General features: G+C 39.6%; 3 protein-coding genes across 6 annotated transcripts in view; 2 read left to right on the top strand and 1 right to left on the bottom strand.

Annotated features, from left to right (window-relative positions):
• Strump (WASH complex subunit strump) overlaps nt 1-123,716 on the top strand; it is a 410,953-nt gene extending 287,237 nt beyond the window's left edge. For all 3 annotated transcript variants that reach the window (XM_067145637.2, XM_068227252.1, XM_068227253.1), the window contains exons 7-21: nt 8,415-8,555; nt 17,508-17,658; nt 24,690-24,826; nt 30,933-31,050; nt 31,134-31,253; nt 42,779-43,014; nt 49,197-49,448; nt 59,704-59,886; nt 63,763-64,070; nt 67,208-67,370; nt 73,221-73,323; nt 79,579-79,762; nt 95,755-95,981; nt 106,698-106,854; nt 123,244-123,716. In XM_067145637.2, the coding sequence (XP_067001738.2) occupies nt 8,415-8,555; nt 17,508-17,658; nt 24,690-24,826; nt 30,933-31,050; nt 31,134-31,253; nt 42,779-43,014; nt 49,197-49,448; nt 59,704-59,886; nt 63,763-64,070; nt 67,208-67,370; nt 73,221-73,323; nt 79,579-79,762; nt 95,755-95,981; nt 106,698-106,854; nt 123,244-123,391 (2,628 nt within the window). In that variant the 3' untranslated portion in view covers nt 123,392-123,716. The remainder of the gene's footprint in view (nt 1-8,414; nt 8,556-17,507; nt 17,659-24,689; nt 24,827-30,932; nt 31,051-31,133; nt 31,254-42,778; nt 43,015-49,196; nt 49,449-59,703; nt 59,887-63,762; nt 64,071-67,207; nt 67,371-73,220; nt 73,324-79,578; nt 79,763-95,754; nt 95,982-106,697; nt 106,855-123,243) is intronic.
• Nucleotides 123,717-170,709: 46,993 nt separating this feature from the next.
• cue (Protein cueball) lies at nt 170,710-459,258 on the bottom strand. Of its 2 annotated transcripts, XM_067145633.2 has the most exons (7): nt 459,087-459,258; nt 398,175-398,376; nt 198,859-199,092; nt 194,676-194,859; nt 189,821-190,672; nt 182,551-182,842; nt 170,710-172,089 (listed from the first exon to the last, which is right to left on the bottom strand). In XM_067145633.2, exons 2-7 carry the CDS (start codon nt 398,362-398,364, stop codon nt 171,964-171,966), a joined length of 1,878 nt encoding a protein of 625 aa, XP_067001734.2. In that variant the 5' UTR covers nt 398,365-398,376; nt 459,087-459,258; the 3' UTR covers nt 170,710-171,963. The 2 variants fall into 2 exon arrangements, with proteins under 2 accessions (XP_067001734.2, XP_067001735.2); XM_067145634.2 differs by lacking the exons at nt 398,175-398,376; nt 459,087-459,258 and adding an exon at nt 367,815-367,945.
• Nucleotides 459,259-547,840: 88,582 nt separating this feature from the next.
• The window catches only part of LOC136871911 (uncharacterized), a 552,427-nt gene continuing 523,551 nt past the window's right edge, over nt 547,841-576,716 (top strand). The window contains exon 1 of the mRNA XM_067145631.2: nt 547,841-547,912. The gene's annotated coding sequence lies outside the window, so the exon portion shown is untranslated. The remainder of the gene's footprint in view (nt 547,913-576,716) is intronic.

The raw sequence follows: 576,716 nt of genomic DNA, 5'->3' as shown, positions 1-576,716 counted from the left end.
TACTTTCAACTGTTTTAGAACAGCTATCTTCTGCAACTGCGTCTTGGGACAGAAACTGTTGGTGTCTTCTGTCCATGACCAATATTGTTGTTACAGTATTTACCTCTAGCAGTGTCTACTTGCAGATAATAGTTACTGCCATTCTTTCTCTATCCTCCGCTGATGAAGACTGTGACCAAAAATCTAGGGCATGTGTTGTTTCTTTTATGTGTGTTCTATCTTCGTGTGCTACTGGATAAGTCACTGCATCCAAGTCATTTAGTTCTGAAAGCCTTAATATTCTTCCTGAATAATAAGACAGGCAGCTAATGTCTTTAGTAGAAATTCTTGAATTACCCATGATACTGCTATTAAGTCCTCTTTCCTAGTTGGAATATATAGTTGTTTTAGGTACCTTACATACAGGTTACCGATCCTTCAAATACATTTCAGTATATTTTATCAAGGAGATCAATATGCCCCTGAATTTAGGTGCCTGGGAGATTGATTACTTTGGATAAAGTAGGAGTACATCACTCTCGTCGATAAAGAATACTGCAATGTATTGGTAATGTCAGCAACCTGTAGGCTACATAAGATGCATAAAACAATGACATTATCCAACCTGGAAAATATAAAATAGTTTCTGTACAGAATATAAAAAGCATTTTAAAACATACTGAACAAGACCAGCTATTTTGATTAGAAATAGATTGCTATTGTAAACATACTAAAAAGCTAAAACGGAATCACATCAGGTATGTAATTTTACTAAAAGTAAATATATATTTCTAGTTGTATACTATTAAGAATGTTCTTATTCATTTTGGATCTTCTTCTTTTCTTCTTCTTCAGTTTTCATTTCCATTTATCTTTTAGGGCCAGGTTATGAATCAAGGACCTGTACTCTTTCTTGTCTCTTCACTACTCTTTTCCTGCTTCCAATATTTCTTCTTTCTTTCCTCCTTGCTTCTCTATTACTTTCCTACACTGTATCCATCCATCTCTTTCAAGGCCTTCCTTGTGGTCTCTATCCTGTTGGTTTCTTTGTAAATACTTTCTTTGGACCGAACGAGTTGGCTGTGCGGTTAGGGGTGTGCAGCTGTGAGCTTGCATTTGGGAGATAGTGGGTTTGAACCCCACTGCCAGCAGCCTTGAAAATGGTTTTTCGAGGTTTCCCATTTGCACACCAGGCTTCCTCCCATTCCTAGCCCTTTCCTATCTCATCGTCACCATAAGATCTGTCTGTGTCGGTGCGATGTAAAGCAACTTGTGACAACAACATTTTCTTTGGAACTCAGTCTCCTTCCATTTGAACCATGTGTCCATACCATTTCAGCTTGCCTGTTTCTGTCCTGTGCCATAGTTTTGATACTCTAATCCTCTTTCTAATCTTTTCATTTCTGATTCTGTCTTTTCGTGTCTTCCCTATAATACCTCTAAGGAATTTCATGTTGGTTGCCTGAACTCTATTCTCATCTTTGTTTTGTTGTTGTCTACCATCTGCGTATGTCAATATTGGTACAAAGTGGGTGAAATACTTAACTTCTCTGCATTTCCTTGGAACTTCTTGGTTCCGAAAGAAATAGATGGTGTGCAGAGGAAAGCAGCAAGATTTGTAACAGGGGATTTCATGAGGAAAAAGTAGTGTATCAGAAATGTTAGAGAAACTTGGGTGGGAATCTTTAACTAAGAGAAGGAAAAAAAACTAGACTTATAGGATTTTATAGAGCCTGTACAGGAGAGGAAGCCCGGGGGAAAATCCATGAGAGGCTTCAGTTGGAAAATAATTATATCGGCAAGGCTAACCACATGTATAAAATTAGACTGGATTTTAACAGAAGCATTTAGGGTAAATTTTCATTCATTTGGAAGGGCATGGTGGAGTGGAACAGTTTACCAGGGGAAGTGTTTGATCCTTTTCCAAAGTCTGTACAGATATTCAGGAAAAGAATAAACAGCAACAGAGGAAATAAATGAATTGTTAGAGGGCATTTGACCTGTGCAGGTTATTGTATATAAAGAACTTTTGTGAATAAATTAATTCCATCCCCTTGTTTATGGAGATTGAACAGCCGAAGTAGGGGACTGCCTGTAGAGATGAAGTACAGTGGGGACTTTAATGGGCCCTGGGACCACTATGATAGCTGTGAAGGCCCTTCAGGAACTCCGAAATGCGGTGTCAAAAGGGGCTTTGGTTAAGACGAAGCAGGTCGTTATGCATGTTAGGTACAAAAAGGGGTTTAAAATAAAAGTAATGTAAATTAAAATCTTATAGCAGTTGTTTAGTATTATTTGAAGTGATCTACATACTGTATATAAGTTGATTATGTGTGTAAGCACAGAAGTTATTATGAGTAGAATTTTGTAAGTAATACACAGCCAACTTGATGCGCCGCTCTAGCTAGCTCCTTACTGGCTTTGACAATTGGGTCCACGCACTGTAATCGGAGTAGTTACACAGCTCGACACATGGTGCTGGCGGCCTAACTATTTGCGTTAGAAATACATACTTCTTTATGGAAAATATATTGACTTTGATTGCCGATTTATTGTAATTTAGAGTTATGGGAGAATGTCACATAGGTTAATACTGTTAAAATGATTAATCCTGAAAGTTACCTTCATTGATATTTGCCAAAATAATGTCGTGAAATCAAACTGCAGAGAGATGGAGTAGTCTAGCTAACGTTCTGATATTGACTCTGATTGCCGATTTATCTTAGTTTTGGGAATAAAGAAGTATGTTACATTGACTAATACCATTAAAATGATTAATCCCAAAGGCTACTTTCATTGATATTTGCCAAAATAACGTGAAATCAAACTGCGGAAAGATGGAGTAGTCCAACTGACATTCGTTAACTGTGAGGAATAATAGTAATCGCTTTTATTATCATAGCATTTAGATACATAGCAGAAATTACCACAATACTTTTGTCTAATGATGTTAATCTTGAGATTAAGGGTCATTGTTCAATTAGAGTTTTAAAATTCTTCAAATACTGCTCTCAGGAAAAGGGCTGGACAAAACATACAGTAAAAGGCTTACTTTTTTTATATGTTCGTCCTATGGATTACATAAATATTTTCACTCAAACATGTTTAAATTTTAATTTCAATATATATACAGTATTTCACGGCATAATCGTCGCCACCGCGAAATCGTCGCATCCTTTATTTTCAATACAAAAATCGAACTTTAAACCTTTAATTACATAATCGTCGCACGTCCAAATTTTGTTCACTAATCTGGTTAAAAGGTAAATGGAACTGCAACGTAAGTTGCACATGAATGCGCAATTTAAATACGTGTATGGTTTATGGGCAATTTGGCAACACAGTCACGTTTGCGACATGTTGCACAACGTATAAATAAATAATACTGGTATATGTACGACGCATGGTTTACCGGTAGACTATCGGCAGTTTGACAACGTGGTCGCGAGACAGTGTACTATTTATTCACCACCTACATATTACGCTTACCGGTAGGCTATCGGCAGTTTGACAACGTGGTCGCGAGACAGTGTACTATTTATTCGCCACCTACATATTATGAGTTCCCATTTGAAATACGTAAGGCTGTAAGTTATCGCTTATCGGCAACGTCGCCAGGAAATACCGGCTAGGTAGGTTGAATGGACCTCGAACCAGCCCTCAGATACAGGTAAAATTCCCTGACCCGGCCGTGAATTGAACCCGAGGCCTCCGTGTAAGAGGCAAGCACGCTACTACACCATGGGTCCGGCTCCTGTGTTATTGCGCACGAAGTGAAATCCAAGACGATAACGCAGATTTCCACGGAATTATTCAGCCGAATTATTTACGATGTCTCAGTTGTCATCGCTAGACTCTTATCTTACTACTACGTCATAAGTGTCCGGGCATGGGATGAAAACTTTTATCCAAGCAGTCAAGATAATTATTATCCAATGCTATTAAAGTTTTATTTTATAAACTCGTCAGTAATGTAATGTAAAATCTTCAATAACTGGGAAGAAATATTAACCTAATTACCATATGTTTAAAAGAAATTGAAAAAAATGAATGTTTGTTACTGACGTCTCGGAATACAGTCAACTATACAGTAGATCTACACCGCGCTAGCTAGAGCTCCGGTTTGCGAGCTTTGCGCAAGCGCAGTAGTGTGTCGCAACCAACGAGCTAAACTGATAAATTGTTGCATGCTTCCTTGCTGCCTAACAGTATTGGCTGCTCTGGAATGGACAGATCACAGATGCATTCATTTGTTTCAGATTTACGTGATTACTGTAGACATGTGTGCGTGAGAATTTAAGTTTTTAATTTGTGTTTTGGGTGTTTGCAGAAATAATTTGTTTTAATAGTGAACAGTTACGGAAAGTCATTTATATCGCAAAACATTAACATGTGAAGCATTTATAAGCGATTATGGGTAAATATAGAAACTATTCTGCGGGCTTCAAGCTAAGCGTAATTGCCTTCGCTGAACAGCACGGGAACAGAGCTGCAGAAAGAAAATTTTCTGTGAGTGAAAAGTTGGTGCATGACTGGCGGAAAGTAAAAAACAAGCTAAAAAGCACAAACCCTTCTAGACGCGCGTTTAGAGATCCTAAAACAGGGAAGTTTCCTATAATTGACGAAGAAGTGTTTAGGTACGTCAGTGAAATACGTAACAATGGCTGCAGTGTATCATATGAAATGTTACAAATTAAGGGACAGGAGGTAGCGCGCAAACACAACATACCGGTAACTCAGTTTAAGGCGACTCGTGGGTGGATTAAGGGGTTCATGCGACGACACAATCTGTCAGTGCGAAGGAGAACAACACTAAGCCAAAAGTTGCCTGCTGATTACACGGACAAGATTGTAAATTTTCACCGATTTGTCATACGTTTGCGCAAGGAAACTTCGTACTTGCTTTCTCAAATCGGTAATGCCGATCAGATATGCCTCGCAACAGCACTATTGCGCTAAAAGGATCATGGAGTGTATTAATGAAAACCAGCGGTAGTGAGAAGTTGCGATGCACGGCAATGCTAGCCATTACAGCTGACGGGAGAAAGTTGCCACCTTACATCATTTTCAAGAGGAAAACGATGCCTAGGGATATACAGTTTCCCCGTGGAATTCATGTACGAGTGCAACCAAAGGGTTGGATGGACGTAGAACTCATGTTGGACTGGGTTAAAACTGTGTGGAGTAAAAGACCTGGTGCACTACTAAAACAACCAGCTCTGCTTGTTTTAGATAGTTTCCGAGGTCACCTCGTGAACGAAGTGAAGCAAATTCTCACTACAAATAAGACACGACAGATAGTCATTCCTGGTGGCCTAACATCTGCTTTGCAGCCACTAGACGTATGTGTTAATAAACCCTTTAAAGACCACTTACGTCGATTTTACAACGAGTGGATGATGAGCGGCGATCAGCAATTGACGCCCGCCGGAAATATCAGGCGTCCACCCTTGGACTTGTTATGCTTGTGGATGAAGAAGAGTTGGGATCTTATACCACCTGAACTAGTCTCCAAGAGCTTCAAAAGGACTGGGATTTCGAATGCACTAGACGGTTCCGAAGATGACGCAGTGTGGCAGGGAGACGAAGAATCTGATACTGGTATTAACAGAGGCGAGGACGGCGCATCAGATAGCGAAACCTGGGATAGCAACACCGAAGAATTGGAATAAATTACGTACCGGTAAGTCCGCATTTCACAACAAAGCGATAATTTTTTGCAAGTGTAATATTTTAACTTTAATACTCAAATTAATGACAAATTAATACGTTCATTTTTATTTTCAGGTTGGAAAAACGTTCGCCGAATTGTTGCGAAAAATTATGAATTTTGTTTTAGACTATTTTAATTATTTTGATGTATAAACGCGAGTATTACGTGCATCTTAAATTTGTATCAAATACAATTTACTTATAAATACATTTTTTGAGTAATACAAATACTGGTATTAAATATTCATCGTATAATGGTCGCACCCTACAATTTTTTCGAAAATTTTGGTATAAAAAGTGCGACGATTATGCCGTGAAATACGGTAGTTTCAGATTATATTTCATTCATACTTTTTACTAGAATTTTAAATACCGGGCGAGTTGCCCATGCGGTTAGGGGCGTGCAGCTGTGAGCTTGCATCCGGGAGATAATGGGTTCGAACCCCACTGTCGGCAGCCCTGAAGATGGTTTTCCGTAGTTTCCATTTTCACATCACGCTGTACCTTAATTAAGGCCACGGCCGATTCCTTAACACTCGTAGCCCTTTCCTATCCTACCGTCGCTATAAGACCTATCTGTGTCGGTGCGATGTAAAACAAATAGCAAAAAAAAAAAAAAAAAAAAAGGAAAAGAAAAATTTTAAATAAAAATTCAGTGAGAGGAAAGTATTTAAAGTAAATACATTCTAAACTGTTCATTGCTCAGGTAACAACACTTCATACGTTGGCCTTACAGTGATAACAGTAATGGTTCTTACTTGTCAGTGTTTAAATGTTAAAGTTCAGATTATTTTGGGTAAAAATGTGTTGTGTTGCTGTCATATGGCAAATACGACACCGCCTAAAGGATTATTCAATGAAAGAAAATTTAGGAGTAAAAAATACCCGATTAGTGTAATTAGCTGCCACCCCCGGAGGCCCGGGTTCGATTCCTGGCTCTGCCACGAAATTTCAAAAGTGGTACGAGGGTTGGAACGGGGTCCACTCAACCTTGGGAGGTCTACTGAGTAGAGGGGGGTATAGATTCCCACCTCAGCCATCCTCGAAGTGGTTTTCCATAGTTTCCCACTTCTCCTTCAGGCAAATGCAGGGATGGTACCTAACTTCAGGCCATGGCCGCTTCCCTCTTCCTTGTCTATCCCTTCCAATCGTTCCATCCCCAACATAAGGCCCCTGTTCAGCATAGCAGTTGCGGCCGCCTGGGCGAGGTACTGGTTATCCTTCCCAGTTGTATCCCCTGACCCTAAGTATCACGCTCCAGGACACTACCCTTGAGGTGGTAGAGGTGGGACCCCTTGCTGAGTCCGAGGGAAAAGCCAACCCTGGAGGGGTAAACAGATTAAGAAGGAAAGAAAGAATGAAAGAAAGATAAAGAAAGAAAGAAGATAAATACCTGAAATAGAAATGGAAAACTAAGATGAAAGTGCTAACTGCTTTGAGCCACTCTGTAGTTTTGTCTTGGTGTACAGAGAACTCGTGAATTGATAGTGTCCCTTAGCTCTTTTTTTTTCCTGTTCAAAACACAAAAAGGCACACAGCAATACATATTCGAATATTTCCAAGCACAGTTAAAGGAAAGCAAATCACTACACTATTGAAAAAGAAAAGAATTAGTGCATAAATTAAAACTCTTGTTTAGGACGAAGTTACAGCGAGAAATCACTTCGAGCCATTCATTACGTTTGTTCTTGTTTGCAGAAAATTTCTGCTCGAAGTACAAAAAGGCGCATAATAATGTCACAAATTCCAAGATTTGTAAACACAATTTAAAAAATATAATCACCACACTACACAATAAAAAAAATTAACTCACTAGCGGATAACTATCAGCTCTCAATATCAAGCCAACAAATACCTCATTGCAAACACATTGCCAACATTTACGACAGCAAAACAATATAAATAAAACTGGAAATGTGGCAGTTTTTTGTATATAGCTTTCTGTCAGTGACTAGGAGGCCAGCACTCCAGCGGCATTATGGTGAAACTTTCCAATTACAGCTTTATGCTGGGCTTCACAAGCGATTGCCAAAGCCGGTATTAAGGATGAGCTGTGTGTTTAATATAAAATTTGTTAGTGTAAATTGTATAGTACTGTATTTTAGGAAGTTTTCTTCTTTTTTGTTTTAAATGAAAAATTTAGTGCTTGATAATAATGTAATTTTATGTATCATTTGCTACCAAGGTAGACACCTCATTTGCAAATAAAGTGATTTTGATTAGATTTTGATACCCCTCACACTGTGGTAGAAGCCACACTATTTCCAATCTCCTCAGTTATCTTTCTGTCTTCTGTGCTTACACTTCCCAAGTATTTGAAACTTTTAAAAGCATCTGTTGGTTTTTCATTTATTATTTATCTTCTTTCCTTCCTTCCTTCCTTCCTTCCTTCCTTCCTTCCTTCCTTCCTTCCTTCCTTCCTTCCTTCCTTCCCACCTCTCATCATCACTGCTGTTTTACTCTTCTCTATACTTATTCTCATTCCAGACTCTGCTGTCATCTGATTCCATATGTTAATGTTCGGAGCTTCTACTTTATGGTTTTATGTTTTTGTTTTAATTGTAAGAATCTGCTGGTATTGGTTCTGCTAGAAGCTTTGAGCATTACGTCATTAATCTGGAACCGTTCAAATGAATTATGTAGGCTGTAGAAATTCTTTAAGATTGTGTATTTCTGTTTTACATTGAAACTAATAATTGTATCATGATTTATCTAATTCACAGGTGATAAGCATTTATATGGGAATTACAGTGAATTTAATTGACTCATGGGAACCATACAAAGCAGCAAAAACTGCTCTAAGTAACACATTAGAAACTGCAAACATTCGAGAGCAAGCAACACGTTACGCCCAAAGGCTGCAGGTAAAAGCAAAATTCACTATATTTAGAATAATTGCTAAAAAATGAACAGTATTTTTTGTGAGCTTAATATACAGGGTGGGCCACAAGTGATGATTGGAAAGAATTTCAAGTAACTTAACCCTCTTGGAGCCAGGAGCCTATCTGGTCGGCCGCTCACCATCAGCTGGAAGAGGCCAGAGCTCCGCCTCCACTCTTCTACTGTAAAGTGCCAGGCCGTTTTTAGTGGAAATACAGGCATTTTAAAATTCGCGTATATCTACCGGTGTATGGCAAGTACCAGCAAGAAATTTTCTACATATCAACTACATAGAATAAACAACTGATTTAGAGTGATATAAAGAATCAAAAACGTTTTATTGTTGTTATTATAGTTGTCAATCTCCATGTTAGGGGTGGCCTAATTTTGAACCTGGCAGTAGGTATAAAATGCCTTTGGGTGTGGCGAGCCCATCTTAACAATAGCCTATATGGATAAAGCAGATATGGTGCCTCAGAAAATTTTATGGCGTCCCCTACCGAAGAAAGTGGAGGGGAATCATATTTGCCCCTACCCAGCTACTGCTGGGAAGAGAAAAACATTTTCACACTTTCTCTTTCAATATCTACTTTGAAAAAGTCACTTAAAATACGAAAGAATATACGTAATGACATATAATGTATTCCTAAATATAATGCTATAAAATAATTACTCTGAAAAATAAAAACATAAAAAATAAAAGTTCAAACATGTCACTAGTAAATAGAAGACAATTTTACTCACCGATAAAATTGGCGTATATGTATCGACGTATGGCAAATAATGATAAGAAATTTTCTACGTGTGGACTCCATGGTATAAAAATAATACTGACTTATTAAAAAAGTAAAAAGAATAATAGTTGATATTATAGTTTTGTTTTCAGAGAAAACCTTTTCTCGTTTTCAGTTCCAGAATCTATTTTAAAAAAGAACATTTTACAATACAACAGGATATACGTAATTAAAAAATCTATGGCGCTAAAGCCCGGATGGGAATTGGCCTACCAAATGACTGCTGCTCAGTTCGAAGACCTGAAGTTTAAGAGGTGATGCATAGTCAGTGAGACGAATCCTTTCGGTCATTATTCTTGGTTTTTTAGACCGGGGTTACCCTCAGATATCTCCTCAATTGTAATCACTTAGGTTGAGTGGACCTTGAACCAACCCTCAGGCCGAGGTAAAAATCCTTGACCTGGCCGGGAATCGAACCCATGACCTCTGCGCGAGAGGCAAGCACGCTGCACTTGGCACGTGGGGACCGGCATTTACGTAATGATAGAGGACTGTATGTGACTATAAGGTTTAGGAGAAAGAAACTGAAAAATAAATTGAAGTATGAGGTAGGCGAAGAATCATACAGAGGGGCATGTTTAGGCCCAGGAAGTTCCATGAACGAGATAGGAGTTTGAGGAATGTTTTCGGGTTCATTGGGAGAAATTTCCACAAAAGTGTTTTCCAGGGACGTCATTATCATCATCATCATCATCTTCGTTATCACTAGTTTCATCTACCACGATATTCAGAGTAGCTTTAGTGTCATCAGAAACAAATAAATGCCTCTTCTTTAGCTGCGGTGCTCCTGGGGGCGTGTCCGGTATAATTTTGTCACTACTCTCTGAACTAAATTCACTATTCCTATCAGATAAATCTTCCGCGTTAACTTCGCATTATTCGAAATACTCCTTCAATTTATTGTCATCAATACCTGCAGAAAAGATATCACATATACCACTTGCCACTTTGCTGTGACAAATCCACTCACTGAAAGGAGCAATCACTTACTGACCGGTGAGCAGTATTTCTAAACACAGGAAATGACTCTTGCGAAAGCTAGAACACCCTCTTAGAACTGCCAAAGCAAGGTCAGGCACACAATAACTTGTAGCCCCTTTCCTATAGGTTGTCACAAAAGTATGCACATCACTATAGATTGCCACAAAATGATGTAAATCACACAATTTTAAGCCGGCCAATGTAATAGGCTCTGGCAACTTCTGATTGGATATTTAAAGGCCGATCTGATCAGCTTTGGCAATTTAAAGGGTGGGTGTTCGCACTACCGCCTGGCTCCAAGCCAGGCTCTCTAGCTTCACGGTTTCATGGATCTGGAAATGTGTTCTAGGTTGAGAATAATATTCATTCCTGCCTGTAGTACATTTGTATTCTGATAGAGGTCACTCAAATGACAACAGTGCAGGCAATTTATTGCTATGCGCCACTCCTTGAAAAGATGGCATGTGATCATGTTCTGTTTTGCTTGTTGTTCTTTCGATTGCTGTTGTAAACATTTATGTTACAGTATAATGGCAGATACAAGCAGATTCACAATTGAAGAACATCCTCTTAGTGCATGGGTGCATGAAAAGGAATGAATGGGTGAGACATACGATGAAAGTAGGGAAAACATTTTTAATCACTTCAGTTAAAAAAAAGCCCCAATGGATGCTAATCTTCGGAAACTGGAAAGAAAGACCTTTCCAGTTTAGTCTGTGTTAGATGCACCGCGGTGAAAGACCCAAGAAATATGGCAACGATAATGAAGTCACTGAACGCTTAAATGCATCATTGCTTTGTTCACCAGCAAAATCGACAAGGAAGCAGTTGGCAGAGATGGACATTCTCAGAACCTCCATGCGTCATCGAATAGAGAATGAAGGTTACCGTTCATTTCGACCTGGCAGCATCAATGAATTAAGTGATCATGATATGAATATGTGAGGTGATTTGTGCGAACAGTTATTAGCAGTTTTTCCCACATTAGTGGCTTGCCATAAGGTTATGAAGACAGATAAATGTGCTGTGTATCTTAGCACCCGGTCTCGAAATGTTTATATCTGGGCAAAAGATAACTCTCATTATTCATCATTATCATCATCATCATCATCATCATCTTCATTTCCCTTTATCCAGCTGTAGTCGGGTAAGGGCAAATATGGTTCCTCTCCACTTTCTTTGGTCTTTCCACCACTCCTCCTCCAACACTGTGTCCCAGTCCAGGTTTCTTTATATAATACTGCATTGGATTGTATCCTTCCATCTCAATCATAGTCATCCACGGCCTCTCCTTCCTTGGATTTGCATTTCCATCACCTTTTTTGGCATTCTTTCGTCACTCATTCGCTTTATGTGCCCAAACCATCTTAGTCAGCTCTTCTCTATTCTGTCATTCATTTTTTTCCACTCCAATTTCTTCCCGGATTTTCTCATTCCTTATTTTGTCTCTTCTACTCTCATTATTATGTACAAAATTAAACAACACCTTCCTCATGTTATGCTGTAGGCCGGTGCCACCAGTGACCTTATCGGTGGGTGGTATTTCTTCGATGGGTCTGTGACAGGGGAATCGACCACCAGATGTTATCTCACTGGCTGTTACCTGAACTCGACAATGTTGACCGGCTGAATGACATAGTTATGCAACAGGATGGTGCCCCTGAACACTACTGGACTCCTTTTTGAGACTGGTTGAACAACCAGTTTCCGTTATGCATTGGACGTGGAGGGCCTCTTATATGGCCACCTAGAAGCCTGGACTTAACAACATGCAATAATTGTTGTGGTCCTTCTTAAAGGAAAAGATTTCCAAATCTCGTATGACTTCCATTGAAGAACTGAAAGAAGAGATTACCCGTCCCTGTGAATGATAACTCCCGAAATGCTGCACCGGGCAAGCAAACGCACATGGCAGCAAATCCAATTCTGCACCGAGAATAATGGTCAGCATACCGAGAGAGTTTGAAATATGTAAGAACATTAATTTCTGTCTTATTCCATTCTTCCATGTAATTTTTCTGTTAAATACAATTGTTTGCCTTTCATGTTGCTTCTTGTTTGAATACAATAGCATTAAACATTTCCGATCATGACTTCTGGCTCACCCTGTACACTCACTGAATCTATTTATGTGACCTAAATTAGAAACAAGAATCTTCTTACGTCATGTACTAGAGATGGGAGTTAACTGTCGTAACATGATAATATATCCTGTTCCATCATAGTAAGCTGTTCCAGAAATATTATGTTCTGCCAGAGACCATAGTACAAAACTAAGAAGAGCGAAGGGAGTTTGTGATTGGCTAACTAATGTCAGGCTCCATAAGCAAACACAGCAGCTCGCTTTAAGCACGCACCCTTGCGCAGATACAAGTGATTATTTTGTAACAGCTTAGAGGACGTACTGACATTCCTACTTTGTTACTTGTTGGCTAGTTACAGATATTCTTCAGTTTTTTGGAGTGTGTTGTATTAGGCCTACTGGTTGTAATTCTTGCTGTAGCACAGTTTCTTGAAACAGTTCTGTGTGGTGTTTCCAGTTTACGTTTTGTGTTTCACGTTGTGTTGTGGACGATGAATGTAAGTCAGAAAGAAAACAAGGGTCTTTTTCACTGTCATAGACGATGTAACTAAATTTGCTCCATGTGATTTATATGTACAAAAGCTCAGTTCCAGGGAAATAGTTTCTAATTTGAAGAAACACATTGAAAGAAGACACCCAATAATAATAATAATAATAATAATAATAATAATAATAATAATAATAATAATAATAATAATAATAGAAGGATAACTTTTAAAAACTCAAAATTCTACCAGTGCATGTAGTTCTGATAGTGGTGATGATGATTGTTGTTTAAAGGGGCCGGCCTAGTTCTGATAGTGTTCATGGTACTGAAAAGCCATCGCAAGTTTCATCTTGTGTACCTGTCCTTGCTGAATCTTCGTCATGACTGCAACTTATGGTGCAGTGAAGCAACAGTTGCTGTCATTAAATGAGTGATATACGGAAAAAGACGCTAGGCAAGCTACTTCAATAGTTGTTTACTGCAGATTTACAGCCTGTTTCTATGGCAGAAGATGAAGGTTTTATAACCTTTTGTACTGGATTTACCGAATGAGTTGATATGCTGTTTGGGTCACGTTTTTGTTAGCTTGCATTCAGAAGGTAAGGTAAGGGTTATTCTGCCCGAAGGTAGGTCCGAACCTCCACAGAGGTGTTCCTGAGCCGGAGTTTACGTGCGGTAGGGTGGCCAGTTCCTTTGCATTCAGAAGAAGGTAGGTTAAAACCCCACTCTCAGCAGTCCTGAAGATGGTTTTCCTTGGTTTCCCATTTTTGCACCAGGCTAATGCTAAGACTTTACCTTCCGTAAGGCCTCAGGTGCTTCCTTTCTAGTCCTCTCCTGTCCCATCATCACCATAAGACCAGACTGTGTTGGTGAGGCATTAAAAAAAGAAAAAAATGTTGCCTAAAGCCTCAACCAAACACATGACAGTGTATTTGTGTAGTCTGAATCTGTCTTTGAATTCAGCCTCACTATACATCATCAGAACATTAGGCCAACAATGATATAATCTTGGTCGTTTTAGAATGCCGACCATGTCTACAACTTCTTCATCATAAGATGATAAGAATGCCATAGAAAATGTTAGCACAAAAGCAATATGTTTACTTTGGATACAGAGTACTGTGCATGAGCCCACCAAGTTAACAAATAGATATCACTTAGATCAGGGTCCTGTAAGTTAGTAGGTGTCTTATCAGATCAATAGATCTAATGTTCATGCAATGCAACATCAGTTAACCATTCAATATTGCTTTAGAATTGATACTTCATGTTCTAGAAACCAGGCATAACTCGTGTAGGTTTTTGGACTAGGGAAGGACTAGGGCTAGGAAGAAAATGGTTGTAACCTTAGTCAAGGTACAGCCTCAGCATTTATCTGGTGTGAATACGGAAAACTACAGAAAACCAACTTCAGGACGTCAAACTGAATTTCTCCCAAATACAAAGTATTTTGGAAATCCATCCAACACCAGAAGCTAGGAACCAGATGCAAACCATGTAAAAAATAAACACAGTGACTGGCCAGTTTGGGCAGACCAAGAGAGAGAGACAAAAGAACACAAGAAGGCAAAGACAGACTCCACAGCTTCATACTCAGACATATTCATAGAAAGGCATTCCCTTGAGCATTCTGATTCTTCCAGATCCAGTTCTATCTTTCTTTTTAAATGGGGCAATGGCTGCAGGTATCTTGTAATATAGAGATAAAATACTTGCAAGAAATAAACTCATCGGATACAACTTTGTGAATAATGGAGTCATATACGGTATGCAGCAATTATGTAACGAGGCTAACATATTATTTAATTAAGCATAAGAGATTCACAGTTGTGGACTAAATCAATAATCTCCAGACAACGGGTAAAGAACCAAACAATTACCAAGCTCGATAGCTGCAGTCGCTTAAGTGCGGCCAGTATCCAGTATTCAGGAGATAATGGGTTCGAACCCCACTGTTGGCAGCTCTGAAGATGATTTTCCGTGGTTTCCTATTTTTGAACCAGGCAAATGCTGGGGCTGTACCTTAATTAAGGCCATGACCGCGTCCTTCCCACTCCTAGCCCTTTCCTGTCCCATTGTCGCCATAAGGCTTATCTGTGTCGATGCGACGTAAAACAACTTGTGAAAAGAAAAAGAGCCAAACGAGAGAAAAGAACAAGCTACCAGGGGACTGTGAAGGCACTTACTATGTTCATAGCGGCCTTCAGATGAAATGCTGCTATACACAAGAATATTTATTGAAAATGTGTGTTCAAAGTGTAAAGGGAGAACTGATTTTATTTCCTAAGTATAAAATCTACTCATCTTCATATCTTGAATGGAATTTCAAAGTAATGTCCTGCCTATTACTTATACAGGTGCACAAAATCAACACAAATACAAAACTGGTATGGCACTGATACTATTTTTCTTTTAATTACTATAATATATGATAATTTGAATAAATAAAAGTTCCATTGTATGTTTTGGTATGGACTTTCAGTATAATTTACATAATTTTATGCATGTGAAACTATTAATGTTTTTCAAGCCTATAGAAGATTAGTGGTATAGTGTTAGCCTCAGGATCCCAAGATCATGGGTTTAAACTCTACAGAGGTAGTTGGATATTTTAAGGGCAGAAAAAGTCCATTTGGCATTCTGTGTCATTTGATGTCAGCATGTAAAAGATCTCTGATGACACATTTGGTGTTTGCCCAACAAAACTTCACTGCTGTGCAAAACTTAAGGACAAGATAGATAAAGCAACATAACATATTAACTACTCAGTGAAAATGAATTAAAGTGCAGTAACATGTTGCCAGAGGTCTCCCACATGTGCATAGAAACCTGGCGTGAGGTCAGCACGACTATAGCGCCAAATGGGTCTGGCACCACAAAATAGGCAGTTGAAGGAACGGGACAAGACAGTGTGAATCAATCAGTGAGCTATTACAGTGCACTGTGGTGGTGTTATTCATCACAACATGGCTCGGAGACAACATTTGGATGACTTCACATGGGGAAGGATCATCGGGAAACTGGAAGAAGGGTGAAGTGTGACGAGCGTAGCCCAGGAGTTTGGTATTGGTCGGAGCATTGTTTCACGTGCATGGAGAGCATTCCGAACCACAGGCACTGCTGCCTGAAAGAGAGGAGGGGATTGACCACGATCAGCTACAGCAGCAGATGACTGCTACATTTGTGCAACAGGCAAGAAGAAACTCACATCAAACAGCAGGTGCCATTGCAACCACATTGAACAGGACCGCAAGACATGCAATCTCATGCTCCACAGTGACACGGCAACTGCATGGGGGTGGTCTGTTTGCCCACGACTATTGCGTTGTGTTCCATTGATACCCGCACATCGACGACACCATTTGCAATGGTGCCAAGAGCATCAGGTCTGGACCGACGAGGAGTGGGGTCGCGTGCTCTTCTCAGATGAGAGCAGATTCAGTCTAAGTAGTGATTCTAGATGTACCCTCATCTGTTGAAAGGTGGGTACACGTAATGCAGCCAGGAACATTGTCGAACATGGTCATTTTGGTGGTCCATGTGTTATGGCGTGGGGAGGCATAATGTTGCATGGGCATACTGACCTCCACGTCTTTGAACAGGGTACACTCACCTGTCATCGTTATTGTGGCAGTGTACTCCTTCCCTATGTGCATCTATTCAGGGGTACATTCGGCCCTGACTTAATTTTTATCGACGACAGTGCACGACCGCATCAAACAGCGCAGGTGGAGGAGCTCTTGGAATGAGAGGATATTCGGCAAATGGACTGGCCTGCCCATTTCCCTGACTTAAATTCCATCGAGCACATGTGGTTCATGTTGGGTAGACGTATTGCAGCATGTCCACATGCACCAACGACCATCCAGCAGTTGTCAAGCGTGCTGGTGGAGGAATGGAACACCCTATCACAAGAACTCCTTGCCAATCTTGTGGCCAGCATGGGAACACATTGCAGAGCATGCATCACTGTCTGTGGTGATCACACACCCTTTTAAGAATCATGTCCTTTCTTTTTGGATGCCCAGAGGACCATCATGAGTCACAGTGACTTAGGTGTAATTTATTGTCTCTGTATAAAAGTGTAATTTCTGTTTGTCTCATCGCATATTCCATTCAGTTGCCTACCGTACCATACTGTAACAGTTCTTTCTATTTGTGATTCAAGGTTCATCGAACTATGTTACTTGGCAGTGGCACAATATGCGAAAGTTACTTTTGTCCTTTAAGTTTTGCACAGCAGTGTAATTAAAACTCAACCATAGATTACCTAACAGAGGTCAAGTTTCTTTGCCATCTGGTAGAGTAAAATGGAATGTCAAAATTGACATGAAGGCAACTAAATAGTGTTAAAATTAAAATGCCTTTACACAATGGCTGAGACCATACGATGATGATGATGATGATGATGATGATGATGATGATGATGATGATTAGTATTATAATATATGACAGCACATTGAGAATATGAATGAATGTTATTTATTCAATTCTCCTCAGTAACAGTCATCAACTATTTCTTTTCCTCAAAACTTTTTAAAAATTTTATTTATTTATTCTTGTTTTCAAATGTTTTCTACAAATTTTTCAGAAACTTCTTCCTCAGACTCAACAGCTGCTGAAGGAAGGAGCTTTAGCTGAAGAGAGTGTCCTGGACCACATAAGCAAAGTGATCAACATAGTACGAGAGTGTAATGTCACTTTACGATGGCTTATGTTGCACACAGCTACATTGGGAACAGGTGAAACTTTGAAGCATTTCTATATATTTGCTGCAGAGTGTTTGACATAACTATGTCTTACAGATAGAGGTCATCCAAAAATTTGTATAGCAAAATACAGTAGTTTCATGTAACAAATTGTGTGGCAGAAGTGTAACCCAGCAACCATGCAGGCTATGATGTAAAGTATAGATGGTTGGCCAGACATTGTTACCTAGCATTGTGCAGGCCATGTCTTATGACTAGCGGTCATCTGAAATTAGCAACTGTTGATGGATGCCAATGCCAGGAGACATATAAGACATATTTATGATCATTTGAATTTTCCATAGGGAAATTTGACACCATTTTTATACAGTTATTTGTTATCTACTGTCTAAACTAGAGCATGGATAGGAAAATAATCAACAAATGTATTCATAAAGTACATTCTTCTTCTTCTTCTTCTTCTTCTTCTTCTTCTTCTTCTTCTTCTTCTTCTTCTTTGTTGGCAACCAACATAGAGTAAGTTTTCCTATTTTTTCCTTATAATGTTTGCCATATTGTGGATGCCAAACCACTGTCAAAGGTTCTGCACCGAGGCTAACCTACTCCACTTACGTCAACATTTCCCTTCTGTTGTGCCTTCTATGGTCAGTTATCATCATCATCATCATCATCATCATCATCATCATCATCATCATCATCATCATCATCTTAAATCATCTCCATTTGTCGGGGTGTGTTGTACAAACCCCTCCTTCTCATCATGTCCTTATACCACTCTTCTTCCACTAACTGTCATCTCTGCACAGAAGGTTGGCAACCATGTTACTTACGTCAACATTTTCCTTCTATCATGCCTTCTGTGGTTAGTTGTCATCATCATAATTTTAAATCATCTCCATTTGTCCGGGTGTGTTATAGAAGCCCCCTCCTTCTCATGCTGTCCTTGTACCACTCTTCTTCCATGAACTTGTCCCACTCATGTCCTCTCTGCACACATCCTTCTTCACTAAATCAATCCACTTTCTTATCAGACTTCCCACAGGTCAACATCCTTCCACTTCTCGTTCAAAATCCCTCCTTGCAGTTTTATTCCGTAGTATCCTCTTCCTTGATTCCTGGATCTTGTTGAGGAGAGAATCTCCTTTTCCCAATTCTCTAATTTTCTCATTTTTAATCTTGTCACCTTTGTTTTCATAGGTACCAGTTCATTTGCCCAGCAACCACCTTACTTCGTGGTAAATTTGTAGTCCACCTGTTGGCCATGATTATTAATGTGTCAAGTCTTCATGCTCTGACACCGTGGTTTGCTGGTTCAAGTCCCATTGGTGATCAAATACCATATTTCACCATCAGAATATTGGCTGGCAGGGTAGGAGAGGTGATGGAATACAATTTATAATTACTAGATTGCGTGCCAAAATCCTAGATTCAGTTCTAAATGACTCTGCAGTGTTCATATGGAGTGAAGTCTTATGGCGCTGTTGATAATGATTGACCCCCCTGTCAAAAGGGGACATTGAGCTGTAAGCACACCCCTTGATGACATTCGACAGGAGTAGTCTATGTGCTGACACCTTTACCCTCTCTCTACCTCATCATCATTTCACACCCAGACGGGCAGGTCGCCCACACGTATCAAATAGAAATACCTGCAACAAGCGAACCAAATATGTCCTTGAACACTCCTGGCAGTAAAACCCGTGCGCTAAATAAATAAATAAATTAATTAATTAATTAATTAATTGTGTTGCCTTGTTGATTTGGTTATTCATCTCATGTTTTGCCAGGCTGTCTTTTGAAACAATGCTGCCCTAGTTCATGTTTCATTGAGCATGACAATTGTTCATCTCTTTCCTTCTGCACCACCATCTACGAGTAGTCTGGCTTCAGGGCTAAATGGTTAACGTGCTGGCTTTTGGTCCAGGGGGTCCGTGATTCGATTCCCGGCCAGAACAGGGATTTTAACCTTCTTCTCGTTTTGTTGTAGTCCACGATCCACCTACATACTGTAGGTTAGTATGGGTTCATAATAGGTTGAATATAATACTTTCTTACATTTCTTAGGTCATCTTGGTTCCACAAAATACCCCTTACACTCTGGTAGAAGCTGTTTTCTTGTTGTATTCTTTTTCCAATTGCCTTGGTAATATTTCTATCTTCTCTGATCACACTTCCCAAGTACTTGAAACTTTTAACCACTTCCAGAATTTTACCACTCAGTTTTATCTTTCCTCTTCCTTCTTTCCTTCCCCTTGTCATCACTATTGTTTTACTTTTCTCTGTGCTTACTTTCATCCCAAACTTTTCTATCTCTTGATTCCATACATTTACTTGTTTTTGCACTTTCATTTCATCATCACCCCATATCACTATATCATCTGCAAACAACATGGTTTTTGTTGCCTGTCTTCCCAATCTCTGTTTAATGTTCTTATGAATTTCATCCTTGACTATGATGAATAGTATGGGGGATAGTACACTTCCCTGTCGGAGACCAGTTTCAACTTTAAACCATTTTGTTTTTCCTATACTAGTCTTCACACTACTAACGCAATTTTTGTACATAGCTTTTATCATTTACACTTCCACTCTGTTAACTTGTTTTTTTCCCATAATGTGCCCCATACCAACTGTCTGGGCACACTGTCATAAGCTTTCTCAGTGTCAATAAATGTCGTCACTATGTCTTTTCCATACTCCCATCTTTTCTCCATCATATGCCATAATGTAAAGATCAGGTCAGATGTTGATTTGTCTTTCCTAAAACCATACCGTTCTTCTTCAATTTCTCCTTCTAGCTTCCTCCTCAGTCTTCCTTCCAATACGCTTTCAAATATCTAGTTACATGGGCAATAAGGGTGATCCCTCTGTAGTTACTGCATTCCTTTTTATCACCTTTTTTAAATATCGGGATAATTAAACCCTTTCCTCACTCTTCTGGGATCGCTTTCTTCCTTTGCAAGCTTTCAGCACTGTCTGCTGTTAAGACCAAGCCATTGGCATACTACTTTTACACTCAGCTTCCTGCTATTTTATACCTTTCAGTAATTGATCCAGGTAAACTATGAACAATGAGGATGAAAGATTACAGCCTTGTCTAAACTCATTATGAACCATGACCTCATTCTGCCATACACTGCAGCTAGAGTGACAGCTTAAATATCTTTACTTTAATTGCTTGTAATGACCAACTCCTGTGTGAGCAGAGAAGGTCATCCTGGTTATGGAACCTCTGACATTGGTTCAACATCCATGATATGACAACTCTGATATAGGAAACACAAAATAGGAAAATTTACTCCATGATGGTCACCAACCTTCTGCAAGGAAACAGCACCTGTTGAAGTTTCCATAATCCCTGAGAAAGGCTAACTTCTTTTCCCTTTACTCTGTCATAGGCCTTCTCTAGATCTACAAAACATGCATTTGTTGGCACATACTAAAATTCTGGTCCAAATAGCCCCTCTGTGGTCAAAAAACACATTGATCCACCTTTCGTTGCACTCTCTTTTATAAAATACCTGTGAACAGCTTGTCTGTTATACTGACCAAAGAAATACCTCGATAGTTGCTCCAGTTAGGTGTAATGGAAAAATTCTTAAAGAAGTAGATGCTTTTCAATGCCTAGGAAGTAAGCTAACTGGGAAAGGAAACATCAGGGAAGAAATTTTGGAGAGGATAGACATTATTAGAAATTGGAAACTATCTACCAAGTAAATATCATGATATATAGACTGGAATGCAGTGGTAGGCCAAGGAAGAGAAGGTAATACAGTAGGAGAATTTGGATTGGGACAAAGGAACGAAAGAGGAAGTCGGCTGGTTGAATTCTGCACCGATCATAATTTAGTCCTTGCCAGTACTTGGTTCAAACACCACAAATGACGGCTGTATACGTGGATGAGACCTGGAGACACTGGAAGGTATCAAATAGACTTCATTGTGATTAGGCAGAGATTCAGAAACCAGGTGTTGGATTGCAAAACTTTTTCAGGAGCAGACGTGGACTGCGACCACAACTTGTTGGTCATGAAATGCCATCTGAAGCTGAAGAAATTGAAGAAAGGAAAGAATGCAAAAAGATGGGATCTAGACAAGTTGAAAGAAAATAGTGTGAGGGATTGTTTCAAGGAACATATTGCACAAGGACTAAATGAAAAGGTTGAAGGAAACACAATAGAGGAAGAGTGGATAGTCATGAAAACTTAAGTCAGTAGAGCTGCTGAAGAAATGTTAGGAAGGAAGAAAAGATCAACTAAGAATCAGTGGATAACTCAGGAGATACTAGACCTGATTGATGAATGACGAAAATACAAGAATGCTAGAAATGAAGAGGGCAGAAAAGAATACAGGCAATTAAAGAATGAAGTGGATAGAAAGTGCAAGGTAGCAAAGGAAGAATGGCTGAAGAAAAAGTGCAAGGATGTCAAAGGTTGTATGGTTCTAGGAAAGGTAGATGCTGCATACAGGAAAATCAAGGAAACTTTTGGAGAAAGGAAATCTAGGTGTATGAATATTAAGAGCTCAGATGGAAAGCCACTTCTAGGGAAAGAAGACAAAGCAGAAAGATGGCAGGAACATATCCAACAGCTGTATCAAGATAAAGAAGTAGATAATTTGGTTCTGGAACAAGAAGAGGCTGTTGATGCTGATGAAATGGGAGATCCAATTTTGAGGTCAGAGTTTGACAGAGCTGTGAGTGACCTAAATAGGAACAAGGCACCTGGAATTGATGACATTCCCTCTGAATTACTGACTGCCTTAGGAGAAACCAGCATGGCAAGGTTATTCCATTTAGTGTGTAAGATGTATGAGACAGGAGAAGTCCCATCAGATTTTCATCAGAATGTTGTTATACCTGTTCCCAAGAAAGCGGGTGCTGACAGGTGTGAAAACTATCGCACCATTAGTTTAGTATCTCATGCCTGCAAAATTTTAACATGTATTATTTACAGAAGAATGGAAAAACAAGTTTAAGCTGAGTTGGGAGAAGATCAATTTGGCTTCAGAAGAAATGTAGGAACACGTGAAGCAATTCTGACTTTACGTGTGATCTTAGAGCATTGAATCAAGGAGGACAAGCCCACGTACATGGCATTCGCAGATCTAGAAAAGGCATTTGATAATATTGATTGGACCAAGCTATTTAAGATTCTGAAGGTGATTGGGATCAGATACCGAGAACGAAGAATTATCTACAATCTGTATAAAAATCAGTCTGCAGTGGTAAGAATTGAGGGCTTTGAAAAAGAAGCAGCAATCCAGAAAGGAGTGAGGCAAGGCTGCAGTTTGTCCCACCTCCTTTTCAATGTTTATATAGAACAGGAAGTAAAGGAAATCAAAGAGGAATTTGGAAAGGGAATCACAATCCAAGGAGAGGAAATCAAAACCTTGAGATTTGCCGATGAGATTGTTATTTTATCTGAGACTGCAGAAGATCTTGAGAAGCTGCTAAATATTACAGACATAGTATCAATCAGGTAGAAAAGTTTTTATTTAATTCTTATTTAAGCTGCTAAATGTTATGGACAAAGTCTTGGGTAAGGAGTACAAGATGAAAATAAAAAAGTCCAAAACAAAAGTAATGGAGTGCAGTCGAACGAAGGCAGGTGATGCAGGAAATATTAAATTAGGAAGTGAAGTCTTAAAGGAAGTAAATGAATTTTGTTACTTGGGTAGTAAAATAACTAACAATGGCGAAAGTAAGGAGGACATAAAATGCAGATTAGCACAAGCAAGGAAGAGCTTTCTTAAGAAAAGAAATTTGCTCATTCCAAACATTGATATAGGAATTAGAAAGATGTTTTTGAGGACTTTCGTGTGGAGCGTAGCATTGTATGGAAGTGAAACATGGACGATAGCTAGCTTAGAAAGAAAGAGAGTAGAAGCTTTTGAAATGTGGTGTTACAGAAGAATGCTGAAGGTGAGATGGATAGATCGGATCACGAATGAAGAGATACTGAATCGAATTGGCGAGAGGAGATCGATTTTGCTAAATTTGATGAGAAGAAGGGATAGAATGATAGGACACATCTTAAGACACCCGGGACTTGTTCGGTTGGTTTTTGAAGGAAGTGTCGGTGGTAAGAACGGTAGGGGTAGACCAAGGTATGAATTTGACGGGCAGATTAGAGCAGATGTAGGATGCAATAGTTACGTAGAAATGAAAAGGTTAGCACAGGATAGGGTGGCATGGAGGGCTGCATCAAACCAGTCTATGGACTGATGACTCAAACAACAACACATAAATTATATTATTTCAGAATGTTGGACATGGACAGAAAAAGATCTGAGGAGATTACAAACAACAGAGATGTGCTTTCTGTGTGGGATCTTGGGTAAAACGAGGAGGGACAAGATAAGAAATGAAACAAGACTAAACACGCTACAGATCAACCCTCTAAAAGAAACTACACTATGGAGAGATATAGGCTGAAATGGTTCTCTCGCGTCAAAAGAATGGGAAAAGAAAGATTACCAAGAAGAGCTCTGGAATGGAAAGAATCTGGAAGAAGACCAATTGGAAAACTGTAAACAAGATGGAGGGATCAGATGGAGGATGATGTAAATCAGAGAGGACTACAATGGGAAACAGTGATGAACATTAGACTGTGGGGGGGAAAAAGAGAAGGTTGGAAGAGGCTCTGTGAATGACCTGCATAAGTAGCAGCAGTAGTAGTAGGAGTAGTTTCTGTTCCTTTGCTTATAAATAGGTGCAATTACTGCTTTCAACAGGGAGATTTCCTTTTACATAGAAAATTACTGTTTATTTCTCTTTTTCCTCCCTTTCTAAGATCCTTATTGCTGTTCAGGACGGTTTTCTTGCCACTTGATCTACCCTTTCAAGGTTATTTCTGAAATCTTGCTGTGATTACAAATTATACAGCAGATATTAAAATGAATTGAAATGTACTTAAAGAAAATCTGTAGCTGAATAATTATTTTTAAGTGCCTTGTTTGATTCTTTAAGAATATTTCTCAAAGTTTATAATGTCTAATGCTCAAAATGATATTAACTATTGTTTATGTTGTGGTGTTGTACAATCATTGCTATTTCTCCATAGCCTCAGCAGGAAACAAACGCTGCAAACAGATCCGGGATCAAGTTCTGTCAGACTCCAAGTACAGTCCTCTTCAGGTGTTTGAGTTGTTGCTTAATACAGCTCAGTTTGAACTCAAAATCAAAGATCTTTTTAAACAAGTAAGCAAGATTAATTTTTATTAGCAATATTAGTGGATTTGTGACTAACAGAGAAAATAGAAAGAAATAATGGATCCGTGACAGAACATTCTATGTTATGAAAGCTAGTAAAATTATGGGAAATCACATTAACAAACTTCTTCTCACATTGCTTAAATTGTATTTTTCGTGATTTACCAACCTCAAAACCTGTGTGAATGAAACAATTGAACATTTTGTGTTGCCTTGCAAGCTAGCAATCTGCCAGACGAAATTACTTAGGTATTTCAAAAAATAAGTTCCCAGAAGGAAACCATAATTTAATTTTGATTGCAAATATTATAAACATTCAAGCTCTTTAGGCCTGTCCAATTGTGAATTTACCAGCATTTTGCCCCAGTATGACAGTGGGCTCATCAGTGGGATTGCCACATCTTTCCAAGATGTTGGCAGCTAGTGTGCTGTTGACAAAACCACTGCAACCCTCTTATGTACAACAATACAGTGATGCTGCACTATGGCAAGTATGTACCTCTACTTGTATAAACTTTTGACTTTTGTGTCAAAAAATAAATTCCCAGAAGGAAACGATAATTTCATCGATTGCAAATGTTCAAATATATAAACCTATTAACATAATCAGATGACTAAGTAAACTCCTTCAAGCTTGTTAATTATGCATAAAACTTGATCTATCCTACTCATAAAATTATGTAACTCTGGAAATAGGAAAAGAGCCATCTTGTTATATTTATATAAATAACAGAGAAATAACCACTTAACCCATTCTCAAGTCACAATAAATGGCCACATTGTTGACTGTGGAATCAGATTTAATTTACCTGCCCATAGTTTAAGCATACCTGCCACACAAAAGCATGCATAAAATGAAAACTAATGGAGATAATTCACTCAAATTTCACATTTGTGCCATTAAAGGTTATGACTTACCCATTCTTCATTCCTTGAGCGACTGCTGGCTGTGGCACAAATGTTTCATTTGAAACAATTTTGAAAAGAGCGGGTCCGCATACTCTAAAAGCATTGCAATTTCAGACAGTGGGTGGACTGTACATTTTTCATTTCTGAAACACTGCTGTATCCACAAAATGGATATATATCAGGATTATCATCTTTTTTCTCCAATTTCCAATCACTACGGTTCTTTTGTGTCACTAGCCACACATGTTTGGAGGAACCTGGTGCGGCACTTTCACTCTCACATTCAATATTCTGCTCATTTCAATAACTTTCACTGTTGTTATCGCTAATCTTGAACTCGGATTCATTTTTATAAATGTCATTATTGCCATAATCGCCATCTAAACCAATGTCTACAAGCACTTTCATTCTCTCATCGACATTACCGTGAAACCGCTTCTACTGCGTTATGAATACTGAATACCACTGAAAATAAACTGTTATTCAACAGTTCCAGTGTCGCACAGAAATACAGACAGCATTTTTTACCAACAGTTAATGCCTCTAGTTCTCTACAGTGTGTATTGTTAGAAGGCACTGCGTCGTTGTGAGCTGGGCCCGTCATTTGATTCATGCGCCAAAATACCTCACGCTACCACAGCTCATCATATCCCACGAATGGGTTAACTAGGATGACTTCGTCTGGTCCTCCGGTATGCGATGAAGTTTACGGCATCATCCTGTTGGCTTCCTCATGGGCTTGTTTACTGACACACCACTTCTATCCTCTTGCCAGTTTCCATATACATCACTTTTGTTTCACAGCATTGTATCTGAAACTTGAATATATTTGTTACCAAAATGTCACACTGCTTCTAAGCAAAGCACACTCACCTTGTAAGAAACACATTGTCTATGATGCACGCAATTATTTTATCACATAAAATCTTCACTTGACTGATGCATCACCAGCTATCTCATTTCATTGATTCATACAGGCATGTGCCTCCACCAAATCTTCTTGTACGCACACAGATGTCATATATTATTTTCGTAGCATTGTCTTCCTCGACGACGAGACTAGCTTTGAACTGTAACGACCGGGCGAGTTGGCCGTGCGCGTAGAGGCGCGCGGCTGTGAGCTTGCATCCGGGAGATAGTAGGTTCGAATCCCACTATCGGCAGCCCTAAAAATGGTTTTCCGTGGTTTCCCATTTTCACACCAGGCAAATGCTGGGGCTGTACCTTAATTAAGGCCACGGCCGCTTCCTTCCAACTCCTAGGCCTTTCCTATCCCATCGTCACCATAAGACCTATCTGTGTCGGCGCGACGTAAAGCCCCTAGCAAAAAAAAAAAAAAAAAAAGAACTGTAAAGTACACTGACTTTGTTGACATAATCAAACACGAACAGAAAAGTGGAAAGGAAGCGGACGGCATAAAATGTTTGATTCAGGCCCTTTTATAGTAACTGGTTGGTGTCTGTCTAACAATGCAAAATAAAATTTATAAATTTCTATGAACTATGATTACGTCTTACTTGCTCGATATCATCCATTGGTAATATATTGTCTCTTTTGTCTCTTTTATATTTAATTTTTGGTGATAAACCCAGTCTTTTAACATGTCTTTCCAAACATTATGTCAGCTGATTCCAAGCTTCCTGGTTCACTACATCAGCTGTATAATTTCTTAAATACAGTGTCAGTTACCTCAACACAGTAAATTAATTTCTAAATATCAGAAAATTTTGTGTGTCCAGTTATAAAGTAAGTAATTTATTTTATTGTCCTTGTGGTTTTTTAGCAAAAGTTTCTTTCTTTCTTTATTTATTTTAATTTTTTAGCCAACATAGGGCTATTTTAGTGAGGTTTATGGAGGTTTTTCTTCTTTTTGTCAGCCCAATACTATTTCATCCTTTCTGAACATAAATTTCTTTCTGTTTCTGGAATCACTCTTTCTATTCTTTGCTTGTTAAGTTTTGTCTGTAGTCTAGTGTGTTTATCTTTCAATATCTTGAGTGTATTTGTTTTATATTTTAAATCTTCTATTGTAATATGTAACTCTCTCATGTCTTCTTTAATTTCTGTGATCCATCTAATATTATTCTTACTCTTCCATAATTTTTCTATTAATTTTCTACACACACATATGCACGCACACGATCACCACTGATTTAGGGCAGTCACCCAGGTGGCAAATTCCCTACCAGTCGTTCACCTATTCTTAAATTATTTCAAAGGAGTTGGAAATTTATCTAATATCTCTCGTGGTAAATTATTCCAATCCCTAACTCCTCTTCCAATAAATTAATATTTGGCCCAAATTGTCCTCTTGAATTCCAACTTTATCTTCATATTATGATCTTTCCCACTCATCACAAACTTTAGCAACTTCCTGTGACCAAGATTTAAAACGCAAAGAGTATGGTATGTGTTAAAACATACTGACATAACTAATAATTAAGACCTAACCCTACCGAGCTCGATAGCTGTAGTCGCTTAAGTGTAGTCAGTCTCCAGTATTCAGGAGATAATGGTTTCAAGCCCCACTGTCGGCAGCCCTAAAGAGGTTTTCCGTGGTTTCCCATTTTAACACCAGGCAAATGCTGGGGCTGTACCTTAAATAAGGCCACGGCCGCTTCCTTCTCACTTCTAGCCCTTTCCTATACCATCATCGCCATAAGACATAACTGTGTCAGTGCGACGTAAAGCGACTTGCAAAAAAAAAAAAAAAAAAAAAAAACCTAACCTTGAGCTTTATCGAACAGATTGCTCACTAGCAGGTGTTACATTAAGAGAGGAAAAGGACATTTTGATAAGGTGATTTTGAAAGAGCTGGTATTTCCCTTCTCTTCTGCTTGAGTTGATTGGCTGTTCAGTTACGTAGGAAGTACGTGTTGCTGTCTGCTTCTTTAGATATAGCAGAAGAACCAATTAATATTTTAGTAATAATAGGCATATTCAACGTATTTGTATGCATAAGATAAACAGTTAAGAAATGGCATAAATCCTCTATGTTTTCAATACTTTTACATTCCTCCGTGCTTCCTCCCAATCATTCAAATTCTGCTATATATGCATAGGAGAAGAATATGCAATAGTTGGCAGCACTGTGTCTTCAGCAAGTTCACTTATCATTTCAGTAATTGAAACATCGGTTGAGGTTAGGAGTTAGTAATGTACAGGTGCGTGCACTGCTGTTTGCAAAACGGGTCAGCCTGCCTCGGATTTATTTTTAGTGACATCTCTGGTGTTGCAGACGATGTGGCAATATGGGATGAAACAGAGGAGGGATTGCAAAATAATCTGAATGCATGGTGTAAGAAGTTTGATTATTATGGAATAATACAGAATAATGCAGAATGCAACATAAAAATACAGGACCACCAAGTTGAAGTAGTACACCAATTCAGATATTTAGAAAGTGTAAAGACTAGTAATAATAGAGCTAAGATAGAAATAACAAGCAGAGTAACCAAAAGCTCTAACTTTTACAGTATCGTTAGACACCTACTATGGGATGAGAAGGTCCCACAAAAAACAAAAGTGATCCTGTACAAGTCATATTTCATTCCCATCCTTACATATTCTCTGGAAACCTGCGCACTAACATCAAAGGATTGTAGTAGGATTCAAGCCTGTGAAATGAAATTTCTTCGAACTGCCCTCCAAAAGACATGACTTGATCACGTGAAATATGATGAGATCCGATCTAACCTAGGGCTAAATGAATCGATGGATGAAAGACTTAGGTCATCTAGACTTAAATGGTTTAGGCATGTTAAATGAATGAATAGCACAAGGTTACCGTGTGCTTATTTGGAAAAGACAATAACAGGTAGAAGACCAGCTGGAAAACCAAGAAGAAGATGGATGGACAAACTGGGGGAAGACGTAGAGGGAAGAGGATGGAATTGGGAATCTGTCATGGACAACAAAATCTTTGAATAGACAACTTTGAAAGACGCTCATTTTTAAACTCCCTACCCGGCTCGCTGGAAGGGCAAACTGATGATGATGATGATGATGATGATGACAGCTGTTGCTGGGTGGAGGTTATTTTTCTGACAGGAATTCAAGAACCTGACTGACGCACAACCTCAAGTAGTGAAGACATGAACAATACAGGATGATCAGACATGCTGTACTCCAACGTATGCGGTGTTTTTCCTGTGGGCGAGCTCCCCGCTCATTTGCTGCATGCGGGAATTGGATAGTGCGGTGTGCCATCGCGTTTTGTTTCCTGCCTTTTTGTGTGTGCGTGCATGCCTGTTAGCTGACGTATATGTGTCTGACATCACAGTCGTATTTCAGCTGTTCCTGTATGCGTGTGTGTTTTTTGCTGTTTTCTTAATTCTATAATTAGTCATAAAGGATATTAATGGCTTTTGCATTTTCAACAGCACAGAGTGTCTTTATGTACGATTCAAATGTGCTAACTCAGTCAGCTCATGAAGTTCAGAGAGAGTTTCAAGAAAGATTCCTGGGTATAGACCTTCCAAGTCGTAAAACAGTCCATAATCTGTATAATAAATTTCAGGAGACTGGAAATATCCAGGCTAAGAAACGAAAAAATGCAGTGCACAGTTCTCACTGATGAAAAAATAGAAGTCATTGGTCATCATTTGAGAAATTCTCCAAAAGCTCACTTCGTTGCCTTGTGCAACAAGTGGGAATTTCATATGTTCCTGTGCAAAAGGCATGCAGACTCCTAAAAAACCAGCCTCAAGGTACCTGTAAATCTGTAGTAGTGGTCTGTTGGCAGGGTTCCACATTGTAAACAAAAAGCATACCTATGAGAAAACGGGGTTTTTCTGTATTTTGTAAAATATTTTGTGTTAGTCTGGCTTGAATTACATGGAATCTTAAACTATGGGGGCTCTACTGTTTGTTTTCTTTTTGAAACAAATTACTTTTGAATGCAAGCAAGTTGCATATAATGTTAAAAATTATTTTTCTGCTGTCAAGTTTTCCCAGTGAAACGAGCAGCCTTAAAATTAGTGAAAAACTAAGTACAAAAGGTGTCTGGAAGGCAACTAATAATAATGTTCACTTAATATGTTTGTGTCAGTTAAATATATATGAGAAACTGTTGTGGTCAAAATATTTTTTATGATCATTAATATTGAAGAATATTGCAGTAATTCATTTTTACAAATTTTATTTTTGAATCTGATTTTAACATGTATTTAATTTTTCTGTTCAGCTGTTGATGGAAAAGCAAAACAAGTGGGAGAAATGTAAGAAAGAAAGTGTTGAAAGAGTAATGGAGCTATCTGAAGTGTTCTCTGGCACTAAACCCTTGACTAGGGTGGAGAAGATAGGTAAGGTTTTTAAGTATAAATGTTCTATCAAAAAAGACTACTAAATTGCTTATCTTGAATGAAAACATGTTGTTTTTTTATAGAAAATCTTACTGCATGGTTTGCTGATATGGGTAAGCAGATAGAATCCTTGAACCATGAGGATATGACAGCATCAAGTAGGAAGATCATTCAGTTGATTCAAGCCCTAGAGGAAGTACAAGGTAAAGTTATAATAGACTTCATTTTATCCTCAACAAAAACATAACCTTGTCGTTAAATTCATGAAAGATGCTATTGTAATGTTCATTTATTTATTTATTATTTATTTACATATTTTACGCCCACATTGGAGCACTGAAATCAATACATTTGAGTTAATTTCTTCTTCTTCTTCTCCCAGAACTTTTTCATCCTCTCCGACCTGGAAGCCCTTTGTGTGTCCGTGTTCATTTATTTATTTGAATTAATTTAAAAGTATTAAAATGCATTTTTAAGGAGCTGAGGCAAAATTAATGTTGTTTGACGCATAATATCATGACAGACTCTTCAACTACTGCTCCAAATGAAGGTTTAGTTTCCTCTTTTGTGTGTGTGTGTGTGTGCGTGCGTGCGTGCGTGCGTGCGTGCGTGCGTGCGTGCGTGCGTGTGTGTGTGTGTTTTTAAGGTTTGATCCCAAGCAACTGTGGTCTCCTAAAATTAATGTTGTTTGACGCATAATATCATGACAGACTCTTCAACTACTGCTCCAAATGAAGGTGGCTAAGATGGCACAATATTGGCTTTCTGAGCTGAAGTTGATAGGATCAATGTCATCTCAGTCTGTTGGTATTGGAAGGTGCTTAAATATACCAACCTCATGTCAGTAGATTTCCACTACATGAAAGAATTCCTGCGAGACAAAACTTCAGGCACCTCGACATTTGAAGACTGTAAAAGTAGTTAGTGGGATGTAAACCTAAAACATTAATACACTCCTGTGGTGGTGTTTTTTTTTTTTTTTGCCATTTCTGGGGCCTTCTAGCATCAGAATTATACTCAAATGATTAACAGTTCATTCCCCATTACAGGCACCATAGTACATTTACAGATGTAAGTTATTTACTATCTGTGCAAGTTTTCTTGGGCACTCATCTCCCCACTCTTCACTTGATAGATTTTGGTCAACTTCTTATATAGAGACTGAAATGCAGAATGTGCTTTCATCACCCCCAACATCTCATGGTTTTACTACAAAGCTTTCAGTCTTGTCATGTTTGTAATGCTATTATGTAGTGTTCTGGTGATAATAATTTGTTTTCAGTAGTTGTTTTGTCGTATGTATGCCATCTTAAACCTAACCCAACCCTTGTAAAACCTTCAATTATTACGTTTAATACATTTTAATTTTTTATACACACACATACATTATCATTATAGATCATTATATCTTTCAGCATTCAGTCTGCAAACCTCTGTGAATTTATTAAACTTCGCCACAATACTCTATTTGCAACTAGAGCTGTGGCCTCATTTAGTTCTACATCTCTTAAATCGTTAGAAACTGAGTCTAACCATCGCCATCTTGGTATCCCTCTACTTTTCTTACCCTCCATAACAGAGTCCATTATTCTCCTAGGTTACCTATCCTCCTGCATTAGCCTCATGTGACCCCACCACCAAAGTCAGTTTATGCATGCAGCTTCATCCATTGAGTTCATTCCTAATTTAGCCATTATCTCTTCATTCCAAGTACCCTCCTGTCATTGTTCCCATCTGTTTGTACCAACAATTATTCTCACTACTTTCATGTCTATTACTTCTAACGTATGAATAAGATATCCTGAGTCCACCCAGCTTTTGCTCCCGTACAGCAAAGGTGGTCTGAAAACAGACCGATGTATAGTTTCATTTGGGAACTGACTTCCTTTTTACAGAATACTGTTGATCGCAACTGCGAGCTCACTGCATTAGCTTTACTACACCTTGATTCAATCTCACTTTATATTACCATCCTGGAAGAACACACAACCTAAATACTTAAAATTATCGACCTGTTCCAGCTTTGTATCACCAATCTGACATTCAATTCTTTTGAATTTTTTACCTACTGACATCACTTTAGTCCTGGAAAGGCTAATTTTCTTACCATACTCATTGCACCTATTTTCAAGTTCAAAGATATTAGACTGCAGGCTTTCGGCACAATCTGCCATTAAGACCAAGTCGTCAGCATAGGCCAGACTGCTTACTACATTTCCACCTAACTGAATCCCTCCCTGCCACTTTATACCTTTCACCTTGTAAGTACTCTGTTTGATTTTAATAATCTACCCTTAATTCCATAGTCCCCCAGTATGGTGAACATCTTTTCACTCGGTACCGTGTCATATACTTTCATATGTTATCTTGTATATTATTATTAAATGCTAAGTACATCTAACATGTGATTTCCCTGTAAATATGTAGTGTAAATTTGTATAACCTCAAAATTTGTTCAGTCGAAAACTGTAGAAAACTCTGTAATATTCGTATATTGGATATGTTCCATTATCATTCTGAAACATATGGAAGTTTCTGGAAGCTTACTGTGATGTTTTATTTTCCAGATATGTGTGGAAGCTTTAGGAATTATGTAGACTTCTTCATTGTGGGTTTTTATATTGTAATCAAATATTCAAGTTTAATCTACACTGGAGCAAGACCATCTGCAATGTATAGTATTGTAGACGGTCCTGACTGGAGTACTCCAATCGACTGTTCCTTGAATGTTTGAGTGTGTTCCATTCAGGGCGTTGCAAGAACATATCCAGAAGTTAGAGATTTCCAGACTATGTATCTAACAATATATATATTGAGCTGATGGCCTAGTATTAGTCTTGCTGTATGATGGTGAAGTGAATAGTCAGTGTGAGGACTTGTTATGCCCTAGACAGAATCTGCTGTAAATTGCTCGGTGTGTTGAACTTTATTTTTAATAGTGTTGCAGTGTTGTTTATAATTGTGTATAGTTGTGTAGTCGTTAAGTGAACTGAGTGGGAATTAAGAGTTGTTAAGGAATAGACTTGGTGATAATAAAGTGGTTTTCCACTCAGGAAGTGAACTTATCTCGTGTGATATTGATTTACACCAAATAAATTGCATTGAGAACAACACTTTTTAAGCGATTAAGTAAATTAGATAATCTCTTCTCGCTTATTTTCCATACTCATCATCATCCTAAACCATCTCCAGTTTCCCGGGTGTGGTATATGAGCCTCCTCCATCTCATCCTGTCCTTGTACCATTCTTCCTCCACCAACTTGTCCCAATCATGACCTCTCAGCATTACATCGCTCTTAACTAAATCTATCCATTTCCTTCGTGGCCTTCCCACGGGTCGTCTTCCTTCTACCTTTCTGTCAAATTCCTTCCTTGCAGTTCTGTTTACTGGCATCCTCTTCATGTGACCAAACCACTTCAGTCTTGATATCTGAATCTTATTTAGAATTGTCTATTCCTACTTCTTCTCTAATTTTCTCATTCCTAATCTTGTCTTTCCTGGTTTTCTGGATCATAGTGCGTAGGAATTTCATTTCAGCTGCCTGAAGTTTGGAATTATCTCTATTGGTCAGTGTTGTGGTTTTGAGACTGTATGTAAGAATTGGTGTATAATAGGACTTGTAGAATGTCATTTTTGTTTTCATGGGTATTTGCTCATCCCACAGCAGGTGTCTTACCTGGTGGTAAAATTGTGCTGCCTTATTGATTCGATTGTTCACCTCATGTTTTGCTAGGTTGTCATTTGATATAACGCTACCCAAGTATTTGAAAACTGGAACGCTGTCCAGTTGAGCTTCATTTAACATGACTATTGGTTCTGCTCCTTCCCCATACACTTTCATCACCACCGTCTTGGTCTCGCTGATGTTTAAACCATATTTCTTAAACTCCTCATTCCAGCTTTGTATTCTCTCTCCCAATTCATCTTCTGAGTCACTCCAGATCGCAACATCATCTGCACATGTGAAGGCTTTGATATCTCCGTGTTCTTTCCTTTTAATAGATTTCATTACTACATCCATTACAATAATAAATAGAAGTGGTGACAATGAGCTGCCCTGCTGCACTCCTCTCTTTGTTTCAAACCAGTCCGACAAACCACATCCTACTTGAATACAGCTTCTTTTCCCACTATACAACATTTCCACTTTGTCTATGAGGCTGTCTCGCACTTGAAGTTCTTTCATGCATTGCCAAATTCTTTCCCTTGGTACACTATCGTATGCTTTCTCAGTGTCCAAAAATATTAGGAATAAAGGCTTGTTCTTCTCCCAGTATTTTTCCATTAGCATCCTAATTGCAAATATAAGGTCTGTAGTTGACCTTCCTGGTCTGAAACCATACTGCTCTTCTTCCAAAATTGGTTCAACAATATCTCTGATTCTGGTCTCTATTATTTTTTCCAATATTTTCAGGACATGAGACAGTAGTGTGATACCACGGTAATTAGTACATTTTCGTCGGCTTCCTTTCTTGAACAGAGGTACAATGATGCCCATCTTCCAGTCCTCAGGATTAGTAAAAGTCATTTCAGTATCATAGATATTCAGAAAATGGTACAAGCACCATTCCTTTTAAATTCAAAAAGGTTTTGTAACAGAGCAAAATTATGAGACTCTTGTTGGTACAAATGCTTCATTTTTGTAAACATAGGAACCAATATAGCACCATGAAACAGAAGTTTCCTCATAATTCATTCTCCTTGTATATGTCTAGCACCCATCTTTGATTTATTAGTATTTTTAGGGGCTAAATACACTGCTCACAAACAAAATTTGGTCTTTTTTTGTATGTTCATACCTCCATAATACACATTCATATTGAAATGAAAACGGGTAATGAAAACATACCCCCTTTTTTGTAATAATTAAGAATTGAAGTGGAAAGTGTTCTGTGGACATTCGATACACAACATCATTACACAAACAAACGTCAAACAAAGCAGTCCCTTCTAATATACCAAAATAGTTTTGTGGTAATTGAATGTCTTAGAAAGGAGTATTGCCATCTCTTGCATGGGTAACAGCTTCACAACACCTTCTTATGCTTCTGACAAGGCGCTGCCCATTCAGTTGAGGCAGACATTCCTACTCTTCCAAAAAGCCGTCTTCAAGGACTTGTAATGCTTGGGGTGGTGGATTCTTTTTACTCTGATGCGTTGCTCCAGTTGATCCCCTACTTGTTCAATCGGATTCAAGTTGGGACATCTTGATGACCTCTCCATTCGTTACCCGTGGTGCTCTTGCATGAACCGGGTGAGTTGGCCGTGCGTGTAGAGGCGCGCGGCTGTGAGCTTGCATCCGGGAGATAGTAGGTTCGAATCCCACTATCAGCAGCCCTGAAAATGGTTTTCCGTGGTTTCCCATTTTCACACCAGGCAAATGCTGGGGCTGTACCTTAATTAAGGCCACGGCCGCTTCCTTCCAACTCCTAGGCCTTTCCTATCCCATCGTCACCATAAGACCTATCTGTGTCGGTGCGACGTAAAGCCCCTAGCTCTTGCATGTATCTTCCTTGCTGAATGATATTCGTGTCATGCACATTATCGGGCATTATTACTGCATTTTCTCTAAGTTGCTTCACATGAAGAACCACCTGTGGCACTAAGATCATGTGAATGTACCGTCGAGCAGTTAAGGATTCATTTCAAATGATCAGAAGATCGGTTTTAGTATACTGTAAACACTACATTCCACACAGATCAACCTTCACACACACCTTGAATTGAGACTCTCATACCTTTCACCTGACACTGACACTTCCCAAATATCTGTGTTATTGCTGTTTAAGTCTAATCCATATTTTATCATGCATTTGTATAATGTAGATCAGAACATCCAAAGATATAAACAAGTTTCTTTTTTGAGCAGTAAGGATATTTAGCGTAAGAAATAGAGTAATAAGATTAGCATGGAATGTTAGTAAGGTACCTTCAGATTGGACAAAAGCAGTAATTACACCTATCTATAAGCAAGGGAACAGGAAGGATTGCAACAACTACTGAGGTATCTCATTGATTAGTATACCAGGCAAGGTATTCTCTGGCATCTTGGAAGGGAGGGTGCGATCAGTAGTTGAGAGGAAATTGGATGTACACCAGTGTGGTTTCAGACTACAGAGGGCTGTCAGGGTCAGATTTTCAGTATGTGCCAGGTAATTGAAAAATTCTATGAGAGGAATAGGCAGTTGTATTTATATTTTGTAGATCTAGAGAAAGCATATGACAGGGTACCAAGGGAAGAGATGTTTGCCATACTGGGGGACTATGGAATTAAAGGTAGATTATTAAAATCAATCAAAGGCATTTATGTTGACAATTGAGCTTCAGTGAGAATTGATGGTAGAATGAGTTCTTGGTTCAGGGTACTTACAGGGGTTAGACAAGGCTGTAATCTTTCACCTTTGCTGTCCGTAGTTTACATGGATCATCTGCTGAAAGGTATAAAATGGCAGGGAGGGATTCAGTTAGGTGGAAATGTAGTAAGCAGTCTGGCCTATGCTGACGACTTGGTCTTAATGTCAGATTGTTCCGAAAGCCTGCAGTCTAATATCTTGGAACTTGAAAATAGGTGCAATGAGTATGGTATGAAAAGTAGCCTTTCGAAGACTAAACTGATGTCATTAGGTAAGAAATTCAACAGAATTGAATGTCAGATGGGTGATACAAAGCTAGAACAAGTAGATAATTTCAAGTATTTAGGTTGTGTGTTCTCCCAGGATGGTAATATAGTGAGATTGAATCATGGTGTAGTAAAGTTAATGCAGTGAGCTGGCAGTTGCGATCAACAGTATTCTTTAAGAAGGAAGTCAGCTCCCAGACGAAACTATGTTTACATTGGTCTGTTTTCAGACCAACTTTGCTTTACGGGAGCGAAAGCTGGATGGACTCTCTTATTCATAAGTTAGAAGTAACAGACATGAAAGTAGCGAGAATAATTGCTGGTACAAACAGGTGGGAAAAGTGGCAGGAGGGTACTCGGAATGAGGAGATAAAGGCTAATTTAGGAATGAACTGAATGGATGAAGCTGTACGCATAAACCGGGTTCAGTGGTGGGATCATATGAGGCGAATGGAGGAGGATAGATTACCTAGGAGAATAATGGACTCTGTTATGGAGGGTAAGAGAAGTAGAGGGAGTTCAAGACGATGATGGTTAGACTCAGTTTCTAACGATTTAAAGATAAGAAGTATAGAACTAAATGAGGCCACAGCACTAGTTGCTAATAGAGTATTATGGCAGTATTTAGTAAATTCACAGAGGCTTGCAGACTGAACGCTGAAAGGCATAACGATCTATAATGGTAATGTATATATGTATGTTTCAATTCTTCTCACCTCCTTAAGTGGATTTTCCGAAAACAAACTTTGTTTTTCCATGATCTGTGAAAAGGTAGGTAGTAATTCTTTAAGATCTGTTTGAGTAATCATTGAATTTATTGAGTGGGATCTTTTTTGACTATGGAGAAAGCACTATCTGTGAAGAATTCCATTGTTTTTCTAGTATACTCACTTTTGTCCATTACGACAGTTGTATAACCCTTGTCTGCTTTAGTGACGATGTGGTCGTTGTCGTTTATTTTCTTTTTGACCTTCACATGCAACCTTCACCACTGCAAGAAGCACTTCACCACCAGATTCTCTGGCATCATTGAATTAAACCATATTCTGTGCGCACTTGCACACCACATATATTATTTATTATAACGTTGATTGAATCCATTTCTCTTCAGCATTAAGGACAATTACCTAAAAACATTTTAATGGCTTTCAAGTGCCGCATTCTAATGTATTATATGCATGGCCAAGTTTTAACATTACTGTGACCATTCCTCACAGATAATTTTAACCTTTTTAATTGATCAGTTTAACCCGTGCATGTTTTATGTTACGTGCTTGTACATTGTTTTTGGACTTTTTAATGCCTTGTATAATTTGTGCCATTGGCTGATGATGACCCAGATCTGGAGTCGAAGCTAGAACCATGTATAAACAACTTGTAATGTAACTCGCATTACAGAACATTTTGTATTGAATAGGTGGAACCAATAGAATATAATTAATTTTTAATGTAATCTCAGTTCAATACGGACCAATCAGTATGAAAATTATATCCCATAATAAAGTCAACCAGTTCTTCTGTCTTTCCCGTCAGTGTCAGGACATTTACTGTCGCAATCTTGATGTAGTTTGGTGCTGGTTGCCCACTTCTCACAGTTCTCCCAGCACCAAAAGAGCTGACCGTCGCTTTTAGCAGGGGACGTCCTAACCTTTTCCGAGGCACCATATCTGCTTTATCCATAAAGGGTATTGTTATGATGGGCTCGCCACACCCAAAGGCATTTTATACCTTCTGCCAGGTTCAAACTTAGGCCGCCCCTAACATGGAGACATATGCCTTTCATAGCCGCTCCTCTGGAGTACAGACAGTACGGGTTTGCCCCTTCTGCCATCTCCTCTGTACCGAAATTCATCTTCTCTGCCGTAGATGCTGCTGAGGACTTTACCCATAACCCAGGGTAAGGGCCCTCCATATTTATGATCCCTGGAGAGAGGGTGTCCCAGTATTTTAAAGCCCTCAGGAATTGGGCTACCTGTTGGTCCGCAGGTTGTATTGGGTACTTCAACCAGCCCTAAATACTGTAGGGGCCCCCTGTCTCCCCCTGGGGACACACTCTGTAGGGGTCAGGTTCCCATGGTTACTTTCAGAAGTTAACCTCACCCACAAAGCCTGAGGTTATTTGCAGAGTGAGATATATGTATCCTCATAAAAAGAATTCAACTCGTTTTTCACCCCCACCTCCAAGTGTATTTTCCCCCCAAAATGCGTGTTTCTGTATATTTAAAGGAGATTCCAAATACCAATATTCACGTCTGCGACATCTTTTGTTTTTCAGATATAAGTGTCCTCATACAAAGAATTCAACTAATTTTTTAATTCTTTCAGACCCCCTTAAGTAGATTTTCTGAAAACAAAGAAATATGTATTCTTTATTTTGAAAGGAGACTCCAAATACCAATTTTCACCTCTGTAACATCTTCAGTTTTTCAGATATCACCATCATAATAGAATGATTTCTACCCCGTTTTCAGTCCTTTTTACTCCTCCCTCCCACCTAAGTTTTCCTGGAAACAAAACAATACATGTTTCTTAATTTTTAAAAGATTAAAAATACCAATTTTCACATCTGTAACATGTTAAGTTTATAAGATGTTCTGTAGATATTCTCGTATTAAAAATTTACCCCCTTTTTTTGTTCCCTTAAGTAGATTTTCCAAAAATAAATTATCTATGTTTCTTTACTTTTATAGGATTTTCCAAATGCCAATTTTCAAGCCTGTAACAAAAAAATTTTCTGAGATATACTGTAGATATAGTCTTTTTTAAAATTCACCCCTCTTGTCACTCTTGTTCAATCCCCATTAATAATTGGATTTTTCCAAAAACAAAAGAATATGTGTTTATTTTTAAAGAAGATTCCAAATACCAATTTTCATGTCTGCAACATCTTCAGTTTTTGAGATATAAGTATCCTCATAAAAGATACTCAACCCCTTTTCACTTTTTTTCACGCCCCCCTTGGGTGGATCAAATCATGTATGAAGACATACTATGTAGAATTGGCGAGAGGAGGACCATATGGCTAAATTTAATTACAATTCCAGCACATTAAGAGAAAGCTGTACTTAATTTATCTGACAATTCTTTCTTATTATCTATGCCAGGATATCAGTTATGTAATCTGTCCTTTATATTTTAACAGTGTCTTCTAAATACCCTTGCCAAAAAATGAAACCATAAACAAAATAGCTCATAAAGTGTTGACACACCGTTTTTCAATTTTATTCTAAATACTAATGGTAGATTCTTAACAGTAGTGGTATCCACATGCCACCCAGTCCTGTTTCAAGAAAGGCAGCCATCACTATTCATTAAAGTACAGAGTTAACATTTTCTACTGGATTGTAGTAAAAAACAGTTGGGGGTTTCTCTAATACAAGTTAACTGTATTGCAATGTTTGCAGTGTCAGATCCTGACACAGTTAATTTGCATTTAAGTAAAGGCAGGCTGACGTGGTGTGAACGCACTCGTACTGAGTGGACTCTCATAAGTTATGATTTTCATTTCTGTGTTGACGTATAACTAATATAATAGAGTTTCAGGGATGTTCCACCATTCAACACAATGTAAAATAATTAAAATTTATTAATTGAAAACCGGTTTCGACTCCCTTGGAGTCATCATCAGTTCTTGTAGATAATTAAATCAATGGGAATTTGATAACAATCATCATGGGGATTGCCTACATACATCTCCATAGGTTGACAAAAAATCATGATAAAATTATACACACAATGGCAATTGCCTAAAATACTTATCAATAGGTTGTCCTAAAATATATAACGAATTATGTACACAATGGCATGAAACACTTGGCACTTTAAGAAAGATCTTGGATCTGGATTAAAAGTATACCGTTGTGTGTTTGTAGAACACCAAACAGACTTGTCAGTCTTGTTACAATCAACTTGAAAACATGTGAACCACTGGACTCGCATGATGGACATGTATTTCTTGCTCACCACTCAGATTTTGTCACGTGTTGATGCAAGTCCAGTTGTCTGGAGTTATCTGAGTTACACTCAGATTGTGTCCAATATTTTACCTGCAAGTGCTATGGAAGTATATATTAAAGATGGCTGAAAGCTTAAAGATGGTAATGGGAAGAAAATTGAGTGCCAGGGATTCAGCATTAGTAAGGAGTGATTGCAGAAAGAATCAATATTCCTGGCATTGGGATTGATTTAATAATTGATTTAGTAATTAAGTAATTAAGTAAGGACATTCATAGTACTAACAGACAGCAAATTATGAAAATGTTTAAGTAGTCATGCACATCACCTGAAGAAATGCATTCACTGTCAGTTCAGTGGTTTAACATTGCTGGTATGTTCCTGAGTAATAATTGAACTGGATACCTGTGAATTTCACGTAATTTTTAAATGTACTTTCATCCTTGTCTTCAGTTTCATATAGAAAATTTGTTGATGTACCCAATGCATTTCATCTTAAAATATGCTCCTGTGCCAGCGTTCTTCTTTTCCCAACTAACTCAGCGACAAATATATTACAAAAGCTGACGTCCCTTCCTCCACGAGACCTGCCACCTTCCATCAGGCACGAGTGCAATGTTATGTCAACACTCATTATATGCGAATGTGAGCATGAAAAAAGCACACACACAGTAGGATAAACATACTGACAGGTCAGAGTGAGAAGAGGATGGTTGCCTGTTTGTGCTTCCTTTTAAAACAATAATCACCACCCCACCTCAAAGTGGGAAGAAGTAGCAATGGAAGGAGGAGGAGAAAAGGACAGACATGAAAAAAGATGGACAAGGGCAATCTCCACTTCTTCAAACACTGCTGTCTTCAAATAGTTCGGCTCTCTCTTCATCAGTCTCACTTCTTATACCTCCATTCCTTCTCAGTTGGCATTTAAGAGTGCTTAAATGTGAGTAATCTGTGTTGGTAGTTGTAGTGGCATATTAAAGATCTGACAATTCAGCTTCTCGTGAAAGGGTTATTTAGCACACATGATTATGCATGATTTATTTGGCAGTCAAACAATTATACTGTGGATTATTTCTGATATTACTAATTACTAATTACTAATTACTTCTGTAGGTCTATCATGCAGTTAATGGTATGCATTTCTGCTTTATTAGAATACCATCAACTTGACAGCAACCTGCAAGTACGCCAGTTCTTAGCTGATACCCGGCACTTTCTACACCAGATGAATTCTACTATAAATATCAAGGAGGAAGTTCTCATTATGCTACAAATTGTTGGAGATCTTAGCTATGCATGGGAAATTATTGATTCTTACACTGGTTTCATGCAAGAAGGTATTAAGAAAGACCCTGCCCTGGTCATCAAACTGAGAGCCACATTCCTTAAGGTAAGTAAAGCTTGTGCTTCTCTCTTACACCCTTGTACACTTAAGACCAGCTTTCTTATAAATATGATTCTCGTTTATGTTTGAATTGCTTGACAACAAAAAAACAACTTGTATTATTGTTCGTACTACTTGCATTTGTTCTCCAAAATAACATCAAGAATGTATAAAAAAAGTCATGTTCGGGTGCTTCTTTGATTCTTTGGGGAAATGGTTTGAGTTCAGAGCCAGCAGCCTGATAAATATGTGAGATAGAAAGTGGAGATTTGGTTCGTATTAGAACAGCATCAAATTGATTTAGTGATGGATATACTAACCTTGAAAACAAAACTTGGTCATGATAAAACTTGAAATGATGGAAATGAACTGATAGCAGCTTGATGATGTTCTCAAAAATGTCTTAAGTGGGCAAATCTGAAAACACTTTGTGCCAGGGTGAGTGACTTGGATGAAAGAGCGCTGGCTTAGTGAACCCAGGTTGAGGAATTCAAATCCTAGTGGTATGTGAAAGTGCTCAAATGCACAAATCTCGTATTCATAATTTTACAAGCACATTAAAAAATCTCTTGCGAGACAAAATTCTTGTAGCTCAGCATCTCCAAAATACTGTAAAGTAGTTAGTGGGATGTAAATCCAATAACATAAAAACGCATTGATACTGTATAGGCTTTTGGGCTTATGCCGTGTCAAGAAAATAAGGTGAAATTCTCAACGTTTAGAAGAGAAACTGTGCTTTGCGTCCTCAGAAGAAATCTTGACTGTGCACGAGAAAGGCTTCTTATTACATAAAATAAATTGTCGTATGTATACTTTAAGGTTAAGTCAATATTCCACCTTTACAATACCATAAGTTTATTGTTTATTTATTTAAACAACATTATTAAATAATACGGGACATGTATTACTTAATTGATAGCCAGTGTCCCTGTTGAAATTGTTAGGATTTCTACGTATTTCCACAGCTTCCCGTATAATCCTGGACCTGTAGTGTCTAGTGTGGGTAAGAGCTCGAGCATCTCGGAACATGACCCGACGATAGAGCATGCTCAGCTATTGCCGATTTGTCTGGTTGGTTGAGACGAATATTACGTTCATGTTCTTTGATAGGGGAACCAATGGACCGGCATGTTTGGCCAATGTATACCTTACTACACGTACAGGGAATTTCTTATACCCCAGGATGTAAAAGTGGGGACAATTTGTCCTTGGTTTTACTCAGACTGTGAGCAATTTTAGTAGCGGTGCCAAACACGGTTTTTATATTGTGTTTGCGGAGGACCTTGGCAATTCGATCTGTGGTGTTGTGAATGTAAGGCAAGTAGGCAGTTCCTTCTGTGAGCTTTGCTTGGTCGTTTCTCTGGGTTGTAGGGCTCTATGAATATGCAAATTGCTGTAACCATTACCCTTGAACGTGACTTTGAGCATGGCCATCTCCACCTGGATATGTGATGGCTCACAAATTCATCTTGCCCTCTTGTCGTGAGAATGCCTTGTTTTTGTGCTAGGTGGTGGTGAGAATCTGCATGAAGATAGTGATTTGTGTGGGTAGGCTTATGATAGACGGTATATCGTAAGGAACCGTTTGGTGTCTTTCTTACTAGAACATCCAAGAAAGGAAGGCATCCGTCCGACTCCATTTCCATAGTGAATTTTATTGACGGATGTTGCTGATTTAGGTGGTTTAGAAATAGACGAGGTTTCTCAGGACCTTCTGTCCAGACCACCGATCCATCATCAACATACCTCCACCATATCATAGGCTTAACAGACGCCGAAACAATAGCCTCTTCCTCAAGATACTCCATAAAGAAATTAGCCACTACGGGCAAAATGGACTTCCCATAGCCACTCCGTCCATCTGTTCGTAAAAATTCCCACCCCACAAGAAATACCTAAACGTCATTCAGTGGTAAAATAGCTTAGCAATGTCCTCAGGGAACAGGTGTTCAATGAGAGACATGACCGAGTCAATCAGCACTTTAGTGAACAAGAACTCCACATTGAAACTCACTAAAAGTGCATTAGGTTAAAGGGTTGTGGTTGACAGCTTGTTGACGAAATACCGAGAGTCCCTGACATATGATTCAGTATGTCCTATGTGTGGCTAAAGCAATTTGCTTAGGTATTTATCCAGAGCATACGTAGGAGAACCTATCGCACTAACAATAGGTCTAAGGGGAACATCTTTTTTATGGATCTTAGGCAGTCCATATAATCTAGGTAGCACTGCAACCCCCGGGGACCAAGATTGCCTTAAGAGCAACAAGCCATTCAACAAACCAGTGGAAATTTAAAAACATAGAGAACCACCTACTAAACACAGGTGAGCATGAAAATTCTTAACATCAACCCTATAGGATACACCCTTGCCACTGTATGATATGCAGCAAAACAAATGTCAGTGAAATTATTGTCCATCTGCTGTCATTGTTACTTCAGTGTTGTGTTGATTTATGCAATTATGGTTCTCATAACAAAGGAGAAGGTGTTTATCATGGAGCATTATTTCTGGTCATATGGAGTTAGGCCTTAGAATAAGCCGAGTTTGCTTCACGTTTAAGAACAGTACAAGGAGCAATTTAATACGGAGGTACCAAATAACAGAACAATGTTAGCTGCCGTTGACAAGTTTTGTCATACAAGATCAGTCTTATTATGTCATTGAAAGGGGACAGCAGGGTGCCCAAGAACGGTTACCACAAACAAGAATCAAGGACGACTTGTCCAACAGGTGTTACAGTCCTCAAAGCATAGTCTACAACGAACATCACTGAAACTCTGTTTGAGTGATACGTCTGTTCGGTGTATGTTTAAAGAGCTAGGTGGATTTTCATACGGCATTCAAGTTGCTGGGCATTTAACAGAAAGGGATGAGCGAGCCTGATTACAGTATTGCAGCTGAGTGTTGACCATGACGTATGAGGGTGCAAGTCGTATTCTCCTTGATAACTTCATCAACCAACAAACAACTTATTGTTGATATCGTCATACAGAAACCACTACACAGTGCATGCGTTACGATTTGGTGTGCTATGTCCAGCAATGGAGTATTGGGCTCTTATTTCACTATGAATGTTGAACAGAATCTAAAAACAGTGGACTAGTTAGTCTACAAAGACCTCATTATTACTCCATTCTTGCAGGAATTGCAACATTTTTGTCGCACAAGAAACTTGCCCCTGCAACAACAATGGTTCCAACAAAATTGATCTACAGCCCGCATTGCGAGGGCGTCACCCTTCTGCACTACACTTTGGAGATCAGCTAATATCTCATGAAACTCCATTCCCATACCCTTTCTGTTTCCTGGATCTCACAGCCCCAGATGCCTACATGTGGGGCATGTTGAAAGAATCAGTTTTCAAGACAGATGACCCACCTAAAAATATTTCTGATTATGTGAGGAGATTTTGAACACATGCACAATTAAGATAACCAGGAAGTGCAAAAATGGCAAAAATATCTCTTTTTTTTTTGCTAAAAAATATCTGTATTCCTTTACAAACAATTTGATACGTCAGACATAGCAAAATTACGTCTTTTCTTATTCAATAAAGTTTTGAATGTATAGCTAGAAAGTGCCACACCACTTTCAACTTGACTATCAGTTTTCATATATAGGATAAACATCCAATTCACTATCTTTGTCTGAAGGGGGCTGACTCATGGTGTAAGAACCAAAAATCTGTAGCAGCTGGTGGAACCTACAGGCATCAGCATTTCTTACCGTTGCCAGTAACAGAAGATATAAAACAAATTTATCGAAACTTCAGCAAACCCTCTCTTCTGAAAAAATGTGTTCATGGAAAAACGCAGAATGTAAATGAAAGGCTGAACAACTGTACCTGGGTATTCAGATACTTAGGATAGGTGTATATGATGCTGTGCTGACATGTGATAATGGTGTAGTATCTAGAATTGAAGTCTTAAAAACAATGGGAATATTACCTGGAAGTGACTGCAATAAGGCTCTTCGCTCCATTGAATACTTTATTAATGCTAATACCATTTTACACAACAATAGAGGAAAATAAACAAAACAAAATACACTAAAAAGAAAGTTCAGTGGAGTATAAGTAGAAAAATATGTACAGATATATACACAGGTTATAGTACAAGTAAGCACAGGAAAGTAATAGTCAGTTCTGGAGATTATGTAAGTGATTTCTAAATTTTGACAATGAGCAGTTAAATATATCAATATCCACTTTGTTTAGAGATCTTGACATTCGTTCAATTGGCCCATTGAATGCCTAGTTAGTTCTATGCCAATTTGTAGACAATGTATTCTTGAACCTTGTGCGTCTGTTTGGTACATGTACGTTAATTTTTTCAAGGAGTTGTGGACAGTTCACCAAGGAATGGAGCAATTTAAAAATGAAAAGTGTATCCAGGAATTCACGGCATTTTGACAGACTATGCAGATTTAAGGACTGTTGTAGGGCTGTATAATCAACATTTTTATATGAAAATCCAGCTCTAGAATATAAACGAAGAATTGGTACTGAATCTAATCTATGGATAGAGGTCTGAGGTCTGATGAGAATGGTTCCAAACAGGTGTACAGTATTCTAGTATAGGGCGTACCATAGACACATACAGCAGTTGATAGGTAACCAAGTTTGAAAATTCTCTAGAATATCTAGTAATGAAACCCAATCTTTGAAATGATTTCTTACAAATATTTTGAGTATGTTCATTAAATGATAGGTTATAACTGAATAAAACACCAAGGTCCTTAACTTGTGAAACAGGAATTAGAATGTTGTTATTACTAAATTTGTACTGAAATGATATTTTCTTCTTGTTTAAAAAACAAACAATATTAATTTACATTTTTCAGGATTAAGTTTCAACCCATTTTGAATAGAGTACTTTTCCAGATGATGTAAATCTTCTTGAAGTTTTAAACAGTCAAGTGGATAATTAATTTGCATAAAATTTTTTTCATCATCAGCAAACAAAAGCAATTCAGAATTCTTAAGTATATTTTAAATGTAATTTTAATGTTATTGAGAATGCTCGGATATTCTATGCCAATCGTGCAACTGAGGCCATGACAAAGGAATCCAGGACAGAAAGAAGATTGAAAGAAGAAGAAAAAAGAGGGTGATGGGCATGGTCAGGAGTATTATTGCTCTGGTATGTATTAATGTCAGGTCATTTCACTACTATTTTTCTTTTTCTCGATTTCCCACAGCAAAAAAAAAAAAATGTTTGAATGTAAATGTACCATTTTCTCTGGACTGATTGCACCAATCTTAATGAATTATTTTACACATTCAATCTAGTCTTAAGTTCATTCCAGAGAACTACAATTGTTTAAGTACCATCATTAATTTCAGAACTGTATGAAATTACACACTGCAAAAAGCTTGAAAGAATTTACAAAAGTTTAAAAAATTGTATCTTATTACTAGAATAAGGCAGACACTATATTGTAGTTCCCAGAAATGAGCAACGAATGATAATCTTATAATAAAAAATTCATTTTAATTTCATCAGTTGGTAATGAGGAAAAGGTACAAACATAATTATGTCAAAGTTTTCAATTCCCCCCTCCCCATAAAAACGCCTGTTAAAACTTTTCTATTCAACTTGTGATAACAAACGTGAAAGAAAACTTAAATTAAGTATCCCTAAACATCCCCAGAAAATATCAAGAAGTAACCTTGAAAACTTTAGAAGATATAAGAGAAAATGTGAATGGTTGTGTTTTATGGCAAATTGTACTTCCGGGTTAGGGTACCTTAAATAATATTTCAGTGTTGTTTTGCTGCATATGCTAGAAAAATTGAAAGTATAACACTTCGAATTATATTTGTCTATGGTCAGATAATGATGGGAAAACTTCCAAGACTATAAAATAAGACAAATATATGAACTTGGATCAAGGAAAATCTGTAATAACAGGTCATGTGTATTGAAATAAAATGAGTGAGGAATGCTCTCTTAGAATTAGCAATGCAAGGAAAATGAATACATCCTGGTGGATGACTGTTAGGAAAAGCAAGACAAATTTCCCAAATATAATTGTCCCTACTATCTATGGTAATTTCTGAAATTTAAATCACATGGTCATTTTTTTCCCTTTTGTTTCCTTTAACCTGTTGACATTATTTCATTTTTCTTATTCTCTAAAAAGAAGTTCATTGTTCTTTTTGTTGTATTCTTTTGTCATTTAGCTGTCATCGGCCTTAGAAATCCCTTTACTGCGCATAAACCAGGCCCGTAGTGCTGATCTGGTGTCCGTATCCCAGTACTACTCAGGAGAGTTGGTGGCCTACGTCCGTAAAGTGCTCCACATTATTCCTGAGACTATGTTTGGTCTTCTGGCGCGCATTATCCACCTTCAGACTTCTGTGATCAAGGAATTACCTACAAGACTGGAGAAAGAGAAACTACGAGAATTTGCTCAACTTGAGGATAGGCATGAGGTAAATTTTAGCTTACATCTATGTGTATTTGAATTGTTCGTTTTCTAATTAACTGTTTTTTATTCGTTTAATTAAATAGACTTCACTATATTTTTCAAAGATCAACAAATTACGTAGATAGTATGGTACACCTTATATTCTGAATACACAGCTGAAGACGACCATATTTATACCAGACACAGTTCACTTTGTTTACTGGACATCTATCAAGCTTGCGTTGGAGAGATAGGCTAATGAGTTCAAACTCCACACTTGGCAACCCTGAAAGCGATTATCAATTATTTTCCATTTTCACATGAGATATATGCCATAGCTGTTACCCTCTTAGTCCTAGCCCTTTCTTGTCATGCCAAAGGTTTTTAGCAGAGTGTGAGAAAAAAGTTTTATTTGCGAAACAACAATTACAACTTTTCAAAATACTCTCCATTAGCACGTATACATTTTTCCATTCTCTGAAACCACTTAGAAAAGTTTCAGTCCAAGCTTCTTTCGGGATGTCACTTAGTGCACTCTCGTACGCTGCAATGGTCTCTTCATCTGACGAAAACTGCTCCTTTTAGCTTTCTGTCAGGGAATGTGGCACCCAACGGGCACATCTCTTGGTAGTTATCAGACTGTGCCTCTTATAAGGGCTTCTGATAAGTTCACCTGCATATACCCCTGCATATCCCACTCTGATGAGTCTAGTGTCAGACCTAAGACGAAACGCTGGTTAATAGAGCAAACACCTGAAAAGCCTTACATCTGATATGTTTTTGACATTTTTGACATGCTCTATTGGTGAAAAATATCTAATTCCTTCCATGAGAATTTAGAATTTTCCATAAGGCCTAAATAATCATGAACAATGGTCTGCGCTGCTCTTGGTCCAATATTTAAGGTCCCTTCAATGTCACAAAATGTAAGATTATTTCCCTCACAGCATCAATGTTTTCTTGAGTCACAGCTGTTGCTGGGCGACCGGGACGAGGTTCATCTTCAATTGACTGCCGACCCCTTGAAAAGTCGCAAAACCAATTTCCAACTGAGGCTCTAGAAGGGGCAGCCTCATCAGAAACGCACAACAAAGAATAATGGCATTCTTCTGCATTTAATTTATTTTTATAATCATAAAAAATCATTGCTTGAAAATTGCGGCGCGACAGATCCATCTTGCTCTGTGTCTGACTCAGCACTGCCTCTTTTTTCTCCCCTCGCTGTGGAGGAACTACCGCTAGGAGGGGTTGCGCGCGCATGTTCCAAGGTCGAAAAAAATTGCTCTTTCAAATTAAAATAATCCCATTGTCCTCAGAATTATGGTTTACGTGCTGCTAAAAACTTTTGGCATAACCTTCGTGTCAATAGACATGCTTAACTCTTCCTATTTAAGCAGGAGACTCCAAATATTTCATCCTTCCTTACAATCTCCTGATCACTAAGATCAATTTCCCGATTTTGAGAGCCCTTCTAGCAATTTTCATATTATTTTAAAATCCCATGCCTTTCATCGTTCTTTTTTTTAAAATCATCATTATCCATTCACATATTAGACCTAGTGGCTTGTTATGATTCTATAAAGCATTCTCTTGCGAATGTTTCATTGGATGACTGATGGATCTTGTTCGGTTAGGGTAGTGCTTGAGAAATTATCTGGAAAATCTTCCTGTATCATTTATTGAACATGATTTTTCCACCTTTCTTGATGACCATATATATTTATTATTCAAATATTCTTTTTATAGGGGAAGCCATTTCTTTTCAGTTTTGACTTCATATATCTACAGTATAACTGTGATTAAAAATTAAAATTATATCTTTCTCAGGTATAATCTGTTATCAAATGTTTTCTTTTTCAGATATTTTAGTACCTAACTGTGCATTAGTATCGGCAGACTGAAAAACTTCACAGTTATAAATTTCCTTGTTCTATTGACAGCTGACCAAGATATGACTTGATTGGTCACCTCATCTTTCCAAATAATGTTTTTCTTGTCTTTATTCCTGTTTTTGTGTGTTGCAGTGTGTTGTTGGAGTGTTGTATCCAACTTTAGAGCGTTGGTTGTAAGGTGACGACATATTAAAAGTCATTGTGCAAGAATTAAACCTGCAAGAAAGCTTATGTGCTTTATTTTGTCACATAAAATTCCCTTGAAAGGAAACCACTAAAGAGGTGGTCTGCCTTTATCACTACAAATGGAGTCATATTAATCTTTATTTTATTTCATATCATTCATAAAAATAATCCTAGGTGGCTGGCAGTAATGCTTATGTTGATATTGTAAAATGTTGGTTCTTGGTTGTATGTTGTAATTATTTCTTGACCAAAATATCAAATAAATATGATGCAATGTTTAGAAGCATTTATAAGGAGGAGTTTGTGTTCTTGAGAGAATCAAGGAAGGGATCTTCTTTCACATCATTTATAGGTGTTATTTTTCACTTGTGCATGGCAGGAAACATGTGGAAATTAAGAAACAAGAGAAGTGTCCAGTATGTGGAATAGGATCAGAAACTACACTTTTCGTGTAAAATCCAAGATGTAAATCCTGTAACAAATGCCGAAGCTTGATTTAAGTTATTATCGTAGAACATAATCTGGCTGTAAATTGTGCCAATCATGTGAGTCCTTTGCTTCATAAAATGAATTGAATGAAAATGAATTTGAAAAGTGCAAAACAATATGGGTGTGCCAGAAGGAAAACAACTGCTACCATTACAGAAATGGAGATCATACTGGAGCTAATATTCCCAGTCTTTCGCCCTCAGCTTTCTGTTAAGAAACTGCCTAGCTCTTGATGCTGATAATGCTCCAGCAATGGTAGGATTAAAACGTGGTTTGGCAGGGTGTGAGAAGCAGGAAATTAGTAAAATAGTAATTATGGGCTGTCCTTGTCTCCCAATTAATCTTGCTGCAAAGAAGAGTGTGGCATGTTTGTCTGTGAATGTAGAGAAAGGTATTGTTATGTGCCAGCCTTCTGTCCGTAGCCCTTTCAGTATTTTAGGTTTTATCATGTGAAGAATGTTGTTCATGTTACTTTCATCAGATTTATATAAGTCATTTTCCATTTTTCTCTCCACTTTTATGCATGTCTTCAAGAATTGAAATGTCACTTTTGGAGGAATTGTTGAAGAATGCGATGACAAGGTTTATGGAACCACACATTATTAAAAACTCCAGCTCTCTCCTCAGTGTAGATTATCATACTCCAGAAATCAACAGAATGATTGTTATGTGATGATAGGGAATTCTAAGTTTATTTTGGTGTATACTTTGAAATCAGAGGAAAATTGTGTGCTCTTTAAGTCTGTTAAAAAGTGTTTTTCTTCGTCATGTGACATGTGGTACACAAATTTCCACTCAAAGATGAACTTTTAAAGAATGCCGAAGGTACAAATATTTCTTCTATTAGTAATTACAAGCAAAAAATTTCATAATTGATGTTGTATTGACTTGATAGTTTTCTAACATTAAAATCATTTTTAAAGATTTTAATTAGTCCACCTTTTCAATACATCTAGTCCATCCACTTAATTATAAATGGAAATTATAATCATATTTTATAAGTAGTATATGTTTTGACCCACATTGGATCATCCTCAACTATTGAATATTGTGATAGCATCTTAAAAATAAAATCTTAGAAATAGATGGTCACATAGGACATAATAAAATGAGATAAGAAAAATTATAAACACACTTAAAAAATGTAAAGCAACATACAGTGTCTTTCTAAAATGTCTTGTCTTAATTGAAAATGGTGTAGATGAGGAAGTAGTCTTCATTGTTGCCAATAAACATATCATCATCATCTTTGACCACCTCCAGTTGCCCAGGTGTGGTGTAAGAGTCCCCTCCATCTTTGCCCATCCTTGAACCACTGTTCTCTCATAACCTTCTCCCAATCTTGTCCTTTCTCCTCGACATCTTTCTTTACTAAATTGGTCTGTATTTCTCTGGGTCCGCCCACTGGTCTTTTTCGTTTTACTTATTTTTCACATTCCCTTCTTGTAGTCCTGCTTACACTCATCCTTCTTACATGGCCAGACCACTTCAGTCTTGCCTTCTGGATCCTTTGTAGTAGGGAGTCTCCTGTTCCCACCTCCTCTCAGACATTTTGTTCCTGATCTTGTTCTTCCTGGTCTTCTGTATCATGGTGCATAAGAACTTAATTTCTGCAGCTTGGAGTTTTTAGTTGTCTTACTTTGTGATAAAACTGAGTTGCCTTTCTAACTCGATTGTCCACCTCATATTTTGCAAGGTTATTGTTTGATACTATACTACCCAAGTACTTAACCTTTGGAACACTGTCCAGTTTGGTGTCATTTAGTCTTATTTGTGGTTCGTCATATCTCCTCTGTATCTTCAGTACCACCGTCTTAGCCTTGCATATATTTATATCATGTCTCCTAAACTCTCGACTCTATTTCTGCAGCCTTTCCTCCACGTCATTTTCGGTTTCACTCCAGATTACCACATCGTCTACAAAGATGAAAGGCTTGTAAGGCCTGCTGCTCCTTTCTTTTTAGTGCTTTTGTTATGCCATCCATCATGATGATAAATAGGAGGGGTGACAAAGCTGTGCCTAGCTGTACTCCTCTCTTAGTTTCAAACCATTTAGACAGCCCACAACCAACTTGCATACAACTTGTGGTTTTGTCATACAGCATAACATCTGCTTTTAAATGTGGACAAATGAACCAGGGAAACATCTCTTAAAGATTGTTGTAATTGAACCTTATTTAATGACAGAGTACATCTTTGTCATCAAAACCAAACTTTGAAACTTGTATCTGGCAGTAGCAAGATGAATGTTAATTTCTTCTGGGATTTGATGAAGATGTTTAAAACAGAAAAGGAAAGCTAAAGCAAAATGAGTATACTAAAGAAATGTTCATTCATTGACTGTTCATTTCTTTAATGAGTTATCAGTACTATACTTTTCAAAGATGTTAAGTTGATTGGTCTAGTTTTTGACTTGAGGGGAACAATAAATTACTTTTTATTAACTGGAGAACATCCTTCAAATTAGAAAAATATGTTCAAGACAATATCATAACTACCAATAAAACTCCGCCATTGTCCGGTCCCAAGTCCGGAATGAGAAAGGAGGAGGGTTTGCTGGTCTGGCACCCAGCTGTAAAATTGCCAACGCCGAGTGTTGGGCGGCGGGAAATAACCTGACTCCCTAAGGGGGCCAACGGCTTCGGGCGAATGAGCCCCTTTGGGTGGGGTGATGGTCCCCACAGTGGAGGAAATGCCACTGGAATCCATTATGCAGCGTCTGTTCTCCAGGTTAGGGGCGGCTGCACAAGGCGTCTGTACTCCAGAGGAGCGGCCTCATTATCACCTCACTGGATCACATCCAGAGTTGTAATTCGGGACCTAGTCCCACACAGGTGACACCTTGACAGTCAACCATGGAAGGTCTTTTAAGGAATACTCCACCGGCTGAACCAAGAGTTCAGAGAAGGCAGCATTCGGATACGGTGGGCTGCCACCTGAAAGATACCGTGAAGTCGGAGGCACGGAAATACCCCAGTACTACATACACGAATGAGACAAAATCAAGAATCAAACCAAAGCAGATAACATACTTCTCTACACACAACATAAACTCACTCATGCAAACCGGTAAACTAAAAGTGATCACCGACATAATGGACCAACACAAAATTCTTATCATGGGATTACAGGAAATTAGAAACACTGACCAGGATGCCTTGGAATCTCAAGGGTACAGACTTTATAAAGGTATACCCGGGAAGAGAGTGATGAAGAATGTCCCACAATTTGGAACAGGATTTTTGGTCAGCCTTAAAATAATAAACTCAGTTCAAGAATTCAGATCGCAGTCTCCACGACTCTCAACGCTCACCTTAAAGGCATCTAATAAAATCTATACTATAATAAATGCCCATGCTCCCACTAATGATAAAAACAACTCCTCAAAAGACCAGGAGGAAACAGGAGAATTTTGGGACCTATTGGACCAGACCATAGATAACATCCCCAAACACCATATAAAATTATTAATAGGCGACTTCAACGCTCAACTAGGCAGAGAAAGAAAATACCGTGACATCATCGGAAAATGGCCAGCACACAAGAAAACAAATAAAAATGGAGAGAGACTAGTTGACCTGTGTAGAAACCATAATTTAATCTCAAAATCTACATGTTTTAAGAGGAAACCTCAAAAACTCAAAACATGGAAACACCCTGACTACACTAAAGGAGAATGGCAACTGGACCACGTCTGCATGGACAAATACCACCACAAAGAGATCTATAACGTCAAAGTCCTCCGAGGAATAGACACAGGTTCAGATCACTACGTAGTTAAAATTAAAATTAAACTCACTCCCCAGAGGAGACAACAAAAGCAAGCCCTTAAAACTAAAAGAAAAATAGATCCTACCCAGCTAATCAACAACAAAAATTACCAGAAAGCAACTGAAAAAATAAAAATCACAGACAAACTTGAAGACTTAGTACACAACCTTAAACAAATTGCAGAAGACCTAGCTCCAATTAAACCACGTAAAAAACACCAATGGTGGAACAGTGAATGTGATGAAACAGTGGAGAAAAGACATCAGGCATGGCTATTACATCAGTCCCAAAAGACAGAAATATCCTATCAAAAGCTAGTAAAACAGAGAAAAGAAACTACCCAAGTCTTAAGAAGAATAAAAAGACAACATCATAAGGACACCCTGCAGTTAATTGAAGAACAGTTCAGTAAAACTAAATCAAGGGACTACTACAAAACCTTCAGAAAGCAGCTCCAAAAATATGAACCCCCGACCCTACTGATGAAGGATGAAGATGGTAAGCTGGCCCATAACAATAAAGACAATGCAGAAATTCTGGCTAAACATTTCAACAAGCTTTTAAATTGTGAGGAACCTACAGAACTTCTTCATTTGGACACCAACACCCCGATAAAAACATCACCAGAAAACATCAATCCCCCCACAATAAAGGAAGTCTACCAAGCTCTGAATAAATTAAAAAACTACAAAGCGCCAGGAGAAGATCAGACCTTTGCGGAAATCTGGAAATATGCAGGAACCTCAGCAAAAGTTGCCCTCCATCAACAACTTGTCTCTATCTGGATTAAAGAAGAACTACCAGAACACTGGACAACAGCCCTCATTCATCCTCTGCACAAAAAAGGGGACAAAACCGACCCTAATAACTACAGGGGAATCTCTCTCCTAGACATAACATACAAAATATTTTCAATAATCATCCTTAATAGGATAAGTTTACAACTTGAGAAAGAACTAGGAGAATATCAAGGAGGTTTCAGACCCTGGAGGAGCTGTCCTGATCAGATCATGAGTCTTAAGTTGATAATGGACTATAACAGGAGAAGAAACAGAGATATGGTGATAACATTTGTAGATTTCAAGAAAGCTTATGATTGCATCCATAGAGAATCTCTGTTTAAAATTTTAAGACACCTTGGACTACACCCCAAATTAATAAACATGATAAAATTGACTCTCACCAATACCAAGTCAAAAGTGAAGTTTAGGGGTGAAACATCAGAGACATTTGAAATTAAAACTGGACTACGGCAGGGAGATGGGCTCTCACCACTATTATTTAACTGTGCTCTAGAAATGGTAATGAGGGAATGGTTTAGAAAATGTCCCCCCAAAATAAAGATTGGCCGAAAAATCAAAACAAATTGCCTGGGTTTTGCTGACGATTTAGCATTACTAGCAGTGGACATAAAAGAAGCAAAAACCCAGATATCAGAACTTCAAAACATTGCAAATAAAATTGGCCTCAAAATATCATTTGAAAAAACAGAAATTATGCCCCAAAAACCAACACAGCTAAAAGAAGTCACCATAAATGGTAATAAAATCAAAATAGTAACTCAGTTTAAATATCTTGGAGAAGTAATAACACATAACTTAAATGAAAAAATCTCAATCCAAGTAAGAACAAATAGATTAGCTAAAGCACAAAAATTAACATGGGATATCTACAAAAAGAAATGTCTATCAATAAATACAAAAATAAAACACTACAACACAGTTATAAAACCGGAAGCTACATATGCAGCAGAAACACTCTTTTACCTGAATAAACAATCAAAGACTGACAGACTTCAGAAAATTGAAAGGAGGATTGGAAGAACCTGTATCAACAAAAAATATCAGAAAGATGGACAGTGGCGGTTAATACCTAACAAAGTCGTGTACAAAGAGCTAGAACCCATTACAGATACTATGCGTAAGAGGAGACTGGGATTCTTTGGACATATCATGAGGATGCAGGACTCGAGACTTCTGAAACAACTAGTACAACACAATCTCGTCTCAAAAAATACCACAACAGGATGTAAATGGATCAGAGAAGTAAGAGAGGATCTGAAGGAAATAGGCCTTACAACAGAAGACACCAAAAATAAGATAAAATTGAATACAAAACTCAAGAATACAAACCTCCGCTTTACCCTTACACAAAACAAACCAACAACACGCACATTTTCAACTGAGGAAAGGGCACGAAGATCGGAGCGTCTGAAGAAGTACTGGGAGGACCGCAAAGCCCGAACAATCCCTTCAAAGAGACCTGAACGACGGACTGACTAAAGTGATCCTATGTGGTCATAAAAGAAGAAGAAGAAGAAGAACTACCAATAAAATATTCCATACTGTCATCATCATCATCAGTGTCCCACTCCAGTCGCCCAGGTGGGGTTAACAAGCCTCCTCCACTCTTTTCTGTCCTTCTATGTTTCCTGCTCCATTATTTCTACCACATTCAATCCAGCTTCTCTAATGTCCTTCCAAATCTGATCCATCCACCTTCTTCTCAGTCTTCCAACTGGTCTCTTTCCCTTAACTTCTCTTTCCAATTCCCTTCTTGCTACCCGTTCCTTTCCCATTCTTTTTCACATGTCCAAACCATCTCAGTCTTGCTTTCTGTATGTTTTGTACTAACAGTTCTATATTTAGCTCTTCTCTGATTTTAATATTTTTAATTCTATCTCTTCTTGTCTTTTTAACCGATGTTCTTAACAATTTCATTTCTACTGCTTGGATCTTACTATCTTGTCTCTTATTAGTTACCAGTGTTTCTAGTCCGTATGTTACAATTGGTATGAAATATTGTTTATACAATGTTAATTTCGTTCTCTTGGATACTTTGTCATCCCATAAAAGCTCTCTGACTTGATGATAAAATGCTGTACCTTTACATAGTCTGTTATTAATTTCAGGGTTGATTTCATTTCTTCCATTAATAATACTGCCCAGATATGTAAACTATTCTACATTCTCTAACTGTTCTCTTTCTATGTTCACTTGGCTTCTCTTTTTCTCTTTTCCACAGTGCATGACTACAGTTTTCTTTTTACTAATTACCATTCCAAACTCCTTCAGATTTTCATTCCAAATGTCCAGTCTCCTTAGTACTTCCATTTCTCCCTTTCCCCAAATCACCACATCATCTGCAAATACCAAAGCATTCACTTCATCACTACTGATACTCTGTTTTACATGTTTTATGATTTCATCCATCAATATAATAAACAATAATGGCGACAGTGCACTTCCTTGCTTGAGACCTTTCTTTTGTATAAAATGTTTCAGAGTCACCACTCCCCATTTGTACACTGCTTTTACTCTCATGATAGAACATTTTTATCTTGTTAATTAATGATTTTGGTACATTCCTTTTCAGAAGGCATTCCAATACATGTTTTCTCTTAACTGTATCATAAGATTTTTCCAAATCCAAAAATACGAAGATAATTTCCTTGTTCCTTTCCAGATGTTTTTCCATTATTGTCCGCACTGTAAATATCAAGTCTATTATTCATGAGGTATATTTTGGGCTTATGCCGTGTAATTAATTATAAAACACACTCAACGCGTTTCAAGTCTATTGCCTATTGTCAATATTCCATACCCATGTTAAGAAATCACTTGAAGGATTGTGCTTCAGGCAGTCACTACACCCTTGAGAAGTGGTATAAAATGAGGAGAAGTACAAACTCTAGTTAGTATACAGTAATTCTGTTAAACAGTTTATACAGTTATTCTGTATTCTTTGGGTCAGTTAAATAAAGAAAAAAATTATACCTTCTTTGGGTGAAATAAACAAATAGTATCTGTAGATTTTGATTCCAAATGTCCATTGAAAGTGAAATAACTATGTTCATACATTGTGTACTTTATTAATGGAATCTTTAATTGCACTTTTTCTCCTCTTTGTCATCATGATGCAGTTATTATTTACCTGTGGCAGGTGGCTCGGTTGACTCATGCTGTGTCGGTGTTGACGGAAGGTATCCTCATGATGAAGAGTACACTGGTGGGCATCATTCATGTTGATCCTAAACAGCTGCTCGAGGATGGTATTCGCAAGGAACTTGTGAAGCACATTGCTATTGCCTTACATAATGGCCTATCTTTTAATCCTAAGGCTAAGGTGAGTTTATTGCAGATAACAGTGGCACTATGAAGGTGGACTAAATCTCTCAGGTCCTAGTTTTATATGTAGACACTCCTACCCCCCATCAAAAAAGTGACTTACTTGACTTAATTCCTATTACTCCTGGGTGGAGCATAGGGCACATACAAGAGCTCTCCATCTGGCTCGATTTGCTGCCACAGTTTTGATATTCTTCCAGGACTTCCCAACTGACGCTGCCTCCGCTTCCACTGTTTGATACCATGTTATCTTTGGTCTCCCTCTTCTTCTGGCCCCTTGTGGATTCCATTCAGGAGCCTGTTTTGGCTGTCAGGACCTTTATGCAGTGTGTGATCTATCTATTTCCATTTACATTCTTTTATCTGGATTTCATCCTTGCATTGTTGGGTACGCTCCTGCAATTGTTGATTTGATATAATATCTGGCCATCGCACTCCTAGAATGGTTCTTAAACATCTGTTAATGAAAGTCTGGACCTTGTGTGTTATCTCTCCAGTCACCTTCCATGTCTCTCACCTGTAGAAGAGCATATTTGTTTCAAAGATCCTCAATTTAGTCATTGTTCTCAATTTTCTGGACTTCCACACCGGCCACAGCTGGGCAAAGGCCCCTTTGGCCTTGTTTACTCTATTTTGGACATCTTCATTTGCCCCTCCACTTCTAGAAATAATACTTCCTAGGTAACAGAAGTTGTCAACTCGCTCTATCTCGTTCTCTAAAACCAGTGGGTTCGTGTTTTTGGCATTGATCCTTAGCTCTTTTGTCTTGGCAGTGTTTATTTTGAGTCCCACTTTTTGTGCTTCCATTTTGAGGTCTTTCATTCTCTCAGTCATATGTCTAAATGAGTGAGATAATAGACATATATCATCCCCAAAGTTCAAATCTTCCAGACGTTCCATCGTTCCCCATTGTATTCCCCTCTGATTCCCTTCAACCACTTTTCTTATGACCTGATCTAATGTCAACAAGAACAGCAAAGGTAAGAGCAGGCACCCTTGTCTCACTGCCGACTCTATTTGAAAGGGCTCTGAAAGGTCTCCATCATGTTCCACTTGGCAGGTGTAACCTCTGTATAACATTTTTACCATGTTGATGATTTTTGTTGGAACCCCATACCCCTGCATCGTTCTCCAGATTGCTTGGCGCTTTTCACTATCTAAAGCTCTTTCAAATTCAACGAATGCCAAGTACTGTGAAGACTGATATTCCATGGACATTTCTACTATAATTCATAAGCTATTTATTTGGTCTATAGAGGATCGTGTTCTCTAAAACCTGCCTGCTCTTACCAGAACTTAGCCTCCAATGGTTCTCTCAATCTGTTCAGTATGATTCTCGAAAATACTTTACTTGGTATAGACAAGAGTGTAATTCCTCGCCAGTTGGTGCAACAAGTCAGATCCCTCTTGCTTGGTAGTTTTATCAAAATGCCCTTCTTCCAATCCTCTGGGAGTGTCTCCATCTTCCATATGTCTTTGAACAATGGCAAAAGCATCTCAGCTGTCAACTTGAAGTCTACATTCAACACCTCCATCACAATATTATCCACACCAGGTGCTTTGCCTGCCTTGCAGCTTTTCAGTGACTTTATGATCTCGCTCTTCGTCGGCAGGTTGATATTCACTCTTAATTCCAGAACCTCTCGATAATCTTCCTTTCCTTGATCCTCCTATACCATGACTTTGTTTAGCACTTCTCTGAAATGCTCTTTCCATCTTCTCATTTGTGCTTCACTATTTGTAAGCTTCTTACCTTTCTTGGATTTTACTGGCCTGCACTGATTGAATTTCTTTTGAGACAGCTGTTTTGTAATGTTGTAGAGCTGTTTTGAGTCTCCTTTAAGTGCTGCCTCTTGCGCCAACTCTGCTAGGCTATTTACCTGATTTCTTCTATCATTCCTTGCTGCTTTCTTTATTTGTTGGTTCAGTTCACTGAACTGTTCTTTCGAGCTTATTTTCTTTGTTTCATCTTTGCAACGATTTAGCTTTGTTTTGATATCTCTTCTCTCTTCTGTCTTCTTCCAGGTATTGTTTGATATCCATACCTTTCTCCTGTTTTGCTTGAATCCTATTATCTCCTTACTTATATTCAGGAAGGCTGATTTTATCCTTTCTCATTTTCCATTCACTCTCCTTTCATTTGGGCCTCCTCCTGCATTATCTAGATCAAGTGAACTGTACCTATTCTTCAGCTTGATTGCAAAATCCTTTTTAACTTCAGCATCTTTCAATTTTTGGCACTGAATTTTATCTTTCCACTTTGTTTATTTCTTCAGTTTACTGCAGCAATCTTCAGTTTAATTTCAGCTATTACCAGGTGGTGGTCGCTTCCACAATCTCCGCCTCTTTTGTTCCGAGTGTCTAACAGGGATCGTCTCCATGTCTGGCTGATTGCAAAGTGATCAATTTGATTTTGTGTTCTCCCATCTGGCGAAACCCATGTTACTTTGTGACATGTCCTGTGAGGAAAAATTGATCCACCAATCACCAAATGGTTATTTAGGCAGAATTCAACAAAGCACTCTCCATTGTCATTCTGGACTCCCACTCCGTGTTTCCCTAGAACTTTTTCCACCCTGTCATTTTTATTCCCAATCTTGGCATTCAAATCAACCATTAGCATTTTGATCTCTTTCTTCTTAATCTTTGTCAGGACACTTTTAAACTGTTCATAAAAATGGTCCTTCTCTTCTGGCTCTGCTGTTGCTGTTGGTGCATAGCACTGTACCAGATGAACATTTCTAACTCTTGTCTTGAACCGTGCTGTAATGATGCGGTCTGAAAAAGGGTTCCAGTCAAGGAGGCATTTTCGTGCTTCTCTTGTCAGCAGCAGTCCCACTCCGCTTTGGTCATCATCATCTTCTTCCTTTCCTGAATATAACAATGTTTTGCCATCTCTCAATTGATGCTCTCCAAATCCATTCCATCAGTCCAAGCACCATCATCTTATAGTGATCCATTTCCTTTGAAATCTATTCCAACTTTCCTGCTTCGTACATTGGTCGCACATTCCAGAAACCAATGAGTCCGAGTTTTCATTCCAAAAGTTGTCATTGAGATATCTGTCCGGTTTACTTTTGTATGTGTTTCTGTAATACTTGATTCTCGGGTGTGCAAGTTATTAGCCCACAGCACCCAAAGCCCAGTGGAGGGGCTGCCTCCTATAGCATCTAGGTGTGCTGATTTTCTATCAGGGTTTCTTCCTTTAGCCTTTGGAGAACCAACTCCCTATACTACAAGGCAGTAGCTTCACCAGAGCCCCGTTAGCCACTATTTTCAGGGTTCCTGTATGACCTTCACAGCTACCGTAGCAGTCCCGGGGCACACGAGATCCCCGCTGTACTTCACCCTTACAGATATTCCCCTATTTCTAATATTGCCCATCTCCCACGACGTGGACAAAGGGTTGGACTTATGGGAGACCCCATCAAAAGTACACATTTAAATAAGTTGATCATAAGACTGCTTCCATTTCGGAACTTACAGAATCCATCATTTTTTCTTTTTCTATTAGAGGTTAGAATGCCAGCTAGGAGAACAGTAATTTTTTTTTCTCATTCATATAATGTTAACACTTTTATTTAGCTCTTGTAAACAATACGTCAGTTCGTATTTTCCAAATTTGTCATCTTGAAATATTATATTGATTTTTGCAGATTTTATGTAAGAACCATTTCTCTTTATTTCATATTAAATAAATTATCATCCCACATCAAATGATTATAATAGTCTTTTGCATTATCTTTTCGGTAGATCATGTTTCTTCCTTACATTTTCCTTACCCAGCTTGTTTAATTTTCTCTCTAATTAATAATTATGATGAAGTAAATTCTTTTCTCTATTTGTGGTTCTCTGTTTTATTTTTTATTAATAGACGAGTGAGCTGACTACAAAATTGGAAGCCTTGGGTCAGATTATGGATGGCCATCGTCGGTCGTTTGAATATATCCAGGATTACATCAATATTTATGGTCTGAAAATCTGGCAAGAAGAGGTGTCTCGAATAATCAGTTATAATGTTGAGCAAGAATGTAACAGCTTCTTGAGGAACAAAGTACAAGACTGGCAAAGCATGTATCAAAGTAAGACCATTCCTATCCCAAGGTTTCCACCTACAGACAACATGTCTGTCAACTTCATTGGCCGTCTAGCTAGAGAACTCCTACGAATCACTGACCCCAAGTGAGTGTGGACAAAAATATTTGTCTCTCTTGTCCTTTTAATTGACTAATGAAAACTCTATTGTAACTTTTTGCACTTCTTTATGTAAAATAATAATGTTGAGTAATATTTCTAGATTTGCATTTTGGTTGTTGTATTGATTAAATGTACAAAAAGGAAACAATGTATTTATAATATTTAGATGATGCTTTCATAGCGCATAATAATAGACACAATAATGAAGCATTTGGTCTTTTGCTGCATCAAGAAAACAAGGTGAAATTCTTTACGTTTCACAGAGAACTTTGCTCTATGTCTTCAGAAGAAACTCTAGTCTGTTTACAATGAAGACTTCTCTAATAATGACAGTGTGAATTTGAGGATGTTGGTAAGTGGTACTTTCGTTCGTCACCAAATGGCTCACTGTGCGCTAGCCTTCTGAATGGAAAGTGATGACACCATATTAGCCCCAATTAAGATGTTTCTTGTTCAGTGTGAATGTGCATTGCTGAGTAAACAGAAAGATCATAGATGATTGTGATAAAACAAAATAAAGTGCAACAAAGGACTGACAAGGATAGAAGAATAGGATAGAGCTGAAGATGGAAAGAAACGTGTGTCGCTAGACAGTCTTGCACATGTTTCTTAACATAACAAAACAACAGAGAAGGCAGCCTGTTATCTGTTTCCAGCATGACTTAGAAACATTTTCTACAGACAGGCAGAGAATTTTATTGCACTACGTACCACCATGATTTTTATACATATCTCCGTCCAGATGAGGGGTGAGAATGATTGTGATGGTGTACTGTAGCTTAACATTCTTAAAGAAGCAATAACAATATACTTGATTAATCCACTCTACTCATTTGACGTGACGTTCATGCGAACATTGGCCAGGCCTTCAACTCAAATGATAATACATTCACATGGGCTCATATTTTGATCACCCCTGCTATGTTTTCTCTTTTGCGAAAATCTATGAATAGAATAGGAAAGTGGCTTAATTGCAGCTCTCCTTTTAAGAACTTTATTTTTTTTTTTGCTAGGGGCTTTATGTCGCACCGACACAGATAGGTCTTATGGCGACGATGGGATAGGAAAGGCCTAGGAGTTGGAAGGAAGCGGCCGTGGCCTTAATTAAGGTACAGCCCCAGCATTTGCCTGGTGTGAAAATGGGAAACCACGGAAAACCATCTTCAGGGCTGCCGATAGTAGGATTCAAACCTACTATCTCCCGGATGCAAGCTCACAGCCGCGCGCCTCTACGCGCACGGCCAACTCGCCCGGTCTTTTAAGAACTTGTACCATAATTTATTGCCCAATTGTAGCCTCTTAAGGCACAAACATTTCATCAGGTATCAGTCAGTCTCTCTCTCTCTTTTTTTTTTACTATTTGTTTTACGTTGCACCGACACAGATAGGTCTTAGGGCGACTATGAAATAGGAAAGACCTAGGAGTGGGAAGGAAATGGCTGTGGCCGTAATTAATGTACAGTCCCAGCATTTGCCTGGTGTGAAAATGGAAAACCACGGAAAACCATCTTCAGGGCTGCCGACATTGGGGCTCGAACCCACTATCTCCCGGATGTAAGCTCACAGCTGCGCGCCCCTAACCGCACAGCCAACTTGCCCGGTAGTTAGTCTCTTAGCCATGGCTCTGGGCGTAGTAAAGGCCATTGACAGCAATACTATTGCTGAGTTAATAGAAAATGTTTTAAACAGTGATTCGGAGGACAGTGATTATGATAATACTGAAGAAGAGATTTTAATTGAAAGTGACAGTTCGTCTGATATGAGTGACTGTGAAATCGTATGTAAAGCCCCGTGTCCGAAAGCAAAACATAGTGACTGGGTGTGGGGTAGTAACAGTGATAACCAACCAATTATTCATCACTTTATGGGACCATTTATATTGGTATTACTCTCCAAGGGTGTCGGGAGAACTGAGAGACAAATATTTAGATAAATCTGTATCAGATTTGTCTGTGTTTTTTTAAGTTTATGGACCCATTGTTTTCATTACTGTATTTCGCGGGAAGCAAATACTTGCACTATGGAACAATTATCGGACCCAGATAGGAAGAAAAGAATGGATGATGACAAGTGGTTTGACACTAATGAGGATGATATTAAGGCCTACTTCGCCCTCTGCATTCTGATATCCCAGCTTCATCTCACATCCAATTATATTGGAGCATAGATAAATGTATTGAGACCCCAAAAAGTGTGAAGTGTCCCTACCTGCATGAAAATTCTGGTTGGTGTTCCATTTATGGCATTTATTTCAGAGCAGTGCACAGTAGTTCTGACCAAGTGGCTTACTTGTGTTGAGGGTGATTTAAATCTGATTTCTAAGTAAGCGCGCAGCACCATCAAACCTGAAGTGATTGAATTAATAAACTTCTATCCCCAAAATTGCCTCTCTTTCTTTTAGGATTATATGACCAACTCCACTGCCGAAAGACTGACTTGTTCAAAACCCTTTGTGTCACACATGCCTAGGTTTTTGTTATAAATTAGTCAGGACTAACAGTATCCTGAATTTTGTGCTAGGATCATTATTTTGCTGCCCTGGGTATCTGTACTAACTGTACTAACTATATTCAAAATTAAAATTCTGTTTTGTAGGAAACAACTCACTTTCACACCGCATATCTCAAAAGTAGGAAATTGTTACATAGGCACCTCTGGCAATTAGCCCTTCATATATCGTTTTGTGATTTTACAACTTTGGTCCACTGAAATGAACATTGCAAGGGGAAGATGATTCACAAAGAGCATAGAGATAGAGAATGATTCCTAAAGCAACCTACCAACTTTTACTGTATGGCCATTGACTGGTTGATGCCACAGTGCAACAAGTCTTTGAGTTCTAGTATAAATCTTATATGGGGTGGTCCATTTTCAGTCTATGTTGTATTGACTTCCAAGAAGTCATATAATTTGGTTTCTTTGATGTTCAGTTTATACAATTTTAATTTTTTTTTTAACAGATAAAGAATTTATATGGACTATTATAACCAAAATCTGATTAAAAAAGAAACAAAACAAAAGTTGTAAGAACTGAATTTCACTTGATGACAGTTTTCCATTTGTAACTACAGTATATATGGGTAAGGGAAGGAGGTAATAATATATCAATGACTTAATTTCAGAACCACAGTATACATTGAACAGATGACAGAGTGGTATGACGTTAAAACTCGAAATGAAGTTATTAACCTCAAATTTTTCTCGAAGATCACAAAATCCGTTGGCACAGCTGGACTGACTGGTTTGGATCGGCTCTTCTCCATCATGATTGTTACTGAATTACAGGTAGGCACTCTTCTAGACTAAAATAGAGTTTTCAACCATGTACTGTATTTACTACAAGATTGATAAATATTCATGGAAATTATCTTATTGTGGTTAGTGATATTTTTCTGGAATATTCAATAAGACCATTTAGGATATTGGTTAATTACTTTATTAGTCAAGTAGAAAATAGTGGTGTGTTTCTACTATCCTTTAAAGAAATCATTTTGATGTCTGTGCTGTGAAAAAACTGATGTGTGATTTGTACACTGTATTATTATTATTATTGTTGTTGTTGTTGTTGCTGTTGTTGTACATCTTGGTAGTGACAAGATCAGTAAGTCTGTTGTGCATGCAATGATCGAAGCTTTCGTTGGTAATCACCCATATATTGACATGGAAAGTGAGTATAAGTAATATTTAATATACGTGCTTTCAATATTTAATGGGATAAACTATGGTAGTGGGTGTAAAGTTCAAGACATTGATATTGTGTGTTAGTGAAATTGCATTTTTAGGTTACCTAGTTTCGTCATAGAAAATAACAGAGAATAGATATTTCACTGCGACTTGAGTCACGGCCAGTGGGACTCCCTATACGGCACGATGTTGGGAGCTGGAATCCAGTGTGACTCTGTGGATTTTAATCCAGCATCTATGGAACATGACCACAATATCACGGACGTGGAGCACACGCATGATACATGCAATAGTAGTATTGAGCAGAATGCGAAAACAAATTTGAGGCTTGATATCACTCAACAAATGATGGAGGATATGTTAAAAGAGGAAGAACAACTGGAAATCACTAGGGGCCTGTTGAAAAGTATTCTTGCAATTCAGCAGAAAAATATGAAGATGGAAATTCAACAAGGTTTAAAGAAATTGGAGGAAGCCCTAGATGCGGGATCTACGCACATAAAAGCTTGGAAAGCAACTAGAACATTAATGCAGAAGGATTTGCCCGTTCAAGAGAAGGTAGAACAGAGCACCACAAACAGAAACGTAGAAGAGGATAAATGGGAAATAGCGTTATCCAAGGAGAAGAAGAAGAAGAAGAAGAAGAAGAAGAGGGAACAGAGGCAGAAGAAGACAGATGAATATGAAGGTACTCAACCTGAACCAGTACCGGTATCTGAAACTGTTAAAAAGACCGAGCAACGGAAACGTTCAACTATAAGAAGCCGCCCAGAAGCCGTACTTATTAACCGATGAATGGCAAGATTTTTGCAGATGTTGTGAAGGATATCCACCGCAAGGTGAAGCCGGAAGACAGTGGCAGTGGTATTAGATCGATCAGGAAAACTATATCTGGAGTGGTTCTTCTTGAATTTAATAAGGCCACGGAAAAGGAGAACAGAGAAAATTTTAATAAATCACTTAAAGGTGCTCTTGGACATGATGGCGAAGTAAAGGTTTTGACGCCCAGAACTACATTGGAAATTTGGGATATGGACAGTGCCACCACTGTTTCCGATGTAGAGGAGGCTGTAAGACGAGAATTAGAAAATCTTAATCAAGAATTGAAGGTCTCAATCACAAATCCGAACAGCAGGGGATAAAAACTCACCATTGTGGAGATAGAAGATAGCGAGGCACGAAAGCTGTTAGACATAGGCAAAATTAAAGTAGGCTGGCTGTACTGCAGAGTAAGACAGTGGGCCATAGTTTCTCGATGCTTTAGATGTCTGTCATATGGGCATCAAGCACGAAACTGTAAAGGATTGGACAGAAGTAAACTCTGCTTTAAGGGACACTGGGACTGAAATTTCCAAATTCTATATAAAATGAGGTACAGCTTTGAAATTTTATATGCTTATGAATAATCATAACATAAACCACTGTGGGAAATTTGAGCATTGCAAGTTGATTAGTTCTTGAGATATTAATTATTTTGTACATTTTCATGTGCAAATTATTCAAGATTTATAAAGGACTGCCGCGTTAAACCAATCAAGATAGTGTAACTTTTAGGTAATATTCTATTGCACTAATACAATTGGAAGAAACCTACGGATTCGTTTTTGAATTGCATTAATGAGTATGAAGAAATAAAAAAATGTTCATATCCAAGTTTTATTCTACAAAAAATCTTCAATTTTTTTAGTTTGAAAATTTTTTGCAGCCAGACCAAAAGTGCAATCTAAAACTCAATCCGCAGGTTTATAGTCATTGCAATGAAGATAATACATGCAAATTTTGAAAGCAATGTCATAAGATTTGTGATGCGTGTAACATTTTTAATGCCTGAAGATACTCTGCAAGGGATGAACACTAACCTAGTTGTTGCTGGTGATTTTAATGCTCAAGGAGTTGAATGAAACATGCCTCAAACAGATTCTAGAGGGCGGCGTACAATAGAGATGGCCGCCAGATTGGGATTAATGGTTATCAACGTTGGTAATGTGACAACTTTTCGGCAACCAAGATGTCAGGGAACTATACCAGATGTAACCTTTACTTCTGAAGACATTGCTTCTAGGATAACTGAATGGCGAGTAATTGAAGAATATACTGGAAGCGATCATCAGTATATCACTTTTTGTGTACTTCAAGAGACTCCGCATCTAAGGATTATCACTCACAAGCCAGAAAGATGGAACATAGCCACTATGGATAGAGAAAAATTTCATGAAGTAATACAGAATGGAATGGACTGTATTTCGGATACATGTCACGGAGGCAAAAGAAGCATAATTGCTAATAAATGCACGGAACACACCATGAGACTCCTTCAGCAAGCATGTGACGTATCAATGACCAGAACCAAACAACGGAGAGACAAGCGTTCAGCATATTGGTGGAATGAAGAAATTGCTGAGCTGAGGAAACAATGCCTGCAACTCAGACGAAGGACACAAAGAGCACGACATAACGATGAAGCTCTCTCAGTAGAGTATAAGACTATGAAGAAAAGACTACGAAATACAATTAAAAAGAGTGAAGCCAACAAGTGGTGGGAAATGTCTAAGGAAGTGGATGAAAATCCATGGGGATTAGGGTATAAAATCGTTATGAACAAATTCGGGATGCTACCAAGCCCTATCATGGATCCACGCACCATGGAAAAAATAGTACACACACTATTCCCTGATCATGCAGAGAAGATTGATGATGAGGCCGAGAAAGAACTAGATAATGTACCACCTTTTACAACTGAAGAATTGATAACAGCAATTAATTCCCTTAGAAATAAGAAAGCCCCTGAACCAGATGGTATTCCAGCAGAAGTACTAAAGCTGGCAGTCGAATTATGTCCTCAACTGCTGTTGAGAATGTATAATCATTGTTTGAAAGCAGGAATTTTTAGCTTTCGTTGGAAGATAGCTAGATTGGTTCTGATCAGTAAAGGGAAAACTGGTGGTTACAGACCTCTATGTATGCTGGACACTGCTGGGAAAGGTTTAGAGAAGCTACTACAACTGAGAATACTAGTAGCAGTCCAATTAGCTGGCGACCTATCTGACCAACAACATGGATTTCGCAGAGGTCACTCAACGCTAGATGCTGTGAAGGAAGTGGTGAAGATGTTAAAAATGCTTTCAACTCGGCAAGATGGAGTGATATTTTGGAAGCTCTACAAGAAACTTTCAAGCTACCAGAATATCTCATGTATATACTGCGAGACTGTTTGAAAGACCGTACATTGTTATACGACACGGAAGATGGTCAGAGAAGAAAACGGCTCACAGCTGGTGCAGCGCAAGGCTCAATTCTTGGACCACACCTTTGGAATATCATGTATGATGGTTTGTTACGGCTGGAGATGCCAGAAGATGTAAAACTTGTGGGTTATGCTGATGATGTGGCTGCTGTGATAGTAACCCGTAACCTAGAGCTGGCTCAATTTAAATTGAATCAGGCAATGCGATGTATTAAAGAATGGATGATAAATCACAAGTTGGAACTCACAGATCATAAAACGGAAATTGTCCTCCTGACGAGGAAAAGGATTAATACTGTTGTACCGATGCAGATCAGGCAGATAGCCATCAAAACAACTAGAAGCAGAAAGTATCTTGGTGTAACACTTGATACTAAGCTTACATATTGGGACCACATCCAACGGGTAACAGATAAGGCAGCGAAAACCATGACTGCACTGAGTAGACTCATGGGAAATATCAAGGGGCCGAAATCTAGTAAAAGGCGGCTTCTCATGTCGACTGTCCAATCGATACTGCTATATGGTTCGGAAATTTGGGCTGAATCGTTAAAAATTGCGAAATATCGGACAAGAATTGCGGCTGTACAACGGAGAGCAGCTTTACGAATTACTTGCGCCTATCATACAGTATCAGAACCTGCGATTCTAGTAGTAGCAGCAGTAGCTCCTATTGACTTGTTGGCCTTCAAAAGACAAGAAATTTGGCTCACACAAGAAGAGCTAGGAAGGAAAAGGGCAAAGGCTTTGGCTCTTAGTCGCAGAATGCAATGATGGCAAACAAGATGAGAAGATGATTCTAGAGGGAAATGGACGAAAAGACTGATACCTTCTCTCGGCGTATGGGTTGGCCGAAATCATGGTGAAGTGAACTACTATCTCACACAGTTCTTGACAGGTCATGGATACTTCTAAAAATTTCTTCATAGACAAGGGCTAGCAACTAGTCAGGTGTGCATATACTGCGGTGATATCGATGACGTATTACATACTTTCTTTGTGTGTGTTCATTGGCTGCCACAAAGAAGATGCTTAGAAGTTATTCAGGGAGAATTGATGCCAGAAGGGATCGTGTCAGTAATGCTACGAAGTCAAGAATCTTGGGACCAGGTGGCAGTCTACACAGAAAATATTCTGCGTCAGAAGAAAAAGGACCTGGATGATCACGACAGACAGTAAAGCAGAAGAAGGAAGATGAAGCACAAGATGCGTTAAGCACGACATCCGTCCTGAAGTAATGCGAGAGCGGTTTCCGGGGCGGAGATAAATGTCTTGGGAAAAGGGAGTGTGGTTTTTAGTGGGTAAGAATCTCCACACACTTGTTGAGTGCAGACCCTCACAAGTGTCTTACGAAAGATTTTCCACACTCCCTCGCGAAAAAGAAAAGAAAAAAAAATTATTATTATTATTATTATTATTATTATTATTATTATTATTATTATTATTATTATTATTATTATTATTATTATTATTATTGATGAAAGCAACGGACTACTCTGTAATAGCTTAGATAAGTACAAAAACATTTTTATAAGTTAATAAAGTGACGGTTGAATACTACTACAACCATTATTTGTTATTACTTGTTCATACCACCAACTCTCAATCATTGACAAGTTTATGTAACATAAACAATACTGTACTTATATATGCATGATTTAAAGTGATTAAATACAATCTGAGGATGTTCTTATAGAATGAAACATGTCATTCTTTGTTTAATAGTGTGTATTCTTTTACAGGTGTGTTATAGCATTATATGTATTATGATTAGTGTTTTCAACAGACTGAAAAACCTTAAAGTTACATTAAATGAGCCGAGACTGGAAAATCTGTCTTCCTTCTTAGCAAACATTAGGATTTGCTTGTCGAGGGTTTGTGATTTCGTCTATAGGTTGGTCTACATAAGGACATAATTCCCTTCATAAACAAATTACCAGTCAACTTTCTCACTCTGTACATGAACATTCAAAATATCAACACATTGAGCATGCTTACCTGTGCTGTCAAGCTTGTTTTCTGTAAGTATATATACACCTCATGTGGAAGGACGAACAAGGGCTAGTTCACAAGTTTCAAGTCTGCTGATTATTGTTGTATACAGTGCCTAAGAGGGTAATCTAGAAAGGTGTGAATTGAACGTTTGTTATTGTGTCTTAGAACTTACATGTGCCTTTCCTTTCACCTCCGTAATGTTCTCTTTTCAGAATTATCTCAATGCATTGCAGAAAGGTGTGCTGAAAGATAAAAACTGGCTTGAAATGTTTACTTCTGTTTCAAAAGGTCTTTCTCCGACCACAAGTCTTGTTCGTAAGTATTGTAATGAAAGTTAATTAGCAATCTGGCATTAAGAAAATTAACTTTTCAGTACTCAGTATGTTAGATAAACATTATATAAGATATCTCATAATGAGAAACATAATTCATTGGTATATTTAATGTATATTAAGTTCTGTGGTACCCCTTGTGGATGGGGTGGTAGAATAGATCCACAGTATCTCCTACCTCAAAGGGGAACCAAGGGCTGTGAAGTTTGGGGCGTGAGTTCATGACTGTAGTTCCTGTAGCTGAGTCTGGCATTGCTTCTACTTACTTGTGTCAGGATCCTCACTTTCATCTTTCCTATCCAACCTCCCTTATCCAGCTCTTGTTGTTTTCTGACCCTAACATATCAGGCTTGCAAGGCCTAGGGAGTCTTTCATTTTCATGCCCTTCGTGGCCCTTTCCTTTCTTTGGCCGATACCTTCATTCTTTGAAGTATTGGTCCTCTTCCATTTTTCTATTGAACCCTAGCAGTTAGATTTATGCCTCTGGGTGTGGCAAGCCCACCATAATAATAGCCTATATGAGGTATCAAAGTGGATCAGAACAAAGATCTAAGGAGTACCCCAGAAGCAACACGCATCTCCTGTGTCTCCAGGAAGATGTGAGAAGTGGATGGAGGTGAATGATCCAAAACCTGACCCAGGGATTAAACCCTAGCACAGCCAGTTGGTATTTTAGTATGCTTTGAAACAAGAGATTCTTGTCTATAGATCTTCTAGCGAATAATGGGTTAAACACAGTGACAGGTCAGTATGCAGGGAGGGAGTAATAGAAAAGGAGACAAGGTCAAATATGAAAACAAAAAATGACAAGGACACACTCCACATGTTCAAATAGATCGGCTTTCTCCTAATCAATCCCAGTTCTTCTACATCCATTACACTCAGATCTTTCCCACCTTCATCAGGAGGGCGGGCATCAACACTTACTGAGCGGCCATTTTGACGGATCTGGAGTCTTGATGTGGAAAGTGTAGGATAAGAAGAATGCCAGATAAACACAGGAGTAAAAGGAAGAGACAAAAAGATAAAGGTGATTACAGGTATTAAAAGACTAGGAACACAGGACAAACACAACGGGTCGGTATAACTAATGGACAGGAACAAACAAAGTTATATTCAGTGAGGTCGGAAACGATGTGAACCGAGTATATGAGCATTGGTCATTTGAAAACAATAATTTGATATCTCACTATTGTCACATTATCAGCTACTCAAGTTAGTCAATGAGATCACTTCGCAGGTGAATTCAAATGGGCTTTACGAGGCGGCATTGCTAAATCCGCACATGGTTTAGACCAGCTTGAAAGCAATGCCAATAAATCAGCATTAAACACAAACACACTGGGGATTTCAGCCTATGTCACAGCAGCATACCTGTTATGGCACAGTCCCGTCAACTTGGGGATCCATGTTCAGTTTCCTTCCCTGGGGAAGTTTATTTTCTTTTATTGGTTTTCTAAAACCGGTGTTAAGCCACATGTAGATTTGGCAACACTTCCTCGTAAAGCCCATTTGAATTTGCTCACGAAGTGATCTCATTAGCTAATTTCAGCATCTGATAAAATTACAACAGTACAAGATAAGCAATATTTTTTTCCAGTTACTTATCAGTATGACCCATCCTCTAACGCCCATATATTCGGTTCACAGTGTTTCCAACCACCCTGTATAGTAAAGTAGGAACGTGAAGAGGAACATGCAATAAAACAAACACGCCTGTTGTTATTTCTTGATGGATGCAGTATTTTTACATCTGTATCTTGGCACAGGCCAGAGCAAAATAGAGCTTCCATCAAAATCTCTCTGTAAGCTGCTGAGGTATGAGTGGTGTTGTGTAATGATATGTGGAGTATGACTTATGCATCTGAACATTATGAAAGGTACTAGTCATACAGCAGCAATAGTACTTTTGGTCCCAGTGAGGAAAACAATGGCAAACTATCTCATTCCTCCTCATGTCTAGTATGCCTCATTTTGGCACCGCCATCACTTTTTGCATGTGTGATTAATTTCATTTTTCCATATTGATGGTTTAGGACTCAATTACATTTTCTGACGTTCCCACCTAATCAATACTATATAAGTATGTTGTTAAAAAGTTATTTAATTACATCTAAGTTTCAATGCTACTTTCGATCCATGGATCATCCTCAGTTGCTTACGCTAACTATTACAATAGAACATCACAATCATTAGAAACCATTTTCTTTGAGTTTGTCATACATTACAGTCTTAAAATCTAATAACCGTCCATGTTTATTTCACTAGCATATCACTATTAGTTAAATTAACACATTGCAGACCGGGTGCCCTTCACCCCATGCACAGCCCTGTTCCCAGCCACTTTCTAACTACCTCCAAGCTGGAGTGCATGCACTCAAATAAACTGTCAGAACTTCACTAGCTTTTGAAGGACTACTGTTTTTTTTCTTCTTTTTTTTTTTTCTGGTGGTCTTCCTGAATAGTTGTTGAAATGGAGGTAGATAAGTATTTGTTGTAATCTATTTCAGCTCATAGTTTTTGGAAATATGGGGTTTTCTGTTAGGGGATCAGTTGGCCAGTAATCATTCAGACATTACTTCTTCACCTGCCCTATCAATATGCACTTAGCAATATTTTTTAAATTTCCCTGCTAGTGACATTAGTCCGCTTAGTGTTTTAGGGGATATGTTATTAGAATGTGAATTCTGCTCATAGTATAAGTTTGTCTGCTCAGCTACATACTGAAAAAATTCCTCACCAAACATAAGTCCTGCTACTTATCATATGTTTCCAGATTCATTAGGCCATACCTTTATACCAGGAGCACCGGGCGAGTTGGCCATGCGCGTAGAGGCGCGCGGCTGTGAGCTTGCATCCGGGAGATAGTAGGTTCGAATCCCACTATCGGCAGCCCTGAAGATGGTTTTCCGTGGTTTCCCATTTTCACACCAGGCAAATGCTGGGGCTGTACCTTAATTAAGGCCACGGCCGCTTCCTTCCAACTCCTAGGCCTTTCCTATCCTATCGTCGCCATAAGACCTATCTGTGTCGGTGCGACGTAAATCCCCTAGCAAAAAAAAAAAAATTATACCAGGAGCACCTGCAAAATCCTCTAGCCTAGGTTCACTGTTGTCCATAACCCAGTTGTCAGAAAACACTACATTATTTACAATATTTACAATATTTACACCCATAACACAATTATCAGACTAGTTCTGCGCTACGTGAGTTCCACACCTTAAAGATAAGGCTATATACTCATCATCACTTGAAACATTTCCGTTAGAAGATATTTCATCATCGAACTCTAAATATTCAGCATCACTTGAATATTCAGAACCTGTATCAGCACATAATTTGCAAATAATTTCATCCTTGACTAAACACGTGCGATCCCTGGGCGCTGCCATCTTGCATGACTCTTCAAACTTTGTAAACATGTTGTCAGGAAATGCAAAGAAAATCTATGATATGAAGAATAATCGAAAAGGAATGCGACTTTCGATAGTGTAGAACCATACATAACAGAGTTCTATCACCCTTGACCTCCAAATAGTTACGGTATATCTCAAAAGATAGCACTAAACTTCAGTCTGTTGGGTCTGCTCCTAACACGAGATAACTCGGGACCGGTCCGCAACGCTCAGCCAGGCAAACACATGTTTTCTCGGGACCGGTCCACATTGTATTAAAACACTCTTCTCAAACTTTTACAAATTCACTGCCTTAAAATATAGACTAAAAATCTAATAGACTAGGAGAAACAGAATGGTTGGTAGGTGTGAGATTAGGAAGCAATAGTTATGGAGATGAGGAAAAACATAAAAGCACAAAAGGACAAGGACAATCTCTTCATCTTTGAGCACATCTTCATGTGCTGCTATCTTCAGATGGAGAGGATCAAAGATGTGGAGCTCATCCTTGTCCTTTGCTGTTTTCATGTTTGTCCTGGTCTCCTGTTTCTATTGCCCCATTTTCTGATGCTAACCAGTCATTTAGTTTATTCTAGTATGAGTACCTATCTTTCTTATATGTGACTTGATTTGCTTTTTTTTTTTTTTCCTTACTTCTAGCACTCCAAACTGTTTTAAAACCCATAGCTGTTGAAGGAATGTCAAACACAGTATTGTTTTTAGGTGGTGTAGTATTTATTGAAGATATGGTATATAACTGTTCAGTAATAATAATTTAGTGTGGCTATTTCTAGCCGAGTGCAGCCCTTGTAAGGCAGACCCTTCGATGAGGGTGGGCGGCATCTGCCATGTGTAGGTAACTGCGGGCCATTGGAATTAACCAATGAAGGTTAAAATCCCCGTCCCGGCCGGGAATCGAACCCGGGACCCTGTGAACCGAAGGCCAGTATGCTGACCATTCAGCCAACGAATTGGACAACTGTTCAGTAAAGAGTCAAAATAATTGAAACACCCAGTCACATATTACATATGCACGTGAAACATTATTCAAAACAACAAACACAGTTGCAATAGATAGAGTACTCAAGTTAGAAAGGAGAATAGTGAGAATCTGTTTAAATAAAAATTATCAAGTAAACAGTGTTTGGAGACTAGCTTCCAATGAAACTGTTTATAAAGAAATAGAACCTGTGACTAGCACAATGAAAAAGAAACAAATATCATTTTTAGGGCATCTAATACGGTCACTTGAAAATAGAATCAGTAGACAAAGTATGGAAGAGTAAGAATAATATTGGATGGATCAAAGAACTTAAAGAAGACATGAGAGAGTTGCATATTACAATAAAAGATTTAAAATACAAAATAAATACACTCAAGATATTGAAAGATAAATACATTAGACTACAGATGTAAATCAACAAGCAGAGAATAGGAAGAGTGATTCCATAAGCAGAAAGAAGGTTGGAACAGTATTGGGCTGACAGAAAGAAGAAAAATCTCCATAAACGTGACGCCAGGCATGAAAAATGCGGTGCAGGAAGGATGGAGCTCGATAGCTGCAGTCGCTTAAGTGCGGCCAGTATCCAGTATTCGGGAGATAGTAGGTTCGAATCCCACTGTCGGCAGCCCTGAAGATGGTTTTCCATGGTTTCCCATTTTCACACCAGGCAAATGCTGGGGCTGTACCTTAATTAAGGCCACGGCCGCTTCCTTCCCACTCCTAGCCCTTCCCTGTCCCATCGTCGCCATAAGACCTATCTGAGTCGGTGCGACGTAAAGCAAATAGCAGGAAGGATGTTCAGTGAGAGAAATATACTTCAAAAACCCAGAAGGTAGATAGAAGTATGCAAAAATTCTTCTTCTGGTGCAATTTTCTCATAGAAAATTAGCAACTATATTGGAGTAAATTTTCCTATTTTGCGTTTCTGGTATCAGCGTTCTCATATCATGACTGTCAAACCACTGATGAAGATTCTGTGCCCAGTCTCATTTTTCCTCCCTATGTCCATGTTTCCCTTTTACCTTACCTTTATGATCATTTTGTATGTCATTTTGGAGATGTGGCTGAAATAGGCCAAGAGTTAAAACTTTACATGATATCCCGGCATTTCAGAGTATCTGTGTGCATCACGTATGTGATTTTCAACATTCTGTAATACATTCAGATTGTAGAAGCTTGCAGTCGCTTCACTGACAAATATTTTAATGTCCAGCTTTCATTACCATTAAGGACTCCCCACACCAACACAAAACATTATGATTGTCTTTATGAAATTCTCATCTTCATTAGTGCAACAGTCCCAACACATACTAAACACACTTCCAGCAGAGTGAAAACTGTTTCAGAAATGCATGGCTAGTGGCTAGTTACTTAGAAAAGTTACCACTATATTGTGCCGTAACTTTGCATTTGCACAGTATTTTCAAAGTTCAGTTAGATTTCTTAATATTAATAAACCTGTGTTCAACTTAACTATCATTAAATTTTGTTAAAGTATGCTGAAGAAATAGAAAAAGTGATGGTAAGTATATAATCAAACCCAGAAAGTAAATTTCTATTTCCAGAATGGAAAAGAGGTAGAAGCAGATGATATATTAATTGCTACCTATATTAGTGAAATACTCTGAAAAGAAGGATTGTAGAAGAAAAAATGCACGAGGGTTTCTTTCTTATCCTGCCTTTAACTATCCTACACCAGCCCCTTCATTTTTATGGCTTGTTAAAGTCCTTCAGCTTTAAACAAAATAAAATAACATTTATTTTCCTTGTCATTGATGCCCTAAGATAAAATATATTCATTTGCTTGATATGTGGCATATGTTTGTGTAATTTTTTGCAGGCAACCCTACTCGATTTTATACCCAGTATACGTCACGTGCCCAGAAGGTATGGCCACAAATCTTAGACTGGATCCTCAAGGTGGGCCAGATGCAGTTGCTAAGGAAGCACATCGCTTATGAACTGAACATCTCGTGCAAGTTCAATTCAAAGTTCTTGGCTGCTGCCCTTCAGACTATGAATGAGTAAGTATAGAGTCAAACACAGAGGACATCAAAAAGTAATATATGAAGCCTGTTTAAAAAAATAACCAAACTCTGAAAGCAGTCTTAGTAGGCAATTTGGAGGATCATATGCAGTTCTGCCTGTGTTTTCAGTTTGATCTCTTCAGTTGACTGAAATCATCCTGTCAGAGTGAATTTTAGTTTGCAGAATAGAAAGAAGTCTGCCGGGGCCAGATCAGGTCTGTAGGGTGGATGGGGAAGCAGGTTTGTCAAAAGTTCACAAATCAACAGCGATGCATGAGCAGGCACATTGTAATGGTGGAGTCTCCAGGAGTTGTTTCTCCACAAGTCTGGTATTTTCTTTTGACATTTTCTCTCCAACATCTCAAGACTTCAAGATAATATGAACAGTTCACTATTTGACCCTCTGGTAGGAATTAATGATGCACTACACCAGAATGTCACAAAAAGTCTGTCAACAACACTTTCTCATTTGAATTGATCTCGTGCACTTCCTTCGATCTTGGCAAATTTTTTCCACTCTACTCTGATGATTGCATTTTTGTTTTAATATATCCATAAATGCATATTTCATCCATCACTGATTATTATTGTCTTTATGAAATTCTCATCTTCATTAGCGCAGCTGTCCCAACACGTACTAAACACGCTTATTGCTAAGCAATAACTGTTTCACAAATGCATGGCAAATGGCTAGTTACTTAGAAAAATTACCACTATACTGTGCTGTACCTTTGCATTTGCACAGTATTTTTGAACTTAAGTTAGTTTTTGAACAGGCCTTGTGTTTTTCAACTTACAAAATACCTGCATGAAACTACAAGATGTGCTCAGTGGAAACTCAAATAAATATCACTGTATGTTATCACTGTATGTTAGGTACATGCAAGTCATTGACCGTAAGCTGTCAACACAGAATGTTGGCACATTTGCAATCTTTCTTCTTCATCCATTCCCTTTTCCAGATTCTCTCTGGGTAGGGTAGGGTAGGGTAGGGTAGGGTACCATATCCCTCCACCTTGCTCGATCTATCCACCATTCCTCTTTAAGCACTCTATTGCTATTAACTCCTCTAGTTTCAATACAGTCCATTACAGAGCTCCTCCCGCTCATTCTAGGCCGTCCCCTAGGCCTTTTCACAGTTACTGTATCCATGAATGTTCTCTTAGGAATTCTTTTCCCTGGCATTCTCATAATTTGTCCAAACCACTTCAGCCTGGCTTTTTCAGTCTCTTCTTGAAGTTTACAAACTCCCACTCTTCTCTTTATTTCCTTATTTTGTACTCTATCTTATCTTGTCTTTCCCTGCATGCACCTCAAAAACCTCATTTCAGCTGCTTGGATATTACTTTGGTTTTGCTTATTCAGGGTCCAGGCTGCTGGAACTTAGGTCGATATAGGTCTAAAATAGGATGAGTATAAAACCTTCTTGCACTTCATGGCACATCTTTGTTCAATCCTTGTTCTCTCACTCACTGATAAAAACTTGCAGATTCCTGTATTCTTAAATTTATTTCTCCACTCAAATTGCCATCCTGTGACATCATGCTACCCAAATGTTGAAAATACTTCACTACTTAGAGAGATTCGTTTCTTATTCTTATCACTCCCCTGGTTATTCTGTTACCTCTTGTCAGGTTTAGTCTCTTGCTTTTCACAGCACTGATCTTCATTCCAAAATTTATCTCATTCCATAAATCAACTCATCATTATCTCCCCAAATTACAAAGTAGCATAGATTTTACATCCTCTACCATAATCTTATCTTTGACATTAGATAGAATTCTATCAATGATGATAGTTAAGAGTAAAGAGGACAATGCACTTCTCTGTCTTAAGCCTGTTTAAGCCATTCATTTTGACCTAACTTGTTTCTGACACAACTTTCACAGTTTTGATATAATGCTATTACCATTTGTATCGTTTCATTTCCAATCTATATACATTTACAGTATCCATGAAAAACCTAGTTAACAGCTCAACAAGATGGCAGCAGACAATGTCTCCAACATGACACAGTGTGATCAAATACTGCTGCTGGTTTTTGAAGTATATTTCTCTCACTGAACATCCTTCCTGCACCGCTGGTGCATTTTTCATGCACGGTACTGTAAGCCATGGATGAACAGATTAACAACATTATTTTGGCTCTTTATTTATTTATTTTAATTTTTTAGCCAACATAGAACTACTTTAGTCAGATTTATGGGGGTATTTCTTCTTTTTGTCAGCCCAATACTGTTTCATCCTTTCTGAACATACTTTCCTTTCTGCTTCTGAAATCACTCTTCCTATTCTCTGCTTGTTGATTTTCATCTGTAGTCTAGTGTGTTTATCTTTCAATATGTCCGACTCGTTAGCTGAATGGTCAGCGTACTGGCCTTCGGTTCAGAGGGTCCCGGGTTCGATTCCCAGCCAGGTCGGGGATTTTAACCTTCATTGGTTAATTCCAATGGCCCGGGGGCTGGGTGTTTGTGCTGTCCTCAACATCCCTGCAACTCACACACCACACATAACACTATCCTCCACCACAGTAACATGCAGTTACCTACACATGGCAGATGCCGCCCACCCTCATCGGAGGGTCTGCCTTACAAAGGCTGCACTCGGCTAGAAATAGCCACATGAAATTATTATTATCTTTCAATATCTTGAGTGTATTTGTTTTGTATTTTAAATCTTTTAGGGCCGATTGTATAAACCGTTTGATCTTAGATCAGAGACGAAATTGATCTCGGTTCATGCAAAACTTGGACATTTGTGTTGTATAAACGTTAATCTGAGATCAGTTCGCACTGAACTAAAATCAACTTTGACTGGAGAAATTTCTCCGATCAAACTCTTTGATCTTAGTTCAAGGAGTTGTTTCCTACTTGAGATACAAGAACAGCTGATTGTTAATAAAATATTACCTGTGTTGTTATGATAAATGGTAAAAAAAAAATACACTGAAGTCTAACCTCATACATTGCTAGCTATAGTTGTCTCTATATAGGCATTATTATGCTTCTTTTACAGCAGTGCAATGTAATAATTTTGTAACATAACCTTGACAAATTGCTTACGTTATTATCTTACTTTGCTCCTATTTTACAGATGTCTGATTACTCTGATTTCTCGGATGATGATGATGAAAATGAAAATGATTAATTTTGTTGGGCTCCCTGTGTGTTCTTTGGAAGAGGAAATCCAATGAGAGAATTGAGTGATAAAGAAGTTTAAACTGAGGGATCGCTTGGGAAAAGATACTGTGGAACAGCTAGAACTCAGGTTGCGTGATATTCTAGTTAAACCTACCAGAGAAACAAACCTTTGTCTCCAGTGGACATGTTATTACTAACTTTTTGAGATTCTTTGGCACCGGAAGTTTTCAGTTAGTCGTTGGTGGTTTACTGCATGTAGACGCAGCGACAGTCTGCAAAGCCATTCATTGTGTATCTAATCTTATTGCTGCACTGAAACATGACTTTATCAAAATGCCTTCCGAACAGATTGACGTGAGGAAAACCATGCGTGATTTTTTCGATGTACAACACTTCCCTAGTGTTCTAGGTGCTATAGATTGTACCCACATACCTATATCTCCTGGGGGTGATAACGCAGAAGTTCATACGAATCGTCATGGGTGGTTTCCGTTAAATGGTCAAATTATTTGTGATGCTTAGCTCGGGTCCCTAAATATCATAGCAAGATGGCTAGGATCTGCTCACGATAGCAATAGCTTCATTAATTTATGAGTGAATGCTCAGTTCGAAATGGAACGGCTGAGTACTGGAGCAAATTACCTTGATGGTAGAAATGGGGACAATAATGAAGTGGAAGTAGACTTATAATTATGCTCTTCCTGGCCTGGATTACACTTTCAGTTACAATGAAACTTAGATATCTGGAATCACCTCGGGAGCTAAATTTTATTTCGAGTTATCAAAATTTCCAGATATAGAGAATACCATTTTTGAGTATGTATAGCACACGAAAATGAAAATGAAAATGAAAATCCACCGCCTGTTTCCAGTCATTCGACCGGGTCAGGAATGGAATGAATGAAGCCCCGGTCTAGCGGCGAGGATAAGAAATGTACTGGCTGCCGAAGCCGGTCAAACTCCTCTGGAGCAATGATAAATGACTGACAGATGAAATGAATACATTATTTTTAACAGTATTTAAAAATATACAAACAAACTGTATTTTACGGCATCACCTTAATTATAACCCTTATTGTAGTAACTTTTTAGAAGAGAGGATACAGTACATACTGTAGCGAAACAAGAAACATACCTCCGTTAACACCTTTGGGAAAATCTGTTAGTCTCTACTGTTTGTTACTGTTAATGTTTCCTCCCGTCACGTTGAAACTTCTCATCAAAACCACGCAGCCGAGATTCGTAAATGGGGCTTGTCATCTGCAACTTCGGGGATTGCTTTCGTACGTGACTGGTGATGAATTCACACCTGAGAACCAGCGAGACTTCGCCAATTTTCCGATCACTAGAAGTTTTAGTTTTTTGGTTCCCGTCATATTAGCTTCCAGCATCACTGCAACCTTTTCTCTACTTGTTAACTATTCCTCACAAACCACAAATGCCATATTGGACAGTTAATGTTGCACGAAATTCGAGTTGAAGAGTACTTTTTTGCTTGGAGGAAATGTTTGCTTTGAGAAATCGAGAAATTCATGTAACCGAATTTCGAGTAATAGAGAAATAAATACATGTGAAGAATAGGACAATCAGCCAGAACATTTAAGTTACTTCGAGATACTGAAAATTTGAGTAATGGAGGTTTGAGATATTGAGGTTCGACTGAATTTTTGTTTCTCACTGGCACATTTTGTTTAATTACCTTCAGTCTTACAATTGCAATCATTTTATGGGGTGGATAATTTGGTGAAATGCATGGCACACAGCCTTGTTTTAATACCTTAATTTTAAGATTTTAAGATTTGCTGAAGAATATTCACTGCAAACTACCTGGATGCAGATGAGTTAGACTTGGTATTTGGCTAAAACTAACCTTGTGAAATCACTCTTAACCACTTCCGTTTTAGTTCCAGTTCCATAAGAAATTTGTGGTAACTAATACCATATTGCTCTCATATGGGGGAAAAGTGATGTCAAGAGTCATACTGAACAGAATAAGCATAGCCGTTGACAGGAGACTACGTCAAGAACAGGCAGATTTCAGAGAAGGTCGGTCTCCTGTGGATCAGATTAACACACTAAGGCTAATCATTGAACAATTTGCTGAGTATCAGACATCTCTGTATATACTTTTCATTGATTTTGAAAGGGCCTTTGACTCTGCCAACCGGAGGAAAATCTGGAAGGCTATGGAAAAGTTCGGTATTCCACAAAAGATAGTCCGTCTTACACAGGCAATATATGATGGATATACTAGTCAAGTAGAACATAAAGGGAAGCTGTCTGAACCTTTTGCTGTAAAATCTGGAGTAAGACAACGATGTCTACTGTGGCCAATCTTGTTTATCATGGCACTGGATTGTATGCTGAGAGAGGCAACGAATAGAAAGCATGACATTCATTGGGGATTAAATAATCGATTTGAAGAAATGAATTATGTGGATGATCTCTGTCTTCTTGCAGAATGTTTTCAGGACATGGAAATCAAACTGAATGACTTAAAAATAGAAGCTAAAGAAGTAGGCTTAAAGATTAATAACAAAAAGACTAAAGAAATGCGCATAAATCATCGTAACAATCGTAGCTTGACTCTAGATGGCATGGACATAGAAAGAGTAGAGGAATTTTGCTACTTAGGAAGCATGGTAAGTCAGGATGGAGGTGCTTTTAGAGATGTGGTGAGTCGTATAAATAAAGCCAAAGGAACTTTTGCACAGTTACGACCAATATGGAGATCCTCTCACATTCGTATAAAAATGAAGCTAAGGATATTCAACTGAAATGTTAAATCTGTGTTACTGTATGGAAGTGACCTGGAAAGTGACCAAAGACATTACCACTAGGTTACAGACTTTTATAAATCGGTGTTTGAGGTACATTATGAGAATATGGTGGCCAAAAACCATCTCAAACAAAGACCTCTGGGAGGCCAAAAGTCAAAGTCCCATACAGGAACAGATAATGAGAAAATGGAGATGGATTGGGCACACCCTGAGAAGACCACAAGAGAGTATCCACAAGGCAGTCGTAGGCAAGGCAGACCGAGGATTACCTGGAAGAGAACCATAGACAAGGAGATTGTTGGAGTTTAAAAAAAAAAACATGGAGGGAGGTGAAAGCATTGACGGCAGATAGAACAAGCTGGAGAAATTGTGTTAAGGCCCTATGTTCCACATGGAATTAAAGGAAATAAGTCAAGTCAATACCATATGGTTAGTTTTTGCCCTCTTATCTTTACAAAATGCAGTACACCATCTGAAAAGAATTAGATTGAATATCTTCATTGTGACAGTGACAAATATCTTGGTAGTCACTATGAGTACAGCTGTTGCCTACAGGAATACTACTAACCACATAGGCAATGGTTCAGCTTTCTGCATACTTCAGTACGAGCAATCTAGATTTCTAGTGAAAAGTATTGTCCTAGGTATTTAGTTTACTTTCATAGGTACATGCATTCCGTATGTCCAGACTTCTGAGAAGCACATGCGTAGGTTTTAAAACAAACTCTGAAGTATCAGTGATACTGTTTCACAGACACCAAGTCCGTCTCCATGGCTAAATGGTTAGCGTGATGGCCTTTAGTCCAACGGATCCTGGGTTTGATTCCCAGCTGAGTCAGAGATTTTAACTTTAATTACTTAATTCCTATGGCTTGCAGGCTGAGTGTTTGCACCATCTTCAGCATTAGAATTATTCTTAGGTAGATTCCCATGCTCACAGATGAACAAGTTGCCTATACAGAGGTCATTTTAAGACCTGCACCAGGCATCTGTCCTGTATCTCTTCCTCCTGGACACCCACTTCTAGTAGGCTGTGTTTTCCATTTTTCGTGTAGGAGTAGTTTGTTGGCAAACCTCTTTCGATTCATTCTTTTAATGTGTCCATAAAAAGTCAGTCTTCTTTTCTTCATGATTGTCGTAATTTTTTAGATGGGTTTATAAAGTTCCTGGTTCGATCTCAACTGGAAATTTTGTTGGTAATTTTGCAACTTCTTTGGACCATGATTTTTTGAAGGAGCTTTCTCTTTTTTCAAGGTCTGAGTCTCCCAGCCTTGTCAGTGTTTCTGCTTCATTTGGGCACTCCATTCTGACCACCATGCAGAATGTTTTAATTTGGCTTGAATGGAGATGGACTTGGGTTTGTAGGTGTCATAGCATAGTCTGAAGGCCATTTCCATCCTCTTCGCCCTCTCTTTTAATGCTTCCTTTTCATTTCAATTGGGAGTGAGAATTTCTCCCAGGTATTAAAATTTATGGACGTAATGGATGTTCCCAAATTGAGTTATAATTTTGCCTGTGTCGTCTGCTTTGTTGCTTTGTCCGAGTCTATGAATGCTATTTATTCAAAGGTAATTCTTAACCCATTGCCATGCAAATATTTTCCTTGAAAAATGTACTTTGGAATGCGATTATTTTTTCTACACTTTATGTTATGGATGCTAAAATGGTTACAAAAGCAAACTGCATCAAACTAACATTATTTCGGGTTAGAGTTTAACTTACTACAATTAACTGAAGTCTTTTAAGGTATGGTACACCTTGAAACATCCATCCACGTGGAGGGCAATTTTGCATTTGTTGCACTCGAAGCAAGATTTCTTTCGGATTCCACGCTCAAAACAGAATTTATATCTCCTTGATGGGGCAGGTTTACTTGCTGTAGGAGCAATCTTTTCAGGAGAATTACCCCAGCACCTTCCCTGTAGTCTCGTTGGTGTGCTACCTTGAGATGGACGTCCTCTAGTGGCGTAATCAGGAAGGGTGACTGACATCTTCCAGAATTTGCTCTGCAACGTTGACTCGGAATGATGAGAAGCTCATTCTCTTTCTCCTCTTGCTCACCATGTCATGTATGTAGCTAGAATTCAGCAATGTCACATCCAGCAAGTAGAAGTACAATTTCTTATACCCTTTTATATACCTGCGCATGAGAGGGTAAGATGCTAAGTGCTGATCATGTGAATCCATGCCAATCTTTCCTGAATTGTAGTCCGCTACAATGTTTGTCTTTAGTTCCTTTTTACCTTGGCCATTCTTCTTTTCAACCTCTACGAAATGTGGTGTAGCATGTACTGTTGACATCACGTGCACAGGCTTCTTGTCGATCCATTTTATAGCTAAGATACCATTGGAAGAGGCAACTGTGAGTTCGGCTTTCTTCAAACTTGTGGATTTGAAGGTAGGTGGAATGAACTTTCTGTTTGGTTGCACTGTTCCAATTGCATTAGTGTCCCTCTTCAACAATAGCCTGAATAATGTAGGAGAACTATACCAATTGTCCATGCATATTGTTCTCCAAGCACCAAGTAATTCTTCGCAGAGTTCAAGCACTACCTTTTCACTTGTTAGCAGCTGGATTCCATCCCCTACCCCACCCACATCATGGTTTTCTCTTTCTGAAGTTCCAACAATATGTACTCTTAGGCTCACATACTTTGTAGATTTTCAATCCAAATTGTGCCCTTTTTGAAGGACTGTACTGGGTGTAACCTAATCTACCTCGAAACTTTGTGAGGCTTTCATCAATAACTACTTTTTTACCAGGAGTGTAAACTTTCTGAAATCTGTCCAAGAGATGGTCAATTACTGGTCTTAGCTTCCTCAGTTTATCCCTTTCTGTTTCGTGTGAATCAGTGGCAAAGTGTAGATATCTTGATCGTGCTGCAAATCTTCTGTAGGGCATTGTTACTCTCCAATTATAGGCGACTCCACAACCCTTTGTTTAGTCCAATAACATTACTGTATTGATTTCTTTGACTGTGACATCAATATACAAAGAGCAAAGTGTGCTTTTACCTCATCTGCAGTGACTGGGAACCAGTGAGCTTTGTCATACTTCTTTTTTATTGGGTTGTTTTCAACAGAATCAATCAATCAATTCTTTTTTTTTTTTTTTTTTCCCCTAGTTGCTTTACGTCGCACCAACACAGATAGGTCTTATGGTGACAATGGGACAGGAAAGATCTAGGAATGGGAAGGAAGCGCCCATGGCCTTAATTAAGTTACAGCCCCAGCAGTTGTTTGGTATGAAAATGGGAAATCACGGAAAACCATCTTCAGGGCTGCCGACAGTGGGGTTCGAACCCACTATCTCCCGGATGTGAGCTCACAGTTGCACACTCCTAACCGTATGGCCAACTCGCCCGGTGATGATTTTATTTACATAGGCATTGGTTTCCTTGCAAATACCCTCCCAAAAAGTGTCAGTAAGGAACTGACACAACATCATATTCTGTAGCATTATCAGCCCAAAGCCTCCTGACTATAGTATTTAGCTTCCCAACAACTGCACACGTATTGCCTTTCGGAACATTACTGGCCAAACTCCAGTTCCAGTTGTTCGATGTGGTGAGGTTATGCACGAAGTTATCTTCATTCTCACTATCACTTTCACGAGCGGAGTCACAGTTCTCAGACACACTATCACTGCTAAAACTACTATTAGATCATTCTTGAGTTAACTTCATCACCACTATCAGGAATAAATTGCAGAATTCTTTCCTTTTCCTCCTCGCGATGTTTACACAACATCTTGCTCCGTAGCATTCATTTCATGAACAAGATGACCAACTTTAGAAGCAAAATATACATTGACAAAATGGCCTTTGCGGAACTCTTGACGGCTGTACCCGTCATTGTTGGGGAATGGGTAAATTCTGTTTTGGCCGCAACATTTTGTAGTTCTTTCACTTGCTTCTCAACTGTGTGAGGGTTATCTGTTACCAGAAGGACTTCATCTGCAAAGGCTAGACAGTCCAACATGAGGGCATTCTTCCCACAACCTATCTTTACACCATTCTGAGTTTCATTTCCAGTCATTTTCAATCTCCATTCCCTGGTGACCTTTTTTAGGATGCAATTAAAGAGGAGTGGAGAAAGGCTATCTCATTGCCTTAGGCCTTCTTTTTTTTTATCTCAAAAGGTTTAGAAAATTCACCCATAAATTTAACTTGGGAAAAGGTGTCTGTGAGGGTTTGCCTAATTATAGTCAAGGATTTTTCATTAGCTCAAAACTCCCGGAGAATGTTCATGAACATTCCACGGTCTATAGAATCATATAAACCCCAAACCCCATGGTGCGACAGCCCCGAAGGGCCATGGCCTACCAAGCGACCACTGCACAGCTCAAAGACCTGCAGATTATGACCACACGACAAATCCTCTCGGCCATTATTCTTGGCTTCCTAGACTGGAGCCGCCATCTCACCATCAGATAGCTCCTCAATTGTAATTATGTAGGCTGAGTGGACCTCGAACCAGCCCTCAGATCCACGTAAAAATCTCTGACCTGGCCGAGAATTGACCTCGAGGCCTCTGGGTAAGAGGCAAGCATGCTAACCGTACACCACGGCCGGCCTTACAGAAACATATGCTTTCTTGAAATCTACGAAGGTTAAGATTGTCCTCTTCTGGTTTCTCATTGATCATACTTTGATTAATGTTTTTACGATATATATTTGCTCTACACATGAACGCCCTATCCCGAACCCTGTCTAATATTCACCTACCTGTTTGTGTAAATGAGTTTCAAGTCTATGTTGCATGGCTTTTCAGAGGATTTTGTATGCTATAGGAAGAAGGGAGATACCTCTGTAGTTGCTGATATTAGCTCAGTCTCTTTATTTTGGGCAAAGGTTGAATGAGTGTATTCTTCCAGTCACTTGGAATTTTCTCTGTCTTCCAAATATGGAAGTTCCTCTAGTTTATTTGCCATATTGTCACCAGCATATTTGAATAGCTCTGATGTAACTGAGTCCTTCACGAGAGCTTTGTTGTTTTTTTTAGTTCCTTAATGATATCTTTAATTTCTTCTGTATTCTGTGGGAGCGAATGTCATAATTTAAACAGGGATTCTTCAGAGAACAATCCCTCATCAGGGAGTTCACAGTGTATAAGTTTCTGAAAATATTGAGCCAAGTGCTTGCAGTTTTTCCTGTAATCAAGGATGAGTTTCCCTTGTTAATTTTTAAAACACAGATTACTGGTGGCGAATCCTTTGATTTTGTTCTTAAACATTCAGTAGAAATCTCTTGTGTTGTTCTCCTTGAAATATTTCCTTTGTGGAGCAGCTGTTCTTTCTCTTACCTTCTCTTTGTATTCCTAAGGATTTTTGCCATTAGTTTCCTTTGTTCCGTGAAATCTTTGAAATTTTTCTGGTTAGAACACCACTTATTCCAAGCCTCAGACAGTTTCTGCAGGGCTACTTCACAATCGCTGTTTCACCGTGGGTGTTTCTTCCTTTTGGGAAGCATTACAGTCTTTTCAGCTGCTTCTTGAATCCTTCTGGCCATTTCATCCCAATTAAAAGACACCAAGAGCTCAAGCTCTTGTCGGAACTTCTCAACAATATCCAGGTTTATCGTCAGTTTGTCAGTTCGGTACCTCTTAACTTTAGTTGGAAGTTTCTTGTTGGATTTTGATTAAAAATTTATCTTGACTCTGATCAGGTAATGGTCAGAATCTATATTAGCCCCTCTCTGCACTTTGATGTTCAACAATTCCAATGGACTTGATGTGGCTACATGATCTATTTGAAATTCTCCCAATATGGGCTTTGGTGAACACCATCTCATTAACTGTTCTTTCACTTTTGAATCGAGTGAATATCAGCTTTAGACTGTATGCTTCACATACTTCAAGAAGCTTTTCTCTGTTTCTGTTGGTTCTCATATGGCCTGGGTAGCTGCCAACAATCTTCCTGTATTTTCTTTCCTTCCTGACCTGTGCATTGAAATCGCCCATTAGTATTTTGACCAAATGATCGGGCATTTTCAACAACTCTTTCTCTAATCTTTTCTGGATTTTTCTTGTTATCCTCATTAATTGGAGCATGTCCATTGAAGATCGCGTATGATTTCTGTCCACTCTTCAGAGTTGAGACTGATAGCCTTGGGGATGGGGATCTTAAATCTTAAATCAATGATGGCATTGATAATTGAATTGTGGACAAAGAAAGCTGTTCCCAGAATTGATGGTGATCTTTTATTGTCCGTTTTGTTTTCCCTGATTGCTGGTTGCCCCATTATTATCCAGTAGTTCTCCATTATAGATACTTCATTGGAGAGGAATCTTGTTTCCTGTGCCATGAGTAGCTTGATTTAATATTTCTCTAATTCCTTGACGAGCCCTCTCTGTATTGTGGGAGGGTATTCACATTCATTGTTCTGAATAAATGTTTCCTCTTGGTTCTGATCTTGCAGGGTGAGGGATCCTCTTATTGATCGCAGCATGATGGTGCAGGGTCCCTAGAATCCAATGCCCTTCTTAGACCAGACTCTCTCTGTCTCCAGATCTTACCGGATGGGGTAATTTCTGATGCATGTTTTCCCACTGTGATAGTTTGTGTGAGTCTATTCACATGGGGGCAGAGCGTGAAGGCTCCACCATAGTTTGAATCAGATTGGTAAGATCTGGAGCATGACGTGGGTACAGATGCTGACCACAACGTCGCCCGTTGTGGGATCAGACATGTGGATTTTTATTTCAAAGATAGTTCTTCCACGTTCTCTGCCATTGAGATTTGCATTCCTCATTTGCCTTTAAAGCCATTGACCATCTTTGTGCTTCCCCAACACTGATTCTGAAACCATATTATGTGAAAGTATTTATATTAATTGTACCGGAGGTACACTCGCCCCACGCATTCAAATTAAGCGCTTTGGATAAGGCCATCTGCAATATAAACGTTGAAACTACTAGTACAAGAAGTTTGGACATTTTTTGACAGATGTCCCTACTATCAACTTATGTTGTGCCCTCTGGGATGAAGATGAACTATTAATTTCTTAAGTAATTTGGTAAGTCAATGTTTCCTAAACTGGAATGTTTAGTGTTTGTTTTTGATGTTCAAAAGTTATCAACACTTCTATCTCTTCCCACCAACTTAAGGCGTTGGCCCATCAAAAATTTTGTACATTTATTTATTCACCAATGATAAAATTTTTATATTTATTTTATTATCCAATGAGAATTGGGGGTGTGTAAGGGCCTTGGCCCAGAGTTTTGTGGAACCTTCCCCTCTGCTATAAAAGCTGGCACATTTCGAACCAGGTTGTCTGAGTGATCGCTCCAGTCTAGAGTGTGTACATAATGGAGGTAGAAAGAAAGGCTCCCTCGTCCATCTTTGGGAGGTCCACCGGCTCAAGGTAATGGCAGTTTTGGCTTAACTATGTGATAGTCTTTGAAAGCTAGCTCAAGGGAAAGGTTTCAAATCTTTAGTAATGTAACTTTTTTTTCTAAAATGTAAATTTCAAACAAGTCAAAAGAACTTAATCGAAATCAGGATATAGAGTGTGAGGTACCCTCTTGTATTCCCTCTCAACTTGATCTTGAAGTGACTATGATTTTGTAACCTTTAAAATTTATCTTGTAATTTCTGTAACTTAAATATTTTTCTCCATCTAGTCACCTCCATAGTACAGGCTTAGCCTCTGTAACGTCGGGCCAGAATCCCTGGAACATTAATAATGGGATAACTGAGGTCATTTAGAATCACAGTATATGGGCGTATGAGTGTAAAAGTCATCCTACAAGTTTTTTATTTATTTGCGATTCTTGCTTATCTTTATATCTACTCGTAATATTTTTGGAATATCTTTATTAATATTATTATTATTATTATTATTATTATTATTATTATTATTATTATTATTATTATTATTATTATTATTATTGTTGTGTATTTTATTCTATCAATATTTTCGTATCCTTCTAATGTGATCTCTATTTTTAGCGTTATTTTATCGTGAGTTGCCTGGTGTTGGCTGTGAATTGTCCACTGGTGTTGGGTGTTTAAATTCTACCTCTTTTGCCACTTCCAAGGCCACCTCACGTTAAATTCTATAACCAAAATTTTGCCCTCTGTTAAATTTTATGTTTATGTGCAATGAAATTTAAATCATACACTCTAATGTACCGGTAATTATTATTATTTTATCATCTGTATCACCACAGTTAGCAGGGAGTTGAAATTTGATTCTCCTAATTGTCAAATTTTGTTTTCTTAAACGCTTACCTGAACTATCCAGATCCGTGTTTTGTCTTATTCCTTTCATTATTACTTGTGTAATTTCTTGTTAGTGTATGCTTTCAAGTTATGCAGGCTCTGCTTGTTGTTAATTATAGCTTGGCTTGGGAAGCAGCATTGCAGTTCGTCTGTAATTTGTTCAGTAGTTTTGGTGGAACATTCAAATGTTCCTTTAAAATGTTTTGTTATATCGGGGAATATTTAACTACAGTTTGATATTTAATCATTTAATTTGATGATTTAATTTGTTCGATATTAATTTCAATTCTGGATGTGTTGTGAGTTGCAGAAGTAATGTGACCATGTTACCATTATTTTTGTTTAAACATGGATTAGTGTGGGTCAATTAGGTTGAAACAAATTTCAACTTAATTTAAGTAGATTTATTGTATCCAATTAACTTAAATTTAATTATCAAAAGGAAACTATATTTACTGGCCAGTATTTAAGAATTGTCCGACTCATTGGCTGAACAGTCAGCGTACTGGCCTTCGGTGCAGAGGGTCCCGGGTTCGATTCCCGGCCAGGTTGGGGATTTTAACCTTAATTGGTTAATTCCTACGGCACGAGGGCTGGGTGTATGTGTTGTTTTCATCATCATCATCATCATCATCATCATCACCACCACCACCACCACCACCACCACCACCACGGCACGCAGGTCGCCTACGGGCGTCAAATAAAAAGACATGCACCTGGCGAGCCGAACCCGTCCTGGAATATCCCAGCACTAAAAGCCATATGACATTTCATTTTTCATTTAAGAATCTGTTACCCATCAGTTATTACTTTCTTTAATCTTTGGTAAAAAGTATCAGTTTTTCAACTTTCTTCTGGTTTTAATTTATTGTGAGTTAAATTCATTTATTAATTATATATTTTGTTTCCACCTTTAATAAAATCTTGTCTTGTCATTTGGTATACTTAGTGCTATTAGTGATTTGTCAAGTGTAAATTTTTGTTTTCAATCCTGGACTTTTTACCTCTAATTAATTTATGGTCCCATCCACATTTTATTTATGTAGCTTACTGCACTCAAGGTAAGTAGCATTTGTTCCTTGTTATTGTATTTTGTTGTTTGGACCGTGTTCATTTTTAATATCCTTGGGCCATTGCAATTATTATTATTATTATTATTATTATTATTATTATTATTATTATTATTATTATTATTATTATTATTATTATTATTATTATTATTATTATTATTATTATTATTATTATTATTATTATTATTATTATTATTATTATTATTATTATTATTATTATTATTATTATTATTATTATTATTATTATTATTATTATTATTATTATTATTATTATTATTATTATTATTATTATTATTATTATTATTATTATTATCGTTGTTGTTGTTGTTGTTGTTGCGTTACAATATCCTGCACCATAATGCACTGATATGCTCTTCCAGCAGGGCTGGGCTATCAGAGCTCCTAGCGACAAATAGCAAAACAACTCTTCATTCATTAGCTCCCGCAAGATCTAACGAACCGAGGCTTAAAGGATATCGCAGTGCACTATGGTTACACCATATGGAGTGGAAGAACATTCTCTTACTGAAGACTTGACCAGTTGTTACTAATGTTTATTTTTTATTTTTTTGAAAGCCACATATATCTCTTCAGTTTGAACTTCATTTATCTATGCCGTAACTGTGAGGTTCTTCAGTCGATCAGAAACTAATTCTAGATTAAATAAACTTAGAAAATACCTGAAAGAGGACACATTAAATAAAAAATAGATTATAAAATTAAGTTATAGATTTTAATTTGATATTTGTTGGTTATTTAATTGATTATTTTACAGGGCTCTTCTCTCCGAGATTGAGAGCCACTACAAAGATCCATCAAGACCATACCCCAAAGAGGACAATCCTCTCATGTATGAATTGTCCACCTACTTGGACTGGGCTGGCATCAGCAACCCATACGCCAAGATTTATATCACCACTAAGAACCTGCAGCACTTCTCGCTCCTCACATTCCTCTTTGTGATCTCACAGCTCTCCAAATTACAATACGTTAAGAATATGGGTGAGTAACCTATAGTCTCTAGTTTTGATTTCATGCTGTTCCATGAAAGTTAACATCAGCATAATTGTGTTCATGGAAAAAAAAAAAGGAAGAGAGAACAAGTGCTTTTTCTTTCTTAAAATAAGTTCTCCAGATAGTTGTATTCAGCAGATCAATTCCCAGATAATTCTTTTGTGACATTTTGTGCCTGCTTTGGTGTAAGCAAACAAGCTGTTCAAGACATATGTCTATTTGTGCTGAAGGGGGCTCTCTTCAGATTATAAGAAATCATTTGTACACTTTGCATTATTAGACTACCTAAACCACACCATAAATGATTTCTCTGTAACCTTAATCATGTACTTTAATTAAGATTATGGTATGCTTTGTCTTTTTGCAGAAGTTATTAACTGATTAGATTCAGTACAAGTAGAACTTTCCTTAGTTTGTATTGAACCCTTTGGTCCATATTGAGGGATACCTACCTTTCTTACCTATCAGCAAAGTTCATGAGATCTGTCTCTTGGGTCGTATCGGGTTCTTCATCACTTGCTGAGGTAAAGGTAGGGTTCAGTAATTCTATCTACTGGAATGAAAGGTCTGTTTAAAAGATTTCTATTTATTCAGGAAAATTTGAAGCGTTCTGATATGTCAACAGCATCATTGAAGTCAATTTTGTCCACTGGACACCACAATCATTTTTCATAAAGGGTCAGAACACTGGTGTGAGCCTTTGACGTAACTGCCTGATGGGCGTTCTTACTAGAAACCATTGTCTCAATTATTAATTATTTAAGAAAGGAAAGTCTGGAAATCCTTAAATTCGGCTTCCATGTGAGACCACATGTACCATCATAGTGATTCGTTATGGTCCAGCCTTTGTAACACGAACTCTGGACTCTGGGTATAATTAAGGCCGTCCAATCGGTGTGTGCCACACAGTGGTTCTACGGCATGGACCCTTAATTGAATCGATGAGACCTGTGTCTATGTCATGGACCGACATCTGAACTTCTAAGTTACTTTAAAGTCATTGTGGATGATGACTGCAAGGAAAATGATGCTACAGTGGCATATGGCCCTAATCTGAGTCACTGAGGTTGATGACCCCCTGACAATCCAAGTTTCTAGGCTGAAGGCTAAACACAATTAAGTTACATCGGTTGATGACCAAAGTTTCCACTTTACTATCCCCAGCACATTCACTGCTCAATCAATCAAAGTTAAATAATTACAACAATAGCGATGCCCACAAACTTTGTGGCAGTAAAATCCATTTCCTTCGGATATGTCCCCTTAATCATTACTTTACCATTTAAATATTCCCCAGAAAACAAACTAAGATTTCCAGAATGCATCTCCAAGTTATTCACTTGATTAAAGTTATTTCAAAATGCAGTTTCACTGAAATTAATAATTAAATAAATTTAAATGATTTAACGAAATGTTAAAGAACAACAATTTCTATCTCCGCGGACTCTGGTTTCTTCACAAATTCCTACGCAGCTGTGATGTAAATTCAATCATGTGATGTTTATCTGGCTGGAGAATGAATTGTTACATAATTCATGTCCAGTTATATATCTTGTCTCATGATCTCACACTTTAAATCTAATCTAATCCTAGCCATTATTAACACTTGGGTATCCTAATAATCTATGTACAAACCAAAACAATTCGCCATATAATTACAATGTCATATCTCGTCATACCCTTTATAAATTTTGCGCACCCCTCAAAGACAAACCATAATCACAACCATCGCTCTATATTTTGGACAACCCTGAATTTGGTTCCGTATACTCGAAGTTTGTGGTTTCAAATGTTCATTACGTCCCCAATTAAACAAATTTACAGTATTCCACAATACTCAGGTTATTACCGGATATGAACTTCAACTAAATTCAACATTTAAAGTTCTCCCCGGCCGAGAATACATTCTCAATTCCACGCCTGTCCCGTTATCCCCATTGTGTGTTTCTCTATCAGCTGCCGGCGTTTCACCCTCGTCCGCTTGGCAGTGACATGAAGCACCTGTTCTGTTCTACTTGACTGGTTTCTCAAAATGTTCCCTTTTAAATTCTGCCGACATAATTAAACAAATACGATATTCTAACCAACAAAATGCACAGATTATGCTTCAAGATGCCCACACTAATTATACACGTCGCAAATTAATACCGCCATGGATTTCTATATACAGGGTGTTTACAAATGAATATCGGAGTTTTAACGCCTTATAATACTGAATACGTTAAACTTACAGTTATACATTATATGTCAAATGAAAGAGCAACTCAAACAGTTTTGTTTGTTGGCACCAGTGCGCATGTACGTGCAATGGTTTCCCCACAATCCACTAGACAGCGGTAGTAGCAAAGATAGCGACTAGTGAACAGAAAGCTTTTTGTGTTTTGCAGTTTGCAAAGACAGAATCTGTAGTTACTGTGCAACGTGCGTTCCGCATTAAGTTCGGTTGTGATCCTCCAAGTGATAATAACATTCGCAGATGGTATACGTTTGAAGACACCGGTTGCCTTTGTAAAGGGAAGAGCAAGGGACGACCAAGATTAAGTGAAGAGACTGTTGAGCGAGTGAGAGAGTCATTCACTCGTAGCCCAAAGAAATCAGTCCGGAAGGCTAGTCGTGAATTACAACTTCCTGCGTCGACCGTTTGGAAAGTTGTAAGAAAACGCTTACAGCTACGTCCTTACCGTTTACAGTTATTACAAGCTCTAAAGCCGGCAGACCACAGATTACGTGCCAACTTCGCAAACGACATGTTGTTACATGATTGAGTTTATGAATCGTGTTGTTTTCAGTGATGAATCGGTCTTTCACCTTAGTGGACATGTAAACACTCATAATGTGCGCATCTGGGGCTCAGAAAATCCTCACGAGTTGGTACAAATGCAACGAGATTCCCCTAAAGTGAATGTTTTTTGTGCCGTATCCCGGCGAAAGGTTTATGGGCCTTTCTTTTATGGTGAACGTACTGTAACTGGTACTTCTTACCTCGATACACTAGAGCAATGGCTCTTCCCTCAGTTGGAAGAAAATGAGCCAGAGAACTTCATTTTCCATCAAGATGGTGCGCCACCTCACTGGCATAACGACGTACGCGATTGGTTAAATGTCACTGTACCCGAGCGCTGGATATAGGCCGCAAGGGCCCCAATGACAGGACTTGCTTGGCATGGCCTCCACGTTCTCCCGACCAAACGCCATGCGATTTTTTCCTTTGGGGCTTCATCAAGGATCGTGTGTACGTGCCTCCGCTACCAGCTGACCTTCCTGAATTAAGAAACCGGATTGAAGCAGCTGTTGCTGAGATTACTGAAGACACACTTAATAACGTTTGGGAAGAACTCGACTATAGACTTGATGTATGCCGTGTAACAAATGGTAGTCACATTGAACATTTGTAAAGTTCGTAATAAAACTGTTTGAGTTGCTCTTTCATTTGACATTTAATTTATAACTGTAAGTTTAATGTATTCAATATTATAAGGCGTTAAAACTCCGATATTCATTTGTAAACACCCTGTATTTCTTTCCATTCCCAACATTATAAAATATTCCTCGGGCTTCCATGTCCCGGCTTCAATGACAAGTCTAACCTGATTCACAAATCTCATCTCAACTCATACGACAAAACTAACCTCTGTTTCCCAACTCCACAACTATCACCGACAAAGAACTGGAATAAAATCCTTACTAGAATTTATGACGTCTAATACGCAAATGCATTAGTGATGAACAGCTTCGCATAACATGATATCGTATTTTTAATAACTTGATTTTTACGAAAAATGACTGAAAATTTCTACTAGATCTTTTTATTGTCAGTCAGACACAGTTTAAAATGGGCCTAGAAAACGTTTCTCTCCGTGACCAAACTCATCACACTTCTCTCACCCGACAGCGCGCTTCCACTCAATTGAAAATGAGTAACCATGGATTTCTATATTATTTACGTCAAAATTACAGACAGAAAAATTTTACGTCGAATAAACATCTTAATTTGACATCACAAATATATAGACAGTACCCACACACGGAAATGGCGATCTACATTGGACATGATATCACTTCTAAACCCTATTCAGTAACCTTTTACAACATTATACGGCACTCGCAAGACTTCAGAAATGTATCCAAGTGGAAAATAAAACAAATTACTCTTTTAGTCGTATTCTAACATTTACAAAACTTAATAGGGGTGACCACTGCATCGTATATCCCCATTCAAAATACACTCTTAGAGATCATGAAACAAGATATAATAGGTAGTAAGATGGAAAGTCACATTACCTTATGTAGTCACACCATTGTTCGTCATAGGGCTCACCAATAAACGTAAGGAACTTCATCTTTTGGTCCGTATTGAACTGAGATCACAATTAAATTAGAATCTAGCGGGTTCCACCTTTTCAATACAAAATACAATGTTGTTGGATGGTATTTACAACATTTTTATTACAGAACATGTTTCGGTGTTCAATTTTTGACACCATCATCAGCTGCTCAGAAAGTGCGAAAAAACTTGACAATCTAAACATTAAACAACATATTGTCATACGTAAACTCCTTAATATACATATATACAAACAATAGAATATTGCACTAGTTAAATCCTAAAACATCTACAGTAAATTATGCTATATTAAAACTCTAATATGTAACAAGAGAATTCTTGTAAGTCATAATTATAAAATTTCTCGTCTGTTTGATGAGTTGTCTTCACATTCCTTAATGTCTGTGATTTTGTACTATCGTACTATCGAATTCAAATGCGAACTTAAGCTTGAGGATTTAAAATTGTATGCAGTCCATTTGATGTTAAAATGTTCATTTCATGTATATAATAACCACTTAGATGGATTAAAAGCTCGTTATACACAATATGTTGTAAATACCATCCAACAACATTGTATTTTGTATTGAAAAGGTGGAACCCGCTAGATTCTAATTTAATAGGGCTCACCTGCGACCCTGGCATTTTTATTTAGCCATTTTTACATTCATGGCTTCACAGATCATTATTATATTTCTTCAGGTTTCCTGGAATAAAGCATTAAAAAAAAAGAAATGCCCTTCACTTTTTTTTTTCGCACACGATGGACTGTAATTACTTCCGCACACGAATTACTTTAATAATCACAGGAGAATTTATTCAGTACTTTGACCGTCCTATCTGGTACAATTATTTCCACTCAAGAAAACTATCTCAACATGGAGTCAAGACCCCAGCCACAATGGCTAAAATCTGCGTTGAACTCAGTCTACTTTTGTTGTTTGATTTCACAGAGCAGTTCAACAGTTTTCGTCCGCTTTGTACCACAAATGCCGGAGAAGGAGGCTTCGTCATGGCGTCCCTTTATATTTATACCAGTTACCCCCTCTCTTCGGGTATCTCCCTTTGCCGCCAAGAAAATTTCTATAAATTTTCTGACTTAACTGTAATTACAAGAGTTTTGAAAGTGACTACATACTTGCTACATTTCTGGCGGTAGTGTTCATGGACATTTAAAATTTATACGGGTTCGATTTGTGGGATAGTTGACCTCCTTTGATAGGCACTATATTTTTTTGACTTGGCTTGGGTCACGCCATGTACACGCGCTTTGAAATAGTTCATAAAAATGACTTGAGATTCTTCCGCCGTGGACACATGCGGCTGACGTCACGTATCCCAGAGGGTGGGACCGAAGGTAATCACCCCCTCGTCACGTGTCAAATCCATGCTATCAAGAATCGAACTTCTAAATGATTGTCGATTTATGCATAATGTTCTTAGGGCACAAAGGTCATGGGTTCAGTGTATTCTTATTTATTCCCAATAAAAATTATTCAGCAACTCCCTTTTTGTTACAGACTTCACTCATCATAGAATAATGAGATTGCATATTTGAGGTTTGAGATTTTTTTTTTTTTTTTTTCCTTGCATCCCACTGCAATTTTTTTCTTTTTTGGCTGTAAGTTCTATCTAATTAAGGCATGTTACTATACTTTCTTCATTTTTTCTTCAACTTCATTTAACATACAGAATTCTATACATAGTGAGTACCTTGCTATTATTTAGTATATCAAGTTCTGATCTTAGCCGTCTCATTCCAGTTGAATGAGGAAATTTCTCTGTGGAATGTTGGAAATATTTTTTCCTAGGCAGGTTACTAATGACCAAAGTTATATCTAATGTTCATCACCGTCTGCTAGTGGCTCACTTTGTCGGTGCAGCCAATCTCTCCTATTTCTCATTAGTCTTTTTGACTCGCCATACACTGATTGGCAAATTTATAAAATCACCTGATCACAAGGCAATGTTCTGCTTCATTGCAAGTTAATTTTTTCTGATAAGTTTCTGCCTCTGACCACATCACATCTCGTTGAGAATGCTGAGAATCTCATTGTCGGATTTCTTACATCCATTTTGCATGTGTTTCAAAATGAGAACTTTGAGCTGCCATCCTGGAGCCCTGCTACAGGATGTTATCCGGCGATTAATTCTAAGTCTGCTGCAGCGAATACAGGCTGTCATCCATGCTCAAGGAGGCAACTTCCACTACTGATCTGTGCTTGTGTTGTCTGCATAGATTGACATTTCCTTCATTAACCTTCGGGACAGAAACATTTCCATTCAGCATTACATTTTTTGTATCATGTTTGTATTTTCATTTCCTTAAATGACGATAAACTTATATTTCAATACTATGTATGCACCTCAATCAATGGTAATCATGAATAAAGTGTTTACTTTTTAAAACTGCAGAAAATTGTTAATTTCTGTCAAATTCAACAAAAATAACTTGCAGTGAGAACAGAGACATTGCCTTGTGATCGGATACATTTGTCAGTTAGTATATCTTGTGAAACTCTTCATGCTGTTCATCTCGCTCACATATGTCTTTCTTGGTCATCCCCTTCCTCTCTTCCCAGCAATTTTCCTCTCCATGGTATTCATAAGAAAATGATGTCATATCTTGTGGCCAATAATTTCTATTCCTTTACTTATTACACTTAGCAGTGTCTATATTGACTTCTCTGAGCACCTATACATTTGGTTTTTTCTCTACTCATCTTGTATGGATTATCCTTCTCCATGCCCACACATCTGCTAATTCCTTTCACCTTTTGTTTTCTTTCTCCAATGCCCAACAGGTAAATGCAAAAAAAATTCTCGGTTTCATATCCGTGTCCACAATCAGAACACAATTCTTTGTGAAAACCACGTGCAGCACAAACTCTAAATCACCTTGATGGACAGATTCCTTTTGAATTGATGCAATATTAGAATGGAAGTGAACGCGCTGTTTACCCTGAAGTCTCAAAAATGTGTCCCTAGAGCAATGACAGAAGTTATGCATGAATTTCTTACACCTCAGTTCTTTGCTATTGGCTTTACGTTGCACCGACACAGTGTCGTAGGTACAACATCGTATTTGGTGTAAAACCTTCAATTAGTATGGTTAATATATTTTAATTGCAGTTTATTCAATGCTAAATTATATTTTATTAAGTGTTAAACATGACTAGTATAGGGTTTCTCTGTAAATATGTAGTATAAAATTGTATAACCTCAAATACGTATTGTTTAACCTCAAAATCTATAGAGTCGAAAGCGGTAGAAAATTCCATAATGTTCGTATGTTAGACCTATTGTACTATAATTTGGTATAGGTGAAAGGTTCTGGAAACTTACGGCAAGGTTTTATTATCCAGATACATGTAGAGACATTATGAATGTTGTAGATATTTCCATGCACATTTTTAAATAGGAAAGGAACGTTCAAGTACTCATTCGACTAGCGGGTCGATCAAAGTTTTGAGTGTGTCCCATTAGAGTGTTGTAAGAACTCTTCCAGAAGTCGATCATTCTAGATGGTTGATCGAATAGTATAAATATCGAGCTGTCAGTCAGTGAAGGTAGTTCTAAGTTCTTAGTTCTAAGTTTGCAGATTTTGGTTCTTGGGACTCAGGCAAGTGATGGACTGGGAGTGACTGTTGGGCTCCGAGGTGGAGTCTGAGTATGGGGCTCAATCGAGTGAGGCGGTGAATTCAAGAGAGATTATGTTATAGTGTGCGCGTCAGTGTTGTTGGTATCTGTACTGGTCAGAATCGACTTCAGGGTACTCCGCTATTGAGTGTTGTATATATTGTATCATTTGCTAGTGTGTATAATTGTGTGTTGTGATGTACAGTGTGAATAAAGTAATTTATACAAGGAAGTGAACGTGTTCTCGTGTGATATTTATTTACGTCAAATAAAATTGCATAGTAGAACGATAACATATATGTCTTATGGCAACGATGGGACAGGAACGGGCTAGGACTGGGAAGGAATCGGCCATGGCCTTAATTAAGGTACAGCCTCAGCATTTGCCTGGTGTGAAAATGGGAAACCATGGGAAACCATCTTCAGGGCTGCCAACATTGGGGTTCAAACCTACTATCTCCCGAATACTGGATACTGGCCGCACTTAAGTGACTGCAGCTATCGAGCTCGGTACACCTCAGTTCTAGGATCACTGATTGGTATACATTAGCCAAAATAGGAACAACTTTTTCAGTAATATTAGCTGTACCATAAAACTGAACATTGTAAAAGTTGTATAAAATATAATTTCCCATCTCCTATGTTTCATGCATCTTTACCATGAGAGCAAAAATAACGGGAATATTTTCATTTGTTATATTCATAAGTTATGAATTTCATTATGGTCCATATTGACAATTGATCACTATCAAAGGGTAGAGAGAAGTCAACCTATTCAATACCATTTTGTTATATTCTTCACAAACTTTAAATTTCACTGAAAGTATTAGTGCTATCTAACAGTGTACATAACAATACTTATAGAAAATGTAATTAACATTCATTCATATCTAATACATTTGAACCCTATGAGCTACTTTAAAAGATATTTATGAATTTTCAATTTTTATAAAAAATCTCAACACATATGGCCATACCATGTTGAATACACCAGTTCTCGTCCAGTCACCGCAGTTATGCAACATTGGGCATTGTCAGTACGTGGCATTATTTATGAGCTTCATATTTGTATTGATAGATTACAGATATATGAAAAAGAAAGGATTCCATCTGATCAGTCAGAAATCAGCTGGCTAATGTTGATGTTTTGCATGAATTACATTACAATATCTGAAGGAAGTTCCCATCTTTGATTGGCATATCCGGATATGTCTAATGGGGCATGTAAGTTATGATTTATCGTTTAAATTGTGGTACGTAAGTATAAATGACCTTGGGGTTTAACTTGTGATTCTAAAAGACTTAACCTAAACTGTTGGAAGTTGAAAATAGGTGCAGTGAGTATGATATGAAAATTAGAATTTCCAAGACAAAAGTTATGTCAGTAGAGAGAAATTTAAGAGCATTGAATGTCGGGTTGAGAATACAAAACGGGAATAGATAGATCATTTCGATTATTTAGGATGTGTATTCTCCCAGAATGGTAGTATAGTAACTGAGATTGACAGAACCAGCAAAGCTAATGCAGTGAGCTAACAGTTGCAATCAAAAGTATTCTGTAAGAAAAATGTCAGCTTGCGGACAAAATTATCTTTATAATGGTCTGTTTTCAGACCAACTTTGCTGCATGGAGTGAAAGCTGGGTGGACTCAGGATATCTTTTTCACTAGTTAGAAGTAACAGTTACGAAAATAGTGAATGATTGCAGGTACAAACTGGTATCATCACAAAAGTAGTGTCAGTAGGGACACATCTAAGAAAGTTGAATGTCAGGCTGGGAATACAGAATGGGAATAGGTAGGTCATTAAAGTATTTAGGATGTGTATTCTCCCAGGATGGTAGTATAGTATTTGAGATTGAATCAACCAGCAAAGCTAATGTAGTGAGGTTGCGATCAAAAGTATTCTGTACGAAAAATGTCAGCTCCCAGACAAAACTATCTTTAGAATGGTCTGTTTTTAGGCCAACTTTGTTGCATGGAATGAAAGCTGGGTGTACTCAGAATATCTTATTCACAAGTTAGAAATAACAGATATGAAAGCAGTGAGAATGATTTCGGGTACAAATAGGTGGGAACAGTGGCAGGAAGGGTACTTGGCATGAAGAGATAAAGACTAAGTTGGGAATGAACACGATTGATATAAGTTACATGCATAAACCGGCTTTGGTCGGTGGGTCATGTGAGGAGAATGAACGAGGTTAGGGTATCGAGGAGAATAATGGGTTCTGTCATGAAGGGTAAGAGAAGTAGAGGGAGACCAAGATGACTCAGTTTCTAAGGTTTTAAAGATAAGAGGTACTGAACAAAACGATGCCACAGAGCTAGTTACCAATAGAGGATTGTAGAGGCATTTAGTAAATTCACAGCAGCTTACAGACTGAATGCTGACAGGCGTTACTGTCTATAATAAATACTGGTATGTATGTTTTTATTCATTTTTCAAATTCCCTCATTTAATAAATTGTTTTATTTTATTTTAATTTTTGTCTCCACTTAATATTTTCAGAAAGGATGGTTACATAGTTGTACTTTCTCTTAAAACAAAAATCACCACCACAAGATGCCCAGTGGGCTTGTCTCTTTCTTTTGCTCCCTTCTCTCACATTGGACTGTCTTTGTATTTATCTTATTACATGTTCCTATTGTTGTATACATGACTTCAGTCTTATTTTGAGTGTACAGGTTTATTGTGTATAATTAAGAAGCTTTAAGAGAATTTCTTTCTTTGTCATAACACAGGAACTCTAATGAGCAAGAAATCCCAAGAACCATTGGATGGAGTGTCTTTCATTGTGGGGATTCAGACACTCCTACGACAGTTTCATCCAGAGATCAGAGACACTTTCCTGGCTTACATGGCTCAATATATTAAATCCCATATGGAAGCCAGCATGAGGTGAGTATCATGCTTTTTTAAAACTTTAAATGATGACGATGAGATGACGATGATGATGATGATGATGATGATGATGATGATGATGATGATGATGATGATGATGATGATGATGATATGTTTGGTCCTCTAAGGAGCTCATTGAACCATTACTTAGTATTGGTCTTCTTGTGTAAGTATACAAGCAGATATAGGCTTAACTAGAAGGGTAATAAAATATTTGTTATTTAAAAGGAGAAACTGGAGGGAAGTTCTGAATTTAACTTACCAACATCAGATGAAACATTTAAATTATGATTACTGGCTAAGTAAAGTATGAAGGCTGATCAACAAAGACTGAGACTGATTTTTTCCTGTAGCTTCCATGATCGTTTCCTATCTGTTACATAAATATTTGAAAAGAGCGGGTTTTTATGCATAATGTCCATAGGCGGCAGCACTTTCGTATTGGTAGGTTGGTAGTAATGCTCTGTTATGTAGGTGCTACATGCATTTTGCATACCGGACAATGGAGGTGACACGAGAGGAGCAGTACATCGCAATCTGTTTTTGTTTAAACCATACAGCCACTGAAACTTACGAAAAGCTGAAGCTAGCGCTGAAACTTACGAAAAGCTGAAGCTAGCGTACGGTGAAGATGCACTACCTCATGCAACAGTGTTTAGGTGGTTCAAAGACTTAAAAGAAGGCTGACTTGTCTGTGTTAAGCAAGGTGAGCCTGGTGTTTCGGCTTCTGCTGTGACTGAAGTCAACATCAACACAGCTGCTGTGATTGTTCATGAGGATCGGCGGATAACAATATATAACCTCAGTGAAGTAGCTGCCTCTGTGGATCAGCGGTAGAGTGTCGGCCTCCGGATCCCAAGATAGCGGGTTCAAACCCGGCAGAGGTAGTCGGATTTTTGAAGGGCGGAAAAAAGTCCATTCGACACTCCATGTCGTACGATGTCGGCATGTTAAAGATCTCTGGTGACACATTTGGTGTTTACCCGACAAAATTCATTAAATCTCAGCCATAGATGCCCAAGAGAGTTTCGGTTTACTCGGTCTGCCATCTAGTGGGGGCCTAGAGTAAAACGGAACGTCGAAATTGACGAGCAGACAGCCAGATGGCGTCAAATTGAAATGTCTGCACACGGTAGCTGAGGCCATACGATTATTATTATTATTATTATTATTATTATTATTATTATTATTATTATTATTATTATTATTATTATTATTATTATTATTATTATTATTATTATTATTATTACCTCAGTGAAGTGTTGAGAATTTCATATGGCAGTGTCTTTATGATTATGCACGATCATCTCCATATGACCCGAGTTTGTGCCCGTTGGGTGCCACGTGTGTTGACTCCCGAACAAAAGGCTGTGGGAGTGGAGAAAAGCCTTGAGGTGCTGCATCTCTTTGCTGATGGAGGGGATGCGTTTTTGAACTCGATTATAACCGGTGATGAGTCGTGGCTGCATCATTATGATCCTGAAGGAAAACAAGCCAGCACAGTGTGGAAATCGCCAGGTTCTCCAACACCAAAAAGGCAAAAGTTGTTTCATCTGCAGGGAAAGTGATGGTGATCACATTTTTTTACAGTAATGGAATTATTTACCAGCATGCAGTTCCCCCTCACTCTACTATTACAGCAGCATACTACACATTAGTATTGGCTACACTGAGGAAGCACATTACAAAGAAACGACCAGAGTTTTCTTGGACTGGGTGGCGACTTCATCATAACAATGCACGGCCTCACGTTACAAATCAAGTCATGCCATTTCTGGCTCAATTCATCATTACCTGTGTAACGCATCCACCTTATAGTCCTTATCTTGCACCCTGTGATTTTTTTATTCCCATCACTGAAGGCAAAGCTTAGGGGCATTGGATTCGAGAACTCTGGGGCAGTGCTCAAGAAAAGTGAGGCAATTCTCAAGGACCTGACGAAGAATGATCTGCAGCATGTGTTCAAGGACTGGCAGAGATGCTATAAAAAGTGCATTGAAGTAGGAGGGGACTACTTTGAAAAAGATCGTGTAAAAATTGAAATGGACTAATAAATATCTGTGAAAAAGAATCAGTCTCAGTCTTTGCTGATCAGCCCTCATAGAAAGGATGCTGGACAGAATAGGAATGGGATACTATTGGGATAAGAAATAATAATAATAATAATAATAATAATAATAATAATAATAATAATAATAATAATAATAATAATAATAATAATAATAACATTATTGGATTTATGTCCCACTAACTACTTTTATGGTTTTTGAAGATGCCAAGATGCCAGAATTTTGTCCCACAAAAGTTCTTTACATCTACCGACACAAAGCTGACGTATTTAAGCACCTTCAAATACCACCAGACTGAGCCAGAATCGAACCTGCCAAGTTGGGATCAGAAGGCCAGCGCCTCAACTGTCTGAGTCACTCAGCCCGGCTTGGGATAAAGAGATTTTTTGCTAATGGCTTAACGTCGCACCAACACAGAGAAGTCTTATGGCGATGATGGGATAGGAAAGGCCTAGGAGTTGGAAGGAAGTGGCCGTGGGCTTAATTAAGGTACAGCCCCAGCATTTGCCTGGTGTGAAAATGGGAAACCCCAGAAAATCATCTTCAGGGCTGCCGACAGTGAGATTCGAACCCTCTGTCTCCCAAATGCAAGCTCACAGCTGCGCGTCCCCTAACCGCACGGCCCACTCGCCCGGTGGGATAAAGAGATTCAGAGCAAAGATAAGAAGATAAGAAAGAAAGAAAGAAAGCAACTATTATAGCGAGAGAGTGAAAGATACTGTGAAGTAGATGATCAGGGCAGAATGTGAGACCAAAAGAACATTACTACCGGGCGAGTTGGCCGTGCGCGTAGAGGCGCGCGGCTGTGAGCTTGCATCCGGGAGATAGTAGGTTCAAATCCCACTATCAGCAGCCCTGAAGATGGTTTTTCCGTGGTTTCCCATTTTCACACCAGGCAAATGCTGGGGCTGTACCTTAATTAAGGCCACGGCCGCTTCCTTCCAACTCCTAGGCCTTTACTATCCCATCGTCACCATAAGACCTATCTGTGTCGGTGCGACATAAAGCCCCTAGCAAAAAAAAAAAAAGAACATTATTAGAATTCTGCAAAATTATCCTAAAATTAACGATAAAAAAAGGAAAGTCTTACGAATAGAGAAGTAAGAGGTATGATGTTGTGGCTAATGGATATACTGTATATGAGAATAAAGGTCAAAGAGAGAAACATGAAGATCATTGTTTATTCTATGGTGAAACAATGGAAGAGGCTTATCTGTTCAGAGTATGTAGGGAGACTGATTCACTTAGGGTTAAATATCTCGGTAGTGAATATAAAGCAAAAATAGAAAGAGGGGAAAGAATTCCATCCAACTGTAAAATTATTAAATAAAGAATGGATTGTACCAGGAAGAACAGCAAACTTCTTCTGTAATTTAAACAATATGTGCAAAAGAAAATAAGTGAAAACAGAACAAGCACTGACTTAACCAATAAAGGGTAGAATTTATCCTAGAATTTATGACATTGTATAACATCTGCAACAAAAAGGGCATAAAAGTGAATAATTTGCAGAAGAGGCAGTAAACACTATTAGGTTTATATATAATTGAATGTAAAATGGACAGAATATTTGTAACAAGGAAAATCAAATGCATGTGTAAAAACAAGTGTATTGCAATAAATGAATATTCTTTCCCCAGTTTAAATGATACTGAATTGGATGGGAATATTCTATTCTATTTTTTTTCCTGAACCTTCACCCTCCCACTGTGGTTCTGTCATCTTTCATGTGTTTACGTGTTATTCATAAATGTTACAAAATCAGTTATATTCTCCGAATATTATCTTCCAATAAGCACCAATGCTTCATTTGTTAAGTTTAATAGGTAGGCCTGTTTCAAATTTAATTCAATTCCACTCAATAAATCACTGACAGAAAACAATACTCTTTCTTAATTTCAGACTCCTAAAAAAATACCTATTGAATGGTTGAAACTTCGTTACATAATTTGATGGATCCATATTTACGGCTTCGTTATAACAAATTTTTACTGACTTCTAATTTATTAAATTATCATTCCATTTTAATTACCTGTTATTGGGTTTCATTATTAAATTAATGAACATTATTTCCAAAACTAAATTTGACCTGTGCTACCTTTACAAGTTAATTTAAGTTACATTCATTAAATCATTAAATTACATCTTATTAAATCAAAATTAAATTATTAAATTATTGAATTGTCAAATATCAAATTATAAAATTCATTAACTCCATTCAATCTCTATTTAAAATTCATTAAATCATTATCTTCCTTTGCTTGCTGAATCTCATCTACAATAACTACCATGAAACGGACGTGGACTGACGAGTACATCTGATCTAATTACAACATGAGAAATTAGATTCAAAAAGGTTTAACTTTACACACACACATACCAGCTGTCTCAATACTAAGTTCCACCAATATGGAAACTACATATTAATAATCACACTGAATAAAAAAAACATCTGTAGCAAAAGGCCCTACATAATATAAATGAATACTACTCCCCCAAAATCTTACATCTACACTGGCTTTACTGAGTGGAAATGAACCCCTGCCACAAACAGAGCAACCATATGAAACTGAATCCACAATCAATAAAATCACAACAACCACAAAACAGAATTTGCATTGCCAAGTACACAATAAACATATAACTCACACAACAAATCCAGAAATGATGGTCATCAGTGAATCCCGAGTCCATTGACCTGGTCGAGAATCGAAGAGATGTCCCTCAGGACATTCAGTTACAGTAACATGAAATTCCCTTATCTTTAACTAAAGTGATACTTGGATAATGTTGAATATTTAATAGCCTTGTGCTGTGATTCTACCTAATCAATTGGAATTGAATAAGATAACTTCGTAATTAGTCTTCAATGACCCTAACTCAACGGGGTATAAAATTTTACATTCAAACACTGTGTCATAGAGAAGCTTGACTTGAAAATAAACACATCTGTTTTAAACCTCACTAGGATTCACAAAAGTTATTCCTTGAGAATACATAATCTCTTGCATTCGGTATCAACTTTGTCATATTTCGTTCCACATCATTACGGGTTCTCTTCCTTTCACTACTGTTCGGAATGTTAAAGTATCATATCTCAGACAAGGCACAAAATAAACTCAATAACAAAATATCGTCGTTGCCGGGAAAAAACCTCCTATGTGCAAAATAACAAATTTTTCAGGAGAGACAAAAAACTATTTCATATAATAATACTTAACTTCATAATAATCGAAGTAATCTAGTTCCCTTCTGTACCTGTCTTTTTATAACCCTGTACTGTTTAACTGCAGTAATATCAATTATTTCACCAGATATTTCATTTTTGTTCATTACGTTGACACATAGGAGGTTATGGTTTCCACGAAATTACACATAGGAGATTTTGCTTTAAGAATGAAGCTTTTATTATATTGAGGTTTTACTCAAACACATGAATCATTATAGTTTATTCAGCTGAATTTTATTACATCAATTGTTCCTAATTGTATTTTATTAAATGTATACTGTGCAAATTGATCACTGTCCTCTTCTGGGAACTTTTCACTTGTCCGGCTTTACAGAGAGATTATCATAGAAAGAGTGGTGGTCATGCTCAATTACCTGCTTCAGTTCCTGCAAATGAGTGAACTTAGATATTGTGATTGGCAATTGTGCAGTGTACAAACTGCGTGGTTCACCAATTGGAAAACTCATTCTCCTCCTTTGTGGAAGTTCTTCCCACTCTGCTGTGTGTTCCCATTTGTAATTTATTCTTCCATCAGGTAAGTACTGCAGTTGGCGGATATCTGTCACTACAGGGTCGCCAGATTTTCTTCCAGGCCGTAATGATGGGAGGTTTGATTTATGCTCAAAATCCTTAAAGAAACTGAAGTCGACACTTTTCACATTGTATGGTTTCGTGGATCTGGCTTGCCTCATTCTTGCTATATAATCCATGGGTGAATTAATTGGTGGAGAGAAGTAGTGCTCTAGAGTGGCATGGACACTATCACATTCCATCATAGTGTGCCCCTTTTCCAGATACAGTTGTTCCACGGTGATGTTCTTAGATCTAGCGGCATTACTTAAGGTGCTGGCTAAAACCTTGTTCCTATTCTGATAATTACAGCCATCAGAAATTAAGGTAACCTTATTGGTTGGAGGTGGCAAATTTTCAATAAAATTAACTATGCATGATGTAAATTCATTTGCACTTACACCACCATTGCCCTCGTGCCATACATAAAGTGTAACATCACCGTTTCTTAGATCATAAATTGTGAAATTGTGTACTTGAAGTTTCTGTCTGTAGTATGTCTTGGATGCTAGCAACTTAGGACACAAAAGAACACTTTGAAGATCCATTGTTACCACAACATGATAATCAGTACTGGCCTCCTTAGCTCGTCTTTCCTTAGGAGGTGTTTTTGATATTCTTCTTCTTCTACTTGACCAACTTTATATGCACAGCAAATGTCGCACTGGTCTTTTTTAGGCAGATGAATATCAATTTTGTCTTCTTCCAACGTATCCATGAAAAGGGTTCTACAGCTCGGAGATTTGTTGTTTTCGTCACACCATTCCTTGTAGACTGAAAACATATGTAATTTTGATAAAAAAGTTGGCTCAACGAATACCTTTTTCGTGGACTTTCGAGAATAATGGCTGGGAACTTTAGGTAAAACTCCAAGCCACTCACGAATTGTCTTCTTGTCTTCAATTTTCTTTTTCTTCTTGATGGACATAGGTACATCCTGCTTTTCTTGGGCACGTTTCTTCAATGGACTGCTTCGGGCACCGGTGTCTGAATTATCTGCTCCCTTACCAGTAGAAGTTGAAATATGTTCGACGTCCTTTACATGTGTCCATCTCTTGTAACTGTCCTCACCAATTCCCAAAGTGTTTATGAAAAATGTTCGGCAAACACGCACACTTTCTCTGTCAGGTTTAGTTAACCCCTCAGCGTCGCAGCCGTTTAAAGAGCTTCCTACGCCGCGGCCGGATGAGATTTCAACTACGCGCGACTGAAATACATTGATTCACTTAAAGCGTTACTACTAGTATAAGAGTAGCCCGATATTCACGAAATTTGGAATTCCTTATGGTAGAACTATGTACATGAAGATAATTACATAATTATTTCACATTTCCTTAGTAATTTAGTTCCGTGTGATAGAGTTCGAAGCACTCTTCGAGACAGAGACTCAAGGCACACTCCTGGCAGCAGTACACCGATGTCTTCTTTTCACCGTGTTTTGAACACGCGATACAACGTCTCTGAGGTTTGGATTTCTCACTCTTGGGTGCTAATTTCCTGATAAAACGTATTTCCTGTAACCTTGGAACTGTATTATCTGATGCGCGCCGGCCTTGAATATTTCGTTTCCCATCCGAGAAGCGTATTTTGTACTACGTAAACAAACCTTCTATCAGCTGAAACTGATAGATAACTGCTCAATGTTAGTCCCTGTGACTTGTCTAAATATTATTAGAGAATTCAGGAATCAGAATTCACTGTTGAAAACTTGCCTTTGACCTGTATGCGTATCTATAGTCTCCTACACGAAATTTCCAAGTACTGGTTCCTCCTCATCGTCACTCTCATCATTTACCACTGCAGCGGCCACAGCCAAATCATCTATTTCATGATCACTGCTGCTAATACTGTCACTGCTACTTCCGACTAAACTTTCATTTGAATTATACAATATTTCAAGCATGTTACTCTCAGCAGGAGCTAGCCATTGAACGCGGTGCGTCACACAAGCTGATGAAGCTGCAGCGGGACCGAAAGAGGCAGGACGAAACTGAATGAGGGGAATAACATTTATGACGAATCAAACCAACTCGATACATATTTCAGATTAAAAGGTCGATACATCGTCTTTCAAACGAGATATATACCATGCACAACTGCTTCTCGTGTCGTATGACAGAAAGCAGCACTAACTGATGCCTACACAGAGCACTCGTGGAGAGTTACGAAAACACTACAAGCTGAGAAATAAAGACAAATATAATAAATAAACCGCACTCTTAATGCAAAATTAGAGCAAAGAACATCACACGAAAAGACAAACTTCTCAGATCACCATTTCTTTATTTTATTCTGTGGGAAAGAATGAAGCAAACGGACTATTAAAAAAGAAGGGGTTGGTGCTCAGACATAATTGACAAATACTTATCCTTGCAAAAGCAACTACACTTTAACGATTTTCAATTCTTATTTAGAACAATGATAAACCCGAAAATGTCTTCTTGGAAACAAAACAATTTGCATATTCATAACACCAAAACTCTTCGCGCTATAGCCGTAAATGCGAAACCATGTATGGGTCTATACCACTTATAGAGGTCGGCGGCTACGGAAGAAAAGCGGGTCTATACCACGTATAGAGGTCGGCGCTGAGGGGTTAAATGTATATCATGGCCTACGTTCTTTCTTTTGATGTTGCCTGCTGTTTCTTTGCGCCTCCTGAGAACATTCCTAGTGGTGACAAGCCCTCTGATGTATGCCTTCTTTTCAGCCCAGGATGGAATCTGCCAGAAATCTTTGAACAATTGACATCGGTGCTCCTCGTTGATTGTACCGCAAAGGAATGTCTTCTGTGTCTTCTTTATAAGTTCTTTATGTTTGCATCTGTTACCTAATTTTCTTGCCTGTTTTGTGATTACTTTAGCCTTTTGCTGTAAGCCTAAGTAAGGCTTGCCAAAGATTCTATTTGAACGGGATTTTTCCTTTGCTTTGTGGTTGAGTCTCTTCTCTGCGCTTACATTTCGTATATCAGGATTACCAACAGACATTTCGGAATGATCCAGCGCCTCACTCACAGTTTTCGTACCTTCGTTAGACGTATCTTCGGTCTTCGGTGTCCCTCTATTTTTATGAGAGTTCAGTACATTTTGGAGATCATCTTCTTCTACATTCCACTTAATGGAAGACATGTCATGTAGATCTTCTAAATCTGAAATAAATGATTTAATATTAGAACACAGTTTTTATCCTTCGTGTGGCTCCATTTGTCAACGTCACAGATTTTACACTAATTGCTTTGTACTCGTATTAGTCACAATTTTATGTTTAAGTAGAAGGCTTGTAAAACTTCAAACATACCTATTATAGGGCAGGTGATTTCCATTGCCTCCACATTTCTTGCTGTGCTGGTAGAGTCATTATCAGACATCGCCGCTATGGATGCAGTAAGTTCTAGATGAAAGGGAAATGAGGATTATTTTGTAGATAAATTTTAGAGGCCACATTACTATTTGTTTACCAATAATGCAACATTCATATTGAACATAGTTTCTATGATATCCATGTGTTTCAAGTTGGTATTGTAATTCATACGTACCTGCTGCAGAACTTGTAACATCCATCACGTCGTCCAATATTTCTTCCATGGTAGGGGTGTCGTCATTTCCATAGTGATTTGTCTCTGTTGTGGGTTTTACAAATGCACCTGCGGTATATTAAAGGAAATAAAACGATCATACTACTGTCATCTTACAATCCATAGTAATTGTTATTTAAATGTGCATAGAGTTGGGATAGCCCTTGTGTTTTTGGTATTTTAAGATTTGCAATGCATCATGCTTTCATCACTGTTTATTAATTGACTTACCTTTGTCTGACTGATAATCTTTTGTAGATATCTCCAATGCCATTTGTAGAATCTTCTTTCCACGGCTGAACATTTCTCTTCACAATAAAGTTCCTGCAGCAATAATAGTAGAAGCGGCAGAAAAAGATCTGACGTCTACTTGTTCAATCTGGTGCCATACAGAGTAAACAATCCCTATAGAGTTGTCATTGTCGAGCAGAAGGCGGAAAAGTATAACACTAACGTGTTCGACTCAACACATAGGAGATATTTCCCGGTAGCGTGAGCAGTGTGGACCAAGGTATAATATTCCTATGTGTCCTTCAAGCACATAGGAGATTTTCCCCAGCAACAAAAATGCTAAGCCACATAAGAGGTGCAATATTTTGTGGAATTTAACCCATTTAATATTTTCTAACACATTGGAGGTTTTGCCACTTCGTAGTGGCAGCCATTCTGAATCTCTTGGTGCTAAAATCTCATTTTCACAAATTCTGACACATAGGAGGTTTTTTCCCGGCAACGACGATATATTGAAAACGTGAACTAACTCACAACACATATCGTTAACCTGACAAATATCAAATCACTTATCCACGAGCACTGACTCTAAATATAAACTGTCATATTCACTGATGGTCACTGGATCGAGTCTGTAGCACAACATTGATGATTCTTTCTTGAAGAGCGAAAAGTAGTCATGCAACATGCCATAATGCTAAAATGTCCCACGAACTACTTATAATGTACTAAATGCTAATCTAATCTCATAAACATTACACTAACACACGCTGATATTATTTCAGAAGATAATTTAACACATGCTTAAGAATAGATTCTGAAGATCAAATTAACACTATCACAGGAAGAGTATATGTACAAGTACAAACCCCCAAGGTATTAGTACTGCAAATTAACCATATACAACTAGCTGCCCCTTGCTACATATTTAAATCCAACAAATCTTAAACGTTACATGCAAGAAGTTACTATTTACAAATTTACACAGGCAGCTAGTCATGCATGTTATGAAATTAAATAAAATCAGATGTACTCATCCCTGTCTGCTCTGCTCCATGATCAGCAATGCATCATCTCAGCCATCAGGTCGGCCCATCAATTAGTCATGCATGTTATGAAATTAAATAAAATCAGATGTACTCATCCCTGTCTGCTCTGCTCCACGATTCAGCAAAGTCATGCATGTTATGAAATTAAATAAAATCAGATGTACTCATCCCAGTCTGCTCTGCTCCACGATTCAGCAATGCATCGATGCCATGCTCACTCCATCACGACAGAAATACAACCATATTTAGGGCTCTCCTCCATAATTCTCCTCTTGAAGTCCATGGTCCCGACACAATTTTATTTACGGCACAATTGGTACACTCGTGTCCGCACAATCCCGAGGTTCACTGAGCATAAAAGGTAACAGTTTGATCTGTATCCTATTCCCACCAGTTACTGGGCGAGTTGGCCATGCGGTTAGGGGCACGCGGCTGTGAGCTTGAATCCAGGAGATAGTGGGTTCGAATCCCATTGTTGGCAGCCCTGAAGATAGAGTTCAGTGGTTTCCCATTTTCACACCAGGCAACGGCCACGGCCATTTCCTTCCCACTCCTAGGCCTTTCCAATCCCATCGTCGCCATAAGACCTATCTGTGTCTGTGCGACGTAAAGCCACTAGCAAAAAAATTATATATATTCCCACCGGAATCTGTTATTCAATGTTAATTTAAGTTCCAGCATGGCCTGCTATCTTCCCTTGCTTGCTGGTTCTAACACTGCTTGAAGAACAAATCTCTCAGCACTTTACCATTGTAATTACTAATCTGTGACGATTTAGTACTGTTAATTCCTTTTTGGAAAAAATCCCTGTGGATTAAGTCCAGGATCAAAAGAAAGTTATAGTTCCTATCTCAAGAAATGCTCAGTATTCACGTTTTTTGGCGACGATCACAACACGCGACTGACACATTCGGTCCCGAATCTCAGAGTGTTCCTCCTCAGCGCTTGGCGTATTCCAGTCTGCGTGCCTTGTAGACCAAACATCTCAGGGATTCCTGTCTCTGGTAACCACATATTTAATCACAGAAGTTGCCCAGGATATCTTAATTACATTTTTACAAATATATGAAAGTCTTATTTACTTTTAGTAATCATTTCCTCCGGATTTAGACTTATTTCACAGTGCTTTCACATTGGTATTTCTGCTACTGCATCAGCTCCTCCTCCGTGCGCTACCTCATGGTTCGTTGATTCTAAAGTTCTGCCAACATGACTCAGTATCTCTGTCTCATATCGATCTCACATTTCTCTCTCTTCTGAGTGGAAAATTCCATCACCCTATTTCTTATGCAACTTCCGCTGCTCCTTTACACGCGTTCCGTTAAAGATATAATTTAGCAGGCTGGATTGCTACACACATCCTGCTTCAAATATGAACTCTATCTCGTTTAATATTACTTTTGTCAGTATATTATATCTATATGCCAATGACATGAACCAGTTGGGTTCAAAATATATTAAAGAGATATATTGAACATTCACCCATGTCACAAGAATGAATGAACTTTGCCATTTGCTTTTTATTTTCTTATGTATAAAATGCCTATTTAAGAGAAACACTTCTCCCTATAGTAAACAAAATTACTGGTATTTCATCAGTCTAGAAATGGATCAAATGGTATGATTTCTAAATAAAAAGTCATTCTCCTCATCATCAGTATCCCTTTTCTGTCCCATCCAAGTAAGGGAATTAGTGCCATTTTTCTATCTTCATATATCCAAGTACCAAGTACCATAGCTGACAAGAGATAGTCACAAAGAATGGAGACTATTGAAGCGCCGTGACAACGATCCTACAAGCGCATTCGACACACTCACTTCAATGCAAACCAAATTGCACTTCAGTTACTCCTTAAATGGAAAACCAACCTATAATGTCAGAACTCCCAAAATACAAACAGAGTGAAGAAAGGAACTATCTCACTGTACCCTTCAACATGATGGAATTGGATAATGCTATTAAAGAATGTAAAAAATGTAAAAACAGAAAATCAGCGGACGTGGATGACATTCGATCAGAACAGATTAAGTATTTTGGACCAAAAGCTGAGGAATGCATTCTGCAACTTTCCAACAACTGTATGAGCAGAAGTCAGATACTGAAGATATGGGGAAAGAGCAGAGTAATTGCCCTACTGAAACCTGGTAAGGAAGAGAACCATCAAAAAGATTTCAGACGCATAGCACTTCTCCATCACCTCTACAAATTACTGGAAAGAATGATTCTCAATCACATTTTACCTGTGATTGACACATTACTTATACCACAGCAAACGTCTGTCCCAGTGAAAACTGCACTGGGCAACATCTGAATCTCACACATTTTATAGAAGACGGATTTATCGCAGTGTCTGATACCGTCAACCATCAGCAACTTTTGGCCAAGATCTTCAGTTTGACAAAGGACAGTGGGCTTCAGGGTTATCATAGCCGACTGAGAATACAGAAAAATAGTCTACCTCAAGGAAGTGTATTGACTCCAATACTGTTCAGTATGTATACAAATGACCAGCCAATAAGTCCAAATACCAGAACTTTCTTGTATGCTGATGATCTTGCCCTGGCCACACAAAGCACAAATTTTGAACAGTGGAAATGAATATCACTGCTGCCCTCAAAAACGTATCCAGCTATTATGGTGCAAATCACCTCAGACCTAATCCAGCAAAGACACAAATTTGTGCCTTTCCTTTGAGAAGCAAACATGCACATCAAAAGCTGAAAATCAGGTGGTCAAGTATTGAGCTACATTTCTGTGACACTCCAAAGTATCTGGGAGTGATGCTTGATGGAGCTCTCACTTTCAAGAAACACCGTATGAACTGTAAACAAAATGTCTCCACCTGGAATAACTTGTTGCACAAACTGGTTGGATCGAAGTGGGGTAGTCAACCACAAATTATCCACACATCAATAATGGTTCTCTCTTACTCCATCACAGAATACGCATGTCCTGTTTGGTACTTACCGAGTGAATTGGCCGTGTGGTTAGGGCCGCGCAGCTTTGAGCTTGCATCCGGGGGATAGTAGGTTCAAACCCCACTCTCAGCAGCCCTGAAGATGGTTTTCTGTAGTTTACCATTTTCACACCAGGAAAATGCTGGGGCTGTACCTTAATTAAGGCCACAGCTGCTTCCTTCCCACTCTTAGGCCTTTCCTATCTCATCGTCGCCATAAGACCTATCTGTGTTGGTGTGATGTAAAGCAAATTGTATTGTTTGGTACTTGTCATCTCATGCCAAACAGGTGAATGTTGTCCTCAATGAGACTTGTCAGTTGGTGACAGGCTGTTTAAAGTGTACTCTAGTTAACAATCTGTTAGCTTGCAGAGACTGCACCACCACATATCCAAAAAGAAGTGGCTGCAAACAAGGAGAAGATACAAGTTGAACAAAAAAGTGCTCATCCACTACATGGCCATGTACGTCGCAGGAACTGATTGGATCAGCCAAAAAAAGGAAGATTACAGCTATGGAAAACAAGGTCTCCCAACATCCCTGGACAGATAGTGGTAGCTGAATGCTTACCACCTGGCTACAAAGAGAACCGGACAATGTGGAAATTCTTGAATAGGTTGAGATCAGGTGTGGGCAGATTCAAAGTGACCTTAGCGAGATGGGGAAACATTGATGTTAAACAGATCAAGTGTGAATGCGGGGTGGACCATACTCTACAGCACATGCTTCAGTCTGCATTGTGCCCATCCTTCTATACAGAAGATGAACTCTTTACACCTCTTGCACCTTTATACATTTTGAATTTTAAGCCAATTGATTTTAAAATCCTGTGCATTGTAGTCTGCATTATCTCGCATTTCAGGAACCAGCTTTTTTTGCTGTAAGAAATTCACCCCAGTTGTACATCGCAAAAATGTTATGCCACAGAATGCATCCATTCCAGTTACTTAATATGAAGAGGATTCTTACCTGGACACCACAAAACATTATTTCTGCAGATCAAAAACAAAGATTTTACTTGATTAACAAACCTCTTAACAGTTCTCACCCCGTCTTCATGTGCACATGCTACATGCTCTTGCATTTTGGCAACATCGTCCAGCACCCTGCCAGCTTCCTTCTCAAGCAGGAAGTAGCTATGTACTCTATAAATTATCTCTTGTGCTTGTCTATGCAATACTGCATGCCTTTTACCTTCTTCTGCCATCTTACAGTTTATCAACAACAACACCACAACACTCCAAGCAATTAAAAACTGATGAAGTGGAGAAATATCACTGGAAACTTGAACCAGCACCTTATAGAGTGGTCACCAGGCCAATACCGCTATTGGATGAATGTTAATTGATTTGCCAAGGTGCACATCAGCCCAAGTGCCTTAGGAGAGGGCTGATTCAGAACTGTTTTAATGTGCTAATATCACTTTCTGCATAAATTAAGTATAGATTTAAATAACTGTTTTGTGTGTTGATATAAAGATGCTGGATGTTTCTTTTCCTGCTTTTAAACCATGCCAACCTAAACTATATTGTGTGAAATTTTCACCTAATTTACCCTTTCCATTTTTGAAGTTGAAAATTAAGGGAAAAAAAAGAGAGTATGTCATTAGTCCCATTAAATAAAAACATAGAAAAAGTATTCCATGAAACAAGAAATATGTTAAATGTAGAGTATAGTGGTGTCATTTTTGGACACCTTCAAAGAACTGAAATACTCACCTCAAGAAGGTTTTGCACTCGATACATTTTGGATGTTCCTGATGGATGTCTGCTGAGTCAGTAGTCTCATTAAAAAAAAAAAAAATTATCATGGGGCTGTACCTTAATTAAGGCCACAGTCACTTCCTTCTCACTCCCAGGCCTTTCCTATCCCATAGTCGCCACAAGACCTATCTGTGTCAGTGCGACGTAAAGCAAAATTGTAATTTTAAAAAATTTAAAAATGATTATAGAAATTCTTGTTATGTGTATATGGGAGTACGACATCCAATCCCAGGACAGTCTAACCTTTAGCTACCCATACACACATGCACAGAACACAGTTTAATGTGTAAACTTGCCTCAACGAGTCATTACATCTGATAGTACACACATTGTTACATTGCCTCAGCAAGGCCTCCCTGGTTTGTGTACACTATTCTCACAGTGGTTGCTCACAACCAGTAACAGAAGCTGATGCCCACTACTTGCAAATCTTGGTTCGCAGGAACCATGAAGACTCTACAACAGGGCTACACAGCAACTGGGAGGGCTGTATGCACTCAGACAATCTTAAATTATCTCCACAAAGGTTGACCTACACTCTAGAATCCTTGGCGAACATTTGCACGTATACCCCAACACCATGGCACCGAGTTCAGATGGGTAAGGGATCATTTGGACTAGAATCTGGCCTGGTAATATGACATCAGGTCTTCTTCACTGATGAGTGCAGAATTTGTCTGATGCCTGATAAGTTGAGATGGGCAGCATGCCATGAATAATAATGAAAGCATTCTTCAACACATGAGGTGGAGTAACATGACACCAAGATGCAGGTTTGACAAATGGATGCACTGTGTCATAAGTAATCCACTGGGTGCAAAATTTTTTTTTTTTTTTTGAGGTGTGTAGAAAATGTGTCCAGGTGTATTAGGATGTTTGATCACACTAGTGTATACTGTAACTTAGTTGTTAACTGAATGAATTCTGTTTTCTTTTTTTCCTAGTGCAAAGGTATCAGAACTGCCTGGGGAGGTAGTGAGCACCCTATACTTTCTGGAGAGCTTCGTTCACTATGCAGGACTGCCACGCAAGACACTTGCCAATCATATACCAGATGTGATTCTCGACCAGTACCAGTCCATGGTATCTTGAAAATCCAGAAAGTACTCCCTAATACATCGTATTCATTATGCATTTACAAAGTAGAAAATATTTTCCTAATAATCTCTGCACATTGGTAGAAATTTTGAATGTAATTTTTTACAGGTTTGATATGTTTATTGTGAAATGTTCTTTAACTTCCAAAAAATTATCAGAAGAGTTTATCAGAACTTTTTGGCTTCAGTTTTGATGTTACTTTCCTCACTCTTATTACTGACATTCCAGTTGTAAACATTTATAGATGATGAGATGTGTGTAAAATGTAAGAAGCAATTTTGCTGAAATGAATAAAAGATAAAAGTTTATGTACCAAGTTTCAAGTGCTTATGTCCATATATAAGGGTGAAAATTTTCTCTTAAGAGGTTACCAGATAATTGTCCTCAACTAGCACAATTTCCAGCCACTGGTGAGATCTGTTTGGAGTACAAGCCTCTCCATAGTTTCCTGTCTTTCCACCAGCTCTCTATTGACACACTGTTGCAGCCTTCTCCTCTCTTCTCAAAGCTGTCTTTCACTCCTATCAGCCACATGTCTCTTAGTTTTCTCATCAACATCTTGCCACCCTCTTCCATCTAATACATTCTCCTGGGTGTCCTTTAGCCCTCCATTCATTTGATAGACCCATACCATCTTAGTTGACATTTCTTTCACCATCTCACTCTGTCTCTTATTCTGCTCCTCAAGTAATTCATATCACTCACCTGCACTACTAATATCTCTTCCTTTCAGTACATTTATTTATTTATTTATTTATTTATTTATTTATTTATTTATTTATTTATTTATTTATTTATTTATTTATTTATTTATTTATTTATTTAACACCCATGGGCGACCTGCTCATATGGATGTGAGATGATGATGATGAAGTAGGGAGAGGGTGAAACTTGGTGTTGACACATAGCCTACTCCTGTCGACTAACACAAACGGGTTTGCATATGGATGAATAGCCATCAGCAGCATCATATACTCTCACTCCATATGAACACTGTGGAAAGGTTTGGAACTGATTCCAGCTTTTGGCACATTTCGGAACAGTTCTGTATATACATTCATTGTTTATGTTGTAATAAGTGATACCTCACTGTCATCACTGAAATAGTAACTATTACAGGTATTACGTTTAGATTAGATATTGCACATTTTAATTGTATTCATTAAGAATTTTGCAGTGATGCGTTTGGCATTTTTCTTTATCCAATGATCTCAGAATTTTCAATGGTGCTGTACTTTCCTGTGTTATGCAGAATTGCTGACTCATAGGTGCTTTCCTTTTCAAATGTGTAATACATTTTCCCTGTCTTATGGAATCTAATGGTTAATTAGTAAAATGAAAGAGAGAGATACAGGGTGATCCAAAATAACACCGACAGTGGTTAGTATGTTGTGCAGGACGGCAAAATAATTATTGTTCAAGCAGCAACCCACGTCCAGAAATGTATGATTTGGGCACTGTGGAGCATCTAAGTTCAGATATGGTGAGGGGCATGCATTTCACATTTTATTAAGAAACCTTCACCAGTTCAACAAAAACATCACATCGTGCATTCAATTGCAAAAGAGGTTTGGACTGTTAACCTTCAACTTGATTGCAGAGGCTACATCAACAGTGCAAAGAATTTTCAATTTAAAATGCTATCAAGATTATGGTGTATGACACTCTTATATCATAAGAGGAGGAACTTATTGCATGAATCCACACAGCGACTGAAATATTGACAAAAGTAATTTAATATAATGGAATCCACCTTTTCAATACATATAAAGCTGATGCATATTGTATTGAAAAGGTGGATTCCATTATATCAAATTACTTTTGTGATTCTCAGTTCAATATGGAACAGCCATGAAGTTCTTAACTTTAGATGAAATACTGAACCCAAAACCACACATCTTTGTGTGCCAATCTCTGTCCTGCTGATGTTGGCTCTGTAATCAAGTTGGAGGTCAATGATTCGAGTGTCTTTGTAATTTAATGCATACTGTAATATAATGCTCTTCTTGGATTGGAGGAGTTTTCTTGACAAAATGTAGAACACATACCCATCACTATATCCAAAACACTCTCAAACTTTTGATGCTTATAGACGTGGACCTCCGCTTGAAAAATGATCATTTTCTACCCTGCACAATATGCTAATCATCATCAGTATTACAGTTGTTCAAATTACTCAGTATATTAGATCTTGCTATCAGTGGGATAATATTTCTACATGTAAGGTGTCCCGTGTTTCTTGTTCACCTTAAATGGTAATTAGGTTTCAAAAAGTAACTTCATAAAATGTGTCTCTTCAGATGAGCTACTGGATTTCATATGCATTTTCTTTACAGTTATTCTGAGCAGTAATTCCTAATGTTCTCTCTTTGAATAAGTGGTACTATTGTGATGTTACCAGATATAAATAAGAGCCATTAACTTCTTGCTTTTGAATTTCAGTTGGTTTGGTTTGCTAGTTTGCTGTCTTAAAACTGATTACAGCACTCTTCCAACTTCAGTTGTTGTGGCAAAAACACACATAACAATAATTGTTTTATGATTTATTCCTTTTGCCCTGTTCTCTTAATCAGCTGATGATGACACTTTAAATGTGTCGAAACTGGTCCCAAAGTTAACATGTTGTACGTTAACATAACAGTGTATTGAAAAGATGGAACCTCTATACTTTCTTTTTAGTATTGTGGGGCATCTGTAGGTAATCCTTTTTTTTTTTTTTTTTTTTTTTTTTTAAGGAACTCCTCATAATTTTATCAATGTCACCAAGAAATTTCATTGTCGTACTTTTTAGAGGTGCACACTGGAATGGGTAGATAAGCTGTGGCCAAATATATTGGTTGAGTATATTTAGCTTCTGATTCAGAATGAGAAGGGGTGAACTAAGCAACTGGTTCAAATTTCTTGTGAGCTGATTGATTACTGCAGAAGGATTAAATTTAATTTCATCTTGATACGTTACCCCAAGGTACTACATTGTTTCATCTGGTGAAATGCACTCAGTTGTATTCCCATCCAGAGTTGTAAGAGCAGAGGTGATCAGCTGAACTTTACGCATCAATATGGCCTTGCTTTTTGCAGTATTTGGAGTTCTATCTTGGCTAAAGAAGATGTTAATAGATCTGCAAGATGTTCAGCTGTTGCTTTGTTCTTACACAGTGGCTCCAAATCATCGGCAAAAGCAAGCGCCGTCATATTTTCCATACCCGGTATTAAGTTGTACCCATATTCCTCAGCTATTTCTCTGTCACTTAGTTCTCTCAAAACATGATCGATTGCTAAATTGAATAGTATAGGTGAGAGGGGAACACCTTGAGAGACACCTTTCTTGATAGGGATTTGACTTGTTCTAGTTGTTCCGTTAATTTGTATGCTAATTGAATTTTCCTTAAGGAGATTAATAATTAGCATTCCAAGTTTTGGTGAAAAAGGAATGGTGCTTAGAGTTCAATCTATATGATTGTGGGATACAATATCAAACGATTTAGAGATATCTACGAATACAATGCAGGAAACCTTCCTTTTAAGTTTTGAGTCTTTACTGCACCCGTCTACAATAGATGAATTAATAAAAGTTCCCAGGCAAGATACAAAACCATTCTGATTAGGACTGAAAACAACATTTTTCCTGAGCATTATATCTATCACTCTTTCAATAATACTCCGTAATATGGAGTAGATTGTTATAGGTCGCCAGTTCTGGACATTGTCTGGATCTCCACCTTTATGAATTAATATTGTTCTACCATGCCTGAAACAAGATGAGACGTATCCCCAACGAGTCATGTAACTTGCACTGAAAGAAATGGTTTTGTATGCATTGAGTTCTTTAATAACCTTTAGCCTTACTCCATCTTTTCCAGGGGGGGGTGTCTATTCAAATTCCTTGACATGCATTAAAAATGTCATCTCCAGTTATGACAGCTTGTTCATTTTCAAGATTATTGGTCTCGCAATCCTCATCATTTTTATCAAGCAAGTGTACACTGCCAGAATCAAACAGACTGCTATAATATTCAGAAATAGTTGTAACACTCATTTTACAATCTACTAAGGATGGGGAAGAGACAATTTTCCTCACCACATTCCTTCGATTATAATGAGTTCAAAGTCCTATCTATTCCTTTGTCGTTTGTTTAGGATTTTTAAATCTTTTGTAAGTTGGTCCATCAGGATTATTTTTCCTGGCCTGTCTCTTTATAATATTTTACTGATGGGTACTGTGGCCCTTTACAATTATCCACAGCTTCCTTGAGAAATACACAGTAGTCATTCACTGCCTTGATCTTCAGGTGAATTCAAGGAGACAAGTCCTTCAAATCTACTTTCCCATTTCTTACTTTCATTGTTGACGTCATGTGGGAGATCTGAGATATTTTGACATGGATGGTGTGGAGTTGGAGCTGCAAAATCAGTATTGCTGGGATTTGTCAAAGATGAGGTTTGATGGAGTTGACTAATGTTGTTCCGGTGAGCTTCAAGGTGAGATCGAAACAGGTGGCAATTGATACTTTTCAAAAGCCCTCCGCATAACTCTCATTTCTTCAGTGATTGAAGTAAATTGTTCACGTTTTTAGAAGTTACATTGCCAAGAGAATTTTGTGTATCATTAGGTCTTCATTGTGACGACGACTAATGTGAATATGTATACCTCTTGTGGTAAGGTTCTTGTGACATAATTTTCATTCTGTGAGTGCTTGAGAATTTCCCGTAGAACATGAGGGTTCTTTTTTCATATTTAGGTTAAATTAAGTCAATGATGACATCTCAAGGGTGTCTGCTTTCATTTTAGTGTAGTGAAATATATGTCTGATAAATGAATCGAAATACAGTGGAACCTTGATATCTCGAATCACCTCAGGAGCTAAATTTTATTTTGAGTTATCGAAATTCTGAGATATAGAAAATACTATTTTTGAGCACGTGTAGCATGTAGAGTCATATGTATCTACGGACTTATACTGAATACAGTATTTTTAATATTTAAAAATATACAAACAAACGTGTTTTATGGCATCTCTTTAATTATAACCCTGATTATGGTAACTTATTAGAAGACAGGATACAGTACATACAGTAGTGAAACAAGAAGCATACCTCCATTAACACCTTTGGAAAAATCTGATAGTCTCTTCTGTTTATTTTACTGTTAACCTTCTCTTCTTCCACACACATTTCAACATTTATTGCTATGAAAACACTTGGTCATTTACATTCGACTGACTCTGTATGTACAATCGAAGAATAGCCACTGCACTTAACGCCTGGTCTGCTGACAGTACAGGAGAAGGCAGCTCCGACTCTTCTTTATGGGAATCTTCTTCTTCTCTTGCTCGCCAGCAACGCCGACGGTATCTATAGGAGCTTCGGCCACTATAACATCAGAGTCCACATTTATGTAAGCTTCAAAATCAGCTTTGCCGTTAACAAGCTGCTGACACTCCACCCATTCTTCAGGAATAGCAGTCACTTCCCCCTCTTCGTGTTCTGAAGCTCCTAAGTCACCTTTCAAAAATCCTGCTTTGCGGAAGCAGATTAAGCGTTTCCTGCTTCACATCAGCTAACGATTTACTCAGCATTCTTATCGACTGTAGTAGATTAATGTCTATTAATGACTCCTTGCATTCAATTCCTCTTAGAATTCTCTGAACAACCCTCTTCGTATGGAAATTCTTCAAGTTTTTAATCACCCCTTGGTCCATGGGCTGTAGTTTGGATGTTCAGTTCGGTGGCAAGAAAACCACGCACACTGCCTTTAACTCCTGAACGAGCATCTTGGAACGAGCAGGGCAGTTGTCTACGAAAGGGACGTTGAAACTTCTCGTTATTACTACGCCACCAAGATTTGTAAATGGAGCTTGTCATCCATGATTTCCGGGGTTGCTTTCGTACATGACCAGTAACAAATTCATACTCGAGAAACAGCGAGGCTTCCCCGATTTTCCGATCACTAGAAGTTTTAGGTTTTCAGTTCCCATCATATTAACTCCCAGCATCACTGCTTTCCTTTACTGGTTAACTATTCCTTACAAACCATAAATGCTGTATTGCCCAGTTAATGTTGTACAAAATTTGAGTTATAGAGTATTTTTTGCTTCAAGGGAGGAAACGTTCACTTTGAGACATCATGTAACCAAATTTCAACTAATAGACAGATAAATACACATGAAGAATAGGACATATGGCTGGGAAATTGAAGTTACTTCCAGATATTGAAAATTCGAATAATGGAGGTTCGAGATATTGAGGTTCAACTGTACCTGGTTTAGAAATGTAATGCTAAAACTAATCTGAAGTACAAGTAATATAAGAGGAATAAATAATATTAGAGACATAAGCCCAATATAAAAGCATTGATCATATAGATAAATAAATAAATAAATAAATAAATAAATAAATAAATAAATAAATAAATAAATAAATAAATAAATAAATAAATAAATAAATAAATAAATATGTGTGTGATAAAGACAACAGGGAAAATACTTCATTCCTCATTTCCCTAGTACACCTCTATCAATCATTCAGTAAATAAAAAGATTTTTTTTTTAAATTAAATAAATAAATAAACTTTCTTCAGCTTATCCCAGTTATTTCTGGGGTCACTGGAGCCAACCTGGCTCATTTTTGTTTTGGCCAGGAATTTAAGTTTGGATGTTCTTCCTGATGCTACGTGATTGTTCAGTTGAAAATTCCAACTCAGGATCAACTGAGATTTATACTTCAGTCATCTGGGTGGAAAGCCACAGCACTAACAATGTACTCCAAAATCAATCAGTTAATTAATTAAAACGTTAATAAAATAAAAAATTAAAATGCACATTCACTGCTTTAACAAAGGTTTCTTTTGCATATGATGAAGAAAGGAATGTCTGAAACTCACCTTTCACTTCAGTTTTATCTTTCATTTAACCTATTTACATATATTTCCTATTATTTGGATCCTAAATATGTAAATGAGTTGCTGGTCGGTAAGCGATAATTACTATCGCATTAACCGGGCAAGTTATTGACAAGTAGTACACCAAATATGCTGACTATTCTAAAGAGTAATTTTATTCATTTTGCCATTATGTATTTATAAAGTTATTGTCTGTTCCTAACATCCTCTTCCCAATTTCTTTCAGGTTGTCTACCATTCTACCCCACCATCTTGGCTTCTGTCTTCCTCTTGATCTCCATACTGCCTTCAATGTCTCTGTTTGCGCATTTCTTACAACGTGCCCATTCTACCAGTCTTCTTTCCTTCATCTTTTCATTGATTGCAGTTGCTCCAACTCTTCTGCAAGGTCTTCATTTCTATTCTTTCTCTAAATGTATTCTACTTGGCTACAAGTGTACAAGAGAGAATAATTTTACAGGATCTTCATAACTCTGGAAATTCATTCTGCATTCAACAGATTCCCAGATAATAGCCTGTTCTAATAGAGCATATAGATTATAGCACATAAAACAATGATGTGGTGTTTCAGTTATGTATCTACTCAGAGGGATCTTGTGAATTTAGGAATAATCCCTCATTAGGTTAGTGTATTTTAAGGTGACACTCTGGAGATAAAATTATATTTTTACCTAATGCATGGATTTTCACAAAATTTTGTGGGAATGTCACCTACGTAAAAGAGATATCACAAACATTTCTTTCATATACAATTAATAGTTTTTCCAAAATATTTTTTTATTTTTGAAATTTTTAATTCCACTTTTTCATGAAATTTAATTTGTAGCACCCGTCAGCATACAATACATAATAATAATAATAATAATAATAATAATAATAATAATAATAATAATAATAATAATAATAATAATAATAATAATAATAATAATTAAATCATGAAAATAAATAAATATATATATAATTAAACTAAATTATGCCATGTTCACGTTGTGAAAACTTTAACTTACAGGTCTAACAATGACAACTACTGAAGGATGTGGAAACGTGGAAGGAACACTAATGATGCCATGGGAAAGTATGGCGTTGTAGGTAAAGACAAACACGGAGCAAACGCCCTTAAAGTCTATTGACAAATTAAAGTACAACACCAAATAGAAAATAAGGCCAGTAATTAATGTAGAAAATAAAAGTTTAGAACATTGAACTGAAATACATACTGATGTACAATTGAATACTACAGCTCTTCAGATATTGGATTGTAGAAGCTTCAACACAGAAGTTGAGGCAGGATTACAGGAGGCAAACTCAAAGGCAGTTAAATTTACAGTAATTCTAATTTACAAAGGTTACAAAATTCAGAACAAGAAAAGAGAGTTGCCACCAATAACAAGATTGCTATGATTTGTCTGCCAAGAGAAACTCATTCAGGAAACTCAAAATTGGTGAATTTGAAAGTCTAGGGAGAAACTCCAATATGCAAAACAAACTTTTACATTACCACGGAAAGTTACGTTAAATGAGAAAAGGCCAAAACACAAGGAAGAATGACATGAAATCAAAGACAGTCGCGCTTACTGTGAGAGGCCGGCAACCCCAGAAGACTGGAGTCCCGAGATGGGATGAACGCAGAGCGCGTCCGGCCACTAAGGCGATCAGGATTCAAAGACGCGGACAGTTGCTCGCTCTCACGAGGAGCCCTAAACCGGAAATCAAGCGATCACAAGTAGACCAATTAAAACATGGAATTTCCCCAGATCTCCATATTCACCAATAAGAAAGGTCGTTATTCTGACCAATGAAAAAACACCTCAATTACCATCCCGAAAATTCTAGAATATTGCTGATGTAATTAGAATTGCATCACCAATTACTTCCACGTCTCAGTACATACTGCCACAAAAGTTAGGTACTGCACACTGTTTCACCACATTACAAAATACATCATTTATTCAGTATCAAACAAGCATAAGTCCAAATAAAATTTTACATTCTTCATAATAATGTCTCTCTTGATGTTTCCAAAATTAAATAAAAAAATATACTACAATATTTTTGGAACACAAATAAATTTCTCCATCCTCTCTTGATGACTGCTCTAACACAAGTCACATAATTAACATGTTAATGAAAATTTGTAATTAGGTAGATAATACTTCTTTTAAAAACAATACATATCCATTTTTCTGTACATAATTTATGTCTGTCTGCTAGGTCATCAACCCAGAGGCTGGTTGGATCCTCAAATAGCACCACCAAAGGTTATGCGGTTATAAGGAAACCCCAAAAACCAATGGCAGCACCAAAATGAGGCGTACTAGGCAAGATGAGGAGTGAGGTAGTTTGCCATTGCTTTCCTCACTGGGTCAGAAAGTACTATTGCAGCATGACTGACCCTATGAGCAGCATCTTTCAATAACACTCAGATGCACTAGTCATGCTCTGAATGTCATTACTCAACACTACCCATACCCCAGCAACTTCCATATTGTCACAGCCATGGATGTTGACTGGGGCTTCAGTGGAAGCTACACTTTACTCTGGCCTGTGCCAAGAGATGGATGCAAAAGTACTGTATCCATCAAGAAATGACAGCAGGCAGAACATAATTTATATAAGGAGATATATCATACTAAAGTTTGTGTAATTTTTACGTTCTAAAATTTTGGACTTAAAAATCCCTACTACTTGAAAAACTTCTGCAGTAAAAAATTCCATACACAGGTTTTTTAATATAGTTGTGATACATATACCATACAAATTTTGTTACATTTGGCAGAATATTATGGGGGGAAAATGGGATTTAAATGTAAAATTACAATTGGCAAACAAAGCATTATTATTACAGTGATAAATTGTTTGAATTCAGCGGAATAACTTAGAGACAAGAAAAAAGAAACTCAATCCTTTCAATTTCAGGCATAAAAAACATTTTGTCCACCTCTGTGGTGTGGTGGTTAATGTGATTAGCTGCCACCCCCAGAGGTCCGAGTTTGATTCCCGGCCTCTGCCATGAAATTTGAAAAGTGGTACGAGGGCTGGAACGGGGTCCACTCAGCCTAGGGAGGTCAACTGAGTAGAGATGGGTTCGATTCCCACCTCAGCCATCCTGGAAGTGGTTTTCCATGATTTCCCACTTTTCCACCAGGCAAATGCCGGGATGGTACCTAACTTAAGGCCATGGCCGCTTCCTTCCCTCTTCCTTGTCTATCCCTTCCAATCTTCCCATCCCCCACCAAGGCCCCTGTTCAGCATAGCAGGTGAGGCCGCCTGGGCGAGTTACTGGTCATCCTCCCCAGATGTATCCCCGACCCAGTGTCTCACTCTCTAGGACATTGCCCTTGAGCCGGTAGAGGTGGGATCCCTCGCTGAGTCCGAGGGGAAAACCAACCCTGGAGGGTAAACCGATTAAGAAAGAAGGACGAAAGGAAAACATTTCACCAGAATATCTATTTTTATCTCCGGAGTGTCGCCTTAATGGGTCTGTATTTTGTGTATGTTAGAACTCACTTATGCATTGCACAAACTTATTCCTAATTCAGTCTTAGTTCTTAGTAATATAACTTTTATTCCCCCCACAAATTGAAATACAGGAGGATGGAAAAACTTGTAAATAGTTCAGATTATAACACAATTGTCTTCTTCTTCCACACATCTGTGGGGTCACGGATCACACATGTGGATTTGGTCCTGTTTTACGACCGGATGTCTTTCCTTGACACCAACCCTCTGTGGAGGGATGTAATCACTATTGCATGTTTCCGTGGTGGTTGATGGTATGGTGTGTTGAGACAAACAAAAACACCCAGTCCCTGAGGCAGAAGAATTAATAAAACATAATTAAAATCCCCGACCTGACTGGGAATCGAACCCGGGACCCTCTGAACTAAAGACCTCAACGCTGACCATTCAGCCAAGGATTCGGACAGTTCAGGACATAATACAATTGAAGTGAACTAGGCTGATCTCACTTCTGTACTCATTTCATTTGCTGAAAGCTACCGTTCACATGGAATTCTGGGTTTAGGTCTAATGAGCTGATTATACTGAAACTCAAAAAATGCTATCTAGAAGACTACTTATTGAACATATCCCCAGGCAGCCAAGATCTTGAAACTTTTCTTAGCTTTGCAATGACTACAATTCTGTTTCCAGCACTGGCATGATTCTACACTAATTTTCTCTTCAACCCCGGCATCATTCCATCATCATCCTTAAACATTATTTTTTGAAAATATGAGAGTTCTAATATGGTATTTTTACTTTGAATCAAACAATGTAATATCCTAATTAATTTTTGAGATTGTGTTGTATAGGAATGTCCTGGGACCACAAAAAAAAATTGAATTATTTGTGAAATTGAATTTAAAACATTTCAGGAACTGTGAGAAAAATTCAAATTATTCATTAAATTAAATTGAAAGCATTCAGATTAATCAAGTTTTACTCTATAAATGTGCTTTTGACTATGAAACTCTGGGAGAGGAAAGTTACATCTTTCAATTGAGAACTGCCTAACGTGTTACGTAGCACAGTAGTTTGTCGTGTAGTATTTCAGCACAATTAGGTGAGCATGTTTAGAATCTCTGAAAGGGAAAGACATGGGAGTATGGTAGGTGATTCTACTGCCACATTAAGTAGTCACTTTTGACTTCCCCCAAGACTGGTAATAGTTAAAGGGATATAAAGTAAGACATATGAAAATATTAAATTTGTTTTTAACTTCCATATTTTAGTGAGAAAGCAAAATCAATTATGAAATTTGCTTAGGATTTCATTAAGATATAATCACATCTATATTCATTTGTTTGGCTTCACAGTTACATGGTTATCATGTTGGCCTTTGGTACAAAGGGTCCTAGGTTTAGATTTCTGCCCAGGTTGGGGATTTTAACTTTCATCAGTTAAATCCGCTGGCTCTGGGGCTGGGTGTTTGTGCCTTCTTCAGCATTAGAATTCGTCTTCCGTTGGGCCCCATTTTCACAGATGCACAGGTTATCTATACAGTGTCAACTTACAAAACCTGTACAAGGTCTCTCCAGAAATAACACACCATTAATTATTATTATTATTATTATTATTATTATTATTATTATTATTATTATTATTATTATTATTATTATTATTATTATTATTATTATTATTATTATTATTATTATTCATTTGTTAGGCAATTGTGCTTCACATGCACCACCTACAACAGCACGGGATTTTAAATTACTAGTGAATATGCTCAGCTTGGCGTATACAAGATTTACAGAAGCCAGCTTTTTGTCGTTACTTCTGTGTTTGATTTGTAATGGTATTGTTATTAATGAATACAAATTGTACTGTACATATTTATCCCTGATAAATATATTTGTATTTAAAGATAACACATTTTTAAAATTATTTGTCTGATGACTTCAGTCTCCAGTTATAAGATCACATTGAAAAACACTTACAAATTATCCTACTAAATGGAAAACTGAAAGAAATATTTATGGCAATTTAAATGCAAGAATACAATTACTAGATTCCGAAGAATTAGATTCTAACAATTTAGCATCAAGAAATAAACACGTTTAGTTTAGATACGATAACTAAGTTCAAAAGAATTAGAGTTTAACAATTTGATATACAAGATTGGGGATCAAAGGCCACAATAGGATCACACCTCCAGGGTGTTTAAAAGCATTTCACCAATGAACACGTATAATTAAAAGAGAGAATGTCACAAAGAAAGGAACAGGAAAAGGAGAGAGGGAGGGGGAGGGGGGAGAGAGAAAGGAGATCAAATCCTGAAGGAATGTAATGTAATTATAGGCTATAAAATTAAAGGAAAGCACACGAACGTAGTGCACTAAGTTTTGCTTTAGGTGAATTTAAATAAAGTTGAAGTTCCTAACGACATCTTGACATACAGACCAGCATGACTGAGTTAACTTTAAAGAGAGAGTTTAAGTACTCACTTTTAAAAGACGAACACAAGCCACCAAAAGGCAACAATAAGTTATTGATACAGCCTGAAGGGTGAACGGAAATGTTAAAGTTCCTGCGTGAAAGTGAGAAAATAATTCATTAGCTCACCCAGTCCTCATGCTTGATGGATTTTTCTAGATTGACAGAAAAATAATAAAGTCCATGCAATGAACATACACTAAAATTGGAGCTCCCTCAACTCCAAACCACAGTCGAAGCCAGACTGATTTCACCGGGCAAAGTTGGCTCATTTATAGGAGGACATGAGGACCGTCCTCAAAGAGGAAGGAAGCATCGAGAAAGTTTGATGACGTCACACTGATATAGCGCAGAAACAGCTGGAAAGACAGGCTTCTCAGTATGCATTGGGAGTATGATGGTTTCGGAGCATAAGGCAGGCGAGCAGGTAGCAAACATATACATAGTAGCAGGAACAAGAGATGACAGTGTACGTAGCAGATAAACAGGTACAACACAAAATTGTAGATTCTTGTAGATTAGGAGGAGCACATTACATACTCCCGCCACCAGGTGAAATCCGAAGGATCGGCGAAAAATAAGAGACGATGAGTAGTCTAAGTCTAGGAGAGGCGCCTTCTCACGGGAGCGACAATTGTTAAAGATATGATGTGATAACGGGAACAAAAAAAAAGAAACAAAGATAGCAGCAGAAAAAGTTCCGAATAATGCAGGAAAAGATAACAAAGGGGGGAAGGGGAGGGAAAAGATGGAAAGAAAATGTACCACTAAGAAAGACTGTCCGGACCATTTACAAAAGTTTTTCTTAATATGTTGACAAATACATAAGAATTATTGTGGCCAAAAAAAAAACAGATTCCCATGAAAAATAGAAGATTAAATTCTCAAATATAAGCAGGAAATAAGAGAAATTTTCTTTTAAATACAATTTTGATAATTAAAAAAGTAAACATTAAATTAAATGAAAAATTCATGAGAGAGTCCAACTCGAAAGGGTGTGTGTGGAGGGGGGGACTGGGTGAACAAGAAATGAACAATAAAGAAATATAATATATATATTATGTAAAAAGGGGAACAATATATATAAAATGAGAAGATATGGGTAAGAAACATACAGTAAATTTATAGAATGTATACAAAATAAGAACCTCGATCTCCACTCCCGCCCTTCGCCGCCTATGCCTTACCAGAAAAAGGAAGGAAGGCGCATAATCTAGGAAAAGAAGTTATGATGAGAATTTCTTTAGTTGTGAAAAGTGTGCCTGTTTAATATAAACTGGATTAGAAACAAGTTGAAGCAAAGCTGTGACAGAGAAAGGTAAAGAAATAATATTGTAAGGGCTCAATCAAGGAGGGCAAAGCTTAGCAGAGATCTGATGCTGAGCAGAACTTATGGGATGGTTTTCTTAAAAGGACAAGATCAAATAATTTAAACCTAGCTGGATGAAGACGAGCATTACAAGTCCATTTATGAACATCCCTTTCCTGATGTAACTTTTGGAGAGCCAATTGGAGTTGAGAATTAGTAAGTAAATGAGAAGGGTATCCAAAAGTGTAGGTAGATCCCAATTTAAAGATATGGGTGTATGAAGATCCTTACCCAAAAATAATTTATCAGGAGAACAGGAGGTAGAACTGTTAACCGTAGTGTTCAAAGCCAAAGCAAAATGAGGGAGTTCAGAATCCCATGATTTTTTATCATGAGAGTGAAAGATGGAAAGAAAAGACTTCAAATTTCGGTGGTAGTGCTTGGCAATGTTGGCCTGAGGATGATATGGGGAAGTACATATTTTCTTAATCCCATGTGGAAAACAAAAATTGTAGAATATTTTAGAGGTAAATATAGTTGTATTATCAGAAACCAAAAATTTAGGAAGACCCGTGAGGGGAAAAATCTGATTTATTAATAACTTATAATGATCTGAGAATACATTTTTTTGTAATGGGCGAACAATAAGAAATTTAGAAAAACCATCTAATAAAGTAAAAATAAAAGAATTAGATTTAGAGGATCTGACGAGAGGTCCCACAATATCAATATAAAATTTCTCAGCCAGGTAGGTAGAAGGAGAATCAACATAAGAACCAAATGGTTGAGCATTTGGGGGCTTATATTTTTGACACAAGTCACAGGATCGAACCCAAGAATGAATGTCTTTATGCATATTAGGCCAGAAAAATTGTGAAGCAAGATGAGAATACAATTTGGCCATCCCAAAATGTCCCCCAGTGGGGAAATCATGAAAATATCGAAAAACCATAGGTCGCACAGCAGAACGAAGATCGAGTCGAGGAATGGACTTAGGAGTGGGTTTGAAAAAAACTAGTTGATTAAAAAGATGAAAAGGGCCAGAATAATCTGGGGAAAGAATATCATTCTTTAGTTGTTGACAATAGGGATTGAGATTTTGATGATGACAAGATTGAAAGGATAACAGAAAGTCAGTAAGGGAAGAGATAGTATTGATACTGATGACAGGGAGTTGATTTATCTCAGAAGAATTTTCATGATGATCATCAAATAGGCAAGATAAGGCACCAGCAACAGAATTTTAGAACGCAGATACAAATGTGAGAGAAAATTTGAAAAGAGATAATCAAAGTAGCCAGCGACCAATTCGACCAATTTTCGGAACATTGTTTAATAACCAAGAAAGAGCCTGATTATCTGTGCTAAGGTACTACAAATTCCCTATGGTCCAGATAATCAGCAAAATGTTCGAAGGACAAAAGCAAGGCAAGAGCTTCACGTTCATAAACAGAATATTTACACTCAACGAGTGATAATATGCAACTAAAGTAGGCTACAGGGAGGGTGTGGCCATTCTTGGTTTGTTGTAAAACACCAATAGCCACATCAGAAGCATCCGTGGAAAGTTCAAAAGTAAGATCAAGATCAGGAATCTGCAAAAGGGGGGCTTGAGATAGTTTAGCTTTTATTTAAAGTACGGAAGGCAGTTTGTTGAGATTCATGCCAATGAAATTTTATGCCTTTGCGTTTTAACAAATTAAGGGGTTCAGAAATTTGAGAAAAATGAGGAATATATTTGCTGTAAAAACCAACCATTTTTAAATGTTTAACATTTAATAACTGAACTTCAATACGGTCAATATGAAAATAATCACTTGTAATAAAACCAACCATACCGAGAAAGGACCTTAGTTGCTTTAAATTTCTGGGGGGGGGGGGGCCTTATGAATAGCAGAAACCCTTTTGGGATCAACTGCAACACCATGTAAGCTTAGAATATGACCCAAAAACTTGATAGAAGTTTGGGCAATCAAAACCTTAGAGGGATTAACAGTAAGACCAACAGATTGTAAACGTGTCAAACCTTCATGAACATGCTGGAGATGAGACTCAAAATCGGGGGAATATTTATATTTGATATCAGAAAAAAGAGAATAAACAAAAGGTTGCATTATTTGAGAACCAAGATTTAGACCAAAGTAGGACTTAGGCAGTACCATATGGCTGATAAAGCAGGTATGAGGCAGTTTCTAAAAAGTAACTATGATCGGTGGAAAACGGTAAATAAAATGTAAACAGACTCTGGGATGGGTTTAAAGCAATTGTTGCGGAATGTGAAAATAGGTTTGTACCTTTAAAGGTGGCAAGGAAATAAAGAGACTAAGAAGGAGGTTCAGACTGGAAAGAAATAGAGTTAGAAATGACTGAGTAGGTAAGGAGAAATTGAAGGAACTTACTAGGAAATTGAATCTAGCAAAGAAGGCAGCTAAGGATAACATGATGGCAAGCATAATTGGCAGTCATACAAATTTTAGTGAAAAATGGAAGGGTATGTATAGGTATTTTAAGGCAGAAACAGGTTCCAAGAAAGACATTCCAGAAATAATTAATGAACAAGGGGAGTGTGTATGTGAGGATCTTCAAAAGGCAGAAGTATTCAGTCAGCAGTATGTAAAGATTGTTGGTTACAAGGGTAATGTCCAGATAGAGGAGGAGACTAATGCTAAAGAAGTATTAAAACTTACATATAACAATATATATCTATATACATCTATAAAAAATAAGAGTTTTGTCTGTACATTGCTCAGAAATTAAAAAGGATGGTATTTCTGTATCGGTCATGTCCATAGTAACAAGGAAATGTACTTTTTAATTTTCCATAATTTCTGTCTATCTGTCTGTATGTATGTACACGCATCACGAGAAAACGGCTGAAGAGAATTTAATTAAAATCGGTATATAAAGTCCGGGAATAGGCTGCTACAATCTAGGCCATAAATAATCTTATTCACGCTGAGGGAAATGGTAGTTTAGGGGAAGGCCTAAAATTTAATTCTCACATATTTATGTTATTAGTGGCCCTATCTTATTGTAAATTGGTATGTAAAGTTCGGGAATAGGTCGTTGCAATCTAGGCTATAAATAATCTTATTCAGGCTGAGAGAAATGGTAGTTTAGGGGAAGACCTAAAATTTAATTCTCAAATATTTATGTTATTAGTGGTCCTATCTTAATGAAAATTGGTAAATACTGTCAGGGAATAAGTTGCTACAATCTAGGCTATAAATAATTGTATTCACCCTGAGAGAAATGGTACTTTAAGGGAAGACCTAAAATTTAATTCTAAAATATTTATGTTATTAGAGGTCCTATCTTGATGAAAATCGGTATGAAAAGTCTGGGAATAAGTCACTATAATCTAGGCTATAAATAATTTTATTAACACAGAGTGAAATGGTAGTTTGTTATTAGTGGTCCTATCGAAAAATACTACATAACCAAAGTTATATAGCATTAAATTTCCGATCATTTATGTCCTATACACTTTTACCGCACCGACTATGATAACAGAGATATTCATGAATTTGGATTTTTGTTGCTTAAGTCCATACCAGCGCCAAGTTACGAGAAAATGGGTAAACATAATTTAGTGAAAATTGGTATATGATACAAGACAGAACAACTTTCAGAAGATTGATACAAAAATTCAGTGGTTTCCAGGAGGAAAAGAGGAAAGGTAATAATAACATCTGAACACAAGAGAGGAGGAAACAGCACAGTGAAAGGATGAATAGCTATTGGAAGTCAAGAAAAGATTAAGATGAATGCACAGGGTTACTTTCCGTGGTCCTTAGATGGCCAAAATCGAAGAAAGAAGAAGAAAATCGGTATGTCAGGTCGGGGAATAAGGAACTACAGTCTACGCTATAAATAATTTTGTAAGACCTCCTAATATCACAGAGTCAAAAGAAAACTAAATGTGAAGGCCTACAATACAGAAAGCTCATAACATTGATCAACAATAACGTTACATTGACCATTGTTTGTTGTGATGTGCTTTGTGTCTCTGTTGCCACTTATCTCCGATAGATACAATTACTGCTGTATACAGAGTATTTTTTTCTTAATATGCTTTACGTCCACCGGCACAGATAAGTCTAATGGCGACGATGCGTTAGGAAAGGGCTAGGAGTGGGAATGAAGCGGTCCTGGCCTTAATTATGGTACAGCCCCAGCATTTGCCTACTGTGAAAATGGGAGGCCACGGAAAACCATCTTCATGGCTGTCGACAGTGGGGTTCGAACCCATTAACGTCCTGGATGCAAGCTCACCGCTGTGCTCCCCTAATTGCACAGCCAACTCGACCAGTCGACCGAGTATAACAGCCTGTCTGAATATTGGCGGGAAGTAGGTGGGGAGTTAATTAACTTTCTTCTTTACCATGCCATTCCTTGGTTCTTAAATTTTCTGATACTACTGGTACGTAACAAACTGGTTCATCATAGCATGCAAACTATTCAATCCCTACACTGAGGCACTGATTGGAGTTAGCAGTGTGCAAATTTAACAGAATAATGACAGAGGAGTGTTCACGGCTGTCTGCGGCCTGCTCATTCCAGCACTGGACCTTTGAGCTGTTAGATCGGCACCGTAGTACTGTTCGTTAAAAGTGAGAAAATGTGCGGTTTTTCATTTGATCAAGTACTTTATATGATAACATTGCTTCTAATCGCTATATTCCTACTGACATTTTTGTAACGGCCTAAGTTGACTTCAGTTAGGAAAACCACAAAGACGGTATTTCTGAGAATCCCATAGCAAAGCATGGGTACATCAGCTAGTTTACAATAAGATACAAAAGTTGAAAACTACAAAAGCGCCTAGAATTGATAAGATTTCTGGGGATATACTAAAGACAATGGGTTGGGATATAGTACCATATCTGAAGTACTTATTTGATTATTGTTTGGTCGAAGGAGCTATACCAAATGAATGGAGAGTTGCTACAGTAGCCCCTGTGTATAAAGGTAAGGGTGATAGACATAAAGCTGAAAATTACAGGCCAGTAAGTTTGACATGCGTTGTATGTAAGCTTTGGGAAGGCATTCTATCTGATTATATTAGACAAGTTTGCGAAGTTAATAACTGGTTCGATATAAGGCAGTTCGGTTTTAGGAAAGGTTATTCCACTGAAGCTCAACTTGTAGGATTCCAGCAAGATATAGCAGATATCTTGGATTCAGGAGGTCAAATGGACTGTATCGCGATTGACCTGTCTAAAGCATTTGATAGGGTGGATCATGGGAGACTACTGGCAAAAATAAGTGCAATTGGACTTGAAAAAAGAGTGACTGAATGGGTTGCTATATTTCTAGAAAATAGATCTCAGGGAATTAGAGTAGGCGAAGCTTTATCTGTGTAATAATTAAGATGGGAATTCTTCAAGGCAGTATTATTGGACTTTTATGTTTCCTTATATATATAAATGATATGACTAAACAAGTGGAATCAGAGGTAAGGCTTTTTGAGGATGATGTTATTCTGTATAGAGTAATAAATAAATTACAAGATTGTGAGCAACTGCAACATGACATCGATAATGTTGTGAGATGGACAGCAGGCAATGGTATATTGATAAACAGGGTTAAAAGTCAGGTTGTGAGTTTCACAAATAGGAAAAGCCTCTCAGTTTTAATTACTGCGTTGATGGGGTGAAAGTTCCCTTTGGGGATCATTGTAAATACCTAGGTGTTAATATAAGGAAAGATCTTCATTAGGGTAATCACATAAATGGGATAGTAAATAAAGGGTACAGATCTCTGCACATGGTTATGAGGGTATTTAGGGGTTGTAGTAAGGATGTAAAGGAGAGGGCATATAAGTCTCCTGTAAGAGCCCCAACTAGAGTATGGTTGCAGTGTATTGGAACCTCACCAGGATTACTTGATTCAAGAACTGGAAAAAATCCAATGAAAAGCAGCTCGATTTGTTCTGGGTGATATCCGACAAACGAGTAGCGTTAAAAAAAGTTGCAAAGTTTGGGCCGGGAAGAATTGGGACAAAGAAGATGAACTGCTCGACTAAGTGGTACGGTATACTACAAGTAGGCGCTGCCGGAAGAGACAGGTCCACCTAGTATGAATTGAACAAATAATCTTAAGATCCCTCCCAAAGACCAAGCAACACATCAGTGGGAATAATAATCATACAAGACTGTATCAAGTGTCTAGAATGTTCCTTCTCAATTAAGCAGCAGCCTGAAACTAAAAAACAGCCTAATATTGTATTCTTTACAATTCCTCGTCGTTACATAAGACCCTAAATCAAGACGCTTACAGTTTCATTCGCCACGAAATTCTTGACCAGTCTATATATAACAATCGATTTTAAATCTCCACTAGCGTATGACAACACATTTCAACATTAGTTTCGTCAAGAACATGAAGATGAAATATGTGGGTCAAATAAGCCCCAGTATCAATATCCTCTTTTCTCAAGTCTTATGATAGAGAAGATCCATTTTAGTTTTGAACATATTTTAAAGTTAAATAAAATAGAACTGACAAGTTTTAACTGTGTAAAAACACCGTTAATTTAAATTTATATATTCATTCACAAATTAACAATTAAATTACAATTAACAATCAGTTTTAAATCTCCACTTGTGGTTGACAACACATTCTGACATTAGTTATGGTACGTCAAGAACATCAAATGATATAGGTGGGTCAAGTGAACTCCGGTATGTAATATTCTCTTTACCCAAGACTTATGATAGAGGAAGAAGATCCATTTTAGTTTTGGACATATTTTCAAGTTAGATAAAATAGGACCGACAAATTTTAATGTGTTAAAACACCCTTATTTTATGTTACCCACAGTTATGTTTTGTTCAACAAAGACAAAGTCACCTCCATACAGGCCATGAAGGCCCTTGGAGGAGTGGAAGGTAAAGGCTTCCACCATTGTTAACCGCGGCACGTGATGGGGTAGAGTGGTTAGCTCTACGCCCGGCCGCCTTTGCCCCCAGGCATTAACCTAGTACTCATTTTTGGTGTAGGCTGAGTGAACCTCAGGGCCATATGCACCTCCAGAAGTAGAAATCTCGTTTCTTAAATTTTACGACATCCTGACGGGGATTCAAACCTACGTCCTTCTGGGCGAACCGAGCATGCCTTTACCGCCTCGGCCAGGCAGCCCCTTATGTTTTGTTCACATTTTTAAAAATTATTATCCTGGCATGTTAGTCTTAAGAGAATATTAACGTTTGTATATTATACTTATATATGGTTAAAAAGGTCCCAAACCTTGACCTAAAGGCTGTCTACAGGCTGAAGTTGCCCAAATAATGGGTGAAACATGTACCTGACCTGATAAGTCTATATAAATGCATGTACATTCAAACCACATTAAATGTGGAAAGTATTGAATAGGTGGTTTTATTAAATTATCCTTGAGATTCTATGCCTAAGTGCTATGTTCCGAGCTGTTAGCGGAGAGATGGCGTGGAATGACATTAGTACACTAATAAGTTTGAGTGGTGTATTTAAAAGTAGGAAAGATCACAATATGAAGATAAAGTTGGAATTCAGGAGGACAAACTGGGGCAAATATTCATTGATAGGAAGGGGAGTTAGGGATTGGAATAACTTGCCAAGGGAGATGTTGAATAAATTTCCAATTTTTTTTGAAATCATTTAAGAAAAGGCTAGGAAAACAACAGATAGGGAATCTGCCACGTAGGCGACTGCCCTAAATGCATATCAGTAGTGATTGATTGATTGAATGATTGATTGATTGATTGATTGATTGATTGATTGATTGATTGCCTTTTTTAAACCAATATAGACCATTAGGGGTGATGAAAGCAGTATAACGAGAGCTAATTTCAACCAGAGGGATTTGATTATATGCAGAATTAAGATCGAAAATAGTAAAATATTTAGAGTTTGAAAAATACTGAAAGGCGGACTGTACTTTTTTTTTTTTTTTTTTTTTACTGGTTTTACGTTGCACTGACACTGATAGGTCTTATGACAACGATGGGATAGGAAAGGCCTAGGAGTTGGAAGGAAGTGGCCATGGCCTTAATTAAGGTACAGCCCCAGCATTTGCCTGGTGTGAAAATGGGAAATCATGGAAAACCATCTTCACGGCTGCCAACAGTGGGATTCGAACCCACTATCTCCTGGATGCAAGCTCACAGCCGCGCGCATCTTAAGGCCAGTCTCCACTGATTAACATTTAACACCAACATGTTAAATTTAACATGTTACAATTGACATGTATATTGTGATTGTGTCTTCCAGTTGACTTTGCATGTTAACTCAGAATGTTGAGGTTAACACTTTTAACATGTTGGCGTGTTTTCCGCCCCAAGTGGAAAACATGTCAAGTCAATTCGTTGTTCATGAGATGTTGACACAGCTTCGGCAACTTCCTTTCCGTTTCCATGTCAACAGATAACAAAACGAAGGAAACGACGTGCTTCTCGTGAAGTAGGATTATAGTTTCTACACTCCGCAACACTCATTCTCTTTGTTAAAAGCTACAAATACAGTACTGGTACCAATACGCGCACGTGTGTCGTTCTCCCTGCACTATACTAAAATTTATAGTCAGAAATGGAGTGGAGCAAGATTACTTTGGAGTTAATATTAATGAAATAATAGAAAGGCCTTATTTCTGGGATGTCTCATCAAAGGAATGCAGGGATAAAGCGAAGAAAGCCGACATTATCCAGGAACTTTACATTATCTATAACTGTTCCCGCGAGTGCATCGAAAAAAAACCTAGCGTCCCTCCGCTCCCAGTACAGTCGAGTATTGCAAAAAAATCAGAAAATTCTGGCGCGGGAGCGAGCAAAATTTATATTTCAAAGTGGTTTGCTTTTGAAGCAATGAGCAGGATGACGGGAGGAAATGTGTCTAATAGAACTGCATTTCTAAATCATAACAAGAAGCAACAATGGCAATAACAAAGGCCAAATCCTCTTCATCTGAGTCCATTGTCCTTGTTTGAAAATACTAGACACCACCTAAATGTATTACGACAAATTGATATGATGAACTACCTATATATAAACAAAGAAAGTCAAGTTTAACATGTTTATTAAGTGTGGACACAATGTTAAATGAAACAGTATTCAACATTTAACATTTAACATGTTGACGGTGTCACCAGTTAACATTTAACACTTTTAACATTTAACATGTTGTTGTTAAATGTTAATCAGTGGAGACCGGCTTTTACCGCACAGACAACTCGCCCGGTGGACTGTACTTTAGGCATGGGATAAGCATCATAAAGTATGCGAGAGTTGAGATTACGATGATCAACAATAAATCCAGAAGATCTATCCGGTTTGTCGACAATAAAAGCAGGTGAGGCATAGTTTGAAGAAGAATGAACAATAGTTTTGTCTACGAGCATTTTATCAACTAATTGGTTCAAAATTTTCATACAAGGAGGGCTTAAAAAATAAGGATAAGAATGAACAGGGGTTATATCAGTTAAATCAATGTGAGCTTGGAAAGTTTTCCATAGTGCCAAGAACAGGACTGATAACATCAGAAAATTCATTTACCAAACATTGAATTTGATCTGACTGAATAGAGCTAATAAAAAAAAGATTTATTAAAACATGTTGACAAGGTTTGTGAGGGATAATCAGCATAATTAATTAATGGGATAGATTTTGAAGAAACATGAAAATAAACAAGAGAATTGAGAGAATCAGGAATAAGCCCAGAGTGAGAAAAAAGTTATAGCCCAAAATTATGGGGGAAGACAAATCTTGTACAATAAGGAACGTAAATGGCCAAGAAAAATGCTGATTTTACCAATAATATCAATAGGACGATTCAAGGCGGAAACACAATGAGCATTGGAGATAGAAAATGTTTTTTGCTAGTTGAAAGTTGCTTTACGTCGCACCGACACAGATAGGTCTTATAGCGACGATGGGACAGGAAAGGCCTAGGAGTGGGAAGGAAGCGGCCATGGCCTTAATTAAGGTACAGCCCCAGCATTTGCCTGGTGTGAAAATGGGAAACCACGGAAAACCATCTTCAGGGCTGCCGACAGTGGGGCGCGAACCCACTATCTCCTGGATGCGAGCTCACAGCTGTGCGCTCTTAACCGCATGGCCAACTCGCCCGGTAGAGAGAAAATTGAAGATGAGGAAAAATATCTTGAAGCGATTCAAAGAAAGAGAAACTAATTAGTGAAATAGCAGGTCTGGAGTCCAAGAGAGTAATTCACAGGACGTTATTGATGGCAACAATAAGTTGTGAAGTACGGGGTACGAAAGAAGGAGAGTTCCTAATCGAAGCCTGAAAAGGTAATTGAAAAGGTGATTGGAGAATAGAATTATTATGCAAAGAACCAAAGATATTATCACCATTAGTGGAAAGTTGAGTAGTAGAAGGCAGATTTTCCCCTTTGTGTCGCCTACTGCCTATTGGCTAGGGAAAGATGTGTTTTCCCTGATGGCGAGTGGCGCAATTCTTCGACATATGTCCCCTGCCTTTATATCGAAAACAGATAATGGAGGAACAAGAGGTGGATTGAGACAAAGTGGTAGGTGATGAGACAGGATGAATCGTCGGTTGAATAGGAGTTATAACCGGTGGAGGAATAGAATAATAATATGAAACATCCCCAAGAGAATTGATAGCGTGGGACTGGGATAAATTATTTAACTGGGGTTTAAAGCATTAAATAGTTGACGGAACAAGGGGGTGGCATAAAATTGGACGACAGAAATCAATTTACGAGTAGTATAAGCAATATTTTAAACATCGCTGTAAGTAGTGATCGAATCTAAATAGTCATGAGTTGGTTCACTCGGGAGTTGATGGCAATGGATAAATTCAAGACTAAGTTTAATAACGTACCTCACAAGGTAGAAAATAAGTATGGATAGCAGTACGAAGCTGAAACGAATTAGAAAAATTTAACATATTCTCAAGCCTAAAATTGGTTAGATAACCCGTAGTTTTGGAGGAACGCAGCCCAATCAGCTGAGGAAAGGAAGCTACTTTAATATTTGAAAACATCCGAACTGAAAACAACCATGCAGTTAAGCTGCAAGGGTCAGTATGGTGCAACTGAAGGACTTGAACCAAAGACTGTTTGATAATTTGAATATTAAGTGAAGTATCTACAGAACTGCTTTGTTGTATTGGAGAGGAAGTAAACAAATGTGGATGGGGAGACATGGAATATTGTATAAAGGAAGAATAGGGTTTCCTATCAGAAAGAGAAACTAATTAGTGAAATAGCAGGTCTGCAGTCCGAGAGAGCAATTGACAGGACGTTATTGATGGCAACAATAAGACGTGATGTATGGGGTTCGAAAGAAGGAGAGTTCGTAATCGAAGCCTGAGAAGGTAATTGGAAAGGTGATTGGAGAATAGAATTATTATGCAAAGAACCAAAGACCAGTTTCAAAAACTATAGATATTGTCTATTTGACACCAAGAAGTAACGCATCACAATGAAGCTTTTGAATACAATGACTAGATTCCGAAGAATTAGATTCTAACAATTTAGCATCAAGAAAAAAACACATTTAGTTTAGATACAATAACTAATTTAAAAAAATTAGAGTTTAACAATTTGATATACAAGATTTGAGATCAAAGGCCACAATAGGATCACACCTCCAGGGTGTTTAAATAGCATTTCACCAACAAACATGTATAATTAAAAGAGATAATATCACAAAGAAAGGAATGGGAAAAGGGGGGGGGGGGGGGAATTGAAGGGACAAAGGAGATTGAATCCTGCGTGAATGTAATCATAGGCTATAAAATTAAAGGAAAACACACGAACACGGTGCTAAGTTTTGTTTTAGGTGAATTTAAATAAAGTTCTTGACCACATCTTAAATCAATCAATCAATCAATCACTACTAATCTGCATTTAGGGCAGTCGCCCAGGTAGCAGATTCCCTGTCTGTTGTTTTCTTAGCCTTTTCTTAAATGATTCTTAAATGATTGATGTGCAGTCCAGCATGACAGAGTTAACTTTAAAGAGGTAGAGAGTTTAAGTTCTCACTTTTAAAAGACGAATACCAGTCACCGAAGGGCAGCAAGATAAGAAGTTATTGATACAGCCTATCATTGATAGAAAGAAATCGTAATGTATTCTGCTACCATTTGTTATGCTTTGTTAACTTTATTAATGATGTTTGTGGTGCATGTACCTGAACAGTACAGTATTAGCACGTGAGGCGACGTGACTAGTCAATGACGTTTGACACCAAACTTAAGTATGCGAACAGGAATGTTAAAGTTCCTGCGTGAAAGTGAGAAAATAATTAATTAGCTCACCCAGTCCTCATGCTTGATGGATTTTTTCAGACTGCCGGAAAAATAATAAAGTCTGTGCAAGGAACCCGTACTAAAATTGGAGCTCCCTCAACTCCAAACCACAGTCGAAGCAAGACTGATTTCACCGGGCCAAGTTGGCCCATTTATAGGACACAAGGACTGTCCTCGAACAGGAAGGAAGCATTGAGAAAGTTTAATGACGTCACAGATGACATAGTGTAGAAACAGCTGGAAAGACAGGTTGCTCAGTATGTAGCGGGAGCACGATGAAGGTGAGCAGGTAGCAAAAATATACATAGTAGCAGGAACAAGAGATGATGGTGAACGTAGTAGATAAACAGGTACAACACAAAATTGTAGATTCTTGTAGATTAGGAGGAGCATGTTACAAGGTTTAGAATGTAATTTGATATACTCTGAATTGCTCGTGCAAAACTGCTAAATTTAAATCTATACAATTATCTACATACATGAAAATCTTACCCAAAAGTTTTGTAACTGCACCAGGTAGAACAGTGTACCTCCTTTTAATTCCCAAGGTTACCTGCTTCAGACTTTTTGTGTCATTGCTGACATCATCAGACAGTGACATTATATAAATCTCTGTATTTAAACACACCAGGCAAATGCTGAGGCTGTACCATAAGGCCACAGCTTCTTCCATTCCACTTCCAACCCTTTCCTATCCCATAATCGCTGTAAGACCTATCTATCAGACGAGATTACGAGGAGAAATTCCCATTTATATGAAAGGTCTTAGAACTTTAGCAGTGTAAATAAGGATTTAAGGAAAGGAGAGGTTTTCAAGAACAGAGCAGAGAGAATTTCAAATTTTAGTATATAGTAACTAACAAGTTTTATTTATTTTGATTTGAAAATTATTCTATATTTTAAATTTTTTGCTAAATGGCATAGCAAATGAACATTTTAGACACAATAAAGGGATATTTTAATGATTTCAAGATTTATCTATAATTGTTTTATTGATGACTGTATTGTACAAATATGTCAAGTCCAAGGATTTTTGTGATGTTTTGCACCACTGAGAAAGAGAGTAGCTGAGCTCTCGAAACATGTACGGGAGATAATATAACAAAATGTGAAGTATTGACAAGGCACAAAAGTGTTTTATAGGTTGATTGAGACCTATCTGTTTCGATGCGACGTAAAGACAATTGTTTGAAAAAAAAAATCTTCATTTAAACACCATAAGTGCTGACAGTACTTCTTTAGAGCACTTGTAGATGCCCTTGCATTTACTTTTTCATACTGTTTTAACTCTTTTAACAATCACAAGTCACTGTAAGGTGCTCCAATTGCTGATGAACTCAGAAACCACCACTTTACATATACTTTTACCACAAACAAACAGATAACTGTTCTTTAGGCCATCCAATTCACTAACACTGAAGGACAACTGAGAACAGAAGAGGAAATCTTCAATGAATAAATTTCTTTGGCCATCCATCTTGCATGATGCAAAGCTGCAGGCAACCTAGTTTTAGATTCAAGTCCATAGTTGCCCTCAAAAACATGATGCACATTTCAATTTCACAGCAATCATTTTTCAGTTGTTCTTCTTTTGGTAGCTTTTAGAAAAAGATAAGTGCTTCTTCAATTGTGACACTGCTGAAAGCCCCCTGTAAATATTCATGCCCATCTTCATAATTTACTTTTGGAAAATATTATATCGGGGATAACTGCCGTTTGGGTAACTCATTTTCGAACACACACTGTAATACTAGCTCAAACATGTGATGATGGCAAGGGTTAATGACATCTCTCTTCCTACCAACTGTTCCAACAAAGTAACAATTCCACTGAAATGCAGTGGTGTCACAACAACAAATTTGAGTTTTCTTGTCCAATCCCCAAATTTTTATGGTATTCCAAACCGCACGTAATTGTTCTTTCCCACTAGAATTCTGTAATACAGACACACCAATTAATTAACGTAAAGAAATAAATGAATACTGGATTAAAGTCACTGTATATACTTAAGGAAGCCGAGCTTTCACCCAAATTGCATTGGCCTTCATCAGGGCATGTTAACATGCATGTAAATGTCTGTCTGTTAGGTCATCAGCCCAGAGGCTGGTTGGATCCTCAAATAGCACCACCAAAGGCTATGCAGTTATAGGGAAACCAAAAAAACCAATGGCAGTACCAAAATGAGGCGTACTAGGCAAGATGAGGAGTGAGGTAGTTTGCCATTGCTTTCCTCACTGGGCCAGACAGTACTATTGCAGCACGACTAACCCTATGAGCAACACCTTTCATGACGCTCAGACACACTGGTTATACTCTCATTACTCAGCACCACCTACACCCCAGCAGCGTCCGACTCGTTGGCTGAATGGTCAGCGTACTGGCCTTCGGTTCAGAGGGTCCCGGGTTCGATTCCCGGCCAGGTCGGGGATTTTAACCTTCATTGGTTAATTCCAATGGCCCGAGGGCTGGATGTTTGTGCTGTCCCCAACATCCCTGCAACTCACACACCACACATAACACTATCCTCCACTACAATAACACGCAGTTACCTACACATGGCAGATGCCGCCCACCCTCATCGGAGGGTCTGCCTTACAAGGGCTGCACTCGGCTAGAAATAGCCATACGAAATTATTATACCCCAGCAGCGTCCATATTTTCATGGATGAGACTGGGACTTCAGTGGAAGCTACAATTTGCTCTGGCCTGTGCCAAGGGATGGATACAAAAGTACTGTATCCATCAAGAAATTACAGCAGGCAGGCATGTAAATATAGTGACTTTAATCCAGTATTCATTTATTTCTTTATGTTAATACAATGAGCCACGAAAACCTACGTTCATTACACCAATGAATTGCTTCTGATTTTCATAAGTTATGATGACTGGTAGTCTTTCAGTTCTTGAATCCCTGATATTTAATGCCAGTACCAGTTTACCATCCTAGTGAACAGTCACAAAAGTTGCATTCTTCTCTTTAAACAAATGTTTAATATTTTCTGCCTGTTTTTTTCTGAATGGTTCTTTATATCTTTGAATTGAACTACGATTAAGCACTATTTCATCAACATTATGCCCTAAGGCCTCAGCTGTAGCTTCAAGAACAAACACAGCATCTCTCTGACTTAACTTACATCTGTCTAAAAAATGGCGGCTAGTTTTGATGTCATAAAACACTTTCGTCCACGTTTCTTTTCCTTCTCTGAATTTGCCTTCCATCCATCTACAGTTCCATCACAACCAGAAATTGAAGTTAAGCTCATGGAGGGTTTGTAAAAATGGGATTACCACCCGAATCACTCACTTCAGTTGTTTTGTCAGATGTATCATTACTAATTTCCAGAAACTGAACTATTATCACCCTTCATCTTCATTGTCCTTTCCTCCTCTTTCATAAACTCTAATCCTTGGCCTTTCCTCTTTTGCTGCCAACTTCCGGTCAACCCCTCCAAGATAACCTCTACAGCTGGGTTCTCTTTGAAGTCATAAAAAAAGTTTTCCTCTTCTGTTTTTATCATGTTCAAAGCATTACAATGGCAACATCGAAGAGATTACTTACATTTGCAACAAATTTACTCTCTCATTCTTTATGAGTATTTGTCCTTGTATAGACACTTTTTTGTAGATTGTGCAACTCTGAATGCAGATTTATAATTATTTTGTACAGTGTGGTAAATCTCTTGGGGGAATCCTAGCCTTCTCCCTAGCATTCACGCACAACTAAAGTAGCACTTTCACCGATAGTCAATTTCACCTTGCGCAAGTTACTAAATACTGACTAAACTTGTTGATTAGATGGTAATTTATGTCCACTGATCTGGTATTTAACTTTACCAACTAAATAAATATCTGTCACTACTTCTTAAACTACTCACCATGATGTTAATAAACATCACAACATTACTGGATGGAAGCTGTTGCTCAACTGAACGTAGACACCAGTCGAGCACACGCCTGTGCAGGAGTAAGCAAATATGATGCAACTTCTCAGTCACTGTGGCACGGGTTCCTCCTCTTCGATTTCAACAAAATAGGTATTAAATTTCTGCTTATAACTAAACGAAAGAAACTAGGGTGTGTGTGCAAAGAAATCTGTAAGCTGAAGAATAAAGAACACCCTAGTCTATATAGAATAACTCCAACTGCAAAAGGCTTTTCAGTGATTCCAGTTCTTTATTCATATCATTTATATACATACGAAAAAAATGTCCAGTAATGCCTTGTGGAATTCCCCTCTTAATCATTACAGTAAAGCTTCACATACTCTAATCATCTGAGTTCTTGGATAGATGAGATACAGTACACTGAAACTATTGAATATCAGCTTAGTTTTGCAAAATTATTACTAGGATTTGAAAGAAGGTAAGTAAATTAGGTTGTTTTATGCTCACACACAAAAAAATCAATGTAACTTCAAGTTTGTCATTAATGAATATATTTATCAAAGCATAAAATGTATGAATCCAATATGGCAGTCCAACAATGCAAGGGTGTTTGTTTTTAAATGCATCTATTTGAAGAATTACATTATGTATATTTTGCTTAATTCATCTGGAAAGTTAAATGTGTATGTATTTTGCATGAGCATGTATTTCTAAAACCAAATGGCCTACAGATAAATTACACCAGTGAGAATATTTTGTATGGAGTGAGGGCATATGACCTTGTTGATGACGATTCATCCATCAGATGGGGACGTAAAGCCTTGAGCAGACCAAAAAAAACCTAACCCCATGGCACTACAGCCCTGAAGGGCCTTGGCCTATCAGGCGACCGCTGCTCAGCCTGGAGATTACGAAGCTTCATGTGGTCAGCATGATGAATCCTCTTGGCCGTTATTCTTGGCTTTCTAGACCGGGGCCACTATCTCACCATCAGATAGCTCCTCAATTCTAATCACGTAGGCTGAGTGGACCTCGAACCTGGCCGGGAATCGAACCCAGGGCCTCCGGGTAAGAGACAAGCACGCTACCCCTATACCACAGGGCCGGCCTCGAGCAGACTCCTTGGTATTATTCGAGAGAAGTAAGCTATGTGCCGGCACCGGATTTCATCCTCTCCCTTCCTACTATCATATATCATGTCATTCATTTCATCTCATTAACTCCTCTGATGAGGTTGACGTCAGGAAGGGCATCTGGCCGTAAAAATTCACTACAAACTTTCATCTCACTTCATACATGAGCCCGTAGAGAAAATGGACAAGGGTTGGATATACATGCAGAATATTTACATGTGATTGACAGCCAAGTGGGTTAAACTCTAAGCAACCCCAAATACTGGTGAAAAAAATATCCTGTTGTGTGTCATCTTAACTTTTCTCTTCAGCTTGCAATTTCCTTGAAAAAGTGTTTAATGATGATGCTTCGAGAAATGAGCAGTTTGAGTGATTTTCTGGGACGTTATGTTCACAAATGAAGACTCTGCGACGGATAGAAAAGTTCCGTTTTGTAAATATTGTGAAAATGCCATTCCTGTATCGAAGAGAAAAAAAATCAATGACAGCAACTCTTACGAACAATGAAACCCATCAAAGGATTCAATATCTAGTACTAAAAAAAAAAAAACTCCTACAGACATCCCTTTTGAAGCCTGGATAAGTGATTTCACAATTCAACCAGGATTTGTGTAAAGCTTGTATTTTTGCAACCATTTCACTAACTAAATTAGGGGATCCCGAATTATTTCTTTCTTGAGAAGTATACCAACCTCAGCATTCCAGAGGAATCTTTGATCTGAATGAGAGAGATTCCTGAACTGTATAATTTAACTATGTATATTAAGAGAGAGAGCTGGAATTACTGGGTCTTGGTAGATGAGACAACAGATGTTGAAAAAAAACTGTGTAGCAAATTTTGTATTTGGTTTTTTAGTGTACAAGAAGAGATAGGAATATCATCTTTATATGAGTGTATTGGATAAAGTAAATCATTTCACAATGGCTAGTTTCTTAAAGACTGTTTATACTTACTCTGTCTGGCTTTCCAGTTTATTGTATGAAAATGTGCTTTTAGTTTGCAATGATGCAGCTTCTTATGTGTGAAAACATATGGAAGGATTGCAGATCCTTTATTCCAATTTGATATGCTACTTGTTTAGCATATGGTCTGCATTACATTATCAGATTTAATTCACTTTTCTCACTCTAGAAGGTCAAAGTGAAAGACATAAGTTTCTTCAGGATACAGGCGAACTATTACTTCTTCCTTCACCTGTTGTTACACAATGAGCAACCTGGACCGTAGCAGCTAAGTTCTACAGAGAAAACTTTGAAGCCGTTAAAACATTTATTTTATTAGGCTGATGAATAAACTTGGACTGATAGAAGATCTGATTTTCATCTGCGCTCATCTGGCTAATGGAGTAGGAGCAGCAATCACCAAATTAGAAACTTAAGGTTTGTCTCTGAAAGCCAGTATTGTAACTGTGGATGGCACAATGATTGATTGATTTATCAATTGTTTGATTGATTTAAAGTATCTAGACATTTCTGCTCTCTTAGTGAAGCTAACCACAATCAAAAATCACTGGTTTTGGGCAGTTAAATATAAAGTCAGTGTCACAATTTTTTTCCATGTCCCTGGTGATCCATGTGATGTTGAAAGAGGGTTATATAAAGATATTCTGGTGGAGAACTGCATGAAATTTCTGTTTCTGTAGTCATTAAATGCAAATTTCACTTCAAGTGGTGCTTTAAATCATGGAGGAATGTGATATAACTTTAAAGTGTTTGTATTTTATGGGTTTAGGAGCAGAATTAATATCTTTTTCAGTAAATAATGAATTTTCAAGTCAAGCAATGTCATTAAATTGTGTTGTGCTGTCTTTAGAAGCTTGAAATATTGTTCTTGTGAAGCACAAGTTTTGAAAAAGGGCTATCCACTTTTTGTATGTCACAAAAACCTTAAATTTAGCATCTGTTTGTTTATCACTAACAAGTTATTTTAGTATGTCGATCTGATCAAACAAACTGCCCTCACTGAGTTCACGAAAGTATATTCTGCTTCATCCTGTGAAGGTGGTACTGTAGAAGGCACAGTTCTGCAATAGAAACACTCCATTTCATGAAATACTTTATAGTACCTTCATGAAATGACACACATTCATCTTTAAAATTTATGAAACTTTTTTTGTTAGATCTGCTAACAAAACCTAAATTTTGTCTTTCTCTTGGTGTTTTTACATTTAATAAAATAATTCTAACCTCATTCACAGAATCAGAAGTGGTATTATAAGTGATTCTGGCAATGGTATTTCTGCCATCTGTTGTACAATGTGAGAGTTATTACTTGATGGCTGAAGTTTGGATTTATTTCAGTAATGTAATAACTAATGAGTAAATGTAAAAAAAAATCAAAGACTTTTCCAGAAATTTTCCTTAACTGACTGCAACAGTCCACATTTTCCGTTACATATGGCAACCCTAACTATGTCCATACAAATTATTCATATTGAGAATTATAGGGTCATTTCTCTTACACAAAGAGATGTTAAGTGTTTAGTATGGAAGATGTGTATGAATAAATATAGCTGTATCTGCTTTACGATGCCACTGAAAGTTCAATGAAAAACATGAACTAAAAGGGGATCAGAAGTTGAATGGGAAAAATAAATTATACATTCACATCAATAGGCTCCAAAATATGTTTTATTTCCAGAAATAATGCCACAAACGATATATAACATGATCTGGTAACTATGGCTTGCTGCTTTCTTGAAGATGTAGCTGCCAACGTAATGCAGCATCGAATTGTAATATACAATTGTTTTCCAGAAATAAAATAATCTATGCATGTACAAATAGTTCAGTTTTTTCTTTCTAATTTTGAGAGGAAGATAAGACTTCCTCCAAAATAACATTTTCTATGTTGTAAAAAAATCATAAAAAATATCTTTCACACTATTTGTCTCTCTCCTGACCTGAATAAAAGTGGTCAACACAAAAGTTATAGTTTTGTAATTATAATTTTGTTCATTTGTTTTAAGTACCTGGCATATGATTAAGGAAATTAACATTTAAAAGAGAAGCTGTTTGAAATAACTCATTTTGTGGTGCCAGAATTTTTTAATATGGCAAATAAAACAAAAATAAATGTTGATACCATCTGTAAGATAATTTTAAAAACTAATCTCAGATAGCTCAGAGGCAGCCATCCAAACTGAATCTTTCACCCAGTTGCAAACTACTCCTTAGGTCAGCAATGTTCCCATAATGACAAAGAGTGGTGTGTCTTTTTGACATGGTTTAAGTTTTATTGCTGTATTTAGTTTATATCTTTGGAACAGGCGGCAACTTGGAACAACTGTCTTTTGCTTAGTTGCCCAGGGTTTGTCTCAAGTTCTGACAAGTGCTTACAAGTTTGGACAATTACTGCTTTCAAGTTCAAATAAGCCCCGATAAGGAAATACTTTTCACCGATGACTGATTTGGCTTGTCCATTACTACCTAATCATCCAGATGATGAAGATATTATGATCCAAGAGGTAGCTGATCATTAAAACCCAAGGATCCTTAGATTCATCACCTATAAATATGCGATGCTCACTGGTGAAAGCCATCATCTCTAAAAATGTGATGTCTGTCATCGGAAACTACATCATGTCTAAAACACACGGCGGAATTTCATGAAATTTTTGGAGGGTACTATCACAGGGCTTTTATTTCAAAATGTTGACCTGAAAATATAATATTTTGAAAAAATTGTGCAATAGCTTAAAATGAGGTACAGTATCTCTCTTTCTCACTCAATCATGCCAAAACTACAGGACTACTTGAAATGAAATCTGGTATGGATATACATATCTCACCTATAAAGTTCAAACAAACATATTCCAAATATTCAACAATTATTCAGAATGACAGCAATTAATATGTAGGTATTTACTGAATTTGCACAAGTTTTGTCTACTAAAAACCAAAATAATGGGCAAATGGTTTGTCTTACCACAAAATAAAATGACTTAAAATTCAGTTTTCTGCAAAAAAAAAAAAAAAAAAAAGTCACATGCATTTTTTTCCCCCCAACTCTAATAGTTATCCAGGAAATTGAACTTTTACACGTTAAAACACACATTCAACAAAATTAAACTATCTCACTGTAGTTATCTGAAATGTGCTTTGTTTCTGCTGCCACTCATCTCTGCTAGATGGCATTACTGCTGCTATTGTACAAAAACTAACTCATCAATGACAATTACATCTGATAGTTGTGAATATATATATATATTTTTTTTTCCTTTTGAATTCTTCCTGTCCATGAAGACAAAAAGTACCTGTAACAAAAATTCTGTACGTTCAGGAAATATTCTTGTGTGTTAACTAACATGGGTACCAACTCGTATCGCCTTGTTCCATAAGCATAGTTTCTAAATACAGAAATGGAAATTTTGAATGTAATTTAAGTTAGTCATAATGAAAGAAAAAGTGAATTCAAACCAAATTTAGGAATGATCTTAGCATTTAACTATTCACAGTTACTGACTGAAGATTGTGCTTTTCCCTAAAGTAACGAATAGTTGGCCTGTAGATATACTTTCTTTCTGCATTAATTTTTCTCAGGCTGACTCTCATAGGTCTTGAAAGTAGATGGTAGAATCTGAATACTCACAAGGAGAATTTGGTTCAATGGTGATAAAATCTGTCCATCGAATGATTCTGTCATTGGAGAGACAGAGTACTTTCTTCATTGCATTAGTATTGACTGATCTGACTATGTGAACAGACTTCCATAGAGGTTCACCATTCAGGCCAGTTCTATAGACATGGACAGCGATAGCTGTTTTGAGAGCTGACTCATTTCTAATAATCTAATAAAATAAAGCAAATCTATTTTTAATTTCAATGCAATTTACCTGAAATTCCTTTTTATTAAAATGAATAAATAAAAGTAAAGATTTTACAGCTTCTACTCTTTCCAAAAAATAAGGAAACCAGAAATTTGTCAGCTTTGAGTCTTCTTATATAGCCTGTGATATTTGAAGCCATTTCTTTTCAGTTTCATCTCAGTTATAAAATAAAATTCCCACGTAGCCTCACAAATATTGTCATCACAACAGGAACAAAAACAGGAGAGGAAAGAAGCTTAAGAGTTTTATGTGACAGCTGATGTGATCACAACCATGTAAGCTACATTTTTTACGTAACCTTTCATTTTGAACATTTCAAAAGCATCGACCAGGATTTGAACCATAGTGAAGCTAGAGAAGAGAACCATTCAGCTGCCACACTTAAGCTATTTTAACTCAAATTAGACAACATAAAAAATTACAACTTCAAAATAAACCTTGTAGTATGGTACAGTTCATTGGTAATGATGTGGAAAACCATGATATCAAAGTATTCACAGAAACAGAAATAAATGGTACCAGACTTTTCATAGATTTCAAAGGAATGAGCCCAAAAACTGGCCACAATTATTTATACTCACTCCGTTAAAATATTAACTATTACAAGTCATTTATACTCCTTTGCTCTGTTGATGGCCTGATATCTGAAACTGGTTAGCAGATAATACTTAATTGAAATAATAACATTAAGTTATTTATTAGACCACCTAATCAATACAAAATCGTCTTGGATGATTTACATAAATTTGTTAGCTAATAGTGGTACATGTTTCGCCTTCCCTGAAGGCATCATCAGCCATAGGCTTAACCTTAAATTAAAAATAAGCGTCTAAATAACATGTAGTAATGAAATGAATTTTAAAATCTTGAAGAGATTTGAAGTAAAAGAACATTAAAAATAACAATGATGGTTTGATAATACAATGTGATGAGATATAATAGTGGAAGTATTAACAAAATTAACATTAGAAGGCTGCTAAAATAAGTACAATGGATAAAACAACAGATTGTTATACAACAAGTAGTAAGATTGCATAAAAGTAAAGTTGATAGTCTGGCGGTTGTAATTAGACGATGGCGAAAAATCGTATATAATCAAAGTAAAGAAGAGAGAATAAAAGTCAAAGTTAGTCGAGAGATCCAAAGTTAATCATGATCTTGAAGATAAAAGACGAAAGTCAGATGCATATTGTGAAGTTGTAGAACACGTTGAGGATATGAAGTTGGTGAATAGAAGTTGAAGAACAGTTTCAAATAGGATCACTATGGACCATCTCAAAATTTGAAGTGATGTTCAAATGTTGTAAATTGTGAGTTTGTAGATATTCTAGTTGAAAAAGCATATAAAAGTGGAATCTGTAAAAGGAAGCAAGAAACGTAGAGTTAATTGCGTGAAAAGATATTTGAAAATATTGAAGTAGAATCGTGTGCACTTACCATTTGACGGTGACAAAGATAGCTTGTAACATTATGAGTTAGAAGTATTTGCAACAGTAGACTTCTTGCTACGTGTGTTGTAACTGAAGTTTTGTGCTGGAGGGCGATCTGTTTGCGTTGACGTAACTATTGGAGGGGGGCTGCTATTGGTGGGAGGGAAGGAAGAGAGTGTATTACTGCGCGTGTTGTAACGGTGTAAGGCTATTGGAGGGAGCGATGTTACGGTGGGTGTGGCTATGGGTTTATTGGTTGTATTTGAATTAGAGGTACTAGCGGCGGGGGGAAGGGAGGGGGGTATATTAGCTGTAGGGGAGGTGGGAACTCTAATTGATGTGAGGTTGAAGATTTTTACATCGCTCCCTCCAATAGCCTTACACCATTACAACACGCGCAGTAATACACTCTCTTCCTTCCCTCCCACCAATAGCAGCCCCCCTCCAATAGTTACGTCAACGCAAACAGATCCCCCTCCAGCACAAAACTTCAGTTATAACACACGTAGCAAGAAGTCTACTGTTGCAAATACTTCTAACTCATAATGTTACAAGCTATCTTTGTCACCGTCAAATGGTAAGTGCACACGATTCTACTTCAATATTTTCAAATATCTTTTCACACAATTAACTCTACGTTTCTTGCTTCCTTTTACAGATTCCACTTTTATATGCTTTTTCAACTAGAATATCTACAAACTCACAATTTACAACATTTGAACATCACTTCAAATTTTGAGATGGTCCATAGTGATCCTATTTGAAACTGTTCTTCAACTTCTATTCAACAACTTCATATCCTCAACGTGTTCTACAACTTCACAATATGCATCTGACTTTCGTCTTTTATCTTCAAGATCATGATTAACTTTGGATCTCTCGACTAACTTTGACTTTTATTCTCTCTTCTTTACTTTGATTATATACGATTTTTCGCCATCATCTAATTATAACCGCCAGACTATCAACTTTACTTTTATGCAATCTTACTACTTGTTGTATAACAATCTGTTGTTTTATCCATTATACTTATTTTAGCAGCCTTCTAATGTTAATTTTGTTAATACTTCCACTATTATATCTCATCACATTGTATTATCAAACCATCATTGTTATTTTTAATGTTCTTTTACTTCAAATCTCTTCAAGATTTTAAAATTCATTTCATTACTACATGTTATTTAGACGCTTATTTTTAATTTAAGGTTAAGACTATGGCTGATGATGCCTTCAGGGAAGGCGAAACATGTACCACTATTAGCTAACAAATTTATGTAAATCATCCAAGACGATTTTGTATTGATTAGGTGGTCTAATAAATAACTTAATGTTATTATTTCAATCAAATATCATCAATACGGACCAAAAATGATATTTATTACATGTAAGATAATACTTAGTCGAAAAGACACTTTCACCGCGTAGTAGTTATTTATGTTGAGAATTTTAAAACAATACATGAAACAATTTTGCCTGTGATGTATAATATTTTATTTCATACTATGTTAATATTATTTTTAAAAAAACAGAGAAATTCAAGATGAACAGATTATGCTCTGCTCAGGGCCCACCTTCAACATCCATAAAAGAATCAACGCTATTCAAGAATCAGTCCATTGATTCAGTGTAGCCATGTGGTAAGTATTTAAATAACTGTTTTACATGCACTGTAAAACGTTTCTGAGAGTAGGTTTTTATTATGGTAGAAGCAGAGTGCGGTAAGCAATTACAGTATTGTATAAGTTCTTCTTTCCACATTATTCTAAAGAATGTAAGCATACGAAATTCAACATAGTATGAAATAAATTACATTTTCAAAGATCACAAAATGAAACTTGTCTGTTATTTTATAAAACGACAAACATTTTGGTTTAAGTAAAGTTACACTTCTTCATTTCATTATACTCCTTCCATCCCTATCTTGGCTTTCACCTGAATGTAATGTCCACACACTTTTGGTTAAAACTAATTTATACACCGTCTCAAAGATTTAATTCCTGAAGTACAACTGAGGTCTTGAGAAAAGTCATTTGTTGTTTAACAGAGCGTGTTACTGTAATATGACAGGTACATCGTAATGAAAATACTATATTATACCTATTTTTGAGCAAATTCAACATAACTACCTTCTATCAATTGTCAAACTTTGATTAGCAATAAGGTAGTTTGTCTACTCATCAATTTATTAACAAATCAATAATAGCTTAATATCTTTATAATACACCATTTGCAGTTCAATTAATTTGAAGGATGCGATTGAAACAACACTAAATATTGCTGTGATATGTCATCACAGATTTACATTTTTCAGCTGATAGTACAGTATGTTGACTCTCATGCATTAACCTCTTTTACTCTGGTGGACTGCTGTAGCAGTCAGGAGAGAGTCTTGCCGAGTAGCCGGTGGACTGCTGGAGAAGTTTGACTTTCATGGTACCTAGGACTCTCTTCTGAGACTATAGGTACTAGTAGGGTCACCAATGTAAGAAGCAATAGGTTAGAAGGCAAGGGTTCGAGTGAACTTCATGCTCATCATTTGCTGCTTAACCCCAGAATGGTAGCGCTCGCCTCTGCGACAAACACGTGATACGCTTAAGCTTCCCCCAATTCTCCCTTTTATTCTATCCCCACTTAAGTCTGGCAATGCCTAGCGCAATGTTTAGCCTCCATCCTCCTAGTCGACAGAGTGGACGGAAAGTTGAGATAAGTATTATTTACGATCAGTTTCTCTAAGATCATAGTAGTCACCAATACAAAGGGCTTCATATAAACGTTTACTACTTTTTTCGTCTCCAAGACAAAGTGCTACTAACGATCACTGTACAGTTTACATTAATTACATAAAATGGAATATTTCATTTAGCAGTTGTGTGAAAATATACACTGGGACTCTGTATGTATATTTTTTAGGTTTTTCATACATGGTCAATAGTCTGAAATGGATGCAGATTTCGCGGAAGAAGAAATCCAGAATATTCTCGTTGAACCTTCCAGTGACGAAGGAGAAATTGACTATGTTGAACAAGATGACAATCTTGAAGATGATGATAGTGACCTAGATCTGGACTTTATACCTGATAGTCAGTAGTTTGATACAGAGGAAGATGAAAATGAAATGGCGTATGGTTTTATAGTGTCGGGAGTATCAAAGGACAAGTTCGGTTCACCAGATGCAGGTCTTTTGATTTGACACCCGTGGGTGACCTGCAAGTCTTGCTGAGGATGAAATGATGATGAAGACTACACATACACCCAGACCCCGTGCCAGCAGAATTAACGAATTATAGTTACTATTTCTGATGCTGCCGGTAATCAAATCCAGGACCAGTGTGACCAAAAGTGAGCCACGGAGCAGGACACAGAGGAAGATGAAGATATCATTATGACCAACATTAAAATTGAATAGTGTGTCACGTACTATTATAAAATGTTCCGTGTAAATATTATATTGCTCCTCCGCTCTTACTTGTGTATCTCACTAAATCTGAGATGTAGTTGTAACTTTAATTTAGTAATATCAAATGAAAAAGTAAAACAAATCATTGATATTACCATTACAATATGGACTTCAACAATTATTTAAACCCTCTTAAATCGACAATGATAAATAACAATTCATAAAAACTAGCAAAAGTGTATAAGTCGTCGCCCCAACAAAGCGCTACCAATAACACTGCAAGTAGCGCTACCATTCTAGGGTTAATTGCTCTTCACTACCAACATATTAGCGCTTCTAGAGGTAGCTTCAACGCATTGTGGTATTTCATAATGCATGAGAAACTGTATACTGAGGATGAAGCTCTTATCTTCATACCGGGTAGTGACTTTGAAGAAAATGAAGACAGAAAAGATCTAACTTTGTCAATGCTGTGTCCAAAGTCACAGATTAAAAGAAAAAAAGAAAAAAAAAAAAAGGATGGGAAGCTTTGCAAGAGCGAAACTGACTAATACGTATGCACAAATATATATATTTTTTAAGTCAACCTGTCGTGTTTTAACAAGAAGAAGTGAAATAGCAAAACATGGGAAGTATCCCATCATAGAAGGCGCAGCCACTCGTCGTAGGTACTCGTTCCCGAGGCTACACATCCACTTTCGCCTCACCAGAGTGAAACGGTTAATGCAACTTTCATTCAGGTTCTAGACTTACTCAGTCACAAACAACAATATTTTTACCTTAATCTTATAGTCTAGTATATACATCTTACAATGACACACAAAAATCTTAACGAAGTACTTCATATCACATTTCACGTAAGTATTTGTTTTGGTTTCCATTATCATCAACCAGACGCAAGTTATACTGTAATTGGCTCATATGTCTTCACCTTGTATGACCTTGCAATTAGACTGTTTAAATACATGAGGCACATCTTTACATTCAGTTTTGTATAAGAACTACTCTTCCACAAGTATAATAGTATCAATACATTGCAATTTATAGTAGAGGAAGCAATTTGGGATAAAGAAAATGGAAAAAAAAACATCTTCATTACTTTACAACGTATAGCTACTGTAGTGATCTGGAGGAAATGAGATAATTAGGTAGAAGATAAAGCAATGACAATCATACCATTTGAATTTGGATGGACTATAAAGGGTGACCATCCAAATTTAGTTTAAAAATTCCCAGTTAATTCCTGATTTGTTAACTTGTTATTGGTTGCTCTGTCTTATATCATGTGCGAGCATTTTGTTTATAAGATTTCTCTATTTCAGCTGCTATTTGGGTAAACTACTGTTTGGACTTCAGCCTGAGGGTTATAGCAGGTTTCTGAAAATGTTAAATCCTTTCAACTGTCATGACTGATTGCAATATTAAATCATAAAACCTTAAAAACTAGTCATGAACTTACCAGTGTTTAGTTCCACTGGGCCTGACTTAAGAATTTTCCTTGCCCGACTCATTTCATAAACTCTGTTAGACAAACTATTACTATACATTTTATATTTTATGTTGTACAACTGGTCTGCTCCAAATAAAACCACAATTCATTCTTTTTTTAAAAGGTGTAATTCACTGTTTTTACCATTTTCATGTTTCTATAGTTTTAGATATTACAGAGGTAGATCTGTCACTTGTATTTAAAAGGGTGTTAATAATGCTACTGATTGGCTGGTAACAGGAGAGTTAAATTCATAACTGGATGGACTGTCATGTTTTAATGAGAAGAAATGTGAGTGAAATAGCAGAGCATGGGAAGTATCCCATTATAGATAACATCATTATGACCAAAATTAGAATTGAACAGTGTGTCATGTACTATTATAAAATTTATCATTTTAGATTATTGCTCCATCTGATAGTTAAAACGTGTACCAAACAAGAGGCTACAGGATTGGTTCACGTAGCTCTCAGCTTGCATTCGGGAGATAGTGGGTTTCGAACCCACTACCCTTCTGGTATCAATACATTGCAAGTTATAGTAGAGAAAGCAATCTGCGATAAAGAAAACTGAAACAAATCATTAGTTTACACTGTATAGCTACTGTACAGTGAAAAAGTTCTTTACTGTATGTCAGTTACTGGAAGCACTGAAAACCATAGTATCAGTTGTTAGTGAAAAGTGGAAATGTGCAAAGAGTGCTAATGGGGATCTAGAAAGACTTAAATGCATTTGTGATGTTCTGAAGGGTAAAAGTTCTGTTGCTACTGATATGAGTCCATGCACAACAGCCTGTTTTAACACACTGGAGACTCCGCCCATATCAACAACGGGTGCATTATTTAATTGCCGAGACAGAACCTATTGGCGGATATTTTCACTGTAGCTAAAAATACACGCCGCTGTTTCAGCGAGCTGTGACTTCACCAGAATACTGTTGGATGCTTTTAGGAGGCATAAAATGTACTAGTTACAAGCAGAGTCGAGAGCTCTTCTTTCAAGGCATTGATAACACAGCTGCATTCCTAGATAATCTGTGTGAGAGTCATCGTTCACTCTATAAACTGTAAAGAGAGTGAGAAAATATGTGCATGCGGACAGGAAGAGAGTATGTTCAAAAGGCAGGCTTGTTTGTGTAATTCTTGAAAATATTTAGCCTGTTTAATTAAAGTGCACAAAATTTAGATGATGAATCCATACTGGATGTTCTTATTGAAGACTCTTATTCCGGAACTGAGGGCAGGGATGAGAATTAAACACCAAATGAACATGATGAATCTGATACTTCAGGCAAGTAAACTTAGATAAAGAACTAATTTCAAAAAATGTGAAGTGGTTTATTTAAAATATTGTTTTATATCGCTCCCTAAAAATTTGGGTTGATTCCTGTGTACCTGCAGCAGCTCATTGCAAGCCCATTGTCAAGCAATGAACTGTGGGAAATCAGATTACTGGCTGTAAACAAGGATACCTGTACCAATTGACCAATTAGATTTGACACTGTACATTTAATTGGTGTGTTAGCAGAAGTGTTCTCAATAATTGCCAAATTTCAAAATATTAACCTAACTGGCATCCATACTGGCATCAGAATTTTTTTTGTTTTTTTTTTGTTTGTAGAACTTATTATCCTCATAAATTTATATTTTAAAAAGTTGCTGTACTATTAGGATAATGAATTCATGTCTGGGTAGAGGAAAGTATGATCTTTTAAATATTCGTAAGTTTTTACAATCATTGCATTCCCTAACCTTGAAAATTGTCAAAAACTACCTAAAAAACCTGTAATTTCTGAAGAGTAGTTCATTCAAATATGTCTCCAGTGTGTTAGTATGCTCTAATCACTTCAGAAGAAGTAGACAGTCCTTTTCCATGTTGAAAAACATTCCCTCTGACATGCAGCTGACTATGACAGTTGAGAACTTGAAAAATCATAATCATGTGACATGTAACAAAAGAAATTAAGAAATTATCATATTGTCCATTTTCTTATCACGATTTAACTCATTATTTGATGCTGGTTCGAATGTTACAAAAAACCCTTCCTGCTGTTAAAAGAAACTTTCAAGCAATATTCAATCTCATTTCAGAATCATTAACACTGATATGATCAAGCAAAACACCGTGAGAATAGTCCCTAGTGATTCCACATCCTTCGTAGTCTTTCGAAACAACTTCACCAATAAAAGTTATGGGAGTGCCAGTAATTATGCTCCCTAGTACATGAACAGGAATGGTATTTAACACTTTGGGCAAGCTGCCTCGTTAAGCCTTTATAATATGGTCGGCAATAAGTCTACGGAGAGATCTGAAAAGTAGTTCTAGAATTAACAGGCAACTCATTTCCTCCAATACAATATGATAGGGATCTTTATAATGTTCTCTATCAGGTGTCTATAAGTCATATCAAAACGAAATTGAATCTTCTGGTATAATTCAACTCAAAATGCATAGATACTAGTTAACAACAAAACTGGAAATGTGCTGATGTATAAGTTAATCACACAGGAACTATCGATATTTACATCATTCTTGCCGCATATACTCATTTTAAGTTGCAATCTGATGATTGAAAAGTCTTTAATAGCGAGTCTATAAATATTCAACACTATTACACCTGTTCATACATATTCACACACACATTTTATCCAGCTATTCTACACAGCACACAAGTCGTTTCATTTCAACAAAAGCCCAGAGAGAAAGAACTTTAAGAATCAATATTAAGTACATTGTGCAACTCTGTCATTACTTACATGGTAAGAAAAACTGTAATATTGCTTCAGGAATAAAAATGACATAACAATAAGATTAGACAAAAGAAACTTTCAGCAAGCCTGAGAAGACTAGAAGAGACAAGGACTGAACATTGTAGTAGGGTGTTTCAAGGATTCTTCTTAAGCCCTATCTACACACAATGCTTTATATGATTTCTCAGTTTCTTGAGGCATAACAAGATGTGCCATCAGGAAAGGAAAACTGTACAGACCGTTCCATTTTCCTCTTTTTCATAATTAAAACATTATTTAAAATGTTTGAATTTGTATTACTCAAGTAAAAAAAAAAATTTATTTTCAGATCGTGTTGAATTTTGCTCATATTGAACGCTTTTAATGTAAATACATTTCTTTATGTAAATATGTACTATATAGGATTGTACAGTTTTTATTTTGTATATTTGTGTCCTTTGTAAATATTAAATATCTTTCATTTTTTATTAATATCAATTGTACATAGCTCGAATCTTTGTAATTCGGCGTTATGTGTTACTGATCCTGAATAAATAAATAAATAAATAAATAAATAAATAAATAAATAAATAAATAAATAGCCTCATTTTGCAATACTGACTGCAGTTATGACATCCTCACTTTGATTAAAAAAAGAGACATAACACCTATCTGTGTCGGTGCGACGTAAAGCAACTAGCAAAAAAGAGACAAGAAAAGCAGATACAGTATATAAATAATGATGTTTTTACGTCCCACTAACTACTTTTGACAGTTTTCGGAGATGCCAAGCAGGTGGAATTTTGTCCCACAACAGTTCTCTAATGACACAGACTTGAGCACCTTCAACTACCTACCAGACTGAGCCAGGATTGAACCTGCCAAGCTGGGGTCTGAAGGCCCCATCTGAGCCACTCAGTCCAGCACATACATATAAATGATGTAACCGTCAGATTCAAGAGTAATGTGAAGTAGAAGTTGACAAAGAGAAAGAGATGATCTGTGTATGTATCTAAATAAATATCAGACCAAGAACCTTGAAGTTGTGGGACTTGAGAGGAAGAGGCGCTATTATATCTTCCTTTGTCGACTTTTGCAACCGACTCTGAATCAGTATAAAGATGTAATTCATGCCATAGCCCTTACAGTATTGAAGGAATCAATCAGGATATTGAGATACTATATACATTCATCCTTGCATTAACACTCTCAGTGTGCTGCAAATTACACATTTTTCTTTTCGATATTTCATTTCTTATGTTCAAGACAACTCTAAGCTATTAATATCTAAATCTGTGTTAGTAATTGGATTCTTGTGGTCACGTGTAATTTCAGACAGATTAATAAATAACATTCTTTCACAGTAGATTCAGTGAAAGAAAGGAGCTGAGAGCTGTATCATGTGATTGTGTTGAACTGTAACTTCTTGACTGCATATAAAACGTACAAAACTTGAATTTGGATTTTTTTTTTTTAAGAACCAGGGTGTAACAGCTCCGAAGGGCCATGGCCTACCGAGTGACTGCTGCTCAGCCCGAAGGCCTACAGATTACGAGAAGTTGTGTGGTTGGCACGATGAATCCTCTCGGCTGTTATTCTTGGCTCCCCAGACTGGGACCGCGATTTCACTGTCAGATGGCTCCTCAATTGTGAACCTCGAGAACCAGCCCTCAGATCCAGATAAAAATAGCTGACCTGGCCGGAAATCAAACCCAGGAGGTAGGCACGCTACCCCTACACCGCAGCGCTGGCTGAATTTGGTTAGGGCTTTTAAGAACAGGTTCCAAGGTCACAAATGCTATTCAATTACAGCAATACAGTTTTGAACAGACATTTTGTTCAATGGGGACAAAAGCCCCCATGTGACAATGTCTGAATTAATAAAAAGTGAGTACACATTTTGATCTTAAACATCTTCTGAAGGTAAATAAAGGAACAAAATCTGGAGTCAATCAGCATATATATATATATATATATATATATATCTGCCATTAAAATTGTTTTCATAGGAATACCATTTTCTAATTTTCTGCATGTAATGGAAAGGAACTTTACAGATGTGACCAATTCATTAAGGTGCAATGTGAAGACTTAAATGGTGTCCTTAATGAATCTCTTCTCCAAGTAAATAACCCTTTCAGGACCAGCTGACAATACATTGTCAATGTTCGTTCTTGTGAAAAAAACGATGATATAATGCCAATGGCCACACTGGCTAAAAAGATCAGGTGATAATTAGTTGAGGGAAAAGCCTGAAACATATCTGAAAGTAGTTCTTTTATTCAAAAGATCTCTCTATTTTTGGAACATTCTGAAGAAAAAAGAAGAAAAACCAGCACATCGTAATCTTAATTATAGACTATGTGATGGAATTATGTAAGGAGAACTTCAAAATACCATTTCAAGTTTTTCACAACACAAAACATTACCGTATTCATACCACAAATTAGCTTCAAAATCCAGAATTATGCATACTGAGTAAAAGCAGAACAATACTCTAAATATTTTGGATACAAGATGCAATATAATAATAATAATAATAATAATAATAATAATAATAATAATAATATGGCCTCAGTTACAGTGTGCGGGCATTTTTTGTTGCCATCTAGGCTGCCTGCATGTCAATTTATGTATTCTATTCTACTCTATCAGAGGACAGAGAAACAGATCTCTGTTGGACAATCTATGGCTGAATGTTAGTTAATTTTATCGGGTGAACACAAAATATGTCATCAGAGAACTTGAACATGTCAACTTCGTAGAACATGGAGTGGTGAATGGACTTTCCTTTTTACCACCCTTCAATAAAATCAGTCTACCTCTGCCGGATTTGTACCAGTGATCTTGGGATCCGGAGGTCGACGCTTATCCACGGAGGAAACTATTCTAATAATTTGCCCACATCTGTAAATAGCAGATGAACTGAAGTAACAGGCATACCTAAGAAGTCTGATCATTCTGCAACAAGAAATATGCAATGAGTTCACATTAAAGCAATCATAAGAGACATCTTGTTTTCCTCAGATTTTAATAAGACTTGCCACTCCACCTCTAATCTTAACTGGGTTACAAGTTTCATTTAGTTGAATATTTATTGCACTCATCAGTCTCTCTGGGCTTTTACTGAGAACTAGAATAATGAACACAAGTAGAACTCTCACGCTCAACAATAACAAAAACAACGATGATGATGATGATGATTATTATTATTTGGAAGATGAAGTGAATGGTCATTTCTGAGAAGACAATTGTTCCCTAATACAAGCTGTCTTGACATGGTGCACAACTTGATTCTCCTTCCATGTTCCCCAAGAGATTCCTCTTTTCTTCAGTCTTTGACACAGCTTTACTATCACTTCGTAGATGAGGCTCGTAGCACGGCTGTCAACAATAAAGAAAGTAGCTTCATAAGAATACATATCACACATACATAATAAAGGAAAAGTTATTCAGGCCTGGTTTCATCAACGTGGGTTAAATATACTCTAACCCTCGGTTTGTTAACTTAAGGTTAATATTTTAATATTTTAACTCATTATTATGAGTCACGCATTTCACCAAGCTATTTCAGCAGAGGGTTAACTAACACAGTATTAACCATCGCCGGAAACAGCTACCGCACCGATCAAGGAGACAGTAACTAAAAATCAGGGATTATAAGCACACTTCTTGCGTGGTTTTTTTGTTTATTTCTTGCACGGTATTTCGTTTTCTTCCTCAGTTCCGTGGTAGATATTATTCTTTCGTGATCGTGATAGAACTGATAGCAGTGATTGAAAAATGGAAGAAGTTCTAAAGAGAAATAGGGGTATGAATTTTTCTTGCTTTAGAAAAACATTACTTATTGAATTAGCAACCAAGTACTAAAGCATTATAGAATGCAAGAAGACTGACTGTGTACAATTAAAAGAAAAGGAGAACACATGGGAATTTAATAGCGTTGCCCACGTTACAGGAAATCTTGCATCTAAATAACAAATTTTGATGTTAGAATCATTGATTACTTGACAATTGACAGAAAAATAACCTTTGTTGTCCCCGACCATTATATGGAACGACCCTGTGGTGTAAAACCTTAGTGCAATCAATACCTTTAGTATAGGACAGAGAGGTCCATTTCTGTCAGTTGTGTATTCGAACCTCTCGCGAATTTCATCAACGACTTTACTGACAACGGTTTTTGGCAGTCTATACCCCTTCAGAATAGAGTTGAAAGTTGTTCCTTTTTATTATAGGCCTATTTCTGTTAGATACACCATTTAACAAATATAAATAAAGCAACTCTGCTTCAAACGCATGACTTACAGTGATCATATTGCTTTTAACCTTGGGTTAACAGTTTAACCCAGGTGAAAGGAGGGGTTAACTTAACTCCAGCCTTAACTAAGAGTTAAAATTAACCCTCTGGGATGAAACAGAATGAATAGTCAAATTCAGAGTTGAAACTGTATAACTCGGGGTTAAGGTTTCACCCGCGTTGATGAAACCGGCCCTTAGTAATACATTATCATGCAGATAGAACAGATTAAGAAGGAAGAACTGCTTATAGAACAAGACAGGGACAGAAAAGCATTCTTCAGTGATTAGAAGTGCGTATGACTTTGCTTTGTCTTCTTGTGAACCTGAAAATGGCCCACATTACATTAGAACTAGTCTTTTTGTTTTACAATTGGCTTTACATTGCACCGACAGAGACAAGGTCTTATGGAGACAATGGGATAGGAAAGAGTTAGGAGTGGGAATAAAGCGACCGTGGCCTTAATTAAAGTACAGTCCCAGCATTTACCTGGTGTGAAAATAGAAAAACCACAAAAAACCATCTTCAGGGCTGCCGACAGTGGGGTTTGAACCCACTATCTCCCGAATACAAGCTGACAGCTACGTGATCCAAACCACGTGGCCACTTGATCAGTCCATAAAAATACCAATAAAATACCAATCCAGGAGTTTAAAATAAAACTTTGTGTACAGTTCCATGGTAACTCTGTAAATGGCAAATGCACTACAAAAAAGGAAAGAACATTACAGCTACCTACATTAAAATTAAGTATATTTTATGGTTCCATCTTTTTAGTACAAATTATTTTGTAATGTGAGTTACATTGCAAGTTGTTTACACATGGTACTAGTTTCGACTCCAGATCTGGGTCATTATCAGCCGATAACACAAACAGTCCAAGGTACTAAAAATCACAAAACCAATGTACAAACACATAACATGAAATATGGAAGAAATAAAATGCTTAGTTAAAAAGATAAGCTTGTCTATGATGTAAGTTGAAATTGTTGCCAACACTTTTGAACATAGGTATAATACGATAGAATGGGGCATTTAAAAGTCATAAAAATGTTTGTACATATTTATCTTGGTGCAAAGAGAATTGAAATCAATCACCAGTATGATGAACAAAAAGGATTACAGTTCCGTAAGAGATATAAATACAGTTGACATTCGACGATGTCTTTGAAATTTATGTTGAAGTGCTGGCGGAGTTTTCATGTGAAGGTCAAAATGTTCTTAAACATAGATGGTGCGAGTTCCCAGCTTGACATGCAGTGAGAAACTGAGCCATTGTGGTTCCGCATTGAACTTAGTCGAGCAGCTCTTCTTTCTCTCAATTCTTCCCAACCCAAACATTGCAACATTTTTGTAACGCTACTCTTTTGTCGGAAATCACTCAGAACAAATCGAGCTGCTTTTCTTTGGATTTTTTCCAGTTCTTGAATCAGGTAATCCTGGTGAGGGTCCCATACATTGGAACCATACTCTAGTACCGGGCCTCCCATCAAACCCCTCAGGTCCTGCAGTCTGCACTTTTAAACCATGTTGGACTTGTCCCATACCAGCAGTTTACACTGACGCAGCAGCATTGCATGTAGGCATCGTGGTCTTGGTTAAATTCAGTAGCAGTTTGTAGGTAGTGTGCTGTTCTCCCACCGGATAACAGTCCGAGTGCAATTCCTGATGATGCTACAACTACTGCAATACTGTTATCTTTCCTAACTTGAGCCAGCAGAAGATTAACAACCAGTTTGAAGTGACTGATGAAGACATTATTGACATTGTTAACAACCAGAAACAGAAAAGGAAGGAAATATAGTTGAAGGTGGTGCCAAAATAACATACAATGAAGGATTCAAAACCTTTGTAGCAGCAATGAAATACATGGACTAACAAGAAGAAACCTACAGCGCTTTTACAAAGGATACATGATATGATGGTGTGAAGAGGACAGTTGGCAGGCAAGCAAATGTCTATACAAACCCTTTTTTTAAACAAATTTAAATCTGTATTAACATCCTTTTAAGCTCAAATGTTTAACTTCTTTGTATAGTGGATGTAAAATGTTAACTGTATTAATAATGATAAACATGTAACCAATTCACTATGCTGTTTTTTCCTCTTTCCCTTTTAACGGACATCCCTATGAATCAGACATTGCACCAGCCCTTTATATCAGATAAACAGGACTCTACTATACATCGATTCTCCTTTACACTGCAATTATGCAAGAATCTGAGAAGTCCAAAACAGAATCTTTTAGCTGCTACATTAAATGTTGAATCATCAATAACCGGGCGAGTTGGCCGTGCGTGTAGAGGGGCGCGGCTGTGAGCTTGCATCCGGGAGATAGTAGGTTCGAATCCCACTATCGGCAGCCCTGAAGATGGTTTCCCGTAGTTTCCCATTTTCACACCAGGCAAATGCTGGGGCTGTACCTTAATTAAGGCCACGGCCACTTCCTTCCAACTCCTAGGCCTTTCCTATCCCATCGTCGCCATAAGACCTATCTGTGTCGGTGCGACGTAAAGCCCCTAGCAAAAAAAAAGAAAAGAAAAAAAATCATAAATATATATATTTTCATGGACATTAGAAGTGATGGTGAAAATGTTTCCAAGTGGCCTTTGAAACTGCTTCCCGAGTAGTTGAAGTAGTTTCAGTTCATCTGACTGACTTAGCTAGGATCAAGCCCACTAACTTAAGCTCAGAAAGCCAGTGCTGTATCGTCGAGAGAGAGAGAGAGAGAGAGAGAGAGAGAGAGAGAGAGAGAATGGTGTATGGCTTCTAGCGACGGGAGTGTCCGAGGTGCAGGTCTTTTGATTTGACTCCCGTAGGCGACCTGCGCATCGTGATGAGGATGAAATTATGAAGACGACACACACACCCAGCCCCTGCGCCAGCAAAATTGACCAATGATGGTTAAAATTCCCAACCCTGTCATTAATCGAACCCGGGAACCTGTGACCAAAGGCCAGCACACTAACCATTTAGCCATGGAGCCGGACATAGAAAAATATTTTTCATTTAATTTTATTTAATCAAAAAATATATATCAAAGATCACGCCTAAGTAACATAATCAATCCTTGTGTCCCTATGAGTCAACTACAGGCATTTTTATTGATGAATGACCCACAAAACTATGAAATAAAATAACATTTATAACAATATTTCCTAACGTGGAAACAGACTTTAAATAATGTTTCCAAAAGACGAATTAACTGAACCTGTACGAAAAGTACTTTAAGAGCATCCTTGTTGGGCCACTCACTATCTGTCAGGGGATGAGCAAGTTCAGATTCAAACGAGGAAAACTGATCATCACTTGAGATCCAGAGATATGATTAATTTGTCAAGTGCATGTTCCAACAGTCCATCTTTCTGTCATTAGTCTCTCACACTGTTACGAATGAGGGAACAATATCCTTCCCAGCCTTCTTTGTTAATAGAAGAAAGTGCAGTTCTTGTTACAGCTTTGAGCTTTGTCACCAAAACGTCCCTTTTAACATTACCTTCCCGTACAATTATTTTTGTCTTCACCTAAGCTAATTCAATGGCGTTAAACCTGCGCATGTAAGGTGGTGAAGGAATTATTTAATGCGCATGTGACCTTAAAAGCTCAGTCTGGAAGATTTTCACAGGACTTTTATTGATGAAGGATGAAGATGGTAAGCTGGCCCATAACAATAAAGACAATGCAGAAATTCTGGCTAAACATTTCAACAAGCTTTTAAATTGTGAGGAACCTACAGAACTCCTTCATTTGGACACCAACACCCCGATAAAAACATCACCAGAAAACATCAATCCCCCCACAATAAAGGAAGTCTACCAAGCTCTGAATAAATTAAAAAACTACAAAGCGCCAGGAGAAGATCAGACCTTTGCGGAAATCTGGAAATATGCAGGAACCTCAGCAAAAGTTGCCCTCCATCAACAACTTGTCTCTATCTGGATTAAAGAAGAACTACCAGAACACTGGACAACAGCCCTCATTCATCCTCTGCACAAAAAAGGGGACAAAACCGACCCTAATAACTACAGGGGAATCTCTCTCCTAGACATAACATACAAAATATTTTCAATAATCATCCTTAATAGGATAAGTTTACAACTTGAGAAAGAACTAGGAGAATATCAAGGAGGTTTCAGACCCTGGAGGAGCTGTCCTGATCAGATCATGAGTCTTAAGTTGATAATGGACTATAACAGGAGAAGAAACAGAGATATGGTGATAACATTTGTAGATTTCAAGAAAGCTTATGATTGCATCCATAGAGAATCTCTGTTTAAAATTTTAAGACACCTTGGACTACACCCCAAATTAATAAACATGATAAAATTGACTCTCACCAATACCAAGTCAAAAGTGAAGTTTAGGGGGGAAACATCAGAGACATTTGAAATTAAAACTGGACTACGGCAGGGAGATGGGCTCTCACCACTATTATTTAACTGTGCTCTAGAAATGGTAATGAGGGAATGGTTTAGAAAATCTCCCCCCAAAATAAAGATTGGCCGAAAAATCAAAACAAATTGCCTGGGTTTTGCTGACGATTTAGCATTACTAGCAGTGGACATAAAAGAAGCAAAAACCCAGATATCAGAACTTCAAAACATTGCAAATAAAATTGGCCTCAAAATATCATTTGAAAAAACAGAAATTATGCCCCAAAAACCAACACAGCTAAAAGAAGTCACCATAAATGGTAATAAAATCAAAATAGTAACTCAGTTTAAATATCTTGGAGAAGTAATAACACATAACTTAAATGAAAAAATCTCAATCCAAGTAAGAACAAATAGATTAGCTAAAGCACAAAAATTAACATGGGATATCTACAAAAAGAAATGTCTATCAATAAATACAAAAATAAAACACTACAACACAGTTATAAAACCGGAAGCTACATATGCAGCAGAAACACTCTTTTACCTGAATAAACAATCAAAGACTGACAGACTTCAGAAAATTGAAAGGAGGATTGGAAGAACCTGTATCAACAAAAAATATCAGAAAGATGGACAGTGGCGGTTAATACCTAACAAAGTCGTGTACAAAGAGCTAGAACCCATTACAGATACTATGCGTAAGAGGAGACTGGGATTCTTTGGACATATCATGAGGATGCAGGACTCGAGACTTCTGAAACAACTAGTACAACACAATCTCGTCTCGAAAAATACCACAACAGGATGTAAATGGATCAGAGAAGTAAGAGAGGATCTGAAGGAAATAGGCCTTACAACAGAAGACACCAAAAATAAGATAAAATTGAATACAAAACTCAAGAATACAAACCTCCGCTTTACCCTTACACAAAACAAACCAACAACACGCACATTTTCAACTGAGGAAAGGGCACGAAGATCGGAGCGTCTGAAGAAGTACTGGGAGGACCGCAAAGCCCGAACAATCCCTTCAAAGAGACCTGAACGACGGACTGACTAAAGTGATCCTATGTGGTCATAAAAGAAGAAGAAGAAGGAAGAGCTCTGATTTCCTCATTTCCTCACCATATAGCACATAGTTCCTTTCTAGCCAGCTCTTCATTTCCTTAAAGGAATACTTCATGATGGGGTTTATTCTGTGGCACACAATGATACGAAGCATTACATAACACTAACACTGTTCTTAGGGAGGTCAGGCAACAACTTTTCACAAATCTAGTTTTCAAAATTCTGTGTGTTCATCTGACCATGATAATCTCCTGATGATTTCCAGCCTTAAAAATTAGCAATGATCCTTCTAGGAACGTACAATTATTAAGCGGTTTGATAAGACACTATTCAATGCTTACAACACACACACACAAAATTACTGCTACCGAACTGTTTGACTGGCCATTTGTAACATCACAGGTAGACTGGCTTCTCGCTGGCCAACGAATACTTTTAGGAAGAGCCACAGCCAAGGCAACAGAGAGAGAAAGCTGCTCCCCCGTGTCCCACCCCACCTCACAACCAGCTAGCAACTCTTGAGCTCGCATCTATACAAGAACTAGGATATCTGAAGATGGCAGTGTAGGAGGATGTGGAGATTGTCCTTGTCCATTTATTTTTCATGTTTATCCCTGTCTCCTCTTTATACTTCATAATGAATAAATGGATATCCACAAAAGTTTTTTGTCCTCACTTAGCAGGTCTCGATGTGGCTGATATTTACTTGCATGAGCTGGTCTTCCATAATCTCTATTAACAGGTCTTCAACTTTCACTTAGCTTTGCACGCACCACTTACACTACTCAACAGTACATGCACACAGGTTCGAACACACAAATTGGACTATCACAGCGTACGACTGCTATACACTTGACACAACTCCAGACTCGCACAATCATTTGACACTGTAAACTCAGCTAGATTCCAGACAAGGCCAAATAACTCTCACAGTCAACACAGTCAACTCAATTAACTCTCAGTCAATGTGACTGCTGCACATTCTGAACTACTCAACACATGTCACTAAACAATGACAATGGAGCTAATCAGCACTCCTCTCCAACACTACACCAACATTATAACAACAACAACAACAACCACCACCACCACCACCACCACCACCACCACCAATATTGAATCACTGCTGTTCGTGGTGACCCTCCTTTTATATCCCTGCAGATGAAACACTGGGATCTTTGGGATGCAGCTAGAGAAGGAATATTCTTGTTTTGCCGTCCAGAAGGCCCATAAGGAAAACAGAAGAAAGCACAATACAAGGAGAGACCAGCCATGCCGTCGGGCCAGCTGGAAGGTCCCCGGACTGACTTGCTCATCCCTTCCAGGAAATACCAAAGGGGGACTTTCAGAGTGCTGGCAGTTGCCTGGGCATGTAAGTAATACCATTTTTCCATACATAATAAATATCCAGGGACCAAATAAAAAACTTTGTAGAATGACAACTCAATTAATTTTGAAGCTAATCTAATATGCATTTAGATTACTAAACTGCATCAAATATCATTATGATTTCATTTAGATACCATAAAGTATCTGAAAAAGAAAGAGTTAGTGCACATATTACACCAAGAACTACCAAGAGGGCAGAAGATGTGAAACATATTCAGAATGAGGAAATATTTCTGCAATTTTCACCTTTTCCAGTGTGTTATGTAAAGCAAGAAGTTTTAGAGGAATATTTACAAAACTACAGTAAGGCCTAGTTCATTCAGATTTTATTTTAATGAGTGTTCAACAGCAGCCTGAAGTTTAAACACTCTTGAGCCATATGCTCAGGATCACTTGAACCGTATGTGTATGTTTCTACAAAAAAGGATTGTTTTCCTTTTCTTCTTTCAAGGGAAAACTACAAAGAAAAAAGAAAACCCACCACCATAACAGAAATAACTTCCTTATACTGATAAAGTATGATCCATGCAGCTCCCAATATCTCAAAAGAAATCAAACAATACTGAAAGCAGTGTTTCAGTCATATTTTTGAACCAGTCACAGATAACTAGGCTTTACTGTTCATCAGAACCTTCACCTTATTTCAGCACCAAGACTAAAAAACTAACCAACCCACCAACCAGATTCCAGTTACTCCCTCTCAAGTGCCTTCTCAGGATCAGGGGGAGCTGAATATCCAATGTATGAAAAATACGATGCTGGAGAAATGAGTTCAGGAGTATCAGTAGGTACCTATGATAATACGAGATGCATTACATTTCACCTGTTTCAGATATTCCTTCATTAATTGGCAAGGAAATCTTTATATACCTAGATCACAGTGAAATGAGAGGAATATAAAAGCTTTATTGTAGAAACATTAGCAGATTTAAGATTCCCGCAAAATACGAAAATGATGTCACAATCAAAACATTAAAGAGAATTAAAGCACTTCTGAAGTAAGGCAATAATCATGATCTAGTTCAACAATGAGTTTAAACACATTCATAAACATACGCACGGGAAAATTATCAACAGTCCATTACTGTCCGCTAGCCGTGTGCTCTGGTGCAAACAAAAATGTGCCCCTTCTTGGGAACAATCTATGTTATCTTCAACAGGATGTTGTCCGACTCACCGGCTGAATGGTCAGCATAGTGGCCTTAGGTTCAGAAGGTCCCGGGTTTGATTCCCGACCAGGTTGGCGATTTTAACCTGCATTGGTTAATTCCAATGGCTTGGAGACGGGATGTTTGTGCTGTCCCCAACATCCCTGCAACTCGCACACCACACAACCCTATCCTCCACCACAATAACAAGCAGTTACCTACGCATGGCAGATGCTGCCCACCCTCATTGGAGGGTCTGCCTTACAAGGGCTGCATCTGGCTAGAAATAGCTACACAAATTATTATTATTATTATTATTATTATTATTATTATTATTATTATTACCGTATTATTATTATTATTATTATTATTATTATTATTATTATTATTATTATTATTATTATTATTATTATTATAACAGGATGTTGTTACTTTCCACAAACACTTTTTATAAATGATTCTGCTTCAATAAATTATTAAGATACTCAAAATAACTTCTATGTGGAGTTTAATTGAACACAATGGCACAGTAAGTCTCTAAATAAATTCTTTGTCTGAGAAGTTATTTAGCCGTTGGCACATTGGAAGATCTTGTGAGATAATCTTTCACGGTTCCTGCACTTTTTGGAAATATACTTGCTCCTGCTCCTCATGTTGTAGACTATGAGCTGGTAGGAGTGTGATCAGTTATAAAAAACTGGTCTCTTACTGAAGTACATGAAGCAAGCAACGGAAAAGTTTCCACAGCCTAGTTGTTGAAATAACTCGTGGAATGATAATGAGTGTTTGGATCGGCCCTCCATGCCACCTTATTCCATTTCAACTCTTATTCCTTTTTGACCCCGACACTATTAGGTTGCGAGGGCTAGGGAGTCATTTTGACACCCTTTGTGGCCCTTTTCTTTCTTTGACCGATACCTTCATCTTTTGAAGTGCCGGGTCTCTTTCTTTTTCTCTCTCTAATTAGTGTTATATAGAGGATGGTTGCCTAGTTGTCCTTCCTCTTATAACAATAATCACCACCACCACCATTCTCAAACTCTATTCAGTATCTTTTCATTTATGATCTGATCTATCCTCATCTTCAGCATTCTTCTGTTACACCACATTTCAATAATCTATTCCCCCTTCATTCTGCACTAGTTATTGTCCATTTCTCACTTCGATTCAAAGTCGAAATCTTCAAAAACATATTTCTAAGATGCAAGTCTACATAGTGAGCAAACTTATTTCCTTTTTTGTACAACATTTGCTGCAATGCCAACTGTGTTCAGCCTCCTGTACTCAAGATGATCATTACTCCACAGTAAATGAACTGGAAGTAGCCAAGTTTTGGTCACAAAGAATATAATATTTCAACTGTGTGCCTTATATGTATGTTTCTGACAGAATAAATAAATTTCACTACCATGCCTCTTCAGCAATGCCTAGGCCATCTACAACAACTGACGGTAGAGCTGTTGAGGATAAAACCAGCCTTTGAGCTGAACACTCTACATACATACTCAAACTCCCAGTCAAAAGGCATGCTACCTTCAAGGTTCTGTATGGAGTGGTAACTTACCGTTTCACAGATATTCATATTACAGCAGTTCTCAATTGTTATTTCACACTGATCACTTGTTGGAGGAGGACGGCTAGTCAAAGGAGTGACATTTTTGTTTACAATTATCCTCTTTTTAATACGTGGACGTTTACGCAGGGTGTAGACTTTCTTCATGAGATACACACACACCAAAAGGAGCACAAAGCCAACAGCACCCAATGCAATGACTAGTGACTGGAGGAAGTATCTGCTATGATAACACTCTGTTTCCTCTCTAGAACCATCGATATGTGCTCCGCCAATAGTACACCTGGAACATCACAGAGAAAAAATATATGACACATTCCAATTAAAGGAACCAATTCCTACTAGAAATACACGCATATATGTACGTATCTCCATTAAGACTACCTGCACATATCTTAGAACAGGATGAGGTAACTCACAAGGGAACCGACAAGACTCAACAATGAGATTTGGTAGGATGATCAATTAAGAGATTGCAAACTTAATGGTAATGGTCATTTACAACTTTAAAAAAAGTAATTTTGTGCTGCAATTTTAAATGGAATGTGGTGTATCAAAGGCATTGATTGCAATGAAACTTCATAGGATGATCAAACATTAGAACATCGCTGCATGTTTTCTGTTGTTACTTAACACTGTCCACAGCATTACAAAATAAGTGATTCTTAAGAGGAATCTGGCAGTTTTTTTGTTTATACTGATAAAAGATAATTAACAGTAAATACTGTATAATCAAAGAATGCTATGCATTTTCCTCAAGTTAAAATAATAACTTACAACAGAGCCAAGCAATATTTGTAGCAAATATTATGTTGAGCTCCCTACCAGCAGGTGTCAGATGACAAGTCACCCCGTATATTTCGTCAATTTATACAGCTAAAACAAAATTATAAAACAGATATTTTATTAACAACAGGTCTATAAATGGAAAGAAACATAAATTGGTTGTAAAGCAATGCAATTCTAAGCTCTAAATATTTTAAAACAGACTATAACCAAGAACAAGGCGATTGTGAATTACATTTTTTAAATTTTTTTTAATTTATTACTGTACTGACTTGTCTAAACCCATTAAAAGCTATTTAAAATAGTATATGCTTGAATCCACCTTGTCAGTACACTTATCATTGAAAACCACTTATTCGTCGAACATATTTCGGGAACATAATACATTCCCGTCATCAGTAATTATTACAGTAAAGTCCAACATATTTACAAATTGTAAAGATGTAAAGATAAAATTGAGAATAAATGGTATTTTTAATAAGTCAGGAATTTACAAATTGGCATGCCAAATATGTATGCAGTGATACATACAACAGTCTGGAAGAAGTTTGGCCATAAGGTACAAAGAACACGTTAATGCGGTTAAACATAGGAAATATTCAGCAATCTGAGAGCAGATGGTTGAAAAGAATCATAAATTCACAGCCATTTCTAATGACATGGAATTAATACATTTGGCCAAAAAGGGAAATTTCATTAATGTTTTAGAAATTTATCTTGCTAAAAAAAAATCACTCTGAATCAAGTTTGAATTAGAGAATTACAGATGAAAACCCATTGTATAAACTAGTATTGAATCATTTAAGGAAGAAAAAGATAAGACTTGAAGATCTTAAATTTATTTAGGAAGTGATTATCATTAAACATCATTTAAATATTTAAAATGTTGCATAATAATAATTTTTCTAATATACACCAATACTCGTTTATTCATTGATATGGTGAATTATGATATAATAGTTCTTTAAATTTTGGGCTAAACAGAAGAAAATATTACATTGTTTTTGTTATTTGTAAATAAGCTGGACTTTAATAATCACTGACGAAGGGAATGTATTGTGTTCCCAAAACATGTTTGATGAATAAATGGTTTTAAACGATAAAAGTGTATCGAGTAGGTGGATTTAAACATGTGCTATTTTAGACAGGTTTTAACAGGTTTATGAAATACGTGACCGCTTACATCATGCATAACTACACTATGAAAAACCAGCTCCATAAAGCACAGTCATCCAACTTCCAAGGCAAAACCATACAGCATGGATCTGTTGTGAGCCAGCTGGCCTAGTGAAACAGCAATATATTAAAGGAAACAAACTTTTATTTAAAAATACTGCAAGAAGTTCTATGGACTTGTGACTGACTTGCACCACAAGATATCTAGAAAGCTATGGAACATCTAATTTGGTGAAGAAAAAACAGCAGCCATCTCTGCAGCAGCCATGAAGGCCCTTGGAGGGGTGGGAGGTAAAGGGTTCCACTATCCATAACCTCAGCACAAAGTGGAATAGAATGGTAGCTCCACACCCGGTCGCCTTTGCACCAAGGAATTAACCTGGTGCTCATATCTTGTGTAGGCTGAGTGAACCTCAGACCCATGCATACCTCCAAAAGTGGAAATCTTGTTTCTTAATGTTTTGGCTTCCTGACAGGGAATTGAAGCCATGTCCTTTCAGGTGAATCAAGCATGTCTTTACTGCCTTGGCCAGCAGATCCTGATATTCTTTAACTGGGGACTCAATCAAGTGAGATGGGTGAAGTAATACTTTGTAAATAATTGGTGACGTTTCTTTCTGGGAACTTTAACCAGCCATTTTACTTGTGGACTCAATTAAGTGAGATTAGTAAGACAAATATTTTAACATTGTGCAAAAATAATTACTAAAGTGTTAGCATCCTTTTTAAACTAGAAACTGCACACTGTAGCTTGGTTAATTTTATTTTTGAGTGACTGGATTACTTACATACTTGACCTACAAGAATAGATCTTCCATCGTGAACTTCAACCTTGGTCAATACAGTGACTTTTCTAGCCCATGGTGATGGGAATTGGAATGCCTGGAACTAAGTTCAGCCCAGTGACAGAATGTCAGAACCTCCCTTATCCAGTAAGAAGCAGATGTCCTAACAAAGGTAAATTGGGTGGTGTTAATATCGCACTCTAATGTTCCAGACAGTAGACCTTGCTTTATAAAAATCTTCAAAAATGGGCTGTTTTGAATGGTCTTAAGAATAGCCTCTCTTTGTACCTGGTTCCTATTACTGTACCACATATGCCCTGAGAACCTAACCCATCTCTTACCCTGAGTTAAGCCCTTACAGCATGTTTTTCCTTGTACAATAAATAACTGAGATTTCATACAGTGTAGTATTTTAGCTTCTATTATAAACTACATCGAAGAATTAAAACACTGATATTTTGATATATTCATATACTGTATGTATTAGTGAAATAGATTTGGAGAGCCTGAAATCCTGTTTGCATTCTCAAATTTTCATTTTCAGTTTAAAGTGTTTTATGTAACTTTAAAGAACTATTGAAATATTTCTACAGAGCATCTGCAAAGTCATGCTACATCATATCTTGTCTAGGCTGAGTGAATCTCAGACCCAGATTTCCAACAAAACAGTAGCGTAACAAAAATGTTGCAAAGTTTGGGCTGGGAAGACTTGGGAGAAAGACGATGAGCACTAAGTTCCGAGCTGTCAACGGAGAGATGGCGTGGAATGACATTAGCAGACGAATAAGTTTGAGTGGTGTCTTTAAAATTAGGAAAGATCACAATATGAAGATAAAGTTGGAATTGAAGATGACAAATTGGGGCAAATATTCGTTTATAGGAAGGAGTGTTAGGGACTGGAATAACTTACCAAGAGAGATGTTCAATAAATATCCCTTTTCTTTGAAATCATGTAAGAAAAAGCTAAATGCCCTACATGCAGATCAGTACTGATAGACTGATTGATTGGATTGATTGATTGATTGATTGATTGATCGATCGATCAGCAAACTGCTCTGAGATGCCTGGCTAATTTTCAGCGATTAATCATAACACTTCCATTAATGTTATGGCAAAAGGATTATCACCATTACATTTAGGATATATTAATCGATCATTTACCCAAGTTTCATCAAAATTTATGCCTTTGTTACATCACATTCCATTTAAAACTGCAGCATCAAATTACTATTTTTTAAGTACATAAATATTATTTTACAGCAAAATGACTATTACCATTAAGTTTATGATGTCTTACCGGTAAGTGATAAATGACTTAGTTGCAATGTCTGGTCCTATCCAAATAGTTGTCTTACTAGTGGAACCATAGCTTCTTACCAAAGTGACCATACTTCAGATACCAATCAATGCATGTGAAAGCTACATGAAGTTCACAATACAGTAAAAACTATTCCAAGACTGAAGTGACTAGGTCCCAATTTTCTCCATTTTGGACAGATTCCCATACTATTCAAACATAATATAATTAAAAAATAGCTTTGTTTCAATTAATTATTAAAGGATTTTACAGGCAAAAGACATGCTACTTGAAATGTTTTACAATACTCGCATTAAAATTGCTTTCCATAAACAAATAAAAATAAAATCATAGTTTATGGTACAAATATTTTCAACACACTTAAAATGTACATTACAAAACCTAGTTTACTAACTACTACATTCATTTAAAATAAGCAGTATACTACCATACTGTTTATCACTGCACATTTAGTGCTCCAAAAGTGTTGTCAGCTTTACTGGATTGGAATTGCATGAATGGCACTTCTCTCCATAGATCAATTGACCCAGCATAATTTTCATTGAGTCTGTACAAATGTTTGTTTGCAGCAAGTATTTGTAGGCTCCCTATATAATGGCTTCAGAAAAGCTGGAGATTAATAGGTTGTTGTTTTCTCTTTCCAGCTCCTCTTCATCATCAACATAGTCACTGTTGTCACAATTTTGTTCTTGTAGGCTGCTGCATGGTCTTACAAAAGTTTCCACAGTAAAATCTGCTGTTTAATCTGTAGATAGATCACTGTCATCACTGATGTACAGCACAGCATCGATGTCAAAATTTCCTGTTGAACACAGATGATGATGGTTTGCAGATTAACTTTTACTTCATCAAAGTTTTCATTTTCTCAGAATATAGGAGAAAATTAGCTTTTCAGAAACACTTGTTGATTGCCTTTTTGTTTTATTTTATGTACTGGCATATGAATCCAATTTACAGCATCTAACTCAGAAATAGATTTTGCAATGTCACTTGCACTGCTTGTTTCTTCTATCTTTGCAATTATTGGTTACAGAACTAGTCTTCTATAGTGGCTCTGAAATATGCAAATCATACTTTGATTCATGGGGTGAGTAACATTGGTAATATTAGGTGGAAACCAAGCCAGTGTCACAGACTAATTAATGAGTGAGTGGCATGTAACATTGTCAAGGAATAACAAAAAATGGCATTTCTTTCTCTTCATCCTAGTACTGAAATTTGTAATCTATGTACATTCAGTTGTCTGAAGCACCAACATTTAGTTGATTAGCTTATCACCACAGGCTTTCCAAGTTTCCCCATTATACTGCCACAAAGAAAAACACTGAAATGTTCTTTGGATATTTTGCTGCCTATACAGTTTTTCCCATACAAGAACAGTGATTTGGAAGGAAATGCCCCATAAAACAAACCAGTTTCATCCATGTTCAAATGAAAACTCTCCAGTATGTTTTTAGTTTCCTCTCCCACTAAAAAACAACATAACTTGATTCCCAACACATCTGATTTGATGCAGTTTTATCTCTTTTTTTGGGAAGCTTTCCAGCCCTGCAATCGAAGCCTTGAATTCAAACTTAATTCTGTTTTTTGAAAGTTCAATGGCTTGGCTCTGCAGTAGGACCAGAAACTGCAAGGTTCTTCAAACGTGCACTTCCATAGCAGTTCATTAATTCTTTCATAGCCTGACAGGCACAATGCACATTCAAAAGAGGTCTCTGATTTTTCATGATAAATTAAAATCCCTTATTGAAAACCTCTAGGACTACCTGAAACAACAGGTTTAGTGGAACCACAGACATCCCAGAATCTTTGCTAAACTTAAGAGTCCAGCTGATGACAAATCAATGCCAAGCTCAGTCCTGACAAGTCCATGACATGGTGAACTGCTGTTATTATTCATGCCAAGGGCAGACCATTTCCCTGTTAATGTCAAATCAAGGTGTATATAGAGAGAAAAACTTGAAAAGGCTCACATAATAGTTAAAGCAGTTACACCACTTTATATATTAGGAATTAAGTGAAGAATTGCAAATGCAAAAATGAACTATCATTTTCACTGAATATGAACAGCTATAAGTAATGGGTTAGCTGGGGAATTAAAAATTTCTCAAAAACCCAGTAGCTTTAAAATTTATTTCTTCTTCTCCATTGGACCACTTCAGACAATCATTTTCTGGTCATCATCTTCGACAGGTTTTCTGTCTAAATTGCCCAGTAGCTTTTCATGTGTTCTGATCTTTCTGTTTTTGTTCCTCAACTGTAAATACCCTTTTCATTTTATGTCATTTGTCTTTTTTGGTTTTAGTCTTATTTTCATGCTTTTCTTTACATTAATTTTCTGTTTTGCTTTGCAAATCATCCAGTTATTTCTAATTCTTTGATATCCTCTCTAATTTCCTTAATCCATTCTACTTGTTGCTTCAGATTCCTCTATAGATGTCTGGACTTGATTTTTCTTAACTCTCTAATCCCAAATTCATTGCAAATTTATTCCTGAGCCTTGTGGTGGTTATTTCTATCTGGTACACTAGCAAACTCTACATTAATTTAGAAGACAAAATACTGTGTAGTCGACATACTTTGTCCTTGTGGCAGCCTCCGTATGGGGGAAGTTGTATCAATAAAAATATAAAAATTCATATTTGCTTGTTCCTTTCCAATACATTATTCCCTAGGGAACTTTTCCACCTTTTGTGTTTGTCCTGTATTCCTACTAATCTTTCATTACCGGTACTGTATTCATCTTTATCTTATATTTCTTCCCTTTTCCTGAGTTTATCTGGCTAAAGATGTCAAGATGGCCCCTCAGCGAGTATTGATGTGCGCCCTCCTCATAGCACTGGGAATCAAAAACAAGGTCCTTCGGGAATACTGACAAGATATGGATGGAGGATAAATGGGATCCATGAGGGAGCGTATCTATTTGAAGATGGCATTTTGTGTTTTCATTTCTGTCCTTTTATATCTGTTTCTATTGTTTCCTCTTCCATTCTTTTCAACCAATTATGTGCTACTTTTTATGTTCATACACTCTCTCTCTCTCTCTCTCTCTCTCTCTCTCTCTATATATATATATATCTTTTTTCCCTACTAGTTACCATTCAATGAAGGGTCTGCTTTTTGTCTTGTGTGATTACATCATATAAGATAAATTAACATACTAAATTAGAACAGTAACGGCCAGAAATCTACTTACGAGCACAATAATAAAGAAGTGGAGTTTCCTTCCCCTGGAATAGCTGTCTCCCTAAACTTGCCCCCATTTAGGCAAACGTCTTCACAGACATGGTGTTCACATCTGTTCCCATGGTAACCTATAGGACACTTGCAGTGTGGAAATCCTAATTCATCTAAAGAACAATTGCCATTGTAGCAATAATTCTTACAAAGAGACTGCTCACATTTATGACTTTCTTGCTCACATCTAAATCCACTGAATCCTCCAGGACACATGCAAAATAAATACTCTTTTGAATGGTGCTTAACTTCGGCTAAAGTACCACCATTTGCACAGTAGCCTGGACTAGCATTGGTATCAGAACCCAATACGCTCTGATCAGACTGAATGGTTGGATTTGATTCTAAACCAATCTTGTCTTTCTCTGTTGCACTTTTAGGGGTAATGTCCATATCTTTCAAACACTCATCGGACCTTATACTATTGTCCCTTGATATAAGCCCCAAGGTTGATCCACTGCTAAACTCATACGCCAGGCGCAATTCATGATCCTCATCAGGGCCTGTCGGGAGACGCCATAAGTATGCGTCCTTGTTGTTGGTCCAATAGATAGCATCTGTCGTCGTTGCAATGGACACAGGTTGATGATTGGTATATTTCATTAAAGTCTGACGCTCTAAGCCATCAAGGTTACTGCTTTCAATGCTGAAGTGAATACCAGGCCTATCATCACACCAAAATAATCTTTGTGACTTCTGATCAACAGTAATGTCTGTTGGATTACTTAGGCCTGAAATAATGACTTTGCGGTTTGTACCATCCAAAGAAGAGCGTTCAATTGTTCCATCCTTCGTTGTCCAGAAGAGAGTTCTGAAAAGAATACAACACACACAAATATTACAAGTGAAATATAAGAAACACAAAAGTTTACAAACAATTTTATACAAGAAGGAAAAGCAACCATGACTAGAAAATGTTACACTATCTTATAAAAGCTGCAAATTTTGATGTCTTCTTAAATCACACCATTTAAAACAGTGGCTTATTTTTAAAAACAAATATGAACTTTAGTCGTAGACAAAATTAGACTGCAACTTCTTATGGCAATTTTTGGACATTATGTATGTATGTATGTATGTATGTATGTATGTATTGTTATGAATAAAACAGTTTGTTTTATCTCTGCAGGACAACCCAATAAATGTGTGCATGCATGCACACACAAGTATACACATACAATTCAATTCAACATGAACGACCAGACTGCACTAATTGATGGCTATTTCCAAGTCTCTGTTCTCTTCACAGAGGGCAGCCAGTTAGGTGGTCTACCTGGACAGAGTTATCATTCTTATTGACAGGCTCGTCTTACTTTCAATAATCCTCCAAGTCCAGTCGCCCCATACAGCAAGGTTTGAACTCAAGTCTGCTGACACCGACAACACACTATGATTGTTCCTTGGTTCTATTTAGAAAGTCCAGTAATTTACACAGTCAAACACAGGGAACAATTACACAGCAACAGTTCAACAGTGTTGAACAGCAGGACAATACTCCTCAGAACAACGACCATTAACACTGTTCCAATTGCATTCAGAACAGCTGGTCCACATGCTGGCTCTACATGGTCCTCAGTTCATGGAAGTACACACAGTTATCAGTTCTGTATGCAACAATACTCTGACTCCGGCAGAGCACAGACTAACCAGCACTATTGCCATAAAGCTCCAGTCACTCACTCAACGTTGGTACACAGACAGTACTTCAAAGGCAGTACATACACCATACTTCGTAAGACGCTTAACACTCTGACACAACAACCACAACAACTCCTTGTTCAGACTCCGGTGGGACCGCTGTCACCCCAGCCCAGCCACCAAACTCCAACACTCACCCCAACACAAAGACTCCAACTCTGACTATTTGCGACTAGCCTCCTTTTATATATCTGGTGACGAGTACCGAAATATTTGCAATATTGCTAGAGAGGAAACATTCTCGCTACACTTCCCAGAAAGTGCGCAAGTAAACCAGACAAAGAGAACAATATGCGGAAAGACCGGTCATGCCCTCAGACTGGGAACTCCCAGTTGACTCGCTAGTTCCTTCCAAGAAGTACCGAATGGGGCTATGACAGGCCTAGCGCGTAACAATATGTAATACATGATATCATTTATACCTGTGCTGAAGTATCAGTTGCTGGTTTGTTTTTTGTTTTGTTTTTTGTAAATTTTATTGCTCATATTCACATCACAGCAAACTCTTTCTGAAATAAAAAAATAAAAATATTATCTGCACTTTGTTTCATCACTGCTTATTACCAATCATCAGAGATTAGGTGCTGAATAGAAAAGTCAGGGTGGCATTTCCAAGGATGCTGAAGCTATTCAAGTGCTGCAATCTAGCAATTTATCCTTCCAATGTAAATTAAGAATAGTGAGATGGTGTTATGTATTCCCAAGAATATTGTATGGAGTCGAGTCCTGGACCTTGACGCAAACATCAAGTGAGGAACTGGAAGCCTATGAAATGGACTGTATCATCTGATACTCAGGATTTCTTAGACAGACCACATCAGCAATGACACTGTTCTGGAAAGAATAAGGAAATAGAAAGAGATTCTTTTGACAGCAAAATCTCAAAAACTGGAGTATTTAGGGCATATCATGCAGAACATGCAAAATTATGCTTTACTAAAATTGATTCTCAAAGGGAGGATAGAAGAAAATAGAATATCTGAAAGAAGAATTTCTTGGCTGAAGAACTTCAGAACATTTTTCAGTACAAGTTCAGAGGGACTTTCCAGATCAGTTATGAATGAAGGATGGGTTGCCATGCTGATAGGCACACCAAGAAGAATTGAAATAACGAGAAATACTTATGCAACAATACTGTTAAGTTATTAAATAGAACTCTCCTCACAATCACTTTTATCCTTTTATGCACCTAAAGAACTGCTGTGACCAAACAAGTACAATTTTTCAAACTGATCGGTGTTTAATTTCTAGTATAAAACTGTCTCAAAAACAACCATGTAGTCTAATATAGCAAAACTATGGATCTACAACAATAGGGACTTCCGAATGTCTCAAACGTAAATCTATTTTTGAAAAGAATACTTCCTACTATGTTCCACAATTCTGTCCATTTTGGTCCAATTGGTCCGTATTGACTGTTTTTGAATTTGTGAGCTGATTAAGAGAACTGAAGGTTCTCAAAACGTGCACTCTTAGAATTAATGTAAACAACTATCTTTGTGGTTGTACATTTAGGCATTGACAGGGCAGATCCAATAAAAGAAACACTAATCCTACTATGTTGTCAAGTGGTTTATTGGAAAACAAACCACTAGTTACCTGTCCATACCTATGTACATCCTTGCACATTTCCCTGTAATACTGCAATATTATGTGCTGTAATAAGATATGAAATTAACTACCTTACATCTTTTATTTGAATTTTTCTCTCCTACTTGAAACAGTAATCAATTTCACAAGGTTTTCTATATTAATACTCATAAACACTAAAATGTCAACGTCAGAAACTGAAGATTTGAAATTCCAAATGGGCTAAGTGCTAAAATCAACATTTAAATATATTAGCAGAAACCCTCCCGTATATTTCACACTGTATGAATACAGCAGAATATCTCAGTTTCAAACTATAGAACCAGAAAATGTGTATTGCAACTCGTACTTTCATTGAATATGTACTAACATAACAAAAATAATTTTTTAAATGGGCAAAGTACATTTAGTTACTTCTTTTGCTCTTTATGTAAATCAAGAAATAAATAAATAAATAAATAAATAAATAAATACCAGTATTTAACCAAATTCAAATGAAAATAATATACAAAGAACATTCTGACGACAATTTTAAAAAATCGCACATTACTATCAAAATCCACATTTTAGAGGACTACAGTTTACTACAGACTATAATTTTCTACAATAGTATTCAAAATGTTAATGCTGTGCAGATGTTATTTGCGTGTATGCTCATCTAACCTTAAATGACTTCAGATGGATTGCCTGGATGCTCTATTGTAGCTTGGGAGGAATTTAATCTTTTTTCTTGTCTTTTTCTTTCTTTGTTTTTCTAGTTGCTTTACGTCGCACCAACACAGATAGGTCTTATGGCAACAATGGGACAGGAAAGGCCTAGGAATGGGAAGGAAGCGCCCGTGGCCTTAATTAAGGTACAGCCCCAGCATTTGCCTGGTGTAAAAATGGGAAACCACAGAAAACCATCTTCAAGGCTGCCAACAGTGGGGTTCAAATCCACTATCTCCCAGATGCGAGCTCACAGCTGCGCGCTTCTAACCGCACGGCTTACTTGACTTTTAATCTTAACTAGTCATGATTATGTTTCTTCTGAATGACTGTTACAGCCACTTGCAGGTTTTCTCTCCATTGCTTGAGGTATGAGCCATGGTAACTAAATTTATATGGTGGTTTCAAACCCAATCGTCAGCAGTCTTGAAGGTGAATTTCCATTGTTTCCCATTATTGCATGAGGTAAATGTACCTTGATTAAACCACAGCCAGTCCTAGTCCTTTCATATCCTACCGTCATTGAAAACCTGCAGAGTGGGCCTACTCCGTGGTAGCAACTGGACTTAGCGTATACTATATAAACATTCCAAACCCACTGGACATTTTCCCAATCCCACTTGAAGGCAGGAATATGAAATTCACATTAGCATTTATGAACTTAGCTCATTTCATAAGGCATTGGCCTCAGTACTTACCTCCTTTAGCCATCTTTTTTTTTTTTTTTTTTTTTTTTTTCAAAACATGGTTCTTAGCCCCTTTGGAATTTCAAGTCTTCAATTACTGAAGGAGATGAGTAAATTGTGCAATGAACTCACCGACTACAAACATCCAATGCAATGCCTGATGTACTTTTATTAACAGGATGCAGTTGCTCTCTATTTCTGTCCGATACATTTAAATGTAGCAGTAAAATAGATTTACCACCACCATTAGTCCAGTACAGTGTGTCACTTACATGATCATAGGCAATACCAAGCACTCGATGCATCATATCATCCTCTAAAAACAAATTAGGATTACAGAAACTGTACAGTAAAAGCAGAAAGCACTTGAAACATTAATGACAAAATTATGAAATTTATAGCTTCTTAAAAAAATAAAAAATAAAAAATTATGTGCAATTAAAATGTCAAATATGGGTACATTCCAATGTCTTACTGTCAAGTATCAACAGAATATTCATTTTCACAGGCCTAGGTGTTTTACAGTTCTCAGTCTATTTTTTTCCTTGAGGGTCGGGGCTTAGTCTGTCTCTCATTTATTTATTTTTCCCCAGAATAAGTCTCTTTCCCAATTTTCTTGCCTTCAACAGGTGAAGAATTTCAAAATTAAGGAGTTGAAGTAGAAGAACTGTGTGAGGTGTTATTCTCAAAATAAATGAAGGTATGTGGATTGTCTTATTAATATATTAAAAGGTATGATTAATATTTAACTTCTTTCTGAAGTTTCTTATGATGAAAACATCCATGTAATGAACATAGATATTGGAGTTACATTTTTCAGGAGAGAGATTTAAAACAGACATTTTCTGTAATGTACTTTGTCATTTTCTAATATTGTTTCTTTTCCCTTCAGGTTTCATATTGGAATGGATGGCTAATCTGTAAATTGAAGTATTAATAATGGGACAGTGCAACTTTAGAACCGATTGGCTATTTAAAAAGGACAGGAATAGACATTTGTTGTCAACATGGGCATCAGGACACCGTGGAACAAAAGTATTTTGCAAACTCTGTGTGTACTAATATAGCTGGTCCGTTATTGGACATTATAAATTTTCCAGCTAACTCATTCCTGGTTGCCAACGTTTCACCCCAGTGTGCTAAGTTGGGCTCATCAGTTGGAAAATAGTACACCTAGCAGAGTCTCATTTCATCAACCCATTAACCCCCACATTGTTTTAACATAATTTTAATTTAATTTGTATTCAAGTAGTCTTTAAGAGGATCAATGTACTTGCAAATAACGTGTTCAGAAACTTAGCGATTCACCTAAGCTTAACAACAGCTGAAGATGTTCCCAAGTGAGAGCGAAACGTACTGTTTACAAATAATAATTTGCTAAAAAGCAAATAAAAAGTATAAAAAAGGTGGAAGATTTTCAATTATTGTAACTCTCTGTGAGTGGTATGTTCCGAGATGTCAGCGGAGAGATAGGGTGGAATGACATTAGTAGACGAATAAGTTTGAGTGGCGTTTATAAAAGTAGGAAATATCACAATATGAAGATAAAGTTTGAATTCAAGAGGACAAACGGGGGCAAATATTCATTTATAGGAAGGGGAGTTAGGAATTGGAATAACTTACCAAGGGAGATGTTCAATAAATTTCCAATTTCTTTGAAATCATTTAGGAAAAGGCTAGGAAAACAACAGATAGGGAATCTGCCACCTGGGCGACTGCTCTAAATGCAGATCAGTATTGATCGACTGATTATTGATATCTCGGTTTGTTTTGTATTGTGGTTCAGGTTACTGTTTATGTTGCCGAATAGCCGCGTGAGAGCTTGGTTGGTTAATTGGTTGGTGATTGAAGAAGGGGGCACCTCGGTGTGTGAATATATTTGTGTTAGGGAAGGTCGGGGAAGGGGGGAGAGAACAATGTGGCCCCCGGTACGTTTAGGAATCGGCCATTCGGCCCGCCCGCAAATTAATTTGAGCACCCCTGATATAAATGATCGAAAATTGTTTTCTCCGTAACATTTGTTATATAATATGTATCGATAGGATTACTAATAACATATACATTTGAAAATTAAAGTTTAAGCCTTCCCTTTAAACTATCATTTCACCTAGCGTGAATAAAATTATTTATAGTCTAGACCAGGGACGGCGAACCTATGACACACGCGCCGCTAGGTGACACATGAACAAGACTTTGGCACATCAGACAACATACTAACATATTTTAATGTTTTAACATGTAATAAATAGGTCGAAAATCTAGCAACATAGCATATTATGCTTTAATAAAGAAGTATGTCTTAATTAATTCTATGACCACATTTTTTTACAAATTTAATTATATTAAAGCAAATATATACCTTATTCTTAAAATGTACCTCTTTTTAAAAATGTAATTTTCAGTGATATTTGCAAAATAAAATCATGAAATATTCAGCCGAATGGATTTGTATGTAATTCAATGTAATACCTACTGGTAAATGAAATCAAATGAGGGGTTTCATGATGATTTTAAAGTACTGTAAATTAACCGTTGGCACACTAGGCAGTAAAAAGTAATAAACAAGACCTTAATTGACACGCTAGTCGGTAAAGGTTTGCCATCCCTGGCCTAGACTATAGTGCCCGATGCCCTGACTTCACATACGGTACCGGTACGAATTTTCATTACATTCGTCGAAACTAGAATATGCGATTTTCAATACACGCGGCACCGTTGAAAAATGCGGATGCCTGTCTACTTCCTGGATTTTAATTTTGTCTTCATTTAGTCAGCGATTTCATAACCACACGATTATGTTCCTAATCGGTACATAAGACTATCACGCGACAAATATTTCTACCCTTTACTGTGTCGATCAACAATACATTTTTAACTTCAGAATGGAAAGCGAAATAAAAGCACGAACAGGCTTACTGGGTTATTCAACAATATCAATGAAAACCGGAGAGCAAAACTGAACTTTCCTGAGGCTAACGCCTTGCTTCCCGAGTAAAGTTCAGGAATTCAAGGCCATTTCCCATTTTCGCGCAACTTTCCCCGATTTGCTTCCTGTGGCGAATCTCTGTTGGAAGACACGTTCCTTTCATAAGGCACGACAAAGAACCTTTTCAGCGATAGGAAAAAAGTGATCATGTTAAGCGGTAATAATGAAAATTTGTGACGCGGTAAGTGACGTATTTTTATATAGATTTAACAAGACTTCAATTGGGGCTTAGAACTTACGATGTGCTAAGCGAAAAATCGTCTGAATGAAGAACGCACTAACGAGGTTTCACAGTATTTTCTCCCATCTAGTTAAATTCCTATGTAAATTTATAGCGAAAAGGTTATCATTACTGGCGCTTGAAATATGTTTTCATGACACATATGAGGTTAAGTTAGGTTAGGTGATGCTGTTTGAATAATAAAACAAACGTTTACCAAAGAAGTCACTGGAGTGATACTACTACAATGTTTCAGAATTAAATTGAACATACGCGTTCACGTTGACTCGGAAGATAAAAAAACGAAAGAGTAAACTGTAGACTGAAAATACACGAAAATGCAAGTTTTGAACAAACTGATTGCCGTTACCGATTTTAATGTGTGTGAGGTTTTTACGAGACCTTTACGAAAAATTGGATATAACGACAGTCCGCTATAGCGATTAAATTTGTCGACGATGTGCATTTTCGCTATAACGGACTTCTACTGTATTGCAACAATTACTGTACTCTGGTGAGATTGAGCTTCTACAAGATGCATGTACCTACTTAACCAGCAGACATCTATGCAGTACATGTTCTACTGAAATGTGCAGAGATTGCAATCTCCTGTCAGTTGCAGTTTGCATAGGATTGTGTAAGTCAAGTCGCAAGTTATGGAAACAAATCCACTTTCATACAATTACAGGAAGACTCCATCCCCCAAGTTTTGCAGATGCAGTCTGTCTCCTGCTCAGAAGAGCAAACATAGTAATTTTCAGTTCTTTTTTTAATGTCAGGTAGTAGGTGAAATTGAATAAATATGTTTTAGAATGTGTTAATAAATAATTAAATTATTAAACAGTCATTATTGTATTCTATATAATATATGTAAAACTGTAAAAAAAATGAACAACCTATCTTCAACAGTTTGTTCATAAAATTGACAGTCGAAAAAGTATGCTGCTGTGTATTCAACGTTTAATATAATGAAAAATGTTGAATAGAATACCTCTAACCACTATTTTTCCACTACTTGAAAATTTAAAAATACCTTTCTTGCTGTCCATTTTCACATAGCATGCCCCACATACATAATCACTTAAAAAAGATACAAATCACTGACTGACCTTTCACAAGCTCTGTAATCTTATCATTGTCGTTCAGGTCCACTTCGTATATTGAGCTGTATGCATTGGGTTGTACGGTACTCACAAATATTCTATTACGAACTGGATCGAAAGCAAGTGCTCGGATGTCCATCTCATCTGGCAGGTGAATAGTACGAATCTTACTAACACCTTTTTGACTACCTCTGCTGACGCTGAGCAACTCGATGTTATTGTTAACAGCTATGGCAAGATCTGAAAGCAAACAAACACTATTATTAGCGAAGATTTTTCATGCAAACGAGATACAGATGTAAAAGAACACGTCACAAAGTAATCATGGAAGAGAAAAGGCTCATATATATAGACAGTAACATGAAAAGGAATACATTACTTTCCAGTTGGGATCGTTTTCTCCTTGTGTGTTAGTCCTGTGTTCCTAATCTTTTACTAACTGTATTACGGTAATATTAATTAATAGAGAAATGTACACTCAAGTTTGAGCATTAAATAAATTTCACATTTTAGTCTTTGCTATAGTCTGTAATTGTCCTGGTTCTTTTCGTGCATGTTATGATGTGATATCTTCTACACTTCTGTCCACACAAAATACACTTACAATCTTCGTCTGGCTCATAGAACTTCTGGTTTACGCATACCTTGTGGTGAAACCCATGTATGGAGAGTCGTGTTATCACGTGGCGCTGTGTTGCACTCTCTAGTCCATCTATCGTCCATCATCGCTGGTGAGGCGTAGAAGTCGAGGTCGATTTCACTTTTCTTCCTTTCCCTGATGTTTACTAGTGCCCTGCTTGCTTCCGTTGATTGTAGGTAGAACTGTGATCGTATGTCTTCTATGAAATACGTCTCCCGCAGCATTTCGTATACCATCCGGGATGGCGCTGTCTTTCCGACTCGGGTAATCCTCTTCATGAACATTGCTTTTATTCTTTCTATTCTCATCAGTTCTCCGATCTTCAGCTTTTCCCACACGATCTCAATTCCATATGTTATCACTGGCACTACTGTCGTCTTGAAAAGTCTCATCGCCGTGCTGATTGAAAGGTTTGAAATGTTTTGGATGCTGTATGAGGCTCTGATTGCTGCTGCCGTTCTTTCTTGAATATGTATACCAAAGGACGCCGCCGTTGTCTGTAGTGTTATTCCCAAATATTTGTAATTTCGTACCTTTTGTAATGGCTTTTGGTGTAATGTTATGTTGTCTTTGGGCGTTGATTTCCCACCTTTTCTGAAGGTCATTTGTACTGTCTTTTCTTCATTTATCTGTAGGCTGTTTTCCTCCACCCAGGTCTCTAGTCTGCGGACTGCCCTTTGCACATCCTCCTTTTCTTTCGCTCCGATCAGCATGTCATCTGCGTATAGGATCAGCTCTGCTTTTGATCCTTCCTCTACTATGCGGTTCACATCTGCTGTATAAATGTTGAAAAGTGTGGGACTCATGGGATCCCCTTGCATAACTCCGTTCGTCTGTATTATGTCTTCAGAAATCTCTACGTTGTTGTTTATTCGGATTATGTTCCTCCGTAGACATGCTTCAACTATTCTCACTAGTGGGTCTCTCTCGCCGATTGTCAATTTAATTTTCTCGATTAGCTTTCGCCTGTCGATTGAGTCGAATGCCTTCTTGAAATCAACAAAGACTGCGTGATATTTCCCTCCTTTGTGTCTTAAGGCTTCTTCTACCTGATTTATTAGGTATTTCACTGCCTGGACCGTGCTCCTGCCTTTCATAAAACCGAATTGATTTTCTGGAATGTACCCACTGAAGGCTTCCAGTAATCTTTCATTTAGTATCTTCGTGAAAACTTTAAAGGATGCATTTTCTAGTGCTACTCCTCTAAATGAGTCTAGTGATGTTCTGCTCCCTTTTCCTTTGAACAATATCTTTAGAGTCGCTGTGTTCCATCCCTCTGGTATCTTCCCAGTCTGTATACATTTGTTCATTAGGTCTTTCCACAGTTCTTCCATCTCGCCAAGTGAATCTTTTAAGTGTTCCATGTAAATTTTGTCTGGTCCTGCGGATTTCTTGTTTCTCCCTCCTTGTATTGCTTTCCTAATTTCATACGTTGTTATTGGCTCCACAGCATGCGCGGGTTCTGCTGTTTCTATGTCATATGCTTGCTTCAGCCCTTCCTTATTCAGTATGTTCGAGAAATGATGTTCCCACTTCTCCATATGAATTTCTCCTGTTGCAATTGACGTCTTCTTTTTCAGCGCTATGTATGGGTCTGATTTTGCTTCCTCGGCTTGTTTCCTTCCTTGTTTCTCTGTATATTCTTCTTTTTTCTTTTTTATTAGTTCTTTATATTTTTTCCTTTTCTCTGCATATGCTGTTAAGTCTTCTGGGCGTCTGTATAATTTTGCTGCATTCAGGGCCTTTAGAGTTGCTTTTCTTTTCTTGTAACACTCTTGGTCAAACCAAGCTTGTGCGTGTCTTCTTTCCTTTACTATAATAGCTTTCGTTATTACTTTGGTGGCTGTTTCTAGGGCTTCTTCTAGTCTTTCTTCTTCTATTAGGTTTCTAGCTTTCCCGATGTTTTCCTCGCTTTCTTCTACTGTTTCCCGCTGGATTTTTCTAGTATATATACTTGGTCTTTTTGCTTCCTTCCTCTTTTGTTGGATTTCCATGCGTAGGCGTGTCATTATAGGTATGTGTTTCCTTATTGGTGCTGCCAATGAGTTCCATAGGCCTTCTTGTTTACACAATTGTAGTTGTACTCCTCTAAAAAATAGTAGGTCGATGGCACTATGACCGTTATGTGCAAAGTAGGTTGGTGTTTCTTTTTTGTTCGCTATTTTGAAGCCTTCTTCTTCCAGTGTCTCAAGAAGGATGCGAGTTTTGGTATTTTCTTTGTCTATCCTGCAGTTAAAATCTCCGGCAATTATAACGTTCCTTTCTGCTTTCGTTTGTTCTATGGCTATAGATATTTTATCCATTATGTTTTCTATAGGTGTATTTGGCTGAATATAAATTCCTATTATCGTAATTTCTGATGTGATTATTGTGACCATGTTTTCCTCCTTGATTATTCGCTTGATATCTCCCAGTTTCCCTTTTATGAAGATTGTGACTCCCCCTGCTGGTCTTCCTTCCGTCGGGGTCGCTAGCGTGTGTATACCATAGTAACCTTGCAAGTCCATTGGTTCCGTGAGGAATGTCTCTGTCAGTATCATAACATCTGTGTCGTCTATTGTCTTCTGTGATATGTGGGGTATTGCGTTTCTTATTCCCTCTACATCCCATAATAATACACTTATTTCCGTGCTCGACCAAGGTCCCTTCTTCTTTGGCAATTGGGTGAGATGTTTACTGGAGTTCCACCCTTCGTTCTTCCTCTGGTCTCCTATCATATCTCCGAAAGCGAAATCTTCTGACTTTTATTCCCGGTGGCCAGAAATCCGCGCTCTGTGCATCTTCCAGATAGATATATGGGAAACCGACCTTAAAAGCTTTTCTGTCTCCCAGTGTATGAAGTTCTTCACATTCTATGTGTCCTATGATGCCATTCCTTTCCAAGAATTTTCTTATATTTGTTGCCGTGGTGCTCTGTTTAAGCCGACCTACGTGCAGCCATGCCATTTTTTCTGCCGCTTCTAGTTCACCGTCATCATTTTGTCTTTGATTGGTTAAGGGCGATATGTTATTCCATTTGTTTCTCGTTTCCCTTATTGTCTCTCTCTGGCGAATTTGATTCTTCTCTTCGCGTGTACTAGTGCTTGTTTCATCCAATGCATTTTGTGCTGTCCTGACCGTGTGGTTTATTTCTGTTGTAATTTTGCTTTTTAGACTTTGGTTAACTTTTTGCTCAATTATTTGATCTAGCTTGTTTTCCAGGAATTCCATTATGCTTTCTAATTTCTCATTTACGGTCTCGACATTTATTGTCGTCTGCTTGACTATAGCGTTATTGCGTTTCTTGCCTTGTGTTATTGGAAATGTAGGATTTGCTGCGTGTTGTATTCTTTCTTGGTGGTTTTCCTCGTCATCGGCAGATGGTGTGCTATTCTGACTCCCAGTTGCACTTTTATTTATGCGGCCGAGAGATGTCCTCATGTTATTTGTTTCCCCGAATGTTTTCTGGGAACGATCTATGCCCTCTATATCTTTACTATCCGGATTGCTGCTCTCTCCAGTTGTTGGCGCCTTTGCCTGGTTGTCTTCCCCTCGTGTTTCTGTTGTTGCGTCTATAGATGGTGCCACCTGTCTCGCGCTGCTGCTTTCGTCCCCTTGTTCTTCTTCCAAGTCAATGTGATGTTTTCTAACCTCTACTGTTGTATTTGCTTCGAAAATATCCACGCGATTTCCTGGCTTCACATTTTCCTCTATTGCTTTGATATATTCTGTTAGAGTACTCACTGCGTTCAGAATGTTGTCTTTGGTGTCCTCCTTCATATATCCTCCCGTTTCAGCTATATTTCTTAGTTTTTGTAGAGCGCTTTTTGCTTGCACTTCCATTTCTTCCGCCATGACTTCTGCACCTTGTCGCATTTGTAGCATGAGATGGGAGTATCTCTTCTGTGTGCTGCTAAATGTCTAGTCGCATTTGTTGCAAGAAGTTAATACTTCACCCCTGTGCGATGGTAGAACGTCTTGTTGCACTTGTGGTAGGTGGAGAGAGTTTCCTCTCTATGCGTTCTGGGTTGTCTAACTGCATCTGTTACATGAGATGGGAGATTCCCGTGTGTGTTGCGCTAGAAAGTCTTGTCGCACTTGCAACAAGAGATGGGAATTTGTCTTCTCTGCAGCCTGCGTTGGCAGTGTTGCGATCTAGTGGTTTCGCTGTTCAACACACCGGCATGTAGCTCCAGCGTGCAACTTACATGTTTGAGGTTAGAATTTCGCCAGTTTTACGAGTATTGATCTTCTCAATTTTCGCATACTTACGGGATTTTCGGTTGTTTTTCTTCCGTCACTTTTCTTCTCTGTTGTTAACAGGCACTTCCTAAGTATGTAAGCTAGTCTTTTATCACTTTTAACACATATATTTACCGTTTTCGGGACCGTCCGACGCACGAGACTTTAGCACTTATACTTATATGTTTGCTCTTTCCTTTTCCTGTGTTTATCTGGCTCTCTTGTTTTCCTTCTCTTCCTGCATCAAGACTGAAAGCCTATTAAGAAGGCCCCTCAATGAAAGCGTGAAGCAGAAATGAGCTCACTGGGGACTGGGAAGAAAGGGATGTACAACTGTGATTGATAATGAACGAGCCTATTTGCAGACGGCAGCGTGGAGACTGTCCTTGTCCTTTTGTGTTTTCACTATTGTCTTTGTCTCCTCCTCCTACTGTTTCCTCTTCCAATGCTGACCTATCATTGTTTTCATCCCATTATGTTCTTTTTCATTTTTCTATCTCTCTCTATATAAAATTGATGGAACAGAGAAACTAACTTTTCTCATTTCAACTACCGGTACTTTAAAATCAATAAATCAAAATGTTCTCTTCAACATGTAGTTTCCACAGTCAACATCCATACTGTACTTGTATTCATCGATATTTAAACACAATTATGCAATTTCATAACTTCAGGCTATTCAACAATAGCATGGGTAGAGAGCCCTATATGCGGACGATTCGATGTTTTTTTTGTTGTTTTTTTTGTTTTTTTTGTTTTTGATAAAGCACATAGCAGTAAATATATCTACCACTGAAATATATATAGTTTCATATTATATGTTTCAGTGATATACTAGTGGGATTAATAACATTTAGATTTCCTTACATACTTACATAAACACAATATTTTAAAAATTAATTGAAAACGTCCGATAATTGGAACATATGCCCTTAAATCCGGACATCATATTTTTGCCAGTTACGACGGTTTCGTTCCTCAATATCCAACTTAACACATGCACGGTACCGGTACATTACTATTTACATTTCATATTGTTTTACAACACATCTGCCACACACGAAATCACGCTTTCATGCTGTTCCCACACATGCACACACTGCACTGAATCCATGACCCCATTCGTGCAGGAACGTCACTGAAATAGTCAATACCACATAAACATGTATTATCCTCACTTTTTATTTTTTTTTTAGGACGGGGTTGAGGTAGAGCCTCATTTCCCCCCCCCCCTCTATCTTGGACAACCCCTCTATAACCGAAGCTCGCTTAAGTGCGGCCAGTATCCTGTATTCACGAGATAGTGGGTTCGAACCCCACTGACGGGAGCCCTGAACACGCTTTTCCGTGGTTTCCCATCTCCACATCAGGAAAATGCTGGGGCTGTACCTGCACAAGGCCACGGCCGCTTCCTTCCCACTCCTAGCCCTTTCCTATCCCATCGTCGCCATAAGACCTGTCTGTACCAGTGCGAGGTAAAGCAACTTTTAAAAATAAAATAAAAAATAAAACGAAGCTGATCAACCCTGAGGGTTATATCAAGTATTTCCTGATAAGGGTTCAGTCGTCATGAAAGCAATATACAATGGGCTTAGAGAAGTAGCTTGAGAGGGTGGATTTTCCCTGCATCTTCCTCATTCCACCCAGCATTCGAATAAGAAAGACGTGAGAGGAGCCGTATGAGGGCGGTGAGGGGTGCGAGGGATATGCACTGCTGCCACGTATGTGTCTATCCGTTTTTGCCCACGTAATATACAAGGCCTGGAAGAACGAGCGATTTTCCGCCAGAATAGCGGGACACCGTAGGTTTGTAGTTTTACCGGTAGACGTCAGGGTTGTGAGCTGTTGTCAGTGAATTAAGAGTCGTAACTTGGTATGAGATTCGCATTACGTGTGTGATACGTTTGCAGTTTAATGGTTTTCGTGGTATATTTTGGCGTGCTATAGCTGTACGATTTAATAGAACCCTTATAGATGTATTCTGTTATCATTTTTCCTTCAATAATTACAACTTGAATAATGTTACATCGTATTCCGTCTAAAAGTAGTTTCGATCTGCTTGATTATTTTGTAGTTTGATGATGATGATGATTCTTGTTGCTTAAGGGAGCCTAACATCTAGGTCAACGGTCCTGTATTTTTGTAGTTTATTTACTATATAATTTATATTGACTGAGCTCAACAGCGGTTAGTTTTGCTACCTTTGCAGCTCTGCAATAGGGAAGCGGTGTGTCTGGTTCCCACCGTCGGCTAACCTGAGAATGGTTTTCCGTGGTTTTCCATTCTCCTGCACCAAGGCAAATTTTGGGATATATCTTTTTATAGGCCAGCGGTGCCACCCTCTCACCGTCTCCGCACCAAATCACGGCTTCAAATCTCCTTGACCTGAGAAAGTGCGTAACCCCCTAGAAGGCTCTTCTTTCTCCATCAGGGTACGGAATGAAAACGTTTAATAGTAGCAAAAATGTCTAGGTTGCTTCTTCGTCTACTTCTGTATCAAAACACCAAGACTACCTTTAGTTTTTTTTAATTATTTTTTTTATGGCAGCGACGAACAGTGTTGTTTCACTGCCAATACTGTGATAATTGTTGTAGGACCAAGTCATGTAATGTACATTTCGTGCACAATATGGGGATATGAGTAAAGTATTATAAATGATGCATTGCTTTGTTCCAAGATGAACTTCAAACAGTGCAGAGAAAGAAAAAAAGTGACATTCCATCTGTTTCTTACTTATCCAACCTTACTAGACAAGTGGAAAATTGCCATTTCGAGATAAGGTTACCAGCAAGACCGTCGAAAATGTACAATAAGCACTTCCTTGAATCTAAAACGCAGAAGCGATCCTGCCCCAGATTAGATTAATCTAAACAAAAAAGAATTAAATCAATGGCAGCTTCACCTACAGGGAAATTCCTTAACCTCCTATGACAACAATAGCAATTCTGGTATCCACCCCAATTCCAAAAGCATCCCGAAGAGCTAAATACAATAGAAACAGAAGGAAATCTATCTTGCTGAGGAAGTCAGTTGATAGATATAACAAAGTAATTTATAAGCTTCGACAAAACTGAAATAATTAAAATCTGAGAAGGTGAAGACAGCAAAATTACAGAAGAAAGTAGATCAGCTACACCCATACGGAAAGAAAACCCTCAAACTTGGTAAAACAACTTTGGAAAAAATTGTTTTGTGGCATAGAAAAGCGCCTAATAGTTACATTTTAAGTTTTAAGCAACCATCTAATTAAAATGTTAACTTATACATTTTAATTAGATGGTTGCTTAAAACTTCCACACGGGAATACATTAAAAAAATTAAAAAAATAAAAAATTACCTTATCTATACCAAAGGAGAGACTAGAACATTTTTAAAAAATCTATAAGACCGTAGGGTCATTGGGTCAAGTAGCTGGACATGCCTAGTAAGATGAAAGTTCAATTATACGATTCTAGTTTAAATGTAATATCTGGTGTAAAACGGGGCAATCTAAGAAAGAAAGTGAAGGTGGACAGAAGTAAGTTGGAGACAAGGAATTCGAAACCATCCTCAGAGCAGCCGGCAGTAGGATTCGAATCCACAATCTCCCGAATGCAAGCTCACAGCTACGCCGACTCAAACCGCGTAGTTAATTCGCTCAGTGGGAAATCATTTATGTAATAAGGTTTAATAATACAGTTTCTCCACAATCCTAGTATGTGAATGAACACATTTGTTACAGGTTAACCTACTATATGAATTGCTCGGGGAAGGAAATAACTGTGGCCTCAATTTAAGGTACAGCCACATCATTGCCTAGTGTGAAAATGGTAAACCACGAAATGCTGCCAGGAGTGGTGTTCCAACATACCATCTCCGGAATGCAAGTTCACAGCTACGTAACACAAACCGTGGACCCAACTCGCTCGGTGATTCCTTTTATGCCAACACTTGTGGAGGGATGTATTCAGGACTGCTGGCTTCTGAGATGGTTGGCAGTGTGGTGTGTTACGTGTAGATGAAGAAAAAAGTATTAAGACAAACACAAATACTCAGTCCCCGAGCCAGAGGAATTAACCATATACAGTCTCGCCCGGGAATCGAACATGTGGTCCCTCGGGACCGAAGGTCAGTATGCTGACCATTCAGCTCAGAAGCCGGACTGTTATCAGATAAGTAATCATGATGTACTTCGAAACCAGAGGGTTGAAATGAACTGAAACTGTGGACAATGTCTTAAGAAAACGGGCAATAAATGAACCAAGTTCCCATCTCTACGGACACTATGACATTCAAAGCGATCTATTTATACTGAGTCAAGGACTACGCACTCATCACGCACACAGCGGAGTGATGTAACCACACTCGTAACAAGTCTCCTGCCCACACCAGCAAAACTTCACACCATTCGAAGACTGTGTACAGGTGAAATAAGTTAGTATTCTTGGGAACTATAGTTACAGTTCTTCAGATCTATGCTAAGATAAAAGCAACGCAAATTGAAAAATTCAGCACAGGAATTACGACAAATCAGGTCATGAAATTAAGAAAGAAATATAGCGCATCCACGGTATCCACGCTTTCAACCTGGGTGCGCGAGTTGGTGACCACCGGGCCCTAGCTGAGTCTGTCAATGCTTCCACAGCTCCTCGCTGTCCATCTTTCTCCTTTCTGACCCCGATGGTATTAGGTTCGCGAGGCTTTTAGAGTTTTTCATGTTCACGACCTTCGTGACCCTTATCTTTCTTTTACCGATGTCTTCATGCATCTCTTCCATTTTCCTCGGATTAGTGTTAAGAGAGAACAGTTTCCCAATTGCGCTTCCTCTTGAAACCACCATATCAGACGCCGTCTAAAAAATCGTATTTTTTTAATTTCCTCATCTTTCGCGATTTTTATAAAACAGTACAGTGCTGTACAAGAACATGCCCGATTATCTCAAGGGGAAAGTGCCTGTTGCACTTTTTTAAAAATGTATTTGGCTTTCGATCAGTTACAGACCAAACAGCCACCTGGATATTACAGCACGCTGGTTTGAACTTTACAATTCATTACAAGTCATTGTCACAGTGTGAAATATATATACATATAAAAGACATAGATGTTGCACATCATTACATTAAAATCACATACATTTCCATAAAAAAATCAATCAAATTTGTAGACAAGTTGTTGTTAAATAGTTCCCAATAATAGTATACACTTTTTTTTTGTTTTTGGTCGCCAGTAGTGTACTTACACAGGTTGGTAACTGTTGCTTAGCATGAAGCAGAGCTGTAATATAAACACATTTTGTTGTTGGTGGTAATGAACACATGCAAAAAAGAGATGGTTTAGGTCCTGAATCGACTGGCCATCACAGGAACAGTATGGTGTATCCACTACGTTGATGCGATGAAAGTGACTTCTAAAACTTCCGTGATTGAAGCGCATTTGAGTGATAGTCGAGATGAATCGTCGAGTATTCCATTGTGCAAACCAAGGACGTAGCGGGGGTTTCTGTTCAATCGTTGAGTAAAATTTATCTTTGTGGCTCTTTGTTTCCTCCCACTTCTCTGACCACTGACTATAGGCTCTTGGAATATAATCACTGTATACTCCATGAAGTTGCTGGGAGTATTCAGGACCTGTCCACTGACACATGCTTTCTTCGCTAAGTCATCTACGTATTCATTATGTGGTATCCGGATGTGGGCTGGGACCCATACGAAGTTTACTTCAGAACCGCGTCTTTGGAGTTCATATGTTTTCTGAATAATACTGATATGGTAGATATTGGGTTTCTGGAGGATAAGCGGTGTAGATAGTGTGGAAAGGACGCTCAATGAATCGGTAAGGATAGTGATACTCTTACGGTAGAATCGTCTGGCATATTTGAGCGCTTCTATAATGACAACAGCTTCTGCTGCATAGATAGAAATGTGTTCTGGCAAACGAAAACCTTGAGCTTCATCTTGATCAGGACAATAGAATGCACATCCTACGCCACTTATTGGTATTTTTGAGCCATCAGTATAAATTTTAACAGACGAAGGATACCGGAGAGTCAAATCCTCTTACGCCAATCTGTGATCTTTTTGTAGATAATTTAGTGATCTATCCACTTCCATAGGGCATAGGCCTACTGTTGCACTTTACAGTCAGAATGCTGGTCAGTCTTAATAAGACATGAGCAAACCCTTTATGGAATTAAAATTAAAATGCTCCGTTGGTCGTTAGGACCGAACTCTACCACGTCAGAAATGACCGTATCAGACAACGTATGGGAATTGCACGAATTTCGGTAAAGCGATTTGCTCGCCTCAGGTGGTATGAACGACGATGGGATAGGGCAGGAAAGAAAACGACTATAACCTTAATTAAGTTACAGCCCCAGCATTTGAGAAGAGACGATCGATCAATACCCTTTATGGAATTAAAATTAAAATGCTCCGTTGGTCGTTAGGACCGAACTCTACCACGTCAGAAATGACCGTATCAGACAACGTATGGGAATTGCACGAATTTCGGTAAAGCGATTTGCTCGCCTCAGGTGGTATGAACGACGATGGGATAGGGCAGGAAAGAAAACGACTATAACCTTAATTAAGTTACAGCCCCAGCATTTGAGAAGAGACGATCGATCAATTACTAAGGCAGCTGTGCAGAAGGAACTCCAAGAAACGGAGGCTTGATCGTCTCAAGGAGGACATGAAGATCGTAGGTGCCAAATCGATGATGCCCGTAACAGGACCAAATGGAGAATAACGTATAAAGTAGCGAACTGCACTGTCGCGGGGAGAAAACGCTCAGAAGAAGATTTTAGTAGTTTATCCCATCCCATTTTTCATAGCTATCGATTTAGTCAGTCTCCTTTCTGAAAATTCCTTCTAACCATAAAAGTTTCCAAACATCATCTTCCCAAGTTGTCCTTGGTCTTCATTTTCTCCATCTTTCTGATAGTACCGAAAGTTAACATTTTCTAAGGCAAGCGAACTTCCTTCAAACACTGTACATGACCGCAAACACTGTACACTCTTAAACGCTTTGCTCCTTAAAAAAGTGAAATCTCCTTACAGGTAGTGTAAGACCATGGAGGAGTTGGAACCTTCCAACATCTGTAACCTCGGCACTAAGTGAAACATTTGTGTTCAAGCTTTATGCTCGGTCACCTTTGCCCCAAGAATTCCACTAGATCTCATTTTTGGCGTAAACTGAGTAATCCTCAGGGCCTCAGTGCCTTTCTGGAAATAGGTATTTCGTTTCTAAATTTGTAGACTCCTAATGGAAAATCCAACCCTGGCCCTTTCAATGGAATCTAGCACGCATTTACCGACTCTCCTAGACAGCTCCTGTTATTACTAGGGTTCACTATTTTCGCATCTAACACTGCCAGACCTGCAGCTCAGATCCCTGTCTACAGAACACAAATGATCGAGGTCATCGTAGCTGAACTGGGAGAATATGGGGCGCGAAATTCCGAAGCTGTGGATCCGATTCCCAGGGTGTTCATGAGACCATTTTTGTTATGTAATTAATCTCTCTTCGGCATATACTATATGTACTCGACACGACCTAATAAGCAGAAGGCTATTTCAACTAAACAGATAGTTTAACACTGCTGTCTTAAAGCGCCACAGTCTCCGGAAACAAAATATTCTACGTGAATACCAAGTCCACATGTCCACTAACCAGGAAGGTTACAGTTGAATTAATATTTGTGAGTGGTTGAGAATTCAGACAGAAGGTTGCTGAGGCTTAAGGAGACGCAAACCTCTAGGGCAGGGCCTCTCAAACGCCCAAAATCTCACGCGTGCAAATCGAGGCGGAAGAGCTCCGTGCACTGTGCATCGTTCCCGCTCGGCTCGACTCGGACCAACGCTTCGTCTCTGGGCTACTCGGCTGGACTCGCCTAAGCTCGGCTCTACTCGGGGCAACTCAGCTCGGATTTGGAGCGCGACGTAGCAAGTGTGGAAGAGGGAGACAGGGGGAGCGAGCGAGATAAGCGTGAGGAAAACGAGAGTAAGCGCTATTGCTCCAAATCGAGGAGGGGGGGGGGGGGGGTCTGCACTCTGGTCAACCAAGCCAAGTCGTCTTTTGCACCGTGCACAGTGCATGCACCAGGCGCATGCACTCTGAGAGGCCCTGCTCTAGAGCAACCTTCTAACACTGTTTGGCAAAACTATAAATACCTCGCCGAGCTCAGTGGCTGACCTTCTGACCCCAACTTGGCAGGTTCGATCCTGACTCACTCCGATGGTATTTGAAAGTGCTCAAATACGTCAGGCTCGTGTCGGTAGATTTACTGGCACGTAAAAGAACCACTGTGGGACAAAATTCCAGTATCTCGCCGTCTCAGGAAACCGTCAAAAGTAGTCAGTGGGACGTAAAAACAATAACATTATTGTTATAAATAACTCTCGAACCATAACATTTATTTGAATGACATTTTTACCATGTATAGTGCATTTATAGAGCAACTGTACCTTAATTTGTAATTATATCTTGATAATTTCGCTTTTTTACCCCTTGGGGATGCATTATCTCCGAAACCACTCATGGAGCTGATCACATTTTCTTCTAGCTATATTCTCAAGAGTGTTGGGAATAATCTGATGCAGCAAAAGATTTATCATACAATATATATTTTTGAAAGAATAATTGTTTAATCTTGCTATTATTATTATTATTATTATTATTATTATTATTATTATTATTATTATTACCAAAGCAAAGTCATCTCCGTACAGGCCATGAAGGCCCTTGGAGGGGTGAAAGTTAAAGGCTTCCACTATCCGTAACCTCTGCATTTGATGGGATATAGTGGTTGAGACCTACGCCCGATTATTATTATTATTATTATTATTATTATTATTATTATTATTATTATTATTATTATTATTATTATTAATTCAGAACGATGTACTGCTACGAACGAACTCGAGCTGAAAATTTCATGTTATAAGACTTGAAACTTCTAGAGAAAATGCACCTTCTGTATAAAATAAGTGTAAATATTGGGAAATAAGGGGTAAATTAAAACATGTACCGGTACATGTCCAGTTGGGATATTTACATGTCACGCCCACTGTACAGCATCAACTTCAAAAGCCCACAACATGACAAAAAATACCCAGCTTATTTAAATAGAGACCGAATGAGCTCATATTTCACCCCGCTTTTTGATTTGGAATCCTTACTAAACATGCTTGGATAACCTGCGTACAAGAGTTGACTGCCCTCACACGCGCGACTGACGGCTGAGTACAGTCTCACGCCAACCAAGAGTATTTACACATGAAGTAAATAAGTAACTTTCGCTGACAACTCTCCTACAAAGATGACCAATCACCGTGACGTAAGACATAAAAACGGATAATACAGTTTAAAACATTACATAAGGGGCTAGCGCAGCACGCGTTGCTATCAACTTTACTCTTCACCAGGCCAACCACCTCTGCGCAGAGCTCTGCGAGGTCAGCAGACTTATTTCCCATGGCCTACGTGACCAAGTGAACGTACTACATGGAGCAGGTGGGTGTGCGCAAACCACCCCACTACCTCACCAAGTCACTTCGATCCACCCCCGCTGTCGACTCCCATTCATTCTATCTCGTCCGTCCAGCAGGGAATTCCTGTCTCCAGCAAGTGCGAGTGGAAACAGCGTACCGTGAGTCGTCTGTTCTGAAACAAGCTGCTAGTTAAAGTATGGATTTATTTTCCTTCTTTCCGCAAGTTGACACGTGCCTGTCATCAGGCATGTCCAGCTACTTGACCCAATGACCCCGCGGTCTTTATAGATTTTTTTAAAGATCATGCTTAATCTCTTCAAATTCCTTGTCTCCAACTTACTTTTGTCCACCTTCACTTTCTTTCTTAGATTGCCCCGTTTTACAATATATATTACATTTAAAATAGAATCGTATAATTGAACTTTCATCTTACTAGGTCGTAAGAGATGTGTAGGCCTATAGAACAAAAATGACCAACGTTCCGATTTCGCGTTGAATGCTCTTTGCTAGTGGCTTTACGTCGCACCGACACAGATAGGTCTTATGGCGACGATGGGATAGAGAAAGGCTACGAGTTGGAAGTGGCCGTGGCCTTAATTAAGGTACAACCCCAGCATTTGCCTGGTGTGAAAATGGGAAACCACGGAAAACCATCTTCAGGGCTGCCGAGAGTGGGATTCGAACCCACTATCTCCCGGATGCAAGCTCAGAGATGCGCGCCCCTAACCGCACGGCCAACTTGCCCGGTGCGTCGGATGCTCTACCGTTTTGGCTATGGTGGCCTAGGTCATAGTATATGTTATGTTGGAAAGGATCTAAGCAACAAATCTGGCATTACTGTCAGAACAACTGTAGAGTGTTCACGCGCTTGTCGCCCGTTGTGGGCTAATTCAAGTGAACATTTAATTTTTTAGTATTATTATTTTACAATATGCTTTACGTCGCACCGATACAGATGGATCTTATGGCGACGATGGAACAGTAAAGGTCTAGGAGTGGGAAGGAAGCGGCCGTGGCCTTAATATTAAGGTACAGCTTGAGCATTTGCCTGGTGTGAAAATGGGAAACCACGGAAAACCATCTTCAGGTCTGCCTACAGTGGGGTTCGAACCCACTATCTCCCGAATACTGGATAATGGTCGCATTTAAGCTGGAGCTATCGAGCTCGGTCATTTAATTTTCACGGCCGCATTGTGCTTAAAATACATAAACGGACATGCCTAAGAGGTTAAGCCACCGCCTTCTCTCCTTCGCCTTTTCCCAATTTCCTGGTATCTGCACTTTGAATGGATTTAGTCCAGTTTTACGGCTGAATGTCTTTGCTGACACCAACCCAATGTGGAGGGAGGTGTTCACTATTGCGTGTTCCTGTGAGCTACAGGGATTAACTAAATTTAAAATCACCGAAACCAGCCAGGAATCGAACCCAAGGCCCTTTAACCCAAAGATTAGTACATCGACCATTCGGATACTAGAACCGACAATATGGCTGAGTTAATTTAATTTTGTGGGGTGACAATGAACGTGTAACCAGACGCGCCAATGACAATGGCATGGAATGCCACGATTTTTTTTACCGTAATTCAAAACTACCTACCTCAGCTGGGATCAAACCAGCTAACTTGGTATCATTAGTCTGACACTATTGCTGATTCACAGAGGCAGCTAAAATTTCAATGAGGGACGCCGCAGAAGCAAAGGCGGGCCCTTTCTGGGTTCAAGTGGTCAACAATACCCAAAACAAAAGCACTGGACGATCGTCGAGGTGTGTGCTGTTTCTTCTGGTGCCACTGATCCCCGTTCGACAATACTAATACTGTAAATATACAATTAACCCGTCACGACGGGTACAACAACTAGTGAAACTATTTCAACTGCATTAGCGCTCAACAAACTGAAGGTGAAGAGGAACGATAGCTTCTACGAGTCTCGCAACTCGTGTCATGTCAAAAGAAAACACTTAACCACACTCATCAATTGAGGGGAGGGGTCCGTTATGTAATGCTGTTCCAGCTTCCCTCGGTCACGCTTGACTCTCTGTTGTGGGGAAACATGCAGCACTGAGGGTTATTCACCTAACATGTTACACAGAAATAACTTCTAAAACATTAAAGATATCGGCATTCTGTTTTCGTATTCGTAAATGGTACCCAGGGCCTTGTAAAATAACGTGCTACTTAGTCTCATGGGGTGATTAATAACCGAGATATTGATACTAACTCCATATTTTTAAATGGAACGGCACAAATTCATACAGCTGGCCTAAAAGATCAACTGCGTACAAGTTCAAATATTTAAGTATTTTCAAAATCGGACAATTACTTTTTGAGATATAAATAAGAACAGCATGCGCGGTTTTGCTGCCGCATCAGACGGCGTGAAGTCGGGCAAGGACATATTGAGGCGCAAGCTGCTTCCTGGCCTTGATTCCAGCCACAGAACGGATACCAGGCATGTACTGTAAACATAATGTGATGTACCGTAACTTACCCTGGGTGTGCAACGTTATTGTATGACTGGGCGAACACACAACGGGGAAGGTAGATTAAAGTTGTATTGTTTTGTTTTGTTTTGACATGTAACATGTTGCGCTCAGTTTAGCGTTGGCGAACACACTACGGGGAAGGTAGATTAAAGTTGTATTGTTTTGTTTTGACATGTAATAGGTTGCGCTCAGTTCAGCGTTTTTTCTCGCGGATGGGAATGGGAAGGATTTGGAAAGGAAGTCGGCCGTGGCCTATCACAAAGGTATCTATCCGGTATTTGCCTGGTGTTGAACATGGGACACCATGAAAACCACTTTCAGGTTAGGCGAGGCAGGACTCGAACCTACGCTCTCCCCAATGCACGCTACTACAGTCGCGCTGGAGCTCTGCGGAGATTAATGCGTGTAAAATAAAACATAAATAACAGTGTTGCTGTCATCTCATCACGATCAGCTCTGGCTATTTGCTTTTCTAGAAGGAGGTATTCCGGTGTTTTGTGTTATGTTTATTTCTCAACTCAGAGTAGTATGAACTGTACACTAAAACCAGTGACAGTTATAGCTTTCGTTATGTTCCTTTCAAGGCAAAGTACTTATTTTATTCCTTTTAAACACATCAACCCTTTCTGTCCTGTCGTGTTCGTCTGTCATACCACTTTGCAAACCCATCACATGTGTACGAGGTGCTTGGTATCCGTTCTGTGGCTGAACTCACTCCCAGGAAACTGCTTGCGCCTCAATATGTCCTTGCCCGACTTCACACCGTCTAATGCGGCATGCAAAACGGCACATGCTGTTCTTACTTATATCTCAAAAAGTAATTGTCCGATTTTGAAAATACTTACATATTTGAACTTGTACGCAGATGAACTTTTAAATCAGCTGTATGAATTTGTATCGTTCTATTTAAAAATATTGAGTTAGTATCCATATCTTGGTTGTTAATCACTCCATGAGACTAAGGAGCACGTTATTTTTACAAGACCCTGCGTACTATTTACGAATATGAAAACAGAATGCTGATATCTTTAATGGTTTAGAAGTTATTTCCGTGTAACATGTTAGGTGAATAGCCCTGTATAACGTGAGCCGTTCACCCATACACCAAGAAGTAACCTTTATTAGTTCACGTTGTATCAGAGGTCCTTACCAGTCCTACGACCGTAACTGGAGAACCATCCCCATACCAAGCTGATATTCTAGGAACTTCTGCGTTATCACAATAAAGAACTCTTAATTATCCTGTGGCCTGATGGGCTCAGTGTAGGGACAGTCAAAGCACAATAATTCAAATCCTTTATGAATCTGGGCACATTTTCTTGAACGGACGTTCGCATTGCCACTACACACACCTGTTGTTGTTTCTAGGTCGTCAGTTCATAGACTGATTTAATGCAGCTCCTCATACCACTCTACACCAACTTTTTCATTTACTTTCTATGCAACGTCTACACCCTACACCTACTATAATGTGTTTGTCATATTCATGACACACAGACAGACCACGCGCCTCAACGGATATGTGGGCGGAGCCCAGAGCCCTACGACCTTTCGGTCTTGAGTCCTGCTTTCGACGAATTATTGGATGGACTGGATGGTTGTGGATGGTGGTGGTACCTTGTGAGATATCGAGTTGGTCTGGATATGGCCTGCACCCCGAGGGGTGAGAAAGTGGCCTTAGGTCACAATGTCGTGGCTCAAGGGTGTCGTCATTTCCCATTAAGGGGGATATAATGTTGAAATCGTAATAGCTCAAGGCATTGGTGAGTAAAGCAAGGCAAAGACATAAGGTCACCCATCCATGTGATGACCAAGTCCATTGTTGCTTAACTGTCGTAGAATTTGTGGAGTTATGAAATATTCAAAAGAAGAGAGGATGTTGAAGAGGATGAGTGCTGGCGAGGCAATTGCCGGGTTTCTTAGCGGGGTTATTTCTTGGGGGTGGCTTAGTGGACGATGAGGTGTTTGTCTGGCATGGCAGGCGGTAAGAGAGGGGGAATTGAGGGGAAAATAAGTTTAGTATTCGTTGGAGAAGAGAGAAGGAGTCCAGATTGAGATGTTGGGGAGGGGGGGGGGTAGAAGAAAATTTACTGATAGGAGGTGGGGTGTTGAGGTTTAGGAATGGGGGAGGTTGGTTGCGGGAGTTGAGATGCTTGGCATGCTTATAATGGGCTCTGATTGCTTGTTTGATGAATGGGCAGCCGGAAAACGAAAGCGGCGTGGCTACCGTCGCAGTTGGCGCATTTCGCCTGGTCCCTTGATACCGTACAATCGGGGTGGCGATGGGAACCACCACACCTGTTGCAGCCGGTGGCATTCGTGCAGGTAGCAGCGGAGTGGTTTAGTTTTAGGCAATTATAGAATTGGATTGTAAGTGAGGGGTGTGGGTGGGAGTAGGGTCGTGCCTGGGTGAGTGTCTTGGATGTTTTAGGCAATTATAGAATTGGATTGTAAGTGAGGGGTGTGGGTGGGAGTAGGGTCGTGCCTGGGTGAGTGTCTTGGATGGGGAGAATGGCATGGAAGCAGGATTTTTACGCCTGCTCTTAGTCTGGACTGAGAGGCACAGTTTACAGTGTCGGGATTAGGTACGTCGGTTTCGGGTCTTGAGTCTGCTTGAGGGGGAGGTAGGGAAGGGGTTTGTTTGGGACTGATTTGAGGCGAGATTTAACTGTTTGGGTTTGAATTTGTTTGGAATTTGGGCGGTGGTTAGGGGCAGTTCGGGTACTGGAATCGGTGGTTTCGTAGGAAGGGGAGGAAGAGGAGGAGGTAACGGGTTCGTTTGAAGATTTGCTAACGGGGTTGATTAGGACGGGAGTGGGAATATCGATGTGCTGTAACTTGCTGAGGATGATAGGAATAGATTTATTTCTGGAGGGAGTGATTATAAGGTGGTTGTTGTGTGTTTCTTCAATAACGGCTATGTGCTGGTCAATGATTGGCTCTATTGCTTGGATTACAGCTTGTCGGGTGAGTGAGATTGGTCCGGGGTTTGAAAGAGGGATAATTAAGAAATTGCATTTGACTGTTCATGCCTTGGTTTACCCCTACCGTTCTTATGTCCGGCTCCTTGGCTGAATGGTCAGCATAGTGCTCTTCGCTTCATAGGGTTCGATTTCCGGCCGGGTCGAAGCCTAAGTGGCCAATTCACTTGGCTCGAATAGTGTGTTTGCACCGTCCCCAGCATCCCTTCAAATCACACATAACGCTATCTCCCAGAACACGCAGTCTCCTACACACGGCAGATGCCACCCACCTTTGTCGGAGAGTCTGCTTTACAAGGGCTGCACCACGCTAGAAATAGCCACAAATAATAATAATAATAATAATAATAATAATAATAATAATAATAATAATAATTCCGGAGGATTGGAAATGTGCATTGATTCACCCACTTCACAAGAAAGGAGACAAATCAGATATTAATAACTACAGAGGAATTTCTCTCCTCTCACTCGTATATAAAATCTTCTCTAAAGCTCTACTTAATAGATTAGAGAAACAAACAGACCACCTGATCGGAGATTATCAGGCTGGATTCCGAAAAGGGAGATCCTGCGCAGAACAAATCCTAAACCTAAAAACCATACTACAGATTCGCAAAACCAAACAAACAGTAATCACCTTTGTTGACTTCAAAAAAGCGTATGATTCCATAGATCGGCAGACCCTGTTCAACATACTAGAGGAATTTCAAGTCGACAGGAAAACGAGGGAATTGATTAAACAAACTCTGACCAACACAACATCAAAAGTTAAGTTCTTGGGAGAAATTTCTGAACCGTTCGAAATCAGAACTGGCGTCCGACAGGGAGATGGACTATCCCCACTACTATTCAATTTAGTTTTGGAAAAAGTGATTCGTGAATGGAGAAAAGAAACTAAAGGTATAAACATTGGCAGACTTCTTAAAGACAAAATTCACCTTGACTGCTTAGCTTTCGCAGATGACCTTGCGATCCTTTCGAACAACAGACAAGAAGCAATCCAATCCATAGAAAAATTGAATGAAATAGCCGCAAAAACCGGACTTCAAATTTCATTTGAAAAGACGCAGTTTATGGAAGGAACTAAATCAAGATTCGACAATCAACCATTAATCACCAATTGTGGAATAATTTCCCAAGTAGACAAATTCAAGTATCTAGGTGAAATTATTCAGCCAGCAGGGTTAAATCAGGAAGCTAACAAAGAAAGAACTGCTAAACTGCAAAGGGCTTACAAAATCACATGGAACAGATACAACAAAAGATGTATATCAAAAAATGCAAAATTACGACACTACAATACAGTCATCAAACCAGAGGCACTTTATGCATCTGAAACACTGATCATTGGCGGCAGGTCACAAATGAAAAGCATTGAGAAACAAGAGAGGAAAATTCTCAGAAAAATCCTAGGACCAAAGTTCGAAAATGGAATTTGGATGAAAAAGAAACCACACGAAATTTTTCAATTCACAGAAAAAATCACAGATACCATCAGAAAGAGACGACTAAAATTCTACGGACACCTACACAGAATGGATAACAACAGGCTGACAAAGAAAATTCTAAATCTAGCTCTAACCCTGAAAATCCGCAACAATTGGTTAGCAGAAATACATGAAGATCTACAAGAAATGGGTATCGAGGACGAAACCATTCAAGATAGAATGAAATTTAGAAGCTTAGTAAACAAACATAAATTTGCAGAGAAACCAACAAGAAAAAATACAGGCTGGACAGAAACACGCAGAAAGGAACACAGTGAAAAAATGAAGAGATATTGGGAAGAAAAGAAGAAGAAACATTGTGCAAAATAAGTTCAAACGCGCTCCACAGCTGGGCACAACGAATCAAAAAAATAATAATAATAATAATAATAATAATAATAATAATAATAATAATAATAATACACTTCCCTCGAAATCTAAATAAATCCTGGTTGACTCTCTTCTTCCGGTCAAATTTCTCCAAATAGCTCTCTTCTCACCAACTGGATTATCTCTATTTGTGATCCGATCAATCTCACCTTTAACGCCACATTTCCAAAGCTGTTATTCTCCTCTCTGTGCTAGTTACCGTTGATTTTTCGCTTCCAAAATGTCACACTCCACACACAAGTATACAGAAACTTCTTTCTAAAACGCATACTGCATCTACGCCTGGAATGAGCAAATGTAGTTTCTTACGAAAGGCCTTCCTTGATTGAGCTACTCTGCATGTTACGTCCTTACATCCGCTGTCGTTGGTATTTCTACCCTCAGTGGCGGTGATCTCGGCAACTTCACCGCCTCGGCTGTACGAGGAGTATGCAGCTTCATCAGGCGAATATTCGTGGTTGCGCCGAATTAACTTACTTCCCCACCCAATACGTTTAGACCTTCTTCGCACTAGCCACTCCACTCCACTCCACTCCACTCCGCCGCTTTCAACGCCGTATGTTTCCACAGTTCTCCTCCTTGATTGCTCACAGCCCGACGGTTCACATCCAGTAAGCAAAAAAGGAAGAAGAGCTAATTTTTCCTTACGTCCTTCTTGGTGTTTGCGTGTGTAAGAAACTTTAAGTCACCGACGCCTGAAAATTACTCCGCACTACTTCGGCCACATCCGTCCACTTTTTTTTAAAATTTTATTTGCATAATTCGGGGTTCTGGTGTCCCTCAAGCATGGGCACTTTCCAGTTTTACGGTATCGACAAACTCAGCCATCCTGGAGAGAAAAATCGCTCAAAGAAGCACACTCGTGTTTACTTACGACTCTATGCGAACGTTCACAGCTAACTACATACACCTGCTGTGGAAAGTTAGTGGAAGGACGTTGAAGCTAGGGTAAGAAAGTCGCGCGTGGACAACAGAGAAAACCGTGTTGATTGTGTGAAACCTTAGGATACAAGCAATTTACACTATTTGGTGTGGAGTGGAGTGGACAGTTGTGTGGCTGGTGTGAAAAGGTTTTAATGGTTAATATAATATAAGTTCCACCAGCAGTCAGCCATGTGGGACCATGTGGGCAGTCTCGTGGCCAACTAGTAGCAGTGGACAAAGCGTTAAGGGGAGTGGAAGTAGGTCTTTGCCTTCGCGTTTTCCCGCAGATGCGAGGTTCGCTCTTCGGATCGACGAGCGCCATTTTACGGCATTATAATCAACGTTCTGTTTGAGCTGAATGATATGTCGGTGGCTGGTGTATCTTGCCACGGTTATGTTGCCCTCGACGACGAAGTTATAGGAATCAAACGACGGTCAGCGATGGAAAAAGGACAAGAAATAAGTAACTGGGCTGAACTACTGTACAGTCATAAGCGCTGTGTCTGTGCACGAGGGCGCAAGTATCTTCCCCTCAGTCGGCTTGTACTTCTTCACGTTGCTGACTCAGAGCTCCGCACGCCTACCGGTGATAGGCTCCAGTTACCTGTTTTGGTCTACAAGTAATGGTTGAAACATTCAGCTGCATAGGCTGTTGCATAACGATGACACAGTAATTTGTTAGTGTGTACTTCTGTATCAACATGGTTGCTTAAAGAGATGCAACTTTTATCACCGCCTATTTTCCTTTATTTATAAAAGCTTGACTGTTTGCTACAGAAACAACATAGTGCCGGCATAGTACTCGGCATTATTCCACTTCATAATTGTCCATAGGAGAAATGAGCATCTTAAGCCCCTAAAAATAAATGCCTTTTATTTTGTACTTCATTGTTTATGGCGACCGCCAACTTTTAAAGAAATTATTTATTTTCCTAGTACACGGCGATGACAAAGCATATTGTTTCGCATATTTCATGCAAAGGCCGTCTTGAACATTTAATTATGTACGTTCCTATATGAAATAATATATACATGTATTGTACGGAGTACCGCAGTTATGAATATGTAAGGTACGGGCTTGCACTGTCTGATGAACGCCCTGGACTAGCGCTCGTAACAGCTGTTTCTCGCGCACGCAAAGCTGTCAGTCAGCTCGTGACGCTGACATGCCTGCTGTCTGGGGAATATTTTACTCAATTACAAATTACGTTTTCAACAAGTAATCAGTAAAATAACAATTACGTCACAAAATTCCGATCTTACGGGAATCATGGCCTTTTATAGCACAGCACCAAAGAGTGCAAAGAAAAAATATTTTGAGTTTTTTCTTAGAATTCAAAATCGCTATCACGAAGTGAGACTAGAAGTTAAACCTACCTTGGAACTTTCAACATAACTGTTACCCATCATTTTTTAGTTAGTGACTTAGCAATTCAAATAATTTACCATTACCTGACAAAAAAAATTAAATTTGTTTTAAATGTCGCATCGACAAAGATCGGCTGTTAATATCATCGCTAAGCCTCGGCCTCAGAGGGGAAACCAACTTGGCAGGTTCGATCCTGGCTCAGTCCGATGGTATTTGAAGGTGCTCAAATACGTCAGTCTCGTGTTGGTAGATTTACCAGCACGTAAAAAAACTCCCGAGGGACTCAATTCCCGCCCCTCGGCGTCTCCGAAAACTGTACAAGTAGTTAGTGAGACGTAAAGCAATTATTATTATTATTATTATTATTATTATTATTATTATTATTATAGAGGAAGTTGCAGTTGTTAAAAACAGACGTTCTACAGGGGAACGAATATCTGTGGTTAATTTTAAGAACATCCCCAGGACATGGATATAGTAGGATAACTATGATGTCATTAGAAGTACTCGCGAGGTAAGAAAGAACCTCAACCAGTACTGGTGAAGCCACTGGTTCTGCTGTAGCAGAACTGAAAACGTAACCACCACCACTTAATTTTTCCAGTTTCTGCTTCCGTACGATGTATATCAATTGCAGGAACGTAGCTATTACAATTATTTTATTTCAGGAAGTAAATTTCTTTCTTTCTTTCTTAATCTGTTTACCCTCTAGGGTTGGTTTTTCCCTTGGACTGAACGAGGGATCCCACCTCTACCATCTCAAGGGCAGTGTCCTGGAGCGTGAGACTTTTTGGGTCTGGGGATACAGCTAGATAGGAGGACCAATACCTCACCCAGACGGCCTCATCTGCTATCCTGCACAGGGGTCTTGTGAGGGGATGGAGAGATTGGAAGGTACAGACAAGGAAGAGGGAAGTGACCGTGGCCTTAAGTTAGGTACCATCCTGGCATTTGCCTGGAGAGGTGGGAAACCACGGAAAACCATTTTGAGGATGGCTGAGGTGGGAATCGAACCCCCCTGCTGTACTCAGTTGACCTCTCGAGGCTGAGTGGACTCCGTTCCAGCCCTCGTATCATTTTTCAAATTTCGTGGCAGAGCCGGGAATCGAACCCGGGCCACCGGGGGTGGCAGCTAATCACACTAACTACTACACCACAGAGGCAGACACTATTTTATTTCAAGAAGTAAATTACGAGTAAAAATTACATTCTGCAAACAGTAATGATTCCAAGTAATAATTATACTAAAACAAAAGTATCCGTTACAAGTAACTCTATTCGTTTTGCTTAATTACTTCCCACTCTGGCGATGATACCAGTTGCTGCTCTCATGGCCGAACCACTTCAGCCGCCGCTTCCGCTTTTCTCCTGAATGGGAAAATAATCTATCATCTACTGAGGAAGCGTGTTATTGGTTACACAGTAGCATACAGTGTCGTAACAATACTGGTGCGAGGGCTAAAACAAGAAATGTTTAATTAATATTAGCTAGATTCCGCTAAGATGAGCGAAATGTTATGGTCTATCTTTTATGTTACATACGATGAATAATAGCGGAGGTATTTGCAAGTATTGCATTTTCACAAATATCGAAATGTCCTTGCAAATACTACTGTAATTCTAAAAATTATACATAACAGATGTAGAAAATGCAATTCCTTTCTTTTTTTTTACCATACGAGTTATGATAAATGAGATATTCACAACTCTAAATTTTTATTGAGAACGGCGAACATCGTTGACATGGAAATAGTGTTCAGTCGTCGTGGAAACAAGAGTTAACTGGGGATGATTGTGGCTATTGTGACTGTTGTCACCTAAACGGGAGTGATATCCAATTAGCTTCCCGCCGGGGTGACTGGCTCAGACGGTTGAGGCGCTGGCCTTCTGATCTCAACTTGGCAGGTTCGATCCTGGCTCTGCCCAGTGGTATATGAAGGTGCTCAAATAACTCAGCCTCGTGTCGGAAGATTTATTGGCACGCTGAAGAACTCCTAAGGGACTAAATTCCGGCACATCGGCGTCTCCGAAAATCGTAAAAGTACTTAGTGGGACATAAAAACAATAACATTACTATCATTTATTAGCTTCTCCTGCTAACCCAATGTGTCTAGGGGTAGCGTGCCTACCTCTCACCTCAAAACACCGGTGCGTGGGGGCGGTAGAATAATATCACTGTGCCCCCTGCCTGTCGTAAGAGGCGACTAAAAGGGGCCCCAGGGGATCTGAACTCGCGGGCGTGGGTTGGCGACCACGGGACTCTTACTTGAGTCCTGGCTCTGCTTTCATTTACTTGTGCCAGGCTCGTCACTTTCATCTATCCTATCCGATCCTCCTTGGTCAACTCTTGTTCTTTTCCCACCCCGACAGTATTTGAGCATTCGAGGCCTAGGGAGTCTCATTTTCACGCTCTCCGTGGCCTTGTCTTTCTTTGGCCGATACCTTAATTTTTCCAAGTATCGGATTCCCTTCCATTTTCTTTCTGATTAGCAGGGCCAGGATTTTGATGTTTAAAAATAATCTATAAAATGATGGCAAAAAATATTCGAAAACTTTAAAAAGTAATAAATTTTAAATGAAATTTTACAAACAATTTACTAATCGAGTTGTAATAGTCTATACTATGTTATAGACTTTATAATAAGCTTCTGACGAGTTGTAATAGTCTATACCATGTTATAGACATTATAATAAGCTTCTGGGCTGTGCCGCACCAAGTTTCCCTTGGTGGCGCACTTCTTTGTATGTAATATACATTCTTTGACTGCAATCGACTTTTGGGTCGATTTATTCCCTGAACGTGACGTATGACTCGTTTTCTCCTTGACAGAGTGCCCTCTTAGTCAGTCTCGTGTCCGCCTTCTTTGAATTAAGTTCGCAGGACGGTGGTAGCCGACATGGCGGTCGAGACAACAATGTACTTTTTGAGATACGAGATCTTTGACCTGTGCCGTTTACTTTTCCTTCAGTATATTTATCTGCTTGAATGCCCGGCTCTTTATCTCGGTCGCTATTTGGTGACTACCTAATGCTCTCAGCAACGCCCGACTATTAAGGTAACCCTTTTTTTTTTGGCTTGCTATGGTTGCGTGGGCTTATTAGTTATGTACATTTAACTGTTAATGCTGCATTTTGTCTTATTGATAGTTTTCTCTGATCTTGTGTGTTCTGTTTTTTGTGTGACTTAAACCCGTAAGGATGGAGGATGGTTTTAGTCAGTGGTGTGTTTGTTTGGCGTGTATGTGGTCTGAAGTTCGAGACCTATTGCCATTTATTTTTATTCGTCCATTCTCTCATGGCCGAGCTCTTGATGCGTGACGTTGTGTTTGACGCTATGACTGGTATTCATGTTCGTCCGTGGTGAGGCGATATGAATACGTTGAAAGCGTGATGGTTACGATGAAGCTACTGTGAATTATGTGAGGATGTGCTTTGCCTTCATGCGGCAATCCTTTGTTATTTTACGCGTCTTGTATTGAGCTCATGAGTCCATGAAAGCACTTGTCTTGCTATGCGGACCTCTCTGTGTTCGTTATGTGTCTGGACAAAACTGATTATTCTACCCGTATACATTTCTTTTGGGTCTCTATGGTGTGTGTGTACGTGTGGTTGTGCTGTATGCCTGCCTGATTAACAGCATTCTCCTTTTCTTACAGTGTTATTTTTTTTAAGTATTATTTGCATTTTCTTATTTTCATTCCTCAGGCTATTTGCTGGCCTAATTATATATTTACGTTTGTTGCTTTCATTTGAATGAGTCTTCCTTCATTGTTAGCATTGTTTACTCGCCTCGTAACTATGGCAGCCATATTTATTCTTTATTTTTTTTCTTTCTGGGATGCTGTGTTTTTCAAACGGGGGATTGTTGCGTGATGGAGCTCTTCTCTAGGATGCTGGTCCATATACATGGAGATGTGTGAGATGTAACGTGTATGTTTTTATTTGATGTGCGTGTAAGTTCTTTCGATATATGTCCACTGTATTAATTCATTGCGAGGACGAATGTGTCATACGTCGCGTGTATGAAATTATGTGGAGGAAGTAAATAGTATGTTACAAGTTTGTGATTGAAAGAAGCTGGTGTGGCCATGTTTGATATGTTTTCTATCTGCCTCTTGATATGATTGGATGAATAACCTACACGATAAGTTTCTACGCATATCTCCGTGAGTAATATTTCAAGCTTGATTTTATTATTTTTGTTTGTTTGATCTCTTTCGCTTTATTTTCATTAATAAACCCCCATGTATTTTTGACCCCGTTCTTTCATTTATCGGGAAGGGTTCTGGGTTCTTTCCGTCTCCCGCTCCTCCCTTTAGTTTAATTTGGTTCGAGTCCAGCTCCAGACTGTTTTAGTCTGTTCCAGCCCGTCCACGACCTCGTCTCATGAGGCAAGTTGGTAAGTATTCACGGACCTGTTGGTGTGTGTATGCGTGCGTGTGTGCGTATGTATGTGTGTGCGTATGTGCGTGTGCGTGTCTACGGTAGCAGAGTGTGTGTAAGGCATGAGTGGGTGTGTGGGGCGGCAGATGCTATGCAGAGCGTGGTTCGTGGTTGGAATGTTTCACCGAGGGGCTGATTCTCGGTGGAGCAGAGCTGGATTCTTTTAAAATTTAAGTCCTCCTTTTTGTGTTTATACTGTGCCATGAATGATATATATATTAATTGATGCTATTTCACAGCATACTTTCGTTAAATCTTGTGTATAACTTTGGTTGTGATTTTGTCATTGTTGACTGTTGCTCTTGCATTATTTATCTTATTTGTAAACAATGGAGAACATTGAAGTCAATGCGTGTGAAAATCCTCCCAGTGTTGATATGCAAAATAATTCAGGCACGTCTATGGAAGGTAATTCCGTTCATTCAAACTCTGATCACAACAATGCGAGTATTGCTGTAAACAATCGCCCTAATGAATTTATCTCTAGCATGGATGTTCATACTGTAAATCGCATCCCTCAGCCTATTGCGAGTGGGCCATCTCTATTTAATCCTGCATTTGATGTTATTCGAAAATGGAATTTGAAATTTTCCGGCGAAGAAAAAGGTTTCTCCGTGATCGAATTTTTAGAGAGAGTCGAAGACGTCGCTGCGTGTGCTTCTATGTCCCTAGACCTATTTGTCCCTGTCATCCCCGGTATGTTAGAGGGGCGTGCAAGTAAATGGTTCCGATTAAATAAATTTAAAGTCAAATGTTGGTCCGATTTCTCGAAGGAACTTAAAGTTAGGTTTGGTCTATCAGACATGAATTTTGTTCTTAAACAAGAGATCCTACGGAGAACCCAAGGTCCTAACGAACCTATTGATGAATATGCGACTGGTATCCTTACCTTGTTTAACCGTCTTGATGTTGACATTCATGAGACTGAAATATTTGATACATTTTACCGTAATTTGGCTCCTAACTATAAGCTCTTCATAAAGAGATCTGAGGTAAATTGTGTGGATGATATAATCAATCTAGGGCGCGAATACGAGTCTACTCTTCAACTGAATCACTTATATCAACCCCCTCCTCCACCCGATGCCTGTTCTTTCCCTGATACCGCCTGTCGCTCTGTGTCTAAATCGGTCTCCCTTGCCCGACCGCTCTCTTCAGCGTCATGCACTGATCGTTCTGATTGTCGGTCAAAACCTCCTCACTCTTCAAATAATATGGCAGGCAGTCTTCAAAATCAAAACGTACCCCGTAGGAGGACGTCTAGGTCCATTACATGTTGGAATTGTGGGAAAGATGGACACGTCTTCATGCAGTGTAACTCGAAGCCCCCAGTAAAATGCTGTCAGTGTGGCTTAGTTGGCGTATTTCGTGATATCTGTCCTCGATGCAATGGAAACCAGGGAAACTGATCCCGCACCCACGAGTAGGCCCGTCGTTGGTGCCCCAAACCTCTTCAAACCGCAAAGTTTGTGGTCTTCCCTTTGCGTCTCCTTGGGCCAAAATTATTTCCGGCTCGCGCTCGCTATATGCCCTTTTGGATACCGGATCCTCGAGTTCTTTCATAAATCAGTCTGTGGTAGAAGGCATGGCTTTGAAACATCTTCGAGATAGTGAATGTTCCGCAACTTACGTGTCTGCCAATGGCCATCGTATGTGTCCCACCGGACGTGTTCGTATCCATTTCAAAATTCACAATTTTTCCTGGGACTGGAATTTTAACGTTGTTCCCGATTTGACTGTTCCCCTCATCCTTGGATCTGATTTCATGTTAGCCACCGGGTTATCTATCGATTTTATCAGCTGTTCATTTGCCTTTCGCTTTCGATCCAATGAAAACTTTCATTTCGAGGTTCCTTCTGGTAATAATCCGTTATGCCTTGTATCGAACGGCGTTCCCCTTATCGATCCATCCGATCTTTCCAATGACCAAGTCTCCGTGCTCAATGATCTTCTAAAAGATTTCCCTGAGGTACTTACTGCCAAATTAGGGTGTGCCAAAGAATTTTCGTACTGCATCGAACTGAAAGATCGTACTCCCGTCAGACACCCACCTTTCAGTTGCTCCCCTCCCAAGCTCGCCGCTATGAGAAAGTGTATCAATGAACTGCTGGAGAAAGGCGTCATTAGCCCATCAAAGTCTTCTTTTAGTAGCCCCGCCTTTCTGATTCCCAAAAAGGATGGCCAACCTCGTCTTGTGATTGACTATCGATCTTTGAATCGCAATGTTATATTCGACAGTTTCCCTCTCCCAACCATCGAATCTGCCCTGCAATCCTTCGGGAAGGCCCAGTTCTACTCTGTTTTCGACTTCAATTCTGCCTATTTCCAGATTCCTCTCGACCCTAGTTGCCGAGAATTTACGGCTTTTGCCACCCCCTTTGGCTTATATCAATTTAATAAAGTTCCCATGGGTATTTCAGTAGGCGGCCAAGCGCTGAGTCGCATTCTTGACTCCGTCTTCGGTGATTTAAAGTTCTCTTGTTTATTCTCGTATTTAGACGACGTCGTGATCTTTTCTGACACATTTGAGGAACATGTCGCTCATCTTCGCGAATTTTTCACTAGGTTGAAGAGGCACGGATTCACTGTCAATCCTGAGAAGGCATCTTTGTGTTCTAGAAGGATAAAGTTTTTAGGACATATCGTTTCCGGCTCCGGCATATCTGTTAATCCTGAGAGAGTGAAATGCATTCGTGAATTTCCCAGGCCAAAGAACCTACGAGCTGTCCGTAGATTTCTTGGCATGATTGGATTTTATTCTAGATTCATCCCCAAGATTTCTGAAATCTCAGCCCCCCTGAACTCGCTGAAAAAGAAAAATGTTCGTTTCTTCTGGAGCGATGCTCAAGAGCAAGCTTTTTGCCAACTTAAAGACGCCCTCTGTCGAGCTCCCGTATTGCACAACCCTGACTTTAACGGGGAATTTGTCCTTCAGTGTGACGCTAGTGATATTGCTGTCTCTGCTGTATTGAACCAAAGACTGGAGAACGATCATCTTGCCCCCATTGCTTATTTCAGTAAGAAATTGCTCGACTCTGAAACCAGGTACTCCACGTACGAGAAAGAATGTCTGGCTGTTGTCCTTGGTGTCGAGAAATTTCACTCGTACCTCGAACACCGACATTTCTGGATTCACACTGATAACCAAGCACTATCTTGGATGGCTGCCAATGTCAAAAGGTTAGGGAGGACTGCTCGTTGGATTCTCCGACTGTCGTCTTATAATTTCACTGTTGTTCATGTAAGAGGTAAAGATAATATTGTTGCCGATTGTTTGTCGCGCATGTTTGAAGGTGGCGAGACAACTGATTACGAGATCGGGTGCAGCCCCGATAATCATCTTCCTGTCTGCATCCTTCGAAACTACCCCTTTAGTTTTACCGAATTGTCTGAATTCCAGAAGAAAGACGATGAATGTATCCGTCTAGCCGATAGACTTTCGAAGAAGGAACAAGGTTGGGAATCCTTTGAAATAAAGAGGGGCCTTTTGTGTTACAAAAGTCTTCACAACCGTACTTCTAAAATTTTCGTCCCCCAGAATCTGAGACCCATGATCTTAAATTATTATCACGATTCTCATTTAGGCGCCCATCTCGGTCAGTTAAAAACCTTTCATAAAATTTCCCGGAATTATTACTGGCCGAACCTAAAAAAGGAAGTCTTCGAGTATGTCAAAACCTGTGATGTTTGCCAAAAATGTAAGCCTGCTCAGAATACTCAGATCGGTTTTCATTCCGCCGACGTTGCCAATTCTCCTGGTGAGAAACTATTCATTGATTTCTTTGGACCCCTAACTCGATCTCAATCTGGCAACGTGGGTATCTTATCTGTTATCGACGGTTTTTCTAAATTCATTTGGCTGTTCCCAGTTCGTAAAATTAATTCTAACGTCACGGTGAATTTGTTAACTAAACACATCTTCGGAGTTTTTGGTCCACCTAGGACGCTTGTCTCTGACAATTCTTCGGTCTTTACCGGCGCTAAGTTCCGTAATTTATGCTTCTCCTGGGGTATAAAACATATCCGTCTGAGCCCTCATCACCCTCAACCGAACCTTGTTGAAAGATTTCATCGAAATCTAAAAATCTGTTTGTCTGCCTTCCATTATAACACCCAATCCCTTTGGGATTGCTATCTCTCTTTTTTCAGCCTAGGTTTCAACACTGCCATGCACGAGTCCAGCCGGTTCACTCCTGCCGAATTATTTTTGGGCAGGGTCCCCAATGATCCACTCTCTTTGAAATGGAATGTGGAGTATCTCTCCGAACCCTCCCGACGTCTGGATGTCCTGGAGAAATGGAAGATAGCCTCCGAGCAACTGATTAAAGCCAGAGACAGGGTGGCCCAGAGGTATAACAAGGGAAGAGTGCCTGTGCCTTTCCGCGTCGGAGATCTGGTCCTGGTAAAGAGGTTCCCTGTCAGTTCTACCATGGATCACATTAGTAAAAAGCTGTGTCGAAAGTGGTCTGAGCCCAGAAGGATCACTGAGTTTCTGGGACCTGTTACGGTAAAAGTGGAGGATCTCTCCGGCCGTGTGCAATCAAAGGCGCACGTTTCCATGTTAAAAAAGTATTACTCCAGAAGTTCGTAGCATTGATTTATTTAGCACCCTTAACATGTATTGGACTTGATAATATGGAGTTAACTTTGACTTGTTGCAAGCACGTATGCTTATATTGTTTTGTGTTTCAGATAATGATTGCCCTGTGAGAAACACTTGTATTGTAAGGGAAAGAAACGTATTGATAGCTCGACCAAATTCCTTCGCAATCCACCCTCAGTGACTGAGAAGAGGTCGGAGTGTGTTGAAGTACTGTGGTCTGAACTTGTTTAGTTCACTGGATTATTAATCGACAGATACATATGTTTTCCTGACTTGCCATAACTCTCCTTGGAGTCAATTATCACTCGGTGAAAGGACACTGATGCCTGTTTAGTTCTTAATGAATCTGTGTTTGATAACGAAAGGACGTTTATTACATTGTATATCTTCAAAATAAGGTCTAATTATGACGTGTGTATAGATGTTTTCATATTCTGTTGTCCATTTTAATGCCTTGAAGTTATTGTTTAATTGATACGCTTAGTTATAGGGTGTGTACCTTAGTGTTAAGTTTCACCCGTGGTAAAATGAGCCCTTCTTGCCTGATCACCAAGTAAGGACTCATTTTCGAGGGGGTGTGGGGAAGATGTGCCGCACCAAGTTTCCCTTGGTGGCGCACTTCTTTGTATGTAATATACATTCTTTGACTGCAATCGACTTTTGGGTCGATTTATTCCCTGAACGTGACGTATGACTCGTTTTCTCCTTGACAGAGTGCCCTCTTAGTCAGTCTCGTGTCCGCCTTCTTTGAATTAAGTTCGCAGGACGGTGGTAGCCGACATGGCGGTCGAGACAACAATGTACTTTTTGAGATACGAGATCTTTGACCTGTGCCGTTTACTTTTCCTTCAGTATATTTATCTGCTTGAATGCCCGGCTCTTTATCTCGGTCGCTATTTGGTGACTACCTAATGCTCTCAGCAACGCCCGACTATTAAGGTAACCCTTTTTTTTTTGGCTTGCTATGGTTGCGTGGGCTTATTAGTTATGTACATTTAACTGTTAATGCTGCATTTTGTCTTATTGATAGTTTTCTCTGATCTTGTGTGTTCTGTTTTTTGTGTGACTTAAACCCGTAAGGATGGAGGATGGTTTTAGTCAGTGGTGTGTTTGTTTGGCGTGTATGTGGTCTGAAGTTCGAGACCTATTGCCATTTATTTTTATTCGTCCATTCTCTCATGGCCGAGCTCTTGATGCGTGACGTTGTGTTTGACGCTATGACTGGTATTCATGTTCGTCCGTGGTGAGGCGATATGAATACGTTGAAAGCGTGATGGTTACGATGAAGCTACAGTGAATTATGTGAGGATGTGCTTTGCCTTCATGCGGCAATCCTTTGTTATTTTACGCGTCTTGTATTGAGCTCATGAGTCCATGAAAGCACTTGTCTTGCTATGCGGACCTCTCTGTGTTCGTTATGTGTCTGGACAAAACTGATTATTCTACCCGTATACATTTCTTTTGGGTCTCTATGGTGTGTGTGTACGTGTGGTTGTGCTGTATGCCTGCCTGATTAACAGCATTCTCCTTTTCTTACAGTGTTATTTTTTTTAAGTATTATTTGCATTTTCTTATTTTCATTCCTCAGGCTATTTGCTGGCCTAATTATATATTTACGTTTGTTGCTTTCATTTGAATGAGTCTTCCTTCATTGTTAGCATTGTTTACTCGCCTCGTAACTATGGCAGCCATATTTATTCTTTATTTTTTTTCTTTCTGGGATGCTGTGTTTTTCAAACGGGGGATTGTTGCGTGATGGAGCTCTTCTCTAGGATGCTGGTCCATATACATGGAGATGTGTGAGATGTAACGTGTATGTTTTTATTTGATGTGCGTGTAAGTTCTTTCGATATATGTCCACTGATATTAATTCATTGCGAGGACGAATGTGTCATACGTCGCGTGTATGAAATTATGTGGAGGAAGTAAATAGTATGTTACAAGTTTGTGATTGAAAGAAGCTGGTGTGGCCATGTTTGATATGTTTTCTATCTGCCTCTTGATATGATTGGATGAATAACCTACACGATAAGTTTCTACGCATATCTCCGTGAGTAATATTTCAAGCTTGATTTTATTATTTTTGTTTGTTTGATCTCTTTCGCTTTATTTTCATTAATAAACCCCCATGTATTTTTGACCCCGTTCTTTCATTTATCGGGAAGGGTTCTGGGTTCTTTCCGTCTCCCGCTCCTCCCTTTAGTTTAATTTGGTTCGAGTCCAGCTCCAGACTGTTTTAGTCTGTTCCAGCCCGTCCACGACCTCGTCTCATGAGGCAAGTTGGTAAGTATTCACGGACCTGTTGGTGTGTGTATGCGTGCGTGTGTGCGTATGTATGTGTGTGCGTATGTGCGTGTGCGTGTCTACGGTAGCAGAGTGTGTGTAAGGCATGAGTGGGTGTGTGGTGCGGCAGAGGGCTTTTGCCATGTCAAGAAACCAAGGTGAAACAATGTTTCGCAGAGAACTTTGCTCTGCGTCTTCAGAAGAAAATCTCGACTGTTCAAGAAGAAGACTTCTCCAATTGGAGGTGTGTCTCCTTGAATGTGGACATTTCCAAGAAGTAAGTGGTGAACGAAGTTTCTATAGTCCCCAGATTGACAAAGTGTTGTGAAGTTTCTGAAATCTCCTTATTCATTCTCACTTAAAGTTACGATAATATCAAATACTACATGTGTAAATGCTTCAAAATCCTCAAACATGTAAGAAAATTACTTAAAAAGTATAAAAGAGTCTAATAAATTCCATGAAATGATCGAATAATAACATGCAATTTTAGAAAATGACCTAAAAATATAAAATGGTAACAAATACCATAAATACTAATAAATTAGCATTTATTCTACAATGTGGAAACTGATCAGGATTTCTGTACACGTTAGCAATGCCTGTTGTGAACCAATTAAAAGAGAACATGTCATCAAAATCCTAGCCCGGCTGATTAGTTATATAGAGGATAGTCGCATAGTTGTACTTCCTCTTAAAACGATAACCACCATCACCTCTCACCTGGAGGCTCAGGATTCGATTCCCGGACAGGTCAGGGATTTTTACCTGGATCTGGGGGTGATTACAACTGAGGTGATACCCAACTGTAAAACGGCAACCACGATCAATAAAGCCAAGAATAACGACTGAAAGGATTCGTCGCACTGACCATATGTCACCTCTTAATCTGCAGGCCTGAACAGAGGGTCGGATCGTAGGCCAAGGCCCATCACGGCTGTTGCGCCATGGGTTTTTTGCTAACCCAATGACGCTAGTGGATCAATAACCTGTCAGCGACGAACTACCGCTAGACCGAGATAGAAAACTAAGACAAAAAACCATAACATTAAAAAATACTATTTTATTTATTTATTCGTATGGCTTTCAGTGTCAGGAGTGTCCGAGGACATGGTATTTTTATTTGACGCCATGAGCGACTTGCGTGTGTTGATGTGAGGAAGGCAATCATGATGAGGTAGGGAGAGGATGAAACCCGGTATGGGCATATAGCCTACCCCGGTCGAGTAACATCCAAGGGTCTGCTCACGGCTTCACGCCTCTATACGAAGACAAACCACCATCCACCAACGTCATATGCCCTCACTCCATATGAACACTGCAGAGAGGTGAAACAATTGAATCCAGGCTTTTGGCACACAATCTAGTGATTCAAACTAGTATACTACCACTTCTCCTACCTTGCCGGCCAACATTCAGATGGTAATAATTTCGTGTGGCTATTTCTAGCCGAGTGCAGCCCTTGTAAGGCAGACCCTCCGATGTAAGTGGGCGGCATCTGCCATGTGTAGGTAACTGCGTGTTAATGTGGTGGAGGATAGTGTTATGTGTGGTGTGTGAGTTGCAGGGATGTTGGGAACAGCACAAACACCCAGCCCCCGGGCCATTGGAATTAACCAATGAAGGTTAAAATCCCCGACCCGGCCGGGAATCGAACCCGGGACCCTCTAAACCGAAGGCCAGTACGCTGACCATTCAGCCAACGAGTCGGACATTCAGATGGTGAAATTCCACCAAAGGGACTCGAAACGACTGACCACGGTGTCAAACCATATACACTTGGTGCTTTAACGATCACTGCCAACAGGCCTATTTAATAAAATAAAACAAATCGCTATGAATTGTCGAATTCGAGTGATAAGGGTAGACTTCCCGGATTATACTGCGCAATATTTTGACGTGACCCCTTCTGAAGTACGAGATCAATTTAAGATTTCTATTCCGTAAAACTGGGAATTCTACGTGGTCGAGCTAGTGTTGGACAGCAAATGAATCACTCTAGTTCGGATCTATACCAGCCACTACTGTGGATCTGTGGCAGAGAGTTCGACTCATGATCACAGGTTCGTGGGTTCGCTTCCGGCTGAGGTAGTTATTTTTGAAAGGCAATCAAAAATCTTTGCGCTCTATGCCATTGTTGTTGGCATGTTAAAGATTCCTGGTGGCGCGTTCATTGTCACATGACAAAATTAAATTAACTGAGTCAAGGAATAGCTACACAGCAGCCTCATCGGAATGTCAAAACTGGTACGCTGCCCACTTCAGAAAGTCAGCAGGTCTGTAGCTGAGGTTATAAGATGAGTGGCAGTATACACCAACATCGCTCATGGAGTGGCGAGAATTTTCCAGTCAGCATAGAATAGAACGTACTATCTCGAGTACACCAGCTCGATTTCGGCTCGCAATCTCATGAAAAAATTACGGACTGACAGTCAGCTGTCTTCCTCAAGTTGGGAAGATTAAGGATTTCTACAGTAGGACAGAGAAGGGTCTGAAGATCCACCTCAATCTGACTGGTGACACTCGCACAGGACTATGAAAGAATACTTCGGGTGAGCTATCAATTCTAAATCCCATAGATCTCTACAGCAGACTTCTTAGGGATAGCGAAGTTCGAGGTTGTATCTGAGGACCGAAGTGGGCTGTATAAGACAGACTTATTACAGTAACTTGGGCTAAGGAAACTTCTAGCGCTCAACGTATTTACGTAAGACTAATAAGAGAGTTTTGTCACCATTTCGAAGGCAATTACGTCACGTGAGAACTCTATTGTGGACAGTTGTGTGCCGCCTATCTAGAGTAGGCCTACGTGTTGACACAGGCTTGAAATATTTCAAGGATACCCTGCAGGTTAACTATGGCACCCCGACCTAATCTTCCCATAACCTTTAAACGTGTTTAACAGTTACGTCCAACAATGCTGCAGGTTTTCGGTTTTACAGATATGCTGGGCTCAGTGGCTCAGACGGCAGAACTGACTGGCAGTCTCAATCCCGACTCAGTCCAGTGGCATCTAAAGGTTTTCAAATACGCCTGGCTTGTGTCCACAGATTTACTGACACGTACAAGAACTCCTGAGGCACACAATTCCGGCACCTCGGCGACTCCGAAAACCGTAGAATTAGTTAGCGATACGTACAACCAGTAACATTATTATTAGTTTTACAGAGGTACACAGAATACCAAACAACACAAAGGTATAGGCCTACTCAGAATGTCCTACGTGACTTTCATGCAACGGCTAGAAACGCCACGGTTTCTACAAGATCCTGCTCGCATACACTTCTCCCGAATATCGCTATCATGCCTGTCTGAGGAGATTCATAAGAACGTCAGACATGTTATTCCAGAGTTAAATTTTCGCACCCCGAAGTCTCACTTTCAAGGCTATTATTATTATTTATTATTATTATTGGTTTCTAAGTCTAGAGATAGCGAGCCTACCTCTTATCCACGGACTCTGGGCTCAATTACCGGCCAGATCAGGGATTTTACCTTGATCTGAGGTCTACTTTGAAGTCTACTCAGCCTACGTGTGAACAATATTGAAGAGCTATTTGACAGAGATAGCGATCTCAATCTAGAAAGCCAAGAAAAATGACTGCAAGGTTTCTTCGCGCTGACCATGGGTCACCTTGTAAAATACCGGCCTTCGGGCCGAGCATCGAGGTTCGCGATGCCTTTTCTTTTTCACAAAACCTCTACATGCTATGGAGTTGGCACTCTAATATTATTATTTCCAAAACAATTTAGAATCAACTGTGCAAATTTGGTATTTGCACGGGTGTAGGAGAGCCATCCAATGGCGTAGAACAGGGATTTTCCAATGGCGGACTCCGATGCCTGTATTTCCGGACCTGCACTGTTTACACGATGTCAATAGTAAGAAAGAAAGGGAACAAATGTACTTGGTTTTTCTCTTTTTCTTTACCATTTGCTATACGTCGCACCGACACAGATAAGTCATATGACGGCGGTGTTCTAGTCTGTGTGCATTTCATTCACAATAAAACAACAGCGCGTGTAAACATAATGGTACAGTATATAAGAACACGGAGATATCAGAGCACCAATGTCACTGCAGTAACGGAACGCTTTCACGGATCAAGGTGACTCAAAGAGGTACAAGTTATCCTTGTCTCATGGTCCTTCATCTAACTTTGTTTACAGTGTAAAACATATGCCGTTTCATAACCAGTTCATAGTTGGGGCAATGTTTCAGAACATCTAGAACACCTGCCCCGGCAAACGAGACGAAATAGCTTCCATTACTCCAAAAAATGAGCACACTAGGGTACACATTTAGGACCAGAAGTAGAAAAAGTAAAAAAGAAAGATTCTCTAAATCTCGGGTACTCCTATACCATCGTCATCAGAGAGTTGACCGAAGAAGTGTTGGTAATTGTTTTCAGAGGAAGTACAACTGGATAACCACCCTCTCTTAAAATGTATTAAAAACAAAAACAAAAACAAAACTGAAGAAGTCTGATCCTTCAGCAAAATAAAGGGTACTTAGGCTCTGAAAATGAAAGATTTCCGAGGCTTCACAAACCTAATACCGTCGGGGTAGGAAGAGAACAACGGTTTATGAAGGTAGGTCAGATAGGAAAGACGAAAGCAACAAGCAAACCGAAGCCATGCTAGACTAAGCTAGCGAACCCGTGGTCACCAAACACACTCTCTCACTTGAGAGCTCCTACAGCTATTCCTTCAAGTCGCCTGTTACGACAGGTAGGGGATACCGTGATATGTTCTCTACCATTTCCATTATCTTAACACTAATCATAAGGAAAGGATAGGACCAATGTAATCGGACAGGAAAGCTCCCGGGAAGAGTCAACAGGAACAAATAGAAGCAATGCAACTAGTTTCGGGTGTCAAAGCCGTCGAACGAGTCTCAATTTGTGAACCCTTGACGGACACATCCATTCGTACTATTATTATTATTATTATTATTATTATTATTATTATTATTATTATTATTATTATTATTATTATCATTATTATTTCATTTTTCAAATATTATTTGTTTTTACATCCCACTAACTACTTTTAGGGTTTTCGGAGACGCCGAGGTGCCGTAATTCAGTCCCGCGAGAGTTTTTTTACGTGGCAGTAAATCTACCGACACGAGGCTGACATATTGGAGTACGTTCAAATACCACCGGACTGAGCCAGGATCGAACCTGCAAGTTAGGGTCAAAAGACCAGCGACTCAACCGTCGGAACCACTCAGCCCGGCAATCACAAGACACACAGTACGTAAATTGCGTTATACTGTAAAACTTGCTCAAAGCGGAATCACAAGAGACCAGCTATTTTTGTTTTCGAATTAGACAAGTTTCCGCATTACACAAAACTTCGTTCTTTTTACTTAAAACACAGTTAGCACCACCGTAACACAAAACATGATACAGCAGAAAAAAATATTTTGAAATGTTATTAGAGCAGTGGCGTGCGGTGAACACATTAGTTACCCCAGCTGATTTTTTTAAAATATAAACAATGGTGGCCCCATTACACTCTCTAAAGTCAACATTACCATTTTATAAGGCTGCATTTTTAATGGAAAAGTCTACCTGAAAAAGGTCGTTCAAAAAATATTTTCAACCACACACTCGTACAAATTTCCAAATTGAGATTCACCACCATCACAACTTACTCTATAGCAGATTTTAAACAATGTACTTGCAGTTTCACCCGGTAAAATGAAATGGCGTATGGCTTTTACTGCCAGGAGTGTCCGAGGACAAGTTCGGCTCGCCAGATGCAGGTCTCTTGATTTGACTCCCTTAGGCGACCTGCGCGTCGTGATGAGGATGAAATGATGATTAAGACGACACATACACCCAGCCCCCATGCAAGCGAAATTAACCAATTATGATTAAAATTCCCGAACCCGGGACCCCTGTGACCAAAGGACAGCATGCTAACCATTTAGCCATGGAGCCGGAAGTTTCACCCGGTGACGCTACGTGATAGTACAGTCATGGTTTTAACAAAAATATACTGGGACTAAGTATTTGTTTTTAACTTAAAAAGCGTAACCTAAACTGAATCAGCAAAATTTAACTGGTATTTTACCGTCACCGAAGTTTTATAGTTTCACTCGCTTACTGAGTGTACGTGCATCAACGACAAACGAGGGAAAATATTCCTCACGACGTTTAACATACGTTATATTCAAGAAGAATGCCAGACAACTCGCGAAACCTTCACCTATAATCCAAGAGGAACATTCACTATATACCACCATCACAGACAACCAAATACAAAATTCTTTTACTTTGCGCTTAGGTCTGTGTTCATGCTGGGCAACCTAAATATTTTTCTGCGGCTATCAGGAAACATACTCTACACGTGCCATCAATGATTTGCTCGAAAAAACTTTATACATGCCGAAATCCAAAAAATAAAATAAATTCTTCTATATTACAATTGCTTTCATAAATTGGCTCTATTTTGATTAGCAAGACGATGTGCAAGGGGCTATACTGTTAACATGTTGATATTTTTCTTGTAGTCTCCAGTGTGTGGCGCTGAACACTTCGAGTGTCAAGTATTAAAACTAACATACTGTACCTTACCTAAGCTAGCTGGCCTGTCGCCGTAGATTGCTGTCGAGGGAGAGCCCACAGCTCCACCCCGCTCCAGGACAAGACAAGGTGTAACTACCTTGAGGACAAGGAAGCTTCAAGTGCATGCATCAACCAAACGACTTAAATTTCGCTGGGGAAGCTCTCTTTCGCGCCGGCAAGGAAACCCAGCTCGCTGGAGAAGCCGAACTGCGGTAGTGCGAGCGGATTGTCGAGACAGCTGTACTTGGCTTAGATGTTCGCAGCTTTTTAAACTTTATAAAAAGCGTTCTAAGGAATAATAAGGAAATGTTAATACAAAGTTATTTACCCCAGCAGCGCTGAGGTAAATGGGGTTCAGTATACGTCACTAATTTAGAGCGTGCGCGGCTGTGAGCTTGCATCCGGGAGATAGTAGGTTCGAATCCCACTATCGGCAACCCTGAAGATGGTTTTCCGTGGTTTCCCATTTTCACACCAGGCAAATGCTGGGGCTGTACCTTAATTAAGGTCACGGCCGCTTCCTTCCAACTCCTAGGCCTTTCCTATCCCATCGTCGCCATAAGACCTATCTGTGTCGGTGCGACGTAAAGCCCCTAGCAAAAAAAAAAAAAATTAGAGCGTACTTGTATCTGCCTACGCATGGCGCTCAACTTGTCAGATTGATATTCGTAGTACTGTGCTTTATTATTCCATACAGCATGATACAAAGTATATAATTTTGGTACTATCACAACAATATTACACTATTTCAGAATACAGGGTGTACACTATACACCCCGTGAACTTATTTTCATCATAAAACTCTATACAGTATTTCACAGCGCTAAGCTTTCTTCCACATACCTAGCAAAAAAACTTGTTTCTTCTTCTTCTTCTGTCTACTTCTCTTTCTCGGTGTTTTTCACTGCCGGAAGAGTTGCTGCTGATTAGAAAATATGGTGTCGTAAGTTGTTCAATACTTCGAATGAAGTTCTCTACCTCGCAGCGAACGTTCCTCGCTTGATGCAAGTTGCATATTGCCACGCGTTTTCAAGCACTTAATTCCTTCCAGCATCCATATTATCACTCTCTTCAAACACGTGCGTCAGTTTGTACAAACAATGACATTGATCATACCAGCACCAAAAGTGCACAAATATTGTACGTTGGGCGATATCAGTTCCTAATATTTTCCGCATTGTACAAATAGATTTGAAAGAATTCTTTCATTTTTCGTTTCCGTTTCCGCGTTGAGGAGATTCCGCATTATACAAAAGTAAGAATATTATAACGCCGTAAGTTTCGCCGGGACCGAGAAAATATTCCGTTGTGGACACGTTTCCGCTTTATTCAAGTTCCGCTTTGAGCATGTTATACTGTAGTTCCACTGAACGCGGTCAATGTTCTCTTTCAAGCATTTGTTTGTCAAGGATACAGCTACACGCAAGTGACGCAGTGATTAATAGTAACGAATCGCATTCATCCTGGGGAGTTCAACAGAAGAATATATTTACATCCTTTGAATAATATACGTATATTTGACTCTGCAACTGTCATGCACTGCAGTAGGCTCATAGACGCGAACTGCCCATTTCATGATCATTGCCGTTTGAATGTGAAGTCGTTAGTGTTGTGTTTTACATTTGCAATAATCTCCTATTGTACTCGGTATAAATTCAGAGGCCCCTGGCTCACCTAATCCGTAAAACATTTTCGGCCCTATCCCTAATCAATAAAACCAATCGCTAAATATTAGAAATTACCAGGCCCTGGGCCCGTTTGTTAAGATGTTACGGTTTTTCCCTTCTCTTCAAAGCACATTAGATAATTTTACTTAGCGGATGAGGGGGTTTCACTACTGATTTAGGAGGTTTCACTCTCCTAAAACAGATCGCTTTTCCCCCACCAGTGCAGGTAACAGTGGTTTTCCGTCTCATCGGTATGCCACGGAAACAGAAGAGCATAGTTTTCGCTCTGAGGCTCACAACCACTCGCCCACAAAAAAAGTTCGCGTGGGCTAAGTGTTGACTAGAAACAGGATGGCAATGCAAGAAGGCATAATTATAACAATGCCACCTTAGCGATGTACGATGTAACGTATACGTGTTATACAGGCAACCGAGCCCGTAGGAGTGGGGCAAGGAGGAGATCAAGGTAAGACCAGCAGTACTCGCTAAGAAAGACAGACAATACAGGACATAAAACAAGTAAAATAATTCCCTTTATCCTGATAATAATGTCACTGCAAAATTCTCTGCACAGTATAAACGGGTTTTATTTGCTCTGCAAACTTCTGAAGTACTCTCAGTTAAGGCTTCCTCTGCAGCAATGTTGATGCTTCTCAACCATAACACATCAACTTCTTGTGCAGCAAACGAATATGTTTAATTTTCTTACGCCTGCATGGTAATGTGCGTTGTCGAAAACAAACTCCGATGGAAAATTACCGATAAATCTTTGCTGCAGCCACTTCGTGTAGTTTGAATTTTTCAGCACGTTACATTTTCTCAAGATAGGAAAATAATTTCTCTCAAAATCTTTCTCAGATTCGGTGTCTCCATTGTTCACAAGACAGTGATTCAAACTCAGCAAAACTCTCCAGTACTGACACCGAGAAATAAAGCACAGAGGTACTCCTAATCGCGCACATACAGTAATTAATGAGACTGGGCTTTCTTTTCATCATTTATAATGTTCATGATTTGCGTGTTGATTTTCCAGTTTCAGTAGCTTTAACTTTGTTTTGGACACTTCCTCCTAATCAACACTTACAAATTGTGTTATACAACTTTATTCTATTTCATTTACAGTAGAACTAGTTACGGTCTATCGCTTAGACCATCTTCAGCTACAATGATAAATTTACGAACCATACATTCTATATTTATTATTATTATTATTATTCTATATTATAAAGTTTACATTCCTTTTCCTCGTAATGTTTTCAAGAATTAAAAAACACAATTTAAAAGTCCATTTTGTAACATTGTAACATTTCTGATGTCTTGCAAATTTGCGAACGCATTAAAATACAATTAAAAACCTTAGTCCACACTATGTTTTACACCAATTTTAATAATGATTATTAAAGGTTTGCACTACTCAATTGTACCTTCAAAATAATGAAAGTAGCCTCCTGATTCACACTATAATGTTGCTGATGGATACGTATAAATGTGTAAAAACAACTATCTAAAATATAAAATGCGTAAGAGGCAACAATCTCCCCCTATATCCTTGTTCTGATTTTGATACATTAGTTTTAAATGGTAACAGTTGAGTATTGTCCAAGGTAGAAGTCCTCGAGAAATTTCTTCTTCTTTTATCATTGGGTTTCCGAAAAATGAATTTTGTGGAAGGATCTCTTTCTCGTATTGACCTTTCCGGTGTGTTACAAGATGACTGACTGCTTTCTGTTGTGTGAGACATGATTCTAATCAAGAATCAAGGCTCAATCAATGATCAAGTCTAATCACTGTCCAATATAAGAATCCAGCGCGCACACTTGGAACGTCCGCGACTCTCGCCGTTTCAATCGTTCGTACCAGCCATCATCCTTCTATTTTAATATTTCTTAATAATAATAATAATAATAATAATAATAATAATAATAATAATAATAATAATAGTTTTACGCCCTACTAACAATGTTTACGGTTTTCGGGGAATTCCGTATTTCTTAATCTCTTAACTTAATGCCCGCGTCCGCAGCGGAGCAGTTAGCGCTATTAGCTTCCGTCGACGAAGATCCGGGTTCGATTCCTGGAACTGTCGGAGATGTAAGAATGACAGGACATATGATATGCGGTTAGAAATGTAGATGCAGCTCACCTCCATTGCAGGGGGGGGGGGGTGAACCTAAAAGGGGCTGCACCACAGAGAGAATAAGAAAAGTAGAACTAGCTTACTGCTTACTTAATGGAGGCTTCGGATAAAATTTCTATTTCAACTAGTGTGTAGACTTTTCATATCAAACTAATTCCTAAATTAACTTCGGTATAATTCATTAACTGCGGCTACTAATTCAAAGTCGTGTTAAATGCTGAGTAACATAGTAAACAAAATTATGACCGAATTCATGTGAAATTGCAATTACTAGCCTTGACGGGTTAGAATGTATTAGGGTGTCCGTGTGTATTAATATCACCATTTACTGGACTTTTTTAAAAGTTGCTTTACGTCGCACCGACGCAGATAGGTCTTATGACGACGATGGGATAGGAAAGTGCTAGGAGTGAGAAGGATGCGGCGGTGGCCTTAATTAAGGAGCAGCCCCAGCATTTACCTGGTGTGAGAATGGGAAACCAGGGAAAAATCTTCATGGCTGCCGACAGTGGGGTTCGAACCCACTAATCTCCGAAACGCAAGCTACAGCTGCGCGCCTCTATCCGCACGGCCAACTCACTCGGTCTGGGCCAAAGAGTTAGGCGTTCAGGGTAGTAGTAGTAGTAGTAGTAGTAGTAGTAGTAGTAGTAGTAGTGTTGCTCGATATGAGTAGCCATTGGCACCCTAACTTCATGGTTGAGGGTTGCTAAGCATGTACGACCAACTGTTGATCAATGTAATCCGATTCATGCACATTTTCTTTGCTCTGATTTCTCCCAAGAAATTTATGACTATTCTACGATCTCTTTTGAGGACATAATAATGACCTCCACTGTAACCATGTTTCAGATATGTTGGTAGAATGTGCTTCACGGACAGAGAAGTAATCAGGAATTGGTTCAAGATCAACTACGACCGCTTTCGTACAAGGTTCGGACACAAACCTTGACGACGACGAAAACAACAATTATTATTAATTAATTCATTAGTTTATTTATTTATCATTATTCGTTCGTTCGTTCGTTCTGACAGACCATACAGCCAGGTCTGTCTGTAACTGTGGGATGGATGAGGGAATACAAGAGGCACTGCGAGTCACAAGGGCGAATTCAACAAGGGTGGCTTTCTTTTTCGCCAGGAATTACGTAAGTCACTGCGCAGTCGCGTATGTTTACTTTGTTGAGTTTGCGCTTACTTCCTACAGAAAACAAGGTGACAAAGTTGGTTGTAACAATATTGAATGCATTTTCAAGAACTCCTGGTCCTTGGGAGATTACTATCACCAAAACGTATATTTACCTAAATGTGTACAAAGTACCGACGCAAACCGAACTAAAGGAATGCAAGGCCGAATGATACGCCGCATTCGCTACAAGTTACAATTTCAAATGAAAGTGTTGACGAGTGTCGCATCGCGATCTGTAACATTCAAGCTATAGGTGAAAAACGTGTTCGCACTCTGCTACACATAATGGAATCCGCTGGGACAGACAAAAATATTTCAGGGGAAAACACGAGCCTGTAAACGAAACTAATGTTGAACGGGTAACGAAGGTGGATCTCACGTTATGTACAGTGGGTAAAATAAGTATTCATACATACGAAAGTGACTTGAGGTAGTTGTGAAGATAGTAATACCATTCGTTAGGCAGCCAGTCCTTGTTATGAATGGTGTGAAAATGTCGGTCATAGGATTGGTTGGTGCATGTATTTCAGTGGGCTAAGCAGACATATGTAACAGCAACTTCTTGCTTTGTGAGAAAAGCAACGGGAAACTACCTCACTCCTTATTTCCCTTGTATGTCTCTTCTCTGATGGCCAGATCATATATGATAGCTGTTGAGAATCAAACCTGTCTTTGGGTTGAATACTCAACATACCATTCCCTGAGAACCATGCGACCTTGCCGCGGTAGGGAGGCTTATGCGTCCCAGTGGAGCAGAGCCACATTTACAACCATATCGGATGGGTTTCTGTTGAAAGACCAGACTAACGAATGGTTAGTCGAAAGCGGGGTAGCAGCCTTTCGGAAGTTGCAAAGGCGACAATCTAGATAAATCACTGATATGGTCTTGTAATAATACTTAGCATGGATTAGCTGTGTTGATACTGCTACACGGCTGAAAGCTTTTTGCTAGTTGCTTTACGTCGCACCGACACAGATAGGTCTTATGGCGACGATGGGACAGGGAGGGGCTAGGAGTGGGAAGGAAGCAGCCGTGGCCTTAATTAAGGTACAGCCCCAGCATTTGCCTGGTGAGAAAATGGGAAACCACGGAAAACAATCTTCAGGGCTGCCGACAGTGGGGTTCGAACCTACTATCTCCCGAATACTGGATACTGGCCGCACTTAAGCGACTGCAGCTATCGAGACGGCTGAAAGCAACGGGAAACTACAGCCGTAACTGACTCCCGAGGATGTGCAGCTCTCTCTGTCTGAATGATGCACTGATGATGGCTTCCTCCCAGATAAAATACCCCAGATGTAAAACAGTCCCCCATTCGGGTCTCCAGGTGGGGACTACACGAGAGGGAGCAATCATCAGGAAGATGAATATCGACATCCTGTGAATCGAAGCGTGGAGTGTTAGAACTTTCATTCGTAGTGGTAGGTTAGAGAATATGAAAAGGGAGATGGATTGACTAAAGTTAGATGTAGTTGGTATAAGTGAAGTACGCTGGCAGAAAGATTTTTGGTCAGGCGACTACAGAATTATCAACAGAAAATCAAACAGGGGAAACGCAGGAGTTGGTTTAATAATGAATGAGAAAATAGGGCAATGGGTAAGTTACTACGACCAGCATAGTGAAACGATTATTGTAGTCAAGATAGACACCAAGCCAATGCCCACCACAATAGTGCAGGCCTACATGACTACTACGGGAATTAGTTTTTAAATTTATTGCATCAACCAAAAAAATACACATAGGCCCTATAGAGATCACTTGTCTACATAGTGCCCTCCCTTCGATGCACATTTCCTCCATCGGATTGGTAAGTTTTTAATGCCGTCCTGATTAGAAAAAAGAGGGATTGTGCAGAGCCAGTTGTGCACGAACTCTTCTACATTTGCATCATCATCGAACCGCTGTCCTCCTAGGTCTTGACTGAGTGCTCCAAACAAATGGCAGTCGCAGGGCGATAAATCTGGATTGTACGGAGGGTGTTCCACAGATGTCCGGTGAATTTCCTCCAGTTTTTCCCGCGTTAAAGCGCTGTATGCGGCTTTGCATTGTCATGGAGAAGAATGACGTTTCAGATCGGTTGTCGGTGTCGCTTGTTGCGATACGCAGCTTTTGCTTTATCCAAAATGCGACAATAATAGGCTGCATTGATTTCCCTTTGTTCGTGAAGAAAATTCACCAGCAAAACGCTCGCGGAGTCCCAGAAAACGGTTGCAAGCATCTTTCCAGCAGATGGGCGTGTTTTGGCCTTGACCGGACCTGCTTCGTCTCTTCGCCGCCACTTCATGCTTGCTTGCTTGCTTGCTTGCTTGGACTCTGGGGTGTAATGATGCACCCAAGTTTCATCACAAGTCGCAATACGACGCGAGAAATCCTCTCCTTCCTCCTCGTAGCGACGCAGGAGTCTTGACAAACTTCCTGGCGTAAAGTTTTTGTTCCTGGTTGAGGAGACGAGGAGCCCACCTGGCAGACAATTTTCTGAAATGGAGTTCATCTCGGAAGATGGTTTGAACACTTCCGAATCTTATTCCTACAGTTAAAAATCTGCTAAATTTGTATTCGCCGACCTTCACCAATAAAGTCACGAATGGCAACAATGTTTTCTGCAGTGATGCTTGTCCGCGGTCTCCTTTCATGTGGTTAATTTTCAACATCTCTTCCTGCCACGATTTTTTTAGCCCACTCATATGCTCGAGTCTGCGAAAGGGTTTCTTCCTCAAACTGTGCGCGGAGCCGTCTCAAAATTTCAGATTTGGTGGCCTCTTTTGCGAGAAATTTCAAAAGAAATCAGTTGCAACCTTACAATGTAGCGTATCGGAGATAAAGTGTTATCACTTCTCCGCGCGCCCGTACACTTACGTCTGCGGCAGGCAACATGGCGTCCAGCCGAAACAGCAGCGTGACGGTCGCTAGTTGATTTAGTTGCTAACGCAGCAGCTCACTACTCAAAAACTTACAATTTTTCAGTAAGAATGGTGATGGATAAATTAGATTTCTGAGGCCCTCTTCAAACAGGCTAGATTTGACGAGATGTCGCTCACGTTGACAACACTTGATATGGCGCTTTGGCAGCATGATGATTCATGTAGTTGGCTCCTTCGTTGTTAGTCAGCATGGTATTTTAACGAGCTTCTATATTCTTTGAGTACATTCTTATTGCTGTGAAGGAGGCATGCCTTGCTAAACGGATTGTTCGTCAGGTTAAAGGGTAATACTGAAGCAAGAGATTTCTTTATAGGCCTACTATCCAAAAAGAGCGACAAATACTAGACAAATACCAATCCCCGGAAGGACAGAAATCTCACTGCCATGTTCTGTGTGTAATGTTCATATTCATGACAAGCACATTCTTACGGCGGATAAATTTGTAATTAACGGCAAAGAGGCCGAACTTATGCGACTGAGATGGCTGTCATAGACCATAAGGATGAGAAGAACAATATAATTTAACGACGAACTTCTTTAGCGAGAAATGTCAAAAGAAATGCCGAGAATAAATCCATAGTAATATACTGTGTCCCCATCGATGGTATCTTTACCTTGTCGTGGTGGTGGGGCTTGTGTGGTCAAAAGATCCTGAAAGCATGCCGGCGGTAGCTCAGCTACAGGTAGGGCCTCCCTTGCCGGACAGGTCGAAGGTGATGATCCAGAATAAAAGGGATACCCTGGTCCTCCAGGTTGGGGGTTGGGCATAGGGTTGACAACTCCATCCCGTTAAAAAAAAAAAAAATGTTGAGAAGCCGCAAAGAGTAAGAACAAACCGGACGGATAAAATTAAGACGATGTAGAATAGACCAAGAAAGCGATGGATAGAAGAGGTGGAGGCTGATCTACGTACCATGGGAGTCCAGAGATGGAGGACCAAGGCAATCGACAGAGAGCTTTGGAAGAAGATTGTTGCGGAGACCAAGGTTCTGCAAGGACCGTAGCGTCAAGAAGTAAGTAAGTAAGTAAGTAAGTAAGTAAGTAAGTAAGTAAGTAAGTAAGTAAGTAATACACTGTGTATACAATCATGTTATTTACGCGGAGGGAGTAGAAGTTAGACTAAAGTTCGTGCAGTAAAAGGAATATCTCAGAAATTTTCCTCAACGCTTTCACTGGGTTTGATTTTAAAAGGTAATTTCGACTTAAGGGAACTTCTTAAGCCCTTAAAACTTTAGGCCACCTGTTTGGAAAACAAGGTTTTCCATTGTGTAAATACTGCTTGTGCTTGTTGAATCGTTCCTGCTCGTTGCGGTGATAATAGTATCTACGCTGTATTTTTATTGTATCTGTGCCTGGAGCTGAATTTAATATCTTGGAATGTGTTCATGTGGATATGTTACATTTGTACGGAAATCACCTAGGGCACTGCATAAGAAAGGCCGCGACGCGTGTTTGCACAAAAATTGTTCGCAAACGTAACATTTTTCGTAGCATCTTACATTGCAGAGCGCAATACTGTGCTCTACTAGCGCAGCTAGAGCCCTTTTTGCGGCATAGTCACTGAAGCAGGTGAAATGAGCACACTTTCTCTTGTGCTTACAATCCTAGTATCAAGGAATATAGTACACCGAGCGGGACAAATACCAGAAATAATTACCTTCGGAACATGTGCAAAATGCTTCTGTACACTATCTACTGTTTAAACATACGGAATAACTATAACACGCCACTTACAAATGTATGGGCCAAGTTAAGGCACCCTACACGATGTCGTGCGATAAGACGGTTCGTAAGTGCATTTACACGAACGAAGTATTATCTCAGAGGTTCAAATACGTAACCCATTAACACACTATCAGTGTCCTTCAAGTCAAGTACTCGAATGTCCTGGAAAGTGTTAGAAGAGAGCTCTGTGAGTTAATGTCTTATGCATGAACATAAGAAGTATTAAGCTGGTCGTCCTCTGAACCGTACTTAGATCTCCCGATATAAACCTCGTCCACTGCAGCCAAATTACAGTACATCAGACACATGAAGTGCCGCTCCGACAGTGTCACCTCTATCACTACGTGAATCGGTTGTTTTACAGAAACGGATAATACAATCCGTTTAGCAGCAGTTTTTCTGTAAATGAAGGTGAACATGCATATACTTCCGGATGTCGATCTATATTGATTCACTGAAGTCGATTTGTAGCGATCTAGAAAAGATAATAAATAATAATAATAATAATAATAATAATAATAATAATAATTTCGTGTGGCTATTTCTAGCCGAGTGCAGCCCTTTGAAGGCAGACCCTCCGATGAGGGTGGGCGGCATCTGCCATGTGTAGGAACTGCGTGTTATTGTGGTGGAGGATAGTGTTATGTGTGGTGTGTGAGTTGCAGGGATGTTGGGGACAGCACAAACACCCAGTCTCCGGGCCACTGGAATTAACCAATGAAAGTTAAAATCACCGACCCGGCCGGGAATCGAACCTGGGACCCTCTGAACCGAAGGCCAGCCAACGAGTCGGACATCTAGAAAAGATGTGTCTGCCATTGTAATTAATACTTTACAAATCGATAGTGACTGTCAGCAGGAGGGCGTCTGCTATTGTAATCAGTACTCCCCACACCGACTTTGACTAGCAGCAGGAATGGGGTCCTCCTCCAACTCTGTGTACCATTGTAATGAATAATTCCCTTCTCGATTTGACTAACAGAAGGCAAGGGAGCGTGCAATTTTTTTCAAAACTCCTTTACCCGATTCTGTTTGTCAGTAGGCAAGGGCACCCCCATTATAAACAAATATACCCGTCTAAAAATGTGATTGACGTTACGCATAGTGGCCTGCTGTTATAATGGAAATTCACCAACTCTGTGTGACTGGCAGTAAGCTGACTGGCATTAGGAAAATGGATCTGTCGTTATAATGATAACACAGCTCAATTTTGACTGGCAGTATGCCTGCCACTATAATAAAAAATCCTCAACTGTAATCTGCCTAAAAGTAGGAAATGGGGCCTGCCACTGTAACGAAAACTCCCCAAATCGATTGTGGTCACGCAGTAGGGAATGGGACCTGCCGTTAAATGAATATTCCCAACTCCTTTGTGAATTGCAGTAGACAAGTGGACCTGCCGTTGTCATCACAACTCCGCAAATCGCACTTTACATTGGAAACAATGTCTGTGGACCTCCCTATGCTGTTTCTCGGATAACGCCAAGAGACATGCAATTAAAAAAAAAAAATCGTATTCACTTCACGTACAGTAGTTTACTTCAATATGCATATACAACGTAGAATACCGTAGCGAAGCATGGGTACATTTACTAGTAAAATCCCTGACACGGCTGTAAGGTTCTAGGGTCAACCCGCCGTTAGGACTTGGCGAAAACAGTTATCAAGAGTGCGTTCAATTTTTAAAATATTTAATGATATACATCTGGGACCCTTAAAAGAGAATACAGTGTCTAATATGTTAGAAGTACAAGTTATGTTCGGTGCACGAAGAGAGGTAAATTATCATTGGACTGCTCACTGTTGGGTTTTTTTCATGATTATTTTTTCGTAACAACGCCTCGTCAGCATGGCTCCGGGTGCACTGCAGCCTACAATTTTGGAGTCAACATCAATCCAACATTTGTTTCCTTAGTTAAAGTGACGAGTCAGTGTCCAGAAAACTCGTCACATATGTTTCGTAACTGACACAATTCGTCACACATTAAGGATTTGTCACTGGTACAATACGCAACACATTAAGGTTCCGGTTTCTTAACGAGTAAGCCTACATTTCGCCATACCTTAAGGATTTTTCACATATATACGAGTAGATTAGACTTCAGTTTCTGTGGTTTTGAAATTCCCAATTAGTGGTTTCTATAGTTTCTACAATTCTAAGTAAACTATATATTGCATATCAAGTTAAGTGTAAATTTTTCATGGAATATTAAGTATGGGAGAACAAGATTCACTACCAGAGAGAGGGAAAACGTTAATCTTTACACAAAGCACAGAGTAAAAAGGAAAAATGGTATATTAAGGCCGTTGTGAGCAACGCTCAAAACACAGCTCTACTATTTCACATAGTGGAAGTTCATTTGTCAAAAAACTAACAGTTCGTGTAAATCATCCTGTTAACTGGGGCAGAATTCAGAAAAGAGAGCGTGTGATAGCCATGAAGGAAAGGGCTCGAACGTTCGGAGACCTATCGATTTTGAAATACAAAATGAACTGCACGCAATGGCCAGTGAGGCGAATATTAGCCTGCCGAAGAAAAGAAACATTAAAATATTGTCTTACCAGGAGGGAGAATTTTCCGCCAGAACCGAGAAGCACTGATGAACTTAAATTGCCATAAGATACACCACAACTCTTGAAAGTGATATATGGCAACTGCACTTTGTCGACGTACAGGTTGACGAAAAGTTCTTGCAACCGATAGACATTAAATTTTTGTCAACATCTTACCGGGTGGCCTTTCAAAGATGCATCAACAATTTTATTGCAACTGACCACAATTTTTATTTGTATATTAGAGCAATGGCTTGCGGTAGAACTAGCTAGAGCCGTGCAAAGGTCGAAGCTTAACGTCATTCCATTCCTCTACTCGGCTCGTTTGGTCAGAGAACGAACCTGCTGCTAAAACAGAGAGATTCGAACCTGACTCATTGCGGCTCAGTCGAAATGGACGGCATTTGAACAGTGAGCAGTGAGAGTCAACCAGAACTCGAAACTGGATAATACTCGGTATACCAGATCGCTCAGTTGTAGAGTCACTCAATGAGTTGTCTTATTTTTGCTTCACGTGTGTGCATTACGAGTATTACATGCAGTGACTGTACAAAGAAAGATGTGCGGAAAAACAATGTATGTGGCATCAATGTACCAATGAAGTGAATCATTTGAACTTTCGAGTTTCCGAGCTGCTCATTGTGATCAAATAACACATACAGTTCGGTAGCCTCGTTTGTTCAGAGCAGCTCCTTCCTCACTTCACTGAATTCTACCGTGCCGTACTTCAGTAGTGTTCCAGCGTTTTCTTATCTGGCTCCATGGCTAAATAGTTAGCGTGCTGGCCTTTGGTACAGGGGTTCCAGGTTCGATTCCCGGCCGGATCGGGGATTTTATCTTTCACTGGTTAATTCCGATGTCTCGGGGACTGGGTGTGTGCCGTTTTCATAACTGAAATTCATCGGAGACAGGGCCCCATCCTCGCACACGCGCAGCTCGCTTCTACGGCGTCAACTCGAAAGGCTTGCACTCTTCGGACACACACACACACACAGAGAGAGAGTTTTTCCTTACATAATCCTTTGATAAATAGTTTCCCATAGCTGATGCCTGTTGTTGTTTTCCACCTTTTTAGTTGTTCGTCCCTGGACGAGCTACCGCCAACTTCCCTCATGGCGCACTTAGGTATTCCAAGAGCTAGTTTCAAATCAGATTTTTAATTCTGACTTCAAACCGGTTGGAGCCGTGAGTTCTACTCCTTATTACTAATTAGGAAAAGAGCGCATATTTTTATATAAAACCAATTTTGAAACTAAACTCCCAAGTTAAGGAGTATCTGTTGCTCAATACAATCCGATCCATGTACACTGCCATCACTCTAGTTGTGTTTCATTACCTCTTCCGAGGACATATCAACGACCTTTACTGAAACCATGATTCAGATCTGTTGGTAGAACGTGCTACACGGTCAGAGAAGTAATCATGAAGTAGTTCAAGAACAAATCCGTGTGTTTCTGTACAAGGTTCAGCTACCAAACCTCGAGAACGGGTTTTTTTCCTTCTCAATATCATAGACAATGAGCCTACAGTTGTTATCAGGTATTTAACTATAGTTTTTTTCTTTTCTGATTAAGTGCTAAAGTAAACTTTCAATGTGAATGACGTGTCTGAGTGCCCCTCTCCTCGCTGCAGCATACTATACAGCGCGTGTAGTGTAAGTGATGCGGGAGATTGAAAAACGGAACGTGATTCGATCTAGTTTACCTTGTAGCACGGAAACTATTCATTTCCAGACATGGTCTCCTATTCAAACCTGGACCAATTAAGTACTCTATACAACACCCAGAAGTGTGTGAAATTAATTTTGAACCACTCAGCATCTACTATAGAAAGCATAAAAGGGCGACCGACCGCGGCGGTTTGCTTTCGGGAGATGGTGAGTCGACAGCTCTCAAGATGGTTCCCCATTTTCACACCACAGTAATGTTGGGGCTATACCCTAAGGCTACGGTCGCTTCCTTCCGGAAACTAACCCTGCCCTGTCCTGTCCCAGCATCCGCAAAATTACCACGCTCGAACGTTTTAAGATCACAAGATCATTTATGACTTCTTACTTCATTTTGAAAACTCGCACTACTCTGTCTGGTCTCATAGCTCTTGAGACATAGGAAAACAGCGTCAAAATGGTTTTGGGAGGTGAAAATTGATTTTGCGTCGATTGGGGTGGAAGAGAACATAGCAGACAGAGATAGATAATAGATAACAAATCAAGGAAATCGAAGCTTTCCTCAGGAGACAAAGAAGGAACCAGTAAAAAAGGAAAAGCTTAACAAGCAGAAAAATAAATAAATAAATAAATAAATAAATAAGGAAAGAAGAGATAATGATAGAAACTGGGGGCAGGGACGGCGAAACGTAAAATACTGTGAAGCGTGGTCCATAGATGGCCTAAATGAAAAGGAATAATAATCATTAAAAAAAGAATCTATAGCCCAAAGTCTATATCGGGAATACTGATCTGACGCCATTTAGAATGACTGCGAGTCAATTTCGATGTTCCATTTTACTTTTTCGGTTGGCACAAAACCTACTGGGTGCTCGGTTGCTGAGTGTGTCACTAAATATGTTTTACGTGCCGACATCAAAACGGCATTAAATGCCGAATGGATTTTCCCTGTGCTCTTCAAAAATCTGAGGGGCTACTTCCGCGAGGAGTTATAGGAATGCTTATTTCACCTAAAAGGACACCGATTCGATTCTCCGTAGCAGGTTAATTCCTGGAGACAAAGACGGTCGGGCATAGAGCTAATCACTCTACCCCACTTTGTGCCGATGTTAGGAGTAGTAGAAGCCTTACTTCCACTCCTTCCAGGGCTTTGGCTATGCCTTGCTTTAGAAAATATCGAGCTCTCTCTGGCGGGTCTGCGTCCATGATATTGTGAACCGGAGGCTAACACTACTACTGATCCACTGAGGGAGGTATGGCGTGATAATTCTGAGACAGGGAAGACTGATTCGGATCTCTGCCAATGCATCCGAGATTGTGTAATGAAAATAAACGATTCCAGTTTGCAGCATCCTGGACCAGATAAGTGACGCCGAAGTGCTACAATGGTTGGCAAGTCCTCTGTTATGTTTCAGTATTATCTGTCCTGGAGAATGTATAAGCAACTAACACTGTGCCGAGACTTGACAAACGTTACCTCCCCACTATTTTCGATAGGAGGGGAAAAACAAGAGTTAAAACTCCCACTCAACACACTTAGTTGAGTAATATATTTTGTTTTACGTCCCACTAATTACTTATACGCCGGCTCTGCGGTGTACGGGTAGCGAGTCTGGCTCATACCCGGAGGCCCCGGTTTCCAATCCCGGCCAGGTCAGGGAATTTGTTTTCATCTGGATCTGAGGGCTGGTTCGAGGTCCACTCAACCAACGTGATTACAATTGAGGAGCTATCTGACGACGAGATGGCGACCCCGGTCTGGGAAGCCAAGAATAACGGCCGAGAGGATTCGTCGTGTTGACCACACGACACCTCAATCTGCAGGCCTTCGGGCTGAGCAGCGGTCGCTTGGTAGGCCATGACCCTTCGGGGCTGTTGCGCTATGGGGTACGGTTTGGGTGCCGGATTGTTGTCCCACAGTGCCAGTAAATCTATAGACACGAGCTCGACATATTTCAGCACCTTGAAATACAACCGGACTCAGCCGGAATCGAATCCGCCAATTTGAGTTTAAAAGGCCAGCAACCTAGCCTGGTTCACTTTGGTTTAGGATAGAACTTACAAATACATGTTTTACGTCCCAGAATATAGAGTTAGAACCATAAAATTACACGTAACTAAAAACAGTGTTAGAACAATTAAGACGCTTTACGTTTTATAACGTTTTTTGTTTGTTTGCTAGTTGCTTTACGTCGCACCGACACAGATAGGTCTTATGACGACGATGGGACAGGAAAGGGCTAGGAGTAGGAAGGAAGCGGCCGTGGCCTTAATTAAGGTACAGCCCCAGCATTTGCCTGGTGTGAAAATGGGAAACCACGGAAAACCATTTTCAGGGCTGCCGACAGTGGGGTTCGAACCTACTATCTCCCGAATACTGGACACTGGCCGCACTTAAGCGACTGCAGCTATCGAGCTCGGTGTTTTATAACGCAACTGACTTAAAATCTAAATCTGGTGTGGAACACTGCCTTTTCCTGTTCCCTGAAATAAGCATAAATACGAATTTAAAAACGAGAAGAACAGACCTGTCGGGACCACTTGACTCATCCACGCGCCACTTACCTGTAACAAATAAAAACCAACGTTAGTAATAATTACTGCCCTTTAAATGGCATTACAGAGATTAACAAACATCCAAATATAGAAAATGAAATACAACCTTTTAAGAGAAGAACTATCAGGCAGTATATCTTTCGAAGTGGTACTAATGAGATAGGTGAATTATTTATTTTATCTGGCAAATCTAGACACACTTGTCTTTCTTTCATTTAACCAGCAAATACACGACTAATATAAACTGAATTGAACTACTTCTATATATATAGATTTAACATGCAAACATAACACATAAAATAAGCGAACATGTTGCTTTCTACATATAATAATGATGTAACAGAGGCCCATATAAAAGTTTCTACCATTTGATTTACGTCGCACAGATAGGTCTTATGGCGACGATAGGACAGGAAAGCCCTAGGAGTAGGAAGGAAGCGGCCGTGGCCTCAATTACGGTACAGCCCCAGCAATTGCCTGGTGTGAAAATGAGAAACTACGGAAAACCATTTTCAGGGCTGTCGACAGTAGGGTTCGAACCCACTGTCTCCCGGATGCAAGCGCACAGCTGCGCGCCCCTAACCGCACGGCCAACTCACCCGGTGGTTTATGTAGGGATGTACTGAAACACTACCGACAGATGTCTCACGAGTGGTCCATGGTATGCGCTTGTCGATCGTCATTTGTCCCTGTATGTTTTTAATGGAAGTTGCCTAGTTAATTGAAGTGGCAGAAAAGAAAAATATTTTCCCTGACTATTGCACTATTCCATGTTCCAAAATCAAGGTCAATCGAACTCATACAGTCAATTTCGCAAGGAGGAGGAGCCCTTCCGTAAAAAGTGGTTGAATACGCTTCGTAGACAGGACCTAAGAAATGAAAGTGATTCACTGCTCGAAGCATTATGCAGTTGAAGATTTTGTCATTGCTGAAATGAGTGAATGAGGTAATTACCTCTAATTAAGGAATAATTTTAAAATAAGTTAGTGACGTTCTGATTAGATAATATGACCTATTTCAATCATTTTAGCCGGGGTAAGTAGCTCGGACGGTAGAACCTTCTAAGACCAACTTGACAGGTTCAATCCTGGCTCTGGCCGGTGATATATGAAGGTGCTCAAATACGTCAGCCTCGTGTCGATAGATTTACTGGCAGGTAAAGAACTCCTGCAGGACAACATTCTGGCACCTTGGCGTCTCCGAAGACCGTAAAAGCAGTACATGGAACGTAAATAGAACAATATTCGTTATCATTATTCAATAAGCCTCCATGGCCTATGCGGCAGCGCGCCGGCGTCTGACTGCTGGGTTCCGTGGTTCAAATCCCGATCACTCCATATGAGATTTGTGCTGGACAAAGCGGAGGCGGGACAGGTTTTTTCCGGGTACTCCGGATTTCCCTTCCATCGTTAATTCCAGCAACAATTTCATTTCATTTCATCTGTCAGCCATTAATTATTGTCCCAGAGGAGTGAGACAGGCTTCGGTAGCCGGCACAATTCCTATCCTCGCCGCTAGATGCGGCTTCGTTTATTCCATTCCTGACCCGGTCGAACGACTGGAAACAGGCTGAGGATTTTCATTTTCAGTATTATTCAATACTTTTAGGTGAAAGTCGAAGACTCAAAGAGAACGCTGCATCTTCGATATTTTCATGGAGTGGCACCGGCACCTTGGAAATAATCCCGAGAGCAAGAAGATATAGAAAACACCATGTGCGGTGGTGTTCCCTGAATCACCGAGTGACCTATAATTTGACAATGGAGCAATTCATCAATTCCAAATTTAAAATATGTATATCTGTCTTATGAGTTGAAAGAAGGTCTTGAAATTCGTACGCTAAAGGAAAATTCTATTCAGTAGTATCTGATGTAGCCTCTGGTACTGCAGTCTTACCAATATCGTGCTTTATATACACCGCTAACTTAATATATATATATATATATATATTACGCATGTTTTCAAACGGATATTTGCAGCTCAAGAATTCAATCTTAACAACACTAAAAGAAAAGGTTGCTACTTTTAGTCCTTCCCTTTCAGTCAACTCTTGCTTCTTTTCCAGATAACTTTCCGCCCTTTCCCTTCAAAACCTTTCAAATCCGCAATCGTCATTGCACCTATATTATTTCCAATCCCGTTGAAAACATTAGCAGAATATGATAATTACATTTTCATGCATTTAAAGTAACAGTTTCATTTCGATTGTCATAAATTTAGAAATACACTACTCCATTAAAGTCTCATGTAAAACAACCGAGAAGCGGAAAGCGCATACCGTGTATTACCATTACGCTGCCTAGCGGACAAGTTTTGCGTGATACATCCCTATTGTCTATTCCTCGACTGCCCTTTTTTTTTTCTGTAAGGCTTCCCTTACCTTGCCTTTACCCCACTCATAATGCTCCTCTTACTGCGAATGTAAGGTTTACTGTGGACCTTTTTGATCTGAAGCCATACTGTTCTTCTCTTACCTTTTCTTCCACATTTTTTCTGATTCTATTCTCCAGAATTTTCTCAAACACCTTTGAACAGTGACATATCAATGTGATACCCCTATGGTTTTTAAAATCTTTCCTATTCCCCTTCCTGAAGATGGGTATGATTATCCTCTTCTTCCAGTCTTCAGGGGTCTTCCTCTCCTGCCATACTTTCAACACAAGATAAAGCCACTGTTTCCCTACCTCGCCTGCTGTCTTCACCATCTCAATATGCACTTCATCTACACCTGAGGCTTTCCCTCCTTTCATCTTGTCCAGTGCTACCTCCAATTCTTTCCATGTTAAGTCTATTTCTTTTTTTAGGTTTCTTCCTTCAACCATGCTTACACTTTCTTCCTCAATGCATCCTACTGGATTTAGTAAATAATAATAATAATAATAATAATAATAATAATAATAATAATAATAATAATAATAATAATAATAATAATAATAATAATAATAATAATAATAATTGTACCGGGAGGTACGCCTCAACGCCGCGCATTCAAAATAAGCGCCATAATAAACTCCTATCGATCAAAAGGTGAAACTAATTACACAAGTTGGAACTTTAATCAGAAGATGTCACCACTGAAACGTTAAGTGATTATGTCATTGTGAAGTTTCCTAAACTGATTGAATTTCTCCTGGTTTTGTTTGCCATACATCAAGAAGTTTGGACATTTTTCCACAGATGACACTACCAAAAAACTATGATCATGCACCCTGATGCAAGGTGAAAGAACTTATAACTTAAAGACGTTTTGTATTCCTAGGTTTTCCATAACTGATCTATGTTAATTTATTTTTGGGTTGGCAATATTTCCTTTTCTTTCCGCCAGTTTTGAATTTAGCCAATCACGAATTTTTGTAGTTAATTTTCGACCAGTCACGCATTTCTTGTTCACTTTGAATCTGCCAATAACATTTAAGAGGGTGTGTCCTGATTAGACTTGAATGATCTCGAACCTTCCCTGAGGGTATATAAACTGCGGCTTTTCATGTTTCCTTGCCAATTGATCGTCGTCTTTCTAAGTGTGTGTGTTAAGGCAGGAGGTGGGGCCGCCTATTTTTTCTGGCAGCAGAACATCTATAAGGTAATGGCCACATAAAATCATTCTTTCTTGCTACCTCCGCAGTTTACTTCGAGGGGAAGGTCCGAATCCTTAAGTATGTAACCAGACTTTTCTAAAATGTAACTTTTCTTTCGGCTAATGTAAAAACTCCATAAATCTTTAACTGTAAATCGGGGATAGAGAGTGAGTTACCCTCTCGAGCTCCCCTTCATCTTGGTTTGAGGTGGCTCAAATGTAATGTATTAAAGTAATTTCCATGCGAGCCACCTCAGTAGTGTGGGAATAGCCCCAGTTTCATCGGCCGAGAGGCCTGTAGGATTTTATATTTCACTATCTGGAGCAAATGGTAAATAGTGCCTTGAGAGGCCAGAGATTGTCAGATTTTCATGCGATGTTGCCTTGAGTAGGCTTGAAAAACCGAGAGCCTGTTAGCTCTTTTTCCATAATGTTGTAAGAGTAACGAATGCCTCTTGAAGGCTAAATATTGTAATTTTGGGAGCAAGTGCTCGTTGAATCAGGGGATTTCTGCCCTTGACTAAATTAGTTCTCATTTTGAATTGTAAATTTGAGCTGGGAGCTCAGGAAATGTAAAACAATGGGCTTGAAGCCCAGAATCTGTAAAATTCTCTAATCTTAGATTTTCTCAGTCTTGTTTCAAGATTACTATTTTGTTATGTTCACTCAGTGAAAAATATTAAGTTTGTTTTTGGAAAAGAAATATAACCTTTTAAAGTTTTAATTCAATGTTGATATTTTAGATAGACCCATTCACCCCGGCACCTTCTTTAACCTCTTTCTGCTCCACGGGTATCTTCGTAACAATAACAATAATAATAATAATAATAAAAAATATTTTTTGGTTTTACGTCCCACTAACTACTTTAAAGGCTTTCGGAGACTCCGAGGCGCTGGAATTTTTTCTCGCAGGAGTTTTCTTGCGTGCCAGTAAATCTACCCACACGAGTCTGGCGTACTCCAGATACCACTGGGCTGAGCCGGGATTATTTTTTGCTAGGGGCTTTACGTCGCACCGACACAGATAGGTCTTATGGCGAAGATGGGATAGGAAAGGACTAGGAGTTGGAAGGAAGCGGCCGTGGCCTCAATAAGGTACAGCCCCAGCATTTGCCTGGTGTAAAAATGGGAAACCACGGAAAACCACTTCAGGGCTGCCGATAGTGGGATTCGAACCTACTATCTCCCGGATGCAAGCTCACAGCCGCGCGCCTCTAAGCGCACGGCCAACTCGCCCGGTAGAGCTGGGATCGAACCCATCAACTTGGTCTCAAGACGACCAGCGCTCTGCCGTCTGAGCTACTCAGCCCGGCCTGCTAGTATACTAATATACAAATATACAGCAAATGTATGTTTTACACAGTTTAAAAAATTAGGGGAACATGTTTTGTAACGTCTTGTATGTTAACGTTAATTTGGTAGATGGGGGTTCTAATGGTCGTACAGCATACCCTGAGACCTTAGCTACGCGGGGTATGTCAAATCGAAGTTATACTCCATCTGTACGCGCAGCCATGCATTAAACTGTCAACTGACCCCTCAAAACAAAGTGAACAGCGGAGGTACACAGACTACTGCGGTCGTTTGATCACCGTGTACGTAAACCAGCACATCCCATGAGATATCTTAACGAGGTACAAGTCGCAAGGGCCGTCACTTTGACTTTTGGTCGTGTTGCTGTAGATGTCAATGTCCCCTCCGTCAGTTATGCAAGGCTTGTGGAATCGCTACTATGAGACAGGCCGGTTCACAAGCAGGGTCGGACAAGGTCGTGGACGCATAACAGCCCCACAGGATGACCGATATCTGACTATCTGTGCGTTGCAGCGTCGTTCAGCAACTGCCAGAGAACTGCAACATGATCTCAGAAGGGTCACTGGAGTCACGGTGTCTGACGAGACAGTAAGGAACAGGTTAAGAGAAGTGTCTTTACCACCCAGATGTCCTGTTCGAGTGCCCCGTTTAACGCAGCAACATTGCGCAGCTCGCCTTCTGTTTGCTCGTACCCACGTCAATTGGCAACTTCGCTAATGGAGACCTGTGTCGTTCACAGACAAGTCCAGATTTCCCCTGACACAGCGTGATGGACGTCAACGTGTACTGAGACGCCGTGGTGAGCAGGACATGCCAAATGTTGTCCAGGAAGGCGACCGATTAGGACAAGGTTCTGTGATGATGTGGGGTGGCATCAGTATTGATGACCGTACGGATCTTGTCGTCGTCCGTGGTAATCTTATCGCTGCAGGGTAGATCGAGCAGATACTGCTACAGCATGTGTTGGGTGCTGCATACGGCATTGACCCTGAATTCGTACTAATGCGCGACAATGCCAGGGCTCATGTAGCGCGCATCATCAGAGCTGTCTCGCGATAACTGGATATTCAAGAAATGGAATGGGCAGGAGTGAGTCCCGACCTTAATCCCATCGAGCATGTGTGGGACAGGCTTGACAGAAGTGTTCGTGGGCGTCCTGTTCCACCATAGACTCTCCAAGACCTCGAACAGGCTCTCATTGAAGAATGGGACCTGATACCGCAACGTGACCTCCATCGACGTAAGCATGTAGGTGCCAAACAGTGATAAATGCTTGTGGAGGACATACACTATACTGAAGCTCTCCAACTTTGATAAAAATCCACCCTGGAGAACTTAGTGTTATCACTTTGTTTTCGCCCCTATTTGGACATTTCCGGTTGTGTTCTGAAAATGAACGCGAATCCATCGATGTTTTTTGTACAGGTACTTCAACGGTAAAGAACAAAGGTTTAGTTGGTAATATACCTGGATGTGAGGCATCGTTTTGTGGAGCATGGCATACGTTCAAAATCATGTTCCCCTAATTGTTTTGAACTGTGTACGTACTACAGTAGTACTTGTGGCTCATAGTAATAGTTGTAAACTATAACAGAAGATAAGAAAGCAAGCATTCAAGTGCCTCTTTTAACAGTAATCAGTAAGATAAACACTTAATTGAAATATATTATCTTCATATATACATTCAACTAAGAGATACGTGCCGATTGGTAGTAAGAACACAGATGCCCAGTTCTAAAGAGCTTATGAGCAAAACTATCAGCCCTTGAGAGAAAAGAAACACAGGCTCGTACTAGTTCTGAGCGTAAAGGGTTAATATACAGATACGATCACGATAGGCGGGAAAATGAAAGAATCAGGTCAATTAATGAGGAACAGTACTAGTGTTATTGCTACATGTTCTGAATACCAGATATATCATACAGCATTCCTCTTTTCACAAGAATGGCAGAGGTGAATTTACTTATTTAGAATGAAGAATTATTTTGAAGTTGACAACTACGTCGCTAGAATGGTAGGGGTAGACCAATGGGTGAATATGACAAACAGATTAGGGCAAATGTAGGATGTAGTAGTTACAAAGAAATGAAGATTAGCAAAGGACAGGGTGACACGGACAGCTGCATCAAATCAGTCTATGGACTGATGACAAACAACAACAATTATCGTATGGCTTTTAGTGCCGTGAGTGTCCGAGAACATTTTCCACTAACGGGACTCTAACCGGCTAACCATGGTGTCAGAACATACAGACTTGACGCCTTCTAGTAATCATGGCCTCAAAGACGGCGGTGCTCAAGGCGAGCTCAAATAATATTTGATCCAAAGATGGCAGCACCATAGTTCGGGAGTGAAAAGGTTCCCTATTTGCTCCAGAGATGGCAGTGAGTGTTGACTTTCGTTTCTCTAGTCTACGGCCTCTTCCCTGCCGCAGTAGTTTTTTGTTGCTTGTTCCACGCACGAATGAAAAAATAACGTGTTTATGTTCTGTGCAAACTGTAATTATTTCAGTGAACCTTTTCGCCAAGAGACGTAAAGTGGACTCCGAAAATAGCATCTTCTAACCAGTATGGAGATTACTCTTCGTTTTGTCTGAACGTACAGACGCAAAACCGGTATGATTAATATAAAATCATAGTAATGGTCGATTTATGGAAGAATTGCTACCGGCTATTGAACGCAGTAGTACGGAAGGTATATTAGTCATTGCAGTATGTCCAAGTACGAAATAAAATGGGAAAGATGGCTGTCTTATTTCTAGTTAGTTGGTGGCAACAAATCTGGCATGGTTAGAGATGAGAGTTGCCCACTACATTATATTCGAGAACAAAATAGTAATACTTTTTTGCTCCTGTGCCGCATTTCATTCGTAAAAAAATTTAACAAGAAAAAACGACTGTTACTGGAGAGGGTTTCATCTGTAAAGCTTGGTTCACGGCCGATTGGATCTCTCGCTGCGCTCCAGACTTGCCCAGGAGCTACCTAGAGCGACGCATCAAGTCGGCCGTGCTTGGTTCTATGTAGTTCCTCAATCCGCCGCTAGAATCGTAGGCTCCCTATACTGCACCAAATACTTGTATTTGACTGCACTAATCGGAAGCTGAAGAACGAACCTGGTGAGTGAGTGTTGAACTATTAGCTTGCCGCCTTCCGTCAGCTGCTTATCTACCGGCTTGGTCAGTATTACGTAAGCGACTGTTCAGACTACGCTTTGACACACACACACTCTATTTCTCTGTCTGTCTGTCTGTCTGTCTTATCACTATCCAGTATGCCGAAACAGAAAGTGAACGCCAGGAAACTACGGGATATTGAACAGTTATTGTACAGTCCCTACTGCGACGAATCCTCTCGGCCGTTGTTCTCGCTTTTCAAGTCCGGGGTCACCATCTCACCGTCAGATAGCACCTCAATTGAAATCACGAACTAACCCTCAGGTCTACGTAAAAATCCCTGGCCTGGACGAGAATCGAACCGAAGGCCTCCGGGTGAGCGTCAAGCACGCTACCCCTAGACCGCGGGGCGGGCGTTCATTTGCACATTTTTTAGCGCTTATCGAAAATTTACTCAACAGTGGTGAATGCTGTGAGAAGAAATGTACGATTCACATTGTCCCTCCGCTCTCCACCACCCCACCCAAAATAGTGCATGATATTTAGTAATAATAATAATAATAATAATAATAATATGTTACTCACACTTAATACTTTATTAGATTCAATTTTAATTATCAAATTTTAATTCACCTCCCATCAATCAATCATTAATGATCTGCATGTATGGCAGTTGTCCAGGTGGCAGATTCCCCATCAATTGTTTACCTAGATTTTTCTTTAAAATGTTCAAGGAACTTGGAAATTTATCGAACATTTCCGTTGATAATTTATTCCAATCCCTTAGTTCTCGTCCTATAAGTGAATATTTACCCCAATCTGTCCGCTTAAATTCCAACTTTATCTCCATATTATGATATTTGCTACTTCTAAAAGCTCCGTGTAGATTTGCAAATCTTGTGGATATCTAGAACAAACATATCCAATTAAAAACTATTATTTATTTCATTTATATATTGCCAGGAATGTCCGAGGACAAGTTCGGCTCACCTAATGCAGTTCTTTCTATCTGACGCCCATGGTCGACCTATATGTCTGGGTGTGCGATGATGTAGTAGTAGTAGTAGTAGTAGTAGTAGTAGTAGTAGTAGTATGTATTCTCCAAGGAAGGCAACCCTATTAAACCTAAAAATATTACATTAATGAAAATATTAGTTGTCCGTCTCTGTGGTGTAGTGGTTAGCGTGATTAGCTGCCACACCCGAAGGCGCGGGTTCGATTACCGGCTCTGCCACGAAACTTGAAAAGTTGTACGAGGGCTGAAACGGGGTCCACTCAACCTAGGGAGGTCAGTTCAGTAGAGGTGGGTTCGATTCCCACCCTAGCCATCCTCGAAGTGGTTTTCCGTGGTTTCCCACTTCTCCTCCAGGCAAATGCCGGGATGGTATCTAACTTAAGGCCACGACCGCTTCCTCTTCTCATCCTTTTATATCCCCTCCAATATCCCCATAGCAGGTGAGGCTGCCTGGGTGAGGTACTGGTGCTCATCCCCAGTTGTATCCCCGACGCAAAGTCTCACGCTCCAGGAGACTGAGGCGGTAGAGGTGGGATCCCTCGCCGAGTCCGAAGGAAAAACCAACCCTGGAGGGTAAACAGATTAAGGAAGAAAGAAAGAAAATATTAGTTGAGCAAAGTATTGCATAAGAATATCACAAAGAAACGGATAAAAGCTGAAGTGCAACACATTTTCACGAATATATCAGAAAAATTTGCGTTACTGGTACAGTAACTGAGATGTCCTAAAATATTGTAGTGGACAATAGAAAACTAAATACCGAGCTAGATAGCTGCAGTCGCTTAAGTGCGGCCAGTATCCAGTAATCGGGAGATAGTGGGTTCGAGTCCCACTGTCGGCAGCCTTGAAGATGGTTTTTCGTGGTTGCATGATACTACCCTCATTTTTCCGTATTGAAATTCAGTTAAAGTAGAACAATAAAAGTTTGATTTCAAACTCAACTGTTTTGAGAGAGCACCAAGATTTTGTATTCATGAAGTACAAGATGTGGTAATGGTCGCGCCAATATTAGCAAAAAGATTTTAATGTGTATCCAACTGATAGTTTTAAGATATTCAACAACTTCAACAGATTGTAAATGTATTTATATCTGACTAATTTGTGACGTTGTATTCAAATTTAGAACAAGATTTTAAAATATCAAACACTACAAATAGTAATATTGTTTTAACAATGATGACGTAATATATAATGTTTTATATTCAAAAGTATTCTAATAGTTATTATGATTAAATCTGTTAGCAGTAAACAATTAATTGCAGGTTATCAGAATAGTATTACCGATTTTGACCTTGTTAAAAATATATGTAGCTGAAGATGTTCAATAACTGAACGAAACATGTCCTATGTTTTTACTAATTTAGCAATAAAATAAGGATGAGATCCTAATTTTATAATTGCTTGTAAAGTATTGAATAGGTGGAAATCAAACTTTTATTGTTCTACTTTCCGTGGTTTCCCATTTTCACAGCAGGCAAATGCCGGGGCTGTACCATAATTAAGGCCACGGTCGCTTCCTTCCAACTCCTAGGCCTTTCCTATCCCATCGTCGCCATAAGACCTATCTGTGTCAGTGCGACGTAAAGCAAATAGCAATTTTTTAAAAAACTAAAGCTACCGTTTGTTCTAACTGGCAGTGACAAAGATATCATGCTGATGATCGTATTGTACACCGCTGAAAATAAGTATGATAGATTGCAAAAGCAAAACCCGGTGTCGGCACATAGCAGACTTTTGTCGAATAATACCAAAGGGTTTGGTCAAGGTTTAACGTCTCCATCCGACTGACGAATCACCATCAACAGCGGCATATGCCCTTACTCCAGATGAACACAGGGGAAAGGTCTGGAACTGAATCCAGTCTTTCGGCACGCGATCTAGTGATTAGAAATTGTGTACCTCCACTTCTACTGGTGGCGTGCCAGATGCGACCGTGCCGCATGCGACCCGTGCCACTAGCGACCGCATAATCTGTAACCGTGCCGGATGCGACCAGCGTTGACAAGCAAATTGTCATCTGATAAGCTTGTCATCACCCAAGATAAGGTAAGCTAAATCAGAACCAGAAAAAGTTACAAAAAATTGCCAAAAATTGAGAACACTGCTTACGGGGTAGGGAATGAAATATTGTCTTTGTTCTGTTCAACTAACTAAACCGCAAACTGTGCACAACATTAATGTACACTGAATTGGTCATCGGGAAATACTATCCTGCTGGCCAACATTCTGATGATTTTTTTTCCACCAACGGGACTCGAACCGGCTAACCAGGGCCAGACCACTGAAGACCTTAACGATCATCGGCACCAAGAGAGCATTCGGTAGCTGCATTTTTTTTCGCGAGAAGTACTTTCGACATCCCGTCGTTTAGTCACCATTCTGAGCACTGCAGCCTCAAGTTTGCAACGCACCCTTAGCCACTTCATTCGTTTCACACATACACATATCGTCTTATTCGATCCCTTATTGGGTCTACGTCCCTCCAACATTTGCTACCCACTTTTCCCCGTTTATTAGTCGTTATACTTGGACAGTTTTGTAAAGTATGCCAAAATTCATCAGTTTCCAGGAACAGACCGTCAATATTATTTTTGTTACGGTACAATTTCAATCTTGCAGTGTTTTCTGATAGATATCGTTGAACGAATCAAATGCCACCTCATTCGTCTCTGCACGCCAAGTTACACCTCGACGTAACAGACTCCGACCGCCAAAACATACTTTAACAGGATGACAATCTTATAATGACGTCATATGCATTACGTCAGCTACCTTATCACGTCTTGTGTATTTGTCTTTTAAAAATGTGCACGCCATTCGCGTATATGCAACATTCCTTTGGTGGCTATTATCTTTTGCGTTAAATGAAAAACTAAAAAAAACAGCTTCACATGGATATTTTCAACAGCCAGAGACCCCCGAATCCACTTTGAAAACGTTTTTCACGTCAAAATAAAAAAAAGTTTCTTCTAATCAGGAAACTTCATAGAACATACTGACGGAATCTTCTGGAGATCAGGAGCTAGGCCAGTCCAGTCAGACACGACTGTTCAGGCATCAATTTCACTCCAGTCCATTAAACACCAATAAGGACATTTGACCTAAAGATAAATAAACACAAAACATCTGTACACACCGACCAATGTAAGTCAAACCGTTTCATGGCCACTGATCTTCACTAAACCCCGTGCATTTATCTACTGAGCCGACAAACACGTCAAATCTCTGCACTAAGAAAACATTAACGGTCTCCAATATTCAATAATTCAATCCAATTACTATCACAAAATATGCACATAAATATAGTCCATTAGTTAATCAGTTTGATTTCGACAACTGTCAGAGGCTACTCAGCTCCGCGACAGCCCTGTTGAAAGGACCTTCTACCACGGTCAATCTATTGACCTTATCAATTGAAAGCGAGACTGCCGCATAGTTTTCGCTTGGTTTGTCGTGCAATGTGCTTTTATATTTCAAAACTTCTGAGTCACCGATTAGTTCTGCGAATGATTTCATTACATTTCAAGAACATAATAATAATAATAATAATAATATCCTGAATCCACCCAGCTTTCGCTCCCGTAGAGCAAAGTTTGTCTGAAAACAGACCGATGTAAAGACAGTTTCGTCTGGGAGCTGAATTCCTTGCATAACTCTGTTGATCGCAACTGCGAGTTCACTGCATTAGCTTTACTACACCCTCTGATTCAATCTCACTATATTACCATCCTGGGAGATCACAACCCAAATACTTAAAATTATCTACCCGTTCCAGCTTTGTATCACCAATCTGACATTCAATTATCTTGAATTTCTTACCTACTTACATCAATTTAGTCTTCGAAAGGCTGATTTTCATACCATACTCATTGCACCTTTTTTCAAGTTCCAAGATATTAGACTGCAGGCTTTCGGCGCAATCTGCCATTAAGACCGAGTCGTCAGCATAGACCAGACTGCTTATAATATTCCTCCCTGCCACTTTATACCTTTCGGGAGATGATCCATGCAAACTACGAACAGCAAAGGTGAAAGATTTTTTTTTTTTTTTTTTTTTTTTTTGCTTTACGTCGCACCGACAAAGGTATGTCTTATGGCGACAATGGGAAAGGAAAGGCCTAGGAATTGGAAGGAAGCGGCCGTGGCCTTAATTAAGGTACAGCCCCGGCATTTGCCTGATGTGAAAATGGGAAACCACGGAAAACCATCTTCAGGGCTGCCGACAGTGGGGCTCGAACCCACTATCTCCTGATTACTAAGGTGAAAGATTATAGCCTTGTCTAACCCCTGTAAGTACCCTAACCAAGAACTCATTCTACCATCAATTTTCACTGCAGCCCAATTGTCAACATAAAAGCCTTTGATTGATTTTAAAATCTACCCTTAATTCCATAGTCCCCCAGTATGGCGAACATCTTTTCCCTTGGTACCCTGTCATATGCTTTCTCTAAATCTACGAAACCTAAACACAACTGTCTATTCATCTCGTAACATTTTTCAATTACCTGGCGCATACTGAAAATTTGATCCTGACAGCTCCTCTGTGATCTGAAACCACACTGGTTTACATCCAACTTCCTCTCAACCACTGATCGCATACTCCCTTCCAAGATGCCAGTGAATACTTTGCCTGGTATACTAATCAATGAGATACCTCGATAGTTGTTGCAATCCTTCCTGTTCCCTTGCTTATAGATAGGTGCAATTATTCCTTTTGTCCAATCTGAAGGTACCTTACCAACACTCCATGCTAATCTTACTACTCTATGACACCGTTTCATACCTGCCTTCTCACTATACTTCACCATTTCAGGTCTAATTTCATCTATTGCTGCTGCTTTATGAAAATGGACCAACGGCCGTAGCCGTGTTGAAACACCGGATCCCGTGAGATCTCCGAAGTTAAGCAACATTGGGCGTGGTCAGGAGTTGGATGGCTTGCCACGCGCTGTTGATGGGGGGTAAGGGAATGGAGGAGCGGAAAGGAACTGGCCACCCTACCGCACGTAAACTCCGGCTCAGGAACACTTCTGCGGAGGTTCGGACCTGCCTTCGGGCAGAATAACCCTTACCTTACCTTATGAAAATGGAGTTTATTTACCATCCTTTCCACTTCCTAAAGCGTAATTTCACCAACATCATTTTCCCCCTCCCCAAGAACTTGGTTGTTCGCGACACCACCAGGAAGATTTCCTTTTACGTTGAGAAGATTTTCAAAATATTCCCTCCACCTTTCCAATGATTCCCTGGGATCTATTATGAGTTCACCCGATTTACCCAAAACACTGTTCATTTACTTTTTCCCTCCCTTCCTACGATTCTTCATTACTGTCCAGAAAGGTTTCCCCTGCTGCTTGACCTAGCCTTTCCAGGTTATTACCAAAATCTTCCCACGACTTCTTTTTGGATTTAACAACTATTTGTTTCGCGCTGTTTCTTTCCTCTACGTACAAATCCCTATCTGCATCGGCCCTTGTTTGGAACCATTTCTGATAAGCCTTCTTTTTACGATTACAAGCTGCTCTCACTTCATCATACCACCAAGATGTTCGCCTTTTCCCCATCTTTCCTGGGCATTCCCTTGCTGTTTCTACTACAGCATCCCTGTATGCCACCGATTTTCTTTCTATATCCTGAACCTGATTACTGTCCACTGTTGGAAACTTCTCACTAATATCCATGTACTTCGTCTAATTTCCTCGTCCTGGAGATTTTCTACCCTTATTCGTTTGCAGACAAATTTAACTTTCTCTATCCTAGGCCTACAGATACTTAGTTCACTACAGATCAGATAGTGGTCTGTATCATCGAAAAATCCCGGAAAACCCGTACATTCTTAACAAACTTCCTGAATTCGAAGTCGGTTAAGATGTATTATGGATCTGGTACCTGTAGCCGCCCATGTTTAGTGGCGAATAGCCTTATGCTTGAAGAATGTATTCGTAACTGCTAAACCCATACTGGCACAGAAGTCAGCAAACGCTTACCATTCCCATTGGGTTTCATATTTTCCCCACATCTACCAATCACCCTTTCGTATCCTTCAGTTCTATTTCCAACTGTCGCACTGAATTCGCTCATTAACACTATCCTATCCTTGCCGTTGACGCTGACTGCGATGTCACTCAATGCTCCATAAAACCTGTCAACGTCCTCCTCATTTGCACCCTCACATGATGAACACACAGACAATTCTCGTCCTAATTCCTCCAACTGCCAAATCTACCCGCATCATTCGCTCATTTACATGCCTAACAGGAACTATGTTGCGTGCAATGGTATCCTGATCAACAGCCCAACCCCGCACTCTGCCCTTTCGTTTTTAACACCCGTCAAGTACACTTTTTTAGTCTATCTCTTCCTCAATATCTCCCCTTACCCGAATAGCATTTACTCCTAGCAATCCAGATGTATCCTCTTTGCTGACTCAGCCAGTTCTACTTTCTTTCTTCCATAATATTGATAGCTCCCCACCGAATTCCATTTCGTTCTCCAAGTTGTTTCCAAGAAATAGGTCTGACGCTTCCTTACAATGTAGAAGAAACGGACATGAAAGTAGCGAGAATAATTGCTGGTACAAACAGGTGGGAACAATTGAAGGAGGGTATTCGAAATGAGGAGATAAAGGCTAAGTTAGGAATGAACTCGATGGATGAAGCTGTACGCATAAACCGGCTTCGATGGAGGGGTCATCTGAGGCGAATTGGAGAGGATAAGCTACCTAGGAGAATAATGGACAGTAAGAGAAGTAGAGGGAGACCAAGACGACGTTGTTTAAATCGTTATAAACCTAGTTTAAAGATAAGAGGTATGGAACTAAATGAGGCCACAGCACTAGTTGCAAATAGAGGATTGTGGCGACGTTTAGTAAATATACAGAAGCTTGCAGACTGAACGCTGAACGGCATAACGGTCTATAATAATAATAATAATAATAATAATAATAATAATAATAATAATAATAATAATAATAATAATAATAATAGAAACTTCACCATTACAATAGTCACAAAACCAGAGTTCCTGCATGTAGTGAAATGTTTGGTTTTAAACAAAAAGGGAGACATTGATTAATTAAGAAAGAAGAAAAGGAAAGTATCTACTAAGAAAAAAATATGTTGGTTCAAAGAAAAGTGAAAATGAACGAAGGAAAGGAACAATAAAGAACTTTATTTGAAAAATGAGAAGCTTTCAGACATTAGATATCAGAAAATGGAGGATTATGTTTTATGGCCATTTGGTCTGGATGAATCCAGAAGGGCAAATGAATGCATTACATTTCAAAAAGAAGGGGCTCAGACATTGACTGCAGATCTTCATTCCTAGAACCGGTCCATGACGTGGCCAAGAATCAAACCCTCTAGTTGCGTGATCAGCATCATAACTTTCGGCCTTCGGGGCCCCTATTCGATTCCCGGCGGGTCGAGGGTTTTGAATCTTAAACGGTTAAATTCCTTTGCTCGGGTACTGGGTATTCGTGCTTTCTCCAGCCTTCCTGCAACTCTCACGCCGCACACACTACACTTACCATCCATCACGCAGTTTATAATACAGAGCAGACGTAGCCCACCCTTATCGGGCGGTCTGCTGTACAAGGGCTAGTACACGAAATAATAATAATAATAATAATAATAATAATAATAATAATAATAATGATAAAACAGTATTTCGGTCACATAGTCTAACCATATCGTAGAATGGTTTTAACTTCCTCTCAGTAACAAACAAAAACCGGACGCGTCTTCCACAGCCCGAATATTGCGAAAGCTTCAGCGATAAGAGCTTAGTGTGTTACCTGAACCCGATAAAACCTGCTGTCGGAGACACACAAGAAGACGAGGTCGGCGGAAGTGGTTCGATGTGTCACCGTGGGCGGCTTAACATGGAGCAACATACCATCACACTCTTCAGTAAGGACACTACCCTTGGTTGACTCTTAAGATATATCGCGCACTGAGAAAGGGATGATGTCACAATAAAAGACCAAGACGACATTAACTGAGCGAGCTGGCTGTGAGGTTAGGGTCACGTAACTGAGCTCACAGTCGGGAACTAGTGTGTTCGAAGCCCCAATGTCGACAGCTCTGAAGATGGTTTTCTGTGGTTCACATCCAGGCAAATGCTGGGGCTATGTCTTAGGATCACGATCGCTTCCTTCCCATTCCTAGCCTGAACGTGTGTGACACAGGTGCGTTAGGGCAAGTCCTCGAGAGTCCCGGGGCGAAAACTATGCCCCTCTACTCATCTATTTTCGGAAATGCCGGAAAGTCGGAAAGTCTCTGGTCTGCTACACTAGGGGGGGGAGGGGGAGGGCAATCTGGCTGAGAGGCGGTATTTGCCTCCCGTCAGAGATGAAACTCCCTCTTCACTTGGGGAGAAGAAATTCAAATTAAGGGTCGGAGAGCTATATATTTCAAGGAGAAGCCCTTCTTAACAATCGGCCCCGTTCAGGGTTTTAATTTTGAGGTATTTAGTGAGAGAAGCGATTTTTAATTTGGAAAAGGCCGAAACATGAGATTATTTCAAATTAAAACAGATCATAAGTGATCCAAGGGCCGCGGTGCTTCAGACGAGTCCGCGGCTTCTTGGCCCTCATCTGTTTTACGAGTAGGATGCCATGGTCGGTTGAATTACTAGAGAAGATTCTAGTTTTGGTCATCTTTACTGTTTTATTTATCTGAGATCCAAGAGTCGGAATGCGAAGTTCAGTGCGTATCCTCCTGTCAGATCTCAGAAATGGTGGTCTTATCATTCTAAGTGTCTTATTTTGAATTTAGATAGTGGAGTTTTAGCAATATAGCCCCAGACCTCGCAGCCATATAGCAGGATGGGCCTGATACATGCTAGGTAAGTATTTATCTTAATGCAGTAGAGATATACTGTATTTGTTTCCTAGCAGAGGTCTCAAACCTGGCACCCATGCTGTGGAACCATGAGGGGCCTGTTCTATATTGGATTTCCAGGACATAGTTCTGTCCATTGTTAAGCCAATATATTTAATTTTGTTAGTCCAAGACACGGGGACATTATTAATGGTAAGGTGATCAACTCTAGGCCGACGCTTGGTGAAAACAATCGCCTGGGTTTCAGTGGCGTTTATTTTTACCTTGTTTCAGTGACACCACTCCCTGAAGGAATTGATCCATTGTTGAAGCCGCCGGACGGCATCGTCATTTAGTTTCATACCGATATAAATGGCTATGTCGTCCGCGTATTGCTGGATCTCTACACCTTCCCGTGTTGGAAGATCGTTCACATATAGGCCGTATAGGGTGGGACTCGGCACTCCACCCTTGGGACTCCAGCTCTGAGCACCCTTGGGGTGGATTGCTACCCCCTGCAGGAAACGTAAAATTACCTGTTTGTCAAATATGACTGTATAATTTTGAATAAATAGTTTGGAACTTTATATTGTTCCAGGAGTTTAACGATTAAATTATCGTGCCAGACAGTGTCAAAAGCTTTCTCTAGATGGAAAAATACTGCTGACACGCTACGGCGTATAGCGAACGACCTTGTGACATACCGTGTTAAACGCAGTACCGCAAGAGGGGCGCTGCGTTTAGACCGGAAACCGAATTACTCCGGTCGCAAGTATGTTGCGGGCACCGAGGTAACCAATGAGGCGGGTGAGAAGAAGTGTCTCGAATATTTTGGATGTGTGTGATAACAGGGTTATCGGTCTGTAATTTTGTGAGAATAGTCTATCCTTCCCTGGCTTCGGGATGACTATCATCTTGCCAGTCTTCCAAATGTCAGGGAAGTATGCTGGGGCTGACCTTCATTAAGGCCACGATCGCTTCCTTCTCACTCCCTAGCCCTTTCCTATTCTATCGACGCCATAAGACCTACATGAGTCAGTGCGACGTAAAGCAAATTGTAAAATATATACTGAATGCGTGTGTTCGACAGACTGAAAAGCTTTTAAGTTACTTGTCCTGTTGCATATACATTAATTACTAAGGGCTAAAGTCGGGAAGGAAGCGGCTGTGGTTTCGTCAAGGAAGTTGTATCTAAACGCCATCGCTTCCCAGCTTTATTTTTGTCCCGCTAACTGCCAATACTATATAGGCCTACTGTAGAGCAGTAATATTGAAATGCTAAGACCACAGATTAGTCAAGCAATGAATTTCAACACCAATGGCATGATACAAGAAAGTCTGTGAGACACTCGTGACCTACCAGATAAAATTCTGGAGTGATTACGGACTATATGCACCCGAAGGGAGAACGGGACAGACGATATGCTATGTTGACAAATGAGGGGGACGAAATGCCAGACTTGGTAGACAATTATTTTTATACATCGTGGGATTCCAAGAAAAACACATTAAGTCAGTTTTTGAGTGGGTTTCTTACTGGCCTACAGCACTATTCTAAATACTCTGATCTGCATTTAGGACTGTCGCCCTATCAATTGTTTAGTCAGCCTTTCCTTAAATATTTGCAAAGATATTTATCTAACACTTGCCTTGATAAATTATTCAAATCCCTTATTCCTCATACTTTAAAGGAATACTGAATTCCAACCTTTATCTTCATATTATGATCTTTCCTACTTGTAAAAAGCTCCACTCAATCTTATTCGTCTACTAATGCCATTCCACGCCCTCTCTCTATTGAAACTCGAAACATACGGCTTAGTCGAACATCTCGTCTCCTTACTCGCAAATCTTCCCAGCCTAAAGTTTGCAACATTTTCATAACACTACTCCTTTGTCGGAAATCACCCAGAACAAATCGTGCTGCTTTCCTTTGGACCTTTTCGAGTTCTCGTATCAAGAAGTCTTCGTGTGGTTCCCGTACACTGGAACCAAACTGTAATCGAGGTCTTACCAGATACTTACACACCCTCTCCTTTACACCCTTACCACAACCAATAAATTCTCTCATAACCATGTGAAGAGATCCGTTCCTTATAACCAAACCTTATATTAACACCTACGCACAGTGGGTCAAAATCGAAATCTAGGGGGACAAAATTATTTTTACGATTTAATCGTGAATTTAGAGTGAAAGCAACGTATATAAGTTGTTTACATAATAAACATGAGTTAAGACCTTTTTTAAGCTACATCTACGTCTACACATGCAAGAAATTGTCTATGACTAGGAGTTGGATAGGGCCTAAACTACAATATATTGTACTCAGTTTACCTTTAATTTGGAAGAGTGCAATTGTGGATAATTGCAGACAGCACTTCAGTCACTATCACTAATCGATGACCCTGACCTTGATGACTCATCACATGTGTCATCTGAAGCATCATCGTCATTCACTGCCGCATGCTGTTCATGATGAGCCGGTACATGTGGTTCTTTCAGGAGTCACTGGATAATGCTCTTCTCGTTTTATGTTGAATTTTGGTTTTATGAGATATTGCTGGGTCCGAAGTTATCAGCAGCATATGTAATATGTCCTCATGTGTATGTTTTCGTGAGGATTTCCTAGAATATCCAAATCTGTATTTTCTCAAATCTTTGTTACGTGTTTCTTGGGCTTCTTCTGACAATTGCCCGATAGGTATAATACAAAAATCAATTATATCTCCACCATGAATTAATGCTTTATGCACAGTGACTAGCATATAATACCATGGATACAGATTTAGATACAATTTTGCTGTATCCTGGGTGTAGGTTTTGCAAGCGGGTGTATTTATAGGAAACTGACAAGAAAGAGCACACAAAACTGTAGAAAAACGTCTGATTACCTCTTCATTTATACCCGTAATTTTGGATGACAAGACTGGATCCTCAAAAAACGGCGAGCAGTGTTGCCATCATTCGAATTTCCGACGCCTCCAGATCTTGGTTTGTCAACATGCAGACCCATTTCTGATCGAAATTTATTTTGTATTACTTTCTTTCTGTTTTCTATTTTTGTCTTATCTTCATCCCCTCTTGCTTGCAATTTCTTAAGTTCTATTTTGTAAGATATATGTAGCAGGCATTAAAAAAACGGATCCAACAATGGAGGGTAGATAATCCAAATTTACAGCTCTCTTCAGGACAAACTGTTTTTGTGAGTGTGTTATTCATTTCTCTGAGACCAGCACCACACACATACCACCTCTGTGCTGATGAACCTGTTATAGAATTGCAGACTTTTCCATCCACTATGGTCAGCAATAGAGTTTGATTAATATATATGTATTGTTCATCAATTTCTATTTTAATTGGTTGGAGGGACGTTATTTCAGCTTCAACTAATTGAACCTCTCGCCTAGTCAATTCTACAGTCTCCTTTTCAAACAATAATTTAAGAGGTCTGCAAAATCGTGTCGAAGAAGGTCGTGGGTTCTGCCATAAAATGTTCTTTTCATTGTTGCTTTCTACATTTAAAGAATAGATTTGTAATGAAACAACTGAAACTACAAAAATATCATTGTCACTGCCGTCATCATCTGTAAATTTCTGCTTATAGTGACTACGTCCGCTTGAACCATCACCCCATTTTAAAATAATATAAACTTTATCATTGCTAGAAATAGACTGTTTCAAAACATCTTCTTGAACTACTGCAAGGCGCTCAATTGTATGGTCGACCAGTGATTGCAATGTTATTGTGGCTCATATTTCTGTTATTGTTATTGATTCGCTTGGTGGATAGCATTTCTGTTTTGTTTCTCTAATGATGTGGTAAGGTGGGAAAATATTACAGTTCCTATTTTTGCATTCAAGTCGCATATTCATATATTGGCTTTTGCTGCAATTGTTATCTACAAGGAATGATAGAGACTCTTCACCGGTAAGTGGTACAGGTTTTACAGCTGGTGATATATAGGATTTTTTAATTTTAGTAGCTCTATGTGGAGACTTAAGAGTTTCCTTAACCATTTTTGCAGACATGTGCAATGATACTAGTGTGGCATGAATAAGTTCTTGTTCTGAATGTGCAGAGAGTAGCGGTTGAATTTTTCGTCTCTTTGATTTTTCACTACTTTCATGAAAAAGCTTTCTAGGCCTTCTGACTTTCGATGCGGATGGAATAGGAGGATTTAAATTTTCTGTTAATTTAAAATCATACACAATTTTCGAAAATGTTATCTTCTCTTTTAACCACCAGAATATTTTGAAATGAATTTTGCTTTACTTCTATGAACCTGCTTCCACCGCCTGGTAAAATTATCAACAAAATCCTTTAAATCTCCTTGTAGGCATTCAGTTATCTCTTCAGAACAATTGTCTATCCCTAATTTACTTTTGACTAAGTCACAAAGTTCCACTTTTGACACAATCTTCGAACCCAGTGCTCCAAACAGTTGTAAACGTGGGAGAACTGGTTGCGCGGCATCTTCTAAAACGTAAAATAATTATGTAAGTTGCAAAAAGATGCAAAAATTCTTATAACAGGCGTAAACTACAAGACTTTATCTACATTTTAACATTAAGTAGACAGTGACGCAGAGTGACGCGACATACTAAAACTCTAAGTGAAAAAATAATTTTACAAATAATAGTTAAATATTACATGATGCAAATATAGCTAAAATTACATAACAATTACGCCCATTAATAACTGAAACCCGTTACAAATGTAAAGATCATACCTTCAGCTGCATGTTCCATCTTAAAGCATCACACTAACCTCAAAGACAACCAAACCACAGTCACTTACATTCACTCTCCAATTCAGACTGCGAGATACGCACGCACAGCGCAGGAGGTAAGATAAGATTCCGCCTCGAACAGTGGTGACAGATTTACACTAAGATGCGTTTATATCCCAGAATAGTGCGCGGCAATTATATGAGAACGCTGTAGAAGTAACAAATTTTTATTTCTTAATTATGAAAAAAATAATTTTGTCCTCCTAGATTTCGATTTTGACCCACTGTGCTACGTAGGTACTTACAGTGCTCCCCATTACGTACTGTCACACCACCAACACAGTAATTAAAACTGACAGGAATTTTCCTCTTGGTGAAACTTACAACCTGACTTTTCATCCTGTTTACCATCATACCATTGTCCACTGTCAATCTCACAACACTTAGGTCTTTTTGTAGCCGCTCACAATCCTGTAACTTATTATTACTACTCTATACAATATAATCATCCACAAATAACATTATCTGCTATTACAGTTCTTTACTCGTATCATTTATACAAGGCTATAGTCACTCACTAAAAGTGAAAATCGCTTGAACACCTATATCCTTCATGCCCCGAACAGCCTTGTCGTTCATTGACGTTTAACGATAATGTTTGTCCGGTGTTCAGTATTCTAAAACTCCCCGCAACTTCAACAAAATGTCCCTGATTCCACAGAAGCCTCCGCATAAAATAATAATGCTATCATGAAGCGAGGATTTATCATATGCCCTACAGTTAAATCTAATCATGAATATGTTTTCATAAAGCAAGCGCATAGACACACAGCCCAACGCAAACTCAGATACTACACCTTAGTCAATGGCTTAAACGTCGCACCGATACAGACAGATCTTATGGCGACGATGGGGTAGGAAAGAGCTAAAGAAAACAAAGTTCAGACTCTCTATCAAATGTACATGTATAGGAAGTGGTTTTAAATGTATTTATCTATTTTGAACTCAATGTGAAGTTCAAATCTTTTATTTAATTTTTTATACGAAACGTTTGCATGTAGTAAATTCCGGTTATTATCACTGCGTTAGCTTTACTACATCTAGATGAGCTTCCTATCACTAAAGTGTCATCTTGGACGAACATACTGCCTACTAAAATTAGGTACATAGGTTCCACACACCTGCTTCAATTTGTTTCCTACAATTCTGCAATTTCTGTTCTACGACGTCAGTTCAGTCTTGCATATTCTAATATTGTCATATCTTACCGATAGTCTTCAAGATTGAACATATTGAGCAGCATGTTCCTCTACATCACTTGTGAATACAGCCATTGCTTAAATCAGTTAGCTACATCCCACTCTGCCATTATATACCATGAAAATGGAAACCTACAACCTGTTTTCCAGTCAGTGACCGGGCCAGGGATGGAATGAATGAAGCCCCATCTTGCGGCGAGGATAGGAATTGTGCCGGCTGCCGAAGCCTGTCGCACTCCTCTGGGGCAATGATTAATGACTGGCAGATGAAATGAAAGGATAGTGGAGAGTGTTGCTGGAATGAAAGATGACAGGGAAAACCCGAGTACCCGGAGAAAAACCTGATCCGCCTCCGCTTTGTCCAGCACAAATCTCACATGGAGTTACCGGGATTTGATCCACGGAACCCAGCGGTGAGAGACCGACGCACTGCCGCCTGAGCCACAGAGGCTTCATTCTATATCGTATAAAGTTTAATTATAAACAATGTTTAAATCTCTTTCTATAATTTGAACGTATTTTTTTATTACAGTATATTTAATATATATTTGATATAATTCGTCGGAATGATCAATATTTATTTCTCGTTTTGTATTAAAGTTATGCGTTACCTCTAAAACCATCCAACTTCATATTCCCGCTGTAGTATTTCTCAATTACTTGGCGCATACTAAAAAGAAGTCTGGGAAACTTCAAAGAAGAGACCTTATTATTTTTAAGTGCCTGTTGATATCGATGGTGAGGAAAAGGACTAACAAATACCTTGGTCACACCCTATCACAGGTCATTCCAGGTGGCAGCCTTGAATTGTAAGGGTTGCGGACGAGCCCCGAAGGAGAGAGATAGCGAGTAAATAGGAAAGAGACGGAGGAGAGTGAGATGTATGGACAGCATATTTTGTGAGACGTAGAAAGTATTTAAAAAAAACAGCCTTTAGAAATACAAAACTAAAATATTTTCTTTTTCTGCATTTAGAACGGCACCTGACATTTCTTCGATTTCACCAACTTGGTCATGTCAGGGAAAATTGGAGCAGAATGAATGAGCGACCCAGCTTTCAATGGAACATCGGACACACATGATATAGTTTTACTCTTGTTCTTGGCAAAGAATATGACGGATTCCCAACAGTACGTAGAGCTAAACATAGTAATTCATTTGCATGCCAACGCGAGGATGGAAAATAATTTTGTTACTAGTTCTTACAAAATGCAGAGAGACCGCCTCGAATACTGTAATGCCTGCCTTTCACAATTGTGCCATATTAAACCTTACCAGTTCTCTGTGAAATTTGACTGGCGCCCGCTCAAAATATGCAGAGAAAAACTTCATAAAAATGTGTAATTCGAAAGAAATGTATTTTGTATTTCTCAACCATGGTCAAGGGCTTCATAGTTTCTGTGTTACAATCGGCCAAGTCACAAGGTTTTAAAGATGGAAATTTCAAAATTGTTGTTCATATTGTATTTTGAACAAAAAAAGTTCTAACTTAAAAGCACGAATTCTGTCCACAAAACACCAATCAACGTGTTTGCCTTGCAAAGGAACATTTAAATCACTCAAATGTCTGTAGTTAATTTCTCTGGTTCGGGGAAAGCGTGTTTGTGTTTGTCTCAGTACGCATCATACACACAACACAAAACATTACACTACACATCGCTACAGAAATACTCTATAATTAATGCATCCCTCCACATAGTGTTGACATCAAGAAAGGCATCCGGCTGTAAAATTAGTCTGAATCTATGCTAAGTGCAGGCCCCAGAACTTGGGAAAAGAAGAAGAATAAGAAGCTCTTCTCATCCTGTAACTCATTCTATTACTAATTTTATGTATCCATCCATCAATCTAAAATAACATATGTATATCCTCAATAAACACTTATATATCACGTTTTTTATACAAATTAAGAGCTATATATTTGATATTCCCGGTCAGGCTGGCCCCTAATCATGAGCAGTACAGTATCAATAATAGCCAGTCGGGAGGCACCTTTATGAACGAAGTCCTCGACACCTCGTCCTCTTCCACTGGCATGTGATAAGCGCTGGGAAGAGTCAATAAGAGAGCCGGTGCGGGATTTCCAGATAAAGATCAGGCTAATTTGTTTACGATTACCGTAAAAAGTGAGGACGAACGATAAGTACAAAGATCTTTCGAACGAAGATATTCCCACTGTAGTATGATCACAATTTTAGCTGCTAAGGCAAAAGATTCAAGACTCCATTCATCAATGTATTCCATGCAATCTACTCCATTTGTCTGGAGGTTTGATTGTTCCAACGCTTGCTACACATATGGTACGAGATTTTGTTTATTTTCTTGATCAGCACGAAACACAGAAGATGGCAGTACGTTATCATCCAACTACACCCTCCAGTAGTACCATGGTTTTCAAAGTTTGTTAAGAAGGAAGCCATACTTTCCAGAAGCTTTTCAATCTGTCCAAATATTGAGAATGACTTTATAGAATCTGATGTTCTTTTAAGAACGAAACATGTCATTCTTCGTTTAATAGTGTGTATTTCATTCCTTGTTCAATAGTGTTTTTTCTTTCTTACAGGTATGTTATAGTGTAATATTTATATTGAACTTGTGTGTTCGATAGACTGAAAAGCTTTAAACTTCATTATACATGGTTTTCGAATTGGAATGAAAGTGGACTATATAGGAGTGTATATACAGTAGAAGTCCGATAGTCCGGCACGTTCGGGACCGGCCCGGTGCCGGATTACCGAAAATGCCGGACTATCGGGCGGTACCTCTTACTACGATATGGGTTAAGGCGTACAGCGAAAACAGCTGTAACTCGGCGTTTTGCAGTACAATGTTGATCAGTAGGATCATTAGTTTAATAACACACTCCTCTTTTCAAACGTGTAGTTTCTTATTGCCATTCCATAATAATGCCGGAGTTCATCGATGTTTTTATCTGTAAGTACCTTTAACATTTAGAGTCTTTCCATCTACAACTTTTCTTTTCCTTCTGTCCGCTTCAATTTTTGAAGGCATGTTCCCATCAGTTTTTGAACGTGGCCCATACATTCAATTTTTGAAATCTGTTTTTTTATAAATCATATGGTTGGCTTGCCAGTACTCCGTATAGCACACAGCCTTCTAGGCTGAATATTTCCAGAGATAATATAGAGATATTTAAGTAAGTCAATGCATAACAAATGGATTGTGTCAGATATATTTGCACTATTATCTTTGAAATAATAAAAAAATACACTTCAATTGATTTCGACAAATAATGCATCAAATTGTTCACGAGAGATCATTATTAAGAGATAATAACATTTTAAAAATCCTGGAATGGAGCCGGACCATCGGGCGTTCCGGACTGCTGGATGCTGGACTAATGGAATTCTACTGTATTACGGTACCTCGCGTATTTGTATATGATACAATCACGGGAACACCTTCGAGCCATCTATTTAGGACTGGCGTTGTGAACTCTTCACATTGCACCTGCGACGGTCAGTGGATAGACGACCTGAATAATCTATTCTACGAATAGTGAATTTTTATTATTAATATTAATATTGTTTTTTATGTCCCGCTAACTACTTTTACGGTTCTCGGAGACGTCGAGGTGCCGGAATTTTGTCCCGCAGAAGTTCCTATTTACGTGCCAGTAAATTTACCGACAAGAGGCTGACCTATTTGAGCATCTTTAAATACCACGGACTGAGGCAGGATCCAACCTGCCACATTGGGTTCAAAAGGCCAGCGCCTCAACCGTCTGAGCCACCTCAGCCCGGCATGGTGGTGGTTGTTCTTGCACTGAGACGGCCTGATCTTTGACTATGACAATATGAAAGTGCCAGAAGTGTGAGGGAGGCTTGAATCACCATTCCAAAATGGCAGTCTCTGTAATAAATAGCTATAGTAGGTCTAGTGAAGCATCATTTGGTGAAATGGGTTAACCAGGCTGATATGTAATCACACACAATTGAGAATGGAACGGAAAACTTCCTTACGCCTCATTTCCACGGTAATGTCCCTTCAGTAACATCTGATGATAGAACTATTGGCGATCCAACTAACCTGTGGGCTGAAGACGTAACATGCACATTTCTATTGGTTCATGGGCTCCATACAATAGTAGCATATTCTAACAACGAACTTACTAGAGAATTGTAAACCTACATAATAGCCTTAATATATTTTTAATAATAAGCATTTTAATGTGACGTCATCTAGGCTGCCTGCGCGATATTTTCAGCATTCCGTTTCATTCTTCCAGATGGAAGAGTGAACTGGATCTCTTTTGGACGATCTATGGCTGATATTTAGATGAAATGATGTAGTGTGCCACGGAGATCTTCCACGTGCCGATATTGTATGACGAAGTGTCGAATTGACTTTCTACCGCCGTTCAAAATCTTACTACCTCTACCGGGTTTGAACCTGCGCTTGGGATCTGGAGGCTGAAACTTTACCGCTGATCCACACAGGGAGCTGTTATAATAATGTTTTTGGTTTCACAACACACTACTTCTGCAGTTTTTCGTAAACGCCGAGGTGCCGCAGGAATGATTTTACGTGCCAGTAAGTCTACAGAAACAAGCTGGCGTATTTGAGAATTTTCAGATACCACTGGACGGACCCGGGATCGAAGCTGCCAACGTGGGTTCATGTCATCGTTTCGACCGTTTGGACAACTCCGGCTGACTTAATATTTGAATTTATTAGGATTTATCTTTATGAGCCCCATTTTCTGTTTTTTTAAATGTGTATTATTCTGAAGAGACTCAATCAAAAACTCTGTATTCAATCATGGTTTTTTTTTTTTTTTAAACAATTTGCTTTACGTCACACCGACACAGGTCTTATGGCGACGACAGGATAGGAAAGGCGCCTAAGAGTGGGAAGGAAGCGGCCGTGGCCTTAAGTGGCCCCAGCATTTGCCTGGTGTGATAATGGGAAACCACGGAAAACATCTTCAGGGCTGCCGACAGTGGGGTTCGAACCACTATATCCAGGATGCAAGCTCACAGCTGCGCGGCCCTAACCGCACGGCCAACTCGCATGGTATCATGAAATCAAACGCGAACCATAACCTCACGTGTTCCACAGCGGAACTTCCTGTCACTTAACCAGATACGGAATAACAAAATGTTATCTTCTGGCCTACGTGACTAGTCTTTCCTGTAGCTTCTGGCAAAACTTGACGAGCAAATAAGCCTTCAGCCAACACCAGAGCTTTACCCAACATGTTACCTTTGTTAATCACACTACAAAGATGTATCAAATAAATTGCATCGTTCAAGATGTACTCTTTTCAAAATATACGGTCATAGTATTGCGTATATCAAAACAAAGGTAAAAGTAAACTCGTGTTCTCATCCCGAGGTGGTGCAGATCTTTTCAGGCACACCCCAATTGGAGGTGAGCTGCATATACCATTTCAACCACATACCAGCCCTCCTGCCATATTTAAATTTCTGGCAGTACCGGGAATCGAACCCGAGCCCCCGAGGACGGCAGCTAATAACAATAACCGTTATGCTACGGAGGCGGGCAAAAAAACAAAGTTTAAAATGTATAACATAATCAAAATTGAGCGAGGGTGAGAGAGAGTGTTTCTTTCCTTAATTCCTCATTGAGCTTGAAACCCGATTGGATTATGAATATCTGGTTGAATTTCATCTTATGATTTACTTGGCCAAGGAAACCTGCAATATTGATGCTTACAATGAGATTAGTTTATTATGGTTATATCTGGTGATTTCAATATATAACTAGTCAAGTTGGCAACAGTGATGAACTATTAAAACAACATAATAGAGAGACGATACTTGCTTTTTTAGAGACTAACCTTACGTGCCGAGAACTAAAAACGGGAGATGGAGAGCATTATGACTAGCAGACTCTGTTCTCACACTGAATGGGAGAAGAAACTAGCTGGGAAAATTGTTTAAAATGTTCAGTTTGTCTCAAGTCTCTGTATTCAGTTGCTCTTTTATAACAAATTCCATTACAAACAGGCTAATGGAAGCTTCTACTCGTACTTTTCCTCTCCTCCCAATGCTGGTGTATAGCTAATAACTTTTCGGTAAGAAAATGTTGTCCTCGATCATAGCGTTTATGTCCACGTAGGGTTAACCTATTACCAGTTTTTACCGCGGATCTCCCTTGTTTGAGATCCTTCCACAAACCCTCTTCAGTTTTGCTAAATCCCCCGGTTTTTCGTCTACACAGTATAACGAGTTTCTTACAAAAACAAATTTTATACAATGAAGGTGAAAAGAAAACAGCTGTAGAAATATATTGTTTTACAGAGTACTTCCTCAAGTTTGGGTTAAAGGGCAGAAAAGCACTTTTTTTTTTTTTTTTAAGTAGAGGACATTACTACTAAATGTGAAGATGATAATTTAGTTACTGAAATTTAGAATGACAGTATGCTTTTTACACTGTTAGTTATTATTTGACTGAATGGATAACACACTGCAGTGACATGTCTGTATTTCACTCTTGAAAGGCGAGCAAGAGTGACAAGCAGTCGAAAATAGTATGTAATTTTAAAGGGCATTCTTTACTGATAACTGTACTTTATGATAAAGTAAGTGCTTTAAAAACTTACTACAAGATGCACTGTGCAACTTCAGTAGAGAAAAGTGTTGCAGAGAAATGGCACCAATATATGTCCAGTAATGCTGATTGTGTTGAATTGTTAAAGAGTGGTACAATACTACTTTGTCATACCTGCACATAACGCAGCTAAAGAGAGAACATTTTGTCTTTTGTTTTTTCAGTGGATGGAGGAGAGAAATAAGCTCACAGCTGAAAATGTAAAATTGCTGTTAATTGCACTGCACAACATGAAAAATATAACATGTGCATTGTTCTATAACAGCATTGTCTCAAACGGATTTTAAAAAAAAACAAGGCTAAGCCAGCGAAAAATTTGTAAATAATCCACTGGATATAAATTTCCTCAAGTTTTTAAACTTTACAGTATTGTAACACTCCGGGTTTGTTTAAATTTTCAAATATGCTGACCATAGGTCCACACTAAATACTTTTTATTTCTTCAAATTTTTACGCTACTTTTGTGAGAAATTACGATCACTATACACAAATGGCTTCATATTCATTGCTAGACCAGCCACCTTTTAACAGCTGCTATCCTTTATGTGGGGTAATAATGTGAACGGGGTATCTACCTGGCCTTAGAGACTACCTTTGACATTAACTGAATGTAAACTAGCATTAAGGGCCTATAGCAGTAAAAGTGACGGAGGAACATTAAGTAACCCATAATAGCCCTAAGTTGCGATCGAAGCATTCAACCTGGGCTTCTCAGATGCAGGCTAGACAGAGGTTTGGAAGAATAAAAAGCACGGCCTTCTGAAAACCACGACATCTAGGACCGTGACTGTAACACTCAAGACAAGAAAATTATAACGTTAGGCCAGATGCTACTCAAAGGGTCGGTCGTGTTGCAGTAACAACACGTTTTGGCCCAATGAGGAAACGCAATGGCAAAATACAAATTCTTTGTACCGTACGCCTCGTTATAGCGTTGTCACTACATGTTGGGGTGTCACTTTAATTGCATTAACCTTCAATGGTGCTATGCCAGGACCTAACCAGCCTTATTTTTCATGAAACCCCGCTCGGATTTTAGCCGCGTTTGGTAACTCCTCTGGCTCTAGGACTGGGTCTTAAAACACATCAAACTACCAACACCACAGAAACACACCAACAGTGAATATATTCCTCCATAAAGCTGGCGAAAGGAAGGGCATCTGGTCATAAAGATGGGCGAACTCCACATGTAGAGGTCCCTAAATATTTGCGACGAAGAATAAGAAGAAGTGAGTTGGCTATAAAATTCTGGTCTCGTAGCTGTGAGCTTTCATTCGGGAGATAGTAGATTCGAATCCCCACTGTCGTCAGCCCTGAAGATTATTTGCGCATGGTTTCCTAGTTTCACACCAGGTGAAGACTGGGACTGAACCTTAATTGGAAAGCGACGGCCGCTTCCTTTCCGCTCCTAGCCCTTTTCTATCCCATCGTCTTCGAAAAACTTGAGTCAGTGCGACGTGAAAACACTTGAAGTAGTAGTAGTAGTAGTAGTAGTAGTAGTAGTAGTAGTAGTAGTAGTAGTAGTAGTTTTTGCTAGGGGCTTTACGTCGCACCGACACAGATAGGTCTTATGGCGACGATGGGATAGGAAAGGCTTAGGAGTTAGAAGGAAGCGGCCGTGGCCTTAATTAAGGTACAGCCCCAGCATTTGCCTGGTGTGAAAATGGGAAACCACGGAAAACCATTTTCAGGGCTGCCGATAGTGGGATTCGAACCTACTATTTCCTGGATGCAAGCTCACAGCCGCGCGCCTTTACGCGCACGGCCCACTCGCCCGGTAGTAGTAGTAGTAGTAGTAGTAGTTCACTAAACCCACTCACTATCATGTACGAGAGAGAGAGAGAGAGAGAGAGAGAGAGAGTAGTTTGAACGACGCCAGACTAGCCTATTCAATTTACGCAGTAGTGTAACCTGCACGTCATAGCCTTGACTTTGTACAAGTCATAGGAACATAATACACAGCATAACCATACCTCAATGTCATACGTCTAAGCCACGAAAAAAGATACCTCAATTGAACACCGATGTCATTCTTTCGCTTTTTAACGTCATTTTTTCAGCTGAATGGGAAATAGAGGTAAAGTGCTCACCGTCAATGCACAAGGTTATGAGGTCGAATCTCGGTGCAAACGTTTGACTGGTAAGAGTATTTTAATAATACTTCCGTCGTCTTCTAGCATGTTAGAAATCAGCCTGTCGGAGATTATTAATCTGGTAATCCGGCGTCTCTTTAAAAAAAAAAAAAAAAACAGTAACTGAAGAGATGTTTAGCACACATTATCCTTGTTATCTCTGCAAGCGGAGAGATTCCGTGGAATGACATTAGTAACTTACACAAATAAGCTTGAACAGAGATTGTTTTTAAATAATAAAGATTATAATATGATGATAAATTTAAGAAGACAAATCACCGAGCTCGGTAGCTGCAGTCGCTGAAGTGCGGCCAGTATCCATTATTCGGGAGATAGTGGGTTCGAGCCACACTGTCGGGAGCCCTGGTCTCCCATTTTCACACCAAGAAAATGCTGGGGCTGTACGTCGCTTAAGGCCACGGCCGCTTCCTTCCCACTCCTAGCCCTTCCATGTCCCATCGTCGCCATCATGTCGGTGCGACGTAAAGCCGATTGTAAAAAGAAGACAATCGGGGCAAATATTCGTTTATAGGAAGAGAAATTAAGGAAAGGAATACTTTACCAATTAAGGCTCGATCCATTTCCAACTTCCTTGAAATCGTTTAAGAAAAGATTAGGTAAACAACTGACAGGGAATCTACCACCTGGGGCAACAGCCCTAATGCAGATCAGTATGAGTTTTGTGTGCACTTTAGTCATAATTTTTAAAAATTCGTACTGTTGTGTCTGCCACGTCCAGAATAAGGGAAGGCTATTTTTAAACTTCCGTCATGTATGTATGTATGTATGTATGGACAGCACAAGAAAACGACTGAGCAGAATTTCATGAAAATCGATATTTAAGTTTAGGCACTAAGCACGAAGAAAACCATGACAACATAAGTTATCGTGAGTGCAATTAGAACAGTGTTAATGGTCATTCTTGTGAAGAGTATTGTCCTGCTGCTTTAACACTGTCGCTGTTTAGTTGTTCACTGTATTTGACTGTGTGAATTACTGGACTGTCTCTGGAGTCGAGCCAAGGAAGAGTCATCGTGTGTTGTGCGGCGAGTAGAATTCAAACCTGTCTGTACGCAGTTGCTGTGTGGGATGATTGGACTTGGAGAAGTGAAAGTAAGGCGAGCTTGTGAATAGGATTATATTTTTCTCAGGTAAACTCAACTAGCCGTGACTCCCTGCTGTGTGAAACAATGGAGACTTGTAAACAGACAGCGATTAGTAAATGTGGTCATTTATTGCTGAACAAAATTGTGTGAGTAATGTGTGTGTGTGTGTGTGTGTGTGTTTGTGTGTGTGCGCGCGTGCATTTAGTGGGTCATCGTGAAATAAATTAGAGAGTAATAAAATAGACAATGTTTTATTCGTAACATATTTATATTAGTTACAAATAAGCCCACTGAGGACAACGCAAAGTACTCAAGAGGCATTCGTATAGCTTCCTTTCTGTCCATATTTCTTTCATTCTGTTGTTATTGACGTCTCTCTTTTTGATGCAAGTTATTCTGGCCGTCTTCTTGCCATTCGTGAATTCTGGATCAAAAGATCTTCTCCTTCTTGTATGATTCCTGCCAATTTAAGATCGTGTTTGATTTCGCCAATGCATTTCATAGTGGTTTTTATACTACTCATATTCCCATATCATTCGATTATTTCTCTTGAGAGTCTGCCAGGTTCAGTCTTTGGATGTGACCGTGAAATTTTAATCTGCGTGTCCTAATGTTGCTGTGAATGACTGTATTGTTTGTTTCACAGTCTGTAAAGTTCACCAGAGAGTTTTGGGCCAAGAATCATTCTTATGATTTTAATTTATTTTTCCTGAAAGTTTCCGATGTTTGCCTTCCTGTTCAAAATCAGTCTCTGATCCATACAGATATTCTGGTGTAATGGCTGTATTACAATGTCTTAGTTTGCATGTTTTTGTTAACTGCGTGTTTTTGCTTTTTGATTGAATCGATATGCTGTTTCATTTTATGGCATCTGATTTCGTTGTGTTTTTTTTTTCATACAGTTTTCCAGAACTGTTTCACATCATTACTTAAATTGTGGGACGACTCGTTTGATTTTGGCGTACTTTGTTTCCATGCACTGTATTTTGGTGATTGATTGATTGATTGTCTGACTGAGTGTTGGTTGCAGATAATACTTTTTTTTTTTTTTTTTTTCGAATGAACCTGGAGACCTATTTTCTATGCTGTTTCCTTTAATACAAGTAGTTCGATCTGCTTTTAGGCTGTCGGGATATCGCGAGTTAAGATTGCTATGTCGTCCGCAAATGTTACAAAATCCATGCCCAATTTTCCTGCGGCATTTTTGTATTACTTTTCCGAGGTCACGTTTCAAGAATAATGGGGAGAATATGTCTCCTTGTCTTACTCCTATTTTGATTTTGATGGTTTCTGCGATTTCAAATATCAATTTAACTTTGGACTTTGCCTCTGTAAATGTTATGACTGCAAGGATTTTGAGGCCTAAACCTTGTTTCAGTATCTGGTACAGCGATTCCCGATTGAGTCATAAGCTCATTTTAAAGTCAAGGAACGGACAAATTATATTTTAGGTACACATTCTTTGAAGTCTGAGGATTAGCTTTAGGTTCAGAATTTGTTTTGCCTGGTCTGAATCCTGTGTGATATTTTCCCATTTTCGGCTCTAATTATTGTTTTCTGTCCAGAAGACACTGTGGCAGAATTTTTAATGTAACTAGTACTTGTAAGATTCCTCTGTATAATTTATTTTTATTTTATTGTTTCAAAGATTCCATGAGCTAATGCTCGTATTGGAACAGTACATTAAAAAGCTGGCGCAGTTACGATACCAAAGACAAATTAAGTTATTGATAATACAGAGCTGATAAAAATTGACAATTTAAATCTAAAATATAACTTTTTCAAGAACACAATTGTTTGTTTACACATAAACGAGTGAATAAATAAGTTTTATTATTATTTCTGACATAAACCAAGGACGATAAGAACTTCCAACCAGGTACCATGCTATGGCCATCACCTCCGGTCTGACGAGCAGATGTGCTAGTGTTGCAAAGCCAAGGTGAGCTTGCTGTACGTACAAAGGTACAACGTTACACATTCTTCCACTTTTTACTGTCAAAACGCTTGTACTCTTATTTCATGGCTGAATGACTTACTTCACTTCCCTAGCAGTTTAACGAACGCTAACACGCTCCAGGGCGGATATAATCGCTGAATCACCTTTGTCAGCACCCTTTGAAATACAATTCCAAGAGAGTTATCTCAGAACAGCTGTGATACAAAATTCGATGACGTCAGCATTGGTCAATATACACGAGTATATACTGGGAAGTACATCAGTCCTGAAAGACAGCAAGTGTTTTCTTATGTTACTGGGCAAATTTTTTGGAAAATTCAACAGATACATTTTGCTCACTGTTTTTTTTTTTTAAACTGCACCTCTTCTCGATTATTCAAAGAGCTACTTTATTTTAAGAGGGAAATGTCACTAAGGCTATCATCCTCTTGGACTTTTGCGATATCCGTTCACTGCGCTGTTTGCAACAGGGGATGAAACATTAGTTATTTGGCTCAAAGTTAAGAAAACTAACTATCCTGGATTAAAAATAGGAGCAAATAGCGTGTTATTGTAAAGTATGATACTGTGAATATGAGAGAGAGAGAGAGAGAGAGAGAGAGAGAGAGAGAGAGAAAGCCGTCAGAACACAGCTGTCAGTTCCTGTAACTTTTTTCGTGTGGCCTCCGAAGAGGTGGCGTGCCAGATGCGACCGTGCCACATGCGACCCGTGCCACTAGCGACCGCATAATCTGTAACCGTGCCGGATGCGACCGGCGTTGACAAGCAAATTGTCAGTTGATAAGTTGTGTCATCACCCAAGATAAGGTAAGCTAAACGAAGTGCAATGTAATTTCTAAAAGTCTTATAAGCAGCTACTGCCCCTACTTTACATAACACTTCTGGGGGAAACTCGTTTTGCAACACGAAATATGGTGATGCGTTTACGTCTTTTCCCACCGGGTGAGTTGGCCATGCGGTTAGAGGCGCGCGGCTGTGAGCTTGCATCCGGGAGATAGTGGGTTCGAACCCCACTGTCATCAGCCCTGAAGATGGTTTTCCGTGGTTTCCCATTTTCACACCAGGCAAATGCTGGGGCTGTACCTTAATTAAGGCCACGGCCGCTTCCCTCCAACTCCTAGGCCTTTCCTATCCCATCGTCGCCATAAGACCTATCTGTGTCGGTGAGACGTAAAGCCATTAGCAAATAAATAGTATTTTCCTAAAATATCTCCATATATGGAGCTGCGCCTCCATGTCTGGGAGAAGGTACCAAGCAGGTTAGGTCAGTGCGTTGCCGGACGACTAGTTACAGCTACTTCGGTAGGCTGCTGGGTTCGAATACCCCGTCGGCCATCCTCGAAAATTATTTCTCGTGGTTTCCCATTTTTCATCTCCAGGAAAATGGGCGTGGTATTTCATTTCGTAAATCCCACAAATATTGGCCGGGAATCAAACCCGGACTGCCTTGGTGAGAAGCGAGCAGTGATGCCACTGGGCTCGTTTCTATTACTCCCCACTCTATCCGGTTCTTACTGCGGGTCAGGGTGTGTAGCAGATTTGGCATTCTTTTACGGCTGGATGCTTTTCTTGACGCCAACCATTAGAGGAGAAATGCTACGTGTTAATGTGGTGGTGGTGGTGGTGGTGGTGGTGGTGGTGATTATTGTTTTAAGAGAAAGTGCAACTAGGTGACCATGCTTTATTTAACACTAATCGGGGAGAAAAATGGAAGGAATCCGACACTGCGAAAAAGGAAGATATCAGCGAAAGAAAGACAAGAGCCACGAAGGGCGTGAAAACGAACGACTCTCTAGGCCTAGAAAGTTCTAATCCCGTCGGGGTTGGAATAGAACAAGATTTGACCAAGGAAAGTCGGATAGGATAGATGAAAATGAGGAGCCTGGCACAAGTAAGTGGAAGCAGTGCTAGGACTCAACTCGGTGCCCCGTGGTCACTAATCCACGCTCCCAAGTTGAGAGCCCTTACGACACGCAGGGAATACCGTGGGTGTAATTCTACCGCCCCCCTCCACAGGGGAATGTGGAGTTAGATAACTTTCTTCTTTAGCATGACTTTCCTCTGGTTCATCGATTTTCTGGTACTACTGGTACGTAACATACTGGTTTATCATAGTACTCCACGCATTTGATTCCTTCTCTGTGGCACTGATTGGAATGAGCAGTGTGCACACTTAAAGGAATAATGGCAGAGGATTGTTCACGGCTGTCTGCGGCCTGGTCATTCCAGGTCGGGAACTTTGGACTGTTAGATCGGCAGCATAGTACTGTTAAAAATGAGAAAATGTGCGGTTTTCTATTTTATCGATTATTTCATAATTATGATAGCATTGCTTGTAACTGCGACATTTCTGTTGACTTCATTGTAATGACCTATGATGATTTCAGTTGGCAAAACCACAAAGTCAGTCTTTCTGATGATGTAAAAAGACAGGTAGAGAGTGAGTGCCTGCCATTATCATCAAACTGCCCAACTCCACTGACTGGCAGTAGGCAAGTGGGCCTACCATCATAATGAAAACTTACCAAGTTGATTGTGACTGACAGTAGGCAAGAGGACCTGCCATTATAATTTCCTAACCAAGTCTTCACATGCGAAAATACGTATGGTGACTTGCCCATCGCTTTTCTGAGTAACTTTAAGAGCTATGTCGTTTAATATAATCTTATTCACAACGTGTAGAGTATTTAACCTAGAATTCTGAATACAATGTAGAATTCCGTAGCGAAGCACGGGTATATTAGCTAGTCATATCTAAATTTGTATCAGAATCTAATTACGCTGTACCGGGGACTCCGAAATTAAGTTTGAATCCCTTTCAGAAAACAATCGATAATGTTTGGTAACAAAACACACGAGTAGCGTTGCGAAAAGATTGCAAATCTTGGGCTAGGAAGACTTAGAAGTAAGAAGACGAGCTGCTCGACTAAGCGGGATGTTCCGAGCTGTCAGTGGTGAGATGGCGTAGAATGACATTAGTAGACGAATAAGTTTGAGTGGTGTTTTTAAAAGTAGGGGAGATCACAATATAAAGATAAAGTTAGAACTCAAGACGACATATTGCGGCAAATATTCGTTTATAGGACGAGGAGTTAGGGATTGGAATAATTTACCAAGGGAGATGTTCAATAAATTTCCTACTGGGCGAGTTGGCCGTGCGGTTAGGAGCGCGCAGCTGTGAGCTGGCATCCGGGAGAAAGTGGGTTCGAATCCCACTGTCGGCAGCCCTGAAGATGGTTTTCCGTGGTTTCCCATTTTCACATCAGGCAAATGTGAAAGTCGATGTGTACTTTAATCAAGGACAAGGCCGCTTCCGTCCCACTCTTAGCCCTTTCCTATCCCATCGTCGCCTATAATATATATAATTTCGTGTGGCTATTTCTAGCCGAGTGCAGCCCTTGTAAGGCAGACCCTCCGATGAGGGTGGGCGGCCTCTGCCACATGTAGGGAACTGCGTGTTATTGTGGTGGAGGATAGTGTAATGTGTGGTGTGTGAGTTGCAGGGATGTTGGGGACTGCACAAACACCCAGCCCCCGGGCCATTGGAATTAACCAATGAAGGTTAAAATCCCCGACCCGGCCGGGAATCGAACCCGGGACCCTCTGAACCGAAGGCCAGTACGCTGACCATTCAGCCAACGAGTCTGACATCGTCGCCTTAAAACTTGTCTGTGTCGGTGCGAAGTTATACCACTAGCAAAAAAAGAAGATCGTAATTCTCTGAAATGATTTACGACTTAGGCCTACTTACTTATCGTATCCTATTAGTGCCGGGAGTGTCCGAGGACGTGTTCGGCTTGCCTGGTGCAGGTCTTTCTACCTGACGCACATGGGAGGCCTGCGCGTCTGGATGTGAGATTATGGTAATGAGGTAGGGAAAGATGAAACCCGGTGTCGGCACGTACCCTACTCCTCTCGAATAATACCAAGGGGTCTGCTCAATGCTTTACGTCCCTATCCGACGGCCGAATCACCATCAACAGCATCATATTGCCTCACTTCATTTGAACACTGCGAAGAAGTTTAGATTTGAATCCAGGCTTTTGGTACGCAATCTAGTGATTACAAATTGTATACACCAACTTTCCTACCCTGCCGGCCTACATTCTCATGGTGAAATTTTTTTCATCCGGGCTAAGTAGCTCGACGGCTCAGACGGTTGAGATGCTGGTCTTCCGACTCCAACTTGGCAGGTTCCATCCTGGCTCAGTCTGGTGGTATTTGAAGGCGCTCAAATACGTCAGCTTTGTGTCGGTGGATTTACTGGCACGTAAAATAAGTCCCGCGGGACTAAACTCCGGCACCTCGGCGTCTCCATAAAAGTAATTACTGGGACGTAAAGCCAGCAACATTATCATATTTTTCTTTCGACCAACGGCACTCGAACCTGCTAACAACGGTGTCAGACCTTTATTTTAGAAAAGACCAAGTTAGCTACTGAGAAGCAATCTGCCACTTGGTGACAGCCCTTAATGCAGATCAATTGTAAGTGATTGATGGGTCGCATGCGGCACGGTGCATATCCGCTCGGTCGCTATTGGCACGATAATGGCCGGGTCGCATCCAGCACGGTCGCATCTGGCACGTAACCTCCGAAGAGGTCTGGTGCAGGTTTTCGGGTTGACGCCGTATAGGCGATCTGCGCGTCTATTAGGATAGGGTTCTATCTAGGATGAATTTTAATGGTGAAGACGGCACACACACACACACCCCCAGCCCCCGAGCCATCGGAATTAACCAATGAAAGTTAAAATACCCAACCCGACCAGGAATCGAACCCGGGACTCCCTGGACCAAAGGCCAGCACGCCGACCATTTAGCTATAGAGCCGGAAGTTCCTGTATTAAAATTACTTATCTCAGAACGGTGCAGCTATCCAGCAATGCTGATGTTATCTGCTGAGTATTCGGAAATTGGATGTCATTACGTTAAGTGATTAACTAACGACTAAAATAAAGGATTACATAAAACTACCAAATATGTCAAGAGGAGGAGCTTTATTATTATTATTATTATTATTATTATTATTATTATTATTATTATTATTATTATTATTATATCGTAACACGTGACCCAGGGCCATTTTATCGTTGTCAACAAACCTTTTCAACCTCAGCTAACAATGCAACCAAGTTCTCGTGATTTTTCCAATGTTATAACAAAATCACATTAAACGCTCCTGACATTGGCTAATTTACTCTATCGGCAAAATCTCAGCTAACAATACAAGCGATCTTCCTGCTGTCTGCAAAACCCTATCAAAGTTCCTAACAGTACATTTCTAGTGATCTTCATACTGTCGAAAGCTGCCATCAACCACAGCTAACAATACAAGAAAGATCCAGCGATTTTCCCGCTGTCAGCAAAATCCCATCAACCGCTGCTGACAATGTAAGCCAGTTCTAGTCGTCTTCCCACTGTCCGTAAAAGTCAATTTTAGAGCTCTTCCCATTGCACATCGGCGTGATTAGCTCAGCGACTTAGTGTTAGCTGTTAGAGGATCCTCAAGTGGAATTTTCACCTGAAAAATCATGCGGCATCAGGAAGATCACCCTGTCTTAAATCCAGTGACCTCAGAAGTAACTGGGATAAGCTGAAGAAAGTTTTATTGATTTGAATTACCTCAACAAGCGTGGGGATTGTTGCCTAGTTGTACTTACTCGTAAATCAAACATCACCAGAATCAATATCCTCCATTAGCTATATTTAGCCTAATGATGGTGTTGACTGTAAAAAATTACAAATTGTTATTTATTCCAGAAATTTTCAGAACAATTATTTGACGATTTGTGCCGATCATGTACCGTACTGTAGTTCTAACCCTTGCAGGTTTTACTTGATTATTTGAGTTTATAAAGCACATTCTATTGCTATGGCAACAGTTACACTACTTTTGATCGACTGATGGTCACGGCTATAAGTAAACCCGTGGAATTTGGGTAGCCGTGCCTTAGGACCAATATTTTACTTATCTCTTTTACTCCATCACTGAGTGAAAAAGTTCGTAACTCCAAGCACAATTCTTTTAGAAGATATCACCAGGTCAAAAGTACGCAAGTAGTAGAACTGCATAATTTTGGGTAAGTTAAAAAGCACATGTCAATTTGTTTCTTGCCATGGTCAGCATTGTCTGCATATTAGTGAATGACTGTATTTTTACTCAATGTCTAGAAGATATTTAGACGATTTTGCTATGAGTAAATACTGTTTTATCGAGTTAATTTGTGAATGTATTTTCGAACAAAATTATGTAGACAGTATTAATTTTTCATCGAAAAAATATATACAAGTTCACTAACTCTGTTTTTTCTGCTTTAGCAAAGCCAGTAACAAAGTACACTACTCTCACCGAGCTCGATAGCTGCAGTCGCTTAAGTGCGGCCAGTATCCAGTATTCGGGAGATTGTGGGTTCGAATCCCACTGTCGGCAGCCCTGAAGATGGTTTTTCGTGGTTTCCCATTTTCACACCAGGCAAATACTGGGGCTGTACCCTAATTAAGGCCACGGCCGCTTCCTTCCCACTCCTAGCCCTTCCCTGTCCCATCGTCACCATAGGACCTATCTGTGTCGGTGCGACGTAAAGCAAGTAGCAAAAAAACTACTCTCCTGATCTTTCGACTAAAAGTACATTACTAAGTATTGTATCTCACACATGATCCTACATAATATGTCAATGTTCTATAGCCTATTCATTTCTATTGATACATTTGCGTCAAGTATCTTTACGTTGCAAACCGCTAAATGTTTAACGCTGTCTAGAAAATGTTCGTTTCATGACGCGTGCTTTTTTATCCTATGGTCGCAGAAATACTTTTGTCCCGGTTGCAACTATGTACTGTAGGTTGTTGCTAATAGCCAATGGAGCATTATTTCCTCGGGGACTGAGCCACTTGTGTTGATAGCATTTAATCCCATAAATCACTTTATTTCTATGTTACCACTATTCATAGTATTCAGAAATATTCTTCGTTACTTTCGATTAACTGAACTGGACAAGCTGCCAAAGAAAATGATTCTCAGAGAACTGTTTCGAATGAGACCAGTTTCTATTCACAAAAGCAAATGAACCGTGGCCTTCAACAGCCACAGCCTTTTGTAAACGAGGACAGGTGTAAACATTGCAACATCTGCAGCCATTGGGCTATTGCCATAAGAATTTATCCTAGAGTTTAAAAGTGGTCAAATATGGGGAAAGACCTTATTTCCGTATTACTTGCATTGTTTACCTGATCATGAAGGTAAATATTGTAAGAGTTATTAACGTTGCAAGAGCCGTAAATTAGTATTTATGCGCGAGTTGAGAATTTCGAAATGAATATGCGAAGAACTTTCGCCCTTGTAACGTACAATATTTGATTTCACATTACGTTGAATTTATTTTTATTTAAATTATATTAAAACGAGCATATTATGATGCTCAGTTCAGGAGTGGCCACTCAACCAGTCGAATTCACTCTCCCACATGACGCAGTGTTAAATATCTAAGTAACCTGTTTTACGTGCAGTGAAGGTTTTCCTGCTGGTATGTTATGTTGGTAGAAGTTGAGTACGGTAACTACAGTATCGTTAAATTCCACTTTCCATATTATTCTGAAGAAGTACACAGTCATAACAAGTTCGACTTATATGAAATATATATTCCCTTCTACACAGTGTTCAATTTTTTTTCTAAAAACAACTAATTACTGCTTCAGTTAATATTTCGTCATATTACCTAATTACATTATGTTATCTTGAGGAGTAGATTAAGGTAGCTCATGTAGTTTGTAGAAGGGCGAAGTCAACACAGATCACATTTGTGAAGCATAAAGAGGCATGCCCAACACCATAAGTATGTTAAATTAGTCGAAAAAGACATGTTCATAAACTGGAAGAATGGAACAGAGTTGCTTCTTAGTTTCCTTCCTTTCCGGTAATAAATAATGGAGCACGTCCTCCAGAGGGGCCTGGTGCAATTCTTTCGAGATGACATCTATGAGCGACCCGCGTGTCTGAGGATGGAACCTTACCTAGGATGATATCTAACGTTGAAGATGGCACAAACACTCTGCGCCCCAGCCAGAGGGATGTAAACATTGTCTAATAACCTATCTTAATGTAGTGTTCCCAGTAGTACGACCATAGTATAAGCTGTTCCCATAGCAATTTTCCGGGGCGTATGAGGAAAACTACTAGGGACCTAGGAAAAAATCCACACTCGTAACAGAAGCAATCAGCACCGGGATCCCACCTGGGAAACGGTAAAACTTTCTAGTTCTAAATCACGAGTAAAGATGCCATGAACACACAGCAGTCTTAACCCGGTTAACATTCAAGGCATTACTTGTAGAGCAGTGCGTGTCTGTGAGCGCGCAGTTACAGCAGAGCACACATACTGGTGACAAACCATCACACACGTGCAGTCTGCTATTTCTGTACTACGCTAGGGGCCGGTTTCATCAACACATGTTAAATATATACTAACAAGTAGTTAGTTAATACGGAGTTAGAAATTTAACATCTTGTTAGGTTTCTTGCGTTTCATCAAACTTTTCTTGTGAAATGTTAACTAATCGACTGTTAACTCTCCCAATATTGCGAACTGGTGCGAATCAAGGAGGCAGTGGTACGAACATGCTGTTTTACAGCGCGCTCCGATGCGCTTTTGTTTGAGCACAGCTGTAAAATATGGCGCGTGAAGTGAAACGGAATCGTAGTTCTAATTTTTCCTTCTTCGAAAAAGAGTTGTTAATTGAATTAGTAAATATATATATAAGTTATTGAGTGCAAGCGCACAAATGGCTTGACGATAAAAGAAAAGGACGAGGCGCGGGAAAAGTCCGCGAGGGTTTCAATGGGGGTAAACAAATAATTTTTTTAGCGGGTATCCGCTGTCACCTGACAAAATCACTTCGTTAATTGTCCCACTTCAAACTGTGCTCCGATATGGGAGTTATTAAATATTGTATTGTCGTGTGCAGAACCAGACCACCTAGCAAGTATATCCCTGATTTGGAGGTTAGGCTCGCTAATCACCTGAACATTAACAGAGAAATATCCCTTTGATTACGATATATTTCGGCCCAATTGCCTCCAGGTGATTGGATTCTTACATGTGTGCAATCTATTGCACGTAGAACAAACACCAGGAAAACGGCTTATTTCATAGAAGTCGCGGATAATTTGCTGACGCTCTTCTACTGAAGGGAATGTTATATACCTCCTTCTCATGGATGCTATTGCTGCAGACACTCGACAAACAACTCTATTAACAGTGGCTGTAGAAATTCCAGCATTGTCTCCGGCCATTATGTGAAAATAACCAGTAGCAAAAACTCGTAATATTATCAATACCTGCAACCTCTTCGTAGGATATTCTAACCTAACTTGAATTTCGTCAACAACCTTAGCAACGACTGTTTTCGATAACCTGTATCTATGAAGAAATTTCGGATCCGTCAAATTTTCAAAGTCAGTACCTCGTTGAACTCTTCTTCGATCAGGATTGTTTTGTAAAAGATCGAAATAGAGCAATTCCGCCTCGAAAGCGAGATTCACAGCAGCCATTTTGGAACAGGTTGCTAAATGCTAATGTTAGCCATTTAACATTGGAAATGGCTGATGTTAACTTTAATACGCAGTTTAACATTTGTTAATGTTAACATTTGTTGATGAAACGCAAATTTTCTTAAATCGCATGTTAAAATGATTTAACACCTTGTTAAGTACTAACATGTGTTGATGAAACCGGGCCCTAGGTGTGCGAACATTCTACGGTGCCAAAGAACAACTGTTCGCTAACGTGAAAGAGCATCACACAACCAGCTGAACAGCCGAGGGTGCTACGGCACTCTACATGGTTCTGTCCCAGGTCACGGCAATCCTCTTAGAAAACTAATTTACTGATCTGCGGTCTCTATCGTTGAGAACCACTGCACTAAACGTTTGTTTTATTCAGATGGGGATTGAACTAGTTACTGGATAAATGTGTTTCCATTTTTGTTAAGTTCACCATGAGCGGTTTCTGAAGGGGGTTGCAGGTTTGTACAACCCCCAGTTATTTTCCTGAATTCCCGGTTCTCTAACTAGGTCATTACCGTAGTCTTCATTCATGACTAGCAGGCGCCAGGAGCCTTCAGGTTTGAAGGCAAGTTGCAAACCTATGCCAAAGCGTTGTCGTTCTGCAAGTCATCATTTTTGTAAGCTGTCAAGAAATAGCAGCACTCATGCTTCTCCCTTAATTTCTGACAGATCAGGAATTGAAGAATGTTGCTTTTCAGTTTGAACTGTTGAACGAAAACTATTTCAAACATTGTGCCACTGTAGAGTGAATCTGCAAGATATCTTTCCTCATTTGAAATTCGAATGAACTTCCTGTACAAATAGGTATGCTTGTAGTTAGCCATTTTACTTATGGAATCGTACTCTATATAAATAGGTATGCTTACTGTTAGCAATTTTACTTACGAAATCGTATTTTGGTGAACGCTGTGCAAGTCCTCAGGTACAAAGTTTCTACGTTTGATTAGAAACTCCTCTAGTCCCCCCTGATACCCTTTCTTCACCACATTTCCAAATCACGGGCCGCCACTGAGGATCATACCTTTAATAAGTATGGCGTAATTTTAAAGAGTATTAGCACACTATGAAACTGTGCGACACGTTGACAAAGTAACTAACAACTGTCAGTCTCTCTATTAATGAAATGTTGTAGAACGTTGTACTTTCCTCTAACATCCCCCTTCCCCACGGCATTTAACGCCCTTGAAAGGGCCAATGCCCAGCGACCGCTGCTCAGCCCGAAGGCCTGTAGATTACGAGGGGTCGTCTGGTCAGCACGACGCATCCTCTCGGCCGTTATTCTGGGCTTTCGAAACCGAGTTCCTCTAACATCATTAATTATTTTTAATTTAATTAATGATTAATTAATGCTAATTTTCACTTACATATTATCCCATTCTGGCCACTAAAACTTATAAAATATGTAACATTTATCATCATTGTTATAATCACCGAGCAGAGTGGCTCAGATGGTAGAGCCTAAGTTGGCGGGTTCGAACTAACAACTGCCAGTCTATCTATTAATGAAATATTGTAGCACGTTGTACTATCCTCTAACATCCTCCCCCCCCCCCCCCGGCACTTAACGCCCTTGAAAGGGCCTTGGCCTGTCCGGTGGTATTTTGATACGCCAGTCTCATGTCGGTAGGTTTACCGATGGGTAAAGGAACTTTCTTGCAGGAAGCTTCTTATAACCGATCGTAAACAGCGGTATTCCCTATCCTGAACGTTGAAAGATTTCTATATCGATAAAGATCCTAATCATTCAAAAATAAGTGACTTGGCTACAAAGATCGTATTTATTTAGATTTTATAATTTACAATTCAGATATGATCTGGGTCTGCGCTTCTCAACAAGATCACAAACAATTCTTGTTCTAAGAATATTTTCACTATAAAATATGTATTATTGAAGAAAGCTTAGAAAAGGGAAATGACATTTCAGAAAAACTCGCGGCCCGGTATAGTTGATGCCAGGGCCCGACGGTTCAGGAACACTGATTTAAAAATGCCATCACAATGAAGCCTCTGAATGAGTTGGAGGTACGCACCTTTTTAATTTTTCGTTGCGTCCTACTACTGTTAATGCTAATCTTACCTAAGAATACTTTGTAACACAGAAGAGTAATAGTATCATCTTCCATACACCACAGACCTAGGATGCCAGTCCCGATACTTCAATGATTATCTGTCTCAAAGCATGGCGCACGATATGTGCGAGTTACCTCGCCGAGTTCCAAAGTCTGTCTGAATATTGGCAGGGAGGAGAGTTAGACAAGTAATTTCTCCGGATCATCCATATTCTGTTAACTACTGGTACTCGACACAATGGTCCATCATCATGCTGTTACTAGTTCATTCACTACCGAGCGCGTTGGCCGTACGGTTAGGGGCGCGCAGCTGTGAGCTTGCAATCGGAAGATAGTGGGTTCGAACCCCACTGTATGCAGCCCCTGAAAAGGTTTTTCGCTAGTTTCTCCATTTTTACACCAATTAAATTTTGGCCATGGCTGCTTTCTTCCCACTCCTGGTCCTTTCCTATCCAATCGTCACCATAGACCTACCTGTGCCGATGCAACGTAAATACACTTTTGTTTTACTCATTAAGAGCATGACCTATAGAGAGATCGCCATGTCCATACTTTCACTCCAGCCGCGAATCAATCCCTTATCTTCATTCACCTGAACCCCAAGCATGGCCGAACTACCGCAAACAGGTACGACAGCTAGTAAGAAATCAGCAGTGTCACTGCACCAGTTTCAGGTTGTGAACTGATTTCAGGGTCTGAAAACTCTTCAAGACACTATGCTTATACCGCGAAGAAAACGTGAGTTCATTACAAGTCTGGTCGGCAGAAAGCTACTACATACAGTAACTCCTATCTCTGTGCAGACATTTTGCGTCGTAACTTAACCTCGAAGACTCTGCGATAAGCTAATAATAATAAACTGTATTGCATCTTAAGGAAGAAGGCGAGGGGGTTCACAACAGGCCAACTAGAATATCACGCTGCAATGGTGATGGAGGAGGAATCGATGAAGAAATTTATCAACACCATAAAATGCTGAGAAAGTATGTAAAGGAATTCTGCATTACTACTCCAGATTAAACCTGCCTTTCAGACCATTTCATTTCTCATTTGCTAATCTACACGATCATTTCTGCTGTAATATAAACGACTCTTCCTGAACTGCAGTTAATCTTCCGTGCCCTCCACTTCTTAAGCCGTGTTTTTCTTCCTTCTTCCTAAGATGGTAGACGCGCTGGCCGTGTGTGCGCGCGCCCAGTGAGTGGTTTCGATCACGGTTCAGTCCGCTGGTATTTGAAGGTGCTCAAATACACCAACCCCGTGTCGGTGATTTATCAGCATGTTAAAGAAATCCTGCGGGACAAAATTCCGGTACTTCGGCATCTCTGAAATAATAGTAATTAGTGCGATGTAAAAACAATATCATCATCACTGTCTATATACTCATCTCCCATAGGATTCAAAACATACAAGTTTTTAAAATAACAAGCAATATCTCGCACAAAACGATCTTAAGATAGGTCTGCTTTCAGACAAAAGTTTCTGTAGGGGAATGACAGCTGGGTAGACTCAAAATAGGATAATTTATCCATAGATTGAAAGTGCTGTAACATATGTGGAAGTAGCGAGGATGGTTGCTTGTACGAAGTGGGAACTATGGTAAATGGGTATTCGGAATTAGGAGATAAAGGCGAATTAGAAATAAACTTTACAAATGCAGCTGTGCTTATAAACCAGCTTCGGTGATAAGGTCATGTGAGATGGATGGAGGGGTAGATTACCTAGGAGAAATAATGGACTCGATCATGGAGGGTAAGTAAAGCAGAGTGACACCAAGACGACGACTGTTAAGACTCAGTTTTAAATAATTTAATGACAAGGTGTAGAAATTAGAGGCTGAGGAGCTAGCTGCAAAAAGAATATGGAGGCGTATAGTTAATTTACAGAGAGAAGCATGCAGAACGAGCGCTGGAAGGCAAAAAAAGGGAACAATGAAGTATGTATGTATGTATGTATGTATGCATGTATATTTGCTGAAGCGACCTGGAAGAGTCAGGTCAAGCTGGCAACCTCTCAGCGTCCCGGGGAAGCGGGGGCATGGCGGCCTCTCCTTGTTTGTTTTCTTTTTAAAAATTTATTTTGACTGCACAGTTTTTACAATTTGCTTTACGTCGCAACGACACAGATAAGTTTTATGGCGACGATGGGATAGGAAAGGGTTAGGAGTGAGGAGGAAGCAGCCGAGGCCTTAATTAAGGTACAGTCTCAGTATTTGCCTTGTGTGAAAGTGGGAAACCACGTGAAATCATCTTCAGGACTACCGACAGTGGGGTTCGAACCATCTACGTCCTGAATGCATGCTGACGGCTACGTGACCCAAACCACGTAGCTACTTACTCGGTCCGGCAAGTTTGATGGACACAATCCCAGTACAGTTATTCGGCATTTCAGAGTTAAACGTAAGCCACTTGAGTGTCCGCATCTTTAGTCACGCAATACTCAGTTCGCTACAGATCAGATAAGTTATCAAGAACAATTCTGACAGTGGGTATAACTGAAGGAGTATTACAGTATTATTACATAATACTGATACGATCACCAGAATCAAACAACAATTGCTTTTGGTTCGTAAATTAATTGTACAGCCTACATAAGGTATTAACTGTTTGCGTGCAAAAAATCAATAGCACGCTCGCCGACTACTGAGACAAGGATCCGGAGGATGATGATGATGATGATGATAATAATAATAATAATAATAATAATAATAATAATAGCTGGACTGAGTGGCTCTGACGGTTGAGGCGCTTGCTTTTGACCCGAACTTGGCAGTTTCGATACTGGCTCAGTCCGATGGTATTTAAAGGTGCTCAAATAAATAATTAGGTGTTTGCAAAATTAATATAATCTCAGCCATAGAACGCCTAAACGGTTTTCCGGATTCTCTTACATCTAGTAGAGTAAAATGGAACATCGAAATTGTCACGCAGGCCGCCTAAATAACGTCAGATTATTATTATTATCATCATCATCATCATCATCATCATCATCATCATCATCATCATCATCATCATCATCATCATCATCACAGGAATAGAACCAGCTTTTGGGTGGTTAGGCCGTGTGCATTTTGCAGAGTTTCGTCCAGACGTGCCATTTGGACTCATCAGCTGGAATGGCATGCCCCTCCAGGACTCTGCTTAGCAGTGGCAGACCAAACTGTGTGGCCCTGCCGCGTTAGCAAATACAGTTTGCTAAACTGCTACAGGAGAAATATTAAATACTGTATCTCCATGGGGAAATACTTTTTTTTTTTTTTTTTTTAAACGGAGAATTCGTTTCTCCTTTAGCAGGAAAGCAAACTGTATTTGCTAACGCGGCAGGGCCACACAGTTTGGTCTGCCACTGCTAAGCAGAGTCCTGGAGGGGCATGCCATTCCAGCTGATGAGTCCAAATGGCACGTCTGGACGAAACTCTGCAAAATGCACACGGCCTAACCACCCAAAAGCTGGTTCTATTCCTGTGATTATAAGATCTGCGGCCGTGAAAGCTTTTTTTAATATTATTATTATTATTATTATTATTATTATTATTATTATTATTATTATGAAAATCTAAAGTAGACATTTTCCAAACACATCCATTACATGATTATCAACCTGCTCAACAACGATTGAAATCGAGAAGTTTTCTTCATTCTACTGAGTGCCTTTCGGAATCACCTCAATCATCAAGACTAACTTCCTGGAGATCCAGAAGCCTTTATCTCAATGCATGGATGGATCCAGCTGAAACTCTTCCAGCCGGTTATGATGAGTCGTGGTCTACATGGAAGAGTCTGAACAGGCTACGGTCTGGGGTCGGTTGATCTAAGAACAATATGAAGAAGTGGGGTCTATCTGAAGAGTGAACCCTCTGTGTCTGCGGAGAAGAACAAACCATGGAGCACATCCTTAATTGCAACTCCTGCCCTCTCGTTTGCACCATGCAAGATTTAGTGAAGGCCACACCAAATGGTCGAGATCTTGCCTAATTCTGGTCCGATATGATATAATTGTTACTTTGAAAGTACCTCTAGTATGTTTTTTACTAATTAGGCCTACTTAATTATTTCTCATTCTTAACTAATAATTTATATGATTTATTGCTTCTGATACGAATAAATAAATTTATTATTATTATTATTATTATTATTATTAGTATTATTATTATTATTATTATTATTATTATTGGCTCGTAAATGAAATTGTATACCCAAGGCATAACTGTTTGTGTACAGAAAATATGACCCTCCTTATATCCAGGGGCTAGGACAGTATTCCCAACGGAACTTTTTTGCCTTGATGCTGCGTACCTCCTTTTTTATTTCGATAATTCATTTCCATATAAATCAATAGATTTATTTATTTATTTATCGTATGGTATATATATATACAGAAACAGGAAAGCAAGTACATTATATTTTAACGTCCAAAGTTGTTATCCATTCTACAGCCTCTGTATTGGCCTCTAGAAAATCAAACCAATTCTTGGGTAGGCTCTTCTGCTATACTCCTTTACAATGTGTTCGATGGTTTGAAAAGGAGCACCACAGTCACACTTGGGGGATTGTATCTTTTCCCATTTATTCAGGTCGCAGCACAGACACCATGACCGCATCGAATCCTATTGAGGATGGTCCAAGTTCTTCTTGGGAGATCAAACCTCGAATTAGGTGGGAAGAAAGGCCAGAGATATTCACCTGTTTTTGAGATCCATTCTTTCTTCCACTGGGCATAGGGGTTGAAATTGTCGTCTGTGAGCTTCTGAGCGAACTTAACTGGCGGATGTCTAGATTTCAACCGGTTCCTCTGAAGGACAGGAATATTGGATTGGACGGGCAAGTCAGGGTTCTCATTTATCTTGGAGTATTCTCTCAACGGAATGAAGGAGGCATGATGTTGCTCAAGACAGGAAGCCAGTGGGTAGGAGTTGATCTTATTACGCCTGAAATAATCCTCATTGTGTTGTTGAGCTGAATGTCCACAAGTTTCACATGGCAGCTGTTGATCCACACAGGAGCACAAAATTCTGCCGCAGAGAAAACTAAACCAAGAGCAGAACATCTCAAGGTAGTTGCAGAAGCACCCCAGGTTGTACCACACAACTTCTACATAATGTTGTTACGACTCCTAATCTTTGCTGCTGTATTTACTAGATGTTGCCTGAAGATAACCTAAGTACTTTGGGTAGTTATTGTGTCTGAGAACCTTACTATTAAAAGACACTCGGGGAGTACAGCTTGCCATTTTGTTATTTAGATGAAACCAGGACACCTCAGTTTTGATGGTGTTTGGTTGGAGTCTCAATTTCAGAAAATAGTCACTAAGAATGGAAAGGTCACCAGTTGAAAATGTTCTCCGTTTCTTTCAGATTACTATGACTTGTAGCTAAAGCTATATCATCGGCATAGCAAAATTTTCTGGACTTCGTTGTTGGAAAATCTGTTATATACAGATTGAACAGGAGAGGAGCCAAGACTGGTCCTTGAGGGAGACCATTATTCAATCTTCACAGCTTGCTAGTCCTATTAACAACCTGAAAGAGTCTATTATTAAGCATGTTTCCAATTAATTGTACCGTAGTTTTGCATGGTAATACCTGAAGAAGTTTATACAGCAGCCCTTTTTTTCAAACTGTGTCATAAGCAAAAAAAACAGCAGAGGTATACTGTTGCTTCAGTCCGTAGCTTAAACCTTAAAAAGCCCTACACGTGACCCTTGGGTGGTGCTAAGGAAGCAACAACATTGGCTGCTGGACCAATCTCCCAAAGATCTCCGAGCAAATATGTAAACTGTACGAATTTAATAGATAAATACAGAAATTCAAATTAGTATCGTTAATTTCATAATACTACAGATATAGTTGTGTTCCTTCAGAGGAATCAATAAGCAACATTGTAGAGTTACGTGGTGATTGATTTTGTAATTATAGTCACGGGATCTTCAGTTTTACGTGGAGTCCGATTCACAAGGAAGTGACTTTTCATTTCAGAAATCCCACATGCATTAGATGAAATTCGAATCGCGGCCATCTTGGTGACAAGCCAGCGTTGAGGTCACTCGGCTATCACACCTTTCATACAAAAACCGTTCAGGCTCCTGTGTGACAATGTGACCACCAGCATCGCTGTTGTCCCAGTCCGACGACTAAACTCCAAATGCGACTCCCAGTTCGAGGCTAGCCTCGGGTGATGAGTACCAGAATGCTCGATCTGGCTAGAAAGGGAAGTTTCTCATTCCAGAAAGCGCACAGGGGAACCAGACGAAGAGAAGAATACAGGGAGAGACCGGCCATGCATCCAGGCTGGGAGCTCCCAATTGACTCACTAGTTCCTTTCAGGAACCGTAAGGGGGCTTCGACAGGGCTGGCACGTAACAATAGTTTGGAATAAAAATGCATAAAGCAATGGAACAGCGTTTTAATGAGCTTTAAAAACAAAAGGTATCAGAAGTTAATTCACAATTTGTTGGAAAGTACGTTCAACAGCCGAAAGATCTGAGTTTACAAAAACTGTTACTCACATCAGAATTTGCAGACCGTGGCGCAGGTGATTAGTGTTCCTTCTATTACAACGGAAGTAGCTCAGGACGATGAAATTTCAGTGTGTTTAAAATGCTACAACTCCTCCTTCCGGCACGTTAAAGAATTGGGGCCTGAAGAAGATAATCTAGAGTACGTTATTGTACAATGTCACGGAATACGCCCATAAGGACGTGCGCCGAAAAGGCGGACATGCCAAATTCGAAAGTGTTCCTTCTAAGACAATAGATGAAGAGCGGCGGGGCAAAGTGATCGAAGTGCCAAAATGTTTCAAATCAAGTTTCTTCCAAAGTGATTTACGTGTCACCACCAATACTTCACCGAGTTATCTACATCCAGATGCGCTCTTTTATTTTTAAAACACATCAATAAACGCTTGGTGCTGAGTGCTGCACGACACCTTGCACCTCTTCGTGATCTGTATGTCCCACTGAAAAACACAGACCAAAGTTAGAATTAGTAAGGCATCACGTCCATGTGTCACCAAGGAATATCCAAGAATGTGTTATTGTTTCAAGACAACGTATAGTGAGCTTAATAAAGTAGTATCTTTAAACTACACATCACCAGCAATCTTGTGAAGAGAACAGAAGTGTTAATTTTATCAGATGCTTTACAACTATTTATGCCTTAAAGAAAAGCAGACACTAGTGCTATGCTCAAATTTCTGAATGAAGAAAATTAGAAAGATATTCTAAATATCCAACAGTATCTCAGCAGATTTATTTAGATTATTAGGTTTAAAAAAACTAGAATTTCGATATTTCCTTTGAAGTCCGCAAGGACGTTTATTATTTCTAAACTAATGTGTATCGCCTAAAATCTTCATTTCATTTTAATTTCATATTCCCTCCTTTATTAGATGATATTGAGAAAGTAAACCGTTTATGAATAAACATCTGTTCCAGCATTTACTGGCAGACAATTTGAAATAAATCCATCAAAACATTCCCTCAAGGATCAGTCTTGGCTCCTCTCCTGTTCAATCTGTATGTATCAGATTTGCACAGTCACCCTCAAAACCAGAGGCGTAGCCAGGGCTTGTGCATCACCGATATCTCCCAGGGGATACTGAGGATTAGAACTCCCCTCCCCCCGCGGAAATTTTACAAAAAGAAAACATACCGTACAGAATCTGACAATAAACAATGAGTCAAATAAACATTCAGAGATATAACTGTAGAACAAACAGATTTGTAATTAACTTGTATCAGTGTCCTTATAATGGCAAGCCATTCATGCACCTTCACCGAGATCTACCATAAGTTTGTATCTACAAGCTACCTACCATCTCGCCCCCCTCCCCACCACCCCAATTGGTCGATCCTGGCTACGCTACTGCTCCAAATTATGGCAATTAATTGCTAATCGACTACAATATCCACGCCTGTACCACGAGGAAAACCTATCGGAAAGAATTTATCTTCCTTGTTTAATAAAGAATTACTCCTCTCACTCTGCCTCCTTCAGGCAACCTGGTTAGCACCAAAGTAATAAACACTGACAACTTCGATGGAATTTTACGTCTTAGGACTGACACTAGACTCATCAGAGTGGGATGTGTCAGGTCCATTAAGGAGACACCTGCATGCACCCCAGCGTCAGTGGGTAGGTCCCGACATATGATCTATTGGCGTGAAAAATATAATTCCCTTTTCGAAAACTTAGAATTTCCTTTACTTGGATGAAATGTGACCGAAAATTGAAAAACGACCTTGAAAACTCCGAATACAATTACAAATGAATATAGCCTATCTAATCAGTTATCTACAGTCATTGCGATCATCATTTTACTGAATATAATGAGGACTTTCATCTGTAAACAAAATCTGACAGTAAATATATTATGCAACATGTTTCTCGTGGACAATCATCTCTTCCTATCTGTCGCTATTTTCACTAAATATTATCTTAATCTATTATCTTAATGTACAGGGTTTGTGCATCATCAGTATCACCGATATCCTAAAACTGCTGCGTCATGGTTTTTTTTTTTAGAATTTGCTTTACGTCGCACCGGCACAGATAGGTCTTTTGGCGATGATGGGATAGGAAAGGCCTAGGAGTGGCAAGGAAGCGGCCGTGGTCTTAAGGCACAGCCCCAGCATTTGCCTGGTGTGAAAATGAGGGAACTACGGAAAACCATCAGAGTTGCCGACGGTGGGGGTTCGAATGTTATGTCAGCACAACTTTCCTGACAACTTCATTTACATGACCCTCAAATGTCGAAAGATCAACATAATGTCAAAATGTTAAGTTTCCTCGTACTCCTGTAAGCAGCTTTTGGGGGAGTACTTGTTAGCAAGACGCATAGGAAACGGGCATTTGACGGCACAATATATCAATTTTTCTTCAACCAATTAGAGTGCTAGGGACAGGGACTATATGAGCAATAGTAAAACAGACAGCTCTGGGGATCCGTGGTAGAGTGTCGGCCTCAGGATCCCAAGATAGTGGGTTCAAACCCGGCAGAGGTAGTCGGATTTTTGAAGGGCGGAAAAAAAAGTCCATTCGACACTCCATGTCGTACGATGTCGGCATGTAAAAGATCTCTGGTGATACATTTGGTATTTACCCGACAAAATTAATTCAATCTCAGCCATAGACGCCCAAGAGAGATCCGGTTTACTCTAGGTCCGCTAGATGGCAGACAGAGTAAACCGGAACGTCGAAATTGACGAGCAGACAGCCAGATGGCGTCAAATCGAAATGTCTGCAAACGGTAGCTGAGGCCATACGATTATTATTAAGTAAAACAGACAGCTGGTGCATCGGTGAGCTCTCATGGGAATCACGCATCGAGTGAATATCACTGGGCTTGAAGAAGAATATAGAATGATTTCTAATAGCATGTCTTTTCAGGGTGGCGGCGGCTTGGTTCACATAGAGTTCGACGCTGACAGATTGCAACCCACCGTGAACTATGCTACATTTAACACCTCTGGTAGCAAAACAGAAATTTATATGTAGAACAATAAAAAACGGTATGAGAAACTTCGTCTGATGAACACTCAAATGTGATTTACCGGAATTCTTTTACATACACACATATCTTCATTATAGACTGTTATACCTTTCAGCGTTCAGTCTGCAAGCTTCTGAATTTACTTTTTCTTTTTTATTGGCTTTACGTCGCACCGACACAGATATGTCTTATGGCGACAATGGGACAGGAGAGGGCTAGGAGTGTGAAGGAAGCGTCCATGGCCTTAATTAAGGTACAGCCCCAGCATTTGCCTGGTGTGAAAATGGGAAACCACGGAAAACAATCTTCAGGGCTGCCGACAGTGGAGTTCGAACCTACTATCTCCCGAAATACTGGATACTGGCCGCACCCTCTGAATTTACTAAACGCCTCCAAAATCTTCTATCTGTAACTAGCCTTGTGGCCTCGTATAGTTCCAATACCTCTTCAAATCATTAGAAAACTAGTCTAAACATCGCCGGCTTGGTCTTCCTCTACTTCTCTTACCCTCCAAACGAGTCCATTATTCTCTTAAGTAACCTATCCTCCTCCACTCGCCTCACATGACCACACCACTGAAGACGGATTATGCATACTGGTTCATCCATAGGGTTCATTCCTAACTTAGTCTTTCTCTCCTTATCCCGAATACTCTCCTGCCATTGTTCTTCCCACCTGTTTGTACCAGCGATCATTCTCGTTACCTTCTTGTCTACTGCCTGGCTGAGGCGGTAAAGGCGTGGTCGGTTCGCCCGGAAGGACGTGGGTTCGAATCCCCGTCAGGAAGTCGTAAAATTTAAGAAACGAGATTTCCAATTCCGGAGGTGCATATGGCCCTGAGGTTCACTCAGCCTACACCAAAAATGAGTACCAGGTTAATTCCTGGGGGCAAAGGTGGCCGGGCGTAAAGCTAACCACTCTACCCCATCACGTGCCGAGGTTAACAATGGTGGAAGCCTTTACCCTCCACTCCTCCAAGGGCCTTTGCTTTTGCTTTTTTCATGTCTGTTAAACTTACAAATAAGATATCCTGAGCCCACTCAGCTTTCACTCCCGTACTCCCGTAACTACTAACCCCACACTAGCACAGACTTCCATAAAACACTTCCCTTCAACATCTCCCCCACATTTACCCATCCACATCCTTCTCCCCACCGTCCGCAGCCTTGAAGATGGTTTTCCGTGGTTTCCCATTTTAACACCAGGCAAATGCTGGGGCTGTACCTTAATGAAGGCCACGGCCGCTTCCTTCCCATTTCTAGGCCTTCCCTATCCCATCGTCGCCGAAAGACCTATCTGTACCGGTATGACGTACAGCAAATAGCAAATATATATACATATCTAACATTAGGTTGATGTCCGGCTCCATGGCTAAATGGTTAGCGTGCTGGCCTTTGGTCACAGGGCTCCCGGGTTCGATTCCCGGCAGGGTAGGGAATTTCAACCATCATTGGTTAATTTCACTGGCACGGGGGCTGGGTGTATGTGTCGTCTTCATCATCATTTCATCATCACGATGTGCAGGTCGCCTACGGGAGTCACATCAAAAATCTGCCCCTGGCAAGCCGAACATATCCTCGGACACTCCCAGCACTAAAAGCCATTTCATTTTTTTACTAGGTTGATTTTTGTTGCAGGGAGATTGGAAAAACAGCTGAGCCGATTGATATAGTAAAGCATTCTGACGAAAGCTCTTGGCCTGTAGATTTACAAAGTGTCTTTAAAAGCATAAACATTCCTTACCGTATATGTTTAAATACCTAATTAAAGAAAAATGCAGTATTCTGATTGGCCAAAGCGCTCGCCAGTACTTTGAGATGCCTTGGAATGTGGGAGAGCTGTGGAATAATTTGCGAGAGGGGAGGTGGAAGGTGGCAAGCACGCATGCGCAGTCGGACATATTTCTGGTCATCTGTTCCAGTCTGTGTTGTGTTGCACTGAGTCCCTCAGTCGAGAACAAGCTATTCAATGCAATGTTACTGTCTTTTTGTAGCTGTAGCTATCCCTATATTTTCTGGCTTGAAGTGATGTCGGAGAAATGTAAAAGTCCTTTTTTCCATGTTGTAATCTTAACATTAAAGCTGTGAACTACTTCTGCTCCGGTAGTTAGGAAAGCGAGTCGAGCCTCCGTGTCATAATTTGCTTTCATGGAAACCCGAAAACGGAAGACATCCAACGTTTTTACGCCATCAATGACGAAACAGGTGACCTGCTATAATAATAATAATAATAATAATAATAATAATAATAATAATAATAATAATAATAATAATAATGGCGTATGGCCTCCGGAGAGGCCTGGTGCAGGTCTTTTTCTAGTAGACGGCCTATTAGGCGACCTGCATGTCTGTGAAGATGAGGGCCCTGCCCAGGATGAGTTCTAATGTTGAATACGCCACACACACCCAGCCCCCGAGCCACTGGAATTAACCAATTCAGGTTAATATCCCCGACCTGGCCGGGAATCGAACCCGAGACCCTCTGAACCGAAGGCCAGTACGCTGACCATTCAGCCAATAAGTCGGAGGTGACCCGCTGGTCGACTGGAGGAAAGCGCGAGAACGCTGGCGGAGCTATTTTGAGAAACTTTCAACCGAAGAATTTCCCCACCCACCAATCTCAACCACCTCCGCTATTGAAGGCCCAGAAAAAGAAAGTGACGTTACCGAAATCCAGATTGTTCTGAAGGAGTTGAAACCAGGGAAAGCCACCGGCCCCGAAGATCCTCCGGCAGAGTTCTGGTGCTCTCAAGGGTAGGATGCGGCAATATGGCTCACACAGCTTTTCAACCAGATCAAAGAAGGTCAAATACCATCAGATTGGTGAGGGAACATTACCGTACCTGCCGATTGTTATAATTGTCGCCCTATCAGACTTCTGACTCTCGCGATGAAGGTCTTCGAACGTATTCTCGACAAAAGGATTCGCGAGATAGCCAAACTTACAACGAACCAAGCTGGATCTGTGAAAAATTGTGGCACAACAGATGCAATCTACGATGCACGGCTGTTAGTTGAGAAACACCGTGAAAAGAATAAGCCGCTCCATCTCGCTTTTCTGGATCTTGAGGACTTTGACCGGGTGCCACATGACCTAATATGGTTAGCGCTACGAGAACACAGCATTCCAGGGCATCTTGTTAAGTGGATACAGATGCTCTACGTGGAACCAAGGAGTTATGTTCAAGCTACCGCAGGAGCGTCCGATGACTTCCGCATCACAGTAGGAGTCCATCAAGGCTCCGCATTATCACCACTGCTCTTCATTCTTGTGATGGACACTGTTACATCAGACCTGCACAAGCCAGTACCATGGACACTACTCTATGCTGATGATGTCATGTTGGCTGCTGAGAATAAGCTTGATCTCCAGCGCCAAACATAAGAGTGGAACAACCGACTAGCGCAATACGGCCTGCGTCTCAACAAAAAGGAAACAGAACATTAGACCGTTGAAAAGTTGGAACCATCCACCCTATCAAGAGTAGATAAATTTAAATATCTTGGCTCCTCAATCTCTGACGATGGTTGACTTACTGACGAGGTCAACACAAGGATACACGCAGCCTGGCTGAAGTGACGAATGGCAACGGGCGTCATCTGTGACCGTTGGATGAAAGACCATCTGAAATCTAAGATCTACCGGACGTATCCGTCCTGTCACTCTCTACGGTACCGAGTGCTGGCCAGCTACAAAGGAGGTACAAGTAGAATGTCGACTAAGCGTCATGGAGACGAAGATGCTTAGGTGGACAGCTGGCATCACTAGACTGGATCAAATTTCAAACGACGAAATTAGGAAACGTTTTGGCGTTGCGCCGATTCAGAAGAAAATGCAGGAAAACCGTCTGCGCTGGTTTGGGCATGTGTTACGTGCAGAAGATAATACACTGGCAAAGTCAACGTATACATTGGAAGTCGCTGGAAAGAGGCCCAATGGACGAACATAACAGCGATGGACAGATACAGTGCACAGCGACCTGAAAGCTGTAAGACTACATCCAGACATGGCCCGAGACCGAATTAAATGGAGACAACGAATCCACGCAGCGGGCCCTGTCACCGGGCGAGGCAAACGCTAAAGAAGAAGAAGAAGAAGACTACAAGGAGACTGCCAATAAGCCAATTTTCAATTCTGATTTGGCTGACATTATGCTCACAGCAAACCAGGAGCAACTTTCAATTATATTATTGAAATCCTTGACGTACCCCAACACAAATGTTAAGAATGTATTTTTCATCGATGGTCCCGTGCGCACTGGAATAACATGTGTATGTACCGATGCTTATTATAAAAGTATAAAAGTACTTCAATTTAGGTCTTGGTGTTATATTAGTAGCGTGAAGAGGAATAGTCACCATTTTCCTTTCTAACGGGCGATCAGTGTACTGCGCATTCAAAATGGACAGAGATCTGTAATCCCTCGTGGTGATTGAACTCCTTCAGATAAAACACTTCCATTTTCTTTTACGTGGCACCAATTTCCAAATCGCTTGGCATTTTGTTATCACGATCAATAAATCTCAAGGGGAAACATTAGAACGTGCAAGTTTCAGCCATGGCATATGTCGCAATGTCAAACGTCCTTTAAGTTACAATACTGCCAACAAGTAAATTGTACACAGAATGTTATATATATATATATTGTACCGGAAACACCGCTACGAGAAAGCAAGTTCAAAGTATGAGAGAGAAACTTCGCGCGAGGTGAAGGATAGGCAAGCCCGACGAACTCAGCTGACGTACACAGCAGTGACCTGTTCCGATCCATCTGTAAAAAGTCTATTTGGAATTAAGATACAACGTTGAGGCTATAACAACAGCTGCAAACTTGAGCAAATCTACCAAGTACTTCAAGTGTTATAGAGGTCGATAATATCCACGTTTCGAGATGCTTCATCGGCTCCAAGTATAAAAGCACGACGATCTAGGTTACAGAGAGGAAAAGGTATAATTCGCAACGAGCAGTTTGGCTTTAGGAAGGGACATTCTGCCCCACAACTGCTCACTCGATTCATAGAACAAGCCACCATAGGTCTCAACAAATGAAGAGACACAGGAACGGTTTTCCTTGATATCCAGAAAGCATTTGACAAAGTCTGGCACAAAGGCCTACTAGCGAAACCAATAGACCACGAATTCAAAGTAGACGTACACAACACACTGTCAAGTACACGCAGGATTAGAGCGGGTGTAGCCCAAGGGTCCCTTATCGGCCCAATCCTCTTCGTCCTGTATACAAACGACATGCCTACTACAGAACTCACTACCACACACCTCTACGCTGATGACACCGCTATCACAGTTCAACAACCACAGCTAGCGTGCGCTCGAAAGAGGCTACAAGTAGCACTAAGAACTCTCGAGCCATGGCTAACGAAATGGCGCATCAAGGTCAATGTTGACAAGTGCCAAGTCGTGCTGTTCACTAAGAACAGACGTACACGCAGACCAGTCAACATAAAACCGCTAAAGCTTTTCAACGAAGATATAGTGTGGCATGACAAAGTCAAATACCTAGGAGGAGTCCTCGACAGAAAGCTCACCATGCTACACCACATCAATGATATCCAAAGAAAAGCACACATACGACTTAGCCAGCTATATCCTATACTGAACAAAAAGTCCAGTATCAACACGTAAGTAGCCATAAACATGTATAAGGCCCTAATCAGACCAATAATCATGTACGCAGCCCCAGCGTGGGGGTTCACTGCAATGACGAACCTGGATAAGCTGGAATTAATACAAAATAAATGCATACGAGCAGCGACAAGACTCCCTTACGACACGCCAATACGCCAACTACGCAGTATTGCGAAAGTCAGCTCAATAAGGCACCAAATACGTAAACAGACACTAAATATGTACAGAACGTCATGGAGTAATAAGATCAACCCGTTAATAAGCGGGATCGGACGCTACGACGTCGATCTTTACACAAAGTATCCTACACCGAAGCACATTTTGTTCAGCCACAGAGTTGGATGGGCGAGGGGCCGATAGCCAACCCCCTCCCGCCAAGCTGACACCTATATACCACATAAACCCACACACTGCAGACACCTATGTAAATATGTTTCAGCTGTCCTAGACCCAGGGACCAGGCGAGGAAGATTGATAAGAAATACAACTTAAGAAGACGACGACAACGTAGTCGGACGGCCAAGGACGTATCAATCCACCCCGCCTCCCGACAGAGACATGGGAGCGGAACACCAGCCCGCGCCCTACAAACAGCACTAATATCTATCTGTTTAATGAGTTATTTCACTCCTATTTAGGTTGAATGCTGGACATGAGAGCAGGCAAACAGCCGGCACTCCAATGAGAACCTGTATATACATATGTTCTTAATAACCTTAGTTTTAGATCTGCAGTGACAAGTGTGTTCCAACAACACCGCATAGAGGGACATCGACAGGCGGAAGAAGATAGCCCCTTGCATGCAAGGTTTGGCTCTAATTCCCCCTCTCCAAAAGGAGACTTGGCACTAGGGACTGCTGGCTGGTGGACAATGGGACGAACCTGTGGCCCAAAGCCCAGACGCTAGCAGACCCGAGCCGACCCGGCAGTGACAAGAAGGACTGATCCCCATAATAACAGAAAATGGCAAGGAAATGGTTATGATTACATGACACCTATTCCTAACTAACACAACCTCTGATCTTTATCCAGCCCACATCCTTGCATGTGCTATCAAAAGACGTCAGGTTTTACATGTAGGCTCTTTCTTCTTTCTGCCTATGTGGTTTTTCCCTGACCCTTCAATACCACACCTTAACACTATCCAACCAACACAAACTTTGCCGTGGTAGCGAGTCTGACTCGGAAACCGGCAGATACTCCTTGTATCACTTCCCACTCTACCCAGCTATCTCTTTTCTTCTTAGAAATTAATAGCATGTCGGAGGCCATGTAGATTGAGTCGATGGTCACGGCGGGGGAGCGGGCTACGGGGGCCCCCCGTAAAATAAAAAATAAAAAAAGTTACAGAGAGACAGTAATATTCCACCGTCTCTGCGATACGGGTGGCGGGTGGAGCTCTACAAGTGCGGCAGACCGCAGCCATGTCCAGCCGGGACTCGGTATTTCGGTGAGACGACACTGACTCTAGTGCTCGGTTCCGGTGGAACATAGTATTCTTCTTCTTCTTCTTTTTCTTCAAGTGCCACATTAGGACTTGTGTTTTCTTTACAAGCAGTGACGTTCCAAAGGAACATATAATTTTTCCAAGTGTTACAATTTCTCCAAGTGTTATGTTGAACTTGTGTTGTCACAACAGACTGTGGGCACATAGAATATTTCCGAGTGACACATCTGAACGTGTGTTTTCGAAACAAACTGTGGGAACGTAGAGTATTAATGTCATATTTTAACTTGTTTTTTTCTTCTCGTGAAGTTCCGAGAGCACACAGAATTTTCAGTGCCGCATTTAAGCTTATAATTTCAACTTCGTAATAATTATTGTTAATGTTAAAATTCTTCAAGTGCAGTTAAACTTTAATAATTATCTACAGACAGTGTCGAACAGTCCTCGAATGCACTTAAACTTCAATAATTGTTTATAGACAGCGTTGAACGTTCTCCGAGTGCCATTAAACTTGTTCAATTTATAACAAACATGCTAATATGTCCTGAACCTGCAAGAACTGTAAATATTATGTTCAGAGTTGTGTTACAATCATAAAAATAACGAAGCCAGTCAGTTAGGAACAGTGATAATACAAGTTGGCGATCTAATAGAATACTTCAGACTGTCGTGCCAATATCAGCGGACTTACGTCGCGAACTTGACATTGTAAATTTGTACATAATTTTCCCAAGTAACAATACGGCTGACATACAACGTGTGATTAGTTACTCAGTTCAATTGTTTTATTTTCAAGTGTCAATTTCATGAACCTTTGACATAACGAGGTGTTTGAGTCAAAGATTCAAGTTTCAATTTCATTAACATTTGACGTATCCCACTTATAGATAATCGATGCATTATTTAGAGCAAAAATTAATGTATTCGACAGTGATACACGTGAGTTGAATACCATACGGAGGACTTGTGTGCTCGTCACGCCTCACCTCTCGGTATTCTCGAGCAAGATCGAAGCCCGCAACGTGTGCACCTAGAAATTCGAGAATTTCGCATAAAGGACGGGCGTGGTCCCTGCCCAGACCGAGCCCAGTAATCATCCCGGAGTCCGGAGGTTCCAGCCTGCTACAACGCACCAACTCAACTTGAGTAAACGATGATATGAATTAGTTTCTAATGAACAATAAAACCATACTTTCAAAATATAAATTCAATGAATACCTCGCACTGTACCAACTCCCAATGCTTATGTTCCACCCCTTAGAAATATTCCATGTTCTTCAAGCTAGTATCAGCAGCTAAATACATTTTTCCTGGTACATTATATCCTTCACTAACCCCATTGACCGTCATGTTTTGACGAGTTTCGGCTAATTATTATTACTATTATTATTATATAATTCGCTGGGGCCATCAAGGACCACGTTAAGTCTTGTTGCATTTGACACTGAACTTGGCCTTCTTTAGAGCCCAAATTTCCCTCATTCTTTGTGAGTGGGCCTGCTTACGCTCCTCTGTCCAAGGGGCACCGTGTCTTCTCTTCGGTTGCTCGTCTCGGTTTAGCCCGTTCGTCAATATTTTCTTGCGGAAGAGATCTCTGTTAAGGGCGTCTTCAGCTGAGATATGTAGCATTTGCAGGTCTTCTTTGGTATTTCTAAACCAGGAAATTGTGGTTTTGAGGTTTGAATCAAAAAAGTGAAAGATTTCTTTAGTCAACTTTCTTCCGTCCATTCTTTTCAGATGACCGTAAAATCGTGCCCGTCTTTTTCTGATTGTGTCGGTAATTTTCTCTATTTTGCTGTAGACTTCCTTGTTGGATCTCTTTTGATGGATTCCATTTTTGTACTTTGATCCCAAGATTCCTCTCACAATTTTGCGTTCTCTTTTCTCCAGTTCTTCAAGGAGTCCTTTGTTGGCATTTAGAGACAGGGTTTTGGCTGCATATAGAACTACTGGCTTCAGAACTGTTTCATAGTGACGTATCTTTGTGTTTTGGGAAAGGCATTTTTTGTTGTAGATTGTGCGGGATGTTTGGTAGGCTATTTCCAGTTTGCGTACTCGCTCCTGAAGTGCTTCTTTGTCCAGTCCATTTTTCATGATGATCTCACCCAGGTATTTGAATTTGTCTACTCGGGTGATGTCCCCGTATTTTGTATGGAGTTTTGATGGAGCCTCTTTGATGTTAGTCATTACTTCTGTTTTCTCAAACGATATCTGCAAACCAGTTTGTTCGGCAATTTCCTTTAACATTTCAACTTGAGCTCTAGCGGTTTCTATGTCGTTTGAGAGAACAGCAATATCATCGGCAAATGCTAAGCAGTCTGTTGCGATGCCCTTGGATTTGGTTCCTATTCTCAATGGACTGTAATTGGTTTCCTGTAATCTCACCCGCCAGGTTCTGATGATCTTTTCAAGAACAGAGTTGAATAGTATCGGGGATAGCCCATCACCTTGTCGGACTCCTGTTTTGATGTCAAAGGAATGCGAGAGACATCCGTGGAACTTCACCTTGGATTTTGTACCGGTCAGGGTGGCTCTAATTAATGGCTGCAGTTTCAAATCAACTCCAAATTCATTTAAGATGTTTAGCAGGACTTCCCGGTCAATGGAGTCGTACGCTTTCTTAAAGAACACAAAGACAGACACATACTGCTTGGACCTTAGTGTACAATATCTGATGATCGTTTTGAGATTTTGGATCTGTTCAGCTGTTGAGCGACCTTTTCTGAACCCTCCTTGGTATTCGCCTATTTGATGTTCGACTTGTGCTTCCAAACGCTCCAGGATGGCAAGTGATAGAATTTTGTAAGTCACGGGTAGCAAAGATATTCCTCTGTAGTTGTTGATGTTCTTCATGCTGCCTTTTTTGTGTAGCGGATGGATCAAAGCCATTTTCCAATCTTCGGGTAGGGTCTCCTTGTTCAAAATTTCTTCTATTTGCTTTTGCAAGATATCAAGTGATTCCTCTGGGCATATTTCTATAGTTCTGCTACTACTGAGTCTTCACCCGGCGCTTTGTTATTTTTGAGACGGGCAATGTGGCACTTGATTTCATCACTGTCGGGTGGTCTGGAATCTGGGTACCTGAGTAAGGGTTCCTTGGTCTCAATGGCGCTTTGCGGTTTAGAGCAATTAAGTAAATTCTTGAAGTAATCTGCCAGAATGCTGCAATTTTCTTCATTTGACGTCGCCAGTGTGCCGTCCTTTCGCTCAAAGCATAGAGATAGTGGTTTACAGCCAGTGAGTTTGCGTTTGAAGGCTCTGTAGTACTCTCTGCTTTCATTCTTCCTAAAGTTTTGTTCTATCTTTTCAATGAGAGGTTTCTTGTATTTACGTTTCTCAGTTCTGAACACCCTAGCTGCTTGGGCACGTTGGGTTTTGTAGGTTTCCCAATCATATTCTGATTTCGTAGAGTAGTACTGTTTCCATGCATTGAGTCTTTCTTGGAGGACTGATTCGCAGGTACCATTCCACCAGGCATGCTTTTTGCTTCTCTTGATTTCTGCAACGTCTTTGGCGGCCTCAATAAGGAGACTTTTGGCGTTGTTTAAAGTCACAGTGATTTGGTCTAGCCTTCTCCTGGAACTCCTCGACCCTTTGCCGAAGTTTATCATTGTCGAAGCGTGTGATCTGTTTGGTTGTCTTCCTTGTGTTTGCGGGAATTGGTTTGAATTTGATAAGAGACATATAATGATCTGAGGCCACATTGATGCCTTTCTTTACCTTCACATTCATAATCTCAGGGCTGTTTCTCCTGGAGATTGGAACGTGATCAATTTGGAACTCTCCGAGAGCTTGGACGGGAGAACGCCAAGTCATTTGCTTTCTGGGTAGATGGCGAAAGTGGGTCGACATGACCTGTAGGTTGTGATTTTCGCAAATGGACACCAGTCTTTTGCCGTTGGGATTGGTTCTTTTGTGAGCAGGGTAATTTCCTATAACTGTCTTGTACTTCTGCTCACGACCTAGTTGGGCACTGAAGTCACCCAAAAGAAGCTTGACATGGTGTTTGGGGATTATGTTTAATTTTTCATCCAGTAGGTCCCAGAAATTATCAACTTCGTCTGGATCAGACTTGTTCTTATCGTTTGTAGGAGCATGTGCGTTAACTAGGGCGTAGGTTTTGTTCGCGCATTTAATTGTGAGTATAGACAATCTGTCAATCACAGGTTCGAAATTTGCAACCGATTTAAGGATCTTGGTTCTAACAGCAAACGCGGTTCCAAGCATCACAGCTCCATTGCGGATTCCTCTTTGCGCTTTGCTCTTGAAAAATCGGTAGCCTTCGGATTCAAAAATCTCTTCATCTGGGTACCTTGTTTCCTGCAGGGCCATTATGGAGGTCTGATTTTCGTGAAGAGCTTTGGTGGGGGTTTTCAGCTTGCCAGTTTGTGTAAGTGAATTTATGTTGAAAGTTGCTAGAAAGGTTTTAGATTTTGGCCTGAGTTTTTGACTCTTCGGGGTACACCGAGACGCTCCGACTCGTCTCTTGCATGATGTCGAGTCTCCCCCAGAATCCGAACGAGACTCGTGCGCCGTGGCATTCACGACGAGGGATTTATCCGAAGATTTACCCCCTGGGGTATGTTTCTTGAAATGTTGTGCCATCATGCTTTTTGACTTGACTTTGCTTTGGACGGGTACCCATCCTTTTACAACTAGGGTTGTTAGCCCTAGAGGTTGCCTCAAGATGTTTTCAGGCTTCTGGTCATTTACCAGTCTTCGCCGTAACCCTGGCAAGGGACCAGTTTTTTTTCACGGTGGTATTTTATTTCCCTACTACCCTCTGACTCTGCTGACGGCAGAGCCAGCGAGCTTCCCCAATTCCAATGGGACGCGCCCCATGGAGGTAACCGGTAAATCCCCACACGGGTATTATTATTATTATTATTATTATTATTATTATTATTATTATCATCATTATAGGAAACACACTGAGTATCGTTACAACCAAATCACATTGGGAACTGAATGTATTGTTACTCAATGAAAATGCATGACGAATGTGGGGGTAAAACTACACTGAATTTTGTCTGAATACAGACCTTCCGTTGCTCAGTTGCTATTTTCCCTCAAAAGCACGCTGAGAGAACAGAGCTTATGATAACATGTATGTATCTACGTATTATTACATTCTAGGATTTTTCCCGTTTATCTAGAGTTGCAAACCTAAAATGCACAACCATTCGCAACCAAAATTAATAAAACGTCTTTTGAACTCTCACAGAGGAAGTCAATACTGTTAAGCCATCGTCAACGCCAAGAAGAGGAAGTCACAGGACTGTTGCGACCGGTAGGAGTTCCCAAGTATAAGTCAAGCTAGCAGTAAAAAAAAAAAAAAAAAAAAAAAAAAAAGTTTTTTTTGCTATGGGCTTTACGTCGCACCGACACAGAAAGGTCTTATGGCGACGATGGGATAGGAAAAGCCTAGGAGTTGGAAGGAAGCGGCCGTGGCCTTAATTAAGGTACAGCCCCAGCATTTGCCTGGTGTGAAAATGGGAAACCACGGAAAACCATTTTCAGGGCTGCCGATAGTGGGATTCGAACCTACTATCTCCCGGATGCAAGCTCACAGCCGCGCGCCTCTATGCGCACGGCCAACTCGCCCGGTAAAAAAAAAAAAAAAAAAAAAAGAAAGGTAGAATACAGTTCACATTATGCAACATCTTGAAAGAATATTACATCACCGGTCTTTGTCGCAAACATCGGCTGATAACGTTAAATACGGCCTATCAGCCTTGTTTTAATTACCTAACGTTTGGTGATACCAATAGTTTAATGAGATCAATGTCTACTATATAATTCATGATACGAGTGGGTACGGCCATTCCCTCTCTGAGCTACCCTACATGTACATTTCCACGGCTTCTCCTCTAAGCATATGGCTTGTAACTGCTCAGGAATTGCAGACTTCAAGCTGTTTTATTGATTTACAGTATCATTAAAACCCTGGCCTTTTCAAAATTACATAGGGTCGGCTGTGCATATGGATTTGGCCCAGTTATACTGCCGGATGCTATTCATGACGCCGATCCTATGTAGATGCTATTCACCACAGCGCGTTCCTGGCGGTGGTTACTAGTGTGATGTGTTATGTACGAGGATGTGCGTGTCAAGATCATAAACAGTTCCCAAGCCAGAGGAATTAACCATACACGAACCAGCCAGGAATCTAAACCAGAGCTTTCTGAACCGAAGGTCGTTATGCTGACCATCCAACAAGAGAATCGGACGGTATTATACATACATAAGGATGGCTAGGGTTACCATATCAGTTTTTACCTGGGAACACCCGTTTTCTGAGACCCTTCTCCCATCCCCCGTTCAGTTGTCTATATTTAATAAGTTTATCATTTTAATTTATTTTATTTTTTATTTAATTTATTTTGGTCCCTGGCAGTCAATATATTGTAATACTACTACCTACGGTCATCCAGCCTTCTACATAATTTTATGTATTTTATTCCATTTTATTTTTATAGATGTGATATATTTGCTTTTATGTCTGCCCTGTAGCGAGTCTTTGCTGTGTCCGGTTTAAAGTTGACAATACTGAGGCGCCATTCATTTCTTGTTCGTATTTCATTGAAGAACTCTTGAAAAAGGTCCACTAGACTGGCAAGCAGTGGGAACAATTGTGGTATTTTAAAATGTTGGACTATAATTTATTTAATAAGTGCTTTAAGAACTTACTACAAGATGAACTGGACAACTTCAGTAGGGAAAAGTGTTTTAGAGAAATGGAAATGGAACCAATACATGTCCAAAAATGCTGAATTGTTAAGAGTGGTACAGTACTCCTTTGCCATACCTGCACATAACGCAGCTGTAGATATAGTATTTTCTCTTCTAAATTTTCAGTAAAATTCTTGTTAATTGTACTTTACAAAAATGTGATATGTATACAGCACTTTTTTTATTTTGCTTTACAGATTTTTTTTACGTCACACCGATACAGATAGGTTTAATGACGACGATTGGATAGGAAAGTGCTTTGAGCGGCAAGGAAGCGATCGTGGCATTCATTAAGGCACAGACCCAGCATTTGCCAGAGTGAAAAAGGGAAACCACGGAAAATCATCTTCGGGGCTGCCGACAGTGGGGTTCGAACACACTACCTCCCGAATGCAAGCTGACAGCTACGCGACCCAAACCACTCGCCCGCGTACAATACTATGACAGCATTGTATCAAACGGATTTTCGCAACAAAAAGTCCAAGCCAGTGAAAAATATGTGAAATAAACTCCCGTTTTTTCATTTTCAAATATGGCAATCCTATGCATGACTGTAAAAAGTGTGTAGATGACAGTTGGAGGCATTTCCAACGAGAACTATGACCTCTTAGAGATATATCTACCAAATTTTCACTATTAATCAACAGTCTCAAGAACGATGCGCCATGTATGTCTCTGAAAACTACACATTTTATGGCAGTCTTCTAATAACTACCCAATTAGTCTGACCGAAGATCAAAACAAACAAGGCCCCTCATTAGAAGAATGGCATGATAAGAACGCGATATACAACAGCATTCCTCTTTCGCTAACCGTTAGTGAAGAGCGAACACTGTAAGGTTCCCAACATCTTTGCGAAGGTATCAATCGTTTACAATATGCATAACGGAAATTACAACATCCAGATGAAGAGGATAATTGATCTTAAAAATAAACATATATAACGCAACGATAACGTCGGCTAACACAATGTTTACTTTATCCCCTTCCTTCCTGTCTTTTCGCTTCTTTTGCTTTTTACAACGATTGCATTCTGCAGAATGCCTCGAACTGCGAGTGGTAAATGCTGACAAAGCCCAAGGGAGGACAACTTAAGTCTGAGTTTTGTTAATGATCCACCAGAGGCGTAACCAAGTGGGAGTGACGGGGGGTGTTACTGGTGGGTAGACACCCCCCCCCCTCCTCGATGGAAATTTTACGAAAGAATATAAACAGAAACTGACAATAAACAACGAACATTCAGAGACATAACTGTAGAACCAATATATCTGCTGAATCTATTTTCTAGGAAGCCTCGAAAGTTGGATTTTAGATTGTAAACTGAACATGCCACTCGCTGTACAACTGTTGACTTTGATCGTATTGTTCTTGATCTGATTTTGTAGTGTACTGCAATCTGAATATGAACATAATTCAATTGCATCAGTGTAGCTATAATGACAAGTCTTGCATGCGCGCACCGCACACGCACATTCATTGTGTTGTATAAAATCATTTCGTAACTATAACTCCCCCTATCGGCCAATCCTGGCTACGCTACTGTAGTGTTCACCGTCTCGATCGAGATGGCGGTGGTAGTGTTTAAGAACCTTGTGATCCAATGTTATCAATCAAGCTTCGGTTGATCACGTCGATTCTGTATGATATGCTCTGCCTTTCCCCAAAGTTCAGTAGCATCGAAATTAATGATTATGATTGTTGCTTTTGTTTGATAATCTATATATTCTTTGCAATTTTAAGTAATATACAGTGTCATTATAGATCATATAAGGTAGCACCACGGACATTGGGTAAAAGAAGACAGTTTTTCACATATTAAAAGATGGCTACAATGTATGTATTATATTTGAACTCTTACAGTAAGCATAGGGCCTACACCTGCTACTTGTCTCTACAAATAATTATATGTATCCATCAGCATTGTGTTCAATAAGCTTGTTATTTTGTTTGGAAACAACCTAAGTACTATCTACCATAACATTCGTAAACATATGACCCTCCGGCACTCAATATCTACAGTAGAGGTATATTTGAGGTTATAAGCTAACCGTAAGCCAACGAGCTAGAAGCAAATACAGTATTTGCCGTACCACGGCCAGGTGAATCGAATATACACCACACAAACTTTAGTTACCGAAGTGGCCACCAGGAACGCTAGTATCTCTCTCACCACTAACAGTGTCACGCGAACCCACTAGACAGCGCTACGTGCTGCATTCTATAATACAGTGTAACCCTTCATTTGGGGCATCCCCTTTGACCCCTTTTTACTAGAGATTGAGTGCACCGTTTAATTATACGTTCACATGTTACAAATCCTCTGTACATCGGACACCTCTTAAATGAATGTCTGAACAGGTTAAAAACTATTTTGTTTTGCAATTGTTTGGTGCAAGCAATTGTAACATTGTAACTGAAAATAATGCTTGTCCAAAAACATTTAAAACAATAATGTTCAAGTCTTCCTACATTTTGGCGTCACATCAAGAAGGCTACGGGTAAACTACTGTTTGTCGATAATTCTACAAGCCACGTGGATCTCAATTAGAGATGGGTAAGAGTAGTTCACCGGAAGGACTAGTGTCAGAACTGCTCAGTCCCTGAAACGAACAGTTCTTTGGGAGCAGTTCTTTTAGTTCCTTTAGTTCTTTTAGTCACATCGCTCCCAGGCGGCTGGGCTGCCTACAATGGCCCGTGACCAGCATGTGGGTACGTTAAATCTGCTCGCGCTTCGCACCGCAGCAGCCGAATGTACCTTTAAAAATTATTTTAAAGGGCATAGCAATGAGGATACTGAGAAGAAAATTATTAATGGTTGGATTTTCAATGCATTTTCTTTAAATATATACTGTACAGGAACAATGTTACAATAACTCTGAAATGTGGCCATCAGTAACAAAGTACGATCATAAACCACGGTATTAATTAATTACGTTATCATACAGGCTTACGTTAATAGAACAAAATATACCACAAATAAAATCACACGTATGCCGCAATAGGGCCTAGGTCTAAATCCCATTTTGGAACTGACATCAGAAAGAAATAAAAGACTAAGTTAAAATTTAAGTTAAAATTTGTAAAAAAATTGTAAAACTTGTAAAAAACAAATACATAGTATGAACTATCAAACACTTATTTTTGAGATGTTTGTCCGCGACCAGAATCACAAATTATGGTTCAAAAATAAAATTTGATTGACATTTTTCGATGTCAAACGATTCCTCCTTTCCGTTACTGTATTGCCGGCTTTGGAGAATATTCGTTCGCAAGGAACTGATGTAGCAGGAATGCAGAGCCTCTTCAGCACAAGACTGTACAGACGCGGATACACCTTCTTTCTTCCATCCCACCACTGCAGCGGGTCATCATCAATCTCCAAAAGTGGCTCGTTCAGGTATTTGTCAAACTCGATGATACTGGCTGATGAATTTGTACTATTGGATGCTCCCCTCAAGGCTGCTGTCTCAGCGATGTACTCGTCCCACAAATCGTTTTTTTTCTCTCGTGGCTTTGATGTTTGAAGCGCTGAGTCCACAGTTAAAGCACTGTCAGATGTAATGTTAACAGCATTTAGTTTTCCGATTATTGCTTTCTTCATGTCGTTGAATAACTGTCCATCAGTATCAAAAGCCCTGTTCTTGAATCGCGGATCTAAAAATGCCGCTTGACAAACCAATTCATTTTTTTTCCAACTCCTGAAACGATTATTTAACCCATCCATCATTTTTTCTACCATTGCCTTAACTTCTGATCTGAGTTCTGGGTTACATGCCTGTTTTTCCAGCCGTTTTTTAATTATACTAATGAGAACCAAGGTTTTAGACAAAGCCAGTCGCTTTTCAGCACTTACTTCTTCAGTGACATTATAAAATACCTTTAATACATCCACAGCCTGTTGCATCACTGTCCATTCATTGGCAGTGAAAACAAGGTCAGGGTCTAATTGTAAAAGTGCAGTTGCTGAGATAATAGGATTTTTATTCTTCAGAATCCTATCCAGCATATCGAAAGTCGAATTCCATCGTGTGGGAACTTCTTGTTTTAATTTCAATTGAGACATGTTCATTTGGTTCTGGATTTCGTGAAGCTTTTCCATGTCCTTAGAGCTATGTTTAAAGTGTTGCACTAAAGCCTTGGCTTTAACAAGAATGCTGTCAATTGTTTCTAACCCACATCTAACAATGAGATTCAAAGTATGTGCGAAACAACCCAAGTGCCGAAAACCTGCGTCAGCAATTGCTTTTTTCATATTCGCAGCATTATCACTGACTACAGAAGTAACTTTGTTTTCAATACCCCATACCACGCACAAATCAACTATTACTTTTTTAATATTGTCAGCTGTATGAGGGCTTGGAAAACATTCACAAGATAGGAGGTAAGATTTCAAAACAGTTGATGGCTGCACAATGGAATGTGCAGTTACTGCAAGAAAATTAGTATTCTCCACGGAGGTCCAGCAATCTGTCGTTAAAGATACTGCAGTAGCTTCACGCAGTTCACATTTGACTCTATCCTGAACTTCTGAATAAATGACGGGCATCATGCTTCTTGTTAAGGTTTTCCTAGTTGGGAGTTTATACCCCGGACAAAGCATATGTACAAATTGGACAAATTCATCTTCTTCAACAATACTGAAGGGATGATATCTCTTTACAATTAATTTTAGTAATTGCTCATTCAGGGCTCTGGTTTTAGTCACTGGAAGTGGTTTAATTACATCGACGAAACTAGTGATACGTTCTTGAAATTGGGATTGCTGGACAGATTTGTTGGAAGTACTGGGTCCAGGCTGGGGTTCACTTGACTGAGACTGGAGAAGTTGTTGCTGATGAGTGGAATGTGGATATGGGTGGGAAAAGGATGCACTGGGGGCACTGTTAATGTCACATGATACACTGTTGAGGTTTTGAGCGCTAACATTGTTTGTAATACCGGTATATGCACTGTTGTGGATTGTTGGATGTTTATTCTTGAGGTGTCTCGACATGTTACTTATATTTCCTCCTTTCACACTAATTTCTGCTTTGCAGTATCGACATACGCCTTTACTTTCTGCATAGTTGAAATGCAGCCACACAGCACTTCTTCTGTTGGACATCTTCACCTGTGACAAAGAAATAAAGGTCTAAGCTTTGAAACGTATGAGAAGGTTAGGACCCTACTTATTTATTTTTCACCATAAATTGCAAAAAAAAAAAGGAAATCTATTTCTAGAGTCCACTCATTCTTAATGGTATTTTTTTCCTAAGTGGTGGTTTGGAAACCGTGGTGTAGGCCCAGGGTTTGATTCTCGGCCAGGTCGGGGATTTTTACCTGCACCTGAGGGCTGGTTCGAGGTCCACTCAGGCTACGTGATTAGAATTGAGGAGCTATCTGACGGTGAGATAGCGGCCCCGGTCTCGAAAGCCAAGAATAACGGCCGAGAGGATTCGTCGTGCTGACCACATGACACCTCGTAATCTGCAGGCCTTCTGGCTGAGCAGCGGTCGCTTGGTAGGCCAAGGCCCTTCAAGGGCTGTAGTGCCATGGGGTTTGGGGGTTGGTTTGGAAAAGCATTTGGAAGGAATCAACCATGGCTTTTGAAGAAGGTACTTTTCTAGCATGTTCGTGGAGGGAAATGGAAAACTACGGAAAACCCTTTAAAGAACAGCCGATGGAGAGATTCGAACCCACAGCGCCTCCCGAGTCCGGGTTACAAGCAAGCAGTGCTTACCGTCACGCTATACCGGTCGGTGAAAAGCTGTGAGTTCTGTGATTCCACATTATTAATATTTTGATTATGAAACTTGGGCTATGGTTTCAAACCCTCTAAATATCGCATAACGTGCGTTTGAATTATGCCTATTTTAACTTTGGGTACTTTACATCACGAACACAAAAATGTAAAAAAAAAAAAAAAAGAAAGTGTCGACACTTATATAAATTTTACATTTCACTAGAAACTTCTCTCCGCGCACTCCTGTGAGTCCCGAGCCAACCTTATGGTTAGTCTTACTCTAACTCCTACTCCTAGTCTCATCAGGTCCCGCTCAAATCGCATACAAGACTCTCATTGGTCGGTTGGGACTAAAAGAACTACAGCTCCGTAGCTAGTCTCGCGACACGAAAATGTAAAAGATTATGTCGACACTTACATAAACATACGCCAAGTTTTATGGATTCGCAACTGGTATCACATAATACAATCAAACTACACAAGTAAATTTATATTTCACTAGAAAGTTCTCTCCGTGCACTCCTGTAGAAGAGTCCCGGGACAAACTTCTGGTTAGTCTCACTTCAACTCCTACTCCTAGTCCCATCACGTCCCGTTCAAATCGTATACAAGCCTCTCATTGGTCGGTTGGGACTAAAAGAACTACAGCTCCATATCTAGTCCCCTGACAAGAAAATGTACACAAATTATGTCGACATTTAGGGCCTACATAAATATACGCCAAGTTTTATGGTTTCGCAACTGGCATCACACAATGCAATCAATCAACACAAGTAAACTTACCTTTCACTGATCACTAGCCAACCGAAGGTTCTTAAACACTACTAGTAGCCAACCTTTATGTTCTGATTAGTCTTACTCATACTCTTAGTTCCACCATGTCCCGCTCATATCGCATGCAAGTGTCTCATTGGTCGGTTGGGACTTAAAAGAACTACAACTCCGTAGCTAGTCCTTCCTTGATACAAGCGTCTCATTGATCGGTTGGGACTTAAAAGAACTACAACTCCGTAGCTAGTCGTTCCTTAAAGAGTTACTCAACCCGAGGAGCAGTTCTTTAGGAGCAGTTCAGTCAGGAACTACACATCTCTAATCTCAATCTATGAAATGTCGCAGCAAAATGTATGCCTCCCAACTTAACTAGTGAAGTATAACCAATAGACAAAAAGGGATAATTGAAGCTGTAAAATGATCGTAGAGGAAACAATACGGGCCCTCACCAGCGCAGGAGATAAGTTTAACAATGCAATCGAATTTACACGGAGTGTAACGGTCCTCAACGCAATTCGCCGAACCCATGGTGCTTTGATGTGCGTACCTAAAGTAACAATTGCGAAATTTTTCCATCATACAGAATTTGTGTCCCAATCAACAGAAGAAGAACCATCTGACATAGATAATATCTCGTTTAATGAGGAATTGAGACATCTCTCTTAAGTCCTTAGCAGTGAGCTGTCAGACGTCCAGCTCCATGGCTAAATGGTTAGCGTCGGGTCGGGAATTTTAACCTTCATTGGTTGATTTCGCTGGCACGGAGGCTGGGTGTATGTGTCGTCTTCATCATAATTATTTCATCCTCATCACGACGCGCAGGTCGCCTACGGGAGTCAAATCAAAAACCTGCACCTGGCGAACCGAACATGTCATCGGACACTCCCGGCACTAAAAGCCATACGTCATTTTATTTCAACTGTCAGACTGTGTTTTAGTGATTTAAGTGTTGCAAGTCGGTTGCTGTTCTCAAGGAGCCACCTACTAATCAAAAAACTGTGCAATGTATTAATGAGTTGGAACGTTATGTGTTTGTGTATAACCAACCAGAAATAATGCTAACTATTTGGATTAGGCCTACGTCGGAAAACTGATTCAGAATGGGCACGTTCAATAATCTGAAAATTCAAAACAAAGCCCTGTGACTGATATTATCACTAAGCAGTAGAATACGCAAAATAAAACACATGACAGTAATGTACTGTTCTTTTACAGTTTTAGTAGGCATTAAATTCAGTGTCCGTACTGTAATGTATATAAATTTACGGAACCACTATTTTTATTACTGTATGTATATACAGTACACACTAGCTCAGAGTTTTCCTGTCCTTCCTGTCAGTGTACTTCTGAAATACTATACACCCACCCTATAGATTGGATACCCTACTACACTGGACTTCAAGGGGTTTCACTGTACTTAAAATGTACCAAACAATAATAAACATGAAAAGAAAAACTGCAATTAATCAAGAAAATGGGTAAATTGACGACATACTTAACCGTATTAACACCTTCGTAAAAAATGCAGATAAGCAAGTAACAGAAATTAAATTTTAAAGGTTGAGATCCCTGCAGGAAGAATTTAACTCAGCAGAGACAGAATTAGAAATAAACTACGATGGAGGTGGACATGAGTTATATCGAAAATACTTCGTAGACCTTTACGACTTACGGGAGGAAAAATTATTACCTCCGTAAGTCCAGTCATCTACCTAATAATAATAAATGTTGCAACGTTGTAAAGGATTCGTCTCAAAGTTCTCAGTTCAAGCCAAAGTACAAGCAAGAAAAACATATTTAGCAACATCCGAACAGTGTTGCTCATGTCCTGGTCAGCATCGAGTTTCCAAATGCCCTGAGTTCCTAGAGGCATATCTGTGGCAGATTCAAAATTATAAAAGAAAAACTCTGCAACAACTGCCTCAGTCCAATACACACCAGGAAAAGGTGCACGTCGGAAGAAATATGTAGGGAATGTAGGAAATATTACCACGCACTCATTCAAGATGACGCAAGGTCGAAACGACAGTAACATCAAAGTCAATGAGAAAAGACCAAATGGAGCTATACTCCGCACGGCTCTACTTCTAAATTGCCATTTTGGAAGATTTTGGCTCTGCTTGGTGGTTATGCGCTGAAGCATAGACATCTAACCACGGCCGATTTGATGGGTTGCTCTAGCTAGCGAGGGATTCAGTCGGCCGTGATCCAACCAATCCCAAGCTGCTATTCATATCGATTTATATCGGCAGAGCAAGATCTCGAAACCTAGTTGCCAACTCTAATATTTACATTCACCACGTGGTTAACCTATCACCCTCAACGTGTATGGTATTCGGTACGGTTCGCGATCTTTTGCATTTTGCTTCAGTAATTAGTGTTTTTCATATTGTTGGGGGTTCTAGTGACAGATCAGCGGACTGTTCCCTTTGAAGGCCATAACCTCCTTCCTGTGCCAGTCATTAGCGGAGAGTGATGTGTTATTTCCTTATTCTCTTTTATTCTCAATAATATATTCTCTTATAAGTGTCGGATGTTGTTGGTAAGTGTAGTTTTTGTGAATTTGTTTTCAATCCATATTCATTCCTTTTTATGAGTACGGTATTACATTTTACAAGGGCTGCTTACCGCGGTCGAATTGCATCAGCTGTTCTCACGGCCATAGCGCGCTAGTAAGAGAGGAAAGGCGATGCTCATTTGTTTTGCGAAACTTCGATTTAGAAGTAAGGCTGTGTGGAGTATAAAGCCAAGACCGACTCCAATCCTCAGACCTTAACGCTACTCTCGATCGTTCAAATATGGTGATTCGAGATATGTTAGAAAATGTGGGTTTGTTTTGGTTTGTTGTTATCGTATATAGTCGATGTAATTTCATGAAAGTTGACGATAAATGTTAGTTTCTTTGTAGAATATGAGTGTGCGAGTGTATTTATACGAGCCAGTCTACACTTAAGATCTGTAATTATACGCAGTAATGTGAGAATGTGTCTGTTTTGATCATGTTGTGAACCAGGTTTAAGTCTAAACTATGGCAATGCCTTTCATACAACTATTCTTAAGTTTTCTACGGAATAAAACATTAAGAGAGAAATGGATTAGGAATATACATCGTGATTATTTCGAAGTCGATGACAAAACTGTAGTGTGCATACAACATTTTGAGAATAAGTCTGAGGCTAGGGAAGACTTTTCTCTAATTCCAAACGGTACCTAAACCTATTCGTGTTCCTCGAAAAAATATTAATTTACATAGACTATAATTGATAGTGTGATATTCCGTCAGTGTCTATGTACTTTAAAATGTCCAGTGATTTAGATGCAAGTGTATTTTACAATAATCTGTGTTTGCTGCGGAAATGTTTGGCTGGATCTTGGAGTCTGCCTATAACAACACTTTAAGCGTCACGGAGCAATCTGTATACTGTTACACGGAAGAATTAGTGACTTGGAGGGATTAACTGGGTTTGTAACGCAGGGTTTTACACTACCAACACCTTCCGATTCATGCTGTGGTTATCTGTTATCAAGCAGATTACACCGAAATGAAGCTCGTCCATGTAGTTAAATGTCATTGTTTAAGAGTCAGTGGAGGTTTTGCACTCATGTTCTTTAATGGGTAAAAACCTATTATATCTTTATTGTCTGAACATTTCATTACCAATGTTACCATCATTGTGTGTGAAGTGTTGCTATGCCATATGTCAACATTATGTTAGCATTACCAGGGCCATTCATTGGGTAAACATAATAATTGTGGATGTACTTGGGCTGAGTGGCTTCAGACGGTTAAGGCGCTGGCCTTCTAACCCCAAGTTGGCAAGTTCGATCCTGGCTCAGTACCGTGGTATTTGAAAGTGCTCAAATACTCAGCCTCGTGTCGGTCGATTTAATGGCACATAAAAGAACTACTACAGGACTAAAAAAATTACGGCACTTCGGCGTCTCCGAAAACCGGAAAAAGTAGGTAGTGGGACGTAGGGCCAATAACATTATTATTTCGAGCGAATGTTAACAGTTTCATTATGTATTTCTCAACTATCCAGTGAAGTGAAGTCTAAGAGAAAACGTTATTTGACTAAATGACATTTTTAAATAATCAGCTTGTAGTTCTCTTTTCTTCTTCTCTGTTCTTCTCTTTTCTAGTATAGACCTATGCGATTCTAGTTGATTATATGTGGCGCGTACTTGTTGGCGAAGCGTTTTCATACGTGAAAAAGTGATTTTCACTATGATTACATATACCATGTTAAATTACCACCACTGTAAGTGATATTTTCGCGTTAGCCAATCCCAGCAATCCGGCTACTTCGGCCGCCATTTTTTTAAAATATTACGGTCTGAGGATTAGAGTCGGTCTTGATAAAGCACAGCAATCCAGCTAACATACCCTCAGAGGACTGAGGGATCAAGTCGTCCTTCGAGCTGCCCTCGTGAAAATAAAAAATAGCTGTGGTGAATTTCAGACCGTTTGAGTAATTTTTGACTATGGCTCACAGACAAATTCTATTTCAGAACGCGTTGTTCAAAGGCTACGACTCAAGAAGAAAAGAAACATCAAAACTACAGGCATCGGCGACCACACTTCACAAGCAGACAATCGTCAACGTAAAATATGAATCCAATGTGAGCAGCCACAAATTTCAACAATAACTGCACTGTTTTTTTTTTAAATAACCAATCATGCCCCGTCCTTTTACATCTATCAATAAGACTGTAACATTCCTGGAGACTTAACACTTGCTGATCCCATGTTCCATACTCAAACAACAGACCTTTCACTACGAGCTCAAGTTTTCATGCGGCAGAAAACACGTGGACACACCCAATTCTTCAAAACACAATTGGAATGGATCCTCAGTGGTAGTCGTTTACAAACAAAGAAATATGAAAAAAAAAGGGCCTCATCAATCTAATCCTACGCACCGACTGCAACCTAGAAATCCAAATTCAACGATTTTGGAATATAGAACAGGTGGACACTATCGTGCATTTCGCTACAGGAGTGTGAAGCACACTTCCAGCAACACAAAGGACACGTGAGGCAGATACACTGTAGAACTCCCTATTAAGAAGGACTCTCAAAAACTTTTTAGATCTATAAAAATGGCCCCAGGGTCTCAATTTGTGAGCGTGAGTTGGCGACCACGGGGCTCGTAGCTGAGTCCTTTCATTGCTGCCACTTGTCCCAGACTCTATCCTCTTGAATCTTCTTTGATCAACTCTTGCTATTTTCCGACCCCGACGATATTAGAGCATTCGAGGCCTAGGGAGTCTCATTTTCACGCCCTTCGTGGCCCTTGTCTTTCTTTGGCCGATAACTTCATTTTTAAAATTGTCGGATTCCTTTCCCTTTTCCCTCTGATTAGTGTTAGTAGAGGATGGTTGCTTAGGTGTACTCCACTCTTTAAATAATCTACAAAAAACCAAACCAAACCCCCATGGCACTACAGCCCTTGAAGGGCATTGGCCTACCAAGCGACCGCTGCTCAGCCCGAAGGCCTGCAGATTATGAGGTGTCGTGTGGTCAGCACGACGAATCCTCTCGACCGTTATTCTTGGCTTTCTAGCCCGGGGCCGCTATCTCACCGTCAGATAGCTCCTCAATTCTAATCACGTAGGCTGAGTGGACCTCGAACCAGCCCTCAGGTCCAGGTAAAAATCCCTGTCCTGGCCGGGAATCGAACCCGGGGCCTCCGGGTAAGAGATAAGCACGCTACCCCTACACCACGGGGCCGGCTTTAAATAATCTCCACCACCTCTAAACAAATGGCAGCACAGCGATTCCTGACCTTAGAAGAAAAAGACTGAAGCGGAACGAAAAGCTTCGCCAGGAATATATTTAAATTCATGCGAGAATGCGAACCCTTTGGTTACCTGAAATAAATAACTGAAAATCTCGGTGGAAGAAAATCACTATTATATTTCATATCGCGCCGTCACCAAGCAGTCAAATTCAACAACAAACAACACTTGTTTTCGACGCTTCGGCCAAGATTGACAACGGCGTAAGGCTCAACGACATCGTTCTTGTTCACTATAATCCGATTCTGGGATCGACAAATAGCATTCACAGCGGACAAGATATATATCGTCAGGTGAACATCAACCCTAAGAATTACAACGAGCCAATTAAAACATAAGCTCTCACAACCGTAACCTACAGAACAGAGAACGGCATCTTCGGCATTCCCTGCTATAAGATTCATGAAAAAAAAAAAAAACTCACCGAATAAGGTACAGACCGCTCATGCAGCAAAAATCATAAATAAAGACTTCATGTAGACGACTGTCGGTGGGGATGAATTACAATAAGCAATCGGAATTTGTGAAGAACTAGAAATCCTTCTCCATCGTTGAGTTTTTAACCTAAGGAAATGCCCAGACTTGTTGAATTCGACTCCAGCTCACCTAAGAGACACGCAACCTAATCAACTCAGGATAAATTGAAAGTCGTATGTAATCTAAGAAAAGAACATGAACAACACATAACAACTTTCACAAAACGCATGATTCTATCAGCAAATTCATCCATCTTCGATCCATTAGGACTTCAGCTAATATTATACTATGGAAAATATTCATGAAATGACTACGGCAGAATCAAGCCATTCATAGGACGACCCAATGAAGACTAACCTCAGCAGTGAAAGGCAGACTCTGCTTTTTCAAATTCTTTCCATAAATGCAGCGGCTTGTCTTCGGCGAAGGTATGCCATCGAACATCCAAATCCATGGCTTATGCGTATGTCAGATTTTTCAGCAATGAAGAACGTGTCTAAAGGCTGGAGCCCTTTTCTTGACAAGACTACTCAAGAAGACGTTTAAAGGCTCTGAGTTTGAACTTGACAAGGATACAACTGTGGACACATTCCATATTAGTATTGTCGTACTTATCGTCCAGTCCTACCAAATGGAAAACATTCGTCGCCAACCGGGTTTCTGAAATCCAGGATCTGGACAGATTAGCAAGTGGCACCATGTGCTGCCCAAGGATAATCCTGCTGACTTCGTAACCAGAGGACTACGATTAAACATAATAATCTACAACACACTTTCGTGGCATGGACCTATATGGTCGATCAAGATGGACCTATATGGTCGATCAAGATCCCTCGAGTTGGGCACAATCAAAACATGATGTTCAAACTAATCTTCCAGAACAAAGAACTCCACTAACTCTCCTTAGCGCCTTGCATGATGATCTATTTATTAAACATTTTCAAGATTACACAAACTACGAAGAGTAGTTCGCTTATTGTTTGCGATTTATCTCAAATAGTCGTAAGCAACCCATGGAGCGAAATTCAGTCCTGTCCGTATTAAGAGTTGAACCCGGCCCTAAAATTTTGCATTAAAGTTATTCAAGAAGTTGCATCGCTCAAGAGAAGTATTAATATGAAGCTATCAACACATATTAAGACTTTAAACTCAATCATAAATCAAGAGGGCATTCTTCGAGTCGGTGGAAGACTGCATAACGCCCAAATTCCGGAAGAGTCAAAAGACCAGATTATTCTGTATCCATGTCATAATTTGACAAAGCTAAACATCATGGTACAACATCTTCGAATACTTCGTGCTGGCAATCAACTCTTGATCGCCTCTCTGAGAGAGAATATAGATCTCCTCAGCAGGATGGACCGTAAAGACGCATATGTAAGGATGTCTCACGTGTTGCAAGTTGAATGCTGATACTTCCAAACAATTAATGGGAAATATGCCAAGGGTGCGTGTAACCCCGACGCGCCCATTCCTTTTTTTTTTTTTTTTTTTTTTTTGCTTTACGTCGCACCGACACAGATAGGTCTTATGGCGACGATGGGACAGGAAATAGTTAGGAGTGGAAAGGAAGCGGCCGTGGCCTTAATTAAGGTACAGCCCCAGCATTCGCCTGGTGTGAAATGGGAAACCACGGAAAACCATCTTCAGGGCTGCCGATAGTGGGGTTCAAACCTACTATCTCCTGAATACTGGATAGTGGCCGCACTTAAGCGACTGCAGCTATCGAGCTCAGTGCGCCCATTCCTTAACAATGGCGTAGATATACTGTTCCAATTCTCGTAAAAACTGGTGCGAGATCGAATAAGACCAGACTGAACGAAAATATTGGAATATTCTTTTGCCTAGCTACCAAGGTTGCCCACATGGAGGTGATATCTCATCACATCACAGCTTCATTTATCGTACCTCTTCATCGATTTAGCTCTTATACAGGTCAACCTCCAAATATTTAAAGCTAAAACGGCAAGGACTTCATCGGAGAAGCTGAAGAAATCAAGGCCTACAAGACACCGCACAGAAAAGAAAAAAAACAGCTCTTGACTGCAACTGCAAGCGTAGGATTGACATGACATTTCATCCCTCCTGCACATTCTGATGGCTGGAATCTGGAAGCAGCTGAGTCTGAAATATCACCTCAGAAGAGTGATGTGTTCTCACTGCTTCACCTTCGAAGAATTGACCCCTTTTACATAACTGCTGCTTAAAATTTTATGGCAATGGTTCGTGGATACTTTCTGTATGCTGAGAACATTGCTTGTCCAATATATCTCAAGTTTAGAGCCCTGTCAGTCGCTCCTTATAATCAAGGAATTCCATGAATGAATTATAAGCCACCGGGGAAAGCGTGAGGTTTAACGGGCGGTGTATAAAGGGTGGGCGAAATAAAACTGGTCCGGAAAATACTTGTAAGACTGACGCGGAACTGATCCTTGTTAATGAACAAGAGAACTGTTCGTCACAGAAATGCTGGAAACTGGGATTTCGATGCACCAAACTGTTGCTGTCATATGTGTGCGCGTGCGCATCGCCCGAGTATGTCGCTGTGTCATTAAGTGTTGAGTGACCAACTGAAGAGAACACAAAATGGCGTTCACGATAAAACTGCGTGTGTTCATCGTCGAGTGTTTTGCGAAGCACGGTTCGTGGAAAACCTGTGCGGAACTGTTTGCGCAAGAGTTTAAGATCGGGAGTGTTTTGGCAAAACCTCCAGCAAAGTCTGCATTGCAAAACTGAGTGGCTAATTGGCCTGAAACAGGCTCTGTAGCGAATAAAAACCCTACATATCCGAAAAGAGTTCGAACAGCAGAAAACATTGCTCGAGTGAAGGAAAGCCTGGAACGAAGTCCCACGAAATCTCAACGCCGTTAATTTGTACAAGTGGGAACTAAGACATCGTCGGGTCGAAACATCATCAAAAAGGAACTGCATCTGTATCCTTACAAATTTACTGTTGTGCATGCGTTAAAGCGTCCAGACGAACGTTCGTGTGTTGAGAGTTCTGCCGGTGGATTCTGAGTGAAGTGGAGTCGGGACTTTTGGATATTCAGTAGCGAGGGTCAAACCATCCACCACAGAAAGACACAATAGTAAATATAACCCTCCGTACAGAGTAGGCGTGAGTATCCAGCTGAAAATCACGACCAAATCCATGTATAGGGCAGACCTCAAAAAACTTGGCAAAACCTCCAGCAAAGTCTGCACTGCAAAACTTAGTGGCTAATTATTATTATCATCATCATTATTTTAAAACGACCGCCTGCAATCAAGAGATATAGTAAATAACCCATACACGTGTCAAATACTTATAGAGTACACTAACTTTCTCAGCTTATCCCAGTTATTCCTGAGGTCGTTGCAGCCACCCAGGCTCGTTTAGGTTTTGGCTGGGGGTTTAAGACAGCATGCCCTTCCTGACGCTACGTGAGATGACAATCTCAACCTACCAGGATCAATCGGGATTCGAACCTCACCTTCCGAGTGGGAGGCTAGTAGCTATGCCTCTGTGTTAATCACGCCTCCATATTCTTATAAAGTAAGATTCTTTGCAAGTAGGCTACTGTAAGAATGCATAGTCAGATTATTTTAAAATCCTATAAACAACGAGGTTCTCTATGCATAAGATAATAATAATAATAATAATAATAATAATAATAATAATAATAATAATAATAATAGTTTTGCGTTCCAGTAACTACTTTAACGGTTTTCGAAGATGCCGGGGCACCGGAATTTTGCCGGAAGGAGTTTCTACACGGTGTTAAGTCTAACGACACGAGACTGGGTATATGAGAATCTTGAAGTACAACCGGACTGAACCAGGATCGAACCCGCCAACTGGGGCTCAGAAAGCCAGCACTACCATACGAGTCACTCAGCTTTGCGCCCGGTAAGAAAAAGGAAAATATGACTTTCTTATAGATATTGTCTCTGTACAAATAAAAGGCATCTCATTACCACTCTGCGGAAATATAAGTCCCGATTAAGTCTAGAAAGGTCTCGGCTAAGATTAAAGTTCAAGGAAATAATTTTATCGTGAAGAATAATATCTCACACACATAACTTACGATGATAGTTAAATAAAATTAATAAAACTAAACCCGACAAGGAAATGTGTATAATTTCTAGAGATATACATAGCGTGACGTTTTACTGGGAGGTTCACAGGGCTACCTGCTAAATGCCTGGAAATTCCGAGCAAGATGTAAGATGTAAGATTTCTTAAGGAAATAATTCTTTAACAGTCCAGCACTTCCTGATTAGACATTCCACTTGATGAAAGAATGGCCATCTGCGAGGAAATGTAGCGGTTTGCTGGAGAAATATACGTACGTGATATACAGATATATCAGGGGGAAAAATCTTACTGCTTCTCTAATTCGGACTAACGTGCACTCCATGGTATTCTTTCTCCAACTTTATACGGCTCACTCTGTGGATCAGTGGTAGAGCGGATCAGAAGACCGTGGTTTCAAAACTGGCAGGGGCAGTCAAAATTTTGAATTTCGTAGTGAAGTCAATTGCCATTCCATGTCGTATGATGTCGGTATTTAAGAGATCTCTGATAACACATTTGGTGCTTACCCGATAAAACATTATTTATACTCAGCCACAGATCCCCAAAAGAGATGTTTCTCTGCCAGTCGATAGACTAAAAGAGGACGTCGAAATTGACACACAGGCAGGCAAATTACGTCCAATCAAAATGCCTGCACACGGTAGCCGAGCCCATACGATTATTATTATTATTATTATTATTATTATTATTATTGGCATTTTACTAACTGATGTCGACTAAACCTATCTTTACGCCAGGTGCCTTTCCTGCTGCCACCCCAAGTGGAGGGAAGTATTCACTACTGCGTTTCCGTGATGGTTGGTAAATGTAAATGAAGATGACAGTGTATTCCAGGCATGACGAAAATCTCCGGCCCGGCAGGGAAAGAAATCCGCGGCCTGCCGAACCATTCAGTAAAGGGTCCAGATTATTATTATTATTATTATTAATGCCAGCTTTATACATAACTAATCCTCGATCTCGCAAACTTATTCACGAATCAAACAGAATGGAAATCAGAAAGTAACGGCAGGGTATTTGCAAGAAATCTGAACCTGTCTAAGACTGTCGAGTCGACAAATTTGAATATAATTTTAGGAAAAGTTTATCGAATTGCATTAATCGAATATTTATTTATTTATTTATTTATCATTCTCGACCATTTAGCCTGCACCAAGTAAGTTAAGAACTTCGGAACTTGACTTACTTTTGCTTTTATATCAAGAAATGTTATTGTATTTACTTCCCAGTAACTACTTTTGATGGTTTTCGGAGACGCCAAGGTGCCGGGATTTTGTCCCGCAGGAGTTATTTTACGTGCCAGTAAATCTACCGACACGAGGCTGACATATTAGAGCACCTTCAAATGCCACCAGACTGAGCCACGATCAGAAGGCCAGCGTCTCAACCGTCTGAGTCACTCAGCCCGGCGCTTTTATATCAGAATTTGTACATACATACATGCATACATACATATTTACATCATTACACTCTGTTATACCTTTCAGTGTTCAATCAGCAAGCCTAAATTTACTAGATGCCGCCACCCTCCTCTAATTGTAACTAGCTCTATGGCTTCGTTTAGTTCTATACTTCTTATCTTTAAATAATTAAAAACTGAGTCTAAACATCGTCGTCTTGGCCTCCATGCCCGAGTCCATTATCCTCCTAGGTAATCTACCCTCCTCCATTCGCCTAACATGAAACCACCATCGAAGCCGGCTTATGCATACAGTTTCAACAATCTAGTTTTTTTTACAATTTTACATCGCACCGGCACATATACGTCTTATGGCGACGATGGGATAGGAAAGGCCTAAGAATGGGAAACCGTGAAAAACCATCTTCAGGGCTGCCTACAGTGGAATTCGAACCCACTATCTCCCGGATTCACGTTCACAGCTGCGTGCTCCTAACCGCACGGCCAACTCGCCCGGCCAATCCAGTTTAAGCCTAACTTAACCTTTATCTTCTCATTCCGAATAGGCCTACTCTCTTGACATTGTTTCCCCATTTCCCTATTTTCAGTTTTGAATACGATGTCCTGAGTCCACACATCTTTCACTCCTCTACAGTTGGTTTGAAAACAGGCCTGTGTAATATAGTTTTGGTCCGAAATTTCTAACAATCTATAAATTCGAATAAACTAATATTTAAAACAACACATAGGCCTGCCTATGCTCCAAATCCGATTGGAATTAGCATTACAGCCTTAGATTCTCGCCCCCATTCTTAGAGACGCCCACTGAATATGTACGAATTTCAAAGAAAGAAAGAAAGAAAGAAAGAAAGAAAGAAAGAAAGAAAGAAAGAAAGAAAGAAAGAAAAAACAATTAAACGCTATCTTATTACGAGCTAAATGTGGAGAGTACCTTCTGAAATACAAATTTGTTCAAGAGGATCGAAAATTATATTATGTGTGAAGAATCGGGTGTCTATTTATTGTTTTAGTATGTTTCACTTCGCACCAAATGCATAAAAGGGACCTAACCAGAGTTGATAGGTTCGATGGTAGTAATAAAAAGCAGAGGCAAAGTCATTTCCGTACACGCCATGAAGGCCCTTGGAAGGGTGGAAGGTAAAGACTTCCACCATCCGTAATCTCGGCACTTAATAGGGTAGAGTGGTTAGCTGTACGCCCAGCCGCCTCTGCCCCCAGGAATTAACCTAGTACTCATTTTTGGTGTAGACTGAGAACCTCACGGCCATGTGCACCTCCGGAAGTGGAAATCTCGTTTCTTAAATTTTTGGACTTCCTGACGGGGAGTCGACCCACGTAGTAATAATAATAATAATAATAATAATAATAATTATTATTATTATTATTATTATTATTATTATTATTATTATTATTATTATTATTATTGGTGTAAGCTACACCTTCAGTACTACCAGACTCGGCTAGGATCGAACCTACCAGAGTTACTTAGCCCAACCACGGTCATCTACTGAATTGGTCATGGCCCGGTTGATGAGTTCTAATTCTCTGTCGACAACAATTAAGATTGCTTTCGGTGGTCTACCATTTTGCACGAAATGATGTGGTTTACCTCACTTAAAGGCAACGCCGCCATATTCTTAGTCGAAGCTCCTTCCCACCGGCGCCGAAAACCTGCATGTTTCAGTACACCATTAAACTACTCTCAAAGAGGAAAAAGTATAAAAAGATAAGGTTTAAGATTACGTCGGTTATTTTTACACTCCTCCTCCCGCCTATCCTTGTCCTTTGCAAGAATATTCCACAGTGATCCAGAGACCCTAAAATCTGGCTAAAACCTTAAATTGAAAACTTCTTAAAACCAGTTACCAGGCTAACAATTCTAGATATTAATGTTCTGAAGTATTCCTAACTACCCGCGTTGTCGTGACACTGCCAGCCTTTTAGTCCAGAGGTGCTCAGCTGGGCGCCCGTTGAGACTAGTCCAGTGCGACCGGGCTGGCGTGACGTAAATGCGGGATGTTTACGTCACAGTGAAGCGAGAGAGCGAACGCTCTTTGCAGAAAGGGAACGGTGTCGTTCGATTGTCATCACGAAGCTCTCCACTACTCAGCGAAATGCTGAATGGGGTACAGTATTTTTTTAAAACCCGCTAAAATTGCAAGAAAACCGACCTTTTCAAGATATATCCGTTTGATTTATATTGCGCTCGATGTAAACAGTCAGTTTTATTTTCTTATAATCAAAGAAAACTAACACGTTATATTTTTTGTTTTACAATTTGCAAAGGTACATGGTTTAAGCGTACAAGCTACGATTTACAATTCCTTGGATGGGATAGACAGTATTTTAAAATGAAAATCCACAGCCAGTTTCCAGTCATTTGACCGGGTCAGGAATGGAATGAAGCCCCATCTAGCGGCGGGAATAGGAATTGTGCCGGCTGCCAAAGCGTGTCTCACTCCTCTGAGGCAATAATTAATGAATGACAGATGAAATGAAATTGGAGAGTGTTGCTGGAATTAATTATGACAGGGAAAACCGGAGTACCCGGAGAAAAACCCGTCCCGCCTCCGCTTTGTTCAGCACAAATCTCGCATGGAGTGACCGGGATTTGAACCAAGGAACCCAGCGGTGGGAGGCCTGCGCGCTGCCGCCTGAGCCACGGAGGCTCCGAATGACAGTATTTCCATTTCTTAAAAAGTAAAATTCCTGTTATTCATTCAGCAAAGAGTAATACATTAACATAATTCAATAAGTTTACTGCTTGATTTTGCACAGTGTTGTATTGTTTGAATTTCCATGTTCACGGAATTTGAAAGTAGTATTATACTTATAACGGATACCCTGTAAATGGCGAGTGGGGGCATAGATATTTACTATCCAAGTACAACAACAATGTAAATGTATCTACCAAATAAAATAAAATGGCGTATGGCTTTTAGTGCCGGGACTGCCCGGGGACAAGTTCGGCTCGCCAGGTGCAGGTCTTTCGATTTGACTCCTGTAGGCGACCTGCGCTTCGTGATGAGGATGAAATGACTATGAAGACAACACATACACCCAGCCCCCGTGCCAGCGAAATTAACCAATGATGGTTAAAATTCCCGACCCTGCCGGGAATCGAACCCGGGACCCCTGTGACCAAAGGCCAGCACGCTAACCATTTAGCCATGGAGCCGGTCATCTACCAAATATATGTGCAATGTGTCTTTAAAGAACCTAACTTATGTTATTCCCGCTAAGCATGATTGGATTGTTTGTGAGTTTATCAGATAATTTAAACCCAAGCAACCCAACCCGCAACTTATCCACCTTAACTCTGTATTATATTAGAAATACTTCTAAATCACCTCTTAGTCCTACTCGTTGGCTGAATGGTCAGCGTACTCTCCTTCGGTTCAGAGGGTTCCGGGTTCGATTCCCGGCCGGGTCGGAGATTTTAATCGTTTCTGATTAATTCTTCTGGCTCGGGGACTGGGTATATGTGTCCGTCCCAACATTCTCCGCATCATGTTCAGACAACACACTACACTACCAACCATCACAGAAACACGCAATAGTGATTACATCCCTCCATGTAGGGTTGGCGTCAGGAAGAGCATCCGGCCGTAAAACTGGTCCAAACGCCCATGTTCGACGCAGTTCACAGCCGCGACCCTACAGGTGTGGAAAAAAGCGGTAGCAAAATAACTTCTAAAGCACCTCTTAAAATGTAATGGTGAGAAATGTAATTCATTACGTACATTACAAAAATATTTGTGGTTGTAGGCCTCTATTGCATACGGTCAAAATACGTAAGCTGCAATCAATATAAATAACATTTCTTATAACGTAACTGGAAATGACGTGGATTTATGCCCTTTTTCTTTCGTTATTTTCTTCCTTCATTTCAATCCCGTGAGTCGCCGCAGTGATCGAGAGCGATTGGGAGAATTTTGCCTAACCAAATACAGTAGAGACAATACACGACACTGAGCGAGATATCGAGGGACAGCTATTGGAGCACACTCTAGCGGATAGACCTGAACGGTACTGATTCTGTCATAAGAGCACGTGTATTTTTGTGTGAAGTTTTTGGTGTTATTTATGCGTTTTCAGTGAGTTGACATAATTAAATAGTAGCGTGTGTCATTCCTTGATATCTCCTCTCAACAAGAGGGGAAAGGTATGTGCTGTGTTTGGCTGCAGTAATTACGAAGTAGAGAAAAATGCGCGCTCGTTCTTCAGGTTCCCTCGTGACAAGAACATGTAAGTAATATTGTGTATGCATATATATTCTTCCAGTGACAGAGATTTTTATAGTACTTCATAATCTTCTGACTTGCTCGACCCATGTTTTAACGGGCTTAAAATATAATTCGCATATTTTATTGTATAGTGCAGCAGTTAACCTTCAATACCGATGTGTTGTTGTAGGTGTGATCTGTGGGTTTTGAAATGTCACAGAAGCGATTTGGATAAAGTGTACAAGAAAGAAGGGACGTTACACTTGTGTAAGAATTGTAAGATCTGTTCAGATCATTTCCAAGCCAGCGACTTTAAAAATCCTCGACTATACAGCCAAGGGTATGTTACATTTTTACTCTAATTGTACGTAAATATTCCTCAAAGCATCACTATCGACAACATTTTCAAACTTTTCTTTCTTTTATCCCTCTTCTTAGATTAAAGCCGGGATTTTATAGATTTTCTTTCTGTTAGTAGGCTTCATGTTAAGAGGAAAATTGTCCAGCTATTAAATATTAATTCATTGCATCATATGTGTAAGGAATGTGCCGATATTTTTATTGACAAATGTCTTAATGTGATGATACATTGTTTTTAAATGAGGAAAAAAGACAAATCCAACCATAAGATTTCAGGCAGGTATGCTAAAGCTAAAACAGTAATGCATAAATGAAAGATCAAGCCATTTCACAGCAGTCCATTTCACACCTTGTTTATATGTCTAATTTCAGTCTTTGAATAATAACCTTTTAAATAATTCTTCATTCATTTATCCAGAATTGATTTAGCAACTTCGAATTTAATATCTCAATACCACTTTCTTTCTAGACGTCATTTATTTATCCATTTTCGTATATACATTTCCATTGATATTTGAACTTAGCGCGATTTGTTCAGGTCAAGTCACTAGGAGCGCCACCGTCGAATTGTCTCCCATTTTAGCAAGGCGAAATCCGTAAGTGTCGTGTATTGTCTCTACTGTATTTGGCCTAACCTTCACGGCCTGTGACGTAGACACAACGTATTGTGGTTGAATAGCATACGCTCATCGCCTGTCTGCCCGCCCGCTGGGCACCCGCGGGACGAAATGCCCAGCGTGAGTCAGAATAATAAACCAGTCGCGATTAAAATCCTCGACCAACGAGCCGGACTTCGTATTAATTACTTATTTACCTCCGGAACAATGTTAAATAGGGTTCCTTGGCTGAATGGTCTGCATAGTGACCTTCCGTTCAGAGATTCCTCAGTTCGAGTCCCGGTCGGACCAGGGATTTTAACCGCGTCTGGTAATTCCTCTGACTCTGGAACAGTGAATCGACGGCTTGATACACATCATCTACCAACCACTACAGAAACACACAACAGAGAATGGCTGAATCCCTTCACATAAGGTTGGCGTAAAGAAGGTCATACAGCTGTAAAACTGGGCTTAATTGACTTCAGTGGTACCTCCAGATAATTGGGAAATGGACCACTACCTATGGAAGTTCCAGTTGCTCTTTGATCTAAATTATATAAAGACTAAAACATCTTACTCTCCACCTACTGTACTTTATGGTGGGCTACTGTGTATTTTTTAAGGTTTCATGGTGTAAATGTATACCTCGTTTCCGACAGGATATTTTTAAATCGAGAGAATATCCTATGTGATAGGGCTATACTCTCTGAAGACCAACGAGATATATCGAAGTAATTTTAAATAGTAACAAATGAGAGGCTTTGCATTTATCGCAAAATAGGAGCTAACGTTCAAAATAGGTATTTATAGGCACTAACAAATACATATTAGTTTAATTTTACCTTAAAGTGGTTAAAGTAACATTTGGGCATTTTTAGAAATATCCCCAGTTTAGTCATTACTCAGCACTACCTATATAGTTTTGAACTTGTTACGACATACCTGTTTCCAAAATGTCGTTACAGACCTCTCCAACCCCTCCTTAGTAATATTGACGTAGGGTAAGCGTGAACAAAGACCAGTCACAGTATAACCCTCATTAGGAGGGTGCAAAGTTATTAATATCAGTTAGGAGTTTAGAATGTAGTTGCTGTTTAGATGTAAAGCCACAAATACTGTGAGTGTTGTGTGGCTGTGTAATTCTGAAATATAGTAACTACAGTACTGTTGCAATACCAAAAAAGAGGAATGCCACGGACTGTTCAGATTATCGAACTGTCACTCTCCTGTCTCATGCTCCAAAAATACTGCTCAACATCATCAAGAATAGAATTAAAGGGAAGTTAGAACACTATGTCGATAATGACCAGTTTGGATTTCGAACAGGGAGGGGTACTAGAAAAGCAATTCTAGCATTAAGTATACGTGACCTTTGTCGACTTAGAGAAAGCTTTTGATCGAGTAGACTGGGAACAACTTTTCTTTACCATGAAAAAAGCAGGAATTGATTGGAAGGATAGACGCCTCATACTAAATTTAGGCTATACAGAATGCAGAACACTGATTTAGAAATCAGTGAGACAAAGAAAAATGCCAAAATAAGAAGAGGAGTTAGGCAAGGATGTCCACTGTCTCCTTATCTCTTCAACATGTTCATCGAAGAAGCCATCGCAGTCACGAAGGAGAAAACAACGGGGATCAAAATTAATGGCAAACAAGTACATTCTATAAGATTTGCTGATGATATTGCCATACTAGCAGAAACAGGTAAAAGTACGCATAGAATGATCAACATATTAGCAGAAACTTTAGGCAAATGGAACCTCAAAATTAACACAAGGAAAACAAAAACCATGACAATATGTAAAGACAAGAAAACACCTGTAACACACTTAAAAATTGGCCCTGATAAAATAAAACAAGTGAAACAGTTTTGCTACCTAGGAACCCTGATCATGAGTGATAATCGGAGCATATCAGAAGTCACGAAGAGGATAGCCATGGCAAAGAGAGCATTCCAAGATAAAAAGCATCTGCTGGCCAACAAACATATAGATATTCAAACTCGGAAGGCCTTTGCAAAAAACTTTGTATGGAGCGTGCTTCTGTATGGTTGCGAAAGCTGGACATTAGGAATGCAAGAAAAGAAAAAACTAGAGGCAGTTGAAATGTGGATCTGGAGAAGAATGCAGAGGATAAGTTGGACGGAAATGAAGAGCAATACCGAAGTCCTCAGAGAGATAAGAGAAGAACGGAGTCTGATAACCGAAATTGAAAAACGGAAAATAAAATTTATTGGTCACATTCTGCGGCATGAGGAGTTCCTTTGTAATATCATTGAAGGAAAAATTGCTAGAAGAAGAGGAAGAGGACGACCCAGAGTGTCTTACTTCAAGAACCTGCTTCTGAGGATGAAGTGCAAGACCTACGCTGAGTTGAAAAGACTGGCTCAAGACAGACAACTGTGGCTGCAGCGACAAGGCTTAGCCTTTAGAATATGATGATGAAGTACAATTCACTACAAAACAGCAAATTTATAAAACACATATACTGCCTACTGATAAATAAGTTAACCCTATCAACTTTACATCTTTGACATGTGCTGAGGGACGCGGTTGCTTGTGAGAAGAAAATCCACAGCCTGTTTTCAGTCATTTGACCGGGTCAGGAATGGAATTAATGGAGCCCCCATCTAGCGGCGAGGATAAGATTGTGCCGGCTGCCGAAGCCTGTCGCACTCCTGTAGCAATGATAAATGACACAGATGAAATGAAATGTTAATGGAGCGTGTTGCTGGAATGAGAGATAGCAGAGAAAACCGGAGTACCCAGCGAATAACCTGTCCCGCCTCCATTTTGTACAGCACAAATCTCACGTGGAGTGACCGGGATTTGAACTACGGTGTCCAGCGGTGAGAGGCCGGCACGCTGCCGCCTGAACCACGGAGGCTATTCTCTTGGAAGAAAAGTGTGTAAAATTTAACGTGCGAGACGAGGGTCTGTGGCTTAAAACATCCAGGACTAAACCTCAACAGCTTCCACACTGTCACAATCATGAAATGGGACTGGGATTTCATTGGAAAGATTCTCAACCCAGGATCGACCTGGATTCCAATCTCAGCCTTCTGGGAATCCGGCAACTAACCAAGCCCGCCTCCAGATTAACACAGTAAGGCCCGGTTTCATCAACACATGCTAGTACTCAACAAGGTATTAAATCATTTTAACATACGATTTAAGAAAATTTGCGTTTCATCAACAACTGTTAACGTTAACAATTAAACTTCGTATTAAAGTTAACATCAGCCATTTCCCATGTTAAATGGCTAACATTAGCATTTAGCAACCTGTTCCAAAATGGCTGCTGTGAATCTCCCTTTAGATGCGGAATTGCTCTATTTAGATCTTTTACACAATAATCCTGATCGAAGAAGAGTTCAGCGACGTAATGACAGGTTATCGAATATAGTCGTTGCTAAGGTTGTTGACGAAATTCGAGTGAGGTTGGAATATCATACGAAGAGAAACCTCTTTCTCCAATGTTGCAGGTACTGATAATATTACGATTTTTTGCTACTGGTTCTTTTCACATAGACTAATGGTCGGAGAAAAGGCTGGAATTTCTAAAGCCATTGTTAATAGTTGTTTGTCGAGTGTCTGCAGCAATAGCATCCATGAGAAGGAGGTATATAACATTCCCTTAAGTAGAAGAGCGTCAGCAAATTATGCGGCGACTTCTATGAAATAAGCCGTTTTCCTGGTGTTTGTTCTAGGTGCAACAGATTGCACACATGTAAGAATCCAATCACCCGGACTCATCTCAGTGACCCATGTTCACGAACACACGCTTCCAAGTTGAGAGCCCTGGGATCCCTTTTAGTTTGGGTCAGAAGACCAGCGCTTCGATCGTCTAAGCAAATCTATCTATCTATCTATCTATCAATAGTTTCATTCCCCTGGGCCACCTACAGGGTTACGCCCTTTCTCTGGCCAAGACAGCAACTCGACCCGGCTTTTCAGCATCTACTGTGAGCGTAACCAATTCTCCCACATATACTTAATATTTAGAAACTCACTCCATAGGTGTAGCTATCGCCAAAAGGAAATGAGACAGTATGAACAACCCGTTTTATATCAATCACCCTGCACAACCTGCAGAGGTGAGTCGAGAACAACGAAACAAGGAGAGATGCCCTAATAAACATAGGTAGGGAAATTAACTCTTTCCGAGGTATGACGTACGGTAAGCACATTACAATGTTGTTCATGATTTATATACCAGGTAGCAGACTCCACAGACGATATCAAATGAGTCTTATATTTGTAGCACTTAAGGCAATTGTCATGATAGAGCTTGAAACAGATAACCGAGTCGCGCGCAGAAACCAAAAATCGTACTCTCCCACCAACAGGCAAACTTTACAGACATCTCCAGTTACGAAACTCTAATAGTTCTAGTTGCAATATTTCATTCCAATGCTGACGGGCGCTCTCTCCACGTGTCCTTGACGCAACGAATGCGGTCGAGCTCGCTCCGGTCTGGACGATGTGTCAAGCTTTCCTCTAGGACATCTCCTATATAGTCACAGGAATGTTACCGCTTTCTGGTCTGTCCTAAACCACGAACATCGAAGCTCAAATCGATCAGTCTGAGATGATGAACGTTCCGGGTGCAGAGGTAGGAACCATAGTAGAACAGAGTGCGCCACATTTATTTGCAAAAAAATTGTACCTCAGTGTTCACCAACTGGCTGACGTGTGACGTCGGAGAGCCCGTGTGACGCAAGAGCGCAGAGTGTTCAGACGCTTGGGTCGAAGGAACTGCTTCGCTTTGTAGTAGGCACATTCTGTGCCATCCATAGTGGTGTTAGAAGTGATACAGTACACTATTCCTCACCGTATGAAGCTAAGTGTTATCTGCGCAATGAACAGTTTGCCAAGTATTTACTCAAAATACTTTTCTCCCACTGAATTTTTATTGAAAGTTCTAGTGCAAGGTATGAATGAAATGTAATCTGAAACTATGTAGGTATATTGAAATTAAAATTTAAACATGTTTGAGTCAAAATATTTTTGTTATCCATACACTCAATATTTAAGTAGAAAAAATAAGACTTATGTTTTGACCACGCCCCCTTCCTGACAAGAGCACTTAAAGAATTTTAAAACTCTAATTGAACACTGACTTTTAATCTCAAGATTAACATCAGAAGACAAAAGTATTGTGGTAAGTTCTGCTACGTATCTAAATGCTATGGATAATAAAAGTAATTACTATTACTCCTCGCAGTTAAGGAACGTCAGTTGGACTACTCCATCTCTCCGCAGTGTCATTTCACGACGTTATTTTGGCAAATATCAACGAAGGTAGCCTTTAGGATTAATCATTTCACTCTCGAAATATGGTGCTGCCATCTGTGGATCAAATATCATTTGAGCTCGCCTTGAGGCCATGATTAATAAGGCGTCAAGTCTATATGGTCTGATACCGTGGTTAGCCGGTTCGAGTCCCGTTAGTGGAAAATGTCCTCAGACACTCTCGACACTAAAAAACACACGATAAGTTGTTTGTCATTTCCCTCCGTCACCCTATCCTTTGCTAATCTTCATTTCTACGTAACTACTACATCGTACATTTGTCTTAATCTGTTCATCATATTCACCCATTGGTCTACCTCTACCGTTCTAGCGACGTAGTTGTCACTTCAAAATAATTCTTCATTCTAAATAAGTAAATTCATCACCGGGCGAGTTGGCCGTGCGGTTAGGAGTGCGCGACTGTGAGCCTACATCCGGGAGAAAGTGGGTTCGAACCCCACAGTCGGCAGCCCTGAAGATGGTTTTCCGTGGTTTCCCATTTTCACATCAGGCAAATGCTGGGGCTGTATCTTAATTAAGACCACGGCCGTTTCCTTCCCACTCTTAGGCCTTTCCTATCCCATCGTCGCATAAGACCTATCTGTGTCGGTGCGACGTAAAACAAATAGCAATATATATATATAGCAACAGGAAGGCCAACTCGGCAACTATCCTCTCTTTATAATTACAAAACTATAGGAAAGAGGTCCGATCCTGCAAAGAATGAAGGTATCGGTAAAACGAAGGGAAGGTTCACGAAAGACGTGGAAATGAAAGAATAATAATGATTTTGGCTTGACGGCCCACTAACGATTTTTCGGAGACGCCAAGGTACGGTACCTGAATTTTATCCTGCAGGAGTTCTTTTATGTGCTTGTAAAACTACCGACACGAGACTGGCGTATTTGTGCACCTTCAAATACCACCGAACTGAGCCGGGGTCGAACCCGCTACCATGAGCACAGGAGACCAGCGCTGTACCACCTGAATTACACAACCCAGCGGAAAATGAAAGATTCCCTAGTCCTCGCAAACCTAATACCGTCGGGATGGAAAGACAACAAGTGCTGACCAAGGGAGGTCGGATAGGATGGATCAAAGTTAGGAACCTAGCACAAGAGAATGGAAGCAACATGACAGACAGGGACCCGATGGTCGTCAACCCACACTCCCAAGATGGGAGTCTATGAAGTTTTCCATATCAGTGGCCTCCTACGACAGGCAGGGGAAACTGTGGAAATATTCCACTGCCCCCACCCACAAGGGGAAAGTCGGGAAAGGGAGAAGACAAGTCATGGAAATTAGCGCAAAGCCCCGTGATCGCTACGCAAGTTTTGCACAATGCGAGCCCGAGGGAGATAATTATAAGAATTTTATAATAATAATGTTATTTGCTTTACGTCCCACTAACTACGTTTTCGGTCTTCGGAGACGCCGAGGTGCCGAAATTTAGTCCCGCGGGAGTTCTTTTTACGTGCCAGTAAATCTACCGACACGAGGCTGACGTATTTGAGCACCTTCAAATACCACCGGACTGAGCCAGGATCGAACCTGCCACGTTGGGGTCAGAAGGCCAGCGCCTTAACCGTTTGAGCCACTCAGCCCGGCTATAAGAATTTTATAGTATGGCCATTACATTCTCACATGGCACCTGAAGGCCATTACAATTACTCAATCCGTAATATAATCGAAAGGTATTTCTTCCAATAGATATATCTGACTGCAGAGAATCTCACACACAACTGCTAACCATCACCAAGTCTACGACAGAACACTAAATTCTCTGGCGACAAGCCCGAACAAGAACCATCCGAACGTGCCTATGACTATTAATAAGCAGCGGAAACTGTTGTAGTCCTTCACTCTATTCAGTCTTCACAGAAGATCGTCTGAAGAGCCTGCAGGTCTCCGTGGCTAAGAGATCACATTTTAAGTTCGAGAAAGATGCTCATGTTATGTACGAAGCTTCGGACAACTAAGTCAATGACAATAACTGCACGGCTTTGATCTCTGGCCAGTGTACGTTATTAGTAATTATGTTGACTGCGCCTAGGATAGCAAAGAAACGTGCCATCCTGACATTTGTAGGAACCACGGAAAAACACTTCCAAGAAGCACCAAGGTTAACATTTTAACCATTTTCATTCCTGCAGTTTTCAACAGTGTATCCTGTACCAGACTCTCGTATCCCTGTGTATGGAGAGGGGGGAGTAGAATACATCCACGGTATCCTCTCTCTGTCGTAAAGGGAGATTGAAAAGGAGACTCCAGGGAAAAGTTCGAAACGTGAGTTCGCTACCTCAGACCCGCACCAGAATCTGGCACTGGTTCCGCTTGTGTCAGGCTCCTTATCATCATCATCATCATCATCTTCATCTTCTCCAACCAGCCTCCATTGGTCAATTCTTGTTCTCTTCCGAACTCGACGGTAAGAGATTTGCGAGGTCTGGAAGTCTTTAATTTTCACGCCCTTTACTTTCTTTTGCTGATATCATTGTTCGAATGGTCAGACCTTCAGTTTTCATTCTTGATTATAGTCGTAATACTGAAAGATACGTTCTGACAGTTCTTAGAGGGATGTCCGATTACTGCATGCCTGGGTGTGGAGAAGGGATTATGGATGCAATAGAAACGTAGGCGGACCCACTACGGTTGCCATGGAGATAAGCCTGCTGGCCGGCTCGTGTTGCCTGGAGTTGCCAAACCTCTCACTTCTGAGTTACGTACAACAGAACACAGCGGTTTGAAGGAACGAACAAGTGATCCGCAAGCGAGGGGAAGGAAAGGAATGCAGGAACTTGTCAACACGTAAATGGCACGTAAAATGCTCCTGCCTCCATTCTTATATGTCAAAACGCTTCTTTTAATATTAAGGGTATAGTGTCAGCAGGGGAAGTTTGCCTATCATCCAGCCTTGATCCGAACCGACTCCTGCTTTGTCGTTCTCCACCTAGATGCCATTTAACTTATCATAATCAACATAATTCATCTGGCTCAGGGGCTGGGTGTTCGTGGCGTCTTCAACATTAGAATTCATTGTGCAGGCTGCCTATAGGGCGTCAACTTGAAGGACTTGCACCAGGCCTCTCCGGAGTCAACACGCCATTTATTTACTTCAGACACAGTCGCTTCCAATTGTTATTCACAGCCACATTTACATGGTTTACAAGCGGGAAGAAGATTCAGTTTACTTCTGCTGTAAACAGTGCATGTTAAATATCACGCTGATATATCGAAAACAATTGAACAGTCCCCAAACTGACTTAGTTCGATCGAAAGAGAATTAACATATCACGAGTTTCTGGACTCAAATCCCAAGCCCGGATCTCGAGCTGCATATTAACTTTCACGTAATTTAAAATTTGACCATTAGAAATTGTCATTGACAAATAGGCGTAAGAGTTTAACATTAAAGCCATCTCCGTCAATATACAGGAGAGTTCTGGTCTTTACGCGGTTGAGGATACTGAATTAGAGGAGAGCACATCTGTGGGAGGTAGGAAAGTAAGAAATTGCATCGGGTCGAAACAGAACGAGAATGAATAATAGGAGTCAGAGAGGAAAAATTAAGAGGTTCAAATGAAAGTATATTGATGCTAGGACTTTGCGGTAACCGCAGTAAGCAAATGCTGCACCAATGGGCCGCTGTCACCTCTATTCATTCTCAAAGATGCAGTGTAAGAAAAATAGGTTTAAGCAGCCACAATGCAGCTATTGTACAGCCGGAACCTGTCATACAGTACATACTACGGTCGTGACTGATCTTCGTGATAATGTAGCGAACTTGGCTGGCTAACGAGACAGACGGCGTCTATCAAGTGTTAGGTATGCCAAAAGATAACCAAAAGAATTCGTTCATGCGTGAGAAGGTTAGATATTCAGTACAACAAAGAACTGTGATTCTTGAGACTCACGTTCTATGTGATGATACCATCCCCAGAGCAAAGCGAAGGCGTCGGACAGACTGCATGCCTCTACAAGAAGAGATTCGCCCTCGCCCTCAACGTGTACCGTAGCTCGCCAATAACTTATACTGACAAGCCAAGACTGACTATAATTCATATTAGCACGGTGGCGTCGTGGCGGTAGAAGTTTCAAGGGAAAAACCTACGTTGGGATAGTTGCCTACCCCTTTCTACTTCTTTATTACGGTACTATCAAGTGTGTTAACTTACCTGGAATTGTGACAAGAAAACTTGTATTTACCTGAAGAGCACGAGAAAAGCACCACACTAACCAATCAGATATTCGAACCACGGATTGTCCTAGCCTGACAATATAATAGGTCTAATAACGCTGAATTTAACGTCCCTTAAACTAATAGTGATCCAAGAGACTACAGAGCGTAGGAATCTCTCCTTAGCGCAACCGTAAGCTTACATTCGGGAGAAAGTGCGTTTGAACCTTACTGTTGACAGCCCTGAATATTGTTTTCCGTGGTTTCCCATTTTCACACCAGGCAAATGCTGGGGCTGTGCCGGTCTAAACCGCTTCCTTCCCATTCCTAGCCTTTCCCTATTCCATCGTTGCCATGTGAATGGGTGTGACGTAAAGCAAAATCTAAATATCTCCTTAAAAATATGAGGCGCTTTAACATGCTTTTAAATTTAACATCGGTCTCTCACATTTAAATACCAACCGAATGCCCAGATTCGATCCTGCAACCTCCGGCGTAGGCGAGCGTATAACCAACTGTTCCCCGTTGCCCGGGTTTGACACACATCTAAGCTGTACCTCTACCTAACTAGTAGATCAGTCTCAATTGCTCAGGTAGTAAGAACTTAAGGACCTCAGACCGGACTAGTGATGTACAGTATATAACCTACGTTCCAATTATTATTATTATTATTATTATTATTATTATTATTATTATTATTATTATTATCATTATTTACTGTCGCCCCGCAACCTAGACGTAGCAAGGCTACCTCTTACCGGGAGACCACGGGTTCTATTCTTGGCCAGTCAGGGATTTTCACCCGATTCTGAGGGCTGTTTCAAAGCTCATTCAGCCTACGCGAGAACAATTGAGAAGCTGTTTGTTGATTGTGAGACAGCGGCTCTAGTCTAAAAACCTAAGAATAACGGATGAGAGGATTCGTCGCGCTGACCTAGCGTCACCTCGTAATCAGTAGGGCTTCGGATTGAGCAGCGGTCACTTCTCACTTGGCTCGCCAAGGCCAACCGGGGATGTGGCGCCATGGGATTTGGTTTGTATTGTAATCAGAATCAGGATTTTGATGACCTAATACATTTCAAAGCAACAAAAACAATTAAACATGACTTGAAAATATATAAAAACGACCCATAAACGTCAAGGAAAATACTCATTGTTGCAGATGACTGATCACACGAGGGTTCTCGAAGGCAAAATATATCGCTTGTTTGCCAGCACGTTCTTGTAAAATCGCTCCCCAAAAAATGAGCACATTGTAAGCGCGTCGCATTTAATATTTTATCAGAAAATTTAAATTTTAATCAAAATATAATTCACCTCTCATGTAGACAGAAACTTTGCGGATATAACAACAAACCTATGCGTTCAATTATTTCTACGAAAAGTACCTGTGAGGAACCTACACAATACTGCCCTCATTCTCTTTTTGAGGGACTGTACATTGAAAATCAAACCCCATGGGCCTTGGCCTACCAAGCGACCGCTACTCAGCCCGAAGGGCTACAGATTGCGAGGTGTCGTTTGGGCAGCACGACGAATCCTTTCGGCCGTTATTCTCGGTTTTCGAGACCGGGGCCGCTCCTCAATTCTAATCACGTAGGCTGAGTGGACCTCAAGCCAGCCCTCAAGTCCAGGTGAAAATCCCTGACCTGGCCGGGAATCGAACCCGGGGTCTCCGGGTAAGAGGCAGGCACGCTACCCCTACACCACGAGGCCGGCTGTACATTGAGAGTACCAGAAGTTCTGATTTTTGTGTATTCAGGTTTTTCCAAGGCTCCAATTTAGATGTGAAAAGTAAGAAAGATAATATGAAGATAACTTTGGAATTCAATAAGACAAACTGGAGCAAATATCAATTTATAGAAAAAGGAGTTAGCGACTGAAGTAATTTATCAAGGGAATGGTTCAATAAGGTCCAAAGTTCTTTGAAATCATTTAAGAAAAGTCTAGGTAAACAATTTACCGGGTTATGCCACCTCGGCGACAGTCCCACATGCATACGAATGATGACTGATTATTGAACGCTAATACATCAAAATGACTCAGCAATAACGCAGACCAAGATAAATAAATAAGAAAAATACTAAAATGAATGGATAAAAACTGACAAATAATGAAGCAAAATTGGAAAAAAGTGATCTAAAAATAAAAAAAGCAACTGATAACGAAAAAATACTTTAACATAGATTTCCGTAATCTGATGGCCATGTTCAGGATATTACATCGTCGTTGCGCCTAGAAAAACCGCTATGTGACACTGTTGTGGTAGAAATACTGACACGCAACACACATAATCACGAGCGAGAATTCTTTGAATATACACTCTCACAAAATTAAAGCTAAATGACAGACTCTTAACGACCAAAGTACTAAGATTAAATGTTTCACATAGCGGTTTTTGCAGGCGCAACGACGATAAAGTTAGCAGTGTCTATAATGTAGTAGTTATAATATGACAAGACGTCAAAATCTGCGCCCTGGTTATCATCATCTCCTGTACTTTTTACGTTTTAATTCTCTTGGATTATAACCAACCTTAGCACGAGAAGCTTAATGGATACAACTGCTGACGTGAAAGCCCCTGCCACATGTCCAAATGGTAGGTTTCCAGTATACTCCTGATTAATAGTGGCTGATGACCAAGTAGTTTCATACCTTGTATAAACAATCACGATAACAACCCACACCATATCGCCAGTTAACTTGCTACCCTGATGAATGAACGATATTTCCATGCCAGCGATGCTCACCGTGATTGGACTTAATAGCAGACGAAATCTCTTATGTCTCTATCGGTAAAAAAAAACATCAAATATACAAGCCTGGAAATAGGATATTTTAAATATTTTTGGTAATGCACGTTACACTTTTTAGATAGAACAAATATTTCCTGAAATATACGGAAGTTTATCTATCCCGAATATCTCAGTTATTATTCCTCGTATGAAACATAACAGACAGGATTACATTTAGCACAACTCTTATTATTTTTCGATACAGTCAACATTAACAGAGAACTTGACATTAACGGTTTTGGCTCTCTTAATATTGCTACACTTCTGCAAAATAACAAACAATATACACTGATGAACAGTTGAATTAGAGATAGTTGCCGTTTTGGCAAAATGGTGCTGTGGTCGGTCCGGCGAATGTAATAATTTGGCGTGGTACATAACTGGGGATGTCACCAGACATATGGGCACAGAATGGATAAAGCAAGAGATCTCGGCAAGTTTGATCGCGGCGAGATTGTCGGTGCCATACGTATGGGATATTCCTTCTCTGATGTCGTGCCTTCCATGAAGATGAGAATGCTTGCCTGGTCCATAAAGTCTTCCGACCTCAATCCTGTTGAGCACATTTTGGATGCTGTCGATAGAGATGTGCGCGCCGCTGAACCTGCCCCGAACAATCTCTCTGCATTACGAGAGGCTGTGCAGTGGTCATGGAATAGTAAGACAACCCACGCTTCAGAGGCGTATGTAAGTCTGTAGGTCATTTACCGGACTGAGTGGCCCAATCAGTAGAGCCCTAGCCAGGTTCGATCGCGGCTCGGTCCGGAGGTATTTGCAGGTACTCAAATACACCAGTCTCGTGTCAGTAAATTTGCCGGCACGAAAAAGAACGTGGAGGAAAATTCAGGCACCTCGACGTCTCCAAAACTCATAAGACCATAGTATATTCCACCTTAGAGAACTACAGATGTAAATTAAACACCAGTAACAATGATAAACACACAGGTTGGTATTCCGTAATGAATGGCCATAGCATGCGGACTGGAAGGAGAACGACTACACTCCTCGACGAGTTCGTTCTTCCAGTGTGATGTACCAAATAATCGTTTCTGTTATACATAGACAGGTGTGTCATTCGAGCCTCCTTTTCCCGCTCGTATAAAACCGGCCACTTTTAGAGAGGTGTTCTTGAATTCAAGTCACGCGGGGTGGGGCCTTATGTTTCTAGGTCGATTTTCTACTAGAGTTAACAATAAATTAATGTCCCTGCTAACACTTCATCCTAATTCCATTATTGTGCATTTATTTAAACTCATTTGCGCGAAAATGCATCAATACGATTTCTACGTACTAGTAAAACCGTAATTTTGTTTCCAAATCCTTGAAACGCCGTAGATTTAATGTTTGAGGACTCCGTTATCAATCAAACAATAATAGTATCCAGAGAAGTTTAAAAAAGTGCCGAAATTTAGTAGCCCAAAAGAGGTTTAAAAGAACTACCAACATGGACCTCTTGCATTTAACCGTTCTTAATTGCCACATTATTGCAATTATTCGATTCTGCAACCTTGAACATACTGTGAAAAGCTCACACCTCAGCTACACTACGCAGTCTGTCGAAAATAGAATCACTGATCCTGAACGCGAAAGATAAAAATAAAAAAAATCATAAAACAGAAGTGGATGGAAGTGGGCCAGAAATAATTATGTAGTTTGGGATTTGAAGTAGATACGCTTTAAATGTACCAGCTACTACTAAATGGGCCTATATGCAAAGTGGGTACGATGATTGGTGATAAAAAAAGATTAATGGAAATCAATGTGATTTAGACCATGAAGAACCTGACGGGCCCAGGTTGTTAATAATAAGCAATACATTCTAAATATGGGGTATCGCAGAATCAATAAAAGGCCATTACAGTCAATTAAAGGCATTTACCGAGCGAGTTGGCCGTGTGGTTAGAGTCGCGCAACTGTGAGCTTGCATTCGGGAGATAGTAGGTTCGAACCCGACTACCCGGCAGGGCCTGAAGATGGTTTTCCGTGGTTTCCCATTTTCACACCTTAATTAATACCACGACTGCTTCCTTCCCTCTTCTAGCCCTTTTGTATCCCATCATCACCATAAGACCTATTTGTGTCGGTGCGATGTAACGAAAATAAATAAAAAATACATTTATGTATGTATAATGAGTCGGCTCGAAGTAATTACAGGCATCATGCACTCAAATTAAATTACTATAACATCATTACATCGCAATGTTTTACGGCCAATCAATTAATTAATGGAGCGACAGGTACGGTGGATTATGGACGACATATTCATTAGGAAGACGTAATCGACATTAAAGTAGAGAACAGTGGTGGCGATTGTCGTTTTCAGAGGACTATACAGCCATCCCCTTAATGCTATGGCTAACATTAACAGGTAGATATAACGATAGGAGGGAATTCATAAGCAAAGACTACGGCTAAATTAAAGCAAACAGTGGATACTATAATAATAATAATAATAATAATAATAATAATAATTAGAGGGAGACCAAGACGACGATTAGACTCAGTTTCTAACGATTTAAAGATAAGATGTATAGAACCAAACGAGCCACAGCACTATAAAAAATAGTTGCAAATAGAGGACTGTGGCGACGTTTAGTAAATTCACAGAGGTTTGCAGAATGAACACTGAAATGCATAACGGTCTACGATGATGTAGGCCTATGAATAATAATAATAATAATAATAATAATAATAATAATAATAATAATAATAATAATAATATTTGCTTTACGTCCCACTAACTACTTTTACGGTTTTTGGAGACGCCCAGGTGGCGGAATGTAGTCCCGCAGGAGTTCTTTCACGTTTCAGTAAATCTACCGACACGAGACTAACGTATTTGAGCACCTTCAAATACCCCGGGCCTGAGCCAGGATCGAACCTGCCAAGTTGGGGTCAGAAGGCCAGTGCCTCAACCGTCTGAGCCATTCAGCCCGACGGTAATGTACTATTATTATTATTATTATTATTATTATTATTATTATTATTATTATCATCATCATCATATTATTTATTTTTATATTTGCAATCGATGAAATTAAATTATGATTTCCTCCAGGAACATTATTATTATTATTATTATTATTATTATTATTATTATTATACAATTTTCCCACGAGAGCTGCAGGGTGCCGAAGGACAAATAGTAGCTGAATAAAAATAATAGATATAGATGAATGGATTAGCCATACATGAGACTGTATAAAGTTACATAAGAGTAGGCAAAAGAGTGAGGCACGTCAAACATTTGTCTGAGGACCGCAAATATGGTTCTTGAAGATCATGATATTGTTTTGAGATGAGATTATGACCGTAAAGAACAAGACATACATCCCAGGGAGGTTCGGGACACTCCAGTTAAAATATAATTTTAATCTTTTCATGGCAATTACTATAGCGTGGAACCAGAAGACGCTTCTGTAAATGCAGGTTTATAACTTGGAGGCATTTAATTCGTTCGCCGGGAGTGACAGGGATTTTAAAGAGATAATAGTTTATAAAGAAAACAATATAAGCCTTTTATATTCACGAATTTCCGTTTATAAAGCATACAACAAAATAAGGCTAATGTCAAGTTTCGACATAAATGGCAACCAAAAAATCCATAAATAATAACTTACCATTATGAAATTAGCAAGCCATAAAGTGGTATCAATAATCAACCCAATTCCGCAGACACTTCTGGAAATATTGCTCTTTAAATTTAATATCTACATTTTTAAAACTATTATTTCCTGGGGAAACCGAACAGATAGATCTCTGCTACGAACACAACCAATTTGTAAACAAAAAAGTGTAACTAATGTTAAAGAAAAAGCTGAAAATGAAAAAAAAAACCTGTCTTCATGAAGTTTTAGTGTAATATGAAAATGTAATATTCCATACACAAATAAATTGATAGGGAAAATAGCGGGACATTGTTAAGTGATTTTAATATTAATGTAACCAATATAATGTTTCCTAATCTAATGAGACTTGCAATATTAAATATGCTGCAACTATATGAACCATTAAAATCGACAGTACACATAAATACACACTATGTTTACCAAACTACCGAAAAACTAGCCCTTGTCTCCAATGAAAGGTCATACAGCCCGCTGATAACACGCAGATGACTACTGGTTAGATCCTTCGTTACACTTATATTAGTCACGCCGCTACGGGGAGAAACACGTGGTATTCCGTACTAGGAATGTTTTCAACATACTGCATTAGTTAAAAATGAAACAATCATTTTCATTTAAGTATCGAATGGGCCTACGTGACGAGTACCGGAAGCCCTATGGCAGAGTAGTGGCCTCGATTTGTTAACATTTTCAATGGTCACATTCACGAACACCACGATAAAAATAAAAGCTAACATGAATAACACTCACCCCATGATCTCGCATAGAATGGCAGGATTAGTAGCTGTAATAGGAATATTAACCAACACATCACGGTAGATCAGCTGCTACCAAGAACCCACGAACACAATCCACACAACTACCTTCATACACTCTCCCGCTCCACACCGATGGATTTGTACTAAAAATTCTAGCGACGGTGAGCCCCTCTATAATCACGTTGAAGCTGAGTGAAACGTACTGCCATCTATCGAGGATATGTCCTACTACGGGAAATAATCAATAACGCAGATTCTGAGGCACTTGTTTGCAAGTGGCGCTCCTAGTGGCTGGTGTTGTACACTTGTTGATGTTAATGTTTGTGTTGTATAAAATGTGAGTGAATGCGTTTAGGTTTCCGTAAAGTAGAATGAGTAGCTAACGTAATACTGTATGATTCAACGAATGTCGTAGGGCCAACAGGTAAATATACCGTTTATTGATGACTCACTTCAGGTATTTCCTTCTCTCAGGTTTTAAAGAGCATCTACCTGTTGTTTTGAAGTCCGAATTGAGGTTATGTTCTCTTCCTGTCAAACATTATTTTTGTTTATATTCTTACCATGTTTGTTTACTTCAAGTTAAACTTTATCGTGGTTTATATTTATAGGTTTGTCATGCACGTCATAATTTCTTTCTTATTTCTCAATAGTAGGAGCAGGCTTTTGAAATTAATGTAATCAATTTATCTTTCCTTAATAAGTTCTCTTGAACTGTTCCTTTCTTTTTTTGGCTCCAAATGTCTCTCTTGGAAAGTAACCTGTATTTTTTTCTATCAGGCCATCTTTTGTATCATTTCAAAGGATATATGCGTATCGACAGAAACTCTAAAATTGAACGATTGCATTTGTGTGATGTGATTCCCATACTTGCTCTGAGTAAGATACTCTTAATTTCTAATCTATACAGCGCGACACAAAGCAATATCTTTGTAATGAATTCTACTCTCATGATACTTTAATCTACCAACCTTTTAGCATGAGTGCTCATGCTGTTCCTCAGAGAGTACCACTTATATAGCCTTACCCTGGGTAATAATAAGGAATTACCCAACAGAGTAATTAAAATATGCGTAAAATATAATTTGCTCTGACGTGGTCATTAGCTTATGTTGATGGTCCCATTCTCTTCGACTGAGCGTAAAGTGTGTAATCCAGCAAAGTACATGTTGAGAGTGAAACTGAATAAAACAATGCATTTTCTTTCCATGCGTGTTCACCTGTTATATTTGTACAGTTTTTTATCCTTCTGTTTTGTACAGTTATTCAAGATGAAATTATCAGTATCGGTATGTACTTGAATTTTGGAAACAAGACCTCGTACGCAATAGCTTTCTTCATTTAATGAAGTGTCGTTATTCGAGACATGTAACATAAAGTGCGTGTACATGTGCTTGTGTGCATTTATTTAGTGAAGAAAAAAGTTATTTTTGAAACCACGTGTGACTGATGGAAGTGTCTGTATACGCCCGAGCATCATCAGAATGAACAGCTATAATGGTGAGTTATTTTCCTCATTCTCACAATTATCTCTTTACTGTTAAGTTTTCTCTGTGTTTGATTCAAACTGCGATCCCCACTTACAAGAAAGTGTATTTTTACCTCCTTATCGTCTTACAGTTATCAAATATGTACATATAGCAAAGTGTTCTTTTTTTTCTATTTCCACAACATTTTAAGTTTAATGGTTTCATTCATTCGTTTTGAGTTTGCCACACAAGTGCGCTGCTCTTCTAGTTGCTGTGCTCTTCCATAGAGAGCGCAGCGTACTACTCAATGTTGTAATAGTGCAACACTTGGGTTGTAGGTGGCTCTGGTATAACATCTTTCTTATGATAATCTTCTCCGTTTGGTCTTGCTCGTGACTCGTAGAGTGTGATTAAAGTCGAGTGTCCTCGATCAACACTGAGTATTGCCATTTAAGGTTACAAATCATTCTTGTATACTAAATCAGAACAATTTGCGTTCGGAAGAAAAACAAGCGAAGTTCATGGAGCGTAAATATTGTTTGATCTTATTAATCAGTATTACGTAGGCGACGGAATTAGTATCTTCAAATAGGATTGGAGGATGTGGAGTGGAGGCCTATTTACTACATGTAAACAGAGTAAGAGGCTATATTATACTGAATTATACCCACCATTGCATTTCATTTAATGTACTCGAGTTTGGTTTTAGTTCTGATTTGACCGAGCGATTTGGCCGTGCGGTTAGGGTCGCGTAGTTGTTACCTTGCATACGGGAGATGGTAGGTTCGAATCCCACCGTCGGAAGCCCTGAAGAATCACACTTTCAATCGCAAATCAGATTGCACCAAGTAATGAAGTAAAGAACTCAATGTACTGTCATGGGGATAAAAAGCCGGTGCGCACAGAACGCCGTATAGCACTCGTTTCTCATTTTCACACCAGACAAATTAATTAGGCCGCTTCCTTTCTTTTTCGTCGCCGATAACATTCGATGTGTTAGTGTAACGTTAAACCCTAGCAAAAACAAGTTCTAATTTGTGAATTGATTGCGAAGGGATAAATATTGCCACAGTTCTAAATGTATGGTTTTCCGTGGTTTCCCATTTTCACACCAGGCAAATGCTGGGGCTGTACCTTAATTAAGGCCACGGCCGCTTCCTTCCAACTCCTAGGCCTTTCCTATCCCATCGTCGCCATAAGACCTATCTGTGTCGGTGCGACGTAAAGCCCATAGCAAAAAAAAAGTTCTAAATGTAGGGACGCTTTGTGTGTGTGTGTGTGTGTGTGTGTGTGCGTGTGTGCGTGTGTGTGTGTGTGTGTGTTTTCTCGGCTAACACTTTAAATCATAAAATCAGCCCTGAAGATGGTTTTCTGTGGTTTCCCATTTTCACACCAGGCAAATGCTGGGGCTGTACCTTAATTAAGGCCACGGCTGCTTCCTTCCCACTCCTCGGCCTTTTCGTATCCCATCGTCGCCATAAAACTTATCTGTGTCGGTGCGACGTAAAGCAAAGAGAAAAAATATCCTAAAATACAATTGCCTGGAAAGAATAACTAGCAGTAATATCACAGTAGCCCATGCCTGCATGAAAAGCACTTTGAATCATAAATCAAATACCAAGTCACGAAGTAAAGAACTCGATATACTGTACTGTCATGGTGATTAAAAGGAAAATAGAAAAAGCCGGTGCGCACAGAATGCCGTATAGCACTTGCCGCTTCACTGAAAGGCATAGGCTTGTAGCATCTTTACCATATTACCAGCTTCGTCTTTTATATGAATTTGTAGTAAATACTGATAATAATAACTGATAATAATAATAATAATAATAATAATAATAATAATAATAATAATAATAATAGTAATAATAATAATAATAATAATAATAATGGCTTTGTCCGCCTCTGTGGTGTAGTGTTTAATAATAATAATAATAATAATAATAATAATAATAATAATAATAATAATAATGGCTTTGTCCGCCTCTGTGGTGTAGTGGTTAGTGTGATTAGCTGCCACCCCCGGAGTCCCGGGTTCGATTTCCGGCTCTGCCACGAAATTTGAAAAGTGGAACGAGGGCTGGAACGGGGTCCACTCAGCCTCGAGAGGCCAAATGAGTAGAGGTGGGTTCGATTCCCACCTCAGCCATCCTGGAAGTGGTTTTCCATGGTTTTCCACTTCTCCTCCTGCCAAATGCCGGGATGGTACCTAACTTATGCCCACGGCCGCTTCCTTCCCTCTTCCTTGTCTATCCCTTCCAATCTTCCCATCCCCCACAAAGCCCCTGTTCAGCATAGCAGGTGAGGCCGCCTGGGCGAGGTACTGATCATTCTCCTCAGTTGTATCCCCTGACCCATTGTCTCATGCTCCAGGACACTGCCCTTGAGGCGGTAGAGGTGGGATCCCTCGCTGAGTCCTAGGGAAAATCCAAACCTGGAGGGTAGACCGATTAAGAAGAAGAATACTGGCTTTACGTCCCACTAACTACTTTTACAGTTTTCGGAGACGCCGAGGTGCCGGCATTTAGTCACACAGGAGTTATTTTACGTACCAGTAAATCTACCGATACGAAGGTGGCGTATTTGAGAACCTTTAAATATCACCGGACTGAGCCAACCTGCCACTTTGGGATCAGAAGGTCAGCGCCACAACCGTCTTGAGCCACTCAAGCCGGAATCCTACATATTTATCGCTAGACCTAATTTTCTTTAACAGTACCTTGTTATAACAACAGTCAACACGTCCTTTCGAAGAGTTTATGGTAAGTATATTTCTTCCCTTCGTCCACTGCACTTGTTTTTGAGAAAAGAGTCTTGTTGCTGCCCTGTTGCTGCAAATATATTCTTGCGCCATCTTCACAATCTCTGCAAACTGTTCTTCACTTTTTGGCTTGGCTCCCATCATATGAAGTGACACATTTCTTCAAAACAAAAAACTGATCCAAACATTTACGTACTGTCTTTCCAACAGAAAATGTATTTTTTTAAATATTTTATTAAGAGTTGTATTTCTATGAAACGAAGTCCTTTGAAACAGGACAGTTCATTAAATAGTTCTACCAACACATTAAAGCAGGTTATGAAGTACAGAAAATCAGAGCATTTCCAAAAATGTATGCGCATGGCTATTTTTATTGTCATAAAACGGACATGTCAGCATAAATGCTCACGTATAGTAACCCAACATAAGTTAATAGTCTATAATGAATATACCATATGCGGTATGTAGATTGTACTCTAGCACACACAAAAAGGCCGGCAAAGAAGTATTTAATTTTATACATTCTCGAAACGCGAGGATAATCGTAAACTGTGGATAGCCGGTGTCCGAAGAGATGATACTTGGAATCCTACCACCTTCACAGTATGTTCATCCTATTGCAACTGTCCTTGAATACTCACAGCACACAATCTGTTCATGTTCATGATAACAAACTACCCACCCATAAGATCCTACAACATGGATAGGTCACTAAATCTGACACATCAACACCCATGTTGGTGGGGCAGTAGAATGACATCCGTGGTAAGTTATCCCCTGTCTGTCTTAAGATGTGAGTTAAAGGAGACTCAGGGGCTCATAAGTTGGGAGTTGTGGGTTGGCAACCATGGGTCTCTTAGCTGAGTCCTGGCATTGCTTCCATTTGTGCCAGGCTCCTCATTTTCATCTCTCTTATCCGACTTTCCTTGGTCAACTCTTGTTCTTTTCCGGTCCCGACGGTATTAGGTTTGCAAAGACTAGGGAGTCTTTCATTTTCAAGCTCTTCGTGACCCTTGCCATTCTTTAGCCGTTAGCTTCATTTTTCGAAGTGTTGGACCCCTACCATTATTTCTCTGAGATTAGTGTCAAAAGAGGATGGTTGCCCAGTTGTACTTCCTATTAAAACAATAATCATCATCACCCCCAACCAAATTACATCTAGCTACTGTAGATGTTAGAATATTACGTAGTCGGCGTGGTGAGTCTCTAGTCATCGTGCTTCACTTTAATAATCTAATTCCCTTCCTCGGATATCACGGAGGTTTTCGGAAAGTATATTCGAGCTGAATTCTCAGTAGCCAATTTGCTGTAAAAAACTAACTCAAAATCAATCTAGAAAAGACCAAAAGCATTGTAAAAGTACAACAAAAACTTGAATCGTTATTAGGAATGATGATCTAACTGATGTCTTATGTCTTATGGGTCAGAAGTTGTACTGACTATAACAGTCGAACATCTACGCAAGTAGCGGCCTCTAAATCATCGGGGCCAGAGAAATTACGCTGTTGCCAAGGTTGGCGTAGAAATGTCCGATTGAACACACCATTTCGGAACGCAGGGCAGTTCGTTCTCTCCTGATGTTATTTCCAACATTTTTACTAAACAAAATATACTACAAGCTCCAGAAAAGATCACTGAGTTCAGTGGTATAAATTAGTATCCATACAAACTACTTTCAATAATTGAATCGGTTATTTGAGAAAGCACACATGTCCACTACTACTAGTTTTGAGAAAAGTGGAAAAAAATGTCTACAGCTTCTAATGTTTGGAGTTTTCATACCAATTACTTATCAGATCTTTGTAATAATTCTGATCATTTTTGAAATAAAACTCTTTTTTAAAAAAAGGAGTGATATGGGCACTAAAAGTTACTGGACATGCGTGATTTCTTAAATAAATAAACTGATAGCAAAGAAAAAAATCATAACGAAAAGAGGTTATTTAATGCTTACCAACATTTAAGCACACTACATACCGCACTTTAATTATGTAATTAAGTTTCATCTTTAAATTTCCATTCGTACAACAACATTAAAAATTCAGAATATTTTCCAAAATTGTCCGTCTTAATAATATCACTTATTACTTATTACAGTTACTCAGGGACATCCTCACTGTTAACAATATTGCTAAGATCATTAATAGTGGCGCTCACGATTCCTGCTGTCTTCTAGCCCGTAAACACACATCTCGTGATATACCCCGGTTTAGGGAGAGGGACCGATGCCTTTCAGAATTGTAGTAAATGTGAAGGGATGCATAAAACTGGATCGCAAGGGACTGGTGGACCACCCGGTATAGCTAACAGTCTTATTCTATTGCCTTTATTGACCCACAATCAATGCAGGAATTAAAATATTTCTCTTAATGCAGCTACATTATTTTCGCGACGTGCTACACAATTACTAACGGAATAGGAAAGATCAGTAGCGCGGTCCCTCGACGAGTGAACCCAGCACGCACCGCAGTCCTGCTTAGCCAAGCACGTCAGTTCAAACATGCGGACTTTTAGCGTTTTCTGCAGGTCGCCTGAGTTAATTTTCGAAAGAAATGTCTTGGCCATTATGTTATTCTTGGCTCATTTAACGTGTGTGCAGAATTTGCGTAAGATCCGTGATTCCCCGTTACGCGCCCTTCCCTTGTTAGTGCTCAAAGGCTTGGTCTTGATCGATTTAAGTATTAGCAAGATACAGTAACTACCCAAAGCAGCTCATGAAGTAAGGATGTAGCTGCTGAATGATTGCCCAAATGTACTCGAGATACCTCCACAGTCACCAGACTTACATGCGATAGAATATCTATGACAGTACTTGAAATTAGCTGTAAGAAAGTACCAGATTTCGAACAATGATTGTCTGAAAACGGCTTTATGTGAAGAATGGGAGAAAATAGATCAACCTTATTGCAGAAAGTTGGTACAATCTATGCTTAACCGTTTGAGAGTCGTGAAAACTGCTAAAGAGTACCGTACAAAGTACTGGCTCTTAAAAACTTTGTCTTATTAGAGATTGCTACCGGGCGAGTTGGCCGTTCGGCTAGGGGCGCGCGGCTGTGAGCTTGCATCCGGGAGATAGTGAGTTCGAATCCCACTGTCGGCAGCCCTGAATATGGTTTTCCGTGGTTTCCCATTTTCACACCAGGCAAATGCTGGGGCCACGGCCACTTCCTTCCAGCTCCTAGGCCTTTCCTATCCCATCGTCGCCATAAGACCTATCTGTGTCGGTAAAACCACTAGCAAAAAAAGTGAGATTGCTAAGGAACCACTTGAAGGTGTTCGAGTTTGACTTTGACCTGACCGGGCGAGTTGGCCGTGCGGTTAGGAGCGCGCAGCTGTGAGCTCGCATCCGGGAGATAGTGGGTTCGAACCCCACTGTCGGCAGCCCTGAAGATGGTTTTCCGTTGTTTCCCATTTTTACACCAGGCAAATGCTGGAACTGTACCTTAATTAAGGCCACGGCCGCTTCCTTCCCATTCCTAGGCCTTTCCTGTCCCATCGTCGCCAGGAGATCTGTCTGTGTCGGTGCGACGTAAAGCAACTAGAAAAAAAACTTTGACCTGTTTCGTGCATCTTTAAGAATAACATACCGTATTGATTTTATTTGTAATTATAAGAAATAGGAGTTTATTTTGTACCTTAGTAGAGAAATGTGTATTTGTTAAATCAGAGCCCACCGAACTCTCTCAGCAACCCTGAAGATGGTTTTCCGTGGTTTCCCATTTTCTCATCAGAAAAATGCTGGGCTGTACCTTAATCAAGACTACGGTCTCTTCCTTCCCACTGCTATCCCTTTCCTACCCCGTCGGCTCTATAAGACCTTTCTGTTTCGGTGCGACGTAAAGCAAATTGTAAACAAGAAAATAACCGGACCAAGACCAAAATAAAGTAACAGCTTTTTTGTTTAATCTAAGTAAACGCTTTCTCCTAGTGTATGAGTTTCATTTTGACTCATTGTTGATGATCTGTGCAAAACATATTATACGTAGGCCCTAAATGAGATTTTAGAAAATGCTGGAAACATCGTTCAGGAAAAGTAGAATCCCGTGGGGATGCAAGTGCGACACGCAATTTTCGGAGATTTGACAGAGGTATACTTATTTGTTTATTGGAGTTAGAAGGAAAAAAAAAAACGTAGAAACACAAATGACAATCTTAAATCAAGTCACACCACGGTAGAATCAGTGACGTGCAACCTCAACAGTGTTCGGTGTCGCAGGGAGAAGCTGTTCTATTGTACAAGATTTTAGGCACAGCAAGTAATCCAGTAGATGTTCCATGGTCTGGGGTTCCCCGCAGTCGCAGTTAACGTTGTCGACAGGGAAGTGTAATTTCTGGATGTTGCTTGTAGATCTTCCAACTCCAGAATGAAGACGATTAAGTGATTTCCACACAATCCAAGTTTGTTCTTGTCCAGCTGGGAGGCTTTCCGAAGCGCGAGGCCAGATAGAGTTATTCTCGAGTCGAGAAAACCACATTTGTTTTCTTGCTGTAGCCGATGTAGTTTGCAAGACTGCAGTGGTTTTCAGGAAGCTTCTCCTAGATCTCAGTCTAGGGGTAGCTGGTACATAACTATATAGCGGAGTGGAATTGCTGATGACCCTGCTTAGTTCTCTCTGCATTGGCAGCTACCTCACGACGAATATGTGATGGTGCTATCCCCGCAAGCTGGTAGAGTTTTACAAGAGGTGTAGGCCTCAGACAACCTGTAACAAACCTACATGTTTCAGTGAGCGCTTTGTCAGCTTTTTGCGTGGGTAGATTTGTATCAAACTGGGCAGGTATATTCTGCAGTACTGTGATATAATGCAAGAGCTGTCGTTCTTAGGGTGAATGGTTGAGAGCCCCACGTGCTACCAGTAATTTTACGAAGGACGTTATTCCTAACTTCCACCTTCAGCCTCGTATTCTGACAATGTGATTGTAAGTCAGAGTACGATCGAGAGTGATTCCCAGATATTTTGGATGACGCATGTTTACTGAACGTAATCCTTGCCATGAGAGTCCTATCGCGTCCACACGATGCATGCTGAAGTGTACGCCTCTTGGAGTAAAAGCGCACGGACTGTACGTACGTACATCGTAGCGTGCGCATTGGACGTGTCCACATAGTGCCAAAAGTTGCCAGATGTATCGTGATGAGCGATGCGAACGCTGTCACGTGTGCGGATATTTGTTCTGCTCATTTGATAATAAAGCGAGCAGGAGATACGAAAATCGCTGTGAAAAGGAAGAGATTATGAGTTAAGAATTCATTTAATAATAATAATAATGATAATAATAATAATAATAATAATAATAATAATAATGGTATTTGCTTTACGTCCCAGTAACTACTTTTTAAGGTCTTCGGAGACGCCGAGATGCCGGAATTTAGTCCCGCAGGAGTTCTTTAATGTGCCAGTAAATCTACCGACACGGGGCTGTCGTATTTGAGCACCTTCAAATACCACCGGACTGAGCCAGGATCGAACCTGCCAAGTTGGGGTTAGAATGCCAGCGCCTTAACCGTCTGAGCCACTCAGCCCGGCAAGAATTCCTTTAGGACGAACAGAAATATACTACTACTACTACTACTACTACTACTACTAGAATGCGGGACACGAATGTGTGTGAAGCTGGAATCAGGCTTGTCGTTACTTTATGGTTTCTTGCTACAAGAGATTCGTACTCCAGTTTGCAATTATTAGTTTCAGCTTATGTACAGTATATGCCAGAGCTTCTGATATGTGACTAAGATGCCTCTTTAAAATATCTAAAAATATGCATTGCATCAATCTTCCCTGAAGTAGTGAAATCAATTTCTGCAGTATGCAAAGGGAGGTAAGGTTGACAGCAAATAATACATATTTCATTTTGTTTTTATTATTTCTATCCGGATGAGTTATTCATGTTAATAGCTCACAGTAAAATACTAGAAAAATATAAATATCTATAACAAACTCCATTGTAGAAAATGGATTCCTTGCGGATAACATGACACTAAACTTCATGTAGTCGTAATTCTGTTACTCCAGTTCTTCTTGTAATATGTAGACATGTGTTTCTGTTGAGAGGAATTAGCAATAGAGTAACAAGGAATGTTATTTCAAGTTCAAATAACATTATTTTGTTCTAAACCTTCCACAACACATCGTATGACCGGTAGCCTTCAATAAATTGCAACTATCGAAAGACATTTCTATGTTGTGCTGTGCTGTGTTGTGCAAGAGTTGCTACCGTGTTGAAAATGCGAATAACGCACGAGATGCATACCTGATGATGCTTGTTGTTTAAAGGGGCCTAACATCTAAGATCATCGGCGCAAGAGATACCTACTAGCTGCGGAAATGTAAGCAACACAGTGCGCGCAATGGATTTCCGGGAAAAAGCTCATGAAGCAAGGCCATTCCTTACTTGCCTTTCTCCTTGAGCTGAGGGCATGCGTTACAGCGCACGCAAAAATGCAAAATAAATTCCTAGAGATTTTTCCTCCCACTACATAAGGATTATATAATAATAAAGCACTAAATAATAAAGCAAGCAAGATATTTTTGTAATAAAACAACTGCACTGTAATTCTAAACTGCGCTTAGATGTATCTTAGTTACAATAGGTTACATGAAACAGCAGAAATATAGTTAAAACTAAAGGGGCCTAACATCTAAGATCATCTGCGCAAGAGAGATACCTACAAGCTGTGGAAATGTAGGTAAGCTTTTACCTACAAGCTAACGGAAATCAAAACTACCCTTGATTGCTGAATGATCTAAGATGAAAACTACGAAGTACGAGACTTGGAAGTACAAATAATCGGAATTCAGTAATCAGCTGATTATTATTATTTTTGTTTTCTTGACTACCCTATACTCTTCTCTCTCGTTCGTATACCAACAGTGCAATATTTAAATACGAAGAGCAGCAGTAACCAACAAGATGGCTCTGCAACAATCCAATAACTGTGAACTATTTTGCCAGTGAAATCGCGTATATTCTCTTGACTTAAAAAATTAATCACAAGCGCATCGTGTTATTTAATTCATGAAATAATTACATTCCTGAGTGTTTGAACGGATCTTGAATATCTGTACGAAATCACTGAAAACTTGTAAGATTCCATCAATGAACCAGAAGTCATGTGAAAGAGTTTCGAATATTATGTTTTTTTTCTAGGACAAGATGACTAAAATAAGTTGATCTTAAAGAATAAAAGCTGTCATATCTGTGTACTTCTATTTCGGCTAGTGCAGAAAGAAGACTGGAGAATCTGGCAAAACCATGAGACAGTGGTAAAGAACCCATTTAGAAGACCAGATTCCGACACTCGGTCCTTGTAAGGCGCCCAGTACACGTACAGTTTCGCCTTCCGATTAGCGAAAGCTGACAGACAAAACTGACGTGTATGGTGTGGCCGACCGACCAATCGTTCGGTCTATTGGACTGTGAGAATTCCGTCAGTTCTAACAGCAGGATTTGGCGCTTGACAGGCGGAACGGATGTGTATCGGGGAAATCACGGCTGACCTGCAGACAAATACTGTGTCAGTCAGTCTTGTCTCCGCGTAGATAGTGAAAATATTGCCTTCCTCCCGCATTGCAGTCATGGCTGTGAGGTCAAAAAACTTTTTATTGATGGATTCATATATCGCCTTTCGCTGTGGAAAGTAAAAAAAGTATATTCATCCATACGTAAACAATTTTGCAAATATTGTTGGGTACATTTGTAGCTCTTTGCAACAAATTTATTTGGGTGTAATTATTCTGTTTCAACCACTCTTTGTCAACAAGTTCTGGACATTAAACCTTCTGGTAAGAATAGACTTCGTATCGAGACCTTATCCGGAATAGCAGCAAACAAGCTAGTTGAATCAAACTTTTTGAAGGAAAAACACCTTGATGTCTATATTCCCAGCAGTGTTGTGCACAGGCTCGGGATTATCAGAAATGTAGACACGACATTTAGTGAAGATGAAATTCTAAAGGAAATTCAGAGTGCTATTCCCATTTCCCAAGTGAAACGATTTACAAAGAATCTTCCCAATGGAGACACGCGACCAATTCCAGTCTGCCTCATAACATTTTGTGCCCAACACCTACCACAACATATTTATATCCTAGGAACACGGTGCGAAGTTCAACCTTACATCTTTCCAGTGATGCTATGTCACCGATGTTTAAGATATAACCATTCATTATCTCAGTGCAGAGGACAGCAACGCTGCAGTAGGTGTGCGAGACCCCATGACGTAAGAACTTGCACTGACACTGCACCACAAACATGCATGTATTGCCACGGTCCACACTTAGCCACGGATAGGGAGTGTCCCGAGTACAAGAAATGGTCCGAAATCAAATACCTTATGGCTCAGAATAATGTATCTCAAGATGTAGCAATCAAAATGTACCATAACAGAAATTATTCTACTGCTGTACTGGCCCCGTCTTTCAATTGGCAAAGCAGGGAAGAATTCCCTCCTCTCTCACAATCAGCGGTCCCGTCCCCAGCGGACTTTCAGCCACATCTACCATGCACGGATATCCCGCCGGCTAACATGCAGCCTCGGTATCCAGAACAGGTTTCTCAGCCAGTAAACAACTTGACCAACACGTCGTTAACCTCACAGCACTATCAACAACAAATAATGCCTCCTCAAAGACAACAAACGCCGATGAGAGTACATCCTCGCATACCACAGCAATTGCAACGGCCCCAGAGACTTCCTCCCCCATCTACACCGCAACCAAATTATCCATCGATTCAACAACGTCAGTATATTCCCCCACATTTGCCTGTAACACCAACCGCCTCCCAAAATTATGAGCATTTGATCGGAAAGATATTTAACCTTATCATGCTCCTCCTTACTCAAGCTCAATCTGCAACGCCCGAGGCCTTTAACCCGGCTATAATACATAACATGATCGCAAGTATATTTACTTCAGGTAATGAATAAAATACTCCAATGGAACGCACGTTCCGTACTTGCGAATAAAGAGACCTTACGAAGAGTTTTATACACTGAAGGTATTGATTTCGCCACCTTGAGTGAAACCTGGCTTAAGAACGATTCTAACCTAACCATTCCTGGCTATCATGTCATCCGACAGGACCGAGAAGACGGATATGGAGGGGTAGCAATATTAATAAAGAATACAATTCCATACGTAGAAGCAGTTATTGATCACTCGCAGATTGCAAGTTTTCAGGCCGTTGCCGCAAGAGTTCGCATTAACAACCAGAATATTACATTAGTCTCATTATATAGCCCACCACGAACAAAAATTCAGCTTCAAGAATGGTATCGGCTTACGCAACAGATAGAGCCACCTTTTCTCTTTTGTGGTGATTATAACGCACATAGCACAACGTGGGGTTGCGAGATAAATGATACATATGGTGATGCTGTCTTACAAATAGTGGATGAGTTCAATTTATTTGTGTTAAATTATGGATCGGCTACCCTGTTACCAGTACCGGGACAACGTCTCTCCGCTGTCGACCTAACCATTTGTTCTTCTAATATCTCATCTGATTTTCATTGGAAAATCTTGCCGTATCCAATGGGTTCTAATCATTATGCTATCATCATTTCGCCTGTTTTACCATTTCGTTCTTCACCGGTCAAACCCACTATTAAATGGAACGTCCAAAACGCTGACTGGGTCAAATACAGAAGGGTGATAGACGCAAATATACACTCTGTGTTACATCAAAAAACCACGCTTGATAAATACAACGCCTTCGTACACACCATTAATTTAGCTGCCGCCATATCCATTCCTGAACGAAAACAAACCAACATCTCAAAAAGATTCCCTGATCTATGGTGGAATTCCGAATGCAGTCGACAGATAGCTAAGAAAAATCAGGCCCTCAGCAAGTTAAAGCGAGCAACTACAATGGAAAATTTCCTCATTTACAAGAATATAGATGCAGCAGTCAAACGCTTTCTGAAAAGGGTAAAGAAGAATAGCTGGCGATCTTATTGTGAAAAACTGACCAAGGATACACTCCTATCGCAAATATGGTCGATGGTTAACAAAATGAAGAAAAAAAACGCCAACCCCTAAAGCACTTAAATGTTGGGCAGAAGAGTTTTCAGATCTTATTGCTCCACCTACGACCTCACTTCATCCAAAACAACGTCCACCGTTCGAACTTTCCCGGCCTACGCAAGATGTTCTCACATCACCTTTCACGCTACATGAATTAGAACAAGTTTTAAAAACTACTGCTAACTCTGCGCCTGGATATGACCATACACATTACTGCATGCTTTCTAACTTATCTCGCAATGCTAAGGAAATATTGCTCTTACTTTTCACATGTATTTGGAATGAAACCAATTTTCCCGACGACTGGACGAAGCAGATTATTGTCCTAATTTTAAAACAAGGTAAAGAAGCTGCTTCTTACAGACCCATCGCTCTATCTTCATGCATAGCTAAAACTTTTGAACGGCTGTTGAAACTAAGACTGGAGTGGTGGTTAGAGTTTCACAATTTATTGCCTCGATCTCAATATGGGTTCCGGAAAAGTCGTTCTACTTACGACCATCTTAGCATTCTGACTACGGACATTGAACATACATTTCTAAACCACGGTTACCTTACCGCCATATTTCTCGATATATCTGGGGCATATGACAGCGTTAGTATACAAGTACTTTCTGAAAAGCTACATGACCTTGGTCTTCCCGAAATATACGTGCGAGGTATATATAACTTATTTTTCCGGCGGACAATCTATATTCGAACCCAAGATAACACCTTGTATGAGCCCAGACTAGTAACAAAAGGACTCCCTTAGGGTGCTATACTGAGTCCTTTACTGTATGCCATCTACAGTACACTGCAGATCTCGATCACATGTTTAAACAAACAGTCAAAGTTCTTCAGTATGCAGACGACGTATGTATCTACGCATCATCGCAATCTCTTTGGTTAACATGTTTATGGCTAGATGACGCTGCAAGGAAACTCCACGCCTGGACATTGCAAACAGGTCTTAATTTATCCCCAACAAAATCCTCTATTATTGTATTCACTCGAAAGCAATTCCACTCAATATCACCATCTGTACATCTTGGGCCATACTCCTTCCCTTTACGGACTTAAGCCAAGCTACTAGGCTTACACCTCGATAGTAAACTTACATGGAGAACCCACGTCGAGTACCTGGCAACTAAAGTGGGCCGAACGTTAAACATAATCAGAGCATTATGTCGAGTATGGTGGGGAGCTGACCCATCTGTCCTATTACTATTATATAGATCGTTAATCCGATCTGTACTAGATTATGGCTGCATCTTTTTCGGCAACGCACCGCAGTATGTTCTTCGAAAACTAGATGTCCTGAAGTTCCGCGCACTCAGAATATGTCTCGGAGCCATGAACTCAAGTCCTACTAACGCACTACTGGTAGAGGCTAAAGAAATGCTCCTTCAGATAAGACGAGATCTGCTTGCCAACAACTTTCTTCTGCAACGCTCGTCCATAACTAGCCACCCTATAACATCTAAACTGCGCCGCCTCCTTCCACTGTGTGATAGAGGAACAAACAGAAGACTACGGACACCTCTATTGGTCAAAAGTATCAAGAAATTGCAGCACATCTTACCTCTTACTCTTCAAGATACATCACTTCCAGTATTTCGACAGAGGTATGAACTTTCAGTATTTCAACCATCCACATTTCATCTTCCAGATTTTATAATCTGCAATACCAATATCAACGAAAAAGTAACAAATTTTATCGATGCATATTGGGGCAGTTATACTAAAATATATACAGATGGGTCTAAGACCAATGAAGGAGTCGGATATGCGTACTACCGCCCTGCACTCAACACTAGCAAAATGTTCTCACTTCCCCACGAAGCTTCAATATTCACAGTTGAAATACTTGCCATTAAATCAGCCATCACATACGGCGTCCAGCACTTCAGCAGTATATTAATTCTCACGGACTCCAAGAGTGCACTTCAAAAACTAGAACAACCAGGCAGGAACACGCGTTCGAATAAATACATCATGGACATCCTAAGTTGCATATACCAAGCTAAGGAAAACGGAAAAGAAGTTCATCTTATGTGGATCAAAGGTCACACTGGAATTATACACAATGATACCGTAGACCAACTGGCAAAGCAGAGCATTACAGAAGGCCAGTTCCAAGCACTACGCCTACCATACACGGACTTCCAAAGCCACATCAAGAAACAGGCTTACAAAGAATGGTCAAATTACTGGGCAACAACTCAACGCATCAAAGGCAAGCATTACGCTGCTATCCAGAGACACATCCCACAGAAACCATGGTTCAGTCTACTATCTCTCACTCGCCGCCATATGATATCAATTATCAGAATGCGACTTGGACACGCATCTTACCCCAGTCATCTGTTCAGACTCAAAGTCATAGACTCCCCAAATTGTCCCTCTGACCCCAATCAAGAAGCAGACCTCAACCATACAATTTTAGGATGCACTAGATACAAACCACAAGTGACCAATTTATATCAAACGCTTATACAACTGAAAGTTCCACTTCCCACCTCCGTTTCGTCGTTGTTCAGCAGCTATGACATCCGTATATATCAAGCAATAGCCAAATTTTTAAGTGAAGCCAATTTAACACTGTGATATGTTTGTTCTGTAGTCTGCAGTTAAACTGTTCTCATCCAACCAAAGTTCCCGTACCGTGGCTTTCCATCACCAATTAGTCACAATGCCATGAACGGTCCATGTTGTAAAGATGTTGCTCTTTGACTTTCCTGTTTTCTAAATGTACAGAGCTGGCAGCATGGTCTTACGGACCAAATGCCAAAATGTAAATTTAAAAAAATAAAAAAACACTCTTTCCTTCACACTCTGCATAGTTTCTGTTCTCTCTTCTGTAAGACGCATCCAGTCGATGCTTATACAAGTTTCATCTACTGATGACACTTTTCCCTCGGAAAATGTGTACACTTATACACTCAACCAGATTGCAGGGCAGACTGTATGTGTGTGGCGAGGAGCTGGGACAGGTGGAACTATTATTATTATTATTATTATTATTATTATTATTATTATTATTATTATTATTATTATTATTATTATTATTTACAAATACATCGTAAGTGGGAAATATCCCGGTGGCAATGGTCACCTACAGTAGTGTAATAATAAGATAAAGTTAAAACATAATTACCCAACAACAGTTGTCTCGGTTCGGCCTGTCATTTCAAATTGAAGATGAAACTGTACGTGTATGGGGGCCCTTAGGGCCGATATTAAAGGAACGTTAAACGAGCATCTCTATACCAGCTGAATAGTAGATAATTTGTAATAGCCTATTATTTCATTCCATTCCCAACTCTCGTCTGTTGTTATCTCATGATCATGATAGTCATTCTTCTTTTAACAGCTGCACAGCGATCTCTAGTCGTGGCCTGGTCTACACTATGTAGCAACGTCGCGATGCGAGGTGTTCGCCTTTCTGGAACTAGACACAGATGGGGTAAAATTAAGGCCCAGCTATTTTTATTTCAAAACAGCGATGAATGATTGTTGACGTGCATCACTGAGAACAGTGTCTTGGAAGCTGAAACGTAATATTTAAGAACTCAATCAATAAAACAAATACGCACACTGTCATTAAGTAGCGTAGCCAGGATCGGCCGGTGGTGGTGGTGGTGGTGGGGTGGGGTTTGAAAATCCACAGCCTGTTTCCAGTCAATTGACCGGGTCAGGGATGGAATGAATGAAGCCCCCATCTAGCGGCGAGGATAGGAAATGTGCCGGCTGCCGAACCCTGTCGCACTCCTCTGGGGAAATGATAAATGACTGATAGATGAAATGAAATGTGAATGGAGAGTGTTGCTGGAATGAAAGATGACAGGGAAAACCGGAGTACCCGGAGAAAAACCTGTTCCGCCTCCGCTTTGCCCAGCACAAATCTCACATGAAGTGACCGGGATTTAAACCACGGTATCCAGCGGTGAGAGGCCGGCGCGCTGCCGCCTTAGCCACGGAGACTTCGGGGTGGGGGTTATAGTTACAAAATTATGATGGAAAACACACTGAAGGTGTGTATGTGGTGCGCGCATGCATGGCTTGTCATTATAAGGACACCGACAAGTGAATTTTGTTGATATTCAGACTATAGTACACTACATCATCTTACATTAAAATACAGAACAAGAACAATACGATCAAGGCCAAAAGTTTTACAGCGAATGGTATGTTCAGTTTACGATCTAAAATCCAACTTTCAAGGGTTCTTAGAAAAATAGATTCAACAGATCTGTTGGTTTTACAATTATGTCTATGAATGTTTGTTCAGTTTATTGTTTTTACAATTTGCTTTACGTCACACCGACACAGATGGGTCTTATGGCGACGATGGGAGAGGAAAGAGCTAGGAACGGGAAAGAAGCGGCTGTGGCTTTAATTAAGGTACACCTCCACTATTTGCCTGGTGTGAAAATGGGAAACCACGGAAAACCATCTTCAGAGCTGCTGACAGTGCGGTTCGAACTCACTATCTCCCGGATGCTAGATTAACCGGAATAGGTCGTCCTCTTCTTCGTTTTTGTTGTGTTTTTTTGCGGTGTTTTACCGTCGGACTAACACGTAGAAGGTTTTCGGCGACGCAAGGATGGGAAATTGATAGGATTGGGATGGTAACGGCCGTGGCCTTAAGGTACAGCCCCAGTGTGAAAACGGGAAATCAAGGGAAACCATCTTCAGGGTTGCCGACGATGTGATTTGAACCTATCATCTACCGAATGCAAGGTTACTGCTATGTAACTCAAACCGCGTGGCCACCTTGCTCGATGATGATGATAAGAAGAAGAAGAAGAAGAAGAAGAAGTTACAATATAACAATATATACACTACATATCAGTTATGTTACATTAATGGCTGATAGGAAATAATATTATCGTACTCGTAGATACCTATTACACATTGCACTGCTACAGGTTATTTTTTGCAACCTAATGCTTCCTATGATGCTGCTTTCATCTCATTTGCTGAACCAAAATGATGTCCCTTCAGATGCTTCTTAATACTTACTAAAAATATACAGTATAGTCGCAGAGGGTTAAGTCCGGCGAATAGGTAGGTTAATGAAGCCCAGAATTTCCATGTTTGACGACGAACTCTGAGACTAGCAGAGACTAATGTTATGATTCTCGGACAAAATGGGTTGGCTGGTGGTCACCAAAACCTGTGTAGTATTAGTGATGTTCTCAGTTGTTTGACTACCTGGCAAACACATCGTGCCGCATTTATCCATTCCGACTGTCACAAGTCGATCAGAGCGCTCATTACCAGCGATATATATTAGGTCCTCTTTAAAAACCGATGCCAAGAGAAAGCTCTTTAATGCGCGATCATAGAGTCGCCGTACGCTGCCGTTAGCATTATGAATGTAGAACAATCTTATGATTTAATGCCCTGTAATCAGTTACTGGTCTGAAGCCGCCTTGAGGTTTCGGCACCAGAAAAATGGGTGAAGAATACGCCAACTTTGAGGGTCGAATGATACCATCCCTCAGCATTGGTCTATAATTTTCTCGAGGGCCTTCATTTTAGGTGGAGATAACCTGTAGGGAAGAAATCCTACGGGAACCAAATCCGTAACCTCGATCTTGTATTCAGTTAAGTCCGTCACACCAAGATTTTTCGAAAACACGTCGAAAAATGGCTGACATAATTTACTAATGCAATTAGCCTGATCCTCAGGTAGATGACTAAGGTCTAATGACATCTCACTCTGATTAGGCGAAATCATAGAAGACGATATAGAATTACATTTTAAAAGCGGTATGTGGAAATTACTCTTAAATTTGAATGTGCAGGATTTACTTTGAAGATCGAGCACAAGACCGGAATATGACATGAGATCTGCTCCTAATAACACAGGGCATGACACGTTTTTAGCAACAAACAACTTAAACTTCCATGTAAATTTAGTAATACGAATTCTAGCGTGGATAAATCTTAAAATTTCTAGAGGAGAAGAATTAGCCGAAACACATTTTACAGAAGAAAAAACATATTCAGGAAATTTACGACAAAACTTTAATTTGGAATGCCATTCTTCCGAAGTAAGCTAACTGGCCACAGACCAACATCTTCAGATCCTCATCCAACCCAGCAACACACCCAGTACAACAATACATAAGGTCTTTTACAGGGTCAAATAAACAAATCAGTCATTGGAAGCTATCAGGTATGCAACCTTACCACATCCCAGGCAACTGGCTGTTAAAAATAATCTTATGTGTTATTCGAACCTCCTTCCTCGAGCACTGTACACTATGACATATCTCCCCGCCCGCTTGCCATGTGAGCTACTGCGCCCACTTCCCAGCCTATACAGTACCGTGCTCCCGGTCTGGGCGTCCACCTCCTGTTTTAAAGTTCGTGTTCTGCGTACCTGTACTCGTTTTACGAGTTCATTCGATGTGCCCATAATTAATAGTGGCGCTCACGATTTCTGCTGCCTTCTAGCCCGTAAACACACATCTCGTTATATTACCCAGGTTTAGGGAGAGGGACCGAAGTCTTTCAGAATTGTAGTACATGTGAAGGGATGCATAAAACTGGGTCCTTGCTGGTGGACCACCCGGTATAGGATAGGGCTTACTACGAAGTAGTTTTAAAGATATTGTTCCTCTTAAAAACAAACCCCATGGCACTACAGCCCTTGAAGGGCCTTGGCCCACCAAGCGACCGCTGCTCAGCCCGAAGGCCTGCAGATTACGAGGTGTCGTGTAGTCAGCACGACGAGTTCTCTCGGCCGTTATTCTTGGCTTTCTAGACCGGGGCCGCTATCTCACCGTCAGATAGCTCCTCAATTCTAATCACGTAGGCTGAGTGAACCTCGGACCAGCCCTCAGGTCCAGGTAAAAATCCTTGACCTGGACGGGAATCGAACCCGGGGCCTCCGGGTAAGAGGCAGGCACGCTACCCCTACACCACGGTAAAATGAACCATACTTACTAAGGCCTACTCTATGTATGATTGGAGAACACCAACCATCTTTCTAATAATGTCAAAGAACTCACAATATTCTGACTATTAACAAGATAATGGTGATAGGTATCCTAACGTCAAAAACAGTACATTTGTTGCTGTTCAGGTTAGGGGGAAGTTCAGACAAAATTGTTGTCTCAGTTCATTATTAATAAGAGAATGAGATTGAAGTAAACCTTTTGCAATGCACTTCTCTGCCAGGAAACATATATACATACTGTATGTACGAAGTAAGATCCAAAATGCATCTTACGATCCTTCCCTTCCATAATCAGAATGGCTCGCCCGTGAACAAGGAAACAGCGGCGTGCGTAGGCAACTTGTACAGGGTCATATTTAGCAACAAGAAATTTCTTACAAGAAATAATTTATGTGGATTGAAAAAAAATGTGTGTAATAACTGGCAATAATAAGGTGAATTGCGTATTGCTTCATGAAATTATTAAAGATTCAGGAAGTAGGGTAACTCTTTTCAAAATGAAAATTGTAACAACAACAATTTTACGAAATAGAAATATCACACGAGAACACGTTTACGTATTTCTAAACAACGTTATTATCACTACGAAACTTATCCTAGTCTCGTCAATCTCTCTTTTTAAACACCACAGTGCTAACTTTATTTCTTTCCTGCCAGAAGAAAAAAACAATCCCTCGAGAGAGAACAATCGCTCTCTAAAACAATCTATATAGAATATATACATGTTTCACATCAGAGACCTAATGGTGCTGTTTCTTGGCGCCATATTGGAAGTCTGTGTGTCCGTACGTCCGTTGCTATCTTAACCAGGATAAGCATATGTACGTTATACGTCCATGGACACGAAACATAAATATATTAACATAATACTTTCGGCTCATCGTAAAACTTCAAAATACGATTATTGAAGGTTTTATCATAATTAGGATATCTGACCTACGACAATTATTCCCCTAAAACCTTCAATACTCATCCCAGACCTTCCCTTCTCCAGGTCCCAAATTACATCTAGGCGTCTTGATATCTATGTCTTCAGCTATTCCATCCTCCAGGACAGGCATCGGTGCATGTTGATCCTCTCCGAAGTCCGTATTTCTCCGGGACCCCTCAGAGAATGCCCACTCTCCGGTCCCTCCGCTCTCCTGTAGGGGTCGAGATAACATCTTCTCCTTGAGAAACCTCACTGTCATTTCAGTCGTCTTTTTTCTTTTTCTTGGAAGATTCACCTGTTGTATCTTTTGAGCTTTTCTCACCATCCTTCTCGCTTTTTTTTCTTATTTTCAGCTGTTTTACTACCTGATTGATCCTTCTCTCCAGATGCCTTTTCGGCCCTTGCTTCTTTTTCAGCCTTTTTCTAGCCAACTTTTTCTGATGAAGTCTCTCAGTCTCTTTTTCTAAGAAATCTATCTTCACGATAACGTACATATTGCCGTAAGTGTGTCCTTGAGTGATAATGGATGGTTAGAACTCTCTCTTGTTCTTCATACCATGACAAGTAGGTACGACACAAATCATAGTAATACACCCCCATCTTCCGGGCATATTCAGCACCTATGGTTTCAGTTTTGGCTTTAGATTTGGGTTTGATTTCCTTCTCTTCTTCTCCCCCGACTTTCTTTTCAGCTTTTTCATCTCCTCCGCTTTCTCCTTCCTCACCATCAACAGAACCTACTGAATCAAGAATCTTAAAGTTAACAAGGTTGAGCTCCTTTTCATCATCCTTTCCACCACTCTCTTCATCGTCACTCTTGGATTTGTCAGCCAAGAGAGCCTTGAACTTGATGTGATCCAAGGAACACAGATGATGTTCATAAGACATTAGTGTATTGAATCTTTATTTACACACCCGGCAATATGGATTCAAGAATTTCACCATATTCTCATGATCCTCAGAAGTGATGTGTGTTGATTTTGGGCTGCTTGTAATTGAGCTTACAAATGGCACAGAACTTCGTTCTATCAGACAGTGTAAGCCGGAACTCTTCAGTTTCCTCTAGCATGCGTTGCTTTTGACGTTGATTCATACGCATTCGCTGCAAGGTCTGCTTATGTAATAATGATTGTTTCCTCATGGCATTTATGTGTTTAGGTGAATAGAGGTGCATTTTGTACTCCTGTACTGTGTCACATTGCATTAAGCAATGAGGACAGGACAGATCATACGCAGGTTTCTTTCGTTGACCTTCTTCAGTTGTAGAATGAGTATCAAAATCTTGATCTTTTGCATTGTTAGCCTCTGAAATGGTTTTCTCTTCGCCTTTCTTCTTCTTGACTTCGTTTTCCAAGGTGTTCATATCACTTACTACTTTATCTACCGGTACATCTAATTCAACGCTGTTGCTTTTGTCATAATTTTTTGAAATATCCTCTTTCAGATCTATTACCAAGAAATCGATTCGGCCTTTTATCTCTTGAGTCTGGGCCTCGATTTTCCCTTCGAGTTTTTCAGATTGTGTCCCAATCAAAGTAGTTAGTTTCGTAAGCATAATGCTTACCCGGTCGTTGGCTTCCTTCTCCGAGACGACTTCAAAATCGAAACTGCCTGGATCTTCCTCATTTTCTATCAGATCCTGGCGTAGTCTCTCTTGTAGTTCCGACTTGCTCCCAGCCGTCGGTAACCCTCGGGATATCAGCGCCTTTCGTAAGATCACTACGGTCATTTGATCAATTTTCATCGTTAAGTTTCCGAAGTCCTGTCGCGGTCGCCAATTTATCGTTCTCTGTATGCGATTTTTTATTTTACGAAATAGAAATATCACACGAGAACACGTTTACGTATTTCTAAACAACTTTATTATCACTACGAAACTTATCCTAGTCTCGTCAGTCTCTCTTTTTAAACACCACATTGCTAACTTTATTTCTCTCCTGCCAGAAGAAAAAAAAGCAATCCCTCGAGAGAGAGCAATCGCTCTCTAAAACAATCTACATAGAATATTATACATGTTTCACATCAGAGACCTAATGGTGCTGTTTCTTGGCGCCATATTGGAAGTCTATGTGTCCGTACGTCCGTTGCTATCTTAACCAGGATAAGCATATGTACGTTATACGTCCATGGACACGAAACATAAATATATTAACATAATACTTTCGGCTCATCGTAAAACTTCAAAATACGATTGTCGAAGGTTTTATCATAATTAGAATATCTGACCTACCACAAACTTTATCTTCATATTGTGATCTTTCCTATTTTTAAAGACGCCACTCAAACTTATTCGTCTACTAATGTCATTCCACGCCATCTCTCCGCTGACAGCTCGAACATACCACTTAGTCGAGCAGCTCGTCTTCTTTCTCCCAGTTCTTCCCAGCCCAAACTTTGCAACATTTTTGTAACGCTACTCTTTTGTCGGAAATCACCCAGAACAAATCGAGCTGCTTTTCTTTGGATTTTTCCAGTTCTTGAATCAGGTAATCCTGGTGAGGGTCCCATACACTGGAACCATACTCTAGTTGGGGTTTTACCAGGGACTTATATGGCCTCTCCTTTACATCCTTACTACAACCCCTAAACACCCTCATAACCATGTGCAGAGATCTGTGCCCTTTATTTACAATTCCATATGTGATTACCCCAATGAAGATCTTTCCTTATATTATCTCTCTGTAACGCCCCAGTTTTGGCTATGCATCTAGAACCTTATCACCTCAAGAAGCCAAGTACTCTATATACGAGTTAGAAGGATTGGCCGTCCTGTTTGCTTTAGAAAAAATCCCTCTTTACTTGGAGCATGTTAAAGTTGAATTGGAGACCGACAATCAGGCTCTGAGCTGGGTTCTGGCTAGGCCCCGTCGTACTGGGCGAATCGCCCGTTGGGTGATTCGAATTTCTGCATTTCAGTTTGACGTGCGTCACATTCGGGGATCCGAGAATGTGGTCGGCGATGGATTAAGCCGAATGTTTTCTGGCGATTTCGATTCTGTTGACCCAGAGGAAAGTCTTTCAGCTTCTATTTTCATTCCTCCTAGTGTAAGTGCAATTTTGACTGATGCCCCTATGCTATTTCATGATTTAGCGAAATATCAACGTGAAGATCCGGTGTTGGCTCCTATTATGGGAACCCTTTCTTCTGGGGAACATGTCCCTTATGTTTTGAGGAATGCCGGGCCGAGTGGCTCAGTCGGTTGAGGCGCTGGCCTTCTGACCCCAACTTGGCAGGTTCGATCCTGGCTCAGTCCGGTGGTATTTGAAGGTGCTCAAATACGTCAGCCTCGTGTCGGTAGATTTACTGGCACGTTAAAGAACTCCTGAGGGACTAAATTCCGGCACCTCAGCGTCTCCGAAAACCGTAAAAGTAGTTAGTGGGACGTAAAGCAAATAACATTATTATGTTTTGAGGAATGGGGTTCTCTGTTGCCCTTCGAGGCACGATCAGAAGATGAAAATTGTGGTTCCAGCTGTTCTTGTGTCTATGATTTTCAAGTATTACCCCGCAAACCCCATGGTGCAACAGCCCCGAAGGGCCAAGGCCTACCAAGCGACCGCTGCTCAGCCCCAAGGCCTGCAGATTACGAGGTATCGTGTGGTCAGCACGACGAATCCTCTCGGCCGTTATTCTTGGCTTTCGAAACCGGGGCCGCCATCTCACCGTCAGATAGCTCCTAAATTGTAATCACGTAGGCTGCGTGGACCTCGAACCAGCCCTCAGATGCGGGTAAATATTCCTGACCTGGCCGGCAATCGAACCCGGGGCCTGCGGGTAAGAGGCAGGCACACTACCCCTACACCGCGGGGCCGGCTCTTCAAGTATTACCATGAGACCCTCTTAGAGGGACATATGGGCATCTTCAAAACTAGACAGAAGGTAAGAGAAATGTTTATCTGGAAGAGAATGGATGGCGAGATCAGGGAACTGGTTAAAGCATGTAGTTTGATTAGCAAGCCCACGTTGCCTAATAAGGTAGACCTATTGTCATCACATCAAACATCTCGCCCTATGGATCGATTGTGTATAGATTACGTCGGACCTTTCCCTCAATCTAAAGGGAATGGGAATAGATTCTTTCTTGTGTGTGTGGATGGTTTCACACGGTTCTCATGGCTGTTCCCGACTAGGCTTGCCACTGCTCAGTCAACTATTTCTTATCTCAGTGCTATTTTTGCATCTTTTGGACCTTGTCAGTATATTGTTTCGGATAACGCTAGTGCATTCACCTCTAATTCGTCAATTCTGTTTCGGCCTCTCTATGTCACGAGGTCTGCGTACTACCCACAGCCATCCCTAGCTGAGCGGGTTAATCGTAATCTTCGACCTGCCCTGATTGCTTTTCACCACGAAGATAATTCTCGTTGTAACACTTCCTTATACTGGTTATCATTAGCCTATAACTCGGCCGTTCACGAGTCACACAAATTTTCTCCCATATCTCTTATGTTTAAGTTTGTTCCCAACACTCCCGTGTCCAATTTCTGGCCAGTCAATGAGCTTTTGCCAGAGACAGTAGACCCAGATAACATCCGGGATCGAAGATGGTTTTCCGTGGTTTCCCATTTTCACACCAGGCACATGCTGGGGCTGTACCTTAATTAAGGCCACGGCCGCTTCCTTCCAACTCCTAGGCCTTTCCTATCCCATCGTCGCCATAAGACCTATCTGTAGATCCGGGATCTGTGGAGGAAAGTCAAAAATCATCTTAAAGCCTCTCATGAGAAAGTGAAAAAGAGGTATGATCGTGGATGAAGACCCACCAATTTAAAAATCGGAGATCAGGCCATGGCTAAAAATGTTGATCCAGCAGGCAAGCTTGCCCCCAGATTTCATGGACCTTGCGTTATCTTAGATTTCCTTACTCCTGTCACCCTCTTGGTGAGTAACTCTGAAAGAGAAAGAATTTTTCGTGTTCATCTGTCTCAAGTAAAACCTGTGTGAACACTATTGTTTTTCATTATAGGCCACCAAGTGATGGCGTTGCCGATTTTATTTTATTTTTCTTTCCTTAGCATGTTATTAGTTTAACTTTTAGGTAAGCAAGTTTAAATGAGGAGGCTTTCTGCCCCTGTGGGTTATGAAAATTGGTAGGTATTTAAGTTATAGTTAATTTCCATTTTTGTTGAAATCCTTTTGTGAAAACCTTCCCTTCAATAATTCTCTACCTTTCTGCCATTACCGCCCCTGCCTCCAAACCTGAGCCAGAAATTCCGTGAACTTATCCAACAAAACCGCCAACCGTAACAGCTCCACATGCAACACTGTCTATAAGCCAGTTACTGTCGCCCTGAAATCCGATTGTTACAGTGCCCTACTTTCACCTGAGGCCACGTCGTATCAACTGGCGAAGGATGCCAGCGCGTAGTATGGGCCCGCCTCGTTCCGGCTAAGTCTCCTCCTATACGGCCGACTTGGGGACTGTTATAATTGGGAGTAGGTTGGAAGCTGAACCCCAACCGCCCACTCTATCATTGGGCGGAACTATCCGACTTGGTCCTTGGTGACCATCGCCTTGGCTGCTCTTCTCATTATACGGGAGAATGGTATCTTAGGATACCTGGGCGGTCAGAGGACCCCATCCTGACATAGGCAGTGGCGGCTGCTCTTGCCGTCACCTTTGGGCTGAACTGAACGAACTTCTACGACTTTTCAAACATCAAGATTTCTTTACTTCAGAACATCAAGATATTTTCCAACTTATATATTTTTCAAACATTTAAGTGTTCTTAGATGCAAGATTTCAAAATTGTTTAGAACCTTAGGGGGTGGAGGTTTGTACCGGACGTACACCTTCTCCGTCCCGATGAACTGCGCACCTTCTAGAAGGACATTTGTACTATGAACCTTGAACTATAATACAGGATACGTGGACCTTCAACCATTAGATGTCTCTGCCATCGGCCTGTGTGCCCCCACTGGCGGGATTAAGAACAATTAATTCTTGAGGGAATTTCAAATTTCAAAGTTTGTTAACCTTAATTTTGTAATTGTTTTTTTTTTTTGTGTGTGTGTCAGAGTCGTCAACACTCTTACGGCTTCCTTTTTCCTTTATTATTAACCAATCAGGAATTTCGTGTATATTTCTTTAGCCAATTAAAATTGGGAGTGTGTACAGGCACCCTGCCTATCTGAAAAGAGTTGTGGAAACTTCCCCTCGGAAATGCTATAAAAGCTGGGCGCTTTAGGGTCGTATTGTCATCTTTATCGCTCCGATCTAGTGAGTGCGGCGTGATTAGGAGGCAGGGGCTGCAGGGCAGCGTTTGGAAGGCCTAACTACTCAAGGTAATGGCAGAAATTTCTTAACATGTGATAGCTCCAGGCAGATAGCTTGAGGGGAAGGTTTCAAACTTATTTTATGTAAAGTCCTAATTGTAGGTTTTAAATGTAGATTTTCGGCAAGTCTGAGGACTCTGTTTAATTCCCTGCTGGGAAACCTGTAAATTAAGGGAACAAAGAGTGTTCACTCTCTATTGATTCCCATTCAGCTTGGTATGGGGTGACTAAAATTTTCTAAACCTGTAAATTCTTAACTCATTTTAGGCATTCAATTTTTCTCCCTTAGTCACCCTATGTAGTATAAGCTTAGCCTCTGCAACTTCGGACCATGAGCCCATTTAGGGTTCTAAGAGTTTTTCTAAAGGGAGTGCAAGTGTTTCGCCTCCTAGCCTTTGTTCATGGCCGATCATGTTAAACCATTTAGTTTTACATTAAGGCCATTTAGTATGGTCACTCATTACCCCTATTTAAGTTGTAATTGTTGATAGACGAGTGTGTAAAATACTGTTGAGCAGAAGTGACTGTAAACTCAGTATTTGAAGTTAGCTTGTGCCTCTGAGAGGCTGGACTGTAGTAACTTTTAGAGCTCGGTCTCCTAGGACGTAAATTAGTGGAGCAAACATGCTCTAATAATAGTGTACTTGTTCAGGGCGATTATGCTCATCCCCTGTATTATCCTGTTGAAAATTCTCTATAGTTATTGCACCTGATTTTTGGAATTACAGTCCGCTGTTGTTATCAGAGCTAACGAGCTCATTGTTATTCCATTTAACTGTTATTTGTTGTTGCTTGTTCAAATTTTCTACCTACCAAATTTTAAACTCAAGGGAAAAAAAGGAGGAAAGAAAGAAATTTCAAAATTTAGTGCTTTAACATATGCTCTGGCCATTTCCTTGTCCGCCCATTCACCCCAGCACCTTTTTAAACCTCTCTGTTCCACGATATTTTCGTATCAATAATAATAATAATAATAATAATAATAATAATAATAATAATAATGAAATGGAGGGAAACATATACATTGGAAGAAAACCTCAAGATCAGATTTTAAGAACTGCTGTCATTTTCAGTAGCAATCGTCAGAAACCATCTGTACGGACGTCGCAGTACTTGAAATTTCATTAAGACCCCCTATACTTCGAAATTTATCACAAATGCGTTTACATTACTTGTGTACTATTTTGTTTCTGATGGTAAGTACATTTTAGTGTCAGATTAAATTATATAATAATGTTATTGGTTTTAAGTCTCACTATTTTTTATGGTTTCTGGAGAAGGCGGGGTGCCGAAATTTTGTCCCGCAGGAGTTCTTTTACGTGCCAGCAAATCTTCCGAAATGAGGCTGACGTATTTGAGCATCTTCAAATACCACCGGACTGAGTCGGGATCGAACCCACCAAGTTGGGCTCGGAAGACCAGCGCTCTACCGTCTGAGCTACTCAGCCCGGCTACATTGGTATTTACATGTCATTTATATCACAGGCATTACATAATATGCAGTCTTATTTTAGAACACAACTTTTCCATTTTACTTTTTGAGTTTGAACATTTCGAATTAACTGATCCTTTTTCATCCTTCTCATTGTCAAAAGTACTCGGATAATAGAGAACAGTTTCTGGCTGAGCGGGTACGCGGGTAATGCAGTACCCCCTTCTTATTACCTGAACGCACTGGGTAATGCTTGGGTAACCGGGTATGGTCAGCCCTAATTTCATATACTGTCCATTAGCATGCCTTGGTTAATCTACCATAGGCTACCAAGTATCTGTGTTGGCGGTGTTGCTATAGCTGTATGGAATCACAGTCGAGAATAAATGACAAAATTGTTTACACAAAGAAGTCTGTCATATTATATACTATATGATGGTTATTGCCCAGAATTTTAGTACAGGAAAGAACCGTTATTATATTCGCTGGAACTTACCTGATACCTTGTGGTAATATTGAACGTTTAGTACACTTGAAAGTATATCCGTGTTGCAGGTCGATGACTTGTCAATCTGGTGGTGCAGTATTGCCATCAACAGCAATCCAAGAAGAATAAGATTGATCCATTTTGAGGTGGACTGTGTTGCGTTAGTTTTCACGTGTTGTTTATGCAGCGGTAACTCCATTACTTGTTTGAACTGCGGAAAAGAAATTATTTGTTTAGGAATATAAAATATACAAGTATAAGTTAACCTATTTCATATTCTTATCAGCAAACATTTTAATCATAATATATTTCTATAGCAAAACATTTCAGTATTTCTGATACTTTCGAAAATGGACTTTCCTTGTAATCTCAAATTTCTTATTTATTAATTGCCTAAAAGCAGGACTATTAGGCAATACCATATGGTTGATAACACAGGCATGGGGAAATGATGATCAATGGAAAATGTTAAGAGCGTATGGGATGGGTTTAAAGCAATTGTTGAGGAGTGTAAAACAGATACGTACCTTTAAAAGTGGTAAATGGTAAGGATCTATTATATTTGTTACCGTGGTTTGGTGGATCAGCAGAGGTGAAAGAAGGTGCTGGGATGGACAGGTCTCAACTTACGAAATTAAAGTTAATTTAAAATTTTACAAGGTTATATTTTCTTTTCAAGATCAAGAAATAACAAATATAACAGGAACTCATTTGGATATGCACAAGATAAGAACGTACAATTACAGTTTATTAATGGATTTTGGGCTTCGAGCCCCAAATTCACAATTCTTGAGCAATTAGCCCCACTTTACTCAAATACAAGGTTTGACAAAGGGGCAGAAAACCCCAATCATACCCAGGAGCACTTGCTCCCTATTACTCAGTAAAGCCTGCTCGAGGCACACAGAAACCAACATAAGAAAGAGCAACCCGCTCTCAAAGTTCAAGCCTATCAAAGGCCACACCAAACTCCACCTTCAAGCTGACTTCCAAGCACAAGAAAACAGGGGTAAAAATACCCAACCTACTGAGGCCTATTCCATAAAGAAACAGGGCAATTACATGGCCCCAAAAATACCACCTTGAGAGGAGGCGTAACTGCACTCCTAATACATTTCTTTAAAACCTATTTGGCACTAGGCCGCTTATGCAAGACCTAATCCCATACTACGGAGGTGACACGATTGAAAAATTTTATGACATTACAAGTAGAAGGGAAACCGTTATAAAAACGTAGTCATCTCAAAACAAAATGAATGGGAGCTCGAGAGGGTTAGGCACTCTCTATCCAAATTTGTAGTTAAAGAGGCAAAATTTATACCAAGTGACTTTTACATTTTAAATGTAGGTTACATGAGGAAAGTTTCGAACCCGCCCCGAGGGTTAAACTGCTGAGCTGGCAAGAAAATAAGTTATAAAACGGTCATTACCTGATAGTTGAACTGCTGCCCGAAGAAAGAGGCGCTTCCCGCCCCCTGCTATATAATCACACTAGGAAAGATGTTACTGAAGTGGCACCGAGACCAGAAAAACAGCAGTTTATATATCCTCGCGGAAAATTCGAGACGTTTCATGAATGAAAACCCACACCCCCCTCACTTTATTGGCTAGGGTTAAGCAACATATCCATGTTGGAGAAGATACACCTGATTGGTCAAAAATTAATTAAAGAAATTCGGGATTGGCTAAATTCAAAACTGGCGGAACGAAAGGATTAACATTGCCAACTCAAACAATGACTGAAAGAAATTTAACAAAGAGCAAATTTATACATACTAAATTTCTTCAAAAAAAAAGGTTCCTTCACTTTGCACTAGGGTGCACAATTGTAAAGTAGTGCCATCTAGAAGAGAATGTTCACACTTCTTACTACAGAGAAAACAAAAATAAATCGAAAAAGACACAGTTCAGAACTCTTCAAAATTTATGGTAATGACATCTTCTGAGAAATCTTAGCATTAATGTGGAAGTTACCAAAGTTCAAGCTTCCTCCAGTAGAGGAGTTTCAACAGGCGCAAATTTTGAATTAGCGGCGTGGAGGTGTACCGCCCGGTACAATATTATAAGAGGAAATTAGAGAGATTAAGAAGGAGGTGCAGATTAGAAAGGAATAAAAATTGAATTTAGCGAAAAAATCTGTTTTAAGAACACGATGGCAAACATAATTGGCAGGGGGCAATGGAAGGATACGTATAAATAATTTAAGGCAGAAACAGGTTCCTGGAAGAACATTTCAGGGATCGTTAATGAACAAGGGGAGTGTATATGTGAGGACTTACAGAAGGCAGAAATATTCAGTCAGCATTATGTAAAGATAGTTGGATATAAGGGTAATGTCCAGATAGGGGATGCGACTGATACTGGCGAATCACTGAAACTTCCCTATGATTAAAAAGACATTTATAAAAAGATACCCAAGTTGAAAGCTAGAAAGGCAACTGGGATTGATAAGATTTCTGGATACAAAGTAAAGGCTATGAGCTGGGATATATTGCCATATCTGAAATATTTATCTGATTACCGTTTGAATGAAGGAGCGATACCAAACGAATGGAAAGTTGCAATAGTGGCCCCGGTGTACAAGGGAAAGTGTGAAACAGTCAGCTAGACATGTGTTGTAAGCTTTGCAAAAGCCTTTCTGATTATATTAGACACGTTTGCGAAATTACTAACTGGTTTGACAAAAGGCAGTTCGGGTTTAGGAAACGTTATTCCAGTGAAGCTCAACTGGTAGGATTCCAGCAAGATATAGCAGATATTTTAGATTAAGGACGTCAAATAGACTGTATCGCTATTGACCTATCCAGTGCTTTAAGATCATGGGAGATGATTGATAAAAACGTGGGCTGTTGGACTAGACAAAAGAGTAGTTGAATGGGTGGGTAAATTTCAAGAAAATATAACTCTGAGAATTAGAATAGGTGAAGTGTTATCTGATTCTGTAATTATTAAGAGAGGAGTCTCGCAGGGCAGTGTTATTGCATCTTTATGTTTTCTAATATATACATGATGTATGTATGTATGTATGTATGTATGTATGTATGTATGTATGTATGTATGTATGTATGTTGGGAATTCAGCCCGAAGGCTGGTTTGATCCTCTACAGCTCCACCAACAGCTGTCATAGATAGCCTAGGTATCACTGAAGAGGCATACTAGGGAAGTGAGGAGTGAGGTAGTTTCCCGTTGCTTTCCTCACTGAGCCAGAAGTTCCTATTGCATATCAGTCTCCCAAGCCCACTGAAATGCATGCACCAACCGACCCTATGAGCGATATTTTCACACCATTCATAACAGGGACTGGCTGCATAAGAAATGGCATTACTGGCATCATTCATACCTCAGTCACTTTCATATTGTCAAAGCCAAGGATGAGACTGAGACAGGTCAATGAAAGTAACAAATTTATTCTAGCCCATACCAGAAGACATGGTGCACTGTAAACACTACATCCCGTCAGCAAAGGCATATATACATGATATGAGTAAATAACTGGAATCAAACATAAGGCTATTTTCGGACGGTGTTATACTGTATATAGTAAATGAGTTGCAGGATTATGAGCGACTGCAGGAGGAATTAGACAATGTTGTGAGACGGACAACGGATAGTGGTATGACGGTTAATGGGAGGAAAAAACCAGTTGTAAGTTTCACCAAGAGGAAAAGCCCTGTTATTTTAGTTGCTGTGTTGATGGGGTGATCGTACCTCACGGAGAACACTGTAAGTACCTAGGGATTAATATAAGGAATGATCTTCGTTGGGATAAACATATTAAGAAAGGTTACAGATCTCTTCACATGGTTATGTTATAAGAGTACTTAGAGGTTGTAGTAAGGATGTAAACGAGAGGACGTATAAGTCTCTAGTAAGACCCCCAACTAGGGTATGGTTCCAGTGCATGGGAGCCACACCAGGCAAATTGATACGAGAACTGGAAAAGATCCAAAGGAAAGCAGCACAATTTGTCCTGGGTGATGTCTGACGAAGGAGTAGTGGTACGAAAAGTTTGGAAACTTTGTGCTGGGAAGATTTGGCAGTAAGGAGACGAGATGCTCGACTATATGTGGTATGTTTCGAGATGTCATTGGGGAGATTGGCGTGGAATTACATTAGTAGATGAATAAGCTTGAGCGGAGCTTTTAAATGTAGGAAAGATCATAATATGAAGATGAAGTTGGAATTCAAGAGGACGAATTGGGGCAAATGTTCATTTATAGGACGAGTAGTAAGGGATTGGAATGAATTATCAAAGGAAATGTTCGATAAATTTCCACTCATGTACGTTCTTTGAAAATGTGTAAGAAAGAGCTAGATAATAACTGCATACTGGTTCTGTCACATGGGTGACAACGCTAAATGCAGATCATTGCTGATGGATTTAATGAAGGATACCTGATTCCTATCTCCTACGCACTGTGGAATACCATAATGGAAGAAGCCTTTTTCAGCAAATAATGTATGCCCTGTCACAGTGGTGGTACTGTTCAGAGTGGCTGCGCGGTTTGTTTCTTTTAGCTGTCGGTTTGAATTCGGGAGATAGTGGGTTCGAACCTCACTGTCGGCAGTCTTGAAGATGTTTTTCCGTGGTTTCCCATTTTCACACCATCTTAATTAAGGCCACGATCCCTTGCATAAGTTTCTTTTCACTTCTATTCCTTTTCTATCACATCGTCAAGCTCTGTCTGTGTCGGTGCGACATACAGCAGATTGAAAGTGTGCGAAGCCCTGGCTCGAAATACCTAATAACCTCTATCAAGTGGAAGAGCTTCAGTCTACATCGTCCTTGCTTCGCAGTTCAGAGAGATGGAAGGTCTGCTGTTTGCTATGGGAGGACTTACAGAGCCATTCGTCGGAGTTCAGGGCTGGTTTTTTTTGTTTGTTTGTTTTTTTGTTTTTTGTTTCTGGCTTGCAAAGAAGCATTAGACAGGTAGTAATTATGTTATGGCACATTGGCAGTACTGATATCGAAAAAAAATGAGAATATGAGGGGGACGTTGACATGGCATTGTTAATTGGATAAGGTCGCTCTTGTACTCTGCTGCCTGCTCGAGGTTTGGATTATAATTATATTTCTGCCTACACTAGTTTAACACGTTTTGCACCTATTAGTTTACACGTTGATATAATTATCAAAAAGCAATGGTACTTGTCAGAATAGGAATACATTTTATTCCTCTCAAAATCACCCCAATTTTTTTTTCTATGTGCTTCACCGACACAGATAGGTCTTATGGCGACGATGGGATAGGGAAGGCCTAGGAGTGGGAAGGAAGCGGCTGTGGCCTTGTAAGGCACAGCCCCAGCATTTGCCTGGTGTGAAAATGGGAAGCCACGGAAAACCATCTTCAGGGCTGCCGACAGTGGGATTCGAACCCACTATCTCCCGGATGCAAGCTCACAGCTGCGCGACTCTAACCGCACGGCCAACTCACCCGGTCACCCCAAAATTAAACCTTGGCATTTAAATAAAGCGCCTTTGATAAGGCCATCTAGAACTTGGTGCACAAACTGTTTGATACAAGAAGTTTGGACATTTATCGACAGATGTCGCTACCATCAACTTATGCTGTGCCCTCTGGGATGAAGATGAACTATTCATTTTCAAAGTAATTTTGTATGTCAAGGTTTCCTAAACTGAATTGTTTATAGTTCGTTTTTGGTGTTCAAAAGTTATATACACTTCTATCTCTTCCCGCCAATTTAACATTTCTGCCAATGAGAAAATGTGTATATTTATTTAAGTAACCAATCACGGTTTTTGATATTTATTTGATTGTCCAATGAAAATTTGGGGTGTGTCGGGGTTTCGACCCAGAGAAATCTGGAACCTTCCTCTCCGCTATAAAAGCTAGGACATTTCAGGCCATATTGTCTTTGTGATCGCTCCAGTCTAGTGTGTGTTCGTAGCGGAGGCAGGGGGAAGGGGCTCCCTAGTCCATCTTCGGGAGGTCCAACAGCTCAAGGTAATGGCAGATTCGGCTTAACAACGTAATAGTCTTTGAAAGCTAGCTCGAGGGGAAGGTTTCAAATTTCTTTCGCAATCTAACTTTTATTCCTTAATGTAAATTCTCAAACAAGCCTAAAGAATTTACTCGAACTTAGGGAATAAAGAGTGATGAACCCTCTTGTATTCCCTCTCAACTTGATATTGAGGTGACTATAATTTTGTAACCTTTAACTCTATCTCTTAATTTTGTAAACTTTATATCCATCTAGTCACCTCCGTTGTATAGGCTTAGCCTCTGTAACGTCGGGCCATAAGCCCAAATAGGGTTTTAAGTATTTCATGTAAATTCCAAGGAGTGCTAGAATTTGCCTCCTAACCTTTTGATTTTCGGCCAGTAACTTTAACCTTATGTTTTTACCAAAGGCCAGATAGAATGGGTACTTGTTACCCTGTTACAGTTAACTTTATTCATTTCAAGACAAATCAGACTGTTGAGCGGTTAAGACAGTGAATACTGTTTAATTTTGTTAAATGTAGGTTGTGCCTTTGATAGGCCTGGAAATTGTAAATTTGTAGAGTAAAGATGCTCTTCCTACTGGTGTAAAAGAAATTGGGAGATTCGTCTCCTTGACTCTTGGTTGGAAGGAGCAGAAGTGCTCATGTAAAATGTGTAATTAGGGAACTTCTATCTCATATTTTAAAATTATTGTTATCTGATTATTCGAGACCTCTCTAAAATTGTTACTCAAGCTTAAAAGCTAAATATTGTACCTGATTAATTGTTATTTTCTAACCCTGTTTAAAATCTGAAAATAATCAAAAGATATAAGGAAGAAATATAAATTTTAAAATTTTAAATTAATCTTCCGTCTTTTATACATCCACCCATTCATGCCCGCACCTTCTTTCACCTCTCTGCTCCACAAAGACACGGTAACTATTATTATTATTAATATTAATAACAATAAATAATAAAAATAATGTCATTCGTTTACTGGCAACAAATTTCGACCCACGCGGAAAACAGTACGGAGGTTCGAATGTGTTCTTAGTGAAGGCTGATCGTATGCACTTCTCTCTATAATGGAATCCGTACTTGAACTATTGAATAGGCTACAGATTTTCTCTGGAATTGTCAGCCTTTTTTCCTCTGATTGGAGTTAAGAGGTGATGGTTATCTAGTTGTACTTCCTCTCAAAAGAGCAGATTAACCACCGTCACCACCACCATAGAACCTCCGGTTGTAAACGGAATCTGAATCACAGAAATGTGGCACTTCCATTTCTAAACTGCCAAAACAATTGGACGGGATTCGAACAATGGCCGCTTTGGTGAGAAGCCATTGACGATTTCACTCAATTATCACTCATCTCTGAAGAATTGTTGTGTATGTTTATTATTATTATTATTATTATTATTATTATTATTATTATTATTACCGTAAAACCTGTCTTAAGCCGACCCTCTGGTAGAGGAAATTTGCCTTCAACGAAATATTACCCCATTCCCTAGACTTGAGTGCAAACCAGCCTGGATTAAGCGGAATCTATTAAACACCGAAAGGGAAGCCACAGTATGTCTTAAACGGAAAATTACAATCCTCTTTGAGTATCGTTTAACAGTATTTTAACCATCCTATATATACCGAGCTAGATAGCTGCAGTCGCGTAGGTGCGGCCGGTATCCAGTATTCGGGAGATAGTGGGTTCGAACCCCACTGTCGGCAACCCTGAAGATGGTTTTCCGTGGTTTCCCATTTTCACACCAGGCAAATGCTGGGGCTGTACCTTAAATAGGCCACGGCCGCTTCCTTCCCACTCCTAGCCCTTCCCTGTCCCATTGTCACCATAAGACCTATCTGTGTCAGTGTGACGTAAAGCAGCTAGTAAAAATAAAAATAAAAATCCTATACATTCTAGACAGTCTGTGATGGAAGGGCAGGTACTGTATATGGTACAGTATAGTACGCGAACTTTTTCTTGAGCCCTAGTTCCCATTATGCACTATGGAGTTCAGGGCTCAAGAAAAGGTTCGCGTACTATACACGCGTACACATAAATGGTGTCCTGATATAAACAATCAACGCTGCTCCACTCTAGTAGCCTACTGAAAAAGAGGAGAGGGAGTGAAAGGGTAGTGTTGAAGGCCACTCCAGTATCGAAAAGGAGGGGGAAATAATTCAACGGGTAGTGCTGAAGTCACAGTTTGTGTATTGCTGTATATCCATCACTGTGCCCATTACAATCACAACAATCTTGTAGCGGACTCTCTATCTTCAGTAATGCGTTAAGCGAGGAGGTGAGGGGACGCCATGCTTTGTTTATATCGGGACACCATTTCTGTGCATGCGTATACAATTCTTCTTCCTCAGTCTCTTTGTTTTGGAACTAACTGCTGGGCATTTCCTTTGATCAGTTGGCAGAGATGAACACATTCCGCTTTTAACTTGCCCAGGCTTGCCTGGAGAGCAGGCAGGCAAGGTAGTCGCACGAAAACAATACTGTATAACAGGCAGGCTACTGCTCAGGCCAACTTCGCAAGCTACAGGTTAACTTTCTTGCTTTCGTCTTACTACTGCGCTAATCAACGTATTTTTGTTTGTTCATTGTTTTGATATGAGACACGCGTGAATGTAGACAGGAATGGGGGTTACTTGCTTGAATTTATGTAGGATTCGGCAACACATTCTCGTATTTAAGTAATGATTATTTAGTATTATGTTAGTCATTACCAAGTTATGCTTAAATTTACTTCCTAATACAGACGTCTTATGTAACTTATTAACGAATAATATTTCACTCTGTCAAAAATATTTACCTAAATAAAAACTAGGCTGTCTGAACAAAATACATATTTCAATATTTAAATAAACTTAAAATTGAGGTGAATGTGACCATACGTGATGAAGTATGGTATTATCAAATCGGATTAGAAGCAAAGAGATATATACTCTAGATACAAATGATAAATATATTAAAATCTTTTTAAAACTGATTAAATAATTTGGGAATCCCCTCCCCACAAAAACAAATAATTGTAAACCTAAGCTTTTTTTTTTAGAAGTGTAATTTTTCCAATTGCTCCCTTAGTTTGCAATCTCCTCATACATATTGCAACCCAATATTTAACACGTGGACAAATCACCATTTGTCACGTACCTACTACGCTACCTACTTATGTGAGGAACGCCATAGGTTTGCATTGCATGTATAGGTTTGCGTTGCTTCTAAATAGCGCCACAGTGTGCGAAACACCATAGGTCTGTGTTACATGTGCGAATTTCATTAGCTGTGAATAGTACCATAATGTGTGGTATACTGCGAGTCTACGCTACTTTTGATTAGTACCGCAACATGACAAATAGCATGGTTCTATTTTCCTAGCGATAAGTACCATTATGAGGCGCCGATGACCTGGATTTTGGACCCGATTCGACTACAAGCATCATCGATTCAGTATTGTGCTCTAGAAGCAGTCCCTTGGTCAGTAATACTATTACTTAATGCTAGTTTCTGGAAATGTGGGCCATTGCGGGTCGGATCCACTGATTGTTTTAACTTCATATCCATCCATTCATTCTTCGTCCTCACGTTTTCGAACCTGATCAGTGGAGGATTACGGATTTTTAAATTGTCGTAACATTTCGTACCATTAGGGGCCGATGACCTAGATATTAGGCCCCTTTAAACAACAAGCATCAAATTACCATTTGTATGTATTACTATTTTCGTCGCCAATAAACCCTTCCTGTAAGTACCTACTGACTTCATCATGTAGCTAAACTAACATTCAGCGCCACACACACGTAGCTCCGGTAGCAAACTCCGCCCGCATACTCTTTTCAAGTCCGAAAGTCTAACCGGGTCTCACGAAGCTGGGCAGGCTTAACGAAACCCAGGTTTTGGTCCGTTATTACTCCCGTGTTCAGTACGCATGTACTCTTGCTTTGCTGTCGCACAAGCTTTTAAGCTGCCTTGCTTGTTACAATCTACTTTCCGTACGGAACTCTATCTTACCCTACAAATAGCTGTCATGCTGAGCGTAATTTCTGAGGCTAAAGTTCTAGTGGAAAGTCTGTCAATCCAGAGTAGGACCAGTTCAATTCTGAAAACTCTCTTTGACTGCTGGGATTGTAAAGTACAGTACTGTACCGATAAGAAAAGTGCTCAGTTTAATGTATTCTGTTAATTTTTGACGTGATTTAAAGTGTCTAGTGCGAATAAATAGAGAACGTACACTATTTTCTAATAGGACACGCCTTTATTAAGCGGAAACTGTCCTTTAATATATATTTTCCCCGGTCCGATGCGATTCCGTCGAAGACAGCTACTACTGTACTACTACACGAAGTGACAGAGGTACGAGCGATGATAGTAACATCATTCCTTATGCAACCAGTCTCTTCAGTGAATGGTGTGAAAAATCGCTCATAGGGTCGGTTAGTGCGTTCATTTCAGTGGGCTTGGCATTACTTGTAATGATTACTTTTCAGTAATTTTTACTTGTAATCGTTACTTCCGCAAAGTGTAATTTTTACTCGTAATTTTCTCCTTGAAATAAAATTGTAATCATTACATTGTAGTAATCGAAACACGTCGCATCGAGAATTTGACAACTTTGGAGCGTCACTACCCACGAGGTGTCGCGCCAAGGGTATAAACCCAAGAATAAGACGCGCACTCGTTCATTTATTGCTATACAAAGCAGCTAATGGTTTATTTAGTTCACCAGAATTAGTTTCTTTATTCCCCCTCCACGTCCCATCCCATAGGACTAGAATGAAGACCCACTTCCATATTCCTTACTCCCGCCTTTCTTTTACGCAAAAGTTCTTCTCTATACGCATTCCAGCAATGTTTAATTAATACCTTATCTATCAACAAGAACCTAGACATCTTCCTATCATATCCTTCCTTCTGTCATGATATATAACATAATTTAATTTTCTTGTTTTCTTGTTCTTTCCTGTCGTACGCCTCTGTGGTGTAGTGGTTAGCGTGATTACCTGCCACCCCCGGAGCCTCGGGTTCGATTCCCGCTCTGCCACGAAATTTGAAAAGTGGTACGAGGGCTGGAACAGGATTCACTCAGCCTCGGTAGGTCAGCTGAATAGAGGGGGTTCGATTCCCTCCTCAGCCATCCTCGAAGTGGTTTTCCATGGTTTTCCACTTCTCCTCCTGGCAAATACCGGGATGGCACCTAACTTATGCCCACGGCCGCTTCCTTCCTTCTTCCTTGTCTATCCCTTCCAATCTTCCCATCCCCCACAAAGCCCCTGTTCAGCATAGCAGGTGAGGCTGCTTGGGCGAGGTACTGGTCCTCCTCCCCGACCCAAAGTCTGAGAAGGTAGAGGTGGGATCCCTCGCTGAGTCCGAGGGAAAAATCAACCCTGGAGGGTAAACGGATTAAAAAAGAAGATTACTGTATTTAAGTGAATTTCCTTTGTTTATGTCGTTGTTTATGTAAATACGTATGTAAAATACAGGATTGTACAATTTGTATTATGTATATATGTGTACCTTGTAAATGTTTGTTATTTCTGTCATCATAAATTAATAATTATGGTACTATTTCGGATCTTTGTAATTCGGTGTTACGTTGTTACTAATCCTAAATAAACAAATAAATAAATGCATCTTGTTGTGATTTACTGGTTGATATTTAGATAATCGTGTACTACGTGGTCGAGAACAGAACAAGTATGTTGAATTAGTTGGCCCTGAAAATAATTAAACAAGAATGTGACATGTCAACTTTGCATGGGAGCAATCATTTCGAAAAAGTAAATTGTAACTGAGTAAAATATTTCTCCGGTAACTGTAATTCGGACCGATTACTTGTATTTTATACTTTTCCCATCACTCTCTATAAAAGTGCGAAAATAGCTGTCGACCCCGTCGTTGATGAGATAGTTTTTGGATAATGGCTGCAGTATCGCCATTTAGGGGAGATGACTGGCTGCGGAAGAGACAGAGCACACCACAACTAACGATAGTAGTCAGTTATCCCTCCAGCAGGCGTGCTGGGGTGTAAAGTACACCACTGCTAATTTTTCCACTTGGCAACACTGTAGCTTTTCTAAGATTGGTTGCTCGTCTGCTATTCCTCCAGTGTGACCTTAGTTGTTGAATGTGATAGTTTGGAGTCTCTGTGAGTGCACAAGAACGGCTGTATTGTAGCTTCAATTCGGAACTTGTCATAGGCGGGCTACAAAGTACCCCGCGCGCCCGATGGAGTAAGTATTTCGACTTCATTATTTACGAATATTTTCAAGTACATCGCCGTTTAAAACACTCAGTTTATTATTTCTCTAATTACAATATATTTTCAATATTGGCGCTTGAGGAAATAGCCAAATTGCTTCATGAACAACCAGAGGAAGACAGCTTGGACAGCGCAGAATCAGGTGATTAAAATGAAGTGATCACAAAACTGAATCTGAGGAAGGTCTCACTTCAGAGGACGGATCTGACTCAGAAGGAAGTGAAAATGAACGTTATGAATACTTTATTGGAGGTGAAGGAAAATTGATTTTCAAAAGCATGCAAAACTAAAATCGAAAATGATGTCAAAGTATTCCCTGGTCTTAAACGGAATGGAAGAGGAATCAAAGATGAAATATCTTCCTTCCATAAATTAGTTAATTAAGATATGGTAGATGACACCGTGACTCACACGAACATGTACATTAGAACTTGCGCAGTGCTTGTGTATTAGAATATGCTTGTGTAATCGGATCAAATTTTTGACAAGTTTTCAAGCATGCAAATAACATTTATTGTTGCATTTTCAATTACTACAGTGTACAATATGCTACCATTTGTAATTATTAGTGACTATCTAATAAACCCGTGCTTCGCTACGGGATTTTCAGAAAGACTGTCCTCGTGGTTTTCCTAACTGAAGTCAACTTAGGCCATTAGAAAAACTTACAAAATACTCGATCAAATGAAAACCCGCACATTTTCTCACTTTAACCAACAGTACTACGGTGCCGATCTAACAGTCCAAAGTTCCAGTGCTGGAATGACCAGGCCGCAGACAGCCGTGAACACTCCTCTGTCATTATTCCGTTAAATATGCACACTGCTCATTCCAATCAGTGCCTCAGAGTAGGGATTGAGTAGCTCGAATGTTATGATGAACCAGCGTGTTACGTACCAGTAAACCGAGTTCGATAGCTGCAGTCGCTTAAGTGCGGCCAGTATCCAGTATTCCAGAGATAGTAGGTTCGAACCCCACTGTCGGCAGCCCTGAAAATGGTTTTCCGTGGTTTCCCATTTTCACACCAGGCAAATGCTGGGACTGTACCTTAATTAAGGCCACGGCCGCTTCCTTCCCACTCCTAGCCCTTTCCTGTCCCATCGTCGCCGTAAGACCTATCTGTGTCGGTGCGACGTAAAAACAACTAGCAAAAAAAAAAAAAAAAAAAGTACCAGTAATATCAGAAAATTTATGAACGAGGGGAATGGCATGCTGGAGAAGAAAGTTGTCCAACTCCTCATCTACTTCCCGCCAATATTCAGGCAGGCTGTTATACTCGGCACAACCAGGCCGTGCGGTTAGGGGCGCGCAGCTATGAGCTTGCATCCGGTAATGGGTTCAACCCCCCTCCCCCCTCTCGATAGCCCTGAATATGGTTTTCCGTGATCTCCCATTCCATACAGGGAAAATGCTGGGGCTGTACCGTAATTAAGACCACTCCTCATGGGCGCCCGCAGGATCTTTTCCAAGGGGGGGCACATTAACAATTTTCTTGAATATAAATACCAATATAACGTCAGCAACATTAAATTGTTTACAGAAATTTGCGAATATAACAGATGCTGGATGACTGTCAGTAAGTTCAGTTTATGAAATAATCTGGTATGATATTAAACAATTGAACATCAACTTTTTAGAATTCCAGGGGGGGAGCAAGCGCCCCCCCTTGCCCCCCCTTGCGGGCGCCCATGCCACTCCTAGCCCTCTTCCTATTCCATCGTCGCCGTAAGACCTATCTGTGTCGGTGCGACGTAAAGCAAATTTTAAAAACTCTGTATACAGCAGTAATCCCATCTATCGGAGATGAGTTGCAACAGGGACACAAAGCACATCCCAACAAACAATGGTCAATGTAATGTTATTGTTCAAAAAATGTTATGAGCTTTCTGTATTGTAGGCCTTCACATTTAGTTTTCTTTCGACTCTGTGATATTAGGGCGTCTTACAAAAGTATTTATAGCGTAGTTTATAGTTCCTTATTCCCCGACTATGCATACCGATTTTCATTAAATTCTGTTTGCCCATTTTCTCGGGACTCGGTGCTGATATGGACTTGGCAACAAAAATCAAAATTCATGAATATCTCTGTTATCATAACCGGTACTGTAAAAATGTATAAGACATTAATGATCGGAAATTTAATACTATATAACTTTAGTTTAGGCCTTCCCATAAACTACCATTTCTCTCAGCGTGAATAAGATTATTTACAGCCTAGATTGTAGCGACTTATTTCCGGACTTTACATGCCGATTTTCATTAAGATCGGACCATTAATAACAAATACTTGAGAATTAAATTTTTGGCCTTCCCCAAAACTACCATTTCTCTCGGCTTGAATAAGATTATTTATAGCCTATATTGTAGCGACTTACTACCGGACTTTACATACAGATTTTTGATATACTCTCTTCAGCCGTTTTCTCGTGATGTGTGTACCTACAGACAGACAGACAGACAGACAGACAGACAGACAGACAGACAGACAGACAGACAGACAGACAGACAGACAGACAGACAGACAGACAGACAGACAGACAGACAGACAGATAGACAGAAATTACCGAAAATTAAAATGTGCATTTCCTTGTTACTGTGGGCACGACTGATACAGGAATACCATCCTTTTAAATTCTGAGCAATGTACAGGACAAACTCTTATTTTATATATATAGATGTGGATAAATCAAATTTGATGAAAATGAGATATTTACTATTATAATGTGTTGTTGAAGTGTGGGGTATGAAGTACATCACGCGGCTGATCTTGTATCATTTTTAGGCGCACCTGCTGGAGGGTTATTGTTGGTGAGTTTTAGGGACTCAGGACACTGTAGGCCGTCACACAGTAAAGCATTCGAGGCCTAGACTTCATATGATTCAGTTTACCCTCATTCTTCGAGTAATCGTTCCTTCGCGTTCTTCTACACATTCAAGTAGTCACCTTATTTTTATCTTGCTGATCAGTAGAGGATAACTCCATAATAGATCATATTCGACTTTGAATTCTGAAAAATCAGTTAGGAATGTGCGGGTATTCAGGAAATTTTTTGACGATATTGACGACTGTATGATCTCTAGTGAATTAAGTATCGTCTAGGCCTAGGATAGAGAAAGTGAAATCTGTCTGCAGACGAATAAAGGTAGAAAATCTCCAGGACGAGGAAATTAGACAGAAGTACATCTCATGATTAGTGAAAATTTTCAAACAATAGACAGTAAGCAGGTTCAGAATATAGAAAGAGAATGGTTGGTATACAGGGATGCTGTAGTAGAAAGAGCAAGATACTGCCTAGGAACAGCTGTGTGTAAAGTTGGGGGAAAGCGGACATCTTGTTGGAATGAGGTAGTGAGGGCAGGTTGTAAACGTAAAAGGCAGGCTACCAGAAATGGCTCCAAACAAGGACTGATGCAGACATAGAATTGTTCGTAAGTGAAAGAAGCAGAGCGAAACAAATAATTGTTGAATCCAAGAAGCCGTGTGAAGATTTCGGTAATAACCTGAATCTGGTGCCCCTCTCCTCCCAAGTGTAACAGTGAATAAGCCTTATGCTTGAAAAATGTATTCGTAAATACTGTATAATTCCCTACTAGCACAGAAGTCCACTAAACGCTTCCTTACCGAGCTCGATAGCTGCAGTCGCTTAAGTGCGGCCAGGATCCAGCAATCGGGAGATAGTGGGTTCGAACCCCACTGTCGGCAGTCCTGAAGATTGTTTTCCGTGGTTTCCCATTTTCACACCAGGCAAATGCTGGGACTGTAACTTAATTAAGGCCACGGTCGCTTCCTTCCCATTCCTAGGCCTTTCCAATCCCATCGTTGCCATAAGACATATCTGTGTCGGTGCGACGTAAAGCAAAAAAAAAACCAACGTTCCTTATCCTGTAAGCTTTCATATCTTCCCCACATTTACCCATTTCATCCCTGCCTTACCACTATATTTCACCCTATCAGGTCTAATTTCATCTATTCCTGCTGCTTTATGACAGTGGAGTTTATTTACCATCCTTTCCACTTCTCAAATGTAATTTCACCAAAAAATCACTGTCCTCCCCATGAGCTCGGTTGTTTGCGACGTCATCACAAAGATTTCCTTTTACGATACCTGGAAAGGTTAGGTCAAGCGGCAGTGAAATCTTTCTGGATATTATTAATCTTAGAAAGGGAAAGGAAAAGGAAATGAGTAGTGTTCTGGGTTAATCAGGTGAACTCATATCATCTCCCAGGGAATCACTGGACAGGTGGAAGGAATATTTTGAAAATCTACTCGAACAGCATTGCGCTTCTTTACATTTGCCTGTGTTTTTTATTTCTATTTATTTTACTCCTTGTATATATATATTAAGGAAACATTATTATATTATTCAGATCCCCCCCCCCCCTTGTTTCACTTTCACTCTTTTTTTTATTGGCAGTGCTGCAGAAATGTACGCCGAAACGGCTCTCATCTCCCTCCCCTGTATCCACTTCCACGTAAAGCCAGAGCTCGTGCATATAGTGGACCTATGCATGAACCACCGCCGTCTCAATCTCTATATAGAGACTAGCGAGTTACCGTGCTTCGCTACGGTTTTAAACTGGAAGTTATTATTCAAAGTTTTACATTTTAGAGAGTCCGTTGTCAGCCGAACCTGTACGTCAAACGGTTTTGGGGGAATGATTATTTATTTTATAATCTAACGTTTAAACCCCATACGGAAGGATTTTAATGTTTAAAATACTATCTTATTTAACATCTAGGGTATAAAAGCGACCAACCTGTGAAATTGTGATTTTGTACGTCGAACAGTAATGGAGGAATGAATAATTTTTAAGGAGTGAATGTTTTTAAATATTTATTAACATCTTGGACATATAAGACCACCCTTCATAAAAGAATTAAGTTCGTGCCTGAAACTGTTTCAGAAGAATGGATATTGTGTTTTAGAGAGTCAGCCGTCATCTAAACATCTAATCTTTTGAAGTATACGATATTTTACACCTAGGACATAAAAAAAGACCCTACTCGTAAAATTACAGCTTTGTACGTCGAACGGTTTTGGAGGGATGAAAAAGTTTGTTTACGGAGCTAACCTCATTTAATATTTCAGGGGCGGAACGTTGACAAATATTTCCTCTTTCACACCTAGAATTTAAAATATATACCGTTATTTGGAATTTTGTCTTCGTACCTTAAATCGTTCCGGAAGAAGGAATGAATATATTTGTTCTCAGATCGTAACCCCCATTTAACTCTCCAAGGGGTTAAATTTGTTTCAAACCTTATGTTATTTTAACTTCGTAATTCAAACGGATTCATAAATGCATATTTTTGACATCATTCCTCACCCCCCAGTCAAAACCCCTTAGGGGTGTATTATTTTAAGTCCACTTCTTATTTGTATCCTCATAAAAATAATTCAACTCCTTTCACACCGCCCCTTAAGTTAATCCCCCCCCCCCCCACCCACAAAAATACCTGTTTATTTTTAAATGAGATTCCAAATACCAATTTTCACGTCCGTAGCATCCTTCGTTTTTGAGATATAAGTATTCAGCACATTTTAAAATTCATTTATATCCCATTAATTGGATTTTACGAAAACAAAATAATACGTGTTCTTTATTTTTAAAGCACATTCCAAATACTAATTTTCATTTCTGTAACATCTTCAGTATTTGAGATATAGTATCCTTATAAGAATAATGCAACACTTTCTTCACTTCTTTTCACCCATCACACCCCCTTAAGTGGACTTTTTGGAAACAAAAAGTACTTGTTTCTTTATCTTTAAAAAAATATTCAAAATACATATTTTCATGTCTGTAACATCTTCAGTTTTTGAGATATAAGTATCCTTATATAAGAAATTCAGCCCCTTTTTTTCAGTCGTTTTACCCCCACCCCCCCCCCCCCCACCCAAGTGTCTTCTACGAAAAAAAAATGTCCCTTTATTTTTAAAAGATTAAAAATGCCAATTTTCACATCTGTAGTATGTTACGTTTTTGAGATATTGTGAAGATGTGTTTATTTTAAAAATTCATCACCTTTTATCTTCCGCTTAAGTGGATTTTCAGAAAACAAATTATGTGTGTTACTTTGCTTGTACAGGCGATTCAAATACTAATTATCACGCCTGTAACATGTTACGTTTTTGAGATATACTCATTTTAAAAATCCACTCCCTTTGTCACTCCTGATCACGCCCTGTTAAGTAGATTTACCAAAAGAAAAAAAAAATCCGTTTTTTCTTTATTTTTAAAGGATATTCCAAATGCCAATTTTTATGACTGTAACATCTTTAGTTTTTGAGATATAAGTATCCTCACAACAGGTATTCAACTCATTTTTCACCGTTTTTCACCCTTTTAAGAGGATTTTCCGAAAACAAAAAATACGTATTTCCTTATTTTTAAAGGAGATTCCAAATACCAATGTTCACATCTTTAAACGGTTAAGTTTTTGAGATATAGATACACTCATTTTCATCCCCCCTTTCACCCCTTAGCGACGGAATATCCAAAAGTCCTCCATTAATGAGCACCTAAATTGTAATATAAACTTATCCTCAAAATTTAATTTCTTTATGCCCAGTAGTTTTGGCTCGGCGATTCTGAGTCAGTCAGTCAGTCAGTCAGTCAGTACATGTTTATAGATAGTTTTGGCTCGGCGATGATGAATCGGTCGGTCAGTCAGTCAGTCAAGACATGTTATTTATACATAGATAAATTGAGACGACGGTGGTATGAACGTAAGGTATTGAGGTATAAGGATTTAGATGGCATAATGATGAATTTAAAGTGAGAATAGAAATTTGCTAAGAATAGATATGCAAAGTATCTGAACTGCCGGGCGGAGTGGCTCAGACGTTTAAGGTGCCGGCTGGCCTTCTGAGCCTAAGTTGGTAGGTTCGATCCTGGCTCAGTTCGGTGGTATTTGAAGGTGCTCAAATACGTCAGCCCCGCGTCGGTGGATTTACTGGCACGTAAAATAACTCCTGTAGGACAAATTCCAGCACCTCGGCGTTTCCGAAAATCGGAAAAGTAGTTAGTGGGACGTAGAAACAATAACAGTATTAGTATCTGAACTGTAGAGTACATCGTTAGTACTTGCACTTAGTTTACTTAGAGTGAGTGAGCGAGCGAGTGATGAAACGTGATCTAATCTGTGTGGATAAACGAAAGAAACTCACCAAATTCTGAACTGCTGGATATAGTGGACACTGCTACTTTTAAACTACGTGAATCTATTCGGACCAATGTCACCTTGAGAGCGAGCGAGCTTCACAGCTGTGCTGTGTAGTAACGTTCTTTGTGCCATGCCGGAACAAGGTCGCTGGATAGGAAATACAAGTCTGGAAGGCAAACGTGTTCGCCTTGCATAGCCATCAACTCTTTTTTTTTTTTTTTACCTAGACAAACTAGTCCTTAAACTATCGATTTCTGTTTTAAAAAATGAATTAGCTGTATTGAATTAGGTTTTTTGTGTGTTCTTGATCCGATCCTATGGTCCGATTCCTGGTCGCGTCACGAATTTAAGGATAGTTTGAGGTATTGAAACTGATCTCCTTCGAAACGAGAAGTAGGCCCTACTTCTTTATATGACCATACGCTGTAATTATTATTATTATTATTATTATTATTATTATTATTATTATTATTATTATAGCGGCTTCTTACCCGTAAGGATATGGGCTGGATTCCCAGTCAGGATTTAACAAGTTTAGAAACGAGTTTTCTTTATCTCGAGAGGCTCATGGCTCTGAGGTTCACTTAGCCTGCACCACAATTGAGTACCAGGTTAATTCTTGGGAGCAAAACCGATTAGACATAGAGCTAATTACTCTTTCCCACTTAGTCCCCGAAGTTACGGATAGAAGAAGCCTTTATCTTCCACTCCTTGAAGGGCCGTTATGGCCTGTACGGAGTAGTTTTTTTTCTTGTTTTGCGTTTTTGTTTGTTTTCCTATTATTATTATTATTATTATTATTATTATTATCATTATTATTATTATTATTATTACCTATTTCAGGTCTTATAGGTTCTCGGTGACGACGGGATAGGCCAAGTCTAGAATCGGAAAGGAAGATGCTTTGGCCTTTTGTTACGGTTCAGCTCTGGCATTTGTCTGGATTGGAAATAGAAAATCACGAAGAACCATCTTCAGGGTACCGACGGAGTGAAGCTCGAACCCATCATATCCCGAATGTATGTTCTCGTCTAGATTCGACACAACTCGTGTAGCATTGTCGACTAGCTTATTATTATTATTATTATTATTATTATTATTATTATTATTATTATTATTATTATTATTATTATTATTATTATTATTATTATTATTACAGTGTTTGCGTGGAACAGAGAGGTGAAAGAAAGTGTGGGCATGAATGGGTCTATCTACAACAGTCAAATATTAAGGTTATATTTATTTTGATTTCTTTTCAGATATTAAATTTTAACAAAACCCCTCGCTTGGCGACAGAACAAGATATCAGGTACAAACCTAGCTTGTTAGCTTAGATACAAGGTAGAACACCCCCCCCCCCCCAAAAAAAAAATCAGCAATCAGCAATTAGTCTCTTAACAAGCAGAGCTTAAAGCTCTCAACTTAACGATGTTACTCGAGCGCTAGGGTTTCATTCACCCAATAGTTAAGGAAACAAACCTCCCAATTTATTTTCTGGATGTTAAAAATACACCATTTTAAGAGCACCTTTGGCTCCCAATGTTACAAGTTACGGCCTTCCAGAGGCACCATTCCATGTTTACATACACATGTACTATATTAATAGGGAGAGCGCCTTTACTCTAGAATTTTACCAAGGAAACTGCGTTCCAAACCTTTATAACCTTTATAACCTTTATAACCTTGTGACCAGACCAGCTTTGCTCAATAAGATTTACACCTTCAGGGCCTCTCTAGCCACAACATACAATTTACAAGACCGTATTAGTTGTCTTTTAAGTTTGCATGGAAGAAATAACACAGGGGTATCGAGTACCCATTCTACCAGGCTTTTGTGGAAAACAACAGGTTCAATTACTGGCCCAAAAATCAAAAATGTATGGAGGCGGAAACATGCGCTCCTTGAAATCGAAGATTAAAACCCTACTTGGGCTTGTGGCCTGACGATGCAGAGGCTAATCCCAAACTACTGATGTGGCTAGATGGACAAGTTACACATTACAATAGTAGAAACAGTTACGAAATCGTAGTCACCTCAAGATTAAATTGAAGGGAAATTCGAGAGGGTAACGCACTCTCTATCCCCGGTTCTCAGCTGTGAGCTCGCATCCGGGAGATAGTGGGTTCGAAACCCACTGTCGGCAGCCCTGAAGATGGTTTTCTGTGGTTTCCCATTTTCACACCAGGCAAATGCTGGAGCTGTACCTTAATTAAGGCCACGGCCGCTTCCTTCCCATTCCTAGGCCTTTCCTGTCCCATCGTCGCCATAAGACCTATCTGTGTCGGTGCGACGTAAAGCACCTAACAAATATATATATATATATATACATACCCGGTTGTTAGTTAAGTGCTATAGACTTGTTGAACTTTTATACGAGAAGAAATAAAAATTTACATTTTCGGAATTTTAAGTTACATTATTAAAGATTGGAAACCTTCCCCTCGAGTTAGTTTGCAGGGACTCTAACTAGGTTATAGAAAAATGGTGGCCATACCTTAAGCTGATGTACTGCTTGCCGATGAGTGAGGTCCCCGCCTCTTCAATAAACACACACACTCAGAAAGCTTGGCGATCAATAAGACAAGTTTGCTCGAAAAAAGCGTGAGCTTTTATACCCGAGAGGAAATTTCGAGAGGGTTCTGGGTTAAAACCAGACCCATCCCCTCTCTTTATTGTTAGATAAAATAGGTACAAGAAAAATATAATTGGCTGAAAAATAAGTACACAAAATTTCTGATTGGCTAGACTCCAAAGCTGGCGGGATGAGTTAGAATTGTTGCGAACTTTCAAGTATCAAAAACAAAGACAAATCAGTTCAGTTTAGAAAACCATAAATACAAAATTTCTTTAAATTTTTAGTCGTTCCATTTTGCACCAGAGTGCATGACACCAGTTTTTTTTAAAATAGAGACATCTATGGAGAAAAGTCCAAAACTTCTTGAAATAGTTGATGCGAACTTCGTGTGTTAGATAGCGTTCTTCAAGGCGCTTCCTTTAAATGCGCGGGGTTGAGGTTTACCTCCCGGTACAATTATTATTATTATTATTATTATTATTATTATTATTATTATTATTATTATTATTATTGTTGTTGTTGTTGTTTCGGCCTCTTAGGACCATGGTTAACTCTTGTCCGTCTTTTCGGATTTCCAGTACTCCTTCATCTTGATGGAGAATGCAATTCTTCGAACTTAGCGCCAGGTCGTCTTTTCACTCTTTCTAGATGATCGTTAATTTAGGTCCTGAACTTCTTTCTTGAACCAGTGTTTCAGACACACCGGTCAGATCCTCCTTCACTACATTTGTCCATGGAGTTTTACATTTTCAAGTCATGAGAAGATACGAATTCTTAATATCAAACGAGATTTGAGTTTACCTTTATTTAGCGAACTTCACCGCATGTGTTTAGATTATAAAGAGTAATAGATTGTACTATTCAAGCCTGTTACTTAATTTCGACTTTACGCTTTATCGCATGAAATAGACACAAATAATATAAAATAAATAAATAAATAAATAAATAAATAAATAAAATTGCATTGTTGGATGCGCTTGAGAACGGTTGGCTGTTGAGAGAGCTCTTGCATTATTGTAGTGATAAAGTAGTGAAAACCTATTGAAATAGCTTAATTTTGTGTATATCTGATTCATTTAGTGCTGTTTATATAGTGGTGTTTAGTGCTTGTTGGTAGGAATTGGGAGTAGTAATAATTATTTAAATTTTGTAACAAGTAATTCAGTTGGTCTTCAGTAAATTACGTTTTCTAGGTTAAGTAGGTTAGCTAGGTGCACCTTGTTTCGAATTTAGGTTTACGTAATACTTTAGGTAACAATATTAACTTTAAAAATATTTGTAAATACCGGTATCTGTAGGTTCGTTGGTTGTACTTACAAAGGCAGATTATCATAAGGAATAGTACCGTAACTTCTGCAGCAACTTCTCCGGTATTTCCTATAGATATACGTTCAAACTATCGGGAAGGTAATAATTTACTACATTAAAAAACACGATACGCCTGTAAACTTAAAGAGATTACACGGTAATAGTTAACAGTCGTATTGTTATTGACTATTGTCGCTCCTCATATTCAAATATTGAATTGTTGGCTACAGTCGTGAACAAAGGGTGTAGTGTAGTCAAGTAAATATAAATAAAAATCGGCTGACCTTGTATTCCATTCATTTGTACTTCTGAGTAGGTAGTTAGTATCTGTAATTTATATTTCGCTCCCTCGATCTTTCAGTATTTATGAGCGGTTAGCTAATAATAATAAAGTTCATATATCCCAGTAATTGCAGTTATCAATCAATCAATCAATCAATCAATCAATCAATCAATCAATCAATCAATCAATCAATCAATCAATCAATCAATCAATCAATCAGTACTGATCTGCATTTAGGGCAGTCGCCCAGGGGGCAGATTCCCTATTTGTTGTTTACCTAGCCATTTCCTAAATGATTTCAAAGAAATTGGAAATTTATTGAACCTCTCTCTTGGTAAGTTATTCCAATCCCTAACTCCCCTTCCTATAAATGAATATTTGCCCCAGTTTGTCCTCTTGAATTCCAACTTTATCTTCATATTGTGATCTTTCCTACTTTTATAAACGCCATTCAAACGTATTCGTCTACTAATGTCATTCCACGCCATCTCTCCACTGACAGCCCGGAACATACGACTTAGTCGAGCAGCTCTTCTTCTTTCTCTCAATTCTTCCCAACCCAAACATTGCAACATTTTTGTAACGCTACTCTTTTGTCGGAAATCGCCCAGAACAAATCGAGCTGCTTTTCTTTGGATTTTTTCCAGTTCTTGAATCAGGAAATCCTGGTGAGGGGCCCATACACTGGAACCATACTGTAGTTGGGGTCTTAAAAGAGACTTATATGCCCTCTCCTTTACTTCCTTACTACAACCCCTAAACACTCTCATAACCATGTGCAGAGATCTGTACCCTTTATTTACAATCCCATTTATGTGATTACCCCAATGAAGATATTTCCTTATATTAACACCTAGATACTTACAATGATCCCCAAAAGGAACTTTCACCCCATCAACGCAGTAATTAAAACTGAGAGGACTTTTCCTACTTGTAAAACTCACAACCTGACTTTTAACCCCGTTTATCAACATACCATTGCCTGCTGTCCATCTCACAACATTTTCGATGTCACGTTGCAGTTGCTCACAATCTTGTAACTTATTTATCACTCTATAGAGAATAACATCATCCGCAAAAAGCCTTACCTCCGATTCCACTCCTTTACTCATATCATTTATACATATAAGAAAACATAAAGGTCCGATAATACTGCCTTGAGGAATTCCCCTCTTAATTATTATAGGGTCAGATAAAGCTTCACCTACTCTAATTCTCTGAGATCTATTTTCTAGAAATATAGCAACCCATTCAGTCACTCTTTTGTCTAGTCCAATTGCACTCATTTTTGCCAGTAGTCTCCCATGATCCACCCTATCAAATGCTTTAGACATGTCAATCGCGATACAGTCCATTTGACCTCCAGAATCCAAGATATCTGCTATATCTTGCTGGAATCCTACAAGTTGAGCTTCAGTGGAATAACCTTTCCTAAAACCGAATTGCCTTCTATCGAACCACTTATTAATTTCACAAACATGTCTAATATAATCAGAAAGAATGCCTTCCCAAAGCTTACGTACAATGCATGTCAAACTTACTGGCCTGTAATTTTCAGCTTTATGTCTATCACCCTTTCCTTTATACACAGGGGCAACTATAGCAACTCTCCATTCATCTGGTATAGCTCCTCCGACCAAACAATAATCAAATAAGTACTTCAGATATGGTACTATATCCCAACCCATTGTCTTTAGTATATCCCCAGAAATCTGATCAAGCATCCGGGAGATAGTAGGTTCGAATCCCACTATCGGCAGCCCTGAAGATGGTTTTCCGTGGTTTCCCATTTTCACACCAGGCAAATGCTGGGGCTGTACCTTAATTAAGGCCACGGCCGCTTCCTTCCAACTCCTAGGCCTTTCCTATCCCATCGTCGCCAAAAGACCTATCTGTGTCGGTGCGACGTAAAGCCCCTAGCAAAAAAAAAAATCTGATCAATTCCAGTCGCTTTTCTAGTTTTTAACTTTTGTATCTTATTGTAAATGTCATTGTTATCATATGTAAATTTTATTACTTCTTTGGCCTTAGTCTCCTCCTCTATATCGACATTATCCTTGTAACCAACAATCTTTACATACTGCTGACTGAATACTTCTGCCTTTTGAAGATCCTCACATACACACTCCCCTTGTTCATTAATTATTCCTGGAATGTCCTTCTTGGAACCTGTTTCTGCCTTAAAATACCTATACATACCCTTCCATTTTTCACTAAAATTCGTATGACTGTCAATTATGCTTGCCATCATATTATCCTTAGCTGCCTTCTTTGCTAGATTCAATTTTCTAGTAAGTTCCTTCAATTTCTCCTTACTTCCACAGCCATTTCTAACTCTATTTCTTTCCAGTCTGCACCTCCTTCTTAGTCTCTTTATTTCTCTATTATAATAAGGTGGGTCTTTACCATTCCTTACCACCCTTAATGGTACAAACCTGTTTTCGCATTCCTCAACAATTTCTTTAAACCCATCCCAGAGTCTGTTTACATTTTTATTTACCGTTTTCCACCGATCATAGTTACTTTTTAGAAACTGCCTCATACCTGCTTTATCAGCCATATGGTACTGCCTAACAGTCCTACTTTTAAGACCTTCCTTTCTATCGCATTTATTTTTAACTACCACAAAAACAGCTTCATGATCACTAATACCATCTATTACTTCAGTTTCCCTATAGAGCTCATCTGGTTTTATCAGCACGACATCCAGGATATTTTTCCCTGTGGTTGGTTCCATCACTTTCTGAATCAGCTGTCCTTCCCTTATTAACTTATTTGCTATTTGTTGGTCATGCTTCCTGTTGTTCGCATTTCCTTCCCAATTTACATCTGTAAAATTCAGATCTCCCGCTACAATCACATTTCTTTCCATGTCGTTTCCCACATAGCTGAGTCCCTGGAGTAATAGTAGTAGTAGTTTTGACAGAAATATTTGAGAAATTATTGTAGACAACCTCGTATTTTTCAGTAGGCCTAATTAGGGACACTTTTTTTTTTCTTTTTCTCCGTCCCGTGGAGTAGGGAAAATAATAGTAATCCACCAGCTGTAATAATCACATAACCACATTTCAGTAGAATTGTAGTGAAGATAAGGTATAATATATTAGATAGTATCTTGCCAGTTATATTCGTGTTTTTCTTCGTGTACGGCAATCCTTTTGATACTTAAGCATTTAACCAAACGCAGTATAGTGTAGTGTAGATACATTGTAGTATAGATACAGTACGGTACATTTAGATAGTGCCGTATCTTGCCTGCTATATTCGTGTGTTATCTTTCGTGTGTATCTATTAGACCCTAATACTAATAATAATTTGTCTAAGCATTTAGCTTCGTTGGTAATCTTTGAGTACAGTAGTTCTTGCAAATTTCATTTCTGTTGTGCTTAGTAGTGACATACGGTACGGTACCGGTATCGTAATTAGGATACGTCTGAAAGTAGTTTAAAAATTACTGTAGTGTACTGTACAGTAGTATACGAGTAATATCCTATTAGAATTTAGTGTGCTTATTTTATTATTGAAAAATATTTCTGTAGTACTGGTGTAGTAGAGGTATCCGTAGAAACTCTTACAAAAATATTGTTGAAATTAGGATAGGCTTAATTGCAGTTTGGAATTGTGTAGTTCTTATGTATTACTTTCGATATTCAGTAATTAACAGCAGTTTTTATCCTGTTAGGGGTTGTAGGATAAAAAAAAAGAGCACGACTAAGTAGTATTGTATTGTAGTCGTATATTAATTACCTTATTGTTGTGTACTATCCCAGACAATATATCACTCCGTTCATTTATTTTTCTGCAAATTAGTTACTTTATTTTTTTAATTTATAATTTTTCCCCCGTAAAGAATGGCTAAGGAGCGCGAGTGTACTTATTGTGGGTGTGGTGAGGCATTGAGGGGTATGTGGGAGGAGTTGGAAAGTTTGAGGGAGATAATTAGGATTCTCACAGAAGACAGGAAGGAAGATAGGACTCCCTCAAACAATGTACAGGTTACAGTAGGTGTACAAGAGGGAGGGGAAGGAAAGGGAGGAGTTGTAGAAGACAGGTGGTCTAATGTTCTAAGGGGAAGGAGATTGCAGGCTAAGGGCTCTATTCAGGATCAGAATTCAGGACAGGGGTCTGTGCGAAATCGGTACGAGTCACTCCAGGTAGAACAACAGAGGGAAGATGAGGGACAGGGAACTGTTGCTGAGATGCATGGAAGTAGGAGGAAGGGAAAAGGTAGGAAAGGGAAATGTAGAGTAGAGGATAGGAAAAGACATGTGGAACAGGGTCATGGGAAGGAGAAAAGGGAGGAGGAAGTATCTTCTGCAGCTATCAGGAAAGATAGGGCTGACCAGGAGGGGAGGGGATCAAATGAGGTGGGTAGGGTTGAGGCTCTGGTCATGGGGGATTCCATCGTTAGACACGTGGGGAAAGTGTGTGGAGGAAAGAGAACCAGGGTAGAATGTTATCCAGGAATTAGGTTGAGGCAGATGTTGAGGAAAGTAGAAGAGAGGGAGGAGGGGAAGGAGGTGGTAGTGTTTCACGTTGGTACCAACAACGTAAGGCAAGCTGATATAAGTACCGACATAGTTGGAGATGTGTGGGATCTGGTAAATGCAGCACGGTTGAAGTTTAAGAAAGCGGAGATTGTTATTAGTGGAATACTGTGTAGGAGGGATACTGACTGGAGGGTGATTGGGTATTTAAATGAGACTATGGAGTGGGTATGTGGGAAACTGGGAGTGAAATTTCTAGATCCTAATGGGTGGGTAGGTGATAGGGATCTGCGCTCGGGTGGCCTTCATTTATACCGCAGTGGTACGTATAAGTTAGGAAATTTGTTTGGAAGGGTAATAGGGAGGTACATTCAGGGAAACGGGATGGCCTAGGGAGCGGTGATAAGGGAACAGGGAACTGGAAATCAAGTAGAGATGACATAAAATTGTTAGTGCTGAACTGTAGAAGTATAGTAAAGAAAGGAATAGAATTAAGTAATTTAATAGATATACATTTACCAGATATTGTAATAGGAGTTGAATCATGGCTGAAAAATGATATAATGGATGCAGAAATTTTCTCACGGCACTGGAGTGTGTATCGTAGAGATAGGATAGGAAAGGTGGGAGGGGGAGTTTTCATTCTGGTGAAAGAAGAATTTGTAAGCTACGAAAAAGTTAAAGATGCGACACATGAAATTATAGGTGTAAGGCTCATTTCTAAAGATAATAGGCAACTTGATATATTTGGAGTGTACAGATCGGGAAAGGCTAGCACTGATGAGGATTCGGAATTATTTGATAGGATAGTCAGCTATGTGGGAAACGACATGGAAAGAAATGTGATTGTAGCGGGAGATCTTAATTTTCCAGATGTAAATTGGGAAGGAAATGCGAACGACAGGAAGCATGACCAACAAATGGCAAATAAGTTAATATGGGAAGGACAGCTGATTCAGAAAGTGATGGAACCAACCAGAGGGAAAAATATCCTGGATGTCGTGCTGATAAAACCAGATGAGCTCTATAGGGAAACTGAAGTAATAGATGGTATTAGTGATCATGAAGCTGTTTTTGTGGTAGTTAAAAATAAATGCGATAGAAAGGAAGGTCTTAAAAGTAGGACTGTTAGGCAGTACCATATGGCTGATAAAGCAGGTATGAGGCAGTTTCTAAAAAGTAACTATGATCGGTGGAAAACGGTAAATAAAAATGTAAACAGACTCTGGGATGGGTTTAAAGAAATTGTTGAGGAATACGAAAACAGGTTTGTACCATTAAGGGTGGTAAGGAATGGTAAAGACCCACCTTATTATAATAGAGAAATAAAGAGACTAAGAAGGAGGTGCAGACTGGAAAGAAATAGAGTTAGAAATGGCTGTGGAAGTAAGGAGAAATTGAAGGAACTTACTAGAAAATTGAATCTAGCAAAGAAGGCAGCTAAGGATAACATGATGGCAAGCATAATTGGCAGTCATACAAATTTTAGTGAAAAATGGAAGGGTATGTATAGGTATTTTAAGGCAGAAACAGGTTCCAAGAAGGACATTCCAGGAATAATTAATGAACAAGGGGAGTGTGTATGTGAGGATCTTCAAAAGGCAGAAGTATTCAGTCAGCAGTATGTAAAGATTGTTGGTTACAAGGATAATGTCGAGATAGAGGAAGAGACTAAGGCCAAAGAAGTAATAAAATTTACATATGATAATGACATTTACAATAAGATACAAAAGTTGAAAACTAGAAAAGCGGCTGGAATTGATCAGATTTCTGGGGATATACTAAAGACAATGGGTTGGAATGTAGTACCATATCTGAAGTACTTATTTGATTATTGTTTGGTCGAAGGAGCTATACCAGATGAATGGAGAGTTGCTATAGTAGCCCCTGTGTATAAAGGAAAGGGTGATAGACATAAAGCTGAAAATTACAGGCCAGTAAGTTTGACATGCATTGTATGTACGCTTTGGGAAGGCATTCTTTCTGATTATATTCGACATGTTTTTTGAAATTAATAACTGGTTCGATAGAAGGCAATTCGGTTTTAGGAAAGGTTATTCCACTGAAGCTCAACTTGTAGGATTCCAGCAAGATATAGCAGATATCTTGGATTCTGGAGGTCAAATGGACTGTATCGCGATTGACATGTCTAAAGCATTTGATAGGGTGGATCATGGGAGACTACTGGCAAAAATGAGTGCAATTGGACGAGACAAAAGAGTGACTGAATGGGTTGCTATATTTCTAGAAAATAGATCTCAGAGAATTAGAGTAGGTGAAGCTTTATCTGACCCTATAATAATTAAGAGGGGAATTCCTCAAGGCAGTATTATCGGACCTTTATGTTTTCTTATATATATAAATGATATGAGTAAAGGAGTGGAATCGGAGGTAAGGCTTTTTGCGGATGATGTTATTCTCTATAGAGTGATAAATAAGTTACAAGATTGTGAGCAACTGCAACGTGACATCGAAAATGTTGTGAGATGGACAGCAGGCAATGGTATGTTGATAAACGGGGCTAAAAGTCAGGTTGTGAGTTTCACAAATAGGAAAAGTCCTCTCAGTTTTAATTACTGCGTTGATGGGGTGAAAGTTCCTTTTGGGGTTCATTGTAAGTATCTAGGTGTTAATATAAGGAAAGATCTTCATTGGGGTAATCACATAAATGGGATTGTAAATAAAGGGTACCGATCTCTACACATGGTTATGAGGGTGTTTAGGGGTTGTAGTAAGGATGTAAAGGACAGTGCATATAAGTCTCTGGTAAGACCCCAACTAGAGTATGGTTCTAGTGTATGGGACCCTCACCAGGATTACCTGATTCAAGAACTGGAAAAAATCCAAAGAAAAGCAGCTCGATTTGTTCTGGGTGATTTCCGACAAAAGAGTAGCGTTACAAAAATGTGGCAATGTTTGGGTTGGGACGAATTGAGAGAAAGAAGAAGAGCTGCTCGACTAAGTGGTATGTTCCGAGCTGTCAGCGGAGAGATGGTGTGGAATGACATTAGTAAACGAATAGGTTTGAATGGCGTTTATAAAAGTAGGAAAGATCACGATATGAAGATAAAGTTGGAATTCAAGAGGACAAACTGGGGCAAATATTCATTTAAAGGAAGGCGAGTTAGGGATTGGAATAACTTACCAAGGGAGATGTTCAATAAATTTCCATTTTCTTTGAAATCATTTCGGAAAAGGCTAGGAAAGCAACAGATAGGGAATCTGCCACCTGGGCGACTGCCCTAAATGCAGATCAGTATTGATTGAGTATTGATAAGCCTTGTCTTGTCTTGTCTTATTTCCAGATTCGAGTTCATTTCTGTAGCGAATTTTACTTCATGTGTTAGAATTTCAATGAGAATCAGATTTAAATATCCGGACATTGTGTTAAAGTTTTGATTTCACCCGGCATTATGAGTGATGTGTAGATACAGTACCATAACGTTGGCTCAACGATAGATTTAGGATGCCGCGGGTAAATTAATTATCGTTAGAAATGAGCATACACTGTAGCGTTGATTCAACGACAGGATGTCCGACTCGTTGGCTGAACGGTCAGCGTACTGGCCTTCGGTTCAGAGGGTCCCGGGTTCGATTCCCGGCTGGGTCGGGGATTTTAACCTTAATTGGTTAATTCCAATGGCACGGGGGCTGGGTGTACGTGTTGTCTTCATCATCATTTCATCCTCATCACGACGCGCAGGTCGCCTACGGGTGTCAAATAGAAAGACCTGCACCTGGCGAGCCGAACCCGTCCTGGGACATCCCGGCACTAAAAGCCATACGACATTTCATTTTTTTCAACGACAGGATTAGGACGCCGTCTGTACATAGCCAAGTCATAGGTTAGGCATTTTTGCGAATCGACTTGAACGATGTTAGTGTCTGCAGTAGTGGATACAGATACAGAATACATTAGCAGATACTATTTAGGCCATGTTTCGGCATAATCTTTGCTGATGCAATTAAATTGTTTTGTAAGGAAGGGACGTACCCAATAACACTAATTTTTTTTTATATACTATTTTTCTCCTATAACAGCGTTGCATCAGTTGCAGCAAAATGTACGGGTTGTCCCGCGTGGAAACCTGGGTAATGGAGACTGATTCTTACTACATAGCCGCGTGCGTTCAAGTTCGATGAACTTTTGTTTCCGTTTGTTTCTTTACTTCAAGATTTATTGTTCGGGTGTATGGCATGTTTTGATAGTGCAGTGTGTTGACAATAGTTAATTTTTGTAGGATTTACACTATGAATGCGGTTTGGATTCGTCAGCTATTATTATATTTTATTTTCATTTTAACTTATTCACATTACAGTATTTAGGTGAGACCGATCACTTGTAGCTTAGTTTAAGGCGACAAGTGTAGGTAGACAGATTTATAATTGTAGTTGTAGTTACATAGAATTGGAATTTGTTTTATATTGTGGGCTTGAATTTTAACGAGTTTAACTACGTAACTGTGTCCTAACCTGAAAGTTGGTTTAGTAAAAAAACTTTTCGAGTGATTTGTCATTTTTATTTAACTTCAGTGTTTTGGCGTTTCTTCTAAACTCACAATGAATTAATATTTCCCTGCGTTTCGCAGTCTTGTTCCTTCAGAACGATGTAACGTAAGATCCCCTCGGATCAAGTGTTGTTGGTTCATTCTGACATCTGTTTGGGGTGATGCATGTTTCAGCATCGGGATTCCTCTGTAACTTAAGGGTGTCACGAAATGACAATAACCGAGCTCGATAGCTGCAGTCGCTTAAGTGCGGCCAGTATCCAGTATTCGGGAGATAGTAGGTTCGAACCCCACTGTCGGCAGCCCTGAAGAGGGTTTTCCGTGGTTTCCCATTTTCACACCAAGCAAATGCTGGGGGCTGTACCTTAATTAAGGCCACGGCCGCTTCCTTCCCACTCCTAGCCCTTCCCTGTCCTATTGTCGCCATAAGACCTATCTGTGTCGGTGCGACGTAAAGCAACTAGCAAAAAAAAAAAAAAAATTTAAAAAAATGACAATACATGGTGGAATTTTATTTTAGATTGTTATAATTGTTGTTAACTTGTAAATAATTGTTGTTAACTTGTAATAAACACCATGCTTTCAAGCAATATTTCGCAACCTATCCAAAGCAACTGATAGTTAATTAGGTTCGATTAGGCCTAAGGATCCATTCGGGGGATGTTCCAATATCCGGGAGGATAGTCGACTGGGGGATAACCTTATTTAAATGTAAATCTGGAATTCTACCCGTTGAAGGTCAGATTTTCCACGGATCGTGTGGGTTATCTCTCAGTTATCGTTTGGGTCAATGATGCCCGATTTTCAGGTTTTCAATTCTTTTCCTGGTTTTGCTGTCCACAAATCTTACATTGCGTTTTCATTCTTTGGAAGACAATAACATAAACAATTTCAAGATACTTTTACCACTTACGTTATGCATTGTGACTGCGTTATAACATGTTGTGACGAATTTAACTGATTTTTTTCTTGCCTATTTAGTAAAAATAATTATCATTATTTCATTGAATGAAACTTTTGCTATCGATTGGTCAATGAAATGACAGAAAAAAACCCGTAGCGACCCCGAGGTCCGAGAATCGACATTGTTCTAGCGAAGTAGCCATGGCGGATGACCAACGATGGAACGGCACGTTCGAGGGTTCAAAATATTTATCTTATGCATTTGCGATCTGTTGGACTTTGGTACAAACCGCATATCTAGCGGAAATTGCGGTGGGAGGTGACAACATGATTTAACTGATTTTTATCTATCAGTTTATTAAGCGAGTGTCAAGTTATAGTCTATACTTACGAGGATTCTTTTTGAAGTGGGTGATCATAATTTTAAGGTCTATCTGCTTGTAGGTGTCGATGAAGTGTGACCCATTGCGGTTGGTTCGGGCGTGAACTGGATGTTCTCTTCATGCACATTAAACTACTCCTGTATGACAAAATTCCAACATCCCGGCCTCTCCGAAAAAGTACTGTAGTTCAAGGAGCGTAAAGTCAGTAACGTTATTAAATATTCTCTTTGAGAATAACTAATATTATTCTAGCACACATGCCTGTCTTTCTGTCTGTCGGTCAAGACATAAGGCTAGAGGGTTGCTGGATCCTCAAATAGCGCCTTCGAATATTATGCACCTACAGAAAAGCAGCAAACACCGATGGTGGTGCTATATTGAGGCGAATAGGCAAGATGAGGAGTGAGGTAGTTTTCTATAGCTTTCCTCGCTGGCCCAGAAAGTGCTATTGCAGCACAATTGACCCTGTGGGTAGCACCTTTCACAGCATCCAGACCACACTATTCGAGCTCTGAATGTCTACTCTGGCACCACCCATGCCTCAACTGTATCCATACCGCCACAGCTATGAGTGAGACAGACTTCATTAGATGTTACATTTGCTGTGGCCTGCACCAAGAGACAGATGCAAAAATACTGCATTTGTTAAAAAATAGCTACAGTCAGAAACACACACATATTTGATATGTTAATGTGAAAATACCTGTGCATATTCCCATAGGTAATTTGGTTGTTGTTTTGCCAGATTCGAGGGATATACTTTCAACTCTTGAATTATATAAATAAGGACAATAAATGAAGATATTATTATTTATTTTGCACACTTTCATGGTAATGATATTGAAGCAATTGTACAGATTTCAGGAAATCAAAACACAATAAACCTTAATTTACACTACATTTTTACGTAGAATTCGAACCCATAAATTTCCGTACAGTTCCCGTCGTGGCAATGACCACCGTCTTCTCCATGGTCTTGTAGATGTTGACATCCAACTTCTTCAGTCCTTCCACCAGAGTTTTAGGTATAGCAGTTGTACTCGAAAGGATGACTGGTACAATTTATCACCTCTTCACAATGCGATAATCTTTGAATATGTTCTGCCAATGTTGTATACTTGTTAATTTTCTCAGTATACTTTTCATGGAGGTTCCCGGTGTTCGGGACAGCTATGTCGATCAGAGCGGCACGTTTTATTCCCTTCTCTAATATGACTATATCCTGTCTGTTGTGAATAGTCGTCTTATCCGTGATAATTGTTCGGTCCCAGTACAGTTTAATCTCATCATTTTCGAGTACAGTTTGAGGGCTATACTTAAAATGGGAAGTCTTTCATCAACCAGTCTGTATTTAATGGCAAGTTCTTGGTGCAAAATCTTGGCAACCGAATCGTGGCGTTCCTTATAGTCCCTTCCTGAGAAGTGCGAGCATCCAGAAGTAACGTGCTGGATGGATTCTTGCGTTTGGCAGCCATGTCGGCACGAGTCCCTCATGACTGTTGGGTTTCTCACCACGTTTTTCAGGTAGCTTCTGGTTGGAATGACTTGGTCTTGTATAGCCATCATAAAACCTTCTGTTTCGGGGAACATTTGCCCTGCAGTCAGCCAAAAGGTCGATGCTTCTAAATCTACATTTTCTTGTCTAACTGAGTAGGGATGCTTCCCATGTAGTGGTTTTGCTAGCCACGCGTCCAGCTTTTGCAAATCGGTTTTTACTTCTCGCTCTAAGTCTCGGTGGTTAAGAAGTAGCGGAGTTATATCATTCACTTCATATATCATTCGGTGGAGGTCTGATTTTCAGCTGATGTATGAAAATACTCCCTCAGTGACACTAATTGCCGTGTTAGCCGAGCTCCAATGTCCACAATACCACGATCATCCAGACGGCGCGGCGTGGCGGAGTCAGTCGCTCAACTGCTGACTGGGTGGTGTTTTCGTTCCTTGGTCATCAGGCAACGCAGTTTCTTTTCAAGATTATTATTATTATTATTATTATTATTATTATTATTATTATTATTATTATTATTATTATTATTATTATTATGGATTGCGTTATTGTTCCATCGCTTATAGTAACAGTCAATAATTTTAAATTACTCCTATACTGCTATGTTATTTAACTTTGTACTAGAACTCAGCATCTGTAATCTGTAAATTGGGTATTTGAAGTCGGTACTTGTAATCCTTATGGAGAATTTAACATAGTATAAACTCAGTAGTCCGCCTCTGTGGTATAGTGGTTAGCGTGATTAGCTGCCACCCCCGGAGGTCCGGGTTCGATTCCCGGCTCTGCCACGAAATTTGAAAAGTGGTACGAGGGCTGGAACGGGGTGCACTCAGCCTCGGGAGGTCAACTGAGTAGAGGTGGGTTCGATTCCCACCTCAGCCATCCTCGAAGTGGTTTTCCGTGGTTTCCCACTTCTCCTCCAGGCGAATGCCGGGATGGTACCTAACTTAAGGCCACGGCCGCTTCCTTCCCTATCCCATCCGATCTTCCCATCCCCTCACAAGGCCCCTGTTCAGCATAGCAGGTGAGGCCGCCTGGGCGAGGTACTGGTCATTCTCCCTAGTTGTATCCCCCGACCAAGAGTCTGAAGCTCCAGGACACTGCCCTTGAGGCGGTAGAGGTGGGATCCCTCGCTGAGTCCGAGGGAAAAACCGAACCTGGAGGGTAAACAGATGATTATGATGATAAACTCAGTAGGCGTGGCGATAAGAGCTAGCAGCTGGAAAGCTGTTATTTTTACAGCTCAAGTGAACCAATCCTGATAATGTTTGGATAGTACTGTATAAGGTGCTATAATAATAATAATAATAATAATAATAATAATAATAATAATAATAATAATAATAATAATAATAATCCGGCTTCTGAGCTGAATGGCCAGCATAGTGGTCTTGTGTTGATAAGACCCGGGATTCGATTTCCGGACTTAAGCCCTGTTTGGTTAATTCCTATAGTTCGGGGGCTGGATGTCTGATCATCTTAACACTCATCTTTACTTACATTCAGCATATCACTCTACCAACCACCACAGAAACACGCAGTATTTAATAAATCCCTCTACATGGGGTTGGCGTCTTGAAGGGCATTCGGCCGTAAAACTTAATCCACATCATTACCGACAACAGATAATTAGAAAACAATTTTCTCTGGTTAACACCAAATATGTTACGAGAGATATTTTAATTTCGAACTTCGAGGGACATGGAGTGCTGAATGGACTTTTTACCGCCCTTCGCAATTCCAACTACTTCTGTTGGGTTTGATCCCGTGATCTTGGGATCCGGAGACTAATACACTACCTCTGTTCCACAGAGGGAGCTTTTCATGCTCTAAGACGAACATTGAACTGATAAAACGTATTACCCAAGAATTGTTAAATATAGGTTTACGGATTATTCTGTCTCTACATTTAGCTACCACATTCAGATTTCCTGCCCACAATCAAGCAAAACGGGCCTGCAGGGAATGGTCCAACTGCTGGAGCACAACTTATGAGAGGAAAGCACTATACTGTAATTGAACACGTCATCCCAAAGCAAGTCTGCTTCAAGAATCTGTTATAACGTTAATGTTCAGGTGTCAGAGAGTTGAGTGAATTCTGCTCCTGATCATCCTACCAGTCTTGAATTCTTATTAGAGTCACAGATCGATCCTGGGGCCTTGTGAGTAACAACTTGCGCTCCAGAGTTAATAAAGCCATTAGAACTCATAAAAAGACTAATATATAGCTCTTTCATATCGTTTTTGTTATTAGGTTACGTGAATTATGTTGATCCACGAAATATCACTGTAATATTTGTCACAAATGGTAGGTAGTAATTGCTTTTACTCAAAGTCTCAAATCGAAGGTTGATTAAGAAATAATACGAAGTATTTTATCTTAGAGAATACATACTTTACTGCCTTACAACGACTTAGAGATGGGCACTATCGACTGATAACTATCGAACTAGTCGATAGTTTAAACTATCGTAACAGTCGACTACTTTAAAAAACAAGTCGACTGAATTCAGTCGCTTTCCCGCCACGCATCTCTCCACGCTTCACTGTCCAGTCCAGTCCAGTCAGCACAAAACCAGTCGACTGAATTCAGTCGCACTCAAGTCACAGCGACATGGAAGCGAATGGAACTATCAGTTTGTGGTCACTTCGGATATGTAATACCGGTATATAATTATGTTAACTTCATATGTACGTACGATATATGGCGATTTTCTCTTTATTTCGTTGCATATTTGTTTATGTTAATTACGTTAAGCCCTATTCATATATAGGGTATAACCATAGCGTATCGCTATGGTATAATAATAATAATAATAATAATAATAATAATAATAATAATAATAATAATCTAGAAAATACAGTAGTATTGTGTTTGGCTGTTCTCATCTACAGTATATCTTGATTGTATACTACAGCAACGCGTTTTACATATTATTATTGTTAACATTGTTCGGGAATAGAGCCTCATTGTCGTCTTTCTACGTTTCACTGTCCATTTAGCACCAAGAAAGGCCATTCGTATGATGTTGGTTCGTATTAAGGGCATCTCTCTATCTATTAGCCCCGTGTACGAACGAGTACGTAAATCGGAATAAACCTATTGAAATAGCTAAATTTTGTGTATATCTGATTCATTTAGTGCTGTTTATATAGTGGTGTTTAGTGCTTGTTGGTAGAAATTGGGAGTAGTGATATTTATTTAAATTTTGTAACAAGTAATTCAGTTGGTCTTCAGTAAATTACGTTTTCTAGGTTAAGTAGGTTAGCTAGGTGTACCTTGTTTCGAATTTAGGTTTAGGAAATACTTTAGGTAATAATATTAACTTCAAAAATATTTGTAAATACCGGTATCTGTAGGTTCGTTGGTTGTACTTACAAAGGCAGATTATCATAAGGAATAGTACCGTAATTTCTGCAGCAACTTCTCCGGTATTTCGTATAGATATCCGTTCAGACTATCGCGAAGGTATTAATTTACTACATTAAAAAACACGATACGCCTGTAAACCTCCATTTAAAAAGAAGTTAAAGAGATTACACGGTATAGTTAACAGTCGTTGTATTGTTATTGATTTTTGTCGCTCCTCATATTGAAATATTGGATTGTTGGCTACAGTCGTGAACAAAGGGTGTAGTGTAGTCAAGTAATTATAAATAAAAATCAGCTGACCTTGTATTCCATTCATTTGTACTTCTGAGTAGGTAGTTAAAGTATCCGTAATTTATATTTCGCTCCCTCGATCTTTCAGTATTTATGAGCGGTTAGCTAATAATAATAAAGTTCATACATCCCAGTAAATGCAGTTATGGTCCCTGAAGTAGTAGTAGTCTTGATAAAAATATTTGAGAAATTACTGTAGACAACCTCGTATTTTTCAGTAGGCCTAATTAAGGACACTTTTATTCTCCGTCCCGTGGAGTAGGGAAAATAATAGTAATCCACCAGCTGTAATAATCACATAACCACATTTCAGTAGATTTGTAGTGAAGATAAGGTATAATATATTAGATAGTATCTTGCCAGTTATATTCGTGTTTTTCTTCGTGTACGGCAATCCTTTCGATACTTAAGCATTTAACCAAACGCAGTGTAGTGTAGTGTAGATACATTGTAGTATAGATACAGTACATTTAGATAGTGCCGTATCCTGCCTGCTATATTCGTGTGTTATCTTTCGTGTGTATCTATTAGACCCTAATACTAATAATAATTTGTCTAAGCATTTAGCTTCGTTGGTAATCTTTGAGTACAGTAGTTCTTGCAAATTCCATTTCTGTTGTGCTTAGTTTAGTGACATACGGTTCGGTACCGGTATCGTAATTAGGATACGTCTGAAAGTAGTTTAAAATTACTGTAGTGTACTGTACAGTAGTATACGAGTAATATCCTATTAGAATTTAGTGTGCTTATTTTATTATTGTAAAATATTTGTGTAGTACTGGTGTAGTAGAGGTATCCGTAGAAACTCTTACAAAAATATTGTTGAAATTAGGATAGGCTTAATTGCAGTTTGGAATTGTGTAGTTCTTGTGTATTACTTTCGATATTCAGTAATTAACAGCAGTTTTTATCCTGTTAGGGGTTGTAGGATAAAACAAAATAGAGCACGACTAAGTAGTATTGTAGTGTAGTCGTATATTAATTACCTTATTGTTGTGTACTATCCCAGACAATATATCCCTCCGTTCATTTATTTTTTTGCAAATTAGTTACTTTATTTTTTTAATTTATAATTTTTCCCCCGTAAAGAATGGCTAAGGAGCGCGAGTGTACTTATTTTGGGTGTGGTGAGGCATTGAGGGGTATGAGGGAGGAGTTGGAAAGTTTGAGGGAGATAATTAGGATTCTCACAGAAGACAGGAAGGAAGATAGGACTCCCTCAAACAATGTACAGGTTACAGTAGGTGTACAAGAGGGAGGGGAAGGAAAGGGAGGAGTTGTAGAAGACAGGTGGTCTAATGTTCTAAGGGGAAGGAGATTGCAGGCTAAGGGCTCTATTCAGGATCAGAATTCAGGACAGGGGTCTGTGCGAAATCGGTACGAGTCACTCCAGGTAGAACAACAGAGGGAAGATGAGGGACAGGGAACTGTTGGTGAGATGTGTGGAAGTAGGAGGAAGGGAAAAGGTAGGAAAGGAAAACGTAGAGTAGAGGATAGGAAAAGACAGGTGGAACAGGGTCATGGGAAGGAGAAAAGGGAGGAGGAAGTAGCTTCTGCAGCTATCAGGAAAGATAGGGCTGACCAGGAGGGGAGGGGATCAAATGAGGTGGGTAGGGTTGAGGCTCTGGTCATGGGGGATTCCATCGTTAGACACGTGGGGAAAGTGTGTGGAGGAAAGGGTACCAGGGTAGAGTGTTATCCAGGAATTAGGTTGAGGCAGATGTTGAGGAAAGTAGAAGAGAGGGAGGAGGGGAAGGAGAAGGTGGTAGTGTTTCACGTTGGTACCAACAACGTAAGGCAAGCTGATATAAGTACCAACATTGTTGGAGATGTGTGGGATCTGGTAAATGCATCACGGGTGAAGTTTAAGAAAGCGGAGATTGTTAGTAGTGGAATACTGTGTAGAAGGGATACTGACTGGAGGGTGATTGGGGATTTAAATGAGACTATGGAGTGGGTATGTGGGAAACTGGGAGTGAAATTTCTAGATCCTAATGGGTGGGTAGGAGATAGGGATCTGCGCTCAGATGGCCTTCATTTATACCGCAGTGGTCCGTATAAGTTAGGAAATTTGTTTGGAAGGGTAATAGGGAGGTACATTCAGGGAAACGGGATGGCCTAGGGAGCGGTGATAAGGGAACAGGGAACTGGAAATCAAGTAGGGATGACATAAAATTGTTAGTGTTGAACTGTAGAAGTATTGTAAGGAAAGGAATAGAATTAAGTAATTTAATAGATATATATTTACCAGATATTGTAATAGGAGTTGAATCATGGCTGAGAAATGATATAGTGAATGCAGAAATTTTCTCACGGCACTGGAGTGTGTATCGTAGAGATGGGATAGGAAAGGTGGGAGGGGGAGTGTTCATTCTGGTGAAAGAAGAATTTGTAAGCTACGAAAATTTTAAAGATGAGACACATGAAATTCTAGGTGTAAGGCTCATTTCTAAAGATAATAGGCAACTTGATATATTTGGAGTGTACAGATCGGGAAAGGGTAGCACTGACGCGGATTCGGAATTATTTGATAGGATAGTCAGCTATGTGGGAAACGACATGGAAAAAAATGTAATTGTAGCGGGAGATCTGAATTTGCCAGATGTCAATTGGGAAGGAAATGCGAACGACAGGAAGCATGACCAACAAATGGCAAATAAGTTAATATGGGAAGGACAGCTGATTCAGAAAGTGATGGAACCAACCAGAGGGAAAAATATCCTGGATGCCGTGCTGATAAAACTAGATGAGCTGTATAGGGAAGGAATGGTAAAGACCCACCTTATTATAATAGAGAAATAAAGAGACTAAGAAGGAGGTGCAGACCGGAAAGAAATAGAGTTAGAAATGGCTGTGGAAGTAAGGAGAAATTGAAGGAACTTACTAGAAAATTGAATCTAGCAAAGAAGGCAGCTAAGGATAACATGATGGCAAGCATAATTGGCAGTCATACAAATTTTAGTGAAAAATGGAAGGGTATGTATAGGTATTTTAAGGCAGAAACAGGTTCCAAGAAGGACATTCCAGGAATAATTAATGAACAAGGGGAGTGTGTATGTGAGGATCTTCAAAAGGCAGAAGTATTCAGTCAGCAGTATGTAAAGATTGTTGGTTACAAGGAAAATGTCGAGATAGAGGAGGAGATACAAGTCCCGGCACTTTGGCATCTCGAAAAACCGTACAAGTAATTAGTGGGACGTAAAGCAATTATTATTATTATTATTATTATTATTATTATTATTATTATTATTATTAATCGATACGGCCACCTGTGGGCCACGTTTACACAATCTTCCTTCTGTCACGCAGACTGATACCCTTCTCTTTACACTCTCGCCAAAGATTCTTGAGTCTTTGACTTCTTCTTGCTCGTTCTTCCACCGAGATGTTCCGTGGCTTCGCATGTTGCTCTTCAGACGCATCCCTCAATCCCGCAACCTTCTTCCTAAATGATGTCCTTTCTTTTATATCCTCCTCCTTGATACCTATTTCTGCCAAGTCATTGTGCACGTGTGTAAGCCATCCCGGTTGTTTTTTCCACCTTTCCTGCAGAAGAAGTATCCTGTTGATCAATCTCTCAGGGTTCATTCTTTTGATATGTCCATAAAACGTCAGTCTCCTTTTTCTCATCACAGTCATGATTCTTTCTACTGTCTTGTAGAGCTCCAAATTCGATCTTAACCGGAATGTGTTTGGGTCACTCGTCGACTTTCTAGGGCCTAAGATTTTTCGCAAGAATCTTCTTTCTCTTTTTTCAAGGACTGGGTCAGCCATCCTCGTCAAGGTTTCTGCTCCATAAAGGCACTCTGTTCTAACCACTGTGCAGTAATGTTTTAACTTGGCCTGAATTGAGAGAGACTTGGACTTATAGGTGTCATGACATAGTCTGAATGCCAGCTCCATCCTTCTCACCCTCTCCTTTAATCCCTCCTTTTCATCTCCATTGGGGGTGAGTATTTCTCCCAGGTATTTAAATTTTTGCACACGCTGGATATCCCCATACAATGTAACAAGTCTGTCCGTGTCGCCTTTTTTTATAGAATCCATGAATGCTGTTTTCTCGAAAGAGATTCTTAACCCTGTTTTGACTGCAACATTTTGTAGTTCTTCGACTTGTTTCTTGGCTGTTTGACGGTTGTCTGTAATAAGAACGACATCGTCTGCGAAGGCAAGGCAATCCAACATCATCGCATTTTTTCCACAACCTATCTTTACCCCATTCTTCATTCCATTTTCAGTCATTCTCAGCCTCCATTCCCTAATAACTTTTTCTAAAATGCAATTAAAGAGTAGTGGAGAAAGGCTGTCTCCTTGCCTCAAACCCGTTTTTATCTCAAATGGATTTGAGAGTTCGCCCATAAATTTGACTTGAGAGAAAGTGTTGGTAAGAGATTGCCGAATTATGGCCAGAGATTTCTCATCCACTCCAAACTCCTGCAGAACGTTCATGAGCACTCCACGATCTATGGAATCATATGCCTTTTTGAAATCAACGAAGGTTATGATTGTCCTCTTCTGATTTCTCATAGATCTTATTTTTATAAGTGATTTTAGAATATAAATCTGCTCAGCACATGAACGCCCTTTCCTGAACCCTGCCTGGTATTCACCAATTTGTTTATCTAGATGTGTTTCAAGCCTCCGCTGCAATGCTTTGGATAGAATTTTGTATGCTATAGGAAGAAGAGAGATACCTCTGTAGTTGTTGACGTTAGTTTGGTCCCCTTTTTTGTGTAAAGGATGAATGAGTGCATTTTTCCAATCACTTGGTATTTCTTCTTTTTCCCAAATAAAAGCGAATAATTCCTCTAGTTTTTCCACTATATTTTCACCTGCAAATTTGAATAACTCTGCAGTAATTGAATCTTTCCCAGGAGCTTTGTTGTTTTTTAGTTGCTTAATGATGTCCCTAATTTCTTCCTTATTTGGTGGTAATGAATCCTTCAACTTGAATTGAGGCTCTCCAAATAGCAATCCATCTTCGGGAGGTTCACAGTTCAGAAGATTCTGGAAATAGTTGGCCAGATACTCGCAGTTCTTCTTGTCACCAATAATGAGTTTCCCTTGTTCACTTTTAAAACATAGATTACCAGGGGAGAATTTTTTGATTTTGTTTTTAAACCTTCTATAGAAATCTCTTGTGTTGTTTCTCTTGAAATCTTCTTCTATGTTGTGCAGCTGTTCTTTCTCGTACTTTCTTTTCGTATTCCGAAGAATTTTTGCTGTGTGTTTCCGTTGTTCCTTGAAGTCTTCGAAATTCTTGTGATTAGTACACCATTTATTCCACGCTTTAGACCTTTCCCGTAAGGCTACTTCACAATCGTCATTCCACCATGGATGTTTCTTCTTTTTGGCGATCATTATAGTCTTTTCAGCTGCTTCTTGTATCCTCCTTGCCATTTCGTCCCAATTCGAAGATTCCAAGACCTCAAGCTCTCGTTTATAGTTCTCAACAATCTCTTGGTTTATCTTGAGTTCATCAGTTCGATATTTCTTGATTTTGGGTGAAGGTCTCTTGAAGGACTTTGGAATAAATCTTATCTTGACTCTAACAAGGTAGTGGTCAGAATCTATGTTTGCACCTTTTTGCACTTTAACGTTCAAAATCTCTGCAGGGTTCGATGTGGCTACATGGTCTATTTGGAACTCCCCTAACATGGGATTTGGTGAACGCCATGTCATTAATTTCTTCCTTTCTTTCTTGAATTGGGTGGACATTAACTTGAGGTTGAATGCTTCACACACTTCAATAAGCCTTTCCCCATTTCTATTGGTTCTTATATGCCCAGGATAACTGCCAACTATTTTTCTGTATTTTCTTTCCTTGCCAACTTGAGCATTAAAATCACCCATTAATATTTTAATCATATGTTCCGGAGTTTCCAACAACTCTTTTTCCAGGAGAGACCAGAATTCTTCAACTTTATCTGGATTTTTCTTGTTGTCCTCATTAATAGGTGCATGCACATTGAAGATAGCATATGATTTGTTTCCACTCTTCAAGGTTAAGATGGAAAGCCTAGGGGAAGGTGATCGAAAATCAATGATTGCATCTATAATTGAATTGTGAACAAAAAATGCTGTTCCTAGAATTGAAGGTGATTTTCTTTTATTACCCATTTTATATTCCCTGATCGCTGGTTGACCCTTTATTATCTTGTACTTGCCCATCATAGATACTTCATTAGATGGGAATCTTGTTTCCTGTACAGCGAGTAGCTTGATCTGATATCTCTCCAGTTCTTTGATAAGTTCCATCTGTTTACCGACTCTTAGGAGGGTATTGACATTCACTGTACCAAAGAAGTATTTTTTCTTGGTCCTGATCTTGCGGGGTGAGGGATCCTCCGACTGATCCCAACATGATGGTGCAGGGCCCCCAGAATCCAATGCCCTGTTTAGACCAGACTCTAACTGGCCCCGGATTTTACCGGCTGGGGTAGTTTCCGATGTGTGTTGTACCATCATGGTAGATTGTGTGAATCATTTCACATGAGGGTGGAACCCGTAGGTCCCACAACAATTAGAACCAGATTGGTAAGACCTGGAGCATGCTTAAACAGCCGACCCTGACCTGGATACAGACGCTGACCACAACACCGCCCGCTGCGGGATCAGACATGTGTGGATTTACATTTCAAAGATAGTTCTTCCACCTTCTTCACCGTTGGGATCCAAATTCCTCATTCGCTGCTGAAGCTGTTGACTATCTTCGTGAATGCTTTTTATTACTATTCCAAAAAGCAAGGATGCCTCTTCCGCCAGTTCCGCCGTACCAATGATCTTCATCTCCGCCTTCACTGCCGTTGAGGTCTTCACCCGTAACCCTGAGCTGGGATCCTTACCAGATGATACACACCGGGTCAGTGTGCTCTGGGACTCACATAGGCAGGGGCGCCACTCCCTGGGTAGGGCTGCCTCCGAAGAGGGTCCCTACCTGCTACCTATTATTATTATTATTATTATTATTATTATTATTATTATTATTATTATTATTATTATTATTATTATTATTATTATTATTTGCACTAAAAAGGAAAAAGAGTTAGGCCCTACTCAAAAAGTTTCGTTTGGAACTGTGAAAGCAAATTATTTAGTGTCAAGAAACTTTCAAAGTGATAACTTAGAAAGAAGGTTTAGTCAGTACTTATAGCTTATTGGTTGTAACTACAATGTTACTGCACCTCAAGTCCTAGAAAGTGAAATGAAAATTAGGATTAAGTGTGTTCTAGGGTTGCGGTGGTGGTGGTGATGGTATGGAAAAGTGAGGTTTGTCTGTAGCCAATTAGAAATGTCTGATTCCATCAAGACAGGTGTGTTTGTGCTCAATATGGAAATAATAAACAAGTTAGACTCACATTTATCATGTGAAAAATTTGGTGGCCATTTCGAGATGTCAGGGGTAATGTGCTGTACATTTCTGGGCATACAATAAGGACAATATCCAGAAGGATAAACTGTGACACTTGTTTAGGTCTCCTGCAGAGTAATGAAACAGGCGATCCCAATTTGAAGAACTTCAGAGAGGTAGGATAGGGATGCCGTCACATTGTATTGTGTGTGTCTGCAGAACAGTGGTATACGAAGACCATCTGGGTTGTGAAAATGATAAAGAATTTCTGTTTCCTCTATCCTCAGTTGCTTTGGGAAGAGATGACAATCAACCGTTCTGGTTTGAACGCCGTCATTGTGAGCGTGACAATAATGGTGCGATAGATTGTTTATTGTCTACATTTTCCAATGTCGTGTTAAATAAGTGCTGAAAGCAGATGAAGAACACAAGTTATGTCAGCTGTGAGGATAAAAACACTAAGCGGAGGAAGCTGTTTACGAAGAGTGTGCATTTATCACAATCATCGCGTTGTTCTATGTTATGGAGATATCTTTGAATTAAAACTTTAAATAAAGGTTATATTTGTTTTAGAATTACGAACTTAACAAATTTTTCACTCAGTGAAATAATGAGGTTACAGGTACAACGACAATTTCAAGAATTGGAAAATCCAAGATTCAGAACTTTAACAATTTTGGGCTTCAGGCACCTGGTTTACAAATGTACAATTTCGTAAATGAGGTATAATTTAGCCAAGGGCAGAAATCCCCCAATTCAAGTGCACCTTGCTTCAAAAGATACAATCTCTGGCCTCTAGAGGCACCCCTCACTATTACAGAAAACTTATAAAAAAGAGCTTACATGCTCTCCAACATCAACCAATTTCTTACAGCCTACGCAAGGCAAGATTACATCAAAAATCTTACTTTCTCTGGCCTCTCTAGGCACAATTTACAATTGAAATTACTTTTACACAGGGGTATCTATTACCCAACTACTGGGCCTTCGTGGAAAAAGAACAGGTTAGATTACTGGCCCGAACACAAAATGAATGGAGGCGTACACTTGCACTCCTAGATAATGAAGTATAAAATCCTAACTGGGCTCTCGACCCGATTATACAGGGGCTAATCCCAAGCTACTGAGGTGACCCGAGAGAAGGTTAATTTAATGCATTACTGGAAAGAAAGACAGTTACAAAATCGTAGTCACCTCAAACCAAGTTGAAGGGGAACTCGAGAGGGTAACACACTCTCTATCCCCGATTTACAGTTTAAGACTTTATGAAGCTTTACATTAGCCGGAAAAAATTACATTTTAGAAAAGGGTAGTTACATAGTTAGAAATTTGAAACTTCCCCTCGTGTAAGTCGGCGGAGGTAGCTACAGAGAGATAAAACTGATGGCCATTACCTGGGCTGATGAACTGCCTGGCGAAGATGAGGTACCCCGCCTCCTGTCTTAACACACACTCTTAGAAATTCGGCGATCAGATGACAAGGTAGACAGAAAAGCCGCAGCTTATATACCCGAAGGGAGGGGTCGAGAGAATTCTGGACTAATCCGGACACACCCTCTCAGTTTTTATTGGACAGTTCAAAAAGCGACAAGAAGTCTGTTATATGCTGAAAAATAATTACAGAAATTTCTAATTGGCCAGATTCAAAACTGGCGGAATGAAAAATAAGTGTTTCCGGGGTTTCCCATTTCCACACCAGTCAAGTACCTTAATTAAGGCCACGGCCGCTTCCTTCCACTTCCTAGGCCTTTCCTATACCATCGTCACCATAAGACATATCTATGTCGGTGCGACGTAAAGCAAATAGTAGAAAAAACCGTGTTGCCAACCCAAAAATAAATGAACATTGATTCAGTTATGGAAACCTAGAAACACAAAACTTCTTTAAATTACAAGTTCCTCCACCTTGCACCAGAGTGCATGACCACAGTTTCTGTAGAGACATCTATGGAGAAATGTCCAAACTTCTTGATGTACATCAAAGCAAAACAATACACTCGATCAATTTAGGAAACTTGGACATGACAAACTTCTCAATTATTCAGTAGCAGAGCCACCTACAGTTAAAGCCGGAAGGTACGCTTGGCAACGCTGTATCTATCTGTCAAGCGGAGGCCGAGAGAAAAGGGGGCGTGTCCGATTTTGAATGACTTCACCCATATTCACTACACTTAGACCAACACTGATTGTGATAAATGCACATTCTTCGTAAAATGGTACTAAGAAACACACGCATCAGTAAATTCATTCACTGAAGTTAGAAATACAAATTATATATGAATAACAAGAAAACACTTTGAACAGTACTCACAAGCTCGATTATTGTGGAGCGTTGACAGCTTCCTCCGCTTAGTGTTTTTATCCTCATTGCTGACATACCTCGTGTTCTTCATCTGCTTTCAACACTTATTTAACACGACATTGGAAAATGTAGACAATAAACAATCTATCGCACCATCATTGTCACGCCCACAATGACGGCGTTCAAACCAGAACTGTTTATTGTCGTCTCTTCCTAAAGCAGCTCAGGATAGAGGGAACAGAAATTCTTTATAATTTTTACAACCCAGGTGGTCTTCGTATACCACTGTTCTGCAGACAAACACAATACAATGTGATAGTACCACTAACCCGCATCTAAGTTCTTCAAAATAGGAATCGCCTGTTTCATTACTCTGCAGGAGACCTAAACAAGTGTCACAGCTCATCCTTCTGGATATTGCCCTTAGTGTATACCCAGAAATGTATAGCATATTGCCCCTGACATCTCAAAATGCCCACAAAAAAAAAAATCACGTAATAAATGTGATTCTAACTTGTTTATTACTTCCATATTGAGCCCAATAACATCTGCGTTGATGGAATCAGACATATCTAATTGGCTACAGCCAAACCTCAGTATTCCATACCACCACCATCACCACCACCGCAACCCTAGAACACCCTTAATCCCAATTTTCATCACACTATCTATGACTTGAGGTGCAGCAACAGTGTAGTTACAACCAATAAGCTGTAAGTACTGACCATACCTTCTTTTTAAGTTAGCAATTTGAAAGTTTCTTGACAGTAAATAATTTTCTTTCACAGTTCCAAACGAAACTTTTTGAGTAGGGCCTAACTCTTTTTCCGTTTAGTGCAAATAATAATAATAATAATAATAATAATAATAATAATAATAATAATAATAATAATAATAATAATAATAATAATAATAATAATAATAATAATAATAATAATAATTGCTTTACTCCCACTTACTACTTTTACGGTTTTTGGAGACGCTAAGGTGCCGGAATTTAGTCACTCAGGAGTTCTTTTACGTGCCAGTAAATCTACCGACACGAGGCTGACGAATTTGAGCACCTTCAAATACTACCGGACTGAACCAGGATCGAATCTGTCAAGTTGGGGCAAGAAGCCCAGCGCCTCAACCGTTTGAGCCACTCAGCCCGGCCCTTTTGGTGCAAAGTTCGAATTGTTCCCTTACACACAATTCTGAGGCAAGACAAAGTGTGTGCTTTCACTGCTTACCTCACGATACTCTATGAGGTTGTGAAGCATTTTAATAGATTTATTTGTACACATTTAACACTAACACTACAAGAAGTGGTTCTAATGTAATTTAATAAAAATGCATTTAGTTGAGACCAGTTTGATATTTTACCATTTGCTCAACAAGTCATTTGTTTTACCAACACCTGATAACATATACAGTGATATTCATATCTTGGTGAATGTTGAGTATTGGGTTACATTTGGCATATCGTCCATCTTCTTGTTTACCCTACTCTACATTCCCAGGCTCCTACCTTCAGGATCTTTTCTTTTAACACTTTTCGATGACAAATATTTTGGCAAATTTGAGAAAATAATTGGACATGCATCAGGGAGAAGCTCATTAGGTTTAGGTGGTAGTGTAGTTACGTTGACTTTACTATCACAAATTTTATCCCCTGTTAAAAAACTTTCGTGTGCGACATGTTTTATGCGTATTACTGAATCCTTCCCAGCTTCCCAACTATCCTGTTTAAAATTACAAATCCATTTTTGTTTTAATTCCTCGTCTGAAAGAAAACTAAACGAGGTAACAAAACAAATTGTTTAATGCTATAGTTGTTACGATACGTGGGAACATAACATTTTCTGGGCATCTGCAAATACACAAACCATTTTATTATTAACCCAAATTCAGCCAGCACCATCACAAATAATAACGTTATTGATTTAATGTCCCACTAACTACTTTTACGGTTTTTGGGAGATGCCGAGATGTCGGAATTTTGTACCGGAGAAGTTCTTTAACGTGCCGGTAAATCCACCGACACGAGGCTGACGTATTTGAGCACCTTCAAATACCGCCGGACTGCGCAGGGCTTTGAAAGCCAGCTCTACAGTCCAAGCTATTCAGCCCTCGTTAGCCTTCATATTATTTCGATAACAGGCTCTACGTATGCTTATTCTATCACTTATCTTGTTGTATATACTCGAACATATTCGTGAAAAAGTAAACGAAACACGAGACGAAGTTCACTCGACATCAACATACACGGAAAGATCCCGCGTTTTCACCTTGGCCTCCACTGGACGTTGCCAAACTTAGACTCCGGGTTGTAACTGTAGTTGGCTATGTTCAGTAGTAACATCTTTTGATTAATGTCCCAACTTCATGCAGAAGCAGTTTCACGTTTTGTTGGATATATAGTGTTCTTTATTGGCGCATCTTTTGAATGAGCGTAGTTGAGGTGTACCTCCCGGTACAGTCTAAATGTAGTGAATATGGGTGAAGTCATTCAAAATCGGACACGCCCCCTTTTTTCTCAGTCTCCGCGTTGCCAAGCGTACCTTCCGGCTTTAACAGTAGATGGCTCTGGTATGTATCAAGTGTCTCACCAAATCAGTGAAATAAAAATCCACAGTCAGGAATGGAATGAATGAAGCGGCGAGGATAGGAATTGTGCCGGCTGCCGAAGCCTGTCGCACCCCTCTGGAGCAATGATTAATGAATGTCAGATGAATTGAAATGATGTTGGAGAGTATTGCTGGAACGAAATATGACAGGGAAAACCGGAGTACACATAGAACGATCGATGTTAAGGGATCCACACCACTAACGATTGTCGTGGTATTCGCAAATATCGTAGTGCCTTGGAGACGACTGCAAAGGATGGAGCTTTTCGGAATGGTGGAATGGAGCATCACCACAATGGACATTGCCACAATCGGCTAGGATGGAACTGCATCCCGATCAAACCTAATGGAGTGAAGAATCACAGACAAGACGAGAACCTAATGTAAATATTGTAAAAGGTGTTACCGGAAAGTGTTTGGGGGTTATTTTGGTTTCTTTTCTTCTTTCAGATTGTGAAGTATATTGGTTGCTTCGATTATTGAAGTCATTTCAAGGCAACGGGCAGTGTAATAGGTAGTAAATGTAACACTTAATGAGTTTTCTTCTCTCTTTGATTATAGTTCTACAGGAATGGTATAAGGTAAGGTGTTCGAATGTATTCGAAATTAAGTCTTATGCATGTGCGGTATGGTTGTCATGATGATTTAAGCCTCGCATATCATTTGGTTGGCCGATGCGATATGTCATTATGTGTGCCCCTCCAACTTCATATTCGAAGGTAATCGCGGTATCTAAAGGGTGCAGCTCAAATGGTCTGCGATTCGTTGGAGTGCTGATAGACTTATTTGATTATTATTGTATTAGATATTTTCCAAGCTCTCTGATAACTACATTCCGCTTTATAAATGTACTAGTGCGTAAGCCTGCCTTCGACAGTCAAAATTAGTATGTAAAATGTAATTAGAAATTTGAAATGAATATGTTAATATTATATCTTAGCAATAAACGTTACACTTCCCATGTTACATACATATCAGTTGTATAGAATCGTAACAGGTATTATGAAATTTCCTTATGAACCATATTGAATGTGGTTGTATATGGGAGTTGCATTTTGACTTTTGTGGATCTGCAAACTCTTGAGAAAGGCTACAGTACATAGAGTTATTCATGGGTAAACAGTAGAGTGGAGAGGAGAATCCCTAATATATGCATAGTTTGTCCCTGTACATTTGACAGAGAAGTCTAAATTTAGACCAAACTGCCTCCGTTTAAGAACGAATGATATGTCAGAATTTCCAATCCTATTGGAATAAAACACGTTCTTCCTGAAGCTGAGACCATCGGAATTTCTTCATGAAGAATATTTTTTTCTATCTTTATCACAGTCAAACTCGTCCCATTGCAAAAACCAGCAATAGCATTTAGATTGTGAAGAATTAGAACGCATCTGGCATTTATGTCTGTTTATGAGGTGGTTTGCCTGAAGGAAGAAGAGCGTTAGGCTAAGAAAGCTAATTGTACTGCTGTATAAGCATCATCGCGTTATGCGCTGTTAGTTCTTGGTTTTGTGAAATCTTAATGCAACTTTGGTTCTCCATTGCTGAGCTTTAGAAGCTATTCGCCATAGCTGGGTTCTACAGCATTTACAATTCTTTTTGGTTTAAAAATATTAATGTTGGACCAAAGGGTAGAGTGATTTAAAATTGACTGAACAGGGGGTCGGGAACAATGGAGATATAAAATCCTTCTGTCGCTGACATTTGAAGTCATTAGAAGTGATTCATGCAGAAGCAGTTTCACGTTTTGTTGGATAGATAGAGTTCTTTATTGGCACATCTTTCGAATGAGCGGAGTTGAGGTGTACCTCCCGGTACAGTCTAAATGTAGTGAATATAGGTGAAGTCATTCAAAATCGGACACGCCCCCTTTTCTCTCGGCCTCCGCTTGACAGATAGATGTTGCGTTGCCAAGCGTACCTTCCGGCTTTAACAGTAGATGGCTCTGGTATGTATCAAGTGCCTCACCAAGTGAAATGAAAATCCACAGTCAGGAATGGAATGAATGAAGCGGCGAGGATAGGAATTGTGCCGGCTGCCGAAGCCTGTCGCACTCCTCTGGAGCAATGATTAATGAATGTCAGATGAAGTGAAATGAAGTGATTCAGAACTTCTATAGCTAATTTGATTCTCTTTTTCAATTTCTTGCCATTTTTATGTAGCTTTCTGAGATCTTTCCTAAGCTCATACCTTCATTCTTGTTGCAACTCCTTTCATCATTTCAGTGCATTCAAATAATAATATGGAATTTTTGTATTTGCTTTCAATGTCGTAATTTGATCAAAAATATACAGCAACAGGTCCATAATGTAGTCTAAACAATATGGCGGTCAGACGTGCCCTTTGGCTTCAATAGGGATGTACTGAAACACTACCGATAGATGTCTCACGTGTAGTACCCGGTATGCGCTTGTCGATCGTCATTTGTTTGTATGTGTTTTTAATGGAAGTTACCTAGTTAAATGCTGAAATTAAAGATTTAAAATATCGTTACGACAACAAAGATGACAAGAAAATTGTGATGCCTGACTATTGCTGTATCCCAGTGTCCCAAAATCAAGGTCGACCGTATTCATACCATCAATTTCCTAAGCAAGATGCTTTCCGTAAAAAGTGGCAGGCAGGACCTACGAATTAAAAATATGACTCCTAATATAAAAAGTCTGCACGAAACATTTTACAGTTGAAGATTATATCATTACTGAAACTGGTAAGTAAGCTAATTAGTAGTAATTAAGAAATAATTTTATAAGGAAGAACATTCTGAAAAGTTAATATGACCTATTTCAATAATTTTAGGCGAAAGACGAAGACTTAAGGGAAACGCTGTACCTTCGATATTGTCATGGTATGGCACCGGCACCTTGGAAATAACTCCGAGAGCAAGAAGATATAGAAGTAGAAAAACAGCCATAACACCGTGTGCGGTACGGTACCCTGAATCACACAGTGACCTATAATTTGACACTGGAGCACCATCATTCTCAGACTTCCTGAACATTACTTCCAAATTTGAAATTTTTATACCGGTATTTGTCTTATGGTCCGAAACAATATCCTGAAACTCGTGCGCTACACGGAAATGAAGTTCAGTCGTACTGGATGTAGTCCCAGGCACTGCTGTCACACCAACGTCGTGCCTTATGTACGCCTATAACCGGCAAAGAAAAGAAAAAATACAGTATTAGGAATGTTTTCAAAATGCTATTTGAACTTTAAGAATTCAATCTTAACAAAAACGCTAAAAGAAGGAGTTGCTGCATTTATTCCTTACTGGTACCTTTCAATCAACTCTTGCATTTTTCCGAATATTTTGTCGCCCCTTTTCTTCAATTCTGCTTCCAAATCCGCAATCGTCATTGCACCTATACCATTTCCCGTCTTGTTGAAAACATTAGCAGAATATGGTAACTCCATTTAATGCATTTAAAGCAAAAGTTTCGTTTCGATGATCGCAAATGTAGGAATACTCCATATAAGTCTCATATAAAACAATCGAGCAGCGGAAAGCGCATACCGGGTAATACCATTACGCTGCCTAGCGGAAAAGTTTTGCGTGATACATCCCTATTCTGGCTGCACATTGATGAGGTGCTCTATCGTACCTTATTTTATGCTCGTTGGTTGGCATAGACGGTCTTGCTAATATGGCGACGGTAAAAAGTATTGACCACAGCGAGTGAATGCATTGCAATATGTGTCGCCATCTCTACGTTGTTCTGTGTTCGTTGGCAACCACCTACTGTTCAGCGAAGGACAGCGAAGCTTAACCCTACAGTATAAACGGTGACGGTGACTAGGTTACCTCCAACCGCTAACCATTTCTGGGAGTTTTGCAAACAACTATTCATAAAATCACACAAAAGAAAATATTTAACTAATAATAACTATTACATGTCATGTTATTGAGGAAAATGTATATAAGAATATAGTAAGTAATCAAACTCACCAATTTAGTGTTTAAGAGTGTATTGATGAAATATTCCACTCAGAAGGAAAAAGTCTAAATAGTCCATGTTCTAGGAAGCACAGAGGTTAAAAGAACAGCTTTATCGCTGTTATATTGTGTACAAAATGTGCGCCATTTTATGATGATGATCAAGAATATATACACTTTTCACTATCCTGAACAATTCTAAAGGCAAGAGAAATAAAATAATAGGTCTGAATAATATAATAAATTCACATCACTCCAAAACTCAGACCGCTTAGTTGGCCTCATCCTCGGCATCTTCAGGGTGGCTTCTATTTCTTCCTGCCTTTATGGGTCTCCAGTAATCTTCTAATTTATGATAGCAGTGTTGATGAACACCGCAATTACATCCTGGGCACGAGAAGTGGCTGCGTGAATTTTTCTGCAGTTGAACACACAGGGCACAAGCGTATTTCTTTTCTGGGGGTGTACCAGCTGACGTCAGACTCATCATTTCCTTCTTCCACAAGGACATCACTATCTTCTTGCCCTTCTAAATCCAATACAGTCAGAAATTTCACTGCTTCTTAACAATTCACTCATTTTACTCTTACAAATACCATGGAACACGCGTTGGGCAACCACAACAAAGAAGATGGCTGCCTGCAATATGTTCTTTTTTCCGCGCGTATGCCAATCTGCTCCATGATTCTAAATTACTTCACCGATGTGTTATAATTATAAACAGACTTTCCTCTTTAAAGTGGTGTATAATATCTGATCAATACATTGTTGACAATAAAGGAGCTATCGCGAGATTAGTAAGCGCTGACACAATGCGTCGCGATGGCGACTTTAGCGGTCGAGCTACGCGGAAATACGTTTACCGGTTGTAGGGTTAAGACACGAAATGTTCTTTAAAAATGTACCAATCCGTGGTTGTGAGAGCTTCGTTCTATTTTTCGTGCAAAGGGGAGACAACAACATATAAATGGTGCAAATTTCAGTTGTTGAAACCTTCCCTTAGTCTCAGTATCGCTGTGAATGACAGATGGAATAGGGATTTTATGTATAGAGATTAGAAAGATGCCCACACTCCATATGAGCACTGCGGAGAAGTTTGGAATTTAATCCAGGCTTTTGGCACGCAATCTAGTGATTAGAAATTGTATACCACCCCCTCCCTTACCTTTCGGGCTAGCATTCTAACGGTAAAAAAAGTTCAACCGTTGCGATTCGAACCGTATTACCACGGTGTCAGGCTGCAAATTTAACATCTTAACGACCACGGCCACAGACTGTTTGCTTTCGTGCTTATCGAAAGAGTTAATTTGTTTTCATACCCCAGAATGGAAAGATCATCAATTTATTTTACTGAAAGATAGCACTTTTCACTGAACGGTATGATGGTTAACGTTGCATTATTCTTATAACCATTGTCTGGTACCAGTTGAAAGGCAGCAGAAGTCAGGTTGGAGACAATAACTTCGCGGATAGAAACCATTATTTTTAAAAGTACAAAGTCGTGGTCGCAAGAGGTTCATTGTAATGTTCTTGTAAAGAAGACATAGAAATCTATAACTGGTACCAATTTCAGCTGTTGAAACCTCGTTTTCTCAATATCGCTGTGAATGGCAGACAGAATTAGGCATTTTATTTATATAGATTGAATATAGGTGAATGCCCGTTCTTCACGCGGAAAAACGCATTATCTTCTGTTTCTTAATCACGAAATATCGGAATAAAACATGCTTATTTTTCGTAATTATCTTATAAAAACACTTTTGCCAAATTTCAGCCCCCTTCCTCTAAGAAAAGTGTGCGATTTAGTGATAATGTGTCTTCGGTAGTTGGCCCAGTTTCACCTCTTTTATCACTAAACATCGGAACAAAACATCTATATGTTTCCTAATTACCTTATAAAGAACATATGTGCCAAATTTCAGCCTTCTAGCTTCGCGGGAAGAGTGAGAATTACTGATATTGTAAAAAAAAAAAAATGGCGCATGGCTTTTAGTGCCGGGATGTGTCCGAGAACTTGGGCTCGCCAGATGCAAGTCTTTTGATTTGACGTAGTTAAAGCCTAGGAAGTACCTCAAATGCTAAGTTAATATAATGATTAATTAAGGATACACACCGAGCAAGTGGCTGTGCGGTTTGGGTCACGTAGCTATCAGCTTGCATTCGGCAGATAGTGGGTTCGAACTCCACTGTCGGCAGCCCTGAAGATGGTTCCGTGGTTCGCCATTTTCACACCAAGTTAATGCTGGGTCTGTACCTTAATTAAGGCCAAGGTCGCTTCCTTCCTACCTTCCTACTCCTAGTCCTTTCCTGTCCCATCGGCGCCATAAGACCTATCTGTGTCGGTGCGACGGAAAACAGATTGTCAAAACATAAAGGTAGTCCAAGTATTATTGATGGGAAATACTGTATATTTAAATAATGTTGTAGTATGTTTCTTAATCGGGTTATTTTTAATATTGTGTACAGGAAAAAAAAAGCTATCTGCATGTATTAATTATGATTACAATGACTGAATACCTTCTCCCCAGTTGGTGGATGAGAGTAGTCTATTCTATTCTATTCTATTACATTCTATAAGACATTCCATCTGTTATATGTGGATTTTCATTGCAACAAATATTAGATGCAAGTTTGCAGTTTTGCTATAAAATCTCGCACATTCAAGTAGACACCATTTCGTTACAAGGGTCTACATTGCGGACGTACAGTCGTAGCCTAATTAGCGCGATTGGTAAATATGATGCTTGTTTTTTAAAGTGGTCTAACATTTAGGTCATCAACCCAATTTGGTAAATAACATGTGTTAATAATAGAGGCACTCAGTTACGTGAGTCACTATCATGGGATGGAAATAAGTTAGTCAACAAACGTTAGAAGTGCGGTATTCCTGTATTCAGATGCCATCATGTGTAAATATTGCATATAAATTATGTGGATGTAAAATATGTGTAGTTGCGTGGGCGAGACAACAACCGAAGACCAACCAGTGTGTGACTGGACCGTCGCAGGATATCAACTGTACCGAGTGATAGTGTTATGATAGGAGAGTACTTAAGCAAATTGGATACATCTCGTAATATTAGGAGGGTCGTCGTACCTAACTAATAAAAGAGAAAGATAAGATAGCATTATAATTTTAATGTAGTTATTTCTATGGGAGCCGTGTGGATTAAGAGGAGTTCAGCAAGTGTCTAACTAATGGTATTAAAGGACATGCTGTTTAAGCTAAATTGTGATTAAATAGGATGATTAACCTTGTTACGATATCCTCACCTTATTTAAATTATTTCAGCGAATACTAAGGCAAGATCCTACTGGAAATTTGGATATCGTCAGCCCATGATCCACCCATGGGGGATAAACAGAACTCATGGTAAATTATATTTGTTCTTATAATTTTATATGGTTACATTGCCAGCTAACAGAATTTTGTTTTGATTTTGATTTTAATGATCCTCGTCTCGAATTTGATGGACATCTTTTTTTTTAAATAAAATAATTAAATTGGAATTAATGTATAAATGGGTTGAGAGGATCAAGGTATGCCAATTTGTATTCATTTCTGCAAAACAAAGTTCAAATTAAATAATAGTACAATTAATTTCAGTTTAATAATGACCGAGCTCCATAGCTAAAGTCGCTAAAGTTCGGCCATTATCCAGTATTCGGGAGATAGAACCCCACTGTCAGCAGCCCTGAAGATGGTTTTTCGTGGTTTCCCATTTTCACACCAGGCAAATGCTGGGACTGTACCTTAATTAAGACCACGGCCGCTTCCTAACCACTCCTTACCCTTTCCTGTCCCATCGTCGCCATAAGACCTATCTGTGTCGGTGCGGCGTAAAGCAACATGCAAAAAAAAATGTTTAATAATGTTATTAGCTTTACGTCCCACCAACGACTTTTACGGTTTTCCGAGACGCCGATGTGCCAGAATTTAGTCCCGTAGTTCATATTTTACGTGGTAGTAAATCTACCGACACGAGGCCGACTTATTTGAGCACCTTCAAGTACCACCAGACTGAACCTGCCAAGTTGGAGTCAGAAGGCCAGCGTTTCAACCGTCTGAGCCGCTTAGCCTAGCTGATTTCAGTTTATACGACATATTAAACGTAATAGTTTTTAAAACAGGTGGTTTAATAGTGACGATGTCATGCTGTTTCTTAATTCATTTTAGAAAATGTCTGCCACAGAGTTAACGAGAAGATTAATTCATTGTTGTGGCATTGTTGTTCGAGATGTACGAAAATGCAACTCATATCTTAGAACTGAAATAAACGAACTTTAATTGCAACTGTTGTTTAACTGCAGTTCGAAAACGGCAACCGACAAATCTAAACTAACCCTTGCTATACCAACATGGGATTACGATGTACCTACATTCTCTATTATTTCGTTTACAAATACGAAAATATTGTTTACGGTCTGTTATGAATTGGGGAGCGTGATTAGCTCAGTAGCTGGCTTCCCTTCCGGAAGGCTGAGATTCGATTCGCGGTCGATCCTGATTTGAGATTCTCATCTCAAAAATCACGTGGAGTCAGGAAGAGCATCCAGCCTTAAACCCCCGGCCAAAACCAAAATGAGCCTGGGTGGCTCCAGCGACCCCAGAAATAAGCGGGATAAGATGAAAGTTCCAGTCTGTTATGAATTATTGTGCCTCGCTGTGCTTCTATTTCCATTGAAAGTATTCCTGAAAAACAGAAACGCGTGGAGTTGGCCATAAGCTAACCCCTCAATCCCTTTCTTGGTCGTTCATGTGACCACATTATATGCCTGGAGTTCTGCCTGTCTTCTGATTTTTGTGTGTTAACTTTAAGTGATTATTGAAAAATATCAAAATGCATTTCACTTTTCTATTATTGTACACATTGTTCCAGTAAAAGATAGCACAAATCTTCCATGATGAAATATATTTGTAGTGGACATGAAATATCCTCCCTGACCTAGATGTTAGGCTCCTTTAAACAACAAGCATCAACACAGAATATCCCCCTTGTTGTTTGTTAATTCTTCAGCCCGAAGGTGGGTTGGATTCTCAAACAGCACCGCCAAAGGTTATGCGATTTTAGGGAGACCACAAAAACCAATGGTGACACTAGAGTGAGTCGTACAAGAAACGGCGAGGAGCGGTGCAATTTGCCATTGTTTTCTTAAGGTGCTATTGCAGCATCTTTCCTAACATTGTGCTCCCAATGTCACTCAGCACCACCCATTCCTCGCTTCCATATTTTCACAGCCATAAATGAGACTGAGACCGGTGGAAGCTTCATTTTGCTGTGGGCTGTGCAAAGAGACAGGTGCAAAAATACTACATCCATCAAGAAACAGTGACAGGCTACCCCTCGTTGATAGTACGGTTTATGTTATTTGAAATACCTTGTTATTGCTAAGGTTAAGCTTTTCAATGTTATTCTAAACTCTTTCCTCATAGCATACTTTGTATCTAGTTATGTAGGGTTACGTTATATTTTAACCGGTCCATGTCGAGCACTAAATATCTGTTTAGTTCCTCTGTTTCAAAAAATAAATAAACACGAGATTGGAGGCCCCCTAAGGAGCCAACCTGGCTCCATATATTTAGCATTTTGCTGCTTCGCGGACGCTTTCAGAGTAAACTACATTACTTGGAACGGTCTCAACATGAAGTTATATTTAGAGAACATCTATCTCTAACCTTTGCCTTGCTTAAAACTATGTAAATTTAATACAACAGTACCTGTTGCAGGCTTTTCCTGTTGGAAGAAGGAAGACCGTGAACTTCTGACGAAATGCCACTCCCAGTTCTACCGAAGTCACTGTGCGCATATAAACACTCCTGTCACAGCGGAAAACAGATTAAGAACATTATCCGTTAGTTATTTCAGTACAAGAATACGATTAAACGTCCACTAGCTGATAAGGGAAGACGATGCCAGCGACAGCGACCTGATCGCTAGACCGACTTCCCGCACACTATCTTGACAGTGACACAACACAGTGGGCCCCCACTTCCACTACTCGCACGGACTGGAGAGCGTGATGTCAAGCACGTGGCGCAGCTTCACAATGTCAGTGCGCGCGCACGATGTGGCATCTCGCTGGCTAGTTTTGACCACTGCTCCACCCTCGTCAAACCTCTAATAATGGATACCCGACTAATTCGCTCAGATTCTCTTCAAGAACTTTCCAGTCTAGTGGAAATGGCAACGCCGATTATTATCTGTGGATCAGCGAAAACCGAATTCTGTTAGTGCAACGTTAAACCGGTTTTTTAAAATCATTGGGACTATAGCGCGTTCAAAGTTAACCTTGTAAGGCCAAGACTAATTATGTTGTGTTAATACAAAAAGGGAAATAAGAGGGGCAATTTGGTGGTCGAAGAGAGTGTATTAGAATATAGCCATGACAAGAAAAGGAAAATCATGCATTTTATGCAATAAACGTATGGAAATAACACACCTACTAAAATACGGTAAAGATATAAGAAAATTGGAGAAAAATACAAATATGGGAAAGTGATATAGGTACAATTGAAAAATTAAATTCAACTTTTCAGTTACACTATCGTTAAAGTGTTAGGCAGAGAATGGAAGAAACCAGGAAAAACAGCAAAATTATGTAATATTATAGAGAATTCTGGGGAAATAAATCTAAAGAAGTTGAAAACAGAGAAGATGCGTATAGCTAGTTGTAAGGACACATGAGAAGATAGCCTATCCTAAGATTTGTAACTTAGTTGAAGTGTAGGATATAGGCCTACCTCAGAAATTTTTGTCTGTTCAAGATACATCCAAGTACAGTAGTATTTATGGGGTATATGTTAGTAAATTATGTTAAAGTTGTAACATTTTGTTTCGAATAATAAAATAACTGCAATGTATTAGTTATAATCACAGCAAATTAATACTCCACCGAGCTCGATAGCTGCAGTCGCTTAAGTGCGACCAGTATACAGTATTCGGGACATAGTGGGATCGAACCCCACTGTCGGCAGTCCTGAAGATGGTTTTCCGTGGTTTCCCATTTTCACACCAGGCAAATGCTGGGGCTGTACCTTAACTAAGGTCACGGACGCTTCCTACCCACTCCTAGCCCTGTCCTGTCCCATCGTCGCTATAAGACCTGTTTGTGTTGGTGCGACGTAAAGCAACTTGTAAAAATAAAAAAATATAAACTCTCTCTCCAATGAATACTCTCTCCGGTTCGCCAACCGTGATTGAGATAGAAGAATATTCATTCGTATTGTGTTAATAAACTTGATTTTAATTAGAACTACTGCTTATTACTGCAGCTTACTATCTTTATGTTCAGTTTATACTCTTATTATTTTGTTTCAAACTTTCAATTTTCGCATGACATACTTGTGACAATAGGTATAAAATTCCATCAGAATAAATTTGAAGTCCCTCTGTGGGTGGGGACGGTAGAATACGGTGTCCTCCACGTGTCGCAAGATATGCTATTTTTTTTTTTTGTTTGTTTGTTGCTATTTTGCTTTACGTCGCACCGACACAGATATGTCTTATGGCGACGATGGGATAGGAAAGGCCTAGGAAGTGGAAGGAAGCGGCCGTGGCCTTCATTAAGGTACAGACCCGGCATTTGCCTGGTGTGAAAATGAGAAACCACGGAAAACCATCTTCAAGGTTGCCGACAGTGGGGCTCGAACCCACTATCTCCCGATTACTGGATACTGGCCTCACTTAAGCGACTGCAGCTATCGAGCTCGGTGCAAGATATGACTGGGGGCCCTCAACTTGGGAGCGTAGCATGGCGACTACGGTATCTCTAGCTGAATCTGACATTGTTTCCACTTATTTGTGTCAGGCTTCTCACTTTCAACTTTCCTAACTTATCGCCCTTGCTCAAATCTTGTTCTTTTCCGATCCTGATGGTGTTAGATTTGTGAGACCTAGGGAGCCTTTCATGTTCATGCCCTTCGCGACCCTTCGCTTTCTTTTGCCGATGCCCTCATTTTTGCAAGGGTCGACTTCTTCCTCCTTTTCTCTGATCAGCATTAGGAGAGGATGGTTGCCAGTTGTACTTCTTCTTAACAATAATCACCACCATAATTGAAGCTACATGCTACCCAAGGAATGCCTTTCTTCTTTTTTTTTTTTTTTTAGATATACCGGACACAGAATCGTAGAGAAAACGTGTAACTTCACTCTTAAGCATTCCGCCATTTTGTTGATGTCATCCTACATTATGCAGTCCGGCTCCTTAGCTGAATGGTAAGCGTAGTGGCCTTCGGATCAGAGGGTCCCGGGTACGATTCCCGGTCGGGCAGGGGATTTTAAGCGCGATTGGTTAATTCGTGTAGTTCAGCGGCTGGGTATTTGTGTTCACCCAATACATATCTTAATTTACATGCAACACACTACGTTAAAAATCACCACAAAACACGCAATAGTGAATACATCCCTCCACTAGTGCTGGGATCGGGAAGAGCACCCGGTCGTAAAAACTGGGTCAAGTCCACAATTCCCACCTACGTCCCCCAACAGCAGTGGAGAAGAATAAATTTGATGAAAATATATCACCCAGCATTTTTAACACAGTGGTTCTTGGTATGTTTTCTAGAATTTTAATGGAAGAGCGTTTTAGTTCATCGATGACAATTTAAAACCGTCAGATGTTTTTTATAACATTCCGCTGTGGGAAACCAGGGACCCAGCCTTATCACTTCACGCGTAGTAGGTAATTGCAAGTTAGTATTTTTGTTTTTGAAGAAAAATTACATCGCAGGTCACATGAATCTTCTTTGGATAATTAACAGAAAGTCCTAAGCGCTGGCTTTATCATGTAGACCTATGCTGCAGCACCCACGAACAGCAGTCAAAAATCGTTGTAGTTCATATCACACCTCTTCACCACAATATATTTGTAGTGGAGGCATTTAGTGTATATTGTTGGCGGCATGTTCTTCTGAGGCCAACTGCCGTATGTAAATAAATATAATGTATACTTCACACAATGACCACGATTCCTGCTGTGGTCGGTATGTGGTGTGTTGAGTGAATATGAAGAGGAGAGTGTAGGGACAAACACAAACAACCTGTTCCCCGAGCCAGAAGAATTAATCACACGCGATTAAAAACACCGACCCAGCCCGGAATCGGAGCCGGAATCCTATGAACCGAAGACCTCAACGCTGACCACTCAACCAAGGAGTGGGGCAGTTTTTAAAATGAGTATATCTACAGTATACCTCATAAACTTAACATGTTACAGACGTGAAAATTGGTATTTGTAGTCTCCTTTAAAAATAAACACGTACTTTTTGTTTTCGGAAAATCAGCTTAAGCTGGAGATCGAAAATAAGTGAAGAAGGAGTTGAATTCTCTTTATGAGGATACTTACATCTCAAAAACTAAGATGTTACAGACGTGAAAATTGGTATTTGGAATCTCCTTTAGAAATAAAGAAAACTTTTTTTCGACATAAAAGAGGACTGTTTCTCACATATAGAGTTCCATGTCGCATGTTCCAGATTTAGGTGTGCCAGTAGCCTGGTCATCTTAGCCCCAAAAGGCAATGCCACAAACGTGGTTTACAAAGAGGTTTTGGGGTAAATGAAATGCAGTTTTTCGGTGAATTTTTATACTTTAGGGATTTACGGATAATGTCTTAGTGCAATACCGAGGAACAAGTAATTTTTATCAAATTAAGAAATCACCGCGAGCGAAGCCGTGGGTAACAGTTATATATCAGGTGACGATGTTCAAAATTTAGGGACCATGAAGGAGATTATTGCGATTCGCTACGTGCTTGTGGCAGTGGAGTTTAAAGTGGTTTAAGTTTACGTTGTTTACATACTCATGGAAGAGTTGTGATTTGAACTGAGCATAAGAATACGTGTTAGCTTGAGGTATCCACCATTCAGCATAAATCAGTGAAACTTTGTGCCTACACCAAATATTATCTTCTTATTTCAAAACCAAAATTATGGAATGTTGCATGCGTCCATGTTCCTGTGTTTTTTATATCAGTTTTTTAAAAAGTCTTACGAATTCTAGGTACACTGTTGCCAGATATTGCTGAATGTAGAGATATAAGTTGTTGTGGGTATCTATGTGGTAGGTGGTAACCGGGCGAGGTGGCCGTGCGGTTAGGGACGCAAAGCTGTGAGCTTGCTTCCGGGAGATATTGGGTTCGAACCCCACTGTCGGCAACCCTGAAGATGGTTTTGCGTGGTTCCCCATTTTCACACCAGGCAAATGCTGGGGCTGTACCTTAGTTAAGGCCACGGCCGCTTTCTTCCAACGCCTAGCCCTTTCCTATCTCATCGTCGCCATTAAGACCTTTCTGTGTCGACGCGACGTAAAGCAAAAAAGATAATAACTAAAATTAAGTCTGATAAATCCGCCTCATAGCATAACGGTTAGCACTATTAGCTGCCGTCCTCGGAGGCCCGGCTTCGATTCCCGGTACTCCCAGAGATTTAAGAATGGCGGACGACTGGTATGTGGTTAAAATGGTACATGTAGCTCATCTCCATTGGTGGTGTGCCTGAAAAGAGCTGAGCCACCTCGACACGAAGGCAGGAGTTTACTTTTCTGAAAAATGTATAAATTCTCTCACTACTGTTTGAATTGAAATTTATGCATCATATGTATACGGTTTAATAAGTCTTCATCAGCTATGTTCTGAGAAAAGTGTGCCTAGAAATCATAATGCATTAAAACAATATTTTACATCAGAAATTTAAAAATCATTTTTCAGGGACACGGATGCATGCATGCATCATTCTATACTTTTGGTTCTGGGTTAAGAAGATACGAGTACTATTTGGCAGGGACACGGATGCATGCATGCATCATTCCGCAGGGACACGGATGCATGCATGCATCATTCCGCAGAGACACGGATGCATGCATGTATCATTCCATACTTTTGGTTCTGGGTTAAGAAGATACGAGTACTATTTGGTGTAGGTGCAGAGTTTCACTGCATTATACTGAATACTATGAGAGAATAGAAACCTCAAGCTAACGTGTATTTTTGTGCTCAAATAATTCATAACTCTTCCATGCGTCTTTCCGGAATAGCTGCATGTCATTGACTTTTAGTAGGTAACAGAACTGAAGATCCGCTCAAAATGAAGACCGTTTGGGTTTTGGTACGAAAGGAATCAGTGATTTCTCTAACCACCAGCTCGTCAGGGTACGCACAGCTAATAGATTGTTATTTATACTCCATTTAAACTTACTGGTTGAAGATGGTGCTTATAATATTGTCAGCAATTACATTAGTACATTCGTACAGCAAAATGGAGATCAGAATTTTATTCTCATTCTAGGAGAACGTCAAGGTGATTCCATGTTTTAAAAAAAAGTCCCTGGCATTCTGCCTGTCCTTAGCATTTTTATGTATAATAATAATAATAATAATAATAATAATAATAATAATAATAATCACATCATCATCATTATCATCATCTTGGTTTCACATCCCACTAACTACTATTACGGTTTTTAGAGACGCCGAAGTGGTGGAATTTTGTCCCGCAGGAGTTCTTTCACATGCCCTTAACTTAAATCGACAGACACGAGGCTGACGCATTTAAGCACCTTCAGATACCACCGGACTGAGCAACGGTCGATTCCTTCCCATTCCTAGCCTTTTCCTGTCCCATCGTCGCCATAAGACCTGTCATTGTCGGTGCGACGTAAAGCAAGTTGTAAATACATTTTTTTAAAGCTGGGATTGAACCCACCAATTTGAGCTTAGTAGGCCAGCCCTCTACAGTCTGAGCTACTCTGCCCGGCTCTTTTATATGCAGTTATAGACTAAGTGCAGAGCTTTATTCTACGGAGTTGGATTAATTTATGTTATTTATTTCAACCGGGAGATCCTCGGAATTGTTTTACTTTCTTCCTTCATTTCTTTCTTTCTTTCTTTCTTTCTTTCTTTCTTTCTTTCTTTCTTTCTTTCTTTCCTTTGGTAGCGTGTTATCTCTTTGTTGCTACTAGTTATCTTAACCACCATCGAAGTGGGAAGCGTTAGCTCATGTTCCATAATGGAATTCGGAAGCTGCTCTGTTGCGAGGTCCTATAGATGAATCCCATTGCTAAATGTATCTTCTGTGTGTATTACTTTATTTCATAAGCTGGAGATCTTTGGTCGACTCTTTTTCTCGTCCGACCCTGACGGTATTGGTTCTTTCATTTCTTCTCTTTTATAGCTCTCCCCTTTCGTTAGTCGGTACCTTAATTCTTCGAGGGATAGATCTCTTCTTTTTTCTTTTAGTAGTGATAAATGTTAACAGCAGCTGACATTCCCGTTACTTGGCCTTTAAGACAACAATCATCGCCTTCATACTACGCCTGGTAGTACAAAAAGCATACAGTATAGGCCTACGTGTTCATTATTATTAAGTATTCTGACGACTGGACCCTATTTCTGTCCAAAGAGAATTCTCCAGTTTCTTCTGTTCGCAGCTTCTTGTTTCAGCTGTTAATACATGATCTTCCTTCCTTTTTCTGAGGTCATAAGGTAGCTGTATTCTCCTTATTCTTATTCCTCTTTTTCCCTCAACCTGGCCTTCAATGATGTCAGTAATCTATTCCTTCGCATAACATGCCACATCCCAGTTGGCTTTTCTTCATAACATCTCCCAAAGAGCGGTTCATTCCTCGTTGACTGTCCTCATGACTCCCTCATTGCTCACTCGATGTGTCCACTTGATCTCTATTTTCCAGCACCACATTTCAAAACTCTCGAGGTATTTCCTTTTTGCCTGAGAGTCCATGTTTTTGCTTCATACAGGGCGACACTCCAGACGTAAGACATCTTTGGTCGTTTCTTCATCTCCAAGTCCAACTTATTACTGAGAGGTATCCTCTTCTTCATGCAAGCTGCCTAGACCATGGCTACCCTTCCTTTTACCTCATTGGTGCATAGTGATTATGATTTCCAAGTTCTTGAAGTGCGTCACATTGTCCAATTCTTTCTGTAATGATCAGTGGTTGGTCCCTCGGTGCTGTCCTCATTACCTTTGGTTTTTCAACGTTGATCTCCATTTCACACTGGTTGGTCCTTCGGCGCTATCCTCATTACCTTTGGTTTTTCAGCGTTGATCTCCATTTCACACTGGTTGGTCCTTCGGCGCTATCCTCATTACCTTTGGTTTTTCAGCGTTGATCTCCATTTCACACTGGTTGGTCCTTCGGCGCTATCCTCATTACCTTTGGTTTTTCAGCGTTGATCTCCATTTCACACTGGTTGGTCCTTCGGCGCTATCCTCATTACCTTTGGTTTTTCAACGTTGATCTCCATTTCACACTGGTTGGTCCTTCGGCGCTGTCCTCATTACCTTTGGTTTTTCAGCGTTGATCTCCATTTCACACTGGTTGGTCCTTCGGCGCTATCCTCATTACCTTTGGTTTTTCAGCGTTGATCTCCATTTCACACTGGTTGGTCCTTCGGCGCTATCCTCATTACCTTTGGTTTTTCAGCGTTGATCTCCATTTCACACTGGTTGGTCCTTCGGCGCTATCCTCATTACCTTTGGTTTTTCAGCGTTGATCTCCATTTCACACTGGTTGGTCCCTCGGTGCTGTCCTCATTACCTTTGGGTTTTCAACGTCGATCTCCATTCCACAGTGTACCTCTTTACACTGACTTGTCTTTCATTTTCTATAGTTCCACCTATTTCTTCGCCGGTATTAATAAGTCTTCTGTATATTTTACCGTTGCTGTTCCTCTTCCTCCAATACTGGTTCGTTGGGGATGATCATTTTTTGTCCGAATCCTGTAATATCAGTGAACAACAAATCAATCAGTGTCAGTCAATATCTATCTATCTATCTATCTATCTATCTATCTATCTATCTATCTATCTATCTATCTATCTATCTATCTATCTATCTATCTATCTATCTATCTATCTATCTATCTATCTATCTGTCTGTCTGTCTGTCTGTCTGTCTGTCTGTCTGTCTGTCTGTCTGTCTGTCTGTCTGTCTGTCTGTCTGTCTGTTAATCCATCAACGTATCACTTTATTTATTTACTAGCTGATGTACCCGTGCTTCGCTACGGGATTCTCAGAAAGACTGACTTTGTGGTTTTCCTAACTGAAGTCAACATAGGTCATTACAGAAACGTCAGTAGGAATGTAGCAAAAAAAAAAAAAAAAAAAGCAATGTTATCACATAAAATACTCTATCAAATGAAAAACTGCACATTTAATCACTTTTAACGAACAGTACTACGGTGCCAGTCTAACAGTCCAAAGTTCCAGAGCAGGAATGACAAGGCCGCAGACTGCCGTGAACACTCTTCTGCCATTATTCCATTAAATACGCACACTGCTCATTCCAATCATTGCCTCGGAGTAGGGATTGTATAACTCGAATGCGATGATGAATCAGTGTTTTACGTACCAGTAGTAAGAGAAAATTTACGAACCAGAGGAATGGATGCTAAAGAAGAAAGATATCTAACTCCGCATCTACTTCCTGTTAACATTCAGGCAAGCTGTTACACTCAGTACGACAGGGCGAGTTGGCCATGTGATTAGGGGTGCGCAGCTGTGAGCTTGCATCCGGGAGATAGTGGATTCGAACCCCACTGTCGGCAGCCCTGAAGATGGTATTCCGTGGTTTCCCATTTTCACACCAGGCAAATGCAGGGACTGTACCTTAGTTAATGGGAAAGGCCGCTTCCTTCACACTCCTACCCCTTTCCTATCCCATCGTCGCCATAAGACCTATCTGTGTCGGTGCGACGTAAAGCAAATAAAGAAAATACTCGGTACGCAACAGCAATCCTATCTACCGAGATGAGTGGCAACAGAAGGCACAAAGCACATCACAACAATGGTCAATGTAATGTTATTGTTGATTAATGTTATGAGCTTTCCATATTGTAGGCCTTCACAGTTAGTTTTCTTTGGGCTCTGTGATGTGTAAAATTATTTATAGCTTAGACTGTAGTTCCTTATTCTCCGACTTTACATACCGATTTTCATTCAATTCTCTTTACCCATTTTCTCATGACTCGGCGCTGATATGTACATAGAGACAAAAATCTAAATTCATGAATATCTTTGTGATCATAGCCGGTACGGTAACAATGCAAGACATTAATGATCGGAAATTTAATACTATATAACTTTAGTTATGCAATATTTATCAATACGACCTCTAATAACAAATATTTGAGAATTAAATTTTAGGCCTTCCCCCTTAACTACCATTTTTCTCAGCGTGAATACAATTATTTATATCGTAGATTGTAGCAACGTATTCCCCGACTTCGCATACCGAGTTTCATTAAAATACAACCAGTAATAACATTAATATGTGAGAATTAAATTTTAGTCCTTCCCCTAAACTAACATTTCACTCCGCGTGAATACAATTATTTATGGCCTAGATTGTAGCGGCTTATTTCCCGACTTTGCATACCGATTTTCATTAACTTCTCTTCAGCCGTTTTCTCGTGATGCGTGTACATACATACATACATACATACATACATACATACATACATACATACATACAGACAGACAGACAGACAGACAGACAGACAGACAGACAGACAGACAGACAGACAGACAGACAGACAGACAGACAGACAGACAGACATAAATTACGGAAAATTAAAAAAGTGCCTTTCCTTGTTACTGTGGACATGACTGATACATAAATGCCACCCTTTTTAAATTCTGAGCAATGTACAGACAAAACTCTTATTTTATATACAGAGTGAAGCGTAATTCGCGCACTCGGGCGTCGCAGCGCGATTCCTCACAAGCCAGCAATAAAAAAATGTCTCTTACAAAATTTCGTCTTGCGAGTATATCCGGTAGAAAACGGACATTAAAGAGTAGCAATCTGGCAACACTGTAACCATATGTAGGGTAACTACCACTGTCAGCACGTCGTCGTCGTGCTGTACAGTTGGTGCAGCGGGTAGAGTTTTTGGTTGGCATGCAGGAGGTCGATGGTTCGATCCTGGGTTGAGGCGCATTTTTTATTTGATAATTTCCATCTGACATTACCTACTGTAATACAGTAAGACATCGTTTCTGAGGTCACATGTATCCTACATTTACAACATAATAATAATAATAATAATAATAATAATAATAATAATAATAATAATAATACATTGAGATACGTACTAAACAACATGCGGTTACCAGACGCAACACGCAATGTTGAAAGGCAGAATTATTGGGACCATGGTGATAACACATACAAATTGTAACCGAGTTTGGACATTATTCGCAGAGCACGTTGCTAGGCCTACTGGTAACGTAAGGCCCTAACGAAATGTAATGGACCTAATCGAGGCAAGCATAATAGTTGGTACTAATCTATGGGGTCCGCCTCTGTGGTGTAGTGGTTAGCGTGATTAGCTGCCACCCCCGGTGGCCCGGGTTCGATTGAAAAGTGGTATGAGGGCTGGAACGGGGTCCACTCAGCCTCGGGAGGTCAACTGAGTAGAGGTGGGTTCGATTCCCACCTCAGCCATCCTGGAAGTGGTTTTCCGTGGTTTCCCACTTCTCCTCCAGGCAAATGCCGGGATGGTACCTAACATAAGGCTACGGCCGCTTCCTTCCCTCTTCCTTGCCTATCTCTTCCAATCTTCCCATCCCTCCACAAGGCCCCTGTTCAGCATAGCAGGTGAGGCCGCCTGGGCGAGGTACTGGTCATTCTCCCCAGTTGTATCCCCGACCAAGAGTCTGAAGCTCCAGGACACTGCCCTTGAGGCGGTAGAGGTGGGATCCCTCGCTGTGTCCGAGGGAAAAGCCGAACCTGAAGGGTAAACAGATGATGATGATGATGATGATGATGATGATGACTAATCTATGGGACCATTGGAGGAGGGTACAAAGAAAACAGGTTTCACATCTAGTAGATGAAGTGGTGCGAATAAATTCACGCCCACGACGTGGAAAGGGCGCCTTTCAAAGCTGACCAATGAAAACGATTGTTCGTCCATTTCTAGGATCGTAGTATGTAAGTGCAAATGGTTTCTAGAGGACCCGCTGCAATCGCTGTTGACGATTAAGATGCCACCTGGACTACATTTACGAAATAAAAAACATACGCCTCAACCCAGGATCGACCACTCGACCTTCGCATGCTAACCCAAAACTCTATCCATTGCACCAACTGTACAATACGACTAACTTCTGCTGACAGAGGTAGTTACCCTACATATGGTTACAGTGTTGCCAGATTGCTAATCTTCAACGTCGTTTTTCTGCCGGATATACTCGCAAGATGAAATTTTGTAAGAGACATTTTTTTATTGCTGGCATGTGAGGAGTCGCGCTGCGACGCCCGAGTGCGCGAATTACGCTTCACCCTGTATATAGATTTAGCGTATGGCTAGTGATACAGCGTTTATTGTTGTAAGATCTACACTATATACGTATGTCCAAATTGTTTATATAGGGTCTTACTAATAAAAAGTCCTTATACCGTTGTTTAACTCTTGTTTAGTTATACAGTGAATAAACCCTGTATAAGCGTTTTACATTTTTCTTACTAATAAACGAGGTATACGCATTGTATTACTACACAGCACGTATACACTCGTTCCAAGGAGTAGGAATCTCTTCCTGTAGTTCACTGACGTATTTCGCTCGTTCACCGCCTTTATGATCGCTTCTGCTGGTTATCTACGAGCAAAACTTTCCGGAAAGTCGCACAGTAGCACGGCATATCGAAAAGGCAGTGGCAACACTAAGTGAGACAGCTGGAAATTCGCTTATATTGATATCAACATTTCTTCAGCTTACTTGTGTAATGATCGCCAAAAAAAGAAATGGAATGGCTTAGGAAAAGATCAATAGCTCTTAACTGGGATAGTACGGAAAACGTAAGCAATTGTAATTCAATCGGCGGGTTGAAAAGGGTACACATTCCAAAATCCTTACTTTTCAGGAGAAAGGAAAACCTGTTTTGTAGCTAAACGAAAGGTTAGATCAAAAAAGTTTCTATTAGGCATTTATACATCACATTTCTACGTATTCAACTACAAAGTATGGAAATCATATTACGTACGGTTTTCAAGTTATACCATTTTTTATGTCAAGGAATATGTCCCTTTTTATACTCAAATTTGAGAAAGATCTAAGATCTTTGTAGAGGCAGATAATGTATAATAAACTCGCAATTTAAAGTCTATTAAGCAGTAACACCGTATTACACAAACATACGCCCAACCATAATTTCTTTTATAGTTATTCATTGTCATTCCGTGAGACAGCTGGAAATTGACTTATATTGATATCAACATTTCTTCATCTTGCTTTTGTAATGGACGCTAAAAAAAGAAATGGAAAAGCTTAAGAAAATATCAAAAGCTCCTAAATGGGGTAGTTCGGAAAACGTAAGCAATTGCAATTGAATCGGCGAGTTGAAAAGGGTACACATTCCAAAATCCTTACTTTTCAGGAGAAAGGAAAACCTGTTTTGTAGCTAAACGAAAGGTTAGATCAAAAAAGTTTCTATTAGGCATTTATACATCACATTTCTACGTATTCAACTACAAAGTATGGAAATCATATTACGTACGGTTTTCAAGTTATACCATTTTTTTTATGTGAAGGAATATGTCCCTTTTTATACTCAACTTTGAGAAAGATCTAAGATCTTTGTAGAGGCAGATAATGTATAATAAACTCGCAATTTAAAGTCTATTAAGCAGTAACACCTTACTACACAAACATACGCCCAACCATAATTTCTTTTATAGTTACCGTATTCATTGTCATTCCGTGAGACAGCTGGAAATTGACTTATATTGATATCAACATTTCTTTAGCTTGCTTGTGTAATGGACGCTAAAAAAGAAATGGAAAAGCTTAAGAAAATATCAAAAGCTCCTAACTGGGGTAGTTCGGAAAACGTAAGCAATTGTAATTGAACCGGCGAGTTGAAAAGGGTACACATTCCAAAATCCTTACTTTTCAGGAGAAAGGAAAACCTGTTTTGTAGCTAAACTAAAGGTTAGATCAAAAAAGTTTCTATTAGGCATTTATACATCACATTTCTACGTATTCAACTACAAAGTATGGAAATCATATCACGTATGGTTTTCAAGTTATGCCACTTTTTATCTCGAGGAATATGTCCCCTTGTATACGGTTGGTACTCAATTAAGAAAGATCTTTGTAGGGGCAGATAGTGTATAATAAACTCGCAATATCAAAGGTCTATTAAGCTGTAACATATTTTTACACAAAAATACGCACAACCATAATTTCTTTTATAGTTATTCATTGTCATTCCGTCTCTTTAAAGTGTTTTACTTTACGAAGATGTTTAGCTTCCATAACCTCTGAATGGTGTACGGTACCGTATGTCTTCTATGTTTAAAATATCGTGAAGATCATCAACGTTATCGTCATTCTTTCAACGTGTGTTCAATGTTAAATGGATAAGTCGAATATTTTACAACGATTATATTACTGTCGACAATAAATACCACGGAAATAAACTGCTCGCTCGTTTCTTTTTTTCCGCTACACGCTGCTATACAACGCTTATACTAGGGTCCTGGACTGTATAAGCAATTCAGTGAATAACTATAACAGATGTATACACAGGAGGCTTATACACGGTTTATTAGTAACGAATTTCGCGTAAACGGTGTATAAACCTTGTATAAAAGTTATACACCGTTTATTAGTAAGACGGATAGTCTATAGCCTCTGGAGTCGCAAAAGCAAAGTCACTAGCACTGCCATTGTATTTTCTAGTCCTTCATTCTTTGATGATGTGCTTCACTGTCTGTTGTGTAGCGCCACAGTCACACTCAGGCGTTGGGATTCTGTTCCACTTGTAGTGGAAGGCTGCACAGTTCCTGTGGTTTGTTCGGATACTGTTCAGTGCGGACCATAGTCTACGAGGGAGGTTGAAACCAGGTGGCGGCGTCTTCTTCACAGAAGGCATTGTCGGGCAGTATTTGTCGTTGAGTCTCTTCTGCCATTCAGCGGAAGTTTGGTAGTTGCTGTTTCACAAGTTCATGGCATCTCTAGTTGGTGGTTTTCTCGAACGCAGACGATTAATGTTCGCATCGCCGATGTCATTATGTATCAGGAGTTCTGGGTTATTCACTATTTTACTGAATTCTCTTAGGAGAGCATCTTTACGTCTGAGATCTCGAGGAGGGATATGACTTAACACTGGTAGCCACTGCGTGAGAGTAGATTTGATTGTGCCAGTGATGAGACGCATTGTAGTGTTCAGCTGGGTATCTGTGATGTTTGTGTGGGCACTATTTAGCCAAACAGCAGCGCAGTATTCAGCAGTCGAGTACACCAACCCTGAAGCTGAACATCTCAGAATTGTAGCTGTAGATCCCCAAGTTGTTCCACACAGCTTATGAATTATATTGTTACGAGTTCTTACTTTGGCAGAGACGTTCAGGAGATGTTGGTTATAAGACAGTAACGTTTCAATGAAGACTGATTGTAATTTTATCTTTATTCCTAACATATCTACCTCTGTGGATCAGTGGTAGAGTGTCGGCCTCCGGATCCCAAGATTGTGGACTCAAACCCGGCCGAGGTAGTCGGATGTTTGAAGGGAAAAGAAGAGTCTATTGGTCTCTCCATGCTGTACGATGTCGGCATGTAAAGGATATTGATTTGTTTTTTACCTATCAGAATTAAAAAGCAAAGATCGCCCAAGAAAAAAAAACGGTTTAGGCCTATTCTATCATCCGTTAGAATAAAACGGAGCGTCGAAATTGACGCGCAGGCAGCCTAGGTGGTATCAAATCAAAATGCCTGCACACAGTAGCTGAGGCGCTGCCTTCGTGATGTACAGGCCGTAGTGTAGCGAGTGCGGGAAAGTGATAACCTGATTGTTAGGGTGGAAGTTTAGCATGTGAGTTACATGTGAATTCGCTGTTTAATTGACATATTTTAACGTTGGCCGCATGTTTACTCATATATATATATATATATATATATATATATATATATGAGACTGAGTCATTATCGACTGCATTATTAACTGAACAGTCCTTAATTATTGAAAAATATATATAGTGTGAGCGTGTATTCATGTGAGGATATAGGTTAACAAGATCGCTCTACAGTGGTTTAATTTTGTAGTTTATTTGTCTAATGTTATATCCATAGTGTAAAATTAATTGAAATAGTGCATTCAGTATTTTATTATCAACCACGATATGTAGGCCTATATAACTGAATTAAGGTTATCAGTGAGAGAAATCACCATGTCTAAGAGGTGCTGCTTGCCTGGAGAGTACACTCCAGTATTTGTATTTCCCTCTGATGAAGAAAGGGTTAGGTTATGGAAGAAGTCTATTCCTAGGGAGAATTTAATAGTTAATCACCACACAGATGTGTGTATCAGCCACTTTCCTGAAGACAAAATTCTGAGGGAAATAGGAGTGTCTCGTCCAGCAAATTTCTTATTCTGTCATAAGTTGCGTAACATTAGGTATATTTTTATGTAACCAGACTTAAGGCTTATTTGAATTCGTTGTATTTGAACATTCAAGTCCAGTTTATGCATTTAAGAAATATATTGTGGAATAATACTGCTGAGACTTTTCCTATCCAACTTCATATCATAGGCAACGGTACAGGATTATTCCATGAAAACGAATATGAAAATAATTGTATAGGCTTATTTTCTGTTTAAAAATCTATATTTTTAATTCCATGACAGTGACAGTAAATGTTTTGTTATTGTTGGAGGTTAGCTTACTTGGAATCTCTTTTGTAGTTACTGAATTGTTGGTACAGAAATAATTTACATTTGCAGTATTGTGTTGGTAATTGGTTGCATGTTTTGTATCAGTGTGTATGATGTGAAAGTTTCAGTTGAATAGAAAATGGATAGAAATCGCAAGAATATGTCTCAAAGTGTTAGTCTGTACTCACGGAAATGAACGGATATACGCGAGAAATAGAACGTTACGGGGAAGGATATGCGTTTTATGTCAGAATTAACAAATATTTATGAATAGTTTTTTGTGTTATAAGGCATTAACAGTTTCTTAATTAATTTAAATGAGTGTGTTGTTCAAGCAGAGCGGATGCGTATCGCCTTCAAGTCCCACCCAAAGCGTGACGTCATCAGAGCTACATTACGGCCTGTGGTTGAGGCCGCACCATTTTCATCATTATAATCATCATCACTCGTACCAAAATGCACAAGAAAAGAGGAACGAAAAAGTGATTTCATATCAGTAATTGTAAAATTGAATTATTGTAGGTGAAGTGTTAGGTGAAAAAATACTAAACAATATATCGTCGCTTAAGAAACACTACCGCTTCTCTGACAGTGCTCTTCATATCCATGATTTTCTTTAACTCTGGTCACACCTCCCGCATATGAATACGCAGCCCTTCAGTTTTCGCTGTATTCGTTTTCCTACGCTTTTGTGTAAAGCAAAATGAACCTTGCCAAATCGTACTGTAGGAATGTATGTTCGTAGGTTATGTTTGCATGACATATTTGCGCACTCCTACAGTATAATGTAAATGAGGTTAATTTTACTTTGTTCATCAGGGTATGAGAAAGAACACAACTAAAATTGTTCTGACGGGCTACATATCCGCATGTGGCTGGGAGGCGTGACTAGTCTTAAGGAAAATAATGGATAGGAAGAGTTTTGTAAGATAAACGACGATATACCACCACAGCAAAGTTTGAACTTTCTACCTTGGGCTTCAGGAGCAAGCACACTACCGCCATAATAATGGCGTATGGCCTCTGGAAAATGCTGATACAGATCTTTCCAGTGACTTCCACGGGGTACCTGTCTGTCTGTGAGGATGGAGTACTGTCTGTCTGTTAGGTCATCAGCCCAGAGGCTGGTCGGATCCTCAAATAGCATCACCAAAGGCTATACAGTTATAGGGAAACCACAAAACCCAATGGCAGTACCAAAATGAGGCGTACTAGGCAAGATGAGGAGTGAGGTAGTTTGCCATTGCTTTCCTCACTGGGCCAGACAGTGCTATTGTAGCACAACTAACCCTATGAGCAACACCTTTCACGACACCCAGACATACTGGTTGTGTTATGAATGCCATTAATCAGCACCACCCATACCCCAGCAGCTTCCATATTGTCACAGCCATGGACGAGACTGGGACTTCAGTGGAAGCTACACTTTGCTCTGGCCTGTGCCAAGAGATGGATGCAAAAGTGATGGAGTACTAGTTAAGATACAATCTAATGCTGAAGACGGCTCACACACACGGTCCCCGAGCCAGAGGAAGCTAAAATCTCTGATGAGGCTGAGAATCGAACCCGGAATGCCTTGGGCCAAAGGTTAACCAGTGAGCTACGGAGCCGGACCACGTTACCACTGAGCTAACTGGATAACCGGCGTGAAGCCGTACAAGCATGAACTTGTGTCATTGTTCCCCCTCTCAAACCAGACTACTTTGAATACTTTCGACGAGATGTGGTATATTTAGCATGCATTGTGTCGATGGACCTTCGTATATTACACACCGGTGTATGGATGTGGTGATGAGATACGATAACGGTCGTCGACCGAACAACGAATACCAGTCCCTCACTCTACGCGTACTACCTGGGACTTCCATAATTCATTTGTACCATTACTTATTTCTACTACTGTACATTTAAAATCTTCATTGAAGTAAAATGATGCAAGCATTTCGTTTTTACTAGGAATGTTAAAAAACACTAAAAATTAAGTTCTGAGTTATGAAATAATTCAAATTGTTCCCCTTAAATTACGTATATGCTACTTTCTCCTGCATTTGGCAAGAAATTAGAGATATTGTAGATTCATAGAACGAAATGGAAGTGAAGCAAGAATTGAATTTTGGAAGGCTGGACAGGAATGATTAAAAACTGGCACGACCAATAAGTGGAAGCAACGCTCGACTTATCTCAGAGTACTGTGACTCATTTGTTCTCAATTGGTCATCATGAGTTATATAGCCAGCTGAATAACAAAGAAGTGAGGCAAGTTTACTGCTCTTGACTGTACGTGTTATCAGTATGTGTACTTCCTGGACATCTTGTCTCCAAGAACAAAGCCGTTTTCATTGATGAGCCTATTAAAATAAATGTTTTCTGTCTTCTTCTACGGTTACAAAGTTTTGACTGGTGTCTCCTTCCCTTAGGATAGGCCTACTGGTGGTTGATAGCCTTGTCATCCTTCGATAATAATCCTGGTCGCTGTAGCAGTTTTCAGGAAATTGTGATCGCAGAGCAAGCACAGAGTGACTAGCAGAAGTAGTTTTATCGTCAAGTTCAAGAACTAGGTTACGCGAGAATTCATAGATCGATACAGGATTTACCAGTATCTTATGAAACGTGAACGTAATTCTGTAATCTTGTATGATTATGCAGGCTTCTGATATATACTTAATTTTTTTTTTTTGTTATTTGCTTTACGTCGCACCGACACAGATAGGTCTTATGACGACGATGGGATAGGAAAGGCCTAGGAATGGGAAGGAAGCAGCCGTGGCCTTAATTAAGGTACAGCCCCAGCATTTTCATGGTGTGAGATATATATACTTAATGACTCGTTTGTATAATGATTAAATCTACAGTTTTTCCTGTATGTATGACGTTATTGAATTAAGATATAAATTTCTTTTCCCGGTGGGTGTTTTAGAGACACTGCAGCCTGGCCAAGAGGAGAGTTTGCAGGAGGAAACCCCCTCTACTCAAAACTAAAAATAGTATTATATTGCCTCTGGAAAAGAGTAAGCCTAAGCATTCGAAGTTTATGTTCAAGTTTCACAGAATATCTCGTGATTGTTGTGCATGTATTGCAATTACAGGGTCTTTATTTCATAATTATGCAACTGTATAATTCAAGCCAGGTCAAGTTGTTGCATTGACACTCGTCTGCTGGCCGGTAAAATGCGTGCCGTATTTACCCACTACTTAACGTCGAATGACAGTCATAGAAAACTTTCTGGTACAATCAAGATACTAAAAACCATGGAAAGGTCAACATACGACTAGCATTGCGCGTTTCTTGCACATCTGTAAAATAAAGATCATGTATAACAACTGACGTTTAAGGATTTTACTGCATCAAATTTGTATTTTCTGCGCTACTTATATGCCAACTAAATTCATTACCACCCATCGTTGATTTCATTCATTCGTAAAGGGTGCCAGGGTGTCTTTTCATTCCATCCTGAGACTTCTTTCTTTTTGTAATACCGTTAATAACTTCTTCAAATTAGTTGTTCTGCAAAGTAGATCGAGAAACATGACGCCGCAGTACAAAAAGTCTCAACGTCGAATTGGGAAAAGGGAAAGGAAGAATAAGAAGAAGGTTGTGTTTGAAAGGGTTCCTTAACATAAATTAAATCTCATGAAGGATACGAAATAATTACCACAAAACACATATCACTTACGTGGACCAGGATATATTCCTGTGTACATTCATAACTAAAAAGCTTGTTAAAATATTATTTTCCTTTGTTCACAACGGTTTGGTACCAATATGTAGTAAAGTTTAGGTTATTTGTAACCGATAAACGGGCTGAATAGTGTGTGTACATATGTAAGATGTTAGTACGTGCAGGGCGCATACAAAAGCATAACCAACCCAAAAGAATAACATCAATCTCAATCAGGAATATCACAGGTGTAGAAACAATGTAACACATCTAAAAAGGAGCTTAAAAACAAATATTACTCTGAAAAATTTAGAATTCATAACAAGAACCCAAAGGAAACATGGAAAATAATCAATGAAATCATACATAACAGAAAAACAACAAAAGGCGATAATTGTACATCTCTAGAAATAGATAACAAGATAATTACAGACAGTCAGAAAATATGTGAATCATTAAATTTATATTTTTCATATATTGCTAAAACCCTGGCTTCAGCAATCCCTCCCCAGAGCACTGAAACACTTGGGGTTCATAGTTACTTGAACTCGTTTTACCTATATCCAACTGATGAAACAGAAATAAGATCTATAATATCAACTCTAAAAAACAAGAGTAGCTGTGGGCAGGATGGTATAACTGCCAACAATTTGTAAAACAAAATAAATACCTGAAAATCAGAGAGTAAAAACGGAAACGTTGAAGACCATAAGTAGTATAATTGGATGGTTCGGCGGCCTCCTCCTCCTCCGGCTCTCGGAAGAGGCCTCCTCCTCAGCCAGTGGCCTCCTCCTCCTCCTCAGCCAGTGGCCTCCCAGTGGCCACCTCCTCCTCCTCCTCAGCCAGTGGCCTCCCAGTGGCCTCCTCCACCTCAGCCAGAGGCCTCTTCCAGTGCTGCCAACTTAACCTAACTAGCGCGAGATAAACAAAGCCACGTGCTTTTTGACAGACAACAACGCACCGCTAACCTCAGTACTGCCATCTTGACGGGCCTAAACCTCAGTAGTGCCAACTTAACCTCACAAGCGCGAGGTAAACAAAGCCACGTGCTTTTTGACAGCCACGTGCTTTTTGACAGATTTGTAAACAAAGCCACGTGCTTTTTGACAGCTGTCATCGACAACAACGCATCGCAAACCTCAGTACTAACATCTTGACGGGCCTAAACCCCAGTAGTGCCAACTTAACCTAACTAGCATGAGGTAAACAAAGCCACGTGTTTTTTGACAGCCACGTGCTTTTTGACAGACAACAACGCATCGCTAACCTCAGTACTGCCATCTTGACGGGCCTAAACCTTAGTGGTACCAACTTAACCTCACTAGCGCGAGGTAAACAAAGCCACGTGCTTTTTGACAGCCACGTGCTTTTGACAGATTTGTAAACAAAGCCACGTGCTTTTTGACAGACAACAACGCATCGCAAACCTCAGTACTGCCATCTTGACGGGAATAAACCTTAGTGGTACCAACTTAACCTCACTAGCTCGAGATAAACAAATCCACGTGCTTTTTGACAGCCACGTGCTTTTATGATAGCTGTCATCTGCCATCTTTGAGCACAGTGCTGCCCTCTTTAGCTACTTACCTTTGAAATGTGGTGGCGGATAATTTGAAAAAATGCTTTTCGACATGCAGCCATCTTTAATCCAGAGAGAACAGTGCTGCCCTCTATGTGGTGGCGGCAAATTCCACGTGCTCTTGTTTGAAAACATACTCACGTGCTTTTTTGACAGCTGTCATCCGCCATCTTTAATCCAGAGAGAACAGTGCTGCCCTCTATGTGGTGGCGGCAAATTCCACGTGCTCTTGTTTGAAAACATACTCACGTGCTTTTTTGACAGCTGTCATCTGCCATCTTTAATCTATAGAGCACAGTGCTGCCCTCTTTAGCTACTTACCTTTGAAATGTGGTGGCGGCAAATTGAAAAATTCCACGTGCTCTTGTTTGAAAACATACTCACGTGCTTTTTTGACAGCTGTCATCCGCCATCTTTAATCCAGAGAGAACAGTGCTGCCCTCTATGTGGTGGCGGCAAATTCCACGTGCTCTTGTTTGAAAACATACTCACGTGCTTTTTTGACAGCTGTCATCTGCCATCTTTAATCTATAGAGCACAGTGCTGCCCTCTTTAGCTACTTACCTTTGAAATGTGGTGGCGGCAAATTGAAAAATTCCACGTGCTCTTGTTTGAAAACATACTCACGTGCTTTTTTGACAGCTGTCATCCGCCATCTTTAATCCAGAGAGAACAGTGCTGCCCTCTATGTGGTGGCGGCAAATTGAAAAATTCCACGTAGAAACAAAGCCATGTGCTTTTTTGACAGCTGTCATCTGCCATCTTTGAGAACAGTGCTGCCCTCTATGTGGTGACGGCAAATTCCACGTAGAAACATACTCACGTGCTTTTTTGACAGCTGTCATCCGCCATCTTTGAGAACAGTGCTGCCCTCTATGTGGTGGCGGCAAATTGAAAAATTCCACGTAGAAACAAAGCTATGTGCTTTTTTGACAGCTGTCATCCACCATCTTTAATCCGAAGAGAACAGTGCTGCCCTCTATGTGGTGACGGCAAATTCCACGTAGAAACAAAGCCATGTGCAGCTGTCATCTGCCATCTTTAATCACCGTGCTGCCCGGTGACGGCAAATTCCACGTAGAAACAAAGCCATGTGCTTTTTTGACAGCTGTCATCCGCCATCTTTAATCACCGTGCTACACTCTATGTGGTGGCGACAAATTCTAAATGCTTTACAAACCCATGTGCTTTTCTGACAGAGCTGTCATCCACCATCTTTAATCACCGTGCTGCCCCGGTGACGGCAAATTCCACGTGCTCTTGTTTGGAAACAAAGCTTTTAATCCAGAGAGAACAGTGCTGCCCCGGCGGCGGTAAATTCCACGTGCTCTTGTTAGTTCGTGATTTAAAATCTAAGCTAGCTGTAAATCCCCGATTCTCGACAGATTCTTAATCCGAGTTGTCAGGAAGGGCAACCAAGAGCTTAGATACTGCTAGTTTTGCATCAGGGAGGGCGACTAGTCTTAAAAACAAATTCTTGCGATTTAAAATCTTAGTCAGGAAGGGCATCCGGCCGTAAAACAATAGTTCGTGATTTAAAATCTAAGAAGTTGATCTAGCTGTAAATCCCCGATTCTCGACAGATTCTTAATCCGAGTTGTCAGGAAGGGCAACCGGTCGTAAAACTATGAGGTTAGATACTGCTAGTTTTGCATCAGGAAGGACAACTCAACACATTCATGCGATTTAAACACATTTTTATTCCCAAGAGAATCGAACCCGAGACTACCGGGTGAGAGGCATGCATACTGTAGGCTATAGATTTGTCCTACAGTCCTCGAAGTATCGGCACAGTCATTCTGAGCGAGTTGTGTGGAATGCATGTGTTAGCTGAAATTGTATACGTATCTTCCGGCTCGACCTTGAACGAAGACACTGATAAGCGGCTTGTAACTCGCGAACGTCTTCTTATGTGAGTACCATTCAAGCTCTTAAAACATAGTACTAATTAAGGTTGTAAAATATTCTGAAATAGTCCACCTCTGTAGTGCAGTAGTTAGCTGCTACCCTCGGAGGTCCGAGTTCGATTCCCGGCTCTGCCATAGAATGTGTAGCATTTAGCCTATGTAAGTTCCTAACGTAAACTATCATGATTGTACGGAGAGGTTAAAACACACACAGTGCCTACTCCTATCGAAAGAACCTGCACGGTACCGGCATGTAGGCTTCTCCTGGTGAAGGAGCTTGCACATGGTTTAACGCCTCCTATCAACAGCCCTTACTTAATGCTGGCTTTTTTGCACACCTCGCCTCACACCATAGTTTTATACGACCGGCTGCCCTTCCTGACTAGGATTTTAAATCGCAGTATACGTGATAAATTTGTTGTAGCGGGTTTTATAACTAGATATCCCGGTACCGATACATAGCCTACTCCCGACTAGAAGAAGCCTGCACAAGGCTTATTGCCTCCATCCGACAAATGAATCACCGTCAAGTCATGTACTCAAAAAATCATTTTCGAAGGAGTCTGCACAAGGTTTAACGTCCCCATCAACAGCCCTTACTTATTGCTAGCTTTTACACACACCCCGCCTCACACCATAGTTTTATACGACCGGCTGCCCTTCCTGACTAGGATTTTAAATCGCAGTATACGTGATAAATTTGTTGTAGCGGGTTTTATAACTAGATATCCCGGTACCGATACATAGCCTACTCCCGACTAGAAGAAGCCTGCACAAGGCTTATTGCCTCCATCCGACAAATGAATCACTGTCAAGTCTTGTACTCAAAAAATCATTTTCGAAGGAGTCTGCACAAGGTTTAACGTCCCCATCAACAGCCCTTACTTATTGCTAGCTTTTACACACACCCCGCCTCACACCATACGACCGGCTGCCCTTCCTGACTAGGATTTTAAATCGCAGTATACGTGATAAATTTGTTGTAGCGGGTTTTATAACTAGATATCCCGGTACCGACACATAGCCTACTCCCGACTAGAAGAAGCCTGCACAAGGCTTATTGCCTCCATCCGACAAATGAATCACTGTCAAGTCTTGTACTCAAAAAAATCATTTTCGAAGGAGTCTGCACAAGGTTTAACGTCCCCATCAACAGCCCTTACTTATTGCTAGCTTTTTTGCACACCCCGCCTCACACCATACGACCGGCTGCCCTTCCTGACTAGGATTTTAAATCGCAGTATACGTGATAAATTTGTTGTAGCGGGTTTTATAACTAGATATCCCGGTACCGATACATAGCCTACTCCCGACTAGAAGAAGCCTGCACAAGGCTTATTGCCTCCATCCGACAAATTAATCACCGTCAAGTCATGTACTCAAAAAAATCATTTTCGAAGGAGTCTGCACAAGGTTTAACGTCCCCATCAACAGCCCTTACTTATTGCTAGCTTTTTTGCACACCCCGCCTCACACCATACGACCGGTTGCCCTTCCTGACTAGGATTTTAAATCGATATCCCGACATAGCCTACTCCTACCGAAGAAGTCAGCTTAACGCCTCCATCCAACAAATGAATCACCCTCAAACACTCTTCAATCATTCTCGCTACTTCGGAAGATAGCGGGTTCGAACTGGAAGCCGTAAATGCTAGGCGAGGGGCCTGCGCGATCGTCATTACATGATCTAGCTTTAGCTCAATACCTACAGGTAAGGAATACCGCGTATGTACCCTCGAGAAGTCGAGGATCACACGCTAACTTTCCAAGGATCGAACTCTTAAATTCTGACACCTCGGTATCAACAGGAGGTTTGAATACGTCAGCCTGCAGGTAGGAGCTCTTGTTTGCATTCGTTCCGACTGTACCGCAGTTGTCAGCTCAGCGATTATCATATCCGCTTGGTAACAAGCAGAATATTTAGCCGCAGCAGTCTGCGCGAAGTGCTCACAGTTCTCTGTATGCGTTTATTACATGCACACATCTCCCGTCTGCAGTGAATATTATTCTTCAGCCTTTATCTTAAGGTAAGGTAGAACTGTTAATTACCTTTTTTTATTTGCAAAGCAACTTCTACGCTAGACATCTACATTCATATATGTTTGTTCTTTTTTTAGGTACCGTTCGAAAGTACGCAACAATTTTATTCATCCCAGTAACAGCCTGCAGCACGTGCATTTTTTTAAAGGTATTTTTCGAACTTTGAGTTGTAAAGATAATTAGGTTAGATGATGTACCCTACACTACATTCATATATGTTTCTTCTTTTTTTAGGTACGACCAGAATATTATCATTCGAGTTTCAGGCTTGAACGCACGCATTTTATACATCCGAGTAACAGTTTGCAGCGCGAAGATTTTAAGGTATGTCTGACCTCTATTCGTTGAAACTTGGTTTCTTCTAAAACATCGTAACTTTAGTCTATTGATAAATAGTTGTTCTCTTTAATCCTCACGCTATAGACGAGGTGCGTACATAGCTATGTCTGCCCTCAACAGGCTGAAACTTGGTTTCTTCCGTAACTTTAAGCTAATCATAAATAGTTGTTCTCTTTAATCAACATACTATAGACGTGGTATAATTTCAAACACGTACACATAGCTATGTCTGCCCTCAACGGGCTGAAACTTGGTTTCTTCCGAACATCGTAACTTTAGTCTATTGATAAATAGTTGTTCTCTTTAATCTACATACTATAGACGAGGTGCGTACATAGCTATGTCCGTCCTCAACAGGCTTAAACTTGGTTTCTTCCGAACATCGTAACTTTAGTCTATTGATAAATAGTTGTTCTCTTTAATCTACATACTATAGACGTAGTATAATTTCAAACACGCACACATAGCTATGTCTGCCCTCAACAGGTTGAAAGTTGGTTTCTTCCGAACATCGTAACTTTAAGCTAATCATAAATAGTTGTTCTCTTTAATCAACATACTATAGACGTGGTATAATTTCAAACACGCACACGTAGCTATGTCTGTCCTCAACAGGTTGAAACTTGGTTTCTTCCGAACATCGTAACTTTAGTCGTTCTCTTCAATCCTCATGCTATAGGCCTAACTCACAGCCATGTCCAACCTCTATAGGTTGAACATCGCAACTTTAGGCTAATCTCTATTGGTTGTTCTCTTTTCAGAACTTGTTGCATACGCTGTTCACCTAAACACTTTATTCGAAGAAAGAGAAGACACTATGTTCCCATGCGAGCTGTGTAAGGCAATGTTCACAAGACGTGACAACCTTGCACGCCATGTAAAAACAAAACATCATCAGCTATCTGCTTGCGACTATAACCCAACTATGTTCCCCTGCGAACAGTGTAAGGCAACGTTCGTAAGACAGGATAACCTCGCACGTCATATAAAAGCAAAACACCCTAGCATAACATCTGCTTTATGTGATGTTTGCGGGCTGTACTTCGCTAATGTAGAGCAATACCAGGCTCACTTAGCAGAGGTACATCAAATATCTACTTGCCCTCAGGTAGTAGTAGGGAAAAAGCGTGCAGCTACTGATGTAGCTGTAGAAAGTACTAGTAGTAAAAAACCTAGGAAAAATGAACTTCAAACTATTCACTGCGAGCACTGTAACACTGATGTACCATCTTCGCATTTTCAGGGACACTTACGGAGTAATGCGCATAAAAATAATGCGTGTAGAAGTGGTAGTAACGCAAACATCGAGGAAATTAATACAGCATTTAAAAGTAGGATTGCTAGTTACCGAATTCGCACCAGTCAAAAGTTTCAGAGCACTTCAAACTTTTTAAATTGCGTTCAACCGGATGTACAACAGCTTCTTGCTAAATCTTTGTCCAATCATAGTTTATTTAAAGTTAATTTTGAACTTTTCGCCTTGTACATTAAAAGCACGGATGAATCCGAAATAACGGACATTAAATCATTTAATACGAAGAATTTTGTCATAAGTGAGTCGACTAATTTTGGTGATGTACTTAGGGATGTCTCTAACATTATTTCAACTAAGAGCGAGGAATTTCAGGAAAAGGAATCAGGGTGGGCTTTAGTTGAGATAATGTATCTAGAAGTTAACATCAATAAGTACAATCCCATGCGAGGTTCATCGTACATCGAGCTGCCGGCATGGATTCAGCGAAAAGAAGCTGTTGTAAACATCCAAAACAATGACGAAGCATGTTTCGCATGGGCGGTGATGTCGGCTTTAAATCCTGCGAAATCAGACGTAGCTAAGAGAACATCATCCTATCTACACTATTCAACGCAGCTAAATTTCGATAGTATAGAATTTCCCGTACAGTTAAAGGATATTAAGCGCTTTGAGGAACTAAATAACATTAGTATCAATGTGTATGGTGTAGAGAAAAAGTCTGTAGTAGGTCCTCTGTATTATACATGTCATAAGAAGAGTACTCACGTTAATTTACTCTATATTGAAAACAGTGAGAATAGCCACTTTTGCTGGATTAAAAATCTGAGTAGACTTGTTGGCAGTCAGTTGTCAAACAGGTGTAACAAAAAGTGGCTATGTGATGGATGCTTGCAGTATTTCAGAAATGAAGATCAGTTAACGAAGCATTCCAAGAATGACTGCAATCATGTACGTACAGAGATACCTACTACAGGCAATAATGTTTTAAAATTTACAAATTTTCACAAGCAGATGTGGGTACCGTTCGTGATTTATGCAGACTTTGAAGCCATCCTCACGCCATGCAACACATGCTCACCTAATCCTGACAACTCTTTCACTAATACTACGCACATGCATGTCCCGTATAGCTTCGCGTATTACATCAAGTGTAGTTACGATAGTACGCTTAACAAGTTAGAGCTGTATCGAGGACATGATGCTGCTAAAGTATTTTTAGAAAGACTTGAAAGTGATGCAGTTCGTCTCGGTCGTATTCTGAATAGTAATATTCCTATGAAGCCACTCACCGACATTCAGTTAAATGATCATGAACGTGCTACAAAGTGTAGCATTTGTGATGGGGAATTTTCCGAAAATGACCCTAAAGTTTTTGATCATGATCATTTAACTGGTTTCTACAGATGTGCCGCTCATTATAGCTGTAATCTTAAGTATAGAGTTCCTAAATTTATCCCTGTAATTTTTCATAACTTATCTGGTTACGACTCTCATTTCATCATTTCACAATTTGGAGCTTCGGATGAAAAAGTAGATATAATCCCTCAGAATAAAGAGCGGTACATTGCGTTTGCAAAGTCTGTAAAAGTAGATGCTGAGCATTCTATAAAACTGAGATTCCTTGACTCGTTTCGCTTTATGGCGAGTAGCCTCGATAAACTTTCTAGTCATTTACAGCCTGAACAATTTACAGAAATTCGACGCGTTTTCCCTGAAGAAACGCAGTTTAATTTACTTCGGCGTAAGGGTGTTTTTTGTTACGAATATCTCGACTGCTTAGACCGCCTCGAAGAACGTGCCTTACCATCGAAACAATCCTTTTACAGCTCGCTGAATTCAGCAGATATTAGTGATGATGACTATTTACATGCACAACATATCTGGGAGCAGTTCCACATTCAAACGCTAGGTGAATACTCCGATTTATATTTAAAGACAGATGTACTTTTGTTAGCTGATGTTTTTGAAAATTTTCGCTGTGTTTGCATGAACACCTACAGCCTTGACCCATGTCAGTATTTTACTGCACCTGGGTTAAGTTGGGACGCGATGTTAAAATACACGCGTGTGAATTTGGAGCTGCTAACGGATATCGATATGGTGCACTTTATAAAAGCATCCATTCGAGGCGGTCTGAGTCAGTGTAGCGGCCGGTATTCGAGTGCTAATAATAAGTACATGCCGAGTTTCGATACCAGTCAGGAATCTCAGTATATCGTTTATCTGGATGCTAATAATCAGTATGGGTGGGCGATGAGTCAGCATCTACCGGTGAGTGGTTTCCGCTGGCTGACGCAGTGCGAAATTGATGCTTTACAGCTACACGCCCTAGGCGATGAAGCTGATAAAGGTTATTTCCTCGAAGTTGACTTACAGTATCCGAAAGAGTTACACACTTCTCATAATGACCTACCGTTCTGCCCTGAAAATATGAAGTCCCCGTACATTGCATCAACGACGAAAATGCTCATTGCTAATTTATGCGATAAATCTAAGTATATCATTCATTACCGAAATTTAAAACAGTGTTTGCAGCATGGTTTGAAGTTATCCAAAATTCATCGCGTACTAGAATTTAATCAGTCACCGTGGCTAAAGCCATATATCGATCTGAACAATAATTTAAGAACGAATGCGGTTAACGAGTTTGAAAAAGATTTCTACAAGCTCATGAATAATAGTGTGTTTGGTAAGACTATGGAGAATGTTGACAAACCCGTTGATGTAAAATTGATTACAAACTGGGATAATATTAAGAAAAGGTATGGTGCTAACTATTTAATAAGTAAACCAAATTTCCACAGCTGCACCATCATACATGAGAATTTAGTTATTATACAGATGAATCGTGTCAAGGTTAAGTATGACAAACCTACCTACGTCGGCTTCACAGTACTTGAATTGGCTAAAACACTCATGTATGAATTCCATTACGATTATATGATGAAGAAGTACGCGCATAATGCGCAATTGCTCTACACAGATACCGATTCGTTTATTTATCAAATCAAAACTGATGACTATTACAATGATATAAAGCCTGACTTGGGTAGGTTTGATACGAGTAACTATCCTGCAGATAATCAATATCATCTACCGCTAGTGAACAAAAAGGTTCTAGGTAAAATGAAAGATGAATGTGCTGGGAATATTATCGATTCATTTGTAGGTACTAAATCCAAGTCATATTGCATAAAACTCTTAAATGAATTACAAATAAAGAGATTGAAGGGGGTTAAAAAGAATGTCGTTCAGAATCAGCTAAGTTTTGAAAACTATAACAATTGCATTAAAAGTAATCCACCTGTTTTGCATAAGCAAATGTCTGTCATTAGAAGCAAGAAGCACCAGTTGTACACTCATTTAATTAGTAAGGTAGCCCTTAATAGCGATGATTGTAAACGGTTTGTCATTCCAAATTCTACCAACACGCTAGCCTGGGGGCATAGTAGTATTGATAAGTACTACTTTACATAAATATTATGCTAGAGGTGTGTGTACTTACGTTACGCTGTCTTACATCACAATTCGGGAGAGGAACGCTGGTACGGCAAGTCTAAACTTGTACATTCAAGAATTGCATCGAGAAGTACGCTAGGGTGAAATGATTCGAGATAAAACTTGTACATACAAGATGTAAATAAATAATGTAGAATTGGCATATTCTTTTATTTTAGGTTAGGTATCACCTTCCTCCCGCTCCTTATTTGCAGGATAGAGTTTTTGTTTATTACTCATAGAAGAAAGAAGGTGATGAGCAGTTTCGTGAGTATAGTTCGGTAAGTATCTCGAGAGCAGAATTTTTTTTTGTCAAAAAAGCACATAGCTTTGTAAAGCACGTAGAATTTGCCACCACCGGGGCAGCACTGTTCTCTCTGGATTAAAAGCTTTGTTTTCAAACAAGAGCACGTGGAATTTTTCAATTTGCCGCCACCACATAGAGGGCAGCACTGTTCTCAAAGATGGCAGATGACAGCTGTCAAAAAAGCACATGGCTTTGTTTCTACGTGGAATTTGCCGTCACCATATAGAGGGCAGCACTGTTCTCTCTGGATTAAAGATGGTGGATGACAGCTGTCAAAAAAGCACATAGCTTTGTTTCTACGTGGAATTTTTCAATTTGCCGCCACCACATAGAGGGCAGCACTGTTCTCAAAGATGGCGGATGACAGCTGTCAAAAAAGCACGTGAGTATGTTTCTACGTGGAATTTGCCGTCACCACATAGAGGGCAGCACTGTTCTCAAAGATGGCAGATGACAGCTGTCAAAAAAGCACATGGCTTTGTTTCTACGTGGAATTTTTCAATTTGCCGCCACCACATAGAGGGCAGCACTGTTCTCTCTGGATTAAAGATGGCGGATGACAGCTGTCAAAAAAGCACGTGAGTATGTTTTCAAACAAGAGCACGTGGAATTTTTCAATTTGCCGCCACCACATTTCAAAGGTAAGTAGCTAAAGAGGGCAGCACTGTGCTCTATAGATTAAAGATGGCAGATGACAGCTGTCAAAAAAGCACGTGAGTATGTTTTCAAACAAGAGCACGTGGAATTTGCCGCCACCACATAGAGGGCAGCACTGTTCTCTCTGGATTAAAGATGGCGGATGACAGCTGTCAAAAAAAGCACGTGAGTATGTTTTCAAACAAGAGCACGTGGAATTTTTCAATTTGCCGCCACCACATTTCAAAGGTAAGTAGCTAAAGAGGGCAGCACTGTGCTCTATAGATTAAAGATGGCAGATGACAGCTGTCAAAAAAGCACGTGAGTATGTTTTCAAACAAGAGCACGTGGAATTTGCCGCCACCACATAGAGGGCAGCACTGTTCTCTCTGGATTAAAGATGGCGGATGACAGCTGTCAAAAAAGCACGTGAGTATGTTTTCAAACAAGAGCACGTGGAATTTGCCGCCACCACATAGAGGGCAGCACTGTTCTCTCTGGATTAAAGATGGCTGCATGTCGAAAAGCATTTTTTCAAATTATCCGCCACCACATTTCAAAGGTAAGTAGCTAAAGAGGGCAGCACTGTGCTCAAAGATGGCAGATGACAGCTATCAAAAAAGCACGTGGCTGTCAAAAAGCACGTGGATTTGTTTATCTCGAGCTAGTGAGGTTAAGTTGGTACCACTAAGGTTTATTCCCGTCAAGATGGCAGTACTGAGGTTTGCGATGCGTTGTTGTCTGTCAAAAAGCACGTGGCTTTGTTTACAAATCTGTCAAAAGCACGTGGCTGTCAAAAAGCACGTGGCTTTGTTTACCTCGCGCTAGTGAGGTTAAGTTGGTACCACTAAGGTTTAGGCCCGTCAAGATGGCAGTACTGAGGTTAGCGATGCGTTGTTGTCTGTCAAAAAGCACGTGGCTGTCAAAAAACACGTGGCTTTGTTTACCTCATGCTAGTTAGGTTAAGTTGGCACTACTGGGGTTTAGGCCCGTCAAGATGGTAGTACTGAGGTTTGCGATGCGTTGTTGTCGATGACAGCTGTGAAAAAGCACGTGGCTTTGTTTACAAATCTGTCAAAAAGCACGTGGCTGTCAAAAAGCACGTGGCTTTGTTTACCTCGCGCTTGTGAGGTTAAGTTGGCACTACTGAGGTTTAGGCCCGTCAAGATGGCAGTACTGAGGTTAGCGGTGCGTTGTTGTCTGTCAAAAAGCACGTGGCTTTGTTTATCTCGCGCTAGTTAGGTTAAGTTGGCAGCACTGGAAGAGGCCTCTGGCTGAGGTGGAGGAGGCCACTGGGAGGCCACTGGCTGAGGAGGAGGAGGAGGTGGCCACTGGGAGGCCACTGGCTGAGGAGGAGGAGGAGGCCACTGGCTGAGGAGGAGGCCTCTTCCGAGAGCCGGAGGAGGAGGAGGCCGCCGAACCATCCAATTATACTACTACCATACCGGATTCGGTGTATGAGATTTACAAGGTCAACACGTCCCAACATCCGAGAAGAAAGCCATAAGCTTTGCAGCATCGTGACTAAGTATGCCACTTTATTCACAATTCAACGTAGAGATAATATTAGCCTACATGATCAAGCCAAACCGACGCCATATACTAAAGATGATTAGCACCACATCAGTATTACACAGTGCACCCCATCCTCCCTCGGGTAGCCACACAGGCCGCACGTAAACGACCTTCAGGTAGCGAATATCATCCTGCGGAATAGTGATCCAAGCCTCTTACACCTGTTATTGCATTTATCCGAGGTTAGCAGCTGGCCGTGCAGACTCGGTCAGACATCGTCTCATTATGTCCTAAAACATATCATTGGGATCGTGCTGACCAGGGCAGTTGTCGAAGACAACGAAGAGGACGTTATATATAAACATCAGTACCTGGACGAATAGTATCATGCTGAGGCAGTACATCACCTTCCTGTTACAAGAATGGTAACAGAATGGATCGAACAATGTCGTGATTGTAGCGGGCACTGGTTAACGGACCCGCCATAAACAGGAATGGCGAACGTGAATTGTAGCTTATTGCGCCACACACAATCACTAGCATGTACGCCGACATCACAGGAAAAGTCCGCGACGGTGTTGTGACAGAAGAGGAAGCCGGGCCAGAGGCACACTTCATAATCCTGCTGACGGTTCCCAGTGGTACGTGTGCACCCCAGGTGCCACATTTGCTCGGATCTCTGCCGCAGATGCGTTACGGTCTGCCAGTAATACCCTAACAATACCTCGATCTTGACGTACGCCTATACTTCGCGGTCGTCCCGAAACCTGGTCTACGGGTGTGGGCCTGTTCACCTGACCATCGGTAATAACATCGTCACACTACTGATGCATCTTCATGAACAACGTGTTCTGCAATACTTCGATATGTTCATCCCACCTCGCGAAATCCCACTCTATCGACTGTAATTACACAACAGGCATGCGTAACCATCTTCAAGGCACCATCTTCAGCAATAACAATTTGCTTTACGCCGCACCGACACAGATAGGTCTTACGGCGACGATGGGATAAGAAAGGCCTAGGAGCGGGAGGGAAGCGGCCGTGGCCTTAATTAAGGTACAGCCCCACCATTTTCCTGATGTGAAAATAGGAAACCACGGAAAAACATCGTCAGGCCTGCCGACACTGGGGTTCGAACTCACTATCTCCCGGATGAGAGCTCACAGCTGCGCGGCCCTAACCGCACGGCCAACTCACCCGGTGGCACTATCTTCAAAGCTAATGCAGTAGCTATAACAACGAGGGCACACTCCTTCGTAATCCGCAACGAAGTGAATGGTACCACGCCATTTTTAGCCAAGTTTAACTAAAATTCTCCAGCATGTAACTACTGTACCCTTACTTGATATATTCCTTCCTAGAATTTTTACCTGTGCGGATGCATGTTGGAATACACACTTAAATCCTCTGACTGTCAATAAAAGGCAAATAATAGATGTGCCTTTACGTCATCTCTACTACCCTTCGCACTCTCCGAAACTGTTAACAGAACTGCTCCCGCTGGGACTCACGGGTGAGACGATATAGAATTAGCACTTACAGTATTTTCTGTTGTTATGTTGATGCCGAACCTGAAATCTACATATTTCCTTTATTCCTCTCCCGGTTGTACTAACGTTCCATTATCCTCTAACAACATTACTACCCTGAAGTTATTTTTGTTTTAGAGGCCGATTAATTTAGGCTTGTTTAAGGTGCAGTTGTTGAATTGTGTTTTTGCAACAACTAGTACCTTTGCTCATGTGATGTATGATCTGGAATTAATTATAAATGTGTGAAGAGAGTTGAGGTTTCTACTATCGAGGCTTAATATGGACTTCAATCACTATATGAATAAAAATACACCCTTCGCGGATTGATAGTGAAAAGACTTAAGTTTAGAAGCCGACATTGTGACTTCCCCTCTCGGAGAACCATCATCAAATGAGAAATGCAACCAAGCAAGCAAAGGGCGCCAATCTTTAAGTTGAGGACTTAAAGATAAAATTTATAATCAAGCTTGGACAGACTCTTATCACAGGGGTAGGGTGACAGTGCACTAATCATTAAGTAGGAGAATTAGAAATCAAAAGGCTAATTAAGGCAAATTGATTAAAGTAAACTAGAAAAATACTATTTATTATATTTAATATAAATGACGACGGTTTAACGAGAACTGAATTTAAATTAGAAAATGAATTTAATAAAAAATTGAATGACTCTACTTCGCGAAAACTTTCAATATCTTTAACTCGCTTGCTCACCATGTCGTCTTGTTCTGCTGGTCCTTGGAAAGCTTCCATCCTTGTAGCGGGAACATCAACGGTCGTCTTGGGTATCTCTTCATCTGCAGCTCAGTACCATTCCTGCCTTACAAATTGCACCCACCACTAATTGGAAGATGACTTCAAAACTAACACTCCCTATTATGCTTTATCCCATAGATTGGAGATAAGCCCTATGTCACAGTTAGAAGAACCACCTTGGGTTATATGGAGAGGATACTCAATTAAGAATCCTTCCAACTTTACTGATAATGTTCTCTGAAGTTTCATTTCTATCTAGATTAAAACTATCTATTGACTTAGACTGGTTCAAACCGGTCTTGTAGCCGTGCTGTACGTACTTCCTCATGAGAGTGGCTATACACCCCTCATTCAGAATTTCTAAGTATCGAGACGCAGAATCAAGTAGAAAATCAAGTAGAAGCCTCGTAGAAGATCGTAGAATAATGTAGAGAGACTCGCAGAAGCGAATAAGACGTTGTAGAGAGACCCTCCAGGAGCTCCAACACGCCCTTTTATAACTTTCTCTCGCGCTAATTACAGGCCGCTACACGTGGTCCAATCAGATGACACTTCTCTCCCCACTCTAGATTTTAGAGTAGATGGGTTCCACACAAGATATCAACTGTTCTTCTATTCGTCCTTTCAATCAGTATCCATGGCAACATGACGCTCCTTTGAAAATATAGGCGTTGATCAGTTCGAATAATTCTGGTCGAAATACGGTAGCTTACGTTAGGACGCGTGAACACGTGCTCGCTTTTCTCAGAACTTGATGTCTAAATTTGTCCTCCCTTCCTCCTCGGTGATGTGGCAAGATAACTGAAATCTACTGCAAGTTAATTTTAACCGACTGTCGCAAGAATCTAAGTGAATATTAGGATATTCAGCCCTCGTTTATAAGTCGTAGTTACAAAGTAATGAAATGATAGTGAGCAAATGATTAAACATGAATTATAATACAATTACATACCAAATAAATATCATGACGTTAAATTCCTGAATTAATTACACATAATAAAATTAACATAATTACACTGTAACGTCTGGAACGTTACAACATCAATGGGTGTTTTCCTACCTACCGCCACAACAAAGACGTTTGATAGGTCTAAGCTCTGTTGAAGGACATGGTCATCCTGTGGCCTACACAACTATTGTTTCTTATAACCTCTCAGTTTTAGTTGCACTCCTCTTTATCACTCTGGTTGGAACATTTGGGATATACATTTTAAGATATGAGTTTTATATAAGGGACAATGAGCAAGGAAGATGACCCTGTACTTTATGCGAGATACCATGATATTGGGATTTTGATGAAAGTAAGATATCTCCGTTACATATTTTAGAAATTGTTATCATATGAATTTTTGTATTACTTATGCTATTTAATGCACAACAAAGTTTAACTAAATTAATATGCAACAACACTACCACAGAATACGTACCTTTCGTGATAAGCTCTGGTAAAATTCGAAAGTTATTCATTGTTCTATAGTATTAGGTCTAATAGAATTGGTATTCTTTATCAGCCTCGTGAAAACTCCATACGGTAAGTTGTCACCGTAGATTTTCACCCGCTGGCAGCCATTTGGCGATTTAAATATCTCATAATATTGCATTTTATGTCATCTCGACTCCTTCTTCGAACTTATACGAGGGTTGGAACTTAAATAGTGACAACACTGCTGTGGAGACGCTATGCAACCGAATCTAATATTGTCGCTGATAGCACACGTTGGCTACATACCTACCTTACCTCAGAGCAAATGGACTCGCCCTTCTCACATCACCTGCGTGATCACAACCGAGAGAAACACAGTCACTTGTGAGCTAGCGGACTAACGTAACGTTGTCACTATGTTTTCCAAACAGGAACAACGTAATTGGATCAAGATTGAATGTGCCAGAGGTCGTACAGCACGACAGTGTCATCAAGGTCTTCAAGAGGCTTGCGGGTAATCTGCATTGCCTTACGGAGCAGTGGCACGTTGGGTAAAAGCCTTCAATGTTTGTCGGCAAACTGTGGCGGACATTCATCGGGCAGGTCGTCCTATGAGCGTCAGTGAAGAAGAAGTGCATGCTCTTGCCGCGTTACTGGACAGTGATGGAAACCAGACGATTCGTGAGCTCGCATTCGCTTCAGAACTGTTGCAGAGATTCGACAGGCAGTAGACCGCTCCATTCGCACCATCAACAGAACAGGTCCTGCTAAAGGTATATACGAGGGTTGTGAATGAAGTAGTGGCAATATTGATAGAACGCAATGTTTAATGAACTAACAAGTACAAATGCGTTGCATTCCTTCAATGTAGTCACCCGCAGAGTCTACCTTCGGAGGGGTTCCTTCAACTTCGGAACCAGGTCGAAGTCACAAGGACGAGTACGGAGAGTGTTCCAAAACTTCATTCTGACCCACACGAAACGGCTGGACCCATCGTGCAACAGTCCTGTACGGTAACGCATTCTCGCCACAAGCTTCACATAATCCTCGATAACATTCTGATGCATTTTTGCCGCGGACGACCTTGATGTTAATCCACGAACGCTGATCACCTTTTGAAAACATGCTTTTGAGCGGTGAAATCGACACTCTTCACTTCACAGCACAGCACTCCCAACTGGAGGCCCGTCAAATGCACACTACATCTTGACAACAGCGCGTCCTGACCGCTCCCATATCCTGTTTGCGCATGCTCGATCTCCTGCGAGTGTCTGGACTACGTTGCCACTACTTTATTTACAGACCTCTCTCTCTCTCTCTCTCTCTCTCTCTCTCCCTCTCTCTCTCTCTCTCTCCCTCTCTCTCTCTCACACACACACACATGTAAAGCAGGCGCCGTTCTTTCTCGGATGAATAGATACCGGGTGGTTCACGCGCCCCTTGCGATCTACTTTTATGGAACCCGCCACGTTGACTACAATTCTGAAATACATCGGTCCCTCTCCCTAATAGAACGAGATGTGTAGGTACGGACCAGAAAACAGCAGGAATCGTGAGTACCCCGAAAGAATCCGTAAAACTAGCACAGATATGAAGAACATGTGACTTGCAGCAGGAGGTGCATACACAGACCAGGGACAGATAGTATATAGGCTAGGAACTGCTCGTTGCCTATCAAACCTCGCAATAGCGATCGGAGATCTGAAAGTGAACAGTGCTCGAGGTTTAGGAGGTTCGAATCCCACACATATATTAATTTAATTTTTGAAGCCAATTGCCTATGACGTGGCAAGGTTGCATACTTAATAGTGTTCGCAGACAGATTTGTTTACTTGGCCCTGAAGAGGGCCGTTGGTATGGTAACATATGATATGGAGCTGGGTTGGAAGAGGCTAGGAAATATGTGACAGAATTTCAGTTACCTCCGTCGTTTAACGCAGCATCTGCTCGAACTGACGACCTCTGTGGTCGATACAGAGCTGCACGTGATGTTGTAAGGACCGCCTGGCACGTTGCAACATCTTCGGCGTAAGGATCGGCATGCTTCGGTGATGAAGTGCATAAGGTTACCAGGATTTGACGACTCTTGTGCACACAGCAGATGTTTTACATGGCCCCATAGACAAAATCCAGGGGCGTAGGATCGGATGATCTGGTGGGCCAGGGGCAGGCCCTTCACTTGCTGTCAATTTATCAGGATACGTCGCATTGAGATGGTTCCGGACGACCATCGCCATGTGCGGTGGAGCTCTATCACGTTGAATCCACACCCTGCAGCGGGCAAGGAGTGGCACATGTTCCAAGAACGGTAGTAGTTCATCTTAGAGAAGCCTCAGATAGCGTTCTCCCGTCAGAGGTCCCTCAAAATAATGGGGACAAATGAGGTGATCACCCACGATGCCACACCATACGTTCACGCTCCACTATACGGTACCTGAAAAGCTGCCTTTCGTTCCCAATGGGGTTCTAAAATGATAAATTATTGTATTCCAAAACCTCCAAACATTTCTGTATCTTCAAATCGGATTTGTCATGTTTTCGACTAAATCCTGATTAATTATTTTATAAAGAATTGATCTGGCTGTATTTTATAATCATCTGTAGGCCTGAGTATTAAATATGATAGAATTTTTCAATGACATGAAAGTTTGAAAGACACCAAGTTTTGATTGCATCCATGCAGATTTCTTCTTAAATATACAGCAGGGTAATGCTAAGGAATGACTACCTGGTTTCTTCGCTTATTTTCCTTTAAATAGGATATTACCAAGGCAGAGCAAGAGGACAACAGTTTTCGGCATTTTGAAATATGTGAACTTTAAAGAATTACCCCACACTTGTTGTAGGAAATGACTTGGGAAGTCATGGAAGGTACTTGCGTTAATATATGTTCCAGTCTAGTGCTTAGTTGCCTCTACAAGCTTGTGCAACAAGATGTGTTTTTGCACTACCTTGTATATTTCAATGAATCACGTTCGTTTCAGACAAAATCGCGGCTGCTGTGACCAAGTACTCGCTTTCACACCGCCCTTGGAACTATATTTCCAACTCCAACTCAACATTTATGTTGTTTTCCTGGTTATCGCTACTGCTTATTATACAGCTTGGAGAGAGGGACAAACGTTTGCTCATTGACAACATGCTCAGTAATCTGCTCTTCTGAGTGAATATGGAAAAGATAGCAGTAGGAAAACGAAACTGAACAACAGGCTTCGACAAGGGCCCCCTTCCCAGAAGCCTGGTTTGACCGGAACTGAGAGAACAGACTGATTGCATATCACATTTATAAATGGATAAGTAAGATTAATAGAAAATGTTAAACTGGTATGTTATAGTCTTAATTCTATAGATCAAAAATTCGTTCTGAAAATCAGTGCCTTTGAAAACTCAGTTTGAATTTTTGTAGATTTGAAAATATTCTCATCGAGTTTCGCCAAATTTTGGTAAGAACTGCACCACAAGGAGTGTTTTGTAACCAAGGAAACATTGAAAATGTGTCAAGTAAAGATACACGTGTGCTTTGGCCTTTTAAATTGCCATCAAAGACTAAAAAAAGTGGAATTACTTCAGAAATCAGCATATCATTGAATATTAAGTAAGAAGGGCCGAAAAATTTAAAATACTATTGCATTCGATCAAAATCGTGAAATCTGATTGCTGGTCACTGATAAAGAACTTGCAGTAAGCTGCCTCATAAAATCTAATGCATTGTAAGGAGAGCACTCGAATTAGTTAATTCTCTTTATACAAGAATACAATGTCACTTATCTATAACAATATTGTAACGCTATCAGTGATATGCACTTGAATGATATCTGTAGATCTGATTCATAAAACATTTCAATGGCCCATCCTAACGACCCTTCTGGGAATAATTTCAAATGACATGTTCCAAAAGGTTTTTCTTTTTTGCGGTGTGAAACAGCTCAACCTCAGAATCAGGTTATCATATTATATAAACAAATAGGTTTTGGTAATTATGCTCGTAGAGTCTGGAACAGAGTGGAATTATTCGCCCATGGTTTATAGTTAGTGCACTTAATAAACAATAAGAGAATATTTAAATATGTAGAATTTAAAAATACTGATAACTACCATTATATCTGAGTCAGCTAATGGGTTATGAATGCCAGTATCGAACAAGTTGGCTGCGATTGCGTTCCAACCCCACCATGGGAGGCCCTGAGGATGTTTCCTGTAGTTCCCCATTTTTACACTAGGCGAATACTGAGACAGTATCTCAATGAAGGCCACGGCCGCTTCCTTCCTTCCTTCCTTCCTTCCTTCCTTCCTTCCTTCCTTCCTTCCTTCCTTCCAAGTCTTAACCGCTTTCCTATGGTCGCCGACAACTTATCTGAGTTAGTGTGACGTTAATCCACTAGCAAAAAATAAAATAACATTATAAAAGTGCTGGTGAGGGGTGGTGACCGCAAGAAGGTGGCCTCGATTCCAATCCCAACCATTGTGCGTTGGAATTTTAAGGCAAAAGTCACGTCCCCACGGTTCGGATTCCATGTAATTCAAGAGATTCCATTCGCGACTATGATCACAATATCAACAAGCTTTTATAAAACGCCGTATTGTTTTCTTGCTGCCTGTATACTTAAAAATAATTCCAGTGAGCAAGAAATGTGTTAACATTAAATATAGAACATTTTTTTAAAATAATACGCTGCTTTCTTCTCTTAAAGCCACTCAGTTAAATATAAATTAATATAAAACCAACAATTGCATGCAGGAGAAAAGTAGTTTTAATTTTAGCCTGACATTCTCATGAGCTTCATAACAAGCCGAATTCTTTACAGCTATGATCACTCAGTAATAAGAAAATGTAGCTTCCCAAAATTTACAACTTTTCTCACAAACATCAGATGGAATTAAAACTTGGTATACAGATCAATAATACGTTGGTTTAAGGCGCATTGAAGTTTGGTAACAATCAGGTCAATACTTTTAAATAGATCAATGTTCAAAGTGAGCGCTCCGTTGGAAATGGAAAAAATACCGGCACTTTTTTGTTCAATCTGCGTTAAAATGTTAACTGGGTACGATAAACATTTCTACTCCACATAATTAAACGTAGAATAAAATAATCTAAGTTTTGGTGTAGCTTGTTTCTATGTGAGACAATGGATAAAATTTTTATTAACGTATGAACTCGGGTGTCTATACTTTTTTCAACGATAAGAATGTCTTCTGGTAGGGACTGGAACAAATTTGTTACTTGCATTGACCTGTCTCAGTCTCATTCTTGGCTTTGACAAGATGAAAGTGACTGAGCCATGCAAGTAATGCCTTTACTTATGCAGCCAGTCTCTTTTATGAATGGAGTGAAAATGTCGCTGATAGGGTCGGTTTTGTATATGTAAGAGCAACTTTTGGCTCGGTGAGGAAAACGACGGAAATTTTTTTCACAACTCATTTCCCTAGCATGCCTCGTCAGTGATGGCAGGTGATGGGGGAGCTGTCGAGGATCAAACCACCCTTCGGGATGAATAATCATACATACACGTACGTATTTACTGTAGAACACGGATTTGTATTACAAGTACTGTGGACTATGAAACTATCAGTGATATCAACAAGGAATGGAATATCTGAAGGCTAATAAATACTATAATAATAATAATAATAATAATAATAATAATAATAATAATAATAATAATAATTTACGAGGGAAGTGTGGGAAATCTTTCATGAGACACTTGTGAGGGTCCGCACTCCACAAGCGTGTGAGATTCCTACTCACTAAAACCCACACACCCTTTTCCCACGACGTATATCACCGCCCCGGAACCGCTCTCGCATTACTTCAGGGCGGTGTCGTGCTAATTTCTTTATTCCTCCTTACTGCCGTTCATGAGCATTCATATCTCTCTCTTTTCTGATGCAGGATGCCTTCTACATATACTGCTATCTGATTCCAAGATTCTTGATTTCGTAGCATCACCTGCACAGTAGTTTCTGGCGTCAACTCTCCTAGCTCAGTACATAAACATCTTCTCTGAGTTGACCAATGATAGCATACGAAAAATGTGTTAAGTACAATCGTCTACATCATTGCAAGAAATACACCCCGAGTCGCTCGCTCTACCTAATCTATGTAGAAATTTCCGGAAGTATCCTTGACCCGCCAATAGTTGCGTAATTTAAAAATTAACCTCGCCATGAGCTCGGGCAACCCAATCAGCTAGGCGTGGTATCAGCCGCTTAGTCCATTTTCGTCGAGGATCTTCCTCCCATCTTTGCTGCCACCGCTCCATTCTTCGCCTATAAGCTAGCTCCTTAGCACGCTTCTTTCCGAGCTCTCCTTGAGTTCGCCATACTTCCTGTCTCTCTAAGGCAAGTAAATCAATCGGCGCTACCGCTGCTATCGTAAGGACCGCAGGATCGGATACTGTGCGATATGCGCTTGTAATACGCAAAGCTGATCTCCGCTGTACCGCAGCTATCCTTCGCCGGTATTTTTCAAACTTCAGAGATTCGGCCCAGACTTCGGCCATATATAGAAGTTTCGAGTGAACTACCGACTTCAGAAGTCGTCGTTTGCTAGACTTCGGACCTTTAACGTAGCTCATTAATCTCCTCAGCGCAGTCGTTGTTTTCAACGCCTTATCTGTCACCCGTTTGATATGATCCCAAAAAGTAAGTTTGGTATCAAGTGTCACTCCGAGATACTTTATACTTCTAGATGTTTCGATTTCTGTTTGTCCAATATACATTGGAATGACGGTCGTGATCCTTTTTCTTGTCAAAAGAACGATCTCTGTTTTATGATCTGCCAGCTATAATCTGTGATTCGCCATCCAATCTTTCACCCGTCGCATTACTTGATTTAACTTAAACTGAGCCAACTCTAAATTTCGAGCTACTATCAAAACAGCTATATCATCAGCATAGCCCACTAGCATTGTGTCTTCCGGCATCTCTAACCTCAACAATCCATCATACACTATGTTCCACAGATTTGGGCCAAGGATGGACCCTTGTGCTGCACCAGCTGTGAGCCGTTTTACTCTCTGCCCATCTTCTGTGTGATATACTAGAGTACGATCTTTCAAATAATTTCTCATTATGCGCATGAGATACTCTGGTAGTTTGAAAGTATTCTGAAGCGCTTCCAGTATCTCATTCCAACTTATCGAGTTGAAAGCGTTCTTAACATCCAGAGTCACAAGGAGTGTCACTTTTCGAGAGTGATGATTACCCATTTGTGCCCTTTTAGCTGTATTCAACACTTTCCATACTGCATCGATTGTCGAATGCCCTCCTCGAAAACCATGTTGACGATCAGAGAGGTCCCCAGCTAGTTGAACTGCTGAAAGTATTCTTGGCTGCAAAAGTTTCTCTAATCCTTTACCAGCAGTATCCAGCATACATAAAGGCATATAGCCCCCAGATTTCCCTTTGCTTATTAAAACTAGCCGAGCTGTTTTCCAGTGAATATTTAACACCCCCGGTAGCAGGCAGCTATTGTACATTTTCAGCAGTCGTTGTGGACAGAAATCTGCTATCAGCTTTAATATATCTGCTGGAATACTATCTGGTCCTGGGGCCTTTTTATTTCTAAGGGACCTAATAGCTCTTGTCAATTCTTCTCGTGTAAATAATAATAATAATAATAATAATAATAATAATAATAATAATAATGGGAAAATGGTCAACGGCCTCGAAGGCAGAAGGGGACTCATTCCAATGGCAGAGTGGACGGAAGAACCAACTCAGATCCACTTCGCGTCTGACTTGCAGCAAGCGACAAAGTGTCAGCGTCTGATCAGCAGAGGTGCGGCTGGAAATTCATGTTCTGGAACTCACCACTCCAGTCCTAAGAACTGGGCCTAGGTCCAAACTTGCGATAATCAAGTGCCGTGAGGCATGTTAGAAATCAGACTTTTACCCCATGTGGTAACCAATCGACTGCTGTCCAGAGCAGTACAACCAGACTGTCGGATTCTGGGGAGTCTGGACTGACACGCAAGCAGAGGGAATCGGAGACCTCTTGCCAACTTCGCCCAAACATAAACCTTTTTTGGAACACTAAACATACGAAGGTTGGAACTTAAATAGTAGCAACACTGCTGTGGAGACGCTATGCAACCGAATCTAATATTGTCGCTGATTGCACACGTCGGTTACATACCTACCTTACCTCAGAGCAAATGGACTCGCCCTTCCCACATCTGCGTGCGCACAAGCGAGAGAAATACAGTCACTTGTGAGCTAGCGGTCTAACGTAACGTTGTCACTATGTTTTCCAAACAGGAACAACGGAGTTGGGGATCAAGATTGACTGTGCCAGAGGTCGAGGTCGTACAGCACGACAGTGCCATCAAGGTTTTCATAGGCTTGCGGGGAATCTGCATTGCCTTATAGAACAGTGTCTCGTTGGGTAAAAGCCTTCAACGATGGACGATGGCGGACATTTATCGGGCAGGTCGTCCTACGAGCGTCAGTGAAGAAGAAGTGCATGCTCTTGCCGCGTTACTGGACAGTGATCGAAACCAGACGATTCGTGAACTCGCCCAAGAAACCGGATTAGCGCATATGACTGTTCTTCACATCCTGAAGGAACTCCTGGGCATGCGAAAAATTGCGTCACGATGGGATCCGCATGATTTGACGGAAATGCACAAATGGTTGCGTTACGACGCTGCTGAGACGCACTTATGACTTCGATTTGATTCCGAAGATGATTCGCTTCAAAACTATTTAAGTTCCAACCTTCGTAAATACTCTCATACGATCAGGAATATTGTATGAACTAGAACAAACCTTAAACGAACAAGACATACAAATACTGGCACTACAAGAAACAAGACTGACTGACGAAAACACAATGTATTTCGCAAACTACAGACTCTTCAAAAGTAAAACAGACAAACGAATTCTCAATGACACGCCACTCTAAGGAGTCGCTTTTGCAATCAAGAAAAACATACTCAACTCAATAACGAATGTGAAGCCTCTAAACGATAGACTAATGATAATCACCGTAAATTGTGCAAATAAAACATACACACTAATTAATTCACATATACCAATCAATGGAGACAATAAAACAGACCGCGAAAAGGTAGACAAATCGTGGGAATCTCTAGAAGGAATAATATCCAAAATTCCTCCAAACCACGTCAAAATATTTCTAGGTGACTTCAATGCACAATTATGCAAAGAAAGAAAACACAGAAAAACCATAAGAAAATCCCCAGCACATAAATGGACTAATCAAAATGGACAAAGATTAGTCGAACTCTGCAGGATATTCAACCTTAAAATCGTGTCAACACACTTCAAAAAGAAACCATCAGAACAAATGACATGGAGATCACCGAACATACACATCGACGAATTCCAAATTGACCATGTAGCAATCTCTTATCCAAACCACAGAGAAATTATGATTGTTCAAGTCAGAAGGGGTGGAAACATAGACTCAGATCATTACTTGACAAGAATCAAACTACAGTTGAAACCTCAGAGATTCACAAAGAAGAAACCATTAATCCCAAAATTTGACCCCACTTAGATCCAACAATCTCTCACAGAAGAATTAGAGAGAAAGGAGGCAAAAATTTGGTAACAACTCAAAAGCAAACTGATTACAATAGCACTAACGCTAATTCCTCTGCAGGAAAAGAAGAGACACCCTTGGTAGAATGAGGAGTGTGAACAAGCAATCCATTCTCGACAAAAGGTATGCAACAACTGGAACAGCAACAAGACGGAGATTAACTACAAAACATTCCTGGCAGTGAGGAAAGAGACGGCTCAGTTGATCAGACAGACCAAAAGGAAATTTGAAAAGGATCAACTGCTTGAAATCGAGAAAGACTTTGAGAGAAACAACACACGAATGTTCTACAATAACTTCAAAACTAAGCTTGCAGGATATCAACAACAAAGTCTCTGCTTCAAAAAAGAAAATGGACAGTTGGCACAAAACAACCAAGAAAACTGTGAGGAATTCCCCAGAAAAAATGAAATGGCGTATGGCTTTTTTTAGTGCCGGGAGTGTCCGAGGACATGTTAGGCTCGCCAGGTGCAGGTCTTTTGGTTTGACACCTGTAGGCGACCTGCGCGTCAAGATGAGGATGAAATGATGATGAAGACGACACATGCACCCAGCCCCCGTGCCAGCGAAATTAACCAATGATGTTTAAAATTCCCGAACCTGCCGGGAATCGAACCCGGGACTCCTGTGACCAAAGGCCAGCACGCTAACCATTTAGTCATAGAGCCGGACACTCCCCAGATATTTTAAAGAATTACTGAACTGTCAAGAACCAACACAAAGATTTTCTCCAGAAGAACCTGAAAATACTAATCCAAATCCATTCCCACCAGATGAAGAAGAAATCACCAGAGAGATCAAAATACTTAAAAACAACAAAGCATCGGGTGAGGATGGAATCGTAGTAGAAGTACTCAAATCAGCAGACCAAAACACCATAAACGAAATCACAAAAATCATGAAAGACATTTGGAAAACAGAACAAATCTCAGAAGACTGGAACAATGCATTAATTCACCCGCTACACAAGAAGGGAGACAGAACAGATGTAAACAACTACAGAGGAATCTCACTAGCAACGGTTGCATAGAGCATTCTATCCCAATGTCTTCTTGATAGAGTACAACAACAACAACTAGAACTGCAAATCGGAGAATATTAGGCAAGATTCAGACCAGGTCGATCGTGTCCAGAACAAATCTTAAACCTAACGCTAATCCTAGGACATTAGAGAATTTGTAGCAAATATTTAGTCTGCACATTTGTTGATTTCAAAAAAGCCAATGTTTCGGTGGATCACAAATCATTCTTTCAGATATTGAAAGAACAAGGTTTAGACATGAAAACACGTTCTGTCATAAATCAGACACTGACAGACACGAAGTCCAAGGTTAAATTCTTGGGGGAAACCTCAGATCCCTTCGAAATCAAAACGGGAGTAAGACAAGGAGATGGACTCTATCCCTTGCTCTTCAACTGCGTCCTGGAAAAAGTGATACAAGAATGGCTCACACAGAAATTGTCCTCAAAATTCACCAACCAATCACTTTAGGCAGAGGAAAACTAGCGATAGATTGCTTAGCATTTGCGGATGACCTAGCAATACTAGCCCGAGACATTTCAACAGCCCAAAATGAGATTGAACTCCTGAAAGAATTTTGCGGAAAAAGTCGGCCTTCAGATATCTTTTGAAAAGACCGAATACTTGACCTGGAACACACATGCACCAAAATTTACGGAAACAAAATATGACAAAATTAAACGAGTATCACAATTTAAGTACCATGGTGAAGCAATTCAGGAAAATGGACTCGAAACAAAAGCCAATGAAATTAGATGCCAAAAGATGGAAACTGCACATCGACTAACCCAAAATATATATTTAAAAATGTATCTCCAAGCATACAAAACTGAGATACTACAATGCAGTCATTAAACCAGAATGTCTTTATGGATCAGAGACGATAATTTTGATCGGGAAAGCAGACATTGAAACATTGAGAAAAAGGAACGCAAAATCATAAGAAAAATTATAGGCCCGAAACTCACCAACGGACAATACCAACTTAGAGAGAGACAGGAAATGAAACAATACACAGATATTCACAGTGATATTAGAAAACGCAGGCTAAGATTTGTGGTCATCCAGACAGACTTACCAAACAAGTAGTCGAATTCTGTGAAAATTGGAGTAAGGCTAAAACAGACACAAAGAAATGGATTGGCGAAATTAAAATAGATTTAATACAGGCAGGAATCACACCAGCAGATGTCCATTACAGTGTAATCTTAATCTCCAAAATTCATAAAAGGCAAGTTGACCGAGAGGAAAGACCAAAGAAGGATACTGGAACAACCTCGCCTGAAGAGAGAAAGGAAGCCCACAGTAAAAGAATGAAAGAAATGTGGCACAGAGGAAGGCAAATGCATGCCTCTAAGTACTTTACGTAGTCTTAATGAGTTTATTCGCATATAATAATAATAATAATAATAATAATAATAATAATAATAATAATAATAATAATAATAATAATAATTCTAATTCTTCGAGTCCGACCATCATTTGCTGCAAGTAAAGATTAGGTCAATCCCAATAAACAGAAAGACAACATTGAACAAAATTATAAGACAGGACCAAGAATACTTGAAGATAAACAAGGACAAAATTATTGACAAAATTATTCAAAATGCAACAGAAAGTTGGACAGACGTAGCGAAGACAGTTCGGAAGGCAATGCTTTGGGGTCAGCCTCCTAGGAAACGCAAACATAGATGGTGGAACGCAACTTGTAATCAAGCAATTGAACGAAGAATCCAGGCATGGAAGAAATTTAGCAACAGTAGAACAACTGAAACATGACAGAATTTTCACAATGTCCAGAAGCAATCATCGAAAGGTATTAGAAAAGTGAAAAGGACATACGGAAAAAATAGCCTAAATGAAATTGAGGAAGACTTCAAGGGAAACAATACAAGAAATGTCTATAGAACATTTAAGGAAAATGTAAAATATTATCAGCCTCCAAATATTTGGTCCCAAAGACTGGATGGATCTTTGGAAACAAATACTAAAGTGAAGTGCAAAGTTCTTCAAAATTACTTTGATATAGTACTCAACAGCGAGAAGCTTAGAGAAAAATTAAACTTCCCGAAAACTATACCAAACCCAGAGTCGAAACCACCCACAATCAATCACAGACGTAGAGGATATCATAAATGGACTGAAAAACAATAAAGCACCAGGAGAAGATGGGATTATCGCTGAGATCTGGAAACTTGGAGACCAAAATATCATAAAGAAAATCCATAACATTATGTCAGAAATATGCACTACAGATAAAATCTCACAGGAATCGAAATATGCATTGATCAATCCATTGCATAAAAAGGGTGACAAGACAGACTCTAATAGTTATAGAGGTCTCTCATGATTGCAGGTTACTTACAAAATTCTCTTCAAGGCATTACTTAACAGACTAGAACCACAAGTAGATACAAAGATGGGTGAATACCAAACAGGATTCAGAAAAGGAAGACCATGTATTGAACAGATCTGGAACCTGCGAACAATTCTGAAGATCAGACAGACGAACAACACTGTAGTCACCACATTCGTGGAAATTAAGAAATCATATAATTAAATATACAGACAGGCTCTCTTTGACACTCTGGAAGAATGTGAAATAGACAGAAAAACGAGGGCACTCATACAAGAGACACTCACAGACACCACATCCAAAGTAAAATTTATGGGTGAAATCTCAGAATCATTCGAGATACGCACAGCAGTCATACAAGGAGATGGACTCTCACCGCTTTTATTCAACCTGATTTTGGACAAAATGATCGAACAATGGGAAGAAAAAGTAAAAGGAATTCAGTTAAGAAGAACGTGTGCAAACAGAACAATCAAAAAATGTTTGGCATTTGCAGATGACCTGGCAATACTTAGTAACAATAGACAAGAAGCACTGGAATGCTTACATGAAATTTCTATCAAAACAGGTCTACAGATATCGTATGAGGAAACACAGTATATGGAAAAAAATATAACAGTACACAAGCCACGCACACAAAATATGTAAAGATCACAAGAGTAGAAAAATTCAAGTTACTAGGCAAATATATACAATAGGATCAAATGAGGCATCCAACACAGACAGAACAGTCAAACTTCAGAAAGCGTACAAATTCACATGTATACACTACATTAAAGGAAACAAATCAAGAGAAGCCAAACTCAGGCACTACAATACAGTTGTACTACCAGAAGGCCTTTACGCTTCAGAAAGAACCACAATTGGAAAATCAGGTATCATAGAGACAGAAAAAATAGAAGGTTAAATCCTCAAAGATTTTTGGAACAGTACACAGAGATGGTGTATGGATGAAGAGACCAATTAAAGAAATATACGAATACACAGTTAGACTCACAAACATGATCAGAAAACGCCGACTAATATTCTGTGGGCACCTACATAGAGTGGACAGCAGCAGACTCACAAAGAAGATTTTCGATGTAGCTAATAGCTCAATAAAGAAAAACAATTGGCTGAAAGAAATAGAAGAAGATCTACAACAAGCCGGTATTGATAAGGCAATGATAAATGAAAGAAACATATTCAGAAATAAAATTATGAATGTGAAGTTTGAAGTAAAAGATAGTTAAAAAACAGGGAAAGTATGGACTGAACAAAGGAAACAAGAACACAGTCAAAGAATGAAGAGATTTTGGGGAGAGAAAAGGAAAAAAAACAAGACGAAATTTAATATTCATGTAACATTCAAGTTCAACCACTGTCTTAATGGCAGTAATAATAATAATAATAATAATAATAATAATAATAATAATAATAATAATAATAATAATAATAATAATAGAACATCTATATTTGTGGTTTTTCAAAATGATAATCATAATGCTTGTTTATATGAATGAAATATTCATAGCATTCCTTAATATCACAAATGCAAACATAGGGATTTCTTTGTTTCACATGGTTTATTTTAAAGTATGTATATTAATGTACGATATTTTTCGAAAATCATAAAAATAGTAAGTGAGACTTAAAACCAATAATATATAGTACCAAGAGGATGTGAGGTAATACTTTTCTTTTAGTCAAATTAGTACTTAAATTCTAGAAGACAAAGTATATTCACTAGGTGTTTAATGATCATCCAGATACTTCACGAACTGAATTACTTTTGTTGGTATCATTTATAAATAAAGATATATCTGCTTGATGTCATTGTAAAACTTTTCGTGAAATGTTCTCGTTGCAACTATTGTTGTATAAAGCAGATTTATGAAGTGAAAATAACAACATGATATTTCTAATAGGGACTTTTCTGGACCCACTTACAAACTCGTGAATACCTAGATATCCACAACGCCCAACCTGTCTCTAAGACAGCTATGACTGAACTAACGTAGAATAAAATGAAATGAGCATCTTGCTTCTAGCAGTACAATATTGCGACCCTTTTGAAAGGCAATCAGTCAAGGTGCGTGCTGGAAATTCGTAAAACAAATTACAAATACTATGTTTAGAAAAGGCCGGAAAGGCTTTCCATAGCCAATAGGTGTAGCGAACGTAATTAATTCACTTTGAAGATATTAATCGGAGTGCACTGGCTGCGAAAATAATTTTCTCATAGAGTTTATCATGATTGTTTACAACCTTTTAAATGTATTGAAATATCTGATGCTGGGCAACAGTGACTTTTAGTATCATGAGCATATTTCTTTCTGGGGTTTCCTACATACTCCAAAATATTCATTATCTAACAGGAAGAGAATAAGTTTATCGAAAGATAAGGTTTGTTAGTGAGTCCTGGTTCTTGTATTGAAATGTGAAATTAAGTCCTTCGATCCTGATCAGTGATTTTTGGTGTCTATTACGAATATATTACTTCTTCGGGGTTTCCTAGATACTTCAGGCGCCCCAGTTGGATATTAAATCATCTCAAATTCTGGACCCAAATAAATTAAACATGCTGTAGCAGAAAGGCTGATTTATTCGTACACAGTATCAACTCGTGGAATAGGAAAGAGTCACGAGCAAATACAGGGTGTTTGGGAGATAAGTATAAATAACCTAACTTTTCCAAGCACCGTGCTCGACAAGAAGTCACCTGTATAGTCCAGATATATCACATTTGGACTTTTTTCCCTTTATGATTGTCATGTTATTATATATTTGTCTTTTGGTTGTACAGTTTGTGTGTATATGTATACCTATTAGTGCTTCTGATACGATAAATAAATAAGTACCCAAGGGAATGTAGGGATGAATGTCCGCAGTTCGTAAAATATTATTTTTGAAAGAAATAGGGAATGATTTGTCTGAGAGAGGAGCTTGAAGTAGAGTGCGATATTTGTGAGGTAGGTAATGCTTTCGTTTGCGTCTCAGCTTATACGACCCTTATTCAGGCAGTATGCATGCGTAATGTAGAAGAAGCAATTCTAGGCGAGTAGAACACTTCACTGCGGCTTCAGGACTAATTTTACGTGCGTAATATGTAAAAAGCAATTCTTAGTACATCACTGTACTGCATCTGAAGACATTTCACTGCTGCTTCAGGACGTTTGCGTGCATGTACAAAGGGCAATGTGCATGTGCAAGAAGCAATGATTAGATCTGGAAGTTTAATTAATAACTGTGCTCGACTTTTAAATCCTGGCTGGTCCAATAAGGGTGTTGAATTCGACGTGGAGGGTGTGAATAATCTAGAATCAAGTGATGGAGATTCGTGAAGGAATCAATCAGTAAAGGAGAGGTAGTATTTAAAGTCCGAGGAAAGTTCCCAATCAATTAAGGGATACATTTACAGTACACATCACTTCACTGCTGCTTCAGGACGTATGCGTGCATGCATAATGTACAAGAAACAGTTTTTTTTTCTAGTTGTTTTACGTCGCACCGACACAGATAGGTCTTACGGCGACGATGGGACAGGAAAGGCCTAGGAATGGGAAGGAAGTGGCCGTGGCCTTAATTAAGGTACAGCCCCAGCATTTGCCTGGTGTGAAAATGGGAAACCACGGAAAACCATTTTCAGGGCTGCCGACAGTGGGGTTCGAACCTACTATCTCCCGAATACTGGATACTGGCCGCACTTAAACGACTGCAGCTATCGAGCTCGATAGAAACAGTACTAAGTACATCACTGCACTGCAGCTGTACACATCACTTCACTGCTGCTCCAGGACGTATGCGTGCATGCATAATGTGCCAGAAATAATTCTAATTACATCACTGCACTGCAGCTGTACACATCACTTCACTGCTGCTTCAGGACGTATTCTGCATGCGTAATGTGTAATAAGCATTTCTAAGTACATCACTGCACTACAGCTGTACACATCACTTCACTGCTGCTTCAGGACGTATTCTGCATGCGTAATGTGTAATAAGCATTTCTAAGTACATCACTGCAGTACAGCTGTACACATCACTTCACTGCTGCTTCAGGACGTATTCTGCATGCATAATGTACAAGAAACAGTTCTAAGTACATCACTGCACTACAGCTGTACACATCACTTCACTGCTGCTCCAGGACGTATGGGTGCATGCATAATGTACAAGAAACACTTCTAAGTAGATCACTGCAGTACAGCTGTACACATCACTTCACTGCTGCTTCAGGACGTATGCCTGCATACATAATGTACAAGAAATACTATTAAGTACATCACTGCACTACAGCTGTACACATCACTTCACTGCTGCTTCAGGACGTATTCTGCATGCATAATGTACAAGAAACAGTTCGAAGTACATCACTGCACTACAGCTGTACACATCACTTCACTGCTGCTTCAGGACGTATTCTGCATGCATAATGTACAAGAAACAGTTCGAAGTACATCACTGCACTACAGCTGTACACATCACTTCACTGCTGCTTCAGGACGTATTCTGCATGCATAATGTACAAGAAACAGTTCTAAGTACAACACTGCACTGCAGCTGTACACATCACTTCACTGCTGCTTCAGGACGTATTCTGCATGCGTAATGTGTAATAAGCAGTTCTATGTACAACACTGCTCTACAGCTGTACACATCACTTCACTGCTGCTTCAGGACGTATTCTGCATGCATAATGTACAAGAAACAGTTCTAAGTACATCACTGCACTACAGCTGTACACATCACTTCACTGCTGCTTCAGGACGTATTCTGCATGCATAATGTACAAGAAACAGTTCGAAGTACATCACTGCTCTACAGCTGTACACATCACTTCACTGCTGCTTCAGGACGTATTCTGCATGCATAATGTACAAGAAACAGTTCTAAGTACATCACTGCAGTACAGCTGTACACATCACTTCACTGCTGCTCCAGGACGTATTCTGCATGCATAATGTACAAGAAACAGTTCTAAGTACATCACTGCAGTACAGCTGTACACATCACTTCACTGCTGCTTCAGGACGTATTCTGTATGCGTAATGTGTAATAAGCAGTTCTATGTACAACACTGCTCTACAGCTGTACACATCACTTCACTGCTGCTTCAGGACGTATTCTGTATGCGTAATGTGTAATAAGCAGTTCTAAGTACATCACTGCACTACAGCTGTACACATCACTTCACTGCTGCTTCAGGACGTATTCTGCATGCATAATGTACAAGAAACAGTTCTAAGTACATCACTGCAGTACAGCTGTACACATCATTTCACTGCTGCTTCAGGACGTATTCTGCATGCATAATGTACAAGAAACAGTTCTAAGTACATCACTGCAGTACAGCTGTACACATCACTTCACTGCTGCTTCAGGACGTATTCTGTATGCGTAATGTGTAATAAGCAGTTCTAAGTACATCACTGCAGTACAGCTGTACACATCACTTCACTGCTGCTTCAGGACGTATGCGTGCATGCATAATGTGCCAGAAATAATTCTAATTACATCACTGCACTGCAGCTTCAAGTAGTATGTATGCGTAAATTGTACGAAAACGTTCTGCGTACAATGAAGTGAATAATTTCATAATGGAAGGTAGTGTATAATGTACGGTATGTCGGCAAAGCCCTAACTCGTGCATCATTAAAATATTACCTGAGCTACAGACATCAGATTTTCATTTTCATTTTTTTTAAGTTTTGAAATAAGGTATTATTATAACGTCGTATGTATTCAGGGCCCTACCAATAACCAGCAGAAAAATATAAACATATAAATATATGTTTAAGAGCCTAATGCCGATGTCGACAGGCTACTTAATAAAGAAGAAAGTTCAAAGATTCAAACATACATACAAAAATCATCATTTTAGACGTTATGCCTTTCAACGTTCAGTCTGCAAGCCTCAGAATTTACTAAAAGTCGCTGTAGCAGAAAGGCTTACCTATTCGTACACAGTATCAACTCTTGGAACAGGAAATACTGTGTTTGGGAGATAAGTACAAATAACTTAATGGACGGTAGGGATTTTTTAAAAGAAATAGGGAATGGTTTGTCTGAGAGATGAGCTGGAGGTAGAGTGTGATGTTTGTGAGGTAGGTAGTAGCTTCGTTTGCCCCTCAGCTCATGCCACCCGCCGTACCATGTGCAGTATGTGTGGAATTACAGCTATTTGTACGGCACGCATAAGACCAACCTCACAAAATAGATTAAAGGCACACAAACGACTTGCTAATGTATTCATTGATTAAAAATTCCTACATAATGTGCAACATTTTAACCCAAACGACTTATTGATGCAGAAACTTTACACAGTGTGCTACAGTTCAACACACATGACTTATCGATGTATAAACTTACGTCCACACATTGCGAATTGGTTACGTGTTTATAGTCCCTACTACTTCCTCTCGACATTTTTGCTGTCCTTATCGTTGAAGTGACAATAATTTGGGTTTGATCCAATAATAATAATGTTATTGGTTTCAAATCCCACTAACTACTTTTTCGGTTTTTGGAGACGCCGAGATGTCGGAATTTTGACCCGCTGGTGTTCTTTAACGTGCCAGTAAATCTACTGATACGAGGCTGACGTATTTAAGCACCTTCAGATACTACCGGATCGAACCCGCGAACATGAGCTCAGAAGGCCAACTCTCTACCGCCCAATCTACCCAGTCCAGCAAAGAGTTGGTCCCTTTCCGTTCCGTCCATTCTGATAAATTCTGTGAGTGAACTGCAACCTGTACTCGATGAAGAAGTTTGTGCGATATTGATATAATGTAAATGCATTTCACTAATAAAACGGGAATAATACATTGCAAGGTAAATTGGGTCCACCAAGAAATTTTGGAGCTTACCTTAATCTTTGAGTATTATCCTATTGGTAGCTGGTGTTACAGTGCCAGGTATAGGCGCGGTCAGCTCTTTGTTACCGAGTGACAGATAATCTTCGTTCTAATACTTGACAATCTCCGTGATAGTGTAGCTGGTCTTCTAGTGCCCTCTTATGATAACGCACACGGATCGTGGCTCGCTGCACGTCATCCTTTTTCTGGTAATTGTTTTCTCGGCCACGTTTCTCAGCCAACTTGTTTATTGTCCCATTATGTATATGATTAACATACCACAAGTCGTTGATGAACCGCTGTCAACCGAAGAAAGAGAAACATTAAACGCAACTTCCTAGTTTGCTTTGTGTACGTATCTGCTTAGGCAAAGAAAATAAAAATAATAATATAGAGTCTCGATTATCTGAACAACTGTTTGTCCAGAAGCATATTTCGCAATGGCTTCATACTCACAAATAAAATAAATTAGTTAAGAAGCAAAAACGTTATATTCATGAGCGGTATATGATACTTTACTTATTTTCAGATTATATTTAGTGGTAAGTAGACGGTTCTGCTTTTCTTTAAACGTGTATACACCATACAGGTACGACTTATGGTGACGATGGGGGAGGGGGGGGGGGAAGGATAGGAGTGGGAAGGAAGCGTACGTGTCATTAATTAAGGTACAGCCCCAGGATTTGCTTGGTGTGAAAATAGTAAACTGCGGAAAAACATCTTCGGGGCTGCCGACAGTGGGGTTCGAACCCACTATCTGCCGAATGCAAGTTCACAGCTGCGCGCCGTTAACTGCAAGGCCAACTCTCTCGGCGAATATTATTTTTCTTTGTCCATTTCTTAAACAGGATCTTGGTGATTTTCTACATGCTTAGGTTTGACTAACATTCTTCTTCTTCTTCTTCTTCCCGGTCATTTTCAATGTTATTGGGGTTAACACGGGATGTAGAATCGCCTCCGTTCTACGGCTGACTGCGCTTCCTAACGTCAACCCTCTGTTGAGGGATGCATTTATTATTGTCTGTTTCTGTAATAGTTGGTATTGTGATGTGTTGTGTGTCTATGGTGAAAATTGTATCAAGAAGAACACCAACACCCGTTTCTCCAACCAGAGGAATTAACCATTCGCAGTTAAAATGACCGACCCACCGGGATCGAACCCGGCGCCCTCTGAACCGAAGTCCCTATGCTGACCATTCAGCCGAGGAGTCGGACACTTCATATTGCTGTTATCGACACAAAAATAATCATCAGTCCATTTTTATTTTAGAAACGCGAGACATACTGTCCACTCTTCTACGTTTGGAAAGGAGCATTTTCACAAAATATTAAAACGCATTTATATGCCAGTAGATGAAAAGAACTTAAGTTCACAGTACATCGCAATTAATCGCATGTCCCAAGATACAATAGCTGGATCTAATCCCCCGTGGAATGCAGCAAGCCTTTACTGTCCGAGCAAGCACTGCCGGTGTTAAATTCCAATAAACGAATTGGGAAAGTATAATTCTTTACCTGCTTTTAGAGAGGAAATGTGCATCTCAGAACTTCCCTACAGCCCAGTAAAATTATGGAAACCTCGCGTCAAAAAGAAATCTACCAATTCTTCTACCCTGGCCTTATCTTATTTTCCTCGGGTCGGCACTTCGTATTGAATTAGCCCAGTTTGATGGCGGGATGCATTTCCTTACACCAACCCTATGTATAGGGAAGTATTCGCTATGTGTTTCTGTAGTGTTTTGTATTGTTATATGCTTTATGTTAATGCAGATGTGTATTAAGATCAGAGTTGGGAAGTAATTCAGTAAAAGTAATCGAATTACTTATAACGAATACTTTCTTAAAAGTAATTTTTATTGTATTCATTACAATGATCAAAATGTGTGATAGTACATATATCACACCCTCGCACTGTATTCAGAAGTAGGAGATATTATTGTCAGTATTATTCTTATTCGTATTATTATTATTATTATTATTTCTTTTGTATATTTGTTCTTAATATTTTAAGCTGGAAGGTCTCCATATGTGATATGGGTATTTTTTTGTACAAACGAATGGGAAAACAGTGCTATTTACAGCTCGGAATGTTGTGTGAGTCATGCGGGAAGCCCAGAGTTCGATGACGCGGCCTGGTTGTTACTGTATTGGGACCCGAAAGAGGTTCGGGGCGTGATCTTGGTATGGCAAGAGGATCTTCTACTCGTGATTGGAGGCCAGGATCAATCTCGACGTATCATGTGAGAGTAGGCGGGAAGCTGAGGTCTGTTTAGGCATGTGAGAAAACGGCGGAGGTGACTTGACTGAAAACAGCTGAAAAGAGATGTAGCTTTCGCGGAACGTGGTCTTATTATGTTTGTGGAACGTGGTTGACCTACAAACCGTGGAGTGCTTAGGGACTTAGTATTTTATTACTTGTGGCGGCTTGGTATCTTATTTGTTGGTAAAACCTATGGGGTACTGTGTCTCAGACTTTCCATAATTTATGTTCTGCAACAGCTCGAATTAATGTATCTTTAAACCAAGTGTTAGAGTCAGCGAACACAATGTGCTTTGTCATGAACTTTCATCGGGCTGACTGCAAATGGTAGTTTGGTCCTCGCTTTTGGTTTCTCCTGTTTTTGTTGTTGTTGTTTTTGTTGTAAATATGGAGTGTATTTTATGTATATTTTGGTGTGTTGATGAGGTGCTCATGCACGGATGTTATTCAGAATATAGTTAGTTATTTTAGGATGAGTGGAGTCATTGATGAAACTAGGCGCAGTTCCTACCTATTTAGTCGTTTTCAGAAGGTTAGGTAAGGCCTGAAGCATATGTACCAGTACGCAGCTTATTGTACACGCCCTGGGAGAGAGAATTATCATGCTTTACTATCAAAATTCGAGGGATCCTTTCTGGTGAACTCTGGCGCTCATACTACGGACATTTCGATTAATTATTTTTATTAATGTATTTTATTTTAATTTATTTCAGTTAATTTATTCATGTATAATAATATTTCATTTGGCCGCCCAGGCGTGAGGCGATTATTTTATTTTATTCATATTTGGTTATTTTAATCATATTGCAACGTTCATTAATTATTATTATTATTATTATTATTGTTATTTAAATATATTACACATGTAATTTTTAATCGTAATTTACTTCTTGAAATAAAATTGTAATCGTTACATTCTCGTAATCGTTATTCATCGAATGGAAGCAGAAATGGAAATAAATTGATGATGAAGATAAATTTTCAGTTCTACTAAAGCAGAAGCAGCAAAATCATCATTACTGGATAACATACTTTTTAATATCTATCTCCACTACTTCCAAATGCATCAAATTTATCGTACAATATCGACCCGCCTGGTGGCCATGATCGTTAATGCGTCACGTCTATAAGGTCTGACACCGTGGTTAGCCGGTTTGAGTCCCGTTGGTCGAAAAAATGTTCACCATCAGAATGTTGGCCGGTAGGGTAGGAGAGGTGGTGGTGTACAATTTCTAATCACTAGACCAAAAGCCTGGATTAAATTCCAAACCTATCCGCAGTCTTCATATGGAGTGAGGACCTATGACGCTGCTCACGTTGATTCGTCCGTGGAATGGATATGTTAAGTCTTGAGCAGACCCGCTGGTGCTATTCGACAAGAGTAGGCTATGTGCTGGCACCGTGTTTCATCCTCTCACTTCCTCCTATCATATATCACATCATTAATTTCATCTCATTAACTCCTCCAATGAGGTTGACGTCTGGAAGGGTATGCGGTCGTAAACACTCGCTACGAATATTCGTCTCACTTCATACCCGATCATGATGAGAAACGGGACAATGTTTGAACATGGATACATCGGGCACTGCTGGGGATATTCTTAACATTAAGCACAGGTATTCCTTCAGATGACCCTGCACATCGCCTTTTCAGCAAGTCCAAAGATGTACTTCACCCCCTAGCGCCTGGGGTGCTGGATTTCAGCGCGCGAGTGGCCTGTAATCAAACGGAATGGTGAGGATATAGCTTTGTCAGCTGTGTAGAGGACCGGACGTGTCGTTCCAGGGAGGGCGGCTCCTTTTTTCTTTACCTCACCAGGGGAAACGGCATGGCCGGTCAGTAAGGTACTTACGTAGTATAAGGGTGGCGCTCACATGCGGATAGGTTTCCCGCCCATGTAAGCGTCCACATAGTAGATTTAGTTTATTTTTATATTTAAAGGTGTCGCTTGCTTGTGGCCCGGTTGTCCGCCCATGTGAGCGTCCACATTGCAGACTTAGTTTATTTTTATTTTGCGTCCACATGGTAGATTTAGTTCATAATGTTTTCTCTTTGTAAAGGGAAAATGTATTTGGACCGAAATCCTGTTATGTTCTTCAGTAAATACTAATACTTCACCCTCTACGTCTATGCGAGAAAGGATGTCAGTAATTTCCTTAAGATCGGCTTCCTGTGAAGTAATTACAAATGTAATTTTACTGATTGCCTGTTGAAAATATTTCTCAGGTAACTGTAATTCAGCCCTGTAACTTATTCCTTCTACTTTTTTCCAGTCCCCGAGTTAAAGGCATTAGCCAGACAGAAATTAAAATCGAACCCGGGGTCATCTGAACAGAAGGCCGAGGAGCCGGACAAGAAGAAAATTACGAATAATCTACGAATCCTTCTTCCCTGACCCTTTCTCAGTTTTCTCGTGTTGGTACTTTGTATGGAATTAGTCTAGTTTTGCGGCCAGATGCCTTTCCTAACACCAACCCTATGTATAGGGAAGTATTCTGTAATGGTTTGTAGTGCAATATGGTTTATGTTAATGAAGACGTGTATTAAGATCAGAGTTGGGAAGTAATCCAGTAAAACTAATAGAATTATAACGAATACACATTTTTTTGTTGTAATTTTTGCTTGTATTCATTACATTTTGCAAAATGTAATGTTTAATCGCAATTTACTTCTTGAAATAAAATTGTAATCGTTACTTTCTAGTAATCGTTATAAATCGCATGGAAGCAGAAACGTTAGTTTCAACGTTCCCTTTTACTGTAACGGATGACAGAGAAACCGGAAATCTATTGGGTGATCTGTTCCTAAAATTGAATTAATGTTATCGGGTAAACATCAAATGTGTCACTTAAGATCTTTTACATACCGACATCGTAGGAAATGGAGTGCCGAATGAACTTAGAAATCCGACTTCCTCGATATTCGTGTTGTTTTGCCCCTTTAAACAAACATAACCATAATCTCCATCTGTCAGCAGCAACGTCGACGTTGCACTAACACATCATCCACCTCCGTAGTGTAACAGTTAGGGCTACTAGCTGCCCTCCTTGGGTCCGGGTTTGATTCCCGGTATTGCCAGAATTTTAAGATTGGTAGGAGGATTGGTATGTGGTTAAAAACGGTACATTCAGCTCACCTGCATTGGGGATGTGCCTGAAAAAAGCTGCACCACTTCGGGACGAGGATACGAATTGACTTATTTTTACTAACACATCGTAGGTTGGGATTGAGAGGGTAGTAGTCGTGGCCTTAATTAAGCTACAGCTCTATTATTTACCTGGTTTGAAAATAGGAAACCACGGAAATCCATCTTCAGAGTTGCCGGCGATGGGATTTGAGCCTACCATCTCCCGAATGCCAGCTCACAGTTAGGAGAGCCGAACTGTTTAGCCAACTTGTTTGGTGATTTACATTTGATTGGTCACATTTAAGATAATCTGAAATCGACCTAGAAAGCCTTTCACTCTATTTCTAGAGAACAATAACACTGTAAACAAGACAATCTGGTTTGCTGCACTACTTTGGATATTCAATAAAATGAGGAGAGTGTTCTGTAGCGGAGACCTTATTTTACATCTAAAATTTAGACTTAAATCAATCAATCAATCACTACTGATCTGCATTTAGGGCAGTCGCCCGGGTGGCAGATTCCCTATCTGTTGTTTTCCTAGCCTTTTCTTAAATGGTTGCAAAGGAATTGGAAGTTTATTGAACATCTCCCTTGGTAAGTTATTCCAATCCCTAACTCCCCTTCCTATAAACGAATATTTGTCCCAATTGGTCCTCTTGAATTACAACTTTATCTTCATATATATCGATGCACGTCTTCTCCGCCTTGTTCTATGGAGTTGAGATCTGGACCATAAAGAAAAGAGAAATGGACAGATTAGAGGCATTTGAGTTATGGACGTACAGAAGGATACTGCGGTTGAGTTGGACAGATAAGGTCACAAACGATGAGGTAATGAAGCGCATGCGAAAGAGAAAGGAAATATTAAATACTGTCTAAATAAGAAAGCTCCATGTGATGTCAGGAGAGAAATATCATCTACTGCAGCTGGTCATTCAAGGGAAGATACAAGGCAAGAGAAGACCAGAAAGAAGCCGCATTTCTTGTATTGATAATCTGAAAACTTGATTCAACTATTCCTCATTTGAGCTGTTTCGCGTTGCATCATCTAAAGCAAGAATCTGTATGATGGTAGCCGACCTTCTAAGAAGACATGGCACTTGAAGAAGAAGAAGAAGAAGAAGAAGAAGAAGAAGAAGAAGAAGAAGAAGAAGAAATCGTAAAGAAGTATAATCTGCAGTTTCAGCTTATGAGCAGAAAATTGTTATGTATTAATAATTACTGGATAGTTATTAATGAAACAAATGCTTAAGATTAGTGCAGCCATAATAAACAATAACAAACCCATGGTGCATATAGTCTATTAAGGGTATCGACCTGCCAAAACCCCCGCTAACGCCGGGGTGAATGGCTTAAATGGTAGAGCGCTTCACCTTAGCCTGGTGGTATTTGAAGTGCTCAATTACGCCAACCCCGTGTTGGCTGAATTTCTTTGCACGTAAAACAACTTCTGTGGGTCAAACTCCTGGCACTTCTGCTTCTCCGAAGACCGTAAGAGTACTCGGAGGGACTTTAAACCGATGAAATTGCTATCGCGACTGCTGCACAGTTAGATGGGCTCCACGTATTTGGGCGTCACATGGTTAGCGTGACGATATTTTCAGCCACATCGCTTGGTTTTCGTGATTAGCAGTACCATAGATTGTACACATTGGTTTACACCCTCATAAAGCAGTCTCTGTCAAAGGTTTTCAGTTATTCTATAAATAGAAAGTTCGTGGCACCGACCTATTTTTTAAAGTAAAACTTTCAGGGTGGGTGCCATTAAGGCAACATGTGATACAACTCAACGAGCTAGGGCTCGAATTCCTCCTATTGGAATATAACAGCTTTTTATTTAGGTGAAAATGCAATGCAAATGCAATGAAGTCTAACTTGTAATCACTTTACCCGGCATATGAAGTAAAACAGAGCAAAATATGTCACTCAACTAGATCCTAACTACCATTGCCTGTTTATTAAAATTTAAATATGCACCTGAAGGGAGAGTCTTGGACACTCCAGAAGACTTCGATTAGAATGAACAATAAGAGTATGCAAGTTCTGCTGTACGTGAGTGCCGAGTAAATGTTTTGTTGTGATTGGCCTTCAGATTACAGGACGAACGTACTTTCACGCATTACTTTACATTCTCATTATGGATGTATGCAGGACAAATGATAATCAGTGCTTGCTTAATGAAATCATACGTTCTGTTATTTAATGAACCAAATGTATTTACCCAGGGCAAACAAATACTACTTCCATACAATACGTATCCAGCGAGGAGGTTCACCTGAAAAATATCATCAGTAACAGGTACCGGTAAATAAAGTTTTGTACTTCATTATTACAAAATTTATCCTCTTGAGAATTACATACATTCTACTCCTATCAGGATTATTCAAAGTCTTTTCTAGATTTACAAACACGTCCTCTTAAAACAGTAACCACTACTACCACCATCAGATTTACAAATGCAATACATGTGACTTCGTTTTCCTGAAAAAATATGATTTTCATCCAACTAAACTACAGTTGAAGTTCTGTGTTTCTTTACGCTCGAGACGGGGTATTAAAATCACCTCGAGCAGTAAATTTACTAAATCACTGACATGCCGACTTGGTACATCTCGCGAAGACCACGTTCAGTATACAGAACTTTTTCTCATGTCAAATCAAATAATATATTTAGCTATTCGCGCAGTGATGTTGATAATATACAGGTCTTTTTTACGAAGGTATATTAAATAATAATATGTTTATAAACAGCACATGGTTGTTAAGAAATGTTCTATTACTCCGTATTATTACAAAATCGTAATATAATTTCTGTAGTACTAATGGCGTGGAATAACATTAGTAGCCGAATAAGTTTGAGCGGTGTTTTTTAAAGTAGAAAAGATCACAATATTAATATAAAGTTGTAATTCAAAAGGTCAAATTAGGGCAAATATTCGTTTATAGGAAGAGGAGTTAGGGATTGGAATAATTTACCGAGGGACATGTTCAATAAATTTCCAAATTCTTTGCAGTTATTTAAGAAATGACTAGGTAAACAACAGATGGGTAATCTGCCAATTGGGCGACTGTCCTAAATGCAGATCAGTGGTGATTGATTGATTGATTGATTGATTGATTGATTGATTGATTGATTGATTGATTGATTGATTGATTGATTGATTGATTGATTGATTGATTGATTGAATATTTCTGGAATGTTGGTATCAACCTTGTGAAACGGAGTTTATACTACATACCAATACGTTACGTATGTTTCATTATTGACGGTTTTACATATCAGTGTTCAGCCTCGAAGTCTCTGTGAATGAACTAAATGTCTCCTTAAGCACCTGTTTGGAGCTAGTACTGTGACCCAAGACTCAAGGAACCATCTTGGTACATTTTCAAGTAATCCTGGTTAGAAATTACCCGGATACACATATAGCGACTTTAAAACATGCTTATTGTGAATGAAAACAATGAAATACACGCAAATGAAACTATTTCAAAAGAATATTGCCCTGTATTCGTAATACAATCTTCCAAAATCCTGAAGTAGAAACTGGTGATACGAGCCTCATAAATTACGCACTGACGCTTTTTGTATGTATTTTCCGTTTGTGAAATATTTGTCAGACATGCTGAAAAAATGCTAGGCAATATTTACTCGATAATGTCCAGTATGTTAAGATTCATCAGTGTAATCATTTGTGGCATATAACGTATTTCATTTCTGTATATTGTGATTTAAAGTCGAATCGATTCAGTTAGGTCTTCTGGCGACTATGGGGTTGGGAAGGAAAACCATCTTCAGGGTTGCTGGTTGTAGGGTTCGAACCCACCCTCTTGTGAATGTAAGCCAACTCGTTCGGTACCCTGCTGTCTGATACATCGTATTAGTCAGTGCTGTTGTTGGTAATTAAAAATGTTACTTCTTTCAATACATAACCAATATGTTGATCTGAACCCATGTATTTTTAATAAATCTGTTGTTGCCATTGATGCTTTCACGGCCCGTACTTATAGACGTAATGTAGGCTTTTAGGCTTATGCCGTGTCAAGAAAACTTGTAGAGAAGTTCTCTGCGGAACGTAAAGAATTTCACCTTATTTTCTTGACACAGCATGAGCCCAAAAGCCTATATCATGTCTAAAAATCTAATGTTGTCTTTTTCATATTATTATTTTGTAAAAGAACTCTGTAATAAGCTGAAATATGTGTTAGTACTTGTATGCTGTACTAGTGGTCACATCTGTTCGAGTGCCATCCGGTAAAGCCTACACAACCACAATAATGAAAAGGGTCGGAGAACACAGCGTGAATCCTAATTGATTGCACCTTTCGATTTTGAAATATTGCTTAAAATGATTTATCAGTGTGACTAATACACTACTATTCCGTAGCTTCTCTCCATTCTCTACTTCATCTTCAATCGAATTCTGGGATAGTGTCGTTTTTAATAATACAGCCACTTTTTTTTTGCCAATTCTAGTCCCATATCTCTAGAGAACGCACACCAAAAGGCATGCAGTAATGATGGTCATCAGAAAAAATACACCTAGTGATACACAATATTCCAAGCCCTAAAATTTAAAAAAAACTCGTATTATTCACTCTACCTGCATGTGTGTATGTATTACAAACATGTTTCGTCAGAATTGAACAGTTGAAACAATAGTGCTCAACGGAAACTAAGGAAAGTATTCTGAGGTTATTTTCTTTATGACACAGATAATTAGTCTGGCTGTAATTAGTTTGGGTTGAACAGAACACTTGCCCATCTACTTGGTCACTGTGGGTATATCTTCCATAGATCACTGTTTAGTTAGATCAAGGTTAATGTTAGTCGTCACTCTTGCTTTTATACGTTTTATTTCTATAATAGTAGACTTGCACAATTGTTATAACTTTGAGAGTAGCATAGTGGAGTTACATACGCAAGAGAGATTATGGATGCAGAAAAAGTGGGAAGTGCTCATGACAGTGGCGAATATAGAATATATTTTGGGGGGGGGGCAAGATTGATGTAAGGATAGATTAAGTAAATTTTAAGAGGTCAGACGATTACAAACACTTTAGAAAGGAAAAAGGAAACATTGATTTGGGCTGATACATACATACATACATACATACATACATACATACATACATACATACATACTGAAACGGTAACACCCTACGAGCATTCACGTTTCATTCTTTTATTAAGAGAAGCTCGCTAACACCCGGCCGTAAGCATTTAAAACTTGCGCCGAGCGCACAGGCATAATGGGAACTGCGAGCAAGTTCGCGACGTTCCAGAACACCGGCCAAGGACAAGCGACGTCACGCAGAAGGTTCCTTCGTGTTCCATTGCTGCATGAACGAAATATAAGCGAGTCGCCAGCCTGGGGTAAGGCAGAATGAAAGCAGAGAGCCTGCAGTAAAACAGAGAGAGAGTGTGCGGTATGCGACGGCAGTGTGCTGAAGGCAGAGAGTGGAGTGAGTCGGCAGTAAGCCGTGAGTCAGCGAGTGTGTGCAAGTAAGCACGTCGCGACATAATTCGTCTCTAGGTCCGGCTGTATATTTGAATTCGTTTAAAACTGTGTTCTTGCATTAATTGTGTCAGCTTTGAATTCGTTTAAAGACTGTGTTCTCGCCAGCTTGAATTCATTTAAAGACTGTGTTCTCACATAAATTGTGCCAGCTTTGAATTCGTTTAAAACTGTGTTCTTGCATTAATTGTGTCAGCTTTGAATTCGTTTAAAGACTGTGTTCTCGCCAGCTTGAATTCATTTAAAGACTGTGTTCTCACATAAACGGTGCCAGCTTTGAATTCGTTTAAAACTGTGTTCTTGCATTAATTGTGTCAGCTTTGAATTCGTTTAAAGACTGTGTTCTCGCCAGCTTGAATTCATTTAAAGACTGTGTTCTCACATAAACTGTGCCAGCTTCGAATTCGTTTAGAAACTGTGTTCTTGCATTAATTGTGTCAGCTTGAATTCGTTTAAAGACTGTGTTCTCGCCAGCTTGAATTCATTTAAAGACTGTGTTCTCACATAAATTGTGCCAGCTTTGAATTCGTTTAAAACTGTGTTCTTGCATTAATTGTGTCAGCTTTGAATTCGTTTAAAGACTGTGTTCTCGCCAGCTTGAATTCATTTAAAGACTGTGTTCTCACATAAACGGTGCCAGCTTTGAATTCGTTTAAAAACTGTGTTCTCGCATTAATTGTGTCAGCTTTACTTCATTTAAAGACTGTGTCCTTGCGCTAACTGTGCCAGCTTAATTTCATTTAAAGACTGTGTTCTTGCATTAACTGTGCCAGCATTGGTTTCGTTCAAAGACTGTGTGAAAGCAGCGGTAGTATTTCTCGCCAGCCTCAATTTCACTTAAAGACAACACCGACGTCGACCGCAAGACGACGCAGCCGCCGCGGGACAACGTCCTCTTCACGCCCTCAGGGACAAATCTACAATTCAGCTATAAAAGGTGACATAATTATTTGCCTATTTATTGAATAAACTGAAGGATCCACTTAATCATGAATTTTTTTTTCACTACCCTTCTCTCTTACTCTCTTAGCATGGGCCGTACACGCCTTGTCGTTCCTCATGCTCTCCGATATACTGAAGTACGGGCGTTCCTGTTACAGAGAGAGGGTAGTGAATAGTGGCACCCGTGACGTTGAGGCCAGATTAAAGAGAGTAAAGTGATAAAAATTAACTTTGAAATCAGTGATATCTTAACTTACCAATTCAAATAAAAGTGCATAGTACGTACGTTAATTCCAGTTCAGTGAATATGTTAAAATTTTACGAAGTTCAATTCAATGACTTTGACGAAATTTTAAACTTTTGGCACAGAACTCTGATCAAGTTTATGGCACAAGTGATTATTTTTCTCTTTCTCTTGCTGTGTAAAACATTTCAGGCATAATATTCATGCACAGGCTTATATAAATTTTGATATTTTGTGTTGGTGAAATTTTGAACTTTACCATTGGACAATAATGGTGATATTTAATTTTATGCACAAGTGTTTGATATTTTGTGTTGGTGAAATTTTGAACTTTACCATTGGACAATAATGGTGATATTTAATTTTATGCACAAGTGTTTGATATTTTGTGTTGGTGAAATTTTGAACTTTACCATTGGGCAATAATGGTGATTTTACGTATGAGGTGAATGATTGTATTTTCTGCATTTTGTGAAAATAACGACATTAATATGGAAAATATACTAGCTGCCATTGAGGCTTTAAAAATCAGTCTAAATGACAGGATTACGGAAAGTAACACTAATCTCGGGCGTAGGATTGCAGAATCTAACAATACTTTAGGAGCTCAACTTAAAGAATCTAACGCGACCCTGGAAGCCACTAAGGCTAGTATAGGTCAACTTAGGGAGGCTAATGAAGCAACTAATCGTAGTATCACTCAACTAAAGGAAGCTAATGATGCCAACATTGTAAAATTGACAGAATCTGTTGATCAAAAATTTGCAGAAGTTAATAATAATTTGGAACGTAGGCTCAATAGTGCAGGTGCCGAAATTGAAAAAAGATTTAAAGAATCTAACAAAAGAATGGATTCTAAGTTTACGGAAATAAATGAAAGATTAACACGTGACTTAGAAACCATTAAGCAAGACATAAAATCACAAGTGGCGGAGGACTTAAAACTTGCTTTCCCGTCTTCTTCTCAGGAAGTCCTTAAAGAAGTAGAAAGCTTAAAGGAAGAATTTCAAGAGTCCCATGCTCAATTATCTCTTGCGCAAACTAAAATCGCGTCTATTCAAGACAAACTTCATGAATCTGTTAAAAATAATTTCATGAAGTTGGGAAACGAAATTACTCTTCTGAAAAGTCAGCAAGAGGAGGCCGATAAACGTGTCAAGACTCAGTTAGATAATGCTCACACGCAGATTACTCGTATCTGTCGCGATGTAGCAGAAGTCAAGACCGACATAGAGAAGGAGGTCAAGGAAATTGAGAATTCCGTACAGGGGAAAATTAAAACCCTAAAACTTGAACTCCAAGGAGATATAGAAGCTCTCAACAGCAAAGTATCGCAAATCGAACAGGATGTTTCATCATCTAGCCTTCACAACACTAGTGGAGAATCCATGAATGTTTCCACAGTTTTTAAAATAACTGAGGAAAAACCAGCCAAATTTTCGGGGAAGGAGGAGTATACTGCTAAGGAGTTTCTCCTCAACCTCGAAGAATTCTTTCAAGAAAATCACGTTAAGACTGACCGTCGTTTACGAATAGCATCTCGATTGTTAGAAGGCAAGGCGTTAATGTGGTTTACCGCTTTTAAATTCAGTATTAACACTTACGAAGAATTTAAGGAAGCCTTACTTAGACGATTTTGGAGTGCTGAGGCTCAGCACCTGATAAAACTTCAATTATACTCTAGAAAGTATAACACGTCCGTCAATTCCTCGCGATATTCAGATTATCTCATATCTCAGCTTAAAAAGATGCAGTTTTTCGACCCTCCTTTACCGGAGCAAGAACTTATTCAGGTCATAACGCTGCAATTTCCACCAAATGTTCAGGAAATATTGGTGGCAGCAAACGTCCAGGACTTGGAGCAGCTCGATGATGTCCTGAGGAAACTCGATACTGCGCACACTCAGAGCGCAGCAAAAGCAGGTCGAACCAAAGAAACTACAACCAACTTTACGGAAATGAAAACTCCAGTTCAAGTAAATCCAGAACCGCGAGAAGAAAGAGAAACTCGCCGAGATATTCCGTTTCGGTATAGAAGATCTAGGAATCGCCCCTACGAAGGGAGGGCTAAGTTTCAACCTGGACCTTCATGGAGGCAGGCAGCTAATCAACCCAATGATAATAGGAACTCCCAGCGGGAAGAATTAGAGAAACGTTGGAGAGAGACTACGGAATATGTAAGGAATAAGAACAGGGAAGAGGGTTTACCTGGAGCAGCTTCTTTGGAATACCAGGCAGAGATACAGAGAAGAAATGAGAGAACGGAAATGGATCCGAGAGCTACGGGTACAAAAAAAACTTTGTCGAAGCAATAAAGAGACTGCCTGAAAACCCGGAGGGAGGAGAAGTAGTATGTAGCACACTCATTAACCATTGGTATTTAGAGGATGCAGATTTACTATATGAGGATTCAACACCGCGACAGCCTCAGATACAACGCGGCTTACCGATCATTATCATTAAGTTAGGCAATATGATTGTCCACTCTCTAGTAGACTCGGGATCGCAAGCCTCACTAATTTCGCAGAAATTAATAGATGTGGCGCAGGAGACGACCTACATCTCCATCTTGCCGGTTGCTCAAGTTAAGGTTAAAGGCATAGTTCCTGACAAAGCTATTAAATGCAAATTCCAAGCGTTTCTTGAGTTAGAAATTGGTGGTGTTAAGTTCCAACATCTATTTTTGATCTTGACGCAAATGAAATTTGACTTAATTCTTGGATCAGACTTTCTCATTCAACATGGGGGAATCATTGATTATCCCGCTAATGTGATTAAATTTTTCCACGTCGAATCTGTAGGGCTACAGTTGGTTACTTATAATGACGTGAAGAATCCGGAATGTGAGACCCCGGTGGGCATAGTAGAAGGCAAGATGAGCGAGGCTCCGCCTGTCGAAGAAAGCGTCCACGAAGAGGGGCGACCCGAGGAAGTGGGACCCGTAGAGGACCAGATGGCGTCCATTATCGATGATGAGTTTAACGAGGACCACTACAACTTCACGCTTTACGCCAATGTAGCTGAAAGCCCAGATTACGATGATGATAAAGTAATAAAGGCAATCCAAGAGCTTTTTAAGAAGTTTCCAGATGTATTTTCTGAGAAACCTGGAGTCATTAAGGGTTTCAAGCACCACTTAGATGTTACTGACACATCACCTTATAAGAAACGGCCTTATCCGATACCCATGAAGTACTTGGAAGAAGCACGGGTCATACTTTACTAGGAGATGAGCGATAAGAAAATCGCCCAGCAATTTTCTTTTTCCCGAGCAGGGGGGGAGATGAAACGGTAACACCCTACGAGCATTCACGTTTCATTCTTTTATTAAGAGAAGCTCGCTAACACCCGGCCGTAAGCATTTAAAACTTGCGCCGAGCGCACAGGCATAATGGGAACTGCGAGCAAGTTCGCGACGTTCCAGAACACCGGCCAAGGACAAGCGACGTCACGCAGAAGGTTCCTTCGTGTTCCATTGCTGCATGAACGAAATATAAGCGAGTCGCCAGCCTGGGGTAAGGCAGAATGAAAGCAGAGAGCCTGCAGTAAAGCAGAGAGAGAGTGTGCGGTATGCGACGGCAGTGTGCTGAAGGCAGAGAGTGGAGTGAGTCGGCAGTAAGCCGTGAGTCAGCGAGTGTGTGCAAGTAAGCACGTCGCGACATAATTCGTCTCTAGGTCCGGCTGTATATTTGAATTCGTTTAAAACTGTGTTCTTGCATTAATTGTGTCAGCTTTGAATTCGTTTAAAGACTGTGTTCTCGCCAGCTTGAATTCATTTAAAGACTGTGTTCTCACATAAATTGTGCCAGCTTTGAATTCGTTTAAAACTGTGTTCTTGCATTAATTGTGTCAGCTTTGAATTCGTTTAAAGACTGTGTTCTCGCCAGCTTGAATTCATTTAAAGACTGTGTTCTCACATAAACGGTGCCAGCTTTGAATTCGTTTAAAACTGTGTTCTTGCATTAATTGTGTCAGCTTTGAATTCGTTTAAAGACTGTGTTCTCGCCAGCTTGAATTCATTTAAAGACTGTGTTCTCACATAAACTGTGCCAGCTTCGAATTCGTTTAGAAACTGTGTTCTTGCATTAATTGTGTCAGCTTGAATTCGTTTAAAGACTGTGTTCTCGCCAGCTTGAATTCATTTAAAGACTGTGTTCTCACATAAACTGTGCCAGCTTCGAATTCGTTTAGAAACTGTGTTCTTGCATTAATTGTGTCAGCTTTGAATTCGTTTAAAGACTATGTTCTCGCCAGCTTGAATTCATTTAAAGACTGTGTTCTCACATAAATTGTGCCAGCTTTGAATTCGTTTAAAACTGTGTTCTTGCATTAATTGTGTCAGCTTGAATTCGTTTAAAGACTGTGTTCTCGCCAGCTTGAATTCATTTAAAGACTGTGTTCTCACATAAATTGTGCCAGCTTTGAATTCGTTTAAAACTGTGTTCTTGCATTAATTGTGTCAGCTTTGAATTCGTTTAAAGACTGTGTTCTCGCCAGCTTGAATTCATTTAAAGACTGTGTTCTCACATAAACGGTGCCAGCTTTGAATTCGTTTAAAAACTGTGTTCTCGCATTAATTGTGTCAGTTTTACTTCATTTAAAGACTGTGCCCTTGCGCTAACTGTGCCAGCTTAATTTCATTTAAAGACTGTGTTCTTGCATTAACTGTGCCAGCATTGGTTTCGTTCAAAGACTGTGTGAAAGCAGCGGTAGTATTTCTCGCCAGCCTCAATTTCACTTAAAGACAACACCGACGTCGACCGCAAGACGACGCAGCCGCCGCGGGACAACGTCCTCTTCTCGCCCTCAGGGACAAATCTACAATTCAGCTATAAAAGGTGACATAATTATTTGCCTATTTATTGAATAAACTGAAGGATCCACTTAATCATGAATTTTTTTTTCACTACCCTTCTCTCTTACTCTCTTAGCATGGGCCGTACACGCCTTGTCGTTCCTCATGCTCTCCGATATACTGAAGTACGGGCGTTCCTGTTACAATACACACATACAGTACACCAATGGTTACAAAACGAAGTCCAGGTTTCTTGGTACACTTGCAAACTTATCAAGAACTTCTTCATCACTAACTATAATGTCTCTGTGGATAGAGAGTAAAGCAAGCCCGTTAAGCCTCCTTTCAGATGTGCTGTTCCTTAAGTAAGTCTTCAGTCTCCTTAGGCTAGAGAAAGTTCTTTCTACGGTTGCGATAGAAACAGGAAGAACGGCGAGTAATTTGAGAAGGGTATAAATGTTGGGGAAGAAAGTCTTGTCATATTTTTCTAGAGAACTTACAGCCATTTTGGGAAGATTTGAAGGATTTTCCTGACTCCACTTTTCTTTCCACAACATAAACTCACTTTGCACAATCTCTTTATGTGACAGATTTCCTTCATAGAAACTAAAAGCAGCCTCCAATGACCGAAATCTATTACGATACACAATTGTGGAAGGATGTTTTGTAAGGATGCACCTATTTCCTTGTGAGATTCAAAGCATTATTTTAGTGAGTTACAAAAATCGTCCAGGTATGGCACATAAACTGCTAACTGTTGGCTCGGAATCTCAACAACGATCGAAAATTCCCATCATTTTGGTCCGGTTCTTCAAGGCTTATACATTTTTTCGGGGGGGGGGCCCAGGCCCCCTGGCCCCCCCCCCTTATATACGCCCCTGGCTCATGAAATAGTTATCTGTCTCGTGAGCGCTAGGTCGGAAAAACTGTGGTCGTTGCATTTTACATCCGCTATTGATAATGGAGGAACGCTTGTTGTTCACGGATGTTTGTCCTTCAGTAATGAAACTTAGAATTCGTAGTAAAGTTTTCTTAATCAACTATTCGCAAAATGCTGTGTAAGAACTGAGCAATGTCTTTAGCATACAATCTTCCAGGCTACTCCGGGCAAAATTACCTTCTCTCCCTCATTCGCCACCAGTACTGTAACTCGATCCTGATATTCTCCAAAGAACTGAAAGAGTTGGCTATGCGGTACGGGGTGTGTAGCTGAAACCTCATATTTGGGAGATGATGGGTTCATAGCTTCCCATTCACACCAGCCATATACCGGAGCTGTTCCTCAGTTAAAGCCAATTTCGATTCTCTCTTCTCCCACCGTAGACGAAAGCCTCGACTAAACGGTATGTTCCGAACTGTCAGCAGAAAGATAGCGTGGAATGACAGTAATAGACAAATAAGCTTGGAGTTTAAAAAGCTGAAATATGAAGATCAAGTTGCAATTCAAGAGGACAAATTGGGGCAAAAATTCGTTTGTGGGAAGAGAAATGAGGATTGGAATCATTTACCGAGGGAGATGTTCCTTAAATTTCCAAATTCTTTGAAACCATTTAAGAAAATAGGTTACTAGGTAAACAATTAACAAGTAATCTACTATCTGGGTGACAGCCCTAACTGCAGATCAGTGATGAATGACTGAACCTTAATTCTGTAGTATCTCAAACAGGTAAAAAACAATCTTCAATTAATTTCAAAATCACGTGTCACGTGTGTAATATTCTCAGGTTTATTCAGGATGGTTGCCTAGCTATACTTCCTCTTAAAATAAAATCTACACCACTACCATCATCACCTCAAGTTTGCATTATTAAATGGCTTAAGATGTATTGTGTACTAACATTTGTATCTGCTCTTCCAACGGGAATTTACAATTGATTCTCTACCTACGTAACAAAAATTTGTTTATGTTTGTTTCTTTGTGTTTATTGTATAAAACCAACGTGCTGAATGCGAATATGCCGTCAGTATTTTTCCAAATCTCGATACTTTTTTATATTTTAATGGTTTTTGAAGAATTGTGAATTTACCACTTTTTTCTGGCAACCGTAGTTGTTCGAGATGATCACCACTACATCGCTCTAATGTGATGTTCCAACTGTGTTGGTATGCATCTGAAATGGTTTAATATATCGACTTATTTCAAAATCCAACTGTATACGTCGATCGATATATGTCGATATTTTCCTAAATGTCTTCTCGTCGTTTGAGAATGTGGATGCAGTTCTGTGGTTATAAGTAACTTTGATTGTTGTCTTTTAACGTAAAATGTCAGCATCCAGAAGTTGTAAATTGCCAGCAGACACGTTTGATTATGGGGTTGCAGAGTGGGCTTCGGCTGGTCCGACGGTTGTGCGCCTCTGTATTCGGGAGACGGAGAGGGGCTGGTCCTCACGGTCGGCCGTCCTGAGAATGGTTTTCCGTGGTTTTCCATTCTCCTGTACTAAGGCGAATGCCGGGACAGTTCCTAGTATAGACCACGGCCACCAACCCTCTCACCTTCTCCGCACGTCTTCTCCGATACAAATCTCCTGGTCTGAGAGACGGCATGACCGTCTAAGAGGCCTGCCTCCCCCTTCAGGGGAGGAATGAGAACATTTTAGTAGTAGTAGTAGTAGTTTTGTTATGTTTGTGGACAATACATTGGCTCTAAACAAGTGAAATATAAAATTGTGTCCGGTACGAAGCTTTATGAGTCGTACCGCGCTTATTTCGGTGTGCATGTTCAAGACCAACATATTACATGGGCTCCCCATGTGACTTGCGGCAGCTGCCGGTCTACTTTAGAGGGTTGGCTACGTGGAACGAGAAAATATATGCTATTTGCAATATAGCGAGAGCCTACAAATCATCACGTCAACTGTTATTTTTGTATGGTACAAAAGTACGAAGAGCAGAAAAAATATTCCATGTCGTAGCATACTGCCATCTGTTACCCCGCAACCACATAGTGAAGAGCTGCCAAAGCAGAATACTAGTGGAAAGGACGTAGAGACGAAGTCAGTTGATGACAGTGATTTCAGTTTTAGTGATGATAGCAATTTGGAACCACAGCTCTTTATTCGGCCGAAATTGAATGACCTTGTTAGGGAGCTGCAACTAACCATATCAAAGGCTGAACTTCTTACATCCCGTCTGAAGCAATATAACTTGCTCGATAAATCCTGTAAAATAACAAAAAGGGTAAGGCATATGGATTTTTTATGCTTCTACCAAATGTTCGGAAATCTTAGTTTTTGTTGTGATATTAATGATCTCTTTGAACACATTAAGATTCCTCATGAACCTGATCAGTGGTGTCTATTGATAGTAGAAGTATCATAGCTGTCCTGAGCCTTGTGGTGGTTATTTCTATCTGGCACACTAGCAAACTCAACAGTAACTTAGAAGACAAAATACTGTGTAGCAGACATACTTTGTCCTTGTGGCTGCTTCCGCATGGGGGAATTTGTAATCATTAATAATAATAATAATAATAATAATAATAATAATAATAATAATAATAATAATAATAATAATTGTACCGGGCGGTACACCTCCACTCCGCTAATTTAAAATGTGCGCCAGTTGAAACTCCTCTGCTGGAGGAAGTCTGAACTTTATCTACGCTATTAATTCTCTACTTTCTCAGAAGATGTCACCAAGTGGAAAATTTCGAGTTTTTGAACTGTGTCATTTTTGATGTGGTTTTGTTTCGCTTGAAGTAAGAAGTGTGAACTTTCTCTTCTAGAGGACACTACTGAAGATCAACAATAGTGCAACCTAGTGCGGAGTCAAAGAACTATTTTGTTGGAGAAATTTTTATTTCAAATGTTTGTTCTTTGCTAATTTTTTTTTCAGTCTTTGGTTAAGTTGGCAATATTAACCCCTTCTTGCCCCTTGTTTTAAATCTAGCCTATCCCGAATTTCTTGAATTAATTTTCCACCAATTATGTGTTTCTTCTTAGTATTGTGTAGGGGGTTTATTGATCTACCAATAAAATCATCGCGGGAGGGTGTTTTCATTCCCCTAACGCCTAGAACCTTCTGCGAGAGTATTTAAACTGCTGATTTTAGGGTCTCCGGGCCACTTCTGTTCCATCTTTCAGTGTATAAAGTACATAGCAGGAGGCGGGAAGCGCCTCTTTCCTCGGCAGCGGTCATCAATAAGGTAATGGCCGATTAATAAATTCTTTCTTTGCTAGCTCAGCAGTTTAACTCTCGGGGCGGGTGCGAAGCGTTCCTCCATGTAACCTTTTCCTAAAATGTAACGATCTTTTCTTCTATTCTCTTTTAAGCTGCATATTGGGATAGAGAGTGCTAACCCTCTCGAGCTCCCACTCACATTGTCTTGAGGTGAACTTATTTTCTCAACCTATTCTTCGTTAATGTAAAACAAATTGCTCTTTTCTAAAGTCACCTCGGTAGTATGGGATTAGCCCTTGCATTAGTGGCCTAGAGCCAGATTAGGTTTTTAAAAACAAGTGTATTAGGAGTGCAAGATCGCCTCCTCTCAAATTGTTATTTTAGAGGTCATGTAATTGCCCATTTTTTTTAATAGACCTCAGTAGGTTGGGTATTTTACCCCTGTGTCTATGTCCAGTGAGGACAACTCGAAGGTGGAGTTTGGTGTGGCCTGGGAGAGGCTTAAATTTTGAGAGCGAGTGGCTCTTTTGAAAATTGAGTGTTGTATGCCTCGTGGAGGCTTTTCTGTGTAATTTGGAGCAAGGGCTCCTAGGTATGAATGGGGTTTTCTGCCCCTCTGTTAAAACTCGTGTTTGGGGTAAAACTGAGCTGATTGCCCAAGCAGTGTAAAATCAGGGCGCGAAGCCCAATTCCTGTAAATATTGTAACTACCCTTTTTGATTTGCTACTTTGTACCTGCCATGCTTGTTATTTCTTTGTTTTTGAAAAGAAAATATAACCTTGTTGAATTTTAAATTAATTTTGCTTTCGTAGCTGGAGACCTATTCACACCCGCACCTTCTTTCACCTCTACCTACCACGGAAAAACTCCGTAATAATAATAATAATAATAATAATAATAATAATAATAATAATAATAATAATAATAATAATAATAATATATATTTTTTTTTTTTTTGCGAGGGAGTGTGGAAAATCTTTCATAAGACGCTTGTGAGGGTCCGCACTCAACAAGTGTGTGGAGATTCTTACCCACTAAAAACCACACTCCCTTTTCCCACGACGTTTATCTCCGCCCCGGAACCGCTCTCGCATTACTTCAGGGCGGATGTCGTGCTTAATGCATCTTGTGCTTCATCTTCCTTCTTCTGCTTTACTATCTGTCGTAATCGTCCAGGTCCTTCTTCTTCTGACGCAGAATATTTTCTACGTAGACTGCCACCTGGTCCCAAGATTCTCGACTTCGTAGCATTACTGACACGATCCCTTCTGGCGTCAATTCTCCGTGCATAACTTCTAAGCATCTTCTTTGTGGCAGCCAATGAACACACACAAAGAAAGTATGTGATACGTCATCGATATCGCCGCAGTATATGCACACCGGACTAGTTGCTAGCCCTAGCCTATGAAGAAATTTTCGGAAGTATCCATGACCTGTCAGGAACTGTGTGAGATAGTAGTTCACTTCACCATGATTTCGGGCAACCCATACGCCCAGAGAAGGTATCAGTCTTTTCGTCCATTTCCCTCTAGAATCATCTTCCCATCTTGTTTGCCATCGTTGCATTCTGCGACTATGAGCCAAAGCTTTTGCCCTTTTCCTTCCTAGCTCTTCTTGTGTGAGCCAAATTTCTTGTCTTTCGAAGGCCAACAAGTCAATGGGAGCTACTGCTGCTACTACTAGAATCGCGGGTTCTGATACTGTGCGATATGCGCAAGCAATTCGTAAAGCTGCTCTCCGTTGTACAGCCGCAATTCTTCTCCGATATTTCACAATTTTTAACGACTCAGCCCAAATTTCCGAACCGTATAGCAGTATCGATTGAACAATTGACATGAGAAGCCGCCTTTTACTAGATATCGGTCCCTTGATATTTCCCATGAGTCTGCTCAGTGCAGTCATGGTTTTCGCTGCCTTATCTGTTACCCGTTGGATGTGGTCCCAATATGTAAGCTTAGTATCAAGCGTTACACCAAGATATTTTGTGTTCCTAGTTGTTTCGATGGCTATCTGTCCGATCTGCATCGGTACAACAGTATTAATCCTTTTCCTCGTCAGGAGGACAATTTCTGTTTTGTGTTCTGCGAGTTCTAACTTGTGATTTATCATCCATTCTTTGACACGTCGCATCACCTGATTCAATTTAAATTGAGCCAGCTCTAGGTTACGGGTTACTATCACAGCAGCTGCATCATCAGCATAACCCACAAGTTTTACATCTTCTGGCATCTCCAGCCGTAACAAATCATCATACATGATGTTCCAAAGGTGTGGTCCGAGAATTGAGCCTTGCGCTGCACCAGCTGTGAGCCGTTTTCTTCTCTGACCGTCTTCCGTGTCGTATAACAATGTACGGTCTTTCAAATAGTCTCGCAGTATATACATGAGATATTCTGGTAGCTTGAAAGTTTCTTCTAGAGCTTCCAAAATATCACTCCATCTTGCCGAGTTGAAGGCATTTTTAACATCTAGAGTCACAAGAAGCGTCAGTTTCCTAGAATAATGATTACCCGTTTGAGCTCGTTCTGCTGTCTTCACCACTTCCTTCACAGCATCTAGCGTTGAGTGACCTCTGCGAAATCCATGTTGTTGGTCGGATAGGTCGCCAGCTAATCGGACTGCTGCTAGTATTCTCGGTTGTAGAAGCTTCTCTAAACCTTTCCCGGCAGTGTCCAGCATACATAGAGGTCTGTAACCCCCAGTTTTCCCTTTACTGATCAGAACCAATCTAGCTATCTTCCAACGAAAGCTAAAAATTCCCGCTTTCAAACAATGATTATACATTCTCAACAGCAGTTGAGGACATAATTCGGCTGCCACCTTTAGTACTTCTGCTGGAATACCATCTGGACCAGGGGCTTTCTTATTTCTAAGGGAATTAATTGCTGTTATCAATTCTTCAATTGTAAAAGGTGGTACATTGTCTAGTTCTTTCTCGGCCTCATCATCAATCCTCTCTGCATGATCAGGGAATAGTGTGTGTACTATTTCTTCCATGGTGCGTGGATCCATGATAGGGCTTGGTAGCATCCCGAATTTCTTCATGACAATTTTATACCCTAATCCCCATGGATTTTCATCCACTTCCTTGGACATTTCCCACCACTTGTCGGCTTTACTCTTTTTAATTGTATTTCGCAGTCTTTTCTTCATAGTCTTATACTCTACTGAGAGAGCTGCGTCGTTATGTCGTGCTCTTTGTGTCCTTCGTCTGAGTCGCAGGCATTGTTTCCTCAACTCAGCAATTTCTTCATTCCACCAATATGCTGGACGCTTGCCTCTCCGTTGTTTGATTCTGGTCATTGATGCGTCGCATGCTTGCTGAAGGAGTCTCATGGTGTGTTCCACGCATTTATTAGCAATAATGCTTCTCTTGCCTCCGTGACATGTATCCGTCATACAATCCATTCCATTCTGTATTACTTCATGAAATTTTTCTCTGTCCATAGTGGCTATGTTCCATCTTTCTGGCTTGGGCGTGGTAATCCTTAGATTCGGAGTCTCTGGAAGTACACGAAAAGTGATATACTGATGATCGCTTCCAGTATATTCTTCAATTACTCGCCATTCAGTTATCCTAGACGCAATGTCTTCAGAAGCAAAGGTTACATCTGGTATGGTTCCCTGACACCCTGGTCGCCGAAAGGTTGTCACATTACCAACGTTGATAACCATTAATCCCAATCTCGCGACCATCTCCATTGTACGCCGCCCTCTAGAATCTGTTTGAGGCATGTTCCATTCAACTGCTTGAGCATTAAAATCACCAGCAACAACTAGGTTAGTGTTCATCCCTTGCAGAGTATCTTCAAGCCCATCTAGTTTTGTCTGGAAGTCAGAAATAGCCTCGTTCGGGGTAAAATAACAGCTGACAAAAATTACCTTCTCAACTTGGACCCAGACGAACCCATCTCCGCATCCTTGATTTGTAACTGAGTATTTTCCAAGGTCTGGTACCCATATCGCAGCTGTCCCTAGATTGTCTCAAAACCAGCCTGGTTGTTCTCTGTCTTGATATTGTTCGCTGAGAATCAAGATGTCTGCTCCTATCTCATAGATTATCTGCGTCAATAGATCATTGGCAGTTAGACTCCTGTGTATATTGGCTTGAAGGATCTGTACCATTCACCACTGCTTTTTGGCCTTTTCTAGTGCTTCACGAAACACAATGCACTTGCCTGAGCCAAGAGCATGATGTCGTTTTGGCTCTTCAACGCCCATATCTGTGCAAATTATGCATCGTGGATTCGTTTTGCATCCTACTGCCTTGTGACCAGCTTCTCCGCACTTAAAGCAGAGCTTACTTCTGTCCAATCCTTTACAGTTTCGTGCTTGATGCCCATATGACAGACATCTAAAGCACCGAGGAACTACGGCCCACCGTCTTACTCTGCAGTATAGCCAGCCTAGTTTAATTTTGCCTATGTCTAACAGCTTTCGTGCCTCGCTATCTTCTATCTCCACGATGGCGAGTTTTTGTCCCCTGCTGTTCGGATTTGTGATGGAGACCTTCAATTCTTGATTAAGATTTTCTAATTCACGTCTTACAGCCTCCTCTACGTCGGAAATAGTGGTGGCACTGTCCATATCCCGAATTTCCAATGTAGTTCTAGGCGTCAAAACCTTTACTTCGCCATCATGTCCAAGAGCGCCTTTAAGTGATTTATTAAAATTGTCTCTATTCTCCTTTTCCGTGGCCTTATTAAATTCAAGAAGAACTGCTCCAGACATAGTTTTCCTGATCGATCTAACACTGGCGCCACTGTCTTCTGGGTTCACCTTGCTGCGGATATCCTTCACAACATCTGCAAAAGTCTTGCCATTCATCGGTTTAATAAGTACGGCTTCTGGGCGGCTTCTTATAGTTGAACGTTTCCGTTGCTCGTTCTTTTTAACAGTTTCAGATACCGGTACTGGTTCAGGTTGAGTACCTTCATCTTCATCTGCCTTCTTCTGCCTCTGTTCCCTCTTCTTCTTCTTCTTGGATAAAACTATTTCCCAGTTATCCTGTTCTACGTTTCTGTTTGCGGTGCTCTGTTCTACTTTCTCTTGATCGGTCAAATCCTTTTGCATTAATGCTCTAGTTGCTTTCCAGGCTTTTCTGTGCGTAGATCCCGCATCTAGGGCTTCCTCCAATTTCCTTAAACCTTGCTGAATTTCAATCTTCATATTTTTCTGCTGAATTGCAAGAATACTTTTCAACAGGCCCCTGGCGATTTCCAGTTGTTCTTCCTCTTTTAGCATATCCTCCATAATTTGTTGAGTGATATCAAGCCTCAGATTCGTTTCCGCATTCTGCTCAATGCTTCTATTGCATGTATCATGCGTGCGCTCCACGTCCATGATATTGTGGCCATGTTCCATAGATGCTGGATTCAAATCCACAGAGTCGCACTGGATTCCAGCTCCCGACATCGTGCCGTGAGTAGGGAGTCCAGCTGGCCGTGACTCAGGTCGCAGAGATATATCTATTCTCTGTTATTTTCTATGACGAAACTAGGTAACCTTTAAACGCATTTTCACTAACACACAATGTCAATGTCTTGAACTTTTCACCCACTACCGTAGTTTATCCTATTAAATATTGAAAGCACGGATATTAAATATTACTTACACTCACTTTCCATGTCAGTATCCGGGTGATTACCAACGAAATCTTCGATCATTTCATTTTCTTTGATGAAACTAGAACTAGGTAACCTAAAAACGCATTTTCGCTAACACACAATGTCAATATCTTGAACTTTTCACCCACTACCGTAGTTTATCCTATTAAATGTTGAAAGCACGGATATTAAATATTACTTATACTCACTTTCCATGTCAATATACGGGTGATTACCAACGAAATCCTCGATCATTTCATGCACAACAGACTTACTGATCTTGTGACTGCCAAGACGTCCATAATAATAATAATAATAATAATAATAATAATAATAATAATAATAATAATAATAATAATAATAATAATAATAAGGGAACAAGTTTCCTTCCATACCACTAGCTCATTCTTCACAACTTAGGGAGACTTATGAATATATAAAGCTGCTCTTAGAAAAACTAAAGTATGGATGTTACAAATGGGATGTTTGTAGTGATTCTAAGATTTTGGAATTTCTTCTAGGGCTTCAAGGTGGCTACATTAAATATTCTTGCTTCCTCTGCCTATGGGATAACAGAGCAGATGATCAGCATTACGCCAGGAAAGAATGGCCAACAAGAAAAGAGCTCATTCCAGGTGCACGCAACGTAAGAAATGAGCTTCCTGTCTCCAGGGAGAAGATTCTATTACCACAACTTCATATCAAAGTACTTGCTAAACAATTCATCAAAGGTTTAGATAGCAAGAGTGAGTGAGGCTCTGAGCCTCATCAGACAAATGTTCCCTAAGTTATCTGAACCAAAAATGAAAGGTGCAATTTTCACCGGACCTCAGATTCGTGTGATGTCAAAATCAAAAGAACTTGTAAATGCAATGACTCTTGATGAACGAAATGCTTGGGATGCTTTTAGAATGGTAGTGTAGCAGTTTTGGGACAGCAATAGAAGTGAGAATTACATGCAACTGATAGAAAATTTGATACAGAGTTATCATGTTCTTGGATGTAGAATGTCGGTGAAAATGCATTATTTGTTTTCTCATATTGATTTATTTAGGCCAAATTTAGGAGCTGTAAACGAAGAACACGGTGAACGCTTTCACCAGGACATCCACTGCATCGAAAGAAGGCATCAGGGACGTTGGGACTGTGCTATGATGGGAGACTATGTGTGGGTATTAGTACGAGCAGAAAAGCCGTTCTAATGTACATTTTTTTAAATGTCACCGTTGTTGAAGATTCAGTTTTATTCAATATTTTCGTACTTATTCCCACCAATTCTTGAGGTACTTCATGTTAGTCTTCTTCTATAGGAATCTAGTTGCATTAAATAAGCATGATTTTAAGAAAATTGGAAAAATTCATTTTCACATCCAAAATATTGACACTTAAGAAAAACTACTTGAAACTATACAGCCTGTTTCCAGTCATTTGACCGGGTCAGGAATTGAATGAATGAAGCTCCCCATTTAGCGGTGAGGATAGGAATTGTACCGGCTGCCGAAGCCTGTCGTACTCTTCTGGGACAATGATTAATGACTGACAGATGAAATGAAATGATATTGGAGAGTGTTGCTGGAATGAAAGATGACAGGGAAAACCGGAGTACCCGAAAAAAAGAACTTGTACCGCCTCTGCTTTGTCCAGCACAAATCTCACATGGAGTGACCGGGATTTGAACCACGGAACCGAGTGGTGAGAGGCCGACGCGCTGCCGCCTGAGCCACGGAGGCTTCTAAGAAAAAGTATTTATATATTCATAATCAACATCACCAGTTTAAGCAATACACGCCCAAAAACAATTGTTACGTAGTGTTATGAATGAATAGAATATTCTTCTCTCCCAGTCACGGATGATCACCGACCATAATATAACAAATGCCGTTAGTTAAAAAAATATACATTTTTTAAATTACAACCTTGTTACAACCTTAGCCTTCTGAGGCATTTCCTAGACCTTAACTATGTTGTAAAGTCCAGGATACCACCTCTTATATATTCATACTACATATGAATGGACGAAGACAATGAACAGAATCCCTCTCCCCCTTAGTCACGAATGACCATCAGCTGTGGGAGAGAGCACCCGCCCATCGCAAACATCGCAAACATCGCAATCACATGTAACTATTAATGTTAGTTGTATAAAATACCAAACATATTCCTACTGCGTATGAATGGACGAAGACAAGGAACAGATCCTCTTCACCCCCCAGTCACGGATGAACACCAACAGTGGGAGAGAACATCCGCCCATAGCAATCATCGCAATCTCATGCAACTAGTTTTTACAATGGATTATGTTTCCTTCATGAATTTATACGAAGTTACCTGGCCCAATTCACACGTATAATGCGGCATGTTTTTCTTCGAAGGCACGTGGCAGTAACGTGAAGTACGATGAAGCTGAACAAAGTGGAGACACAGTGAAGATGATTTCTGAATTCATAGTACGGTACAGTTCCTGGTCCGAAAATGTGTGAAATTCTCCCTGCTTCTCAATGACACATATTGTTGTTTGACTACTGGGGTGGCGCAGTGACTAAAGACTCACGAAATTCATTGTTGATTATGTCTGCTCTATCGAAAAGAGTCAAACGACTCTGTTGTTCTTAAATATTGAAATAAAGGAGAAGACCTACTCCACTCCACATTCCGTAGTGATAACTGAACCTCATAAGAATCCGTCTTGAACGATGCGCTGATTTTGTTTGTGATTATTATTTACAGGGTAAAACATTTATTAACAGAGGAAAATTATCGCTTGTAATGGCGTTAACGGGTAAATAAAGAAAAAGACGCATGGATTGCGGGAAAATGAAAGATCTGGCAGCGCTGTGTCTTACCCAAATAGGCTATGTACAAAACTTTATAGATTTAAAACCCTATAGCGTTCTTTGCTGTATATCCATATGTTTGGCTATTGTTTCTATGGCCGATCGTCGCTTATTGAAATTGAGATAGTCTGTACTTTGAGCATCCCATAATCATTCCTTACTTTCAACAAATAACATTATTGCATTTTTTGTTCACGATCCCAGTTTACTTTTCAGTATATATCACATGTTAAAACTGAATACTGGCGCTCGCAATCGCAGTAAAAGTTTCCACAAAACAGCTTTTGTTTGTTTTGTTTTGCACCTGTTACCATAGATTGGCTGTTAACGTACTGCTACTTCTGGACTGCGCAGTGAAGTCAAAAGCTGCAGGTTGCGTGCAGCAAACCCGCAACTTTCTGGGTTGCAAGAGTGTTTATATTTCGCACGGTAATAATTACTCATATCGAGTAGCTTCCCGTAATCTTACCTTTAAGTGATAATAATAATAATAATAATAATAATAATAATAATAATAATAATAATAAAGGATAAGAACAAAGGAAACAGGAGCACAGCCAAAGGATGAAGAGATTTTGGGAAGAGAAGTGGAAGAAGAGAAAGAAGTGAAAATTGTGTCATCATGAGATATTCGAGTTCAAACACTGTCCATAGGGGCAAAAATGATATGAATGAATGAATATTATTATTATTATTATTATTATTATTATTATTATTATTATTATTATTATTATTATTATTAATAAGACGCCGAGATGCCTAAATTTTGTCTCGCGGGAGTTCTTTTATGAGCCGGTAAATCTGTTGACACGGGGCTGACGTATTTGAGCACCAAATACCACCGGACTAAGCCAGGATCGAACCTGCCAACTGGGACTCAGTAAGCCAGCGCATAACTGTCTGAGCCACTCAAGCCGCCTTAAGTGGAAACAGTTCCTAAGTCAAATAATAATAATAATAATAATAATAATAATAATAATAATAATAATAATAATAATAATAATAATAATCCCACATAGTTGTCACACAAACCTCACAGTTGTGAATAAGTGAGGGTGCTCTGAAACGGACGGAGAGAATGAAGGCTGTCGATGCGTGGGCTAAGAACTCTCACAACTTTGTAGTGTCCAGATTAAGCAGTCGCTGATATTTCTGCCCAGTTCAATTTTGCCGAGTCTTGGTGTATTGCCCAACTATGTTGAAACACCGAATTCCGAGAGATGTTCGAAGTTAAACAACTTTTGGCGTGGTTACCACTTATGTAGCTCACGTAGCGGAAAGGAACTGGCCTTCCTACTGCTAGTACATTTTGACTCACGATGCCTGTTCAGTATCCTCTGGCCTGGTGTGGGGTACTGACTTGGTCACCAGCCTCCAGGTTTGGATAAGGCACTTGAATTGGTTTACTGTACTTTTTTTCTGAAGCATTGGCTTTTGCGTCGCAACATCAGACATCTTATCTTGGTAATTATGGCTGCATCGTAATATCTTAATTCTGTGTGTCTTCTTTTGTTAGATTTCTCTTCAGTAGTCATAATATAGCATTGATGAAGTGAGATCAATCGTGGCATTGTCTAGAAGTGGTGATGTCATCACTCCTTGTATGGTTGCCATGCGATTACCACGTCCACAAAGTCATGTAACGAATAGTATCTTCTAGTCGCTTCCGATAGATGTTTGACTTCGAGTAGTTTTGACTGGCGTCGAGGAATACGTTTTACGGAATAGAGAGGAATATACCTAGTTTTTCACACACTGTATCACACTTTCTAATACAGCACTCACGCACAATATCGGAATTTCTAATATAATGATCGCACCCAGTATCGCAATTTATTAATTTAGTACTGGAAAACGTTCTTCTCCGTATAAAATATTTTAAAAATCCTGAACAGTAATTACGATTCTTGTACTAAAATCGTATTACGTTATTTAGGTACAAATACCCATCTAAGTGGCTCAGATGGAAGAGGACTGGCTTTCAGAGTCTGAGTTGGCGAGTTCGGTTCCAACTCAGTTTGGTAATATTTGAAAGTAGTCAAATACGTCAGCCTCGTGTTGATATACGTATTTACCAGCACGTAAAAGAATTCCTGCGGCAGAAAATTTTCATCACCGTGGAGACTTTGAAGAAGAGGTTGTAGCTATCTTCAGAATCCACACTTATAGATCATAACAACCAACTTGAAGCTACCCTGTTTTAATTTAAGTATTAAAAAATAATTTGTGAAATAATATCTATTGGTTAAGGTACTCTTAATGTTTGTGGCAGCCTGCAAGTGTTGTGGGAAGATATGTAATATAATATATAGCGAGACGTAAGACCATTAATTGTATTATTATTATTATTATTATTATTATTATTATTATTATTATTATTATTATTATTATTCTCAAAATTCAACTATAGTAATAGGCCTCTCCATCCTACTCATAACGATACTTAAACTTATTAGCAACGTGTCTAAAATAATGATGATGATAATGATGATGATGATAATGATGATGATGATGATAATAATAATAATAATAATGATAATGACAATAATAATAATAATAATAATACATGAAGAAGATGTGGAGAAGTACCTCAGACGCTGGATCATATTGTGGTTGCATGTAAGACCTTGGCAAGTAAAGAATAGCCTCATTGGCATGTCGAGGTGCACCAAGAGCTTGGGAATCAAGGCGGAGCTTATGGTTGGGAGTTTGGGAACTACCTATCCCTACTAAAAAGATGAACTTGAAACGCAAGCTATAATCAATTGATATATTGGAATTAATTGATGTACAGTAGTTAATTAATGCTGATGTCAGGGCCCATACATGCTTCGTCTTCGGCGAGTTCTAAGGTGGAATTCCTGACTTTTGTAGAGAGTGATTGAAATGCATTTGGTGTTTGAAGGGCTCAAAACACGTCCTTTGGCGTCATACGTTTTTGTTGTAAATCTCTCGTTTTTCTTGTATGCTTCAGCCAGCTGTGGCAGCACTCGATACGGGTAGCTCTGAGTGAGTCGCTCACAAAAATAACCCTCGATCGTTTCTTAGCGCTGGGCGGCCTCTCAGTGTATGCCAGTGTCGTGAGGACAGCGCGTGTTGTGCCGTGTGTGTCTGTGTGTGTGAGTAGTGCCCTAGTGTCATCAGGGGACGCCCGCTGGCACCACTGCAGCGTGACTTCAGGTACACAGAAAAATGAATTAAAATAATTTATAGTAAAATGAAAAGTTAAGAAATAAAAATATTATTAAACACTGATTGTATCTTTCGTCCAATTAAGTTAATATCTTCAGATTCAGCAAATCACGTAACATTAAAATTAAATAACTTTGAAAATACTTACCAGTAGTGCATGTGTTGCAGTGATTGAAAAGGCTTTTTTCTTGTTTCAGTCTTTTGTTCGTTAACTTTTTGTTTTTATTATAAATTGTACACGACCCACGGATTGTATTTTTCAGTCTCAATTCGATACTGAAAAGTGTGCCATTTAAACCAAGCAAAAATTATAAGTTCATCTTCGGCAGCCGAGCACGTTTACGAATGGGAAACTGTACCGCTCGAGGCTCGATAGTTTGACTCCCAGGGCTGACAGCAGCTGTCGTGACAGACTTCGTCCCAAATATTGTACACTCCTTCGTGGAAAATACTGGATAGTACCGTATTTTGTATCATGTCCAAGGACACCTTATCTCATTCTTAGTTCCAAACAATTTTCATGATAAATACTACTACAGACCTAGCAGTAATATACTGTAGGTTGTCAGACATTTTCTTCTTCTTTGTTTGCTTCATCCATTTCGGATATTGGCTGTCATCATGTCTTTGTCGAGCTAGTTTTGAAGAGTTGATCAGAGTTACAATTATATCACATACTCGAATGGGGCAAATATTCGTGTATAGGAAGAGGAAATAGGGATCGGAATAATGTACCAATGGAGATGTTTGATAAATTGCCAACTTCTTTGAAATCATTTGAGAAAAGAGTAGGTAAACAAATGATAAGGAATCTGTCACCTGGGCAACAGCCCTAAATGCAGATAATTGACTTGTAACTCTAAATGTTCCTGATGAAATTCTTGTAGGGAAGAAGGCACAATGAAAACCGAAAAACCTAGACTATATAGCGATCTTTGTTTCTCGCTTTTAAATTTCTGTTGAATGTGGCTGAGAGACGTGACCAGTCTTAAGGGAAATAATGAATAGGAGGAGCATTGTCACATTCGCGGGTTTGGCATAGGAGCGGTGATATTTAAGCTCAAATCTTTGTAACAGGCCCTATCATTTTTGTTAGTAGAACTTAGTTGTAGTCATCTTATTATATTGCATTACAATATATACCGGTATTGCACTTTACTTTGTTACTGAGCGGAGTGGCCGCACATGTTAACGCGTTACGGCTATGGAGCCAAGCTCTGCATTCGGAATATGAGTGGGTTCGAACCCCACCATCTGTTGGCCCAAGATTGGTTTTCTGTGGTTTCCCACTTTCACTTCTTGGCAAATGCCGGGACAGTTCCCATTCACAGGTTGGCGTAAGGAAGGGCATCCGGCCGTAAAACATGACATATACATTCATTTCACCTCATTCCCGACCCCGTATCAGGAAACGAGACTAAGGTGTGTACATAGATTGCAATTTATTTTGTTGAGACCGTTATAGAAGCTGGTCTATTCTCCTCGTCCCAGAAACATTCTAGATTACAAGGTTCGTATATAATTGATGATTGTCGTTTGCTATACAATGTATTTTATATTTTTGTTTGTTTGTTTTTGTTTGTTTGCTTGAGTAATATTGAAAATTGACATGGCTGAAACTGTGCACTGTTCTACTCCATAGTGTACGTGTGTAAGGTTGCATGTTTTACTCTGATTTATTAAACGTCCGGCTCTTGCGCTAAATGGTAAACGTAGTGGCCTTCGGTTCATAGGGCTCCGGGTTCGATTCCCATCCGGGCCGAGAATTTTATGTTAATGTATGAAGAGAGGCTGGGTGTTTGTGATCGTCTTGATAAACATCTTCACTTACACACAACGTATCGCACTACTAAGCCATAAACACTCAATAATGAATACATATCCTTACATAGGGTTGGCGTTAGGAAGGGCATCTGACAGTAAAACTATACTTAATCTACATTAGTCCCGGTCCAAGATAACACGTAAAACAAGGTCAGACAAGAAGTCTAGTTTATTGAACAGGTAAGCGTAGAAAAATTATTAAGGTTTATCGTATTTCCACCTAGGGATCCCAAGAATAACATCTGATGGCAGTGACGAGCAACATAATACCTTAGTAGAGAGCTCTTTCAGCTGGACTAATTCAGATTATTTAATAGGATTTACGTACTGTGTTTAAAAATTAGAATCGAATTCTAAAAAGTTTATTTTCAGTAAAGATATTACTTACTCTTCACAGTCATTCGCGATTGCGTAACGACGTCATCTGCTTAAGCTTTATCTTGGTCAATAAATAAAAATACAAAAATTGGTTCGTCCTTTATAAATACTGGGTTTATGGCTAAATAATAACTTGGATTTGGTAATACAGATTTCCATAATATCGGTTCTGCCCATCGATGTGATTTCTACGATTCTTATTGTCCAAGCTATATAGAGGCTTATGCACAAAGGGATTTGAAACACGTATACATACGCATATATGCTCCTGTTTTAAATCCTATTTCGCATGAGAAGGAGACCATTTAATCTTCATACAGGTTGACAAAGGACAGCAAATATCATAATTGTAAAAATAATCAGTACCTTCAGCTTAAAATTCAGAATTATAAAACAAAAGTCCATTTCAAGCTGTTGCAGAAGAAATTATGAATTAAATCGTTTGCTACGGTGATGCTAAGTCCACTTTGCCACGTGCGAAAATAAGGTCGTGTATGTAAACATTACTTAAAGAAGACTTTAGAATCCCATAGATATGAGGTATTGCTCTAACTTCCACGTAACCATAACCATACTGTATACTATGTGAAAATAGTTTTGAATTCACTACTTAAATTTTCAAATTAATTTGCTCATTATTGTAAATCACAGAAGAAGAATTTCCCTTTCTTTTTTGTTTTCAGCTCGTCCTCGTAATAGTACGCAACTGAAATAGCAGTGTAATCATTCCTGTCGATAAAGCACCGTGCACTTTCTGTTCTCTCTACTATTTCAAAACTTAAACAGACGTTCTGTAGCAAGAAGTGAAAAGCGAAACAACCGGGTATTATCATTTGTACACATGTTCTTTATGTAGAACATGTATTGATTTTTATGTTGTACACATGTACATTTGTACTGGCTTTGAAGATAGTCTTGCATTAACATTTTTTTGAAATACTGTTTATTGTACAATGTGTACTCATGAAGTAAGGGTATCATTATTTTATTCAATCGTTCCTCTCTTGGAATTATCCACTCAAATTTTGAATTGTTAGGGTTAAGCATTCAAACTGGATAAAATGACTTTCAGTAAATCTTTTGCCGTAAGGCCAGAGTTTAAAGAAAGCAAGCCATAATTATGCGTAGCTTCTTCCGTTTAGAGCACAAATTGTTTAATTTCAGATTTATTTTAGTTGATTTTATGTATCGGCCATTTTCATGATGTTTCCCTTTACGTGAGTGCTTTTGTTAAAAATAAGTCATTTTAATACTTTTCTAGAGAAAGCTATGTTGGTGATTTTACCAATTTCTCATTCTCTACGTTCGAGGACGCTTACAGACCTCACCAAAGAAATCATTGCGCCGATTGGGGCAGGAGTCAGGCTACTTATATAGCATATCAGGGAGCTGCAAAGTAATCGTTTTACGAGAATACAGAGTGTAAGCAGTGCTGGATTTGAACGTGAAGAACTTGACGCAGAAAAATAACTCTGAGGAATTACTTGCAGTTATTCTGTAATTCAGAATATCTGCTGCACACGTTTGCTGTTATTGGTTCAAAAGTTATAATTTAAAACCGTAGAGTTATGTGGATCATTTTGTATCTTCCCCCTTGTAATCGCAGGATGAATATGTGGCAAAAATCACTGTGAAGTCTGAACCTGTACTCGTTCGTAAAGAGTTCACAGCCCCACTGTTTCCTAGCCCATTATGCTAATAGGACATTTACGGAAGCAGACTTCCGGCATGCAATTCTATTTGACACAAGCGTGAGTACACTAAGCGAGTTGGTTACGCGGTTTAGGTCACGTAGCAGTGAGCGTGCGTTCGGGAGATGGTGGGTTCGAATACCATCGACGGCAGCCCTGAAGATAGTTTTCCGTGGTGTCCCGATTTTCACAACAAGCAAATGCTGGGGCTCTACCTTAAATAAGGCCACAGTCGCTTCCTTCCCCGTTCTAGCCCTCTCCTATCTCATCATCGCGTCCTGTCTTTGTCGGTGCACGTAGAACACATAACAGGAATAGCATCAGTAATATGTGGTAATATGTGGCCACGTGGCTCTCTCAGGTCCCTAATTGACCGCCTGCAAACTTTAACTCTGTGTCTTCTGCCAGTGAGAGCCGCATAACGATCTTCTCGTCAAACGTCTCATTTCCACGTATTGGAACCTCTATCAAGCTCTAGCCAAAAGTTTGTGTAAGAGGTGCAGAGCCCGGGACACGGTCAACCTGAGTTTGGCTTCTTCTATCGCCAGACGATTCTTCCTCTAACATTGCCGATGTGGATTCTTCGAGCCATAGCGGTTGAACACACACCAGTTCACAAGTATACGCACACTATATGTCGTCTCTATTCCGGTTACTTTGCATTACCCGCTATGTGCCTCTGGCCATGGTTACTGCGCCGTATTGCAACCTACGGAGATAAAACTACTGCAAACATGTTGGAAATATTTATATTATACTGTTTTAATGCCGGTACGAACGATGCACTTCGCCGTTGCATTGACATTACATTGTATACTATATCCCATGATACTACATGGTACTCGTAGGGAGTATCACTGTAAGAATATTAACCCTCAAATACATTATTATTGCTTTCGGCATTTAAAAGGTATTTTTGGATTCACTGGAACATTTCTAGCTAGGGAGAAATGATTTTGAAATTATTCTGTGACAGTAGTTTAAAGAGTTTCTTTACATGTATGCTACATCAAAGATACACATTACTTTCACAATCGATATGTTACTGCGAACAATAGTTTCAAATGCTCTTTCACTTTTATTTCCTTGTATTTGCAATACATAACTTGCATACACACGGCCGGTTCACTCACTGACTAAACTACAGATGAACCCGCGGTTCAGCCTGCTTTCTTGGTTTCAGTTTCTTTGCACATGAGCAGAGCTCTTATATTTGGGAAAGTCTCCGGTTTCTGGGATATACGTCACAATGCCCTTAATACTGCATATAACATATATTTATGATGTTATAAGAGGTCAAAAAGTTCATGCCATTCATTGTCATTGTTTGTCGATTCCTTGTCGTACGGGAAATGAAATGGCATATGACTTTTAGTGCCGGGAGTGTCCGAGGACATGTTCGGCTTGCCAGATGCAGGTCTTTTGAGTTGACACCCGTAGGCGACCTGCGCGTCGTGATGAGGATGAAATGATGATGAAGACGACACACACACCCAGCCCCCGTGCCAGCGGAATTAACCAATTATGGTTAAAATTCCCGATCCTGCCGGGAATCGAACCCGGGACCCCTGTGACCAAAGGCCGCACGCTAACCATTTAGCCATGGAGCCGGACGCCGTACGGGAAATATTGACCCACTAGGCTTTTGTCATCAAGGTGTAATGAAAATTGGGAATTTTCATCTTAATGATAAAACATGTCAGGTCAGTATTTCCTCTCCACACAGATTCTCACGTTCAGTCATGAGTTGTTCATGATAAAATCTTCAAGATTAACCATGCAGTATCTGTTCGGTTCGCTGTAACTTGCCTAGTTAACTAAGTTAACCGATAATGAAATTTATGTTGGCTTTTCATCCTTGCCATAATATCTTATTTGCTGGTGCAATGAAACAGCGCGTTTGATATGCTATAAAGTGTTTTCAGATTCGAGTTTCCAGTTATCGCAGTAACAGGGGATGGAATTTTCACCTGAAAAACTACTGAGTGTCAGAAAGGATATCTGACCTTAAAGTCCCAGCCAGTGTTTTCTACTTGGTGAAGTACCTTTAGGTTTCCCAGTTATTTTGTGGAATAAACTTGGTTCATTTTAAATTTTGCCCAGGAATTTAAAAATAGATCCTTCTTAACACTCAGCAAATTTTAAAGTGAAAATTCAACCCCTCCTTCTAGGATTCAAACCTGGATCGTCCCAGCTGAATGTCAGGAGTTTAACTACTGCACTATGACCCCTCAGTGTTTATTTAAATCATAAATATATTGATTTGTTGAAAAACCCGTATATATTGGTTAATTAATTCAAAATTAATACTGGCTTTACAGGTTATATTGCATGTCGTCGTAGAATTTCATTAGAACTCTATAAAGTTAAAACCATTGTACAGTGGTGTTATATCGTTTACCTTACATACCTAAATGTGTGGGATCAGCGGATGAAATTCTTGCATCATACTCGTATGTCATAAGACAGCCGTCAATCTGATGTCGCAAGGTTTGATAATACTCCTGTGTGGGAGCCTTGCTTACGTGATTGATTTGTAAGCCACAGTGAAGTGTTATGCTGCCATTCTGAATTCTCTCTTGGTACTTCTCTCATTTGAGAGTGCACTTGTCTATTGGACAGTCATTGTGGGGATATCTTATCCACGGCAGTTTCTACCCGAGTGTTTGCCTTGAGTGAAGTACCGTACTCTGTTGGATTTAAATTCATTATCTACACTTCTAAGCAATATGTATTTCTGTTTTTCTCTCCTATTTTGTCCTTTTCTAAGAAGACAGAAAGTTTTGCGACACGCAAGGAAGAAGAGTTCTAGACATCCTTATTCTAACAGAACATTATGGTCTTCTGGAAAGTTCTGAATGTTTTCATACTTGGAAATGAATCCTATCCCTTTTAGAAGGGCATTTTTATTATCAGAGATAAGGAGCTTCCATTACTTTACTGGTAATTTTTAAATTTCACCCATATGAAATTGGACTCGCTCGAAGACGAGGAAATCAAGCGACTTGTGAGATCCTCCAAAAAATTATATAGAGATTGAAGGAAGAGTAAGTGGAATGGCGTGATGTACATGCAATGGTGGAAATTATCATTTTGAGGAGGAGTACAGCTGGAAAACTATTCATTCTACAGTGGCTAGTTGATCATGGGCGTTTATTTTATTTAGCGTAATGACCTTTGGTGGCGGGAGTGTCCGGGGATGTGCTCGGCTCGCCTGATGCAGGTCTTCTGATTTGACTCCCATGAGCGACATGCGAGTCTGGATGTGAGATAATTATGATAATGAGGTAGAGAGAGGGTGAAACCTGGTGTCGGCACATAGCCTGTTTCTGTCGAAGAACACCATGGCTTTACGTCTCCATCCAACAGACTAATCACCTTCAACAGCGTCATATCCGGGAATGAATTGAACCAGGGCTTTTGGCACGCAATCTAGTGATTAGAACTATTGTACACGCGTGCACATTAATGGTGTCCCGACATAAACAATCAACACTGCCCCACTCCAGTACAAAACAGGAGGGAGGGGAGTGAAGGGGTAGTGCCGAAGGCACAGTGACACACCTTCTCACTTAAGCCCGCTACAAGACTTAGTTGTGATTGAAATGGGCACAGTGGCGGATGTATTGAAGTACAGTATTTGGCAACGTACTTTGATAATTACAGTATCAAGAGGTAACAGTGGTTTTTAACCGAAAAGTATTTGATACTAGTTAGGAATATTTTGTAGTTGCGTTATATCGGGTCGTAATTTGAAAACATTATTTACTGGTTCGTAACTTTGTTATGGATTTTACTGAAGTTATACCATCATAATTTACCACCTCGGATATAGAATTACGATAAATTATACAAATAGAAAATTAATATGCTAAAGTAAGATTTTGATATATAAGCCGTGTAAGCGTTTCTTTACCAAAATAACTGAAGGTACATTTTACTTCTTAAGCAATAAGAAAATACATCTGAAAATAATTTAATATCATTAAAATTCAATTTCAATAAAATACAAAGTTGTGACATAAAATATACAACAAAAGTGCTATTAATTTAACATTTCAACATAAATAATTATTATAGATGATGATGATGATGCTTGTTGTTTAAAGGGGCCTAACATCGAAGGTCATCGGCCCAATAATTATTATAAAATTAACACATTTTTACAGAAATATCTTATCAAAAATATGGACTATCGCATCTTACTAAAAAATATATAAATAAAATAAACGTACGGTAAAATAATAAACATAATGCACTGTCCATAATTACATAATTTCAAGAAAAGAACAGTGGAAATTAACACAAAACTAATTGCGAAATGGGTGTTAAATAACTAAAGAGTTGTGTCAGATACTGACTTTACAACAAGTGTAAGTGGCGGGTTCCTCCTCTCTTCCAGAACATTAATAATCAGTTCATGCCCCATTCCTGTTTATCACTTGCTCTAGCCGCTTGGGAATGGAATCTATTAGATGTTGGAAAAAGTCTGGTTAGTTGCTAAGATTCATCCAAACTCGGTGGCAGTACATTAACAGAGCCGCTCTTGTCCTCTCCTGATCTGGAACCCACGTGTTTACCATTCTTGCCCAAACATGTTCTATTATGTTTAAATCAGCCGACTTGGGAGGCTAGTCAAGCACTAGAACGTCATGATGCTGTTTGAAGAAAACTTCCGTTACATGTTCAGTGTGAACAGAGCAGTTATCTTGCACAAACCTAATAACGGGAACTTTTTTCTACGGGGTAAATAGCTCGAATACTAGGGAGGACATCACCTTTTAAAATGTCTACATATTCACAAGCAATCATATGTGGAGTGACCTCTATCAACTCTCCTCGACCGGCACCTCAATACGCCATATATGATGCGACCCGATTGATTAGTTACCTGGACAAAGGGCTCTTCATAACGCTTTCCAACTGGACGCTAGCACTACAGCTGTTTTACTGGAACGGAGAAAAATACCTTTTCATCCGACCAAATTGTAATTTCTCATACCTGTTGTGTAGTAACACTTTATTGTAGTGCAAAGCCTACACGAAGTTCTCTGTGGATAGGAAGAAGTCGCCCCGTTTTCGCAACTCGGCGATTGTGAATACCTGCAGTGTTGAGTCGGCGACTCACGGTAGTCCGGCTTACTGGCAATTCCAATGCGGCAATCTAATTACCGATAGTCTCAAACGAAGAATTGTTTGAAAGATTCCATTATCCTGTTCCGGAGTAGTTCTTCTAGGAGCCTTGTTATGTGTCCTATGATCTACCTATCCTTCTTCACCTCGTTCTTGCCATATTTCTACACATCTCCAAACTGTCTTAAGACTGCATGTTATTACTTGAGCTATTTTTGGGGGACCATGTGGACCTCCTACATGCCAATAATACGGCCTCCATTCACTTGTGATAATATAGGAGCCATCTTACAGTGTTAGAGTATAACCATAGACTGTGGTATAACGAAATGTAGGCCGCCACGGAATACACACACTGTGCCTTCAGCACTGCCCGTTCACTCCTTTCCCTTCCTTTTCGGTACTGGAGTGGCCTTCAACACTACCCCTTCACTCTCTACCCTCCTTTTCAGTAACCCTTAAATGTAGGTTTAAAATGACTTGAGCGCCTCTCCTGGGAGCTGTCATGCGTGTACACTGGTGTACATAAATGGTGTCCCGACATAAACAATCAACGCTGTTCCACTCCAGTACTATACATCCACCACTGTGCCCATTTCAATTACAACAGTCATATAGCTGGCAGTTTACCTACAGCAATACGTTAAGCGAGGAGATGGGGGGGGGGGGGGGGGGCGGGGGGACTCCATGCTTTGTTTATATCGGGCACCATTTCTGTACATGCGTGTATACCACTACCTCTATTATCCTGTCGGCCAACATTTTGATGGTGAATGTTTTTCTATCAACGGGACTCGAACCGGCTAACCACGGAGTAAGACTCGACGCCATAACGATCGTGGCCACCAGTGTAGGTACATATAGTATTTTCCCCACGCATAGACGTATACTTTTGTACAAGATATGTTGAGCATCAAGTGCTGAAATGTCTTTGGTTCCCACATTTGAAATTTTTTGCTAGTGGCTTTACGTCGCACCGGCACAGACAGGTCTTATGGTGACGATGGGATAGGAAAGGGCTAGGAGTGGGAAGGAAGCGACCATAGCCTTAATTAAGGTACAGCCCCAGCATTTGCCTGGTGTGAAAATGGAAAACCATCTTCAGGGCTGCCGACAGTGGGATTCGAACCCACTATCTCCCGGATATAAGCTCACAGCTGCGCGCCACTAACCGCACAGTCAACTTGTCCGGTTATTTGGAATTTAATAAGAACGCAATATTCTATTGACGGCAGTAGAACACTACAACGTAGTCAAATATCTCCTTTCGTGAGTGGGAACGCCAGCACAGTGATCAAGATGGTCAAGTCCCGTTCTCTTCCGACTTCGACTGTCTTAGATCTGCGAGGCCTGGAAAGGGAGGTATTTAATTATCTTTTCCTTTCTGTATGCGATACTCACATTTTCAAGGGGTCGAAACTCTTCCTCCTTTGCACTTATTCTACTTACTCGACGACACTATGATCCTTGTAGAATTTAGGTCTTTGCAATGGCATTTTTCCATTGAGGTCTTGAGCTTTAGTTCTCCATCTCCTGAGCCCCACCGCTAGAAGATCCTCTCCGCATCATCCATCGTTTTTTTTCTTGGTCTACCTCCTTCTCCTCCGATTAATATTAGGGTGGACTAATAATATCATTGCTTTTTCCCTTTGAAACAATCACCAGCACTGCCTATATTACATTTATAACAAGCAATATCGTTTAGTAGAATGTCGTATAATATTACCAATAAAGTTCGAGGACCATTATTGGTATTAATTATTATTATGTCACTTTACACTAACACAATTGTAATTCTCTAGAGAATAGTTCATTATTACAAAACGGGAAAAGGTACCCGGGGTTAGGTTGAGCATGTGTAGCATATAATATCCAGTTAAATAATGTAATATAATAGGTCTTTAACAATGTGACCGTTGGTAACATTTTAGAATGTAATAGAATAATAGCATTAACTGGAAATAAAATACTTAAAACATAATTGTCAGGTGTAGTGCTGGCGTCAGGAAGGGCACCCGGTCATAAAACTGGGTCATGTCCACAGGTCGCACCCACGTTCCCCAACAGGGTGTGGGAAAAGCAATGGAGAAGAAATTTGAAGAAAACATATCACATTTGTAGAAATATTTACCAACATTTTTGTAACACGGTGTTTCTTAGTAGATTTTAGAATTTTAATGGAAGAACGTTTAGTTTATCGATGAAAAATTAAAACCGTCAAAATGTGCTGTATAATATTCCGCTGTTGCAAGCCAGATATACCACCGTTATCACTTCAGCCGTAATAGGTAATGGCATGTTAAGATTTTTGTTTTTCAAGAAAAAAAAATCAGCGCAGGTCACATGAATCATCTTTGGCTTTATCTTGTAGGACTACGCTGTAGTATCCAATAACAGCAGTCAAAAATCGTTCTAGTTCATATTACAACGTAGACTACGCTTCTTCACCATAGTACGAAGTATCTTTGTATCCGAGATGTATAATTGAATGCCCTTTCACATTCAGTATATATGTCTCCTGAGGCCGACTGCCATATGCAATTAAATATAATGTATACTTAATATAACCTGACCACAACTTCTGCATTGCTTCCTTGAGTAATCATATGATCTGTTGTGGTTATTTCACGTCAGGCCAGTAAAGAAGAATTTATTTGATATTTCTGCGTCATTCGTAACCGGTAAACGTAGGTTTAAAAATGACTTGAACGCCTTTCCTGGGAGCTAGTGCGTGATTCCCATGCGCTCCTTGAAATTAAAAGAATATCTTTGACATTAATTGGACAGTAGTTAGGTGCACAGTGAATGTATACTTCTGATGAGCAGGAAGACGATATAATAGTAGGCCTACATTGAGTTTGGAATTTGATTTTCCACATTGAAAGCCAATTTGTAAAGCCTCACGCTCAGGCACACTGTCCCGCCTGGAATACCAAACGAATCGCTTGCAAGTTTCCTTGGTGCAGTGGGTTAACATGGCTTTCTGGCACAAAATATAAAGTTTTTTTTGTTTCAACACAGACAAGAACTACTACCCAGGTTTCCAGCAATAGCCTGGAACTGCCATTCTGGTATTTTTCGGCTTGATGGTACACTATTCCTAAGGGGAAAGAAATACTGAGAGAAACTGAAACCAAGAAAGCAGGCTGAACCGCGGGTTCATCTGTAGTTTAGTCAGTGAGTGAACCGGCCGTGTGTATGCAAGTTGTGTATTGCAAATATAAGGAAATAAAAGTGAAAGAGCATTTGAAACTATTGTACGCAGTAACATATCGATTGTGAAAGTAATGTTTATCTGTGATGTAGCATACATGTAAAGAAACTCTTTAAACTACTGTCACAGAATAATTTCAAAATCATTTCTCCCTAGCTAGAAATGTTCCAGTGAATCTAAAAATACTTTTTAAATGCCGAAAGCAATAATGCATTTGAGGTTTAATATTCTTACAGTGATACTCCCTACGAGTACCATGTAGTACCATGGGATATAGTATCCAATCTGAAGAACTTATTTGATTACTGTTTGCATGAAGGAACTATAACAAATGAATGGAGAGTTGCTATATTAGCCTCTGTGTATAAAGGAAAGGGTGATAAACATAAAGCCGAAAATTACAGCCAGTCAGTTCGACATGTGTTACATGTAAGTTGAGGGAAAGCTTTATTTCTGATTATATTAGACATGTTTGCGAAATATATAACTGGTTTGAGAGAGGGCGGTTCAGGTTTAGGAAAGGTTATTCCACCGAAGCTCAACTTGTAGGATTCCAGCAACATATAGCAGATATCTTGGATTCAGGAGATCAAATGGACTTTGTGGTGATTGACCTATCTAAGTCATTTGATAGGGGAGATCATGGGAGACTACTCCAAAAATGAGTGCAATTGGACTTGACAAAAGAGTGACTGAATGGGTTGCTATATTTCTAGAAAACAGAACTTAGATAATTAGAGTAGATGAAGCATTATGTGGTTTGTAATCATTAAGAGCGGAATTCCTCAAGACAGTATTATTGGACCCTTGTTTTCTTATATAAATGATATGAGTAAAGAATTGGAAAGATAAGGCTTTTTGCGGATGATGTTATATTGTATAGAGTACTAAATAAGTTACAAGATTGTGAGGAACTAAAAAAAGACCTTGACAATGTTGTGAGATGGACAGTAGGCAATAGTATGATAATAAACGGGGTTAAAAGTCAGGTTATGAGTTTCACTAATAGGAAAAGTCCTCTCTGATGTAATTGCTGCGTTGATGGGGTGGAAGTTCCTTATAGGGATCACTGTAAGTACCTAGGTGTTAATATAAGGAAATGTCTTCATTGGGGTAAGTTAATCACATAAACGGGATTGTAAATAAAGGGTACACATTGTTATGAGTGTATTTATGGGTTGTAGTAAGGATGTAAAGGAGAAAACATGTAAGTCTCTCGTAGGATCCCAACTGGAGTATGGTTCCAGTGTACGGGACCCTCACCAGGATTACTTGATTCGAGAACTGGAAAAAGTCCAAAGAAAAACTGCCCGATTTGTTCTGGATGATTTCTGACAAAAGAGTAGCGTTACAAAAATGGTTCAAAGTTAGGGCTGGGAAGACTTGGGAGAAAGGAGACGAGCTACTCGACTAAGCGGCATGTTCCGAGCTGTCAGTGGAGATGGAGTAGAATTAGACTACAAGGCGAATAAGTCTGAGTGGTGTTTTTAAAAGTAGGAAAGATCACAATATGAAGATAAAGTTGGGATTCAAGAGGACAACTTTGGGCAAGTATTCATTTATAGGAAGAAGAGTTGGGGATTGGAATAATTTACCAAGGGAGGTGTTCAATACATTTCCAAGTTCTTTGCAATTATAAGAAAAGGGGAGGTAAATAACAGATAGGGAATCTGCCACCTGGGCGACTGCCCTAAATGGAGGTTAGTGGCGAATAATTGATTTATATTGATTGATTGATTGATTGATTGATTGATTGATTGATTGATTGATTGATTGATTGATTGATTATAGTGTTTGCGAAGGCGGTAACGTGGAAAATGTGAGTGGGTACAGAAAAAATGTGCAAAATTATAATAAACATTAGTTGTTATAATTGTTGGTGAAGGGAGATATTTTAAAGCTCCTATTCTCTGTTTGGTCACCATGAGGTTGGTGTGCAGTTCACAGGCACGAGGTTGAAGCCCTCTAGTCGTGTTGTGAACGGTTGGCGGTCAGTGACAGATTCTCCTTCACGATACGTTGCACTCGCTGCCATCTCCGTGCGGCCAAAAATAGCAGCGCCGCAGTAAATCATACCTATATTTACTTCAATAAGGTATATCCCAAGCAGTGCGAATCATCTGTTCAGCATTAGAGACGAGGGATCCTCAAGGGACAGACACATACTCTTAGTGATGATAAAAAGAAGGGAAAAAAACTATTTGATGCCAACATGCCTCTTGATTAAAAACGATTTTTTCTACCCGTATCAGAACGATAGAGAGAAATGCGGTCCAAACAGAACATGCAAACACGTTCAGATTACCGACATTTTGTGAGTCATAGATCTCATTTGAATTGTGATAATATCAAAGTTTGCCGACTCATACATATTATTTAAGATCGCACGTTTACAACACATATATCATTTCATTAACAAATGCAGCTAATGACTGGTTTTCGGCTTATGTTGCTCAGTTTGATTACCTAGTTACTGACTTTAAAAGAAGAAATTGTGAGAGCATTTTTGAGCTCCGCCGTCTACCTACCCTTCCCTTCCTCGATGAACATTCAAACAGCTATTCTATCTACTGCTGCTACTACTGGGCTGTCCAACCTGAAGCTAGCCTAGGCTCTGATTTTATACGCCTGGCAAGTGTGCGTGACGTTCACGAACAAACTGGACCTATGTTCTAGGCGTACTGCATGAACGAGGTTTGTTGTATATAATGCGTTTTCCCCTCTGAGGAGCACGTAGAACCATTATTTAGCACTGGACTTCTTGTTCTTATCTTCCCAAAACTTCCTCATCCTTTCACTATGGGTTTGTCTTCTCTCTTGTGTCCAAGCATTTTTGAGTTTCAAGTTCCTGGCTGTTGGGTTCTTGGATGTGAATTTATGTAAATATTTTCTGTCTGAATGTGGTCCGTGTAGTTGCCAGTGGGTCAGTATTAATTTCTGCAAGGTCGCTTTGAGTGTCTGCCAACCAGCGTTAATTTGGTTTGTTGGCTTCCGTTAATGATGAAAAATATTTTTTGGTCAGTCGAGAGTCGTCTATTCGTGCTATGTGTCCGTAAAATTTCATGCGCCCCTTCCATGCAACTGAGGAGAATCGCTCCGTCGTAGAATTCAGTTCTTCTGAGCTTTTACGTATCCAGGTACCGTCTTGAATCTTGGATCCAAAAATCTTCCTGAGTATCTGCCGTTCTATTTTCTCTATGTCCTTGATGTTGATGGTTAAGGATGACGTCTCAGTTGCGTAGAGTGCTTCTTGGAGAACAGCTGTGTGGTAGTGTCGGAGTTTGGCTTTGATAGAAAGCGATTTCTTATTGTACATATTCCAAGTGATTATGTAGGCTTTGCGTAATTTTTCTGCACGTGTTATATTAGCTATGTTTTCACTTCCAGTGTTCCCGATAATTTCACCGAAGCACGTAAAGTGCTAACTTGCGTGATGTTGCCATATTTGGATGCAAGTGATGTCAGGCTTTGGTTCTGGAGTCCATGTGTTGTGTTTTCTCGTAAGAGATTTGGAGGCCGGTTTTCATGGTGATTCATGAAGTTTCTCGATGGCACGTCTGGCTTCCTCAGGAGTCCGGGTAATAATTGCTAGGTCGTCAGCAAAAGCAAAGCACTTTATGTTGATTCTCAAGTTTGGTTCCCATACTTGTTCCAGGTACTTCCTTCTCTCAGGTTTTGACGATCTTATCCAGTACCAGATTAAACAAGAGTGGGGACAACCCATTACCCTGTCTTACTTCTATTCTGATTTGAAAACATTCGGAGGTTTCACCCATGAATTTTACTTTAGAGTTTGTGTCTGTCAAATGTGTACAATTAACGCAGCTGTTTCGGTATCCACACTGCATTCATGCAGTATAATGTACAGGGTGGTGCGGTCAATAGAGTCGTATGCTTTTAAGTGTACGAAAGTGGTGACTGTGCGGTTCGACTGGCGGTGTTGTAATATCATCTTGAGGTTCCAAATCTGTTCTCTGCATGATCGGTGTGGTCGGGAGCCTGCGTGAGATGCACCGATTAAATGTTCTGTCTGTTGCTCCAACCTGGTGAAGAGCCGGTTTACAAAATCGTTCTGATAATCCTTTTATTATTTCCTTTAGAGATCATATTTATTATAACTTTAACATAGGTTATATTTATTTTAGAATCTCAAACTTAACAAACTTTTCACTTGGTGAACTAATAAAGTGACAGGTACAAATAGCCGTCTTGAAACAATAATTGGAAAACCCCAGATTAGGGAATTTTACAGATCGGGGCTTGGCTCGTGAGAGCACTTTGTAGGCGATTGAGAGAAGTGAAATACTTCGATAATTGTTTGGATCAGTCTTGTCACCTTTTTTGTGTAGTGGGTGAATCAAAGCGGTTTTCTAAGCTGATGGTATGCTGCTTGTTTCTCATATATTTGCAATAATAATAACTAACGTACCCGTGCGAGAACTCTTACATGTGGAAATCCGCCTCCCCACGCCCACCCCCACTTTCTCCCCACACCCGTATGGAGGGTGAATTTATTTCTGATTTATTAAGTTTCTTTGCATACAATGTTTGATGTAGTATCATTGGTATCAAGTACCATTTAACCGTAACTACCCCGTTGTATTATGCATGCCTTATGCGTTGAAACAAATATGAGTCATTGTTTCCATAAGAACATCGAACGACACCAAACCAAGCATCGGTCAAATATTCGCGGACAGTCAATCACAGGTCGGAAAATAAGGCGAACCACGGATTTTCATAATCTCCCTCCCCAAGTCCTCCCCTCTTAACCTATCTGGCTAAGTTTTGAAGCACTCACTACGTTACCGTACTGCTGATTACACTCACACAACACGATAGACCACTATTCAGCTCAGCGACCCCAAGAACTGTGGATTCTGTATTAATATAGGTCATTTTCTATTTTTTTATACTTCATCCCTATCCATCCCCGCCCACAACAGTATATTTTTTTCCAGAAGTTAAGTCATATGTGTACCAATTTTGGTTGGCAGCTATGCCCAAACGTATATACATAATCTCGCTGCTGTAGAATCTTGGACCGGGCGAGTTGGCTATGCGGTTAGAGGCGCGTGGCTGTGAGCTTGCATCCGGGAGATAGTGGGTTTGAATCCCACTAGCGGCAGCCCTGGAGATGGTTTTCCATGGTTTCCCACTTTCACACCAAGCAAATGCTGGAGCTGTACCTTAATTAAGACCACGGCCGCTTCCTTCCAACTTGTAGACCTTTCTTGTCCCATCGTCGCCATAAGACCTATCTGTGTCGGTGCGACGTAAAGCCACTAGCAACCAGAATCTTGGAGCTGACGTTGCATGGTTACGGCAGTTCAATTCTTTATCCGATTCCTAGAGCAGGGGTTGGTTTTAGGGCCCGTAGGGCTTACCGTGTTTTGTTCTTTGCGTCAAGAGGCTTAAAATGAGCTTTGTCTCGTCCTTGTACGACAAAATCGATATTTCGCCTATATTAGCTTGTATTTTTATATCTTCCCCCCTTGACCCCCCCCCCAAATTGGTTTGAAAATTAAATACAGCCCTTGTCCCTCAGGGATAATGTATATTTACATTAGTAAAAGAAATTTTAGAATCGGTCCAGTAGTTTCTGAGATTACTCTCCAGATGTACACAAACTCACACCATTCGCACTCCATCTTTATTGTATTAGTATAGATGAATTACATAAAATATATATATTTCCGCTGGCTTTTCAAGAAATGCAAGATTTTACCTGTACTATTGAGACGATTTGGAAGATTTTGGTGCAAACCACACCTCTTAACTCCTTCTGATTTAAGAGCTTGAGTTTTGTGAAACACATACGTTAGCGTTAAGTATATGTATATAATAATCTATATAAATAAAGTTGTAGGGGATCCGCTGTCTGTAATTTCGTTTGTTTTGCCAATTTTTCAGATATTTATCCGTTTTAGGCCAACTCAAGACCGTATCAGTGGTTTTTATTTTTCGTGTTTGTTTGTTTGTTTGTTTGTCTGGATAGATCTCAACCAAACTTCATATTTAGAGTATACTCATCCCGAGAAAGGTTTCGATATGCATATGATGTAAACATGTCTGAATAGACGGTGAGTCTATAGGAAAACCAGAACAGTTTTCTTCCATTTTCTCTTACACTACTGATTTTCTGTAAAATCCGTGGACTATATGTGGAACGCCCCTTCATTATAAACAACGTTTGTTATGTACATAATTTCGCTTACTTTTTAAATGACGGAGAAACACACTATTTTCTGGGGATCTCATGCTCTGCATTGAGTGCCCGATAGACCGACAACGAACCTACAGGTTACCATGGCAACGTATCTGACTGCTTGCCAGCAGGGAAGTAACATATTGCCATTTTCGTCATAATTCCTATAAACTCGTGGTTGTTCCTTGGGTAGAAAGGAAGAGAGACGTGAATCGGCCATTTTGCGAGATATTGGCGGAATACCGTTGGAGGTTACAATTGTCCTCGGGCAGCACTAAAGGGCGTTGTTAATATTTGAACAGTACTGCGGAGTGTAGCCCATTATTTCACACCGTAAGGTGTTTTCTCGTATTTGCTATCATTTTCACTGTATTTTTATTCTACTTCTGTTTTCCGCTTTAATTTATTGCCTCTGCATTGCCTCTTTAGGCTTAGGTAAGTTATCCTCTTATCTGTTTATCTAAGAATCCATGCGCCTAAATTTCTCCTCTGTTACCTCCTTCTTATATCCTTAATTCATACCATCACAATTTATTGAGGGGTATTTTATTTTCCAATACGTCCACTTGATATTTACGTATTTGTCCTATCCGACTGTCCTCAGTTGTAATCCAATTTCCTGTTCATTTTAACTTTCTTAACTGTATTACTTTCTTCCTTAATTTATCCGTATGTATGCAATTGCTAATCCCAAAACCTGGACACTCTGTTCTTTGAGGAAAAATTCCAAGCTGTTCAAGTGTATAACTTTTGGCCCCGGAAAATATCGAAATATGGATGCATGTTAATGACTGTGCAGACCTTCGTTTCGGGGTAGTTTTTTTTTCTTTCTAAACGATAAGTCGTATTAAAAAACTGATAGCTCAATTGCAGTTCAATTTGGAGAGATCTACAGCTATGGTTCTATGATTTATTGTCGTGTTTAGATTGTTGATACGTTAGATAGCGCTGCATTTCTCGATTATAATCAAATATCTCCAACTCGATTGTGACTGGCATTAGGAAAAAGGGCCTGCCTTTATAATGAAACCTCCATCTCTACTGTGAATGGCGGTTGCGAAGTGAGCCTGCCGTTACAGTAGAAACTCCCGAACTCGATTGTTATGGGAGTAGGGAATGTGACCTGCCATTATTGTCAAAACTTCCCCAATGCCTACCTTACATCGAAAACAATGTGTGGCGCAAAGAGACATGCAATTTAATATAATCTTACTCACTGTCTTTACAGTAATTTACGGATAAATCGTATACAATTTAGAATACCGTAGCGAAGCACGGATACATTATTTGCTAATAATAATAATAATAATAATAATAATAATAATAATAATAATAATAATAATAATAATAATAATAATAATAATACATTCCAGGTACTTCCTTCTCCCAGGTTTTGATGATCTTATCCAGTACCAAATTAAACAATAATGATTATTATTATTATTATTATTATTATTATTATTATTATTATTATTATTTTCTACAGATTAATTTGTGATTAATTGTTTTGCACACATTTAATGACAATTTGGAAACAAAATTGAAACAATTTTACAAATAATTTAAGGTTGTTATTTAAGAAGTCCGTGAAGGGCGAAATTTTTTACTCTTTTTCTTTTTTAATGAGTTGCGGGTCACAAGATTTACGGCTGAGGGCCGCCAGTTGAACAGGCCTGCTTTGTATCATGAAAGAATTGTTCACGTATGTTTCCTGTGTTTTAATGAAAAGTAATGATTTAGTGTGAAGGACATGGATATTAATAATATTATTATGACGTTCCACGAATACAGTTTTATGGTTTTCGGTGATCCGAAGTACCGGAATTTTGTCCCGTAGGAGTTATTCTACGTGCCAGTGAATGTACAGACATGAGGCTGACGTGTTTGAACACCTTCAAATACCTCCAAACTGAGCCAGGATGGAACTTGCCAAGTTGGACTCTGAAGGCCAGGACTCTGTCGTTTGAGCTTCTCAGCTCGGCTGCGTGGATATTGAGATAATCAGGCTTATAACATAAGACATGTTCCAATATCTCTATAACAAAAGTTATCGACTAAACGGCCATTGCTTCTCTGAATGATTCCTACATGGCTAATCCAGTTAATATAGAATGAAGAATGGATGAAGTCCTATCTATAAACGTGAGAATATCTCTGCTACCAGTTTTAATTATACACTACTGACATTATTTGTCTGCTCATGGGTAGTTTTTTTTCTAGAATTGATAGAATTTTAGCCAAATTTTATAGCATAGAAAGAATCTCAATCAAGGATTTTTCTCTCAAGTATTATTACGTATTTATCAACTAGAAAATAATTACTGGCAGATGTTTAAAGTACTCGCTATCTATGTATAATATAAGATTTAAGCTATTTGAATAATCTTTCTCAGCAGTAATGATTTCATCAAAAAGCGTATGATCGTTGAAATATCACCTTAATGGACTTCCGGTCACCTTCATAATATGTGCTGTCAACATTGAATACAGCCAAACTTCTGTAACTTGAACGTCGAATCTTCGATATCTCGAATATCGTATATGTTTTACGTGTTATATATTTTCTATAACTCGAGATTCTATTACTCCAATTTTTCGATACCTCGAAGGATATTTGAAGCCCAGATGTAAAACGTGTTTCTATAACTCAAAATTATGCGGGACATTACTCTTATGCGTACACATTATTCCGACACAAAATTAATCCTGTAGAAGAAACCTGAACTTAAGTCGTCTCCTTATATAAGTACGAGAAGCAATCTCTACATTTTAATCAGAGTGTATGTTGCTGTGCCAGCCCCGCGGTGTAGGGACAGCGTGCCTGCCTCTTACCCACAGTCCCGAGTTCGATTCTCGGCCAGGTCACGGATTTTTACGTGTATCTGAGGGCTCGTTCGAGTTCCACTCAGCCTACGACTCTACGTGATTACTATCACAATTACAATTGAGGAGCTATCTGACGGTGAGATAACGACCCCGGTCCAAAGAGCCAAGAATAACGGCTTAGAGGATTCGTCGCACTGACCTTGCGTCACCTCGTAATCTGCAGACTTTCGCACTGAGCAGCGGAGGCTTTGTAGTTCAAGGTCCATCAGGGCTGTAGTACCATGGAGTTTGTGTGTGTGTTTAGGGTTATGGAAAACGCCGTTAAAATGTTTTGCGTATCATTTTCCATCTCTGTGTTCACTGGAAGACTGAAAGTCACATACTTACGAATACTGTGCATATGTCATTGAAAATATTTTCAAGGAATCTCAGAGTAGGTTTCAGATAGATTGACAATGTATAGGAAAGAAAAGGCTGCTTATTGGTCCCTTTTCAGTCACCTTCCCACCCTTAGGGCTAATTTATTAGTGTGTAAAATAGTACTCCAGGTAAAACTGCGGGCAACTATACGAATCGTTTTCTGACTAGCTTTAGTCATGAGTCTAAGAATGGTTCTTAATTATCAATGTAGGTTAAGGCATAAAGTTTTTTAACCCTCAGCGTTGGACATGTCTAGTGTGGAATGACCATTCTTGCCTGTAATTGCGAATATTTATTTTTTCAAAACTGAGGCGGATTAAATACAATGTGCGTACACACATGACAGACGATTATCTGATGGCAGCTATGCGTCAATATACAGCAGCATTTTTTCCTTGTGCCTAGATAAGCTTGTCCCTAGTAAATAACGTTAGTAATCTTAGAACACGTACATGACTATGCAATTCTCTATTGTTGTATTACTAATAAGCCAATAACATGCGTATAAGGTATACGTTGTTAAAGTCATCTCCGTACAGGCCATGAAGGCCCTTGGTGGGGTGGAAGGTAAAGGTTTCCATTACCCGTCACCATACGTTATTAAAGCCTACTAATAGTTCACATTTTATGTTGAAATCTACATGCATACTTACGTCAAGACATCTTCAGTACATTGGCATGTATTAGTCTTTTTACACACGTAGACGTTGGAGAAGGCACAAGGCAGTGCTTGACGTTGTCCTCTTGTTGGAAACAACTAAGGTGGGCCATTCCCGCTTCTTACGAGCAGAATTTTCCCATACTGGTAGTAGGTTATGGGGGATTGGAACACTTGCACGGAGTGACACTTGCACGGAGTGACATTTGCACGGAGCCTTTCACTCTACTTGATGAGTCTGAAGTAGGATGGTGACACTTGCACGGAGCTTTCACTCTGCCTGATGAGTCAGAAGTAGGATGGTCATACTGACATAAATTTTGGATACCTAATATAATTTGATAGGTACTTTGACGAAGATGCACATAAATACTGGCCTCTCCTGGAAATCCAATACCACACGCGTAAATGCTTCAACATGTAAGAAAATGACTCAAAAAGTATAAAATAGTCTTTGGCTCGCCAGGTCTTTTTGATTTGACCCCCGTAGGCGACCTGCGGGTCATACACCCAGCCCCCGTGCCAGCGGAATGAACCCAGAACCCATTATGGTTAAACTTCCCGACCCTGCCGGGAATCGAACCCGGGATCCCTGTGACCAGAGGCCAGCACGCTAACCATTTAGCCATGGAGCCGGACAATAAATTCCACAAAATGACCGCATAATGACTTACAACTTTATAAAATGACCTATATGATACTAAATGGGGAAAAAATGACAAAAATGACCTAATAAATTAGCATTTTGCTATTTGTTTGACATCGCACTAACACATCGAAGGTTTTCGGCGACGGAAGGGTGGGAGATTGGGAAGGTAGCGGCCTTGGCTTTCATTAAGGTAGAGTCCCAGCATTTGCCCGGTGTGAAAATGGGATACCACGGAAAACCATCTTCAGGGCTGCCGACAGTGGGGTTCGAACCCACTATCTCCCGAATGCAAGCTCACAGCTCCGCGACCCTAATCGCACGGCCATTTACTCGGTAATTAGCATTTCTACAATGTGGGAACTATGATAAGAATTTCGATGCAAGTTAATTTTTGTCAATTAAAAGATTACATGTCATCAAAGAATCCTAGCTCTGGAAATCACGGTAGTGAATTTAGATGCAATTTATAAATAACTGTTAATTTTATAAATGCCGGTCCCATGATGTAGGAGTAGCGTGCCTGCCTCTTACCCGGAAGCCCCGGGTTCGATTCGCGGCCAGGTCAGGAATTTTTACCCGAATCTGAGGGCTGGTTCGAGGTGATTAGATTAGAGTTGAGGAGCTAGATGATGGAGAGATAGCGGCGCTGGTGTAGAGAGCCAATAATAACTACCGTGAAGATTCGTCGTGCTGACCACACGTCACCTCGTAATCTGCAGGCCTTCAAGCTGAGCAGCGCTCACTTGTTAGACCAAGGCCAAGATATATTTTTTCACTTTATGCAAGTTCGTCAGGTTTTTTATTTCTTAAGTGCTTATTCAAGATATTTGCATGACTATGCAGTGATATTGCACTGTCACGTTTTCTCTTTATTAATTACTAGCAAGATACCCGTGCTTCGCTACGGTATTATACTGAAATTTAGAATTGAATGCTTATTGTTTTAGATATATAATCCGCCGAAATTCGCGGTCTGACTCGTTTTCTGCGAGAACCCACCAAAATTCCCGATCTGACTCGTTTTCTATTAGATTACGGCACGTTTCCTCCCATTTTTCAATCTTCTCTTCCAGCAATCGATTTCGTACTTCCCGGGCTAGGCTCAGGTATTCCTCCCGGTCAGTTGGGTCCGTAAATATTTGCCATCTTTTCCTATAATCATTTTTAATATGGATAAAATCCTTCAGGAGATCCGGCGTGGTGTCATATTGGGTGCCTAGAAGGCACTGAACCCGCGGCCGGACTGCATTCTTAGTCATTACCCGTCCAGGAGCCGTTTCCAGCGCGGTCCGCACATTTGACGACGGTCCGGAACATTATTATTATTATTATTATTATTATTATTATTATTATTATTATTATTATTATTATTATTATTATTATTATTATTATTATTATTATGTGTTGCTGGAATGGATGATGACAGGAAAACCGGAGTATCCGGAGAAAAACCTGTCCCGCCTCCGTTTTGTCCAGCACGAATGTCACATGGAGTGAACGGGATTTGAACCACGGAACCCAGTTGTGAGAGGCCGGCGCGCTGCCGAGGATCCTTATAAGTACATTAAGAACAGTAAAATCAATTGGTCTCACCTCCTTCTACACCCCACCGCCGTTAAGTTTATTTGCCGGCCCCCCCCCCACAAAAAAAATTAAAAGAAGGCTTGTTTCTTATGTTTAAAGAAGATTTCAAACACCAATGTTACGGTCTACTACCTTACCTTCAGTTTTGAGATATAAGTATCCCCATAAAAATAATTTACTTTGTTCACTTCATTTCACACTACTCCCCCCCCCCCCTCTAAGTGAATTTTCCCGCAAAAAAATACTTGTTTCTTTAATAGTAAAGGATCTTCTAAATACCAATTATCACGAGTCTAACTTCTTCAGTTTTTGATTTATGTGTCCTCATGAAAGGAATTCAACTCCTTTACACTCCCGCCCTCCAAGATGGTTTCCCCCCAAAACGCGTTTTTCCTTGTTTTTAAAGGAGATCCAAATACGAATTTTCACGTCTGTAACAACTTTAGTTTTTATTAGATGTATGTATTCTCATTCAATTAATTCAATTAATTTTTCAATTCTTTCACCCCCCTCTCCCCATTCATTGGATTTTCCGAGAATACGTATTTCTTTATTTTTAAAGCAGATTGCAAATATCAAATTTCACGTCTGTAACATCTTCATTTTTAAGATATCAGTAGCCTAATTAAAAGAATTCAACACCATTTTCAGTCACTTTTACCCCCCCCCCCCCCCTTCACCCAAGTGGTATTTCCGAAAGCTAAAAATACACGTTTCTTTATGTTTAATAGAGATAAAAAAATATCATTTTTCACTTCTGTAACATGTTAAGTTTTTTGAGATAAACTGTAAAAATTCCTATTTTAAAATTTCACCACTTTTGAGTTCCCCTTAAGTGGAGTTTCCAAACACAAATCACCTATGTTTCTTTAGATTTACAGGAGATTACCAACACTCACTTTTTACGTCTGTAACATTTTACGTTTCCAAGATATTCTGTAGATATAGTCTTTCAAAATTTGTCACTCCTGTTTAACCGCCATTAATTGGATTTTCCAAAACTAAAAAATACGTGTTTCTTTATTTTTAAAGGAGATCCCATATACAAATTTTCAGTTCTGTAATATCTTTCGTTTCTGAGATATATGTATCCTCATTAAAGGCATTCAACCCATTTTTCACCCTTTTACACCCCTCCTATTGGGATTTACAGGAAACAAAAAAATACGTTTTCCTTTATTTTTAGAGGAGATTCTAACTACCAATTTTTACATCTGTAAATTTTAAAGTTTTAAGATGTATACACACTCATTTTAAAAAATTTACCCTGCCCCCTTTTTACCCCCCAATATTTGGATTTTCCAAAAACGAAAAAATGCGTGTGTTTATTTATTTTTAAAGGAGATTCTAAATACCAATTTTCACATATATAACCTTTAAAAATTTTGAGATAGATACACTCATTTTAGAATATTACTCCCTTTTCACCCCCCCCCCTAAATTGGATTTTCCAGAAACAAAAAATACGTGTTTCTTTATTTTTAACGGAGATCCCAAACACCAATTTTCAGGTCTGTAATATCTTAAGTTTCTGATATATAAGTACCCTCATTAAAGGCATTCAACCACTTTTTAGCCCCTTTTCACTCCTCCTATTGCGATTTTCCGAAAACAAAAAAATACGTGTTCCTTTATTTTTAATGAAGATTCTAAATACCAATTTTTACAGCTGCAAACTTTAAAAGTTTGGAGATATAGATTCACTCATTTTAAAAATTCACCCCCTTTTCACCCTCCCATTAATTGGATTTTACAAAAACAAAAAAATACGTGTTTCTTTATTTTTAAAAGAGATCAAACGTACCAATTTTCAGGTCTGTAATATCTTCAGTTTCTGAGATATATGTACCGGTATCCTGATTAAAGGCATTCAACCCATTTTCCCCATTTTCACCCTTTTTCACCCCTCCTATTGGGATTTTCTGAAAACAAAAAAATACGTGTTTCCTTATTTTTAAAGACGATTCTAAATACCAATTTTTACATCTGTAAACTTTTAAAGTTTTGAGATATAGAGCAATTCATTTTAAAATTTCACCCCCGTTTTCACCCCCTTAGCGAAGGAATATCCCAAAATCCTCTCTTAGCGAGCACCTACGTCTTAATATGAATATATCCCCAAAATTTCATCTCTTTATGTCCAGTAGTTTTGGCTCGGCGATGATGAATCAGTCAGTCAGGACAAGTTATTTTATATATATACTAGCAAGATACCCGTGCTTCGCTACGGTATTATACTGAAATTTATAATTGAATGCTTATAGTTTTAGATATATAATCCGCCGAAATTCGCGATCTGACTCGTTTTCCGCGAGAATCCGCCAAAATTGGCGATCTGACTGGTTTTCTAATAGATTACGTCACGTTTCCTCCCATATTCCAATCTTTCTTTCTAGCAATCGATTTCGTACTTCCCGGGCTAGGTCCAGGTATTGCACCCGGTCAGTTGGGTCCCTAAATCTTTGCCATCTTTTCCCATAAGCATTTTTAGTATGGATCATATCCTGAAGGAGATCCGGCGTGATGTCGTCTTGGGTGCCTTGGCGGTACTGAACCCGCGGCCGGATTGGATTCTTAATCTTCACCCGTCCAGAACCCGTTTCCAGCGCGGTCCGCACATTTGACGACGGTCCAGAACATTATTATTATTATTATTATTATTATTATTATTATTATTATTATTATTATTATTATTATTATTGTTGTGCCCTTGCTGGCAAGATGTAGTGTTTACAGTGCACTATGTCTTCTGGTATGGGCTAGAATAAAATTGTTACTTTCATTGACCTGTCTCAGTCTTATACTTGGCTTAGACAATATGAAAGTGGCATTCTTTATGCAGCCAGTCCCTGCTATGAATGGTGTGAAAATGTCGCTCATAGGGTCGGTTGGTGCACGCAATTCAGTGGACTTGGCAGACTGATGTGCAATAGCAACTTCTGGCTCAGTGAGGAAAGCAACGGGAAACTACCTCACTTCTCATTTCCCTAGTACCCCTCTTCAGTGACACCTAGGCCATCTATGACAGCTAATGGTGAACCTGTTGAGGATCCAACATGCCTTCGGGCTGAATACCCAACATACACATACACATTATTATTATTATTATTATTATTATTAGATGTTCTGGACCCCACAGCAAGATGCAAGACCGTTACTTGGAGGTAAAATATATCTGCTGCCATTATCATTGTTGACAATGTGACCAGCACCATTGTCGCGCGTAGGCAAGTGTGCGGGATTTCTGGCGATACGAATGACATACTTCCGTGCATTATTGACCTTATTACAGAGGTGAACAATTTGACGGTCAATCGCATTCCTATCGTTTATTTCAAATGTTTTTAAATTTTTATTTATATGCCAGGAGAATCTACTGTAATCTAAGAACGTTCTCCGGAGGAAAAGATGGCTGTTGAAAACGAACCCAGAAATGATCGGTTTATGATCAGAATAAGTACATCGAAAATCTACAGACTGTTTCCAGTCTTTCGACAGGGTCTGGAATGGAATGAATAAAGCCCCATCTAGCGGCGGCAATAGGAACTGTGCCGGCTGCCGAAGCACTCCTCTAGGGCAATGATCGATGAATGACAAATGAAATGAAATATTGGACAGTGTTGCTGGAATGAATGATCACAGGGAAAACCCGAGTATCCGGAGAGAAACCTGTCCCGCCTCCGTTTTGTCCAGCACGAATATCACATGGAGTGACCGGGATTTGAACCACGGAACCCAGTTGTGAGGGGCCGGGGCGCTGCCGCCTGAGCAACGGAGGCTCCTTATAAGTACTTTATGAACAGTAAAATCAATTGGTCTGACTTCCTTTTTTCACCCCACCACCGTTAAGTTTATTTACCCCCTCCCCCAAAAAATTAAAAGGAGTGTTTCTTTATGTTTAAAGGAGATTCCAAACACCAATGTTGACGTCTATTACCTTCAGTATTGAGATATAAGTATCCCCATAAAAATATTTCACATTTCTTCACTTCCTTTCACACTCCTACACCCCCCCCCCCCTCTGAGTGAATTTTCCGGCAAATATACTTGTTTCATTAACAGTAAAGGATCTTCTAATTACCAATTATCACGACTCTAACTTCTTCAGTTTTTGATTTATGTGTCCTCATGAAAGGAATTTAACTCCTCTTCACTCCCGCCCCGCAAGATGGTTTCCCCTCCAAAACGCGTATTTCTTTGTTTTTAA

This window comes from Anabrus simplex, chromosome 4 (assembly GCF_040414725.1).
Source record: "Anabrus simplex isolate iqAnaSimp1 chromosome 4, ASM4041472v1, whole genome shotgun sequence".
In the NCBI taxonomy this organism is placed as follows: domain Eukaryota; kingdom Metazoa; phylum Arthropoda; class Insecta; order Orthoptera; family Tettigoniidae; genus Anabrus; species Anabrus simplex.
Note: the sequence above shows the minus strand (reverse complement) of the source record. Positions and strands in the feature narration are given on the sequence as shown.

Bases quoted from the DNA above. Each gene is read 5' to 3' on its own strand.
- cue (XM_067145633.2), bottom strand. From the start codon at position 398,364: ATGGAGTTACCGCTGCATAAACAACACGTGAAAACTAACGCAACACAG. The intron at 190,673-194,675 runs GTGAGTTCATTG...TATTCTTTTCAG, and splicing joins GCATTGGATGTTTGTAGTCG to AACTCTCTTCTGGACAACGA. The intron at 172,090-182,550 runs GTAAGTTACCAC...TATTGTTGACAG, and splicing joins ATATGAATATCTGTGAAACG to CCGTGCTACGAGCCTCATCT.